The sequence below is a fragment of the Leiobunum rupestre genome, chromosome 10 (assembly GCF_980474605.1).
Source record: "Leiobunum rupestre chromosome 10, qqLeiRupe1.1.hap1, whole genome shotgun sequence".
NCBI classification, from domain to species: Eukaryota; Metazoa; Arthropoda; class Arachnida; order Opiliones; family Sclerosomatidae; genus Leiobunum; species Leiobunum rupestre.
The window spans coordinates 25746154-26279861 of record NC_143393.1 but is presented as its reverse complement, the minus strand read 5'-3'; the positions used below and the strand labels follow the sequence as shown (position 1 = coordinate 26279861).

Genomic DNA, 533708 nt, shown 5'->3' with positions numbered 1-533708 from the left:
ACTCTTTTAAAGTTCATTTTAATTTACTCATTTAAAGTTAATTTTATTTTACTCATTTAAAGCTCATTTTATTTTACTTATTACACCCTAATTTTATTTTTACTGATTTAAACTTCAAATAATTTTTACTGAAGTTTAAATCTGTAAAAATAATTTGAAGTTTAAATCAGTAAAAATAATTTGAAGCTTAAATCAGTAAAAATAATTTGAAGTTTAAATCAGTAAAAATAATTTGAAGCTTAAATCAGTAAAAATAATTTGAAGTTTAAATCAGTAAAAATAATTTGAAGTTTAAATCAGTAAAAATAATTTGAAGTTTAAATAATTTTTACTGATTTAAAATTCAATTTTTTTTACTGATTTAAACTTCAAATTAATTTTACTAATTTCAACTTAATTTTATTTTTATTGAATTTACCTACATTTTATTTTACTGATTTAAAGTTAATTTAATTTTTACTGATTGAAACTTAATTTGATTCTATGCAGAGTCGGCTGCTTAAAGCTACTACTATTTACAAAATAAATATTACAATATTAAAATATTTAGAAATAAACCACTTTTTTACTATTTCATAATATTTCCACAATATTTTTAGAAATGGATTATTTATTGGTAAGACAAGACCAACTTTAGGACGTAAGGGAAGAGAGTCTTCATAAGATAGGAGGAAAGCAATATCCCCCCAATGGCTTTCGGAAATTATTTTGGTAAAAATCCGAATTCCTGGATTTTTCCCTTCTTATAAATTTGATACGTAAAACCCTGGAAAGAAAAATTCAGGATTTAAGTATAAGAAACCTGATAAGTAAACCGGGTGGAAATTAGACCCATCGAAGCTTATATACGGGGACGAATTTTGGACAATGGTCCCATTCACGGTAGTAAGAATTAGTGAATTTCTGACTAGGCCTGTGGAATTCTATTCGGAGCTGGATGATGGATGGTGAATTATTCCTCCCTGACATAAACCCACCCCTTCCGTCCATTGAGGACCGGGGCCACTAAAACTACCCTCTCCCTAACTCTCAAATTAGTTACAGGGCTTATTCATTCTTGAAACTATTAAACGCGATATCTAATCTAATGCGAATTTGGACGCTAGCTAGATAACAGCATAAAGCCCTTCTGGAATCCACGCCCGTTAACACCATAAGTCTATAATATTGATCCATAAGTTTGCCACTTTTGGGAATATTTCACTGAGAGCTAGTACAAGAAGAAAATCTCCCCCTAGCGAGACGCTGTCAAAGGTTACGTGTGACACGTTAGCAAGCGGACGCAAAACGGCAGTCTGTCTTGTGAATAGCTCTCAGTAAAACTTTTGCACATGAAGAATAGGAAGTGTCACACTTATGTAGTAATATTATAAACTTATGGTAACACCATAAGCAAACAGCTACGTGCACAGTGACGTAAATTGACGACGTACACAAAGAAAGATAAGCGCCCCCATCGAGAAAAATACGCAACTTCAAAATTATTTTACCAGTTTCAATTTATCTCTTAATGTTTATAACTAAAACAGGAAGGGTTTGATTACTTTTGGATTCGTTTGTAAATTATATATTTTCATCAATTTGGTTTCACGATTACGGTTAACTCGACGGTTTTAAGCGAATTTGCCAGTTTCAATAGCATTACCGCCATCTATCGGTTTCAAAAAATTTGCTCTGAATAAGGCCTAGTTGTCATGTGCACCAAAATAAAGTTTATTAGTTTTGAAAAAAAAAGAATAAGGCCCGGCGTTCTTAAAATTAGTCTCGCGCAAAAGTACCATCCTGACCAATTGCGATAAAATCAAAGCGCGTGTCAAAACTATTGAAGTTGGTTCTACTTGTGGTATTTGAAAATACCTTTACATTATTGAAACTGATGAATTATCGCGCGGTGTTTTTCCGCCTCAACGCGTGGTTCCCGCACGCACTCACTATGACCATATGTAACATAATCACCTGTAAGTATGCCTCTGTATAACATTTCCATGGAAAAAATTTCAATGAGACCTTGTTTCACACGGAACCTACAATAAGCGGATCCGAAAATGATCAAATTCATATAATCGTTACGCTATTGAGTGGGTTACCATGGAAACGAAATCACGCGATCGCGAGGCACGAGCGAAACTATAGATTGTCAAAGTTAGAAAGGCGCGAGGAATTCTGCGCGTGCTTAGAATTCGCTTCACTAACTTCCGTTATTTAGCTGGCAGTGACCTAAGAGTAGGTCCGTGACCACCCTGATACCACTCTTGAAGAGTGAGAGCAACTCACAAGTCAATGGCTCTCTTCTTAGAAGTACCAGGGATAAACTCCATGACCTGTCTCAGCCATAGTGTCATACACACTCATGAGTGATAATGTGGCTACGACGAAGAGGCAAAGAGCACGCACTAGACCTAACGAACTTTTCCGAAATCCATCAAATCATAGCTTACCATGATAATTATAATAATAATAATCAGCTAAGCTAATACCCAAGGCACCACCTTAGGCCCAAATCATCGAGCGACTTTTAATGCATTAAACAGGTGGCCGGGTTACAACGCGTAGGAGGATGGTGGCAAACCCTGCATGCCATGCGAGCCAACACTTTCTATAACCTCTAGTCCTCTACAATTTTTTATGGAAGGGGAAACCGAAGAACTTGGGGAAAGATACCTATCAAACTCAACGTGGAAGGAGTTGTTCTGAGTTTTTACTCAGTGCCGCAAGCTGGGACCGAGCCCGGCTACTTTGGCTGCGAGGCTAGGCTGATACCCAAGTCACCACCTTAGGCTTAAGTCATCAAGCGACTTTTGAAGCCATTAATTCAGGTGGCCGATTTACATGGCGAAAGTGCTAACCACTCCGCCACCCCAACGATTATTTTCTCACAGTTAATATGGTCACGTGGTGTTTATTTCGTGATTTGTGACGTAGTGAAAGGTCATGGCGGCCGTTTTCAGGCGGAGCTTAGCTATGACGTAGGCCTATGACGCGACGAGCAAGAAGGGAATCGGTAAAAATTTAAACAGACACACTTATACAAAACGTATGTCAACACATTTAACGTCAAAATCAAAGAATTAACGTCTTGATTACAGGCTCGCGGTGCAATCGTTGCAATCCTCGATTCTACCCTTTTAACAAAATGAGAACGAAACTCAAGAAGTTTGAAACCGAATGAATAACATTATGGTAAAACTGTCCTTGGGACTAAATATTCGATTATTATCTTGGCAAAACCTATTTCCGTTATGATTTCCCGCGAAGGTTCCATCGTAAGAGGTTCCGAAGTTATTAAAACATCCTCGTAAAAACCAAGACACGGATGGCAGAGTCGTTGATGGCTCTAAACGACGTAAACGAGCTTATAAATAGTCGACAATTTCTACGCTTTTAATTACGTTCATCAATGTAGCTCCAGTCAAGCAAAACGAGATTCAAAATCGTTATAGTAACAAAAATAAGGACCGATTTCCCTTTTCGCGTCTTTTGGCATTTGGTTTGCGAGGCGCGTCGCGGCACTAATGTTCTTCGAGGGATAAATACCCAACGACATTCCAATTGTCAAGATCAAATAGAGAATATATACATTTTTAACATGATAAACTCTATTACGCAAATCGGGGCCCCGATTTGGTCTAATAAAATTCCTCGCTTTAAAGCAAAGCAATCTATATGGAAAACCCCTTCAATTTTCCAAATTACCCTGTACAGTGGCGCCAAACATTTTTAAAGCCAAAGGCAAGAGCGGCCAGAGCTGCAAACCTGAGGTTATATTCTAGAGATGTTAATTTTCCGGAAAAATAAAATGCAAAAAATTTTCTGGCAAATTTTTTGAATTACGGAAAATTTTCCGCAAATCGGAAAAAAATTAGACATAAATTACGTTTTAAGGGTTTTTAATGTTTTTAACTTTTTATCGATATAAAATGTCCAATAACAGTAAACATACTACAAAACAATAATAGTGTTACATTGTTAATTAGTTTAAACTAGTCTAGATGTTTAGTTTTACTTTTAAATTTAAAAAAATGAGGCGAAAATTCCGTTTTATTTAAATTTGCAAACAATATTAGTCTAATCATGGAATGAAAACTTTTTATATTTTTTCGGAAAAATACGGAAACTTTTCCGGAAAAAAGGCCTCGGTCATTTTCCGACTTACAACTCTATCAGACTTGTAAATAGTGTATATTTTTAAGAGAGTCCACTGGACCCGGACCCCTCCGCCAATCTATTTTTTCGACGAGTCCAGGACTCTTCCCCCTTTCTTCGTCCCCCCTCGTTTAAATTTATATGTTCTTTAATCTCTATTTATTCCTCCATATTATATTCGAAAATAAATGGCACCTAACCATGGAAATCCTATAAAATTTTTATTGTAATTATAAAAGAGACAGTCAAAGTTTAAATATTTTCATATATAATCGTGATCGGGTAAATTAAAATGCTCGTAAATATTATAACAATTAATTTAACCATTTAAGTCTTCATTCCAAACCCATAGAGCTTAAATTTTTGTTTTCTACCTTTATTCATTTTAATAAAGCAAAATTTTGATCTTCAATGGCACTGTTACAATTACTGTGCCTAATGGAATACAGAGCAAGACTATTAATTATGGACTAATAATTTCCATACTTCGTTAATCTTAGACTAACGAAGTGTGGAAATTATTCCCCACACCTCTTTAAGTTAAAAGAGGTTTTTCCCTGGTAGGCCCAAGTTTTCCAAATTTTTCATTGGTCATTGTAAATTTCTATAGGCCTCACAGATAAGTAGATAGTTAGTTCCATGGGGGAGCTCTAGCTCCGTTGGGAGTCCGACTAATATTCGGGGAGCTGAAATAGTGGCGGTCAGTATACACTATACAGAGGCCTCAAAGAGAAAAATAATTCAACTTTTTATTTAATTCTTGAAATTTTCCCTCTTTTTACACAGCTAACGATATAATTTGAGGGAGTCCCGTGGACTCTTTACCCCCTTCTAAAGACATTTTTTTAGGAGTCCCGTGATTTTTTTCATGGGTTTTTGACGCGTAGACTGCCGCTATTTACAAGTCTGAACTCTATTATATTTCCTTTAAACATTTGTTTCTTGATTCGGAAGGTTTCCCTCAACGGCCACCCTACCGCCATCTATCGGTGGGTCTCCAATTTAACGAGATAATCCAAACGCGCAAAATACAGAACGCACGAGAGTTAAAAAACAATAGGTTGTATTTCTATAAAATACGGGAGGTCACGTGTAAATGTTTGTTCTACTTCACAAGCTATAGTTATTGAAGATAGAGAGCGCGCGCTCGAGTCGATCAAGAATTTGAAATTTGAAGAACGTCATGTTTTTGCCAAGCCTTAATATGTCAAAAAAGCTACCTGGTTAAAAGGGAACGCTTTTTGCTTCCGTAAAGGTGAAAAATTTGCATTATTTTAACAAGCACTATATAAACAGTGAGTCAGTAACTTGCAGGTCCTGGCTCTCGGAAATATTACTTCTTGGCGATTTCCTTGGACGATGATTTATTGAAATTGAATTTTTTGAGTTATCTGGTTTTAGACATAAGGTAGCGAAACGCGAACACCGTAATATAAATTATTTTTTTTTCAAACCGAATTTTCTGAGTTACCTGGTTTTAAAATAAATTAGCGAAACGCGAACGAGTTAATTTAAATTAATGTTTAGACAAACTGAATATTTTATGGAAAATGAATTTTTCGAGTTACCTGGTTTTAGACATAAGGTAACGAAACGCGAACACCGTAATTTAAATTAATTTTTATACAAACTAAAATTTTCAGAGTTACCTAGTTTAGGAAATAAGGAACGCATTTTAATTTAAATTAATTGTTAGACGAAACGCGTTAGATGCCGCTTCTATCAATTGGCACGAAATTCAAATAATAGAATAGTGCGTACACGGGTTGTGGGTCCTTCGAATTGGCCAGAAATCTCAAGTTGCTCTTAATTTAAAAAATATATGTAGATTTTAAGGCGAAAAGCGCCAAAAACCACTAACATCTACGGCTAAGATTTAAAAAAATTATATTGGGATACCGAGACCGGTAAATGTAGCGTCGAACTAGATATCGTTGAAATTTATAACCTTAACTGTACGTGAAACCAATACACGCAAATCCCTTGGATGGTGTGTAAAAAGCTTTCTTTTTCTATAAGGGCTTTGTGTTTTTAAATATGAATAAATTAAAACTATGGTAATAGGACGGTTAGGATCGTTACTTTTAATAAGAAAAAACTCAGTACTTGGGCAGAATATGCATTGTCTTTAGTTATTAGTGGGGCTGATTATTATTATTATAAACTCTGAACATTTCTAACACCGAACACTTTTCGTTTTAAAACACATTTTATATTAGTTTCATCAAGTTCAAAACTTAAATTAAATTTTTTCATAAGGTTAAACCATTATTTTTTTTTACAATTATTTAAAATTGGTGGAAACTATAGGCTACACTAACGACGTAAGAGTACTCAGTGCATCGGAAGTGTAGTTAAAATTTTCTACTTTTTTTCTAGTGTAGTTCTCGACACTAAAGCGAATAATTCATTTCCCCCAAACCCAGAGTTGCTTTTGGTCTAATTTCTTTTAGCTTTACAGAAATTTACGAAAATTGGCCTGAAATGAAAGGTAACCACTTTTTTTTTACCTTTTTTGAATCTTTAGAGTATTAATACGTTAAAAATGTAAAAAATGAAATGCTTGTTTACAAAGTCGCCATGTTGCGTCATAGAAACGTGTAGATTTCCCGACTTTTTTCGAGTAGGGTGATACACGGCCCTTAAATTGTAGCACTTTTGTTACACCTCACAAAAAAACTGACCAATAGTTTCCGGTGTAATTATTTTTGCACTACACTTTGCTTCCAAACGTTGGATTTCGTGCAACACTAGTCGAAAGTGTAGTACTATTGGGGCCAATTAAGCGTTTCAAAGGGAGTGGATCAATTGATTTCACATTACTTCCACCTAGGAGCAACAAACACAGCACTCCCACAAGGAATAACCAACCCGTCAAAAATCGTGCCTTTTCTTGTGTACAGTTTTCATTGGTTAGAAGCCCGCTTGGCCGCCTGCTGCCGTCGGAAGGGGAAAATTCGGAAATTGTCTTCCCCCTTTCCGTAAAACGTTCAGCGTAAAGGCTCGTTAAATGAAATTTGTACACAACACTGTGTTAGCGTGTTTAAAGGCTAGCTGAGTTCTCCTTGTGTTTGGTGCTCCTAGCTTCTACTAGCTTTAACAAAAGCTAGGAGTGATTGGCGCAGATGATTTTTCGATTTATTTTATATTGCCTTTAAATCACACTTCAGCATAGTTATCGACACTTACAGCGCCTACTATATTTGAGACTAACTCTAGACAATACAGCTCGATATTAAGGAAGTACTTACCCCATCTCGTGGCAGAAAACGTTACTAAACATTCGACGAAATTCTCCTAAAACCAACCACACTTTAATTAAGTAAAACCATACAACATTAAAAAATATATTAAAGTAACAGGTTATGTGCCATTAACATATTTATTGGAAATGTGTTTCACTTAAATATACATGTAAAAAAACAAAATTCAGTTACAGTAAAAACTTACAACTATTTCAAAAAGCTAAAATTAAGGCATAAACAACAATAATTGAAAAAAATTCAGTAGATTTTAAATTGTACAATGAAAGCTTCCGATTAAAATAAAAATATAGATTTTAAATATATATGATGTAAAAACAGTTTTTGTTCCAGTTTAAACTTTACAAAACAAAGCGAAAAACTGCACAAAAGTGGAAACTCAACAAGATTGAGCTGCCTACGTAAGCTTTTAAAAAAAAACAAAGATCCTATAACAATACTTAAAATGTACCTTTTGGTTCGGCTCAAGGACACCTTAAGCCACCGTTATTGGCCCTGGTCTCAGACAGCTCCGAGTCGACCGAATCAGTGTCACCCATCCCACTTTCAACGCTGGAGTCTTCGTCGTTCTTGGTTTCGGGGATGACGGTCGTACCACCTACACTTTGAATGCTTGAGAATGGAGAATTGGATGAGTAATCACTGTCCGACAGGCTCCCTTGAGTGGATAATGGGGAGCGGGATGTTGACACGCCGCTTAGATTGACCATTCGACCAATGGCTCTGATGGCATTGCCAGTTTTCTGTATAATATAATAACAGGACAATTATTAAAACTCTATTAACCTTCCATAGCCTACAGAAGTACATTGAATTTTTTTTTAAAGATTTTCACCTATAAATTAGGCCTGTGCGGGTAGTAGGTGGTTTCTTTTCGCTTGTTCCGGGATTTTCGGAGTAGGGTAAGAAGAGTAAGGCTATGACGTCATTTTACTCAGATTCTGTGGTGGCGAATAGTTCGAGTCAGAGTAAAAACGTCTTTCCAAAACTGCTGCCTGTGGCCTTTTTAGCGGATAAATTCTGGCTAGCAGACGACAAAATCCGATTACAGGAGGAGTAAAAAGAGTAGCCCTAATACTCCGGAACAAGCGAATAGTTTATAAGCATGAGTAATTCTCATCCCCGGAACGGGTGAATAAAACGTTTTAGGGAACCGGCGAAAAGACACCACCTAGTGGGTACTCGGGTCCGAGTCCGAGTACTCGACTCAGTCTCGGACTCGCAACCCGTTTTTCTAAGGCTCGAATGGGTACCCGAGTCCTTTGCCAAGGCCTAAGAATTACTGGAAGTGGACTCGAGCCAGTCATGAGCCAGAAGAAAAAATCCCGAAGTGTCTGTTATTTTGCCGACGAGTCCATTTCTTATTGTCCCGACGGGTCCATTATTCCCCTCGTGTGACAATATTAAATTCCCGGAATGGCGCTACAGTAGCTATTTAATTGCACACAGTTTGTTTGATGGAGATCACGTGGCACACCTTTAGTTTTACTTTCTCAAGTTAAGGCGTGTTCGCGCTTTATTCCGGGTTTTTAGATTAATTTGAGTAACTTCAAGCTGAAAATGAGTAAACGAACAAAATATTTGAACTCGAATAACATTTAAGGACTTTCAAAGACTCAGACTCGTTCAAGTCCATATTTTCAAGACTTGGAATAAGACTATACCCAAAAAACAGGACTGGCACAGTACTACTATAAATAATTTCTGGGTATGACCAGAGATCCTGGTAGTCGCTACGTAACTCTCACGAAAACTAATCAAGAAAAATTCAAGCATCAGCGCCGCCTCTCGACCGGGAGAAAACCCATTTTCCGCTTATGGGATCGCCATAGCTTTCTCGTGGGACGCCACAATCGGCCAAAAAATAGAGGGTCGCTGGCAGTGTGAGAAATAAGGCACTATCACAGGCCAATCGCCAGTTTAAAAATTAGCTGAGCCAGTTTAAAAATTAGCTGATCCAGTTTAAAAATTAGCTGATCCAGTTTAAAAATTAGCTGATCCAGTTTAAAAATTAGCTGATCCAGTTTAAAAATTAAATGCTTGGGGTGACCACTTAATTAATTCAAAGTTTTTTCCCTTCAAGATTTTAGTTCATTAAAAAAATAATATTTTAATCCCTAAAATTGTTTGGTCTTTGCTTCTATGCTGTGTGCTTGGCCTTGGGTCAATTGTGTGTATGGGTGGGTGACTGGGTGTCATGAGTCTGTCTACTCGACAGTCGACACTCTACACACAGTATAGAAGAAGCGAATTTAGCAGTTAGCAAAAAGAAATATAGAGAAACGGCAGCTTGCTGCCTTTGACTGTATAAGCGTCTATGGGAAGATAACATGGAGTGCCAACTCCCTATGGTTCGTGCAGCCGGTCTCGGTCTCGGTTTCCGGAGCCGAGTCGCCGACTCAGTCAAGGATCGGGGCTTCGGGCGCCTGCTGCATTGTAATTTGCGACTTGTTAGTATTTGTTTTGAAGATAATAATTTACGGAAACTTACTAATGTGATATTTATTAACTAATAAATTATTAAGTAGATATTTGAAATCATGCCTGGTACTTATGCCATAGCCCATATTGTCAAGATAATTTGACCATAAATGATGAAAGCCTGATTTTGAAGGTTCAAATGGTAAGTGGCCAGTGGCCATTTTTTTAATTAAACTACCTATAGGCTCTACTGGCCACCGGTCCAGTTTAAAAGCCTTTGGATCGTATATCGAACCGCGGGTTCAATTATCGTACAAATACGATCTGGGTCGTACATCTGGCCACTCTGATCTCGGGTATGACGCTGTATGTGAAAAGTCATATTAATAATATCGCTAACCTGCCACTTTCTTCTTATGATAAACTTTTTCAGTTTATCAGTCGATAATTGAACGGAACTCATGCGGTTTTGTTCTTTGGCGAGCCATTTGTGTTTCAGAGCTTGAGCCGCTGTTAACCTTTTTCTATATGCATTAGAACAAATTATTGTAGTTTTTGATTACAATGAAAGGTCGCTTATCTTTCTTACTCTGGTCTTCTGACGAAAATTTGTGAAATGAATTCCTTGGCGTCTTCGGAAACAGCTTCGAAGGCATCATCATCGAAGTCAAAGTCAACTCTGGTGATATTGGCAAACGTTTCGGCGTCAGAGTCCCCCATGAATGGAGATAGCCCCGTCAGCCTTTGAAAATTATACAAATTTAATTACTAAAACTTGCATTTAACGCGTAATAAATATAAATAGAACTTACAAAACGTAGCAAATTACTCCAACACTCCACATGTCGCTGTAAGGACCAACTGGCTCGTAACTGATGACTTCCGGAGCTACAAATTCCGGCGTTCCGAATAAGACCCTAATAGCTTCGTCGGCTTTGGAGACTTTCGCCAATCCAAAATCGATGATTTTTATTTGATGGCTAGTTTTGGATTCGCACAGAATGTTTTCGGGTTTCAAGTCCAAGTGAATGATATTGCTGTCACCCATGTACTTGACAGCCTCGCAAATCTGTTGCATGAATAGGACACAGTCCCTCTCGAGTAGGACAAAATCATCAGCCACAATTCTTTCAAATAATTCTCCACCTGATACGCTAAAATACGCAAAAACTTATCTATGACACAAGCTGTTATTATTTTGGTTTAAGTTTGCTTACTATTCCATGACTAGCGAAACTTCTTTGGGTCCTTCGAAAGCGGAGTAAAGCTGCAGCAGCTTCGGGTGCTTCAAACGATTCATAACTTCAACTTCTTCTTTCACTTTCAATTTATCTTTAGATTTTACGCATCGAATTATTTTAGCAGCCCTTTTGAGACCCGTTCTTTTCTCGTGACAAAGGTACACGACACCGAACCTTCCTCTAAAATTTACATGATTACGTATCAAAAATTAATTCAGGTAACTAGAATATGGGATTCTAAAACACATCCTTTCATACTTTGTAACGAAAGTTTATCTGCTATCGATAATCTTGTAAAGACAATCGCCATCTATGTTTAAATTTTGTGATTAAATAACCGGAAGAACTTTCGCTATAATGTATGCGAGGGTGGTACCAGAGGCTAATGCTATTACCATAAGACTATCAAGCCCCCCCCCTCCCCCCTAAGTTTGAAACGAATGGGATTTTAACGTTAGGCTAACGACTGGCCAAACTGGATACATGAATCTACCTGGTGGCGAAAAACCGAAACTTATGCACAAATCCCCCAATTCATGCTACCGGAAACTGCTCCGTAGATGGCAAGAAGTAGTATAGGTTTTAGGGGTGAGTGACTTGGGGAGGATTTTCTCTTTTTCTCCGCCAGGTAGCGTAGATCCTAATTTTGATTTCTCCCGCGCGGTCTAGTGCTGAATACATGAGCTCTTATTCCCAATGCAAACTTATGGGGGCCTTGATAGTCTTATGGCATACCCGAATACATTCCGGTAAAAATCTTACAACAACGACCTTAACAAACTCACTTTCCAATAGTGTCGGCCAAAGTGTAACGGTCGCTAAAGGGGATATCTTTGTCAATCTCAACAAACGGGTTGTCCATAATGACAGAATCCGAGTCTTCATTGTCAACAGTGAAAACGGAATCCGACTCGGGACTAGGTTCACTTAAGCCGTGCACATTCTCGGCTTTGACCCGGAACACGTAACGTCTTTCCGAAAGCAAATCGCGGACGTGGTAGGACGTCGTATGACAAGCGCGGCTGACTTGAATCCATCTCATTTCCGGAAGGGAACATTTCTCCACAACGTAGCCAGTAATGACACTGCCACCGTCATAAGGCGAACCACTCCAACAAACGACGGCGGAGTGACTCGTTACGTCCGAGACGACGGGTTTTTCACTGGGAGGATCTGGTGGTCCTGAAATGAGAAAAAAAGGATTAGTATCGTGGTTGATTTAATGCTAACTGATTAATAGATTTTACCTTCAACGGAGACTGAGGCGAACAAACAATCGGAACCGGCACTGTTCTCAACAGTTACAACGTACTTTCCACTGTCATCTGAAGTGGCGTTTTTTATGATAAGAACGGTTAGTCCTTCGTGGATTTCTATAGTGACGCGGTCACTCTCCTTCAAAATCTTTCCCTATTTAAGAATGGCTTTTAATTCTTATTACATAAGGTACGCGGACAGTGTAACAATTACCCCTTTAATCCACGTAATAGTCGGAGGCGGGGAACCGATAAAATGAGTCCTTAAAGTAATATTTTCCCTTCTCAGGATTGAAATACTTTGAGGTCCTTTGAGAACTTGGGCAGGGGTTAGTCTGGGTGGTGCCAAGACGCGCGTCGTCATAGGAAAGGTCGTTGATACGTCCGTCACGAGGATTTCGGGTATGAGAGACGCCGTTCCGTTTATTACCGAGTTTCTTTGTCTTTAGACAACAAAACAGACCATTAATAACATTCGTGACCGTTTGCGAAACAGTTCAATGACATATCTCACCGTGACGCGTTATTTTCATTGCTAGGAACGTCCAAATTGTCAGTGGAATCGAAGTGCTTCGATCTCCTGAAGACCGGGGACCTCGGGACGGGAGATTCTCTTCTCTGCACCAAACTGTCCTTGGAAGGGCCGGTTTCGAGTTTGAGTGAGGATAATTTGTCGTCCTTAACGTTTAACTCTTCTTCGGGTCGCTCTAAGACGGTGAGGACGCAAGACGTCTCGTTCTCGCCGAATTTATTGTACACTTCGCACGAGTAGAGACCGGCGTCTTCGGGAAAGAGTTCTTCGATGACTAGAGAATGCGTCTCGCCATCCGGGGACGACACGTAACGGAACTCGGGACAGTTTTGAATCTCGCTTTCGTTATGTACCCAAACCACTTCCATAGGTTGGGAACCTGCGGAAAACAGCACTGTGCAATACGCCAAACACTAACATCCACCCTATTTGCTTACCTTTGGCATGAACCGAAAGCGTCACTGGATTACCATCCACTTCCTCCAAATCCTCAAGTTTGGCGGTAAACTGCGGCTTCTCCCCTGGTCTTTGTTTTTCTAAACGTCATATTGGAAATTAACGTTTACTTTTAATTGTTGACGAAGAAGACCAATGCTTACCATTTACTATAACCCGACACGCTGTCTCAACCTTTCCTAGTTCATTTTCGACGACACAAGAATAGAAACCTTCGTCTTCGGGGTACACTTCGCGAATATTCAAAGAGGCAGTTTGTCCATCGAAGTGAACAGCGGCGTCCTGATGCGGTTGGAATAGTTGGCCGTCTTTGTACCAAGCTATTGAGGGCAATGGGTTGCCGGACACTTCGCAGGACAACTGACACAATTGACCGTCATCGATGGCGAAGTCTTCCAAAGATCGAATTACGAGCGGTGGCGTCGCTTGGGGCTTTTTAGCTAAAAATCACCAGAAAATAGTTAATAACCAATTATAGACTAGAATAATAATGATGATCAACATGATCAGCTAGGCTAATACATAAGATAAAAATATAGGCCATTATTAGAGGCCGTGTTAAATTACGTAGGAGGGAGCCAACGGCTCCCTCACACGCCACGCGAGCCAACGGCTCCCTCACACGCCACGCGAGCCAACGGCTCCCTCACACGCCACGCGAGCCAACGGCTCCCTCACACGCCACGCGAGCCAACGGCTCCCTCACCCGCCACGCGAGCCAACGGCTCCCTCACCCGCCACGCGAGCCAACGGCTCCCTCACCCGCCACGCGAGCCAACGGCTCCCTCACCCGCCACGCGAGCCAACGGCTCCCTCACCCGCCACGCGAGCCAACGGCTCCCTCACCCGCCACGCGAGCCAACGGCTCCCTCACCCGCCACGCGAGCCAACGGCTCCCTCACCCGCCACGCGAGCCAACGGCTCCCTCACCCGCCACGCGAGCCAACGGCTCCCTCACCCGCCACGCGAGCCAACGGCTCCCTCACCCGCCACGCGAGCCAACGGCTCCCTCACCCGCCACGCGAGCCAACGGCTCCCTCACCCGCCACGCGAGCCAACGGCTCCCTCACCCGCCACGCGAGCCAACGGCTCCCTCACACGCCACGCGAGCCAACGGCTCCCTCACACTCATTATTACAGTTAACCTCAAGCTCTTATAGAAAGGAGAAACAGCATAATTCGGGGGGAAACGATGATTACCTCGAACCTCCAAGTCTAAAGATGTGGACGTCTTCCCGACCTTGTTGGTAACGACGGCGATGTAATGCCCGCTGTCGCCGACTTGAACGTTTTCAATGTCGAAGATGTGAAGACATTCCTTTTGGGAGAATTTGTAACGGGAACAGCGCTGCAAGGGCGCGTCGCCTCTCTCCCATTGGACGCTCGGTTCGGGTACGCCAGATACGGAACAAATGAATCGGACCGCGTCGCCCTCGTCCACTACTTTGCTGTGAGGAGGCATCAGGAAAGTGGGCGCTTTGTCGCGTCTTCGGAAGGAGACTTTCTCGACCGTGCATATTTGTTTCGCTATTCGAGTTCAGAGATCAATCATTAATCACGCTTGTCGTGACAAGAAGTTGGCGAAAAATTGCCCACCTTTTCTGTTGCACACGGCGCTTAAATTTCGAGTTGGCGTCGCGTCACCTGTTAAACGTCGAAATAATTATCGACCACAGATGCGGTCGCGAAATATTAAAGTATTTATTTACCGTTAGTTTGTTTAGGAGGAGATTTTCTGATGGAAAAATGCTTCTTTGAATCGGCTGAAATTGAAAAAGTACAATTTCAATTTCAAATATTTACGAAACATTCTTTCTACAATTTACCACTGTTCCAAAATACAGCGTAGCAATATAAACAAAGCAATTTTTTTTCATCAAGTTATAATTTAAATGAAGTCTAAAGAAAATAAAAATGGCAAACCTCTTTCGGTATTTGTAGTTTTAGCGACTGATCTTAGTTTAACTTGACTTATATCTAAAGAAAAAAGTCGTTATCAATACCCTAGGCGTTTATAAAAATTCACATCGTACTTGTGATTTTGTCGGGCACTGGAGAATTTGGTTTTCCGACGGGAGATTCCTTGTTTTTTGGTAGTTTGGTGTCTTCTAATTTTAAAGTACAAATCGTAAAGGCAGTTCCGAGTTTATTGGTGGCCATACATTTGAAAGTCCCCGTTTCGGCTTTACTAAAACTCTTAATCGACAATTTGCATCTAAAAGTAGAAGACAAACGATATCAAGTACACGACCGCCTTGTTTACGATATCTCTAAACAAGATCGTCTAGACAAGCACACTTACTTTTCACCTTGGCGTTCCGTCCGTAAGCAACGTGTGGTGCCAATAATTTGCCCGCCTTTTTCCCATATCACGTCCGGAGCGGGGTAACCTCGAACGCAGCATTCCAAGGTCACTGGTTGACCAACGATACAAACGCTATTCTTTAGTTTTAGCGTAAACTCGGGTGCACTAGCCGAAGTGCTACGACAACAAGAACAACAGTGAAAATTAGATATATGTACTAGTCTTTCGGAAACGAAAAAAAAAGTATTAAAATTTACTTTTTCCCAAGTAATTTTGAAGTTGACATGACCGGGTCTCATGGATAATTCACTCTGCAATAAATAAAGAGGCAGATTAGTTTTGCTAACACGGGAGATAACGTAACAGGACAGACAACCCAAATTAATTGAAATTTAATAGCCAGTGATTGACGTCCGACCGTGTTGTAAGCGGGAGGCTTTATACCTTATTAAAATCCCATTTCACGTAATTTGTAACCTGGACCGTAGGAAAAAAGTATAGCTTTAGGGATTTTGGTATTCAAGATCTCTCGAAGTGAAATTACGTATGCCAACATTTAGATTTTACAATACAATATATAGAGTACTTTGGTTCGGTCAAAATTTAATTTCTATCGAAGATAAGGTTCACGGTTTTTATTCAAAGGTAAATAGTAAAATAGTAGATTAGCTAATTAGAAAATACGAACAGTTGGTTAACCCTCTTGGGGCTATGAATATACGTTTGTTCTGATAAAATAAAACTCAATGAAAAAGACCAAAAAAAAAAATTGAGGTTACGTCGTTGAGGTTACGCAAAAAAAAGATGATGTATATTATTACGCGTTTGTATATCCCAATCCACTCTATAATAGTCTATAATAGATAATAAGAATACGATTTCTTTCATAAATTTAGGGTTGTTTTATTATTGCTAAAGGGGAATTTTATTGTCGATTCGATTATAGACAAAGTAAAAAGTACTCCAAACGATAGGACAGTTTTTACCCGTTGTCATCATTATTACACCTAGTAGCATCCCCCTTTTATCCATCACGACTAAACTTTGGAACGTTGAGCTATTTTGGACCAAATTCTCTTAAGTCAAGACTAACCTTGGCTACATAAGATAAATTTGTCCAAAATGTCCTCAAAGTCAACAATGGGTTGCCACTAACCTTCAACTGTAGAGATTATGACTTATATACTATAAGAAACCACGTTCCAGCTGTTACCCTTACTAATGAGTGGCCCACTGGTAAACTTCAGACACTCGAGTAATACTACTTAAACTTCTTAAAGGGACACAGAATAGTTTTAATTTAAGGGCGGGGCTACGGTAACACTTGGTTTAGCGATTCGGTAATGAAAAGTAATAACAATTTAAGGTTTACGAGACCACCCATAACAAAATCAAAATTATACAAATGACACAGCGTGGCGCTACGGTTTTTTGACGTCTATAAAAATCTCTTAGTTTCGTGACGTCTATACAAATAACACAGCGTGGCGCTACTGTTAGTGACGTCTATACAAATGCCACAGCGTGGCGCTACTGTTCGTGACGTCTATACAAATGCCACAGCGTGGCGCTACTGTTTCAATCTTACCGGTACACCGGGCTATAAATCTGACACATGTTCGTGACGTGTATACAAATGACACAGCGTGGCGTTACTGTTCGTGACGTCTATACAAATGACACAGCGTGGCGTTACTGTTCGTGACGTCTATACAAATGACACAGCGTGGCGCTACTGTTCGTGATGTCTACACCCCCTTTATGTATTTTACGGTACGGGGGTATATAAATCCATTAATCCATGTTCGTGACGTCTATACAAACAATAACGTATTTACTAAGTCTATACTCTTTGGATGATAGGTTTTTGTGAAGTTAGCTAAACCGCAATCCAAACTCGAAACGTTAAAATAATCACCTAGTGATAAATGACTCTTCTGACCCAGTTGGAACAGGGTCATTTTGGTAGAAAATTGACCACAAGCGTTAAGAACGTTAAGAATGCACGACCTACAGACTCGAGACAAGGTTCTCTTCTATCGGCCTTGTTTCGCGGGAAAGTTTGGGTCATTAAATTGTAAGACTATCCCGACTAAAATAAACAGCGGGGGGCAAAAGAAACCATCCCTAATGAATACGAAGGGAGGGGTGCGCCAACCCGAAATAATTAGCCAAAATATTCCCCGAGTAGAGATGATCGAGAAGATAGAGAGTAATCGAGTCCTCGGGCCAAACAGACTTCACCCACCTCTGTCCCTCATCAGAGCTGCCCGGTGAGGAAACAAGGTCAATTTTCAAAGGGCACACTGTTGTTGTTTTAATAGCCGCGACTGCTAATTATATTTTAAACGGACATCAACAATGCGATGGAAAAGGAACCGACTGATGTTTTCGCCGCCACTGTTCGGAATTCACGAAATCGTAGGTGGATCCCTACTTAACATTGCGTAAAAATAAACCTTCAAAAGCACGCGTGGTTGGCAAGAAATATTTCGACGATAAACCCTTCTGAAATTATCAAAAACAACACTATCGTTTAGGATTTGCTTTATTATTTATACAAATATACGCTACATTAGAAATCAGGGTTGAAAAAAAACGATTTTTTTTAAATAAAAACCCAAAAAACCGTTATTTTTGGTTTAAATCAGGTTTTTTTAAAAACTGCTTTATTTTACTCTAAATCTATTTTTCGCTTTTGTTTAACCGTGCATACATATTACCAATCAACTAAAATTAATGTGAGTATTATAACAAGTCTCACGTGACCAGAACAAAGTTTTAGTTTTGGTTTCGTTTTTTAAAAGTCTTACCAGAACCATGGAACTAACTAGCGTTAGTTAGTTCCATGCCAGAACGAAGTTTTAGTTTTAGTTTAATTTTTGATATTGTATAAATGACGGTCGACAATTTTATAGAAAAAAGAGAAAATTTTCAAGCGAATTAAAGGAAAATAAAGGAAAAACCATGAGAAAAAATTAGGATTCTTATTGAAAAACGGTAGATAAAATAAAGTTTAATATAGGATGAAGAAGGGTACACGACGACGGAATGTTTTCGGGTTATATACTACACGAGAAAAACCTCAGGAATGTATGAAAAATATAGGAAATGTTGTCACCTTGTAAATGTTAATGTAATCATTTTGGTTAGAAAATGTACAAACATTTTGGAATAATTTTTAGTTAATTAAAAAACCCATTGTTGTTTTAAACATCACTTGGTTTAAACCAGCTTACTCTGTTACATTTTACGTTCTTTATCTTAATAATTAAAACGTTAAAAACCCAGCTTAATGACGTCAAAGCATTTAGACTAGAATATATAGCAGTATAAACAAATATTCCTTTGAAATAATACCTGGTTAACTTTATTTACCCGTATTGAGATAAGGTCGAGTAGACTGATAAAGATAAACTTCAGTCAAATTTGAAGTTCCGCAAAACGCATTGATAATTCTACCCGAATCGCGTTAGAACATATTTCTTAATAAGGTTGCAACTGAGAATATTCAAACAAATAAAATATTGCCAATTTACTCTTTTAGAATAAATTTTTATTTATAAACAATGTTTTAAAAAAACATTTGTTTTAATAAAAATCAAATCAAACGTTTATTTTTTAATTAAATACAAATCGACCCTTTTCGTGTATAATTTACAGATATTTTACTTTGATAAGTTAGCTAATCTTGAAATAAATTAAATTTTAAATAATTTTAATATTTTAATTTTTTAAATAATTTTAATATTAATTTTTTAAATAATTTTAATATTAATTTTTTAAATAATTTTAATATTAATTTTTTAAAGAACTTATTTTTTGCCATTTTTTATTCCGCCATTGAAATACAAAAAATCAGTTGATTTAAATCTTGATTTTAATCGAATTGATTTAAATCAGCCAACTCTGCTTCTAACCCTATTGTAACTGATGTTCCAAATAAAACACCAATCAATTCTCAATTTGAGCGAAAATATCAGATTTTTAGTGTTTCACTTTAAATTTAAATTAATCTTATTTAAATTTAATTACTTGTAATTTAGTTTGCTCTGAATTGGCAAATTCCAAAATACATTGAAAATAACAGGCGATTTAAATCCATTTAAAAATAACTTTGATTTAAATTAGTGATTTAAACCTGGAATTAAATAAACAAGCCTCGACGCATCTCTACGCGTACACCCCTACGCGCTTAACCTCATTAATGACGGGTGAATCGAGAGTGAGAGCACCTAGACCTCAATAAATATAAGGTGCCCGCGACGCGAGTAAAAGGCAGCCAGTACACAATTATTTAGGTCCTATCTTTTTGAAGTTCCGCAAACCCCTGGAGGTAGACTGCGGTCACTATTGTAATCTCCAGCCTGTCCTTTTAAGGCGCGCTAACAACAATGCGAAAGCCAAATGCAAAAAAAAAGATAACGAATTCGAAAGATTTCACTTTTGAAGTCGCCAAAAGCAAAGTGACCTCTTTTTTAAGTTTAAAACGAAGGTGGCGCCACTGTAGTCGTTTTATATAGCCTCAATGGAAAGGCATATAATAGGGAACGGATAAAAATTATTTCGGATTTTCGGAATGCGGACATTTTTAATTAAATAAATTTCACTGTGTTGAAAGATGCTTTTCGTTGAAGAATCTTCATCTTGAAAGCTTTGCGTCACGACAACGGAGTCGGATCTTCGGGTAGTTTTCGTAGTATGACGCATCGCCTCTCGCAATCGTTAGAAATGTATTTATCTAAAGGACGTATATAGATTAAAACGTCATGACTTTCCGAATGGAAATAATGAGAATGTCACCGGTTGTAATGGCAAATATATCGAAACTCGTTACCGTAACCATGGAAACAATCGTGTAAATATTTCCAGTTGAAAGCTATTTATAAAGAAAGTTTCCGCGATAATTAAAAATGGGAAAATAGGTGTTTATATAAAATACGGGTGGTCATGTGACAATGTTTTGTCTACGTCACTTAGCTGTAACTCTTGAAGGTATATAGATAGCACGCGCTGCAGTCGCGAGACCCTGAGGAATCTGAAACCCGCGTCCAAGCCCTTAAATAACTTGCACTCGTGACACGGATAATAACATTTTATACTTCTAATTCTTATTGGTTTTATCATAAGTCTATAATATTGTTCCTTAAGTTGGTCACTTTTGGGGAATATTTTACGGAGAGCTAGTAACGGAGTGACGTCATCTCAAGAAGAAAATCTCCCCCTAGCGAGGCGCTGTCAAAGGCTACGTGTGACGCGTTAGCAAGCGGACGCAAAACAGCGACGAAGCCCGTAATGCAGTCGGTCTCGTGAATAGCTCTCACAAGGAGACTATCCGAGTTGGTTATCACTGATTTTGTTGAAACTCGGGAGTTAGGTAGACCTTATGGTAGTATGAAAATTGCCAAAGGGAAAAGTTGCAATGGGCTTTAGTTTTCCCATGGCAACCGAAAATGTTTTTGATCTCTCAAAATAAAAAATCTCCATTTAAAAAAGCATGGGATTTTCTCGGTTTCACAGGGTACTTACTTAAAAAATTTGAAAAAAAATAAATTTTCAAAACATACCCAAAAAGATGAATTTGACCCAGGGGCGGATTAACCCTTTCGGCGCCTTTAGGCACAGAAAAATTTGGCGCCCCTTGGCATTGGTCAGCTAAGAAGGGGCGTATCAGTTTATAAAAATTAAATAAATATATTTTAGTTTCCCGAAATCGTTTCGGCGTTATTTTGAGTAGGGGCAAGCCAAGTATATGGACCGTGGGGCTTAATCAGAGTTTTGGCGCCCCTAGAAAAATTGGCGCCCTAGGCTGCACGTGCCTACTTTGCCTAATGGTTAATACGCCCCTGATTTGACCTATTTTGGGTAAAATTGATCAATTTTGGTTAAATTTTTAACGACATTTGTGTAACCGAGAAAATCCCATGCTTTTTTAAATGGAGAGGTCAAAAACATTTTGGGTTGCCATAGGAAAACTAAATCCCATTGCCACTTTTCCCTTTGGCAATTTTCATACTACCATAAGGTCTACCGAACCCCCGAGTTTCAACAAAATCGGTGATAACCACCTCGAGTAGTCTCCTCGTCAGTAAAACTTTTGCATGTAAAGTGTCACACTTATGTAACAATATGATACACTTATGGTTTATTTTATAGAAACACCCATTTCTTCTAGATACGCTGGAAAAACATTCCCAAGATTCTACTTCAATAAAAGTAGAATATATTTTTATTTTCTTTAAATCTGACAATCTGTAGATAATTGAAATAACGAGGATGGCGTTTTTCACGTAGAGAACCGTGAAATGGGTCTATTATAAGGAGGACTGATAGACTGGAGAGTGACAGAGCGCGATAGCGAGTAGACTTGGGAAAATATTTTCTCGTTCTCTTTTGGAAAATCTTATCGGGATGTCGTTCGGGTCTTGACATTTTTCTTCCATCCCAGCGAGCAACCGTACACTCTCCCACTCAACCCAAGACGGGGCTATTAAACAGCCAGACCAAAAGGCGCCCCTGACACTCCGCTTATTATTATTGTCGCTGGCTCTCCCAGAATCTCTTTTTTCGTCTCTTTGGCGCAAAATATTCGACACCACTCGCGTTTGAAACGGATACAAGAACTGGCGGGGCGCGGGCCTATTTACGTACCGAACCCCACTCTCGGAATGGTGTACCAAGTATAAAGATAGCCCAGGGGTCGATGACCTATTGACAGTGAAATTGCACCCCCGACAATATACACAGTCTGTTGGTGCGGAATCACGTACTACGACTTACAGAAAACGCGATTTTCGCACTAGAAGATTCATTAATTTTAAATCATGGGAGTGTGAAGTAACGCTCAACCTATTAAATTTTAAGGGGGCCGATTCATGTCAGCTAGGCTAATAATAATCAGCTAGGCTAATACCCAAGGCCCCACCTTAGGCCCCAGTGAACAAGCGACTTTAACTAAACAACTTGTGTACCAACTGTTCACCGGGAAACACGAATACAGCAGCAAGCCTTTTAACGGCTTTAATTTGAAAAGTTTTGATGTTAAATTAATAAAATATTACTAATTTCTTAGAAAAAATCCTTCACAAATATTTTAAGCAAGGGTTTAAAAAATTTCCGCTCCTAAAAATCGACATTAAAAGCAGCCCGTTTTTTAAAAAAAATTCACTCTATTTAGATAATTTTTAAATTCTACCTTTCACAAAGGTGGCTCCATCTAGTAAAACTTCCCTTCATAAAAGTAAAACCTTCAATGGCGTTATCAAAGGATTGTTTCGCTATTTGTATTGTATTACATTCGGAAACTTAATTTTAATGATTAGCGCTTAAAAACCGTTTTCTGATAAACCTTAAAGGGACTATGAACTAAATCCTCTTACACTCGCTACGACATTATTTTTAACGTAACAAGCTTCAAACATCTCTGGCTTCTGTTAAACTTAGTAACAGAAATGTGAAAGGGAAAATTCGGAAAAACAGTATGAAATACTTAAACAATTAGAAATAATTTACGTCAACGGATACTTCACGCTTAAAGACGTGATCATTTTACAAAAACTAACGACCATTTTAAACTCGATTTATAACAATTAAGCTTACGACAAGCAGAACCTTTAATTTAACAACCAGGCCTTAAGACAAATAATCAGCCGCAACAACACCACCACATCAACTAGATACTCGACTCAACCCTTCCACGCCAATCGCGTTCAATTTCTCAGAAAAAAATCAAACCAACCTTCAACTTCAAACTCCTACCTTAGTCATCGAAACCAAGCATAGTTAGGCATCTAATTAAGAGCTTTAGACTAATTAAAAATAAACAAACGTTACTGTAATAAAAGATAAAATAAGCGTCTAAAATACGCAGCAGGCGGTTACTAAAATAGGCGTCTGGCTTTCGCCACAGATGCCATTTGACCCAAATGGAGCTAGGCTGCAAAAACAAACTCTCGAGCTTATATATTATTTAAAAAAAAAGCCATTCATTAGTGCGACGAGTGTACGCTAGAGGGCGGAACGCGACTTTGAAAAATTAACTTAAGCTTATAAATAGTGAGAGGAGCGTTACCACCCCTGCAGTCATATTCTTCCACTTCCACTTTGGGGGGGGGGGGGGGGGGTGAAATAGGACTCGCATAAATTAAGCTCTCGCTCGGTTTCACAGAGGACCTACTTTTCGTACGACCCTATAAATATGGTCTATTTAAGGGACGTTTATTTTTCTTTAAAAGAAATTGTTACTTTGTTAAGCGTGATTGCCCGTACAGGAAAAAATATTAATCTTAAATTGATATTCGAGATATAGAAGTGTCTACACAAAAGGAGACCTTGTCTGGCGCTATCAACATTAATCGCGCTTTAATTACAGCTTAGACACCGATACGACATCGCGGTTGCAATAACTACAGCTAGACACGACGCAGATTGTGATCAATTAATATTATAAATTAATTTAATAATTTAATTAAATATTCATTAATATAATATTCAACGTTAATATTAAAAGAGATACGAAGTCATTAGTTAACGATTGAAATAATAAGAAATATAATTTTTAACAATGTTTTAAAACACTTTAATATTAATTAAAAATATTAAAATATATTTTAAAATTAATTAACTAAAATTTTGGTAATTTGGCAAGATACGCTTTCATGGCGGTATAAGATTTAACTATATGCTTAGTAAAATATTACTATAGCTAGACACGACGCAGATTGTGGTCATTTAATATTACAAATTTAATAATTTAATTAAATATATATTATACAATATTCAACATTATTATTAAACGAGATACGAAGTCATTAGTTAACGATTGAAATAATAAGAAATATAATTTTTAACAATGTTTTAAAACACTTTAATATTAATTAATTAATTTTACAATATATTTTAATATTTTTAACTAAAATTTTGGTAAATTGGCAAGATACGCTTTCATGGCGGTATAAGATTTAGTAAAATATTACTAAAGCTAGACACGACGCAGATTGTGGTCAATTAATATTATAAATTAATTTAATAATTTAATTAAATATTCATTAATATAATATTCAACGTTAATATTAAAAGAGATACGAAGTCAGAAGTTAACGATTGAAATAATAAGAAATACACTTTTTAACAATATTTTAAAACACTTTAATATTAATAAATTAATACTTTGATAATTTTAACTCAAATTTTAGTACTTTGGCAAGATACGCCTTCGTAACGGTGCCAGATTTATCTAAATTCTTAGTAAAATTTAAGTTATATTAAAAACACGGCTTTCCCAAAAAACTCATATTCAATATTAATAATATTAAATATAAGACCAAAATTATTAGCAACCGGCAAGATAGCCTTCACGGAAGAACAAGATTTAAATAAAATCTTAGTTAAATAAATAATATTAATAACAGTTATTAATAATAGCAAGAATGTATTTATTTATACCTAGGGAGAATGTCTATGTCGAGACGGTTTTTAGCCTTTCTCTCAATCCACCCGTTGGTCCCCCCAGTACGCTCCTCCGCTTAAAATAAAACGAATAGTCCCGGTATTTCATTGGCTGCTTAAAATTTACGTCACCTAACGCGATGGAAATCAAACGCCGGTGACGTTTTGTCTTTCCCCCCGCGCGAGACGGGGGAAAGGCGTTCAACGTGCCCGGCGATTGTCGCAACATAATCATTCTTCCTAAATATAAATAAATACATTCTTGATAATAGTAATAAATAATATAAAAAAATATTATTATTATTAAAAATAAATATATTTATTAATTTAAAATGTAATAAGTGGTAACAGACGTGACTTACCACGCCACTTGCGGAGTCCTTCAGGGCTCCTCCCTCGGGCCACTCCTTTTTAACATCTATATTTATGATTTACAATTTCAATTAAAGCAGACCCAATATTACCAATTCGCCGACAACAATAAGTTATGTCGAGTGAATGAGGTTAGTGATTGCGACGCTCTTCAAAATGACTTAGTTAAAATTAACTCGTGATGTAATACTAATAAATTTACCTATAAATCCCGCAGTCAGTTGTTATTTCATTTACTAGAAAAACTAATTTCGTTCAATATAATTACAAAATTAAAAATGACGAAATCATTAGGAAAAATAGCACTAAAGACTTAGGACGAATTTTTGACAAAAAACTATACTTCAGAGAACATATCCCAAGCACCTATATTTTATGTAATAGTTATTAGGCGTAATTTTAAAAATCAGCAGAAATATTAATTCCAGCCGCCATTTTATTTTTATTTTTATTGCCTTAATTAGATCGAAATGTACGGTATATTAGCCTGGGGCGGCCGCGGAAATGATTTACGATCAAAAATAGAAACTATTCAACGAAAATTTTTAAATCACCTGTAACAATACTTTAAAAAAAATCATTGCAGGTATAACTATCTAACCATTCTAATAGACTTAAAATTAAACACCTTATCGAATTTTCGAAAACCAAACGAACTAATTTTCCTATATAAATTAGTAAACCATAATACCCAATTACCCAATATCACTATATGTGTGCAAGAAATTTTGATCTGTACAAAACCGAAAAGAACTGAATCTCTGCAAATACATATAGCGAAAAAATCGATCTTCACAATTGCTCAATTTCCATTTTAACACAAATACAATGTTAAAACTTTCATTTATATTTATATTTCCCTGGAATTGTTTTAATTGTATAAATAATAGTAATTAAATAATAAATAGCAATTAAATATTAAATAATAGCAATTAAATATTAAATAATAGCAATTAAATATTAAATAATAGCAATTAAATATTAAATAATAGCAATGAAATATTAAATAATAGCAATGAAATATTAAATAATAGCAATGAAATATTAAATAATAGCAATGAAATATTAAATAATAGCAATGAAATAATGTTAAATAGCAATGAAATAATGTTAAATAGCAATGAAATAATGTTAAATAGCAATGCAATAATGTTAAATAGCAATGAAATAATGTTAAATAGCAATGAAATAATGTTAAATAGCAATGAAATAATGTTAAATAGCAATTAAATAATGTTAAATAGCAATTAAATAATGTTAAATAGTAATTAAATAATGTTAAATAATGTTAAATAGTAATTAAATAATAAATAATGGAAATTAAACAATAAATAATGGAAATTAAACAATAAATAATGGAAATTAAACAATAAATAATGGAAATTAAACAATAAATAATGGAAATTAAACAATAAATAATGGAAATTAAATAATAAATAATGGAAATTAAATTATAAATAATGGAAATTAAACAATAAATAATAGCAATTAAATAACAAATAATAATTAAATAATAAATAGCAATTAAATAATAAATAGTAATTAAATAATAAATAATAGCAATTAAATAACAAATAATAGCAATTAAATAATAAATAATAGCAATTAAATAATAAATAATAGCAATTAAATAATAAATAATAGCAATTAAATAATAAATAATAGTAATTAAATAACAAATAGTAAATAAATAACAAATAATAGTAATTAAATAAAAAATAATAGTAATTAAATAATAAATAATAGTAATTAAATAATAATTCGGAAACGGAAAACGCAATGTTGCGTAATCGCGATAATTTAGTATAAAAATTTCATGACGTTTTTTTTGTGAGATGTAATTTCGGTGAGAGGGTGGTGTAGGCTGGAGGGGGTAATTCGCTTCGAGAAGAAAATGATAATAATGGCCAAGAAACTGGGCACTTACCGAAGTCCGCGAGAAGAAAGCGCCGGAATTTCTCCTTGAGTCGGATAAAGTGGCTGCGGGGCCGAGAGCAATTGAAACGAAATCGCGCGCAGCCCTGACTGGCTCGTAGCGCGGCCAAAACCACCTCAACCAAGAAAGCACCTTCCTTTGCTAATTTTCATCCAAAAAGATAAAACAAGATAGTCAACACCCAATTTAAAGTTACGCGTATACGTCGTAAGTGTTTCATTATTGTTTAACGATTTCAAATTTAATTTTAAGGATTTGATTTGAGAGATATAAGTCGCAAGATGAGTTGGCCGTCTACAGCCAAAACAAACTGATGGAATTACCCAATCCCTTCTATAAGAAAAATCTAATATAGAACTACCCAAAATGGCCGAGCGCCGAATGTCTTCTACGAGCCAAATAAAATTTAGAACTACCCAATATAGCCAAGTGCCGAATGCCTTCTACAGGCAAAAACCAATTTAGAAGTTGAATAGAACTAACCAAAATGACCGAGCGCCGAATGCCTTCTATAGGCAAAAACCAATTTAGAAGTTGAATAGAACTAACCAAAATGACCGAGCGCCGAATGCCTTCTATAGGCAAAAACCAATTTAGAAGTTGAATAGAACTAACCAAAATGACCGAGCGCCGAATGCCTTCTATAGGCAAAAACCAATTTAGAAGTTGAATAGAACTAACCAAAATGACCGAGCGCCGAATGCCTTCTACAGGCAAAAACCAATTTAGAAGTTGAATAGAACTACCCAAAATGTCAGAGCACCGAATGCCTTCTATAGGCAAAATCGAATTTAGAACTGCAAAAAAGGCAGAGCGTCGAATGCCTTGTACAGGCAAAAACCAATTTAGAACTACCCAAAATGGCCGAGCACCGAATGCCTTCTATAAGTAATAAATCAAGTTTAGAACTATCCAAAATAGCTGTGCTCTCATAAAATTTCTATATAAAAACCCAATCTAATTAGTTCTATCCTTTAGAACTATCCAATTACTAAGTTCCCCCTTGCTTTTACCCCCATCTTCAAAATCTTCCGAAGCAGGTAAGCCTCTGCAAGAAGCCATCGCGCAAGAATACAGTACGTAAAAATGCGTCTTCGTCCGCCACAGTTATATAGTTCCACGGTTTTCCTAGTCAAACTTCGAAGGTAACTTGATTTCATATCTTTTCTACAAAACGGCTATCTTACTCCCAAAAATATAAATTTAATAAATTCAAAAGTACGGGAGGATATTTTTATTAATAAATTATGAATCATATGTCGAATAATGACGCCAAAAATATGCCGAAGATTACGAATCGAATCCGGCACGGGTAATATTTCATAAAAAGAAATATCAAAAAAATACATACTCATAAATAACCTCTTATCAATATCCCAACATAAAATAGGATTAAATTATGCTAAAATATACTTATTAAAAACAGTACAAGATAAATAATACCTTTAAATTCGCAAAATGAAGAAGGTGGTCATTAAATCAAGTTGAAATTAGGAAACTGCTTTAAAATATAAAGTTCCGTAAGCAAAGAGTCCCAACCTACCTTCCGCGTAATGAAATATCACGAAACTAAATGAATTTAATCCGCCTTAGGGTCGACGTCACCCCCAAATTAAAAAAGACAATCTTGTTTCAACAGTAATTAAATGGAAATTAAGAACTTTAAGTATCAAATCTCGATACACTTATGCGGGACCCCAAAATTAATTCTATCGCATGGTGGGTTATTATTTTTGCATCTCCCGCGCTATCATTGGAAATCAAAAAAAACTTCATTCGGACCGTCGTCGTTGTAAAAGAAAGTCAGTCTTTTAGTTTCTTTTTGACATTAAAACCAATTCGGAGACCCAGCCTACGTGATTAGAAAACAACCTTGGGTTAAACATTACGACTATAGCCAGCGCGATAAAAGGAGGGGATAGGGTGAAGGCTGCTTCGTGTCTATAGATGCGTTTCAAATGGGACTGAGGATAAGAAAACTTATGGGAGAGGCCGTATCATTTTAAACGCCATTGAAATTAAACAATTTACATAGAAATTCGATTGAAAATAATGTTAAAGAAAAACTAGCTTTTAGATACGAGTCGCGATTGGATTGTTATTTAAAAATAATTTTCAAATTATATTGTACCGGTACACCGCGTGGGATTTTATAATTATTTGTGATTGTTGAACGACTAATTTTTATGTAAATTCGATCCGTTTTTTTCCCCATAAATGTTAAACTTAAAATATGCACGTTCCACCTAATTGTTTCGGCCGAAGAACGGCCTGTTGTATCCCCACAATAAAATGTTACAAGAAAAAAAACATAGAGAAGCCATCAGAGGTCGGATTTTAATGCTTTTATTAATACTAGATGGCACCAATTTGTACTTTTTTGGGGGTAATGGAACAAAAACTGATTTTTTACAAAAAATCTCAAACACTATTTTAAGCGATATTTTATGTTAAACCACGAAAAATGTATATTTTTAAGATAACTATTTTAGATGATTTAAAAACAGGATTGGAAAAAAGCCGGCTTTTTTTGAAAAAATCCAGACCAGTGGTTTTATGTGGAATAACCGTTTTTTTCGGTTATAACTGGCTAAAATATAAACAGTACCTTTTACTTATGTAAGTAGAAATTGTCGGCAGTTATTGTCGTAAATAAGAAACTCAACAAAGCGAAATAACTATATAAAATAAAATAATTTGAATTTGAATTTATTTACTTTTTAGAGTCTAATTAAGATATTTGAGGGCCAAGTCTTCTTGCGACGTATAGCCCTCAGTTACAACATATTTGTACAAGAGAGAAAACCCAGTTAAAGGGGAATAAAATTCAATTAAAAATTAATAAAATAAAAAAAATTATAAACAAGTGTAAAGATTATGAAATAGTTAAAATAACATTTTTTAAAAGAAAAAAATTGTAACAAAGAGTCGTAATTAAGTGTTATTACTAATATAAGAAAAGACAATTACAGTTAAGATCGAAAATCTGCAAACTTAGCCTATTTTGCTGAAATATTTTGGAATATTGCATTTTTTATATGTTTTTTAACTGAATTCTTTTGATTTCCTCTGGAAATTCCCCATAGTTTTTGTTTATGACGCGCCGACCGAAGCGAGGCAGCGAACTTTGGAACTTTAAACCTACCCACTGAATTAGAGAAGAATTTGAACTCTCCGACGGAACAGCCAATAGTGACTAAATATGAAACAAAAAATAAACTAAATTTCTAAAAACTATTATTTTAGTAAAATATTTATATTGTAATTTGTTGTTAAAAAAAAGCCAAAAAATCTGGATTTTTTCAAGTGGCTATAGCTGGTTTTTACCAGGTGGCTATAACCGGTTCTATGCCAACCCTGTTTAAAAAGTCTACGTATCATAAGGTACGAATTCTGGTATTAAAATGGCGTACACTTTGGCCAAATTTGTAACTTAATTACTTTTAGTTTCAAAAATATTAAATAAATACGCAATGATAAAATTCGCATTCAATAATAAAGTGGGTCTGATCACGACGTGAAATCTCAGCCCAATCCTATTACTCAAAACGACTTAACTCCGTTTTTAATTCGTTATTGTCCCAACAACAATAACCGTATAGAATTACCGTGAAATATGATTTCCCAAGGGCGTTCTTGAACCGTTCATGAAACCTCTACACGCCGCAACCATCGATTGAAAACCAAAAGAATAAAACTTCTTGAGCAAAAATTATGCGGGAATTTTAAATCGTTTTCCAGAAATTAAAAGTAACGGGGTTGAAAAAAAACCTGTATGTTTTGGTTTAAACTTGATTTAATTTCAATAACTGGTTTAATTTCATTATATAGCTTCTGTAAATGCGGTTTAACTGTTTATACGCACTCGTCATTAATTAAAAAATTAATTTGGGTAAAAAATATTAAAATTATGCACGTCGATTCAAATTAGCACAATTTTTACCTCTCCGAGGAGATTATGTCCCGTAGGAGGGGTTTTACAATCACCGTGTCTGTCTGTCTGTGGGTCTGTCTGGGCTGCGAAAGCGTACGCATTTTCGGGGCAAAGGGTAATCACTGCGTTCGCAGTTTCTTGGAATTAGGGAAAAGCTTTTTCCAAAAGAGCCCTCTTTTTGTCATTGGGTGTTCTACCACAGCACCACGGATACATGTTACCCATCACTGAAAATTAGAAACTCTTCCGAAGAGAGGTATATTTTGGCTTGCCATTGCCAACTGGTTTTATTTTAAAGACCATTTGGTTTAAACCAGCTGAAAAATAAAGAAATACTTGTTAAACAATTTTTATTTATCTTTTTATCTAATTAGTTTCGAAATTACTACAACTTAGCCGGTGTTTTGTTGTGCTGTATAGAATTTTCTTCGCCATGAACCCACCCCAAGAATGCATTCATTTATACTTAAGGAAGAATAACTCTGAGAACACCCTGATCTAGTGTTTCCCCGTGACGATAGAGGAACCAATTGGACACCGTACCTATTTGATTGACTCTTAAGGGGCGGAGCAATCTGACGGACTTCGAAGTGGACTGAAAGAAACTCTCATTGTCATTCTCTTTACAAAAATAAGACTAGCTTCGGAAATTATGATTAGTTTCCAAGCCTCTTCATAACGTATGAAGGGCGTGAAAAGTATTTACGTTAAAAGGTTCTGACGGTGGCGACTGACCTAAGGGAAGGGGTAAAGTAGGCGAAGAACGTAGCCCCAGCTGTAGGACTGCTGGCCTTGACTCGAACCCATCGCACAAAGAAGGGATTATACGATGGAATGATTTCTTTTTCGTTGAATGAAAACCAGTTTCATCTAAAGAGTTCAAATCAGAATCGGAAAAGGAATGGCTCAGGGGTCAAAGGTGGCAATCAACTCTTTCAATAAGAACGCTCTATGAACTACCCCAAGTTAGAGAAAATCCTTGAATAGGCGCCTCCCTTACTACAAAATACAAATCGACTGTTTCGCGCCAAAATATGGAAGCCGCCATTTTGAAGAAAAACACTGCATCATTTAATATGGGCCTAGTTACAAAAATACCACTACGAATTATATTTGTAATTTATAATTTTCTTTTTTTAAACAAATAAAAATATTCCACTTAAAATATCGATTACTTTTGAAATATAATTATCTAGGGTACATTAAAAAAATACTAGAAAATAACCTAATCGCTCAACAGGAAAGTAACACACGAATGTAGGATGGCGGTAGGATTTGGGGGGAAAAAGGACGCCAGGATTTGGGAGGAAAAAAGGGAACGCCAGGATTTGGGGGAAAAAAAAGGGACGCCAGGATTTGGGAGGAAAAAAAAGGGACGCCAGGATTTGGGAGGAAAAAAAGGACGCCAGGATTTGGGGGAAAAAAAAAGGGACGCCAGGATTTGGGAGGAAAAAAAAGGGACGCCAGGATTTGGGAGGAAAAAAAAGGGACGCCAGGATTTGGGAGGAAAAAAAAAGGGACGCCAGGATTTGGGAGGAAAAAAAAAGGGACGCCAAGATTTGGGAGAAAAAAAAAGGGACGCCAGGATTTGGGAGAAAAAAAAAGGGACGCCAGGATTTGGGAGGAAAAAAAAGGACGCCAGGATTTGGGAGGAAAAAAAGGGGACGCCAGGATTTGGGGGAGAAAAGGGGACGCCAGGATTTGGGGGAGAAAAGGGGACGCCAGGATTTGGGGGAGAAAAGGGGACGCCAGGATTTGGGGGAGAAAAGGGGACGCCAGGATTTGGGGGAGAAAAGGGGACGCCAGGATTTGGGGGAGAAAAGGGGACGCCAGGATTAGCGAGGAAAAAAAGGGACGCCAGGATTAGCGAGGAAAAAAAGGGACGCCAGGATTTGGGAGGAAAAAAAGGGACGCCAGGATTTGGGAGGAAAAAAAGGGACGCCAGGATTTGGGAGGAAAAAAAGGGACGCCAGGATTTGGGAGGAAAAAAAGGGACGCCAGGATTTGGGGGGAAAAAAAAGGGACGCCAGGATTTGGGGGAAAAAAAAGGGACGCCAGGATTTGGGGGAAAAAAAAAGGGACGCCAGGATTTGGGGGAAAAAAAAAGGGACGCCAGGATTTGGGAGGAAAAAAAGGGACGCCAGGATTTGGGAGGAAAAAAGGGACGCCAGGATTTGGGAGGAAAAAAAGGGACGCCAGGATTTGGGAGGAAAAAAAGGGACGCCGGGATTTGGGGGATAAACGGGGACGCCAGGATTTGGGGGATAAACGGGGACGCCAGGATTTGGGGGATAAACGGGGACGCCAGGATTTGGGAGGAAAAAAAGGGACGCCAGGATTTGGGAGGAAAAAAAGGGACGCCAGGATTTGGGAGGAAAAAAAAGGACGCCAGGATTTGGGAGGAAAAAAAAGGACGCCAGGATTTGGGTGGGAAAAAAGGGACGCCAGGATTTGGGAGGGAAAAAAGGGACGCCAGGATTTGGGAGGGAAAAAAGGGACGCCAGGATTTGGGAGGGAAAAAAGGGACGCCAGGATTTGGGAGGGAAAAAAGGGACGCCAGGATTTGGGAGGGAAAAAAGGGACGCCAGGATTTGGGAGGGAAAAAAGGGACGCCAGGATTTGGGAGGGAAAAAAGGGACGCCAGGATTTGGGAGGGAAAAAAGGGACGCCAGGATTTGGGAGGGAAAAAAGGGACGCCAGGATTTGGGAGGGAAAAAAGGGACGCCAGGATTTGGGGCGCCTATGATCTAGCGTCTGCTATTTTCAAATTGAAGAAAAATGCTTAAATCTATAGGTACTGTAATTGCTCTTTGTTAACATGTAGGAAATAGCAAAAAATTAACCCTCTAACAAAATAAAATGTTCTTACACTGTTGGCTACCAAACTAGTTTTCACTGGCTCCCGAAGGAGGGCGTAACGATAGCTTTGGGTGAGTAGTAATGGCAGCGATGTCGCTCACGTTTTGACGCGAAACAAAGTCTCTATTAAACAATAGTAAGATTAAAAGATATACACATTCGAAAAACGAACCAGAAAAATTAAAATTTATTAAATCTGCAGAAATAATAAATTGTTAGATATACGAAGGTCGTTTCAAATTATAAAAATTGTATAATTTTCAAATAAATTTGTATAAATGAGACCCTGTTAATTAGTTAAGTTTCAAATTAGAAAACGTTACGAGCCACGGAATAAATTAATAATATATCCAAGGTTGGCTATAATTAGTGTTTAATTTTTATGATAATTAGCAAACTAGATTAAATAAGAAAAAAAACAGTTCCGGGATTAAGTGTAACGGGTCGTGTATTCGCTAAAACAATTACAATTAGGCACGTTTTCAACGAAATAATAATATTATAAGCGAAACAAGACTTAAATATTAAAATTTAAATCGTGGCTGCGCTTGTAATCGCGTCTAAAGGATCAAAACCTCGGGAGGTTTGTTAAACGGTACCAATTCCCATGATCAGATTTAAACATTTGATATAACTCGTTTAATTCAGAGATATTTTCGAGAAATTGGGCTTAACCCAGTGACTAATGTATATACGTCAAACGTGTAGAAAATATAACTACAAACATAAATATTTAATTTTGTATAAAAAATTATGTTATATTTAAAATAATAAGATTTTTAATTCTTGCAAATAAAACTTGCAAAAACCTTAAAAACCAATTGCACGTTTTAGCATCGCTACACGTACCTAATGATAAAAAGTTCGCAATGATCTGATCGTGGTCATGCGGGAAATCATGAAATTTCGGCAAAAACGACTTGAAAGGGATCGGACTTTGGAACGAGGGAAGCTCAATTAGCCTAGTTCCATGTGGACAAATCGCAAAGATAACATCCAGGCACGTCTCATTTTAAACGCACGCGTTTTTGCTGCGGAGATCAAAACCGAACATATCAGAAATTACAACAAGATAAAGCCGAAAAAATAACCCCCCACTCGTTCCACAGCTAATTATTTCGATACCGACCTGATTAATTTACGTTGGTGCCCGTATTTGCGCATGAAAACCAAATAACGCAAATCAGTTTGATAGTGTTATCGAACTTCGAAGCGAGATGAGCCGGGTTCGATCCCTGCTTGTGGCACTGTGGGAAAACTCCGAACTACTCCTTCCGCGTTGGGTTTGCAAGCTCTCTTTGCCGATGGTTTAAAGGGTTTTCGTCGCCGAGTTATTCAGTTTAGGATCATAGTGCGTGTACGGAGCTGTTGGCTAGCGTGGCTTGCCACCGCCTTTCTACTCATTGTAACCCGGCCACCTGATTTAGAGGGATTTTAAGTCGCATAGATGACTTGGGCCTAAGGTGGTGCCTTGGGTATTAGCCTAGCTGATTATTAAGAAGCGAGCCGTTAAGTTTAGGCTGTCTGTCAACAAAGATTTGATCAAACGCAGATCATTTCTAAAGAAGTCGTTTAGCTCCAGGAGTGTTTATTTTTTCCAATTTGAGTTGTTGGGATAAAAATAATAATTTCTGTATGTTAATATAATACGTGAGTCACGTCTTCCTTTCAGAGAGTAGAAATATATCTTCCGGTTGTAAAAATGAAGAGACATTATCGTGTTTACGACTTTTGTCAACGCGTACAGCCAAAAATAATAAAACTCTGTGGGATGCTACTTACGCCATACCATTTGTTATATACTGAAAATTTTGTCACTTAAATTAACATGAGCTGCTACAGATATCGGAGCTTTTATTGTCAAAAGGAAAATCAACTTTTACACGAACCACTAGGGGAAGTAATAGAAAATTGACTAAGAATAAAATTATCTTGGCGAACATTTGTAGAAAATGTATTTAGGTTAAGATAGAAGCGTATATTTTTATTTAAGGTTTTGGTCTTTAAAAATGTCTTGTCTTCAACACATTTCGAATTGAAAACGAATGCTCCACTAACCCGACACAAAGACAGACAGAGGTGAAAATTAAATTTTGAAGTGCCCCCCTTAAACCCCTACATACTCTACATCAAAGGGTAGTCATTTATACACCGATTACAAGCAGACTTTACCTCGTACTTCTACTTTATACTTAGTGGCAGGTTTTAAGTTCCGCACCGAAATCGCTCAAAATTTCGGAACATTTTCGACTATTAATTTTTCTCGCAGATTTTTATCAAATTTAGTTTCTTTTTTGTTATATTTCCCACGAACAATGGCGGATTTCGCTGCAGGGGATGGACTAAATTAAAACAGGGGGGGCAGGAAATAGCCGTAACATTTCAATCAAAGGGACACTATCAGCTACCACAATCTGAGCTTCGTCTGCGGGCGGGTTTTCGGCGGAAAATCGCAATCAGCGGTTTTTTTGTCTCTCGCGCGGATATGCTAATTTCTTAAGTGATTAAAAGTATCACGATTAATTGAAAATTCTCGGAACCCTGCCTGTTTTCTGACCTAATGCCACTTGGAAGTTTATTTTTGTTACAGCTAATAAGACAAACCATAGTTCACTTTCAAATAACTTCATAATTCACGGACTCCTCTCTCAAGCTCGTGAAAGTAAAACCACAATGTGAATTTAAGTAATTTTTTAGTAGCCAGCTAAAGTTAAGTCCGTAAATTGCGAGGTAGTTTAAGCAGAAAAGAATACAGAATTTTTTAAGTAAAATAACATTACTGAAATGCCGTGTTGTTGTTGCTTTTTTGGTTTTTTTTTCAAGATCAATAAAATCCATGGTTTAAATCGAAATCTGAATGATCTTATTTGTTTAATTTACTTATTTTTAAATAATTGTAAACCTCTATTTAGGTAAAAGTTTAATGAAATTAAAAAAAAACTAAAATTTAAATTAATCCTAATTAAATTTAACTACAACTTGTAATTTAGTTTGCACCGCAATGACAATGCTTGAGAACCAAACTTTTGAACATTTTCATGAATACATTGAATCAATGGAGCTAATTTCAAACGTAACCCAAAAATTGTTTACAAAATTCCGAAATAATACATCGTGAAATGGACCTAGGAAGTTAACCACGAAATCGTTTCAGAGCCTCTAGGCTTTATTTTACGGCCACTTATACTTCCAACGACAGTCAGGATATACAAGTAGTCATTTCATAATTTTTCTCGCAACACTAACCACGTTGCCGCTGAAGTTTAACACAATAGAGAGGTTAAGCGGGTCAGAAGCTTGAACGAGTACGTCGGGTGTATCTAGACGTTCGTGAAATTAAATTATTTTAAATCAGTTAAGCGCGCTTTCACTGCTAAAGAAAAAATTTACAATAGAATTTTAACACATTTCAGAAAAATTTGCTAAGCCCGGGTACATGACGAAAATAAAAAGGTGTTTAGACAATACTAAAACGCGCCTTTTTGTGAGCAAACATTAAATGTGTCTCCGATTTAAGTTTAAACCAGAATTTACGATTGCTAAAACGCATGTTGCTAGAACAGGGTTGCCAGTTTTTCACAATCAAATTCCCTGACTTTTCCAGGTATTTCCTGACCATATCCCTAGATTTTTCTAACTTATTTTGTGCCAAGATTTTGTATTTTTTAACCTACATTTTAGTAAAAGTTTCCTATTTGCAACCGAAATTAAAATCCTTGATATTTCCCTAATTTTTAGACTAATTTTAAAAATTCCCCGACTTTTATACAAATATATAAATTCCCTGACTTTTCCAGAAATTCCAGGTTTTCCAGGTACCGTAGCAACCCTGTAGAAAAGGAACAACCTGCCATAATTATATTTAGATTTGTTGATCAGGAAAATGGCAATATTCAGTATTTTTATTTAAACGCTATAGATATTATACTACGCATCACATGAGCTCGACAGAAATTAGCGTCGTCTTCAAGTTATAACAAGTTCCGACTCCGAAGTATAAACGCGAAGAGAAAACCGTGGAGTATGATCACGTGACTCTCGACGTTGACGCTCAAACGTCTAGAGCGCTCTGCTTAACCTCTCTATAGCACCGGCACAAGCGAAGCCATTCTCTCCTTCTTCTGACCAACGACACCACCACCCCCGCAGAGGATTCTAGGTCAATGCCTAACTCTGGAAAACGCACTCAAGCGCTCCTAAACATGGGCGCAGCGCAACGACCAATTCTCCCCCGTTAAATTAACTATCAAAAAAGGCATTTCTAAGCTTCAAACCGTGGGACCAGGAAACTCACGGAATTTACTAAATGTATAAAAATTCGTCCATAATTTCTATGGGTTATAATGAATGCGTTTCCGGATTAAACAGCTATTGACCTTTTCAAAAAACGGTTCTTTAAACTATATATGTATTCTCAAATTTACCACAGATTTCTTTAAAATTAACCTTCCAGTTATTAATTTAGTAAATTAAAATTATAAATAAATAAATTGTGAATTTTAAAACCGTTTTGAGTCTTTTAATTTAGTTTTTTTCACATTGTGCTTCTCTTCACTTCTAATTAATTTAGTAAATCAAATCAAACTCAAACCCAAACATTTTGACAATTTATAAATCCATTTTTCGAAGAATTTATTGTTTTATTCCGTTAAATATATGAAATAACTTAATAGCTGACACTTTCTCGATACTAATAGATTATTATTTTATATTATTTATTATTTATTTACAGTTTTGACACAACACGTAATTTGCTTATTTCGTGAACCGATATCAGAATGAAATAAAATACGATGTTCTACGAGCGTCTCTCTGGTTAGAGACTATTTATTTGAAGCCAAGTCCAAACCCGATCTGGTGGCTGAAAACGTTGCTATACAAACAGTTATTGACCTTTTCAGCAAACACAATTCTTCAAACGTACCCTTGGGGGGAGGTTTCAAACTTAAATAAAATATCGTGTTAAAAACGTCAACCATAATTAAAAATGTCATTCAAATTTGAAAATATTGCCCGTCAGTTTTGAAAAGTTTAATTACTAAAATAAAATTAATTCTTAGAAATTTCAAACAGCCCTAAGCCGAACTACAAAAATGTATTCGTTAAAATTATAGAATTTACGGTGTATAATTTATAAGCGAAACGGTGTCTAGTCTATATAATTTTAAATTGTTTATATTTTGCAGTAAAGAATACACCGCCTTGAGATACGTAATTTTGAGTAACTAAATTTAAAATTTAAATTAACCCATTTTAAGCAAAGCGCGTTTTAACTCGGAAAATAATTCTCTATAGAGAAAAGGTCGTGTCATAACGGTTAAAACCGTATAATAAATCAAGTTAGGGTGGTTTCTTGAGCTCTTAAAACGGGGGTGGAGCCATCTTAACCCGTCAAAATTTCGTTTAAAAGAATTCCAAAAAAGTTCATAAATTAAAAAAACTTAGAGAAATATTTACGCAAGAACATCAAGTGCCCAAAAACCAAATTCCACTGTTCATTCTGGCATCATGTGACGATGGTAACGAAGGCTGAAAGGGGTAAAATCCACGCTTACTAAAACCCATACGGAGGTTCAACTAACCCTCAATATACAACTAACCGGAAAAGCTTAAGCGTCGTAAGCAAAATTAATTGTTACGAATTCGTTAAGCCAAGTTAAAGTTATTGGAAATTTTCCGATTAGAAAAATGATATGTATATATATATTATATTGATGACCTCACGACTACGTCACTTCGGATCAAGCTGGGGGGGGGGATGAGGCCCGGGAAATTTATGGGGTGAAAAATATCCAATTTCTACGTACTCGTAGTTCAAAGTTACGCAATGGTGAATTTTCAAAACATTTTAGCTTAAGCCTTTGCTGCGCTCGAATATCACGAAATTTAAAAAAAAATGTTTTTTTTTAAACACCATTTATTATTATTTATGGAAAAGGATGAAATGTGAAACCGAATGTGATTTCTGGCTTCATTAAATCGACTTTTTAGAGCGTTAGAGATAATTTTGGTTTCGGATGAGCTGATGTACAACATAAGTCAGTTGGCAGTAGGGCCGAAGTTCACTATAATTACGAGGTTGAAATATAATACCCCTTTTTTTGTGGTTTCATTTTAAATTTTGGAAACTTCAATTCTGTATTTCTATTTAATTTATAATTCATTTTGAGCTACTTCTCAAACTGATATCTAAAATTAACATGGTTTAATATATTAACTTGTACCGCGTAACTTACAAGGAGACATCCCGAAGTGTAACAAACCGATTTTGTTCAAACTCTGGGGATTGGTAGACCTTCATGTATAATGAAAAATCCTAAAGGGAATTTATTCAATGGGCAACCGTTTTGCCATGGCAACGAAAAATGTTTTTGACAACACAAAATATTAAATATTCCCATTGAAAATAACATGAGATTTTGACCTCAAATTGATCAAAAGTTGATCAATTTTGATGTTTTTTTGTCAATTTTTTTTCTATTTTTGGCATTTCGAAATTTTGAAATTTGTTAAAATTTTTCATAGGGGGGGGACCCTAGGAATTGGTCAGAATCCCGTGTTATTTTCAATGGGAAAATTTCCATTTGTTGTTGTCAAAAACATTTTTCGTTGCCATGGCAAAACGGTTTCCCATTGAATAAATTCCCTTTAGGATTTTTCATGATACATGACGGTCTACCAATCCCCCGAGTTTGAACAAAATCGGTGGGTTACACTTCGGGATGTCTCCTTGTTAGTAAACAAACCCTACAAATCTGTACCAATATTGACAGACAATTTTGGATTCATAATTCAGATAAAAGCTAACATTTTACACTTACATTGTAATTATTTAACAATTTACCGGCATAATGCCAATGTTAAAATGTTAAAATACAATATTCCATAAATATCTTCATCAGGGTTCGTACGAAAATTTCTGATCTAAAATCCCTGACTTTTCCAGGTTATCCCTGACCAATATTTGCCAATATTCTTGACATTTTGGTTATATTTAGGACATATGTTTTTATTATTTTAGGTCAAAAATTCTTGGTTAATGTGCGGTTTGTTTGACTAACTAAAATCCCTGTCTTTCTACGAAATTTTTTAAATCCCTGACTTATCCCTGACATTTTTCCTCCATTTTACAGATCCCTGACTTATCCAGGTTTTCCAGGATATCCAGGTTCTGTACGAACCCTGTTCATCAACGTTCGAAATTTACGCGTAAATAATTTTACACAAGTCAGTCGGTTAATATTACCAATATCAATTGTTTAAAATATTCAAATAACAACGGGTCAATAGACTTTACCTTTTCAGAGCTTATAAACGAGCTAATCAGTGAACCGAGACCGAACGGTACAATCAAAGTTAATCTATACTACGTAAAATCAAACAACTGTATCGGAATTTGGCAGGCTACGTATTCTAAAAGTACAATATTTAAATAAATAATAAATACCCTTATTTGGTGTTAAACATCCACTTTGCAGTTTGATAAGTTCACTTCCGAATGATTACTCAATTTAAAAGTTTCACAAAACGCGACAGATATTACAATCGGTATAGAAACCGCGAAATACGGTCGTCCAATAGGTTCGACTTCCCAAACACGTCTGTCAAAAGAACGGGCAAACTCAGGACGATAACGGCCATGCGGAGATAACAGCGTTCGCGCCTCTAGATACAAAAATAACGAAAAGCCGACATTCTGGTTTTTTACAACCACAAATAAAGATTCAAATAAGGCTTAGCACACTTTGACGTATTACCGTAGTTACTGGGATGAAGTCGATTTATTTTAAAAGTCAGAATAAACGAACTAGGAAAAAGGAAACGGTTAAACACAGGCGCGATGGAAACATTGACGCTTTTCGGTGGAGCGCCTGACATCTATTGGCTTTTACGGACATTACAAAAAGTTTTATTTCTCCCAGATAAAGAAATCTTATAATTGAAAAAGGCGGGCATTTTGTAAGCGCTTAAATTAAAGGGAATATAACGGTTATAACCTCAGATATTTTAGTGTGGAACACCAACGTTTGTGGATCTGGCCACTCTTGCCTTTGGCTTTAGAAATGTTTGGCGCCACAGTACAGGGTAATTTGAAAAATTGAAGGGGTCTTCCATAAAGATTGCTTTGCAGGTTATATTCCCTTTAAGGTAGAATAATTTTTTTTTTCACGAAAACTGCAATATGCACTCTAGCTATCAGTAGGAGCCGAATGTTGATTAAATATTTAATGCTTTGGTTTAAAGGGAGTATATTTATAGTGGATCAACGAATTTCACATTTCTGCCACCAGATTTAACGGAAGCTTGGCCTTGGGGTGATTGTCGCTAGGTGGGTAAAAATAACGACCCTCCCAGCAACATTTGAATTTATGTGAAAGACCAATAAGAAACTGCTATTTCGTTACACGACGTCTGAAACGCAGACGATTTTAAACCGAAAACACGAAACTACGCAAGACAGGAAATTCGATTTCATATAAATTCAAATATTGCTGCGAGGGTCGACATTTTTACCCACCTTTTAATAAAGGCCTATAGTAATTGTTTACAATATATTTTATATGGGATATATAATTTAGGTTAAAGTTCACTAAGTAGAGTAAAAGTGGTCTAAATATAATACTCTATAATGGCACTCTGACGACGTTATTGTTTCGCTATTTTGAATTTTAGCTTCCGTTCCCATTAATAGATGGCTCCACGCTCTCCACGAAAGTGATTTTGTTCGAAGAATCGGATCGATTCATGGCCATCTCTAATAACAGGGGCCTTTTCATAATACAGGTGGCCATGACAGAGCCGACAGTTGCTTTAAGCTACATTTTGACCCAAAAGTCGGTACTAATTAGTACCGCTCGCGTTGATTTGTAAATTGGTCAATAACATAAATTACAGTTATTTTAAACAATATTCTATACATGGGATAAATAATTAAGGTTAAAATCAAATAAATAGAGCATAAGTTGTCTAAATATAATACTCTAAAATGCCTCTATAACGTCGTTATCAGTCGGCTATTTTGAATTTTAACTCCATTTGCCATTAATAGATGGCACCACACTTTTAACAAAAATCGATCCGATAGATTCATGGTCTTCTCTAATAACAGGGCCTTTTCAAAATACAGGTGGCCATGATAGAGCCGACAGTTGCCTTAAATGAAATACACATTAGAAATCATATGTAACTCGCCAAGGTAATATCCATATAACGGTTTTCCCCCGCTATTTCGGTTCCTAAGATTGGTACAAAAATATTTAATCGATAACCAAATTATTTTTTATTTAATTTTTAGAAGTTTTTAAGTTTCATTTCCTATGATTTCTTTGTCGCGAGCCCGATTTTACCGAGAGGTATAAAACGTTTTGCGTTTACTACTACGAAGTTCTGCCCCCCTGTATACCTGGGTACCCGACGACCAAATGCTTGTGTTTCGGCAAATTTAGACACATCTGACTATATGAATCACTGGATACTTTGACGAAGAAATGTTTGTGCTTGGACAGTACTATTTTATTTAGTAGCACTTTGTTATTGGATAAAGTTTTCGCACCATTTGATTTCTCGCAACGTAAAGTTAAAAAAGTAAGAAAATTCTTGTTCCATGCATGAATCTATCCGATTTTTCGAAAAAAGCGACTTTAATGGAGAGTGTGGTGCCATCTATTTATGGCAAAGGAAGCTAAAGTTCAAAATAGTCAAATGAATAATTTATATTCTATTTAGTGGGCTTTCACATAAGTTATATATCCCATGCAGTGGCGTAGCTAGCATGGGTGACACCCGGGGCGGATATCATGGTGTGCTACTTACTAGTCTCTAGTTTGTGTAAGTTTGGATTTTTTTAACGTTCGGATGTCACCCCCAAATCACGCCCAAACGGGTGGCACCCGGGGAGGGCCGCCCCCACTGCACCCCCCTAGCTACGCCACTGATACCATGATAAAATTTTGTTTACAATTGCTGTAACTTATGTTATTGGCCAATATACATACGATCCAATCCACGCTAAGGGTACCTATAAGTACCCGCCCTTTGGTTCAAAATGTAGCTTAACTATCTTGTTTTGATTAGTGACATCTGTTGAAATAAGAGCTACTTCACGTCGAGCCGACACTTGCTTTAGCTTTAATCCCCCTCTGGCTAGTAAAATAGGATCCTTCCTCCCTAAAAATATCAAATAAACCAAGAATCCTATATGTTAGAAGGATGTGAGGCGAGGGACGAAAAATGGCAGCGCCGTCGGTGGGTCATGCGCGATAGAGAATCCGTTTTTAGATTCCGTCAAGGACAAAACATGGAGGAAGCACCACAAAATTTGTCCTTGAGGGAATAGAAACAAGACGTCCCACGTTTAGAGGCTCCCTTAATATCGACGGCGCTGCCGGCGTTTTGAAAACACGGGCTGGCCGGAGGGCTACCTATCCTTCTAACATATAGGATCCTTGAATAAACTCGGCCTCTCCATGGTTTTTCAAAACCAACGCTTCCGACGTGTTTAAAGTACACGCTGGTGACGATTTTATCTCCAGTGGCGGCGCCAGAAATACGCTGGTCTAAGCTGGTGCCATCTTGAGTTTCAGAAGGGGCCTACAAATTTAAAATTGGGTTTTCCCTACAGCTCCATGAAAAACCCAAACTTTGAAAATATTTAAGTTTGAACCACTTCTTTATGTTAAACGTTATTTGCGCCCGAAACGAGTCTAGATGGCGTAACGGCGCTAGCTTCTCCGAGGTAGCGCCTGTGATCTAGCGTCTGCTACAGACAAATTAAAAAGTCATAAGAATGTATTTTCTTAAATAAACTTATCAAAATATAAGCAAAAGATGGGAAAATAATATGAAGAACTACTGTACTATTGTCCACACAGTCAGTTCGTCGTCTATACTACCTGTTGAATCCGAGTGGACAGTCCGATTACTTCTGTCGGAAAGCATCGTGTAGATGATTTGGCGCCAAAAATTTATAAAATTTAGTAACGCAGATAGTAATGCTTTGTTTGCTGAATTTAATTTATTATACAAATGAGTGGTAGAAATTATAAGAAAGTGCAAAAACTTAAAGGAAGAAGCGAAATTTATAAGGGGAGCTATGGATAAGTTTTTAAAGTGCCTTTAGGATGTTCTTTACTTCATAGTACGCCTAGAAAAAGGTCTAAGACCCATCATGTCAGGACAAAGGTAAAAGATTTAGTCATAAAGTTCGAGAAAGACCCTTAGTTCCTTTCGAAACTGAGCACAATTAGGTAGGACCTCGGGTAGAAGCTCGGGTAGCAAGCTCCAGTCTCGAATCGACGATGGCTGTGAAAAACCGGCTCACAGTTCATCAATATATGAAGCTATTTACAGTTAAAAAACTTTTGGATGATTCTGTACCTGAAACTCGCGGATTTGAATACTAAGACCAGAACGAGTCAGACATTTTTAATAACCAAAGAGTCAGAGTTGAGAGGAAATCGCTATTCGGCTACTGATACATTAGTACCTAAAGAATTGATGTGAATTTAAAGCAACAAGAAAGTGAAAAGGATTCTATCCAAGCGCACCTTATACCACAAAACGAATTTACTTAAAATCCATCCACTTATAACTTCAAGTGACAATGCTTCAAAGTTACTTCTTCGACCACTAAAAATCACGTTTAATCCATTTTAGCAATTCATAAAAATGGTGTAAACGGGGAAGTCGTAGACGTTTGCGTTTAGCTAGGAATCCGAATTCGTCCATGAGGGATGCCAGTCAGGGTGACAATTAAGAAGAGCGGTTAAAATATACTTAGTTCGATCAAGGGGGGCGTTTTGGACCCGGTCCCACGGAATCCCTAGTCTACGCAACTGTCGCGTGTACGACAGTTTTATGAGTTGTCGAAACTTCCTAATAAGAAACAAGATGTCACGGACATTAAAGTACACGCAATTCCCCGATGTATTAAATATATTTTGAATATAAATTTCAACAAATTTTCAATCATCTTAATTAAGAGAAATTGCGTCGAACATGGGTGTTTTCTCAACAAATCTGTATATTAAAAATATATTATCTTAAACACCCTGTCGTTTAAAATAACTAACCCAGTAAGAATTAACAACTAAAGAGTAATTTTAACTCAAAAAAAGACCATGACCACGCTTCATTAATCACCCTGTCTTAGAATTAAGAACAATATTTTAATCATCCTGTACAACCGAAGAGTTACTTTACCACACAAAAAATCCATCACCGTGTTCAATAGGGAAAATATTTAAAATCACCCTGTACATAATAATAATATTAATGAGCTAGACTAATACCCTTGGCACCACCTTAGGCCCAAGTCAACGTGCGACTTTTAATGCCTATAAACAGGTGACCGGGTTACAATGCGTAGGAGGGTGGTGGCAAGCCCTTCATGCCACGCGAGCCCTACACTCACTATAGTTTGGTATTATCTTGAATTGGTACGAAATTCAAATTTCAAAATGAAAATATGCAAATGACCAACTTCTTGGGTTCTAATTTCATAAAATAATAATTGGGTTACCGAGAGTTTAATACTGGCAATCGATTGACGTATCATTTACCTTTTTCCTACAAACCTATCGAGAGTTATGGCCCGAACGGCGGCGGCGGTGGCGGCTACGTCCCAATTGAAAATAGTACGCACAAATCCCTTGGGGATTGTGTGTAAAAAAGCAAAACCTTCTTTATCTTTACGTTGCCAGAAATCTAATGGTGCGAAAACGTTATCCGATTACAAAATGCTACTAAATGAAATAGTACTGTCTAAGCATAAACATTTCTTCGTCGAGTATCCAGTGATACATAGAGGCAGATGTATTTAATTCGGAAATAGTATTGTCTAAATATGCCGAAACACAAGCATTTAGTCGTCCGGTAATCCAACCAACTTAAAGTAGTAAACGCAAAACGTTTTATACCTTTTGGTAAAATCGGACTCGCGACAAAGAAATCATAGAAAATAAAACTTAAAAACTTCTAAAAATTAAATTAGAAATAACTTGGTTTTCGATTAAATTTTTTTCCATCATTACAATCTTATTAACCGAAATAGCGGAACCAAAACGTTATGAGGACCCATTCTTGGATATCTATTAAAGGGACTTTCAAGGGTGAGCTGTGAGGGGGGGGGGGGATGAGTCCATTTAAAAATACGTCATTCGGTGGCCGTTCGTCGCATTTACAAAGTAACACTCTGATGACGCTTCAGTGACGTTCTTTAATCGACTTCCGACCCCTCATACCCTCCTTGAAAGTCCCTTTAATGTCAAAAGAAGCTAAAATTCAAAATAGCCAACTGATAACGTTGTCAGAGAGGCACTGCATAGTATTATATTTAGACAACTTTTACTCTATTTAGTGGGCTTTAACCTAAATTATATAGGGTGTCTCAATTTGCTCGATCAGGCCATTTTTCTCAAAATTTATTTATGCTAGGGTTCTGAAATTTGCAGGGTTTATTTGTTAGGTATGGAAGGCTTTGGTTACTAAATTTCAGAAAAATCGAATGATTTTGTGCCGTTTTGGAAAATTTATTTTTTCACCGGTAGGTGTCACGCAAAATGTTTCAATAGAAAAGTTGTAAGGCATAGTCGAAAGTGTAAAAATAATTTTGGTTCGGTTGAAAAAGACCTATTTTTCACTGAGTTTGGAGGTCGGGGGAAAAACAAGTTGTACTAGCAGGCAATAGCCTTTAACGTAAACAATCGTACATAATCACAACACACATATACATTTATTTTAGGGAACTTATGCTTTCAGCTATGTAGTTAATAATCAGATCTGCAAAAAGTTATTGTTAAAGAAAATTATTACGTTCAACACCTAAATTAATACAGATCGTCTCTAATTCTCTTATTATCAGAGGACGAAAGCTCTGAATTTGAAAAGATTTTAGCAGAGAACCCCTTTTAAAAACTGTTTTTAAACTCTAAATTAAAACTATTGAAATCCAAAAATGGCACCCTGCTATCGTACAGTGGTGTCTCTATGTCAGAGCCAAATCCCCGACAACATACGAAGCTTTTAAAAGAGCATTTACGCCCCATCTTAAGCGCACATTATTTAACTATTCCAGCGAGTTACCTACCAATTCAGGATTCAATGTAGAATCACTGCAGGAAATGAGGCATAAAATGAAACCAGAAGATATGGAAGAACACGAACATTATTTCTCATTAATAAAGGATGACCTGGTCTTTCACAGTGGAGCTGGCAAACTGGTTGGTTTCACAAATCTCAACGAGTTTGGAAATTGCATCAAGTCGACTGAGCTTGATTTTGATGATACTCCCCAGTAACATTGGGTTTCCATTTTAAGGGGGAAGACTCAGGGGCGTAGGAACCGGGAGGGGCAGGGGGGGCAATGCCCCTCCCTAGAATTTGGCTGGGAGGGGCAACTAATGTTATTGCCCCCTCCAGCTTTTTGGTCAGTTGAAATCTTCCAAAGGCTCAAATTATCATTTGGAAAGCATATACAGTTTATAGAATCTCAACTGTGCTTAAATTTCAGTCTTTTCCCACCAATTTACATAGTAGTAAAAAGTACCCATGCATTCGGAGAAGCTACACTCCATTAAAAATTAAAAACCATTCTCCAGACCCCTTTTCGTTTCTCTTTGCCCCCTCCAACTTCTAGAACGTTCCTACGCCCCTGGGAAGACTACAGTGGCCATTGTCTACTTTCGCGCTATTTCAAGCTGAACTCTTTTAATTTTGTATTTTAACTTATAAAATTAATATTTAGGTGTAGAACAGCCACTTATTTAGTGCTTAAAATAATTTTGACAATTTTAAATTTTAAAATAATTAAGTTATTACGTTTTAATTTGGACCCCCGGAGCTTAACAAGTTAGGCAAGCGCCCAAACTACCCTTTAGTTAGGACCTTATATCTCGTTAACTATTAATATTAGAATTATTAAAATTATTTTAAGCACTAGAGGAAGGTTCAGCCTAATAAGAAAAATATAATTCAATTATGTAATGGTTAAAACAGAAACGTTCAGCTTGAACGAAAAAGAGGCTTTTACTGTATTCTTCCCCCTTAAAGTCGGCTAGCAGTCGACTCACAAGGAGACATCCCCAAATTAGAGCTCGGCGTTTGGATAAGAATTAATCGCTTTATTTATTTTTATCCAAAACACACAATTATCCACAAATTATCCGAAAAAATCTATTATTTTTACATGTTAAATTGCTTTTTAGTCTGGATAATATCCACGAATAAACAGTTAATCGAAATTTTAGCGGTTAATTTATCCGTTTCGCCGAGCTCTACCCCAAATGTAACCCACCGATTTTGTTTAAACTCGGGGTATTGGTAGACCTTCATGTAACTTGAAAAACCCTAACGGGAATGTATAGAATGGGCAACCGTTTTGCCATGGCAAAGAAAATTTGAAATCAATAAATTATTAATTAACCAATAAAATGTTTTATTGCGTTACGAATGACAAAAAATGTTTTGGATTTGTGTAACTTCAAAAGCCAACAAGCACGCGGACACTTCGAATCGCAAATTTATATTTCTGGGGTCGAGGATAAACTGTTCCGGGAAATATGAGATATACTCAAGAACGGATCGAAGAAGCTGAAAACAAAAAATGCTACATTGGGATGTGGTGTTCTACAAATTATTTTAATTTCAATGTTTAAAAATATTTAGTACAAAATAAAATACTCATTAACAATTTATACGTGAAATATTGAAATTGAAACATTAATCATATTTATATATTTATTACTAAATAAATATTTAATATATATATAAATAATAGTACTATTAACATATTTAATTGTACATATAATATTATTAAACATCATTAAAAATTATAAAATCATTTATTTATAAAATAATTCATTGGTCAGTTAGTAAATATATTATTATTAATAGACGTCGATTGCTCAAGATGGTTCGGCCACAAAATTTAAAAAAGAGTGCATCTCTTGCGATTCACTTCGATCGGTTTTTGGTATAGTATATTGCCATAACCTTGAAAGTGCTTTGTCTGTCATACAGATAAGAGGATATGATTGCGGACCGCTCTATCAATTATAAATATATATTTCGAATAAGTACTTAAGTAGTCAAATAAGTTCTAATACTTATATTAAAGGGGAACGGTCAAGCTTTAAGAAGTTATATAGCCCTATAGTCCATTAAAAGCTAAAATGTATGGCGAAAACCACATAAAAAATATTAAGTGGTTAATTTTTAATAAAATAAAGAAATTTCGGGAAATTGAAAAGCGCGTTCCAGTTATACGAGACCTAAGCCTAAATTGCGCGATTTTAAAAGTAATGCTAGTTCGCAAATCGTTCACTAAGGTGCTGCTGGCGCTGGCGAGATACACCTTAAGATGGCGGCGAAAATTCAAACCCAAATACTTGGCGTTATTTTGCGTTTCAACTTTTTGGGCCAAAAACTATTTTTTCAAGACAAAATAAGGTACGTGTAAGTATATTGATCGTCTTGTTGGTCTTTTGATATGCAAATAGAGCAATATTTGGAAAAGCTTGGCCGTTCCCATTTAAGTATATATACTAAGTCTTATAGAGCTATTCCATTAAACACTAAATCTAGGTTAATCCCGGGCAGTCCTTTGATAGGTTATCATTGCGCAGAGGCAGTGTCTATAGGTCGGGGACGGGTACAGTGTTTTGTCTAGGATGTTACGGATAAGGCATAGTATTGAAACCATTGGAACGAGTGTGGTAATTACGCTACACTGTTGAAATGCTATCTTTTTTCTAATACTTACTTTCAATAGTTCTAAACTAGGGAAATATGTTGAATTGAGATGACAAAAGTATTAATTTAACTTGTAAATTGGAAAATGAGACGGTCGTGTAGAGCTTCTCAATTGGAAATAGAATGTATGTTAATCCAGTTTAGTGGTATGTAAGGTTATCATTGCGCAGTGGCAATGTCGTAACCAATGAGGTGTAACCGAGGTGCGACTATTGCTAGTTGAAAACTTAACCCAATACCCAGCCGAGACGACGCGAAATATCGTCGGCTCTGGCAATTTTTGACAGCCTCGCGGGGCTTCTTTAAATATACAAAAGCAAACATACCGATACAGTGTAACTTAATTGTATCAGTATAAATATTAACCTTACGAAAACATGTTAAACCGGAATACTGTTGTTGGCTCGCGTTGCTTGAAGGGCTTGCCACCACCCTCCTACGCATTGTAACCCGGCCCCCTGTTTAAAGGCATTATAAGTCGCTAGATGACTTGGGCCTAAAGTGGTGCCTTGGGTATTAGCTTAGCTGATTATTATAAAATCATATATACCGAAACCATCGCTGCACACCAAGACTTGGTCCGAGGGGCTAGCCACTCTTAGAAAATCTGTACACCGGATTACGCTTAGATTACCACTGCCAAAGGCAGGGACTTCAAAGATTACGCGTAATCCCATTAGTACAGTCAAAGGTACGGCTCTGTACACCGATTACGCGGAGTGATCCGCCCCTCGACTTGGTCTCGGTCTCATTTTAGTTTCCCCCAAAAACACAAGAGCTCGTTTCGTTCTTATAAGTTTCATTTCCTAAATACGAGAGCTCGTCTCGGGCTCATAGTTTTCTCTCATAAACACTAGAGCTCGTCTCGAACCCACAATTCCTCTCCCTAATCATTTGAGCTTGTCTCGGGCTCATACTTATTTCTGTTACTAACAAGGGCTCGTCACAGTTTCATACGAATTTGCATAACTCGAGGGGCTCATCCCAGTCTTTTAATATATTTTTGAGTCTTAATATTTTTTTCATGTTGATATATAAATCACAAGTCAAACGAAACAGCCGGGCGACCAGGCCTGGTACTCTCTGTCTCTCTTCACTAAAACAATCTTCGAAAATTCTAGAAGGTTGTTTACTTTGGACCAATCAGAAAACGAATGGGTTAAATCACGTTATCCGAAATAGCCAATTACGTAAATTCCGTAATAACCCAGTAGGCCAGAGCTCTCTTCAAGGGTGACACGGCCAACTGTGATCACGCTCTGTTCGCGAACTTCGCGCTTTAGCTATAGCGCAAACAGCACGTAATCAAAGTTGGTCGTGATGGTGAGAAAGAAAGCGTTACGGCCCGTGTTGCTCTGCGCCGCAGCGCCCCCAGTGGCCAAGGGAATCATAATCGTGCAAAAACGAACACAAAACGGTCTATTAAAAATTAAAACGTATCATATCGGGCTCGTTACAAAACTATGGTCTCAACTCGGACTCGTAGTAATACTCTATTATATTGGACTCAGCTCAGGCTCACAGCAACTTACTATATTTTAATGGTCTCATCTCGAGCTCACAAAAATACGCTTTATTAAAATTGTCTCATTTCGAGCTTAAATTAAATGACCATTACGTTTTGGTCTCTTCTCGGGCTCGTATCATTCTCATAATAAAGCCTGGGCTCAAGTCTCAAATCGAGCTCGGGCTCTTAGTGTGAGACGACCCGAGGTGATAATCACCGATTTTGTTCAAAGTCGGGTATAATGTACACCTCCATGTAACTTGAAAAACCTGCAAGGGAAAAGTTGCGATGGGCTTTCGTTTTGCCATGGCAACCGAAAACGTTTTTGACAACATGATTTGGGATTTTTCCATTGAAAATTACATGGGAATCTGAAGGATTTTAAGGGTCCCCCAATTGACCAAATTGCATTAAACTTGATTAAATTAAATTTTTAAAATCAATTAAATTTTTTTAACGTTTTTGAAATTTTCAATATTTTCATTTTTTAAAAGGTTTAAAGTACATGGAGGTGTACACTATACCCGAGTTTGAACAAAATCGGTGATTATCACCTCGGGTCGTCTCCTTGTTAGTGTGAGACGAGCCCGTTCAGCTATGACCGAAACAGCATAACTTGTTAAAACTCTAAATTTATAAATGCCTGATGTAAATCAGCATAAATATTTCCCTTACGAAAATATGTTAAACAAAAACAGTTTTCACTGAAAATATCAATTTTTAATGGTAAACCCGTGTTTTCCGCGGCTAGATGGAGTAAGGACTCTTAGAACATAAAGCTGTGTTGTTCGAGTTACTAGCTAAGATATGTTCAAACTGTAATAAATAATATAAAACAATCTATTAGGCGTTTAAGTGTAAAAAACGTTGGCTTAAGACTTAATTGTGACTTCAAATGCCAAAATCCCAATCGACAGGAAATCCTTCTATTCTATCTTTAATACTTTTTTCAATAAAATGTTTTCCCCACAATTTTCTTTTTCTTTTAATGGATGGCGAGAAATATTGAAATCCTCTTTCTGTGTAGCAATTATTTCATCAAGTTGAAGATAAATGGTTAATAACGAAATTTATCTGAAACTCTATAATAAATAATGGAATTTAATAAACGTAAATAACAATTGTAGCATTAGAACTTTGATGGATTTACACCAATTATCTTATGAAAGGTAATTGCGGTCGCAGAATTGTTCAGGATTATAGCGTCATTGAATTATGAGAGCACTATGGTTAAAATAAAACGACTTTATTTACATTTAAAAACTTAGTCAATAAATCAACATAATTCGAAAAGGTCAGACACACAACTGGTTGATTCTGGATTTTCATTAACAAGGAAAACTTCAGTCACAGCATGACAAAAGGCTAATCTCTTATCAAGGTTCATAAAAATTAATATTTACCAAAATATTAGACCTAAGTTTAACTAAATTTATATACATTTTTTATCCTTATTCATTTTTAAATCGATCAAACGAAAAGTTGCGACAATTGCGTTCTTAGGGTAACTATTTCGTAAATATTTGAGGGTCGAAGCGAAGCGTACCTTTTTCGGAATATTTGCGTAATACGGAAAGGTCACCAAAATTTCGATTTGACCCACTCCACTAAAATTTGCTTCCAATAGGTCACAATGGACTCAAAAGGTGAAGCTTTTGTCAGCCATTTATATTTGCACCTAACAGTAAATAACAATAACTAAAATTCGTATTTATTTAGGATTTAAAGGTTAACTTGAATTGAAACGTGCTTTTATTTTTGCGTAGATATTTCTCACTAATTAAGAACATCGAAAACATCAAGGAATTATTCACCATTTCACCAAAAGCGACCAAAGACCCAAAAGTGTGTCAGTACGTAATAATGTTTAATGAAAGCTAGCCGTGAAGTAAAACAAGTTCGCTGAGAAGGCGATAATATTATTTTGTGCCCGTATTTCATTTAAGCTTGTAGCATAAAATCATGAATTAGTAATAAACCTTAAATTTTAGTAAAATATTACTTGTGGCCATACACGGCTTCGATAAGTAAGTGTCAAACTTATTTATTACTTCTGGTCATAAACGAATCCATAAGTAAGTGCCACACTTATTTATTACTTTTGGCCATACACGGCTTCGCTAAGTAAATGGCACACATTAATTATTACTGGCCATCCTCGGCTTCCATAAGTACGTGTCCCATTTATTTATTACTACTGGTCATACAAGGCTTCGATAAGTAAGTGTCACACTTATTAATTACTTCTGGTCATACTTGGCTTCGATAAGTAAGTGTCACATATATTTATTACTTGTGGCCTTACACGTACGGAATTTAGCTGTCAAACACCTCAAACACACAACTGAACTTAGAGATTTAAGAGAAGTTGCCAAATAATTTTTAGGACATTGGGAAACTAGCCCAAAATTTTTCTCTATTCGATACAGTCCAATCCCAGCCCAAGGAAATTGCTGTTACCTGATGATTAATGCAATGAGCTACGAAGTCACTTTAGCCTTTGGTAGTGGTATCAGGGAAAAAAAATAAAGAAACTTATAGCTGTAAGAAATTATCGTGGTACATATATAATAGCGTATTATGAACCATTAAACGTTTTATATTGGTCGTCTCCGCAATAGCGTTCCCAAAGTAGTGCAATTTTGGGCGGGAAACCTCCCGCCTGGCAACATTTTCGGCGGCGTCCCAATACCTCTTTCAATATTTCTTGCCCCTCCAATTCGGGGTATGAAATAAAAAGGGAGTGGGAGAGGGGATTAAAATTACGTCATCAAAGTTTGAAACTTTCTCGACTCCAGCGCTGCCGAGTGAGGCGTTTCGGAACGTATGTTTACGGGCGAGTAAATCGGAGAAATCGCGCCACTCCACATATTAAATACAACTATTCCAACTAGTAGTCTATTGTGAGACTAGCTCTCAGTAAGGTAGAGTTGACACACTTTTGGGTCTTATGTCGCATTTGGTAATTTTCAATAAAAATTTAAATATTCTATTGAAATTTAATCAAGTAAAATATTTAAGATGTGAAATTTAAAGCTCAAAATTTATTGACATTAAATAATTTCTGTGGCGTACTGATGGAGGACATTAACTGTACCATTTCAGGATTCCAGGCCAGGCGAAATGAGTCACCCTTGTAACTGTCAAAATTTGTTAGAGAATTGACGTCTTCGTACACAGAATAATTTCCTAGAAAATTAAATGAAGCCGCATAATGAGGTCCGAATAGGGAATAATACTATAACAACAGGATGTCCACGCGATTGAAGGTTTTAGAATCAGCACCTGCAAATAGCTTTGGAAAGAGGCAGCGCAAACACTCGTGGCTCAACCACGCTGTTTTCCGCGGAATGATCGAGATAACAATTTCCAAAGGTTGTGGTGCAGGAACGGAAGGCAAGGATGGCCAAAGACGCCGTCGCTAGAAAGCGCGGTCCGGCAGCCTGAGTTGGCCATAAATGGGGTCCCATCTTTCCAAGGGGTGCCGTCTGGTTCATTATGTTACTTTTTATAATTTAATGGTAAAGTAATCTATGATGACCCGGCCATATGAAAAAGGACACCTGATATTACTAGCCCAGGGGCGCGTGGAAGGTAAAGGTCTATAAAACCCTAGTTAACTTGCAATAAGGGTATTATTTATGAACATCGACGACCTTTGTCGAACGCTTTTCGAAGCTTAGGATTTAACCTAAGTTTTAAATACAAATAATTTCCCAGAATGAAATTTAAGATCGTAGGGTCAATGGAGGTAAGTGTGATCAAAATATTTTTTTCTGGCGTTTACCTGAAATTACTCTTAAACTAAAAATAGCACCCTCTTAAGAATTGGTACAATTAATACGGCCACTTTATCCTACACAACCACGCAATCAAATATAATATCAATTAAATAGTGATATAAATATTTATTATTTAATTTAACTCTGGTACTGATCACACTTACAACCCCCCATGCGGGGAAGTGTGATAGGGGGGTGGGGTAATTGTTATCACTTGAAATCCTTGACCAATCGCTAATGAATTTGCATAAAGAGGTTAAAAATGGTGTCCCAATAAAGCTATATTTTTTTCGTAGATCTAAAATAATATCTTCGTGTGGTCACACTTACCCCCAAAATGAAGGGCAAGTGTGATAGGGGGGGGGGGGTAATTGTGATCACTTGAAATCCTTGACCAATCGCAATAAATTTGCATACAGAGGGTAAAAATGGTGTCGCAATAAAGCTATATTTTTTTCGTAGATCCAAAATAATATCTTCGTGTGGTCACACTTACCCCCAAAATGCGGGGCAAGTGTGATAGGAAGGTTAGTTAATTGTGATCTTGTGAAATCCTTGATCAATCGCAATGAAATTGAATACAGCGGATAAATATGGTGTCCCAAAAAAGCTCAATTTTTTTCATAGCCGTAAAATAATATCTTCGTGTGGTCACACTTACTCCGCACCGCAAATTTTGAAAGACTTTTTTCAGATAAAATTTTGAAAACCTCAAAATTTTAGCAAAAACACCAAATTTTCCTAGCAGGTAAAAGGTTAAGCAGACTACAAAATACCTAAATTTAAAATCGGTTTGTCAGTTAGAAAAAAAATTACAGAACTTTTCTTTTGGGCATAAAATCTCTAAACACGAGTAGAAGAGTATAACATTTTTTCAACTAAAATTTTTAAAAACGAAATTTAATTCAAATTAATATTGAAAATATACAAAATGTGTAGAATTAAGTATATTTCAATATCCATTCATCAAATATTATGTTATAATATTATTTGGGGAAATAATAAGGGGTGATCATACTTACCTCCATTGACCCTATATCTGTAAACAGTTTGAGAACTCGCTCGAGCTCAGAAAGCTTCCACCAGCACCTAACGCAAAGTTCATTTTCAACCCCAAAGAAACCAGCTGGCAGATCGAGAGCTATACAATCCTGATAAAACCACCCGGATTTAGCCGGATAAATTCACATTAAAAAAATCCACATTAAAACTAAGTTTATTTTAAATCTCAAAACTGAAGATTTCGAGTACGTATTATATGTTTTAAGAAAACTAGATTACACTATATTATAAATCCTTGCAAAGCCAGAAATCCGTCACAGGATTGATGAGCGACAAAAGGGTGAAGTTAGTCTAACTTTGGACAGGGCAGCCGAGAGTGGCTGCGGGCCCTAGTAAAATATAATTCCGGGCCCCAAGGCAACAGTTACTTACTGGAGATTGCTTTACTTTTTCGGAGGGAAACCCAGAAGAAGTATACCTCGTTGGTTCAAACACGGGGAACTAAATTTCAAACGTTTCCCTTAGTTGCAGCCCTCTTTCTGATTCAATCCTAATAGACAGATTAAGTCAAGAACTTGTAGAAGTGTAGACGTTCATCAGTGCAGCTTAGGACAAAAAAAAATATTCTAGATGATGCGGTCGCAAAATTAAAAAAAAGAGCGTATCTGTTGCGATTCACTTCAAACTGTTTTTGGTAGTGTAGTATTGAGATGATTGATAAATATTTAACGCATTATTAAAGTTATAAAATAATTTCTAATACGCGAAAAGGTAGAAACGTCCATAATAAAAGGGGGCAAAAAAGCTAAATCCTAACAAAATTAAAGAAATGAAATAAGTTCAAAAACGTATAGAGCTATTCAATTAAACACTAAATCTAGGTTAATCCCCGGCAGTCCTTTGATAAGTTATCATTACGCAGATACCGTGTCTTTAGGTCGGGGACGGGTACAGTGTCTGGTCTAACCGTCTAGGTTGTTTCGGATAAGGCGTAGTACTGAAACCATTGGAAGGAGTGAGGTAATTACGCTACACTGTTGAAATGATGTTTTTCTAATACTTACTTTAAATAGTTCTAAACTAGGGAAATATGTTGAATTGAGATTACAAAAGTATAAATATAGCTTGTAAGTTGGAAAATGAGACGGTCGTGTAGAGCTTCTCAATTGGAAATAGAATGTATGTTAATCCAGGTTAGAAGTATGTAAGGTTATCATTGCGCAGAGGCATTGTCGTAACCAATGAGGTGTAACCGAGGTGCGACTATTGCTAGTTGAAAACTTAACCCAATACCCGGCCGAGACGACGCGAAATATCGTCGGCTATGGCAATTTTTGACGGCCTTACGGGGCTTCATGAAATATACAAAAACAAACATACCGATACAGTATAGCTTAATTGTATCAGCAAAAGTATTTACTTTACGAAAACATGTTTAACCAGAATACTGCTGTTGGCTCGCGTTGCTTGAAGGGCATTAATTACAAACTAAATATTTTAAATAATATAAATAAGAGTACCATTAACATATTTAATCGTTAATATAAGAATTTTAAATATCATTAAAAATCATAAAATCATTAATTTATAAAATATATATATATTTTTTAATATTCTGAAGATTTATTCACTTTAAGCACCTAAACAAAGTTACATAGAATGTTATGGTGAACCAAAATAAAATAAATTAGCACAAGGTTGCCAGGTAATCGGCAAGCGAAGCACCCGGGGGGAACGAGTTAAGAACTGATGCTGCGTTCCCTCTTTGAACCGCAATAGCAATTCTTTGCGTGAGAAATTCCACCTATCGCGGCTCGCCGGTAACCTCACGAATTTGACGCCCGATGGCATGTATCAACGCCACACCGTCCCGACCGAAGGAGCCGAGGGTTTCGATGGCGACGGCCTTAACCATGTATTTGACTTTCTTTTTTTGTTCAGCCTGGGTAGCCGCCCAGAGGGGGGCTGAGGAAGAAGAGGACGCTAGAGGGTCGGTACAGGTGAAGTCCCAGACGAGGGATTTCCCGCCCGACCAAGGGACCAGGGTTAATCCATCTGGGCGTTTTCCGTCATCACGCGAAAGACCCGGCGGATCTAGGGTGCACGGAACTCCAGCGGAGACCGGGGTGCGTTTTAAAATGTCGTTCACAGCACCGTGACGGGAAAGCCGACCCGTGCTACGCTTACAGCTAAGACCATGGGTGCCGAAAGAGTCAACAGCACTTCCACAATTACACGAATGCGGCACACAGATGCGGGCACCCAGGCAAAGGCCGACGGCGATTCCAAATGAATCCTCGTTTAAGAGGGTGCCAAGAGACGGCGAGGGGAGCGCGTTCAACCAGCATCCCGACTCCTTAGATTTTACAGAGTGCAGTCTTGCCTTGTCCCTATCAGTGGCAGCGCAGTCCCACAGGAAAGCGGATGACCAATAATTAAGTGGAATAATAAAATGGAACATGAATTGTCCCGCAATGGATTGGGTGGGGGATTCTAGTGAAATGTTAAAAGGGTCATTATGCTAATCGTTGGTGGCGCTTTTTGAAAATTTCAGTTGGTGCTTCGCAAGGATTTTGGGCAGTGATATTTTTCCAGAAAAGAAAATATTCGAGTATATTTTACCATTGAGATCAAAAATCTTTAAACTTACAGAAAAATCGCAGCTTTTGAAGAAGTTAAATATACAGCTAGATGCATAAAAAGATTTCGTTTCAGAGAAGAAGTTAGCTGGTAAATACATCATTTTTGTATTTATTTTTGATTACCTCTACTTAGTTTAGAAAACCGGTACGTTGACTTAAGTGTAATTACTAATAAAAATGCCAATAAGCTTTATAAGTTATGCCGTATTTTAATTAAAAGGCATTAATATGTAAATCAATATGTAAATATTGTTTTTACTCAAAATGAATTTCTTTAAGTACTAGTATCTGACTTTGGAACTATGGTTGTGAACTGTTTTCCTAATAAAATCAAAGCAGTACTAGTCTGATTTCTATATGGTTTTACAGTTGGTAGAAAATAGGCCTGCCATATATTCTTTGCCGGAAATAACAGACTTGGAAAAGTGTTTAATATATAATTTTGAAATTCCTTTCAACCTCTTTTTGTGAATTATTATTTCCCATTTAATTAGGGATGTTTTGATATTTTATCGGTTTAAAAATGGACGTCAGTGCCTGCTTGCTTCTTCCACCATTCCTTTTCAAGGAAGATCCAACCTTTCTCTTTATTTTCAGCGTAAGCTGTTCAATTAATTTCATTTAACAGTTAGAAGTGAACAAACTTCTGATATAGGAACCAACTGAAGATCATGAGAATTCAGTTTTGCTTTTGCAAGGAGAAGAATATTTGGAAAAACCAACAAAAATGTTGTTGGAAACAGAGATTTTCAACGCCGGAAGTGTAGTTAAAGGCTTTGTTCTTATTTTCATTTCATATTATGTTTTCGGGATTGTGTATAGCCCCAAACTACGAAAAACATTCACATTTGTTCAAAAAGTGATTTTGAAAAATCAGCCTTCGCTTTATAAAATTACAGTACCTGTAAAAAATGTCGTAAGCAAGCTTTCTGTTTAGTTGTTTGGTATTTACCTGGAAATAAATTCAATTTATAAGCATTTGGTGTTTTTTGGATTTCGATATAGTTTTTAGGTCCTATCCTGGGTAAGAAAGGGAAAAACAAGGTTTATTTTACCCCAAAAATGGTTCTAATAAATACCTTATGGTATGAAAGTATATCATAATAAGTAAACTAAAATGCCTTGTGAGGAGGTTAATTTTAATCCCGAAAGAGTCCCAATAAATACCCAAAAGTAGTATGGGCAAGAACCATAAGTAGGAAATATAAAAACCTCTTGAGGCACTAAGAAGGTCTCAAGAAGGTTCTTTAATCCTCCAAAAAGGTTCTTATAAATACCTTATGGTATGGAAATATATCATAATAAGTAAACTAAAATGCCTTGCGTAGGATTACATAGTTCCTAAAAAGGTTTAATTTAACTCTGAAAAAGGAGCGATATAAAACCTTAAAATGGTATTTAAAGACCATAAATGGTTCGCCTGAAAACCGTTTTAGGAAATGAAATATTACCCAAAAGGTTAAATTTAATCCCGAAAATATACTAATAAATACCTACAAATAGTATGGACACGCACCATAAATAGGAAATATAAAAACCTCTTTATGTACTAAGAAGGTCCCAAGAAGGTTTTTTAACTCTCCAAATATGGGATTATTTAATACCACGAGGTATACCAAAATACCTTACCAATGAGGTATTTTCCAGTACCAATATAAAAAGGTTTATTTTCATACTCTAAAAGGTAGCTATGTGGATGCATTCGAATATACCTTTGTGGGTATGAAAAGCTACTTTTATTTTTAACAGTGTACAGTTTTATTTATTTTTCTGGGAAATTACTTTGGTGTACCATGACGTCGATTTATAATCTTAAATCTTGTTTAACAGTCACAAAGGTTACTCATATCGCCGTAGTGCGGAAATGGTACAGTTAATATAATAGAGAAAGAAGCCTTCTATGGCCCGATAAAAGTTTCTTTGCAAAGAGATATCGCATCGCTCTCTGTAGCCCCTTTTTGGCGAGGCGAAATTCCACTTTCGTTTAGCGTTGTTATTATTATCACACAGTTCGATAAACCTCTCGATTTTCTCCGAACTATGATTTTAATCGCGTACTATATAATACTCTTTTTGCGATAATTTAATTAATTTCCGATATTTGGGCGATAATTAAAGAAGTTTTGGAACGTACCTTTTTGTTCACTTTAGAATGTAATATTATGCCAATATATAAATTTAAAATTTGCGTGTCACGGCCAACTATGGCCAAATGCTACCACACTATAGCGAGTAATCAAAGTTGCCCGTACTCTAATAAAATTTCATTTTTGTGCATATATACCCCCTAAGCAAGGCCCTAAGGAGGATGCTGACCGCCACCTGATGACGTAACCTTCGTATTTTTAAACGCTCGTATCTCATTTACATGTTATCGACGTTAGTTTATCGTCTATCAATTTGAAGGAAATAATATACTCTACAACATCGGTATGCATATTTTCGATAGGACTAACGGTAATTGCTATATACAAACACAAAATTCTGATGACGTCATCAGGGGGTCAGCCACCACCGAGAGATTTTCTCCCGGCGGATTTTGGAACCTTAGGGAAACTGTGCAAAATTTGGTACTGGTAATCGGAAGTGAAATATTTTTTGACTAACGACACGGACTAAATTTAACTGTGTAATAACCGTTTGGTTACGGTAATTTCTTAGAGTGTGGGACACCAAAATAATTTCCCAGAAAAATAAATGAAACTGTATAATGAGGTTCGAGAAGGGGACAAACCTTTAACAATAGAATGTCCACGCGATTGAAGGTTTTAGAATCAGAACCTGCAAATAGCTTTGAAAAGAGGCAGCTCCGCTGATACCCATACGTTGGCGCGCAAACACTCGTGGCTCAACCACGCTTGCTTTCCGCGGAATGAACGAGATAACAATTTCCAAACCATGTGGTGCAATCGCCGAATTACGGTGTTTGCAACGTCACGATGGGGAACTTTCTTCGTCTCCGAGAACGAGCGTCACAATTCAAAGAGAGAGAGTCCGTGATAAGCCGCTCAAAGGGCGACTCGTCTCGGTATAAAATGTCAGCTCCCGAATACTTGGACCATCATTCGACCAGTCTCAGCCATCCAGTGATTTCAGTCCAGAAGGAGCAGACCAAACCAACTCTGATCGTAAGTACCATTTTGTCTACTATAAAGAAACTCTTATATTTGGAATTTAAAACTAACCACGAGTTTAATCTTCCATTAATTTTAATTTAAAAAACCTTTAAACTTAGAAAATTAGCTTTACAATATCTGATTTGAAAATAATAAATTTTTACTTTCTAAGTTTAGAAATCAAGGCCTTCGCGTAATTAACTTAATCTCAATCTAATCTTAAAATTAAGTTTATTGTTATTTTTTTTAAAGATGAAATCTATCTTCGTTTTCGCTATCGTGGCCGCCGTGATATCCTGCGCATTCTGCCGACCCCAGGATGGCCCCGGGGCCCCAGGAGCGGAAGGCAAGGAAGGACAGGACAGGTTCTTCTTCGGAGACCACGGACTTCATATTGGGAACAGCAACGGAGGACACAACAGTGGCGGATACCCCTACCCCGGACAGTACCACGCCCAGCCTTACCCCTTCCCCGGCGCATTCCCCTGGGGTTAAACGCCATCACTCTGCCATTACCATTCATCCATTGTCATTAAATCAGTTGTACATGAATTATTTATACGCAATCCTGCCTTTATTATTAGAAAATAAACATTGTGATGAAACTAATTTTGTTTTTTGCAATTCCTGAAATGATACATACAAATTTGCTTATTTGGAAGATTATTATTTTGGGGGGAAACTCTATTGCAAGTTTGCAACCAGGTGCGTAGCGCAAAGGGTTTTGTTGGGGCTCTCAGGTAGCGATAGCAATTCATCAGGATTTATTTAAATTCATTAGGTTTAATCGGCAAGATAGATTAGCGTGGTTCATTTTCCAGCACATTGTCGGGTGCCCTATCATAATAATTATCTAATCAATTTACTTGATATTCAGGAAACTTAGCAAAAGTAAACTTTATTAAAAATAAAAGTAATCAAACTTAATGAAGACTGATGAATGTTAACCAGAACGCCAAATATTGATATTACGAGCGCAATTATAAACCACTATTTGACAAAAACGATAGTATATAGAATAGGTTTAAAATAATAATAAAATAATTTGAATTTGAAATTCTTTTCGTTTTCATTTATAGTAATCGCTATAATAATCTTATAATGGAAATACAGAAAAAGCTAAAAATTAAGTCAGACTACCGTAAAAACAAGTGCGCTCTAAAAACTAAGGGTTTAAATTTAAACCATTAATGTGTATAAACCTTTTGTCCAAAATCCAATCCATCGAAGGATTTCATAAAAACCATTCTAAATTTAATTGGTTTAGGTCTAAACCATTTATATTTCCAGAGAATTAAATATTTATTTATTTGGTTTTATTTTAAACCATTACTGTAGCAATATAAAACGATTTATATGATATTAGAGTTTAATAATGGCTTGTATATAAACCATTTTAAATATATTTATATGCTACTGCAAATACCACAAATGTTTAAAGTTACACTCTTACTAATATGGCGAGATACCTTTACTGCGCTTCCAATAGCAGCTTAATGGTTTGAATTTGAACTCTGACTATACTGCCGGGAGACCTTTACTGCGCTTCCAATAGCAGCTTAATGGTTTGAATTTGAACTCTTACCATACTGCCGGGAGACCTTTACTGGGCTTCCAATAGCAGCTTAATGGTTTGAATTTGAACTCTGACTATACTGCCGGGAGACCTTTACTGCGCTTCCAATAGCAGCTTAATGGTTTGAATTTGAACTCTTACTATACTTCCGGGAAACCATTAATGCGCTTCCAATAGCAGCTTAATGGTTTGAAGTTAAACTCTTACTATACTGCCGGGAGACCTTTACTGCGCTGCTAGTGGCATCTTAATGGTTGGTGTTTAAACTCTTACTATACTGGCGGGAGACCTTTACTGCGCTTTTGAAAACACAGTAATGGTTGTTCTGTTAGCATTATTTACCAGAAAACATAAAGTAGATGGTACCCTAATTATTATTTAAATTTATATACCCAATTTAAAATACCGACCCAAATTGAGACAATTATCCAAAATTTGATATTTACCCAAATTTAACCACCTTTGTTTAAAAAAAATTGAATAATTGCATAAGGGGGGACCCTTAGAATCTTCGATTTTACCATGTTAATTTACTTAGAGAAATATAATATTGCAGTTGTCAAAAACGTTTTCAGTTGCCATGGTAAAACTAAATCCCATCGCATTTTTTTCCTTTTGGGGTTTTTTAAGTTACATGAAGGTCAACTTAATCCCTGAATTTAAACAAAATCGGTGAGTTACACCTCGGGTAGTCTCCTTGCTAGTGTAAGGTAGGTGATGCTAATATAAACAACTTTAATCTTTATTATAATTAAATTTAATCCATTTAAATACAGAAACCTAAATTTAATAATTAACAAAAGAGGTAGGCTTACGTTAACCTTACGCCACCACTAGAGGTGTCAACGAGCCGAGCAAACTCGCGAGGGCTCGCAACTCGACACGCTCGAAGTGTATCGAACCGAGTCGAGCTAAGAATAAATGAGTCGAGTGTCGAAGCGAGCAAAAACGTATCGAGCCGAGTTCTAGAGCTCGCTCGTTAATCAGCAGAAAACGAACCGTGTCAGGAACCGAGCCTATGTCATATCGAGCGACCAACGAGTCGAGCTAGTTTCTTGGCGAGCGAGCAACGAGTCGAGCTAGTTTCTTGGCGAGTGCGAGCACCGAGTCGAGCTAGTTTCGTGGCGAACGAGCAACGAGTCGAGCTAGTTTCTTGGCGAACGCATCGAACTACGAGCTAAAAAGTTGAGCCCTGAAACGAATCAAGTGCCCTCGCTTGAAAAAACCATTGACTCGGCTTAGGCTCAACTCAGTTTAGGCTCGACTCGGCTTAGGCTTGACTCGGTTTAGGCCCGACTCGGCTTAGGCTCGACTCGGCGTAGGCTTGACTCGGTTTAGGCTCGACTCGGCTTAGGCTCGACTTGTTATGTGCTCAGCTCGTTTATGGATCGGTTCAACAAAGGCTCGAAAAAAAGTGACTCGGCTCGAGTTCGACTCGGGTGGCCTTTTAGCTAGCCGAACCCTATTTTAGTCGCGCTCGATTCGTTTAAGACTCGCTCGATTCGTTTAAGACTCGCTCGCCGCATAACTCGCTCAAAATGTCTAAAAGTCAAAATTTCAGCCGGAGTATCTAACCGTTAACCGGTTTCGCCCTTTTGTGGCTCATCAGTACTGTGTAGGATTTCTGGTTTTTCTCGAAAAACTACCGATATCACTAAAACTAATAAAAAGCTTTGTATATAGGGCAACACAGTTGTATATTCGCTCAAAATGGTTTCCGATTTAAATTTCTCTGTTCGACTTGTGTAAAATACATAGTTGTACCGAGCGAGTTTATGAAAATAAATAACCACTTAAAATCCGTCAATTTATGTTTTAAAATTAATTACCCGAATGCGGCCATTTTAATTGAAACCTTGGTCACCACTCGAGAATGCTATTTACAATTTTTATTCTAGCACCAAAAAATAAAGTAAAACTTATCGTCGAACTAGACAGTTTAAAGGCCCATCCACACTATCCAACTTTAGTCAGCTGACAACTTGAAAGATTTTTGTCGGACGAACAAGGCGGGTAATGAGAACGTGTCAGTTGGTTAGTGTGAATGCAAAATAAGTCAGGCTGACTAGTCTGCCTAATTTGGTCAGCTGACTAAAGTTGGGTAGTTAGAATGAGCCTTAAGGGTGATTTCAAAGGGATCTGATGAATGACAACAAACATTTAGAACTTTAAATCAGTGCAAATGCAGACCGAGTAAAAGCACAGTTAACGCGTAACGTTCAAGTCAATGAAGCAATGTAGAAATCCACAAAAAAATGCATAGAAAATGTTTTCAATAAGTAAAATAAAAAGGAACTGTCCAAGCCTAAATATAATTTTCACAATCAACTATTACTGTGTAAATCGTGTTAGGATAGAAGACCGTTAAAGGTCTTTGTTATGTACAGAAACGTCAATTAAGGCCGCTAAATTCAAGACCACACTGACCTATAGGCCGAATTAGCCCTGGTCTCAAGAAGCAGTTTTGCCGCCCCAGTTTGAAACCCTACTGCTGACTACAGCAACTTTCACCTGAATCTTTACGTACCCAGTCCGACCCTAGCTTAGGCAAGCTACACTAATGAAATGAATACATTTAATTTAGTGCTCGAGGAAACCACACTTGTTTAAACGGTTTATTGTCTGGGTTTAAAATAAAGGCCAGCTATAATGTACAAAAAGTTTTATATATTCATCACCATCCATGATTATCGCTGAGCAACCACCTGGTTGCTCCCACCCCCAAAGAACGTCCTTGAATGCCTCAAATATAATACAGAATAATATGAACCTAATATCCATTTTTAGAAAGGTGTTACGATATGCGTTCCTTTAACCTTAGAAAGTAAGCTTTCGAGCTATTAAATAGCGAGCCAATGGTTTTTTCAAGCGAGGGCACTTGATTCGTTTCAGGGCTCAACTTTTTAGCTCGTAGTTCGATGCGTTCGCCAAGAAACTAGCTCGACTCGTTGCTCGTTCGCCACGAAACTAGCTCGACTCGGTGCTCGCACTCGCCAAGAAACTAGCTCGACTCGTTGCTCGCTCGCCAAGAAACTAGCTCGACTCGTTGGTCGCTCGATATGACATAGGCTCGGTTCCTGACACGGTTCGTTTTCTGCTGATTAACGAGCGAGCTCTAGAACTCGGCTCGATACGTTTTTGCTCGCTTCGACACTCGACTCATTTATTCTTAGCTCGACTCGGTTCGATACACTTCGAGCGTGTCGAGTTGCGAGCCCTCGCGAGTTTGCTCGGCTCGTTGACACCTCTAGTGGTGGCGTAAGGTTAACGTAAGCCTACCTCTTTTGTTAATTATTAAATTTAGGTTTCTGTATTTAAATGGATTAAATTTAATTATAATAAAGATTAAAGTTGTTTATATTAGCATCACCTACCTTACACTAGCAAGGAGACTACCCGAGGTGTAACTCACCGATTTTGTTTAAATTCAGGGATTAAGTTGACCTTCATGTAACTTAAAAAACCCCAAAAGGAAAAAAATGCGATGGGATTTAGTTTTACCATGGCAACTGAAAACGTTTTTGACAACTGCAATATTATATTTCTCTAAGTAAATTAACATGGTAAAATCGAAGATTCTAAGGGTCCCCCCTTATGCAATTATTCAATTTTTTTTAAACAAAGGTGGTTAAATTTGGGTAAATATCAAATTTTGGATAATTGTCTCAATTTGGGTCGGTATTTTAAATTGGGTATATAAATTTAAATAATAATTAGGGTACCATCTACTTTATGTTTTCTGGTAAATAATGCTAACAGAACAACCATTACTGTGTTTTCAAAAGCGCAGTAAAGGTCTCCCGCCAGTATAGTAAGAGTTTAAACACCAACCATTAAGATGCCACTAGCAGCGCAGTAAAGGTCTCCCGGCAGTATAGTAAGAGTTTAACTTCAAACCATTAAGCTGCTATTGGAAGCGCATTAATGGTTTCCCGGAAGTATAGTAAGAGTTCAAATTCAAACCATTAAGCTGCTATTGGAAGCGCAGTAAAGGTCTCCCGGCAGTATAGTCAGAGTTCAAATTCAAACCATTAAGCTGCTATTGGAAGCCCAGTAAAGGTCTCCCGGCAGTATGGTAAGAGTTCAAATTCAAACCATTAAGCTGCTATTGGAAGCGCAGTAAAGGTCTCCCGGCAGTATAGTCAGAGTTCAAATTCAAACCATTAAGCTGCTATTGGAAGCGCAGTAAAGGTATCTCGCCATATTAGTAAGAGTGTAACTTTAAACATTTGTGGTATTTGCAGTAGCATATAAATATATTTAAAATGGTTTATATACAAGCCATTATTAAACTCTAATATCATATAAATCGTTTTATATTGCTACAGTAATGGTTTAAAATAAAACCAAATAAATAAATATTTAATTCTCTGGAAATATAAATGGTTTAGACCTAAACCAATTAAATTTAGAATGGTTTTTATGAAATCCTTCGATGGATTGGATTTTGGACAAAAGGTTTATACACATTAATGGTTTAAATTTAAACCCTTAGTTTTTAGAGCGCACTTGTTTTTACGGTAGTCTGACTTAATTTTTAGCTTTTTCTGTATTTCCATTATAAGATTATTATAGCGATTACTATAAATGAAAACGAAAAGAATTTCAAATTCAAATTATTTTATTATTATTTTAAACCTATTCTATATACTATCGTTTTTGTCAAATAGTGGTTTATAATTGCGCTCGTAATATCAATATTTGGCGTTCTGGTTAACATTCATCAGTCTTCATTAAGTTTGATTACTTTTATTTTTAATAAAGTTTACTTTTGCTAAGTTTCCTGAATATCAAGTAAATTGATTAGATAATTATTATGATAGGGCACCCGACAATGTGCTGGAAAATGAACCACGCTAATCTATCTTGCCGATTAAACCTAATGAATTTAAATAAATCCTGATGAATTGCTATCGCTACCTGAGAGCCCCAACAAAACCCTTTGCGCTACGCACCTGGTTGCAAACTTGCAATAGAGTTTCCCCCCAAAATAATAATCTTCCAAATAAGCAAATTTGTATGTATCATTTCAGGAATTGCAAAAAACAAAATTAGTTTCATCACAATGTTTATTTTCTAATAATAAAGGCAGGATTGCGTATAAATAATTCATGTACAACTGATTTAATGACAATGGATGAATGGTAATGGCAGAGTGATGGCGTTTAACCCCAGGGGAATGCGCCGGGGAAGGGGTAAGGCTGGGCGTGGTACTGTCCGGGGTAGGGGTATCCGCCACTGTTGTGTCCTCCGTTGCTGTTCCCAATATGAAGTCCGTGGTCTCCGAAGAAGAACCTGTCCTGTCCTTCCTTGCCTTCCGCTCCTGGGGCCCCGGGGCCATCCTGGGGTCGGCAGAATGCGCAGGATATCACGGCGGCCACGATAGCGAAAACGAAGATAGATTTCATCTTTAAAAAAAATAACAATAAACTTAATTTTAAGATTAGATTGAGATTAAGTTAATTACGCGAAGGCCTTGATTTCTAAACTTAGAAAGTAAAAATTTATTATTTTCAAATCAGATATTGTAAAGCTAATTTTCTAAGTTTAAAGGTTTTTTAAATTAAAATTAATGGAAGATTAAACTCGTGGTTAGTTTTAAATTCCAAATATAAGAGTTTCTTTATAGTAGACAAAATGGTACTTACGATCAGAGTTGATTTGGTCTGCTCCTTCTGGACTGAAATCACTGGATGGCTGAGACTGGTCGAATGATGGTCCAAGTATTCGGGAGCTGACATTTTATACCGAGACGAGTCGCCCTTTGAGCGGCTTATCACGGACTCTCTCTCTTTGAATTGTGACGCTCGTTCTCGGAGACGAAGAAAGTTCCCCATCGTGACGTTGCAAACACCGTAATTCGGCGATTGCACCACATGGTTTGGAAATTGTTATCTCGTTCATTCCGCGGAAAGCAAGCGTGGTTGAGCCACGAGTGTTTGCGCGCCAACGTATGGGTATCAGCGGAGCTGCCTCTTTTCAAAGCTATTTGCAGGTTCTGATTCTAAAACCTTCAATCGCGTGGACATTCTATTGTTAAAGGTTTGTCCCCTTCTCGAACCTCATTATACAGTTTCATTTATTTTTCTGGGAAATTATTTTGGTGTCCCACACTCTAAGAAATTACCGTAACCAAACGGTTATTACACAGTTAAATTTAGTCCGTGTCGTTAGTCAAAAAATATTTCACTTCCGATTACCAGTACCAAATTTTGCACAGTTTCCCTAAGGTTCCAAAATCCGCCGGGAGAAAATGTCTCGGTGGTGGCTGACCCCCTGATGACGTCATCAGAATTTTGTGTTTGTATATAGCAATTACCGTTAGTCCTATCGAAAATATGCATACCGATGTTGTAGAGTATATTATTTCCTTCAAATTGATAGACGATAAACTAACGTCGATAACATGTAAATGAGATACGAGCGTTTAAAAATACGAAGGTTACGTCATCAGGTGGCGGTCAGCATCCTTTCATTCCTTAGGGCCTTGCTTAGGGGGTATATATGCACAAAAATGAAATTTTATTAGAGTACGGGCAACTTTGATTACTCGCTATAGTGTGGTAGCATTTGGCCATAGTTGGCCGTGACACGCAAATTTTAAATTTATATATTGGCATAATATTACATTCTAAAGTGAACAAAAAGGTACGTTCCAAAACTTCTTTAATTATCGCCCAAATATCGGAAATTAATTAAATTATCGCAAAAAGAGTATTATATAGTACGCGATTAAAATCATAGTTCGGAGAAAATCGAGAGGTTTATCGAACTGTGTGATAATAATAACAACGCTAAACGAAAGTGGAATTTCGCCTCGCCAAAAAGGGGCTACAGAGAGCGATGCGATATCTCTTTGCAAAGAAACTTTTATCGGGCCATAGAAGGCTTCTTTCTCTATTATATTAACTGTACCATTTCCGCACTACGGCGATATGAGTAACCTTTGTGACTGTTAAACAAGATTTAAGATTATAAATCGACGTCATGGTACACCAAAGTAATTTCCCAGAAAAATAAATAAAACTGTACACTGTTAAAAATAAAAGTAGCTTTTCATACCCACAAAGGTATATTCGAATGCATCCACATAGCTACCTTTTAGAGTATGAAAATAAACCTTTTTATATTGGTACTGGAAAATACCTCATTGGTAAGGTATTTTGGTATACCTCGTGGTATTAAATAATCCCATATTTGGAGAGTTAAAAAACCTTCTTGGGACCTTCTTAGTACATAAAGAGGTTTTTATATTTCCTATTTATGGTGCGTGTCCATACTATTTGTAGGTATTTATTAGTATATTTTCGGGATTAAATTTAACCTTTTGGGTAATATTTCATTTCCTAAAACGGTTTTAAGGCGAACCATTTATGGTCTTTAAATACCATTTTAAGGTTTTATATCGCTCCTTTTTCAGAGTTAAATTAAACCTTTTTAGGAACTATGTAATCCTACACAAGGCATTTTAGTTTACTTATTATGATATATTTCCATACCATAAGGTATTTATAAGAACCTTTTTGGAGGATTAAAGAACCTTCTTGAGACCTTCTTAGTGCCTCAAGAGGTTTTTATATTTCCTACTTATGGTTCTTGCCCATACTACTTTTGGGTATTTATTGGGACTCTTTCGGGATTAAAATTAACCTCCTCACAAGGCATTTTAGTTTACTTATTATGATATACTTTCATACCATAAGGTATTTATTAGAACCATTTTTGGGGTAAAATAAACCTTGTTTTTCCCTTTCTTACCCAGGATAGGACCTAAAAACTATATCGAAATCCAAAAAACACCAAATGCTTATAAATTGAATTTATTTCCAGGTAAATACCAAACAACTAAACAGAAAGCTTGCTTACGACATTTTTTACAGGTACTGTAATTTTATAAAGCGAAGGCTGATTTTTCAAAATCACTTTTTGAACAAATGTGAATGTTTTTCGTAGTTTGGGGCTATACACAATCCCGAAAACATAATATGAAATGAAAATAAGAACAAAGCCTTTAACTACACTTCCGGCGTTGAAAATCTCTGTTTCCAACAACATTTTTGTTGGTTTTTCCAAATATTCTTCTCCTTGCAAAAGCAAAACTGAATTATCATGATCTTCAGTTGGTTCCTATATCAGAAGTTTGTTCACTTCTAACTGTTAAATGCAATTAATTGAACAGCTTACGCTGAAAATAAAGAGAAAGGTTGGATCTTCCTTGAAAAGGAATGGTGGAAGAAGCAAGCAGGCACTGACGTCCATTTTTAAACCGATAAAATATCAAAACATCCCTAATTAAATGGGAAATAATAATTCACAAAAAGAGGTTGAAAGGAATTTCAAAATTATATATTAAACACTTTTCCAAGTCTGTTATTTCCGGCAAAGAATATATGGCAGGCCTATTTTCTACCAACTGTAAAACCATATAGAAATCAGACTAGTACTGCTTTGATTTTATTAGGAAAACAGTTCACAACCATAGTTCCAAAGTCAGATACTAGTACTTAAAGAAATTCATTTTGAGTAAAAACAATATTTACATATTGATTTACATATTAATGCCTTTTAATTAAAATACGGCATAACTTATAAAGCTTATTGGCATTTTTATTAGTAATTACACTTAAGTCAACGTACCGGTTTTCTAAACTAAGTAGAGGTAATCAAAAATAAATACAAAAATGATGTATTTACCAGCTAACTTCTTCTCTGAAACGAAATCTTTTTATGCATCTAGCTGTATATTTAACTTCTTCAAAAGCTGCGATTTTTCTGTAAGTTTAAAGATTTTTGATCTCAATGGTAAAATATACTCGAATATTTTCTTTTCTGGAAAAATATCACTGCCCAAAATCCTTGCGAAGCACCAACTGAAATTTTCAAAAAGCGCCACCAACGATTAGCATAATGACCCTTTTAACATTTCACTAGAATCCCCCACCCAATCCATTGCGGGACAATTCATGTTCCATTTTATTATTCCACTTAATTATTGTTTTCGCCTAACCATCGTATTCCAAACAAGTTGTTCGAAGCGTACCCCATAGACCAAATATACTTAGACTGGAAGGTTCTATGAAGCTCCATGTTTTACTTATTTTCGCTGGCCGCATTGTTTTTGAGGCGTTAATTTTGACAAACAAGACGTCGCGGGTACCAAGGGGCCTATCCAGGGTGTATATAAACGGTGTGTAGATTGTTGACATCAAATTCATTGATTTGTAGTACATAGGAAACAAATACTCAATAATGATTTAGTTTAATCGACTTTAAATGTTGAAAATAATTTTTGGTAGCTATATTTCGTCTACTAATCGGTAAAAAGTAAGTAATTGTTTGTTTTTCATTAATGTTTTCTGACAGACAATCATAGAAAACTCGTTCAATGTTAGCTCTAGCACATTTCTTGTTTCGAATTTGTAAAATGTATAGTACCACATGGTCAGCTTGTTTATTTCGCCCCTCGGAAACAATACATATTGTAGGAAAACATAAAAACAAATTCATTAATAGCCTTTCATTCCACTTAAATTTTATTTATTGCTACTCCCAGTCATTGTAAAAAAACGCGAATCTAAACAAAGTGCTTCAGTTATATCGGTCCTTTTTGCTCCGGTTTTTTAACGAGGGAAATGTAGTAAAAAGAGCTAGGGGGGATTAAGGGCAGATTAGAGCGGAGAGTGTTAATGATTCGGCCAAAAAAATTCGGATGTTTTCGAGTCGGTTGACAAAACCTTAGTATTTTTAAATTCGTGAATAAAACCATGACTAATGGGAGGTGACGCTCCCCTTCTTCCCACCTGCTTAAGCACCCCCCCCCCTGCTTAAGCACCCCCCTCCTCCCACCTGCTTAAGAATCCCCCCCACCTGCTTGAAAATCTGACCACTACACTGGTCGCCCTCTTCCCCAGCGGCTTAAGCGCCCCCCCCTCTAAATTGAAACTCTGGCAACGACACTGATCGCACCCCCCCCGACATTGATTTTAGTTTTAAATAGACCAGTAATAATACAAACTTACCATTAAATGTAAATTTGCCTTTGATGACGATAACATTCAATTTATCATAAACTGTAAGACACATTAAAAGTATAACAGAACGAATGTGGCAGATTTAATTTGAAAAAAATTACTTTAAGTTACGTTGAGTCTTAGTTTACCGATTTCAAACGAGCTCAAATGAAATGGGCGTTTGGCGAACAAAGTGCGAAAATAAACGACCTTCTTAGCGGTACATCTACAAGTAACGCGTGGACATTCACGTGACACACTAGTATATTCCCCGAAACAATAAGGCATCAGCAGAGTCCGATGTTCGTCCCCAGTGAAAATCTCGTTCCCCCTTGGTGTTTAACCCCTACATAACGTTGAAAGGTATTTTTTGGAACTATTTTGACCAGAAAACCAACAAAAAAGCTTCATTAAACACCTTTTCTAGCGAAAGCACCTTATTAGGAACTGTCGGAACCCCCCGATAAAACGGTAAGGGCCAAAATCCCAAAAAGGTACCCAAACACACCAAGTGGTTTTTTTCCGTACCTTCTAAAAACCTTTTTTTTTAACAGTGTATAATGAGGTCCGAGTAGGGGACAAACCTTTAACAATAGAATTGAAGGTTTTAGAATCAGCACCTACAAATAGCTTTGAAAAGAGGCAGCTCTGCTGATACCCATACGTTGGCGCGCAAACACTCGTGGCTCAACCACGCTTGCTTTCCGCGGAATGAACGAGATAACAATTTCCAAACCTTGTGGTGCAATCGCCGAATTACGGTGTATGCAACGTCACGATGGGGAACTTTCTTCGTCTCCGAGAACGAGCGTCACAATTCAAAGAGAGAGAGTCCGTGATAAGCCGCTCAAAGGGCGACTCGTCTCGGTATAAAATGTCAGCTCCCGAATACTTGGACCATCATTCGACCAGTCTCAGCCATCCAGTGATTTCAGTCCAGAAGGAGCAGACCAAACCAACTCTGATCGTAAGTACCATTTTGTCTACTATAAAGAAACTCTTATATTTGGAATTTAAAACTAACCACGAGTTTAATCTTCCATTAATTTTAATTTAAAAAACCTTTAAACTTAGAAAATTAGCTTTACAATATCTGATTTGAAAAGAGTAAATTTCTACTTTATAAATTTAGAAATCCAAGCCTTCTCCTATTTAACCTAATCTCAATCTTATTTTAAAATTAAGTTTATTGTTGTATTTTTAAAGATGAAATCCATCTTTGTATTCGCTATCGTGGCCGCCGTGATGTCCTGCGCATTTTGCCGACCCCAGGACGGCCCCGGGGCCCCAGGAGCGGAAGGCAAGGAAGGACAGGACAGGTTCTTCTTCGGAGACCACGGAATCCAAATTGGCAACAGCAACGGAGGACACCCCAGTGGCGGATACCCTTACCCGGGACAGTACCACGCCCAGCCTTACCCATTCCCCGGCACATTCCCCTGGGGTTAAACGCCATCACTCTTCCCTCAACATCACCATCACCTTTCGTCCATTTTAATTAAAACCGATGTAAATGAATTATTTATATGTAATCCTGATTTAATTATGTTAGTAAATAAACATGATTAAACTGACATTATTTTCAATTCCTGATCTAAAACATACATGCATATTTGTTTTTTTTTCCTAAGCTTTTCATTTTTATAAGAAAGAGTATTTCAATCACAAATACTCCCTATAAATATTTGGTTCACTACAACTGACAACTTCTAGCCATAGACGGGCAGTTGGCGAACTGGCGCGAGCCACCTCATTAGTTCACCAACTCAATTCCTGGTTTATGTAGTGCATCTCGATAACACCTATACCCCCCCCCCCCCTGGTTACGGCCCTGGCCCTATAAGACACGGTCGCCACGAATTGTGTCTTTGTAAGAGTGATCGTCCTACTTGGAAATTTTCACGGGAAGAGTCATTCTGTTGCGGACCTTTAAATAAAATCAGGGTTTCGTGTCTTAAAATTTTTCACTTCAAAACCGACATCTTTTCCAAAATCTTTCCGCAAAAGTTCGATTTTATAGCTTGAACGAACACCTTAAACTTAACTTTAATTTTCTTTCGTTTTGAGTTTTCAATACTAGAAATATTACATCGATATCAAGAACGCAGTTTGGAGACTGAGAACATAGGAGCCTACCTTCGTGGGGGAGGGTGCTATAGTTATCTGATACCAGGTTTATAAAACCCGGCTAATGCCAAAGATAATCTCTCAAACCAGTAGTGGATCCATGATTTTTTGGATGTAGGCTAAACGTTTTTCATGGCCCCTTTCGTTGCGAAAACCGACTAAAAATTTTAAGTTTTTATGGAATTATCTATTGGAATAATTCATTTTTCAAAACGGAACCCCAGCTCCGTCAGACCTCGTCTATTGCTGCCATCATTGAGAGGAATTTGTAACTAGCAATGTTATATTTATTTATCTTCTTCAACCTTAACCACTAAATGTCTTTAGAATCGTACGTCAGACTAAAATGACTACTCCTCCTAGAAACTTTGAACTCCGCCTGCGCTAGAGGTGTGGTACTTTCCCATCCAGAACGACCTCGTCTTCTTCAACACACTCAAAACTTACTGTTGAAAAAACAGCAAATACGGTTTATAATTTACAGCAAGGTGTAGTTGAAGTGGGTTAACTGCAGTTTGTCGTAAAATATACAGCTTTCTGCTGTATTTGGAAGAAAACAGTAGCGACTGTAAAAATTCATATTCGCACTGTTTTTAAAATGACAGTTATATTAAAATTAACAATATGAAACCGTGGTTGACGTTTTACTTCAAAAATGCGTAAAATTTACCACACGTTGCTGTTTTTTCTGTTATAAACGGCAAGCGCTAGTATATAAAACAACTAATTATTATTTAGTTGTGAAAACATTTTTTTAAATCACACAAGTTTCATTTTAGTTTTAAATATAATAATATCCGATAAAAATATTTTTATATATTCTTTTGTATAAGTAGCACCCCACGCAAAATGCTATATTAATTTCAACCCTTGTTCATCGTGTGCTTAATAATTTGAAACCAAGTTAATAGTTTACTTTCCTTTGGTTTTCCCTATAACTCTAAAGTACAAAGGCTCGAGCTAAACATGATCAACTTGAGTTGTAGTCAGTTTTGTTATTTTCGATTAATTTCTATTGGATATGAAAATATTTTGTCAAAGTTAATGTTATAATAATTTTAATAATTGACTATTTTTATTATTTATTTCTCTCATGAATTGATTTTTAAATTATTTGAAATCCTTAAAATTTTGGGTGAAGTTTAAAGGTTATGAGTAAGTTCTGTACTATATACGTTTGATAACTAAAACTACTGTAAAACACTGGAATTTTACAAACATTGGATTTTAAATATAACATTATCTTGCTGAATTTTTAAAAAGCAATACTCTGTAAATATAACATTATCTTGCTGTATTTTTAAACAGCAGAGTGTCCAGTAAATTTAACAAGAAGCATGACAATAAAAAAAACCAGTCAGAGTTGGTTTTGAAATTAACAGCATTCTGCTAGCATCTATGCTGACCGCAGCTTACTGTAAAATTTACAATAATATTTTTCTGTGTGAAGATACAATTCCCAATTCAGGAGAATGAAGTGAAAGAAAAACATGGTTTGAATGAAAGTATTCCTTTAAACTCAAATAATTTCCCAGGATCCTGATTTAAGATCCCCCAATATCAAAGACTATATAACGCTTCGCTTACTAGACAGGCGTGTTCTATGGCTCAACTTGCATACCGATTGTGGCTCCATCTCGACGCTGGCCCAAAATTTCCCCTACCTTGAGCTGTGTTACTAGTGGCGCCTCTAGCCGCGGGTCCAAATAATACCCCAGCTTTTACAGTGCTACAGAGGTGTTAACAGGTTTTTCACGCCTGTCTAGTAAGCGAAGCGTTATATAGTCTTTGCCCAATATAGAATCGATCGAAATGTTAAGGGGTATTCCCCGAGCTCGTCGGTTTCCCCTTCCATACGGTTAACGGTAATAGCATAAGTGGATCATTATCTCTAAGTAGACAAAACGCTATGCTACCTATGACTAGAATTTATACTGCCAAATGTAACGTTTCTTACATCTCTTATAGTACATTTCACGTCTGAAACGTGTCTCGAGGGCCCGAGAGAGATTTTGGGGGTTGGCTCATCGAATTTCTCCCCCAAAAAACCTGTACCATATTTGTTCAAGGTCAGTTTCAGATCCAAGGGTAGAGTTTTGTACAATAAACGCCCCTTTAGTTGCTGTCTTGACCACTCGGTGGCGCCTCCGCCGAAATATTTTGAAAATATTTATCTCTGGAGTTTGCTCTCTATACAAGCTCTGACGTCACGAAAACCAGACTAAGATACCCGACCGAGACCCGGAATTTGTATACGTAGAGAGAATGATCCACTTATGGTAATAGTAAGCGTAGGGAGCTGTTGGCTCCCGTGGCATGAATGAGCTTGCCACCACCCTCCTACGCATTGTAACCCGGCCACCTGAATTAATGGCTTTAAAATTCGCTGGATGACTTAGGCCTAAGGTGGTGGCTTGGGTATTAGCCTAGCTGATTATTATTATTATTATTATAGTTTTTCATTAAACTTGGAAACATTAACTGAACCAATATGTCTATGTTCGAGTACACACAGAAAAATATTATTGTAAATTTTACAGTAAGCTGCGGTCAGCATAGATGCCAGCAGAATGCTGTTAATTTCACAACCAACTCTGACTGTTTTTTTTTATTGTCATGCTTCCTGTTAAATTTACTGGACACTGCTGTTTAAAAATACAGCAAGATAAAGTTATATTTACAGAGTATTGCTGTTTATTTAACCTTCATTCCAGACGTATTTCATACATTAAATGCATGCAGTTTTTACAGTAAACTCCAATGTTTGTAAAATTGCAGTGTTTGCCGTAGTTTTAGTTATCAAACGTATTTAGTACAGAACCTATTCACAACCTTAAAATTTCATCAAAAATTTAACGGATCAAACCATTATCACATTGGTTTAATTTAATAAATTCAAATATTTTATTAATCAATTCATGATAGAGATACATAAAATATTTTATCAATTCTTAAAATTATTTTAACAAAAACTTTGACAAAATATTTTCATAATCCAATAGAAAACTTTTATAAAATATTTAAATGGCTTGAACTCTAGATTATCATAATTGTATTTCGAGCCTTTGCGATTTAGAGCTATAGGAAAAACCAAAGGAAAGTAAACTATTAACTTGGTTTCAAATTATTAAGCACACGATGAACAAGGGTTGTAATTAATATAGCATTTTGCGTGGGATGCTACTTATACAAAAGAGTATATAAAAATATTTTTATCATCAGATATTATTATATTTCAAACTCAAATGAAACTTGTGCGATTTAAAAAAATGTTTTGACAACTAAATAATAATTAGTTGTTTTATATACTTGCGCTTGCCGTTTATAATAGAAAAAACAGCAACGCGTGGTAAATTTTACGCATTTTTGAAGTAAAACGTCAACCACGGTTTCACATTGTTAATTTTAATATAACTGTCATTTTCAAAACAGTACGAATATGAATTTTTACAGTCGCTACTGTTTTCTTCAAAATACAGCAGAAATACGACAAACTGCTGTTAACCCACTTCAACTGCACCTTGCTGTAAATTATAAACCGTATTTGCTGTTTTTTCAACAGAAAGTTTTGAGTGTGTATGTACCGGTTCAGAAATTGAAAAATAATAATAGCAATCTGTTTATTTCTAACACAATAAAAGGAAGATTACATATAAATAACTAATTTAAATCTGTTTAAATGAGAATGGATGAAGTGTGATGGTGATGGCAGAATGATGGGGTTTAACCCCAGGGGAATGCGCCGGGGAAGGGGTAAGGCTGGGCGTGGTACTGTCCGGGGTAAGGGTATCCGCCACTGGGGCGTCCTCCGTTGCTGTTGCCAATTTGGATTCCGTGGTCTCCGAAGAAGAACCTGTCCTGTCCTTCCTTGCCTTCCGCTCCTGGGGCCCCGGGGCCGTCCTGGGGTCGGCAGAATGCGCAGGACATCACGGCGGCCACGATAGCGAAAACGAAGATGGATTTCATCTTTAAAAATACAACAATAAACTTAATTTTAAAATAAGATTGAGATTAGGTTAAATAGGAGAAGGCTTGGATTTCTAAATTTATAAAGTAGAAATTAACTATTTTCAAATCAAATATTGAAAAGCTAATTTTCTAAGATTAAAAGTTTTTTTACTTAAATTTAATGGTTACTTTTAAATTCCAAGTTTGTCTTTATGGCCAGGCAAAAACTGTCCCTTCAATGATAGGTGGTTTTTGGTCTGTTCCTTCTGAATTGGACGGCTGAGACTGGTTGAATGGTGGTCGAAGTATTCGGGTGCCCCGTTTTTATACCAAGACCAGTCGGCCTTTGCCCGATTACCACCGACTCTCATAGTACGGTGTCGATCGTTCTCGGAAATGAGGAAAGAACCCCTCATGACGTTGGTCACGCCGTACTAGCGCCATTGCACCACAAGCTTTGCCAAATTCCGTTCTTCTCCAAATTCGCGGTAAATCAGCGCGAATGAGCTACGAGTGTTTGCGTGCTGACAGTAGCCCCGCTAGGATTTTTTCGCGAGTAGGCACTGCGTGATTAAGAGGCCCCCATAAAAACCTCCTTTGTAATTTTTGATGTTCTTTAACTAGCCAAATTGTATATATTTATTTAAAAATTTTATTATTATTAAATCAATAAAATTTTTATTATTATTAAATTAATAAAAATGTTATTATTATTAAATTAATAAAAGTTTTATTATTATTAAATTAATAAAAGTTTTATTATTATTAAACTAATAAATTTTTTATTATTAAGTATATTATTTACAAATAAATATTACCAACTTTACTTTTAATCGAAGAATTCCACCCTACGATTACCTCTTTACCCAAATTCATCAACTATTTATTTAGGCTGGTCTCCCCCATTGTTAAGGGGGAAAACTACAGTGGCCATTGTCTAGTTTCGCGCTATTTCAAGCTGAACTGTTTTATTGTTGTGTTTTAACTTATTAAATTAATATTGATGTGTAAAACAGCCTCTTGTTTATTGCTTAAAATAATTTTGACAATTTTAAATTTCAAAGTAATCTAATTATTACGTTTTAATTCGGACCCCGGAGCTAAACACGTTGGGCAAGCGCCCAAACTACCCTATAGTAGTTGACCTCTTGAACAATAATTTTTCTCACTAAACTTTTAAATCATGACATTAAATATCTAATATTGCAATAAAGTTTCCCCTATTCCCAATATTGTCGGCGGATGTGTAAGTGTTCCCCTGAGGTGCTAAATCTTGTTGGGCATATAAAATAATCACTTCCACGTGTGTAGATAGGACCTATCTGTTTCTAATAACGTCTAGTCTATGGTGGTCGTTAACCTGGCAAACTATTGATCCACGGGATTTGGATTCCATGTAGTCTAAGTACATTTTGTAGGCTAGTTGGTGAGAAGATTTGTTGGAAGTGAAGTGTTCTTCGAATTGTGTCCCCATGTTTTTCCAATCCGAAAATCCATTTAGAAATGCAGTGTTTCTACTGCCTAAAAAATGACGGCAACAAAAACAATACACTGCATCCTTTGCAACTGAATATTCAATCATTTGATATTTGTCATACCAAGAAGAATTGAAACCTCGATTTTTACCGCCAATTAATCTTTTAGGAAAAGGATTTAGTTTAGGCTGAACTGGAAGACAATCTTTATCTAGACTAATATCCAAGTTATTCAACGCGTGTAAGCCCATTTATTTTGAATTGGACACGTTGTTTGATGTATTTTGTGCATGGTTAGAGTTGGGGTTTGCAATTACTTCTGCAATTTCTCCTTCGTGAGTCAGTTCCATTTCCATATCAGTACCGACGTTTGGAAGAACTTCAGCAGTATTACTAAAACAGTGACTGTTATCAGTCTCCAAGGATTCTAAACCCTTTCCCAATTCTTTGACTAGGTTTTGCTCAGAACTATAGTTATGGCTTTGCGCCGACGATTTCAAAAAACGTGCCATTTCACCTTTCTGATAACTAACGAAACTATCTTCCCTTTTCCATTTTTCTCATTTTTGGGACCCAGATAAAAATTTTCTGGTACTCATATTTGAAAATGCTACTATTATATACTAATAGCGAAATAACCTTAAAAAGGTTTAAGAAAATAAAGCTTAGTTAAAGCTATGTAGTCTTCAAACATACTTTTTAATAATACCAGCTATATCAAAGCCCTGAAAAAAGCGGTTTGAATATATTTTCTAGAATAGCTAATTAGCCTTGAAAAAGGCTTTTTGAATAATTTAGCTAGAATAGCTAATTAGCCTTGAAAAGAGCTTTTTGAATAATTTAGCTAGAATAGCTAATTAGCCTTGAAAAAGGCTGTTTAAAAATTAGCTTAAAACAGCTAAATAGCCTTTAAAAAGTTAGTCTCGGAAGAGACTTAGAAAAAATTTGACTGGGAGAGAATCGAAATTGAGAACTACCTGTTTGTTCAGGAGCAGAAAACGAAATGAAGAAACGCGCGTTATCTGGGACAAGTCCGACCACCGAAGGTCTAGGTCCTTTCTCTACGATCAGTGGTCACTGATATCACGTGATTTCGCAAAAGGGACAAGGAGTAAAAAAGAAAAAACCCTAATCCCCAGGAAAGATATTACATCGGTTGCTCTGTTAAAAAAGTTAGTAAAACAGCATATCTTGGATAGCTCTATTGCATAATTGTATTATGTATATTTTTTATTTTATTTCTTTAATTAACTTAGTAATTCTTAATTGATTTGCAAATTAACTTTCTAACACTTAATCTTTTTGTGTCCGTTAATTTTTCTTTTTTTCTCTTTTATACAAAAAAGGGAACTCTTTTTACAAGTCCCTTTTTATTTATTTTTTTGTTTTGTCGGTTTTTTACAATTTAAAGAAGGTTGTTACCTTAAATTAAAAGGGCTATAAGTCGCTCATTGACTTGGCCCTAGAATACCTTATGTATAAAAATATATCAGATTGTCAATAAAATTTGAACTTGAACTTGAACTTGACGCTCTCTATTCAAAGTAGTGACTGGTACGATGCTTTACGCTTCGACTTCAGCTCCGCTGGGATTTCCCTTCGTTTAAGCGTTGCAACGGTTTAAGTCGTATTAAAGAAATCCAGTTTCTCACTTTATGCCCCCTTTTGTAGAAATCCTAGAAAGTAAGCTTATGTTTATTGTGTTGGTTGGAGCTAAGTTATCACTGAGGCGAACAGGTGGTTTTTTTTGCTGCTTTCCTTGCACGACGGACTTCCCCGTCCCGGGCCAATCTTTTGTCATATACTCTATATCAATGTTAACAGAGTACACTACCAAAAGCAGAGACCACAGAGTTCGCTGACTTTGTTTGTGTACTCAAGTAATATTGATTTCGAGTATAGGTGGTTCAAAAGGGAACGTTTTGTTAGGGCCATTTAGGACTCTTGGAAATTGGAATTGAATGGGAGTTCTTTTTTTAGGGGGCTAGATGACCAATTTTTAAAAATAAATAAAATTTAAAAATCACATTTGGAAGCCCCAGAGGCAATTTTTTTAAACTTTTAGAGGCCCCTAAAATAGGCCTAAAATTTTTGAACATAGGCACGTGCCTACTTGTGCCTACTGCTGGCGGGGGCACTGCGTGCTGACGTCAGACTAAGTGTCAACAAAACTGTGTCACTTCAACGTTATCTGCCGGGCGGATGAGTCGGACCTAATCATACAACTTTATTTATAATTTTAGGTTCGGGAAATTATTTCAACAGTCATAAAGGTGACTGATTTCGCCGGAGTGCTGAAATGGTACAGTTAAAATGTCCTTCATCAGTACGCCACAGAAATTTATGAATGTCCTTCAATTTTGAGCGATTAAATTTTACATCATAAATATTCTACGCGAATAAACTTCAATAGGATATTTAAATATTTATTTAAAATTGTCAAGTTTAGAATAAACTAACTGCTGAGCAGCATTCGTGAAATGGTCAATGATTACTTGATATTCATCAATGTTTTTACTTAGTTTCGAGGTAATTTGTTAAATATGTCAACGCGCCATTAAAGCCCGTTTCAATTCGACTTAACCTTTAAATCGTAAACCAATCCGAATTAACTTGAATTTTAGATAAACCGGACGATTCACATATCGGTTATCATTGCGCAGAGGCAGTGTCGCAATCAATGAGGTATAGCCGAGGAACTATAATTGCCAGGTTATAATCACTTTTTCAAATTCTGTACACCGATTACACCGAGTAAAGCCTTTGGTAGTGTTAAATCTTTAATCGATGACGTAATAACTTTAGTAGAAGTCAAAGCTATGGTCTTGTACACCGATTACGGATAGTGATCAGCCGCTTTAAGGTAAAAGCATTTTTATTACGAAATATTTATCAAGATTTAGATTAGCATAGTTTTTGAATACGACCAAAGCGAAAAGGAGGAGAATATACTACTCAGTTTGGACGCGGGACCAATTAGAGCTCGGGGAAACGGATAAATTACCCTCCAAAATTTCAATTAATCATAAAAAATTCGATGAACTGTTTATTTATGGATATTATTCCCGACTATTATCGGATTTAGGCTAATAAGCAACAAATAGGATTATATTCGGATAATTTTCGGATGTGGATATAAGAGAAATGAACGGAAAATTTCCTATCCGAACGCCGAGCCCTAGGTCCAATTCGCAGCTCGCTAAAGTAATTATCGAAAAAATGTTCGGTATTATAATTTGTGTTAAACAATAGGAAATGTCGTCCTTATAATTTTTATGTTACTTATTGAAATAGTAATTAGGTATAAATAAAAATTTTAATAGTAAATTAAATGCCCTACGATATATGAAAAAACAAACTCTCAAGATGGCCGCCGTATCGTGAACTTCGCCCATAGGTGGCGCCGTGAACATGCGATGCAGCGTTACGATCCAAGAAATTAGGCGCTACTCTGGAACCAAAATGTATGCCACCAAATGAAGTTGTATAACGTACAATCATAAGTAACAATATCCTTCAGTATGACACAATGTGAGTGGTATGTTTAACGTATAATCAGAAGTGACATAATATAAATAAGTACGGTACTAATTGACACTGTAAGCGTTTGCACACGATACTTTGTTGCCCTTTGCGATATAAAATTTTGAATATAGTGTATTGGACATGCCAGGGGAATAAGCTTAACACATACGATATGGAACTTATATGAAGGCTGGGCCGTCTTGTTCTTTACTGATATTCCGCTATTTATATAGTAGGAATCTGAGTCTAAAAATATTTTTAATGGACATTTGATAAAATATATACCAGAACGAAAAAGTCACTAAAACTCAAATTAAAAAAGATTAAACATTTGATCAGAAATAGGCAGGGGTGGTTTCGTTTCAGCGTAACGCGAAATTCACCCATAGGTGGCGCCGTTTATACGCGACGTGGCATTACGTATTATATACCGATTTATAGACAATTAGGCCATTAATAGGGAAAACGATTAAAAATAAAAGTGCAAATTTGTAATGTTAGCTTTAGCTAAACATATCAAAAGCTTATTTTTTTAAATAAATTTAATTTTATTTAAATGTTAAATTCTATTCTAAAACAAAGGTATGAGCACAAAGAAAAATAGTTAATCATCATAAACAGTTTCATATTTTTTCAATGATTGTTATTTTTTCCAACATAAATACTTTTTTCAATTAATTTTTCCACTAATAAATATCATTTGAAATTGGACCTGGTTGACGTGCTAAGTTAAAGGTATCCCACTGCGGAACAACTTTGACTGTGGTCGTTCTTGATTCAAATTTACAGAGACTCATTTGAATCAAAATCAATAACATTTAAAGAAGTGGTACTTTATGTATTTCAAAACATTATTTTAGAGTAAAGCCTGGTTTTCACTTGGCGGTTTTTGGGCGAAAAAGCCCGGCGTCGACGGAAAATGGGCGAAAATTTCGGTCGACGCCGGGCGGAAATTCCGTCGGTTTTCGGTTTTGTGTGGCGATTTTCATTTCTATTTTTTTCGCTCAGTTGGGCGATTTCGCTCTTTTTCAACCAATCAAAAACCATTTTCGAAAGGTGACTGTGACGTCAGGGGGATGGTTAATTTCCCGCTTCTTGCATCCGGAACTCGGCCACGTGCTTTTCTGTGTTTTGGAACGTGTTTTTTGTTATACCCTTGTTGCCTTCTTTTCCAGTATGTTTCTTTCACACAAACCGATCTTTCATAACTCATATTTCCTTGAACACGATAGATCATGTAAAATAACATTAAATTTAAAATGCTTACATGAGCTTTAATCAATAGTTCACTATTATGATCAGATAAATCATCCATTTTTAGGCCTAGGCTTAAATCTCCATTATCAGACGAAAACCGACGAACTCGCTGCCAGAAAGAAATCGCTTTATTTCCGCCCTAAAAAAACGCCAAGTGAAAATGCTAAAACGCCGACAGTGAGCGAAACGTCGAAAACCATATCGCCGACGTCGAACTTTCAGTCGTTGATTTTCCGCCAAGTGAAAACCAGGCTTAAGTGGGTTAGTCATTTTTCGACACGAGATAGAAGTGGAAATATTTCAAGAACGTGTTCTATAATTACTCCAGTGCCGTGTCCGAGAAGGTTATTTTCCGTAATTGAATGGGTACCGATGTCCTCCGTAAAAAGGTCCAGGGAATATCCCTGGATTAAAATAAGGGCCACTGGGATACGGTGGGTATCCGTAGCCACCTGCACCGAAATCAGTTGAATTAATTTTCCACTCTACTAAAGAAATATTTCGGTGTTAAGAAAAAAGGAATCTCCGATACCGTGAGCGTTTCCGTAATGGTCGTTGTCGTTGCCAAAAAAGAATCTGCTTTCACTAACGTTCCCCGACTGTCCTGGATCCGGCCTGGCCAGCGTTTGTAGCTGCGGTCGGCAGAAAGCGCAGCGCAGAGAGACGCTGATGATGGCCACGTACAGGAACTTCATGCTTTAGCATAATCGAAGTCATAATCAATTAAATTTATTTTAAAATTGAAACCGACTATCTCGTACCTTAATAATTAAGAAACACCCGGATAAACACAACAGTATGTCATCAACGTTGCATATATTAGTTTGCCTAAAAATCTAAATGATATTTTGATAACCAAACAAATTGACGTATTTGGTTGACACAGTCCATCGATAAATTTCCCAAACGGCAGGAATCCATACCGCTACTTGGAATGCTTATCCTGCCGTATCGCGTTATGGTAAGATTACTCTGACGGCTTTGGTTCCGCCTACGAGATAAACAATCCCCTCTGTGCGCGCTCCCCTGTCACGTTGTTGTTTGTTAAGTTAACATAGTGACGTCAAATAAACCGTCAGCCACATCGAGACGAAAATCTGCCGCGATAAGCATTCCAAGTAGAGGTATGGATTCCTGCCAACGGCTATTGCAAACCATTTGAAAATGCAAATATTTTCTACGCCACTTTTCGCTAATATCTTCAGAGTTAATTCGATTGGATCTTTAATCGCATTATGCACACCCCTCCTTATAAATAAATATTTATGAAAGATAACATGATTTATTGACAAAAATATTTGTCTTGGAAAATGGTTAAATTTAATGGGAAAGGCATTTTTGGTTTAGAAAAAATATTTATCATTAGAAAAGATTTGATGCGGTCAAAAATATTTTACGCCGGATAAAATATTTTTTAGTGTTGTTAATATTCCGAGAAAATAAAATGCGGAAAAATTTCCTCAAATCGGAAAAATCAAAAATTGAAACATAAATTATTTTTTAAGGGTTTTTATATTTTTTATTTTTTATCGATATAAAATGTCTAATAACAGTAAACATACAAAACATTAATAGTGTTCCGCTTTATTTAATTTTTTAAACAATATTAGACTAATCATAGAATTTAAACTTTTAATTAGGGAAATTTTCCGGAGAAAAGACCTCAGTCATTTTCCGGAAAATTTTCTGACTAACAACACTAATATTTTTTATTGGAGGAACAATTTATTCCGAATAAAATATGTTGCATTGAAAGAGCTGTTTATTCCAATTAAAATATGTTGCATTGAAAGAGCTATTTATTCCGAATAAAATATGTTGCATTGAAAGAGCTATTTATTCCGAATAAAATATGTTGCATTGAAAGAGCTATTTATTCCGAATAAAATATGTTGCATTGAAAGAGCTATTTATTCCGAATAAAATATGTTGCATTGAAAGAGCTATTTATTCCGAATAAAATATGTTGCATTGAAAGAGCTATTTATTCCGAATAAAATATGTTGCATTGAAAGAGCTATTTATTCCGAATAAAATATGTTGCATTGAAAGAGCTATTTATTCCGAATAAAATATGTTGCATTGAAAGAGCTATTTATTCCGAATAAAATATGTTGCATTGAAAGAGCTATTTATTCCCAATAAAATATGTTGCATTGAAAGAGCTATTTATTCCGAATAAAATATGTTGCATTGAAAGAGCTATTTATTCCGAATAAAATATGTTGCATTGAAAGAGCTATTTATTCCGAATAAAATATGTTGCATTGAAAGAGCTATTTATTCCGAATAAAATATGTTGCATTTAATTAACTATTTATTCTGAATAAAACATTTTTCATTTAAGGAACTATTTATTCCGAATAAAATATGTTGCTTTGAAAGAGCTATTAATTCCGAATAAAATATGTTGCATTGAAAGAGCTATTAATTCCGAATAAAATATGTTGCATTGAAAGAGCTATTAATTCCGAATAAAATATGTTGCATTGAAAGAGCTATTAATTCCGAATAAAATATGTTGCATTGAAAGAGCTATTAATTCCGAATAAAATATGTTGCATTGAAAGCGCTTTTTATTCCGAATAAAATATGTTGCATTGAAAGAGCTATTTATTCCGAATAAAATATGTTGCATTGAAAGAGCTGTTTATTCCAAATAAAATATGTTGCATTGAAAGAGCTATTTATTCCGAATAAAATATGTTGCATTGAAAGAGCTATTTATTCCGAATAAAATTTGTTGCATTGAAAGAGCTATTTATTCCGAATAAAATATGTTGCATTGAAAGAGCTATTTATTCCCAATAAAATATGTTGCATTGAAAGAGCTATTTATTCCGAATAAAATATGTTGCATTGAAAGAGCTATTTATTCCGAATAAAATATGTTGCATTGAAAGAGCTATTTATTCCGAATAAAATATGTTGCATTGAAAGAGCTATTTATTCCGAATAAAATATGTTGCATTGAAAGAGCTATTTATTCCGAATAAAATAGGTTGCATTTAATTAACTATTTATTCTGAATAAAACATTTTTCATTTAAGGAACTATTTATTCCGAATAAAATATGTTGCTTTGAAAGAGCTATTAATTCCGAATAAAATATGTTGCATTGAAAGAGCTATTAATTCCGAATAAAATATGTTGCATTGAAAGAGCTATTAATTCCGAATAAAATATGTTGCATTGAAAGAGCTATTAATTCCGAATAAAATATGTTGCATTGAAAGCGCTTTTTATTCCGAATAAAATATGTTGCATTGAAAGAGCTATTTATTCCCAATAAAATATGTTGCATTGAGAGATCTATTTATTCCGAATAAAACATTTTTCATTTAAGGAACTATTTATTCCGAATAAAATATGTTGCATTGAAAGCGCTTTTTATTCCGAACAAAATATGTTGCATTGAAAGAGCTATTTATTCCCAATAAAATATGTTGCATTGAGAGATCTATTTATTCCGAATAAAACATTTTTCATTTAAGGAACTATTTATTCCGAATAAAACATTTTTTCATTTAAGGAACTATATATATTCCGAATAAAATATAATGCATGGGAAAAAAAACAATTTATGCTGAATAAAAATGTTTCATTAAAAAAAACTATTTATGCTGATTAAAAATGTTTCATTGAAAATAAATATATTTATGCTGAATAAAAATGCTTCATTGAAAATAAATATATTTATGCTGAATAAAAATGCTTCATTGAAAATAAATATATTTATGCTGAATAAAAATGCTTCATTAAAAAAAGAAATTCTGATGGAATAATATTTTTCATTGTAAAATATTGTTACTTAAAAATAAGTCTTCCAATTAATAGTATTTTTCCACTCCAAATACGTTTCCTGTAAAGTCGACACGTAAGGTTGGATTTTGTATTAGTTAAAAAGTTCCTCGAGGCTATCAAAAATGGCCGCACTTCACGTTCTCTCGGCGGAGTATTGGTTCAGTTTTCGATTCATAATTTGTCCGAGTCTTGAAATTGAGTCCCCAAAAAGTGAACGAAAATTATTTGAGAAGCCCCCTTATCCCAAACCGACTTTCTGCAGTTATTGTATTTATCTTTGTATTAATTTAACAATACCATTAGAGCTATTAAAATTGTCCATTGTATAGTCCCAATTTGGTATGGCGTACGTTCAAGTGCAATGTCGCACCGATAATCTAATTCGTACTACTTCGCCCTAACTCTTCACCCATTTCAGCACTCTGGCGAAATCAGTCACCTTTGTGACTGTCAAACCAGATTTAATCGACGTCACGAATGTTACGCAAAATAATATCCTTGATACCAGAAATATATATAAAGATGTTTGATGAGGTCCGAGTAGGGAAGAGAGATATAACAATAGGACGTCCACGCTTTTAAAGATTTTCGAACCAGCACGTGCGGATAACTTGATTCCTTGAAGAGATACAGCTTTGCTGATACCTAGTCTGACGTTGGCCTGCAAACACTCGAAGCTCATTCGGCGGATTTTCCGCGAGTTGACGAAGACAGAAATATTTCAAAGGAGGGGGTGCAATCGCCGAAAAACGGCGCGACCAACGTCATGATGGGGCTCTGTCTTCATTTCCAAGAACGAGCGAGACAGTGCGATGAGAATCGGCGATAAGCCGGTCAAAGGCCGACTGATCTTGGTATAAAAAGGGGACACCCGAATTGTTCGTGTACAAATGAGTAAAACAATCAAACGCAACGTAATAAACGAACTGTCTTTAATTCACGAAAATAATAACATTAAACTTTCAAAAACCGTTACATCGAACTACGGCGGCTTGCGCTATCATGTGTGTGTGTGTTTTTTTTTAGAAGCTCGTTATGAGCGATTGTAACGGGTGGGACAATTCAGTCCGCTCGTCCATTTGATTAATCAGGTGCGAGATATGTGTTACGGCCACGCCAACGGGGGGATACTTGGGGATAGGGTTGGGACACCCGTGGCGGAAGTATGACAACCACCCGTTGGGGGATTAGTGGTCGTCCTCACACGGCCATCCACAAACTCTGCCTCCCGGACGCCTGGGATTACAGGAGCGAGCCACTACTCCCGGCTCGCTATCATGGTTATATCTATCCTCGACCAAGTCTCTCCGAAAACTAAACTATTTTCGCCCTCTAGCGTCCAACTCACTAAAACACTGACCCGTGGGAAATTACAATTTTACAGTTTCTCGTGAAAAAGAATGAAGGTCGAAGGGCAATACCAATACGAGATTATCGAGGCGGCTTGTTTCTTCTTTGATGGCTCAATGGTTTTACATATCCAAACTTTATATTTATATTTTTAGGGGTATATGATTCGCATTTCGAATATTACTCGATACAGATATATTAGCCTAAACATTCCGGCCACCTTGAAATGAATATTTTAAAAAAGACAATTGTTATACACACAAAATTTAAACTACTTAATCCAATGCTTTGAACATTTTATTACCACGACCCTTGACAACCTTTAGTAACAATGGACCATCGTAGTCCACCCCACACTTGAGGAAGGCGCGAGAAGAGTTGACTCGCACTGAAGGTAAGTCGCCCATTATTTGTTGCACTGTGGTGGCTTGGTGACGTACACATCTAATACATCGCCGAATGTGATAGCGGATGGCGCTACGAGCGCCTATAATCCAGTATCGTTTTTGCAAATTAGCGAGGATTAGCTGCGGTCGACCATGAAAATATTTCAGGTGCTCATGGATGATAACAAGCTCGGTGAGCTTGCTTTGTCTTGGTATGATAGCTGGATGAATTTGATCTATTGGCATCTTGGCATGACGTAAGCGACCACCTACTCTTAGTACATCATCGTCGTCAAGGTAAGGTCGAAGACATAAGATTTTGCTCTTCGAAGAAAGTGGTTTATCTTGACGAAGATTTTGTATTTCGATGGGGAAATATTCATTTTGAATAGCCTTGATCCAATGACGTAAGGCAAGATAATTTTCTACTTTTGTTAACGGTCCCTTACGTTTAGAAGTTCCATTTCTTGTATTGTGAACGAAGCGAAGTATGTACGCTGTTACGTGAATCAGAGTAGTTAATGAAGAATAGTTCGAGAGTAGGGCTGTGTCGATTTGACCGACTGCTGCGATTATTTGTACCCGCTTTTCTTCAGAAAGACAGTCTTCGAAGTCATCAGTAAGGTCATCCTTAGTTAGACAATACTGATCCAGATTTTGTGGTCCATTCCACCATAATGAAAAATCCCGTAACTGGCTAACTTGAATACCTCTCGAGGCACAGTCAGCCGGGTTGTGGTTACCAGGTATATGATGCCAATACGCTGAAGGAAGAGTCTCCTGAATGATTGAAACTCTATTTGCGACGAATGTTTTCCACCGTGATGGAGATGATGCTATCCAAGCCAATACTATTGTTGAGTCTGACCAACAGTGGATTTCTGGTATATTCACCTTTAACGTCTCTAAGATTAACTGTATCAAATTAACAAGTAGGACAGCTGCACATAGTTCCAGTCTGGCAATTGTAACTGGTTTCAATGGAGCAACTCTAGTTTTGCTGGTGATTAGTTGAGTTTTATCTTGACCGTTGATACTGGTGGTCTTCAATTAAACAACGGGGGCGTATGCCTTTTCCGATGCATCGCAAAAACCTTGAATAGAAATAGCCTTTGGATCAGGTTGAGAGATATAGCGTTGAACGGAGAGAGATTCTATTTCCGGAAGTTCATCACGGAAGTCTTGCCATTTCCGCCGTAGAGAAAAAGGTAACTCTTCATCCCATTGCTGCTTTTGTCGCCACATTTCTTGCATAAGTAATTTTGCTCTAATGATTATTGGCGCTAGAATTCCGAGTGGGTCAAAGACTTTCGATATGTCTGACAGTATACTTCGTTTAGTAACCTTGAGTCTAGAACTTGGTGACGTCACAATGAATGTGAATTTATCGGATGCAGGATGCCAATACAGACCCAATGTCTTAATGAATTCGTCTTTGTCCATATTTAGTGACGCTTCGACCTCTCGATCTTCAGTGGGCACTGATTCCAATAGAACAGGCTCGTTTGAGGTCCATTTTCGTAATCGGAAACCTCCTTTACTAGTCGCTTGAATTAATTCTGATTGTAAAGCCAAGGCTTGACTGATTGAGTTCTCACCAGACATGAGATCATCCATGTAAAAATCTCGAGTGATTTCTTCATAAGCCAATGGGAATTCTTCCTTCTCATCTTGTGCTAGTTGTTGAAGAACCTTGACAGCCAAGTAAGGCGCTGAAGCAGTACCATATGTAACTGTCAACAACCTGTAATCTTGGATAGGTTCGTTGATGTTATTTCGCCAAATAATGCGTTGTAAGTCCGAGTCTTCACGATGTACTAAGACTTGCCGATACATTTTTTCCAAATCTGCTGTTATTGCAATAAGGTTGAAACGAAACCGAATTAACAACTTGATTAAGTCATCTTGTAATCTAGGGCCGACTATCATTATGTCGTTCAATGACAAGCCAGTAGACGTTTTGGCTGAGCCGTCGAAAACCACTCTCAACTTAGTAGTCGTGCTTGTTTCCTTGATCACGCCATGGTGACGCAAGTAGTAATTGGAAACCGTATGAGCATTGGTTAGTTCGCTTGGCTTGATCAACTCCATATGTCCCAAAGCCTCATAGTCCTTCATAAAGGTTCGATATTGGTCATATAGATCAGGATTAGATTGTTGACGTCGTTCATTTGCTAAGAAACGACGAACAGCTTGATCCCTTGAACTACCGAGTACCTGAGGTTCATGACTGAGTGGTAATCTAACTACGTATTTGCCAGAAGTATCGCGAGTATGAGTCTGGAAAAAGTGTTCTTCACATTGAGCTTCGGCAGACGTTAATTTCTTCTCAAAAGGTAGTTCTTCGATCTCCCAAAACTTTTGTAATTGGTTATCAAGGGTGCAGTGATGCACGTGTACATCCGATCTGCTGATAATCGAGTCTTGGGGTCCAGAAATAGCCCATCCAAAAACGGTATTAAATGCACCTGGGGTTCCTGTTGGTCCCTTGCATTGGCCATTACGAACGATGTCTATGTAAACATCTGCACCCAAGAGAATGTCCACTTCAGTTGGTGTGTGAAACTGTGGATCTGCTAGTTGTAATCCTAGAAGATGTGACCAGGTGGTAGGGTCGCACGCCATGCTTGGTAAATCTCCAGCAACACGTTTCAAGATCAATGCTTCGACCTTGAGTCTTACAGCCTTGTCGACGCTAGATCGAATCTCTAAAGCCACGCTTCCACGTGAAGTTCCCAATCCAGAAGCTCCGATTCCACCGATTGATACATTAAAGTGGTTGCGCTTTAATTGAAGCCTTTGAGCGTAACGCTCGGTGATGAAGCTTGCTTGTGAAGCACTAAAAAGTAGTGCTCGCGCCGGCTGAAGCTATCCGCTTGAATCGACAACCTGAATAAGAGCGGTTGCCAATAAAACTTGCGAGTGTTTGACTGATCTTCTTGACATATTTGAGACAACTTCAGAACCTTCTCCCATCATTGAATGGGCTTTGCTTTCCTGATTATCTTGATGAAGGAGAGTATTATGTTTAAACGTACATTTTTTGCAGTGGCCTGCTTTGCATTCTGTACCTAGATGACCACTTCGTAGGCAATTAAAACATAAAGAATTCTTCTTGATAAGCATCCAACGCTTGGAGCAAGGACTGTTTAGTAAGGTAGAACATCTATAGATCGAATGCCCTTCGTTGCATATAGCGCATTGTTCTCGTGTTGTTCCATGATGACTGGCTGTTGTCTGTTTGGGCTTAACAACGAACTTAGATCTAGTAGAGGTCATTGGCAGTTGAGCTGCAGCCAACGCTCTTGCACGTTGATCAAGGAATGTCGTCATATCGTCAAATGTGGGCTTAACGTTGCCTGGCAATGAGAGTTCCCATTCGCGACGAGATGCTTGATCCAATTTTTCTTTAATGATATGCAGTAATATTGAATCCCAATATTGAACTGGCTCCTTGAGAACCTTCAGGGCTCGGATAGACTCCGCTGTGGTATCCATAAGACGTCGTAATGCTATAGCTGACTCATGAGTAACGCTTGGTTGAGAAAAAAGTCGCTTGATGTGCGCGTCTATTATTTCATTAGGGTTGTTGTATCTTTTTGTCAGTAGGTCCCACGCTTCGGGATAATTACCATCGGAAACTGGAATAGCTTTGATCAGAATCGCTGCTTCGTTTTTAAAGGACGCCTTGAGATATTGGAATTTCTGAGCGCCGCTTAGTGAGTTATTGTTGTGAATCATGGCCGAAAAAAGATCATGAAAAGTAAACCAGTCTACATAATTTCCACCAAAAATGGGTAATTCTACCTTTGGCAATTTAATATCCGGACTAGGTGTTGAACTTAAGCCTTGAGAAGAGGATTGCTGAGCGGATATAACCGGAGGAACAGCAGCTGCTGTACTCTGTTGAATTTGGTAAACGATAGTAGCGTAATATAATTGTGAGTCTTCCAACCTATTAATTGCTAGATTGTGTTCCGTTTCATGATCATCATACTCATTAGGGTCACATGCTTGAGCTATATCTTCGAATAATTTAGTGTAACTAACAGTTAAATCTTCAATCTTACGTAAATACATATTTGCCGCTACAATGGATATGTTTTGATTGAGACTCGCTCTTTGTGATTCTAAACGTGTTATTTGACCCTTTAATGATGACCTCTTTGGTTTCAGAGAATCCATGTTGATTGATGAATCTTGTTAGTTGATGATCAAAACAGAAGTAATCCAAAAGGCACAATTAATCCGATTAGTCCGAATGATGCCGAAGTTGACGTTAATCCGACGCGTTGATGAAAGTCATTCACAGTGTTTCACGAAAATGCAAATAGCCAGTTCCTAGGTTTAGTTGTAAATTAAACCGTAGCGAATATACTATCTGGCTCGACGGACCAAAAATGTTCGTGTACAAATGAGTAAAACAATTAAACGCAACGTAATAAACGAACTGTCTTTAATTCACGAAAATAATAACATTAAACTTTCAAAAACCGTTACATCGAACTACGGCGGCTCGCGCTATCATGGTTATACTTATCCTCGACCAAGTATCTCCGAAAACTAAACTATTTTCGCCCTCTAACGTCCAACTCACTAAAACACTGACCCGCGGGACATTACAATTTTACAGTTTATCGTGAAAAAGAATGAAGGTCGAAGGGCAATACCAATACGAGATTATCGAGGCGGCTTGTTTCTTCTTTGATGGCTCAATTGTTTTACATATCCAAACTTTATATTTATATTTTTAGGGGTATATGATTCGCATTTCGAATATTACTCGATACAGATATATTAGCCTAAACACGAATATTCGACCACCATTCAGCCAGTCTCTGTCATCCAGTCCAGGAGTAACAGACCAAAAACCACCTCACATCGTAAATACTGTTTTGTCTGCTATAAGGGAACACTTAGATTTGAAATTTAAAACTAACCATGAGTTTATCCTCCCATTAAATTTAAATTAAAAGCCTTGGAAAATAGCTTTTCAATATCGGATTTGAAAATAATAAAGACTGCCTCTTAATTAACATGATCGTAGCCTATTTTTAAAATTACGTTTATTGTTGATTTTTGAAGATGAAATCCATCTTCGTTTTCGCTATCGTGGCCGCCGTGATGTCCTGCGCATTCTGCCGACCCCAGGACGGCCCCGGGGCCCCAGGAGCGGAAGGCAAAGAAGGACAGGACAGGTTCTTCTTCGGAGACCACGGAATCCAAATGGGGAACAGCAACGGAGGACGCCCCAGTGGCGGATACCCTTACCCGGGACAGTACCACGCCCAGCCTTACAACTTTCCCGGCGCATTCCCCTGGGGTTAAACGTCATCACTCTTCCATTCAAATTAAAACAGATGTAAATGAGTTATTTATATGTAATCTTGCTTTTATTATGTAATTAAATAAACATTGGAATAAGCTATAATTATTTTTTGAATTCTTGAACCTATGCGTACACTAATATAGATATATTTTTAGTTAATGTTTCCTAATTGCTCTGAATAATTCCATACTAAATATCATATTTTTATCTTGAAAAAAGAATTATTCCACCAAAACCCAAACGCCAGAGAAAATTATGCCTTGAAAAGTTTTAAACTATATCAGTCTTTTATCTTTTATTTTTTAATAATCACTTGAAATATTTTCGTGTTATCTATCTGAACTATTATTCCCTGATTTTAAACCAAATTATACGTAACAATTTAAAATTTACTTCTTCCCCTGGCGTTAAACATCAACACTAATCGAACACCGTCACCAATCATCCATTCTCAGATAAAATGAAATACTTATATGCAATCTTTCTTTTATTATGTTAGTAAATAAACATTATGATTAAACTAATTTTTATGACAATTCCCGATCACACGCATGCTTATTTGTTCAGGTGGAAGGAAAGAGTATTTCAATCGCAATTACTTCCGGTTGTAACACTGACAGATAAGATGCGAAACCTTTTTCTCGCGAATTGCCATGGCTCATCCGTCAAGGGTGTTGTCTTATTATTATTCACTTCAAAACAAAGACATCTTTCAAAATTTTTAAAAAACTTTTTTTTAATATAGCAAATGGCTCTCGGCGAAATAAACTGTCGTGCCAAAATAGGCAGAGGTCGCCGTGGGGCTGATCATTATCCGTAACCGGTGTACAAGCTGGTAGCATTGACTGTACTAAAGTGAATACGTAATCAATTACTGACCAAAGCGTTAATATTCAATAAAAAATTGTACGTTTCTTGACTTGGCTAGATTACCCCCCCCCTCCCCTTCATCTTGCGCTGCGATCTCATTTTTTTTCTAAAATATTTGCCGAGATAGGATCATAGGCAATTTCATTAAATATTTAATTTAGGCTCTCTTTACTGAAAACTGACCTCTAAATTTATGTTGTCCATAAAGTCGCTAATTTAGTTTATTACATTATTTTGTACACTATCAGTATGATAAAACAATCACTAATTTTAAGAATTCAGAGTACGCCAATTTCAATCGAGCAGGGTCCTCAAAACACAACTGCAGCAAGTCGGCAAACGTTCGAGGCTGTTTACAGACGCTTAAGAAAAGCAGGTGGACAAATTCAACAGGTAAAATCTCTTAACAGAGCGCAAGAGGTCACGGTAGACATTTTGGAACTAGTTTTTTTTAGGAGGGATAAAAACAGGGGCTTTGGGTGGGAACAAAAGCAGTCTATTTCCGGGAACCCCCTGTCACCTAAACTAACCTAACCTAACCAAACCTAACCTAACCTATCTTACACTACCTCCATGTGACAGCATGTAACCCGTGGCACGGTTCACGAAGTGCAATGGTCTTGTCCAATGCTTTCTAAAACATGAAACCAATGTCAATGCCGTGGTAAATATGTTTGTATTTTGTGTTTTTTATGGGCTATTTATTTTATTTCTTTGCTTTTATTATAAAAAAAATAAAAAATTAATTTAAAAATACAGTTTTCGTCTATTTACACATACATATTTATGTATATAAGAGTAAAATTCGTGATGCGCGCTTTCAGTTATGGAGCGTATAGCGAATAAAGGCGACTTCTTGTACATAGGTGAGGTGGCGGAGTGGTTAGCACTTTCGCCTCGCAGCAAGAGGAGCCGGGTTCGATCCCAGCTTGTGGCACTGGCTGAAAACTCGGAACAACTCCTTCTGCGTTGAGTTTGCAAGTTCTCTCCCCACTGGTTTAAGGGGGTTTCCCCTTCCATAAAAACTTGTCTAGGTTAACGGTAATAGTTAGTGTAGGGAGCTATTGGCTCGATCTCGTGGCATGCATAGCTTGCCACCACCCTCCTACGCATTGTAACCCGGCCACCTGAATTAAGGGCTTCAAAAGTCGCATGATGATTTAGGCCTAAGGTGGTGCCTTGGGTATTAGCCTAGCTGATTATTATTATTATTATTAAGAATGATTATTTATTTCATTTTAACAAAACCATTTTAGTAGTTATTACGCCAAAACATTCCCAATTAATAACTTTTAAAACGGTGCCGTGTGATGGATGACCTACAAGTTCCTATTTCCTAAAGTAAAGTGTAATATAGTCTGAACAAAAATTAAATTCGTCACGTACCCTGTTATATCTTTGAAACTTGATATTTCAGAAAAATCATACCATGACTATAAGTTGAAATTGTTGCTAGAAAAATTCTTTCAAATGGGATTCGGTTGAATAGGCATACTCCAAATTGATGGTGTAAATTTATTTCTCCAAAATTAATAAAATTAATTTTTTCACTTATTTTGATAAGTGTCGGTGTGTTTTAAGATCTTAGCACTTACTCTCGTTGAAGAGTTTCTTAATTTATTGATGGCGCCTACTTATTTACTTTTGGACATAAGGACTAGTTTGATATAAATTCGGCGTATTAATTTTGGTTGTAAAATGAGTCATTTTTCGACTCTGGAGTATAATCAACTAAACAAGTCATAAATGTTTAGTTTACACTAAAATTCTCGTTCCCAAGAATCTCGAATTAACCCAGATCAGAAATACATGCCCAGATTCAATTTGCAAAATTTTATATTAAGAGGTGCGGAATAAAAATACGCTTTTCATGAAATATAATTAGAATTTCTACGCCTCATAGTAGTTTACTAAGAAGCTATAAAACTTTAATTTTCGGATAGGTCCAGCTAGATGTCGCTGTTGCGAGTGGGGCAAATTTGGTGTATAGCGGATTTGGTATATCAATATGATTTAAGTAATCAGAAACTGATTTTGAGATCTAAAGGCACAATTTTCATGTTGATTCTTGGTTTTAAAGACTGATTTTCGCGTAGATTTCGGGATATTCAAGCTGGTTTCAAGATTTCTAAAATCATTTTTTCTCTACGTGATTTGTGTGAAAAAATAATTTTCTCTAGCATAAATATTTATTTGAAGGTGTAGTATAAAACTTATTTAACCAGTGAGGAGAGAACTTGCAAACTAAACGCGGAATGAGTGGTTCAGACTTCAGAGTTATCTTCAATGGCCACAAATGGCGAATGGGAGTGGCAGCGGAACAAAGTCTGTTAGATTCACAGTATAGAACTTTCAGTTTGTCAAAATTAATGACAGGATTTTCATTTTTTCGAGCGTTCCAACTTTGATTAGCCATGCCATTTTCAAGGTAACCTGTTTCCATATAATTTTTGCGTTTGTTTATTAATTTGCAAACGGGGCGCTGGGTTTCACTAATATCTATAACTGCTTTTTCCAACCGCAGTTTAACCTATAAATTAACTGTTCAACATTTACTTTGACGTCACATAGGACAGATGTTCAGGGTGAAAATATACAGAAAATATTTTAAAGTTTATGTAATATTTAAACTGATTTAATTGTAATTTTTGGCGAGGAATCCCAATTTTTTTTTTTCAACCCTCGCAATTGGCAAAACCCCTTCCATTTTGTTTTCAACGCGTTACGGCGGCCATCTTGAGAGTTTGTCTTTGTATTTCTGGATTAGTGACGTAACGAGACGAAAAGGCTAAAATTTAATATCGACCAAAATAGTGGGGAATTTAATTTACACGAAGGGATTATCACCTCCCTCCAACGCAATTTATCACGGCCACGTGGGATTAAGTTAATGAAAGTCGCTTGATTTGTTAGCTGATTGTCAATAATCGTATTTTTATTTGAAATCTAAGACATGTGTAACAAATTCCATCGAAAACTCAAAAATAAAATCGACGAATATCAAGGAATTAATGACCATTTCACGTATGATGCTCAGCATTTTAAACTTAAGTTTAATCACGAAAATATTTCTTATTTGAAATTTAATCGCTTAAAATTTATAGACATTATTTACGTACTGATGGAGAACTTTAACTGTACCATTTCAGAACTCCGGCGAAATCAGTCACCTTCGTGACTGTCAGACAATATTAGAGAACCGACGTCTCGGTACACAGAATAGTTTCCCCATCCCTGAAATGTAAACAAACTATAGAGTAATATCACTTCGTAGCTTTGGCCGTGGCTGCCATTTTAGGAGCGTTTTTTTCTCTATGGAAAAAAGCATGGGTGACGTTGCCTGACGTCACACTGATATTACTCTACACTCTAAAAAAAAAGCATTCAATTTCCTTTCAAAATGGAATAACACTATTCAATTTTGAATGCCGCTTCAAATAGGCATGCAAATTTAACCGCTACCATTCAATTTTAAAAAAGCTTTCAAATTGACGTTCTAATTTGACTAATTCCTTTCAATTTTGAATAAACATTCACCTTGGCGTTCAAATTTAATAAAAACCTTTCAAGTTCAATTCAACTGTCATCCTGGCGTTCAATTTTGACTACAAGTTCTACATCCATTCAATTTAACAGCAGCTTACACAAAAGCAGTGGCGTCGCTAGGGTATTTTAGGCGGCGCTTGAGCCACCTGTCAAATTTCTGAAGCGCCACCTAAAATTCCCAATTTTTCCAATTCACTTATTTCTGAAGCGCCACCTAAAATTTCCGAGAAGCGCCACCTAAAATTCTCAATTTTTCCAATTCACTTGTCGAAAAGTTTCTTCGAACTTAAAAATGGGCATCAAAAATTTAATTTTTCATAGTCGGCCTCAATATTTCAACTTTAAAAACCTTTTTGGGAGCTCCCCCCCCTCCCCCATATCACTCACTATAGGACGCCCCTGACCAGTGCTAATGGCTTAAGCGCCACCAGTTTTGAAATCCTGGTGACGCCACTGCGCAAAAGATCGTTGGTCGAGTGAGCTCTCGGCTGCTGTGTCGTCTGCTATAAAAAGTGACGAGGCTTACGCGAGCTAAATAGTGTATCCAAGCGACTTTGTGAGCAGCCGAAGTTTAGCAGACGACGGTTTGCTGAACCTTAACGAACACGCATAAGCCTCTGCGTTCAAAAATCTTTCACGATGCTTTTGACGTCTAAGCATCCAAATGGCAAGGTTTCCAACAAATGTTCACGGTATATGTCTTACTTGTGCTCGCATCGGGTGGGTTTAGAATCCGAGTCCTCCTGCATAACAGGCGGGCGTTCTACCAGTACCAAAGAACCTCCGATACTTAAAGGGGCTCCAAAGTTCGGTGGCAAAATGTGTGTAAAGTCAGTAAAGTGCGAAATATACGGTTGACTCTGCCCGCCTCTGTCAAGGCCGAGTGAGGGGTTGGGGGAATGAAAAGCATGCTCAATTTTATTTTTTTTTTGCCACCGAACTTTGGAGCCCCTTTAAATCACTTTGTTGAAAATTAGAAATTCAGTTTCATCAAAAGCGTATATCAATAGTGTTTTATTTTTCGCTTCTTATGTAAATACATGGAAGAAGAAAGCTTTATTCTTCCATGATAAATATAACGAAATTTTGGGTTCGATTTAAAATATTGCACAGAAGAAATTGAAATGTTGTGACTCGCGTATTAGTAATTATACAAATGAATTAACAAATCCGGCTACCGAGAATAGAACTCCCGGCGCTCTGCACTCCGAGCGAGTGCTTAACCGTTGAGCCACCGACACTTACTGCACCGGACACTTTTTTTAAACATAAAGCTTAACGTTTCTCTGCCATTCTTTAGGCTTTTTAATTTTGGAAGAGACAATTGTTTCTTTAATAGTTTTGTTATACATTATTTATATAATTAATAATAAAATTTGAGCTGAGCTTTTTTTAAAGACAATTCAGTGCAATTTTTTTATTTTAATTAGCAATATTTAAACGGTATGGAATCGAACCCGGATCACTAGATTTAGGCGGGTAATGCCTAAAGAATTAAAAAACTCGGACTCTTGGCTAAGATCATTGTGTATTATCTTGTATATAGCGGATACACCTTATTATTAAATTAATTGAATTAAACAAAGTTGTTTTGCCGACCGACCGTAACCATCGAAAACCACATTCAGGGTACCATAAATTTGTATACCAAACGTGATCGGGCTGAGCTATTTAAAATACGAACCAATTAATTAATCTAAAATGAATATTACTTTAACCCTCTAGTAGCACAAATTTACACGATTAAAATAATTTACAAAATTTTTAAATTCATTTTACAATAATTTTCGATGTTCAGCCCCGCTTTCTCGTAACGGCTGCGGAAGCGCTCCGGCCTGGAATCATTTGCGTTTTAAAACGTGGCAGCGATGCGTCGCTACCCACTCCAAAAAGACCCTGCTATTACTTAAGAGCATCGTGGGAACTAGGCCATTTTTTCCCGGTCGTGTTAAGCCTTAGCCTACTTTGTTGTTCAACTACCACGACTTCACGAGGGTACCTTTTAACAAGCAAGTAAATATCAATTTGTTTTGCTATTCTAATTTTATATTATTCTTGGCTTAGAATTAAGCAATGAAATTATTTGTTCTTAAAGAAAATATAGGGTTCCCCGCTTCCGGTAAACAATGGCTACGTTAAGCTTATGGAACGAGATTTTTTAAACACTAGTAAACGTTTAGTGTTGAAATGAAAACTATTGACTCTACAGATTTTAAACAGAAATATACTTGATATAAATTTAAATTGGGAATTTAGATTTCATTTTATTTCGCTACCTGATCTCCAAAACCTGGTAACTCGAAATTAATGGTTGGCGTTTTTAGAAAGAGCTTTTCAGTCTTCACTAAATAAAAATCAAGATAATTCACCACTTCAGTAACACGATCTGCGTAAACGCAGTGACTGACGCGCCATCTACTATTAAAGAAGAGAACTGCTTAGTATGCAATTTCCTTCTTCCGTTTCTACAAAATTTATATAGTATGTGCTCTCGGAAAACTTCCGTAAATGGCACAATAAATACTGAAGTGGTGAATTACCACATAGTTTCATAGTTCACGTTTAAAGTGAGAATAATTTTTTTAAAGCATGCGGTTTTATATTTTACAAAATTTATATTTTTATATTTCATACAGGATCCAATTGTGAATACACCGAAAATAGTATTCCAAAATGAAAACATTAGAGAAATATTCAATTCTCCCTTGGAGGTTAAAATTGACGGGGTGTCATTTGACGTCAACTCTATAAGAATGACAGTCGCATCCTTGTTTTCTGGATACCATACGTTTGAACTTGAGTATCCGACTTCCTTGAGAAAAACAATGGATGAAGAATTTCCAGAAAGTGTTTTTTAAAATTGTAACAACGGATGTTTCGTCACCGGTAGTAGGCATTGTTAATAGACTTACAGAATAACTATAAGTTTATGGATCATGCTTTAGAATACACTTTATTTTGTTTAAAGAATAAAGTTTAAATTTCAATAAAAACGTATTTTCTAAACTATGAACTTATTAATGCTGTAAGCTTACTTGTTCCCTTTCTAGCACATAAACAATTAAACATATTTGTCGCCTCAAATTCACCATATAATAAAAATGATTCACGCACGCCTGTACGCGTTAATGTGAAGCTCAATTATCGTTATATTGAACGACATATCGCTTAAATTTGAACAGCAATTCAGGTACATTTGATCGCCAAAAGACTTAAATTTGAATGCCGGAACGCTTAAATTTGAGCGCCAAAAGACTTATGCCTACATTTGAATGATAAATCGCGCACATTTGAAAGCCATTTCAGGAAAATATGATCGACCCAAGACTTAAATTTGAACGCCAAAAGACTTCAATTTGAACGCCAAAAGACTTCAATTTGAACGCTAAAAGACTTCAATTTGAACGCCAAAAGACTTCAATTTGAACGCCAAAAGACTTCAATTTGAACGCCAAAAGACTTCAATTTGAACGCCAAAAGACTTCAATTTGAACGCCAAAAGACTTCAATTTGAACGCCAAAAGACTTCAATTTGAACGCCAAAAGACTTCAATTTGAAAAAAAGACTTAAATTTGAACGCCGGAACGCTTAAATTTGAACGCCGGAACGCTTAAATTTGAACGCCTAAAGACTTACATTTGAGTGATAAATCACGCACATCTAAACGCCATTTCAGGTAAATATGATCGACCCAATACTTAAATATGAACTCTAAAACCTACATTTGAACGCCGGAACACTTAAATTTGAACGTCAAAAGACTTAAATTTGAATATTAAATCACGCACATTTGAAAGCCATTTCAGGTAAATATGATCGCCAAAAGAGTTAAATTTGAACGCCGGATCGCTTAAATTGGAACTTCAGCAATCAAAGATGAACTGGGCGACTATTGGCTTTGAATGCTTTACCCATTCAGGATTGAATCTTCGCTTTCAATATTGAATGTTAACCTAGCAGTCAAAGTTGAACGCCCCCGTGAGCACTTACATTTGAATGGTAAAGCATTCCACCACAGTGGCAAGGCATTGAATGCTGATGCATTCAATTTCTAGTGTTGTGTTTTTAGAGTGTATACAGTAACAAAGCACCATTACATTTGTTATAACCACTTTGTTGGCACTAGGAGCAACAAACACAAGGAGAACGCAGCTAGCCTTTAAACACGCTAACGCAGTGTTGTGTACGAATTTCATTGGACGAGCCTTTACGTTGAACGTTTTACGGAAAGGGGGAAGACGATATCCGTTTTGTCCCCTTCCGACGGCAGCAGGCGCTAAATCGTCTAACCAATGAAAACTGTGCACAAGAAACTCCACGACTTTGGACGGGTGGCGTTCTCCTTGTGTGGGGTGCTGTGTTTGTTGCTCCTAGGTTGGAGGTAATGGGCCAACTGATACATACCCTGTACCAGATAATGATCATGCCCCCCCCCCTTGCCCCACCCAAATAAGAATGAAACTTGATAAATTTAAAAGACAATTTTGTAAAACGCAGACTAAATTTTAGATATATGAACCAAGTGCAACTGCCAAAACGAATTATCACAATGAAAATAAGGCCTTGGGAAGAACATTTAAGGTTATGAAAGGAAAATGAGGAAAAAAATTAATACAGATCGTCTCTAATTCTCTTATTATCAGAGGACGAAAGCTCTGAATTTGAAAAGATTTTAGCAGAGAACCCCTATTAAAAACTGTTTTTAAACTCTAAATTAAAACTATTGAAATCCAAAAATGGCACCCTGCTATCGTACAGTGGTGTCTCTATGTCAGAGCCAAATCCCCGACAACATACGAAGCTTTTAAAAGAGCATTTACGCCCCATCTTAAGCGCACATTATTTAACTATTCCAGCGAGTTACCTACCAATTCAGGATTCAATGTAGAATCACTGCAGGAAATGAGGCATAAAATGAAACCAGAAGATATGGAAGAACACGAACATTATTTCTCATTAATAAAGGATGGCCTGGTCTTTCACAGTGGAGCTGGCAAACTGGTTGGTTTCACAAATCTCAACGAGTTTGGAAATTGCATCAAGTCGACTGAGCTTGATTTTGATGATACTCCCCAGTAACATTGGGTTTCCACTTTAAGGGGGAAGACAGGGAGGTAGGAACCGGGAGGGGCAGGGAGGGCAATGCCCCTCCCTAGAATTTGGCTGGGAGGGGCAACTAATGTTATTGCCCCCTCCAGCTTTTTGGTCAGTTGAAATCTTCCAAAGGCTCAAATTATCATTTGGAAAGCATATACAGTTTATAGAATCTCAACTGTGCTTAAATTTCAGTCTTTTCCCACCAATTTACATAGTAGTAAAAAGTACCCATGCATTCGGAGAAGCTACACTCCATTAAAAATTAAAAACCATTCTCCAGACCCCTTTTCGTTTCTCTTTGCCCCCTCCAACTTCTAGAACGTTCCTACGCCCCTGGGAAGACTACAGTGGCCATTGTCTACTTTCGCGCTATTTCAAGCTGAACTCTTTTAATTTTGTATTTTAACTTATAAAATTAATATTTAGGTGTAGAACAGCCACTTATTTAGTGCTTAAAATAATTTTGACAATTTTAAATTTTAAAATAATTAAGTTATTACGTTTTAATTCGGACCCCCGGAGCTTAACAAGTTGGGCAAGCGCCCAAACTACCCTTTAGTTAGGACCTTATATCTCGTTAACTATTAATATTAGAATTATTAAAATTATTTTAAGCACTAGAGGAAGGTTCAGCCTAATAAGAAAAATATAATTCAATTATGTAATGGTTAAAACAGAAACGTTCAGCTTGAACGAAAAAGAGGCTTTTACTGTATTCTTCCCCCTTAAAGTCGGCTAGCAGTCGACTCACAAGGAGACATCCCCAAATTAGAGCTCGGCGTTTGGATAAGAATTAATCGCTTTATTTATTTTTATCCAAAACACACAATTATCCACAAATTATCCGAAAAAATCTATTATTTTTACATGTTAAATTGCCTTTTAGTCTGGATAATATCCACGAATAAACAGTTAATCGACATTTTAGCGGTTAATTTATCCGTTTCGCCGAGCTCTACCCCAAATGTAACCCACCGATTTTGTTCAAACTCGGGGTATTGGTAGACCTCCATGTAACTTGAAAAACCCTAACGGGAATGTATAGAATGGGCAACCGTTTTGCCATGGCAAAGAAAATTTGAAATCAATAATTTATTAATTAACCAATAAAATGTGTTTTGGATTTGTGTAACTTCAAAAGCCAACAAGCACGCGGACACTTCGAATCGCAAATTTATATTTCTGGGGTCGAGGATAAACTGTTCCGGGAAATATGAGATATACTCAAGAACGGATCGAAGAAGCTGAAAACAAAAAATGCTACATTGGGATGTGGTGTTCTACAAATTATTTTAATTTCAATGTTTAAAAATATTTAGTACAAAATAAAATACTCATTAACAATTTATACGTGAAATATTGAAATTGAAACATTAATCATATTTATATATTTATTACTAAATAAATATTTAATATATATATAAATAATAGTACTATTAACATATTTAATTGTACATATAATATTATTAAACATCATTAAAAATTATAAAATCATTTATTTATAAAATAATTCATTGGTCAGTTAGTAAATATATTATTATTAATAGACGTCGATTGCTCAAGATGGTTCGGCCACAAAATTTAAAAAAGAGTGCATCTCTTGCGATTCACTTCGATCGGTTTTTGGTATAGTATATTGCCATAACCTTGAAAGTGCTTTGTCTGTCATACAGATAAGAGGATATGATTGCGGACCGCTCTATCAATTATAAATATATATTTCGAATAAGTACTTAAGTAGTCAAATAAGTTCTAATACTTATATTAAAGGGAAACGGTCAAGCTTTAAGAAGTTATATAGCCCTATAGTCCATTAAAAGCTAAAATGTATGGCGAAAACCACATAAAAAATATTAAGTGGTTAATTTTTAATAAAATAAAGAAATTTCGGGAAATTGAAAAGCGCGCGTCCGCTGCGACACCTGGTGAGAAATCGGTGAGATAAAAAAACAACATAAAAGCGCGTGCTGCTGAAGACGCGAAAGATTTTTTTTGCACGCGCGGCGCGTTCCAGTTATACGAGACCTAAGCCTAAATTGCGCGATTTTAAAAGTAATGCTAGTTCGCAAATCGTTCACTAAGGTGCTGCTGGCGCTGGCGAGATACACCTTAAGATGGCGGCGAAAATTCAAACCCAAATAGTTGGCGTTATTTTGCGTTTCAACTTTTTGGGCCAAAAACTATTTTTTCAAGACAAAATAAGGTACGTGTAAGTATATTGATCGTCTTGTTGGTCTTTTGATATGCAAATAGAGCAATATTTGGAAAAGCTTGGCCGTTCCCATTGAAGTATATATACTAAGTCTTATAGAGCTATTCCATTAAACACTAAATCTAGGTTAATCCCGGGCAGTCCTTTGATAGGTTATCATTGCGCAGAGGCAGTGTCTATAGGTCGGGGACGGGTACAGTGTTTTGTCTAGGATGTTACGGATAAGGCATAGTATTGAAACCATTGGAACGAGTGTGGTAATTACGCTACACTGTTGAAATGCTATCTTTTTTCTAATACTTACTTTCAATAGTTCTAAACTAAGGAAATATGTTGAATTGAGATGACAAAAGTATTAATTTAACTTGTAAATTGGAAAATGAGACGGTCGTGTAGAGCTTCTCAATTGGAAATAGAATGTATGTTAATCCAGTTTAGTGGTATGTAAGGTTATCATTGCGCAGAGGCAATGTCGTAACCAATGAGGTGTAACCGAGGTGCGACTATTGCTAGTTGAAAACTTAACCCAATACCCAGCCGAGACGACGCGAAATATCGTCGGCTCTGGCAATTTTTGACAGCCTCGCGGGGCTTCTTTAAATATACAAAAGCAAACATACCGATACAGTGTAACTTAATTGTATCAGCAAAAATATTTACCTTACGAAAACATGTTAAACCGGAATACTGTTGTTGGCTCGCGTTGCTTGAAGGGCTTGCCACCACCCTCCTACGTGCTGTTTGCGCTATAGCTAAAGCGCTAACAGCGCGTGATCACAGTTGGCCATGTCACCCTTGAAGAGAGTTCTGGCCTACTGGGTTAATACGGAATTTACGTAATTGGCTATTTCGGATAACGTGATTTAACCCATTCGTTTTCTGATTGGTCCAAAGTAAACAACCTTCTAGAATTTTCGAAGATTGTTTTAGTGAAGAGAGACAGAGAGTACCAGGCCTGGTCGCCGGCTATTTCGTTTGACTTGTGATTTATATATCAACATAAAAAAAATATTAAGACTCAAAAATATATTAAAAGACTGGGATGAGCCCCTCGAGTTATGCAAATTCGTATGAAACTGTGACGAGCCCTTGTTAGTAACAGAAATAAGTATGAGCCCGAGACAAGCTCAAATGATTAGGGAGAGGAATTGTGGGTTCGAGACGAGCTCTAGTGTTTATGAGAGAAAACTATGAGCCCGAGACGAGCTCTCGTATTTAGGAAATGAAACTTATAAGAACGAGACGAGCTCTTGTGTTTTTGGGGGAAACTAAAATGAGACCGAGACCAAGTCGAGGGGCTGATCATTCCGCGTAATCGGTGTACAGAGCCGTACCTTTGACTGTACTAATGGGATTACGCGTAATCTTTGAAGTCCCTGCCTTTGGCAGTGGTAATCTAAGCGTAATCCGGTGTACAGATTTTCTAAGAGTGGCTAGCCCCTCGGACCAAGTCTTGGTGTGCAGCGATGGTTTCGGTATGTATGATTTTATAATAATCAGCTAAGCTAATACCCAAGGCACCACTTTAGGCCCAAGTCATCTAGCGACTTATAATGCCTTTTAACAGGGGGCCGGGTTACAATGCGTAGGAGGGTGGTGGCAAGCCCTTCAAGCAACGCGAGCCAACAACAGTATTCCGGTTTAACATGTTTTCGTAAGGTAAATATTTTTGCTGATACAATTAAGTTACACTGTATCGGTATGTTTGCTTTTGTATATTTAAAGAAGCCCCGCGAGGCTGTCAAAAATTGCCAGAGCCGACGATATTTCGCGTCGTCTCGGCTGGGTATTGGGTTAAGTTTTCAACTAGCAATAGTCGCACCTCGGTTACTCCTCATTGGTTACGACATTGCCTCTGCGCAATGATAACCTTACATACCACTAAACTGGATTAACATACATTCTATTTCTAATTGAGAAGCTCTACACGACCGTCTCATTTTCCAATTTACAAGTTAAATTAATACTTTTGTCATCTCAATTCAACATATTTCCCTAGTTTAGAACTATTGAGAGTAAGTATTAGAAAAAAGATAGCATTTCAACAGTGTAGCGTAATTACCACACTCGTTCCAATGGTTTCAATACTATGCCTTATCCGTAACATCCTAGACAAAACACTGTACCCGTCCCCGACCTATAGACACTGCCTCTGCGCAATGATAACCTATCAAAGGACTGCCCGGGATTAACCTAGCTTTAGTGTTTAATGGAATAGCTCTATAAGACTTAGTATATATACTTCAATGGGAACGGCCAAGCTTTTCCAAATATTGCTCTATTTGCATATCAAAAGACCAACAAGACGATCAATATACTTACACGTACCTTATTTTGTCTTGAAAAATTAGTTTTTGGCCCAAAAAGTTGAAACGCAAAATAACGCCAAGTATTTGGGTTTGAATTTTCGCCGCCATCTTAAGGTGTATCTCGCCAGCGCCAGCAGCACCTTAGTGAACGATTTGCGAACTAGCATTACTTTTAAAATCGCGCAATTTAGGCTTAGGTCTCGTATAACTGGAACGCGCCGCGCGTGCAAAAAAAAATCTTTCGCGTCTTCAGCAGCACGCGCTTTTATGTTGTTTTTTTTTATCTCACCGATTTCTCACCAGGTGTCGCAGCGGACGCGCGCTTTTCAATTTCCCGAAATTTCTTTATTTTATTAAAAATTAACCACTTAATATTTTTTATGTGGTTTTCGCCATACATTTTAGCTTTTAATGGACTATAGGGCTATATAACTTCTTAAAGCTTGACCGTTCCCCTTTAATATAAGTATTAGAACTTATTTGACTACTTAAGTACTTATTCGAAATATATATTTATAATTGATAGAGCGGTCCGCAATCATATCCTCTTATCTGTATGACAGACAAAGCACTTTCAAGGTTATGGCAATATACTATACCAAAAACCGATCGAAGTGAATCGCAAGAGATGCACTCTTTTTTAAATTTTGTGGCCGAACCATCTTGAGCAATCGACGTCTATTAATAATAATATATTTACTAACTGACCAATGAATTATTTTATAAATAAATGATTTTATAATTTTTAATGATGTTTAATAATATTATATGTACAATTAAATATGTTAATAGTACTATTATTTATATATATATTAAATATTTATTTAGTAATAAATATATAAATATGATTAATGTTTCAATTTCAATATTTCACGTATAAATTGTTAATGAGTATTTTATTTTGTACTAAATATTTTTAAACATTGAAATTAAAATAATTTGTAGAACACCACATCCCAATGTAGCATTTTTTGTTTTCAGCTTCTTCGATCCGTTCTTGAGTATATCTCATATTTCCCGGAACAGTTTATCCTCGACCCCAGAAATATAAATTTGCTATTCGAAGTGTCCGCGTGCTTGTTGGCTTTTGAAGTTACACAAATCCAAAACACATTTTATTGGTTAATTAATAAATTATTGATTTCAAATTTTCTTTGCCATGGCAAAACGGTTGCCCATTCTATACATTCCCGTTAGGGTTTTTCAAGTTACATGAAGGTCTACCAATACCCCGAGTTTGAACAAAATCGGTGGGTTACATTTGGGGTAGAGCTCGGCGAAACGGATAAATTAACCGCTAAAATGTCGATTAACTGTTTATTCGTGGATATTATCCAGACTAAAAGGCAATTTAACATGTAAAAATAATAGATTTTTTCGGATAATTTGTGGATAATTGTGTGTTTTGGATAAAAATAAATAAAGCGATTAATTCTTATCCAAACGCCGAGCTCTAATTTGGGGATGTCTCCTTGTGAGTCGACTGCTAGCCGACTTTAAGGGGGAAGAATACAGTAAAAGCCTCTTTTTCGTTATCTGAAACTCTATAATAAATAATGGAATTTAATAAACGTAAATAACAATTGTAGCATTAGAAATTCGATGTATTTACACCATGAAAGATAATTGCGTTCTTATGGTAACTATTTCGTAAATATTTGAGGGTTGAAGCGAAGCGTACCTTTTTCGGAATATTTGCATACTACGGAAAGGTCACCAAAATTTCGATTTGACCAACTCGACTAAAATTTGCTTCCAATAGGTCACAATGGACTCAAAAGGTGAAGCTATTGTCAGTCATTTATATCTGCACCTAATAGTAAATAACAAAAAGTAAACAATGAAGGGAAAATCTTAATTTTTGGCAATTCTGCTGTAAAATCGTTTCTTAAAAAAGTTGTTCCCTAACTGACCCGGCTCCCCCTAAACTGAACCCAGAGGCAACCAGCCTAAGGGAGAATGCTAGGCAAATTCTGATTAAATCAAGCAATAATTAACGTTAACCGTAAGAGAATTAACAAGAAGGATCTCGAATGATAAGATAATTAATAAAGGTTTAATGAACTAATGTACAAATGATTAAACAGTATGCCTAACACAATGAACTAAGAGACGAGCAGGGTATGGCCTAAAACTATACAACGTTTAAGCCTACGGTTACCTAACCAATGATGACCCGGACATATGAAAAAAGAAGCAAGATATAACTGTCCCAGGGGCGCCTGACAGGTAAAGGATTTAAAGGCTCACTTGAATTGAAACGTGATTTTATTGCGCGTTGACATTTGTAACTAAATATTAACATCGACGAATATCAAGGAATTATTGACATAAGACACAAAAGGGTGTCAGTACGGTATAATGTTTAACAAGAGCTGGTCGCGAAGTAGAAAAAGGGAGAGGGGTTAAAAACATGTCATCAATATTTGAAACTTTCTCCACTCCAGCGCCGCCGAGTGAGGCATTTTGGAACGTACGTCTACGGGTGAGTAAATCGAAGAAATCATGCCAGACCACGTACATATAAACTACACTGTTAAAAATAAAGGTCTTATTTTAGACCTCTAAAGTGCTTAAAACATTTTCCAATATTTAAGACCATTCAGGGTTTTATCATAGAACATATTTAAACCTTCTCCCCTAATTCAGTCCTTTTGTGGAGTGTTATTCAATACGACTCAATAGATTAACCATTAACATGGCCAGATTAAGGTGGTTTTCGGTAGAGGGAAATAGTCGTTGAACGAAGGGAGTTGATCACGTAAAGTATCGTGTACTTTCAGTTTTTGATATACACGTAGCAAGAATTCTGTGGTGCCAATATTTGGGTTATAATAGTTTGACCCCATAATCAATATCCCCAATATTTAAATCAGTTATCAAATTTTTAAAGACTTAACCTTAGTTAAATATTCCTGGTGATTGGAATTTCTTCGCATTATGTTATTTTAAAGAAAATATTAAAAAAGAAATAACGTAGTATTCAAATACTAGTCTCGAAATTGGTCCATATCATTTTTTTCTTCGTTTAAGGGAATTAAATGGGTAGTCAAAAGGATTAAATGTTAGAACATAACATTTTTATACCTTTACCACCAGGACTGGAAAAGGTTTATTCTTAGGGTACGTTCCCTTTCAATACCCCAAAAGGTATTGTATTAAACATGAAAGAGTAAAATGGGTCTAAAATAATTGATTAGACCGTTTTCAGTAACCAAATGGTTTGAAATAAATTAAAAGTCCAATTTTGGACGTTTTATAAACCTTTATTTTTAACAGTGTATATACAACTATTCCAACTAGTAGCAGTCATGTCTCCGGCTAGTAGTCTATTTTGAGACTAGCTCTCAGTAAGGTAGAGTTGACACACTTTTGGGTCTTAAGTCGCTTTTGGTGTCACGAATATATCTCAGCAGCTAGTTTATTCTAAACTTGATAATTTTCAATAACAATTTAAATATTATATTGAAGTTTAATCAAGCAAAATATTTATGATGTGAAATTTCATAGACATTAATTAATTTATGTGGCGTACTGATGGAGGACAATAGGTGGTTTTTTTCGTCTGTCCTGGGTTTTTTGAGCAGGTTAAAAAGTGTAGCGATATGACGTCATATTACTTCAATTCGGTCTTGACGAAAGAAACGAGTTGGAGTAAGAAGGGAGTAGTTAAAGGTTAAAGGTTATTTATAAAAAGTTTCCCGTCATGTTTTCGTGAAACGAAATTTAGGCAGACGACAAAGCTAGATTACTCCCTCTACACCTCCTTTCGAGAAGGAGTAAAAAGTGTAACCTTCGAGCTCTGGAACAAGCGAACAAAATTCGGGACAGGGTAAATCTTACCCCGAGAACAGGCGAATAAAACGTCTTAGGGTAAAAAGTTTACACTTTTTGTCCCCGGACAAGCGAAAAAAAACCACCTATTAACTGTACCATTTCAGCACTCCGGCGAAATGAGTCACCTTTGTGACTGTCAAACAAGAATTAACATTTTAGAAATCGACGCCATGGTACACTGAAATAATTTATCAGAAATATAAATAAAGCTGCAAGATGAGGTCCAAAGAGGGGACAAAACTATAACAATAAGATGTCCAGGCGATTGATGGTATCCAAATCCGCACCTGCTGATAATCATAAAGAGAGGCAGCTTTGCTGATACCCTGACGTTGGCGCGCAAACACTCGAGGCTCAACCACGCTTGTTTTCCGCGGATTGAAAGAGATAACAATTTCCAAACCTTGTGGTGCAATCGCCGAGTTACGATCTTTGCAACGTCATGTTGGGGATTTTTATTCATCTCCGAGAACGAGCGACACAATGCAAAGAACGAGAGTCCATGATAAGCCGCTCAAAGGGCGACTCGTCTCAGTATAAAGAGGGAGCTCCCGAATACTTGGACCATCATTCGACCAGTCTCAGCCATCCACTCCAGAACGAACAGACCAAAACCAACTCTCATTGTAAGTACCATTTTGTCCGCTATAAAGAAACTCTTATATTTGGAATTTAAAACTAACCACGAATTTATTCTCCAATTAAATTTAAGTAAAGATAACCCTAACACTTGGCAAATTAGCTTTTCAATATCTGATTTTAAAATAATACATTTTTACTTTCTAAATTTAGAAATCCAAGACTTCGCCTAATTAACTTAATCTCAACGTAATTTTAAAATTAAGTTTAATATTGTTTTTTTTTAAAGATGAAATCCATCTTTGTTTTCGCTATCGTGGCCGCCGTGATGTCCTGCGCATTCTGCCGACCCCAGGACGGCCCCGGGGCCCCAGGAGCGGAAGGCAAGGAAGGACAGGACAGGTTCTTCTTCGGAGACCACGGAATCCAAATTGGGAACAGCAACGGAGGACGCCCCAGTGGCGGATACCCTTACCCCGGACAGTACCACGCCCAGCCTTACCCCTTCCCCGGCGCATTCCCCTGGGGTTAAACGTCATCACTCTGCCATCACCATCCATCCATTGTCATTAAATCAGTTGTACATGAGTTATTTATACGCAATCCTGCCTTTATTATAAAAGAAAATAAACATTGTGATGAAACTAAATCTTTTTCGCAATTTCTGAAATTATACATACAAAGTTGTTTATTTTGAAACCTTATATTTTGGAGGGAAACGCTATTGCAACCAGGTGCGTAGCCCAGAGGGTTTTGTTGGGGGCTCTCAGGCAGCGATAGCAATTTACTAGGATTTATTTACTTTCATTAGTTTTAATTGATTATAGAGTTTACCGTGGTGCATTTTCCAGCACATTGTCTTGTGCCTCATCATCATAATTATCTGCTCAATTTACTTGATATCCGGGAAACTTTGCAAAAGTAAACTTTATTAAAAATAAAAGTATAATCAAACTTAAGTAAGAGTGATGAATGGCAACCAGAACCCCAAATATTGATATTACGAGGGAAATTATAAAACACTATTTGACAACAACTATCGTATGTAGGATAAGAAAATAATTTGAATTTGAACGAGGTTTTTCCTTTCATTTATAATCGCTTTACTAATCTTATAATTAAGCCTTACAATCTAAAAACAAGTGAAAATTATCATTTCAAGTCTCGGCATTTTTAACTTTTGTGCCACCGAAACCAGTCGATTTAAATTTCAAGCAAAGCAATTTGTTCTGAAATGTAGTTTCACAAGCGTCGCCATAGTGATGACGACGATGGCCAAAGACGCCGTCGGTAGAAAGCGCGGGTCAGGCACCGTCTGGTTCATAATACTATTTTGGATAATGTAATCGTAAAGTATTCAATGACGACCCGGCCATATGAAAAAGGGCACCTGATATTACTAGCCCATGGGGCGCGAGGAAGGTAAAGTAAATGTGTATTAAACCCCTAATTAACTCGCAATAAGGGTATTATTTATGAACATCGACGACATTGTTCGGACGCTTTTCGAAGCTTAGGATTTAAGATAAGTTTTAAATACAAATAATTTCCCAAAATAAAATTTAAGATCGTATATCTGTAAACAGTTTTAGAATTCGCTGGAGTTCAGAAAGCTTCCACAAGCACCTCCCGCAAATTTCATTTTCACCCCCCCCCCCCATGAAACCAGCTGGCAGAGAACTATCCAATCCTGATAAAACCACCCGGATTTGGCCGGATAAATTCACATTAAAAAAATCCACCTAAAAACTAAGTTTATTTTAAATCTCAAAACAGAAGATTTCGAGTGTATTATATGTTTTAAGCAAACTAGATTATAAATCCTTGCAAAGCCAGAAATCCTTCACAGGACTGATGAGCAACAAAAGGGTGAAGTTAGTCTACCTTTGGACAGGGCAGCCGAGAGTGGCCCCAGGCCCTAGTAAAATATAATTCCGGGCCTCAAGACAACAGTTACTTACTGGAGATTGCTTTACTTTTTCGGAGGGAAACCCAGAAGAAGTATACCTCGTTTGTTCAAACACGGGGAACTAAATTCCTAAACGTTTCTCTTAGTTGTAGCCCTCTTTCGGATTCAATCCTAATAGACAGATTAAGTCAAGAACTTGTTAAAGTGTAGACGTTCATCAGCGCAGCTTAGGACAAAAACAATTTAAGATTGTTTCGCAACGATGGCATATTTAGGAATTTAAATACAAGTGATGTGATATACAGTACTGGATTACAAAAGTGAATAATTTACAGATGGTTCACCTCTCGATGGAAGATAGTTTATTTGTCCCATGGTAAACCAGAAAACGTCGTTTATTGATTTTCACCAGGGTACGGGTTTCCTCCACTAAAGAACCATTCGCTTGGGTACCGGTACCCTGCGTATAGAGAAAGTATAGTTTACTATCAACAACTTAAGCTCGGGTATCTCAATCAAGAGATTTTTGAAATGGTTAAATACATGTACGTCCTGCAGCCCCGTTGTCGTTGGCAATGCTTAGATTGTGGCTTCCAAAGAAAATCTACTTTGATCGCCCTCTTCGCCGGGTGTTCCGCGTATTGGTGCCGCTCCCTCTGGTTCAATTTGGGTTGGCCATAAAGGCAGCGGTGATAGCGACCGCAACGATGTAAGTCATCTTGGAGATGGAGCCAGCGCCGGATTTAAACAACTGGAGGCCCTGTGCTATGAGATCTTCGGAGGCCCAAATATAATGGGCAAGAGGCCCCGCTTTTAAACAACGAGGAGGTTGGGGGCCTGTACTTAAGTGATTTTCACTGATTTTGTTTAAATTCGGGGGATAAGTAGACCTTTATGTAACTTAAAATTTCTCATACGTAGAAGTTTCGACGGGTAAATGCGTGTAAATTTGGAAAAGAATGAGCAAATTGGATAAATACAAGTAAACTTGGGTTATATTATTTGAAATGATAAATAAACATTTAATATTGACTAATATTTCGGAACGATTTCCAAAATAATTTATGTTCTCCAAGTGAGATGTGTCTCGCCAAATTTCGGTTTTGGAGTTTATGGTAAGTATTGAATCGGCCTGGGGAAATTTACTTCTTTAAAATACATTCACCCGCTAAATCATCGTTTGTTTTAAAGCGTAATTACGAGAGCTTCTAAATTTGCATATATTTCTTTTTCAAAGAACAATTAGTTATAATCACAAAACTGATTTTCAAATCGAGCCGGGCCGCAACGTACCAAAGCTTTTGTTACAAAAACTATATGATCTTCAATTGTTCTGAAAATATTTTTATTAACCAATTATTTATTAATTAACCAATGTATATTTCAAATGTCGGGGATCAATTGTTCCGCGAAACATGAGGTATACTCAAGCACGGATCGAAGCAGTTGAAAACAAAAACACGCAACATTAGGATATGGTGTTCTACAAATTATTTTAATTACAATGTTAAGAAATATTCAGTATAAGTTATAATTCTCATTACCAATTTAAATGTGAAATATTTAAATTTTAATATTAATCATATTTATACATTAATTACAAACTAAATATTTTAAATAATATAAAAAAGAGTACCATTAACATATTTAATCGTTAATAAGAATTTTAAATATCATTAAAAATCATAAAATCATTAATTTATAAAATAATTCTAGATGATGCTGTCGCAAAATTCAATAAAGAGCGTATCTGTTGCGATTCACTTCGATCTGTTTTTGGTAGTGTAGTATTGAGATGATGGATAAATATTTAACGCATTATTAAAGTTTAAAATAATTTCTAATACGCGAAAAGGTAGAAACGTCCATAATAAAAGGGGGCAAAAAAGCTAAATCCTAACAAAATTAAAGAAATGAAATAAGTTCAAAGTCGTATAGAGCTATTCAATCATTGCGCAGAGGCAGTGTCTATAGGTCGGGGACTGGTACAGTGTTTTGTCTAGGATGTTACGGATAAGGCATAGTATTGAAACCATTGGAACGAGTGTGGTAATTACGCTACACTGTTGAAATGCTATCTTTTTTCTAATACTTACTTTAAATAGTTCTAAACTAAAGAAATATGTTGAATTGAGATGACCAAAGTATTAATATAGCTTGTAAGTTGGAAAATGAGACGGCCGTGTAGAGCTTCTCAATTTGACATAGAATGTACGTTAGTCCAGTTTAGTGGTATGTTAGGTTATCATTGCGCAGAGGCAATGTCGTAACCAATGAGGTGTAACTGAGGTGCGACTATTGCTAGTTGAAAACTTAACCCAATACCCAGCCGAGACGACGCGAAATATCGTCGGCTATGGCAATTTTTGACAGCCTTACGGGGCTTCTTAAAATATACAAAAGCAAACGTACGGATACAATATATGGGAAGGACCGGTTAATGACAGTACCGCGATGCTACTTTCCAATGGCGCAGTCAATGATCGCGATAAAGCCCGTCTTCTCTCGGTTAGATCAAAGGAATCCGGTTCTTGGCTGAACGCGCTTCCGCCGCCTTCTCTCGGAACCGACCTCGACGATGACTCCTTTCCGATTGCGGTCAGTCTGCGTTTGGGAGCCCGCATCTGCGTGCCTCACACGTGTAATTGTGGTGCCCAGGTCGACTCTTACGCGACACAAGCCTGAGCTGTAAGAAGAGTTCCGGACGGCTCTCCAGGCACGGCGCCGTTAATGATATTCTTAAACGTGCTCTGGTTTCCGCGGGTGTCCCATCCATTCTGGAGCCTCCGGGTCTCTCCGCGACGACGGGAAGCGGCCTGATGGAATGTCCCTTGTTCCATGGACCGGCGGAAAATCGTTGGTGTGGGACTTTAACTGCACTGACCCTTTGGCTCCGTCATATTTGGCGTCTTCGTCCGCAGCCCCTCTCTGGGCCGCCACCCAGGCTGAGTCGAAGAAAAAAGCGAAGTACTCCGGGCTTGAACACCGATATTTGTGACGGTTTGGCTTTGGTCCATTCTATTGGTCGTCGAATTCGGGAAGCTACCGGGGAGCCGCGTTCCACGTCGTTTTTGACTCAGCGGATAGCAATCGCGATACAACGGGGTAATGCCGCGTCGGTGTTGAACACTTTTCCGCCCGGCACCTCCCTCGCGGAATATCTTTATTGCCTGTAAAGACATTTTTTTTGTCCTTCTATGTATTTTTAAACACTTTTGAGTTATTTCTTCAGTATAAACGGCACTAGCAATTACTAATTGATGAGGAATTGTCATATCGAATGATATGATATTTCCTGTACATTTTAAAAAAATTATTAAGAAATAACTTAAAATCAAAACCTTTATCTGAAGCAACTCGCTTCAAAAGACAAAACGGCCGGAAATAATTCTATACCAATTAATGTTTTCCGCTAAAACAATTATATTTTTCCTTTAAACTGGGACGTGGACGGCGAGAAATGCAGTGTAGCAATAATACCAGGGGCACTGCGAAGCGTCTCTTCTTCGAAATATTTGCAAGGTTTCCGAAATTTCGATTTCTGCAAATCGATAAAAATCATATAGTTCACAACATTTGGTGACAATTGAGATGATATTGTCAGCCATTCGTATCTGCACCTATCAGTTTATAAAACAGAGTAAGCGATATATCGGTGCCGTGCTTACTTCGCCCGGGCAGTAAATGAAAGTGTCCCAATTGAAGGATTTATTTCGTAATGAGGACATATTTACAAAGGGCATGATATAATACAAATGAAGGATTAAAGGTTCAATTAATTGGAGAAGGTCTCGCTGTCGCTGGAAATTAATTTATTTAACCCAGGAGTTTTCCTGAAACGGTAGAGTACGGATATCCTCCACTGGGGGCGGGATATCCGCCTTGGTTTGGATAGCAAATTTAGTCGAGTGGGTCAAATCCAAATTTTGGTGACCTTTCCATAAATTGCAAATATTGCGAAGAAGGCACGCTTCGCTGTGACCCTCAAATATTTACGAAATAGTTGCCCTAAGAACGCATTTACCTTCCACCAAAGTACTAATGTAACAATTGTTATTTACATATTAAAATTACATTATTTATAAAGGAGTTTCAGATAAATTACTTAGTTAACCATTTATCTTCAACTTAATGACATAATTGCTACACAGAAAGAGGATTTCAATATTTATCGCCATCCAGGTCCAAATAAAAAGGAAATGAAAATTGTGGGAAAAAACATTTTGTTGAAAAAAGTATTTGTGATAGAAAAGAAGGATTTCCTGTGGATTTGGGTTTTGGAGATCGAGTTGGTTCAGATGAATGTCTTGATTTACCATTTAAATATTTTTAAAAAAAACTTCAACTTGACGAATTAACTTCCAACTGAAAAATATCTATTTTCACTGTTTTTAAATAATTTTTTTAGTAATGGGTAAAAATTTAAATTTGTTCAGAGCACATTTCCAATTTAAATCCTTTTCTATTTTTGGAAAATTACTTGAAATTGGAATTTTAAGTGAGGGGCAGCTCACTCCAATTATAATTAGGACAACTTCCTATGATTAAATCTTGATTTGATTAGATTATAATTAAATCTGTAGCTTTGGCTGAACAAAGTTTGAAAATAATTAAATCATTATTTACTTTTTAATCATGATTATTAGGACACCCTGTAACAAAGTGATCTGTCCCTCGATTTTAAGGCACACTTGAGCCATCGTTCTCGATACTTTAAGCGCCTAATAGAATGTTTTCTTTTATTTATGACACTTTCAGCACATCTAAGCCCACTCGAACAACGCCACGCAATGCTGGGAGAGTTATTACCCCATCTGTCGGCAGAAAATGTTCATAAACATTTCAATATACTGCAATTGTATTGAAGAAAATTTCTTAAATAGTAGATTTTAGTTAGAAACATTATTTTGCTAATTTGAGCAATTTTTAATGCAAAACTCGGTTTCCTATGAAGTAAATTTGATTTGAAACCTCTCTTTGCTGGGTATTGGGTTAAATTTTCAACTAGCATGACCTCATTGGTTACCAGAATGGTAACCTTTTAACTAATAAACGGGTTAACGTACAGTCTATGTCCAATTGAGAAGCATCTACACGACCGTCTCATTTTTCAATCTACAAGTTATATTAATATTTTTGTCATCTAAATTGAACATATTTCCTAATTTCAGTACTATTTAAAGAACGTATTAGAAACAAATATATCAATTCAACAGTGCAGCCTAATTATCCCAGTTGTTCACTCCTTCCAACCGTTCCAGTACTACGCCTTATCTGTATCCTATAATATATAAAGAGATCAATTCTTGGCCTTATCTGTAACCTCTTCAAGACCTTTAGACACGACTGTACAAAAGGACTCCCTATTTATTTGAAACTACACCTGCAATGTAACTTGAAATTTGGAAAAGAGAAAGCTTTGTTGTGACGGTGAAACACGCGTAGCTCAGAATATCATTTTCTCCATGAGTTGAAGAAGACAGAAAATTACCGGGGCTCGTGGTGCAATCGCCGAATTACGGTGTTTGCAAAGTCTTTCCTCATCTGCGAGAACGAGCCACGAGAGGCCCCGAGAAGCGGGGTCAAGACAGTCTGGTTTTCGTATAGTATTTAGTAACCCTAACAATACGACCAACATTCAACCAGTCTCAGCCATCCAGTTCAGAAGGAACAGATCCTAAACCATCTCGCATCGTAAGTAGTGTTTTGTCTTGCTATAAACTAAACTTTAAAATTAAAATTAACCGTGGATTAAGTCACTCGTTAAATCTGAAAGTCGCTTGATGACTTAAGCCTAAGGTGGTGCTGATTATTGAGCGAAACGAGCGAGTGAAGCTCTCATTGTCGTGATCTCGATGGAATTTTTTTTGTGTGTTCGTCCGTCGCCTTTGGGGGAGGGAAGAACGGGACCGGCGCAAGAGAGGAAAGATAAAATTTTGCTGCGTGTTCGTCCGACGCCTTTGGAGAAGAACGGGGACGACAACCAGTGCTTCTACTCTGGGAAATTTGAAACTCCTTTTTTCAATATTAGGTAACCAAAAAAATTCCCTTTTTTCCCTCTTTAGTGTTAGAAATTCCCTCAAAATTTCCCTATTGATTTCTAACATAATATGAATTAAATATAATATTTTCACCTAACATTTAAGTCAAGGAATATTTTCAAATAAATTTATTTTATTATTATAGACCACGTGGCTGGAAAAGGGGCTACATTTATTTTATTATAGGGACTTGGCAGTACTACGTCACAGTTTTTTTTCAATAGTTTTTATTGTGGGGAGAAAAATGTTACCACAATGGCGGCCATGGCCAAAGCTACGGACTGCCAAGTCTCTATTATAGACCACGTGGCTTGAAAAGGGGCTACGGCCCCGAAAGCTCGCCAAAATAATTATAAATTTCTTTTAATAAAAGGGAAAAAAATTTAGTCATGAAGTATCGTCATGAATAAATGTTTGGGCTATTTTTCATGTTATACAAAACCATGACTTTTAAAATATAAAAGTTAAAGATAACAATTTGTAACTTGTAAGTTTATATCCGAATTCCGAAAAACAGAATTACACTATTACAGACGAATATTTCAAAGCGTCTATTTTAGCAACAAGAGTACAAAAAGTATTCCTGAAATTTCTTTTATAGTCAATGTGACGGACATGATATTCAGGTGTAGGTTAATTAATCACAACGTGTTTAGTAACTATAGGAACTGTGCAGCTGATTCCCTTACTATTCAAAAAAGCATTCAAGATGGAGAAAAGACTAGGCTATATTTATTTTCAATGAAATATATTCTACTCATAATAGTGGTAACTTACATTGTTTTCCAGAAAAATGGGAAATTCCCTTTTTTCAAATAAATATCCCTTTTCTAATTTTTAAAGTTGAAAATTCCCTAGAAAGGGAGAGGAAAGAGAAAATTTGGCTGCGTGTTCGTCTGACGCCTTTGGAGAAGAACGGAGACGGCACAAGATAGGAGAAAACAATTTGGCCCGTTCTTCGTCTATGGAAATACTAATACGTGTAGAGGATTTTTTTAAAAAAAGGTTTTATTTTGTACATAATTACTAACATTATAAATAATAGCTTAATAACATTATAAATAATAGCTTACTCACATTATAAATAATAGCTTACTCACATTATAAATAATAGCTTACTCACATTATAAATAATATCTTACAAAACTTCTAATTAAGATCTTAGACATTCTTATTAACCTTATTAAATATGTGAAATATATTAAATGAATATGGTTGCGCGCGCGTTCCGCTCAAGTTTTTGTGGATAAAACCGGTTCCGGGTTTGAGACGTCCTAGTTATTATTATTATTATTATCTTCTTATACTATATTCCTAAGTGTCTTCTGTCTGCCATGGTCTGTCTGTCTTGCGTCTGTTTCTCTATAGACGTCCGAGCCGTTCAACCTAGGACCTCCAAATTTCTCACAGCTATTCTTCCCAGCTAGTGATAAACTTTACACTTAAAAAATTTTACTTTTAAATAATTTTACCATTTAAATTTATAATTTAAAGCTTTCTTTTAATAATTATTAGTGTACAAACTTGATCTTAGACTTAGCCTTATTTCTAATGTAGGATTATTGTTGTTTCCAAAAGATGAAATCCATCTTCGTCCTCGCCATCGTGACCGCCATGATGGCCTGCGCATTCTGCCGACCCCAGGTCGGACCAGGGGCCCCCGCCCCAGGAGCAGAAGGCAAGGAAGGACAGGACTGGTTCTTCTTCGGAGACCACGGACTTCAAATAGTTGATTTTTTAAAATGTCTTTACGCTTGTCCAACTTGTTGAAATGTTGCTCTTGAATAGTTCAGCCAATGCCTAAGAATGAGTTCATAAACTCTTTAGTGGGAGAGAAAACGCATCCACAGCTGAAGCGGGGAGGCAACATTTCAACAAGATGGCCAATGTTATTTTATAAAAAGAACTATTGGGAACGTAGGATACCTCAGTGGCGAGTACCCTTACCCAAGACAGTACCACGCCCAGCCTCCCCTCTTACCCCGCACATTGCCCAGGGGTTAAACAACACTCTTTTTAAGCCACCACGTTTTACCCAGTCTCGTAAAAACAGATGTAAATAATTTATTTTTGGACAATCTTTATTTCTATATTTTAGAAAATAAACATTTGGATAAATTTATCATAGCTTTTAATTCCCAAACCTACAACACAAAAATATATAAATATTGGTTTTTATGGAACAATATTTCGATCATAGTTTCTAAAATCTGTCAATAAGTCTTTTTCCTGATAAAATAATTGAATTTAAAAGTAATTTCTAAGCTTCGAAATAGATTTTCGCGTTTGTGCCGCATCTGGCTCCAGACTTGGAAATACGAAATAGTGATATATTTAAGTTTATTTTTTATTGAGGGCCAGTGGCCCAGGGGAGGTGAAATGGGGGAAAACATTTTAAAATAGGGAGAGAAAATACAATATTTTTGTTCTAGGTTAACATAGAAACTTCAACGAATGAGTTGGCCGCTATTGCGCGAGTGTCAAAGCTGGCCGTGCATTAAACTAGAAACTTATAAAAAAATTATAAAATAAATAACCTTCCCGGGGGGGGGGGATTCTTTAGTAACTGGTACAACGAAAAATGAAGTAACGAAAAACTGCTCATGGTGTTTTTTTTTACATTTTTTAACATTAAAAGCTAAATAAGGCTTAGCACTAAAAATGGGCATCCCAGCCCCATTATTATATTACAACCATGGGCCATCTGGGATCCTAACTAGGGACATAGTAACTAGTTAAATAGTACCTGTTGACCACGTGATCCTGCTTACATTTCTTAGCTATACTTCCGTCGGTAGCAGATATTCAACGCTACCCGTAAGCCTAACAATACTAAAATTTATTTTATTTTTAATAATATTATTTTTCATTTCCACCGTGTTATTCCACCACAAATGTTTTTTATATACAGGGTGGAAGCCTCAGCCGTGGTCCAGCCTCGGTACTTCTCCTAGTACACCGGAGTGCTGCGGGTCGAACACTCCTACAGGCGCTGGTATTCCAAAAATAGACCAACGGGATAACTAGAAGCGCATCTTTAGCCCATCGCCCGAAAAAGCATTCGGAAGATGCGCTTCTAATTCTCCCATTGGTGTATTTTTAAACTAAGAAAAGTACCGAGGCTGGACCAAAGCTGAGGCTTCCAATTCTCCCATTGGTCTATTTTTGGCCTACCAGCGCCTGTGGTAGTGTTCCACCCGCAGAATGAATGAATGAATGATTTATTAACGCCAAAAATAAAAAATACATTTGGTCCCTTTTAGAACAGGGAGGAGTCGAAACTCGCCGTTACATAAAAATAAAGATAAAAGTTATACGATACGATACGATGTTATAAGAACACCTAAAGCTGGATATTTACAATATTTACAAAGAAAAGGGAAAATTTCAAAATCGGAGACTGGCCCACTCCATTAAAACTTGTTTACAATTTGAAATTTTTGGCCAATCGTTTTCTCTAGAAGAATTTAAACCGAGCCGGGATAAAAAGTCATCCTCGCGTGAGCTATGAAAGTCCTCGGGGCACCGATAAGCGGATAGGTTCGGACAGTCCATGACCACGTGGAAGATATCTTCGACAGAATACCCGCATAAAGGACATTCCGGATCCGAACCGAAGACATCAGTCATTCGAGACGCGGTTTGGAGAGCTCCGGTTCTGGCTTGAAAAAAGAGATGGCTCGCCCTATCATTATTGTAGAAAGACTCGATGTTTGGCGCACCCATTTGTCTGTACCACAATAAGCTATAATGGGAAGCGACTTCCTTAGTCCAAAACTCAGTAGAGCGTTGCAGTACGGCACTGTCGACTACGTTATTCCATTCTCTATGGTTTGAGACCTCCGCTCGGGAGACCGCTGATCCATATTTCAGGTCCAGATTCGTCGTTCGAGTCGACCATTTAGATCTTAGGCTGGTTTTACGAATGTAGATATAAATTTTGTGAACCAGACGAGAATTATCCATAAACCTCAGTCTTCCCAAATAACGTAACTCGCTCTTCGCCTCTCTTTCTTGGATAGAGGACCACGCCATCTCCCCTTTTATCGCTGATTTCGATGTTATAAAATTTCCGCCGACCGCCATCTTCCCAGTCGCGAATTGAGCTTGGTCTAAAATCCTCAACGTTTCACTCGTTATGTTAGTGCTGGAACCGCCACCGACTTCCAAAGGGTACGGGTCACTTTGTACGTATCATACGAGTGAGCTCCTTTATGCTTCACTGCACCCATTAAAGTGGTGGCTTTGCGCCGGAGTTTCTGTTCGTGAATACCGAGATATTCCAAGGTCGAGAAGGTAATGCCTAGATATTCCACAATGTTAGAAACAGGCACAGAGTTTCCCTGGATGGTAAAATGTGGGATTATAAGGGTCTTTTCAAGCGTGTTCGCTGGGAAGACACTGCACTTATTCGCTCCAAATTCAAGACCAAACTCCGTCGCGTAAGTACCGCAAATCGTAAGGAGATCTTGGAGTTCGGTGGTACTTTCCGCAGCGTTGAAGATGTCGTCCGCGAAGAAGAGGCCGGGAATTTTAAAATCTATTTCTTCGTACGTTGGGTGTTTCAGGTGAAAACCTTTGTCGGATAAACGAAGGCGGTCTTCCAGTGGTTGTAGGTAAAGTGCGAAGAGTAGCGGGGACAGAGGGCAACCTTGCTTTAAACCAACCGAACTCGGGATGAAATCACTTTTGGAGGACCCAAACCAGTAACGGTAATGGACGTTATCGTAGAGCCGCTTGATATGATGAACGAAAACACGAGGGATCCCTTGGCGGATCATTGTCTCCCAGAGTTTTTCACGACAGACTGAGTCATAAGCCTTACGCAGATCGAGGAACGCCAAATACAGAGGTCTTTTCTCCAACCGAGCTATATCCATCATCTGAGTTAAGATGAAAATGTTGTCCGAGGCTCGCCGATCACGACGAAAGCCGTTCTGGAACTCTCCGAGAATGGAGTTATCGGACACAAATTTTTCAAGTCTGTTTTTTAGAATAGACACGTAAAGTTTACTGAGGCATTGGGAGAGTGCGATAGGGCGGTAGGATGAGAATTCCTCCGGGTCTTTATCACCCCCTTTAAACACCAACTTGATCTCCGTCAAAGTCCAAGAGTGAGGTATGTCGTTATTGGAGAAAGCTTGGTTGAAGAGTATACATAGAGCCTCTTGAGCGGTTTTCCCCAGGCTTTTTAAGATTTCATTGGTAATGTTATCCTCTCCAGCCGCTTTTCCTCGTGGAAGGGCTTTTATCGCTTGTTCTAACTCAACCAGTGAAATCTTGTCGGTGAGTTCGTTTAACGGGTTCTCGTACGGACCGTTGCAAGTAATATCCTCGATAGTTAGAAGTCGATGTCGATTCCGAAAGGTAAGCTCGTCTTTGGATACTAGTTCGGTGACCAATTGTTTGATTTCTACTGATGAGGAGACTGTGTTTCCATCTGGATCTCGAAGTTTTGTCGGTGGTTGCGAAAAGGATACATCTCGAAACATGGACCAGAAGAGTTTGCTGGAATTTCGTCCAGCGTTGTTAATTTTCTCCTCTGCACACTCAAAACCTACTGTTGAAAAAACAGCAAATACGGTTTATAAGTTACAGCAAGGTGCAGTTGAAGTGGGTTAACAGCAGTTTGTCGTAAAATTTACAGCTCTCTGCTGTATTTTGAAGAAAACAGTAGCGACTGTAAAAATTCATATTCGTACTGCTTTTAAAATGACAGTTATATTAAAATTAACAATATGAAACCGTGGTTGACGTTTTACTTCAAAAATGCGTAAAATTTACCACACATTGCTGTTTTTTCTGTTATAAACGGCAAGCGCTAGTATATAAAACAACTAATTATTATTAAGTTGTCAAAACATTTTTTAAAATCGCACAAGTTTCATTTTAGTTTTAAATATAATAATATCCGATAAAAATTTTTTATATACTCTTTTGTATAAGTAGCACCGCACCCAAAATACTTTATTAATTACAACCCTTGTTCATCGTGTGCTTAATAATTTACTTTCCTTTGGTTTTTCCTATAACTCTAAACTACAAAGGCTCGAGCTAAACACGATCAACTACAGTTGTAATCATATTTGATTATTTCAATTAAACATTATGAAAATATATTGTCAAAGTTTCTGTTGTAATGATTTTAATAATTGATAAAATTGTTTATATTTTTCTATCATAAATTGATGAATAAAATATTAGAGATTTTTTAATTGAACCAACGTGACAGTGGTTTGATCCGTGAGATTTTTGATGAAATTTTAAGGTTGTGAATGGGTTCTGTACTAAATACGTTTGATAACTTAAACTACGGCAAACACTGGAATTTTACTGTAAAAACTGCATGCATTTACCGTATTAAATCGTCGGGAATGAAGGTTAAATAAACAGCAATACTCTGTAAATATAATTTAATCTTGCTGTATTTTTAAACAGCAGAGTGTCAGTAAATTTAACAGGAAGCATGACAATAAAAGAAAACAGTCAGAGCTGGTTGTGAAATTAACAGCATTCTGCTGGCATCTGTGCTGACCGCAGCTTACTGTAAAAATTACAATAATATTTTTCTGTGTGTGTGGCCTTGTTAACTTCCTTAATTTTCTTAGCTACCAACTCCGAAACCACCCGTTTCTTCGTGAGGTAATCTTTCCAAAGTCGAAGAGTCTCATTTCGATCGAGGGAAGGATCTCTCGCGGCTTGTCTGTATCGTTTGTTCGCCTGTTTTCGTTGGCTCCTAGAGAAACTGACCACTTTATCAAAGTACCCCTTCAGCGTAACTCCTTTCTTTTTTGATATAGGGGGAATTAAGTGGGCATCAGCGGCCAAAACTATACTATTCTGGAAAACGTCATAAAAAGGTCGTTATAGGAGATAAGTTTGTTGTCAACATCTTTTGAGAAAACTTGTAATTTCTCAGGGTTGTTCGTTATCCACCGTGAAGTTCTTTCGTTTACGGGTGGGTTAATTCGGGGAACGTGGATCGCGAAAGTCAGGGTGATGCAGTTATGATCGCTACCTATGTTAAGTAGACCATCTTCATCGATTACCACGCTCGTTAAGTGCACTGCAAATAAATCGTTCACCTTAAGATCACTATTGTACACATTGGTAGCACATACATGTGATCTGTATATGTTCTACAAAGTGATCCCATGTGTGCTTTTACGATCTCTGAGTGTTCACTCTTTTGAAAATATCGCTTATAAGTGATCTCGTTTCACCTATCAGTGATCTTAAAGTGATCAGGGTGCCCTTAAAGAACGCATAACACATTTAGAACACTTGTATCAATGTTTGGTACACTAAATTATCACTTTGAGGACACCACGTTGTAAAATTTGGTACACCACATAATCTCTTTTCGAACACTTTAAATTTATAGTGCCAATTGGTACACTAAGCATAACATCTAATTGTTTATATATATCCTCTTAGCAGACGCTAAAGCTTGAGCGTCGCTGCGCCACCTAGTCTAATTTCGGTAGCGAATTGAAATTTCATACTTTTGTTTTATCCCCATTAGCTACTGAAAACTTTCGTTATACCCCCTTTCGGCGGCCATCCACGACATGTAGAGGATACAAATACGTAATGAAGTCAAAGCTACGAGAACAGGGGGCTTAACAGACGTTTGATACACGGTGATCCCACTTAGCAGAAGCTAAGCAAAAGCTTCTGCGTCGCTGGGGCCACCTAGATTCGTTTCAGTATGGCTAACACACTTGTTTTCAAACACGGACAGTAGGCGCCGTCTCTTATTCCTGTTTTTCTACGCACGGCGTCTATAGGCCCCGTGCATGAAAAGAGAATATACAAGTAAATTCAAAATCGTCTGCTTAACTTTTAATTTATCCAAGGACCATAGTGTAAACTTAATAAAGCAGACGAAAATGAGAGCCACATGTGGTATTTTTCCTCATTGCGGATAGCTTTAATGCTGCCAGATATCTAATCTACGCCAGGGGCCTATTGCCTTACATATTTATTTCCTACCCATATCGGTAAAACCAAGATTTTTAACGCACGGGGTCTAAACTATTTTTTTAGATATATCTGTAGTAGCAGAAAAAGATACTTATATCATTCACGTTAATAAATTGCAAACAAAAATAATGCCGTTCAATATTAGAGCACTAAATGATCACCTGCGCAACAAAATTGGCTCATCTGTTCACTTAAAGAAATAAGGGAACACTACTGTTTAAGTGTTCTACTGTGTTTCCGATGTGTTCTTTAATTGTACAAGTGAGCCAATTTTGTTGCGCAGGTGATCTTTTAGTGCTCTATTTTGAACTGTTGAAACACTTTCAGAATGCCAAAAAACACTACAAGATCACTCAGGAACACTAAAAACACACCAACAAACACTTAAACAGTAGTGTTCTCTTATGTGTTTCCTAAGTGTGCTTTAAGTGAGCAAGTGAGCCAATTTTGTTGCGCTGGTGATCTTTTAGTGATCCACCTGTACACACTTTTGAATTGCTTAAAGAACGTATTATTCACGCTTGTAGATCACTATAGTACACTAGTTACACACACACGAAGTACTATGTTCCAATTTGTGATCTCTTGGTGTATAGTGATCCGATTTTGTTGCGCACTTTTAGCGTGCTTTTAGTGATTTACTAGTGAACGTTTTTTTTTGAAGTGTGATTCTCAAAAGCTTGGTTAAATAGAACGTAATCGATGGTGGAAGATAGGCCCCTCGCCGACCAAGTCACCCGTCCCTCGCACTTTTCCGACAGATTTCCAATAGAGAGCTCATTCTCCAATGCAAATGTTCTCAATTTACGCCCAGTATAGTTTTCTCGGCCACTGAACTCTCTCAGATGCGCGTTGAAATCACCATAGATACAGGATGGGATCGAACCGGCGGGGTTAAGCGCGTGTAAGTCAGATTCAAGACATTTAAAGATAGCATCATTCCACGCTGGATTTTCATTTTCCGTGGCCATATATACTACCGCTACATTAAAAGATTTCTTTCCAAGAGTCACTTGAACCCAGAAGTGTTCGTGGCACTTTAGTAGGGGAGAACATTTAATTCCTGGGGCCGTTATAACACCAATACCACCGCCGACCTTTTCGCGCGATTGTCTGTTAACACCGTTCCAGAGAAAACCCATAGGTAAATCAGGGTAATCGAGGTTTCGTAAGTGGGTTTCAGTAACGCAAAAAAGGGCAAAGTTGTTTTGGAGCATGATCTCCGTAAGTTCGTCCCACGTTTCACGATATTTTCCAAGTCCATAAATATTTAAGCATGCCAATTTCAACATAGAAACTCCCCTTTTCTTTCTAGCCCCCCTATTTTTCTTCTTATAGGTGTTCTTATAGCTCTTAGGTCAGTCGGAGGATACATCCCAATTTGCCCCGGAAGACTTGTCAGAGGAATCCAAGGTATCTTGCGGATCTTTCGGAGATCGTTTCGCCGAAGACTTGGTTGGGGAATCAGAGGCTTTTTCCGATGATTTTGTAGCCCGTTTAGAGTGTCGCCATTTACGTTGGTTTCTACTGAGATCTGGGCGAATGAAAACGCCTTCGTAACCCGATATATTCTTCAAGTTGTGAGCCCTTGATAAAACTTCGTGTTTCATTTTCCATTACCCCCGGATTAAACGAATGGGACGTGGTTTATTGTTTTTACTCTCACCAAAAAATTGTTTTGTTTCCACGACTGAAATTTCCTCTTTGTTGAGATTGAGGTTTGAGGCCAGCCATTCTCGAGCCTTCTCTTTATCTTCTAAATCCTTATCTCCTATACCGAAAACAATCACATTCGCTGCCCGGTCTTCCATGTTGGTAGAAGACCTGATCACTTTTCTGACAGGCGTCTGGAGAGCTTTAGAGTTCAGCTTTAGCTCTCCATTCTCTAAAGGGTTCAGCCTAGTCTTCTCACGAATTTCTGTTTTGAGTTTATCTAGTTCTTCGTTAGTTTTCTTCAATGAATCTTCCATTTTTGCAGTATTCTCTATCGGATTCAGTATTAACTTCTCACGAATTTCAGATTTAAGTTTATCGACATCTTCATACGATTTCTCCCGGAGTTCGCTCTTGAGTGTCTCTAATTCTTCATTACTATTCTCGCGAATTTCGTTTTTGAGTTCCTCTAATTCGTCGTTACTTTTCTTCAAAGCCGCTTCCATCTCAACGAACCTAAGATTTATCTCCTTCAACTCTTCCTTCATTTGTAGCGAAACAATCTTTCTGCATGTGTCGTCGTGGGTATCCTTGAACGACTGAAATTGCCTTTCCATATTTTTTGTTACCGCGCTAATAGCGCTCAGAAGACGTTCCTCCATGCCAGTCGCTTTGGATTTCGAGTTGATACATTCACATTTGGTTTCCTTATGAGTAGCCTGTATATCTTCTTGTTTTCCGTTATCAGTAAGCTTTGTTGCTACAGGAGACAAGCAGAAGCTTACCCCCCTTTTTTATATACTTCATTTTGTACCACTAACTTATCATTCAACCGTGTACGTATGCGCTTGAAATCCTGTTGTGATGCTGTAACTGTCGAAGACATCTCTACACAGAAAAAACAATGTTTAAATTCTAGACGTTTTTCTAAACGGGAAAATGCAACGCTCTCACAGACATATACTATACCAACACGCGTTGAGTAGAAGAAACGTTAAGTCTTTTTGCGCGTCGAATTACAAAACGTTTTCGTTTAAAGCATGTTAAGTTCTAGAAATGATTGTTTAATGCGTGTTGAGGTCTTGAAGTGCTTAAAATGTAAACTCGTCTATTTGACGAAACGTTTAATTTTCAAACGCGTCGAGTTCTTGAAACGTGTAAGATTCAAACGCGTCGAGTTCTCCAATCGTTTAAGTTTCAAACGCGTCGAAATCTGGAAGCGTTTAAGTTTCAAACGCGTCGAGTAGTCGCAACGTTTAAGTTTCAAACGCGTCGAGTAGTCGCAACGTTTAAGTTTCAAACGCGTCGAGTTGTCGAATCGTTTAAGATTAAAACGCGTTGAGTTCTTGAAACGTGTAAGATTCAAACGCGTCGAGTTCTTGAAACGTTTAAGATTCAAACGCGTCGAGTTCTTGAAACGTTTAAGATTCAAACGCGTCGAGTTCTTGAAACGTTTAAGATTCAAACGCGTCGAGTTCTTGAAACGTTTAAGATTCAAACGCGTCGAGTTCTTGAAACGTTTAAGATTCAAACGCGTCGAGTTCTTGAAACGTTTAAGATTCAAACGCGGCAAGTTCCCGCAACATTAGAATTCCAAACGTATCGAGTTCTTGAGACGTTTCGGATTATTGAAAGAGAAAATTGATTCTAAAGAAAATTTTTATTTGCAAAAAATATTTTATTGATTATCAAACATTTTATATCAATATGATGTTCTTCCACAAATTTTAAATATTTGGTGGTTTTAACAAATGACGATTTTGGGACAGATTATTAAGTACGTACTCTCGCTCTGCTCCGCAGCGCTCCCCAGTGGCCAAGGGGAAATATAATCGTGCAAAAACGGACACAACCGTTTCTTAAAAATAAAAAGGTCTCATATCGGCCTCGTTACAAAAATATGGTCTTAGCTCGGACTCGTAGTAGTACATTATATTGGACTCCACTAAGGGTCACTGCAATTTACTATATTTTAATGGTCTCATCTCGAGCTCACAAATATACGCTTTATTAAAATAGTTTCAGTTCGAGCACACAAAAATACGCTACAATATAAAGGTCTCATCTCGGGCTCGTATCATTCTCATAAAAAGGCTGAGCTTAGCTTCAAATCGAGCTCGGGCTCTTGTTGTGAGACGAGCCCGTTCCGCTATGTTCTTTCCTAAAACTGAATTTTTTGTTTTTCTTTATTATTTGACCCAACCAAACTGAAGTGAAGTGAAGTAGAGCTCCTAAAGAAGATTTTGACCTGCGTGGACAATATTTAGTAAGTTGTGTGTCGACAACGAAAGATGCCCAAGAATCATTTATACGATAAATTTGCGTGTTTACATATAACACTATAGATTCGTAGCGCCAAGTATACGATTTAGTTCTGTGACGTAAATAGAGGTTTTGGCGCCCTGGGCTAACATTTAATTTGGCCGGCAGTTATAATACCAACATACAGGGCCGTTCTTAAGGGGGGGGGGGCGAGCAGGACGGTCGCCCAGGGCCTCGAAAATTTTACCATAGGGATGTATATACCGGAGGGCCTCTACACTCAGTTTCGCCCATGCATTTCGCCCGGGGCCACGAGCGCTCTAAGAACGGTCCTGTACCAACGCAAAATACGTTGAAAATGAAATTGCCTCACGTTAAAAATGCAGCCCAGATCGATCCGCCCCCTCCGCAATGGTACTGACTTTATTTATTACCACCATGTGTTTTTCGACAATAGGAGTCAGGGGGTCAAGTTAATAATAATTTTGTCTAAACCACATTGCATGGCATTCATGAGTTCTACTTCATTTCAATAATATCAATTTGCCAATAATTATATTCTAAGCTTAATTTCTAGTTTAACTTTACCTCCAGCATTTATAATTAATGTCTTCCCTAAATTGTAATAACATTGTTGAATTTTAAATTAATTTTTTGATCGAATTAATAGTTAGCTTAGAACTAAAATGTTTAAGTTTTTATTTAATAATCGTTTGGCTATAGATTTCATTAGGCAGACTAGCACTGGTATTCATGATAACAGTACAATACTACATCCAAGCTTAACTTAGGCCTAAATTTTCGTTACGCAGATATTTGAAATTACATTAATATACAAGAAGAAGCAACTCTTCTATTTTGCAAGTAATTGTTAATAAGAAATAAAATCATCTCTCACGTAGACTTACTTTCAAAGAAAAACGTGAGCAGCGCGGAATCGTCTTGAAATGGAAGTCAAGCACAAATAACGCGACTATGCGAATATTTCCAAGGAACAGCGTTGCCAGATGTTCAAAACATATTAAACGTAACTAAAGCCCAGTTCACACTATACAGTTAATTGGCCACTTAATTGTATCCAACTAATTGTAAGCAAGAAAATTGTATAGTGTGAACCGAATAATTGTAAGAATTGTTCCACTTTTTCTGTTTACACTATATGTCACCACTTTTTCTGTTCACACTGTACAATGTTCTTGCTTACAATTAGTTGGATACAATTAAGTGGCCCAATTAATTGTATAGTGTGAACTGGGCTTAAGTAGTAAAATTTGCAACACATCAGACAAGGAAGACAGCGTTTCAGAAACAGCTTAAAAACTATTTTTTAATTTAATATGAGGGCCCTGGTGGCCCGCTACCCCCGTTCAATTGATTTATTTTAAGGGGCCCCTGATTTATTTAAGGGCCCCCTGATTTATTTAAGGGCCATTGGCCCCAGGACTACCGCTGTTTCCAAGTCTGCTAGCAACTATAATAATCTGGAGCCATGCAGACATCAGAGCCGCACCCATTAATTCTATTTTGTAAATGTAGGGAATATTAAAAAAGAGCACCTTGTGATGATGAAGGAATTAGTTTTTCAGATAGGTTTATTTTTATTCCTTGGCCTAAGACCTTGGCCATTGGAATATTGAAGTTAATTAAACTATTTAAAATACATGACAGCGATGATAATCTAGTGATATTTACTAATTTAAGTCATTGGAATGGTATACAGGAAGGTAGTTTCCGAATTAAATCACCAAATTTCAAGCCGGGGGACGCGGTGGTGGCTTGTAAACGAAAGTTTTTCACGAGAGGTATAATAAAATATACGGCTGCAAACCGTCCCTGTAGCTCAACGGCTAAATTCGCCCCAACTTGCAATTTGGCCTACTTTAAGGATGATGAGTCCGCAGCGATGCGGGGTGGAGAACATAGTTTGGGGGGGGGGGGGGGCAAAGGAGGCAATAGGGGGCAGTTGGCCCCGAAATTTGCGTTCAACGAATTGGACCGCGTTTGGTTTTGTGCCCGATGATAATTTTAACGCTGAGTCGAATGAGACCAACCACAGGTCTGTACGATGAACTGTTTCCGAGTAATTTGTACTGAATTACGTGGTCGTTTTTCTCTGATATGAAAAAACCTTTTAAATTTAGAACTCTGGTCGAGATGGGTATCGTTCTGTAGTATGTGTTAACGCGGGTCGCTAGTACTAATAGTTTCCGAGTTATGACCAAAAGTACACTCAAAAACGTGATTTTCTCGAAATTTCACTAAATATTGGACAAGACCAACCATACTTTCGGAGGTTAGGTATTGTTTAGTGCCGCAAATCCGTAGGATAACTCGTTTACGAATTATAACTAAATCTGTGAGGAACATTAGAATTTGAAAGAAGCAAAATAAACGGTTACATCGGCGCAGTCGGATCTAACGCGTTATTAGCGGAAACTTTGGCTTTTATAACAGAAGCCGTTTCAAATCTATATCCCAGAGGAACCATTTTGAACACTTTAAAACACAGGTGTTTAGGTTTATGCTTATTTTGTTAATCGTCTAGGTTTCAAACGTGTTTATAGATTTTCGATTCCTTTTCGTGTTTAGTTGTTTAGCCATTTGGTCCGTTTACATCTATAACGCGTTACATTGCAATTCAAGTGTTCAAAAGCTAAACGTGGTTTTTTCTGAGTGGATCCGTTTTGAACACTTTAAAACACAGATGTTTAGGTTTATGTTGATTTTGTTAAACGCCTAGGTTTTTTACGCGTTTTTATAGATTTTCGCTTGCTCCTCGTGTTTAGTCGTTTAGCCATTTTTGATTTAAACATTTTGGTGTTTAGTGAATCAACGGCAAAAGTAGCCATTTACATTTATAACGCGTTAAATTGCAATTCAAATATTGAAAAGCTAAACGTTGTTTTTTCTGTGTACGGAGCGACGTGGGGGTGGGGGTCCCCCGTCGTCGAAAGGAGGGGGAAAGAACGCCGTTGTTGATGTTGCTGTTTGTCTCTAGACGAAAGGGTAATGGCGAGGAACCGGGGAGACGCTGTACACCTTGCCGGCCAAACGTAGAGACGATCGCTTACGTAAAACACCGTTATCGAGGCGTACCGGTGCTAAGCCTAACTTGGATCTAGTTTTTTTTTAAAAGGTCGAAGTCGCGTTGGACTGCGCGTTAGAACACCGAAACCGATAGCAACGGATACTTTATCACTTTAACCAATCGATACAGTAACTGAACAAATCGAGATAGGTTAGCATAATTAAAAAAATTATAATAATGTTACCCGACACTGCGCGATACATGCACCGTCATTGCAGCACTCTGGTGTACTAGGAGAAGTACTGAGGCTGGACCACGGCTGAGGCTTCCACCCTGTATATATATATTACCATAAGCCTATCAACCCTAAGTTTGAATCGAAACGCAGTGTTGGTTCAAGCTAACGACTGGCGAAAGTACAGCGCTAAATCCACTAGGTGGCGGAAAAGAGAAACGTAACGCGTCCCGCAATGCATGATGCCAGCTGCTCTGGTAAGAGAGAGGTGCGTAGAGAGATAAAGGGGGAAGGAAGACGCTTGAATTTATCTCTACCAGGTGCCGATACTATCGCCTGATTTCTTCTTTTTCGCCCGTCCAGTGGTGGTACAAAGGGCGCTATGCGCGTTTCAAATTTAGAGGTTATATTCTTATGATATTACAGTATTTAGGGTGTTAACTAAAGAACGATACAAGGACAATAACTCCAAATATATTTGAAACTCTCAGGACACATCTTATTAGGAAGCGAATTCCAGTCGTTAATGACACTGCTCGAAAAGAAATTAAAACGGACCGAAGTTTTAGATTTGGGCTTACGAAGTTTGAGCAAGTGTCCACGGGTCCTGAACATCTGAAAAATATTCAGAAAAATGTAGTTCTAAATTATTGTAAAAAAACTTGTGCAAATGACTTAAATGGTTAATTTTGTGACGAATATGAATTGAATCATAATTGAATATCAAGAGCTTTTAGTCGGGAGGGAGCAGCGGGCTTTTCCAATTTTGTAACCAATTTAGTAATATGATTCTGCACTTTTTGCAAATTCAAGAGATCAATGGATAAATGTGGAGTCCAAACGGGGGAACAATAATCGATGATGGGGAGAGCGAGATAATGGTAAAGCTGTTTAATAAGTAATATTGTATCACAATTAATTATTTAAAAAGATATGATAAATATAAAAAATTGTAACCGGCCAAAGATTCTGACTTCGGAAAATACTACACATTTCTAGATTTTTGAACGTTTTTGATAAGGTAGGACTGATGACGGTGCATTTTTATTCACGAAAAGAATATGCATTTTAATGAAAACACCTTTGCCTAACCTTATCCCAACACCCTACGTGAATGGACAAATAAAATTGATGGTCAACCTGGATTAACTGCGGAAAGTTTTGTATATATTTAAAATGAGGTTGACAAATCTGAACATAATCTTTTACTGGCATTGTCTTTGGACGAAATGTCAATAAAAAACATACCGAATGAACTGTAAAAGAATTGTCCGGATATGTAAACTTAGGGTTGGAACATGATACCCAAGACAGTGATGAAGTGGCAATATCAACACTTATGGCTGTAGCTTTCAATGGGCATTGGAAATTCCCCGTGGGATACTTTCTTGTTCATGGCACTTCTAGCTACTTATTGAAAAATCTTGTAACCGAGTGTCTGTTTAAAATATTTAAAACTGGGACTAAATGTTTGCTCTTGTGTGTGATGGACTATGCAATAACATTACTTTGGCCCACTCACTAGGTGTTGTTATAACAAAAGAATTGGTCCAATGCAGTTTTCCTAATCCAGGTACAGAAATAAACCTACCTAATTGTTCATTAATCACTATATATAAAAATTTATTTTTAGCGGATCCAGATGAAAGGGTTTATTTGGTCCAAGATGCTTGCCTTATGCTAAAGCTGCTGAGAAATTTATGGGAACACTATGGCGTTTTGATTGACCAAAGAACTGGAGAAGTAATAGCAAAACACTCCGAAATTGTTTAAGTTTTCCCCTGATAACCTTACATAATTTTAAGCGGATTGAATGGGTATATATCGCTATTCTCCAAAACTATCAAGAAATAACATTGGCCAACAAACTATCTAAGTTTTATATAAAATTTAAAACCCAAAAAATTAAAGTTAACTTGGCGACACAAACTGTTAGCAGTATGGTGGCCAAATGTATTGAGTTCTTGAAGGAGGCAGGAGATCCAGTGTTTCAGCGAAGCGGTCCAACATCAAAATTTATCTCATCAATTGATTGGTATCACAAGTATTAATTAATTGAGGGTCTTTTCTCTAGAATATTGACACTATCTTTCCTTACTTTCTTTGCGCAGATTGTTTGATGTTTTATATTCAAGAAATCCGTGGGCTAAAGGTTTCAAGGCACCAATTCGGCGGTCCAATATGGAATTAACCAAATGTGATTTGATGAAAATAAAGAACTTCTTTTCAATTTGACAGATGTCGAAGGCAAATTGATCCTTGAAAGTCAGAGGAAGACTGCAATTTTAGATGTTGTTGAAAAATATATTGCTCCCGCAGATGCACCTTTGAAGTATAATGTTTAATTGGCTAAAGTTATTTGGTCCCATACCAGATTTTGTAAACCATTTATTAATTTTAAAGGTACCTTTTAACCTACAAAGTATCTCAAGAGACGTGGGTGGAACAACAACCCTACCTAAAAACACTTTGAAACATCAAAAAGTGGTAATGTCATCGCTTTGGAAAAGACTCATGTCCCAAATTTATGCGAGGTTTCAGTTCAAAACAATGTCAGTCGTGTTATTTCTGAAAACTCTCAAGAGGAAGAAATAGAAGATTTTATTTTGTAAATTACTGATGGAACATCCTCATTTAACATCTTTAGAGAAAATATTATTCATTTTATAAGTGGTTTTGTCGTAATGAAACTAAGAAAAGAATGAAAATTCCAAAACTGTGTAACTGCTTTAGACGAGAGAAACTCTCCAATAACAGATCATTACTATGCAAAAGACCCTACTAAACTTCTACTCCTTTTAAAGGACAAGGGTGGACTTTGTCATCCATCGACTTGTTTTGTTAAGATTTGTAGCTTAGCTGAGAAAGCGGTGAGGTTCTTTGGACCAATAAAAACCGTCGCTAAAAACATCAATTTAAAAATACAGTGTTTGTTAATGCGGCAGTTATTCTCAGAAGACATTATTCCAACATTAAATGATCACATGTTTGATGACGAACTTGGCTCGCAACACCTATATTAGCGTATTTATAGTAATCTTGGGTGCCCCTCTCTACTCTGGCTTTCTTTGTGCTAAGATCCTAGATCCCCTTTTACGGCGTAACCACGTAGCTTGGCGTACAGGAAAATTGAAGAGATATAGACATTTATTTGGTTATTTATTTGGCTTTCCACTTATTGCGGGAAAAGAAGACTTTTTTAGCTGCTTACGGTAAAAACTTGAAGAGCGTCTTTGACAGGTAAGAAAATTAGCTGATGAATGCTGTGGTTTACACTAAACAGTGGTTTATGTTTTAATTAAAGGTTTAGAATTAGATAGCTCTTTAAGTAGAGATTTTAGAATTCGTAAAAATTTGCTAAGCGAGTGCAGTGGAGTACGCTAGGCAGAATTTATACGGTTTATAATAGGTTGTATTTTAAGAACCACTTTTTGTATAGAACACTAGACAAAACATCACGGAAGACGGATTTAGAGTTAGATCCTTACAAATTCAGAAGCTAAAAGCCTAAAAAGAAAACAAAAAATAAAATCATCAATTGAAACATTATGAAGAGATCTTTTGAAAGTGGATTTCAAAAGAGAAAATGAAAAAAACTCTCCTAGAGGAAACTAATACCTTGCCAAAAGTTGACACCTTTTTAAAAAAAGTTGATTTAATTTTAACTGACAACAGTGGTAAGCCAAATTGCCAAGATTATATAAATCATACAACTGAACTTACTGAAACTAGTGTAGAAAATACAGTTAATGATCATGATAAAGTTTTTGCCAATCAAATTATTACCTTCTTCATCCCTGATATCGCAGACGCGCACAAATGCTTTAGATACATATACTAGAGGAGCGATAGCTGGAATATACTCTAATCAATATAATGACCTTGGACTTCGGGGCCACAAAATAAATGAGTGATATTGAATTTTGGTTAGAAAAAGGTCCGTCAGAATGCCAAAATTGGGAAATCCCCTTTACTAATTCAAAACGAACATATAAAGACCAATCAACGTTAAGAGATTATATACAAAATTAAAGAGTGGAAAAATAATTATGATGTGCGATTCGAAAATCGCTCTTGTCTACGTCACTCCGTAGTCGAAGTCGACCAAAAAGAATGGTCTGAAACTAGAAAAGTTTTATTTTTCATAATTTTCGAAGAGTGTCCGTGAATTTTCATTGTGAGAAATTCAGAAAATTGTCACGGAGACATTCGAAAATTATGATAAATAAAACTTTTCTAGTTTCAGATCATTCTTTTTGGTCGACTTCGACTACGGAGTGACGTAGACCAGAGTGATTTTCGAATCGCACATCATAATTATTTTTCCACTCTTTAATTTTGTATATAATCTCTTAACGTTTATAGAGTTTATTCTGGATAAACTTTGCGTACATTTTTTGTTATGATGTATCGTAAAAACATGAATTCTAAATTTATTTTAATGTCTGTCCCTTCTCAGCCGTAACACTTACAAGAATAAACACTGTTTTTTCAGTTCGTAGAACTGGTTTTTGTATAATTGAATTTTGGTTAGAAAAAGGTCCGTCAGAATGCCAAAATTGGGAAATCCCCTTTACTAATTCAAAACGAACATATAAAGACCAATCAAGGTTCTGCACCAAAAGTCACTTTCAATCAATCAAAGTTAATGGAGAAAATGTGAAAGAGAATGGCTAGTTTATTCTCCCGCTACTGGGTGTGTGTGTAAAATGTTTTCATCTTCGAATACTTAATTCACAAATGGGTTTAGTGACTGGCGAAACCCAAAATTGATTCAAGGACATGAAAACTCAGAAGATCATAGAAAGACGTTACTAACTTATGTAACAAGAAAGCTTGGCTCTCTTATAAATCGTTCTTCGGTGGAAGAAACTAAAAAGGAGCAAAGATACTGGAGAAGCGTACTTGAAAGTTTTGTGGCCGTCATATACAAAATTATGTATAATTTGTTTTTGTATAAATAATGTCAATTAACAGTTTTCCTGTAGATCGTGGGGCCTCAAATAGCTCTCAAGCTTAGGACCTTAACGACGAAGCCTATAGTAAAGCCCAGTTTTAAGCATGGACACTGTATCTCTAACCGGACGGGAAAAGCAGCCTAAAAGAGGTACCCCCTCACTGTCCGTTTGCGTCCTACTTCGTATGAGCTGAAATAGTCGGCCGTACTCGATTCGGAGGGACGTCAAGGTCATTCGGAAGAATGTAAACCGCCATTTCAAACGGAACATTTTGTTGACCACGTGATGAATTATATGGCCTTAACTGCCCGAAACTTTCAAAATTCTTAACCCCCCCCCCCCCCTTTACAGAGAGACGGTGGCGGCGGCAGGTGATTTTGTATGCTGGAAGCTACAGCTTTTCCCGTCCGGTTAGAGATACAGTGTCCATGTTTTAAGTATGCTACAGAGCTACAAACTATAATGGTCAAGAGATTTGTTATTCAAATAGCGATAATTTGTAAAATATAAAAGATGGCAGCTATATCTGTAAAGTTAACTGAAAAACATAACTTTTGATTTAAGCGAAAAGAATCCGTCACCATTATAAACTTGGTCTATGGTCATAGATGCTCTGTGTCAGGATTGATTCTTGCAAGCAGTGGTGGATACAGAAAAAATTTAAGGGGGGGGGGGCGCTAAAAGACATCTTGACCTATGGGTGTAATAACAAATTAGCAAGTCACATGGCGGGGGCGCGCCCTACCCTTGCCGTGAACCACGCTTGGTTATTCATTTTTAAACGTTGATGATGAGGTCACAACTTACCTCCCTTTTTTGGATGGCGTCACCACGAGAGAGTGCACAAACCCGCGAATTTGAATTCAATTTAAAGGTTCGTTCTTAGAGCATTTTGTTTATATCAAAACATTTTAGATTTCTTTGGCACAAGCAAGCCAAATAATAGGTGTTTCTATAAAATACGGGAGGTCACTAACTATAGTTATTAAAGAAAGAGAGCGCGCGCTCGACTCGATAAAGGTTTTGATGTTTGAAGCTCACGTGCCAATTGACCGCTTTCTAAATAACGATCAAGCGCGTGCTTATTTACCTGCTTTAATACCCTAACATGGCGGCGTATTTTCACTCGCCAAATGAGCTTTAAGATCCACCAATAAAGTATTAAAAAGCTTAAGTCCTTGACGTAGTGAAAATTATTTTATTCTTTAATTTTGTTATGGTTTTATTTTACGGAAACACCTATTGAAACATAAACTTTTATTTCAATAGATATTTCTATAAAATAAAATGAATAAAAATAAAACATAATACGTTGCTCTTTCGTCACAAGACTCAGCGTTGTTTGTATATTCTTCGCACGTGCGATTTGCACGCGCGCTAGAAAAACCTTTATTTATCTGGCGACTGTAGCGCGCGCTCGCGGACTTGTCAAAGTAAGAGACTTGTGACGTAAGAGCCACATTTAAACAAGAAGGCCACGTTACTTTATAAAAAGAGCTATTTAAAATTATTTCGCACCAACTCTTAAGGTTATAATCTTATTTCGGTCATCACTTTTATTTAATGTTGTGTTATTGTAAAGTTTAAAAAATATATTATCACTGTTTATTAACCGGTCAAATATTTCCAGTTCCATTTCACCTAAATTTTAAATATCAAATTACCGCTAAGTAACATAAATTTTTATACGTTCATATGACAGTAAATTTTAGGGTTAACTGTGATTTATTAGGGTATTGGAGTATATATCATGTTGGCTCACGTGGCGATAAAATCAGGAATTAGTAATAAACCTTAAATTTGAGTGATATATAACTTCTGGCCATACACGGCTTCGATAAGTATAGTGCCACACTTATTTATTACTTCTGCCCAAACACGGCTTCGATAAGCAAGTGCCACACTTATTTATTACCTCTGGCCATACCCGGCACTGGAACCAGAATGTGTTTCAAATGCTACTGGCTTCGAAGTAGACTCTTCTGACTGAGGATTAAGGCCCTTAATGGGTCAGGGTGTGCAATAACTGGTAGCTTTACCGGGGAGTCGGGGTCCGGCTCTTGGAACCCATACGGGCGGAGACGCACTGGGAGATGTTAGCTCTGATCAAATGGTCCTATTTCCACCTCCAACTTTGGTCAGGTATGGGCAGGAAACTGAGCTTCGGCTCAGGCTAACGGAGAGGGTCCAGGCTTGTGAAGTCGACATATTATTACTTCGTCACACTTATTTAAGATAGTTTGGATTATATGTAATAACCCCCCCCCCATTTGTTTAAGCGGGAACGTATGTCTACACTCTACAGCGAGTAAAGCCGCATTCACACTATCCAACTTTAGTCACCTGACTATGTCTGTCTGACTAGTCAGCCCGACTAGTCAGGTCAGCTTTCGCGTTCATACTATCCAACTCGTCAGCTTGGTGTTGGATGCGTATTGTCGGGTAGTTTAGCTCGAACGTTAGACGCATGAGGTCGTTTATATATCATTAACCAATCAGAGAATGGAAATTTAGGTAGAACCTGTCAGATTGTTTTTCTGATTTGGGAATGTTGGCTTCGGCTCAATATTGTGGCTGGTGAAATTTATTGTTTTGAGTGAGAGTAAATATGGAGTCTGATGACAAAAAGAAAATTGCTTTATTAGGTATTGTTTTGATCGTAAAGAAACAAAGGGTGAAAAAAGAACGAACAATTAGATTATTTCTGTTATAATTTAAAAGGGAAAGAAATAGTTATACAACTTACGGTTTCTTTTACTATCAAACTTTCTCCACACAAGGATCAATACGTCGAAAAGTTTATAAACTAAAACCTAAATTTAACGTCGTCCGATTTCACACGTGATCGCATTGAAGTCACTTTTTCTCAGTTTCTATTGGCTGCTGCCACCTGACTCGCTAGTCTGCCTGATTTTAATCGCCTCTCTTCCCGATTCCAAGTCGGAAGCTTCCCAGACAAAAATCTTATCAGGTGAAGCATTCACATTACCGGACTTGTCGGTCAGACAAAAATCGGGCAGCTTGTCAGCTGACTAAAGTTGGATAGTGTGAATGAACCTTTAATCGAAGACATCGCGCCAGACCACATAGACTAAATATAAAGTTGCTATTATGAGACTAGCTCTCACACTGAGAGAAAAAACTGTAGAATTTACAGAAATATTTTACAGCACCCGTTCTGTATTTTTTAATACAGTACTGTACTGTTTAAATTACTATATTCAAGAAATATTTACAGTATAAATTACAGGATGTTTTTAGGTATTTAAAATGCAGGGTCTTTATGTAGTATTTATCGTTGAATAGTAATATATTTTCAGTATATATTACTATTTGTTTTACAGTATAAATTACAGGATGTTTTTAGGTATTTAAAAATTCAGGGCTTCATGTAGTATTTATCGTTGAATTGTAATATATACATAAATTTTCAGTATATATTACTATTTGTTTATAGTAAAAATTAGAGGTTTGTTTCCGATATTTGTAATAAAGGACAGCCATGTAGTTTCTATGGTAGAAATGTTATATATGTACATATTTGTTCAATACATATTACTATGTATTTACAGTAAAAAATGAAGACGTTTTAAGGTATTTAAAATACAGGTAGTTCCTGTAGTTATTTTGGTCGAAGTTGAATTGCTACCCAACAGTAATAATCCATAAAAATTCATTATTAGTTGTAAATCAACTATAATATGAAGAAAAGATTTTTAGTGACATTTTGTAAAAGCACCAATGGAGTCATATTTTTAATTACCCATCAAATGAAAACAAATTAATGTTTATACATTTAAATGGAAATTCATCGCGTTAGTGTTTGTGGTTTGAACTAAGTTTAATACGTGTCTGGATTCCGAGCCAATGAGTTGCAATACTATGTTGTGCACGTGTTTATGTCTCTTGCTTTGGACTCTAGTTCTGCTGGAGCATATTGGTATATATTTAGCAGATTTGTTGAATATTTTTTACAATTAAAGTACCTTATTGGTTAAAAATTAATTACGGAAATGTTTAGTGTACATAAACGTATTTTAAAAAAGGGTAGTATGAACAAATCAAATATATTATATTTCCTGGCTATATTCACGCAGTTTTTAAATGTAAATTCCGTAAAATTTACAGGCGTGTTAGAAAATTTAATTATTATTTCAGTGGTATACAATACAATGATTCTGGTTGAAAATTTTACTATGAGCTATTTGTATAAATTACAGGAATCTCAAGTAAAAGATATTTACGAAACTTTCTGTAAAAAATACAGAACATTCCTGGCTACTGTGCGTCCAGGAGTTCCATGTAATTTCTACGCAATATTTTTCTCTCAGTGCAGTAAAAATTTAAATAGCGCCAAGGAAGAGTTGACGCACTTTTGGGTCTTATGTCGCTTTTGGTGTCGCGTATATCTCTCAGCAGCTAGTTTATTCTAAACTTGATAATTTTCAATAACAATTTAAAATATATATTGTTTAATCAAGTAATATATTTATGATGTGAATTTTAATAGCTCAAAATTTATAGACATTAATTAATTACTGTGGCGTTCTGATGGAGGACATTTTAACTGTACCATTTCAGCACTACGGCGAAATGAGTTACCTTTGTGACCGTTAAACAAGAGTTAAGATTATAAATCATGTTACACCAAAATAATTTCCCAGGAAAATAAATGAAATTGTATAATGAGGTCCGAGTCGGGGACAAAACTTTAACAATAAGATGTCCACGCGATTGAAGGTTTTAGAATCAGCACCTGCAAACACTCGTGGCTCAACCACGCTTGTTTTCCGCGAAATGAACGAGATAACAAATCCCAAACCTTGCGGTGCAATCGCCGAATTACGGTGTTTGCAACGTCACGAAGGGGAACTGACTTCATCTCCGAGAACGAGTGGTCGAGCGTCACAATGCAAGTTTTGCAAGGAGAGAAAGTCCGTGATAAGCCGCTCAAAGGGCGACTCGTCTCACAAGGAGACTACCCGAGGTGGTTATCACCGAGTTTGTTGAAACTCGGGGGTTAGGTAGACCTTATGGTAGTATGAAAATCGCCAAAGGGAAAAGTTGCAATGGGCTTTAGTTTTCCCATGGCAACCGAAAATGTTTTTGATCTCTCAAAATAAAAAATCTCCATTTAAAAAAGCATGGGATTTTCTCAGTTTCACAGGGTACTTACTTACTTAAAAAATTTTAAAAATGTTTATTTTCAAAACATACTCAAAAAGATTAATTTGACCTATTTTGGGTAAAATTGATCAATGATTTTGGCTAAAATTGATAAATTTTGGTTAAATTTTTACAAAATTTGGGTAACCTAGAAAATCCCATGCTTTTTTAAAGGGAGAGGTCAAAAACATTTTCGGTTGCCATAGGAAAGCTAAAGCCCATTGCAACTTTTCCCTTTGCGAATTTTCATACTACCATAAGGTCTACCGAACCCCCGAGTTTCAACAAAATCGGTGATAACCACCTCGGGTAGTCTCCTTGTCAGTATAAAATAAATGAATACTTGGACCATCATTCGACCAGTCTCAGCCATCCAGTCCAGAAGGAGCAGACCAAACCAACTCTGATCGTAAGTACCATTTTGTCTACCATAAAGAAACTCTTATATTTGGAATTTAAAACTAACCACGAGTTTAATCTACCATTAATTTTAATTTAAAAACCTTTAAAATTAGCTTTACAATATCTGATTTGAAAATAATAAATTTTTACTTTCTAAATTTAGAAATCAATTCACTGTAAAAAAAAGCATTCAATTGCCTCTCAAATTTAACTAACAACATTTAGTTTTGAACAATCCTTCGTATTAGCTTTCAAAATTAACTACTACTATTCAAATTTGACCAACTCTTTATATTGCTGTTCAAATTTAACAACTATAACTCAACATTGATTGCTTCTTCATATTGGCGCTCAAAATTAAATATCACCATTCAATTTTGATAATTAATAATGTTAGCATTCAAAAATGCCAGTAACACTCAAATTTGAAATAGCCTTGTATGTTCGTTCTCATTTTAATTCCAAAATTTAATATTGATAATTAATAATGTTAGCATTGAAAAATACCACTAACACTCAAATTTGAAATAGTTCTATTTAGGTGTTCAAATTTAATTGCCAACACTCATTTTTGAAAAGGCATATATTTTGTTAAGATTAAAGTTACTTATCAATAGTTATTCGAATTTGCAGCTTTGTAGTATAGAAAAGAAGTTTATTTGCTAAAAACCATAGTTTTCCATTATAATTGCTTGTCAACCAATAGATTTAAATTATAATATTTTTGTTCCATGACAACTCAACCAGAGGTGTCCACCCTACCATCTTACATTTCGCTAAAACAATAAGCCATTTAGGCTACCATAGAGCTTTCTAGCGGCCAACACGAGAAGCTCGCTTAACTACTGGATTTCCGTTTGCTAATTAGCAGACACCACGTTCACATTTACCAGAAACCGCTTCAAAGCGATTCGAAGCGCTTTCGAGGTGAAAAGTGAGCTGATAGACAACATAGACAAAATATATATTGACTGGAAGGGTGTATGAGATGAATGTTTCTGTCAAGTTAACTGGTCAGCTTGTTTTCGAGGCGTTAAATCTTCGAAACAAGACGTCGCGGGTAACAATTGGCCTAGCCAGGGTATGTATAAACTGCCTGTAAGAAATTTCGGCTAAAGAAGGACCACGGTTCGAAAGCTCTGAATAAAATTAAAAAAAAAAACAGATAAATATAATGTAGATAGTGGTTTACTTACTGGTTTTTATGTTAATAGTACAATTTAAATTTAGAAACTATTTCTTAATTTGTTTTTGAAATTTTCGATCGAAGTCGCTTTTTTAAAAAGTTCAAAAAGATTCGTCAGGAATTGTTTTGCAAAAAATTAGTATTCAGTTTAAGGTAATTAGATTTTTATACGCTATTTGTTAGAGTATTACATTTCCGCTACGAATAAATGTTAAATCAACCATCTACGCGTAGTTTATATATACCCTGGTGAGGCAGGTCGGTACCCGCGACGTCTCGGAAACAAGGCGGCCAGGGCACATGTCAGAAATATTCAGCTACATAAAGACTGAAGTACCCATAGCTACATTGGTTCCAAAGCCAGGTTTCTCAATATAATGAAATTTGAATTAACAATATATTTTAAATTAATATACGCGATACTTTTTAACAATGGAAAAACGTAAGTTTAAAAACTGAAGGCAGTTTTTAAGTGTGATTTTTCTATAAATCCTCATTTGAAAAACAATAAATATATATATTCTAATATTTTAGATAGGGAACTTGAAACTGCCCTTTTACTTTTTCCAACCATTTTCAAAGAAAGTTTGAACTCTTGGTTTGCATTCAAAGTACGTTAATATTTTGTGATATTTATGTAACTTAAGAGATTTTTTATTTTTAAATATTTTCGTTATAGGATCCAAATGTCAACACTCTCACTGTGATTTTCCAAAATGAAAATATCAAGGAAATATTCATATTACCTTCGAAGTTAGTAGTATTAAAATGGCAATAACGTCACTCTTTGCCGGATATTACACTTTCCAACTACAGTATTCGAACTCTTTAAAAAACTATGGAGTATATTCAAAAAATTGTGTTTAATATTGTATCAACTGAAGTTTCTTCGGCAGTATCCAAAGTGTACAACCGACTTGAAACATAACAATTTGTTTTTGTTATGTATTGCATTTTTACATTTGTTTTCATGAGGGCCAACTTCATAATTTTTTTAGTTTCTTTAATTTAAACGTTATTTTGGTTTAAATTGGAATTTATTATCCGTAAATTCGAATGCAAATCTTCATAAATTTGAAGGTTATTCATAATAAATTTTAAATTTATTCTCCTACAATTTGAAATTTATTCTCCTACAATTTGAAATTTATTCTCCTACAATTTGAAATTTATTCTCCTACAATTTGAAATTTATTCTCCTACAATTTGAAACTTATTCTCCTACAATTTGAAATTTATTCTTCTACAATTTGAAATTTATTCTCCTACAATTTGAAATTTATTCTCCTACAATTTGAAATTTATTCTCCTACAATTTGAAATTTATTCTCCTACAATTGGAAATTTATTCTCCTACAATTTGAAATTTATTCTCCTACAATTTGAAATTTATTCTCCTACAATTTGAAATTTATTCTTCTATAATTTGAAATTTATTCTTCTACAATTTGAAATTTATTCTCCTACAATTTGAAATTTATTCTCCTATAATTTGAAATTTATTCTCCTACAATTTGAAATTTATTCTTCTATAATTTGAAATTTATTCTTCTACAATTTTAAATTTATTCTCCTACAATTTGAAATTTATTCTTCTACAATTTGAAATTTATTCTCCTACAATTTGAAATTTATTCTTCTACATTTTGAAATTTATTCTCCTACAATATGAAATTTATTCTTCTATAATTTGAAATTTATTCTCCTACAATTTGAAATTTATTCTCCTACAATTTGAAATTTATTCTTCTACAATTTGAAATTTATTCTCCTACAATTTGAAATTTATTCTCCTACAATTTGAAATTTATTCTCCTACAATTTGAAATTTATTCTTCTACATTTTGAAATTTATTCTCCTACAATATGAAATTTATTCTTCTATAATTTGAAATTTATTCTTCTACAATTTGAAATTTATTCTCCTACAATTTGAAATTTATTCTCCTACAATTTGAAATTTATTCTTCTACAATTTGAAATTTATTCTCCTACAATTTGAAATTTATTCAAATACAATTTGAAATTTATTCTTCTATAATTTGAAATTTATTCTTCTACAATTTGAAATTTATTCTCCTACAATTTGAAATTTATTCTTCTACAATTTGAAATTTATTCTCCTACAATTTGAAATTTATTCTCCTACAATTTGAAATTTATTCTTCTATAATTTGAAATTTATTCTCCTACAATTTGAAATTTATTCTCCTACAATTTGAAATTTATTCTTCTACAATTTGAAATTTATTCTCCTAAAATTTGAAATTTATTCTCCTACAATTTGAAATTTATTCTCCTACAATTTGAAATTTATTCTCCTACAATTTGAAATTTATTCTCCTACAATTTGAAATTTATTCTCCTACAATTTGAAATTTATTCTCCTACAATTTGAAATTTATTCTCCTACAATTTGAAATTTATTCTTCTATAATTTGAAATTTATTCTTCTACAATTTGAAACTTATTCTCCTACAATTTGAAATTTATTCTTCTACAATTTGAAATTTATTCTCCTACAATTTGAAATTTATTCTCCTACAATTTGAAATTTATTCTCCTACAATTTGAAATTTATTCTTCTACATTTTGAAATTTATTCTCCTACAATATGAAATTTATTCTTCTATAATTTGAAATTTATTCTTCTACAATTTGAAATTTATTCTCCTACAATTTGAAATTTATTCTCCTACAATTTGAAATTTATTCTTCTACAATTTGAAATTTATTCTCCTACAATTTGAAATTTATTCAAATACAATTTGAAATTTATTCTTCTATAATTTGAAATTTATTCTTCTACAATTTGAAATTTATTCTCCTACAATTTGAAATTTATTCTTCTACAATTTGAAATTTATTCTCCTACAATTTGAAATTTATTCTCCTACAATTTGAAATTTATTCTTCTATAATTTGAAATTTATTCTCCTACAATTTGAAATTTATTCTCCTACAATTTGAAATTTATTCTTCTACAATTTGAAATTTATTCTCCTAAAATTTGAAATTTATTCTCCTACAATTTGAAATTTATTCTCCTACAATTTGAAATTTATTCTCCTACAATTTGAAATTTATTCTCCTACAATTTGAAATTTATTCTCCTACAATTTGAAATTTATTCTCCTACAATTTGAAATTTATTCTCCTACAATTTGAAATTTATTCTTCTATAATTTGAAATTTATTCTTCTACAATTTGAAATTTATTCTCCTACAATTTGAAATTTATTCTCCTATAATTTGAAATTTATTCTCCTACAATTTGAAATTTATTCTTCTATAATTTGAAATTTATCCTTCTACAATTTTAAATTTATTCTTCTACAATTTTAAATTTATTCTCCTACAATTTTAAATTTATTCTCCTATAATTTGAAATTTATTCTTCTACAATTTGAAATTTATTCTCCTACAATTTGAAATTTATTCTCCTACAATTTGAAATTTATTCTCCTACAATTTGAAATTTATTCTTCTACAATTTTAAATTTATTCTCCTACAATTTGAAATTTATTCTTCTACAATTTGAAATTTATTCTCCTACAATTTGAAATTTATTCTCCTACAATTTTAAATTTATTCTCCTACAATTTTAAATTTATTCTCCTACAATTTGAAATTTATTCTCCTATAATTTGAAATTTATTATCCTATAATTTGAAATTTATTCTCCTACAATTTGGAATTTATTCTCCTACAATTTGAAATTTATTCTCCTACAATTTTAAATTTATTCTCCTACAATTTTAAATTTATTCTCCTACAATTTGAAATTTATTCTCCTACAATTTGAAATTTATTATCCTACAATTTGAACATCCAGTTGCTTAAATTTGAATGCTAATTTACTAAAATTTGAACGCCAGTGATGGATAATACACTTCAATATGAAAGCTGATGCGCCTAATTTTTAACGCAAATTCGCTATAATATGAACGCCAAATCGCTTTTTAAAGAATAAAAGATTCGGGTTAAAATGAATGCAAAATCGCTTTAATATGATAGCAATTTGAAAGTCAATGGACGCTTCAATAAAAGATACTCCGTTTTTACTCCCCTCTCCAAATTCATCTGGGAAGGAACTATTTCCGGTCGGTCGGTTAAACGGTTAGAATGGCTAGCCAAAAAGTCATATTTAAGCCAGTTGGAGACGCGTTTTTGCCCTCATGAGAATTTTGCGTCAGATAAGAAATGCGTCGGCTCACGTGTATAAGGAACATACTAATGTTAATTTTCGATAATATATTTTAAGGTAAAATATATAATGTTACTTAAACTAAGTATAAGAGGATAATATTATTATTATTATCTCTGTTATGGTATAAATAATTAAAATTATACGGAATATTTTTATATTAGCGGGCAATTTTAAGGCTTCTCATGGAGGCAGAGTTAATTAATTTCGTATAAAATTATCTTTCGGAAAAAGATGAAAACTAATTCCTTTAGAACTAAACTTATTACTTTTGCATTACGGTATGCAACAAGTGTTTCCTTTTAACCAGGTAACTTTTTGGCATGTTAAGGCTTAGCAAAAAACCGATGTTATGTTCGAGAAAAGTTTCCAGCTTTCTAATATTTCAACAAGCACTATATAAATAGTAACTTATGAGTCCTGGCTGTCGGAAATATTGCTTCTTGGCAATTTCTGGGAAGATGTTTTATTTAAGCGCCTATTGTCTCTAATTTGAACGCAAATTCGTTTTAGTAAGAAAGCAAAATCGCTTTTGTATGAACGCAAAATCGCTTTATTATGAATAAAAATTCGGGTTAAAAGGAACGCAAAATCGCTTTAAGGTGATTGCAAAGTCGCCTCAATTTGAAAGCCAATAGTTTCTAATTTGAACGCAAAAATCGGTTTAATTAAAATGCCAATTGGTTCTAATTTTAACGCAATCTCAACCTAATTTGATCGGCATTTCGCGTAATTTTAAACGGGAATTCGGCTATATTGGAACTACTGCGATCAATTCTACACCCTGATGTTATCAGATTTTAAATATACGTCTATTTGTTTTGCTTGTTTAAGAATACTGAAGCCTGAAGGGAATGGTTATCTTCAATTTTGATCGCTCGACAAGCATTCATTTTTGAACGAGCTTAAATGCGTTCAAATTTTATTGATAAAGCTAGCCCCCACAGTGGCAAGCCAATGAATACTCGAACATTCAAAGTAGACTGATGTGTTTTTAGAGTGAAGGCCTTCGCGTAATTAACTTAATCTCAACCTAATTTTAAAATAAAGTTTATTGTTATTTTTTTAAAGATGAAATCCATCTTCGTTTTCGCTGTCGTGGCCGCCGTGATGTCCTGCGCATTCTGCCGACCCCAGGACGGCCCCGGGGCTCCAGGAGCGGAAGGCAAGGAAGGACAGGACAGGTTCTTCTTCGGAGTCCACGGAATCCAAATTGGCAACAGCAACGGAGGACGCCCCATTGGCGGATACCCTTATCCCGGACAGTACCACGTCCAGCCTTACCCCTACCCCGGCGCATTCCCCTTAGGTTAAACGTCAACACTCTGCCATCACCATCCATCCATTGTCATTAAATCAGTTGTACATTAATTATTTATACGCAATCCTGCCTTTATTATATTGGAAAATAAACATTGTGATGAAACTATTTTTTTTTTCAATTCCGGAAATTATACATATACAAATTTGCTTATTTGGAAGATGAATATTATTGATAAACTCTATTGCAATCAGGTGCGTAGCGCAGAGGGTTTTGTTGGGGGCTCTCAGGTAGCCATAGCAATTTATCAGGATTTATTTAATTTCATTAGTTTTAATTTGCAATATAGATTACCGTGATGCATTACCGGGTGCCTCATCATAATAATTATCTAATCAATTTACGTGATATTCAGGAAACTTAGCAAAAGTAAACTTTATTAAAAATAAAAGTAATCAAACTAAATGAAGACTGATGAAGGGCAACCAGAACCCCAAATATTGATATCACGAGCGCAATTATAAACCATTATTTGACAACAACGATAGTATATAGAATAGGTTTAAAATAATAATAAAATAATTTGAATTTGAAAGGTTTTTCTTTTACATTTATAGTAATCGCTATAATAATCTTATAATGGAAATACCGAAAGTGCTAAAAATTAAGTCAGACTACCGTAGAAAGAAGTGACAATTCTCTTTTCAAATCTCTTTTAAGAATTACTTATCTCGGAATTTTTTATTTTTGTGCCACCGAAACCAGTTAATTTAAATTTCAATCAATGAACATGTTCTGAAATGTAGTTTCACTAGCGTCGCCATAAAGAGGACGCCGATGGCCAAAGACGCCGTCACTAGAAAGCGTGGGTCTGGCAGCCTGAGTTGGCCATAAATGGGGGCCACACACTCCGAGGGCCGCCATCTGGTTCATTATATTATTTTGGGTAATTTAATCGTAAAGTATTCCAAGAATGCATTTATTTATACTCAGGGAGAATGAATATGTCGAGATTATTTTTAGTGTTTCTCCAATTCCAGCCGTTGGGGCCCCCGGTATGCTCATCCGCTTTAATAAAATCAAATAATACTACAATCTCATTGGTTCTTAAAAATTACGTTTCCCGACGCGATTGACGTAAAAAGCTGGCGCGAGTTACGCAAAAAATAAGACCGCCTCCTTTTTACCCCCCCCCCTCCTCAGCGTGACGGCTTTAGGGCCTCAACGTGTCCGTGGATAGTCTCGACATATGCATTCTCCCTAAGTATAAATGAATACATTCTTGTAGGTGTGTGCAAAATATTTGATTAGAATATTCGATTCGTCAAATCGAATAGCACTTGGGAAAGTTCGCGAATATTCGTTTTTCTTGATCAAATAGTCGAATATTCGAAAAGATAGGAAAAAAGTATTTAATATTTTCAAATAGTTTGCAAACTGGTCGAATAACCGCGGGTCTTTTTCTAATTTGTTGAGTTTCAAGGCCATCAGAGGAGAACGCTGTGAAATTTCCGAACTAGTGCTTATTTCTGGCCTTTTTTCTCTCTTTAGGCCACAGCGGCAAGGACCATATAAAGAGTAACTTGCACGTCCATTATTCATACCGTGTGTATTAAAATTTCTTAGCGAAAGGCAGAAGCTGTTTATTCTAGCACGTATTGGCTAGATTATTCGCGTGTTCTTTGTTATGGAATTTTATAGAATAGCAAAGTAAAACTAAAACGTAAACCAAGTTCAAAACAAAACTAATAACTGGGAGAAAGGTTGAAGTAAGTACCTTTTTGGATTTTTCGGTTTCGAGTTCACTAAATTATTGGTTTAAAATTATTATAAATTAAATTAAATATTATTTTTTTATTTGTAACAAAAGATCTGCCGCTTCATGTTTTCCATATATTTAAAAACTCGAGACTTTAATGAAGTGTTTGCAAAGCATGAAAAATATAGCAGATCCTTTGATTTTAATTGTAGTTAGTAGTTACTGAAAAATAAAAGTCGCTAGCTGAATTGGTACTTTGGTAGTTAAACTTTAAAAATGTGTATTTTAAATTTTGTTTGTAAAAGTTTTCTCTGAAAAATTTAGTATTATAGTTTAAATTTATTAAATAAAATAAAATATAAATTATACATTTGGTTTAGTATTTTACTATTGCAAGTAAAATGAACAGTGATTTCAATTACTTTTTTATTTTTTTGACAAAATGTGAAAACTATTTGGTTATTTCATTGGTTATTTCAAAACAAAATACGTCGAAATATTTGGTATTCGAAATACTATTTGGTATTTGATCAGTTAACTGGCTTAAAATTTTGCTCTAAAAATATTCGACCAAATTATTTGACGTTATAAATATTCGATTTGGTATTTGACGTGCCTGGAAAAAAATATTTGATATTCGATTCGATCCCCAAAATATGGTATTTGCACACCTCTATATTTTTGATTTAACTGAAGTTTTAAATACAAATAATTTCTCAAAATAAAATTTCAGAACGAATATCTGTCAACAGTTTTAGAATTCGCTCGAGCTCAGAAAGCTAGCACCTCCCGCAAAGTTCATCTTTACCACCAATGAAACCAGGGCTGGCAGCAGGGGCGTACCGAAGAGTGTACGTTTGGGGGGGGAGGTAGGTGAAATTTGCCAAGTAAAAAACAAAGTTTGTCAAGTCGTCTAAGTTTGGATTGTTACGGTAGATTTCAATTTAAATGTTTCATTAAAATTATAATCGGTGGCGCCATCCGCTGTTAGCGGCGGGAACTATATACTATACAATTGAATTAATGGTACTAATGTACTTTGGAAGTTATAGATGGCGCCACCCGTATTATGATAGAGTTGACGGCTGAGTGCGCCGACTGGAAATTTCAGAATTTGTTTCGCGAAACCACGACTACCGAACGCGCCTATGTCATTCTAGCGGTACTATTCCCAATTCAATGGCGAAAACGGCTCGGCGTCTAGTTATATTGAGTGAAGCAATTGCGTACTCTCTTTATATATAAAGTGAGATACACGAAGAAGAAAACAGAGATTGAACGATGTTACAGCAATTTAAAAATCCCATCAAACCCGCTTACTATTTTCTCGTCGTGTATCCCGCTGTAGTAACATAAGCAATTCAAACACTTATTACTGAAATATTAACGTAAGAACAACCGACACGATATCACACCATATGATCACACGTTATCTTTACCCAACGCAACTTTAGGAATATTGGCTTGTGAAATTTTCACTTTCCTAAAGAATATCACTATAATATTCACGACTTACCTAATTTTCCCTAAGTAAAAAAACTGTAACATCTCCTATAGAAATTAAAACTATTTTTATAAATTTTATACAGATTGCCAAATTTAACGTAGAAAATGAACACTGAAATAATAACGAACAACCGATATTCCCTATCACGCGTCTATCTGCCTTTCAATTTTATAAGGTGCTGTAGGAAAAATGACTATTTAAAAAGCTTTTAGCACAAGGCTGAACTAAAGTTCGAACACACTAGCTGCCTAGCGTAGTAATCAGGTCTTGTAAGTTATACATAAGGAGAAGCAACTACATAGAAATCTCAAATATAGTTAATGACTTTAAGGAAGTAAATTGCTGGGAAATTCTAAATGATTTGTTTACTATCGATTTAGGAGTTTTTTAATTAACTAACATGTTTCATAATTTTCATTTTGCCAAGTCCACCTCGATTTGCCAACTTTACAAAACTTTGGGGGGGGGGGGAGCCTCCCCCCTGTCCCCCCCAAAGGTTCGTTCCTGGCTGGCAGAGAACTATCCAATCCTGATAAAAACATCCCCATTTAGCAGGATAAGTCCCCCTAAAACTTATTTAAAAAGGTCATCAGAGAGCCATTATAGAGTATTATAGTTAGACTACTTTTACTCTACTTAGTGAACTTTAACCTAAATTATATATCCCATATAAATATAATAAAATATATTGTAAACAATTACTATAATTGAAGTTATTGACAAATTTACAAACGATCCAATCAACGCGAAGCGTACTTTTATGTCCCGCCGTTTGGCAGTAGCGGCGCCAGGATTTTTGGGGAGGTAGACCAACCATTTGGAGGCCCCCCAAAATTATGGAGGCCCCCCCCACCACAATTTTTTTCAAATCCGTCCACGTGGATTATTTTTTTTTAAGCAAGTGGTGCAATTTTTGGGTAAAATGGGTACGCGACGAAAAAATTAGAAATAATGACACTTAACAAATGAGTGGTTATTTACTTATTTCTACGACTGAATTCCAGTCTATCAATTCACATTCATTCCTTCGGTACTTCGCATCAGAACTTACAACTTTACGAAAAGGAATGCACATAGGTACACTAACGACGTAAGTAAAGTAAGTTAAAGAACCATTTATTTGTAAATATAAAATTAAAGATACAATTTGTATATCGCTCGCCAAAAATTAAAACAAAAAAATAAACTATTGTCAAATAAAAGTTACTCGTACCTTTCAGTGGAATAAAAACAGCAGTGTCGTTTAGCGAATCACTCGCATTGAATATTGAAAAATTAATAAATAAATTATTTCGCAAACAAATTACAGAATTTTCTGATATTAAATAATTTGGAGGCCCATATTTTAAATTTTGGAGGCCATTTAAGACGACTTTTGTAGGCCCCTACCAAAATTTCAAGTAGGACTAGGCCTTTGCCGGGCGGCCTGTTGCTGGCGCCGCTACTGCTTTCTGTCTGCCTCAGGTGGGGCAGGCAAGGAAGGACAGGACAGATTCTTTTTCGGAGACCACGGAATTCAAATTGGGAACAGCAACGAATGACGCCCCAGTGGCGGATACCCTTACCCTGGACATTACCACGCCCAGCCTTACCCCTCCCCCGGCGCATTCCCCTGGGGTTAAACGTCATCACTCTTCCCTCAACATCACCATCACCTTTCATCCATTTTCATTAAAACCGATGTAAATGAATTATTTATGTGTAATCCTGATTTAATTATGTTAGTAAATAAACATGATTAAACTGAAATTATTTGGCAATTCCTGATCTAAAACATACATGCATATTTGTTTTTTTCCGAAGCTTTTCATTTTGGTAAGAAAGAGTATTTCAATCACAAATAATCCCTTTAAATATTTGGTTCACTACAACTGACAACTTCCAGCTATAGACGGGCAGTTGGCGAACTGGCGCGAGCCACCTAATTAGTTCACCAACTCAATTCATGGTTTATGTAGTGCATCTCGACAGCCCTATACAGCACCGTAACCAGGATTTGATTTCAGGGAGGGGTGGGGGCACGCAATGGAAACAAATAAAATAAAAAAATAAAAAATTGTACATACAACCATAAGTTTCAGTTGAGCACGGCCCGAGCGCCCCCGCAGTTTGGAGACTGAGAACGTAGGAGCGTACCTTCGTGGGTGGAGGGCGCTATAGTTATCTGATACCAGGGCTATAAAACCCGGCTAAATGTTTTTCATGGCCCCTTTCGTTGCGAAACCGACTAGAAATTTTAAGTTTTGATGGAATTATCTATTGGAATAATTCATTTTTCAAAACGGAACCCCAGCTCGGTCAGGCCTCGTCTATTGCTGCCATCATTGAGAGGAATTTGTAACTAGCAATGTTATTTTTATCTTATTCAACCTTAACCACTAAATGTCTTTAGAATCGTGCGTCAGACTAAAATGACTACTCCTCCTAGAAACTTTGAACTCCGCCTGCGCTATAGGTATGGTACTTTCCCATCCAGAACGACCTCGTCTTCTCCAAGATACAATTCCCAATAGTGGATTTTATAAAATGTCTTTACGCTTGCCCAACTTGTTGAAATGTTGTCCTGGAATAGTTCAGCCAATGCCTAAGAATGAGTTCATAAACTCTCTAGTGGGAGAGAAAACGAATCCACAACTGAAGTGACGGGGCAACATTTCAACAAGATGGCCAAGGTTATTTTATAAAAAGAACTATTCAGGAGAATGAAGTGAAAGAAAAACATGGTTTGAATGAAAGTATTCCTTTAAACTCAAATAATTTACCAGGATCCTGATTAAGATCCCCCAATATAGAATCGATCGAAATGTTAAGGGGTTTTCCCGCGCTCGTCGGTTTCCCCTTCCATACAAACTTGTCGAGGTTAACGGTAATAGGATAAGTGGATCATTCTCTCTAAGTAGACAAAACGCTATGCTACCTATGACTACACTAGAGTCTTTGTCCAAGTTTGTCTTTACGGCCAGGCAAAAACTGTACTTACAATGAGAGGTGGTTTTTGGTCTGTTCCTTCTCAACTGGACGGCTGAGACTGGTTGAGTGGTGGTCGAAGTATTTGGGTGCCCCCTTTTTATACCAAGACCAGTCGGCCTTTGCCCGATTACCACCAACTCTCATTGCACTGGGTCGCTCATTCTCGGAAATGAGGAAAGAACCCCTCATGACGTTGGTCACGCCGAACTAGCGCCATTGCACCACAAGCTTTGCCAAATTCCTGTCTTCTCCAAATTCGCGTCGACGTCAGACTAAGTGTCAACAAAACTGAGCCACTTCAAAGTTATCTGCAGGGGCGGATGAGTCGGACCTAATCATACAACTTTATTCATATTTTTAGGTTCGGGAAATTATTTCAACAGTCACAAAGGTGAAATGGTACAGTTAATGTCCTCCATCAGTACGCCACAGAAATTAATTAATGTACTTCAATTTTGAGCGATTAAATTTTAAATCATAAATATTCTACGCGATTAAACTTCAATAGAATATTTAAATATTTAATGAAAAAGTAAAGTTTAGAATAAACTAACTGCTGAGCAGCATTCGTGAAATGGTCAATTTAGTTTTCGAGTTAATTTGTGAAATAGGTCAACGCGCCATTAAAGCCCGTTTCAATTCGAGTTAACCATTAATGCGTAAACAAATCCGAATTAACTTAAATTTTAGATAAACCCGATGATTAACATTTCGGTTATCATTGCGCAGAGGCAGTGTCGTAATCAATGAGGAATAGCCGACGAACGATTATTTCCAGTTTACACTTGATTAAATTCGCAACATCATTCGAGGTAGAGGCCTGCGCCGATCTGATATGGGTCGGCGGCGGCGTTTGACCCAAAATATACCGGCGGCGGCGTCTTCGGCGTGGCCACAATGACCGGCGGCGGCGGCGTACGCCGGCGTTTGTATAAATTTTAGAGCTATTTTTTGTAGTGACAGTTTGAAAAACACGCGACCAGAAGGGCAAGGGCAAATACCAACTCGTACTAGTCCTTCCATGGACTAATTAATGTACTTCACACAGGGACGCCCCGTTTCCGAATATTTGCTTCGGGCGATTGTTAATTGTGCACTCTGGCGGTGGAGTTAGGAACTAACGCAAAACTAGGGTCAACCGGGGAAGAAGGAAAAGGGGGGAGGGAAACATATCGATAAACCAAGCAACATTTAAATTTAAAGGGAATTAAAATGTGGATAAGCCTTGGTTATAATAGTGACTCTCTCTATAGCCAAGATAGCAATGCTGGAATCTATTGGCGCTAAGTGAAAATGCTGTTACTCTGCGTCGACAGCAATCCGAAAACTAAAATTTGACATTCGACGTCGTGTTCAAATGTCGTTATTTTCGCGTAAATGAAAACCAAGCTTCATATACAAAAAAAAGCGTATAAAGAAAAAAAGAAACGGCGGCGCGCCGTTCTTTGTATCGGCAGCGTCGGCGGCGTTTAGCGGCGGCGGAATAGTCGCGAATAATATCCATAAATAAACAGTTCATCGAATATTTTATGATTAATTGAAATTTTGGAGGCTCTAATTGGTCCCGCATCCAAACTGAGTAGTATATTCTCCTCCTTATCGCTTTGGTCGTATTCAAAAACTATGCTAATCTAAATCTTGATAAATATTTCGAAAAAAAATGCTTTTACTTTCAAGGGGCTGATCACTATCCGTAATCGGTGTACAAGACCGTCGCTTTGACTTCTACTAAAGTGATTACGTAATCGATTAAAGATTTAACACTACCAAAGGCTTAACTCGCTGTAATCGCCACTATTATCGGATTTAATATGCAACAAATAGGATTATATTCGGATAATTTTCGAATATGGATATAAAAGAATAGAACGGAAAATTTACGATCCGAACGGCGAGCCCTAGGTCCAATTCGCAGCTCGCTAAAGTAATTGTCGAAAAATGTTCGGTGTTATAATTTATATTAAACAATAAGACGTGTCGTACTTCTAATTTTTGTGTTTCTTATTGAAATAGTAATTATAAATAAAAAATTAAATAGTAAATTCAATGCCCTACGGAAAAAAAACAAACTCTCAAGATGGCCGCCGTATCGTGAACTTCGCCCATAGGTGGCGCGGTGAACATGGGACGCAGCATTACGATCCAAGAAATTAGGCGCGCTATAACACTACTCTAGAACAATTATGTATGGCACCAAATGAAGTTGTGTAACGTACAATCATAAGTAACAATATCCTTCAGTATGACACTATATAAAGCTGTGAGTGGTGTGTTTAACGGGAAATCAGAAGTAAAAATATCCATAAGTATGACACAAAATAAAGCTGTGAGTGGTGTGTTTAACGTATAATCAGAAGTGACATAATATAAATAAGTACGGTACTAATTGACACTGTAAGCGTTTGCACACGATACTTTGTTCCCCTTTGCGGTTTAAAAATTTGAATATAGTGTATTGGACATGCCAGGGGAATAAGCTTAACACATACGATGTGGTACTTGTATGACGGCTGGGCCGTCTTGTTCTTACTGATATTCCACTATTTATATAGTAGGAATCTGAGTCTAAAAAATGTTTCATGGACATTTGATAAAATATATACCAGAACGAAAAAGTCACTAAATCTCAAATTAAAAAAAGATTAAACATTTGATCAGAAATAGGCAGGGGTGGTTTCTTTTCAGCGTAACGCGAAATTCGCCCATAGGCAATACGTTTTATATACCGATCTATAGAAAAATTAGGCTATTAATAGGGAAAAAGAAAAATTAAAATTGAAGTGAATTTTTTGTATTGTTATATGAAAAGTTTGTTCAACAAACTATATTTAATTATTTTTCGTTTAAATTTGTAATGTTAGCTTTAGCTCAAAATATCGAAAGCTTATTTTTTTAAATAAATTTAATTTTATTTAAATGTTAAATTCTATTCTAAAACAATTGTACGAGCGCAAAGAAAAATAGTTGATAATCATAAACAGTTTCAATAAAACGTAATTTTTTCAATGATTGTTATTTTTTCCAACATAAATACTTTTTTTCAATAAATTTTTAAACTAAAAAATTTCCTTTGAAATTGGACCTGGTTGACGTGCTAAGTTAACTGCGGAACAACTTTGACCGTGGTCGTTATTGATTCAAAATCAATAACATTTAAAGAAGTGGTACTTTATGTATTTCAAAACATTATTTTGTAAAACGTAGAATAAGTTTGGGAACCATTTTTCGTCAAGAGCGTATGATCGAGAAGGTTATTTTCCATAATTGAATGGGTACCGATGTCCTCCGTAAAAAGGTCCAGGGAATATCCCTGGATTAAAATAAGAGCCACTGGGATACGGCTGCTGGTTTCCGTAGCCACCTGCACCGAAATCAGTTGAATTAATTTTCCACTCTACTAAAGAAATATTTCGGTGTTAAGAAAAAAGGAATCTCCGATACCTTGAGCGTTTCCATAATGGTCGTTGTCGTTGCCAAAAAAGAATCTGCTTTCACTAATGTTCCCCGACTGTCCTGGATCCGGCTTGGCCAGCGTTTGTAGCTGCGGTCGGCAGAAAGCGCAGCGCAGAGAGACGCTGATGATGGTTACGTACACTAGGAACTTCATGCTTACGGGCTTTTGAGAAGCGAGAGTTAATTACAAACTGAGGTTTAATATCAATTTTGAAATGAGTAGGGGGGATCAAATGTAATGTAACGATCCGCGTTCGTTGCTCCTTTATATACAGTGTCCGTGCTTGGTTTGCCTTTTTTATCTTTTAATATTTATTTTGAGCAAATAGCTGTGGAATTTTTATGAGGGATTTTATCCGCCACGTGGGCCGTGGCTGCTCATTGCGCGCGCTTATGACGTTATAATATTCTTAAAAATATTATGACGTCATAAACCTAAAAACCACAATTACCATCGTTTGATTAAATTGCATACATATTTTCTTCAATGACGCCAAAATACGACTTTGTTAATTTATGAAAATTATAAGCCATTTCAAAATGAAATCTAACGCTTACTTTAACGAAAAATGATCAATTATTAAATCTGAACATAGAATTGACAATTACCAACCCTCGTTAATTTTCCTAAGCCTCATCTAAATCATGGAATATTCTGATTGAAAATGTGTACCAACAGAAGTTTGCGATACGGCGGCCATTTTGAGATAGTCGTCCCTATTTTTCTTGTCGTAACGAAACGAAACTATTGTAATCTATACAATGGTCGTAGAGTATTTTATTTCTTATTTAAAAATGTAAATTTATAATTAACACTGCTATTTTAATTTGACAATAAGGGCATTTTGTGATTTTAAATTAGGACATTATAAAGTAATTTTCTAAAAGGAAACGGTATTATCAATGTAATTGCAAGATTTTACAATTAATGGTCTTAATAGGAGCATTGGTTGCTGATGATTTAGCTCTGCTTAATAAGATTGACTATGTTGAAACGATCCGTGGACATCGTGGTCTAATTTTCCTCCGGCTCAAGTGTACGATGAGGTGCTAACTGTATTTTTCTCGACGGACCTTGAACTGGACCGTGCCATCTAGGAGCAATAAACCCAGCACCCCACACAAGGAGAACGCAACCCGTTAAAAATCGTGCATTTTCTTGTGTACAGTTTTCATTGGCTAGACGCTTTAGCGCCTGCTGCCGTCGGACGTACTTGGTTGACACAGTCCATCGATAAATTTCACAAACGGCAGGAATCCATACCTCTACTTAGAATGCTTATCCTGCCGTATCGCGTATGGTAAAATAACTCTGACGGCTTTGGCCCCGCCTACGAGATAAAAAAAATCCCCTCTGCGCGCGCTCCCCTCTCACGTTGTTGTTTGTTAAGTTAGTGACGTAAAAAACACCGTGAGCCACATCGATAAGAAAATCTGCCGCAATAAGCATTCCAAGTAGAGGTATGGATTCCTGCAAACCATTTGAAAATGCAAATATTTTCTACGCCACTTTTCGCTAATATCTTCAATTCGATTTGATCTTTAATCGCATTATGCACAACGCTCCTTATAAATAAATATATATGAAAGATAAAATGATTTATTGACAAAAATATTTGTCTTGGAAAAATGGTTGTATTTAATGGGAAAGGCATTTCTAATATAGAAAAAATATTTATCATTAGAAAAGATTTGATGCGGATAAAATATTTTTCATTGAAGAAACTATTTATGCTGGACAAAATATTTTTCATTGAAGGAACTATTTATTCCGAATAAAATATTTTTTAGTTTTGTTAATTTTCCGGAAAAATTTCCGCAAATCGGAAAAATCAAAAATTGGAACAAATTATTTTTTATAATATGTCGAATATTAATAGTGTTCACACTGTTAATCAGTTAAAATCTAGTCTAGAGGTTTCGTTTTACTTTAAGATGCGAAAAAATTAGGCGAACAATATTAGACTAATCATGGAATTAAAACCTTTTTTTATTTTTTTCGGAAAAAACGCCTCGGTCATTTTCCGGACGACTAACAATGTTCACCACTTTTTCCTCTATGATGTTCACTAATATTTTTCATTGAAGGAACCATTTGTTCCGAATAAAATATGTTTCATTGAAGGAACAATTTATTACGAATAAAATATGTTTCATAGAAAAAAACTATTTATTCCGAAAAAAATATTTTTCATTTAAGGAACTTGTTATTCCGAATAAAATATTTTTCATTTAGCTCATTCGGCTGATTTTCCGCGAGTTGGTGAAGACATAAATATTGTGGTGCAATCGCCGAAAAATGGTGCGACCAAAGTCATGATGAGGCTCTGTCAACATTTCCAAGAACGAGCGAGACAGTTCGAAGAGAATCGGCGATAAGCCGGTCAAAGGCCGACTGATCTTGCTATAAAAAGGGGACACCCGAATATTCGACCACCATTCAGCCAGTCTCAGTCTTCCAGTCCAGGAATAACAGACCAAAAACCACCTCACATCGTAAGTACTGTTTTGTCTGCTATAAAGGAACACTTAGATTTGAAATTTAAAACTAACCATGAGTTTATCCTTCCATTAAATTTAAATAAAAAGCCTTGGAAATTAGCTTTTCAATATCTTATTTGAAAATATTAAAGGCTACCTCTAAATTAACATGATCTTAGCCTATTTTTAAAATTACGTTTATTGTTGATTTTTGAAGATGAAATCCATCTTTGTATTCGCTATCGTGGCCGCCATGATGTCCTGCGCATTCTGCCGACCCCAGGACGGCCCCGGGGCCCCAGGAGCGGAAGGCAAGGAAGGACAGGACAGGTTCTTCTTCGGAGACCACGGAATCCAAATTGGGAACAGCAATGGAGGACGCCCCAGTGGCGGATACCCCTACCCCGGACAGTACCACGCCCAGCCTTACCCCTTCCCCGGCGCATTCCCCTGGGGTTAAACGCCATCACTCTGCCATCACCATCCATCCATTGTCATTAAATCAGTTGTACATGAATTATTTATACGCAATCCTGCCTTTATTATATTGGAAAATAAACATTGTGCAATTCCTGAAATTATACATACAAAGTTGTTTATTTTGAAATTTCATATTTTGATGGGAAACTCTATTGCAACCAGTTGCGTAGCGCAAAGGGGTTTGTTGGGGCTCTCAGGTAGCGATAGCAATTTATCAGGATTTATTTAATTTCATTAGTTTTAATTTGGAATAGAGATTACCGTGGTGCATTTTCCAGCACATTGTCGATTGCCTCATCATAATAATTATCTAATCAATTTACTTGATATTCAGGAAACTTAGCAAAAGTAAACTTTTTTTTAATAAAGTAATCAAACTTAATGAAGACTGATGAATGGCAACCAGAACGCCAAATATTGATATTACAAGCGCAATTATAAACCATTATTTGACAACAACGATAGTATATAGAATAGGTTTAAAATAATAATAAAATAATTTGAATTTGAAAGGCTTTTCGTTTTCATTGATAGTAATCGCCAGACTTGTAAATAGCGGCAGTCCACGCGTCAAAAACCCCTGAAAAAAATCACGGGACTCCTAAAAAAATTTCTTTAGAAGGGGGTAAAGAGTCCACGGGACTCCCTCAAATTATAAAAAAAAAGTTGAATTATTTTTCACTATTTCAGCTCTCCGAATATTAGTCGAACTCCCAACGGAGCTAGAGCTCCCCTTTCTACTTATCTGTGAGGCCTATAGAAATTGACAATGACCAAAAATTTGGCAAACTTGGCCCTACCAGGGAAAAACCTCTTTTCACTTAAACAGGTGTGTCCCGTGTGGGGAATAATTTTCATACTTCGTTAGTCTAAGACTAACGAAGTATGGAAATTATTAGTCCATAATTAATAGTCTTGCTCTTTATTCCATTAGACACAGTAATTGTGACATTGAAGACCAAATGGTTAAATTAATTGTGATAATATTTACGAGCATTTTAATTTACCCGATCACGATTATATATGACCATATAAAATTTTTTATAGGCTTTGCCTGGTTAGGTGCCATTTATTTTCAAATATAATAGTCCAGTGGACTCTCTTAAAAATATACACTATTTACAAACTAATCGCTATAATAATCTTATAATGGAAATACAGAAAAAGTTAAAAAATAAGTCAGACTACCGTAAAAACAAGTGACAATTATCATTTCAAATCTCTTTTAAGAATTACTTATCTCGGAATTTTTTACTTTTGTGCCACCGAAACCAGTTAATTTTAATTTCAATCAATGAACATGTTCTGAAATATAGTTTCACCAGCGTCGCCATAGTGAGGACGCCGATGGCCAAAAACGCAGTCCCTAGAAAGCGCGGGTCTGGCAGCCTGAGTTGGCCATAAATGGGGGCCCAACTCTCAGAGGGGCGCCATCTGGTTCATTATATTATTTTGGGTAATTTAATCGTAAAGTATTCAATGACGACCCGGCCATACGAAACAGTGCGCCAAGTATTTTTAGCCCAGGGGCGCGTGGAAAGTAAAGGTCTATAAAACCCTAGTTAACTTACAATAAGGGTATTATTTATGAACATCGATGACCTTGTTCGGATGCTTTTCGAAGCTTAGGATTTAACCTAAGTTTTAAATACGAATAATTTCATAAAATAAAGTTTCAGAACGAATATCTGTCAACAGTTTTCGAATTCGCTCGAGCTCAGAAAGCTTCCACCAGCACGGTAGCACCTCCCGCAAAGTTCATTTTTACCACCAATGACAAAACCATCCCGATTTAGCTGGATAAATCCCCCTAAAAACTGATTTCTTTTAAATCTCAAAATAGAACATTACGAGTGTATTTTACGTTTTAAGCAAACTGGATTATACTATATTATAAATCCATGCAAAGCTAGAAATCCTTCACAGGACTGATGAGCCACAAAAGGTGAAGTTAGTCTATCTTTGGACAGGGCCGCCGAGAGTGGCCCCGGGCCCCAAGACAACAGTTACTTACTGGAGATGAGTCATTTTTCGACCCAGGAATATATTGAACTAAACAAGTCTTAAATGTTTAGTTTACACTAAAATTATGTTCCGGCCCTAGAATCTCGAATTCACCCAGATGCAATTTGCAACACTTTATATTAAGAGATGCGCATAAAAATACGCTTTTCATGAAACCTATTTAGAATTTCTTTGTCTCATAGTAGTTTAATAAGAAGCTTTAAAACTTTAATTTTCGGATTAGTGTAGCGGGTGTCACTGGTGCCAATTCGGCGAATACGGGATTTTGAATCTCAAATGATTTCAGTAATCGGAAATTGATTTTGAGATTTAAGAGCACAATTTTCATGTTGATTTCTGTTTTTATAGACGGATTTCGAGATTTTGGGACTGATTTTCGCATAGATTTCAAGAGGGTTTTAAATTCATTTTTTCTCTACATCGAACGGGATTTGTGGGAATAATAATTTTCTCTAGCATGATTATTTATTTGAAGGTAAAGGGACCCCTGTAGCACATAAGAGTCGGGCCGACGCCTTCAATTGTAAAGGTCGACTCTCTGCCGACTAAAAAGGTACCTTTTTCCTACTCCAAAACGACGTCGGGCCACAGTGGGCTCAATTTCATACCGTGACTCTATACCGCCTATAAATTTGATGGTTACCGTACTTACCGACTACGAAACGTCGGCGGGCCGACTGTATAAATTACGTATTCCGACTGAAAACTACTACTTTAATAATGATTAAATATCATATAATTCATGAATTACAAATACATCATAACAGGGAATTTTAAACCGAGGGCCGTTTTTTCTAGTTCACGTCACATATACATACAAGAATATAAATACTACGTTTACATGAAAAAATAAATTGATAGAGACAATAACATCTAATTGACTTTTATTGGTAAATTAAAATTTAAAAATGTTCAAGATTATTTCCTATTAAAATAAAGTTTTAAACAACTTTAGGGTATTAAACTATTAAATATCACTTGTATCAGAAATACATGAACCGAAATTATCAACGACCTCCTTTCTATTGGGGGGCATCTTCCCATTGTACAAGGAGAGGGAGGAAATAAAAACCGAACGGATTTCAGCCCGCCCGCGGGAGAGGAAAAATTCTAGTTCATCACGGCTAGATTACTTATATTACTTCGATCTAAAAGCAATTATGGACAGATTCGCACAGTCATCTAGTGTATTCCAACGATTACAAAAAATATAGTGGAACATGAAACATGCTTTTAAACAACCGGTTAATAAATAAAATTTCGGCACCGTATACCTATTTAAAAAGCTAGCATTTGTCTAAAATATAAACTAATAATAACAATCTGTATAATTATGTTTACATTTAGTATCGACTGTATATTGCCTTTAATATGTTATCTGTAATTATTAAAAACATTATATCGCTATAAATGGCGACGAACCAGCGACCTATGAGTTGCCGTTTCAAAGAGTATTCCAATTGAAAGGAACTGTTACTACTAGGTGATTTATAAAATGATATGGCTTAATAAAAATTCGGGATATATTTTACGCGAAACAAGGGAACACCTTTATTGTGGGCTTAGGTAGTCCAAATGGAAGAAGCGTTGGGACCGCAACCCACAGGTCGCTGGTTTGATTCCAGCCTGAGGCATGCCCAGTGGTATTCCTTGATTTAATTAAAAATATTTCAGCATTTATCCTTCTGGTTTTCGGCAGTAGCGTAGTTCGCACACAATTGAGTAAAAATAATTAAAGCGAAAAAATATTTCAGGGGGGAAAGTTCCTTTTTCGGAGGGTGTCTCCCCCCTGTCTACGCCTCTGGTTTTGGGTGGCCCCCCTTTGACCCCTGGCAGTCCACATTTTTAGACCCAGTCCGCTACTGCCGCGTAGCCTCTATTTCGTTTTACGGTGATCTATAGAGGTAGAACCGTACCAAAACGACTACCTTGTAACCTTGCATAACCAATCTCTTGTCCACTCTGTGACTCCGTGTCAGGCCGCTCAGCAGAGAGGGGGTTGCCCCACCCCTGTTCATTTTGTTTGGCCCCAACATAGTCTTTCATATAAACATCGTTAGTATTTGAATTGACAACATTTTCCCAGCATTAAACAAATTTGAATAGTCGAACTATAATTTGGATAATCATGGTCCAGTTATTACTTCCTTTAAGTGGGTGATATGGCATTTTCATTTATTTTTTGGTTTAAGTTACGTTGTGAATTGTCACATATGGAATTCAGGAACGTATGTAATTAAGTGCTTGGTCTTAGAGTGGTAGGGCGAAAAGTTAGGTTTTTGCCTAGTCAAATAGAAAAAGGTTGGTTTTTGGGTTCAAACAGAGTTCAAATAGAGAGGAGCATGCAGTGGCATAGCCAGATGGGTGGACCAAGGGGCAAGTCCACCCCCTACGCTACTGAGAGCATGGACGCCGGCAGAAATAATTTCAAGTCATATAGCGAACTCGCCCGATGAAATATACAACATTTACACACACAACGATCCGATAAATGAACGAGCTATAGCTAAAGCTTAGTTGGAATAGGGATATAAGTTTCCCGAAATTGATGTAACACACATTTCAAGTAACTGGATCACTCTTCTTCGTCACTGCACTCCCCAAAAAGTTCAACAGCAAAAACAACAGGGCAAGGCCCAATTCGGGGGGAGGGGAGTAAAGAGGTATGGCTAAAGAAAGGGGGGTGGAGCAATTTCCCCGTTTGCACACCTCTGTGGGCGCCCATGGAAAAAATCCATTTTCCATTTTCAAAATGGTCATTGTGTCAACTCTAGAAAAAGTTGGTTTGCTTAGCTACCCTCTTACTCCATCCTTGAGTCCTAGAGGCCCCCAATGGTCTTAATCCGGCACTGACGAGGAGACGACCCGAGGTGGTTCTCACCGATTTGGTTCAAAGTTGGAGGATTGTTAGACCTAGATGTAACATGAAACCCGTTAAAGGGAAAAGTTACGCTGGGCTTCCGTTTTGCCATGGCAACCAAAAATGTTTTTGACAACATAAAATGAGAAAAAGTCTATGTAAAATAACATGCGAAAATTACAAATTCTAAGGGTCCCCCTTTGCAAAACTCCAATAATTAAAAAAAAAATATTTTTAAAAAAATTGTAAATTTTACATTTTGGGATTACTTTGAACAAATAGGGGGGAATAAAAACCATTTAGGGTGAACTAGAGCTAATTTGAATAAATAGGTCGAAATTTTAGATATAATACAAAATATTTGTAAAACTTATGCCGTGAAAACTGCCATATATTTTCGCCGATAAATCTTAAAATTTCTTAATTACATTATCTGAACGATGTAAACAGATTTTTAGATTTCGATAGAAAAACGACGCCATTTTATAAAATGGCGGATACAAATATAAATCATGGTGCAATAAGTTAGGTAATTTATATCCGATTAACTTAAGATTTTACGTTACACTATCTGCCCGAATGAATTTGTACTATAGATTTTTATAGTAATCCGACACCATTTTGGAAAATGGCGGATATCAATAAAACTCATCGTGCGATAAGTTCCGTAAATATTCGTCGATTAATCAGAAATTTTCTACGTTTCATTATCTGCCCGAGTTAATTAGACCTATGGGTTTTCCAATAATAATCCGACGCCATTTTGAAATATGGTGGATATAAATATACCTTATGATGCGATAACTGCCGAAATTATTTGTCGATTTACGTGAAATTTTCTTCATTACATTATCTGACCGAATAAATAAGCCCCTTACATTGTGATAGAAATCTGACGCCATTTTACAAAATGGCAGATATCAATATCTCATAATGCGATAACTGCCGAAATTATTTGTCCAATTACTTGAAATTTTTTACTTTACATTGCCTATTATAGATAATCCTATTAATTTTAATAAAATTCGAGGCCATTTTGGAAAATGGCGGATGTCATATAAGTTCCGTAATTATTCGACGATAAATCAGAATTTTTCTGTTTCATTAAATGATCGAATAAAAAAGTCCTTTCTATTTTGAAAGAATTCCGAAGCCATTTTGCAAAATGGCGCATGTCTGAGAAGTTCCGTAATTATTCGTCAACTATTCTGAAATTTTCTATTTCTGACCGAGTAAATTAGTCCTATTTCTTTTGAGAGAAATAGTCCTATTTTCAAAATAACGCACATCAATGTAACCCTTGGTGCGATAAATTCTGTATTGTTATTGTTAAAAAAATTTTAGGAAACTTCATATAAAATGGGTAAATTTTAATACATTTCGGCAAAATCCAATAATATTGGGTAAGTTCTTATATCATTGGATTAATAGAAAATAATAATGGTTAAATATATCATTTAGGCATAATTTGGGTAAATTGAAATATTATTAAATTAGTTCAATTGGCATTGTAGAATTATTGGTAATTCGGGAAATTATTGGTAAAGCAGAAAATGGTTGTAATTCCGGAAATTTTGGGTAATTTGGAAAATTATTAATAATTTAGGAAATAATTTGTAATTTGGAAAATTATTAGTTATTTGGGAAATAATAGGTAAATTGGGAAATATTTTGTTATTCTGGAAATTATTGGTAATTCTTGAAACTAATAGTAATTCTTGAAACTAATGGTAATTCTGGAAATTATTGGTAACTCGGGAAAATATTGGTAACTCGGGAAATTATTGATAACTCGGGAAATTATTATCGCATTATGAGATATTGATATCTGCCATTTTGTAAAATGGCGTCATATTTCTATCACAGTGTAAGGGGCTTATTTATTCGATCAGATAATGTAATGTAGAAAATTTCATTTAAATCGACAAATAATTTCGGCAGTTATCGCATCATAAGGTATATTTATATCCACCATATTTCAAAATGGCTTCGGATTATTATTGGAAAACCCATAGGTCTAATTAACTCGGGCAGATAATGAAACGTAGAAAATTTCTGATTAATCGACGAATATTTACGGAACTTATCGCACGATGAGTTTTATTGATATCCGCCATTTTCCAAAATGGTGTCGGATTTCTAAAAAAATCTATAGTACGAATTCATTCGGGCAGATAATGTAACGTAGAAAATCTTAGGTTAATTGAATACAAATTACCTAACTTATTGCACCATGATTTATATTTGTATCCGCCATTTTATAAAATGGCGTCGTTTTTCTATCGAAATCTAAAAATCTGTATACATCGTTCAGATAATGTAATGTAGCAATTTTAAGATTTATCGGCGAAAATATATGGCAGTTATCACGGCATAAGTTTTACAAATATTTTGTATTATACCTAAAATTTCGACCTATTTATTCAAATTAGCTCTAGTTCACCCTAAATGGTTTTTATTCCCCCCTATTTGTTCAAAGTAATCCCAAAATGTAAAATTTACAATTTTTTTAAAAATATTTTTTTTTTAATTATTGGAGTTTTGAGAATTTGTAATTTTCGCATGTTATTTTACATAGACTTTTTCTCATTTTATGTAGTCAAAAACATTTTTGGTTGCCATGGCAAAACGGAAGCCCAGCGTAACTTTTCCCTTTAACGGGTTTCATGTTACATCTAGGTCTAACAATCCTCCAACTTTGAACCAAATCGGTGAGAACCACCTCGGGTCGTCTCCTTGTGAGTGACTCAGAGTAGAGGTCCGACGCCGCCGCTGTTCACGCCGCTTTTCCCTTATTTTCGGCGAGCAACGCCGCCGCCGCCGACGTTTCTTCGGCGCGACGCCGTACTATTTGCCTATTTTCTAAAACATCCAAGGGCTTTTACTCTAGTCATTAACATTAATTATTGTTCAATGAATGATTTCTAGCAGAAATTCTTTGAAAGAGTATAAACCCGTTTGTTATTCCGATTTCTATGTATAAACCCCAGATCTGGGATTTCTAGTATTGTTTCGTTCTGAAGGCTCTAAAAATGACACACGCCGCCGTTGATCATTTTTGCATCGGCGTCGGACTCTAGAGTCTAGTTCAGTGTACTCACCAAGGGCCACAACTTGGCGAATGGGAGTGGCAGCGGAACCAAGTCTTGTAGATTCGCGGCATTTTTTACGAAACTTGGATTCACGGTATACAATTTTCAGTTTGCCAAATTAATGACAGGATTTTCATTTATTCGAGTGTTCCAACTTTGATTAGCCATGCCATTTTCAAGGTCACCGGTTTCCATATAATTTTGGCGATTGTTTATTATTTTTCTAACTGGGCGCTGGGTTTCACTAATATCAGGCTTAATTTTAATATTCACGGTACAATGTTTACTTTGACGTCACATAGGACAGATGTTCAAGGTGAAAATATACAGAAAATATTTTAAATTTTATGTATCATTTAAACTGATTTAATTGTAATTTTGGGCGAGGAATCCCAAAATTATTTTTTCAACCCTCGCAATTGGCAAAACCCCTTCCATTTTGTTTTTAACGCGTTACGGCGGCCATCTTGAGAGTTTGTCCTTGTTTTTCTGGATTAGTGACGTAACGAGACGAAATGGCTAAAATTTCATCTCGACCAAAATCGTAGGGATTATCACCACCCTCCATCACAATTTCACACGGCCACGTGGGATTCAGGTAATGAAAGTCGCTAGATTTCTTAGCTGATTGTCAATAATCGTATTTTTATCTGAAATCTAAGACATGTGTAACAAATTCCATCTAAAACCCAAAAATAACATCGTCGAATATCAAGGAATTAATGACTATTTCACGTATGCTGCTCAGCAGTTAGTTTATTTTAAACTTGAAAATTTTCAATAATAATTCAAGTTTAATCACGAAAATATTTCTTATTTGAAATTTAATCGCTCAAAATTTAAAGACATTATTAAATTTCTGTGCCGTACTGATGGAGAACATTAACTGTACCATTTCTGCACTCTGGCGAAATGAGTCACCTAAATTTGTGACTGTCAAACAATATTAGAGAAGCAACGTCTTGGTACACAAAATAATTTCCCGATCCCTGAATTATAAATAGAGCTGGATGATGAGGTCCGACTCAGATAACTTTGAAGAGACACAGCTTTATTGATTCCTAGTTTGACGTCGGCGCGCAAACACTCGAATTTGCAAAGCTTGTGGTGCAATGGCGCTAGTACGGCGTGACCAACGTCATGAGGGGTTCTTTCCTCATTTCCGAGAATGAGCGACTCAGTGCAATGAGAGCGATTGAGAGTCGGTGGTAATCGGTATAAAAAGGGGGCACCCGAATACTTCGACCATCATTCAACCAGTTTCAGCCGTTAAGCTCAGAAGGAACAGACCAAAAAGCACCTCTCGTTGTAAGTACAATTTTTGCCTGGCCATAAAGACAAACTTGTAATTTAAAAGTAACCATTAAGTTTAAGTAAAAAAACCTTTAAACTTAGAAAATTAGCTTTTCAATATTTGATTTCAAAATAGTAAATTTCTACTTTATAAATTTAGAAATACAAGCCTTCTCCTAATTAATTTAATCCAACCTAATTTTAAAATTAAGTTTATTGTTGTATTTTTAAAGATGAAATCCGTCTTTGTTTTCGCCATCGTGGCCGCCGTGATGTCCTGCGCATTCTGCCGACCCCAGGACGGCCCCGGGGCCCCAGGAGCGGAAGGCAAGGAAGGACAGGACAGGTTCTTCTTCGGAGACCACGGAATCCAAATGGGGAACAGCAACGGAGGACGCCCCAGTGGCGGATACCCTTACCCGGGACAGTACCACGCCCAGCCTTACCCCTTCCCCGGCGCATTCCCCTGGGGTTAAACGCCATTACTCTTCCATCACCATCACACTTCATCCATTCTCATTAAAACAGATGTAAATGAACTATTTATATGTAATCATTATTTTATTATTTTAGATAAATAAATAATTAAATAACTAAAAATATTTATAAATTCCTGAACTGGTACATACAACGTGATTTATTTGGAAGTTTATATTTAGGCCGAAAACATTATTGCGACGCAGGGGCGTAGCGAAGAGGGTTTTATTGGGGATAAAAATGAACTCTCCGGGAGGTGCTGGTGGAAGCTTTCTAAGTTCCAGTGATTAAGTTTTCACCATCTCCAGAAAAAGTGGTGGGTGCAACCGCAACTACCCTCTCTTCTAAAACTGTTGACAGATATTAGATCTGTAATTTTATGCTCTTAAATTATTTGTATTAAAATAGCGCTAGTTAATTCGCATATTATTAATAACATTTATACATTACATATAATTTAGGTGTATTAGGAGATATTACATATCTCCCTTTAACCAAGAAAATTTTATAAAGTTGGTAAGTCCATTGGGTAAACATTAGACATGTATATATATATACACGTCTATTGTTTACCCAATGGACTTACCAACTTTATAAAATTTTCCATTGGGTAAACATTAGACTGAACTTCTGGAATGTCTGTCAATTAATTGTGCTTATCATATAAATAGAATTCGGAAAGTATTTTATGGCCCATACCATCGAACGAATATAATGAACAGAATCATGCTAAATACAAACAAATTCGGGAATTTAAATGATATTTTTTATAAGATTATTCCATCAAAAATCATATCACTTAATGTGTAGTTCGTAACTTGTTTAACTATACAATTGTTACTGTTTTTAATTCAAGGTTTACATTTCTCCCGTTTTATTTACTTTTGTATATATTTCTTTTTTTTATATGTTACATTTTATATTCTTATTTCTAAAGAGTGTGTGAATGTTTTTGACAAATATTGTACGTGCGTAGACGACGATTTTTTTTCTTAGATAAAAGTAGCATAAGGTAATATAATTGTACAAAACAAAACAAGCAATCAGCCCTGGATTAACCATTAGGCAAAAAACGCAATTGCTTAGGGCATGAAGAAATATAGAAATTAGGGGCACCATCGAAATTTTATTCATTAGGAACAACTAAAAAATGTTATAATGATACAATGGAACTAAATCTAAATAAAAAATAACTATATCAGTATAATTATATAATATTTATAATAATATACTTCTTTGAAGCGTCTACTGACATCGGCAATTCGCCAAAACGATTACCTCCATAAATATATTGAATACCGCAGGCCTGGTGGCGGGAACAAAAAGGCTACATGAAATGTTTTGACTATACTAAATATACTAAAGTCACGTATTTTGGTAAAATTTTATTTATTAAAACTCACAGTTCAGAAAATACATTTAACTCGGAATTTTTTGAAATAATGGTAGTCTGGCATCATTTATTATACTTTAGTATAGTCAAAACATTTCGTGTTACCATTTTGTTATCGCCACCATTTTTGCGGTATCCAATATATTTATAGAGGTACTGAGGTAGGGTGGGGTGCATTTTGCCGACTCCTCATTTGACTGACTCCTCATTTAATCGACTTTTCATTTGGCCGACTGCTCATATGTCCGAACGACTGCTCATTTCACCGACTCTTATTGCATGTAATTCTCTATGTCTTTAGTGTTAGGTTGATTTATAGAACGGGCAATGTATTCTAAGTATTGGCGCCTGACGGCGCCGCGAACTCACTTCGCTCGAGCGCTGGGGGCCCGGCCCGGCGCCCCCTCAGCCCCGTTCTTTATAACAAAGCTGGGCCTTCTAAAACGCGACCTAGAGGACAGTACCTAGCCAAACGCACCTAGTATCGTCCAAATGCCAAATGAGCAGTCGGCCAAACGAGCAGTCGGCCAAATGAGCAGTCGGCCAAATGAGCAGTCGGCCAAAGGAGCAGTCGGCCAAATGAGCAGTCGGTCAAATTAGTAGTCGGAAAAATGAGCAGTCGGTCAAATGCACTGTCCATTTTTCCGATTTCTCAGTCGGACAAATGTGCAGTCGGCCAAATGGACATGTGCCAGATTTATAGCCCGGTGTACCGGTAAGATTTAAACCACACCACCGGAGGTCTATCATCAGAATGCCCTACGCCGGCGTCCACATAGCCCGGACAGGTGACAAAACCAGCATGGGTAGTAGAACCCTACTACTGATGGTCGCACCCTCGACGGCGGCCGCTCAACCCAGCAGAAGGTGCAGCAATGGTTCAACCAGCTCGCCACTTCGCACACTGTTGAGAGTTTTATAGGACTAAATTACCTAAAGCGATCTTTAACTGTATCTACTTGCGAGCCTACTTTCTTATTTTGTTTAAGATAATTTGAGACTTCTTTTTGGTTTTAAAAGGGTTAAGTTTTATTTTGAACTAAAAATTCCTCCTTTAGGAGGGTTGACTCTTTAGAGTCCGAGCGAGCTTTTTCTCTCACCTAGTTTTTACGACGTTTCTGGTCATTCTGTTTTTATAAAGGATGGGGTATTTCCCCTAAATACTAGGACGGTCCCATTGAGCCGCCCCCCGTTGCCTCCAATATCCGGTCTTCGTCTTTCGGGTTTGCAAGGCAGGGATGGCTCAACGTTTTCGCCACGGAAAAACCCAGATTGGCACTTTCGCGTTTATACATTTTACAAAAGAAAATTATTACAAAAGAAAATTCTCGAATTAATTTTCCATGGATATTGCCATTTTTAAAACAAATAATACACTAAAAAAAATACAACATTTTACAAATTAATAATAAACACATTTCAATTAAACAATAATACACAATTTTAAACTAATTACACAAATACAAAGATATTTAACACTCCCCCGGCAAATACGTTAGTATTTCCAAAAACAATTCAATTTAAACATTTTTTTCAAATTAAAGGGAGTAATTTTTAAGCAATTTTAAATTTCAATCACTAGTAATTTCTAGGGGGTACAGTAATTGTATGGGACGTCGTATGACGTTTCCATTTCCAGTACGAACTAAGCAGGAACGTATTTTTTGGTCACGGCCAATTTTTACTTTTGTAATTAAACCCAATTTCCAATTTTGACGGGGTCGGTTGTCCTCGTGAATGAGAACAACTTGGCCTTCTTTAAATATGGTTTCCCGCTTAATTACCTTACTGTGATGAGCCGACCTAAGATCTAACAGGTACTCTGATTGCCACCTTTTCCATAATCTTTCGAGTACCTTTTGTCTATGCTTTAATCTTAGTATCAAATCTTTTCGCGTGGCATTTACATTTAAATCTTTAAAGTTTTGATTTGGCAAGGTGGTGATTCTTTTACCGATAGAGAAATCAGCGGGAGTGAGTGGGCATGGTTCGTTAACGTCATTGTAGACAAACGTAATGGGTCTGGAATTTATCATTCCCTCGGTTTCCGCGATTAATGTTGACATTTCGGCAAAATTTAATTGAGCATTACCCAATACCTTTTTTAGGGTGCTTTTGATAGTGCGAACCATCCGCTCCCAGTGACCTCCCCACCAGGCCGCTCTTTCAGCGATAAAACGCCAAGATATTCCAATTTTACCGAAAAACGCAAAAATTTCGTCATTTTTGATATTTTTCCAAAGTTCTTTAAGGTCTGCATTCGCCTTTTTAAAAGTGGCTGCATTGTCGCTAAACACTATTTGAGGAATACCTCTTTTCGCGATCATTCTCCGCATAGCTAACAAAAAGTCTTCGGTAGACAGAGAATCGACTAATTCAAGATGTAACGCGCGCGTCACGCTACACGTAAACAAACAGACGTATGTTTTTACCATTGTTTTTGGTTTGTACTTGTCAATCACATACAGAGGGCCACAGAAATCTATTCCTATGGTACTAAATGGGGGTGTTTCGTCAATTCTAGCTTTCGGTAGCGGGGCTTCCGACATTTTGCCCGGTTTTGCACTAAATTTTTTACATTCGAAACACTTATTTATTACTTGTTTGGCTAACTGGCGACCCGAGATCACCCAGTATTTTTCGCGAATTTGCGTGATTGTGCCGTTTACACCAGAGTGTAGCACTTGGGCGTGGCTTCTTTCTACGAGCAGGGAGGCGAAACGGCTAGTTTTTCCCAAAATAATCGGATGTTTTTGTCTATACGTTAATTTCGCTTCTTCCAAGCGGCCCCCCACACAGAGCAAACCTTCGTTATCAATAAATGGTTTCAAAGATACAATTTTCGAATTTTTATTAACCTCTTGTTTGTTTTCTAAAGAAATTATTTCATCTTTAAATTCAATTTTCTGGATATGTTTCACCCATAGATTTTCCGCTTCGTTTAGCTCTTCAGCGGTTAAATTACCCTTAATTCTAGTTTTACATTTCAACATTTTAGCGAAGCGCTTAACCCAGGCTGTTACGCGGAATAATTTATCTATTTTACTATAGCGGTCTAAAGGGATTAGATTTTGGATTAAATTTTGATCATCGCGAGTGGTTACCATCGCTACCTTTCTCCTTTCAGCGTCTACCCCGTCGTTAGATAAATCTAAGGGGGTGGATGGAAAATTTGGCCAATGACTTTCGGGATCCCGCAACCATAACGGACCCTCAAACCAAAGTTTACTTTCGTTGAGCTTTTTCGCGCTTAAGCCCCTAGTTGGTAAATCGGCTGGGTTACTAGTTCCGGGACAATGACCCCAATTTTCGAGGTTAGTTAAATTTTGGATTTCGCGGACTCTATTGGAAACGAACGGTTTCCAATCCTCCGAGTTATTTTTTATCCAGTGAAGGGCTATCATTGAATCGGTCCAATAATACGTTTTTGAGATTTTGTTTTCAAATTGTTCGTTAGCGTATTTAGCTAAGCGGGCACCCAAAACGCACCCCATCAACTCTAAACGGGGAATCGTATTATCTTTCAGCGGGGCCACGCGGGTTTTTGACATTACCAGTACAGTTTTAACTTCCCCCCTTTTAGTGGTCAGTCTAAAATAAATCGCGGTTGCGTAACCTTTTGAGCTGGCGTCGCAGAAGCAGTGTTGCTCTCTCGACTCTATTTCGCCCTCCAACCCATTCAAATAATACCGGGGAAAAGCTGTTTTTCTTAATTCGGGTAGTTCTTCGCACCATTTTTCAAACTCCCTTCCTATATTTTCCGGAAGTTCGTCATCCCAGGTCAAATTTTTTATTTTCCATAACTCTTGGAACAGTAGTTTGGCCCTAATTGTGTAAGGCCCTAAAATCCCCATCGGATCAAATACTTGGGAAACGGAACTCAAAATGCACCGCTTCGTTTTCTTGAGGTTTATTAGGTAACTCATTAATTTTGACAAGTTAAATGAAAAGGTATCAGTTTCGGGGTCCCAATTTAAGCCTAGCACCTTTTGAGTTTCGGAACTATTTTCACTAGAGAAAATAGGAATGGGGCCTGCGTTTTTATCTTTCTCCCCCCACATTTGTCTGAGCTCGGGCGAATTTGAATTCCACTTTCTTAGTCGCATATTCGCGTCCCCCATAATTTCGTTCATCCTAACTGATATTTTGTAAGCCTTTTCGACATTTTCGGCTCCGCTTACAGCGTCGTCTACATAGAGATCCCTATCTAAAATTTCGGTTACTTCGGGGTCAGTTTCTTGGTAATTTTTAATATGGAACTTAATTGTTCCAGCGAGAAGGAACGGGGAGGGTGAAAACCCGAAAGGAACTCTATTGTATCTAAACACCCTAAATGAATTTTGATCTATTTTTCCCTCTTGGTCATATTTAAACCAAAGAAACCGAGTTACGTCCCTTTCTTCTTCCGCTAACCCCACCTGAAGAAAAGCCTTTTCTATATCGGCTAACAAAGCCACTTTGTGGTTTCTAAATCTCAAGAGTAAGCCTAACATATCAGGATTTAAATTAGGACCTGGCGACAAACAGTCGTTTAGAGAGGGTAAGTTCGCTTCATGGGCGGAGCCGTCGAAAACGACTCGGACCTTTGTTGTGGCGCTGCTATCTCGCACTACCGCCTGGTGGGGCACATAATGACAATTTTTCGAGTCAATCTTTTCGGGGGGTACCTCCTCGATAATCCCCGAATCTAACTGTTCTTGAAGAACTTTTCTGTACTCTTTGAAAAGAGCGGGATTTTTCCCAAGTTTTCTAGCTAAACTTTGCGCGCGTTTTTTCGCGATTTCAAAATTATTGGGCAGGTTTTCCCTATCAATTTTCCAGGGGAATCGAACGCTATAACGGCCGTTTTCGAATTCAATGCTATTTTCGAAATCTTCTACGATTTCTTCGTCATTGGGTGGGTCATTAGATTTTTCACGAATGCCTATAGCCTCAATCTCCCAAAACGATTTTAACGTTTCATTAACTTGATTTTCTTCCACACTAACGTGCAAGGTCGAGTACGTTTCTCGTCCTACACCTGTTATTTTTACGGGACCCGTTATGGCCCAACCAAATTTAGTTTCTAAAGCGACGGTGTTTTTTCCGAAACGCTCAATTTTACCGGAAACTAACTCCCAATAAATATCACCCCCAATTAAGGCGTTAATGTCTAGGGTTCCCTTTTCCGATTCATCGGCCATCTGTAGGCCTTTTTCCTCGAGATAATTTTCTATTTCGATACAAGGTGGTTTAGACAATGCCCGACAAATGAACGGGACTTCTACGGCCTGAATTTCTATAAATTCACGTGGGTAAATTTTGTTACGTAGAATTAGCCTAACAATACGCCGACTTACTTCCGCGGCTTTACTAGTCCCGAACCCATGAACCGCTATTTCAGTTTTACCAACTACGGGCAATTTTAATTTACGGGATAAGCTTTCCTGTACAAATGACAATTGGCTACCCCCATCTAATAAACAACGAATTGTTTCTCCTTTTGATTTCATTTCGGGGTTTTCCGCGAGGGCCTGAACTGTTTGTAACAAAACTGTATTTGAAGTAGCTACTTGAGAGCTGTTTACCGACACCTGCATTGTAGTAAAATCCTCCCTTCCCCTTTCTTTATCCTTTTCGCCCTCTTTAGGGGGGTTTCGATTTTTCTTGGAATTTGACTCATTTTTCTCGCACACTACGATATTATGGGCCCTCCCACATTTTCTACACCCTTTAAATTTTGACGGGCAATTTTTGGTTTGGTGGGCTTTTCTAATACAATTAAAACATCTATCCTCATCTTTTAATAGGCGTTTTTTATCCTCGATCGAGTGATAGGTGCAATTCGTGGACGAGTGTTGGGTGCTTTTACAAAAAATGCAATACACATTTTCGTTGGGGACTACAGCCGATAGCGCGGTTGCCGATGGCTGTCTTTTAAACTTTTCCGGGTAGGATTTTTCCCTACTTTGTTCTTTTTGAACTTTCGCGTAACTATCTATAATTTGGGGCCCCTGTCCTAACATTTCAGAGACCTCCCGATTTTCTACCTCTTTTTTAAGGAACGTTATCAAGTTATCGACATCCCAATTGTCACCGGCGGGTTTCGTTCTACTATAATCTAGCCTAATATCGCTAGGAAGACAACGTAGTAGGGCTGGGCAGAGAAAAGTACCATTTACTTTTGGGTCTACGCCTAGATTTCTTAAGCTTCTTATTGTTCCCTCACACGTATCAACCAGGGTGCGCAACGCTTTTACATCATTTGATTTTTTAACCGATTGTATATCTAATAACTTATTCATTAATCTATGTATTACGAGATCTTTTCTACCATATCGGTCTTCTAACATTTTTATTACGTCGTCGTAGTTTTGCTCTGACGCGTCTAAGAAATCTAATACACTAGCCGCCTCCCCCTCTAAATACGAAGCCAAATACGTAAACTTTTCTACCTTTGGTAAGTTCGTTCGGTGGATCGCCGCTTGAAATTGGCTCCAGAAACTGGACCACTTTGAAATGTCTCCGTTGAATTTGGGCATCGTGATGGTGGGAAGCTTCGTGGCCGAGATGATCTGCGGTGGTGGGATCAGCGTTGGCGTCGTCAGCTGCAGGTTTCCTCCGTGGTTCGAAGGGATGGACGTTGTCGTTCCGTAGCCTCGGAGCTCGTTGATTTTCCGGTTGGCTTTGGATTTGGCGACGGTGATTTTGTCCCTGTAAGTTATTGTCGAGCTCGCCTCCTTTTCGAGATCCGCTGGTGAATCGAGGTGCGATTCGGCCTTTTGGTCGAGAAGAATGATTTCCTCCTCTTTTTGAAGAACGATGGCCAGTAAGTCCTCCAGTTGCTCGATCGTACATTTTTTGTCTTTGATGAGCGTTTCTACTTTCGAAGTCTCCACGGTGATGGCTCTCCGGATGGGAGTCCGGCTGGCTTTTACCCTCTGGTACGCGGCGTTGGCGGCCGCAATCACTTCTTCTGCCGGCTCCGTCATCTTTGGCGTGGTCGTTGCTCGCGTTGGAAAAACAGTTCTTTTTTCCAAGTTTTGATTCGCTTACGTTGGCTTTTAGATCCCGGGTTTCGGCACCATTATGTTGAGAGTTTTATAGGACTAAATTACCTAAAGCGATCTTTAACTGTATCTACTTGCGAGCCTACTTTCTTATTTTGTTTAAGATAATTTGAGACTTCTTTTTGGTTTTAAAAGGGTTAAGTTTTATTTTGAACTAAAAATTCCTCCTTTAGGAGGGTTGACTCTTTAGAGTCCGAGCGAGCTTTTTCTCTCACCTAGTTTTTACGACGTTTCTGGTCATTCTGTTTTTATAAAGGATGGGGTATTTCCCCTAAATACTAGGACGGTCCCATTGAGCCGCCCCCCGTTGCCTCCAATATCCGGTCTTCGTCTTTCGGGTTTGCAAGGCAGGGATGGCTCAACGTTTTCGCCACGGAAAAACCCAGATTGGCACTTTCGCGTTTATACATTTTACAAAAGAAAATTATTACAAAAGAAAATTCTCGAATTAATTTTCCATGGATATTGCCATTTTTAAAACAAATAATACACTAAAAAAAATACAACATTTTACAAATTAATAATAAACACATTTCAATTAAACAATAATACACAATTTTAAACTAATTACACAAATACAAAGATATTTAACACACACAGCAGTGGGAATGAAAGCGGATGCTCTGGCAACTTCGGCTGACACCCTACCTATAAGAAGGTAGAGAGCCAAACCCTTTGGAAAGAGCTCCTAAAGGGGAATGACGAGCACACAGCAGCCCAAGTAACCCAGCACAGCTGGCACCGGAGATCCCGGTGGACTCCAAAAGGCCGGGAAACAGGGCCGCCGTGCCCGCATATGGAGGCCCGCCACCCCACAGCAAACTACCCAATCCGCCGAGGCGGCCAGTTTGCCTGGACCCTCTCCGTTAGCCTGGGCCGAAGCACAGTATCCAGCCCACACCTGACCGAAGTCGGAGGTGGAGATAGGACCATTTGGACGGAGCTAAGATCTCCCAGTGCACCAACGCCCTTATGGGTTCCAAGAGCCGGACCCCGATTCCCTGGTAAAGCCACAAGTAATTGCACACTCCGACCCCTTGAGGGCCGGCCAAATGGACAGTCGGCGTAACGTGTATTTTGTGGTCGGCCAAATGAGAAGTCGGCCAAACGAAACTCTCCCCCGAGGTAGTCGTTTTGGCGAATTTAATTTAAAAAATATAAAAATTTATCCTACAAAATGTATCTCATACACGTTAAAAAAATTAAGTTACGGAGTTACGCAATGTAAAGCCATCTGACAATGGAAAGCCACCAACAAAATATTTCACGTAAATGGAAAAGGGTTAGGTTAGACCGTTTTAATTCGTAAAAATGCGGCGAAGAAGAAAGAGTATCTTCAGCCTTGTCCATTTCCACTTGTCTGGCCCACTCTTTACTGCACAACGTTCATTTTGGCGCCACCTAGGACAGATAGGCAGAGCAAAAATATATATGTCGATGTAATTTTTAAACTGATTTAAGAGTAATTTCTTTCTTTCAATTCTCGCCAAAACACCATCATTGTTTTAAGCTGTTTTTCCCTATTAATGGTATAATTACCTATAGATAGATGTATAATACGTTACGCTGCGTAGCATATTCGCGGCGCCACCTATGGGCGAAGTTACGGCGGCCATCTTGAGAGGTTGTTTTTTATGTCCATGTTTCTTGCCAAAACGATACGAGAAGGCTAATTTCATTCGGACCACAGTCGTTGGGCATTTAATTTGCTATTTAAAATTTCATTAATAACTTCATAAGGAACATAAAAACCATGAGGATTACACCAAAACTAAATAATATTTAATACGAAAAGTGTCGTTCTAATTAAAGAGTTTTCTATAAAGGAATTAGTTCGTAATGTTTGAAAATTATAATGAAGATTTAGATCTTATGTATTTACATTATGGTTGCCAATTTCAACAGAAGAGATATTGGGTTAAATGAAATGTCAGTCATTATACGATGATGGAAGATTAGAAATCGTCATTAAAGACATGCATGATTAAAACAGGAGATTATTGGAAAAGTTCAAAAATGTTCGTGGAGGATACTCTGCCTTTCAAAATGAATATAGCCATTTTTGCACGAATACACGTCCGATTAAAAATTGCAGGTGAATCAGTTTGCATGTGATGAGAATGAATTATTTTTATTAATATATCACACTGCGTTGATTCTTCTTTCATACATATTTCACTGGCATCCTCATTTCTTTCAGATTGTATTGAAATAGTGCAGTGGCGGATACAGAAAAAAACTTGAGGGGAGGGGGGGCTAAAAGACATCGTGAGCTTGGGTGTAATAACAAATCATCGAGTCACACGCCAAGCTTATGTATCCGCCACTGAAACTGTGTAAATCTCATGGTTAGTTCGATTAATGGCACTTACAATTGTTAGTGTATGCAAAGCACTTAAAGTTTGTATTGATTTTGTGGAACTTTTTTTCAAGTCTAAATTACATTGAGAAGATTTGGATTTTGTCAAATGTAATAGGCGCTTAAATAAAACATCTTCCCAGAAATTGCCAAGAAGTAATATTTCCGACAGCCAGGACTCATAAGTTATTATTTATATAGTGCTTGTTGAAATATTAGAAAGCTGGAAACTTTATCGAACGTAACATCGGTTTTTTGCTAAGCCTTAACATGCCAAAAAAGGTTACCTGGTTTAAAGGAAACACTTGTTGCATACCGTACTGAAAAAGTAATATGTTTAGTTCTAAAGGAATGAGTTTTCATCTTTTTCCAAAAGATAATTTTATACGAAATGAATTAACTCTGCCTCCATGAGAAGCTTTAAAATTGCCCGGTATTATAAAAATATTACATATAATTTTAATTATTTATCCCATAAGAGGATGATAATAATATTATTATTATCTTCTTATACTTAATTTTAGTAACATTATATATTTTACCTTAAAATATATTATCGAAAATTAACATTAATATGTTCTTTATACACGTGAGCCGACGCGTTTCTTATCTGACGCAAAATTCTCATGAGGGCAAAAACGCGTCTCCAATTGGCTTAAATATGACTTTTTGGCTAGCCATTCTAACCGTTTAACCGACCGACCGGAAATAGCTCCTTCCCAGATGAATTTGGAGAGGGGAGTAGAAATCGAGTATCTTTTATTGAAGCGTCCATTGAGCATTGGTTTTTTTTTCTTGGGAGGCATTCTGACTTTCCCACACTCGATAACCGAGGCTTAACTGAAGATTCCTCTCAATAATAATAATTCCGTGTGTATTTACATATTATAACTAATATTTAGAAGTAGTTAATGTCATGAACATTACTAATAAATTGGAGATTATAGGTGTAACTAATTTATAATTATTGCAATAATTCATTCTCGTCACATGCAAACTGATTCACCTGAAATCTTTAATTGGACGTGTGTTCGTGCAAAAATGGCTATTTGCATTTTGAAAGCCAGAGTATCCTCCACGAACAGTTTTGAACTTTTCAAACAATCGCCAGGTTCAATCATGCATGTCTTTAATGACAATTTCTAATCTTCCATCATCGTATAATGACTGACATTTCATTTAACCCAATATATCTTCTGTTGAAATTGGCAAGCATAATGTAAATTAATAAGATCTAAATCTTCATCATCATCTTAAATTCCTGTATAGAAAACTCACTAATTAGATAAAAACTATTTACAGACAATCGCGTTCGCGTGTTTGTTTGCATTTTTGAATCCACATGTTAAACTACGAAATTCCCAAATCACATGAAGAACCAATCAGAAATCACCTTCAAAAGCATTTTAAAATTATTTTCAAATAAACAATAATAATTATGAAATAATAAATGAATACAGATCCTACCTGTATAGCGTCGCCGTTAAAACAAAACCACGTAACTTGAGATACCTGGTTTTGTCAAAATTTACATATTTAGATTCTACACCCCAATTTACGTATATAACATTAAAAACATTAATAGGTTGCAATTGGATTTATTTTTTTAAATCGAGAAAAAATTTAAACGTATCTTTGATATTCGCAACTTATTTCGCGCAAAAGCACGTACCTTGCTTATTTTCAGCTCTATCTCACTTCATGACGCAAAACCACGTATCTCTAAAACTTCCCCTTTAGCAAAATATTTTTAAATTAAAATCCTCATAAAGAGTCAATATTGAAACGAAATTATTTAACTATAAAATTAACTCACATGTAAAAACCTAACACGTGATTTCACAAGTCCCTGCAAAATTAAAAAATCCATTTTTCTCACAAAGGCCACCGAAAAGATACGTGGTTTTGTTTTAACGGCGACGATATTGGCATTTTGCTATTATAATTCTGGTGATGTCATCTTAGTCGATTTAATATTATATTTATTATTCTGCGGGACATTTTTCGACGCGTAAAGACACTATTTCGTATAAGCTTCGGAAATTCGGCAGTACATTTTTCTCGCCCCAATCTAGCTTCGAAAATTTCGCTTCGAAGCTCCCGCGCCCAGAGCGACACTTTTTGCATTAAATATTATTTAGTTTTGGTGTCATCCTCATGGTTTTAGGTAACTTATGAAGTTATTTATAAAATTTTAAATAGCAAATGAAATTAAATGAAATTAGCCTTCTCGTATCGTTATGTCAAGAAACACGGACATAAAAACAACCTCTCAAGATGGCCGCCGTAACTTCGCCCATAGGTGGCGCCGCGAATATGCGACGCAGCGTAACGTATTATACATCTATCTATAGGTAATTATGCCATTAATAGGGAAAAACAGCTTAAAACAATGATGGTGTTTTGGCGAGAATTGAAAGAAAGAAATTTGGATTCATCTCCAAAAATTACTCTTAAATCAGTTTAAAAATTACATCGACATATCTATTTTCGCTCTGACTATCTGTCCTAGGTGGCGCCAAAATTAACGTTGTGCAGTAAAGAGTGGGCCAGACAAGTGGAAATGGACAAGGGTGAAGGTACTCTTTCTTCTTCGCCGCATTTTTACGAATTGAAACGGTCTAACTTAACCCTTTTCCATTTACTTGTAATATTTGGAAAGTTGGTGGCTTTCCATTGCCAGACAAATGGTGTTGGCTTTACATGCGGGCCCATCTCAACCCTTGGGCTGGGTAGGGCAAAGCAAATAACAGCCACATCCCGCAACAGCGAGACATTTATGAGAACGTATATGACGATATTAAACCCTCACGAGGGAGAAACCCACTAGCACCTCGACCAATGATTAAAGTCAGACCCTCAACGAATCAACCATCAAATATTCAAAATCGAGCAAACCAAAGAAATATCACTGGCTCAAACACGCCCATACAATCTCAGCTTTGCAACATCATGCGTTTAGAAATTAAACGTGTTATCTGCTTCTAATATTTATCGTTAAAACGTGTTTAGATAGAATACGTTTAGAGATTAAACATATCAAATGCTTTTGGCGCTTACAATGAAAACACGTCTAAAGATTTTTAAGATTAGTTTCTAAACATGTTCAAAGGTTCGGGTGTTGTGGTTTAAAACATGTGTGAATTTGTCGTATACGCCACTCTTTGAGTAACCGTATATTTGAGTTGTTTAATTACGATCTAAAATAACATTAATATTAATTGACTACGAATTAATGAAACCTACTGCCTATACTGTCGATTTCATTTCTTTAACTGCCTGATTATATTTTAGCGATATTTTTTAAATTATATTTGTGTTAATACGGCCTTAAATCACATCAAAAGTAATGTTATTTTATTAATTTTTAGTAGTTCGTGTTCAATTATTGATTTATTTGCATTAGTGTTATTTAATTAGTCTTAATTACCAATAACTTAAAATTATGAGATGATATAAGAACCCGGTCCATATTGTAGTTAACACTTAATATAACGGTGGTTAACGAAATTTTTTTTAGAAAAATAGAAAACGAAATTAAACGAAATATATAGACAACGCGAAATATATATTAAACTTGTAACGCAATATACACTTTTAAACATCAGTGTTTAGCATTATGTTTAAAAACCACGAAGTTTAATTTCTAAACATGACCTCTTACCAGCTGTTCCGGTTTGGAACACTACCGGAAAGATCTTGGAAGATCGTTTGATCAACTCGTTTTATTTAAACAGATGGGTTTAAGGAAACAAGTTCAAACAACACCAACTCTTACCCATGTTTAGCTTTCAAACATGTTTAGATGTTAAAAACCTAAACACTTTTTTGTGTAGTGTAGGGAGCTGTTGGTTCCCGTGGCATGAAGGGCTTTCCACCACCCTCCTATGCATTGTAACCCGGCCACCTGTTTAAGGCATTAAAAGTCGCTTGATGACTTGGGCCTAAGGTGGTGCCTTGGGTATTTGCCTAGCTGTTTATTATTATTATTATTAACTGAATCGTAACTATATATATATATATATATATATATATATATAAACATGTCTAATGTTTACCCAATGGACTTACCACTTTATCAAAATAAGTGAAAAAATTAATTTTATTAATTTTGGAGAAATAAATTTACATCATCAATTTGGAGTATAATTAATAAATTAAATAAATAATCATTCTTAATGTACAAGAAGCCGCCTTTATTCGCTATACGCTCCATAACTGAAAGCGTGCATCATGAATTTTACTCTTATATACATAAATATGTAGGTGTAAATAGACGAAAACTGTATTTATAAATTACTTTTTAGTTTTTTATAATAAAAGCAAAGAAATAAAATAAATAGCCCATAAAAAAACAAAAAACACAGAATACAAACATATTTACCACGGCATTGACCCATTGACATAGGTTTCATGTTTTAGCAAGCATTGGACAAGACCATTGCACTTAGTGCCACGGGTTACATGCTGCCACATGGAGGTAGTATAAGATAGGTTAGGTTAGGTTAGGTTAGGTTAGATTAGGTTTGGTTAGGTTAGGTTAGTCTAGGTGACAGGGGGTTCCCGGAAATAGACTGCTTTTGTTCCCCACCCAAAGCCCCTGTTTTTATCCCTCCTACAAAAAATTTTGATATTAGTACATACTGAACTAATAAAACAGCTCTTCGTCGGTTTTACTTCACTCAATTTTATTGTTTTGGTAACACATCAAGTATAAATTGAAATCCGGCCAATTTGGCGAATTTTTCGATCTAACGGGAATCGATTGAATGGGATTCGGTTGAACGAGATTCGGTCGAATGGGCCAGGAGCATAAATTTAAGTTATTCATAATCATTGGAAGTGTTCCAAATAGCTACCCTGGGGTCGAATACAGAAACGGGCACGTCTTAAGAACACGTTCAAAAATTCCTGCTGTGTTTCGTATAGTGTAACAAGTCATTACGAGCCTCTCTGGTGTAAACTGCGTCCTTGAGATAGCCCCGAAGAAACAATCGTGGAAGTTTAAATCGAGAGATCGGGCTGGCTCTGAATTCTTAAAATTAGTGATTGTTTTTTCAAACGGATAGTGTAGAAAATAATGTAATAAACTAAATTAGTTACTTTATGGACAACATAAATTTAGAGGTCACAAGTTTTCATTCAAGAGAGCCTAAATTAGATATTTAATGAAATTGCCTATCTCGGCAAATATTTTAGAAAAAAAATGGGATCGCAGCGCAAGATGAGGGGGAGGGGTGGGGGTAATCTAGCCAAGTCAAGAAACGTACAATTTTTGTTTGAATATTAACGCTTTTGTCTGTAATTGATTACGTGTTCACTTTAGTACAGTCAATGCTACCAGCTTGTACACCGGTTACGGATAATGATCAGCGCCACGGCGCCCTCTGCCTATTTTGGCACGACAGTTTATTTCGTCGAGATCCATTTGCTATATTAAAAAAATGTTTTTTTAGAAATTCTGAAACTTGTCTATGTTTTGAAGTGAATAATAAGACACAACACCCTTGACGGATGAGCCATGGCAATTCGCCATTCCTAGTAGCAAAGGCGATGAAAAACATTTGGTTGAACCCTTTTCAAAACAAAGCCTTTAAATTCAAAAAAGGTTACACAACTTATCTGTCAACAGTGTAATGCTTGTTTTCCACTGGCGCGCGCAACGACGCGTTTCTCAGCTTTGAAACGTTCAAACGTTTTTACGCGCGTAAAGAAAATAACATTATGACGCGCGCTAGTGGAAAACAAGCTTTACAACCGGAAAAAATTGCGATCGAAATACTCTTTCCTACCAAAATGAAACGCTTCCACCTAAACAAATAAGCATGCGTGTGATCGGGAATTGTCATAAAAATTAGTTTAATCATAATGTTTATTTACTAACATAATAAAAGCAAGATTACATATAAGTATTTCATTTTATCTGAGAATGGATGATTGGTGACGGTGTTCGATTAGTGTTCATGTTTAACGCCAGGGGAATGCGCCGAAGAACAAATAATTAAATTGATACGTTTAATTTGGTTTAAAATCAGGGACTAATAGTTCAGATAGATAACACGCAAATATTTTAAGTGATTATTAAAAGATAAAAGACTGATATAGTTTAAAACTTTTAAAGGCAACATTTTCTCTGGCGTTTGGCTTTTGATGGAATAATTCTTTTTTCAATATAAAAATATGATATTTATTATGGAATTATTCAGAGCAATATTTGTATTTTAATAGGAAACATTAACTAAACAAATATGTCTGTATTAGTGTACGCATAGGTTCAGGAATTCAAAACATAATTATAGCTTATTCCAATGTTTATTTACTTACATAATAAAAGCAAGATTACATATAAATAACTCATTTACATCTGTTTTAATGAGAATGGATGAAGTGTGATGGTGATGTTGAGGGAAGAGTGATGGCGTTTAACCCCAAGGGAATGCGCCGGGGAAGGGGTAAGGCTGGGCGTGGTACTGTCCGGGGTAGGGGTATCCGCCACTGGGGCGTCCTCCGTTGCTGTTCCCAATTTGGATTCCATGGTCTCCGAAGAAGAACCTGTCCTGTCCTTCCTTGCCTTCCGCTCCTGGGGCCCCGGGGCCGTCCTGGGGTCGGCAAAATGCGCAGGACATCACGGCGGCCACGATAGCGAATACAAAGATGGATTTCATCTTCAAAAATGAACAATAAACGTAATTTTAAAAATAGGCTAAGATCATGTTAATTTAGAGGCAGCCTGTATTATTTTCAAATAAGATATTGAAAAGCTAACTTTCCAAGTGTAAAGGCTTTTAATTTAAATTTAATGAGAGGATAAACTCATGGTTGGTTTTAAATCTCAAATCTAAGTGTTCCTTTATAGCAGACAAAACAGTACTTACGATGTGAGGGGGTTTCGGGTCGGTTCCTTCTGGACTGGGTCTGGATGGCTGAGACTGGCTGAATGGTGGTCGAATATTCGGGTGTCCCCTTTTTATAGCAAGATCAGTCGGCCTTTGACCGGTTTATCGCCGATTCTCTTCGAACTGTCTCGCTCGTTCTTGGAAATGATGACAGAGCCCCATCATGACGTTGGCCGCGCCGTTATTCGGCGATTGCACCCCCTCCTTTGAAATATTTCCGTCTTCGTCAACTCGCGGAAAATCAGCCGAATGAGCTTCGAGTGTTTGCAGGCCAACGTCAGACTAGGTAGCTGTATCTCTTCAAGGAATCAAGTTATCCGCACGTGCTGGTTCGAAAATCTTTAAAAGCGTGGACGTCCTATTGTTATATCTCTCTTCCCTACTCGGACCTCATCAAACATCTTTATATATATTTCTGGTATCAAGGATATTATTTTGCGTAACATTCGTGACGTCGATTAAATCTGGTTTGACAGTCACAAAGGTGACTGATTTCGCCAGAGTGCTGAAATGGGTGAAGAGTTAGGGCGAAGTAGTACGAATTAGATTATCGGTGCGACATTGCAATTGAACGTACGCCATACCAAATTGGGACTATACAATAGACAATTTTAATAGCTCTAATGGTATTTCTAATTTAATACAAAAATAAATACATTAACTGCAGAAAGTCGGTTTGGGATAAGGAGGCTTCTCAAATAATTTTCGTTCACTTTTTGGGGACACAATTTCAAGACTCGGACAAATTATGAATCGAAAACTGAACCAATACTCCGCCGAGAGAACGTGAAGTGCGGCCATTTTTGATAGCCTCGAGGAACTTTTTAACTAATACAAAATCCAACCTTACGTGTCGACTTTACAGAAAACGTAGTGGAAAAATACTATTCATTGAAAGACTTATTTTTAAGTTACAATATTTTACAATGAAAAATATTATTCCATCAGAATTTCTTTTATTTCAATGAAACATATTTTATTCGGAATAAATAGTTCCTTAAATTATTTTTTTTATTCGGAATAAATAGTTCCTTAAATTATTTTTTTTATTCGTAATAAATAGTTCCTTAAATGAAAAATATTTTATTCAGAATAAATAGTTCCTTAAATGAAAAATATTTTATTCGGAATAAATAGTTCCTTAAATGAAAAATATTTTATTCGGAATAAATAGTTCCTTAAATGAAAAATATTTTATTCAGAATAAATAGTTCCTTAAATGAAAAATATTTTATTCGGAATAAATAGTTCCTTAAATGAAAAATATTTTAATCGGAATAAATAGTTCCTTAAATGAAAAATATTTTATTCAGAATAAATAGTTCCTTAAATGAAAAATATTTTATTCGGAATAAATAGTTCCTTAAATGAAAAATATTTTATTCGGAATAAATAGTTCCTTAAATGAAAAATATTTTATTCGGAATAAATAGCTCTTCCAATGCAACATATTTTATTCGGAATAAATAGCTCTTCCAATGCAACATATTTTATTCGGAATAAATACATAGCTCTTTCAATGCCACATATTTTATTCGGAATAAATAGCTTTTTCAATGCAACATATTTTATTCGGAATAAATAGCTTTTTCAATGCAACATATTTTATTCGGAATAAATAGCTCTTTCAATGTAACATATTTTATTCGGAATAAATAGCTCTTCCAATGCAACATATTTTATTCGGAATAAATAGCTTTTTCAATGCAACATATTTTATTCGGAATACATAGCTTTTTCAATGCAACATATTTTATTCGGAATAAATAGCTCTTTCAATGTAACATATTTTATTCGGAATAAATAGCTCTTCCAATGCAACATATTTTATTCGGAATAAATAGCTCTTCCAATGCAACATATTTTATTCGGAATAAATACATAGCTCTTTCAATGCCACATATTTTATTCGGAATAAATAGCTTTTTCAATGCAACATATTTTATTCGGAATAAATAGCTTTTTCAATGCAACATATTTTATTCGGAATAAATAGCTCTTTCAATGCCACATATTTTATTCGGAATAAATAGCTCTTCCAATGCAACATATTTTATTCGGAATAAATAGCTTTTTCAATGCAACATATTTTATTCGGAATAAATAGCTCTTTCAATGCAACATATTTTATTCGGAATAAATAGCTCTTCCAATGCAACATATTTTATTCGGAATAAATAGCTCTTCCAATGCAACATATTTTATTCGGAATAAATACATAGCTCTTTCAATGCCACATATTTTATTCGGAATAAATAGCTTTTTCAATGCAACATATTTTATTCGGAATAAATAGCTTTTTCAATGCAACATATTTTATTCGGAATAAATAGCTCTTTCAATGCCACATATTTTATTCGGAATAAATAGCTCTTCCAATGCAACATATTTTATTCGGAATAAATAGCTTTTTCAATGCAACATATTTTATTCGGAATAAATAGCTCTTCCAATGCAACATATTTTATTCGGAATAAATAGCTCTTCCAATGCAACATATTTTATTCGGAATAAATACATAGCTCTTTCAATGCCACATATTTTATTCGGAATAAATAGCTTTTTCAATGCAACATATTTTATTCGGAATAAATTGTTCCTCCAATAAAAAATATTAGTGTTGTTAGTCAGAAAATTTTCCGAAAAATGACCGAGGTCTTTTCTCCGGAAAATTTCCTTTTTTTTCCGAAAAAAATTAAAAAAGTTTAAATTCTATGATTAGTCTAATATTGTTTGCAAATTTAAATAAAGCGGCATTTTCGCATCTTAAAGTAAAACTAAACCTCTAGACTAGCTTTAAACTGATTAATAGTGTAACACTATGGACACTGTACAGTGTCCATGTACAGTGTCCATGGTAACACTATTAATGTTTTGTGGTATGTTTACTGTTATTAGACATTTTATATCGATAAAAAGTAAAAAATATAAAAACCCTTAAAAAATAATTTATGTTTCAATTTTTAATTTTTCCGATTTGAGGAAATATTTCCGCATTTTATTTTGCCGGCAGATTAACAACACTAAAAAATATTTTATCCAGCCTTAATTGTTTCTTCAATGGAAAATGTTTTGTCCGCATCAAATCTTTTCTAATGATAAATATTTTTTATATACCAAAAATGCCTTTCCCATTAAATACAACCATTTTTCCAATAAATCATTTTATCTTTCATAAATATTCTTATTAAGCAGAGCTAAATCATCAGCAACCAATGCTCCTATTAAGACCATTAATTGTAAAATCTTGCAATTACATTGATAATACCGTTTCCTTTTAGAAAATTGCTTTATAATGTCCTAATTTAAAATCACAAAATTCCCTTATTTTCCATTAAAATAGCCAAGCTAGGAGGATGTTATCCGCAGAATTAATTATAAATTCCCTTTTTTAAATATGAAATAAAATACTCTACGACCATTGTATAGATTACAATAGCCCGTTTCGACAAGAAAAATAAGGACGACTATCTCAAAATGGCCGCCGTATCGCTAACTTCTGTTGGTAGACATTTTCAATCAGAATATTCCATGATTTAGATGAGGCTTAGGAAAATTAACTGGGTTTGTAATTGTCAATTCTATGTTCTGATTTAATAATTGATCATTTTTCGTTAAAGTAAACGTTAAATTTCATTTTTAAATGGCTTATAATTTTCATAAGCTTTGGCTTTAAATTAACAAAGTCGTATTTTGGCGTCATTGAACAAAATATGTATTGCAATTTAATCAAACGATGCAGTGGTACTTGTGGTTTTTAAATTTATGACGTCATAATATTTTAAAGAATATTATGACGTCATAAGCCTCATTTGTAATTAACTCTCGCTTCTCAAAAGCCCGTAAGCATGAAGTTCCTAATGTACGTGACCATCAGCAGCGTCTCTCTGCGCCGCGCTTTCTGCCGACCGCAGCTACAAACGCTGGCCAGGCCGGATCCAGGACAGTCGGGGAACATAAATAATCAGCTAGGCTAATACCCAAGGCACCACCTTACGTCTAAGTCATCAAGCGACTTTTGAAGCCATTAATTCAGGTGGCCGGGTTACAATGCGTAGGAGTGTGGTGGCAAGCCCTGCATGCCACGGGATCGAGCCAACAGCTCCCTACACTAACTATTACCGTTAACCTCAACAAGTTTTTAAGGAAGGGGAAACCGAAGAACTCGGGGGAAAACCCCTTAAACCAGTGGGGAGAGAACTTGCAAACTCAACGCAGAAGGAGTTGTTCCGAGTTTTCACCCAGTGCCACAAGCTGGGATCGAACCCGGCTCCTCTTGCTGCGAGGCGAAAGTGCTAACCACTCCGCCACCCCACCCATTGAAAGCAGATTCTTTTTTGGCAACGACAACGACCATTACGGAAACGCTCATGGTATCGGATATTCCTTTTTTCTTAACACCAAAATATTTCTTTAGTAGAGTGGAAAATTAATTCAACTTATTTCGGTGCAGGTGGCTACGGAAACCAGCAGCCGTATCCCAGTGGCCCTTATTTTAATCCAGGGATATTCCCTGGACCTTTTTACGGAGGACATCGGTACCCATTCAATTACGGAAAATAACCTTCACGGACACGGCACTGGAGTAATTATAGAACATGCTCTTGACTTATTCAACGTTTTAAAAAATTACGTTTTGAAATACATAAAGTAGCACTTCTTTAAATGTTATTGATTTTGATTCAAATGAGTCTCTGTAAATTTGAATCAATGACGACCACGGTCAAAGTTGTTCCGGAGTGGGATAGCTTTAACTTAGCACGTCAACCAGGTCCAATTTCAAACGATATTTATTAGTGGAAAAATTAATTGAAAAAAAGTTTTTATGTTGGAAAAAATAACAATCATTGAAAAAATTTCGTTTTATTGAAACTGTTTATGATGATTAACTATTTTTCTTTGTGCTCATACCTTTGTTTTAGAATAGAATTTAACATTTAAATAAAATTAAATTTATTTAAAAAAAAGAGCTTTCGATATGTTTAGCTAAAGCTAACATTGCAAATTGGCGCGATAAATAATTAAATATAGTTTTTTGATCAAACTTTTCATTTTGCAATACAAAAAATGCACTTTAATTTTATTTTTAATCGTTTTCCCTATTAATGGCCTAATTTGTTTATAAATCGGTATATAATACGTAATGCTGCATCGCGTAATAATAGCGCCATCTATGGGCGAAATTCGCGTTACGCTGAAAAGAAACCACCCCTGCCTATTTCTTATCAAATGTTTAATCTTTTTTTAATTTGAGTTTTAGTTACTTTTTTCGTTCTAGTATATTTTTTATCAAATGTCCATGAAAATATTTTTTAACTCTTATTCCTGCTATATAAATAGCGGAATATCAGTAAAGAACAAGATGGCCCAGCCGTCACATAGTTCCACATGTGTTAAGTTTATTCCCCTGGCATGGCCAAAACACTTTATTCAAAATTTTATAACGCAAAGGGGAACAAAGTATCGTGTGCCTGTAATCCCAGGCGTCCGGGAGGCAAAGTTTGTGGATGGCCGTGTGAGGACGACCACTAATCCCCCAATGGGTGATTGTCATACTTCCGCCACGGGTGTCCCAACCCTATCCCCAAGTATCCCCCCGTTGGCGTGGCCGTAACACATATCTCGCACCTGATTAATCAAATGGACGAGCGGACTGTATTGTCCCACCCGTCACAATGGCTCATAACGAGCTTCTAAAAAAAAAAAAAAGTATCGTGTGCAAACGCTTACAGTGTCAATTAGTACCGTACGTATTTAAATTATGTCACTTCTGATTATACGTTAAACACACCACTCACAGCTTTATATAGTGTCATATTTATGGATATTTTTACTTCTGATATCCCGTTGAACACACCACTCACAGCTTTATATAGTGTCATATTTATGGATATTTTTACTTCTGATATTCCGTTAAACACACCACTCACAGCTTTATATAGCGTCATATTTATGGATATTTTTACTTCTGATATCCCGTTAAACATACCACTCACAGCTTTATATAGTGTCATATTTATGGATATTTTTACTTCTGATATCCCGTTAAACACACCACTCACAGCTTTATATAGTGTCATATTAATGGATATATTTACTTATGATTGTACGCTAAACACACCATTCACAGCTTTATTGAGTGTAATACTGAAGGATATTGTTACTTATGATTGTACGTTACACAACTTCATTTGGTGCCATACATTATTGTTCTAGAGTAGTGTTATAGCGCGCCTAATTTCTTGGGTCGTAACGCTGCGTCGTATGTACACCGCGCCACCTATGGGCGAAGTTCTCGATACGGCGGCCATCTTGAGAGTTTGTTTTTTTATCGTAGGGCATTTAATTTACTATTTAAATTTTTATTTATAATTACTATTTCAATAGGAAACATAAAAATTATAAGGACGACACATCCTATTGTTTAAAATAAATTATGTTAGAAGAAACCGCCTATGGACTGTGAGAAGGTCTATTTGATCCGAGTTTCGCGTTGCTCGAAGACCTATCGGTACGAGTTATTAGTAAGTTTTTAAATTTCTTCAAATTTGTTTAGGATTTAGCTATATTATCCCTTTTAATTATGGACTTATCTACTTTTTCGCGTATTTTTTCATCCTTCTCACAGTCCATAGGTGGTTTCTTCTAACTTAACTTATCGTATATACTATTCTCCACCACACTCCCCCATTTTCGGCTTTCCGTTGCTATATGCAACGCGTTTTGAAATTTTTAATGTTTAGGCTTAGTTTCTCTTTTCGATTTGATAGTCGCCAGCCAGATTTCCCGCACGGTACTGATGAGTTCCAAATAGAACGAAACCGGTCTACCGTTGGAATTTCTGGCTATTTTATTTATTTTTAATTTAGGTTTTTACTCGAAGATCTATTTGATCCGAGTTTCGCGTTGCTCGAAGACCTATCGGTACGAGTTATTAGTAAGTTTTTAAATTTCTTCAAATTTGTTTAGGATTTAGCTATATTATCCCTTTTAATTATGGACTCATAATATAAATTATAACACCGAACATTTCTTCGACAATTACTTTAGCGAGCTGCGAATTGGACCTAGGGCTCGGCGTTCGTATCGGAAATTTTCCGTTCCTATCTTTTATATCCATATCCGAAAATTATCCGAATATAATCCTATTTGTTGCATATTAAATCTGATAATAGTCGCGAATAATATCCATAAATAAACAGTTCATCGAATCTTTTATGATTAATTGAAATTTTGGAGGGTAATTTATCCGTTTCCGCGAGCTCTAATTGGTCCCGCACCCAAACTGAGTAGTATATTCTCCTCCTTATCGATTTGGTCGTATTCAAAAACTATGCTAATCTAAATCTTGATAAATATTTCGAAAAAAAAATGCTTTTACTTTCAAGGGGCTGATCACTATCCGAAATCGGTGTACAAGACCGTAGCTTTGACTTCTACTAAAGTGATTACGTAATTGATTAAAGATTTAACACTACCAAAGGCCTAACTCGCTGTAATCGGTATACAGAATTTGAGGAAGTGGTTAGTCCCTCGAATTAGAGGCTTGCGCCGCCGACGCCGCCGCCGATACAAAGAACGGCGCACCGCCGTTTCTTTTTTTTTCTTTATACGCTTTTTTATTGGTATATTAAGTTTGGTTTTCAATTACGCGAAAATAACGACATTTGAACACGACGTCGACCGTTAAATTTTGGTTTTCGGATTGCGGTCGACGCAGAGTAACAGCATTTTCACTTATCCACATTTTAATTCCCTTTAAATTTAAATGTTGCTTGGTTTATCGATATGATTCCTCCCCCCCCCCCTTTTCCTTCTTACCCGGTTGACCCTAGTTTTCCGTTAGTTCCTAACTCCGCCACCAGAGCGCACATTTAACAATCGCCCGAAGCAAATATTCGGAAACGGGGCGTCCCTGTGTGAAGTACATTAATTAGTCCATGGAAGGACTAGTACGAGTTGGTATTTGCCCTTGCCCTTCTGGTCGCGTGTTTTTCAAACTGTCACTACAAAAAATAGCTCTAAAATTTATACAAACGCCGGCGTAGGCCACCGCCGCCACCGGTCATTGTGGCCACGCCGAAGACGCCGCCGCCGCCGGTCATTGTAGCCACGCCGAAGACGCCGCCGCCGCCGGTCATTGTGGCCACGCCGAAGACGCCGCCGCCGCCGGTCATTGTGGCCACGCCGAAGACGCCGCCGCCGCCGGTCATTGTGGCCACGCCGAAGACGCTGCCGCCGCCGGTCATTGTGGCCACGCCGAAGACGCCGCCGCCACCGGTCATTGTGGCCACGCCGAAGACGCCGCCGCTGCCGGTCATTGTGGCCACGCCGAAGACGCCGCCGCTGCCGGTCATTGTGGCCACGCCGAAGACGCCGCCGCCACCGGTCATTGTGGCCACGCCGAAGACGCCGCCGCCACCGGTCATTGTGGCCACGCCGAAGACGCCGCCGCCACCGGTCATTGTGGCCACGCCGAAGACGCCGCCGCCACCGGTCATTGTGGCCACGCCGAAGACGCCGCCGTCACCGGTCATTGTGGCCACGCCGAAGACGCCGCCGCCACCGGTCATTGTGGCCACGCCGAAGTCGCCGCCGCCGTAGGCCTAAAAGCCGGCGTAAGCTGCCGCCGCCGGTATATTTTGGGTCAAACGCCGCCGTAAGCCGCCGCCGCCGCCGGTATATTTTGGGTCAAACGCCGCCGCCGACCCATATCAGATCGGCGCAGGCCTCTACCTCGAATGATGTTGCGAATTTAATCAAGTGTAAGCTGGAAATAATCGTTCGTCGGCTATACCTCATTGATTGCGACACTGCCTCTGCGCAATGATAACCGAAATGTTAATCATCGGGTTTATCTAAAATTTAAGTTAATTCGGATTTGTTTACGCATTAATGGTTAACTCGAATTGAAACGGGCTTTAATGGCGCGTTGACATATTTCACAAATTAACTCGAAAACTAAATTGACCATTTCACGAATGCTGCTCAGCAGTTAGTTTATTCTAAACTTTACTTTTTCATTAAATATTTAAATATTCTATTGAAGTTTAATCGCGTAGAATATTTATGATTTAAAATTTAATCGCTCAAAATTGAAGTACATTAATTAATTTCTGTGGCGTACTGATGGAGGACATTAACTCCGGCGAAATCAGTCACCTTTGTGACTGTTGAAATAATTTCCCGAACCTAAAAATATAAATAAAGTTTTCCGCCCATTCTGAGAACTTTGAAGTGACACAGTTTTGTTGACACTTAGTCCGACGTCAGCGCGCAAACACTCGTAGCTCATTCGCGCCGATTTCCGGCGAATTTGGAGAAGACCGAAATTTGGCAAAGCTTGTGGTGCAATGGCGCTAGAACGGCGTGACCAACGTCATGAGGGGTTCTTTCCTCATTTCCGAGAACGATCGACCTAGTGCAATGAGAGTCGGTGGTAATCGGGCAAAGGCCGACTGGTCTTGGTATATAAAGAGGGCACCCGAATACTTTGACCACCATTCAACCAGTCTCAGCCGTCCAATTCAGAAGGAAGAGACCAAAAACCACCTCTCGTTGTAAGTACAATTTTGGCCAGTGGCCATAAAGACAAACTTGGAATTTAAAAGTAACCATTAAATTTAAGTAAAAAAACCTTTAATCTTAGAAAATTAGCTTTTCAATATTTGATTTGAAAAGAGTAAATTTCTACTTTCTAAATTTAGAAATTCAAGCCTTCTCCTAATTAACTTAATCTCAACCTAATTTTAAAATTAAGTTTATTGTGGGTTTTGTTAAGATGAAATCCGTCTTTGTTTTCGCTATTGTGGCCGCCGTGATGTCCTGTGCATTCTGCCGACCCCAGGACGGCCCCGGGCCCTCTGCCCCAGGAGAACCAGGCGAGGAAGGACAGGACAGGTTCTTCTTCGGAGACCACGGAATCCAAATTGGGAACAGCAACGGAGGACGCCCCAGTGGCGGATACCCTTACCCGGGACAGTACCACGCCCAGCCTTACCCCTTCCCCCGGGGTTAAACGCCATTACTCTTCCATCACCATCACACTTCATCCATTCTCATTAAAACAGATGTAAATGAGTTATTGATATGTAATCTTGCTTTTATTGTGTTAGAAATAAACAGATTGCTATTATTATTTTTCCATTTCTGAACCGGTACATACTCGAACATAGACATATTGGTTCAGTTAATGTTTCCAAGTTTAATGAAAAACTATAATAATTATAATAATAATCAGCCAGGCTAATACCCAAGGCACCACCTTAGGCCTAAGTCATCCAGCGATCTTTAAAGCCATTAATTCAGGTGGCCGGGTTACAATGCGTAGGAGGGTGGTGGCAAGCTCATTCATGCCACGCGAGCCAACAGCTCCCTACACTTACGATTACAGTTAGCCTCGACAATTTTGTATGGAAGGGGAAACCGACGAGCGCGGGGAAAACCCCTTAACATTTCGATCGATTCTATATTGGGGGATCTTAAATCAGGATCCTGGGAAATTATTTGAGTTTAAAGGAATACTTTCATTCAAACCCTGTTTTTCTTTCACTTCATTCTCCTGAATAGTTTTTTTTAATAAAATTACCTTGGCCATATGTTGAAATGTTGCCTTCCCTCTTCAGCTGTGGATCCGTTAACTCTCCCACTAGAGAGTTTATGAACTCATTCTTAGGCATTGGCTGAACTATTCCAGGGCAACATTTCAACAAGTTGGACAAGCGTAAAGACATTTTATAAAATCCACTATTGGGAATTGTATCTTGGAGAAGATGAGGTGGTTCTGGATGGGAAAGTACCATACCTGTAGCGCAGGTAGAATTCAAAGTTTCTAGGAGGAGTAGTCTTTTTAGTCTGACGTACGATTCTAAAGACATTTAGTGGTTAGGGTTGAATAAGATAAAAATAACATTGCTAGTTACAAATTCCTCTCAATGATGGCAGCAATAGACGAGGCCTGACCGAGCTGGGGTTCCGTTTTGAAAAATGAATTATTCCAATAGATAATTCCATCAAAACTTAAAATTTCTAGTCGGTTTTCGCAACGAAAGGGGCCATGAAAAACATTTAGCCTACATCCAAAAAATCATGGATCCACCACTGGTTTGAGATAATATCTTTGGCATTAGCCGGGTTTTATTATTTATAACCCTGGTATCAGATAACTATAGCGCCCTCCCCCCACGAAGGTAGGCTCCTATGTTCTCAGTCTCCAAACTGCGTTCTTGATATCGATGTAATATTTCTAGTATTGAAAACTCAAAACGAAAGAAAATTAAAGTTAAGTTTAAGGTGTTCGTTCAAGCTATAAAATCGAACTTTTGCGGAAAGATTTTGGAAAAGATGTCGGTTTTGAAGTGAAAAATTATAAGACACGACACCCTGATTTTATTTAAAGGTCTGCAACAGAATGACTCTTCCCGTGAAAATTTCCAAGTAGAACGATCACTCTTACAAAGACACAATTCGTGGCGACCGTGTGTTATAGGGCCAGGGCCGTAACCAGGGGGGGGGGGGGGGTATAGGTGTTATCGAGATGCACTACATAAACCACGAATTGAGTTGGTGAACTAATTAGGTGGCTAGCGCCAGTTCGCCAACTGCCCGTCTATGGCTGGAAGTTGTCAGTTGTAGTGAACCAAATATTTAAAGGGATTATTTGTGATTGAAATACTTTCTTACCAAAATGAAAAGCTTCGAAAAAAAAAAACAAATATGCATGTACGTTTTAGATCAGGAATTGCCCAATAATTTCAGTTTAATCAGGTTTATTTACTAACATAATTAAATCAGGATTACATATAAATAATTCATTTACATCGGTTTACTGTCCGGGGTAAGGGTATCCGCCACTGGGGTGTCCTCCGTTGCTGTTCCCAATTTGAGTTCCGTGGTCTCCGAAAAATAATCTGTCCTGTCCCTCCTTGCCTGCCGCACCTGGGCCAGACAGAAAGCGCCGGACATCAAGGCAGCCACGAAAATACCTAGGGACGAAGAATTTATTGAAAAAACAATTCCCAAACTACATTATGATTTTCATCTTAGAGAATTGGTTAAAAGATAGAAACAAAAGTAAATAGACATAAACAGAAAGTCTTGGTTTCTCACCAAGGCCAGCGCCATCAAAACTGAGTAACTACTTTATCCCTTCTTGGCGGTGCCGACCCCCCTCGCGTATCGCTACAAATTTGGGCATTGCGCGAGGTACATGCGAAATCCAGTTTCAGAAACGTCGTTTTCCGCGATCGAAAGAAAGTTTGCGCCAACATGGAAATTTCAACTTCAGCTAAACTTTTAGACTTAATGAAAAATTACGCTACAGACGATTTTTTGGAAAAAGAGAAGAGGCCATGTAATACATGATAGACAATGGAAGTATGGAGGAAATTATTCAAGATATACTATCACAATTGGCCTTTCTATATAAATTCATCTACGCTTGCCGAACTTGTTTTTATGTTGCTCCTACGTCACGATGTCCTGGCTTTATTAGAAAAGTTTTGACACGCGCGGTTTGCACGCGCACGTGAGAATCCGAGCTTTCTCGCGCCTTAAGCGCGCGCTCTTAATATTACCGAAGTTAAAGCAGTGACGTAGTAGCTAAGTTAAAACAAGAAGGCCACGTTAATTTATAGAAACATCTATTTGATTTATTAAAAGAAAAATATTGATACCGTCTCTAAGCCAAGGCCTAAATCTAACGGTTCACTTTGTTTTATAATATCATTATGTTTTTCATTACTTTTAACAAACTCGGTTTGTACTCCGACGGTAAACAATTCCTTAATGAAAAAATTACACTAATTTGCTTGGTTTTTAGGCATTAATAGCGGATGAGCTGCAGTTTTATTACGCGGCATGGCGAATCCTCTTACGTAGAATCAAAATAGTATAAAAAAAAGCAGACAACCTGAAGAGGTTACACTTTGTCCCGCCAGGAGCGCTAGTATCGGAGGGGCTAATTTCACAAATTCCCGCTTAAAATTTCGAAATTTTTTAACCGTTTTGATTGGATGGCTCTTTTGGGTTGGCGGAAACTAGGGGTGTGCATCTCAGATTAGATGGAATCCATTGGGGAAGGTACGAAACGGCTCGAATCTAAGACTCTGTTTATGTCTATTTACTTTTGATAAAAGTAGCGACGGTCGCGCTGTGTTTTACGAGGGGGGGGGGGAGGGAATCATTCGCCCTATCCCTGGGTACGAATAGGCGGAGGGAGGGGGAAACAGAAAGTGATTTCAAAACTAAAACCAAAACTCCGAAAAAGTTATTTTTTCCACTCACTCACGCAGTTAGAGTGTCACGTGTGTTGTATAGTGGCAATGTGGGCTGTGGCGAAACGCTGTGAGTTGATTCCTGTGATCGGTTTGAATCAAGTTTAAATTGAATTCGAAATTTAGTATCGGGAACCCGGGATTCAAAATACATGGCAAGATAAACATGTAACTACTAAACTACGGCCATACGTTCCTAAAATAAAAGTGATATTTTCTCAATAATGGCTTTATTTATGGTCCATAATTTATTTTTTGAAAATACGAAAATTAAAATCGATTCTAATCCATAAAATAAAAAAATAATGAAGGATTTACTACTGAATCAATAATCAAAAGATAAAATTGAAATATTCATTTTAATACTTCGAACTTTTGAATGAAACAAATTAGATTCTACTTTATCGTGAAACGTAGTTGAATTATTTCAAAATATACTTTACATAATAATGAAAACTAAAGAAGTATTTTAAATGATACTTATCCCAATATTTATAGATTTCTATTTATATTTCTCAGGCTAGGGCAAAGAGTAATTGAAATGAATTGAAACTCATATCTTAGAGAAATTTGAAAGATCGTGAAAAAATCAAAGGTCCAAAACCAAGGATAAAAATAAATGAAAGATTGCGAATGATTTTGTCGCCATCTATGTTCAAAAATAGAATGATATTTTATAGAAATTTCAGAGGGAAAAAAATGAAAATATAGTATAGCTGCTGCCATCTACGAAGGATACGTAAAAGATAGAATTTGTTTTGTGCATCTTTGCAGGGCGTCTACTATTTTGATGATTTGATTTGAATGGTATGTCAGTTTACTAGTTAGTACAAAGACTTATTGTATTATTATTATATTGGAATAAGTTTTACTACATCAAAATGAAGTTTAAAGTAACGTAGTTGGTAGTATAGGAAAATGCATTTCCTATTAGAGTTTGCCAAATGACTTTAATAAAACAAGAGTTAACCAATTTTACTATTATATTGCTTATTTTAATAATGGGTTTTTACTTTTAAAAAATTTGCAAACTATTTCGTTTTTAACCAATATTTGAAAAGCAAATACGTCAAATTATTTGGTGTTGGAAATTCTATTTGGTATAATGGTATTTGATTGGTTAACTGACCCTATTTATTTCATCTGAATTATTAGCTCAATTTATTCAACGTTTTTAAGTGTTCGATTTGATATGGCAAAAAAATATTTGATATTTCATTAGATCAACAAAACATGGTATTTGAACACCTCTATAATTTATAGTAAATAAATTACCCTAAAATAAAATTACTACAAAATAATTATTTTATAATAATTAAAATAAACATACTATAAAATAATAAAAATAAATATTATGGATTTTTCTAGGCATACCTTTTCGTGTGTTTTAGCAGCTTCTGCATTAAAGGGAATATAACCTGCAAAGCAATCTTTATGGAAGACCCCTTCAATTTTTCAAATTTCCCTGTACAGTGGCGCCAAACATTTTTAAAGCCAAAGGCAAGAGCGGCCATAGATGCAAACGTTGGTGTTCCACACCAAATACCTGAGGTTATATTCCCTTTAACAGTTCGTACCGCCGTCAATTCGCCGAAATAATTTTCAACGAAAAATATTTTTGGGGTAACGTAGGACTCAATAAGACGAAAAACCGGTTAGACTACACTAAACTACTTAAAATGCAAACAGATGGCGCGAGAATACAATAGAATTTCTTTGCTTTGGGACGCACGCATTTTTAAAAACAACAAAATATTTAGCCAGTTCTCGAAATAGAAGGTCTTATAAAATAGGGGTCAATTGTTTTTCCCGATATAATTATATTCTCGCAAGGTAGAACTGATTGGTTTTTAACTATGTTAATCTACATTACTAGGCCTATTGAAAGAACCCATAATTGGCCGGTGAGCTCCGACACGAGCCGAACGAAATTGATTTTAATTACGGAAAGAATTATCGAAATAGAAGGGCTTATAAAACCTTCTATTTCGATATCTTTTTCCGTAATTAAAATCAATTTCGCTCGGCTCGTATCGGAGCTCACCGGTCAATTTTTGGTTCTTTCAGTAAGCCTAGTAATGTAGATTAAAATAGTTAAAAACCAATCAGTTCTACCTTGCGAGAATATAATTATATCGGGAAAACCAATTGACCCCTATTTTATAAGACCTAGTTCGAGAACTGGTGATATATTTGGTTTTTTTTTTTTAAATGCGCGCGTCCCAAAGCAGAGAAATTCTATTGTATTCTCACGCCATCTGTTTTTATTTTAAGTATTTTAGTATAGTCTAACCGTTATTTCGTCTTATTGAGTCCTACGTTACCCGAAAAATATTTTTCGTTGAAAATGATTTCGGCGAATTGACGGCGGTGTATTGTCTGTCTCGGGGGCCAGATTAAAGGGCAACGCAAGTGAGCTGGCAAAATGTGTGTAAAGTCAGTAAAGTACGAAATTTACGGCTGACTCTGCCCGCCTCTGCCAAGGCCGAGTGAGGGGTTGGGGGGGATGAAAAGCATGGTGCTTTTTCTTTTTTTGCCAGCTCACTTGCGTTGCCCTTTAAACAAAAAGGACCGGATATTAGGTACACTGGTAAATAAATAATACAACACTCTAAAAAATAATGAACACTTGAATCGATAAGAGAAAAAAAGTACTTAAGTTCTTGTAGATGGGGTTTCTTTCTTCCTGACTACTCTTGCCACACACGAAGAACTACGATAGTTCTTTATAACACACAAAAAGACCTTCTATACCGCACTTATAACTGACGGCGCGCTCGAACATACCGCACCAAATACTTCAAAAACAATTCTTCGGACACGAGGGGCAATTACTTTAGCCGACTCAAAAATACTTCGATATTAACTTTAAACTTTATAACTCTATTCATAACTATTTACACACTTTTCACCACTAAAACAATTACTACTATAAAGACAATTACTAACTTCCATTTAACTCTTCATTTCTACCCTTCACTAGGAGTCTCCTGCTCCTCTCTGAGTGATCGATTGATCCCCAATCCTGGATTACCGAGGATTATATATGATATCAAAAAAACTAAATAAACGTAAGCCAACGTTTTTTATCTAGTGCAAAAAAGCTATAGAGAAAAATAGCGAGAAAAAAAAACAATAATCCGAAAATTATACCAAAAAAAGTCACCAGAGGGCGACCTTGTCTCTAAAAAATATTAATTTTTGATTTCCATCGTATTGATGGTTTTCTCCCAGAGAATCACGCCCCGAAAAGTGAACGGGTCGTGATAATGTAATATTTTTGGTAACCTGAAGCCCACCTTTGAGGCTTATTGAGCAGTTTTATTTCAATAAATAAATAAATGTGTAGTGCATACATGACTGGGTCCCCACTACATAAACCGAGGCAGTATCAGGGGCGTAGGAACCGGGAGGGGCAGGGGGGGCAATGCCCCTCCCTAGAATTTTGCTGGGAGGGGCAACTAATGTTATTGCCCCCTCCAACCTTTGGTCAGTTGAGATCTTCAAAAGACTCAAATTATCATTTTAAAAGCATATACAGTTTAAAGAACCTCAACTGTTTTTAAATTTCAGTCTTTTCCCGCCAATTTACATAGTAGTAACAAGTACACATGCATTCGGAGAAGCTACACTCCATTAAAAATTAAAAACCATTCTCCGACCCCTTTTTGTTTATCTTTGCCCCCTCCAACTCCTAGAACGTTCCTACGACCCTGGGCAGTATGACAATATTTTTGTTCGGGAGTATTTATCTCATATCAAGAAAAATTTAAATAGTCATAAGAAAATATGATATTTATTTTTCAATATATTTAAAGGAACACGCCGGTGTTTGAATTTATCCAGTTTCACGCGCTTGTTTCCAAAATATGATAAACCACTTGGTTAATCCGGGCCGAATTTTTTCAAATGCGGGTGTGGCAGTTTAATAAATTTTTAAATATATTTCGTTAATGCTAATTCCACCACATTGGCCTCTATCGTAGGAATGATCCCAGTTTTGTTTGGGATATATTTAGTTAAAATTCCAAAACGTTAACATTAATAATTAAGGAAATTATTACGCAAATTTAAAGATTATTGAAAAAATTAATTTTTTTTGTTATTTTTTTTCCAAATTAAAGAGGCATCCATATTCAATAATGATCTATATAGCCAAAATAATATAGTGTAAATAAATTATTTTTAAACTCCATGAACCATGAAGTGTGCGGTTCTTCACTTAGGTCCCAAGAACCCTATTTTTATCTACTCCATCACTGGCAACCCCCTTAAGACCACCCTTTCGGAGCGTGACCTCGGTATTATTGTGGACCCCGCCCTGAAATTCTCCAGCCACTCCAATAAAGTCACTAAGCGTGTCCGTTCAATAGTTGATTTTATAAAATGTCTTTACGCTTGCCCAACTTGTTGAAATGTTGCCCTGGAATAGTTCAGCCAATGCCTAAAAATGAGTTCATAGACTCTTTAGAGGGAGAGAAAACGGATCCACAGCTGAAGCGGGGAGGCAACATTTCAACAAGATGGCCAAGGTTATTTTATAAAAAGAACTATTGCGGGATGTGTCCGCCGTAATCTAAACTTCCGTTCCCCAAAATTAATTAAAACTTTGTATAATGCCCTAGTTCTCCCGATTTTCGATTTTTGTTCCCCAATTTGGACCCCTCATTTGGACGCTTCAATAAAAGATACTCGGTTTCTACTCCCCTCTCCAAATTCATCTGGGAAGGAACTATTTCCGGTCGGTTGGTTAAACGGTTAGAATGGCTAGCCAAAATGTCATATTTAAGCCAATTGGAGACGGGTTTTTGCCCTCATGAGAATTTTGCGTCAGATAAGAAACGCGTCGGCTCACGTGTTTAAGGAACATACTAATGTTAATTTTCGATAATATATTTTAAGGTAAAATATAAAATGTTACTAAAATTAAGTATAAGAAGATAATATTATTATTTTTATCATCCTCTTATGGTATAAATAATTAAAATTATACGGAATATTTTTATATTACCGGGCAATTTTAAGGCTTCTCATGGAGGCAGAGTTAATTCATTTCGTATAAAATTATCTTTCGGAAAAAGATGAAAACTAATTCCTTAGAACTAAACGTATTAGTTTTGCAGTACGGTATGAAACAAGTGTTTCCTTTTAACCAGGTAACTTTTTTGGCATGTTAAGGCTTAGCAAAAAACCGATGTTATGTTCGAGAAAAGTCTCCAGCTTCTAATATTTCAACAAGCACTATATAAATAGTAACTTATTAGTCCTGGCTGTCGGAAATATTACTTCTTGGCAATTTCTGGGAAGATGTTTTATTTAAGCGGCTCAAAAGGCTCAAAACCGTTTTACCAAATTAGCTACTAAAATTGATAAGCTACCAGCCCCGTCGCGCTTAAAATCCCTGTCCATTCTTCCAGTCATTATTCGCCACAAAATAACTAACTTATGCCTTTACACAATTTGTTCCATAAAAGTCTCGTGCACAACTTTTCTGATTTTTTTGTTTTAAATGAGGGTTCTCGTACTAGAGGAAACTCTTATAAATTATCAAAACCCAGGGCAAGCACAACTGTTCGTTTAAACTCATTCTCTAATTCTGTAATCAATGACTGGAATGCCCTTCCCCAATCTATTGTATCCGAACCCTCCCTCCCTAAATTCCGTGCACTTTTAAATGAGCATTTTAACCGCGCGTTATGATCTCACCTTCTGTATAGTTCAACAAGGCGGATTTCGCTGCCATGGCTAACTCGCTCTCAAAACTAACCCTTCCGGCCACCACCTCTGTTGAGGAGATGTGGAGCGCATTTACTGCCGCCGTTGGGTCAGCGGTTGTAGCCCATGTACCAATCAAGCATCTCTCCACTCGACACAATCTCCCATGGGTTGGCTCATCCCTTCGCCGTCTGATGCGCATCACAAAACGGCGGTATAACAGATCCCAAAAGTATCCATCTGCTGCCAATATTCAGGCTTTTAATAAGCATCGAGCTATTGTCAAATATGCTCTTTGTGCCGCACGCACCCACCATGTTGACATGGTAGCCTCGGACCTTACAACGAACAGAAAAAAATTTTACCAGCTTGTCTCCACCAAGGCAAAGTCTGTTGGAATCCCTGATCTTTCCTGCAACGGCACGAAGTACACTATGGCAGTTGATAAAGCCAATCTCTTGGCTTCTACCTTCCGTAGTACTTTCCCGGTGTACGATCTGGGTGAAGTTCCTCTTCTGGAACCCCGAGCACCGATAATGCCTGACATATTATATTCTACCAAGGGAATATACCAATTACTTGCTAAAGCCAAACCACACAAAGCACCTGGTCCGGATGGTATCCAATCTGTTGTCCTCCGCAAATGTGCTAATGCATTAGCAGCTCCACTCACAGCCATCTTCCAGTCGTCTTATGACGAGGGTGCTATCCCGCGTGACTGGAGCCGAGCAAACATCACACCAATACCTAAAGGCGGAGACCGATCTGACCCTGCCGAGCACCGCCCTATCGCCCTCCTGTCGCAAGTTCTTAAGACTACTGAGCACGTAAGTGCGTCGGCCATCTCGTCACACTTCACCTTGCACAACTTGATAAGCCCCTATCAGCACGGTTTCCGGAGTGGTTTCAGCACCGAAACTCAGCTTCTCTGCTGCATCGAGGATTGGACCTCTGGACTAGAGCAGACCGGACGAGTGGACATTATTTTTCTAGACTTTCGCAAAGCTTTTGACTCGGTTTCACATGAACTTCTCAAAGCGAAACTCCACGCTTACGGAGTAAGAGGCCGCACTCTCAACTGGCTGTCGGCATACCTTGAAAATCGAGAATTCAGGGTTGTCCTTCCAGGAGTCACGTCAGACTGGCTTCCAGCTTCTTCTGGGGTGCCGCAGGGTTCTGTCCTGGGGCCGCTACTTTTCATCATATACATCAATGACGTTGGGGAAAACGTTGTCTCCACTTTGTATATTTTTGCGGATGACGTGGCGCTCTCCCGGATTATCTTCTCGCAGCAGGACTGCGCCATCCTACAATCTGACCTCGACTCTATCGGCAAGTGGAGCGAGCGTTGGCTTCTACCGCTAAATTCAGACAAATGCTCTGTCCTTTCCCTTCGCAGGGTGGGCCAGCCAGAGCAAGTCGCTAAATATATCCTCCATGGAGTTGATCTCCGACAGGTCCCCTCCCTAAAGTATCTGGGAGTGACGCTCACAGATACATTAGAGTGGACCACACACATCACCCGGGTTACTGCGCAGGCTGCGAGAGCGCTGGGTTTCATTCGCCGCCACCTCTCTCACTGTTCCTTCACCACGAAGTCTCTTGGAGTTAAAACATATGTTTTTCCGATCCTAGAGTACTGTTCTGCCGTCTGGGCTCCCTCGACTGTTGCGGGTGTCCATGCGGTTGACCGCATTCAGCGGCGTGCCCTCCGCTTCGCTGCCAGTGTTGGCTTTTCGTGGAGTACCTCTATGACCAGAGTTCTCAAAAACTTCAAATGGGATAACATGGCTTCGCGTCGTCGCCTTAAGAGATTGGTTATCGTAAATAGTGTTGTACATCGCACTTGTGGTGCCCTCGCTCCGCTTTCGAAGGCCATCTCTGGCTGGCATCGCCCCCCTAGAGGAAATCGTGCGGCCTCTATGGTTCTCCCCGGTTTTCGCCTCGCCGTTCGAAAACATTCTTTCCTCCCCTCCTCCATCCGCGAGTGGAATTCTCTTCCGGATCATCTGAAAGACATTTCGAGCCGTGTTCCTTTCCGGAAGGCACTCTCTTCGTACCTGGACATGTACGAGTAACATTTTTTTGCATTTTTATTGTCTTGACGTGATGGGTTTCGACCCTATTACTGAACTTAAGAACTTATCCTACTGTATCTGTTTCACGAATCACGCATATGTATTTGTAATCTACACAAAAGCCTTGCTGGCTTGGTAGATATTTTTCTGTTAATAAATAAATAAATAAAATAAAGTATCAGTCTTTTATAAAACTTTTAATAATATCAATATAACCATGCAACAGAATTTTGAAATTTATAATAACCACGAGTTGGTAAAATTTATATTTTGTAAAGTATTACTTAATTACTATATGACAATTGAGAAATATTGTTTAAAAATAATAGAAAATTATAATTTGATTGGATTGTTCTCAAAACAACTTGGATCTCTCATTTTGGTTATGATAGTAAATTATTTTTATAAAAACTTAAAAACAATAACAAAACAATACTGTTTCTTTAGAAAGATAAGTTCTCAAACGGCAATTTGTATTAATTAGGACATAAATTCTGAGCTACAATTTACATATAAAATTAAAAACATGAATTCCTATCTAGAGTATTTGAACTTTATAAAAGCATATTAAATGAAATGAGTATGAGATTCTTTGTGTGGATTTACATATAGCCTTGAAATTAAGTGCCAATGTTGTGTCATGGCTAGCGTTGACAGTTTTGTAACATTGAGACCTTTATGGTTCATGAGGTTTGATAATATTTACATTTAATTAATTTAAAAAACATGAATTGTGTTGTAGGCTAATGTATTTATTATTATTTGTGTAAAAAGCTATTGCATTCTATAATATGAATAATGTAGTTCAGTTTGGCTGGAGCATGATGGATGGCATAAAGTTAATAAAATTTATCATACAATGGTAGTTAAATACTCTCTTTAAAGGGAGCTTCTAATTAAGAGGTGGGTAAAAACCTACAGAATTTGTGTGAAGATCAGTTTACAGATATTAAAAATGAATTTGGGATTAAATATGCTGTTACGTGTTATAGGCCAAAAAGTGAACAAGCAATTTGTTATGTGTAAACGTGTGTAGGGTAACCAGTTTAAAACCTAAAGAGAAATTATTGTATAAAATTTTATAGTCATAGAATATGTTAGTTTTTTTTATTTGTACTGATTTTTCCTAGAAAAGCTACATTCATGCACCCTCTACTTGAATCTTGCATCAAAGTTTATTTTATCTAAGATCTCGTCCCTGGGTCCAAAGAATTCCTAATCCTCGTTAATCTCCTTTGTGAAACAGTTGTTAATTTTAACTTAAATTTTGTAGGCGGGTTTCCGGTTATGTGCTAACTTTTTAAAACAGTACCAAAAAGAATTAGACTTTTTGATCAATACGTGTATGTGAAGTGATTGTGTCTATAAATGAACTTAAAATAAGCCAATTCTTCTTGGTTGGTTCCTTGCTTTAGGTTTAAAATCATGCGTTTTTAGACTTGGGCGAAACTGATTGTAGCGGCCCTCCGGTATATACATCCCTATGGTAAAATTTTAGAGGCCCTGGGCGACCGCCCGGCTCGCCACCCCATAAGCACAGCCCTGAAACTATCTCTATTTAGCGATTTGTTTGCTTGTTCGATGTTCCAAGAATGGCTCGTTTGCTGGCAAAGCCCAGAAAACAGGAGGTAAAATATCCTTCTCAACAGCTGCTGATAAATTAGTTTATGAAATTGAGAATCCTCGTTGTTACATATATGTTGCCTGATGTAACGAGCGACTTCTCTACAGTTAAAATTCAAGAAATTAATAACTTTTTAAAATAACTTTGGAGATTGGTATTTCCTGGTTTCCACTTTCTCTGTAGAAAATGTTGTCATGATTGATGGAGCGAAGGGTAGACCTCCATCTCGGAGTTACAAAGTAGCTTTATTGTGCATCTTAGCGAATTTAAATTTAATGGAGAAAATTTCACATAAATCTCCAGGTCAGTGCTACACTTACGCTAAGGGTTACTGTATCACTTATGTTTCTCATGCTACATAACAATTAAGCTCAAAAATCATCAGAGGCTGTTCTTAAAAGATTAGTTTACATGCACATGCTATGAAAGAAGAGAAAGGTAGTTTAAATTTGCCATGTAACTCTTTTTTTGAGTTAATAAAGGTTTTTATTATATTAGTTGTATAGTCTAGTTGGCAAGTTGGTGGTCGAGTAAAAATTTATGATAAAACCTTTATGGTACTAATTAATATTAAGAAACAGTAAACATGGAAAAATTGTTCAGTTCCCCAGTAATTTTTAAAATTTTCTATTTTGATCCTAAAATAAAAGAATTAAATACTTTGCTAAAGCACTCTTTATAAAAAGTAAAATAGGACTTGCATTATTTTTTAAATTCATGTTGATGACCACAATGTCAGAACAATTATTCAATCTTTCATTTACTGACATTTTGGCTACAGAGAGTAGCAATACTTCTGACACTAGAAGACCTGTTGCCCTGTGATACAGGCACACATACTTATCGGCTGTTTGACTTAGCAGACACCACCGTGTCGACAAGGGAAAGAATTCTAATACTACAAATTTTTAAAATTCAACAAGTAGATATTTTTTGTGAGCACATTATAGGTATTGTTCTACGAGATCCCAAATATTACCCATATCTGAAGTGACATTTGACATCTAAGGTTGTGGCTGATTACTTTAGTTACCTTTTTGAAAATACTCAACTTGCTCATGAAAGTGATCGTGAGAGGTATAGAAATCTTAAATATAGAAGCAGCTACGGGTCAAAAAAAATACCTTGGAATATCACATTTCTGTACACAAGCGTAACGCTTTGCAAAAAGTTATAATAGGCGCTTAGAAACAATTTGACCTACAGTACATGAATTTTCAACCGTGTGGAAGTTGATAATTTTTGTAAATAACCACCATACTGAAGAAATGTGTGTTTTTTTTTGGTGTACTGCTGCCACTATCATGGAATGTTTTAAGGAAGTTAAGTTTAACCAATTAAGATTTGGTCAGATATACTCTTCCTGGTATAAGCGGGTTAAATTTTGTCTTGAAGAAGCTCTAGGTGGCGGCAGTGTTCCATCTCTATGCGGTGATCTCCAAATATACCTTAATGTAAAACAAGTTAAAGGGGTTTATTTCCCCTTTCTATAAAGTCTTGTAGAGGTTAACGGTAATAGTAAGTGTAGGGAGCTGTTGGCTCGCGTGGCATGTAGAGCTTGCCACCGCCCTCCTATGAATTGTAGCCCAGCCCCCTGAATTAAAGACAATAAAAGTCGCTAGATGACTTGGGCCTTGGGTGGTGCCTTGGTTATATTATTATTAGCTTTACTTTTTATTTTTCATAACTTGACTTTATTTTAGGGAAAAGCTTCGGGACAAATGTTATATTTAAAATTGCACAATCTTCTCAATTCCAATTGATATTAAATAAAACTGGTACAAATAAGAAGTACAAAAATATGAAATATATTTTTATATTGTTAAAGTAATTTATTTTAAATACAACTTTTATTAAAACTGGGTACGAGAGCACAATATTTTACATCAGTGTTTTAGTATTTAAAATATAACTGAAAAAACCATCAAACCAAAACCATATTTATTTCAACTTTGTATATATTTAAGTGGATAATGTACGTTAATAATATTTATGTCACTCTCTTGACCCTTCATGTTCGACATCAATTTTAGTTTTGTAAAAATTGGTTCGCATGGGGTATCCATACCCTAATAGAAACTTAATGTTATCTAGTTCTTCAGTATTTTGTTGGGTTAAATCCATAATCTCTGATGCTGGAACCGTAGGAAATAATGATGCTAGTCTATAACTTTGGTTCTAAAAAATATTGTTCAACAATGATTTATTACACACATCTTCCATATCAAGACTTTGAAACTCAGTTCTAAAAATTACCATAATGCTACTGGGAATTTGAGCGGGTTCCGTTAATTTGTTAATTCTTTCTTCCCCTTTCAAAATGGCATTCTTATAAACAGTTGCAATTGAATCTTTTTGACTTAATTTGGTCGAACCAAATATAACAAGTGAGAGTAAAAGCAGGAGAATGACCAGCAAAAAAAAATAGTACCAGTAATTGACAATTACATGTTTAGCTTTATTTCTATGCAATTTATCTTCTCCTTGAAGAATGTCCTTCGGGTAGTTATTATCTGCCAGAGATTTACAATAGCCATCACTGCCAGTGGGTAGAAAAATTAAGAAATCCATATTACCAAGATGCCACAAAGTTATTGAAAATTGACATACACATTGCAATAGCCACGTCCATTATTACACGACGCTCCAGGTAACAGCTTGTATCTCCGTCCTTCTGTGAAAAATCCTTTAACGGAAGCAGTCAGGCAAAAGCCATCTTTGGGATCCTTACAACAGACATCACAAAGAGATTCATCAGGAACTTCACATTCACAATCCTACAACAGATAATTTCTTATTTAACATATTACATTAATTTTATTTTACAAATATATGATTACAACTTTAACCTCCATTTTATTGAGAGTACATATGGTTCCATTACATTGCCCATTAATGCAAACTTTTGATGTTCCAGCGCATGGTATTCCATTCAATTTAATTTTAGCTACAGGACATTTGGCATTCCTCCCATCACATGTTGTATAGAAAACACACTTGTCATTTAGGCCAGAGCATGGAATATTCTTTCTTTTCTCAATTTTGCAGGTTTCATCACAGCACGGTGAAGAAAGAGGACTACACTGAAAACCTAAAGAACGATTTATAGTACACCCTGTTGTGTTCCTTCTCGTTCCAGTAGGCTGGGTTGGTGGCACACAACATGGGTCCAAAAACAAGCAGTCTTCTGAACTTCCACAGTCACATTCTTCATTGACATCAATAATTCCATCCCCACAAACAGGGCTGTGTTCTTGCTCTGTCCAGTACGACTATGTTTAAAATGCATCAATATTTTACCCACTGTTTAGATAAATATATTATTTTTTTTTAACAAACTTGTTTCGGAACTAAAGCTTCCCTTTTCTTTACTAAGCAGCCACCCTTTAAATAAATTTAAAGACCAATTTTTTACCAGCCATTATGTTTCTATGTTTATTTTACAACTAACCTTGTTTCTAATCACTGGTAACATATTAACTACACTCCAAATGGAAAATACACGATGTCTTTCTAATGAAGTATCCTGAAGTGAATTAAAAGTAAAATGGCCGGACTCGGTTTTAGTTGAGGTGCAGTTATTTATTTCATGTTCACTGCCAAAAGAATGTCCCAAAGCATGTGCAACAGTTATAGGCATAATTGACCGTGGAAGAACCCAGTTACTATTTATATTGGTTACGAAAAGGGTGTTGGTTTTTGCTCTTCCAAATTTGTTATGCATTATATTGTTTTCGCATATTCCTCCAGTGGGTTCCAATGGATTTGGTTGCGCATCATATGAAAGACTTAAAGTGTGATTGGGTTTAAAATCGCGACTCGTAAATAGAACAGTCAAACAGAATCTCTTTTCAATAGTAGCTGCATAGACACTGAGTTGTTCCAAAACCTTAAATAATTAGCTAAGAATTTAATAAGTAGCAATTGTTAAAGTGCCAGTATAATCTTTATTACCTGGCTTGAAGGGATGTTAGTCTTGGGCATAAGATACTCATCATGGAAAACTGATACTTTCGAAACTTTAAAACCTATGTTATCAGCTTTGCTATCACCATTAAAATCAGTATTACGAAATATCTTGTCCACCTCGTGTATAATTGAAGTCATTTCATAAATTGTAACCCCTTTATTTTGAAGGTGGAATTTGTAAAATGTTTCATCTGCTATCAAATGTAGGGAACAATGTAGGTTTTTGGGATTTGTTGGCATTTTTGTCTCATTAAACACTTGTGACATTGACCTAATTAGTTTAGGACCTTTAATTCCTTCAGTAGCCACCTTCAAACACCATGAAGGATTTCGATCTGAAAGTTTAAAATTTTAAAATTTTAAAATTAAACTTGGTGGTTGATTATGTGTTTGCTATTCATTAGTAACATCAAATATCTTCAACCGGCAAAGAGATAGTACCTCTTTATTACAAGATAATGCTAATTTAAGCTATCAAAGATAACATTATTACCATTTGGTAATAATGTTATCTTTGATAGCTTAAATTAGCATTAGGAAATCCTAATCTGTATCAGTGCCAGTAATAGAAATTTAAAAAAAAAATGGATATAGAATAACATCATGTACTTGAATCATTTGTGCAGATTTGTTCTACATCGCTTTGCTTGGAAATTCGGGTCTGAATGAAAGTGGCATTTTCGATTTGTTTATTTGTAATATTATTGAAGATTGGTTCTATGTAGAACACTTGATCTTCATTGTGGCATGCTACAATACTCTTGATTATGGGTTTTCTTAGGAAACCTGTTACTTTGCAACCAAAGTGGTTTATAACATAACCAGTAAAGTAGTTTTGTTCCAAAATGTCCAACGCTGTATTAGTGGTAAAATTTTTGGAAAGATATGTAATGGAAGCCTTCCTTTTTAGGATTTTTGGGGTGTTTCCTCCAACAATAATTTTTATGTGGAAGGATTTATTGAATGCTGTGAAATATATTAGTTTTTTCGAAGAGATATTATTTCTGGTTTTGCCAAGATCTCTAATCCAACCATTGCCTATTGTTTCATTTTCATGTCCTTTTACAAAACTCTGGTTATTAGGTTCATACCATTCAAAATTAATTATCTCAGATTTAGGGTTATTTTTAGTTTTAAATTCACTTTGACATTCTATAAATGTTAGAAGTAGCGAAGCTATCAAAATTACAGCCATGTTAATGGTTGAGCTTTTTCCGAATTAGGCTTAAGAGTGCACCAAATAATACAAATCGCGCGCCAGCTCCAAAACACCACGGCCAACTTCGATCACGCGTACCGTACGCGCGATCGAAGTTGGTGTATAGCCTCACGCGCAGTCGCATTAATTTTTCTCGCGCTCTTTTTCAAATTCGTTCATATTTATCAATTTATAAAAGTTAGGCTTAGCAAAAAATAAATATTATATATTATCTTATGAGCCTGCGTTACGTTCAAGGAGCTTGATTTCCAATCTAGGGTACGTAGTTATATTATCTTTGGTCTACTCATAAGTCGGCCTATGCGGTTTTGTAGATAACCTCTCTTAATAAATAAATAAATAAACCAACAAACAAAAGCAAAATTATCTGTTCCTCAGAAACCTCGCAAATTTGGCAACTGAACTGCTAAGAAAAACAGATGAAGGCTTGTAAATATAAGTTCCGATCTTTTAGATTTTTTTAAACATTTAATATCAATTTCCTATAAGCATTATAATCCCAAAAAGAGGAGTTTTCCAAATAAGAAGGTAGTGGTCGCTGAAATTTATGAGAACTCTTTAACTGAAATTAAATGGGTAGAGATTTGCCTAGATTTAGGTTTGAATGTTAAAGTTACATATATTTTTAAATATTCAATTTAATGGATCACAAACACATCTAATGCAAAAGCATCAAATTGCCTTAAAAAAGAAGTCAAAAGAAACGTTTAAGAATGTATTTAGCTGAGTTACAAAATAAATGAGTAAATTTAAATTTGAAAATTTCAATGGCAATTTTAGTGACACTCAGGATTTACATATGAAAGTGCAAATATTTTTCTTGAGGTTAAATGTGACTAATGTAGTACAAATGTAAAAATTTTGATAAAAAATGCAATATTTTCATTAAAAAGTATAAAATCTAATTCGATTTGGTGACAAATTTAGATAATGGCCTAGTGAAGGATAAAATTTTCTTTTCAAAGGAGATTTGGAATTTAACGAAGTTTTTGGTGACAGACTAATGGTTCCACTAATGCCCGCAGTTGATGCCCTGACCCACTGCCTTAAAAATTGTGTTTTTCCCTCTTCATAAGTTTTCACAGTTGTATTGTCATTAGTTCCATTAATATTTCTAATTTTGCTAAAATGTTGCTCCACGTAATCTTGGTTTAGATGAGTGGTTAGTACGTAATTGGCACCTTTTTTGAGCATAAACCGTAGAATACCCAAAATTGATTTAGCTAGAATAAGTAAATAAATTTCATATGAATTAAGAAAATAGGTTCATAAATTTTCTTTACTTACTTGAAGCTCTCAATCCTTCCAAAGATTCATTACTCAACATCGTACTTTTTATCTCTGCTTTAGAAAATTGACCTTTACGTTGCATGACGTCACTCTCTCACTCATCTAAATATTCAAGAAAGTCATGCTCAAGCCACTAAAACAAACAAATTATGGTTAGTTATGGCAAAAGTAGGCTGTCAAATTTTAAGTATAAGTTATACCTTAAATCTGATGTCATTAATGTTAGTATATGGCAATAAATTTATATTATTTTTGCGCTTTCCTTCAGTGAGACTACTGATGTTCATTAGATAAAAAGTTTTTATCATGTTACGTATAAATCTAACAGTTTCACTGGCACGATCTTGAATAATTTCTTCCATTGCTACACTTTCGCTTAAGACTTGAGTTGCAAGTTTCACTCGCATACTAGAGAATGAATCAAGGAAAACGTGTTGATATTGAGTTTTACCATATTTGAAAATCTTTCTTGGTGGTAATGTGTCAGTTTGTTTTTTAGAATCCTTGTTAGATATTTTTTTCCTTATAAATTTTGGTAGTCCACTCTTTGCAAAGCAGTTTCTCGTCGTTTTTATAACATGCGGTACATCAAAAATAAAATATAATGGATGCTTTTTGTCTCTAGCATATTTATTGTTGACAAAATAATCCGATCCACCATTATTTAAAAAAAAATTCTATTTGTCGACGTACCATCTGCAACAACAGCTAAAACCCTACAACCAATACCCTCTAAACGCTCGACTGCTTAAAATATTATTGAATTTAGCGATTCTGCAGTGAGGGACTCAGGGGAGTGAGTTGGGAAAAAGCTAAGGGAAACTTTAAATTGGATGTAATTCCCCGTACCATAATTTGTAGCACGTAAGAAGCAAGGTCTAATATATCTTTATATGCATTAACCTTTTCCTCAATTTGCCTTATTTTGTCCAAAGAATATTCAAGGTTTACAAAACCCAACATTTCACCTGTACTTTTTTGAACACGAGATCTTGTTTTATTTTCATCTCATCAATACCTAGGCACACGTATCGATTATGATCTTCTTTCACAATTAAATCAAATTGTTTTTTAAAACCCGCAATAGCTTCATCCGAGAATCCTGGTAACTAAACAAGAGTTTTTTCAGACGGCAGAATTAAAGCCCCAAAATCTCTCATTGCCCTATAAGCAGCTGGAGATTTGGTTTTCATATAAATGCACCATTTTATTATGTTTGGGTCCCACTTACGAGCTTTATTTAGGTTTAGCATGGAGTAATTCAATTTGTTGAAGTAAAAACTGTGCAGTGAAAGAATTGGTTTCCTCGCTTAATTTACTCCTTAGAATTTCTTGAAAAACATTGCCCGTAGTTTTATCCAACTTGAGCGCTTCTTTTTCCATATATTGGTCGAGTTTTTTCTCAATGGATACTAGTTTCCTTTTCAGCTTTACTTCAATTTTTTTGGATTCCTTCATTTTGTTAATCAAATCTTTTCTAGGCAATGATTTATATTTTAATCTTGACGTTGTGGATGAACTTTTCTTTTTATCTCTAGAAACAGCCTTCTGTAGAGTAGAGCGAAGGGCTTGACAGTGTTGACATCTTACACTCTTTATATTTTTTGTGTAAAATATTTGGGGGCACTTGTTAGATTTCACGCCATGAGTTAAGGCACAAATATAACCTGTATTTCGAATTTTCGAGAGGTACTCATTCTTTAATTGATTATCTTTATTTCCAATGCAAATTGTCCATTTATCAATATTGGTTATGATTTTGTTTAATTCTTGGTAACATGTTATAATTTTTGGTATAAGCTGATTAAGTTCATGGTTTTCATCAAGGTCAGAGTTTAAAACTTTAATGGATACGCCAAATGTATTATCAAGTGTGAGTTTTACGATAACGAAAATCTCATCTAAGCCCAATTTCATTAGTTCCAACTTTGATGATGAAAAACGTTTAACCCAAGATTTTGGACAAACCACATTCTGATCAAAATCTATTAAAGTTGCTGGTTTTTCAAAATGAGCTTGTTTTATAAGTTGATTCGTAGCTGACATAGTCGTTGATACTTGGAATTTTAGTTCAGCGCTACCCTCATTTAATTCATTTTCAGCGACTCTGGTTGTTTCATGATCCGTTGTTGGTTCTGGGACATTTGGAATAAATAACAAATTCTGAAGTGTATCTGTTGTTTCAGAATTTTCATACTGAATTTCTGGTTTGGAGATATTGTGAATTGTTAACAAATTCTGAAGTGTATCTGTTGTTTCAGAATTTTCATACTGAATTTCTGGTTTGGAGATATTGTGAATTGTTATCAAATTCTGAAGTGTATCTGTTGTTTCAGAATTTTCATACTGAATTTCTGGTTTGGAGATATTGTGAATTGTTATCAAATTCTGAACTGCCTCTGTTGTTTCGGCAACTTCATACTTTTTAATTGAAATTTCTTCCACCACATTATTTCTCCTTCCATTAGTTTTAGTCACCTTAAAAGTGAAGACTCTTAATAAAAATGAATTATTAATAGTCATAGATTTGAACTTACAAGTTTGAAATTAAGAATTGGGTCTGGATGGAATTTCGTTGGGCCATTAGCACCAACGAAATGCGACGAGCACACGTAAAATCGTTTAGGCTGGTTGTTCGAGTATCGACTCTCCAAATCTTTCATTGTAAGGTCTAACCTACCACAAGCCTTAACCCACTTATAACATTTTGCACGTTCCAGTTTTACACTAGGAAACTTAATGAACTTAATATTGTCTTGAATATACCGCTTATCGTTTTTGCATGCACCATAAGAGCACCGAATAGCCGGCATTATTGTTGCCTAGGCTTAACCACTTAACGGCTGAGAAGTTGCAGACCACCGAAAATTTATTTAAACACCCGCTAGAAATGAAGAGGAGCCCCGTCGTGCCCCGAGTCCGAGAAAAACAGCGGAAGAGAGCGCGAATCGTTCGCCAATTTCACCTTGGAGGAATAAAACCTATACTTGTTTTATTCCTCCAAGATTTCACCTCCTAAAAAGGGGGGAGATGCTCAGTTTTTTTTTTTTTTTTTTTTATTCGTTTGTAACGTGTGGGACAATTCAGTCCTCTCGTCCATCTGATTAATCAGGGCGAGATATGTGTAACGGCCACGCCAACGGGGGGATACGTGGGGACAGGGGTGGGGACACCCGTGGCGGAAGTATTCCGACCACCCGTTGGGGGATTGGTGGTCGTCCTCACACGGCCATCCACAAACTCTGCCTCCCGGACGCCTGGGATTACAGGAGTGAGCCACTACTCCCGGCGAGATGCTCAGTTCAAAGAATATTCTTTGCTCAGTTGCTGCATGTTTGTGGATTACTATCGCGGATTTTCTCCACATGGTGGTGTTTTGTAGCGGACACTCTGAAATCGGACATTATATTAATATAAGTTATTTAAACAGCTTTAGGAAAATCATAAAAATTTCAAGAATCTACTATATCTACCGTGTCACCCTTAAAGTCGCACGTTAACTTTGCGCAATCATTGTAAGTCTGAAATACAGAAATCATCACAGTTTAACTAAATTTTAATTATTTCAGTGTGGTTTAAAATATGCCTACATGAGATTCCAAAATCTTGATTTCAGTGTCTTTTAAACTATCATCAGTATTAGTCAAGTCAAATTGAGTGGTTTCCGGTAGTTCATTTTTTCCGTAAGTTTTTTGAAATAACCTCTGATAAATAGGGAAACTAAATAACAATTACTAAAATCAATAAATTGGCATACTCTAGAAGATGTAAATATGCTTTGTTCTGGAATAGATATTTTTGGGAGCTCTTTCAAATTCTTGTTTTAATAAAGAAATTATTCATAATTCCAGGGGCGGATTAACCCTTTCGGCGCCTTTAGGCACAGAATAATTTTCTGCCCCTGGGTATTGTCTAACGGGTTGGTCAGATAAGTAGGGGCAGCCCACGTACTTCGACCGTGGGGCTTTATCACAGTTTTGGCGCCCCTAGAAAAATGGCGCCCTAGGCACGTGCCTACTCGGCCTAATGGTTAATATGGACCTGCATATTCCAGTTAGTTGTTTATTTCAGAATGTATAGGGTAATTTTTACTTGTGTAGGTACAGCATTTGCTTTCAAATGGTGCCTTCCATTTTGAAAGTAAATTTCATCCGGCAGAAAATGTTTACTACACACAAAGTCAGATGAAGTAATTGAAGATGGAGTCCAATTTTCGCGATTTACCGCTAAAACCCATTTTCCTAGTAATTCAGAATTTCTCAGAGGAAATCTTAGTGTAAAAAAAATCTCTTATTCCGAGATTATTATAAAATATTTACTTTAATATTACATATTTAAGAAATGATAACTTTATTTCTTTCCCAGATCTCTTGTCTCTTTACAATGTGAAAAAGCGCAGTTTTTAACCATTTTTGCGGATATGCTTTTAGACGCAAAAATTTAAACACGAAAAGACCGCCGCTGTGCACGACGTGATGCGCAGTGGATCGCCTTTTTTTCCCCTCTTCGAAATTCGCGTCGTAGCCATGGCGACAATGTTTAATGCGTTTGTCAGATGGCGCGTACAATGCGATTCCACCCTAATGTCAGCCTTCTAGCTCGCCTGTTTCCCTTGGGATTGGCGGAAAGGGCAGTGCTTCTAGTCTAATTTCTATTTCTATGGTTATAACCTTGTTGGAGGATATTTTTTTTTCTATTGTGCGATGGCTTTAAATCCTACATTTCAGAAAAATCGGAAATAATTTCGGGTTTTTGTAAAAAAATATTTTTCACCGGTAGGTGCTAGGAAAAACGTTCCGATGAGAAAGTTGTAGAGTGCTGTCGAAAATGTTCAAAGAAATTGGTTTCATTGGAAAATAACACTGATGAAAAAAAAGCTGTCCATAGGGACCAATAGCCTTCGCATTTTTGTACGTAAATGAAATAAATGTCTGAAAGATTTAATTGAACATTTTATTCGAATAATCATAAGAATTTTACAAATGTTTGCCGCGATACATGTTTGGGCACGATGAAGCATGTTTTGAAACGAGCGTCTGATAATATCAGGAGTGACAAGTTCGAAGGCTGCAATGATTCGGTGATGCAAATCTTCGATGTTCTCAACGGGCGTCACGTAAACTTGTGCCAAATAAAAAGTATTCGAAATAGTTAATTTACCTCCCACAGGAACGGGGTATCCACCGGGCGCTGGGTATACAACCTGTTTAGGATATCCTGATAAGAAAATAAGGGCGATTCCCTATTAATATCTCGAGATCTGATGGCAAAATTAGAATTATGCGAAATGGTTAATTACGTCCGCCAGGAACGGGGTATCCACCGGGAGCTGGGTATCCTCCTTGGTTTGTGTAACCTAATGAGTAAACAGTGTGATTTATTATCAATAATTTTAATTCTGGTGGTTAAATAATAGTTAGTATTGGGAGCTGTTGGTTCGCTTGGCATGAAGGGCTTGCCACCACCATCCTAAGCATTGTAGCCCAGCCACCTGATAAGTCGCTTGGTGACTTGGGCTTAAGGTGGTGCCTCCGGTATTAGTCTAGCTGCTAAATTAAAAGTACTCGAAAGGGTCAATTACCTCCTGAACCTCCGTTGCTGTTTCCAATATGTAGGTTGAGGCTCCCAAAGAAGAATCTGCTTTCTTCACCTTCTTCACCGGGGTTTCCCGGAGCACCCGGAACTGGTGCTGCGTCTTCTAGTACTTGTCCATCTGGTACTGGTTCATTTTGAGGTTTGGAGATGACAAAAGCACTCAAGGCCACAATGATCGTGACAGCAACGTCAAAATTCATCTTCAATGTGGAGTAGCTGTTTAGTTGGAAGAACTGGGACGCTGTTCTGGAAACTGAGTTGAAGTATTCCGTTTATATACCATTTTAACCGCTAGTCTATTATTCTAACGGTACTTTGTAACTAGAGATTATTTATGCAAATATTGAGGGTAATCTCCGGATTGACACATAAATCCCTTTTAATTATTTTCAATTGAATTATAGCGTTGACTGAAAAATATTTTTAAACACTATAGGATATTGAAGACCTTTAAAGATTTCCAAAAATAATATTCTGTTTGATAAAAAGGTGCACCAGCGCTACGGCGGCCATTTTTTAGATTTCCGACCTTGTTTTTCTTGATTACTGACGTCACGAAACGAGATGAGCTATTGTTGTCTAAACAAAGGTCGTAGGACATTTAATATTTAAAGAAGTAATTTTTTATTTGTATACTGTGCTAATAGGGACAATACGTCCCAATAGGCTGTTGACGTAATGCGACATGTGATTTCGCGCCCAATGAAATCTCAAGAAGAAAGTTGAAAGGAAGAAGGCATGTCACAACTTTCCTAGGAAAGTCTGCAGAATACCCCCGATTAGATTAGTACATATTTTAACCTAGGCTGATCTAAACAGATCCTATGTTTAGAAGTTGGCAGTGCTTTGACGAATTTCCGGGAACTTTTTAAAAAATTAGCTAAGACCAACACAATTTATGCTATCACCTATTCTCCCCAAGTATAAAATGACCCGTTTTACTCTCACAAAAAGGATTAAAAATATCATACACGGGTGAAACACTCAAAACGCGTTATTTGTTAATTTTACGGACAACTATGCGAGACAATGATGGAACTACTTAAGTAAGTCGAAATCTTATTTAATATCGGAATCTTCATTAGCTAGGAGCACCACTGTCGCCCTTATAAAAATCCCTTCTTCTGATCCAGTATCAAGAATTTGGTGTTGGCGGAGAATAGCGTGGTTGAGTTTTCTACAATCCAGGCAGAGGCGCAGGGTGCCATCGTGCTTGCATTCAACAACTAGAGGATGGTTGTAAGACATGCGGGAGCTTATGTGCAACCGATATAGAGAGAATAGCATCCGGTTTTATTCTGATGCGGTACCATATGGGCAACTTTCCAATCGGATCGAAATATCAGGAAACTGGTTGATGATGTGTTGAGGGTCAAATGCTAGACGAACTGCAATCAGGGCAGCCGTTTATACGGTTGGTGATTGAGGCCGGTGTACTCTGATTATCAAACCCAAAGCCACCCACGCGTCAGCACCAAGAATCGTTGTTGTGCAGGCGGGCGTGATGAAGAAAGGCAATTGACAAGTATTGGTGAAAGAAACACAGCTGAACGTCACCATGCCCATAGCCGGGACAGTATGCCCGGTGTAAGCGACGATTCAGCACAGCGGCGGCACGATGTGAGGTTATACTGGTAACTGGTAACTGATCGAAGATGTGCTGGGATAGAATGTTCAGTAGCGGCGCTAAGGGTGGGCTGAAGTGGGCTTTAGCCCCCCTGCATTCCTGAGAGGGGCCACATATTTATATTAAAAGGGCCACATATTTATATTTAAGAGGCCACATATTTGAAATTTCTTTATGTTTTTATTGCCAAGTAAAGTTTTTCGGGGGGAAAAATCTTTAAAAATCAATTCGTTTACTCAAAAAGATAGTAGACCATAAACAGATAGATTCGGGAGGCGAAGGGAGCGGAAATGGAGAGAAAGTTTAATGAACAATTGAAAGAAAAGAAAGGGGCTTGAGGGAATTTCGGGAAATACCCCAGCGGGCATGCACGTCAATGCTCGGAATCCGACGCTCGGATACAAGCTCAGAAGGGGGTCCAGTAAACGCGACAATAGCCACAACAATAAAACGACCTTGCTCTTCTCGCTTCCTGGAAATTTCTGCGGTTTTTCGATTTCACCACTTTTGCGAAATATGGTCAATGCCAGGCTCGACCGCTAAGCTGCTTTTTTTTTTAAACATTTCTTTCCATTTCGTCTTGAGCTCCAGAACGAGTCAGGTCTATTTTGAAAGTCTTCCTCGAATTTTAAGTCTTTAGTCTTTCAGTTCTATTATTTTGGCAAGAGCGGACTTCTACCTCCTCGAGGTTTAAAGAAGCCCTAATGCGCTTGTTTAAAATATAAACACTTAGCTAAATGACTAGTTGATAGTTTGATTTTATTTCAAATTATTTCAACAGCCTTTTAAAGGCTAATTAACTATTAATAATTAATTTTTCCAAACAGCCTTTTTCAAGGCTAGCTAACTATTAGTAGATATATATTTTGAAAGTCTTTCTCGAATTATAAGTAGTTTAGTCTTTTCTGTTCTAATATTTTAGCAAGAGCGGACTTCTACCTCCTCGAGGTTTAAAGAAGCCCTAATGCGCTTGTTTAAAATATAAACACTTAGCTAAATGACTAGTTGATAGTTTGATTTTATTTCAAATTATTTCAACAGCCTTTTAAAGGCTAATTAACTATTAATAATAAATTTTTCCAAACAGCCTTTTTCAAGGCTAGCTAACTATTAGTAGATATATATTTTCCAAACCGCCTTTGTCAAGGCAAATTACTATTATTAGTTATTTTTCTAATATCTTAGAAACTTAGTCTTATTATTTACTAAGATAAATATTCCTCGAGAATTAGAAGGATTTTAGAGATACAATTTAGATAATTATATCCGGTAAATTTAACTATTTAAGTATTGACAAATTAAAAAAAATTGTAGAAATGAGTGGGAGAAAATTTCCGTCCGGAAGCCAAAGTCGCAAAAAGCGAAAAGCCAGTCAAGAATTTTTAAATTCTCAAAAGGGGCTCTAAATAAGTACTTCAAAACATCAATTCCAGTCTTAGAACAAACTCAATTAAATGCAATTGCGAACAAACTTGACTTACCAACCACTACTGAATCTTTAAAAAATCAACTTTCCCACAACGAAAACAAATCGCTAGAATCCGAACCAAAACAAAATAGTACTGACAATAAAATAAGCTTATTGAAGGACGCTATAGGGGTTCATGTTGAAAGTAATCTTTCAACTAATAAATCGAACGATGTTATAAATAAACATTCTATGTTGGAAACTAGTCAAAATGTTTTCGATAAAGTTGTAGAAGGCATTGAAGAATCAGTTATTAGGCCTAAGGTGGTGCCTTGGGTATTAGCCTAGCTGATTATTATTATTATCTTAATAGGAGCTCCTAGTGAAAGTGAATCAAACAATTCAAATGAAATTGCACTTTCATTTGTCGCTTCCAGGAATTCCCGAGAACTCCATGAGAATAGCAGTATCGTGCACCATTTAACTCCTGCTCTATCTGATTTAAATGCAACTCAAATTATTCCTGACATTAGTATCGACATTGATTCTCCACTCGCTCAACCAAGGCTCTTATCATTTCCCCAAACGATTATTAGGGGTCAAAAACGAAGTTTCAATAGTATTTATTATGTAAAATATCCCTTTTTGGAATATTCTGTAGAAAATGACATGGTATACTGTTTTTGCTGCCGTCATTTTCCAAGCAGTGGTAAAAAAACATATTTCACAACTGGTTTTAAAAATTGGAAAAATATGAATGAGAAATTTCACGAACATTTTACTTCCGAGAAATCGACCCACCAATTAGCGGAAACGAAGTACATACATTTTTTACAGTCTAAGAAACGAGGAGCTATAACTTCACAGATAAATAAGCAACACCGTTTAGATACTATTCGAAACAGAGAAGTTTTATCCGCCCATGTGCAAATTGTTTTAACATGCGCTCAACAGGATATCGCGTTAAGAGGGCATCGAGAGAACGACGATCAGCAAAATCGCGGAAATTTCATTGAAATCCTAGAATTGTTAAAGCGCATTTCACCTGACTTAAAGAAAAAAGTAGATAGCATGCCCAATGTAGCAAAATATACCCACGGATCAATACAAAACGAGCTTATTAACACTAGTGGTGCACTTGTTCAAAGAATGATTATTTAGGATATTAATGATTCGGGTGGTTTTTACGCAATAATTGCTGACGAAACTAGGGACAAAGGCGGTGTAGAACAACTAAGTGTTTGTGTTCGATTTACCACCACTAAGGGAGAGGTTCTTGAAAGGTTTTTGTATTTTGTTGATTTACATAAATTTGACGCTGAATCTTTATCTTCCGCGATTATTAATATTCTTTTATCAAATGGGTTAAAAATATCAAACTGTGTAGCGCAAACATATGACGGAGCGAGTGTAATTAGTGGAAGTAAGTCGGGAGTGAACATTAGGATTAAGGATGCTGTGGGTGGGATGTGTCCATATGTGCACTGTTACGCCCATCGCCTAAATTTAGTTTTGGTGGATACCTGTAAGAATGTACCAATAATTCGTGAAACACTTGATTTGTTACAGGCAATTTATACATTTCAAAGTAATTCGTCACTTCGAAGTGAGTATTTTCAAGAGGCCCAAAAAGAGCTTGAATACGATGTAATATTAAAATTACCCCAGAGTTGTGACACTAGATGGTCCAGTAAAAAAAAAATGTATACATTTTTTAGAACTAGATATAATGCTGTAGTTTTAGCTTTAGAAAACTTAATTAAAAGGTACCATAATAACGGGTACTATAGGAAGTCGGGAAACGGAGTTCAAAACTACTGGCGACCAACTTAAAGCAACTTATTTTGAAATTTTAGATAGATTCGTATTAGAAATGAAAAAAATATTGTTAGAAAATTGTTCTATTTATGAAGAACTTTGCGCATCAGACCCAAATTCGAGCGAGTTTTTGAACGTTGAAAAAATTACTGCGTTTTGTCAAAACTACAAAAGATTTAATTTTGAAATGGAGTCTCTGAAAAATCAGGTCAACGTTGCTAAAATGTTATTTAGTACCAAAAGCGGTGAAAACATAAACACAGAAAGTTTGCAAACGCAGCTTGAAACCAATGAATATCTTAAACCTCAAAATTTGCAAAATGTTTCCGATTGCTATAAATATTTATTGACATACGAGCAGGCATTCTCAGATCTCGTAAAATATTTCCAAATTGTATTATGCATACCTGTTGCTAATACTATTTCAGAGCGTAGTTTTAGTACACTTAATAGACTCGAATCATTTTTAAGAACAATGTCTGAAAATCGATTAACAAATTTAGCCTTGCTCTCTATAAATAGAGATTTATCTAATAGGTTAAGAGACAATCCTTTGTTGGTTGTTGACGAGTTTAGTAAAAAAAAGAGAAGAGTGCAATTTATACTTTGAGTTAAATTTTAAAATTTTTAAATATGTAGAAGCTATAAGAGACATATTGGAGGGCAAGCCACAGCTGCCACCAAATTATAAGGGGTAACTAAAATGGTAAGGGCCACAAAATTCTTAGGGGCCACGTAGACATGAAGAATTTTATAAGGAGATATTGTACGTATACAAGTCCCACTAGGGTAGGGTGGCTGGTTGCGTTAATAATCCTATTTTATCCATAAAATAATGAGATAGCGGTAGTTCTTTTTCGTTTATTTTTACAATCTAGTTTCTACAACATAAATATGACGGCAGTGACCAATGTGCTACCGCAAAAATGTAAGAAGGACAATTTCCTTCCAATGCATCTCTTAAATTATATAATTAGCGAATAAGTAGATAAGTCCATTATGAAAAGGGATAATAAAGCTAAACCCTACAAATTTGAAGAAATTTAAAAACTTACTAATAGCTCGTAAATCTCTTAAATTAGTTAGTCCTACTAAACTCTTCTTAGTCCACACACTGGCCATTCAAAGGTTCAAAGGTTTTTATTCGCTTGTACCGTACAAAGTACACCCTTTTGTAACAGGGCGGCTCCAATGGGATCTCAGCATTAATTATACAATAATACAGTAGTAATCAAAATAAAAGGTAATGGTAATGGAAAAAATAACCAGGAAAAAGTAATATACAACGTTATTTAATAAATTTTAGGGGGAAGTACTATGTAGACCGGGAAACAGAGAAGTTAGGGGAGTCAAATAAGTTAATTTTTCTTCTTCTGCCAAGTCTCTAACACCTTTTGGATCACCTCAAAGTCCCAAACATCCCCTGCAAGACCAAGAATATTTTCCAAGGGGCACCCAAAATGCTCTTGATATTTTCCACCGATGAGCTTTTTCGTCATAATGACGTCGTAAGTTGCTGAACGCTTTTATTCAGTCATCGGTGTTTTTTAAAATGGCGCAGCATTTATAGTAGTTTTACGTCAGTAATGACGTCAGTCATCGGAAAAACCGACTCTTCCAGCCGATGACTTCGGTGAGTAACCGATGAGCATCGTGACGTCAAAACCGGAAACGAGAAAAAGCGTACAGTAGGAAACCGAGGTCACCGATTACTAATCGGTGAGTCCGATGAGCTCTGCTGAACGTACCCCAGGTATACTGTGAACAGGGTGGGAGATAACGGGCAGCCTTGGCGTAAACCAACCCTACTCGATAATTCAGTCGTCGCAATCCCTTCCAGATAGTATGTGTAGTTACATTCCTTGTACAGACTCTCAATTTCTGATCTCAGGGTAATAGGAATAGCCTTGGAGGAAATACATTCCCACAGTTTAGACCTATCCACGCTGTCATAAGCTTTCCTCAGATCCAGGAAAGCAATTTCCAGGCGTAGAGCTATTTTCATGGTCAATTCAATTAATTGCATGATGACAAACAAATGATCGCCTATTCGTCGGTCCTTTCGAAAACCTCCTTGGGGCTCACATATTATATTATTTTCTTCCAGAAAGTTAGTAAGGCGATTCTTCAGTAACATTGCATACACCTTATACATTACTGAGGTGACAGCAATGGGGCGGTAGGAGTCGAGCTCCAGAGCATTTTTGCCTTTCCCTTTATAGATTAGAGTCACTCGTGCACAAAGCCAGGATAGTGGTGCCACTTTACTTCTCTTAATAGAATTCAATATACTACACAGAGACCGGCGAGCGTTAGGACCCAGAGCTTTCAGACTTTCAGAGTAGACTCCGTCCGAGCCTGCTGCCTTCCCCGTTTTTAAAGTACCAAGCACCTTATTTAATTCCATAACTGAGAATTCATCGTCAAAAAGGGGATCTTTCGCTTCAGTGCCTGAGCAGCTAGTTGAGAGGGCCGGAGTGGTGGGACCGACTGTGGGGCTGAGTAGTTCATTCTCTAGATCTTTGATATACTCTGTGATTCTCAGAGCCACCGCCTTCTTTTCCCACAAGAGGGACCCATTCTTCGCTCTAACTCCTTTAAAAGCCTTTTCTACCACCATCCCCTGCTCCCTCAATTTTTTCACGTAACGCCAGAACTTCTTTCCTTTGTCTTTGGCCGCCTTTTCGATATCCCGTTCCTTTTTTAAGTTCACCAGTCTAATTTCACGTGATACTACGTATTTCGCGTTGGCTTTTGCGGCTTTATAGGCAAACCAGAGGTCTCGTACAGAGTTAGTATCTGCTCCTCTAGCAACAGCTAGTCTGTGGGTCTCTGCTGCCCTTTTTCTAAGTTTGATTGCTTCCCCAACTGACTTGTTCCACCACTTCTTTGGCAGTATCTTATTCTTAATGAGCGGGGCTGGCTGTCTCTTTTTTAACGTGCCTTCCATTGACTTTAGCAGTAATTGAACGAACTTCTCATACGACTGATCACTCGTCCCCATAGCCTCTTCCATGGCCAACTGGAATAGTTTCATATTTTCTTCATTATCCAATTCCCAAAAAGTCCTTGGGTTGGGTTCCAGGGCGAGGCAATTGGGTTTTGTAACTTCAACTTGTGGTGACTCACAAATTGCCTCCAAAAATAGACTGTTATGGTCGCTACCAACACTCTTTACACCAAGCTCATCGATTTCCATTTTCGTAAAGAAATTTACTAATTCTTCGCTGTAGAGAATGTAGTCTACTGTTGTACGATATGCCTCATTGTGCCATGTATACATTCCACCACAAATTGGAGCCAATTAAAGTTACCCATTATTAGGCCGAAACTTTCAGCAAACAGCTTCACCTGCCGGCCCTTTGGATCTTCCTTCCCACACTCCGCAATATGGGCATTGAAATCGCCCATTATACAGACTTTGTAACCGTTCATGACTGCTTCTGTGACGTCCCTACTGAGGAATTCATAGATGAGACTGTTCAACGTTTTGGCTGCTGTAGAAATTCCCACAGCAAAATACACTAGAGCAAAAAGAATATTTGGCAAATTTTCAAAGTAGAACCACATGTGGTCTGTGCAAGTTTTGTGTAGCGTAAGGGGCACAGAAACAGGGGCCATAACGCCAATCCCTCCACCTTTCTTCTCACGGCCCTGGCGATTATTTCCTAGCCATTACACACCTTTGGGTAAGTTAGGATTGGCTCCGTCCCGTAGATGTGTTTCTGCTAGCGCAAAGAAAGTCAGCTTATCTCCTGAGATAATAGATGATAGTTCCTGCATCTTTTGTTCCGATGCCCCACCCTGTATATTCAGGTAGCCAAAACGGAAAAAAGGGATGTTTTTGTTTTCTGGCTGCGCCTTTTCCCTCTCTTCCTAATTTTTCTCTGAACCATTTTTTTTTGCTACAGGAACTTCAGCACTATATATGATCTCGGGCCACAGGGTCATTCACAGACAAATTAACATTTCCGAAAGAGCTATTTACATATTTACACATTGTTTCCCTTGCCCTAAAGTTCAAAACTTGTGCGCGACTTATCTTCGTGTTGAAAGATATATCATCTAGGGCGTCCTCCTGCACTCTCATTGGTTGCTGGGAAGAGTCTTTTCCGTGTCCGTGGGTGACATTACCGGAAGGGCCTGATTCCCAGAATTCAGGCCCACCTTCAAGTTTTTTTTAGCATTGGAACCCTTAGCAGTAGATTTTGGTAAAGCCCTCCGCTTTTTCCATATAAGCATTCGATAAAACATCCTCTGCTTCAAGGATCGGTCGGGGGCCAGCTGAACTTTACTGAATTCTAAGACTTGATTAGTCTTCAACTTAGGAGCTGCTTGTAGTATGACCTGTCGAGATTCGTGGCTATCCAAACAAATAAGTACCGGTTTCTCCTTTCTTTCTGTGCCTCTGCCAAGGCGCGTGCTGGTTTTGACGGAAAAAGAGAAAGCCTCCTCTAGTTCCAGATTCTTTCTTAGCCTGTTTTCTGCCCCTTCTGGCATGTCCATGTCGTCAAAATCCACTCCGAAGGCCACTAAGTTTTCTACTGGGGCCTAATTCAGTTTTGGGCAAGCAATCTCCAGACTTGACTTGTGTTGCAGAGTAGCAATCAATTTATTTTGTTCTTCAACCTTAAGCTGAAGGGAATCCAGCTTACTAGCCAGAAGTGCAGCGTTCTGTTTCTGGCCTACGGCCTCTACTTTACATAGATTATGGGTCTCTCTACGCAAACGTTGCTATGGTTTGAATCCTATCTAACCGGGCGAAAACAATTTGTAACCGTCGACGATCATTCATCCGATCAAGCGGACTCGTCGCTCGGAGTTCCACAGGGAGGTGTCCTGGCTCCCTTACTATTCTCGCTCTATATTAATACCATCTCGTGCGAGCTGGAGCATAGTGTGGCCCACCTCTTTGCCATTCGAAAGATGGACGAGGACGTCTTAAATATGGATCGCGCCTATGGAGAGTTACATTTATCTCTTCAAAAAAGCAAATCAGTGTTCGTGTTGTTCGGCTCTTCGTTCCGACTTTCACACTTTCAAAACATCAAAGAGCTACCCGAAAGTGGCGTTTATCGCGTTGCTTCCGTCAAGTATTTGGGAATGCACCTTGACGAAGGACTCAGCTTTATCGCCCATACTGACTATTTCTTGAAGAAGGTGAACCAGCGCCTATGGTGCATTCGCTCGTTGAAACCCGCCTTGGATGTCAAACTATTAAATACTTTATACAAGTCTTTGGTACAAACACTGTTTGATTATGGGGACATTTTCTACCACGCCACGTCGGAACGCCATCTCAAGTCTCTACAAGTTCTCCAAAATAGGGCAGCCAAAACTATACTTGGTGCTAATCGTCGTTCCTCCGCTACATTAGCCCGGGATACTGTGAAGTGGCTGGCCTTAAAGCAACGCTATGTTTTCCATCTTTTAATCTTCATGTTTAAGGTTCACGCTCATCTAGTGCCGCCGTATGTCACTAATCAATTTCATCATGTCTCTACCGTACATGATTATTCGACTCGCGCGAGTGCTATTTCGTTTTACCTTGAAAATATTTCGGCTACGATCAGGGCCGTCTTTAGCTTTCAGGCGCCCCTGGGCTAATTATATTAGGCGCTCTTTTATATATTATTGAATACTTTAGAATTAAAGTATAAAAAAATTAAGGGCCAGACGGCGCCCCTCCGGGGAGACGCCCTAGGGCTTAGCCCTACCTAGCCCAATGGTACAGAGGGGCCTGGCTACGATCCGCAAACAAAGCCCGCGATTCAGGGGTACTAGTCTATGGAATTCTCTTCAGTCACCCTTGTTACATAAAAAATTAACTCTATCACAGTTCAGTCGTGAACTCCTAGGATTTGTATCAACCTTAAAAATTTAATTGTCATAATCTGTCATTAACTGTCACGCTCTTCTGCGTCATGTATTATTTAATTCTTTATTTTATCTTGTACCTTAAACTTGTACTGTCATGTTTCAAATTGTACATTTTATCTATAAACCATATTTAAGATATTTCAGGACCCAGTTGGAAATAAGTCTTTGACTGAACTGGTTATCCCAATAAAGCCTTCATAATATTATTATTATTAGTAGTAGTAGTACCTAAACAAATGATTATTTCATCTTGTGTGGCCGTGCACCCTACTACATCATTTAAAATATGTCCCGTTTAAGGGAAATGATAAAGTTAGTTTCACTTTCGAAAATGTAACATCCACGGTCCACCCGGGTTGGTTCTTACGATTTTAAACGGTTAATTCAGGATTATTAAACTTTGTTAAACAATTACTATATGTATTATCAATAATGAAGTAATTAAAAATAGCGAATAGAAAAGGAACTTACAAATTTAAATGTCAGTGTCAACTGTTAAATGAGTGATGTAAATTATACAGAGGCAACTACAGTGTATCCAATTGTCAGACGAACTTCTAGCTCACGGTTATTATTAAGTTAGTAGCCGCCGGACTCAGGAAAGCAAAATGAGTATTTGGATAATACTAATATTTGTTTTATTATTTTCGAGTTTTAGTGAAATATTTTCACTGCCCGAACCTTTTTGACCGTAGGGCGATCCGCGATCGCGGGAACTATGTTTTTGCACTTTAGGATCGCCTTTATGGCCAGTCCATAAGAAAATGGGTGTAGCATCGCAAAACCGACGCTCTCGTGTACTGAGTTACCGCAGCAGTGGAATCGTCCGAGAGGAAAGATCGTAAAACCACTCAAATTACACGATATCAACTGGGGAGCTCCTTGGCTCTTAGGTGCTCCTTTATGGGCAAACAGTGAAAAGTAACCTCAACAAAACCAAGGCTTACGATAAACATATCGTTTTCACACAAAAAATTCACATATTTCAATAACAAACAATTACTTTTGCCGTTTTTATCAAAGCTAGACCTTTCTTGCCATCAAGCAACAAAACATACTCTCGACATCTTTTTCTTTGTAAAAATTCATATAAATATGAAATACACGTTAAGGGCGGCTGGAACTCTACTCCGACCTCGACTAAATATTCCAATGACTAACGAATACACTCCGGGAAAAAAAAAATTAAAATAGCTGTTCATTTCATGCCCCCCCCCCCCATATTTCTCATTCTTGTTTAACACTTTGTAGGGACATTTACTTGTTTATAAACAACAATTTCCATAAAATAGTTTTAGAAAATCAATCTTTAACGAATTTTCTAAAAATGGTTTTAATCTTTGCAAAAGTATTTCGAAAATCAGCAGGAGGTGCAAAGATAGAATGCTCTTCTTTGGTTGCGGGACAGGGTGGTTGAAATAATGTTTCTAATGCACATAGTGATTGAGATAGCATTGTAAGGATTTATTGCTTATAAAGCGACTGTTAGGTTAAAATACCTGCTGCACTAATTCTGTGAAAGAACTCGCGGACCGCTAATCGCTTCTTTTGCATCCAGAAATGGTATTTTTGCCGTTTTTTATCGCCATGATCTCATTGGTACAGAGTGTCCTAATAAAAATGTTAAGAAATTTAAACATGATTTAATCTTTTTTAATCTATAAACAGCCAAAGCTACAGATTTTACAAAAATCTAATCTAATCATGATTCAATTATAAGAGGGTGAGCTTCCCCTCGGTTTTCGTAGAACTAATAGCGCAACTACTTGTTGCTTCAGAAGTTTCCGGCCCAGCCAGCTATCGCCGCTATGGTATTATATAAACTATACTTTTCAAGGCTGCTTGCCAACTCCATTGGAATTGGTCAGTTAGGCATTCTAGTTTTCCTCCCAGAACAAATTAGAACGGTTACTAAAATTTCTATACTAATAGAATAAAATGCGCTCTTTAACAAGGTGTGATCTCCCTTCCCGTTCCCGTGGGGGAAATCCGCCATCTAGGAAAATGGCGGCCAAAATTAATAAAACTTTTTTAATTTTGGTAATTGAAAAATTAACCCTGTTTCAATGCATGTTTGCCAGCTACACTAAAAATTAATAAAACACAAATCGTGCTGAGTGCCCTAAGCTATAAACTACCCACGAGCCAATCAAATCATTACATTTAAAGGAATGTAGAGGTTTATCAATTTTGACTACCATATTAAAAGATGACGGATTTTCCCCTGGGGGCGAGAAGGAGAGACTACACCACGTTCAAGAGCGCATTTTGTTATATAAGTTTAGAAATTTTTGTAACAGTTCTAATTAGAATAATTTTTTTAGTGTTATTCTGATGTTTGCTAAACTTAAACGAGGAAATCTACAAAGTACAATAATTATAATTTTTGTATTTATTTCAGCGTTAAATATACAAATTTAATTTTGTGAACATTATAATTTAAATTAATGCGCTTAACAATTCACGGATGATTGGAAATATTACATTTGTTTGACACGAATATAAAACGAATTATGAAGGAATGTGGACAATTTGAAGAGCTCATTTTCCCCAAGGGAACCCGCCGAATTGAGGAAATGGGTAACCGCCGCCATTGTAACCTGCGGAATTATCACGAGAAACAAATTAATATACATAACGAAATAATTAAGTGGTGCACATTTTAATTAAGAGATTATCTGACCTCCTCCTCCGTTGCTGTTTCCGAGGTGAAGTCCGTGATTTCCGAAGAAGAATCTGTCCTGTCCTTCCTTGCCTGGTTCTCCCGGGGCGGGGGCTCCAGGGCCGTCCTGGGGTCGGCAGATTGCGCAGGACATCAGGGCGACGACAATATCGAAAACAAAGATGGATTTCATCTTCGGGAAAAAATTTGAAAAAAATTAATAACCTGGGATTTAATGTAAAATCAGTGTTGTACACTAATCTCATTTAAAGATAGGGCAGGGTATAAATGTGTAGCCTATGCTACTGTGGAAAAAACTATTTTTTCTCAATTTAGAAGTTGAAAAGCTTCGAAATATTTAACACTTACGATGGAAGTTGGATTCGGGATTACTACGAGGTTCTTTTACGGTCGTCGTGAGAGTTGCAAGTGATTTTGTACATGGACAGCCACCAATATTTATAGGAAACATACTTGTTCGCTTAATACTTAACCGGTTATCTTCGTACCGCGTCTGGGAAATATCGTCTGTGTGGAAAAAACCCTCCAGTAATATGTTGATATTCATCCGCTGTGCTCATGTCGTCACACCGGTATCGATATGACGCGCGTTATTGATCTCGGCTATATGACGGCTTATCGGGATGGGATATCATTTCATTGTCTTGGTTTCTTCTTTTTGCCTTCCGAATTGCAATGCCCAAACAGAAAAATCACCCTTTCACATATCTTATGAAAACGTTCTAAGAAAAATCTTTCTTAAGTAGGGGATTTTTGTTGACCCTCACGAAAATAGTATTATTATTATCAGGGCTATTGTACAGCTTGTCACGTAGAGATGTACCATGTACAAGGTGTTTCCGAAAGTTAGGTCGTAAACTAGAGGACGTGATCAAAAAAATAATAATCAGCTAGGCTAATACCCAAGGCACCACCTTAGGCAAAGTCGTCTAGATTAGTCTGACAATGATTACAAACTTTTATCAAGTATTGATTACCTTTCAAATGAAATTAAAATTAGATTTATGTAAGTTATGCAGTTTTTAACAATAAAGGCACTTATTTAACACTTTTACAATAATTGGGGCTATCTGAGGGATTTATAGTAATTGAAGGTTGTGAGCAGTAGCGTTGCATGGGGGAATCAGAGGGCACGCCCCTCCCCTGAAACGTATTACGTACAAATAATTTTTTTTTAACTTTTTTGACTGGTGTGCCCCCCGCGAACCAAAATCCTGGCTTCGTTATTGTTTGTAAGACTATCCGTAACACGCCTGTAATTGTAGAAATAGAACGTCGATCTCACTCTTGTATTAGAGCCAGAGGTGATCAATTTGGAACAATAGAGCTTACGACTTACTAATCGAAACCCCCTGTATTAAAAAACAAGAATTGTTTTAGCAACTTCTCCGTATCCCATCAAAAGTAAGAGTCAAAATTGTTTAGGATTTAAGAAGACTTTCCTTTTACATAATTTATGTTATGAGGGAAAAGTACATATTTTTAATTCTTGATATTAGTTGTTGTAGTTTTTTTTAATTATTTAACACCAGCGTTTGGCTTTAAAAGTGAATCAGATTAAGCAAAGATTTTATTTGTAATACCATGCTATTTGTATAATACCATTGATTGGAAATGTTATTTTATTATTCCAATTGCAAATAATTTAATTTACATAGTAAGGCAAAATTATTGTAACGCGTTGGAATTTCTGGCTATTTTATTTAATTTAATTTAGTTTTTCACTCGAAGACCTATTTGGTCCAAGTTTCGCGTCTTTTTGTTCGCTCGAAGACCTATCGGTACGAGCTTATTAGTAATTTTTTAAATTTCTTCGAATTTGTTTAGGGTTTAGCTTTATTATACCTTTTCATAATGGACTAATCTACTTATTCGCTAATTTACGTAAGTAACGTAGAGCGATTGCGAAATCGGCAATTGCGAAACCATAAACTGGTCATTGCCTACTCTCTTCGTTAACCAAATTACTACGAAGTAATATTGATGGCTATAAATATGAACAAAAATATAATTATGTCTCAAATTTAAAAAATATTTACTTTTAGAAACGGAGCTAACATTTATAATGGCGAATTGTCTGTTACGATTGAATAAGGGTTTATAATTTGGCCGATGTCCGCGTTAGTTTCAATTTTTAAAAGCGTTTCAATTCTTAATTAGCCTCGGCTGATTCGACAAAAAGGTTAGCGGCGACTAGCGGATATTTTTCAGTCCTACGCGCCTAACGATTTGTATGGTCATTGGCAAAAAAAGAAAAGGATTCTAGGTAAAAATCAGCTGTCAAAATGGCGTCAATTGCTTTGATTTACAGATAGTACACTTTGATCTTTGCTCAAAGATATTTATCAGTTTTTTGAAGATAATCAATTAGTCAGATCAGGCACGGACCGTTTATAAGGGGACGTAAATCGGCCCAGCTTTCCCAGCATTAAACCGGCTGAGATACCCAAAGCGGTGGTGAGGGGGGAGTAGGGGGTGGAAAAACTATATAGACTGGAACCTCCAAGGCCATTTCATTATTTCAAAATGGTCGTTTGTCATTTTCGGCTTTCGACTAAGAAATAGATATATTTTGTTTTAAAATAACAATTTATCAGTTTAATTTGCCGCAAAAGTAATTTTATTAAGTTGTTTTAAATCTTTATAAAATGGTACGGAAACATTGTATGTATTCCCTTTGTTGGAATAAGGAGAACGCTGTTAAGCCTAGTTCGAATATGGAACCTGTATGATATTTTCGGTTTCCAAATCCTAAGCAAGAATTAAGTAAATGTCAACGGACAACGGTGGATTGCAGCTTGTGCAAGATATGATGATCTATTATCACTTGAAAAAATTATAAAATATCCTCATTTTATCTGCTCAAAACATTTCATGGGTAGTCAGGGCCCTACAATCGAAAATCCAGACCCAATACCTTTTACAGAAACTGAAGATACTCTTCGATTAAATGTAAGTAACATCAGTGTTTCAATTTAAAATTTAATGTTTAAACTAAATACACTTTTTTTTAAGCATGGAATAACGAAAGAATTATGCGAAAATTTATCTACTACTTTTGCAAGTGAAACTTTAGACAGTGCTTCGGCCAAGCTGATAATCACTAGTGATGTAACATCACTTCAGAGCGAGTCACAAAGCAAAGTTTCATCGAGTATTAATGACCTGTTAAAAGTGCCTGAAGTTTTGCCAAAACAAGAACCTTTTAGTGAAGAGCTTCGGTTATTTTCGCAGGATATTACTCGAGAACATGAGCCGGTTCATGAAGAATTAGAGCAAAATTTAACAGCAGAGGGAACCATGGGATTGGAAGTTTTAAACAAGACAGCGTATAGTCAACATTTAATTCAATTGATGGTGGGAAAGAATTTACCTAAGGGTTGGTTGGTTATGCCCAAAGAGAATGGATTGCTATTTTGTCAAATCAATATTGAATCTGGATTTGTAAAAATATCTTTTGAAATCAAAAACCATAGTTCCCAAGGAATTCTACAAATTAATGGATATCATGTTGATGAATGTAGTACTTTGTGGCAGCGACTCCCTCTCATTAATAATACCGAAACTTTGCTAATAGCATTGGAAGTGCTAGACTGTTTTATATTGTGCACTGGCATTTATGGACAAAAATTAGTACAAAACTTCGAGACCAAAAGAAAATTAAATGGAAAGAAAAATATTTTTACTAACGCAGTACATGCCTCAAACTGTGAAGTAGTACTTGAATAACCTAGGCATTCTAATGGAAAAAATGGCGACGTGTTAAGTTTGTGTAATGCTTGCTTTAAATTTAGGAAGTCATTAACAGTATCGCTAATTCAAAGTAAAAATCCCAGTCGGGAAAACCGAAACCGTTTTATGTCTAGAGGACAACTTCAAAATAAACTAAAATCACAGAAGAAAGAAAATAAGGGCCTAAAACAAAAAGTAAAAAACATGAAAAGAAGAATGAAAGTAATTCTGAAGAAACAGGGACAGAAATTAGCCTCCGAAGATAATGAAGTTTTATGTAATGTTCTGGAAAAACAAAAAGAATTATTGCAAAAAAATTATTTTAAACGAATGTTCGTCGATCAGCAATTAGCAGCTTTGAAGGCCAAGACTAAAAGACTTAGAAGGTGGCACCCAAAGATATTGCAGTGGTGTATATATTTATATCGAAAATCACCAGCAGCTTACAAGTCTTTGACAACTAGTGGATTTTTGGAACTACCTTCTAAAAGGACTCTCTATAATCATTCTACCCATATTGGCCTGAATTCTGGTTTTACTTAAGCTAAGGAGAAACTTTATATTTCTTGCATTGAAGATCACCAAAAATATGTTTGCCTTATTCTTGATGAAATGAAAATTAAAGAGGACATAATCTACAAATCAAATACTGGTGAATTAATTGGATTTAGTAACCTCAATGATGTTGGAAATGAAATTTTAAAAATAAAATTCCAATCTAGTGATACAGAAATTCCAGAAGTAGCCACCCATATGTTACAATTATTTATTAGGAGCATAACTGGTCATTTTAAATTCCCTATTGCTCATTTTCCGTGTAACAACATTGATAGTGACAACCTCCATAGTATAATATCAGAGGCTATAAGCAAATTAGAATACAATAATATAAATGTGTTAGCTGTTATTGCTGACGGTGCCAGTACAAATCGCAAAGTCTTCAGAAATTTTGTTAAAGACGGTTTTAAGTGGGAAAACATTTACGCTCGAGATGAGAAGCGATCAGTATTTTTTGTGTGTGACCCTCCACACTTACTGAAAACTGCCAGGAATGGGTTTTCAAATAGCAACTTTCATTCCAAAACAAAGCATCTATACAAAAATTCTAAAGAAATATTATGGACACATGTTTTGAAACTCTTTGAAACCGATTCGCAAAGAACCCTAAAACTCCTACCGAAGCTGACAAGAGATCACCTTTTTCTGGATTTTCATTCCAGAATGAGGGTCAGGCTAGCGGCCCAAGTTTTGAGCTCTACCGTGGCCAATGGAATTCGAATACAAGGATCAGTATTCAGAGACTGTTCTATTTATAAGAATGTTTGATAAATTTTTTGACATAATGAACACAAGAAACTTAAAAGAAGGCCTATTGAAAAGGAAGCCAAATTTAGATCCTTTCAAGGACCCAGATGATATGCTATTACAAGTAAGATATGATATAAAACCAATATTTAGAAAGAAAAATGATAACTTAAATTTTATAGTGGCTGGAGACTTCATGTATTCAATATTTCAAGGATTGGGAAAGTGAAATCCAAAATAGACCTGGAAATTTCAAAGCGAATCAACGAAAAATGATGATTCTAAGTAGAGAGACCATTGAAGGATTAATCATGACAGGTATTTTGTTTTTACCCTTTATTAGGAACCAAAATAATTTTGGGATTTGTTATCTTAAATATTCATTTTCAATAGCTCAATCTGTGCCTGGAATAATACGTTTTCTGTTATCCAAAAATGCCAAATTTGTTTTAACTTCCCATATTAATCAAGACTGCTTAGAACAGGAGTTTGGTAAACAGCGTGGTTCTCTAGGGGGTAATACTAATCCAGATGTGGTATTATATGGACAAAACCTTGATCATTTCATCAACTTAGACTTACAAATAAAAGCTCCTGTAACAGGCAACACAATGTAAATGACCAAATAAGTTTTTGTGTCTATTATAGTTTATCATTAAAGTAAAGTTTGAGCACAACTACTACTTTTATAATTTAAACCAACTTTTATTTAAATAAATTAAACCAACGTTCGAGAAAAATAGGAACTAAGTTTAATTAAATGAAAAACTTGTACAAAACTCTTATCACAATATGAACCGTTTAAAAACAGACCGTTATCACAGAAAATATTACTTTTGATTCTTTAAATCTTTTAGACCTTTAGCCGTTCATGTATCGGCGGCGGCGTGCACCGATTTTCAAACAGTCGGCGGCGGCGCGATCGGCGCCTTCAAAATTTGAGGCAGCGCGAGCCTCTATTTAGGAGTATCAGACCAAGGTTCGTAAACGAAAGGCACCAGACTCTGTTTTTATACCTTTAAGAATGTCTCTCACAAGTCTGCCAGGTATTTTCCCTCAACGAATAGCCTTAGGTCTAATAATTGCCACTACATAAAGGAAAAATCAAGAGGATGGTGTATAAAGTGCAGGCTCCTTAAACGGAAGAAAAAAGGCACACTTTTTCCCAACAAACTACTTTGCACCACTTAGATTTACAACAAATAAGAATGCGAATGACAGCTATGAAACTAAACAAGATGTCACGGACATTTGAGAACACGTTAATTTAAATTAATTTTTATAAAAACCAAGTTTTCCGAGTTACCTGGTTTTGGAAATAAGGTGGCGAAACGCGAACACGTTCATTTAAATTAATTTGTATAAAACCAAGCGTTTCGAGTTAACTGGTTTTGGAAATAAGGTGGCGAAACGCGAACACGTTCATTTAAATTAATTTTTATAAAAACCAAGTTTTTCGAGTTACCTGGTTTTGGAAATAAGGTGGCGAAACGCGAACACGTTCATTTAAATTAATTTTTATAAAAACCAACTTTTGGAGTTACCTGGTTTTGGAAATAAGGTCCAAGTTTTTCGAGTTACCTGGTTTTGGAAATAAGGTGGCGAAACGCGAACACGTTCATTTAAATTAATTTTTATAAAAACCAAGTTTTTCGAGTTACCTGGTTTTGGAAATAAGGTAGCGAAACGCGAACGAGTTAGATGGCACCTGTATCAATTGGCACGAAATTCAAATATTACAATCGACCAAAAACACTAAAGGGGGCAAATGCCCCACTTCTCGGGTTCCGACCCCAAAAATTACGAAAATCCCGTCGAGGCTATAATAGTGCCTACCGATTGAGATATCAATCGCCTTTGTACCACTAACGTACCGCGAGCAATCGTGTGTACGGCAGCTGGTCAAAAAAAATATTTAGTGGCACACTTATGCTTAACTTCTGGGCATAACAAATATTTAGGGTCACACTTATTTTTTACGCGCCTGTTCATACGTTATTGTTATTGCAGGCAGGCTTTCAATGGAATGCGAATATAGCTTCAGCGCGTAAAGAATTCAGGTATGACGGGAAATGGCTAATTAACTCACTTAAAATTAACTTTTTCCAACGCGGCTGCAACCTAAGCTGGAATAGGCCTAGAAGTAACAAAACTGGTGATTTTTGATCAAATCTTACTTACCTACTTCCTGTCGTACGACGTGCGTAAAAAGGGCGTTAAACGTGCGTAAAACGTTGGGGGTCACACTTATTGTTACTTCTGGGAACACGTTGAAAGCTCGGCGCGAACGGCCTTGAAAAATGCGAGAGGGAAACTGGCGTTTAGAACTCTATAGACACGCGGATTTACCATGTCGGAAGTTGCGGGGGTCCGCATACGCTGTCCAAAAACCTCACTTAGAATTAAAATTAAGCAACGTAATTGCAAATCTAGGTTTAAGGGAAACCACAGCTATTCAAAAATATAACTCTCATGAAAATCGGACTTAAATTAAAGAACGTTATGTAGACTTTTAGGCGAAAATATAAAACCGCGAAAATTGGGGTCCCGTAAATTAACCAGGAAACTATACTTAAATTTAATATTTACTGATATAACTGAAGTTGTATATCCGCTGAATCCTAACCTTACCAAAAATATTTTTTTTAACGTTATCGGACTTAATTTTAAATAAAATATCAACCACACAAAGCGAAACCAAAAAAAATAGTAAATTGGGCATTTGCCCAACTTCTCGGGCTCCGATCCCAAAATTACGAAAATCCCGTCGAGGCTATAATAGTGCCTATCGATTGATATATCAATCGCCTTTGTACCACTAACGTACCGCGAGCAATCGTGTGTACGGCAGCGGCGGCGGCGGCGGCGGCGGCTACACAGTAGGTGATCGTAATACACACAAATCCCTAAGGATTGTGTGTAAAAACCGTGCTTTAACCAGAAAAAATAAAGCTCTGAGGAAACGGGCTGACAATCTAATCACCACCAATGGTGTGGAACTTAGTAATGAAGAAAACACTGAAGCGTCGAAAATATTGCAGGAAAATCCATTCGAAACACCATCAAAATTTCAACGGTTCCCCTTACATCAGCAGCTTCAAATTGCTATTTCCAATAGCTCACGACCAAAGAAAGACACTGGTGTTTTCACATTAAGAGCAAATCATCCTCTGTCTACGAAGCGTTACGGCAAGCTATGCCTCTTCCAACAGCCAGAACTCTCTACAATTATTCAAAGGATATTAGAACCGAAAGTGGTCTTAAACCAGAGATTATTGAAGAGATGAAAAACACTGTGAACTATGACACCTTGGAAGAACATCAGAAATATATATCAATAATGATAGATGAGATGAGCATCCAACAAAATCTGATTTATTGACACAGCACTGGAGAAATTATTGGCGTCACTAATTTAAATGATTGTCAAAATAATAAAAAGTTCTAAGTTAATTGAAGATACCGAAGGAAAACAAGATGTTCCCCAGCTATAATGCAATTAATGCTCCGTAGCTTGACAGGTAATTTTAAATTCCCGTATGCATATTTTCCCTGCGATAATATGAAATCTGAAGAATTGTATAATATATTGTGGGAGGCTATTGAAAATCTCCAGTTGAGTGGATTCAAAGTTCTCACGGTAATCTGTGACAAAGCCGGAATCAATCAGAAGCTCATAAAAATATGTTGTCAAGATGAAGCCAATCCTTCAGGTGTCAATTATAAAACAAAGAACTTGTTTTCAAAGGGAGATTATATTTACTTCGTATCAGATGCACCACATTTGGCTAAAACAATACGTAACGGACTAGAAGCCAGCGCTAGTGACAAAAATACTATGCTTCTAAAAAAAATGGAAAACACTTACTATGGAGTCACATCACACGTACTTATGAAATGGACAATGAAAATGAGTATCCATTAAAAATAGCGCCAAAAATAACCTGGGATCACGTTAATTTACAGCCATTTTCGCGAATGAAAGTCAAGTATGCCGTTCAAATTTTAAGTAATACAATGGCAAATGCTGTGGATCATCTTGTTGGTGCTGAAGCATCAGAAACTGTTACGTTCCTAAAAATGATGAACAATTTCTTTGACGCATTTCTGGACCCATACAGAAGTGTTAATGACTGGCGCTTTAGGGTAACTTTAATAATATTCTTAATTTAAATTAAAAACAAAATAAAATAGATGTAGTTCACCACCGGCACCACCCTGCCTTTGTACGTTCACCACCCTGCCTTTGTACGTTCACCACCCGGGTGGCGGATTTCCACTATGTTTTGGGATCGGCCTGAAGACCCTACTAATAAGTTTAAAGTACCGTAAAGGAACACGGACTTTCTCCAAGGTTTGTTTTTAAAACATGTGACATAAGGGTCAGTGAATTTTATCCGCCTGCTAAACATAAGACCTGGGTTCGATTCCTGGCCGCAAACCCAGTTTAAATTAACTCAATTAATTTTAATCAAATCTTTGAAAAATTAAAAACAAATTGCCTTTTATAAACTTATTAACGTAAATTGATTATAGAATAAATTAAAGTTAATAATTCAATAAGTTCTTAAAAACAAAAAACAAATACGGACTTTCCCCATAGTTGTTTCTCTCAATATCGATAATTGTTGGAGATAATGCGATGAAGACTCTCGACCCGCAATGCATTTACCCTGTAAATAAACCAGTTATCGTAATTTTATCCTCGTCGTCATCCTTTCGGGAGCTTTGCTGTTTGCCGTTGAGCAATTACTTCAACAATAATGCAAACTATATGTGCCGTGGTTCAGTGGTAGAGCACTCGCTTTCCAAGCAGAGAGGTCCGAGTTCAAATTTCGCCATATTTGTTTTTGTTCAATAGACAAGTGGCAACATTTGGAATAAGAACCAAAATGTAAAACTATTAATATACGCGTCCGCTTAATGTGTCGGTGGTTCTGTGATCGAACACTTTCCTGCCAAGCAGGAGGGACCGTTGAAAAATTGGTGGAAACCCTGTCATTTGGTAACCCTCAGCGCTCGGTCCGTCCCAAAAGTCAATAAATAGAAGAAGGAGAGTAGAAAGCGCGCACACACGTCGCAACACTATTTTAAAAGCGGGTGTTTTGAAAACATGAAACGCTTTTCCAAAATTCGAGAAACTGCGCAGGCGGTTCTTAGACACTTTGTCCTGGTACTGCCAAAGCGTTTCCGCAGCGAACAACAGACAGACACGGTGATTGTAAAACCCCTGCTAGGGAATATATCCTTCGTAGAGTTAAAACATTGAAGGGGATTTATGCGTTGATCATTGTCGAATATCTATTGAATAATATAAACCAAATGCCAAATTTCTATCTGAGACCAGTGTCTCAAAACGTTGTCCGTAAATTAATGTAATTTCGCGTTTTGAGTATTTTACTCGCTATTGGGAGTTGTAAACGACACAATGAAATAGCTATTTGAAATCTGGCACCCTCTGAAACATAAAGTGCATAATGTAGTTCACATTAAAAACAAGCAAATTTATTTTATTTTGAGTGCCTATAAAATGGATTACTATTGCTAGTTGAAAACTTAACCCAATACCCAGCCGAAACGACGCGAAATATCGTCGGCTCTGGCAATTTTTGACAGCCTTCCGGGGCTACCTAAACCATATAAAATTAAACATCCGATGGAATGGCAGGTGTATGGATTCGGAATTAAGTTAACTTACGAGTCGATTAGCGTGCGTTACAGAAGTAAGTAGCGTAGTTCATAAATTTACCATTTCAAGCATAAACACGGTCGTGTTTACCGGCGTCAAATTAACATCTTTCCAATTGTATTATCACAAGAACGACAAACCGCCTAGATTATCACCGAAGTTGAATATTGGCTCTATTAACCCATTCCTGCCATTTTGCATATAATCTTATTTCCAACCGAGCATAAAGTTAGGGGGTCAATTAAATTATCCTCCCAGAAAATTGTTTGGGTGGGGCATTGCCCCCGCCCGGTTTCGGCGCCGCTGTTAAAGAGCAGCCAAGGTATATTGAAAATTAAGACGTTTTCAAAGTCAAAATCTCAAATCCTTTAGAAAGACGCCCGCAAAGATCCACGTCACCCAACATTTTAATCACGTTCACAACATCAATGACGTTTCCATCCGCGTCATGAAATCTACTAATCTTCCCACGAAAGGCTGCCGCACTGAAGAAAATCACCTCATTTTTAATTTAGCCACAGAGTTTCCGTCGGGGTTAAACATAAAATTAGTTTTAGGTAGGTTGCTTCGTTTTTTTAGGGGGTGTTGTTGTGTTTTTTTGCGGTCATCCCGACTTCGTGTTTTTCCCGCCCGCGTTCGACATTCCTCGATTGTCGTCTTTTTCGAACGAGGACGGTTTTTCGGTTGTCGGGTAGGGGTTTGTTCGCAAGCATTTGATGTTTGGTTTCCTCGCTCTCGTTTTTCTTTCGTCGTTTTTCCCCCCTTTAATTGTTCATCAAACTTATTGCGACTTTTATGACAGTCCTTTTTAGCTTTTTTAGTTTTTCTAGTCCCCCCCCTTTTTGTCGCGTGTTTGTATTCTCCTTTTGTTGTCGCGTGTTATCGTCTCGCGCCTCGCGTCTTTAATATTTTTAAACATTTTCAAATTGTCGGTTAGTCGTATTAAAGTTTTTCGCCTTGAAGGCCTATCGGCCGAAGTACCGCATATTTTCCCCCATTAAAGCTTAGTTTTCTCCCCTACTTATTGGTCTCTTTACTTGTTCGCGTTTTTACTCCTCACTCTCTAGACCATTGGTGGTTCTCGTGTTTTTGCTCTCAAATCCTTTGGCAAAGCACTTTTAAATTATTTGAGAAACAATTAAAAGCATCGTTTTGGTTTTAACGGTATCAGAAGTATATATCTCGTACGAGATAAGTGTCTCCGCCATTATTAAAAACGTGTTATCTCACAGGTTCGATTAGCTTTCCCACCAAACCGAGGAAGCAGACGCCGCATCACGAATCAAAATAGAGCGTGACTGCATTATTCTCCCGAATTATTCAAAATGGAAGAATACACCAATGAGAAAATGGGGCGGGAAATTTTATCCCGCCATCTTGAAGTTTTGAACGACATCCGTTTTTAAAATTTTTTCCTGGTAACCTTCACATCCGGCCTTTCAAAGATGGCGGCGAACGAAAGCGCGAGCTCAGCGTCGAGGGCTACCCAAGGCTTAACTAGTATTTGAAACGAACAAGTTCCTGGCTCTATAGACAACTGAAAATTTTTCCCTACTTTGGGGTACCCAAGCCTTAAATAGTATTTTAAAGACCGAGAGGAGAGTGGATTTCCACCCCTCTTAAGATGTTCTAATGACAACTGATTAACATTTCTGACAACTTGCGTAACAGGTCTGACAACTTACTTGACAGGTCTGACAACTTGCTTGACAGGTCTGACAACTTGCTTGACAGGTCTGACAACTTACTTGACAGGTCTGACGACTTACTTGACAGGTCTGACGACTTGCTTGACAGGTCTGACAACTTACTTGACAGGTCTGACAACTTGCTCGACAGGTCTGACAACTTGCTCGACAGGTCTGACAACTTGCTCGACAGGTCTGACAACTTGCTCGACAGGTCTGACAACTTGCTCGACAGGTCTGGTAACTTGCTCGACAGGTCTGGCAACTTGCTTGACAGGTCTGGCAACTTGCTTGACAGGTCTGGCAACTTGCTTGACAGGTCTGACAACTTGCTTGACAGGTCTGGCAACTTGCTTGACAGGTCTGACAACTTGCTTGACAGGTCTGACAATTTGCTTGACAGGTCTGACAACTTGCTTGACAGGTCTGACAACTTTCTTGACAGCTCTGACAGATTGAATGATGCTCAGTATCGATATTCTATTCAAAAACAGTCTGAGCCGTCGGTCAAGCTGTCCACGCTGTCACTCCTCAAGAAATTGACAAGTTCAGTTTTGCGGGGGTCAAAATTCGCGCAAGAGAAATAGAATTTCTCCTTTCGGCTTTTAATATAGTTTCTGAACTTTAATTAAATATCTTTAATTTTAGTGTGACATAGGTAGTCTACGTAAAAGCGTAGTGCTTCCGTAGCCAAGGAAAAAGACTCGAGCCCTGTGACGGCGATCCTGTGGGGGCTCTGGGGCTCGAGGCACCACGGGGAAAAACAAAGAGGGCAGAGCCCCCACAGAAAAAAATTGAGGGGAAATAGCAATCAGGGAAAAATTTATAATCTCACTGCCTTTATTGGGTCCGAATTCAGTCTTTTACCGAAGTTATTTTGAGATTGCAGATGCGAGTAGCTTTAAGATGATATAAAATTGATTTCGATAGATTCGTCCAAACAGAAAATCGCCGCGTCGTGTACCCTATTTTAGCTAAAATACGTTCGTAAAGTATGTGGCTAAGAAAGGCTTAATTATCTAGCCATGTACACCGGTATTTTTCTAAATATATTGATTTAACTTTTGTTATCAATGTATTCATTGACGGATGAGATATAAGAAAGAACGCTTTTAAAAAATTTTATATAATAATAAAAATTTAGAGCTGTAAATTTTCTTGCTTAAGTTTTAAGTATAGGAATTTTTGGATAAAAAAATAATGGCCCCCAGAGAAATGTTTTCCGATCGCCGCCGCTGCGAGTCGAGCCATGCACTACAATGATTAATAGAAACTCAGCTTTTTAAAGGGGCTCCAAAGTTCGGTGACAAATAAAAAGAAAATTGAGCATGCTTTTCATTCCTCCCAACCCCTCACTGAGTCTTGGCAGAGGTAAATTTCGCACTTTACTGACTTTACACACATTTTGCTACCGAACTTTGGAGCCCCTTTAACATAACTGATAGAGGTTGTGAGTGTAAAACTGGAAGGCGGGTTAATCATGCTAAGGGTGTTGTTTCATTAATACTAATATTTGTTTTATTATTTTCGAGTTTTAGTGAAATATTTTCACTGCCCGAACCTTTTTGACCGTAGGGCGATCCGTGATCGCGGGAACTATGTTTTTGCACTTTAGGATCGCCCTTATGGCCAGTCCATAAGAAAATGGGTGTAGCATCGCAAAACCGACGCTCTCGTGTACTGAGTTACCGCAGCAGTGGAATCGTCCGAGAGGAAAGAACGTAAAACCACTCAAATCCCACGATATCAACCGGGGAGCTCCTTGGCTCATAGGTGCTTCTTTTTTGGCAAACAGTGAAATGTAACCTCAACAAAACCAAGGCTTACGATAAACATATCGTTTTCACTCCAAAAATTCACATATTTCAATAACAAACACTTACTTTTTTTGCCGTTTTAATCAAAGCTAGACCTTTCTTGACATCAAGCAACAAAACATACTCTCGACATCTTTTTCTTTTTCAAAATTTATATAAATATGAAATACGCGTTTAGGGCGGATGGAACTCTACTCCGACCTCGACTATATATCCCAAAAACTAACGAATACACTCCGGAATGGACAGTTTTTTCTACCGGAAATACATGCCGGAAACGGCCCAAAATTTTAAAATGGCTGTTCATTTCATGCCCGCTGTAATATCCTCTATTAACTCCCTATGTTAAATATTCAAATTTTAAAATGGAGCGTCTCGGACGTGGATAGAAAAAGAAACACGGTCTTGTAAGAACACGCGATTTCAAAAAATTAAACGATAAGGCAGTTGGGAATAAAATATTAAACCAAAAGGATTATTCAAATTTAGCTCTTAAAAATAATATTAAGCCTAATATACAAAATACGAACCCCCCCCCCCCTCCTATTTATCATTCGTTTAATTCACTTTGTAGGGAAATTTACTTATTTAAAAATGACAATTTTCACGAAATAGTTTAGTGTTATTCTGATGTTTGCTAAACTTAAACGAGCTTAAGTAGGAAATCCACAAAGTACAATAACAATTTAAAGTAGTTTATAAAAGAAAGATGATTTCGTAATCATTCTTAGAGGGTGTAAAATCCTAAAACCTACCACATAGAGACGAAAACTGTAGTTTAAAGGTTAGGTCTTTGCCCCAATTGGGGGTTAAAGGGTCAAGACTAAGTATGGACACTATAAAATAGTTTGGAAAAAAAGCATCACTATTTTATTATTCTTGAATTTATTTCAGCGTTAAATATACCAATTTAATTTTGTCAACATTATAATTTAAATAAATGCGTTTAAAAATTCACGGATGATTGGAAATATTACATATGTTTGACACGAATATAAAACGAATTATGAAGGAATGTTTTCTATTTGAAGAGCTCATTTTCCCCAAGGGAACCCGCCGAATTGGGGAAATGGGTAACCGCCGCCATTGTAACCTGCGGGATTATCACGAGAAACAAATTAATATATAAAACGAAATAATTAAATGTTGAATATATTAATTAAGAGATTAGCTGACCGCCTCCTCCGTTGCTGTTTCCGAGGTGAAGTCCGTGATTTCCGAAGAAGAATCTGTCCTGTCCTTCCTTGCCTGGTTCTCCCGGGGCGGGGGCTCCAGGGCCGTCCTGGGGTCGGCAGAATGCGCAGGACATCAGGGCGACGACAATAGCGAAAACAAAGATGGATTTCATCTTCGGGAAAAAATTTTAAAAAAATTAATAACCTGGGATTTAATGTAAAATCAGTGTTGTACACTAATCTCATTTAAAGATAGGGCAGGGTATAAATGTGTAGCCTATGCTACTGTAGAAAAAACTATTTTTTCTCAATTTAGAAGTTGAAAAGTTTCTAAATATTTAACACTTACGATGGAAGTTGGTTTCTGGACTACTACGAGGTTCTTTTACGGTCGTCGCGAGAGTTGCAAGTGATTTTGTACATGGACAGCCACCACTATTTATAGGACAGATACTTGTTCGCTTAATACTTAACCGGTTATCTTCGTACCGCGTCTGGGAAATATCATCTGTGTGGAAAAAACCCTCCAGTAATATGTTGATATTCATCCGCTGTGCTCATATCGTCACACCGGTATCGATATGACGCGCGTTATTGATTTCGGCGATACGACGGCTTATCGGGATGGAATATCACCAGTTCATGTATTTCTGATATCACTTCATTTTCTTATGTTCTGTTTTTTGCCGTACGAATTGCAATGCCCAAACAGAAACGTCACTCTTTCTCATAACTTATCAAAATGATTTAAGAAAGATCTATATTAAGTAGGGGCTTTTTGTTGACCCTCATGCAAATAGTATTATTGTTATGATGTGTGTTGTACCGGGTGTTTCAGATAATTACGTCGTAAACTCGAGGACGTGTTTAAGATATGGCTCCCAAAAAAACTACACCAAGCCGAAAATCTTACCAACGATATTCTGCCGTGAACCAAATTTTTTATATAAAATTCATCAGATTTAATCGGTGAAGCGAGAAAATAAAAACCAGTTACAAAAGTTCAATAATGAATATTTTGAAGTGAGATTAGTCTGACAATGACTACAAACTATTGTCAAGTATTGATAATCTTACAAATGAAATTAATATTAGATTTTTGTAAGATATTCATCAGAAATGTTTTAAATAATTAAATTAATCTCGGCTATATGACGGCTTATCGGGATGGGATATCATTTCATTTTCTTGGTTTCTTCTTTTTGCCTTCCGAATTGCAATGCCCAAACAGAAAAATCACCCTTTCTCATATCTTATGAAAACGTTCTAAGAAAAATCTTTCTTAAGTAGGGGATTTTTGTTGACCCTCACGAAAATAGTATTATTATTATCATGGCTATTGTTCAGCTTGTCACGTAGAGATGTACCATGTACAGGGTGTTTCCGAAAGTTAGGACGTAAACTCGAGGACGTGTTCAAAAAAATAATAATCAGCTAGGCTAATACCGAGGGGCTAACCACTCTTAGAAAGTCTGTACACCGGATTACGCTTAGATTAGCACTGCCAAAGGCAGGGACTTCAAAGATTACGCGTAATCCCATTAGTACAGTCAAAGGTACGGCTCTGTACACCGATTACATGGGGTCATCTAGATTAGTCTGACAATGAATACAAACCTTTTCAAGTATTGTTTACCTTTCAAATGAAATTAAAATTAGATTTATGTAAGATATTCAGTTTTTAATAATAAAGGCACTTTTTGTTTCACACTTTTAAAGTAATTGGGGCTATCTGAGGGATTTAGTATACAAGACAAAAGTACGGTACGTACAAATATTTGTATTTTTTTACTTTTTTTGAATGGTGTGCCCCCGCGAACCAAAATCCTGGCTACGTTACTGTTTGTAAGACTATCCGTAACACGCCTGTAATTGTAGAAATAGAACGTCGATCTCACTCATGTATTAGAGCCGGAGATGGTCAATTTGATACAATAGAGCTTACGAATTACTAATCGAAACACCCCAGTGTATTAAACAACAAGAATTGTTTGAGCAACTTCTCCGTATCCCATCAAAAGTAAAAGTCAAAATTGTTTAGAATTTAAGAAGACATTAAATAATTAATGTTATGAGGAAAAAGTACCTATTTTTAATTCCTGTAGTTTTTTTAATTATTTAACTCCAGCGTTTGGCTTTAAAAGTTAATCAGATTAAGCAAAATATTTTATGTGTAATACCCTGCTTATGGTGCAATACCATTGATTGGAAATGTTATTTAATCATTCCAATTGCAAATAATTAAATTTACATAGTAATACAAAATTATTGCAACGCGTGTGTAGAACCGTAAGTAACGAAGTAATATTGATGGCTATAAATATGAACCAAAATATAATTATGTCTCAAATTTAAAAAATATTTACTTTTAGAAACGGAGCTAACATTTATAATGACGAATTTTCTGTTTCGATTCAATAAGGGTTTATGATTTGGCCGATGTCCGCGTTAGTTTCAATTTTTAAAAGCGTTTCAATTCTTAATTAGTCTCGGCTGATTCGACAAAAAGGTTAGTGGCGACTAGTGGAGTAATGATTACTAGCTATATAAGCCTAAAAAATTTATTACGGAAAAAGGCCACGTTTAATTTAAATTGCGTTTGTCATCTGAAGATATTTGTCCCCTGTTTATTTTATTGTTTATTTTATTTATGCTTTCTTTTGCTCCCTCTGCTTTTCTGTAATTCGCCGCATATATAATATGTTTTAAATTTATATTTTTTTAAAAATATCTCATAGTCGAATGTTAAACTCTTTTATAGATTTTGTTTTTCTTTTGTGTTTTGTTATTTACTTCTTTGTTCTATTTGAGATTTAATATCGATTTTTTAAGATAGTTAATAAAAAAATAATAATACAAAAAAGGGCTATAAGTTGCTGTTGACTTGGCCCCTCACAACATTGTATCATAAAAAAATCATGATAATAAACTGATTTGATTTGATTTTTCAGTCCTACGCGCCTAACATTTTGAAAAGGGTTCTAGGTAAAGATCCACTGCGAAAATGGCTTCAGCGGCTTTGTTTTACAGATACTACACTTAGATCTTTGCTCAAAGATATTTCTCAGATTTTTGAAGATAATCCATAAATCAGATCAGGTTTATCTTTCCCCTCACAAAGTTACGTGACCTGAAACTGTACTTGATTCATTACCGATCTGAACTGATCTACTGTAATTAATGTCACCAGGTTCGGTTACCTGACATTTAGTTTTCTGAAAACCAATGAAAATAAATAGTAATAAAAATTTCGAAAGGAATTGAATCCGGGGTTATTTAATTTTTCAAGTCGAGTTTTTTAATGAAATAGAGGTCTTTTTCCATCGAACGAAAGGTATTCGTAGGTTCAGATGATACAAACTTTCAATTGAAAAAATTGATCTTGCAGAGCTCTAGTAGTTAAAAATAATTTTTCTGACAGTGTGAAAGTATTTTCAGAAAACGACGAAATTTCACCAATCAATGTCTCCCGGTGTATATACTTAAACTTTAGATAACACCACGGCTAACTTTGAAGTTGGCAGTGATAGGAAAATATAGTGACCGATGGAGGCCGATATATCGGAGGTCAAAATTGATGCCCCACCACAATTAGGGTGCGAGCAAATGGTCGCAGGGCAAAAAATTTCAATGCATATTATTTTCGTGGCGGTTTTCTTTCATAGAAGCCCTCATTCGGCTCACTACCTAAAATAGAAACAAAATGGCTGACAAGAGAAAACGGCCAGAATGTTTTGATCGGGACTGTACATAAATAATTAATTTTACATTTGGTTTTTTTATGAGAATGTGTTTTAATGATGTTTAAGGAAGTGTGATTATTTATTATTAAAATGCCAGCAAATACCTTCATTCGATGTCGACCGTGAAATTGCACCCACAGTCGCTATAAATGTCGGAGCTCTATCCTCTTCGACCTGCTAATCGTCTCAAGGCAGCTATTAAGGCATCTGCAGTCATGTCGCTGACAGTTTCAAAGTTAATCGCTCGGGTTACAAAACAAACGAAGAGAGTTACGTACGCCTTGAAATGGCCGGCGTAGTCCACACCGCATCGTAAGAACGCTCTAGCTGGGTTGACGCGTGCTGCTGGTAAATCTGCCATTTTTTGCTGGAGGATGGTCACTTTCTGTCGGACTCATGGCACGCAACGTCGATTATGAAATCTGACCGCATCTCGAATGCCGAATACCCAGAAGCGTCGCTGAATGACTGATATAAGCAGCTGCGACCGGCATGTAAATGCCTTAAATGTTCATGGACAAGTATCAGAAATGTTAATTTGTTTCTTCGTGGTAAAATCATCGGATGAAATCGATCGGTATTCATTTTTGCTCTTCGAATCCGATCTCCAACTTGAAGTAATTCATCTGGATCAATGACTGTAATTTACTTTTTGACAGAATTGGTGAAGATGTCTTTAACATCTTATTTCTTCACTGAAATTTTGTTGTTGAACAGTCTTTACTCAATATTTGAGTGCGGAGTCGATTTCGGTTGCAGATAACGGAACAGTTGTCCTGTTAGGTTTGGACGTTCGAGTGTTTTTCAGGAATCGATGGATGTACGCCGTAACTCGAAGTAACACGGACAATGATGAGTAATTATCAAGTAAGGACGCATCTACATTACCCAGCGTAGAAAATGCAGGAATAGGTCGAGCATCGAGTAGGCACTCTTCAGTTCCGTCTGGAATGACTTGATGGTGGGATTCCGTAGCTTGATTGAGCCAAGACGGCCCATTCCACCATAATGAATAATTGTGGAATTCAACGGCGGACATACCCCTAGAGGCGCTATCAGCTGGGTTGTGTTCACCTTTGACATGATGCCATTGTACTCCTGTGACCGAACCTTGGATCTCTGATACTCGGTTAGCGATGAACGTGTTCCAACGTTGTGGTGGTGAAGCAAGCCATCCAAAGACCGTCATCGAGTCTGTCCAACAGTAAGTTTCTAAGGTGGTTTTCTTAAGTGCGTCATGGATTGTCTTGACTAGACGAATGAGAAGCACGGCGCCACAAAGTTTGAGCTTCGGTAATGACACTTGTTTCAGGGGTGCTACCTTGGTTTTTCCTGCGATCAAATGCGTTTGTACTTAACCATCCTGATTTCTGATCCGTAAGTATACTGACGCTGCGTTAGCCTTCTCGGACTCATCGCTGAAACCTTGGAGGCTGAATTCTTGAGCTCACTGTTGCGAGATGTGACGCTGAATGTTTAATCGTTTGATTTCCTTCAGGTCTATCTGAAACGCCTTCCAATTCTGGTTAACACTTTCATGGAGATGATCGTCCCAATCCAACTTGAGTTTCCATAAACCTTGAAGTAAGAGTTTCGTTTTGATGATTATCGGGTCTAAGAGTCCCATCGGATCCAAGATCTTAGCTACTTCAGAAAGAATGACTCGTTTAGTTATGGGCTCTGGTCATCAAATCATGACATAGAAGTCTTCAGTTAGAGCCAGTGCTGCTTTAGGATATTGTTGTTGAACGTCTATCGCTAGTTGCTTGAGCGTTCGTGTCGCAAGGAACGGAGCAGACGCAGTACTATAGTAACTTGTAGTAATTGCTCTGATGGACTTGTGCGCCAGACAATTCGTTGTAGATTCTTGTCCAACGAATGGACTAAGATTTATGTGATCATTTTCTCAATGTCTGCCATCATTACGACAGCGTGTAGCCTGAAACGAATCAATAACAATATTTCGATCGCTTAGATTTTTCTTTAATAAATTCCTTTTTAAATTTTTCCATTTATTTCTAATTTGTTGCCAATCCTTATTTTGAAACCCTAATTTTTTCAACTCTTTTTCGATATTTTTTAAAATGTCTGCATTATTCTGCCCTATCCCTTCTAAAATACTTAGCAGCTTTTTTTCATGAATAACATTAATCAAAGCTTTAATTTCCGAATCGGTAAGTCTTTTGCGGAGGATGTTTTAGGAAAAAACCTCTACGAAAGGGTTCGACAGTGTCTTTTTGGCGATTTCGAGTCGCTCCAATTTGAAAAATTTACCTCATGCTGTCGCACCTTTCTACCAAAAATGGAGCGATACGTTCTGTCGAATTTTTGCGTTTACATGACGAACCAAAAAAGAACGCTCTGTTCGTCGCGTAAAGTGCGACCATGTAAACGCGGTCAAAGTATAGGACCGGGTCTGAATAAATATAATTATAAATACCTTGAACGTTGCACTATCAGATTTAAAAACTAAATAATCACTTATGGCAACTCTGCGACTGGCGTGCTAAAAGCGAAAGGGCCAATCACGGCCCTTTTTCCCTCTTAGACAAGTATTCCACCCCCGCGTCTTCCCCTTTCTCCCGTCCCGAAAAGCTCCCTCTATCTCTAGCCGGTTGTTTTTAGAGCTGATAAATTATTAACTGAATTTGTATTCGATGATTTACTAACTAAAATTAACTGGAAATATAGCAAAGTCTGAGGATTGAAATGTCAGAAATTGAATGGTGTTTTCCGATTTCACCTACGATAAGTAGTTTGTTCTCTAGACCGTACTGTATACAAAAGTGTCGAAATGCGATGTTTTTGCAAATTTGAAGTGTAAAATCGGGTCTTAGCGATCGAATATAGCGCAATGCTACACGATAGGGTACGGGATAAACAGCTAAACGGGGATGGAGTGGAAAGCAGGAGTCGATGGTAAGAATAAACAGTAAACCTATCGGTTTACTTTAATCTCCAGCTCTGGTTAAAAGGTTTTGCCATGGGGCAGCCGAGATGCCGTCGGCAACTAAGATATGAGCTTGAAGTAACATCTGAAACTGTCTTTAGGATTTAAAACTCTTCGAGAGTTGCTACTAGTTTTTAAAACTGTCAGTTTGCGATGTCTTGAGCGCCACCCACCTTTTTATGGGAAAGGCTATGGAGGGGGGCCGAGGGGGTAGTTTTCAAAAACAAATACCATTTCCGAGCACTACTTTGTCCAAGTATTTATATTATTCCTCATCAATATATCAGATTTGTTTGAAGAGCCGAGCCAACTATTTGGGCAAGTAAGTTTTTACGTTTTAAGAGTACAGAGTTTACAAAGAAACGTTATAGGAACCAACGCTAGACTCGCCACCGCAACATATAAATATATATATTTTTTTTCGGGCTTGCGTCTTCACCTTACAATAATGATAAACCATGACGAACTAATTCTAACTAGAAAACATAATTACATTTTTATACAAAACCAATATTTCTTAAGAAAATTAAGGGCGCGAAACGCAAGTTTGAAAGAAGCTACAAGTTCGCCACCGAAAGCATAAGCAGTGGATCAGTTGAAACCTCATTCAACAGTTATGTATGTGTTTTTAAAATTTAATATGGTTTCTGTACTTTAATTAAATTTTTTTAATTTTAGTATGACAACGGTAGTTTAAGCTAAAGTGTAGGGCTTCCGTAGCCAGTGGCGTAAATAGAGCCCCCGCAGACCCCGCGGCGCGGGGGGGGGGCCCGAGAACTAGGGGCCCCCAAATGTTTATGATTAAAATCGGTGCTTTTTAAAAGGGCCCCCGAGTTATTTTTCGCGGGAGGGGGGGCGGAGTTCCTAGTTACGCCACTGTCCGTAGCCAAAGGAAAAGACTCGAGCTTTACACTCCAATGGTTGCAATAAAATCTCAGCCTGATAACATAACTGATGGAGGTTGTGGGTGTAAAGCTGGAAGGCTGGGCACGTGTAATCATGCTAAGTATGTTGTCTCATTTGAAAGAAATGGGTATAGCATCGCACCAGCGGCGCTCTCGTGTACTGAGTTACCGCAGCAGGGGAATCGTCCGAGGGGAAGAACGTAAAACCAATCAAATCACACGATATCAATTGGGGATCTCCGAAAGAATGGTTCGGCACCCAACGTAACTAGCAGACTGTACGAAGCTAGCAGGTATGGGGAGAGATCTGAATCTGAATTAAAGGATACTGCGAAAAAATTCCAAGCTGATTTGTGCGCTAGTGGAAATAGTTCTTTTGCTAGCAGTTAAGAGCAAAATAATAGTACGATAAAATGAAAAAAACACAGTTTGGTAGGGCTCCAAGCTCGTCGAGGTTAAGATAACAAGTGCCATTGTTTGAATAAGACTAATAAGACTAATAAGTGGAAATTTACCTAAATAGCTTTCACAAGGCAAATATCCATTCTCTATATTTAGTCAGAACAACAACTCGGATTGGGATTTGACACTCAGTACAAAGTAATTATTGTAAATTGAAATCCTTTTTTAATTTGGGCACGTTCACATTACTTGGAAACAGAGCCAGTTGTTCGACCTGGCCGCAGGTCTCCCATGGCGTGTCTTGCAGAGAGGAAAGAGCGATCACCTACCTATTCTCATAGGGGAAGCGTCTCACGATGCCCACAAGGAAGAGAGTACCCCTCACTTTCGTTACGCGGAAGCGGACTGGAAGCATTTTCGCATTGTCCTTGATTATGCTCTAGGCGAAGAACACCTTACAGTCTCCTCCGCGGAATCCCTTCTCTTCAACTCGGCGAAGGCGTCGATTCCTCTCACCAGCGGCCACAGGAGGTATACGCCTCGCCAGCCGCCTTGGTGGGATACCCACTGCTCGGCGAAGGCTACTGTCGTCACTGCGGCGCGGCGCAGAGCCCAACGCTCGGGCCTCTCTGCGGACATGGTTCTTTAAAAGCGGGAAAGGGCGATCTTCAAGGAACTGGTCAGGGAGAAGACCAGCTGGCGGGCCTTCTGCGATCGGCTCCATGCTCATACGCCACTGCCGCAAATCTGGTCCCAGTTCAGATGGTTCAAGACTGGCGTACTCGCACCGAAGCTTCTCACGCTGCAGAAGGGGGTGGTTCTTTTCACAGACCAAAGGGAAGTTGCAGAGTGCCTAGCGTCCAAAGTTGCGGAGAATATTCATACTCCCCCAGAACTCTCGCCGGCTCAAGCGTACGTCCCAGAGACTTCTCTTGCACGTCCACCGGCCAGGTACAACGCGCTCTTCTCGGCGCCGGAACTCAACGGCGTCATATCCGGCCTTCACAACACGGCCCCTGGCGCCGATAACATCTCGAACCTAATCATTAAAAACACCACCCCAGCGTTTCGCGCAGCCCTTCTCAGGCTCTACAACCGTCTCTGGGCCGATGGCATCATGCCCTCGCGGTGGAAGCATGCGATTCTTCATCCCATACTCAAGCCGGGCAAACCATGCAGAGACCCCACTTCCTACAGGGACATCTCCCTCCTTCCGAACCTTGGCAAAATTTACGAGCGGCTTGTTCTTGGCCGTCTTACTTGGTTTCTGCAGGTGAATCGCGTGCTTCCGCCGGAGCAATCCGGCTTCCGCAAAGGGCGCCGGGCAACCGATAACGCCCTCCGGCTTGTTACCGCTGCTCAAGGGGCCCTGCCGACTAATCACCACTGTTTGGCAGTTTTCCTCGACTTAAAAGACGCCTTTGGAAGTGTCCACCATCAGGCGCTACTCTATAAGCTACAACGCCGGGGCCTTGAGGGAAACCTCCTCCGCTGGGTGGAGAGCTTTTTGGATGGCCGTACCTTCCGAGTCCGAGTTAATGGCAAACTCTCAAAGCCGTACTCAGTTACCCGCGGCGTGCCGCAGGGCAGTGCAATCAGCCCAATCTTATTCTGCGTCATGCTCGACGACATTCCCGAGCTGTGTCCGAGGCCGGTTGACCAAGGGGTACATGCGGATGACATCAGCACGTGGATTTGCGGTCCAAACCTCAGCTGCCTCTTCCCTGCGATGCAGCTTGCTCTCGATTATATCTCGAGCTATGGAATCACCTGGGGTCTAAATTTCCAACCACTGAAATGCCAATTCATGATCATCACCAAATCAAAGCAGATCCAGGCCGGCCTTCACCCCACGGTCGGGCGCACTGCCCTCTCTCGGGTATCGTCCTATCGGTATCTCGGAGCACTGATTGACGACAAGCTGTCCTGGTCCCCACACATCGAGGTCCTCGTTGCTTCTTCGCTGAAGCGGCTTAACCTTCTGAGAGCCGTCTCCGCGACTCGTTGGGGGCGGGAAGGAAGGTCCTTCGCCTTCTCTACACGCATTTCCTTCGTTCTCGGCTGGACTACACTAGTTCTCTCTACGCCTCGGCCACAGCTACCACGCCCGGCAAGCCCGACAAGGTTCAAAATGCCGCTCTCAGAGTCATCCTAGGAGTTCCACAGTCCACTCCCATCCGGCTCATGGAATCCGAAGCAGCCATTCCTCCTTTGCGTTTTCAGAGAGACCTCCTGGATCTCTTTAACATCGCTCCATGCGGAGCATCTGACACACCCGATTTCTATCCTTCCCTATTGCGATCTACCCTACCTTCTCTGGAACTCATCGAGGACCGTTTCCCACCGGGCCGACTTCCTTTCCCTCTTCGAGCGTGGCGCCTTGCACAGGAGTACAATCTCACTTGGCTTTTCAACTACTCCCTCGTCTGCGAACACCGGAGTAGGAACCACCAGCGGCCACGATCATTCCTCGCTGGCTCTCTTCTACCAAGGGAGACCTGCCATCTGACGCGCTTCGGCAGCTCTTTTTCGCGACCCTCGAACCTTACGCCAGAGATGCTACGGTCATCTATACGGACGGCTCGCTCTCCTCGGACTCGGGTGTTGCTGGTGCGGCTTTCGCGATTCCAGCCCTCGGCGTCGGCGTGAGGTCCTCCGTGGACTCCGGGCATCCTATCAACCGGATTGAGCTCCTCGCTATCCAGATGGCTCTTTCATACGCGGTGACAAATGTGCCTGCTGAGCTGGTTATTTGCTCCGACTCTCAGAGTGCCCTCACCCAACTGCTGACGCGCTCTTCTGATCCGGTTGTTTCAATAATCCATGATCTATGTGACAATTATCCCCGCTCCGTCACTTACCTTTGGTGCCCAGCTCACGTGGGAGTGCCAGGCAACGAAACGGCGGACAAACTGGCCGGGGTCACCCAGCTTCAACGTCCTCAGGGGGTGCACTTCTTCCTTCCCTCGACACTCTCGGAGCTAAAGAGTGTCTGTGGGAAAGCGATCACCTCTTCGTGGACTCGCACCTGGCGGTCTCTCGCAGCCCAGTGGCCTCTCCTGGCTGCGAAGCCTAACCCTGACTCTCGAGCCGTTCTGGCCCTTCAACTTCCTAGACTGGAGGACACTCTTCTCGCGCGGCTTGGTTGGGGCAGACTTCCCACAAAGGCGGTTCTTCATCGTTTCGGGCTTCGGAACTCGGACTCCTGCCCTCGGTGTGCGGTACGAGAGGACGCCGAACACGTCCTGTTCGCGTGTGCCTCCTTCGCGACCCCTCGGCGGAATCTCTACCTTTCGCTCCAGGTGCGGGGTCTCCCGGACTCCGTGGTGGGTGTTCTCACCGCCGTTCACGCGGGTTGGCAAGATGTGATTTTGGACACTTGTAAACTTCTTCGTAAAGCTTTTCCGCGAAGATTGTGATTATTGTTCTTTTGGTATTTATTTTTCTGATGTGTATCCCTTTCAGCGCGTTTGTTCTTTCTCAATAACGTTTGTTCGCGGACTTTTCTCCCTGTGCGCCTGGTGTGAAGGCCTCGTTGCTATATACACCAATCCCCGCTACTATTGTTATTCTGCCCCCCCCCCCCCCCGCGTCTTATTTGAACGAACCATTGGGAGATAGACGGCGCCACGGGTAGAATGATAAAGTATTCTCGTCATTTGGGAGCAGACGGCAGTATTCTTATTTTTTAAAAACTTGTTTCGCGAAATACCGAAATCCGACGTTTTGATTGGACCTCTAGATTAATATTCCCAACTCAATGTATGCATCCGGTATATTGTGCGGATACAAAAGTTACCAAACCATCGGGACTGATTCCGGTTAACCCTTTGAAACTAGTCGTTGACTTTTAATTTGATTAGGGCCCTGATTGTAGATACAAAGATTTTGATGTTTCACAGTTGATTTCAGATGCGTCTAGAATGACCTTTGTATTTGGATAATGGTCTTTGAAATCATTGGGCATATTACGTTGAATAACTTCTCTAGGAGTTCAAATAGATAACTGGACCAACTGTAGGTACATGTAACTAACCACCTAATAGTTACTCTGGACACAGTGTTGGAAGAAACGCAGAAGCGATGAGCAAGATCAAGCCTTAAGCACTAAAAATAATTGATTTTTATAAAGAAGTTACATTTATAACTTTACTGTTTAACTCTACGGAGAGATGAAGATTTTTGGCTTTTTCACTTTCAATTGTTTTAATAATAGCGTTGATCTCCTCTTGTTTTAAATTAACTTCTTTTTTAAGTAGACTGTTTTCAAGAGAATTGACCTCTACTTTCTCTTCGAGTGATTGGCATTTACCACATTTTACAGTATCTGGGTTGGCTTTTTCAGTCGTAGAGATACCAACGGATGGATAACTTTCACGGGAAATAGCAACGGAGGGATAAACCTCACGGGAATTTAACTTAATTATTTCCGATTAGTTTAGATTTGCACTTTAAAGACGTTATAGGTGTTGAGGTTAATTTGATGCTAGTATCACTAGTTACATTTAAACTTGCATTAATTTTATATTCATCAAAAATTATATCATTTTTCAATAACAAACACACACTTTTTGCCGTTTTCATCAAAGCTAGACCTTTTTGACATTATTATTATTATTATTATTAATTTATTGATGCTATTATATTTTTTACATTTGTGTACAACATATATTGCATCGTCCCTTTGCCACATAAGTATAACACTCGTGCGTGGCTGGGACTATCTTAAAATTATACAGAAACATTGATAGTATACTTTTTAACTTAATTAACAAGACCAATTAGTAAAACCGAACTTCGCGTTACATAGAAATTAGTTTTAACTTCACAAAGTATATAACATATTATTTAATTTTAAAAGATCAGTTTTCTTTAGCCATGTAAGAATTTGTTCTTTAAAAATATGGAAATTGGTACATTTTTTTATATCTTGATCTAATAAGTTATATATTTTAGGACCTAGATAGCGAGCATGTTTAGGACCTAGATAGCGAGCATGTTTAGGACCTAGATAGCGAGCATGTTTAGGACCTAGATAGCGAGCATGTTTTAGGCCGATCGTTTTATAGGATCTCGGCGTAAATAAATTTCCTACTTCACCATATCTGGTGTCGTAAGTTTTAGTCAAGTCGATAAGTTGTCTGTGTTTGAAAGTGTATAATAAAATTTCTTTAACATATAAATGTTTAACAGAAAAAACTTTAAATTCATCATATAGTAATTGATTTGGGTAATAATAATTTCGTTTCAGACATATGCGTAGAATTTTTCTTTGTAATATTTCTAATGGTACGATTGCAGTTTCATAAGTACCACCCCAGCCGATTATTCCGTATGATATAATTGATTGAATTAGGGCGTAATATACTGTTTTTAACCACGGTATTTCTAGAAAGTTTTTAATTTCACGGAATTTATACATACATAGTCGAATTTTATTAGTGATATAGGTCACATGTTCATTCCATTTTAGATTACTGTCTATTATTACCCCCAGATATTTTAGTTTATTTACTCTTTCTAACTTTAAACATTTTACAGTGCAGTTTCTACAATTATTATTTTCGTGAATTTTTAATTCATGTAACAAGTCTATAGTCGTTCTCGAAGAGAAACAAATATAATTAGTTTTATTTATGTTGAGTGTTAATAAATTTTCCTTAAGTTTCATATAAACTCTATTTAAAGCCCTTTGTGTCTTGGAAAAAACTTCTGCCCAACTGCTTCCTTCAAATAGCAATGCAGTATCATCCGCAAACGATACGAGTTTCCCATCAATTTCGATGTTACATAGATTATTTATGTATATTAAAAACAATATCGGGCCAATAATTGTACCTTGAGGTATAAAAAATTTCATTACTAATGAGTTACTTATGGTATTATTTATTTTAACTATTGTATATCTCTCGAGTAAATAGCTTTTAAACCAATCTAATACAACTCCACGTATACCAGCTTTTTCTAATTTCTGTATTAATATAGGGTGGGAGACAGTATCGAATGCCTTTTTTAAGTCCAAAAACACGCCAATAGATTTTACATTTTGATCAATGGTTTTATATAACATTTCTGTTAGCTCAAAAATAGCGTCGCTAGTACTAAGACCTTTTCTAAAACCGTATTGATTTTTCGATAAATATTTTGAGCTCTCTAGGAAGTTAATTAACTGATTTTTTATAACTTTTTCAAATATTTTAGAAATGTTACTAAGAAGGGCAATAGGGCGGTAGTTTCCCACTTCCGTTTTGTCTCCTGATTTGAATATTGGTATAATTATTGCTTTTTTAAATATATCTGGGAAAATTCCCGAGGTTAATGATAAATTTATAATATGAGATAAGGGAGTTGCTATGTACGGGTTTAGTTTTTTTAAGGTTTTAATATCTATGCCGTCGTGGCCATTAGAATTAGAATTTTTTAAAGATGTAATTATTATTTTTATATCATTCGGAATAACCGGCGAGAAAAAAAGAGACCTGGTATTAATTTCAGTTGGGTCTGTGTTAGAGGATGCATTTACATTAGTCGTGAGGATATCATTAGCTAATTTTTCACCAATAGAAGAGAAATATTCATTAAAAGAATTCGCTATTTCTTTCGGTTGTTTATCGCTTATATAAATATTATTTTTATATTTTATTTTGTCTATTTGGTTGAATTTTTTAGAGTTATTTGTTGATTCATTTATAGCTTTCCATATTAATTTGGAGTTACGGTTACAATTTTCTATTTTAATTTTAAAGTGGTCGTTTTTTATGGATCTGATTAACTGGGTTAATTTATTTCGATATTTTATATAATAATTTTTTAATGCAACGTTAAATGGTTCTTTTTTAATACGCTTAGCTAATGCATCTCTTTTCCTTATCGATACAATTATTGAATTTGTTATCCAAGGTTTTATTTTTTATTTTTATGAGAAAAAGAAATATGTAGTTTTTTTGACGTTAGATCAATATGTTTTTTTAATACATCAACAAATAGTTTCGAGGCTTCATTAGGGTCCCTTTCTTCAAAAACTGAGTTCCACGTTTCTTTTTCGATATTTTTGGTTAAAATTTCATAATCAATTTCGATAACTTCTTTTGAATTATTCAGTTTATTTGTTTCGCGTATGTTAGGGATACTAATATAAATTGGATAGTGGTCTGTAATATTAACTATATGAGTAGTAGATAACACTTCATTTTTTTACGTTTTGCTTAATGAAAAAGTGGTCAATACACGTTTTAGTAGTGGAAGTTACTCGAGTAGGGTTATTTATACATGGAAAAAAGCCGTTTTCGTGTAGTACGTTTAGGTACTCAATAACTATTTTCTCGCGTGGCGATAGAAGATCTATGTTTATATCTCCAGCCCAAATTACATTTTCAACATTCGTATAATAAGACAATTTGGAATTCATATCACTAATAAATTCTAGAGCACTGTTACTAGGGGATCGGTAACATCCTATAATCCTGAAAATTTTATTATTAGGTAATTTGACGTCGATACTTTTGATAGTTGCTTTGGCTATCGCAAATACATTCTCAACAAAACTTAAATCATTTTTTACGTAAATAACTATGCCATCGTTTCGGTTTTGACACATTTTTGTAAAACAGTAATTATAACCATTTATGTAGAACTCATTATTTTCCATAATTTGAAAAGTTTCAGTTAGTATAATTACATCTAATGATATGTTAATAAACACAAAATTGGTCAAAGTTTTTTCTCAAAATTCGTATATTTAAGTGGAGAACATTCAAACCATTTTTATCTAAATTATTTTGGGTTAAAAAACTCTCGTGTAGAGGTTTTAGGTTAGGTTTTAAGAATTCTTTTGTATGGTCTATCATAGTAAACATTAAAAAATATTACACAACGTGTTTAATTATTATAATAGGTTAATTTAGAGAGTTTTTAAATCGTCTAGCGTTTTAATTCTTATGGAAGGCATGTTATCGGTTTTTCTGAGAAATACCTTTCCATTATTTACCCAGACATACTTATAATTTTTATTTTTGGCTACCATTTTGGTTTCATAAAGGATTTTTTTAATAACAATAGTTAATTGTTCATTAACATATATTCTATTATTTTTTAAATTTGGGTTAATATCGGTACCCTTTAAGTCTTTTTTTAATTTTGTTTGCTTTATCCAAGTATCTCTAACTTTCTTATTACTAACATTTACACGAATGACAGGGATTTGGTTATTTGTTCTAGGTAATCGGTAAATATTAAGAATGGCCTACCGGCCATTCTTATTTAAGGGGTCAGCGCGATTTCCTATGGCTAAAATTAATACAGCCAAGCGCAGGAGAATCAATAGTCTGGTCGCTAAAAATTTTAAGACTTTATTTTAAGCGATTTTCATGACCAAGATACAGTATTGTGGATCCCTAGCGGGATTATACTTACTGTCAACAATTATTGTCTGGCAGTACTACAATTAATTTTAATGTATCAGCGAGAAACGTAGAATCCCGTCATTTAACGAAAGTTAGTCGACTGTAGATAAGAACCTTCGTACTGTAATGAGTTAGTGTATCATTTTTGACATGGAAGGCCAACTGATCAGCTCGTATCCAGTTTCCCGGAAAAATGCAAAAATCAAATTTTGGCCGTCTTCGAGCTAACGTTGTTTTTCGCAATTTACTCAAGAAATAATAAACCATTTCTTATGGGAACTTTATTTAAATCTCATTATTTATACGTAATTAAGTATTTTTTAACTAAAAATTATCATTATCGTAATTAATTTAATTGCAGTGCAATAGTAATTAACATTTAACCGTTAAGCCTTTGCTTCGTAGGGAAAATTAGCCCGTAGAACCCGAATTACACGATCATATATTCTAGGTAAAAAATAACGTGTTTAGATAATTGGTAGTACCAGAAATAATTTTGTGGAAAGTGAAATTTAGTTTAAAGTTAATTTTGTTTTATCTCTTCCATAAGTTTTTTTAACAAGCTGATTTAATTACAGTAACGAAGTATGGTAAATATTTGAATAATTTTTCATAACAATGAGCATTCTGGGCATTCAAACTTAATCCTCTATGTAAAGGCTTCTTAATTATTCAGAAGCTTAACAAGTGAGTAGACGGAAATTATTGTTATTTGAGGATCAGTTATCATCAGTAGTGTACGAGCCATACCATTGTAAGGTAGTACAACCAGAACAGGGCTGGAGACTCACCATTCAAGTACTGTTGATAAATTTTTGGCTTTGTGAATATAAATTACACTTTGCCTCGGTGAATATAATATAAATTACACATGGTTGGTTTTTAATTTGAAAGCTCGGCAGAGTTCGAAACTCTTGATACATGATTGAGATAAAAGTAAACGATTAAAAGCTCTTCACAAATCATGCTATGCTACCCATAAACACTATCTCATCAAAGGTCTGTTTTTTATTGAAAGTTTTACCAAAATTAGCATATTGCACTTGCTTACTAGAACCAGTTATACACCTATTATCTTGTTGTCTAAGTCTTAATGGGAAATTAAAACTCAATTTAACATAACCAATTATCATCATTATTTCCCAATGTTAAGTAAAATATTTAAAATAATATTCAATATATTAAATTACATTCAATAATATTAAAATTTCTGTTCAAAATATATTTAAAATTAAACCTATTTATTTTCGAACTTATGGCTTTTATTTTAAATTATTAATTTTAGGAAAAATATGCCCTGAGGCATAGCAAAGAGACAGATATTAAATAAAAAATGCTTTAATCAAAGCAGTTGGAAGGTTGATTTAAGGGGTAGTTGGGATCTATGAAGGCACAGATATTGGAAATGTTTTAGAATTAAAGAGTTATTTTTTGGAATTATTTTAAAAAGCAAAATATATTTCTAAAATAATTTCCATCGATTTTCCTCACCTTTTATAGATTTTAAAACCCTTTCCTTAAATTTGAGCCTTGAAACTGTAACAGTAAACTGAGAAAATTTTAAATTCTAAAGGATTACGTGTAAAATTACAGCATTTAAATTGCTGAAACTCATTATAGAAACTTAACTGGTAAACAAGTCATCAATAAAAGGGAATTGCAATAAATTTAATCAAGACTGTTCAAGTTAACAGAGGAAATTTGGATGTAATTATAGCTTCTATTTTCACGACAACAGATGATAGTCTCTTCCTATAGAGAGAGCATGCAAGTGAAAGGAGAGCCATGTGTCTTGTCCTTTAGCTTAGAAAAGATAAGTCATGAATTTTCTTTTATTAAAAAGACTTCCAAGAGACCCTCTAGTCAATTTAAAATTCATAATTCAGTTTCCGTACATTGTAAACCCAAAGTTACGACTGAATGACTTATTTCAATTCGACTTGGTCTTTCTTGAAAGTCCCTTTAACATTTCAAACAGGCTACTGCAGTATAACTGCACACATATTATCAGTCCTTTCTAGAAATAAATGTGGTCATTTTAATGTAACTCTAAATGTTACTCTTTTTTACTACCAGCGGGTACTTGACTTCTGAGGATCTTCAGATTTTCATGATGCATGCCAAATTTAAATACTGATGTATAATTCTACTTTAAACCAGAAGTTTAAAATAATAAGTGCAGACTTGGATAGATATAATTTAGTACACGTCTGTTTTATAAATTCATTAAGAGAATTAGCTTACATAGAAAGTTGCAAACTCCTTTAACCGTTTAATTTCTTATGTATTTGTACAAAATTTTAATTTAACATATAAAACAGCATGTTAATTAAGGTTATAATATTTTCCGAGTAGTAGCATGGTAGTAGCTAGGAATATGAAAACTCGGTACCCTGGAATAGAAAAGTGTATTCCCCCACTACGAGCTCCACTCTCTCTCTACGGCAACGCAGCGCGAGCCAGAATCGCGGACATACGAGTTTAGCGCCACCTGTTTTTAAAAAATCCGTCTGCTAGTTTTCGAATATTAAAATTCATTGTCTATTCCTACTAAAAACACGGGACTAGAAATACGCGAATAGAAAAACTAGCAGACGAAAAGTCGATTAAAAGTGTAAAGATTCTACGATAGATGGCGATACTTCTTATGTCCGTTAATTTTTTACTGCCCCGCCTAAAACGGAAGACGACCACTCCAGGTTTACTTGAATCCTCCTAGGTAGTAGTTTGAAACCCAAAACTGCAGAATCCAGTTACGACAGCATAGCAGACAGCGTTGCCAGGTCAAAAACTGAAAATTATTGCACCCCTGATCAGCCTTGGAAATAAGGTTTTACTTTAAACTGGTCCTTATGACCAGTGACCCCCTAGCATATGAGTTATTAAACTGGTCCTTATGACCAGTGACCCCCTAGCATATGAGTTATTAAACTGGTCCTTATGACCAGTGACCCCCTAGCTTATGAATTATTAAACTGGTCTTATATAAAATGTTCTAATGTCATTTATAATCCTAAAAAACCTAAACTACATGTTTAGAAGTTAGATTATGTTGGTAACATTAACTTTACACGTATTCAAAATAGTTAACTTTATTTTATGAGTACCACAAGAATAGTACAATATAGTACTATCTCTCTTTCTCTAGGCCTCGTAACTCCCGAGTCCCCGGTCCATTACCGCGTAGCCAGGTAGCCTACCGTACTCCAGGGAAAGCGAGACTAGAGGATTGAGGGTTTGAGGCCAGAGGGGGGTTAGACCAAGGATTCTTTATTAACAGGATGAGTCGCCTACGGTATAACCTGTATTAGGAAAGCTGGGGCAGCTGCCTGGGGATTTAGGTAGACTATGAGGTCGTGAGCATCTTGTTTCGACAATCTCAAGGACAAATTCTAGTCTCTTCAAAATGGCGCTTTACGCTTACGAGAATAGGTAGTCGCTTAGTATTTTTTAGATGAGATTTAGTTTTAATTATCATATGTTTTATTATATTTGATTTTTTATTAATAAAGAATCCTTGGTTAGACAGTTCGACTCGTTCGAGAGATGCGAGCGAAGGGACTCTACATAAAAGCTCGACGTGCGGCCGTGGCGGTAGTAAGCAAAGTCGCTGTACATATAAATCCAGTTAATACGGAAATCAAAATTGATATAAATCTTAAATCATATGTAACATAATTACTCATAAGTATGCCACTGTACCTTTATTCCATTCAAAAATCTTCACTAACGGTTTGTTTCACCACGAACCAGTAAAAAAGTGGACTACGTTAGATTTTAACCTTTTTATTCATCCTAGTAATTTTGGGAGTCACACTATTGGCTACTAACATATTTATTTAAGCCAATGGAAAACCTCTAAATTGAGAAGGAATTTTTTGCGTCGGAATTTTAGTCAGCCCTATGTAGCTTTATTGAAATTTATAAACTCGCTCGGTTTGTGCAGATGAAGTTAAATTATGAGTAATTTAGAAAAATAAAAGGTTGGGGAAAATGACCAATAAGTGATCGCTTTCCGAAAATGGAACAAGACGTCGAAGTGGGATATTCCACCAGCGTTATTAAAACCCATATCAAGCCTAGAAGTATTAGGCCTAGGCTCTAAATAATCTTCAAAGACTCCAACCTTGTAGATGCGCCAGAAAAGCTCAACGAGAATTTCAACTATTTTTCCAATAAACCTGCATCTTCATTAATTTGCAAATTAATTACAATAACAGAACTTGACACTATATTGTAGTACATTTTTGCTCAAATCGGTTTGTTTACTAAAATAATGGCCGTCGATTTATCAGACGTAGAGCTAATTATACGACGGCATAATCGGCATTTGAGATTCGATGACGTCAAATATGACATCAAATATGACGTCAAATATTACGTAGGGTACGGATGACGCAATATCTGTGAAACAAACCGTTAGTAAAGAAATAGAGCTAGTGCCATACTTATGAGTAATTATGTTACATATGCTTAAATTAATATGTAATCTCCTATTATTTGGAATTATTAAACTGGTCACCTTCTGTTTTTTGTTATTATTTCGAATTAATAAACTGGACACGGTGACCAGTGACCCCCCAAATTTTGAATAAATTAACTGGTCTGAGCAATTAATTAACTGGTCTTTGACCACCTGACCACCGTTATTTCCAAGGCTGCCCCTGATCGAGAATTATTGAATTCTAGGAAAAATTATTGCATTTCCTCTTATTCAGAGAACTTGTAGTTTTTTAAAAATTTAATATTATTTTCTTTATGAAACATGAGTCAAAACCACCCAATTTAGAGATATTAAGGCGGAAGTCGGTGGTTTTGTGTTTTGGGGAAAAATAAGAGATGGCGCTATCGTGCTGGAGCTGAGTAAAACAGAACTGTCAAACTGCCGCAAACTGTAACTTTAGTAATTATGAGTTACAGCATAGACGGTATATTATACTGTCTATGGTTACAGCTCCAGACAATTTTGTTTTTATGGGGCTGAACATGAATAAAAATCATAATATTCGATTTATGTAAAAATTATTGAAAATATGGTACATCTTAAGGAAATTATTGCAAAAAAGCGTACCATATGGTACACGGCTAAAATTATGGTACGACCAAGATTTTGAAGTAAAATTATTGAAGTGTACCATAATTATGGTACGCCTGGCAACGCTGATAGCAGACGTCTATACAGGGCTTTTTGTTATTTTTTTGTTTGAGACTCACACACATTGGTGTCGACCCTAGGCCTTAGACACCAGCACACACACAATAACTGATTAATCAGGGTGAGATATGTGTAACGGCCACGCCACGGCGGGATACGTGGCGATAGGGGTGGGGACACGCGTTGCGGAAGTATCCCGACCACTTATACTTAATTCTGAACTAAACACGCGTACTCCTTTACAATTTAAAATTTTCTCAGTTTACTGTTACAGTTTCAAGGCTCAAATTTAAGGAAAGGGTTTTAAAATCTATAAAATGTGAGGAAAATCAATGGAAATTATTTTAGAAATATATTTTGCTTTTTAAAATAATACCAAAAAATAACTCTTTAATTCTAAAACATTTCCAATATCTGTACCTTCATAGATCCCAACTACCCCTTAAATCAACCTTCCAACTGCTTTGATTAAAGCATTTTTTATTTATCTATTATGCCATCATCATCATAATTAGTACCAATTGCATAAGACAGTGTTTTCAAAATGTCAATAAGTTGTTCAATCTTGGTTGCTTCAATACCGGTGTTTTCTAAATTTTGGCCTAAATTCTCTTGCCTAACTTCGTTTAACAAAATTTCTTGGTTTTGTACTTTTACTTTAAGTTCCAAATTTTTTACTTTGAGATTATTATTAACATTTTTGATAAGGTTAATTTCATTAGATAAGTTTCCTAGGGTTACATGGAAGTCATCTATTTTATTTGAACAAAATTGAAGAGATTTTTCGATATCGTCTATTTTGTTGACCTTGAGTTCAATATCTGGTATTTTGTTTACTTTAGTTTCGATGTCTACGATTTTATTCACTTTGACTTCAATGTCGGCAATTTTGCACACTTTAGCCTCTATTTCGTCAATTTTCTTCATTTTTGAGTGAATGTCACTTACTTGTTGTATAAGTAGTTTTAGATCACTGTTGGTTTGATTTTCTTCTGGGTCTTCCATACTAGTGCTGCTTAAGCTGGATAGCTTGCAGGTTTCGCATTTCCACGATATTTTTCGAAAACCCATTTTTCGAAAGGTTTCTTCATTTTTTATACTCGTACAGGCAACGTGTAGGAATTCTTTACAGGAGGAACACTGTATAATATCCTTCGTATTTTCCACAAACTTTATCAAACACTTTTTACACGACATTTTCCGCGTCTGTTATCTCTGATGTCAATTTCAAAAAATGAAGTTTATCGGAGCCGTTCTGGAGCGTGGCCGCTCAGGACGAAGTTCGGAATAATATCACTAGTTACATTTAAACTTGCAGTAATTTTATATTCATCAAAAATTATATCATTTTTCAATAACAAACACACACTTTTTGCCGTTATCATCAAAGCTAGACCTTTTTGACATCAAGCAACAAAACCTACTCTCGGCAACTTTTTCTTTTTGAAAATTTATAGAAATATGAAATACGCGTTTAGAGCGGCTGGAACTATACTCCGACCTCCACAAAATATTCCAAAGACTAACGAATACACTCATGAAATGCGTGCCGGAAACGAATTTTCTAAAAATGGTTTTAATCTTTGCAAAAATATTTCGAAAATCAGCAGGAGGTGCAAAGATAGAATGCTCTTCTTTGGTTGTGGGACAGGGTGGTTGAAATAATGTTTCTAACGCACATAGTGATTGAGATAGCATTGTAAGGATTTATTGCTTATAAAGCGACTGTTAGGTTAAAATACCTGCTGCACTAATTCTGTGAAAGAACTCGCGGACCGCTAATCGCTTCATTTGCATCCAAAAATGGTATTTTTGCCGTTTTTTATCGCCATGATCTCATTGGTACAGAGTGTCCTAATAAAAATGTTTAGAAATTTAAACATGATTTAATCTTTTTTAATCTTTAAACATCGAAAGCTACAGATTTAATTTTAATCTAATTTAATAATGATTCAATTTTACGAGGGTGTCCTAATAACATTGGAGTGAGCTGCCCCTCGGTCTTCGTAGAACTAATAGCGCAACTACTTGTTGCTTCAAAAGTATCCGGACGAGCCAGCTATCGCCCCTATGGTATTGTATCAACTTTACTTTTCAAGGCTGCTTAGCACGTCGAGAGCGAATATCTCCGCTGTAAACCACGCCCGTTTCTATGAGGTTGCCCGATTGGAAAATGGCAGCCAAAAAATTAATAAAACTCTACATATCTTTAGTTATTTGATTGGCATCTTTTTAAATTTTCGTAATATATCAATTAACCCTGTTTCAATGCATGTTTGCCAGCTACCGGTTTCACGTACACCAAAATTCATAAAACACAAATCGTGCTGAGTGCCCTAAGCTACATTTTAAGCTATAATTTTAGACTATATGGTGTATTTAAAAAAATAATATTTTACATAACTATACTTCATTTTAAAGTATTACTCGTTTAGTTAATATGTAGCCTCTTACAATTTTAGATGTCATTTTAGAAATTTTTATGTTTAAGTATATACACCGGGAGACATTGATAGGTGAATTTGTTGTAATGATTTATAATAAAAAGTACTGCTACTTCATGGAATTTGAAAAATTATTTTATTAAAATAAAATGATATAATCAGAATATTGTAGCGGCTGACGAAGGACTACGGTCCGAAAGCTCCCGATCATTTTATTTTAATAAAATCATTTTTTAAATTCCATGAAGTAGCAGTACTTTTTATTATAAATAATTACAACAAATTGAAATAGAACCATGGAACAAAATTTTAAAATTCAAGATTGATAGGTGAAATTTCGTCATTTTCTGAAAATACTTTCACACTGTCTGAAAAATTATTTTTAACCACTAGCTGCCAGATCAATTTTTTCAATTGAAAGTTTGTATCATCTGAGCCTACGAATACCTTTCGTTCGTTGGAAAAAGACCTATATTTCATTGAAAAACATGTCTTGAAAAATTAAATAACCCCGGATTCAATTCCTTTCGAAATTTGTTTCCTATTTATTTTCATTGGTTTTCAGAAAACTAAATGTCAGGTAACTGTCCAGCAGCTAACTGAATCTGGCGAGATTAATTAAAGTAGATCGGTTCAGGTCGGCTATGAATCAGATACAATTTCAGATGGCATTACTTTGTGCGGGGAAAGATAAATCTGATCTGACTTATTGATTATCTTCAAAAATCTGAGAAATATGTTTACGCAAAGATCAAAGCGTAGTATCTGTAAATCAAAGCCGCTGACGCCATTTTCGCAGCGGATTTTTACCTAGAACCCTCTTCATATTTCGCCAATGACCATACAAATCGTTAGGCGCGTAGGACCAGTGGCGGTTTTCCCCACAGGCGCACGAGGCGCGCGCCCTAGGGCCCCCGATTTTTAGGGGCCCCATTTTAGCCGAAAAACCAAAATCCGGAGAAGCCCCAAATCCAAAGCTGATGCTTAAAATAAATTAGTTCCATATATTCGAAAATTTCGAAAGTTCTCCTAGTCGTTTGCCCTACCACATTAATAATATTAAAAGGTTTTCCATTTACCAGTGAATCTCAACAAAAAAATCCTGCTATACGTTTTCATCTAAGCCACGCTTTACAACCAACTTCCTTATATTTTATTAATTAATATTAAAATAAAATTAAGCACAACTCTTGGAAAATAGGTTGCGGATCCGGGATCTTTTTAAAAAGATAAAGAACTTATTACTTAAGGTAAGTGTAACTGAGTCAGGTACGCTGGGGTGGCTAAAAACCTTATTGGGTAATTTTGGTACCGTTATTGTAGTGTTACGTTAAGTTAAATTACCACTGGTAAATTGAATTAAATGTAACTTAAAAACATGTTTATTTGATTTTAAAACAAAATTCTAATCGGTTAATGCTACATTAAAAACGTTTAATATGTATCGCTTTATTAGTCTATTTTTTTATTCTTCGCGTATCGCACTATATCCAAAATGTTTACGTAACTAACAGTAACTTACGTAAACATTTTGGATATAGTGCGATACGCGAAGAATAAAAAAATAGACTAATAAAGCGATACATTTTAAACGTTTATAAGTTACATTTAATTCAAATAACCGTAATTTAAATAGGAACTCCGAACTTGACATGAGGGAATACACCATGATGAAACGTCATTATGAATCTGGTGCAAAAAAGCGGCAAAAACGTCAAGAAAGATAAAATGAAACCAATCACCAGAATAAATCTTTAATGTCGTTTTTAGTTCGTAAAGAGGCGACAAGAGATATATTAAATCCCGCCACAGAAGAAGCTGAAGAACAACCAGATGGAATACTAGAAATTTAACAACATACAGCAGAAACGTGTTCGGTTGTCAAAGAAAATGTCACAAATACTGAGAATGTAGATAAGGAAACTGAAACACAAAAAGAAGAATATCACCTTGTACAACATAATTTGTTGGATATAGCTCTATGGCCAGATATATTGACTGAAGGAATGCTAGAACAAATTTTAAATGATAAACCGAAGAATATTGGTAATCCAGTAAAAGCAGGAATACTTGTTAAAGATCGGGACCGAACCTATTTTCGTCATTTTTCTGAAAAAAACTTTTTTAGATTGAAATCTAATGGAACCCAAGAAAAACGCGAAAGGCCAAAGTGTGTATTGCTATATTTGCAAAATGTTTTCCAAAAAAAAAAACACAATTTTTTACTAAAGGTTGTACAGATTGGAAAAACATATCACTAAGAATTTCTGAACACGAAAATTCAGTCGACCATAGAAGTGCTATGTGCGTGTTTTGCAAACGTTCTGAAATTGAAGGTAGAATTGATACCGAAATAAGGAAACAAGTTGAATCTGAAAAACAATATCGGAGAAATGTTCTAGAACGGGTAGTTAAAACAATAAAATTCCCTGCGTCCCAAGGTCTAGCATTTCGAGGGCCCCAGAATAATAAAGGAAATTATTTTCGATGTTTAGAGTACCTCGCGGAGTTTGACCCATTTATTAATAACCATTTGAAGAAATACAGTAAACACGGGAAAGGATCTGTTAGTTACTTATCAAACACTATTTGCGATGAATTCATAAATATAATGGGAGATAAATTACGAAATCAATTTATCGAAGAATTGAAAACGGCCACATATTTCTCTTTAATAATTGACTCTACACCCGATATTAGTCACGTGGATCAGCTTTGTTTTGTCGTTAGATATGTATTACCCGATGGTCAAATTAAGGATAGATTTCTTTCCTTCATTGATATTCATTCACATCATGCTGTTAATTTGGAACAAGTTATAATAGAAACCCTAAATAAATGGGGTATAGATATTACAAAATGTAGAGGACAGAGCTACGACAATGCGTCCAACATGTCCGGAAACTACACTGGATTACAATCTCGGATTAAACAACACAGTCCTGCTGCTGAGTATATTCCCTGTTCTAGTCACAGTTTAAAATTTTACAATGTCGCTTCAATCGCTTCTTATGATCATCTGACAGTTTCACATTGCCACGCAGACCATTTATACAACATTCCACAATAGCTTTAATCGCGTCGTTATTAGCATATTTGATGGCGGCATTTCTTTGGCACGAATTACACTTAGACAGATATTCTAAAAACTCCTTACGACTATGAATTCTCTTAATTTTGGAATGAAAACGGCAGCTTCTTCTCTTGGTAGTCCGGTTCGTAGTCTGTGATCATCTGACGTAGTTGGTTTCAAATCCACCCATAAATACCCAAAGTCTCTAGCAATTGCTTGATGAAAGGCGTCGATGACGTATTTACTGTTAGTGGGAGAAATCTGTGGTGTCTTGAAAATTATCAGATAGTGCGCGTTTAAAATTAACGTTCTAATTTCCTTCCCAGGATAATACAAATTTTGCATAAGTTCAAAAACCGACGTGTTTTTATGATGAGAACCTCTTATAAACAAATTCGTGGCATCCTTGTTTTTTGACATTTCACAAAGTAAATCATCAAGAATAACAAAATTCTTGACATTTGGGTAACTCAGTACACGAGACCGTCGGTGGTGCGATGCTATACCCATTTCTTTCAAATGAGACAACACCCTTAGCATGATTAACCCGCCTTCCAGCTTTACACCCACAACCTCCATCAGTTATGTTAACAGTTTTTATTGCAACGATTGGAGTGTATGGCTTTTACGTAGACTACCTTTGTCACACTAAAATTAAAGAAATTTAATTAAAGTTCAGAATCTGTATTAAATTTTAGGAAATAATATACAAACCTGTTGAATGACGTTTCAACTGATCCACTTCTTATATAGCTAACGGTGGCGAACTTGTAGCTTCTTTCAAACTAGCGTTTGGTAAAAAGCTAAAATGTTATCTAAGCTATGTTTTTGTACATTTCTACAGATTTGGTGTAGCCCAAAGTAGGGAAACATTTTCAGTTGTCTTCAAATACTAGTTAAGCCTTGGGTAGCCCTCGACGCTGAGCTCACGCTTTCGTTTGCCGCCATCTTTGAAAGGCCGGGTGTGAAGGTTGCCAGGCAAATTATCTAAAACGGAAGTCGTTCAAAACTTTAAGATGGCGGGATAAAATAGCGCGCCCAATTTTTTCATTCGTGTGTTCTTCCATTTTGAATAATTCGGGTGAGAAATGAGTCGGGATGCGGCGTCTGCTTCCTCGGTTTGGCGGGAAAGCTCATCGAACCTGTGAGATAACATGTTTTTAATGATGGCGTAGATACTTATCTCGTACGGGATATATACTTCTGATACCGTTAAAACCAAAACGACTGCTTTTAAATGTTTCTTAAATAGGTCCTAATTAAGTGCCAGGTTAATTTGACGTAGGTAAACATGATTCTGTTGGCGCTTTGATTTGTATTTTTGAAATTACGTCATATACTTCTGTATCGTGTGCTGATTGATTCATGAGGTATTCAGTTCGGAATCCATATTCCTGCCATTCCATCGGATGTTTAATTTTCTATTGTTGAAGAAGCCCCGCGAGGCTGTCAAAAATTGCCAGAGCCGACGATATTCCGCGTCGTCTCGGCTGGGTATTGGGTTAAGTTTTCAACTAGCAATAGTCGCACCTCAGTTACACCTCATTGGTTACGACAATGCCTCTGCGCAATGATAACGTACCAAGAAATTGTATTAGATTTTCGTAAATGTAGTATTAAATTGAAAAGCACAATACGACCGTCTCATTTTAGAATTTATAAGCTAGATAAACATTTTATTCATGTATAATAAACATTATTTAATACCTTACTAGTATTTTAAGTAAGTACTAAAAATATATGTCAATTTATCGGCGAAATGTAATAATATCTGAGAAGTGAAAGGAGCTCACTCTTTTCTCTTTAAAATTGCGTTTTAAGATATTTTGTAATCCATTTCATAGGCACTCAAATTGTTGTTTTTAACGTGAACTACATTATGCACTTACTGTTTCAGAGGGTGCCAGATTTCGAATACCTATTTCATTGTGTCGTTTAAAACTCCCAAAAGCAAGAAAAATACCCAAAAATACGAAATTACACTAATTTACGGACAACGTTTTGAGAGACTGATCTAAGAAAGAAAGTTGGCATTTGGTTCAATAGATATTCGAATATGATCAACGCATAAATCCCCTTCAATGTTTTTAACTCTCTGAATGATCTATTCCATGTAAGATAGCGAAACTAGTCGTTTCAACCTTTTAATATTATTAAAATTAAAGTTTTACTCTGTAATTTAAAGTTGTCTTTTATTGTCTTCTATTACAGGTGTTTTTACCTCTCCGAGGGGTTATACAACGACCGTGTCTGTGGGTGGGTCTGTGGGTGGGTCCGTGGGTGGGTCTGTGGGTGGGTCTGTCTGTCTATCAGGACTGCGAACGCGTTCGCATGTTCGGTGCAAAGTGTAATCACTGCGTACGCAGTTTCTCAAAGGGTTGGCAAAACCACCGTGTGACGGTGAGCGTTAACGGATGCATTTGCGGTTTGGTTTGGATGGTGTTGTTTGTAATGTTTATGCGTAGGTTGTGAGTGTTGAATTTGCTGTGTTTGTGTTCTGATGGTTGTGCATGTTGAGTCTGTTGTGTTTATATGGGCGTTTTCTCTCCAACTTCTTCTTAATGACTTTGGGACGGACCGAGTGCTGAGTGTAATGCTACCTCTCAACGTCCAATGGCAGGGTTTCCACCAGTTGTACACGGTATTCGTCTTAGTATCAATTTGCGATCGCATCGGGCGGGATTTGAACCCGAGACCTCCTGATTGACAGGCGGACGTTCTACCACAGAACCACCGACACTTGTTACGCCTTATTGAAAATTAGACCTTCAGCTTTATCGGAAGCGTATTTAATAGAGTAGGAAATTTTGGTTTAATTGAAATAGAATTGAAATTGAAATTATTGCATCGAAGAAATTCTAATTTAGCGTTTCTCTATTGATTAAAAACAAATGCGCCACCCAGGTTTCGAACCCAGACCATTCGGCTTGGCAGTCGAGCGCTCTACCACAGAACCACCGATAGCTGCTTAGATTCACTGAAATTAAGACAGGCATTGTAAGCATAATAGGTAATAAAGTGTTTTTTTATTAATGAATTTATGAAGGCCTAATCTGGTATTTTTTAAAGGTTAAATCTTGTTTTAGCGCAGTCAGCCGAGATTAGAGGGTTAAAGGGTAGACCCTGTGGGTGGTCCACTTTCTTAACGACCTATATATAGTTCTGTTAATTCAAAGGAGATAATTTAACGTTAATTGCTTTAAGAGCTGGCGGTTAGTCAAGTGGCTCTCTGTGCTTTGTTGATGGTAAGGTTTTTGCTTCTTGTAAATACATTTGGTGTGGATATTTGGATATCTACGATTTCTAACGCAGTCAATGATTTCTTGGGTGTGCGAGTCATTATATGATATTGGAAATTGGACGGCATTGGTCTTTTTCATGTGGTATGCGTCACAACGTCAACAGGAAGTGAACGAGTCGTCCACTACCAGATATCTACGGTATCTTCATCAAGGGCGAGTGTTGAAATAAAATGAGCGTTAAAGATGCGGCAAGTATTTCGTAAGCGAGTAATTCCAAAAAGCCTCTGTAGATATTTCTTTCATTAAAATTTGCTTCGTATTATATTTAACTGATAAACTTTTTCTGTAAAAGGGTTTAATTCAATTGTGCATTGTTATAGTACGTCTAACTTACTGTTGTAACTACTTAACTTATGATATTCTGAATAAATTAAAATTGGTCGTTTCGTCTCAATTATTTTAATTATAATTAAAATTTTATACCGGGCGGGATAGAAATGGGTTAATATTTTTAACAAATAACTCTAAATTGCGGAGATATATCTTTAAGGGTTATCTCGAGAAATTAATACCACTAGGGACAATTCTTCCGAGGAGAGGTATATTTTGGCTTGCCAACTTGTTCTATTTTAATTAGAATGTGTACAAGATTGATTTTCAACTTAAATTTTTAACATGCGTTTTTAGAAAGACGAAATCCATCTTCGTCCTCGCTATCGTGAACCCCTTAATGTCCCGCGCCTTCTCCCGGCGCCAGGACGGAAGGACATGTGTCAGAATTTATAGCCCGGTGTACCGGTAAGATTTAAACCACACCACCGGAGGTCTATCATCAGAATGCCCTACGCCAGCGTCCACAAGCCCGGACAGGTGACAAAACCAGCATGGGTAGTAGAACCCTACTACTCATGGTCGCACCCTCGACGCAAGCCGCTCAACCCAGCAGAAGGTGCAGCAATGGTTCGATCAGCTCGCCACTTCGCACAAAGCAGTGGGATTGAGAGCGGATGCTCTAGCAACTGCGGCCGACACCCTTCGGAAGGACAGTCGTTAGTGTTTTTGTATACCCCTGCATCGTATTCTAGTACATAACAGGGGTTAAAGATAAGTATAAAATGTAGAGTATGTAAAATGAAAAAAGATAGAATAAGTCTAGCAAAACCACAGTCAAGGGAAAGCACCAGAGCAAAACCAGCGAAGAGAGAGGACCCCGAGAAGTCAGACTCTGCAAGGAGACACGAGAGGCGAAGCACAGGCAGAAAGCCGCCCACGACCGCCGGAAAATTTATTATGAACAAATATATATATAAACTTTTTACAAATGTTGAAAGAGGCCTCAATTAAAATTAAACGCATACAATGAGTAAAGGTTTTTTTTTTAACAGATTATGAAAGAGGCCTTATTTAAAAGTAAACGCATACAATGAGTAAATGTTTTTTTTTGTAACAGATTGTGAAAGAGGTCGTACTTAAAACGAGACGCGTACAAAGAGTAACTGCTTTTAACACGCGTACATGTAAGTAAAACACGTACAACTGAGTAAGATTAATTTTTTTTTCAGGTGAGGAGAGAGGCCGTATTTGTGGAAGTTCACGCGTCCGAAGAGTGAAATGTGGTAGGTATGGTTTTTTTTTAATTTTTTTTTTTGAAAGTTAGAGAAGCCGAAATTGTGGGAGTTCACGCGTCCGAAGAAGAAATGTGGTGAGTAGATATATATATTTTCCCTTTCCAGGTGAGGAGAGAAGCCGTATTTGTGGTAGTTCACGCGTCCGAAGAGTGAAATGTGGTAAGTTATTTTTTTTTTTTTCAGATGGTGAGAAAAGCCGTAATTGTGGGAGTTCACGCGTCCGATGAAGATATGTGGTAAGTATGGGTTTTTTTTTTCAGGTGAGGAGAGAGGCCGTATTTGTGGAAGTTCACGCGTCCGAAGAGTGAAATGTGGTGAGTAGATATATATAATTTTTTTTTTCCTTTCCAGGTGAGGAGAGAAGCCGTATTTGTGGTAGTTCACGCGTCCGAAGAGTGAAATGTGGTAAGTTTTTTTTTTTTTCAGATGGTGAGAAAAGCCGTAATTGTGGGAGTTCACGCGTCAGATGACGATATGTGGTAAGTATGGTTTTTTTTTGTTTCTTTGAACAACAAATTAATTAAATAAAAATTTAAAAAGAAAAACAAGAAATAAGTTGAAGACGAAAAGTTTCGAAGTGTTCCAGTATGAGTCGCATGAGGGCCGAAATTTGTTTATAAGAGTCATTGTCATTCCAAAGTTCGTTAGCTTGGTCTAGGTATTTTGCACGATCCACGAAACCCTCCGTGAAAGGGCAGGCCCATATATAGTGTTTCGCATCAGCTATATCAGCACCGCAACCACAACCGCCGTTATCAAGATGGCCAAGTTTGAACAAATAATGTGGAAATTTTCCGTGACCAATTAAAATTTGTGCGGTGTAATAATCAACACCTTTGGTTTCCAAAGAAACCTTTGGCACGAATGTGTGAGTGTGACGGCCTTTTTCAGAGAATGTCCATGACGTTTGCCATGCCATCATCGATATTTGCCGCAGGTCCGATTTGATAGCCTGACGAGTTCGGCCAATGTCTAACGATATTGAAGTTGAAGATGAGCCAGCTCCTTTTGCCAAGATGTCCGCCCTCTCGTTGCCCGTAGTGCCACAGTGATCCTTTGTCCAGAAGATTTCAATGTTAGGTTGCTCGAACAGTGTTCGTTGTAAGTTAGATACGATCGGATCGGTGTTGGTATGGTTTTTTAAAGCCATAATCGATGATAAACTGTCAGTGAATATTGTAATTTTATCGTCGATGTTTTCGTCATATGTCCATTGTACCGCCTTCTGGATAGCGGACAGTTCGGCTTGGAATATTGTAGCGTACGTCGGTAAAACAAATTGTTTGAATAAAAGTTCCGTGCCATCATGAAAAAGTACAAATGCAAAGCCCACTGCGTCTGGGGTCTTGGAGCCGTCAGTAAATATTTCTAGACCCTCTCCGGAAGGACAGGACAGATTCTTCTTCGGAGACCACGGACTTCAACATTGGGAGCAACAACGAAGGAGATCCCGGTGGTGGACATACTTGCCCAGGCCAACACTATGCCGCGCCTTACCCCTTCCCCGGCGCATTACAATGGGCTTAAACACCACACTTCCTTAAGCATCATTAAAACACATTCTCATAAAAAAACCAAATGTAAAATTAATTAATTATGTACAGTCCCGATCAAAGGTTTCTGGCCGTTTTCTCTTGGCAGCCATTTTGTTTCTATTTTAGGTAGAGAGCCGATTGAGGTCTTCTATGAAAGAATACCCCCCACGAAAATTATTTCAAGTGAAAATTAATGCTTTGCCATCATTAGGGCGCGAGCAAAGCCATAAAAGCCAAACCCTTTCAAAATGACCCCATGAAAAATAAATTAAATTTTTCGTGTATACTTTTAAGCGACATAAAGCGAGATAAAAAGGTTTTGCCCACTCTCCTAGTTATGGGACTATTACACTCACAGTACGTTCGTTCGGTTTTTACTAAACCAATGCATTCCTAATTGGGGGTTTTAATTTTTATCGAGTCAAGTCCTACGTATTTAGTCGTTTTGGTAAATTGGTATCATTTATCATTCTAACCTTGACGGTTGAAGAGTTATGCCACTAACGGCGGTGGCAGCTACGTACCAGGTAAACGTTGTACACATGTCAACAAATGCATTGGGGATTGTTTGTCCAAAACCGTTTAAATCACAAAGCGTCTACCGACCGAATAGTTGGAGTGTAGCGTTAGCTATAGACCTGCAATAGATAAGATAAAACAAGACGTACGACGGTCAGAATACACACAATCCTTCTAATGTGTTAAGTTTGTTTGAGCTATACATACATTACCATTGATAGCCTTTCATAAAGTTTTCAAATCGGAGCCCAAGAAGTTGGGCATTTTCCTAATTTACTTACGGTGATTTTGCTTTGTGTGGTAGATATTTTCATTAAAATTAAGTCCGATAACGTTAAAAAAAATTTATTGGATAGGTTAGGATTCAGTGGACCTACAACTTCGGTTTTATCAGTAAATATTAAATTTAAGTATAGTTTTCAGGGTAATTTACGGGACCCCAATTTTAGGTTTTTATATTTTCGCCTAAAAATCTACATACAGTTCCTTAATTTAAGTCCGATTTTCATGAAAGTTATATTTTTGAATAGCTGTGGTTTACATATAACCTAGAATTGCAAAAACGTTCCTTAAATTTAATTCTAAGTAAGGTTTTTTCGGCAGCGTATACGGACCCACGCAATTTCCAACATTGTAAATCCGCGTGTTAGGTTTACGCGCCCGTTTCCCTTTGGCGTTTTTCAAGGCCGTTCAGAGTGGGCCGCGCTTTCAACGTATGGACAGAAGTAACAATTAAGTATGACACTGATCTACCTAGTCTTCGGCGTATGACCAGAAGTAATAAGTGTGACACTCAACGGCTGACTAGTAGTAACAAAATCAGACCGGCGTTGCAGGTTGCTGTAAATACATTCGAACGAGATATCATTGAAGAGGTATGCGCGACACGGCACAATCAGCGGCAACGGCTACACTGTACGTGAGACTAATATACACAAATCCTTAGGATTGTGTGTAAAAATGACGCTGAATGTAAACATACCAAGGTTACTTCCTTTCTTAATATTGTAATATTGACCAGAGTGTTCTGTGCAGTCGATTAATAAACATTATCTAGCTCTCAGTGCCATTATGTCGAACTATTCTCAGTTAACTGGTTAAGCTAAATACAATACAGGGAGGGGAAAAGAGTCGACCACATGTTGCGCCCAATAATAAAAACCCGTCACCTGCTCCGAGAGAATTTGGTAATTTATCAATTAAGCCAGCTACCGGTTTGACGTTTGCCAAAATCACAATCGTGCGGAGTGCCCTAAGCTACACCACGAGCCAATCTAGGGCTTTTCTGATCATTTCGATCGAAAAATTCAGTGACCTATAAATAATCGGACAATTTACAGATAATTTTCCGAATAAATCTCTCGCACGTTTCCCCGATGACATTTTAGTTCAAATAAATTTCATATTGTTTAGCTGATTAAGTTTTTATGTATATAAACCTAACTGGTTTTTAAACATAATAAGTTTATCATTGCCTGTTTTCGAAAATATATTTTACCCGAAAAACCACGAAGAGCTTTAGCTATTTAATTTTGTAACTGTTAATTTATGTTTTAGAAATAACCAAATAGATTATAGAGTAATGGCAGTGCTACGTCACGCAACGTCACCCTTGCTTTTTCCTATTCATAAAAAATTAGCGCCCACAATGGCGGCCATGGCCAAAGCTACGGAGTGCAACTACTCTATAGGTTCGTAATAGAAAGATATTGAACATATTTCCGAGAAAAGAAAACATCGTATTTTTGAACAAATTTTACCGTCATTAATTAATCAAAAATATTTTTCAAATCAAATAGAAAGAATGCTAATTTAAACGAACAACAAAACATATGTAATTATCCAAATTCTGTATTACTCGACTAAATTTATTTCAAATATATCGTATAAGTCGGGTAATAATGCTAGATCTAAATTCAATATTCTTCGGCTGCAAGCAAATACCATAGACTTAAATACGTCATAACTTAGATTTTGAATTCCCATTAGAAAGGCTAGAAATAAATAAGATTTATGTACTTTGACACATTCCCCTTAAATATTGGGTTACGAAAACGAAGTCTTTGGAGACATAAGAACTTTCTAAAGTTTTAAATACTGAACACCCACCAAATTAATAACGCAGGTGTCGCGCTAAAGTGGCTGAACTGGTCTTGAAGATCTGCAGACCAGAAAATTAAAGACCCTATCATAGCCTATGGCCTGGAGTCAAAGATAAATGTCTCGAGAGGGTGGGCATCCGTACTTGTACTGTTGAAGAAACCAGGTGGTACTTGTACTGTTGAAGAAACCAAGAGGTACTTGTACTGTTGAAGAAACCAGGTGGTACTTGTACTGTTGAAGAAACCAGGTGGTACTTGTACTGTTGAAGAAACCAGGTGGTACTTGTACTGTTGAAGAAACCAGGTGGTACTTGTACTGTTGAAGAAACCAGGTGGTACTTGTACTGTTGAAGAAACCAGGTGGTACTTGTACTGTTGAAGAAACCAGGTGGTACTTGTACTGTTGAAGAAACCAGGTGGTACTTGTACTGTTGAAGAAACCAGGTGGTACTTGTACTGTTGAAGAAACCAGGTGGTACTTGTACTGTTGAAGAAACCAGGAGGTACTTGTACTGTTGAAGAAATCAGGTGGTACTTGTACTGTTGAAGAAACCAGGTGGTACTTGTACTGTTGAAGAAACCAGGTGGTACTTGTACTGTTGAAGAAACCAGGTGGTACTTGTACTGTTGAAGAAACCAGGAGGTACTTGTACTGTTGAAGAAATCAGGTGGTACTTGTACTGTTGAAGAAACCAGGTGGTACTTGTACTGTTGAAGAAACCAGGTGGTACTTGTACTGTTGAAGAAACCAGGTGGTACTTGTACTGTTGAAGAAACCAGGTTGTACTTGTACTGTTGAAGAAACCAGGTGGTACTTGTACTGTTGAAGAAACCAGGTGGTACTTGTACTGTTGAAGAAACCAGGTGGTACTTGTACTGTTGAAGAAACCAGGAGGTACTTGTACTGTTGAAGAAACCAGGTGGTACTTGTACTGTTGAAGAAACCAGGTGGTACTTGTACTGTTGAAGAAACCAGGTGGTACTTGTACTGTTGAAGAAACCAGGTGGTACTTGTACTGTTGAAGAAACCAGGAGGTACTTGTACTGTTGAAGAAACCAGGTGGTACTTGTACTGTTGAAGAAACCAGGTGGTACTTGTACTGTTGAAGAAACCAGGTGGTACTTGTACTGTTGAAGAAACCAGGTGGTACTTGTACTGTTGAAGAAACCAGGTGGTACTTGTACTGTTGAAGAAACCAGGTGGTACTTGTACTGTTGAAGAAACCAGGTGGTACTTGTACTGTTGAAGAAACCAGGTGGTACTTGTACTGTTGAAGAAACCAGGTGGTACTTGTACTGTTGAAGAAACCAGGAGGTACTTGTACTGTTGAAGAAACCAGGAGGTACTTGTACTGTTGAAGAAACCAGGTGGTACTTGTACTGTTGAAGAAACCAGGTGGTACTTGTACTGTTGAAGAAACCAGGTGGTACTTGTACTGTTGAAGAAACCAGGTGGTACTTGTACTGTTGAAGAAACCAGGTGGTACTTGTACTGTTGAAGAAACCAGGTGGTACTTGTACTGTTGAAGAAACCAGGTGGTACTTGTACTGTTGAAGAAACCAGGTGGTACTTGTACTGTTGAAGAAACCAGGAGGTACTTGTACTGTTGAAGAAATCAGGTGGTACTTGTACTGTTGAAGAAACCAGGTGGTACTTGTACTGTTGAAGAAACCAGGTGGTACTTGTACTGTTGAAGAAACCAGGTGGTACTTATACTGTTGAAGAAACCAGGTGGTACTTGCACTGTTGAAGAAACCAGGTGGTACTTGCACTGTTGAAGAAACCAGGTGGTACTTGTACTGTTGAAGAAACCAGGTGGTACTTGTACTGTTGAAGAAACCAGGAGGTACTTGTACTGTTGAAGAAACCAGGTGGTACTTGTACTGTTGAAGAAACCAGGTGGTACTTGTACTGTTGAAGAAACCAGGTGGTACTTGTACTGTTGAAGAAACCAGGTGGTACTTGTACTGTTGAAGAAACCAGGTGGTACTTGTACTGTTGAAGAAACCAGGTGGTACTTGTACTGTTGAAGAAACCAGGTGGTACTTGTACTGTTGAAGAAACCAGGTGGTACTTGTACCGTTTGAAGAAACCAGGTGGTACTTGTACCGTTTGAAGAAACCAGGTGGTACTTGTACCGTTTGAAGAAACCAGGTGGTACTTGTACCGTTTGAAGAAACCAGGTGGTACTTGTACCGTTTGAAGAAACCAGGTGGTACTTGTACCGTTTGAAGAAACCAGGTGGTACTTGTACCGTTTGAAGAAACCAGGTGGTACTTGTACCGTTTGAAGAAACCAGGTGGTACTTGTACCGTTTGAAGAAACCAGGTTGCGGCCCATTTCCTCGGTAGCTTCATCTCTATCTTGTACCGAAGCTTCCGCCATCGTAACGCGCAGTTAACTGCCGAAAACTAAATAATTCTAGCGTTTGACAAATGTAGTTAAATTGTTCGAATTTCGGATTTTCGAAAGGTTATAAGAAACAAAAGTTATAAGTCCTTTTTTCGGACAATTGCTAATTTATATAATTTGTGTACGATTGCCGTTTCCCTTCATAGAAAAATAGCTATATTATCTAAATAAAGAACTTGACCGAAAATCATAAAACAGTTAATTTAATTTACGAAATAAAATAAGTTTACACATTAGTTTTCATTTGGTTGAAAAATTAACTGTAAAAAAAGAGTGACATAAATAACTTTTAATTACGAGTATAGAATTCCTTAGATAAACAAAAGTATTAAACGATAAATAAACGGTGATAAAATTAATCAAAATATGAAGTGGTTAATTTATTCGCATAAAATTATTCGAATAATACGAAGAACAGCTCTATTCAAATAATAATTTATCGGATAAACGGGAAAATTTTATTTATGGATAAAGGTTTACCAATCCCCGAGCCCTAAGCCAATCAAATAAATACATCTAAAGGAATGTAGAGGTTTATGAATTTAAACGGCCATATTAAAAGATGGCGGATTTTCCCCACGGGAGTGAGAAGGAGAGACCACACCACGTTCAAGAGCGCAATGTTTCTATAAATTGTAAATTTTCTAATAAGTTTAATTAGTTTAGGGTTATTCTGATGTTTGCTAAACTTAAACGCGCTTAAGTAGGAAATCATCAAAGTACACTCTGTTAAATAAGTCTTCGGCCGTTGGGATTTTGGCACTTATTTGCGATTATCTCAAAAACTATGAATGATAGCAAGTTGAAACCAATTTTATTTTTAATATTTTACTAATATCTTTCCTACCTATATCTTGATTCACGCGTAGCATTTCCATATCCGCCGGAAACGCCAAATATCGTTTTTGACAACTTTTTTAATAATGATGTTACGCCCCTGAAACCTGCATTTTTGGTTTCACAAGGGTCGATTCATATTTAGAAAATGCCATTGTTATCCGGCTACGTTGAACGGCTGCTAAGATATGGCCTATCGAAAATTCGATTCTCATTCGGAAAATACAACCACAGCGTTCCAACAACTCGTTAAATCAATATATATATGCGTATTGTGTTACCCGCAATGAAACGACGAAAGTTGTTTTTTTCCTCAAAAATAAGATATTATTTCTCGGTCGCCTCGAGCATTTTAGAATTTTCCGAGATAATCGCAAATAAGTGCCAAAATCCCAACGGCCGAAGACTTATTTAACAGAGTGTACAATAACAATTTTAAGTAGTTTATAAAACAAAGCTAAATCTGTTACTTAGAGGGTGTTTCATTTTAAAACCTACCACATAGAGACGAAAGTTTAGACCTTTGCCCCTTCCAGACCGCCTAGAAAATTGGGGGTTAAAGGGTCAAAACTAAATATGGACACTCCAGAAATATTTCGCGTAAAAAAAGCACCACTATTTTATAATTTTTGAATTTATTTCAGCGTTAAATATACAAATTTAATTTTGAGAACATTATAATTTAAATTAATGCGTTTAAAAATTCATGAGTGATTGGAAATATTACATTTGTTTGACACGAATATGAAACCAATAATGAAGAAATGTGGACTGTTTGAAGAGCTCCTTTTCCCCAAGGGAACCCGCCGAATTGGGGAAATGGGTAACCGCCGCCATTGTAACCTGCGGAATTATCACGAGAAACAAATTAATATATAAAACGCGATAATTAAGTGGTGAACATTTTAATTAAGAGCCATGATCTGACCGCCTCCTCCTCCGTTGCTGTTTCCGAGTTGAAGTCCGTGGTTTCCGAAGAAGAATCTGTCCTGCCCTTCCTTGCTTTTCATCCGCTGTGCTCATATCGTCACACCGGTATCGATATGACGCGCATTATTGATCTTGGCTATATGACGACTTATCGGGAGTGGCTATCATTTCATTTTCTTGGTTTCTGCTTTTTCCTTCCGAATTGCAATGCCCAAACAGAAAAGTCACTCTTTCTCATAACTTATCAAAACAATTTAAGAAAGATTTTCTTAAGTAGGGGCTTTTTGTTGACGCTCACGGAAATAGTATTATTTTCATGGCTATTTTTCGGCTTGTCAAATAGAGATGTTCCATGTACAGGGTGTTTCCGATAGTTAGGTCGTAAACTCGAGGACGTGTTCAACTTGTTGAGGTTAACGGTAATAGTTAGTGTAGGGAGCTGTTGGCTCAATCGCGTGGCATTATAACCCGGCCACCTTAATTAATGGCTTCCAAAGTCGCTTGATGACTTAGGCCTAAAGGTGGTGCCTTGGGTATTAGCATAGCTGAGAATTATTATTATTATTATTATTATTAAATGACTAACGAACCTTAGTCCTTAAGCGCTTCGTTTCAAAGATGGGTATCCCAAAAAATATACCCCAAAACCCGGTACAACAGCCTTAAATTTTTAATTTTTATTTATAAGTGAAGTGAGAAATTAAATATAGGTCTTTTCCCATCGAACGAAAGGTATTCGTAGGTTCAGATAATACTAATTCTTAATAGAAAAATTGATCTTGCACCTAGTGGTGAAAAAATTACTTTCTGAAAGGGTGAAATTATTTTCAGAAAACGACGAAATTTCACCACTCGATATTAAATTTCTACCTTAAGTAGCTTCCGAAAAAATCACTTGTTTCAACTAAAAATGCACCCTGTTTAGTACAGTGCATAGGTCAACGGGTGAGCCGGAGCTCACTTTGAGACTGAGCTCAGGTATTTTAAATAAATATTGTGAGCCTGAGATGAGACTGATAAGTTTTCACGTTAAAACCGAGCCCGAGCTGAGGTATTGTGGAACGCATGTTGTAACTAGTGAGCCCGACTTTGAGCCCCTGTTAAAATAGAAATTACTTCGAGCTCAATCTTGAACCCATTTCATGATTTTCATTACTTAGAGCTCGAGCCCAAGCCCGTATTAATATTTAACATACTAAGAGCTCACCTTGAGCTCGACATAATACTTGAGCCAGAGCTCGAGATTGATTTAGGTAGTTTTAATATCTGCAGGACCGTAGCTAGGGCTGGGCAGCCGGGGCGGCCGCCCCGGGCGCCGTGCGCGCGATAGGGTATAGGGGCGCCAAATTTTGTCCATATTATTATATTAGGGGGCGCCAAAATTGCAGCTCGCCCCTGGCGCCATTTTCTCTAGCTACGGCCCTGAATATCTGAGGTGAGCCAGTGCTCAACACTCGATTACGATTGAGCCGAGCCCGAGACCGATTTGAATACTTTTTTGGTATCTGAGGATGAGCTCGATCTCCTTCCAATTTGCGATATTGTTTAGCCCACGTTCGAAATTTATTTTGGCCAAAAAAAGGGTTAGAAGCTAGCGTGGCCTAGGGCCATCTAGACTCCCAGGCTCAGGGCTGCCTAACCGACTCCAACTGTGAAAATCTCCCCCTAGTGAGGCGCTGTCTAAGGCTATCTGTGACGCGTTAGCAAGCGGACGTAAAACTGCGACGAAGCCACCAATGCAGTCTGTCTTGTGAAAAGCTCTTAGTAAAACCTTTGTATGGGAAGAACAGGAAGTTGACAGAAGTATTTTACGCGTAAAAATGAACAATAGCAAGGTGTTTCATAGGGACCACGTCAATTGAGAGAAAGTTACTTATTGAATTTTTTTTTTCTTCTTCAAATGCCATAACTGAATTACAAAGAATGTACGAAATGATCATGGGGCACACGCAAATCCTTCTTGAGCCCATTCGAAGATTCGAGTCATGTTACGAATTTGCGACCGAAAAGTGTGGTTGCGCTCCCTAACTGCATCGGGCAGAGTTATTCGTCGGAGGTCTTGCTCACCAATTGTTCAAGATGTGCTCAGAACTAAAAGTTAGGTTTGGGTAGAAATTCGTATTTTTTGAGTAACAAGGAGTAAAAAGTTCTATGAGAAAAGTTAATAAAAATTTATTTTAGCAAAAGCTTATTAAGCGTTCGCATCTAGGAATATTATATCGGTACGATTTAAAATAATGCCCAAGTGATTTAAATTACCAAGAGAAAAAGTAAAAAAATCATTTCTAACAACATTACATTGATCATTGTATTTATAAAAGTTGTTTGACACGGCCCCCATTGGCGTGTAGGCAAGCTTGGACGCGTGTTTCGGATTGGGTTGCAGGCGTCAATTACGCGTTGACGTAGGTCTTCCACGTCTCGAACTTCAGTCTTGTATACCAAGTCCTTGATATGGCCCCAAAGATTTTAAATCAAAAGACCCGGCTGACCAGGCAACAGTTTCGCCTTTTATCTTTACGGAAGACCCTTCAATTTTTCAAATGCCCCTGTACAGTGGGACCACAACTTTTAGCGATCAAATATTTTACTTATGCAACAAAAACTTATAAAGTTTAATCATTGAATCATCATCTAATATTACAAAAACGGGCGTTACGCAACATTTATAAAGTCGGTTGGCTACACCCCACAAAAGAACTGTTTGATAAAAGTAAATTGCTAAACATAATCCAAAGTTATCATAGTGCTTGTTTAATTTTTATATTTAAAAACCTCAAGGACAGTACTGTTAATCTATTTAAGTTAAATAATGGTAATACCATCACAAGAGCTTTATACTATTTAGAACTTCCCCGCTGTTATACAGAAAAAAAAATCTTGTCGGTATTTTATTCTGGTGTAAAACTTTTTAATAAGCTGTATACAAAGTTAAAAGATATTACATCGGTTGCTCTGTTAAAAAAGTTAGTAAAACAGCATATCTTGGATAGCTCTATTGCATAAATGTTTTATGTATATTTTTTTATTTCTTTAATTAACTTAGTAATTCTTAATTGATTTGCAAATTAACTTTCTAACACTTAATCTTTTTGTGTCAGAGTTCGTTAATTTTTCTTTTTTTCTCTTTTATACAAAAAAGGGAACTCTTTTTACAAGTCCCTTTTTATTTTTGGTTTTGTCTGTTTTTTACAATTTAAAGAAGGTTGTTATCTTAAATTAAAAGGGCTATAAGTCGCTCATTGACTTGGCCCTAGAATACCTTATGTATAAAAATATATCAGATTATCAATAAACAAGTTGGCAAGCCAAAATATACCTCTCCTCGGAAGCATTGTCCCTAGTGGTATTAATTTCTCGAGATGACCCTCTAAGTTATATCTCCCCAATTCAGAGTTATTTACTAATAACGTAATCCCGGTTCAATCCCGCCCGGTATAAAATTTTAATTTGAATTAAAATAATTGAAACGAAACAACCGAGATTAATTTGTTCAGAATATTATAAATTAAGTAGTTACAACAGTGAGTTAGACGAACTAGAACAACGCACAATTGAATTTAACCCTATTTACAGAATAATTTATCAGTTAAATGTAATACGAAGCAAACTTTAATAAAAGAAATATCTACAGAGGGTATTTGTATTTTTATCGCTTACGATATAACAACACAGAAAACCTTCTTTAAACCACTTCACACGAAAAAATGATAATTAAAGCCAACAATACCGCCCAAAAGCTCAACACAATCAAAATTAAAATACAACTAGCGGTATTAATTTCTCGAGATGACCCTCAAAGTTATATCTCCCCAATTCAGAGTTATTTACTAATAACGTAATCCCGGTTCAATCCCGCCCGGTATAAAATTTTAATTTGAATTAAAATAATTGAGACGAAACAACCGAGATTAATTTATTCAGAATATTATAAATTAAGTAGTTACAACAGTGAGTTAGACGTACTAAAACAATGCACAATTGACTTTAACCCTATTTACGGTACAAGTTTAGCAGTTAAATATAATACGAAGCCAATTTTAATGAAAGAAATATCTACAGAGGGTATTTGTATTTTTGTCGCTTACGAAATACTTGCCGCATAGTTAACGCTCATTTTATTTCAACGTTCGCCCGATCAAGATACCGTAGATATCTGTGGTGGACGACTCGTAGACTGTCGGAACCATCCTGTGGACGTTGTGACACATACCGCATGAAAAAGACCAAAACCGTCCAATTTCCAATATCATATAATGACTCGCACACCCAGGATTTCAATGACGGCATTAGGAATCGTAGATATCCAAATATCCACACCACCAAAAAACTTATTAACAAGAAGCGAAAAACTTACCATTCACAAAGCACAGAAAGCCACTTGACTAAACGTATATCAATAAATGACCGTAGAGGGAATAGTTAGGGTTCTTTATAAATAAACACAAACGAACCCAATTGATGAACTGCATTAAACATCTTAATCAGCCGAGAAAACGTTTAAAATAAATTACGACCGAGTTGAAAACCAGACCAACTCGATATGTTGTTAATAAATGAATTATTAAGCTTGAAAACCAATACGCTAAACCTAATAGATAAGAATATACGACTGAAAAAACTAAATAAATTACAAAAAACTAACGGGTTCTACCCTTTATCTTATCTGCTGACTGCGCTAAAACAAGATTTGACCATTAAATTTTTTGAAAATGCGACGTATACACTTTGAAGGTTCCGTCAAAAATTATCCTTTCCCAAACGTAAAGGTTCTCAAAACATTAATACACAAAAAATAAGTAAAAAGGTTCCTCCAAAAAATGAACCATTTTGCGGAAGAAGTAAATAATTTTAAAAGAATAAAAGATAAAACAAATATACAACCGCAAAAATAAAACGTCAAATAATAGAAGAAAAAAATCTTTAACTCCATTCATTAAAAAAACCCTAAACAAAAGTACCAAATTGAAATAAAGCAACTTATTATATTAAACAAGATTAAGTCTTTATAATTTTTTCGTAAAAAAACCACATTAGGCCTTCACAATTTCATTCTTCATTCTTAAAAAAATTCAAGACTTTGTTAACTATTATGCTTACAATGAGTGTCTTATTTGCAGTATAGCTTGAAGTTATCGTTGGTTCTATGGTAGAGCGCTTGACTGCCTAACTGAACGGCCCGGGTTCGAAACCTGGGTGACGCAGTTGTTTTTAATCAAATGAGAAATCGCTAAATTAGAATTTCTTCGATGCAATAATTTAAATCTTCCACGAAATCTTGCTCTATTTCAATTAAACCAAAATTTCATACTCTATTAAATACGCTTTCGATAAAGCTGAAGGTCTAATTTTCAATGAAACGTAATAAGTGTCGGTGGTTCTGTGGTAGAACGTCCGCCTGTCAAACAGGCGGTCTCGGGTTCGAAACCCGCCCGATGCGATCGCAAATTGATACTAAGATGAATACCGTGAACAGTTGGTGGAAACCCTGCCATTGGATGTTGAGAGGTAGCATTACACTCAGCACTCGGTCCGTCCCAAAAGTTTGTACTCGGTTCTGTTATACGAAACGATACTGTACAGTTTGTATAAAAATTACATCATTGCTGGCATTATCAATGTCCGACTTCTGTTGCACTAGGTAATTATTTACTTCAACTGAAGTTATTTTTGGAATCACTGAAAGATGTGGATTTATGGTCCCATTGCCGATGATTTCTGGTTCAGGGACATCTTTACCACATCAATCTGAAATGCAATGATTAGAGCCGTTTGTAATGTTTTAAGAAATTTACAGAAAAATTCACTAACTTCTCAAATTATTTTGACAGCTACTATTCATTATCAGATTGGACCCTTCTCTTCCTATTAATGGTGCGAGTTTTTGGACATTTTAAGCTTCAAATTTCTCGTGAGGAAATGTCTTATTCTCGTTAAGAAATATTTAAATGTCTCGTGGGGAAATATTTAAATGTCTCGTGGGGAAATATTTAAATGTCTCGTGGGGAAATATTTAAATGTCTCGTGGGGAAATATTTAAATGTCTCGTGGGGAAATATTTAAATGTCTCGTTGAGAAATATTTAAATGTCTCGTTGAGAAATATTTTAATGTCTCGTGGGGAAATATTTAAATGTCTCGTTGATAAATATTTTAATGTCTTGTGGGGTTATATTTTAAAGTCTCGTGGGGTAATATTGTATTGTCTCGTGGATAAATATATTAATGTCTCGTGGAGAAATATTTTAAAGTCTCGTGGGGAAATATTTTATGGTCTCGTGGAGAAATATATTAATGTCTCGTGGGGAAATATTTAAATGTCTCGTGGAGAAATATTTTAAAGTCTCGTGGGGTAATATTTTATTGTCTCGTGGATAAATATTTTTAGAAAATGCGTTAAAGATTGATTTTCTAAAACTATTTTATGGAAATTTTTGTTTATAAATAAGTAAATGTCCCTACAAAGTGTAAAACAAGAATGAATTAAAGGGGGGGGCATGAAATTAACAGCTTTTTAGAAAAATTGGGCCGTTTCAGGCGTATTTCATATTTCTATGAATTTTGAAAAAGAAAAAGCAAGTTGTCAGACCTGTCAAGCAAGTTGTCAGACCTGTCAAGGAAGTTGTCAGATATGTTAATCAGTTGTCATTAGAACATCATAAGAGGGGTGGAAATCCACTCTCCTCTCGGTCTTTAAAATACTAGTTAAGCCTTGGGTAGCCCTCGACGTTGAGCTCGCACTTTCGTTCGCCGCCATCTTTGAAAGGCCGGATGTGAAGGTTGCCAGGCAAATGATCTCAAACGGAAGTCGTTCAAAACTTTAAGATGGCGGTATAAAATAGCGTGCCCAATTTTTTCCTTCGTGTATTCTTACATTTTGAATAAATCGGGTGAGAAATGAGTCGGGATGCGGCGTATGCTTCCTCGGGCCCTCAAGGGGTTGGAGTGTGCAATAACTGGTGGCTTTACCGGGGAGTCGGGGTCCGGCTCTTGTAACCCGTAAGGGCGGTGGCGCACTGGGAGATGTTAGCTCCGTCCAAAGGGTCCTATCTCCAACCTCCGACTTCGGTCAGGTGTGGGCTGGATACTGGGCTTCGGCCCAGGCTAATGGAGAGGGGCCGGGCAACCTGGCCGCCTCGGCGGATTGAGTAGCCTGCTGTGGGGCTGCGGGCCTCCGTATGAGGGTACGGCGGACCCATCTCCCGGCCTTTGGGCTCCCACCGGGATCTCCGGTGCCAGCAGTGCCGGGTCATGCGGGCTGCTGTGTGCCCGCCGTTCCCCTTTAGGAGCTCTCTCCAAAGGGCTTGGCTCCATGCCTTTGTAGGTGGGGTGTCGGCCGGGGTTGCTAGAGCATCCGTTCTCTATCCCACTGCTGTGTGCGAAGTGGCGGGCTGGTCGTCCCATTGTTGCACCTTCTGCTGGGTTGAGCGGCTTGCGTCGAAGGTGCGGCCATCAGTAGTGGGGTTCTGCTACCCATGCTGGTTTTGTCACCTGTCCGGGCTTGTGGACGCTGGCGTAGGGCATTCTGATGATAGGCCTCCGGTGGTGTGGTTCTTTTCTTACCGGTACACCGGGCTATAAATTCTGACAACATGTATGCTTCCTCGGTTTAGCGGGAAAGCTCATCGAACCTGTGAGATAACATGTTTTTAATGATGGCGTAGATACTTATCTCGTACGAGATATATTCTTCTGATTCCTTTAAAACCAAAACGATGCTCTTAATTGTTTCTCAGATAATTTAAAAGTGCTTTGCCAAAGGATTTGAGATTTTGACTTTGAAAACGTCTTAATTTTCAATATACCTTGGCTGCTCTTTAACAGCGGCGCCGAAACCGGGCGGGGGCAATGGCCCACCCAAACAATTTGCTGGGAGGATAATTTAATTGACCCCCTAACTTGATGCTCGGTTGGAAATTAAAATCGATGCAAAATGGCAGGAATGGGTTAATAGAGCCAATATTCAACTTCGGTGATAATCTAGGCGGTTTGTCGTACTTGTGGTAATACAATTTGAAAGAGGCTAATTTGACGCCAGTAAATACGACCGTGTTTATGCTTGAAATGGTAACTTTATGAACTCCGCCACTTATTTCTGTAACGCACGCTAATCGACTCATAAGTTACTTAGTTCCGAATCCATACACCCGCCATTCCAACGGATGTTTAATTTTATATTGTTTAAGTAGCCCCGTAAGGCTGTCAAAAATTGCCAGAGCCGACGATATTTCGCGTCGTCTCGGCTGGGTATTGGGTTAAGTTTTCAACTAGCAATAGTCGCACCTCAGTTACACCTCATTGGTTACGACATTGCCTCTGCGCAATGATAACGTACCAAGAAATTGAATTAGATTTTCGTAAATGTAGTATTAAATTGAAATGCACAATACGACCGTCTCATTTTCCAATTTATAAGCTAGATAAACATTATATTCAAATATAATAACCATTATTCAATACCTTAGTAGTATTTAAAGTACGTATTAAGAACATATGTCAATTTAACCGCGAAATGTAATAATGTCTGAGAAGTGAAAGGAGTTCACTCTTTTCTCTTTAAAATTGCGTTTTAAGATATTTTGTAATCCATTTTATAGGCACTCAAATTAAACTAAATTTGCTTGGTTTTAACGTGAACTACATTATGTCCTTAATGTTTCAGAGGGTGCCAGATTTCAAATAGCTATTTCATTGTGTCGTTTAAAACTCCCAATAGCAAATAAAATACTTAAAAACGCGAAATTACATTAATTTACGGACAACGTTTTGAGACACTGGTCTCAGATAGAAATTTGGCATTTGGTTTATATTATTCAATAGATATTCGACAATCATCAACGCATAAATCCCCTTCAATGTTGTTAACTCTACGAGGGATATATTCCCTAGCAGGAGTTTTACAATCACCGTGTCTGTCTCTTTTCTAATTAAGATAAATTTGCTTTGTTTTTGAAACGTGAACTACAATAAAAAAACAAGCTCTAAAAGAACTCAAATATAACCCCAATCTAATAATCACTCGGGCCGATAAGGGAGGCTGCATAGTACTATTAGATAAAGATGATTATGTTGAGGGGTTAAATAATATCCTAAGCAACACTAGTACCTATACAGTGCTGAAGAAAGACCCTACAAGAAAAATCAACGAAAAAGTTAAATCTACTATAAAAAGGTGTCTAACTTTAGAAGATAACCAGAAAAAACGACTTATCCCTCGCAACTTTATTACCCCAAGAATGTACGCGTTATGTAAAATTCATAAACAACCCATGAAATTCAGACCGATAGTCGATAGCATTGGCTCTTCTACCCATAAAATTGCAAGGTTTACATCTAACGAACTTTCGTTCCTTACTTCTGAATACGCCCATACTTTGAAGAATTCAGATTAGTATCGTTCGATGGCGTGAGCACGTTTACAAACGTTCCTGTAGATTTCTTAAGTTCGTTTAGTTGCCCGACAAAGGGTTCGACCGCCTAATTGATATTGACATGAACCGTATGGAACTTGAAGACACTATTAACCTATAGTTGAAATCTGCTTTGTAAATCCGTTTTAAAGCTAATGGAGAAATGTATATGCAACGCTCCGGCCTGGCGATGGGTAGCCCTCTTTCTCCGTTGCTTAGAATAAATTAGAATATCATGTCCTACTTAACTCCCCTTTTAATATTGACTTCTGGAAGCGATATGTGGATGACATTCTCTCCAAATGGATTCATGGCGGGGAGGCGCTTATGTTTTTATGATATTTTTAAATAGTATTGACCATAATATTCAATTTACAGTAGAAACTGAAATTGATTGACGTACTTATCTCCAGAAATTCTAATATAATCTCTACCAGTGTATATAGTAAACCCTTTTCCGTCTCCCTGCCACCCTATTGGATGTCGTGGCCTCCCGTGAACCAGAAGCTAACTGCCTTTTACACTCTCATGACGACAGCTGTGAATATCTGTTCGATTTAACTGGATATGGAAATTAATATGATCCAAGCAATAGCGGAGAATAGGGGAGTTCCAGTCGCTCTTCTGAATAGAGGGTTCAATACAATTATTAATCGTTATACAATTTCTCGCAATACTAAACTCATAACAGACAACACCAAATCCGGTTACGTAGTCTTACCCTTCGTTAACGAAGTTAGTCATTTAATAGGCAACGTTTTTAGTAACAATAACATTAAACCAGTATTTAAACCCATTAATAAAATTCAAAATTGCATAAATTCTCTTAATCACAAAATCCCACTATCCGACAAATTTGGTGTAAATGAAATTGACGGTTCCTGTGGTCAAAGTTATACCGGTCAATGTAAACGTAATCTATATAACAGACTTAAAACATAAAAAATATCTCTCTTCAGCCCTAGCGGCACACTCAAAAGAATCCCATAAACATAATTTGTCGTTCGACAGAGCGAAACTTATCAACCTAGAAAACAATGCGTTTAAACTCAATTTATTAGAATCACTCCAAATCGTGAAAAAAACAAACAAAAAAATGCAGCCTCAATAGAGATAACGGCCCGAGTGCTGTTTTAGCTGAGCTTTGGTATCGCGAATATTTTGGCGCACTTGTATGACACGTGACTTGGGTGTAATTTGCGCTTTGTTGAACGTCGCTTAATCAGACCTCATGATGCCTCTGTAAGAGAGCGAAATTAGTCGTTTCAACCTTTTAATATTATTAAAATTAAAGTTTTACTGTGTAATTTTAAAGTTGTCTTTTATTGTCTTCTATTACAGGTGTTTTTCTATTAAATTAGAATGTGTACAAGATTTATTTTCAACTTAAATTTTAGCAAGCGTTTCTAGAAAGATGAAATCCATCTTCGACCTCGCTATCATGGGCGCCTTCTCGGGCCCCAGGACGGAAGGACAGGACAGATTCTTCTTCGGAGACCACGGACTCCAACATTGGTGGTGGACATCCTTGCCCAGGACAACACTATGCCGCGCCTTACCCGTATGCATTCCAATGGGCTTAAACACCACACTTGCTTAAGCATCATTAAAACACATTCTCATAAAATTAATTATTTATGTACAGTCCTGCCGTTTTCTCTTGGCAGCCATTTTGTTTCTATTTTAGGTAGAGAGCCGAATGAGGGCTTCTATGAAAGAATACCCCCACGAAAATTGTTTGCAGTGAAAATTAATGCTTTGTCACCATTAGGGCGCGAGCAAAGCCATAATAGCCAGAACCCTCCAAAATGACGTCATGAAAATATAAATAAAATTTGTCGTGTATACTTTTAAGCGACATAAAGCGTGAAAAAAAAGGTTTTGCCCACTCTCCTTGCTGTGGGAATATTACACGCACAGTACGTTTCGTTAGGTTTTTACTATACCAATACATTCCTAAAAGGGGGTTGTAATTTTTATCGAGTCAGGTCCTACGTTTTTAGCCGTTTTGAAACAAGCATAAGAAGCTCGCTCAGCTCGGCTCGTGAACTATTCTTATGGCGTGGTCTCCTCCTCTCACTCCCGTAGGGAAAATGCCCGCCAATGTGAATAAAACTCCACATAACTTTATTCGCTAGCGAAACGGGTATATTTGGCGCTGCAGTCGTAACCCTAGTTAGTGAGCTTTCCCGCTCACTTCGGTGATCAAAAACAAACGATCGCCATGGCGAACGTTAAGCCCAGGGGTGGCAGAAATTGTGCTGTACCGTTTTGTTATAATACCGCGCTTAAAAAGATTAAAATTAAGGATAATGATGAAGAGAAAACGTCGGTTTTATCATTTCACAATTTTCCGAGTGAGAAGAAACTTTTAAACCTTTGGTTGAATAAGATAAAGTCGGGGAAGAGGCCTAGTAAATGGGCACAGATTTGCAGTGCACACTTCAAAGATGAAGACTTTTTAGAAAGAAAAGGTGAGAGACAAATTTTACATATTAACATCTTTAATCCAATGATAATTAAAATATCTTATCTAGATGGGAAAACTGTGAAAAGACGTCTAAAATGCAGTGCCATACCAAGTACAAATTTGCCATGTAGGTCAATTTCTGAAGCCACAGTCATTAAAAGAAAAGTAGTTAGAGCTAAACGTTGTGCAAATCGCTCCAATGGTATTTGTATTTAATAATATCATTTGTGAAACAAATAGATTTTTATTATCTGACTTATTTTTAGGTGAAGCTGTTGCGTCATCATCATTTGGTGATATAAATTCTCAGATAATTTCTAATAATTTGAATAGTGAAGTTCTTCATAAAAGTCCTGATGTTTCAACATTTTCCAACTTGGATATACTTGCTCAAGTAGCATCGGAAGAACTTGGAAAAGCTAATGTTCATGAGGTTTCTCCAGAAGTTACGAAAGCTTCAATTGGAATTCAAGTTTATTTGGATAAAAGCAAGAAAGAAGCTGTAACATCAAGAACTGGACTTTCTAGTAATGGACTGACTAATGGCGATTTTGTTTCTCTTACCGGCATTGGAAAAGAACTATTTGATAGTCTTTCAACTGAGGTTTTAAGACTAGAAAACCATAGTGACCTAGCTGATTTTGTTATGCCTGTGAGAGACCGTGTGTTATTAACGCTAATGAAGCTCAAGTCTAATCTGTCATTTGACGCTTTAGCTTCCTTATTTGTAGTTTCCAATCGTTCAATATCAACATACTTTAAAAGGACACTTTGCGCTCTTTCTGAAATTTTTAAAAAAAATTTATATTTTGGCCAAGTTTAGAAAATATCAGGGCTAATTTTCCCAAATGTTTTAAAGACTTCACAAATACTCGCGTTGTGTTAGATTGTTCAGAGGTACCGATGATGAAACCTAACACATTTCATGACAGAGTGGCTACCTACAGTCACTATAAAGGGACAAACACGATAAAGATTTTGATTGGAGTTTCGCCTTCTGGTATGATAACGCTCGTTAGCGATCCCTGGGGAGGTAAAGTCAGTGACAAGCAAGTCACCATTGAAAGCAATGTCATAAACCAATGTGAACAATTTATAGATGCGATTATAGTCGACAAAGGATTTCTTATCGAAGAAGAATGTTCTGCTAATGGTATTGTTTTGCATATTCCTCCATTTTTGAGGAAAAAATCTCAATTCACTAAAGAAGAAAGCGTTAAGAATCAAAAAATAGCATCTACTCGTGTACATGTAGAAAGAGCCATACAAAGAATTAAATTATTTAAAATTTTAAATGATAAATTTGACCTGGATTTAGTTCCTTACTGTGATGAAATTGTTACTGTCATACGTGGGTTAGTTAATTTACTTAAACCAATTCTGGCAGATGACAAATTTCTAGACTAAAAATTAAAATACCAATTGTTTTTTTATGAATCCATTTTAATTATTAGTTCTCAGTTCATCTTTAATATCAAATGAATTTAATTTTACATTTTGTAAATTTCCAATGAATTTAATTGTAGAAGTTGTAAATTGGTTTTTCACCTTTCATAAAAACATTTTAAAATATTAACTATAGGAATTATTTTAATTTTATCACTTTCTAATAGTTAAAAATCTTATCACTTTCTAATAGTTAAAAATAGTTCCTATTTTAATTTTATCACTTTCTAATAGTTAAAAATCTTATCACTTGCTGAATAGTTAAAAATAGGAACTACTTTAATTAATCCTATCACTTTCTAATAGTTAAAAATAGTTCCTATTTTAATTTTATCACTTTCTAATAGTTAAAAATCTTATCACTTGCTGAATAGTTAAAAATAGGAACTACTTTAATTAATCCTATCACTTTCTAATAGTTAAAAATAGTTCCTATTTTAATTTTATCACTTTCTAATAGTTAAAAATCTTATCACTTGCTGAATAGTTAAAAATAGGAACTACTTTAATAGTATCACATTTTTCTTGACTAGAAGAGGCAGGTAAAATTTAAAATAGAAATCACTTAATATCACTATGTTTTTCTTCAAAAACTCTTCATCTCTCTCAATGTCAATTAACAAATAGCCCTTTGGAGAATATACAAAAAATGAGCATGTTTTGATGTTTAGTATATAAAGGCCAAGCTGAACTTGGGCATAATAGCCCCTGCAGTCATTAGTTGGCAGGTAAATCCCACTCTTTCCAAGTTTCAAAAAATTAAGTGTGTTTTGAGAAAATGCCTCTTCAATTGGTATTTTTTGGCAACAAATGGACTCTTGATCTCAAGTAATTTGGTCTCTCCATTTTCTACAAACAAACCATCTGGACTAAAAGCTAGAAATGGATTCTTAAGACTAGCTATGAGACCAAATTCAAATTCTTCAACCTTTTTAAGCCAAGAGAATTTGGCTCGGGCAACTTTCTCCATTTTGTTACCGTACAAAACTGAAGGAACAGTTAGTTCCTTACCGGATAAATTTTTCTCTAAAAGTTTGGAAGCAGTATTCCCCTTATTTTTAGATGAAATATTTTTTTTTTAAAGTAGTACCAGTTAACCTAACTTTTCTCCCTTCTTTCCATTGATCTGATTTTTGATCTAATTGAGCTATGATTTTTGCTCTTTGCAAATCTACTTCAACAAATTCTTTGAAGAATTTAGCTTCTTCTGGAGATATTTTAGTAAACTGGTTTTCATACTCATTTAATGCATTAAGTGTGTCTCTCAAAAGCTTATCAATTAAAATTAGAGAGTCGATTGTAGAGGAATCAGTTTGGCGGCGTTTACTTGGATTTTCAATAATTTCATCAACAGCTTCTACACTTGCAATGGTACTAGTAGAAACATTACTTCTAGATTTGGAGTTTGCTTGATTCCAATTTACAAATTGTCTCAGATTTTCAGGGAGGTGTTTAGCACACATTGGCTCATATGGGAGACTAGCAAGCACTCTTCCTTCACACTTCTCTAAACTAGTAAGACAGAATGTTGGTTTATTAAATTTTCTAACGCAGTCCAGATCTTTAATTTTCTTGGGTTGATAGTGAGCTTGTACAGTTGCCTTCATTTTCCCCCACTTTTGCGGCTTTGAAGTGCAAGAGACTGTATCAGGAAGTTGGCATAATTCTCCATATCTATTTACATAGAATAGGCCCGCAACTCCATGTTTGCAAAAACCTGAGTTCCTACAAAAATAGTACATGTTACACTTATGTACTGAGTCTGAGTACTAAAAATAAAAATACTTACCCGCTTTTGCACGAGCAGTAAACATTGTTAATGCTATGTTTTCCATCATCACGATTAAATTTCAACTTTAATGAATGTGGCTCTCCATTTGGTTGCCTTGTTTGAATGACATAGCCTTTAATTACAACGAGACCACCTTCCTCTTTTGAAAAAATTTCAAAGACCCTTTTGGGCTTTCTTTAAACATTCGCTCTCCCTCTTCTAAGGCTCTTGGTTTTTCTCCAACATACTTGAAAATTTCAAGCATTGAGAGATTCACTAATAAAAAAAAATTGAATAAAATACAGCTACATACACCTCACTCTGAATATATTCTAAAGCTATGAAATGAATGGTTTATCTTTATAATAATAATAGAAATGAAAATCTAGACTTGTTCTAATTAAAATAGGATAATTAATAGTTTACATACCCTTTAGAGAAGTCATAATTATTCGATGAAAGTTGCCGAAAGTGTAACTTCAAACATTTGAAGGATAAATTAAATATCACGTAATGGTGTAGTAAATATTCACCAAGGCCTACTCAAAGTCTTCAACAAAGTTTCATATCTCTCTAACACGACTAAAACTTCTACTGACATTTTAAAAATAAAAGTCTAATATACTTTTGTTAGACATGACATTCTATCAAACTTTCCGAAATACTTTAAACTAATGTTTAATCGATGTTATAAAATCAATACTTCTCTATAGAACACCGTAACTCCCGGTACCCTGATCACCGAAGTGAAATTACGCTCAGTGCCGATAGGTGGCAATACTGTAGTTTTCGGTGGCGAATAGTTATTTGATTGGCTATCGAGGGTTTGTAATTGCCGTTAATTTGACGTATCATTTATCATACTTACCCACTAACGGCGGCTACGTACCAGGTAAGCGTTGTAGACACAAATCCATTAATGATTATTTGTCTAAAACCGTTTTAGTGACAAAGCTTCTTAAACAAACCGGATAGTGGGAGTGTAAAAGAGTCGACCACATGTTGCGCCCAATATTAAAAAGCCGTTCACCTGCTCCGAGAAATTGTTCTAAATTTTTACTAACAAATGTGCATCTTTTAAAATTTTGGTAATTTACAGTTAACCCTGTTTCTTTCAATGCATGTTTCCCAGTTACGGGTTTCTTGTACAGCTGTAAAATATTTGGCCGTTTTCTCTTGGCAGCCATTTTGTTTCTATTTTAGGTAGTGAGCCGAATGAGGGCTTCTATGAAAGAAAACCGCCACGAAAATAATATGCATTGAAATTTTTTGCCCTACCACCATTTCCTCGCACCCTAATTGTGGTAGGGCATTAATTTTGACTTCCGAAATATCGGCCTCCACCGGTCACTATTTGTTCCTATCACCGCCAACTTCAAAGTTAGCCGTGGTCTTATCTAAAGTTTAAGTATATACACCGGGAGACATTGATTGGTGAAATTTCGTCGTTTTCTGAAAATACGTTCACACTGTCAGAAAAATTATTTTTAACAACTAGAGCTCTGCAAGATCGATTTTTTCAATTGAAAGTTTGTATCATCTGAACCTACGAATACCTTTCGTTCGTTGGAAAAAGACCTATATTTCATTGAAAAACATGACTTGAAAAATTAAATATCCCCGGATTCAATTCCTTTCGAAATTTTTATTACTATTTATTTTCATTGGTTTTCAGAAAACTATGTCAGGTAACCGAACCTGGTGACATTAATTAAAGTAGATCAGTTCAGATCGGTAATGAATCAAGTACAGTTTCAGGTCACGTAACTTTGTGAGGGGAAAGATAAACCTGATCTGATTTATGGATTATCTTCAAAAATCTGAGAAATATCTTTGAGCAAAGATCTAAGTGTAGTATCTGTAAATCAAAGCCGCTGAAGCCATTTTCGCAGTGGATCTTTACCTAGAACCCTTTTCATATTTCGCTAATGACCATACAAATTGTTAGGCGCGTAGGACTGAAAACTCTCCGCTAGTCGTCACTAACCTTTTTGTCGAATCAGCCGAGGCTTATTAAGAATTGAAACGCTTTTTAAAATGAAATTAACGCGGACATCGGCCAAATTATAAACCCTTATTGAATCGAAACAGAAAATTCGCCATTATAAATGTTAGCTCCGTTTCTAAAAGGAAATATTTTTTAAATTTGAGACATAATTATATTTTGGTTCATATTTATACGGCTCTACACACGCTTTACAATAATTTTGTCTTACTGTGTAAATTACATTATTTGCAATTGGAATGATTAAATAACATTTCCCATCAATGGTATTGCACCATAAGCAGGGTATTACAAATAAAATAGTTTGCTTAATCTGATTCACCTTTAAAGCCAAAAGCCGGAGTTAAATATTTAAGAAAAACTACAACAATTAATATAAAGAATTAAAAATAGGTACGACTGCGAGTTATTTTTGCGGGGAAAAGGGTACCACGGTAATTATCACATGGGAAAAGCGGAGAGGGGGTACCACGGTAATTATCACATGGGAAAAAGGGGGAGGAAGGGCCTTACTGGGGTGGTTCTACTACGGGGAAAAGGGTACCACGGTAATTATCACATGGGAAAAAGGGGGAGGTGGGTACCACGGTAATTATAACATGAGAAAAAAGGGGAGGAACGGTAATTATCAAATGGGGAAAATGGGGAGTACCCCTGTAATTATCACATGGGGAAAAGGGGGAGGAAGGGCCTTACTGGGGGTACCCCGGTAATTATCACATTGGGAAAAGGGGGAGGAAACCCTTACTGGGGGTACCCCGGTAATTATCACATGGGGGAAAAGGGGAGGAAGGGCGTTACTGGGGTGGTTCTACTTTGGGGAAAAGGGTACCATGGAAATTATCGCATGGGAAAAGGGGGAGGGGGCCTTACGGGGGGAGGTCGACTATGGGGTTAAAGGTACCATGGCAATTATCGCATGGGAAAAAAGAGAGGGGGCGTTACTGCGGTGGTTTGACTATTTGGAAAAGAGTGCATGGGTAAGAGGGGTTGGGGGTTGCGTACTGGGGTGGAGTGCCTCGAAACACACAACTAGCTGAGGGACCGCCTGTAAGGCGGGCTTCTCGGCTAGTCTATATTATAAGGAGCGCTTGGTACATCGGTCGTCTTCGTCGTCGTACGTCCGAGCTTTCTGGAATGTTTGCTTAGTCCACGGACTGTAAATTTTATAGGACGAGTAAAGTGTTGCCTTCCCCTGTAGAATTTTGGTTTCCCCGTGCATCAATCACTTCGAAATAGAGAGAGAGAGTCCGTCAAGGTCATTTGTACCAGGCATAGAGCTAGCCCCCCCCCCCTCACGCATGTTATCTGGAAATCTGGCCGACCGAAATACAAGCGCTTTAGTTTATGACCTTGAGCGACTTCCGTCAGCCTGATCGGTGAACGGGGCGTAAAATAACTCGGGAATACCGGTCCTCTAAAATTTACAGTCCGTGCTTAGTCTGTCATGATGCCAAAGGCGGAGCGGCGAAGAGAAAGACAGCGCGGGGCGGCGAGAGAAGCTGCAGCCTTTCACTTCGTTAGTGGCTCAACTGTAGCCTTTTTTGGGTTTTAGCTTAGTCAGTAAGGGCATAGAGGAATTATCCCAGGAGAGACTGCCGAGATACGCGCTGTGCACTAACTCAGCGGCCGGGGTTTCGAAGTGCTTTTCCCCTTTTTTAAGCCCCTCTAAGAGTGGGGAGAGCATTTCAAGGTCTTTCCTTCTCGCACTGCGCATGCTCATTGACCACAGTGGAATTTTCCCAGCGCCTTCTTTAAATTTACTGTTCCTCATGCTGTAGATAATTCATTCATTGGCTAGCTTTATTTGAAAAATGGTTCTCGTAAAAACAATTTGTTATAGTACTTGTACTAGTACTTTAAAAATTAATGTTAGATCCAATTTAAAATTCTGCCCATTTCCAAAGTCAAAAACACGTATATCTTTCAAATAAACACGTTGCGCTAATCTTGAATCATTTCGGCAGTCTTTAAAGCAGCAATTCTTATTTTTCGGCATTATTTTATTGTTAAAAACACGAATAAACTTTCATAAGCTACGAAATACTTCGGTTTTTAAGGTTTATTATTTTGAATCAGACGATACAAAATTTGCTCCGGCGAGAGCAGTCGTTGACGTCAAAAAAGGGGGGAGGGGGTTGGAAGACGCCTGCCTATAGCGTTAACTCGTTTCTATTCGCTAGCGAAACGGGTATAGGCGGCGCCACAGTCGCTACCCCTGCAGCTTGGTTTGTCTGCGTACTTTGTTGATCAAAACAAACGATTAATATGGCGGATTGTAGGCGCAGAGGTGGCATAAATTGCCTTTTTGTAGTAATACTGCCTTTAAAAATATTACAATTCGAGTAAATGGTGAGAAAAGAACGTTGGAGTTATCGTTTCACAATTTTCCGAAATGCAAAAATCTTTTTAATGTGTGGTTAACTAATATAAAATCAGGGAAGATGCCTAGTTAGTGGGCACAGATTTGCAGCGCCCATTTTAAAGATAGACTTTTTAGAAAGAAATGGTGAGACACAAATTTTACTTGTTATTACTGATTTTAAAGTTAATATTATTAAATATATATCATAATAACTGTCATTTAGATGAAGAGAATTTAAGAGACGCATGAAATGCAGTGCCATTCCAAGCAATAATTTACCATGTAGACTTATTACAAATCCAATGTAACTAAATAAAAAGAGAGGACCCTACGTTTTGTGAATCGTTTTAAAGGTGATCTGTTTTATTATATACTGCAAAATAAGGAAATGCTAATGAATTAAATTAATTTTAGGTCAAGCCGTTCGATTGTCATTATCGCTGGAAAATGTTACATTTGAGGCCCACAAAATTATGCGTTAAAATATTTTTCTATTTTGTATTGGACCCCAATTTTCCTATCTTTGCCACCCTGATGGTTCGGTATGAGTTTTCGAGTTGATTAATAACATTTCGAGCTATTGCCGCAGATCCCAATATGGTTAAAAATAATACTGTAAATTCAAATGGTTTTTATTTTTAATACTTATTTGCATATCTTAACATTTTATTCACTTAATAGCCCTTGAGATAATAGACAAAATGAAAAGGCCTAGCTGAATTTTTCCATAGTAGCCTCTACAGGCGTTAACCAGTAGATTCCTTCCTTTCCAACTTAGTTATTTTTTGTCACTGCCTCTTCAATTGATATTATCTTCGCTACAAATGGACTCTCCACAAATATTTCATCCCGACTAAAAGCTAGAAATAAATTTTTGAGACTAACTAAGTGACCAATTAAGAGTACATAAACCTTTTTGAGCCAGCCAAATTTAACCCTCGCAACTCTAACCATTTTATTACCGTACAATACTGAAGGCACAGTTAGTTCTTTTCCTTCATTTTACCCCACTTCTAAAGTCGGAAAGTTGGGATAGCTCTCAGTATCTTTATATAGAAAATAGACCAGCAATTTACTGCATGTTTGCAAAAGCCTGAATTTCTAGAATAATAAGTAAAACAGGTTACATTAAAGAATTGGGTTTTAATAAAAAATATATTTACCCACTATTGCATGAACAATGGACACTTTCAATGCTGTGTTTTCCATCACCAACTTCAAATTTTAACTTTTGTTTTAAGCATCCGCACACCTTATTCTATGGATCAAGAGTAGATTACTCTCCAATATACTTAAAAATTTCAAGCATGGAGCGATTCACAAATATACCAAATAAAATTATTTAAAATACATTATACAAAATGCTGAAGCTAGTTCAAGCTACTAGTCTATGAAATTATAACAATCTGGGCTTGTTTTAATGTGAAGATAATAATAAATTTCCTACATACCTTTAAAACTTTCAAACTGATCCCGTGTATGAATTCTCCAAGGCCTACTCATAGTGTTATTAAACTCGAATATTTATACTTATATTTACGAATTCAATACCTATTGACAGTTCAAAATTAATAAATAAATGTCGTATATACACCTTTGTTAATACAAAACATTCGAACACGCTTTAAAAAATATGCTAAAATCGTTAGTAAAATTTTTTAATTGATGTTATAAAACGCGCATTTTCGCATAACGCCATTACCCGTATCACCCAAATATAGTTCTAGGCAGTGTGACTAGGTGGCGCAGCTGTAGTTTTCGGTGGCGAATAACATTCTCTCTCCTGGGGATAGTTATGTTCCTCTATGTTAAGGGTACCAAAGGCGGGGCGGCGAACCGGGCGAAGACACAGGCGGCACCGGAGAGAGAGAAACCGGGACTGCCTTTCGCTTTGTTACTGGTGGTGGTTCGACTATTAGGCAGATATTGCAATCGTGACGCCACGTCTGTTGAACGCTTTTTTACGATTGTTGTAAATTTTATCAAATATCGTCTGTCATGTCGTCTGCAACTAGCCTTCCCGCGTGCTGTGACGTCACGATTGCGTTTATCAACAAAATAACAGGCTCTTCCAGCCGCTTATTTCGTCGACTCTCCATTTCCCGGAAGTGAAAAAAGTCGTACAGTAGCGAATGCCCATTCAACGGTCCAACCGTTTACGGTTACTGAACGCGGCCCCGGACTGCCTTTCGCTTCGTTACTGAGGTGGTTCGACTATAAACAGCGTCAACGTCCCGTACTTTTGTCTTGTATACTAAATCCCTCAGATAGCCCCAATTATTTTAAATAAAAAGTGCCTTTATTATTAAAAACTGAATATCTTACATAAATCTAATTTTAATTTCATTTGAAAGGTAATCAATACTTGATAAAAGTTTGTATTCATTGTCAGACTAATCTAGACGACTTGTGCCTAAGGTGGTGCTTTGGGTATTAGCCTAGCTTATTATTATTTTTTTGATCACGTCCTCGAGTTTACGACCTAACCTTCGAAAACACCTTGTACATGGTACATCTCTACGTGACATGATAATAATAATACTATTTCCATGAGGGTCAACAAAAAAAGATTTTTCTTAAAACGTTTACATAAGATATGATAAAGAGTAGAGGTCAGCGTTTGGATAACAATTAACCGTTTGTTTGGATAATATCCATTAACAAAAATTATCCAAAAAATAATCACTTTAATCAGTTATTTTTGGCTTTTTCCCATATTAAATCGTTTTTGTCCATGGATAATATCCATGGATAAACGGTTAACTGCAATTTTTATGATTAATTGAAATTTTGTCAGTTAATTTATCTGCTCCGCCGATCTCTAAGAAAGAGTGACGTTTCTGTTTTGGGCATTGCAATTCGTTCGGCAAAAAACAGAAACCATGAAAATGAAATGATATCCAATCCCGATAAGCCGTCATATAGCCGAAATCAATAACGCGCGTCATATCGATACCGGTGTGACGATATGAGCACAGCGGATGAATATCAACATATTACTGGAGGGTTTTTTCCACACAGACGATATTTCCCAGACGCGGTACGAAGATAACCGGTTAAGTATTAAGCGAACAAGTATCTGTCCTATAAATAGTGGTGGCTGTCAATGTACAAAATCACTTGCAACTCTCACGACGACCGTAAAAGAACCTCGTAGTAGTCCAGAAACCAACTTCCATCGTAAGTGTTAAATTTTTTAATTTTTTCAACTACTTAATTGAGAAAAATTAATTTTTTTCCACCGTAGCATAGGCTATACATTTATACCCTGCCCTATCTTTAAATGAGATTAGTGTAAAAGTTAATAATTTTTTTTAAATTTTTTTCCGGAAGATGAAATCCATCTTTGTTTTCTCTATTGTCGTCGCCCTGATGTCCTGCGCATTCTGCCGACCCCAGGACGGCCCTGGAGCCCCCGCTCCGGGAGAACCAGGCAAGGAAGGACAGGACAGATTCTTCTTCGGAAACCACGGACTTCAACTCGGAAACAGCAACGGAGGAGGAGGTCAGATAATTTCTTAATTAAAATGTTCACCACTTCATTATTTCGTTATGTATATTAATTTGTTTCTCGTAATAATCCCGCAGGTTACAATGGCGGCGGTTACCCATTTCCTCAATTCGGCGGGTTCCCTTGGGGAAAATGAGCTCTTCAAATAGAAAACATTCCTTCATAATTCGTTTTATATTCGTGTCAAACAAATGTAATATTTCCAATCATCCGTGAATTGTTAAGCGCATTAATTTAAATTATAATGTTCACAAAATTAAATTTGTATATTTAACGCTGAAATAAATTAAAAAATTATAAAATAGTGATGCTTTTTTTCCAAACTTTTTATAGTGTCCATATTTTGTTTGGAGCCTTTAACCACCAATTTTCTACAGTTTTCGTCTCTATGTGGTAGGTTTTAGGATTTTACACCCTCTAAGAATGATTACAAAATCATCTTTCTTTTATAAACTACTTTAAATTCTTATTGTACTTTGTGGATTTTTCCTTTAAGTTTAGCAAACATCAGAATAACACTAAAAAAATTATTCTAATTAGAACGGTTACAGAAATTTCTAAACTTATATAACAAAATGCGCTCTTGGACGTGGTGTAGTCTCTCCTTCTCGCCCCCGAGGTGAAATCCGTCATCTTTTAATATGGTAATCAAAATTGATAAACCTCTACATTCCTTTAAATGTAATGATTTGATTGGCTCGTGGGTAGTTTATAGCTTAGGGCACTCAGCACGATTTGTGTTTTATTAATTTTGGCCGCCATTTTCCTAGATGGCGGATTTTCCCCACGGGAGCGAGAAGGGAGATCACACCATGTCAAAGAGCGCATTTTATTCTATTAGTATAGAAATTTTAGTAACCGTTCTAATTTGTTCTGGGACTTAACCTAGAATACCTGTACTACAAGCCATTTTCCCCGACAAGCGTTTTATAAATTAGCCCAATCGGGCGATAAAACCATTGGTGGCCCTGAAGATTCTCATAGAAATGGGCGTGGCTTACAGCGGAGATATTCGCTCACGACGTGCTAATCGAGAAATTCCCTAACGGACCGATTCCAATGGAGTTGGCAAGCAACATTGAAAAGTATAGTTTATACAATACCATAGGGGCGATAGCTGGCAGGACCGGATAGGCAAAGTGATTAATTCTGGACCACCTTTTTTGTTGCGCTTGAAAAGTTAAATTTTAAAAGGTAATATTCGTAAAAATAAAAACTGTTTTTTTTAAACTATTAATTTAACAGTTGCGTTTTAGAAATTCTAATTTAAAATAGGACGTCCTTGAAAATATTTTTAATTTTTCTCAATATATGCAATTTGACCATTTGTGGGCCACATGCCCTAAAGTGAACCGGGGGCTACCTAATGTGGACCACGGGGTGACCTAAAGTGGACCGGTAGATTTCTAATAATTAACCACAATTTTAAACCATAGGCCTACTTCTAGACATAGGTCTATTTAAAAACAGTTAAAATTAGGTTAAATATTCTAAATAGGCATAGGCCTACGTATTAAAAATAAAACTGCACGTAAACATTTTTGTAAAACAAATGCAACATTCATTTGAAAGATTAATACAAATTTAATCGTACTGGACCTAAACGTTTCTACTACAAATATAATTCAGGAATAACCTCTGTTTTGACTAGTTTCATTTAAATATATTTAATTATCCCGCATTTTTCAAATATAAACCATTTCTGAACCGGTCCAGAAATGGTTTATACAGTGGTTCAGATATGGTCAATTGCTAGGTCCGAAATAGAACTACATTGGTTCACAATAGGTCGAGGGTAGGTTCAGAATAGGGCAAATCAAATAGTTTCTTAAAAACAATTTTTTTAAACTATTTTTAATAATAAACAAAATTACTTACGTAAACGTTAAATGCGATGTTACATCAAATTACTATCAGGAAATGCATTAAAATTCAAGGTTTTCTGGAGCTCGAAGTGAAAGTTCTGTCTAAAAATTTGGCGGGAACTCATCACTGGTTTTTAATTACCAAGGTGCGCTATCTATTTGGAAACATTATTTATTATAAGAACGAAGAGGTTTGGCGGATTATTTAAACCTCAAAATAAATGTTCGAGTTATAACCTATGATTTTTTATAAGAGTTTTAAAAAGGTGGTTCAGAATTGGTCGTGGTCCAAATTAGATCACTTTGCCCTACTTTTGAAGCAACCAAATAGTTGCGCTCACCCTCTTATAATTGAATCATGATTAGATTAGATTTTTGTAAAATCTGTAGCTTTGGCTTTTTATAGATTAATAAAGATTAAATAATGATTAAATTGTTAAACATTATTATTAGGACACTCTGTACCAATGAGATCATGGCGATAAAAAATGGCAAAAATACCATTTCTGGATGCAAAAGAAGCGATTAGCGGTCCGCGAGTTCTTTCACGGAATTAGTGCAGCAGGTATTTTAACCTAACAGTCGTTTTATAAGCAATAAATCCTTACAATGCTATCTCAATCACTATGTGCATTAGAAACATTATTTCAACCACCCTGTCCCGCAACCAAAGAAGAGCATTCTATCTTTGCACCTCCTGCTGATTTTCGAAATATTTTTGCAAAGATTAAAACCATTTTTAGATCGATTTTCTAAATCTATTTTATGGAAATTGTTGTTTACAATTAAGTAAATGTCCCTACAAAGTGTAAAACACGAATGAATAAAAAAGGGGAGGGGGGGGGGGGCTTGAAATGAACAGCCATTTTAATGTTTTGGGCTGTTTCCGGCACGCATTTCATGAGTGTATTCGTTAGTCTTTGGAATATTTAATTGCTAATCAAGGTCGGAGTAGAGTCATGGAAGAAGGATGGCATGAGTACAGGAAGGGAAACTTAATAGAAAAAGCGGAAGACTAGGCCACCTGTTATTCAGATTTGGTACTACAAAATCATATACAATAATTGTTGAAAAATTATATAATATTTGATGAATATAAAATTAATGCAAGTTTAAATTTAACTAGTGATACTAGCATCAAATTAACCTCAACACCTATAACGTCTTTAAAGTGCAAATCTAAACTAATCGGAAATAATTAAAGGGGCTCCAAATTTCGCTGGCAAAAAAAAAGAAAATTGAGCATGCTTTTCCTTCCCCCAACCCCTCACTCGGCCTTGGCAGAGGCGGGCAGAGTCAACCGTAGATTTCGCACTTTACTGACTTTACACACATTTTGCCACCGAACTTTGGAGCCCCTTTAAGTTAAATTCCAGTGACCTTTATCCCTCCGTTGATATTTCCCGTTAAAGTTATCCCTCCGTCACGTTGGTATCTGTACGACTTAAAAAGCCAACCCAGCTACTGTAAAATGTGGTAAATGCAAAACACTCGAAGAGAAAGTAAAGGCTCATTCGCTTGAAAATACTCTACTTAAAAAAGAAGTTAATTTTAAACAAGAGGAGATCAACGCTATTATTAAAACAATTGAAAGTGAAAAGTCAAAAATCTTTATCTCTCCGTAGAGTAAAATAGTAAAGTTATAAATGTAACTTCTATATAAAAATCAATTATTTTTAGTCCTTAAGGCTTGAAATATTCACAAGATATCTTGCTCATCGCTTCTGAGTTTCTTCCAACACTGTGTCCAGAGTAACTATTACGTGGGTTAGTTACATGTACCTACAGTTGGGCCAGTTATCTATTTGAACTCCTAGAGTTCCATCCGCTCTTAACGCGGATTTCATATTTCTATAAATAATCAAAAAGAAAAAGATGTTTTGTTGCTTGATGTCAAAAGTTGATATCATGTAATTTGAGTGGTTTTACGTTCTTTCCTCTCGGACGATTCCACTGCTGCGGTAACTCAGTACACGAGAGCGTAGGTGGTGCGATGCTACACCCATTTTCTTTCAAATGAGACAACACCCTTAGCATGATTACCGTGCCCCGCCTTCCAGCTTTACACTCACAACCTCCATCAGTTATGTTAAAGGGGCTCCAAAGTTTGGTAGCAAAATGTGTGTAAAGTCAGTAAAGTGCGAAATTTACGGTTGACTCTGCCCGCCTCTGCCAAGACTCAGTGAGGGGTTGGGAGGAATGAAAAGCATGCTCAATTTTCTTTTTATTTGTCACCGAACTTTGGAGCCCCTTTAAAAGGCTGAGTTTCTATTAATCATTGTAGTGCATGGCTCGACTCGCAGCGGCGGCGATCGGAAAACATTTCTCTGGGCGCCATTATTTTTTATCCAAAAATTCCTATACTTAAAACTTAAGCAAGAAAATTTACAGCTCTAAATTTTTATTAATATATAAATTTTTTTTTAAAGCGTTCTTTCTTATATATCATCCGTCAATGAATACTTTGATAACAAATGTTAAGTCGATATCTTTAGAAAAATACCGGTGTACATGGCTAGATAATTAAGCCTTTCTTGGCCACATACTTTACGAACGTATTTTAGCTAAAATAGGGTACACGACGACGCGATTTTCTGTTTGGACGAATATATTTAAATCAATTTTATATCATCTTAAAGCTACTCGCATCTGCAATCTCAAAATAACTTCGGTAAAAAGACTGAATTCGGACCCAAATAAAGGCAGTGAGATAATAATTGTTTCCCCGATTGATATTTTTCCTCAATTTTATTTCTGTGCGGGCTCTGCCCTCTTTCTTTTTCCCCGTGGGGGCTCGAGCACCAGATCCCCCACGGAATCAGTGTCACTGGGCTCGAGTCTTTTCCTTTGGCTACGGAAACACTACGCTTTCACGTAGACTACCTATGTCACACTAAAATTAAAGATATTTAATTAAAGTTCAGAAACTATATTAAAAGCCGAAAGGATAAATTCTATTTCTCGTGCGCGAATTTTGAGCCCCGCAACACTGAACTTGTCAATTTCTTGAGGAGTGACAGCGTGGACAGCGTGACCGACGGCTCAGACTTTTTTGAATAGAATATCGATACTGAGCATCATTCAATCTGTCAGAGCTGTCAAGCAAGTTGTCAGACCTGTCACGCAAGTTGTCAGACCTGTCAAGCAAGTTGTCAGACCTGTCACGCACGTTGTCAGACCTGTCAAGCAAGTTGTCAGAAATGTTAATCAGTTGTCATTAGAACATCTTAAGAGGGGTGGAAATCCACTCTCCTCTCGGTCTTTAAAATACTATTTAAGGCTTGGGTACCCCAAAGTAGGGAAAAATTTTCAGTTGTCTATAGAGCCAGGAACTTGTTCGTTTCAAATACTAGTTAAGCCTTGGGTAGCCCTCGACGCTGAGCTCGCGCTTTCGTTCGCCGCCATCTTTGAAAGGCCGGATGTGAAGGTTGCCAGGCAAATGATCTCAAACGGAAGTCGTTCAAAACTTTAAGATGGCGGGATAAAATAGCGTGCCCAATTTTTTCCTTCGTGTATTCTTACATTTTGAATAAATCGGGTGAGAAATGAGTCGGGATGCGGCGTCTGCTTCCTCGGTTTGGCGGGAAAGCTCATCGAACCTGTGAGATAACATGTTTTTAATAATGGCGTAGATACTTATCTCGTACGAGATATATACTTCTGATTCCTTTAAAACCAAAACGAATGCTCTTAATTGTTTCTCAAATAATTTAAAAGTGCTTTGCCAAAGGATTTGAGATTTTGACTTTGAAAACGTCTTAATTTTCAATATACCTTGGCTGCTCTTTAACAGAGGCGCCGAAACCGGGCGGGGGCAATGGCCCACCCAAACAATTTGCTGGGAGGATAATTTAATTGACCCCCTAACTTGATGCTCGGTTGGAAATTAAAATCGATGCAAAAAATTTGAAATTTATTCTCCTACAATTTGAAATTTATTCTCCTACAATTTGAAATTTATTCTCCTACAATTTGAAATTTATTCTCCTACAATTTGAAATTTATTCTCCTACAATTTGAAATTTATTCTCCTACAATTTGAAATTTATTCTCCTACAATTTGAAATTTATTCTCCTACAATTTGAAATTTATTCTCCTACAATTTGAAATTTATTCTCCTACAATTTGAAATTTATTCTCCTACAATTTGAAATTTATTCTCCTACAATTTGAAATTTATTCTCCTACAATTTGAAATTTATTCTCCTACAATTTGAAATTTATTCTCCTACAATTTGAAATTTATTCTCCTACAATTTGAAATTTATTCTCCTACAATTTGAAATTTATTCTCCTACAATTTGAAATTTATTCTCCTACAATTTGAAATTTATTCTCCTACAATTTGAAATTTATTCTCCTACAATTTGAAATTTATTCTCCTACAATTTGAAATTTATTCTCCTACAATTTGAAATTTATTCTCCTACAATTTGAAATTTATTCTCCTACAATTTGAAATTTATTCTCCTACAATTTGAAATTTATTCTCCTACAATTTGAAATTTATTCTCCTACAATTTGAAATTTATTCTCCTACAATTTGAAATTTATTCTCCTACAATTTGAAATTTATTCTCCTACAATTTGAAATTTATTCTCCTACAATTTGAAATTTATTCTCCTACAATTTGAAATTTATTCTCCTACAATTTGAAATTTATTCTCCTACAATTTGAAATTTATTCTCCTACAATTTGAAATTTATTCTCCTACAATTTGAAATTTATTCTCCTACAATTTGAAATTTATTCTCCTACAATTTGAAATTTATTCTCCTACAATTTGAACGTCCAGTTGCTTAAATTTGAATGCTAATTTACTAAAATTTGAACGCCAGTGATGGATAATACACTTCAATATGAAAGCTGATGCGCCTAATTTTTAACGCAAATTCGCTATAATATGAACGCGAAATCGCTTTAATATGATAGCAATTTGAAAGTCAATTGTCTCTAATTTGAACGCAAATGCGTTTTAATAAGAACGCAAAATCGTTTTAGTCGGAAAGCAAAATCGCTTTATTATGAATAAAAATTCGGGTTTAAAGGAACGCCAAATCGCTTTAACGTGATTGCAAAGTCTCCTCAATTTAAAAGCCAATTGTTTCTAATTTGAATGCAAATTCGCTTTAATATAAAGGCATAATCGCTTTAATATGAATAACAATTCGGGTTAAAAGGAACGCAAAATCGGTTTAATTAAAATGCCAATTGGCTCTAGTTTAAACGCAATCTCAACCTAAATTGAACGGAAATTCGAGAAATTTTAAACGGGAATTTGGCTATTTTTCAACTACAGCGATCAATTCTACACCCTGATGTTATCAGATTTTAAATATACGTCTATTTGTTTTGCTTGTTTAAGAATACTGAAGGGAATGGTTATCTTCAATTTTGATCGCTCTACAAGCATTCATTTTTGAACGCGTTTAAATGCTTTCAAATTTTATTGATAAAGCTAGCCCCCACAGTGGCAAGCCAATGAATGCTCGAACTTTCAAAGTCGACTGATGTGTTTTTAGAGTGTACGTAAATATATTTTCATTTAGAGATGATATTTTCCGATAACGTACTTGAATGAATGTTATAAAATCTATTTTTATAGGATTAAAAAATCTATTGTTATTGACTTCGAATTTATGAATGGATGTAACGGGGAGATATTGATAAAAGAGTTAGCGGCCACGTCGGTCGAGACGGCACCACGCGTGGCTTCCTGGTATTTCCTACCCCCATACTCCCGAGATGAACTTGTCCGGCAGAACACCAGTCCTGGCTTGAAAATTTTCACCATGGATTAAGTTGTGAGTTTGGATACGTCTCATACGACAGACTGAAAGACTGCATTACAATGGCTGTGAAAGATTACCAGCGTGTATTTTGTAAGGGAGACGAAAAATGTTTATTTTTATTGAACATAATAAACCGTGAAGTTATTTATCTAAATGGAGACGGGTGTCCAAAAGCATCCGATATGAAAGACGATCCTATGTTTGAATGTTTAATTGAACATAAATCTATTTGTAAGAAAAGAACCTGCGCTTTAGAGAAAAGCACTTTATATGCCGAGTGGTTACATAAAAATATCAGCCTTGTAACTGTTCAATGAAATGTTTAGAATACGCTTTGTCGGTTTCAAACGAAAATGACACGCAGCGCCTCTCGTGGTGAGATCACGCGTAACTTGGTTAAAAGTTTTTACCCGCCCCCATTGAAATTAATGTAAAGTTGGTGATAATTAAAACGTTAATTAACCTACCAAATGGTATATGAAATATTCCACTGACAATTTTTTTGTTTATATGAACTTAAATGTAATATAAAATCGTCTTGAAAAATCGTTTATCTCTTTATAACGTTCAAAAATAATATTTTTAACGCGTCATGTAGATAATCGAACATCTGCTCGTTTAGGTAAAGTTTGCGTTGTCAACGCGCGTAATAGAAAGCAAAATGAGATTTTAGAAAGTACGTTGTAATTCGGAACGATATTAATACTTTTCGCGAATTTTGTCATCAGTGAATTATAAATATGACTTGAAATAAGTTTCAAGGTTTATTTAAAAGCTAGTTTCATAACTTTTCATCCATTGGTTCGTTCACAATGTATCTTTAAAGTAAACGAAAATTTGAAGGCGGTGACTCTTGCCCAGACTTAAGCCTCGGTTTAATCTACCGCGTATTTTGATTTCAAAAACCCGAGTACTATCTTTAAATGATGGCGAACGCTAATTGTAATACGAAACAAATAACGAAATACGTGGGATTTTTGACGTTAAATGGACTTAGAACGTATTTCGTTATTTGTTTCTTATTACAAGGAGCGTTCGGATTTTTCCGTTTGAAAATACGCGGCAGATTAAACCGAGGCTTAGTACTGGGCAAGATTCACCGCCTTTCATTTGCTTTCTAATACGCGGGTTGACAACGCAAACTTTACCTAGACGAGCAGATGTTCGATTATCTACGTGGCGCGGGAATTAGCAAGTTTCACTATTTTAGTAAATTCATGACCAGCTAACAATATTCCACTGGCAACTTTAATATTCCCCGCGAAGATGCCATGAAAACACTTTTGGCTGTACCACAAACCCTTTTAAAATTTTGTTGTATTGTTTTATTTGAAATGAACGCAAAAAGCAATATGTCTAAACGTGTAAAGTTACTTTTTTGTGTTGCTTGCCTCCCCCTGCTGAGCATTTCCAAGAAAATATTAGAGCTGTTCCACGGAAGGTAGATTTGTATTCCACTGCAGCACCACAAAAGCAATTCAGTCCAAAAGCTTGTTTTACTAAATTTTCGAGGTTGGAGAAAAATACCAATACTATTTCTTCTTGGACTGCGTCTTTTGGAGTTGGGTCAGAAATAATTAGGTCCTGAAACTATAATAAGACAACGGTGCATTAACTTAAATATCCTTTTCATAGTAGAATGCAATATAGTACCTGATTTGCAAGATGTTGACAGTTGTCAACCAGAAGGGGAGACGTAAATGTTGAGCTCACACCGCCTGCGGGACTTATGAACATTTGAGGGGGTTCTATTGTTGACTGTCTGAGTGTAACAATTAAATTTATTACATATTTCATTAAAATAATTTCAAGTAAGCCAGGCCTACTCCAGCCTTTCCAGGTGCTATTACTGTGTAGCGTAATGGCGACCAGTAGGCAGACTGGTCGACATTACGCTACCGGAAATGATGTTTAAACGTGTTTTAACTACCTCGTGCAACTTACCGATTGTTTACGTACAAAGGAGACTGTGCATAGGTAGATAATGGACTTGTTACATGAACAGTTACGGTCTGTAATTTCTCATTGAAAGATGACCTAAATTTAAAATTTTAATCAGCCAAAACATCGTTAATGCAATCACTTTACAACTATCTTACAACATTGGGGTAGAAATCAGTCTATTTTGCCTAAACCCAATTCTAGTACTCCTAGGAGTTAGGTCGTTAGTACGACAGAACATTTCAGTTTGAGTAGATACCTCAGAGGCTGAAAATACCACAATTTGTGAAAAAAAATACTATATAGAATAACGTATAATTATATTTAGTAAGTATTATCTTATTTACATTTTTTCTTTGAATAACTAAAGTGATTTTCTTGACATTTATCAAAGTATTGTTTTTTTCCACATTCCAATTCATCCCTAAAATTCATTTACCATTAGTTCTATCTATAATCTAAACTAATTAAAGAATAAAAACAATATAATATAATATAAAGAATTAATCTTACAGTCTTTTGAAAAGATGTGCAGCAAATTGTTCATTAGTAAGATACAATCGTTTACGTTCGCGGGACCATCTTTCAAACATCTCCAAACCCAAGTTCACTTTGTAAGTTTTATTTACTTTATTATCTTGCGGTGGATCCATCGTTGATTAAAAATTGATTACGACGAAAACCGATTTACCGAACTCGCGATATTTTTCAAGAATTTGGCCTATTAAAAAGATATAAAACCGTTACAGCCGGAGCTCATAAATAACGCACGGGCTCTATAACAAGAGAAAAGAATTTCAGTCTTAGAATATAAAGCGGCAAAACCCTTTCTTTAGGCAGAGTTGGTTAGGCGAGAAAGCAGAAGGGCCCATTTACTAACGGATCTCCCTAAAAACTGTACATGGACTCGACCGTCTTCGCCAGCTAGCCAAGTTTTTAGCCGTTATCCGAACAAAACCCTCAAAAGGGCCAGTCGAACGGTGGCGCCATCTAAATCGAAAACCCAAACTACAATTCGATTTTTTTTATAAATAGAGTGCGATCTTGTTCCTTTAAAGATACATTGTGAACGAACCAATGGATGAAAAGTTATGAAACTAGCTTTTAAATAAACCTGGAAACTTATTTCAAGTCATACTTATAATTCACTGATGACAAAATTCGCGGAAAGTATTAATATCGTTCCGAATTACAACCTACTTTCTAAATTTTCATTTTACTTTCTAATACGCGCGTTGACAACGCAAACTTTACCTAAACGAGCAGATGTTCGATTATCTACATGACGCGTTAAAAATATTATTTTTGAACGTTATAAAGAGATAAACGATTTTTCAAGACGATTTTATATTACATTTAAGTTCATATAAACAGAAAAAAATTGTCAGTGGAATATTTCATATACCATTTGGTAGGTTAATTAACGTTTTAATTATCAGCAACTTTACATTAATTTCAATGGGGGTGGGTAAAAACTTTTAACCAAGTTACGCGTGATCTCACCACGAGAGGCGCTGCGTGTCATTTTCGTTTGAAACCGACAAAGCGTATAAAGCGATAAGACGATTTTATATTACATTTAAGTTCATATAAACGGGAAAAATTGTCAGTGGAATATTTCTTATATCATTTGGTAGGTTAATTAACGTTTAATTATCGCCAACTTTACATTAATTTCAATGGGGGCGGGTAAAAACGTTTAACCAAGTTACGCGTGTGTTCGCCCCTAGAGGCGCTGCGCGTCAATCGCTCGTACTCTATATTCCAATTTGTTTTTATTCAAAGGCATGAGCAGCGTTGCCAGGCGTACCATAATTATGGTACACTTCAATAATTTTACTTCAAAATCTTGGTCGTACCATAATTTTAGCCGTGTACATATGGTACGCTTTTTTGCAATAATTTCCTTAAGATGTACCATATTTTCAATAATTTTTACATAAATCGAATATTATGATTTTTATTCATGTTCAGCCCCATAAAAACAAAATTGTCTGGAGCTGTAACCATAGACAGTATAATATACCGTCTATGCTGTAACTCATAATTACTAAAGTTACAGTTTGCGGCAGTTTGACAGTTCTGTTCTACTCAGCTCCAGCACGATAGCGCCATCTCTTATTTTTCCCCAAAACACAAAACCACCGACTTCCGCCTTAATATCTCTAAATTGGGTGGTTTTGACTCATGTTTCAAAAATAAAAATAATATTAAATTTTTAAATAACTACAAGTTTTCTGAATAAGAGGAAATGCAATAATTTTTCCTAGAATTCAATAATTCTCGATCAGGGGTGCAATAATTTTCAGTTTTTGACCTGGCAACGCTGGGCATGAGAAAGTCGTGCAAGCGCGTGGTGCGGAAGCGGGTCTCTAGTAAACTGTCGCGGACATGAAAAGGATCGTCAGTAATAAACATTGTGAAAACTGATTAGAAGACTCGGAAATGCGTGTGGTTATTATAAAAAATATCGATTACATTGAGATTTATAAATAAAATTACTTTAAAAACATTTTTAAATGAGGAATTTTGTAAATGCATGGTAGCTCGAATAGTCTGTAACGCTAACCAACTTTTGAAAATAAAAACTAGTGGTTTTAGGAAAAATGTGTCATTATTTAAAATGGATTTCAGGTTGCAGCATCCTTTTAACGGTCTGATCGCAGGTGCGATTCAATCTGGGAAATATTTTTTCGTGGCTAGTCTTATCAAATATAAAGATACGTGTATTTCGCCCCCACCAGAGAGAATTATATGGTGCTATATACGGAATATCAACCCAAACTGTTTAATTCGGTATTAGATGATACACCCACAGTTGAATTTCACGAAGGATTATAGAGTAGTGTCAGTCGTCTGCTTATGAAAAATGCAAAGACACTACAAGTATACTTGAGGACCGACAAGTATTAACGTATATAGTCTTTGCAATTTTTTCTTTAAAGACTGGCGAGTGTCGGCCATTTTGAGCGCAGTTTCCATAATGCAATGGTTTGTTTTAATCTTATAATTTTATTTTAACTAAGAAATGGAAAAGTCGGAATATTTTAACGGATTGGATTTTCACGTTAAAAGTAGATATTTAGAGAAAATCGCGTTCATTAATGACACCGACCCATATTATATTAAAAATAAAGACTATAAAATTGTTAAGCCTGATCAGCATGAGACATTAAAGTTTTTACCTGCTGTTACTTATGCTGATATTTATTGTTATCTGGTGGATGGAATATCACCATACACTCAAGAGCAATTAAAAAACTACAAAAGTTTAACTGGCTACAATCAGTTTGTTAGTGGCTTTGTAAGAGAGGTGTTGGTTAAATCGTTTAATAACTACGTTTTAGTGAAAGCAACTGTAAGTATTTTTAATTGGTAGTTCATTTCCAAAAGAATTCCTTATTTAATGAAGTTTTTTATTAGGTTATGCACTCACAGAGGTTGAATGAACCTCCACTGAAACCGTGGATCATTGTACTAAAGGATATATCATCCGTTACATGTGCTCATTGCAATTGCATGGCTGGTTTGGATGAGTCATGTTCCCATATTGCGGCGCTCCTATTTTACATTGATTATTCAGTAAGGTTTAGCGAGAAAACAACTGTTACTGGAGAGAAAGCTTACTGGGTTGTCCCTGTTATGCGAGATATTTGCTATGTTCCAATTGCCGAAATGAATCTAAATTCTGCTGCAGCGAGGAAAAAAAACCTTGAAAAAATATTAATTCTTGAAGAGCATGAAATTGTGTTGAGTTCATCCAAAAAAAAATCCTGTATTTTGGTTCAAAAACCAGTTCCTCTGATAACTGAAATTGAACATAAAAGGCTTGCAGAAAAATTATTTAGGCACTGTGGAAAAGGATCCTATTTCAGTATTGATAGGAACTATCAAGCTAATTTCATACCAAAATGTATTAACCCAGCATATCCTATATTATTAACGGAGTTGTTTGATGAAAAAACCAAGGGATTAACCTTAGATGAGCTCTTAAAAGAGTGCGAAACTATCAAAATTGACTTTACTGTAGAGCAAGCCCGGAGTGTTGAATTAGGAAGTAAATTACAAAACAAATGTAAAATGTGGAACCATTTTCGAGCTGGTAGAATTACTGCCTCCAATTTTCACAGAGCCTGTCACAGCAATCCAGAGAAACCGTCGGCATCTCTAATTTCAGTAATTTGCTACCCTAACTCTCACAAGTTTGAAAGTGTTGCTACCAATTGGGGTATCTCAAATGAGGAAACAATGCGGAAGGAATACATCAAACAGATGGAAGAAAAACATGTTAACTTTAAATGTGAAGTATCAGGACTCTGTCTAAATCCACGATTTCCTCATCTAGGAGCGTCACCCGATGGTTTGATTAGCTGCGATTGCTGCGGCAATGGTATTTTGGAAGGAAAATGCCCTTATACTTTAAAGGACCAATCGTACAAAAAAGGATTGATGAACCCAAATTTCTGTTTAACTGAGAACTTGGAACTGAAAAAAAAACACCCGTATTATTCCCAAGTACAAGCTCAATTGTTTATAAAAGAGAGCCTCTATTCAGATTTTTGCGTATGGACTAACGTAGATTTCTATGTCATTAGAGTGTACCCTGATAGGATTTTTTGGGAAACAGAATGCCCAAAGGCAGAAAGATTTTTCAAAAGAGCCATTTTTCCTCAGTTAGTTGGAAAATTTTTCACCAATGATCCGTCTCTTAAAGAAAACCAGCCAAAAAGAAAAAGAGGAAAAAAACAAGTGGTACCACAAGAAATTCACAAGCTTGATAAGGCCAAAATATCCTTGCCTTCAACGACTAAAGAGCTCGGAAATTTATCTCCTGTTATAGCTCTCCGCCCTGTACCTGAAGATATTTTATCACCAAGCAAAAGATTTAATAATAAAAAAAAGGAAAAAAAGCAAATAGTGAAATCTACACCTACAAATTACCAAGAGAAGGTTAATATAACCCAAGATGAGAAAGTTAAAAAACAAGCTGAGGAGGAAAATGGTCAGAAGACAGATGTTGAAAACGAGGAGGCGTGGTGTTATTGCAAAAAAAGAGAATCAGGAGAAATGATTTATTGTGAATCCGGAAGCTGTTTAATTAAATGGTTTCATGTTCAGTGCCTAAAGTTGAAAAAAATTCCGAAAGGAAAATGGGTTTGTCCAGATTGCATCAACAAGATTAAAACTAAAAAAAGACTTAAACTAGATTAATTTTAAATAGTAATTCGTTAAAATGAATTCAAATTTTTCCTTTTAAAATAAGTTTTAACTTAGTGATAAAATAGTTAACATTGTGATAAACTAGTCAAGCTATAAACGTTAAAGACTAGTCAAGTTAAATTAGAGAAGCTAATAAAAATACAACGATATTTTATACTAATTCCAGTTAGAGTTACATGGTTTTGGCTTTCAGGCAACTTAGTGATGTGGTACAGTTACTATATGCTTGTTAGTCGTTACATTTGCATATATATATTTAAAACTTGTTAACAATATTTACATGATAGTCTGACCGGTTTCGTTGGTTAGCCCTTCATCGTCTCCAATGTAAATATTGTAAACAAGTTTTAAATATATATGCAAATGTAAATAAATATGAACAAAAAGTTATTCTGAATAAATTTTAATTACACTTCAATTATGCTATTATATTATTCAATAGAAACTACTGATGGTGTCAAATTAGTTAGTGCACAACAAACTCTTGCAATTTTATCGATTGTGGCTACTGTTTCATCTGGGGCTTTCTTTAAAAGTTCAACTGGAATTTTAGTATGTAGTATTCTATACTTTTGTCGAAGCTGACCTATGACTCGCTCAACGTGTATTCTCACGTTAGCTAATTTGCGGGTTGCTTCTACATCATAAGGGTCTAACTGCTTTTTCCCATTCACAAAAGCAGGATACTTAATACTCGCACAATAAAACCCAACAGAATCATCAATGTCAAATCCTCTATCAGCAAGGACCAGGTCACCAGGTAGAAGCTTTTCTAATAGTCCCGAATGTTCAGTTAGATATTTGTCACTGACTCTACCTCCCCAGCCCTGAGAGATAAAACTGATTGAGCCTTGAGGAGTAATTCCAATAAGAAATTTCACAGTGTTTTGATGTTTATAATTTGACCAAGTTTCGGCCCGACTTTTAACACTGGATGGCTTATCAGAAAAAACTTCAAAGCAATCAATAATCACCGAGCACTTCTTTCCAAATTTCTCTCGAAAGCACATCGGCATTGTTGCATGCAATTCGTCTCTCTCTGGCCACTTAACAAATTTAAAGAGACGGTTATATAAAGCATTGAGGCAATTATAGAAAATTCTTCCCACTGAATTTTCTGAGATCCAAAATTTAAATGCCAGTTCTTTATTAGTTGAGGCTAAGCGAAGTTTCATTAGCGTTAAAATTAGTTGCTGAAATGCGCTTAGTTTGGAATTTTGAAATAAATAAGGTTGTATTTCCTCTAAAATGTCTTTCAGTAGTTCCAAACCTTCCAGACCAGTGAAAAACCGCACTTTTTCTTTGTCACAACCAAAGTAAGAGGGATGGAAATGTAATTTTTCTATTTCCTCATTTTTCTGAGTTATTTCAGAATGTAATTTGCATATTTCTTCCTCTCCATGGCTAATAACAATATTAAGGTCATTAATTTGAGAGCTCAAAGTTTGAATCATATCAGCACATTCTTTTAATTTAATTTCTAAATCTTCAGCTTCAAATTTGGGGCAAACTCGCAATATAGTTTGTGAATGTACATTACATACTTGTGGTTCAGTTTGTACGCAAAAATCTATCCCAGTAGTTTCAGTTTGTCCAGAAAAATCAGTTACACTATGATCAGTTTGCCCACCAAAATCTACACTACTAAAATCAGTTTGTCCCGAGAAATCGATACCAATTATTTTGGTTGTGACAGAACATCGAACCACATCTCCAGCTTCAACGTTATCAGCAGTTTTTGTGGTAGGATTAGATTCATTTGGCATACTAATTTCTGACCTCGAGACATTATCTTCAAGCAATGAGTTGGCTTCAGAAATGATAGACAGATTACCAATAACATCACTACTGTTACTTTTACCAATAGACGATACATCTTGAAAAGTACCATGATATTGTAAATGATTTTCAGATGGCGTTGATGTCATTATATTATCTGAAGAGTAATTAAGTTTTCGCCTTTTCATTCTCCTATTGTATCTTCCCACATTACCCGGAGTATGTGAAGTAGATACATCAGACGAACTACTAGTATCGTTGAATGAGGGCAACCAATCTGGATTTGTTTTGTCATAAAGCTTGGAAGGTACACCTACGAAAGCATCTTTAATTTAATATGATGAAATATTATAAAACAAAATAAAACAAAAATTATTACCTGAGTAAAAGTGCCTAGAGCAAACTCTTAACTTGCCTTCTGACTCCTCTACATCTCTAAGCCTTAGCTTAATGATCCATTGGTTGCGCCTATAAGCAGATAGCTCTTCGGTTTGAGGCCCTTGGTTATGTATTATGGCAGGAATACAAAAAAATCTAATATCGCGCGAGTCATTGAGCGAATTATTTTTAGTTTTTTCGCCTAAACAGTTTTTTACGCAACAACGTCTATGTTTTCGAACCATTTTTACGAAAATCTGCGCCTAATATGGCGGACTGCCTCTTGAAAAATAGAGAGTCATAGATGGCGATACTATCGCTTCCTACCCCCTCCCCTATTACGTCAGATGATGACGTTTCAATCAAGACATGTTATATTACTCTATTAGACGTTAAAATTTTAGACCCAAATGTCAGAATTTTGTTATTCTTGATGATTTACTTTGTGAAATGTCAAAAAACAAGGATGCCACGAATTTGTTTATATGAGGTTCTCATCATAAAAACACGTCGGATTTTGTACTTATGCAAAATTTGTATTATCCTGTGAAGGAAATTAGAACGTTAAATTTAAACGCGCACTATCTGATAATTTTCAAGACACCACGTGACAAATCGGCGATATTTCATTTGGCTAGACAGATTTCTCCCACTAACAGTAAATACGTCATCGACGCCTTTCATCAAGCAATTGCTAGAGACTTTGGTCAAATTTTGCGGAAGATTTCAAAACCGAATACAATCGCAAAACGGAAAAAGATTCTTATACAGAAGGGCGGGTTTTTACCGTTACTCTTAGCACCTCTTATTTCAATTGTGAGCAGTGCAGCCGGCGCGGCTATAAGTAGAGCTATTAAAAATGGCTAGAAAGATGATCTTAGGCAAAGGTCTAGGCCAAATTTTGGACGATCACATACCCGTCTCAAATTACACGATATCAACTGGGGAGCTCCTTGGCTCTTAGGTGCTCCTTTTTGGGTAAATAGTGAAATGTAACCTCAACAAAACCAAGGCTTAAGATAAACATATCGTTTTCACACCAAATATTTCAATAACAAACACTCACTTTTTGCCGTTTTCATCAAAGCTAGACCTTTTTAATCGCTTCGTTTCAGAGATATGGCTCCCAGAAAATATACCCCCAAAACCGGGTAATTCTTAATAAGCCTCGGCTGATTCGACAAAAAGATTAGTGGAGACTAGTGGAGATTTTTCAGTCCTACGCAGCGGCGCGTTTAGGTCACAACCCCGTTACTAAGAGGTAGGTTTTCAAAATCTGCACCTCCAAGTGGCTACGTCCTCAACTAGGCCACGGCCCACTGCGCATGCGCTCGCGTTCTCTCGAGAACGCGAGCGCATGCGCAGTGGGCCGTGACTAGGCATTTCCACAAATTAATTTCGCGCGTTGCATGATGAATGTGCAGAAGGTGTGCGCGAACGTTTTTAAACATAGAACCACGCGGCCTCGGGAGAAATCTCCGCCGCGAGCCCTTAGCACCGTAGCCAAGGCTTATTCACAATTTTATCACTTTCAAACTTAAAATTTCATCGAACCTAAAACTGGCTAAATTAGAAATTTGAGATTTAGACGCGTTTTGTGTGGTATTTATCAACCCGAGCGTGGCTGCTCTACCAAGTTATACGTAAGATAATATTTTATGTTTGCCAGCTACACGTTAAGCTACACCATGAGCCAATTAAATAATTACATCTAAAGGAATGTAGAGGTTTGTCAATTTTAACGGCCATATTAAAAGATGGCGGATTTTCCCCACGGGGGCGAGAAGGAGAGACTACACAACGTTCAAGAGCGCATTTTTTTCTATAAATTGCAAATTTTCTAATAAGTTTAATTAGTTTAATGTTATTCTGATGTTTGCTAAACTTAAACGCGCATAAGTAGGAAATCAGCAAATTGCAATAACAATTTTAAGTAGTTTATAAAACAAAGATAAATTGGTTATCATTCTTAGAGGGTGTTTAATTTTAATTCCTACCACATAGAGACGAAAGTTTAGGCTTTTGCCCCTTCCAGCCCGCCTAGAAAATTGGGGGTTAAAGGGTCAAAACTAAATATGGACACTCCAGAAAAATTTCACGTAAAAAAGCACCACTATTTTATAATTTTTGAATTTATTTCAGCGTTAAATATACAAATTTAATTTGATAAACATTATTATTTAAATTAATGCGTTTAAAAATTCACGGATGATTGGAAATATTACATTTGTTTGACACGAATATAAAACGAATTATGAAGGAATGTGGACAATTTGAAGAGCTCATTTTCCCCAAGGGAACCCGCCGAATTGGGGAAAGGGAAATCCACCGCCATTGTAACCTGCGGAATTATCGCGAGAAACAAATTAATATACATAACGAAATAATTAAGTGGTGCACATTTTAATTAAGAGATTATCTGACCTCCTCCTCCGTTGCTGTTTCCGAGGTGAAGTCCGTGATTTCCGAAGAAGAATCTGTCCTGTCCTTCCTTGCCTGGTTCTCCCGGGGCGGGGGCTCCAGGGCCGTCCTGGGGTCGGCAGATTGCGCAGGACATCAGGGCGACGACAATAGCGAAAACAAAGATGGATTTCATCTTCGGGAAAAAATTTGAAAAAAATTAATAACCTGGGATTTAATGTAAAATCAGTGTTGTACACTAATCTCATTTAAAGATAGGGCAGGGTATAAATGTATAGCCTATGCTACGGTGGAAAAAATTAATTTTTCTCAATTAAAAAGTTGAAAAAATTCAAAACATTTATACTTACGATGGAAGTTGGTTTTTGGACTACTACGAGGTTCTTTTACGGTCGCAAGTGATTTTGTACATGGACAGCCACCACTATTTATAGGACATATACTTGTTAGCTTAATACTTAACCGGTTATCTTCGCACTGTGTCTGGGAAATATCGTCTTTGTGGAAAAAAACCGTCCAGTAATATGTTGATATTCATCCGCTGTGCTCATATCGTCACACCGGTATCGATATGACGCGCGTTATTGATCTCGGCTATATGACGGCTTATCGGGATGGGATATCATTTCATTGTCTTGGTTTCTTCTTTTTTCCTTCCGAATTGCAATGCCCAAACAGAAAAGTCACTCTTTCTCATATCTTATCAAAACGTTCTAAGAAAAATCTTTCTTAAGTAGGACCTTTTTGTTGACCCACATGGAAATAGTTTTATTATTATCATGGCTATTGTACAGCTTGTCACGTAGAGATGTACCATGTACATGGTGTTTCCGAATGTTAGGTCGTAAACTCGAGGACGTGTTTAAAAAAATAATAATCAGCTAGGCTAATATCCAAGGCACCACCAAGTCATCTAGATTAGTCTGACAATGAATACAAACTTTTATCAAGTATTAATTACCTTTCAAATGAAATTAAAATTAGATTTATGTAAGATATTCAGTTTTTAGTAATAAAGGCCCTTTCTCCTTTGGCTTCCGACGGACAGCAATCTTTTCTCTAGAGTCGCTTTTCGAAGCTCCCCTTTTCCTTTCCCACAATGCGCGACGGACAGCCAACTTTCCACAGTGAGAGCTACGCTCTAAAACAGGCCCGTAGCCAGCGAGGGGACCTGAGGGGGCCTGGACCCCTCAAAAATAATTTGTGCCACCTCAAAAAAATCTGAGAGTGCCCCGTGGTGCCCCCTTAAAAATATTATTGTGCCCCTAGAAAAATTTCAAAGTAAACAAAATCAATAATATATGTCCTATTAACATATTTTATTTAGTTCAGTCCAACTCTACAAAATATATTATTACCTTTCGTGTACCTCGCTTTAGTATATTAGTTCCCTTCCACGTGCGCCAAGTTGAAAGTTTAAATTGTAGCAGAAACAATAATATGGGACGTAATCTGGTCCAAATATTGATTTGACTATACTAACTAAGGTTAATTTCCCGTAGCACTGTAGTCTAACTGCTAATGGTCGTCGTCGTCGTGTATTCAGATGTATCCAAGTTATCCAACTAGTAATGGCGGCGTATTTCACTTTATTCCCTCCGCGTAGTTCTCAGTTTACAACGGCTTTAAAAAAAACACCCAATTGTCGAAGAACGGACTTAACTTTATTCGATCTCGTTGGCAATATATTAAACAGAACCAACGACGTAAAAAGTAAGGAAGAAAAGCCAATTGTTTGTTGTGAAATTAGTCCAAATCGTCTAATTTAGAATGTAGTATATATCGAAAGCGAGCGATCGAAAGGCCATTATGGAGATTTCTAGTTGTTTAACAGACTTTAACAGAAGGAGTCTCTTACTTTTACAAAGAATTTTATCAAGAGTTCAGCAGATAATTATAGGTACTAATCTACTATGTGTCAGTTTCTGTTACTAAATATTTTTAAAGTTCGTAACAAACAATCAAAACAAAACCCAAATTGGGGCAATCGATTGAAAAGTAACTTTATATTTGTGCTATTGTTACATGATTATCATTTATTATTAAAGTTATGATAGCAGAACTATTCTATATGCCTAACATATTAGTAATTAAAAAAAACTAAGCCTTTCACGTTAGTTTTGGTAAAATACAACAAACGGTAAAAGTTAGGAACGGTGTCAGTAATAGTCCTAAATCCAGTAAATTCTTTAAATCATTTATACTTCAATATAATTAAAGTAGTGTGTAAAGAATACTTGTTCCTAATATACTTTAATTGGGGGTGCCATATACACATTTTGAACCGGGCGCCACAAACCCTCGGTACGCCACTGAGCGTGCCCCATTAGGATTTTTTCAGGCCCCCTCAACTGAAATTGTATTTTTATTTAAATGTTAGATTTAGCAATAAATGTTCTTAATAAGAGCATTGGTTAATTTTGATCCTATGACATTTCGTGATTAAACGCAAGATATCAATAATTTATTTAGTTATGATTAATAATGACTTTGTTGAGACAATTCGCACAGTTTAACCCGGCCAACTTATTTAAAGGCTTAAGAAGTCGCTAGATGCCTTGGTAAGTTGGTATTAGCCTAGCAAATTTTATTTTTGACATCATGGTCTATTTTTCCTCCGGCGCGAGTAAACGATGGGCTGTTAACTGAACCGTGCCATTGTGAATGTGCGCCTTTATTCAATAGAAGCGGGAAATCCCCCAGTGTTGTGTGGCGCCATCTTCAGCATACTCGGAGTAATTATGTTTTCTCATTGTCGCAAATTTTTATAGTAATTGAACAATCAAGGTTTAGATCAGCACAGAGCCCTCTAGTGTCAAAAAATGACCAAGTCAAATTATAATTCTACCAATTAGGACGAAAATAAATTATAACATCCTGCTATCGTAGTCATTTTAATTGAAAATCTAGGCTTTTCGCCGAGAGGTAAACAGAACTGCAATTTCTTTTTACCGCGGCGGCGAAAGCCCAACCAATAGTCTTAGTCGATAATTCAAAATAACGATAAAAAACGCCGTCGATCAGTTTAGTAAAATATTTTCGGCGGCGTAATCGTCGGCCATTTTCGGTATGGAGATACAGGCCGGAAGGCAGGCAAGGCTGCCAGATTTCGATAGACCGAAAACGGCCAACTCTCTCAAATGTTTTCGTTTTCAAAACGAAAATTTTGCGGCGTAGCTATCGACTAAGACTATAGGTATGAGTAAAAGTCTAGAATATTGTTGAACACGATTATACACTTATTGTATGAGGCATTCAAGTGAAAAAAAGATTTTCTCCTTAAATAACAAAATCAAAGACACCCCCCTGAATTTTGAAAGTTCCTATTGCAAAAATAATAAACCCCGAAATTGAAATGGGATCTGCCATCCCGATAATATGACGTACATGCACACGCATCTTTTGGAAACCGGTTTGATTACAGGAAAAGCCGAGAAATGTCAACATATTACTGCAGGGTTATTTTCCGATACTTCTCAGAAGATAACTGGATAAGCTGACAAGTGGAAATGGTATAAATAGTGGTAGCTTTCCAAATCTATCATCACTCACGACTCTGACGAAGATCCTAGTACCTCGTCGCACTCCCGAAACCAACTTTCATAGTAAGTGTTCAATTTTACAATATTTTCGACTTCGAAATTAACCTTAAACCATAGATTAAATCGCGTTTGGCAAATAATTAATATAAATAACGTGCAATTAATAGCTACTGCTTTATTCTAAATTATATTTTCCACCGTAGCACCGGCTTCACAATTACACTATGCGCCCTATCTTGATAACTGTTTTTTATTCTATTTTCACTTTCATTGTCGTTTTATCCTTCTTATTATTGTATCTTGTCATCTGGGAACAATAAGTGAAATAAGATTACGAAACATTATTACTTAAGATAAGTGAACACCCGTTTAATCATTTATTTTCCTAAAGATGAAATCCGTCTTCGTTTTCGCTATTGTCCTCGCCCTGATGTCCTGCGCATTTTGCCGACCCCAGGACAGCCCAGGAGCCCCCGCCCCGGGAGAACCAGGCAAGGAAGGACAGGACAGATTCTTCTTCGGAAATCACGGACTTCACGTCGGAAACAGCAACGGAGGAGGAGGTCAGATAGTTTCTTAATTAAAATGTTTACCACTAAATTATTTCGTTATGCATATTAATTTGTTTTTCTTGATTATTCCGCAGGTTACAATGGCGGTGGATTTCCCTTTCCCCAATTCGGTGGGTTCCCTTGGGGAAAATGAGCTCTTCAAACAAGTCACCTTCCTTCGTGATTTTATTTAAATTCATGGCAATCAAAGTTGTCATCATAATCATCCGCACATTTTAAAAAGTTGAAATAAAAATTATAAAACGATAAATATTTTTTGTTATTATTCACTTACAATCAGTCAATTACAATCGAGCCTTTTAAAACCTTGTTATAAAATAAGGTTCAAAACAATCTTTTATCTTTGTATCTTTTTCATGCACAAATTTTAAAATACTACAATAAAAGATACATTTCCAAACCGTGACATTATTAATATTAAATACAATATGAGAACCACCTGAAATATATTATATATTCAAATTACAAAATAGAAAACGATTTTACATAAGTAATGTAGCATTCATAATTATAACATCTAACGAAATGGATTAATGATTCCCTGTCCCAGATAACATTTGCGTTATCTGATAAAAGGATAACTGTCTAACTAACAAATTCTGTCGACATATATTAAAGTAGATCAGTACTGGTCGGCAATGTATCAGAAACAATAATAGATCACAATGCTTTGTGAGGAGAAAGATAAACCTGCTCTGGCCAATTGATTATCTTCAGAAATCTGAGAAATATCTTTGTGCAAAGATTAGAGTGTAGTATTTGTAAATCAAAGCTGCTGACGCCATTTTCACAGAATCCTTTTCATGTTTCGCCTATGACCTTGCAAATCGTTACGAGCTGAAAAATCTCCGCTAGTCGCCACTGTAAAATATTTCCGCTAAATGAAAATTTGATTAGGGTCTTGGACCAACTGGTTTAGTTTTATACATTGAATAGGGTCTTGAACCAAATTGTTTCAATAGTAATCTTGAAGTGTATGATTTTGTTAAGTGTATCATAATTTGTTAAGGGTATTAGTATTGGTTCAGTGTATTAATTTGTATTTAATGTGTTTTGATTTATTATAAAACCAAATGTAAAATGACTGAAAAACAAATTCAATTGTAAAAGGAAATAACCCAAAATGCAGGTGGTCAGTTGTAAAATAGAGAGGCACGGTGGAAAATTTCCAACCTATGTACGTCACAAGAAAAACCCACGAAGCATAGTGTGCCCGGCTAATTCTTCAGTTTTTTGTTAGAAAAAAAAAGGGAAACGGTAGCCTGTAGGTGTATTGTGAGGTAATAAGAGAAAAGTTGGGTCGGGTGGTTCGTTGTCTCCAAAATGAGGCAAGGTTTTAAAGGCACACTGTCAAGGGCATTTATTTTAAATCGATGTTGAGCTTCCTTCAGCGTTGCCAGACGTACGATAATTATCGCACAGCGCGATAATTTCATCGAAATTTTTAGGGTGTACTATAATTTTCATGGCGTACGATATCGTACCATTATTTCGATAATTCGGCCTCAACGTACGAGAATGTACAATAATTTTTCGATTTTTTTGAAAAACCTACGAACGATTTAAATTTTATTATTAATTTATATAACTTCTACTTAAAGATATAAATTTTCTGCCGAACGTGCTGCGTAGTCCGAGTGCGAGTTTATTACTCCTAGTTGTTACCGCATTTTTTAATACATTTTTAAAACAATGAAGTTTAGTTAATAATGATAATAGGCATTTTGTTTAATTCCCTGAAATAAAACTCCTATAGTGTTTTGAAAAAATCATCTAAATTCAACGCATTTATGTATGAATTCAAATATAGCGCCAAAAAGAAATGTGCGATAATTTTTCAGGGAAATCGATAATTTTTTGGCCTAGATACGATAATTTCAGATTTTATATCTGGCAACGCTGGCTTCCTTTTTTTTAATCCAGTCGGCGCCACCGTCGCGATGTGACGCACTAGAACTAAGTTCCACTTTCACCTAAGAAGGATCGATCACAAGCAGCTTTAGCCAGTGCAAGTTTTTATCATATAACTATTCTTGTTTTTTCTTTGACTAAGTAAATCTTTACGCTCAGGAACTAGCATTTTATAAAAATATTTTCGTTTAAAGAAAGCTAGTTCCGGGGTCATGTACCTTGACAGTGTGCCTTTAAAAGTAAATTAAAATTCGTTGACGTTCTTAGTCAGTCGTAGATTTTGAGAAATGAGTTTAATTATATAGACGAGAGAGGTTTTTCTGTCGGCCACTCCAGATTTAGTCTCGGATTTAGTCAATAGCTCTCCCAGAAGCAAAGACTATATATAAATAGACTGGCGTGTTAAATAGCTCAACTAAACTTGCATACCATAGCAGGCGCTGGTTAAAAATTTCCCCCGCCCTTTATAGTGCTACTAGTGGTGCCTCTAGCGGCTGGTCAAAGGCTTCGAACGTGTTTGACGGCTGTCTAGTAAGCGAAGCGTATCTATAGTCTATATAAGCGATAGCTTATATAGTCTTTGCCCAGAACCTAAAGTAGGAGGGGAAGTTGGGCATCATATAGATCGATTTACAATTTTTAAATAGCAAAGACGACTTTAAAGGGGTAATATTCATCCGAGCGTTGCCTCCGTTATATCAAGGCCTGGGTTCCCTCTTTCCTGAGCATTGTACTACGAGTTATTCCCCCCCTGTTTGAAGTTTCCTATTTTTCCCAATAGATGGCGTTCGTTTCCATTGCGTTTAAATTTTAAGTTTCGTTCACATTGGTCCTGAAAATGTATTAGTTCATCTACACGGCCAATATTAGCCAACTTCAGTTTATGAATTTTAACAATTTGTGAATTAATAAATGTATTACTCTTATTAAGGCTTATGTTAAATAGAATATAGTTTATGTGTAGTTGATAGTTTCATGATGGTCAAATAATTGATTCAATTGGTTTATTAAAATTTTAAAATCAACATTTTTAATACAGGAACATGAAATCAGATACTTGTTTTCCAAAATATCACTAATGGGAGTAGAAAGATATATTCCATACCTACCACCCACATACATATCAGTTTTTTCCTAGTATTTCAAACTTTGAGAACTTTTCTAGATAAGGGCTTGGTGTTTAATTTTTTTTTCTTTTCTTTTCGATCTGAGGCATCTTTCGCGTGATTATCTAAAAGAGCTCTCAAGAACTTCTCTAGAAGGATTTTCCGTAAATCTTGACTTTCCCGTGATGAGAAATTCTTGCATTCGTTGCACATTAGGGGTTTTTCGAAGTAAGGTAGAATTTCTCTTACATATGATTGAAGCACTTGTACCCGAGGAAACAAATGGAGTGAGGATTGCACAAATTCCGTTACAAGGGCCAATAATTTAATTATCATTCGTGAGGGATATTTCAAGCCTCCTCTATCTTGAGCATTAATTAAAGCAAATAACGGAGATTTACTTTGCGGCTGCATCATTTTGTCCAGACAAAACTCACAGTCAGTCCTTTCTTCGGCACATTTTATTATGTACCCACCAACCATAGCAATGGAGCAATTTCTTATTGAGACAACAGGGCTTTCTGAAATTTAAAATGAAGTCATTTGCTTTTGAACTTATGGAGTTTTAAAATCATAATATTACCATTTGGACTTGTTTTCTCCATTTCATGTAATATGGTTGTTAGGTGAGGAGGCAATTTGATTAACACTATTGATGTGGCAGTTGGATGACTATCTCCAAGACTTATTTCGTGATCAGACGCAACTAGAAACAAATTTTGAAATTTGAGGACGCTCAATCACATTATCATATTAAATTGAATAAAAACTAATATACCATTAGCAATTGATTTAGAACCATTTCCACAATTTGATGAACTGGATGCCTTCAAGATTCCAATTTTCAAATGGTGTTCTATGCTGAGGGTGCAGGCACGGGCATCCATTTGATCGTTGAATCCTCCACTACTCCTTATATGACTAAACGTCTCTTCAATGGTATCACTTGAAAATTTTCTAGTGAAAATGTAATGAAAACCATTTTCCAATAAATATTTTACAAGTGAAATAGTGGATTTGGTGGTAACGACTAGAGCTTCATACGTCTCATCTGTGAAACAGTCTGATTTGTCATACGCTTGTGCATTAGTTTGAATAGCTTCGATAAAAGGTAGAAATTCTTCAGCGAGCCAAACAAGCCTTTCATCATCAATAGATTCGAAGGGGAGTTTATTCTCATTTCTCATATGTATGGCATAAGTCTTGTTGTGAATGTCATGTACTTCAAACCATTTGCGGACCATCTCCATAAAGTAGATTGTACATTCCAAATCAGCTCGTTCTTCAGGTTTGCACGTATTGAGCCTTAGAGTTGTTTTTAAAGCTGCTGTCATCGGATGAGAGAATAATAGTACTGCTCTTCTTACATTCATTTTTTCAAAGCTCGTTGGGAAAACCATTTTCCTAGTTAGAAATCTTACTGGTTTCATTAACGCATTGCTTTGAGCGAGATATAAGTCCGTGACAAATTTGGGGTTAATTAGAAGGGCAATAAACACCATAATACGGTCGAGGAATTGATTTCTTATATTTTTTATTATATGACTTTGATCAAAGGCGATGAACATTTTCCTAGCTGGATCTAAGGGATGTACTATTTCGTGATGTAATTGTCTGTCACTAGAAAATTTCTTAAACGCTGCGGTATTAATCTTTGCGTTGTCTGAAACAAGCCGGACAACAACGAATCCACAGTCTTCCACCGCTTTAATCACCTCCAATGTAATTTTGTGAAGCTCTTCCGCTGTCAATTTGGCGGTAAAAAAATAGGCCACGGGAAGTTTAAAATTGGTTGAGAGACCCTGGAACACAAAACACAACAAATGTGTAGCTAGCTGGTCACCTATTCCGTCTTCATCTGTTGTGCTTGTTTCACCAAAATATCGATCCATTTTTCTGTCATATAATAACTTTGGTTTAATGGCCATTTCATCGTGCATTAAAGATCCTAATATTTCATTTGGATGCTTTAATTTGGAAACCTCGGCAATGAGACGGTCTTTGGCAATCTGTGTAATACCGTCAGCTCCACTTGAATTGCCCAGAAATTTTCTTAACGTTGTACGTTCCGGTAAATGTAAAATATCCAAATCTCGGATAAAGTTATACGTAGCTGTAGATTTCTTATAAATTAAACAACAAATCTTCAAGGTTGAATGTTTATACGGTAAAGACTTTTTACCGTAGGCGAGTACTTGTTCAATTAAAAAATTGGCTCTTACATCTCCACTCATACTCTCGCCCATAATCTTTCGCAGTTGGGTATATTCCTTTCTTTGGTTCTCTTCTTTTTGTTCCTTGATTGTTTCTTTTAAGCTTGCAATTATTTTCCTTTGAGCTACAACTTGCTTTCTCAATTTATAATTGTCTCTTACATATTTACGTTTAGAAGTTACGTATGGTGTCTTTCGTACAACAGGAGACGCTTGAGTAGTGGCATCTCTACATGAAATTAAAGGGACAACTTCAGCTAGAGTAGATTTTTCTGGAATCACAGATTTAGCTTGGACTAGGGATGTAGTTTTGACTAGAGACGTTGTTTCTATTTGAAGAACGACTTTGTTGTGAGGAACTATAATGTCTCGAGGAACAACTACGTCTTGAGGAACTATTACGTCTTGAGGAACAATTACGTCTTGAGGAACAATTACGTCTTGAGGAACAATTACGTCTTGAGGAACTATTACGTCTTGAGGAACTATTATGTCTTGATGAACTATTATGTCTTGAGGAACTATTATGTCTTGAGGAACTATTATGTCTTGAGGAACTATTATGTCTTGAGGAACTATTATGTCTCGAGGAACTATTATGTCTCGAGGAACTATTATGTCTCGAGGAAAAACTACGACTTGAGGAACTATTATGTCTCGAGGAACAACTACGTCTTGAGGAACTATTATTTCTCGACGACTAGCTTTCTCTTGACAAATGACTTGAGGGCTGGAAGTGTATTCGTAAGTTTTATTCATCACAGGTTGCATATCCATGGTTCGAATATGTGATGTGTTGTCATTGCACTGTTTTTTTTCAACTTTGGAATGAATAATATCTGATACTCTGAACAAAGCCTTTTTTAGCTTTTCTCGAGCTGAAATAACAGGTGTGGTTTGTACATCAGTCCTTGGAATATTTCCCACTGGAGAAAGAGGGATTCTTCTTTCGCAAGAGTTCTTAAACATCTTTTGGGGATGAGAATCAGAAATTTCAAATTCATTTAGCGAAATATGGGGCACAACGTAGTTTAAAAGACGTTTTCGACTAGTTGATATACTAAAATCAGACTTGTTAAAATGTTTGCTACAGATTTTAGCATCTCCTTTATTTGATATAAGTTCCTCATGAAATGAAAGATCGTCATCCTGTTGGACGTTAAAAATTGCACAAATCCATTTTTTTCTCATTGACATTTCCTTAGGAAATGAATGGAAACTTATATTTTCCTCTTGACCAATTTGGCGTTTCTTTACTCTCTTCCAATCACTTTGTTTGCAATTAGGAACTGAGCAGACAACCATTTTATATTACTACAAATGTAATTAAACGTTTGTTAATATGTGGAATAATATACAATTAGTTAAATACTTACTTATTAATGACCACCACGGCGAATCATTGGAAGAAAGATCCAAAGTACAACTTTGCAAAAAACGAAATGCGCACGCTCTAAATTTCAAATTTCACAATGGTTCAGAGTGCCTCTAGCGAGAAATTGCGGCGTATTAGAAATCCACGGTGGGGGGGGGGGGGGGGGCGAAAATCTAAGCGTACCCAGGCCTTGATATAACGGAGGCAACGATCCGTGGTAACGTGGTGATGGCGTTATTTGTTAGTAGATGGCGCTCTGATAGCAGCATGACGTCATAATTTGGATTTTCAACGATTGTTTGAAAGTTTTTAGTTTTTAGTGGAGAACGGTTTTGTCGAGATTTAAATTACCAAATTCTCTTCCCTGATTGGATAGTTTAAAATCGTATTATAGTGCCATCTATGGCGGAGAGTGTTAACTTCTGTTAAAATTAATTGTTAATTTAAATTACAAAAATTATATTTTTAATAAGAATTTAAAGTACTATAATTTAGTAATTAATTAATAACTTTTTAAAAAAGTTTATTTTTCATAAACTTTATAGTGTCGCCATCTATCTCAAACATTATTAAATAGGAAGGTACCTCGGCTGGATTTCGCCCCTTTTTGCATATTTCCCTGTAGGCAATATGGGAATGCGTCTATATTGGCGTCCCTACAGACACTTACCCTTTTGTCGAATCAGCCGCCAGTGTGGCCAATGTTCGAAAGTCGAAATTCCCATTGTTGGCTAGTAAATTTCCCATGAATTCCCACACCCCTAATTAGCCCCGCCCCCAATGAAAACTCAACGTAAAACATACCATAATTTTCAAAAATTGGAAAATAAACTTTTAAATATTAAATTTTATTGAAATTACAATTCTTAAACATTTTCGTTATTAGGCTTAATGTTATTACTAAAATCCCAAGATTCACGAATATACACAAGTTCACAACTATAGGTTATTTTGAACTTTCTATTGATAGTCAAATTTAAAAAAACTAGGATAATTACCGGTAGACATGAAAATTCCCACAAAATCAACGTTTTTGAAAACAAATTACCGAGGTGCTGATCACTCCGCGTAATCGGTGTACAGAGCCGTACCTTTGACTGTACTAATGGGATTACGCGTAATCTTTGAAGTCCCTGCCTTTGGCAGTGCTAATCTAAGCGTAATCCGGTGTACAGACTTTCTAAGAGTGGTTAGCCCCTCGCAAATTACCTTTTCCCCACAGAGCCATAATGGACCCCAAAAATTCAAAAAATAAGGGAAATTTCCCACAATCTGGCAACACTGTCAGCCGCGGCTTATTAAGAATTGAAACGCATTTAAAAGTGAAAATAACGCTGACATCGGCAATGTTATAAATGCATTATTGAATCGTAACAGGAAATTGACCTTTATAAATGTTAGCTTATACGACCGTGTCCAGTCTCGTTTTTCTGTTATTTTATTCGACTGAGCCAAATTCCCTTTCTCTTGCACCGGCCAATTTATTGCTACGTTTTTTTGGAATCGCCTATGTTCTATTGTTTTAAAATTTTTATTTACTTTTCCTTTGCTCATTATTAAAATATTTAAAACTTAAGCTTTTCTAACTATCTAAATACCATGTCACCGCTTCTTCCACATATTTAATTTCATTTCTACCGTTTTAAACCAAAATTAAGATACCTAGCTGAAAGCCCGGCCTGGGGTTAAATAATTATAACTATAATGATCATAGCTATTTACTTCAACAAGCAAGTTTTAACTCCATAAGATAAATTACAATATTTAAATTTATTTAACCTATAGGCTATTACCGATTCTTCCATATATTTCCTTTTATTTGTCCCGTTCTAAGCCGAAAATGAAACACCTAGTGGAAAGCCCGCCCGTAAGCTCGGCTTATCTGCTAGTCATAATATATACAAATTTTAGGTTTGTATCATTTTAATGTGATGTTTGTTATTTTTCTTTGTATAATATTTCCAATATTCTTATTTTAATTGACGTAATTTCCAAAAAAAATCAGCTTGTAAACCATATGTGGAATTTTGAATTATTAGCCATCATAATGGTACATTAAAGAAATAATATATAATATCTTATTATTTACTTGAGATTGTTGCTTTGTAAAGTAAGTCTCGGATAATCCCTTTAAAACAGTACTATTTAAAAGGAATAAACGCTCGATTTAGCAAACTTTGTAGACACGTTAGTTTTTGAAAATTTAGTCGCAGGCTTGTAACTTTTGTTTTATTTTCCGTTTTCCGAAAATCGCAACTATCTTCCCCCCCGGTGTCTTTCCCCTTCTTGAAGATGCGCCGAGCGGCCGAACCGTCGATTTTTACGGGAACCGTTTGTATTTTCGAATTATTTTAAATCAATGATTATGCACTTAACATAAAACCTTATTAAATTGAAACGTCTAAAAGGCACATGTCTGCGACGTCAGGAATATAGTGGTCCTGTCAGATTTTGTCTTCGATGAGTAGTTTTTTCTCTAGATCCGCGGGATTAAATGAGTGTAAACATCTTCGAAATCCAACTATTCATCGAAAATTTGGGCTTACGGATCCAGTATAGGTCAAAGCCATGCGATCCGTAACAGTTTGCGTTCTCTAACGCATAGGCTTACAGAAGGCAGGGTTTAAGTCTAGGGATAAACAGTAAACTTATAGGTTTACTTGAATTTCGTTGACCCCCTATTAATGAATAATTCAACAATCTGAAAACGGCTTACAATCTATATGTGGAATTAATTTCGGGTATCAACAGTCTGTGTTGTATTTTGAACCATATCATTTAATCGGATAGAAACGTAAGTGCAGATAATCTGATATCTGATTGAGCGGAGCGAACGAGCGAAGCGAGTGAGTGGAGCTCTCACTGTAGTGACTTCAATGGGAAAGTTGGCTGTGTGTGTGGGAAAGTGTGTGTGTCGCACTTGGGGGAGAAGAGAAAGGGACTCTGAACGGGACCGAGAAGATAGAGGGAAATTCGCGGTAATGTCGGGAAGAGAGGGAGACCTTCGCCGCGAGAGGGGGGGGGGGGACAAGAAAAGAGATAGGGGGACAAGGCACTGCCGTTCAGGATATAATTTAAGCGAAAAATAAAGAGTGGACTTATTATAAATTATAAAAAACATTGGACTAATAAACTGCTTGTTGTTAAGTTGGTTCAAAAAAATACACTTCTTATTGCTTTTATGCTAATTACGTTTTATTATCAAACATAATTACAAACATAGAAAGACTTAAATTACTAATGTTGTAATTGTACTATTTGTACTAATAAACTGTTTGTAGCTTAATAAAATTCGTTTAGTTTTCTTTTGGTATTAATGTTCAATTAACATAAATACGACTTTACTAAAGTTATACAACTTTTCAGCAACTCCGTAATTCACGATTATCGTAGCGCCCACGCTCCGCTCAAGTCTTTGTCGAGAAGGCCGGCTCCGGGTTTTGAGACGTCCTAGTTATAATTTACTCTCAAGGGGGGGCTCACGCTCTGTATCGCGTCGGTCGCCCGTTTTATTTCAACTGAAAGAGGAAACGCAAGATGTCAAGATGCCGGTAGACCTATTATTTTTAGCAGGCATATATAACGGCTCTTTCTGTCTGTCTTTCTTGATTGAACTCTCTCTATCTCTCGGAGTCTCGGTATATTATTTTTTCAACGTTTTATCCCGCATTTTTAAGAACCTTTGTTTTAGCAAGGTTGTTAAAAATGCTTCAAGGCCCATTTTCATGCTCGCTGGTAGCGGATAAAAATCGTCAAAATTCGCATCCGCCACTCGCAAGCGTGAAAATTAATCTAAAATATCTGTTTGAAACAGATCGACGCGGAAAGTGGAAAAGTGTGTAGCGGAAGCGGATTTTGTCGATTTTTACCCGCTACCAGCGATCATGAAAATTTGGCTTAAGAGTTTCTTCATAAATATTATATCTATAGTTTCATCCGAAAATACTAAATAGTTATATTGGACACAATTTAATTTAAATTCAATATAGTCAGGCCCCTCTTTCCCACTGGGCACTCTGTGCACGTTCCCAGGGCCCCGCGATCGATAGGGGCCCCCTTGTTCCTGCCAGATCATCAAACGATAACCGATATTTACGCTCAGATATCTATTACCGAAAAACACATTTATTTCGAAAAAATCAAACGCTAATGACTGACTACAATACAGACTTGCTTATTAGCTATTGCATGCGCGAAGCAGCTCTACTCTCGCCCGAAAATCCGGCTTTCCGATTTAAGTTTAAGTTGATTAAACTAAGTTTTGAGAGTAAAAGTATTCTGAAAAATTAATCATTTCTTAACATAATTCCAAATGGAACTAGTAGTTTCGTCTAATATAAAATATAGCGATATAGTTCCGTCCTCGGTTCCGTGACATTCTAAATTACACAAGTTCTGACTTTTCGTCTTTAAGGAGCTTTGTCAAAACCATTTCTTAAGATTGTTTCCTCAATTACAGGTTGAATTTTCTCATGGGGTGAAACAGTATCAGAATGTGTCTGTGCAGGAAAATGTAAATTAGATTGAAATAATTCATTAAAATTAGGGTTATAATATGATTTTACCTCATAGTTTTGGTCTGAAACAGGATCTGGATATTCTGATGTGGGTGGGGCCCAAGCCACCAACAAAATGTTGAGAGCAGGCATAATGATGGGATTTCACATTGATGGTATTTTAAGGTCATCACGATTAATAGCTTTTAGCCAATGGACGCAACGTTCAATATTTGTAGTTGGTTTTGGTAATGGGTAAAAACTTATACCTAATGCTATTGAATTTTTCGAGCGTTCAGCATTTTTGCACGAACGAAATACACAGTATTTCTTCCCCATTTCTTTAAATTACCATAAAACTGACATAAATTACTTTAATAAAGCAACCATGGTTGAAGCGGCGGAATTTAAAAAAAAAAAACTAAGAAAACTACAAGAATAGCGAAATTGCGCAATAATTTGAAACATGTGACTATCGAGGTTGAGAGATGGCGCTAGCTAGCGAACGCGGATCCCTGACGTCATTTCCACTGTGTAACGGAGAGAGACGCGACCGGTGCGGTTCCCCTATTTTGTCTTCCCCCCAATCTCCTATCCTGTGGGAGTTGGCATCACGGCCCTACGGCAGAAAGCTCTTTCATAAAACCTCCTGTCTCTTTCTCCATGTCAAAACAATTGTATCTAAAATAACTAATCCTAACACGGTTTATAATTGTTTAATGAGTTTTAAGTTTGTTTCGTATTATACGAATCGTATAAAGCTTCTGAGATTTTCGCTTGGAATTAGGGCCTTGGCAGAGTAACTTTTGTGAATTATATTATATTATCTATTTAATGTGACTGTAAAGAAATAAAAATAAATCTAGAACTTTGCTTATCAACTTTCTTTGTCTATTCTAACAAAAAAATGCTCTGTCAAGGTCACAGGGGCCCCATTATCCTAATGTGCCCAGGTCTCCAATAGGTTAAAGACGGCCCTGTATATAGAAAGTGACACTAGACATTTTAGTTCAAACAAATTCACTGGCTATGGATACCAGATTATCAACTGAAAAGCGAGGGGCTAACCACTCTTAGAAAGTCTGTACACCGGATTACGCTTAGATTAGCATTGCCAACGGCAGGGACTTCAAAGATTACGCGTAATCCCATTAGTACAGTCAAAGGTACGGCTAAAATAATCCAAAATAAAGCCAAAAATTTACCGAGAAAATTTTAAAATTAAAAGAAATTAATTTTAAGTAATGGGTTTTTGGCGCATGGCGGTATTCTCAGTATAAAAAAAAACTAAAAAGCCTAATTTCCCGCCAACAGCCAACCAAAGGTTCTTAAACACGCTTATTTATTTATTTACAGATAATATTTTCGAAAAGAAGCCCAATTGGCTGTTTTCCAGCCCAATATGGCATCCCAGTCACGGGCTTGCGTGGGTCGCAGCTTCTCTCACTCTCGAGTCGTGAAGGCGGCGAGGCATCTTGTTCGTTTTTACCGACAACTTGTGAGGTCACACCTCGGGTCACACGGGCGCTTTCCCCCATCCAAAACGTCTTCCCCCAAATTTCAGAGAGAGAGAGCAGCCCGCGTAAGCCAGCCAACCTTAATTAATGTGCGCTTAAGCATTTTTAAGAACCTTGATTTACTCTTATCGGGCAAGGCAACTGTTCTGAGAATCGGTTCCCCAAATATTAAAATTATTTATTTCTTCGTTTCGAAATGAATTTAGATAATGATATAAATAACGTAACTTAACCACAACGTGACAATTAACATTTGCTTCATTTCTGAAGTAAATTATTCGCGAATTTTTGACCTATAGCTTCGAGTTTGTCTCGTATTTATTTCCATCAAATTAACCGGGCAGTGATTTTGACCACAATAAAGAGAGAAGTCAATCACTTTGAAACTGACTTTCATTAACCCATTTCGTTAGATGTTACATTTACAAATGGTTCGTTACTTATGTTGCTATATGTAATACAAAAATAGTTTTGATTTATAATTTGTATTAAAATATATTTCAGGCGGTTTTCATATTGTATTTTATCTTAATAATTTCACGATTTCAAAATGACTCTTTAATCTAAGACCATTTACACCTGGACTACAATGCCAACGTTATAACTCCGATTTCAGAGTGTCCGCTACAAAACACCACCAAGTGGAAAAAATTTTCGATAGTAATCTACAAACATGCAGCAGCTGCAACCCCCCCTTTTTTATCCTCCTGCCTCTAAACAACGATGGTGGCGTTGGGGTAGCGGCGACACTAGCCTAACAACAACGGCTACCTTCATTGCAGTCCAGGTGTAAATGGTCTTAGCTTTAATTGAGTATATTAATATTTGCATGAAAAAATAAACAAAGAAACTGTATAAAACGGTAAATAAAAAATATTTTTTTGAACCTTATTTTATATCAAGGTTGTCAAGTGATCAATTGTGTTTGTAAGTAAACAATAACAAATAAAATATTTATCGTTTTATCTTCTTTATTTCAACTTTTAATAATGTGCGGATGATTATGAATACAACATTTGATTGCCATGAATTTAAATAAAATCACGAAGGAAAGGTGACTTCTTTGAAGAGCTCATTTTCCCCAAGGGAACCCACCGAATTGGGGAAAGGGAAATCCACCGCCATTGTTACCTGTAGAATAAACAAGAAAAACCAATTAATTTATATAAAGCAATAATTAAGTGGTTAAAATATTAATTAAGAAACTATCTGACCTCCTCCGTTGCTGTTTCCGAGGTGAAAACCATGATTTCCGAAGAAGAATCTGTCCTGTCCTTCCTTGCCTGGTTCTCCAGGGGCGGGGGCTCCTGGGCCGTCTTGGGGTCGGCACAAAGCGCAGGACATCAAAGCGACCACAATAGCGAAAACAAAGACGGATTTCATCTTCGGAAGACAATTGGGGAAAAAATGATTAACCTGGTGACTTATTTCATTTGTGCTACGGTGGAAAATAGAGTTTCTAATAAACTAGTAGCTATTAATTGGGCATTATTTATATTAACAATCTGCCATTGCTATTAAATCAATGTTTTAACTATTTAGGTTATTTTAAAAGTCGAAAATATTGTAAAATATAACACTTACTATGCAAGTTGGTACTTGGTTTCGGGAGTGCGACGAGGTTCTAGGGTCGTCCTGAGAGTCGTGAGTGAATGTTGAATGATGATGGGTTTGGAAAGCTCCCACTATTTATACCATTTCCCCTTGTCAGCTTATCCAGTTATCTTCTGAGAAGTATCGGATAAAGATGAGCGGAAAATAACCCTGCAGTAATATGTTGACATTTCTCGGCTTTTCCAGTAGTCAAACCGGTTTCCAAATGACGCGTGTGATTGATTTTGCGTGTACTAGTGAGGGTAGGGCTGTGCCGCGCGAAGTGTTTATTTTTTGGTATTTGGCGAATGACCAAATAATTTGACCAAATAGCGCGTGGTTTAAAAATTTGGACCTAATTAATTTTTTTATCAAATTATTCTATCAAATACCAAATTTTAGTTTGAAGAAAGTTTTTAGTGTATTAATGGATTTAAAGGGAGTAGTATTACGCAAACGGACAGTGAGGGGGTACCTCTTTTAAGCCGCTTTTCCCGTTAGGTTAGAGATACAGTGTCCATGGTTTCGTTGCTCAGAAAAGAACGCTAGGTTTTTTTTGTTTACTAACTTAGTGGCTTCTAGCGGTAGAAATTTGATGAAAATACCAAATAATTTGATAAATTTGGATTAAAATCGACAAAATATTTTTTTGTTTTAAATATAATAGAGGGTTTTTCAAAGTTCACTATTTGATATTCTAGAATTTTAAAAATTAAAATTCGATTTGTCGGTGCGAATAGTTTAGCCTAAAATTGACCAAATAAATTGGTAAAATCGAATAATGACGAATACTTTGCGAAGCCCTAAGTGAGGGAGCAAATGTTTAAATGTAGGGATTACATTAGAAAATGTGCCAAGTTGGATTTTTCGATTTTAATAGCTCAATTACAAAAAAATAATAATTTTAAGACTGAATGTTAAGCTTGTAGTTTAATTTAATTAGTAAATTAAAGATCAGGGTTGGCACGATTTTGCCAAGGCTAAAGACTCTACCATTCTCTGATTTTAACCTTTTTAAAATTGTTTCAATTATCTTATAATGAAAGAAGTCTTTAATTAATATGTGATACGTTGAACTGAAGAACTTTTTATTTTTTATTTTTTTAAATGTTTTTTATTTAACTTAGAGGACCAGAGTGTAAACTAGCTTCGGCTAATATTGATTTTCTCAATAAAGACACTTTTATTATTCGTGTGATCGTAGGTGACACGCGGCCGAGGGGTAAGACACTCTGCGAACTCGGTGTACACTGCCGTACCTTTGACAGTGCTAAATGGAACTCGCGAACTCTTGAAAATATGTACCTTTAACAGTGCTAAATGCACGAACTCGGTGTACAGATTATCTGAGACTGTCTTACCCCTCGCACGCGGCTAACCAGTTCTTAATTTACCCTGTAAAAATATGGTGTGGTGCAAATAAAATAATCTTCTTTGCAAAGACCTATGTGCCTGTGGAGAGATATGCTGCAATAGAAACGATATGGTCGTGGAAACCAATGAACCTTTCATTAAAGTCATTGAATTGTAATATGAATGTATTGTGATAAAGAAATTGGGTATTGTTCTTCGGCTTCCCCTTTCCACAAAAACTTGTTGAGGTTAACGGTAATAGTTAGTGTACGGAGCTGTTAGCTCGCGTGGAATGAAGGGATTAACACCACCCTCCTTTTAATTAGTTTGGACCTTTTAAATTAAAAATAAAAACATTTTATGTTGGCAACACCATGTGTACGATAGATACATAGCATTTCAAATGCTACGATAGTAAAGTAAAATATGCACATCTAATCAGCACCATGTTTTAGCAACGCTTTGCAATAGTTATATTATTAGATTCAAAATAACTTGACTTCTTAAGCAATATTGACTTGATATACATAATTAATTGTAATTATTATTAAAACAATATTAATTATTAAATATAAAAATAAAACACTATTAAGAATTAAATATATAAATAAAATACTATTAATTATGAAATATATAAATAAAATACTATTAATTATTAAATATATAATAAAAACACTAATAATTATTAAATATAAAAATAAAACCCTATTAATAATTAAATATATAAATAGAACACCAATAATTATGATTATTATAAATAAAACACTTAATTATTAAATATACGAAGGAAGAAGAAACGAAGACTGAAACTGTTCCTTTTTCGAAAAACGTTCTTGGGGCTAACAATAGAGGCAGATGTATATCTATTGAAATCAGTGACAAAGAACTTTTACATTTCTGAAATTCCGCTGTCAAGTGACCAGTGCTAGAAGTATCAAGAGCACCATTGTAAAGGAATCCCACCTGCCAACAGGTTTTATCCTCAGTGTGGCTGACTCGCACGTGCGCAGTCAAAGATTCAAATTCTTGTAAAAGAGGAACAGGGACGACTTGTTGTCTGACATCCAGTGACGTTTCTTTCGGGGAATAAGTCGATGTTTTTCCCTTTTTCTCTCCTTCGCGAGTTTTTATATTTTCTCGTTTGAAAAGGGGCTTTATGCGCCAACCTAATTGTAAGCGTAGCTTTTTTCTAGGAACCTTGCCTCCAACCAAAGTGAAAGTGGGAAGGGGAGAGATGGTGAAGGCGAATTTCAATGTATTTCCCCTTTTCACGAAGCGGCTCTTCGCGTCATATGACTACCATGGTTACCGACGGAATCTTGTACAATAACGCGCATCGTTGTGCGCAAATACGTCACACTCAAGAGAGACCTTTCTCTGTTCGTTTGCGTTTTGGGCAAAGTTCGGTAGAATCGGCAATAAATTTAATATAGAACTAAAAATAAGTTATAATTTTATATGGTATAAATTGTAATTTCTTTACTAGTATATCTAGTGTTGCTATTGCAATTTTTATAGCAGCACTTTTGGTGGGAAACCATTTTAATTAAAAACTCACTACCTATAAACTCTTTTTTGCGCCTTTATTTTACCCCTCTTAAAGGCACACTGTCAAGGGCATTTTTTTTAAATCGATTTTGAGCTTTCTTTTTTTGAATCCAGTCGGCGCCCGAGGGGCTAACCACTCTTAGAAAGTCTGTACACCGGATTACGCTTAGATTAGCACTGCCAAAGGCAGAGACTTCAAAGATTACGCGTAATCCCATTAGTACAGTCAGAGGTACGGCTCTGTACACCGATTACGCGGAGTGATCAGCCCCTCGTCGGCGCCACCGTCGCGATGCGACGCGCTAGAACTAAGTTCCACTTTCACCTAAGAAGGATCTATCACTAGCAGCTTTAGCCAGTGCAAGTTTTTATCATATAACTATTCTTGTTTTTTCTTTAACTAAGTAAATCTTTACGCCCAGGAACTAGCATTTTATAAAAATATTTTCGTTTAAAGAAAGCTAGTTCCGGGGCCATGTACCTTGACAGTGTGCCTTTAATGCCTCCGGCTCGTCGACCATTGCCTGTGCCCTCAGCGGAGAGTCTAGCATCCACTCTTTGGGTATTAATACTTCCTAAATAGCCTTATAGAGTAGCTTCGAAGTGCTGCTAAATTTCGGAGAAAGACTATAAATCTTAAAAGACAACGTAAGTGAGCTGCCATATTTGTGCGCACTTCAACGTAATCAATTCAAATATAATATTTTTGCCGCTCTATTTCGGTTCGAAATAAAAAAGAATAGGGCCCGGTGCAGAGACGTTTTTAAAGGCCAAGGTTTTTTTTCTGCCTGTCCAACTTTAAATTAAATTAGTGGATCACAAATAGCCTGGTGGTAGGCCAACCGCTGAACATGTTGGCCTAATTTAAAGGGGGACAGGCAGAAGAAAACCTAGGCCTTTAAGAATCGCAAAATAGCGATTCCTCGCTAAATTACAGAAAGGGAGCGTGGTTTCGGAAAATAGCAAACTTCGCGCCAAATCGGTGTGCAGAGACATCTCGATCGCCAAAAAAAAAACAGGAATAGCGTGAAATCAAAGTTGGCCGTTATTTTGCGAGAGGTCTACGGCCGAGTCTACGGCAGTCGCTAGCTACCGAAAAGCACGCCAAAACAATGGCGGATTGTGGTACGCAAAGAGCTCGGGAAATAAATTGAGAAGTAAACGCTTTTTACCTTCTTTAATAAGATAAATAATACAACACGATAGGTCAGAATCTTTTAATTTCCTCTTATCAGGCAAGGCAATTGTTATCTGAGAATCGGTTCGCCAAATTCTAAAATTATTTATTAATTTTTTCGTTTCGAAATGAATTAAGATAATGATAAAAATAATGTAACATAAGAAACACGTGACAATTAACAATTACTTTATTTCTGAAGTGAATTATTCTCGAATTTTTGACCTATAGCTTAGAGTTTGTCTCGTATTTATTTCCATAAAATTAACAAGGCAGTGATTTTGACCACAATGAAGAGAGAAGTCAATAACTTTGATACTGACTTTCATTAACCCATTTCTTTAGATGTTATATTCACAAATGCTACGTTACTTATGTTGTTATATGTAATAAAATATCGTTTTGTTTTGTAATTTGTATGGAAATATATTTCAGGCGGTTTTCATATTTTATTTTATCTTAATAATGTCACGATTTCGAAATGACTCTTTAATTGAGTATATTAATATTTGCATGAAAAATAAACAAAAGAAAAACTGTATAAAAGGGTAAATATAAAAGATTGTTTTGACTTTATTTTAAATCAAGGATTTCAAGTGATCGATTGTGTTTGTAAGTAAACAATAACAAATAAAATATTTATCGTTTTTATTTCAACTTTTAAAAATGTGCGGATGGTTATAAATATAACATTTGAATGCCATAAATTTAAATAAAATCACGAAGAAAAGGTGACTTCTTTGAAGAGCTCATTTTCCCCAAGGGAACCCACCGAATTGGGGAAAGGGAAATCCACCGCCATTGTTACCTGCGGAATAAACAAGAAAAACCAATTAATTTATATAAAGCAATAATTAAGTGGTTAAAATATTAATTAAGAAACTATCTGACCTCCTCCGTTGCTGTTTCCGAGGTGAAAACCATGATTTCCGAAGAAGAATCTGTCCTGTCCTTCCTTGCCTTCTTCTCCCGGGGCGGGGGCTCCTGGGCCATCCTGGGGTCGGCACAAAGCGCAGGACATCAAAGCGACCACAATAGCGAAAACGAAGACTGATTTCATCTTCGGAACAAAATTGGGAAAAACATTATTAACCTGTTGTAGTAAATAAGTGACTAATTTCATTTTAAGCTAGGGCAGGGTGTAATTGTGTAGCCGATGCTACGGCGGAAAATAGTTTTTAATAACGTAGTGGCTTTTAATTGGGCGTTATTTTTATTAACTCTCTGCCATTGAGATTAAATCGATGTTTTTATTTTAATTTAGAAGTTGAAAATATTGTAAAATTGAACACTTACGATGCAAGTTGGTTTCGGGAGTGCGACGAGGTACTAAAGGATCTTCGTCAGAGTCGTGAGTGATGATGGTTTTGGAAAGCTCCCACTATTTATACCATTTCCCCTTGTCAGCTTATCCAGTTTTCTTCTGAGAAGTATCGGATAAAGATGAACGGAAAATAACCCAACAGAAAATGCGTTATTGCAAAACTAAGCCAAAGACGCAAATTAAACAATTCAGTGTAATTTAATTGTATTTAATTAATTTAGTATTATCTATATTCGTAGCCTGCTTGAAGGCGTGGCCTGCGACCGTTGCTATGGTAACGGGTTGAAATCGGCCATGACGTTAAATCGCCCATAGTGGCCACTTGATTTTTTCGAAGGATCGTGTGGCATTTTGCCTCGTGATCTGTCACGTAAAGCAATGTCATGGCGGCCGTTTCAAGGCGGGTCTTATCTAGGACGCTACCAGCTAGAGGTCGGCGTTCGACTAACTTTTATCCATGGATAAAAAAAGTTCGGCGATATTTAAATAATATTTATTTAAATAACCAATATTTGAATAATAATTGTAAAATGTTTAAATAATCGAAAGTGGATAAGCCTATTATTTAAACAAAACAAACAAGTATTTAAATAAATACCATTTGAAATCAAATAAATGCTTGGTTGCGTAAAAAAACATAATTAAATAAGTTAAAATTATATTATTTTTACTTTTTTGTTAAATAAATCGGAAATTTTGTGGATAATGAATAAACAATTCCGAACACTACTACCAGCAAGCACCCAATAATTAAAAGAAGGTTTGTGTGTAAGTGTTACACCGTGTGTGTTTGTTTGTGTGGATACTCATTACACGTTCTTACAGTTTCTGTCCGAGCTCTGCGAAATTTAGTTTGTCATTCCGTGGTGACCTACGCCAGGTTATTATGAGCTATTGAGGTTCTACCTGTCAGAGTTTTTGCCCACGCGCCTAAAAATAGCGTCCGCTATAATTCTCCCACTGCCCAGAGACCCGTGTCGCAATCGCATTCTTGTGGCGCGACCTTCGGCACTTTACGTTTTTTATTTCGTGCCCCTCGTGCAAGAAATATTGAAAGAGGATTGGGGCGTTGCCAGATGAGTGGTTTTCCGTCAAAATTGGGCTACTTTGGGAACGCTATTGCTGGAAAAAAAAGATTTGGGCAATGTATGACGACAAATAAAAAATGTTTACTTCTATCATAATTATTAAAATTATGTAAAATTTATGGTTGATAATACGCTATTATGTATGACGATAAATATTCTTACAGCTTTAAGTTTTTTTTATTTTTTCGAATTATCCTCCAAAAGGCTATATACCGTCCCTGATACCACTACCAAAGGCTAAAGTGCCTTCGTTGCTTTAATCATCAGGTAACAGCGATTTCCTTGGACTAGAATTGGGCTGTATTGAAGAGAGAACAATTTTTGTTTGGGAGAGATTTTGGGCTAGTTTCTTATTTGTTTTGTGTTTTGGGGTGTGTGGGATCATTAAAATTTATGTGGCAACTCCGATCAAGGACAGTAGATACAGGGACGAGAAAGTGTATTGGTGGCCTTTATTGGAATATATCACCTAAAACGACCTAAACGCAACAAAAAAAAATGGCGGTCACCTAATTTTAGCGGTTCTTGACGAGGCTTAAGTGTTCAAAACAAATGGGCATTTTTTATTTACCCTCGTAGTTTTATTTTTAATTTAACATAAAAATGGTAAAAACTAACTACAATAATACTGTCCATGGTGAACCACGTCTTAACAATGGCCGTGGTTTGTTTACATCTAACTCCCCGTGAATATGAAGACGTTTAAAATCAAATTCCCCCCCCCCCTGCTTTCTCGTCCCTGTATCTACTGCCTCTGCTCCGATCCGGACGCCGCCGCTCTCGTAGGAATCCGCGCGCCGTTCGCGGGTTTGAAAACTTGAACCACGTAATATAACTCATGGAATAAGTCAGATATGCTTGCTCAACTTGTTAAAATGGGATAACAAAATAGTACAGTTAAAGCCTACGGATGAATTCATAGGCTCTTTGGTGGGAAAGCTAATGGAAGCATAGTGGAAGGTGGCCTTTCCCATCAAAACAAGAAGGCTACGTTACTCTATTATATCGCTGTATCGAAGAGAGAACAATTTACTGAAGTTACGAAACGAGATGCTGGGCTATTTTAATACTAAGAAGTCTAAGGGCATTAAATTAAATATTTAAATTAAATGTATTTGTTATTAGTACTGTGGTTATTTTATATGAAAATCCGAAAATTTTGTGATTTTAAATTAATACATTGGAAAGTTATTTGATATAAGTAAAATGGTACTTTTAATTTAAATGTAAGATTTCGCAATAAATGTTCTTAATAAGATCCTATGGCATTTCGTACGATTTGCTGTTTTACTTTTGGTGAGTTCCTTTTCTGAAATGTGAAGATAATGCGTGATTAAACGCAAGAGTTGGATTCCATCTATCGTGATATCAATAATTTATTTATTTAAACCAATAATTTATTTAGTTATGCCTAATTAAAATGACTATTTTGAGACGATTCGCGCAATTTAACCCGGCCAACGTATTTCAAGGCTTAATAGGTCGCTAGATGAGCCCAAGGTGGTGCCTTGGTATTAGCCTCGCAAATTTTATTTTTGACATCATGGTCTATTTTTCAGGACCGTGCCAATGTTCTATAAAAGTGGGAAATCCCCCAGTGTTGTGTGGCGCCATCTTCAGCATAAACGGCGTAATTATGTTTATCCATATCGCAAATTTTTGAAATAATTGAACAATCAAGGTTAAGATCGGCACAGAGCCACCTCGTGTTAATTCAAAATATTCACAAGGCAAAATATAATACTGCCAAGGACGAAAATAAAGTATAACATCCGCTATCGTAGTCATTTTAATTGAAAATCTAGGATTTTCGCCAAAGGGTAAACAGAACTTTCAAAATTTAATTAGTGATGCAATTACTTTTTAGCGTGGCTGTGAAAGCTCGACCAAATTTATGAGCAAAAGTCTAAAATATTGGTGAGCAATATTATGCACTTATTGTATGAGGCATTCAAGCGAAAAAAAATTTGCTCCTTAAATAGCTCATCGCATTAGCCACTCCAAATCAAAGAACTTTGACAGTTCCCATCCTGATAATATGTCGTCAGGAATTCATACCTCGAACTAGGAATGGTTATCTCGGCCGATTTCCCTTTCTATCTAGGGGACCGGATTTTTTCATCATTTTGACGTCAGAGCATACGTGTATTTTCTAACGATTTTCATTGGCTTAAAAATATCCTACCAAACATATCCTGAACCCCCCAGTTACCTAGTATAATCGTCTGCTAGATAATCTGGACAAACTTGACCCTAAATTTCGTAATGGCCGGGGAGTCGAAAGTAGCACTAAACCTATTGAAACAAAAATTAAAATCAGTTAAATTAGATGAAGTTTTTAAAGAACAAAAACGTTGGATAGAGAATTGTCAATGTTTTAGTTTCACGTAGAGCCACAAAAAGATACTGGAATTCAATGAGAATAAGGCAAACACGTTCGAATCTTTATACAAAGATTTGTGGAGAAAATGCATTAATGATTTTTAGTAAATAATAAAAAAGCAAAATGTTTACGGGTATGGTACTCTACCAATTCGAAAATTGTAGTAATTAGCGTAACTTTGGCTGAACGGATTATTTAGAATTGTAAGTACATAATCTTATAATGTACTTTGAAATAAATTGAAATAAAATAAACTTTATTTAATCAACTTCTAGGTATTTTTTGGGTTTATGAACCTGAATAGCAGACGACAACAAATCGACAGTTGTAAAAACGGGAGGTAGCACGGGGTAAAAACTCCTATAGAGGGGAGACGCGTGCGAGGGGGCGATTTTTTTCTCAAACACATCACCGGCCGGATAACATAGGCCTTGGAAACCAGTTTGACTACTGGAAATTGGAAAAGCCGAGAAATGTCAACATATTACTGCAGGGTTATTTTCCGATACTTCTCAGAAGATAACTGGATAAGCTGATAAGTGGAAATGGTATAAATAGTGGTAGCTTTCCAAATCTATCATCACTCACGACTCTGACGAAGATCCTAGTACCTCGTCGCACTCCCGAAACCAACTTGCATCGTAAGTGTTCAATTTTACAATATTTTCGATTTCTAAATTAACCTAAAACCATAGTTCAAATCGCATTTGGCAAATAATTAATATAAAAAACGTGAAATTATATTTTCCACCGTAGCACCGGCTTCACAATTACACTATGCGCCCTATCTTGATAACTGTTTTTTATTCTATTTTCACTTTCATTGTCGTTTTATCCTTCTTATTATTGTATCTTGTCATCTGGGAACAATAAGTGAAATAAGATTACGAAACATTATTACTTTAGATAAGTGAACACCCGTTTAATCATTTTTTTTCCTAAAGATGAAATCCGTCTTCGTTTTCGCTATTGTCCTCGCCTTGATGTCCTGCGCATTTTGCCGACCCCAGGACAGCCCAGGAGCCCCCGCCCCGGGAGAACCAGGCAAGGAAGGACAGGACAGATTCTTCTTCGGAAATCACGGACTTCACGTCGGAAACAGCAACGGAGGAGGAGGTCAGATAGTTTCTTAATTAAAATGTTTACCACTAAATTATTTCGTTATGCATATTAATTTGTTTTTCTTGATTATTCCGCAGGTTACAATGGCGGTGGATTTCCCTTTCCCCAATTCGGCGGATTCCCTTGGGGAAAATGAGTTCTTCAAACAAGTCACCTTTCCTGCGTGATTTTATTTAAATTCATGGCAATCAAACGTTATATTTATAATCATCCGCACATTATTAAAAGTTGAAATAAAGAAGATAAAATGATAAATATTTTATTTGTTATTGTTCACTTACAATCAGTCAATCACAATGTAGCCCCTGAAAACCTTGGTATAAAATAAGGTTCAAAACAATCTTTCATACTTAACCTTTTATTGGTTCCTTTTTTAATGCAAAAATATTAATATAGTCCAATTAAAGAGTCATTTCGAACCGTTACATTATTAAGATAAAATACAATATGAGAACATGATGAGAACCACGTGAAATATATTTTTTATACAAATAACAAAATAGAAAACTATTTTAGTTACACATATAGCAACATATGTAATGTAGCATTCATCTTACGAAATGGGTTAATGATTCTCAGATAAGATTTGAGAAATATCTTTGAGCAAAAATCGAAGTGTAGTGTCTGTAAATCAAAGCTGCTGACGCCATTTTCACAGGGGGTCTTTACCTAGAATCCTTTTTAAGTTTCTCCAATGACCATACAAATCGCCACTAAAATATTTCCATTAAATGAAAATTTTATAAGGGTGTTGCACCAACTGGTTTTGTTTTGTATATTAATCAGGGTCTTGAACTAAATTGTTTCTATAATAATTTTGAAGTGTATGATTTAGTTAAGTGTTATATAATTTGTTAAAGGTATTGTTATTGGTTCATTGTATTAATTTGTATTTAATGTGTATTGATTTATTATAAAACAAAATGTAAAATTACTGAACTTCAAATTCTATTGTAAAAGGAAATAGTCCAAAATGCAGGTGGTCAAATGTAAAATAGAGAGGCACGGTGGAAAATTTCCAACCTATGTACCTCACAAGAAAAACCCACGAAACGTAGTATGCCCGGCTAATATCCGCAGTTTTTTGGTTAGTTGTGAGATATGCAAGAGAGAAGTTGGTGGGTTCAGGGAGTAGTAGGGGAGTAGAAATGTGGGGGAACTCGACGTTCTGGCCCATGGTCAGAGCAAGGCGCGCTCCAGGCTTGGAAAAATACGGGCCAGTATCACTATTTTATCGCCATCTATTGGGCAAAAAAAGATTTTGAAACAGAGCGGTTCTATACAACGCTCACTATACCACGTGGTCTGAAGGAATTATTATTATTTAGCACTATTTGCTTCTAACTACAACGCTTGAATATTATTTACAATTTTTATAATGAAAAAATATAATTTTGGCTGGAGGACTTTGTTATTTCAACGCGCACTTGAGTTGACCCGGGGTCAATTTAACAAAATACTCCTGATTTGCGATAGATGGCGCTGAAAACGGTATTCTGTCCCATATTATTCCAAGAGGGGGTAGAAATTCCCCCCTACTTTCGGGGTCTCTCTGCTCACGCTGGGGAACAAAAAAATTCGTTCTAAACAACTCCCCTACTACTCCCTGGTGGGTTCGTTGTCTTCAAAATGAGGCAAGGTTTAGAAATAAATATTGAGATTTAAATTAAATTTCGTTGACGTTCTTTGCGTTGTTAGTTAGATAATCAGTCGTAGATTTGAGAAATGAGTTTAATTATCTGGAGGGGTTTTCAGTCGGCCACTCCAGATTGAGTCAATTGAACCCCTATAGAGTAATATCAGCGTGACGTACGTCGACGTCACCCATGCTTTTTCCTATAGATAAAAAACTGTCCTCAAAATGGCGGCCATAATAATTACGTTTGGAATCTATCCGTTTAATTGATATGGTTCAAAATACAATATAATCCGACAAATTATAGATTGCAAGCCATTTTCAGATTGTTGAATAATTCAATAATTTAATGTATACATTTTCTACTATAACTTTATTATCTTTTAACCAACGGCTATAAAGAAAACAATTATTTGTTAACTGAAGGGATATTAAAATGATTATGCGAGACTGACTTTACAAAACAACAATATCAATTAAATAATATGATTTTTTTATTATTTCTGTGATGGCTAATAAATCAAAATTCCACATAAATACTAAAAGCAATAATCAATAATACTATTATCTCTGCTTTTAGTTTTTACTAATCAGAGAGCTCGGGAAACAGAAAGGGGCGCATACGAAAAAAAAGTGAAAACTCTCGTTCTTTCCTTCCTTCTCTTGCGCAGACGCGAGTGATGACACTGGCTGTCACTTTCTATTTAGGGGGACCTTTTCGTTTACCGGTATTTGTCTGTCACCTCCGTAGTCACGTAGCAGTCGTAAATATTAGACCATTATTTGGGCAAATTTTCAAAGTTTAATTTTTTAATTAGAATAGATTAAACATAGCATACATAAAATATTTAGCTTTGTCTTAAAAATTCTGAGACCTACTCTAATTAGTTTGGACCATTTAAATTAAAAATAAAAACATTTTATGTTGCCAACACCATGTTTACGTTAGATACCGAGCATTACAAATGCTACGATAGTAAAGTATGATGAATAAATCTAATCAGCACCAGCTTTTAGCAACGCTTTGCAATAGTTATATTATTAGTTTCAAAATAACTTGACTTCTTAAGCAATATTGACTTGATATACATAATTAATTGTAATTATTTTTAAAACAATATTAATTATTAAATATAAAAATAAAACACTATTAAGAATTAAATATATAAATAAAATACTATTAATTATTAAATACAAAAATAAAACACTATTAAGAATTAAATATATAAATAAAATACTATTCATTATTAAATATATAATTAAAACACTAATAATTATTAAATATAAAAATAAAACACTATTAATAATTAAATATATAAATAAAACACTAATAATTATGAAAGTTATAAATAAAACACTATTAATTATTAAATATACGAAGGAAGAAGAAACGAAGGCTGAAACTGTGTTTGGGGCTAACAATAGTCAGTGACAAAGAACTTTTACATTTCTGAAATTCCGCTGTCAAGTGACCAGTGCTAGAAGTATCAAGAGCACCATTGTAAAGGAATCCCCCCTGCCAACAGGTTTTAGCCTCAGTGTGGCTGACTCGCACGTGCGCAGTCAAAGATTCAAATTCTTTTAAAAAAGGAACAGGGACGACTTGTTGTCTGACATCCAGTGATTTATTATCTCTGGTTTTTATATTTTCTCGGGGCTTTATGCGCCAACCTAATACACCTTTTTGCTTTTTATTTCGGGCATGCGCTTACGGCCCAATGTTTCTTAGAAGCAGACGACGCCATCTCTCTCCGTATGTTAACTATGGGTAACGAATGTTTAGTGAAACTTATAATAAGACCTGGAAAGTGTTATACACAAGTTTAGGAATTAAATTTATTTGGATAAAAAGTGATTATATTGCTGAATAAAGAAAAAAAAAAGAGCGAAAACGAGACAATATTACATATAAGTGGTAACACGTACGGTTTGCCGGACTTATATCTAGAGTGCAATTGTTTTTATGCACTCTTGATTTAAAAGGATGCCGATTGCTAGATAACATTTTATTTATTTTGATTAAAATTCGAAATTTTGGTGAAATTTGCTTAAAACGCAATATTTGATAATTTTTGCGCAATTTTCATTCTATTGCCAAAAAGTATCAGAATTTATTTCAAACTAATCAAAATAAAATTAATTTATATATTGGAAGGTTAAGCAGGCACGTGAAAACGTGTAGGGGAACTTGTGGTAGTCTAAACGTACCTTAATGTGTACAGTCTGCACCTTATTCCCCTACACGTTTTCTACTACTAGCCTAACCTGTCTAATGTCACATCTAGAAGTTCTGTTTGCCCATACAACATTTCCTCAAACGTTAATTTAAGTAAAAAGTACGAAAATTTGGCGAGTAGATTAAACCTTTGAAAAAAGAAATTCACAAGCGTTCTTAAATGAAGCACTTGGTTTGATTTAGTGTGGTTCAAACCAGCCAATCCTGTTTGTAACGTAATCTCTCAAACATTGAATAGAACTAACTTAGCCGACATTTTCAATTTCGCTTGGCTAAGATCAAAGTGTAGTATAGGCCACTACTTCCCCCTCCCCCTCTCCAGCAGTGGAAGAATATCACGTGCTCTCTTTGGAAAATAAACTTGTTTGGCAATAACGAGCCTAATTGCATATTTGAGAATAACATAATATTTTTTTTCTCCGCGAGTTTACGCAGATAGTGATTTTTCCAAAGCTTGTAGTGCAATCTGCGTATAGAGTAATGGCAGAGCTACGTCACACGACGTCACCCATACTTTTTCCTATTCATAAAAAATTCGCGTCCACAATGGCGGCCATGGCCAAAGCCTCAGAGTGCTACTACTCTATTATAGTCGGACCAACGTCATATCATTTTCGAGAACGAGCGAGAGTTTACGATGATAAGCATCGATAAGACGGACAAAGGCTGCAGGGGCGGGTGTTAGTATAAAAGGGGCACCCCAATTCCTTTACCATCATTCATCCAGACTCCGACATCCTGTTCAAGAGCAACAGACCAAACCACCTCACATCGTAAGTATAGTTTTTTCATACTATAGAGTAATGGCAGTGCTAGACACATGACGTCACCCATGCTTTTTCCTATTCATAAAAAATTCGCTCCCACAATGGCAGCCATGGCCAAAGCTACGGAGTGCTACTACTCAAAATTAATTTGAAATTAACCATGGGTTTATCCAATCATTAAATCTAATTATAATAAACTACACGCTTGTAAAATAAAAGTAAGCGTAATAATTTTTGCCTAATTTTAAATGTACGTTTATGGTTTCTTTAAGGTGAAATCCATCTTAGTTTTCGCTATCGTGGCCTCCGTGATGTCCCGCGCATTCTGCCGACCTCAGGACGGCCCCGGGGCCCCAGGAGAGGAAGGCAAGGAAGGACAGGACAGGTTCTTCTTCGGAGACCACGGACGTCATATTGGGAACAGCAACGGAGCACACCCCAGTGGCAGATACCCTTACCCGGGACAGTATCACTATCACTATAATAATCTATGAGTATTTTCCCAAATCAACCTATCTTACAGCATCGAACGCTATCCCTGATTACCTTTGGTGCATAAAGTGATTTCTTAAAACTATTTTATCCCGAAAATGTGGATTATAAAGAAATTTAAGTAAATATTCCAGGTTCGAAGGGAATGCAATTTTTTCCGTTTATCATGATGCCGTGTGTACATGGAGACTGACTACGCAGGTTTTATTTTCATGCCTGGGTTATCGATTATTCCAAAAGTAACGTAATTGATAAGTATAACACTTCCTATTCTCCCGACACAAATTATTTTAACGATAGTCTGGTTCGGCAATGATCATATAAATAATATCACGGCTCAGTACTGATAACTCGTTTCTATAGTCAATGGATGTAGCTGCTAAAGATTCCCAAGAAATCGCCTGTTTGAAGGATCAGCCAAGGCTTCGAAAATTAATTAATTAATTTTGATTTTAAATATTCTTTTGTTTCTGAAGGGCTTTTATTTATCACCATCACGCTAGTCTTGTCAGTAATTTTGCCAACGAAGTAAGAAGTGAAGAATTCCATCTTCCGAAACCTCCCATTACGAAATAGTTCTAAAGTGTTACACTGATGTTTGCTAAAATTAAAAGCGCTTAAATGGGAAGTTATCACAGTATACGACAATTATTTAAAGTAGTTTATTTATAAAATTGCTTTAAGAATTTGATTAGGTCTGGAAGTGTAAGAAAACCTCGAAGAAAACTGTAGTTTCTAAACGGGAATTTGCCAAAAAGAAGAGAATTTTCAATGATACTAAATACTTCACAGAAATTCTAACGAACGTTTGGTGCTTTGCCAAAAACTTGAAAAACTTGAACTTTTGTGAATGCAACTAGGGGCTGATCTACAAGCCTGTAACGGCGCTGTACTAAAGTGGTCAAGTTACTGAAACAAATTAAGATTTTCTAAATTCATTACTTATAGTTTCAATCGGTGTACAAAAATTAAGGAAGAGGTTATTCAATAGGCCGATAAAAATATTTCGCCTAAGTTGTTCTATTTCCCTCACTACTAGAGGATTTCGGAAAGGGGGTAGGAAGGGGAAGTAAGTCTGTGACGTTTGTTCAACAGTAGTGCCATCTATGTACAGATATCAAAACTATAAAAAACGTTGAAAACAAATTTCGTCTGATGCAGTATTTTTGTGGGAAACATAAGCCTTAGCAAGAATCGTGGCCTTACGCGAACGTTTCTTATGATTCACACGTCAATTATAAGTTAAAAATATCAAATGAATCGTCTAATTGGAATTGGAGGATCTGATTTCTGTTTTATTTAAATGCTATTTAATTTACATTTATCAAAAACATTAACAAACTTTTTCTTTGGAGAATCCATCGCTTCAAACTTGCCGATTCGCGAATTGCGAATTCGTTAGACTACAAAAAAAATCGTCGAAGTTGGCCGTAAATTCCGACCAATTAGAGAAATCCACTTTTTCGCAGGTTTACGCGGGGGAAGTACTGATGGGAAGTCTCCTCGTAGGATAATATTTTTATCGGCCTATTGCATTGTAAGCGAAGTAATAATAAACAAACTATATTTATCTTTCTATCACAGATTTTATTACGAGCATTTAAAAAAGCACTGATGCTTATAAATAATCCAGTTGTTCGCTCGAATGTGAATTTTATTTATTAATGGCAGTAGTGAGTCATTTTCTCCACGGGAATCCGCTGAATGGGGGGAATGCAAAGCCACCGTCGTTGTAGCCTACCAAATCAAACCAATAAAGACGTCACTTTAAGCTGTATTAAATAAGTTAAATTTAACCTAATTAATTAAGAGACTATCTGACCTCTTCCTCCGTTGCTGTTTCCGAGGTGAAGGTTGTGGTTTCCGAAGAAGAATCTGTCCTGTCCTTCCTTGCCTGGTTCTCCCGGGGCGGGGGCTCCAGAACCGTCCTGGAGTCGGCACAAAGCCAGGGCCAACAGGGCGACGACGAAAGCGAAAAAGAAGATGGATTTCATCTGCCTGGAAAAGAAATAGAACTTGCAAGTTCGAAAAGTAGTTTTCCTTTGTCATCGAGAGTTTTATATTTAAAATCAACGGAACGCTATATATAGTGAGCTCTAACTTGATTTGCGTAGAAAGTTAGTACTATTAACGTTATTGGGAATTATTATTGAAATACCATTAATACATTTTTCACATTTTAGTAATATTACTAGAAATATAAATAATTTTTATCCGAACAAATGCGGATCACTATCGAATTCTTAAATATAATAAGTCTCCGGCTAAAAGGATGATCAAATACGCGAAAAAGTAGATTAGTCCATAATTAAAAGGGATAATATAGCTAAATCCTAAACAAATTTGAAGAAATTAAAAAACTTACTACTAACTCGTACCCAATAGGTCTTCGAGCAAAAAACGCGAAACTCGGATCAAATAGATCTTCGAGTAATAAACTAAATTAAAATTAAATAAAATAGCCAGAAATTCCAACGGTAGACCGGTTTCGTTCTATTTGGAACTCATCAGTACCGTGCGGGAAATCTGGCTGGCGACTGTCAAATCTAAAGGAGAAACTAAGCCTAAACATTTAAAATTTCAAAACGCGTTGCATATAGCAACGGAAAGCCAAAAGGGGGGAGAGTGGTGGAGGCCTTCCTCAATTACAACTAGTTTTTGGTAAATACTTACGATTGAGATTAGATTCTTGGTGATCTTAGACCAGGAGTGCTTGATGAGATACTGCGACCGTCGTCGGAACTGAGAATGAAGCTCTGAATCAAATGCCGCCTTCTTTTATAACAAATGTTTTTTCGGCTCAACCCTTATCGAGAACTATCGTCATAGAACGTCAACGCATGGTCACATATCAGTGGTAAAACCTGACAAACTAGTTGCCTAGGCTGCTATTTCAAAAAGCCATTGCGGTATCGAATAAACCAATTTTTGCTCATTTTGATAATAAGGGAGATATATTATACAGGGTGTTTTGAATTGCTCTGACTGGGCATTTTTTACAGAAACTGCAAGATATAGAGTTGCAAAATTTTCAGAGTATTGTTTCTAGTGTGGGATCGCTTTAAATCCAAAATTTCAGAAAAATCAGAATTAATTTCGTGTTTTTGTAAAAACTATTTCACCGGTAGATGCTAGAAAAAACGTTTCAATGAGAAATTTGTAGAGTGTTGTCGAAAATGTTCAAAGAAATTGGTTTCATTGGAAAAGAACACTTTATCACGAAGATACGAGATGATGAAAAAAAACAAGCTGTCCTAAGGGGCCAATAGCCGTCGCGTACGTAAATGAAAGAAATCACGTTAAAAGATTAAATTCCTTAAAAAAAGTACATTTATTTTACCAAAACGCCAATTTAGGCTTACCGTAGCCCTAAGGTGGGGTGTCGGAGTGGTTAGCACTTTCGCCTCGCAGCAAGAGGAGCCGTGTTCGATCCCAACTAGTGGAACTGGGTGAAAATCCGGAACCACTCCTTTTGCGTAGAGTTTGTAAGTTCTCTCCATACTGGTTAAAGGGGTTTTACCTCGAGATCTTCGGTTTCCCCTTCCCATAAAAACTTGCTGAGGTTAACGGTAATAGTAAGAGTAGGGAGTTGACGGTTGGCTCGCGTGGCATGAAGGGCTTGCCACCACCCTCCTACGCATTGTAACCCGGCAACATTGCTTATGTGGTCGCAGGTGGTGCCTTTGGTATTAGCTCTATTTTAAAAAAAAACGTATCAGTAGGCCAACTACGCGCAGAGGTCAAGTTTTCAATTACTATTTTATGTGAAATCGTTTTGTTTTCAACCATTCTCTAACGTTTATTGAGTCTAATCAACATGCCACTAAATTATTCTCGTGATCAGCGTGCTTTTATGGTGAAGCCAAGGTACCCTCCATTTGGATAACCGCCAGGAACGGGGTATCCACCGGGAGCTGGGTACCCGCCCTGGTTAGGGTATCGTGATAAGAAAAAAAGGTTGATTCACTTTTAAAATCTCTAGATCTGATGGCAAATTTTGAAATATTCGAAACAGTTAATTACCTCCGCCAGGAACGGGGTTTCCCCCAATTGTTTTTGGTGACCTTTGAGTAAACAGTGTGATTTAACATCAATAATTGTCATTCTGATGGTAAAATAATAGTTAGTGTAGGGCAGCGGTTCCCAAAAGGTGTTCCGCGGAACCCTGGGGTTCCGTAAAAGGGTCACAGGGGTTCCGAGAATTCGCAGCGTGGCCATCTTTGTTTGTGTCAAGAGTTTAAGATGAGTAAAAAAAATGAGTTGGGGTTCCGCCAGAATTAGGTGGATAATTTAGGGTTCCATAGCAAAATAAAATTGGGAACCACTGGTGTAGGGAGCTGATGCTTGGCATGAAGGGCTTTCCACCACCATCCTATGTGATATAGCCCCACCACCTGGTTTAAAGGCATTAAAAGTCCCTTGGTCAATTCTCGAAAGGGTCAATTACCTGCTGAAACTCGGTTGCTATTTAGTTGGATGAACTGGGTCACTGTGCTAGAAATCAAGTATTCCGTTTATATAACATTTTAACCGCTAGTCTATTATTCCAACGGTACTTTGTAATCAAAGATTATTTATGTAAATATTGAAGGTAGTCTCCGGATTGCGTCAAATCAAATTGTTTTTGCCACTCATTTCAATTTTAGAAGTGGATTAAGTTTCATTTATATTTGGGAGTTTTCGTAGGGTACGATCAACGTTTGATGTCTTATTGACACAGAAATCCCTATTAATTATTTTTAATTGAATTATAGCGCTGTGAGAAAAAAGCAAGTAAATTTGAGTGAAATACCACTTCTGGCCATACACGACTTCGATAAGTAAGTGCCACACTTATTTATTACTTCTGGCCATACACGGCTTCAATAATCTCCATGACCCAGCAGGCTCACACTTATTTATTACTTCTGGCCATACACGGCTTCGATAATCTCCATGACCCAGCAGGCTCACACTTATTTATTACTTCTGGCCATACACGGCTTCAATAATCTCCATGACCCAACAGGCTCACACTTATTAATTTCTTCTGACAGTAGACATATTATTCAAATTCAAATTGAAATTTTTATTAGTATTACCATATGTGACATAATTACTCATAAGTATGCCTCTGTATAACATTTCCATTGAAAAAAATTCAACGAGACCTTGTTTTACGCGGAACATACATTGAGCGGACCCTAAAATGGAAAAATGCTTATAATCCTTGCGCTATTGAAAAGGTTACCATGGAAATGAAATCATGTGATCGCGAGGCACGAGCTAAACTTGACATGGGCAAAGCCAGAAACTCGTGAGGAATTCTCACTAACTTCCGTTTCGGATCAGTAAAGTTGATGACGCGTATTTCGTCACGGAGTTGTAAGTGACGTAATTTACGTCATATCCCGTGAACAAGGTTTCATTAACGAAAATGCTTTTATGGCATACTTATAAGTGATTATGTTACATATGGTATTACAAATAGAGAATTGTACATCGGGGTTAGAGAGCCAAGTCATCGAGCGACTTATGGCCCTCATTGTAAAAGGTTTTAACAATTAATTTAAAAAATATTTAAATTTTTTTAATAGTAAATAATATAATAACAGGTTAAGTTCTAAGCATTTTATAGCACCAACTTTTTAGAAATTTTTTATTGACCGATAGGTTTTGTCTTTTATTGGATGATAGATTTCGTTCTAAAGTTTAACGCCAAAATAAATTAATGAGTTAATCTTTTTTGCCTCTTTATATTGAGGCGTTTTTAGTAGGATGTTTGATCTTGTCCTGATATTCGTTTCAGCGAAGTTAAGTAGGTTATTGGAATGACGTTTTATGTTTTTATGTATAAAATTGAGGCAGGAGAACCTATAAATCTGATCTCTGGTCAACAGTTTGCTTTTGTTATGAAGTGTTTTATTTGAAGCTGACCACTCGACATTATATATACTTCTTAGTGTACGTTTTTGGATCATATATTTTTTTAGATTATTACTAGACATGTTACCCCAGGCAACTACTGCATACTTAATACAGGGTGTTTCAGAAGTTGTGCACAAATTTGAAGGAGTTGTAGGGGGTGAGTTGAGAAGTATGCCTGTTTTTGTCCATTTTCATACGATGAGTTAAAAGAGCACCAGAGACAGTAGCGGCGCCAGCAATAGGCCGGGGTAGGCCTGGGCCTGCTTGGAATTTTGGTAGGGCCTCCAAAAGTCGTCTTAAGGGGCCTCCAAATTTTTAAGTAAAAAAATTCTGTAATTTGTTTGCGAAATAATTTATTTATTTATTAATTTTCCAATATTCAATGCGAGTGATTGGCTTTACGACACTGCTGTTTTTATTCCTTTCAAAGGTACGAGTAACTATAGCGCTACTATAAAGAAATTGTATCTTTAATTTTATCTTTACAAATTAATGGTTCTTAAACTTACTTAACTTAGTGTATCTACGTACATTCATTTTCGTAAATTTTTAAGTTCTGATGTAAGGGATGTACATGCGAAGTACTGAAGGAATGAATGTAAATTGATAGACTGGAATTCAGTGGTAGAAATAAGTAAATAACCACTCATTTGTTAAGTGCAGTGGTGCCGATCACTTTTTTTCCTAATGGGAGCCGAAGCTCACTAATAAACTTGGAATGAGGCTGCTGGTAACACTTTCTTGCTACGGATGCTTAAAAGTAAATGACCTTTAACATTGGCGGTTTCCCAATGGGGGCTTCGGCCCCGTCGCCCCCATGGGATCGGCGCCACTGACAAGGAGACGACCCGAGGTGGTTCTCACAGATTTTGTTCAAAGTTGGGGGATTATTAGACCTAGATGTAACATGAAACCCGGTAAAGGGAAAAGTTACGCTGGGCTTCCGTTTTGCCATGGCAACCAAAAATGTTTTTGACAACATAAAATGAGAAAAAGTCTATGTAAAATAACATGCGAAAATTACAAATTCTGAGGGTCCCCCCTGTGCAAAACTCCAAGAATTAAAAAAAAAAAAATTTTAAAATTGTAAATTTTACATTTTTGGATTACTTTGGACAAATAGGGGGGAATAAAAACCATTTTGGGTGAACTCGAGCTAATTTGAATAAAAAGGTCGAAATTTTAGGTATAATACAAAAAATTTGTAAAACTTATGCCGTGATAACTGCCATATATTTTCACCGATAAATCTTAAAATTTCTACATTACATTATCTGAACGATGTTAACAGACTTTTAGATTTCGATAGAAAAACGACGCCATTTTATAAAATGGCGGATACAAATATAAATCATGGTGCAATAAGTTAGGTAATTTGTATCCGATTAACCTGAGATTTTCTACGTTACATTATCTGCCCGAATGAATTCGTACTATAGATTTTTAAAGAAATCCGACACCATTTTGGAAAATGGCGGATATCAATAATTATCATCGTGCGATAAGTTCCGTAAATATTCGTCGATTAATCAGAAATTTTCTACGTTTCATTATCTGCCCGAGTTAATTAGACCTATGGGTTTTCTAATAATAATCCGACGCCATTTTGAAAAATGGTGGATATTAATGTAACTTATGATGCGATAACTGCCGAAATTATTTGCCAATTTACGTGACATTTTCTACATTACATTGTCTGATCGAATAAATAAGCCCCTTACACTGTGATAGAAATATGACGCCATTTTAGAAAATGGCAGACATCATAATGCGATAACTGCCGAAATTATTTGTCCAATTACTTGAAATTTTCTACTTTACATGACCTATTAAAGATAATTAATCCTATTAATTTTAATAAAATTCGAGGCCATTTTGGAAAATGGTGGATGTCATATAAGTTCCGTAATTATTCGACGATAAATCTGAATTTTTCTGTTTCATTAAATGATCGAATAAATAAGTCCTTTCTATTTTGAAAGAATTCCGGAGCCATTTTGCAAAATGGCGCATGTCTGAGAAGTTTCGTAATTATTCGCCAACTATTCTGAAATTTTCTCTTTCTGAGCGAGTAAATTAGTCCTATTTCTTTAGAGAGAAATACGCCATTTTTTCAAAAGTAGAAAATTTCAAGTAATTGGACAAATAATTTCGGCAGTTATCGCATTATGATATCTGCCATTTTCTAAAATGGCGTCATATTTCTATCACAGTGTAAGGGGCTTATTTATTCGATCAGACAATGTAATGTAGAAAATTTCACGTAAATTGGCAAATAATTTCGGCAGTTATCGCATCATAAGTTACATTTATATCCACCATTTTTCAAAATGGCGTCGGATTATTATTGGAAAACCCATAGGTCTAATTAACTCGGGCAGATAATGAAACGTAGAAAATTTCTGATTAATCGACGAATATTTACGGAACTTATCGCACGATGATTATTATTGATATCCGCCATTTTCCAAAATGGTGTCGGATTTCTTTAAAAATCTATAGTACGAATTCATTCGGGCAGATAATGTAACGTAGAAAATCTCAGGTTAATCGGATACAAATTACCTAACTTATTGCACCATGATTTATATTTGTATCCGCCATTTTATAAAATGGCGTCGTTTTTCTATCGAAATCTAAAAATCTGTTAACATCGTTCAGATAATGTAATGTAGAAATTTTAAGATTTATCGGTGAAAATATATGGCAGTTATCACGGCATAAGTTTTACAAATTTTTTGTATTATACCTAAAATTTAGACCTTTTTATTCAAATTAGCTCGAGTTCACCCAAAATGGTTTTTATTCCCCCCTATTTGTCCAAAGTAATCCAAAAATGTAAAATTTACAATTTTAAATTTTTTTTTTTTGAATTATTGGAGTTTTGCACAGGGGGGACCCTCAGAATTTGTAATTTTCGCATGTTATTTTACATAGACGTTATAAAGAAATTTATAGCAGTAAAAATATTTATCGACGAACATAACAGCGTATTATGAACCATATATTTAACATAATTTAAAATTAGAAAATTACGATAGAAAACATTTTTGAATTGCCGCCGTACATCGGTCAATGCTTTCTTTTTCGCAAAAGCGTTCGCAAAGTAGCCCAACTTTGGCGGGAAAACGCCCATTTGGCAGTGTTCCGATCCATCTTACATTATTTCTTGCCGGGGGGGGGGGGGGCACGAAATAAAAAAGAAGTACCAAGCAGGCGAGGTTCGCCCTAGGGCAACCATTTTTAGATTTTCAACCTGTTTTTTCTCGATTACTGACGTTTCGAACGGGATGAGCTATTTTAGTCCTAAAAAGTCTATGGGTATTAAATAAAATATTAAAAATGTATTTGTTATTAGTACTGTGGTTCTTTTATATGAAAATCCGTAAATTTTGTGGTTTATAAATTAGAACATAAGAAAGTTATTTGTTATAAGGAAAAGGGCACTTCTAATTTAAATATAAGATTTCGCATCAATTGTTCTTAATAAGAGCATTGGTTAATGTTGATCCTATGACATTTCGTACGATTTGCTGTTTTACTTTTGGTGAGTTCCTTTTTCTGAAATGTGAAGATAATGCGTGATTAAACGCAAGATTTGAAACATACAACCTAACTACACGAGTTACGTTACGTGGTTTTATATCTCAAACATACAACCTAACTACACGAGTTACGTTACGTGGTTTTAGCTCTCAAACATACAACCAAACTACACGAGTTACGTTACATGGTTTTATATCTCAAACATACAACCTACCTACACGAGTTACGTTACGTGGTTTAGATCAGTACAGAGCCCTCTAGTGTCAAAAAATGACCAACTCAAATTATAATTCTACCAATTAGGACGAAAATAAATTATAATATCCTGCTATCGTAGTCATTTAATTGAAAATCTTGGATTTTCGCCTACGGGTAAACAGAACTTTCAAAAATTAATTTGTGATGAAATTACTTTATACCGAGGTGGCGAAAGCCCGACCAATAGGCCTAGGTATGAGCAAAAGTTTAAAATATTGTTGAACAATATTATACACTTATTGTATTATCATAAGTGCTCATTCAAGGGAAAAAAGATTTGCTCCTATTGCAAAAATCAAAAACCCCGAATTTTAAATAGGATCTCGCATCCCGATAATATTTCGTACATGCGAAATCAATCACACGCGTCATTTGGAAACCGATTTGATTACAGGAAAAGCCAAGAAATGTCAACATATTACTGCAGGGTTATTTTCCGATACTTCTCAGAAGATAACTGGATAAGCTGACAAGTGGAAATGGTATAAATAGTGGTAGCTTTCCAAAACCATCATCACTCACGACTCTGACGACGACCACAGAACCTCGTCTCCCTCCCGAAACCAACTTTCATAGTAAGTGTTCAATTTTACAATATCTTCGACTTCTAAATTAACCTAAAACCATAGATTAAGTCGCATTTGGCAAATAATTAATATAAATAACGTGCAATTAACTAATTTTTTTTAATTTCACTTTTCTTTATGGCTATTATTCATTGTTGTTTATCCTTTTTATTATTGTATCCTGTCATCTGGGCACAAAAAGTGTTATAATATAATGAAACATTATTACTATAGATAAGTGAACACCCGTTTAATCATTTTTTCTTAAGATGAAATCCATCTTTGTTTTCGCTATTGTCGTCGCCCTGATGTCCTGCGCATTTTGCCGACCCCAGGACGGCCCAGGAGCCCCCGCCCCTGGAGAACCAGGCAAGGAAGGACAGGACAGATTCTTCTTCGGAAACCACAATCTTCACCTCGGAAACAGCAACGGAGGAGGCGGTCAGATAAATTCTTAATTAATATGTTTACCACTAAATTATTTCGTTATGCATATTAATTTGTTTTTCTTGATAATTCCGCAGGTTACAATGGCGGTGGATTTCCCTTTCCCCAATTCGGTGGGTTCCCTTGGGGAAAATGAGCTCTCGAAAAAAGTCACCTTCCTTCGTGATTTTATTTAAATTCATGGCAATCAAACGTTATATTTATAATCATCCGAACATTTTCAAAAGTTGAAATAAAAAAGATAAAACGATAAATATTTTATTTGTTATTGTTCACATACAATCAGTCAATCACAATCGAGTCCTTGAAACCCTTGATATAAAATAAGGTTCAAAACAATATTTCATATTTACCATTTTATACAGTTTCTTTTTTCATGAACAAATTTTAAAATACTCCAATTAAAGATACATTTCGAAACCGTGACATTATTAAGATTAAGTACAATATGAGAAGCACCTGAAATATATTTTTTATTGAAATCACAAAAAAAACGATTTTAGTAACACGTAGTAAGTAAGTATTGTAAGTATAACATCTAACGAAATGGGTTAATGATTCTTAGATAACATTTGCGTTACCTGATAAAAGGAAATTATTATCAAATATCAATCATAATCAGCTAGGCTAATACCCAAGGCACCACCTTAGGCCCAAGTCATCTAGCGACTTATAATGTCTTTAAACAGGTGGCCGGGTTACAATGTCACGCGAGCCAACAGCTCCCTACACTAACTATTACCGTTAACCTCTACAAGTTTTTATGGAAGGGGAAACCGAAGAACTCGAGGGAAAACCCCTTTAACCAGTGGGGAGAGAACTTGCAAACTCAACCCAGAAGGAGTAGTTCCGAGTTTTCACCCAGTGCCACAAGCTTGGATCGAACCCGGCTCCTCTTGCTGCGAGGCGAAATCGCTAACCACTCCGCCACCCCACCCTAATAAACTATCTGCACTAACGTTTGGATATTATCCGATCAGTTGATATGGTTCAAATTTGAAATATTTTGTTGACACCAGAAATTAATCCGACAAGCAGACTAATCAGGTTTCAGATGTCTCGTAGCTTTCGATTTTAAATATTACTGTTTATTTTCATTTGCTTTTCGGAAACTAAATGTCAGATAACGGTCCAGCTAACTAAATCTGGCGACAATTATTAAAGCAGATCAGTACTGGTCGGCAATGAATCAGATACAATAATAGATCACAATGCTTTGTGAGGGGAAAGATAAACCTGCTCTGACTAATTGATTATCTTCAGATATCTGAGAAATATCTTTTCGCAAAGATCAAAGTGTAGTATCTGTAACTCAAAGCCGCTGACGCTATTTTCACAACGGATCTTTACCTATAATCCAGTGGCGTATATAGGGCCCCCGCAACCCCGCGGTGCGGGGGGGCCCCGGAGTTCCAGGGGGCCCCTTTTTAGTTCGTTTTATAACCTTGCTTTTGTTCTATTCTATCACGGCACGAGCTTTTCAGTCTGTAGGAAAAGATTTTCGGTCATCATTTAAGATAAATCGAGGATAATTATTAATGAAGAAAGTCAAGAAACTTCATTAGCAGAGTTTCTTAAAAACTTGGGCAGGGGTGGCGAAATGGGGTACGCAACTGCGTACGGGTGCAAAGATTTTTGTAGGAGCAAATTTTCTAGTTCTATTAGGTAAGCATTTTTTTTATTTGTTGCAGTGGCGGTGTTAGGAAGTAGTCTTATTTTTAATAAAATAAAAATTTAACCTTCAAAATGCATCTGACACAGTTAAAAAATGTTGCAGAGTAAATTAAAGTAGAACATTCAAATATTAAATCATAAATATAAATGCATCTGTATTAGTATTATTATGCTTCCCTGAGTCCAGCGGCTACTAACGTAGTAATAACCGTCGATAGAAGTTGGACCGATTCCGTCGAAGTTTTAGCTTATCGTGTTCAGTTTTTAGATTAACTGAAACGGATTATAAGGATAGTTATTCTCTTTACTGTGTTCACTCATTTTACACTGATTTTTAAGTTCGCAAGTTCTTTTTCTTTTCTATATTTTATATTACTTCATTATTTTACATGACATTGATAATACATATTGTAAATTGTTAACCAAGTTTATTAATCTTGAATTAACCCTTTAAAATAAAAAATCTTACATAAGCTAAAGTGAAACTAAAACTATCGTTTCCCTCAAACGTTCCGTATTTTTTATGATGTAGTAGTGTGCACGACCACACAAGACGACATAATATTTGTTTAGGTAATACCATAAGTCTATATTATTGTTTCATAAGTTTGTCACTTTGGGGAATATTTTACTGAGAGCTAGTAACGGAGTGACGTCATCACAAGAAGAAAATCTCCCCCTAGCGAGGCGCTGTGAAAGACTACGTGTGACGCATTAGCAAGTGGACGCAAAACGGTGACGAACCCGTAATGCAGGCTGTCTTGTGAATAGCTCTCAGTAAACTTTAGCATGTGAAGAATAGTAAGTGTCACACTTATGTAAGAATATTATACACTTATGGTAATACTAATATACCGTTATACAGGGTGTTATGAATTGCTCTGACTGGGCATTTTTTTTCAGAAACTGCAAGAGATAGAGTTTTCGAAATTTTCCGGGTATTATTTCTAGTGTGGGATCGCTTTTAATTCTAAATTTCAGAAAAATCGGAAATAATTTCGGGTTTTCGAAAAAATATTTTTTCACCGGTAGGTGCTAGAAAAAACTTTCGATGAGAAAGTTGTAGATTGCTGTCGAAAATGTTCAAAGAAATTGGTTTCATTGGAAAAGAATACTGTTTCACGAAGATATGAGCTGATGAAAAAAACAAGCTGTCCATAGGGGCCAAAAGCCTTCGCATTTTTGTACGTAAATGAAAGAAATCACGTTAAAAGATTAAATTCCTTAAAAAAAGGACATGTAATTTTCCAAAACGCCAATTTAGACCTACAGTAGACCTAAAAACGTATCAGTAGGCCAACTACGCTCAACGGATTATCGACAAACTACGTGTGGACCACTCTCCACCAAGCTCTGCACGAATGAGACATGGAACGTAGATTTGATTTCTGCAACTGGCTAATGACCATGTCTGATGAGAACCCAAATGCTGGTGAGCGACGAGTGTTCCTTTGGGAGAGATGGGTCTTTCACCCATCATAACGCCCACATGTGGTGTGACGAAAATCCTCACTGGGGTTTTCCTCACCATCATTGACGACTCCAACTGAATGTTTGGGCTCGTTTGCTCGGGGATCGAGTTATTGGCCCATTTTTCCTCCCAGCTCGTCTTAATGGACAACGCTACTTGGCGCTTTTGCAGAACTAAATAGGCTAATAGCAGACGCTTTAGAAGATATTCCGCTGGAAGCTTACAGACAGATGTGATACCAACATGACGGCGCACCACCCTACGTACCTAGATGTGTAGTGGAGCATCTTAACAACGAGTTTCCTCTGTGTTGGGTTGGCAGGAATGGTCCCGTTCAATGTCCTGCGAGGTCTCCGGACCAAACTCCGGTGGAATTTTCTTGTGGGGGTTCATCAAAGCACAAGTTTACGGGACGCCCGTTGAGAATATCGAAGATTTGCGTCACCGAATCATTGCAGCCTTCGAACTTGTCACTCCTGATATGATTAAACGCTCGTTTCAAACCATGCTTCATCGTGTCCAAACATGTATCGTGGCAAACGGAGGTATCATAGAACCTCACTATGAATAGCTCTTTTTTTTTCGTGAAAAAGTGTTCTTTTCCAATGAAACCAAGTTCTTTGAACATTTTCGACCGCACTCTACAACTTTCTCATTGAAAGGTTTTTTCTAGCACCTACCGGTGAAAAACTATTTTTTCAAAAACCCGAAATTATTTCCGATTTTTCTGAAATTTAGGTATTAAAGCTATCCCACACTAGAAATAATACCCTGAAAATTTCGCAACTCTATCTCATGCAGTTTCTGAGAAAAAAAATGCCCAATCAGAGCAATTCAAAACACCCTGTATATAAGCCATTTTAATTCTTACTTATTCTAAGTTTCTACGTAAAATATGTTGGAAGAATATAATTTGAAACTCTTTATAGTTATTCTCTATACCGAAAGTTGAAACACGTGCAAACAATTTTATTCTGTTTAAATACATAGCCAGTGAGTCCTGCCCTGAGCTACATTTTCATAGCTAGGGGGCATCTACGAATCAAATTTTGGGACGGTTTTCGCTTTTCGGGAAGGTTGGGAGAAAAGGAAAGGTGGTGGAAGCAAAGCTTTGAAAGTGCTAAATCCCCAAAACCGTCCTTAAATACGCCATTGTTTATTAGTAGTGAACAAAAGTATCGCAAAAAGAGTCACATAAGGGGGCCCCAAAAAGAGTTGCGCGGGGGGGCCCCGAGGACCTTAGTTACGCCACTGCTAGAATCCTTTTCCTTTTTCGCCAATGACCATACAAATCGTTACGCGCATAGGACTCAAAAATCTCCGCTAGTCGCCGCTGTAAAATAATCTTGAAACGTATGATTTAGTTTAGTGTAATATAATTTGTTAAGGGCATTATTATTGGTTCAATGTATTAATTTTTATTTTATGTGTATGGATTTATCAAGAATGTATTTATTTATATTTAGGAAGAATGATTATGTTGCGACAATCGCCGGGCACGTTGAACGCCTTTCCCCCGTCTCGCGCGGGGGGAAAGACAAAACGTCACCGGCGTTCGATTTCCATCGCGTTAGGTGACGTAAATTTTAAGCACCCAATGAAATACCGGGACTATTCGTTTTATTTTAAGCGGAGGAGCGTACTGGGGGGACCAACGGGTGGATTGAGAGAAAGGCTAAAAACCGTCTCGACATAGACATTATCCCTAGGTATAAATAAATACATTCTTGGATTTATTATATAAAAAAATGTAAAATTACTAAAAAAACAAATTCTATTGTAAAAGGAACTAGCTCAAAATGCAGGTGGTCAGTTGTAAAATAGAGAGGCAAGGTGGAAAATGTCCCAGCTATCTACGTCACAAGAAGAGAGAGGGGGGAAAAGGGGAAATACGATGCAATGGCGAAATTCTAAAATATGTAATGTAGTAAAATTTCGCTTATCGGCACCTTAATTTGTGCCCGGAAAAACTGTAAACTTTCTTCTATCCCTTTTCAGTGACTTTTTCGTCTGCTACTAATTCCATTCTATCGTACACATTTTAACACCGCCAACTTTGAACTCGCGCCAGTATTGCGCGAGTGTAGTTGGCCGTGATTTTAGAAAGCAAAGTTCGACTGGGCTAGGACGTGAGGTAACTTGAATTTTGTTGTGGCAGTTTTTCGTTTTAACAAATTAGTTGTTGTAGTAAGTAATATCAAAAATTGTTTGGTTTTACCATATTCAAATGCAGTCACCGAACGACATTTTAGCAATCTCAAAAACATAAAAACTGAGAAACGCAAAAGACTTGGTTCAGAAACTAATTCTGGCCTTTTCCAACTTTAGTTACTTAATAAAGAGATGCAACGTAAAAGCTTACACAGTTGAAATTAGTTCAAGTGACCTCCACTGCTTCAGCTTTGGTTAATTTAAGTACTTAACACATTTTATTAATTAAAGTGCTATTATAACTTTTTAAGTAATGTGATATTAAACACAAGTTAAAAGTTTTAACTCTGTAATGGTTAAAAAAGTAAGTCGTCTAAAATAAATTTTACTGTTTTAGAAAAATTATATTATTTGTTAATTAATTAAAGGAGTAATTAATGCGTTTAAATTTTGTTTCCCGCGTGACTCGTGAGTGAAATTGCAGAGAAAAAAGGCTTTGAAAAGGGGAAAATTTAGCGAGGAAAATGGCTTTTAAAACCTGGAATATAGCGGAGAAAACGGCATTTAAAAATAGGGAAAATCATTTTTTTAGTTGCCAAAACACGAGCGGCTAATTCTCCGACCGGTTCGAAGAGTTTATTGGTTGCAGAGGCGAGCATGCTGCATGCGCGGCATTTATTTACGATTTTTACTTGCGCCTAGCACCTTTTTTTACGAACATACTATTAACCCAACGTGTGTGTTTGTGTGATTTGAGATGTTTCTCTATTTCTCATGCCTAATTATGCTTTCGAGCGTCCCTTTGATAACATGACCGTCAGTAAGCGATTCCCAGTGGTGTACCGGGGGGGGGGGGTATGGAATTTTACCATTTTTAGCTACCCCTTTCAAGTTTGAACTCCCAAGTTTTCTACGTTTGTTCTCATACCCGTAAGTAGGCGATTCGTGCTATTTCATCAGGGGCGCACCCGAAGAGGGAGGGTAATAGCTAACGTGTTCGGACAAAAATTTTCAAGGTCGAAATTTGGGAGTCTTTGCGACCCCGAAATAGTTCATTGTTTCATTTTTATTTTTGCTAGCACAAATTGTATACATGAAATGTAAATTTATTAGACACCTTAATAATCGACAGAAACGAATTTTAAAAGTTAAAAATCGAAAATAACCTAAAATTTAAAAAGTATATAAATATTAAACTAATATAATTACAGTACTAAAACTTTGGTAAACTTATTTGCTTAAGCAAATAAATCCATAGAAAATATAATTAAAATGAAAAATTAGCCAAATTTTCCACTAAACAAACAAAAGGTAAACAGGCCTGACAAGAGAGGGGCAAAGCCGGTACAAATTCCCGGGGTTGGGGGCCCACGTTTGGGCGCTTCTATTATACTTCTCCCGCGAACTATTGTTATTTAAAAAATAATGTAGCTCTTGGGGCCCCGAAATTATTGATTAACCTGGAACCGAGCCCACTCTCGGCGGCCCTGAAGGTAAAGGAAGACCGTTTTTTTATCAGAAATAGTGCAGCACTTCGGCACATATGCCTTCTAGGCGAAGAAAAATCGAATAATAAAATAAAAATTTTCCACCATTTAGTCAAGTTGACATGGAATAACCTCATTAGGCATTTTCTATTCATTAGGACCCATAGGATACGCCCTTAATTTTTGACGCTCTATCCAGAACACCCTGTTTGAAAATCTGACATTGCTAGCTAGGTGGCGAAATTAATTTTATGATTGTGGTCCTTTAAGCCAATAGTCTGGCCGGGTTTTTCTCTTAATCAGAATCAGCTCCGAAAACGGTTTATTTTGTCAATTTATAAAACATTTTGTAGGCGTTTGAATTAGGGTTGAGTAGTTTTGTTTTCTGAAACGCGAACTAAAATATGCGCCTTAGGTTTCAGATAAACCGATTTTTGATTAACCCTATAGTAATTATAAAAAAAACTCAAACATTGGCGCAGCGTTCAAAAACGATATTTTTGCCAATTTTACGCTCAACTTTTTGAAAAAACTGCGGTGTGTGCTATATTGATAAATAGGTATGAGACCAAGTTTCAAAGAAATTAATTTTTAATTTATTCCTTTAATATTTTGAAGTTAATGAGAATCATAATTGGGGAATTTGGTTACCGTTTCGCATACTAGAATCGCTTTAAAATTCCCTTTCGTATTGCGTGTTAGGCTTTCAGCTCTTATAAGGCAAACATTTACTTAATTTATGTTTGAAAGAAAATTTCACTTAAGCTTACAAAACATTTCGTCAGTGCAGTATCAGTGAAGCTAAGGGAATTAATTTCAAAATTGAACCGCTGTTGCCATCTAGTGCTTTTATTCGGTACTAAACATTCATAGGGTTCCCCCTTAAAGGGAGTATAACCTTTTTTGGAATTTATGAGAGAGAGTCTTTCATTACCCCAGGCGCGAAAAAGAAAAATATAATTAAAAGGATTTTTCTACAGAGCATATTCTCACCATATTTGGTTAAAAACGATTTTTAATATAAAGCTAAGGTAGCCTCTACGTGAAGAAGCAATATTTCAAAATATAGCACGTTTATAAAATAAATATATTCATAAACACTGATATATAGTTATTTCACTAGTTAGAATGGTTTTGTTTAAAAATTTATCAGTTGAATCAGTATATTTTTGAAATAAAACCTCTATATTAGCCTGATAGTAGAGGTTTAATGGGGAATTTATTGTACTATTTGTTCGTAGTAACCCGTGTGGATTTTACAAGTGTTAGGTTCAACATCCTTTTTATAAAGTTACGTTTAGTAAGTTAAACGAAATTAGCTGAATATTTCTTGAAAGTTTTGATTTCGTTAGTAAACTTAATTTTGTGGGATTTTTACAAATGCTTAACGCAGTCAGCACTATACTTACTATAGACGAAAACGTACAACCCGATTCTTTACATACATAATTTCCCGCTTCCACTACATTATTATTTTCTGCTGAATCACATTTATTTCTATAATAATGATATCCAGATTTCGACTTAAATGCTCTATTACACTTGCAAATTTTGTAAAACATATCTTTCTTGTGATACTCTAGCGTTCTCAATACATAACGCCTTTGTAATGTGACTATCGTGCAATTACAGATGTGTGTTTTTCGCGCCTTTTTGAGTATAAGACGCGAAAAACGCAACTGTGCAAGGGAGACTCTTTGAAAATTTCAGCTTCTTAGGATTATTCAAAATCAGAAATTTTTCAATTTGATTAATCTGATGGTGTACTATCCATTTCCGTCGGTTATTTTTCGGTATTCCTTCACCGAAGCTACTTCCGCCACCAGGGGTCGCAGCGCTTCCGTTCTTACATTTTAATAATTCGTGTAGTGTACTGAAGCATAATATATAAAAATATTTTCATATTATCTTAAGAGGAATTTATTTAAAAATTTGGGGTCTCTAGAATACTCTGCACCCCCTTCCCAGGTGCGCCATTGATGAAATAACGTGAGTCGCTTTCTTACGGACATGAGAACGAATGTGGAAAATTTGGGCGTTCAAACTTGAAAGTTACGTGCTAACACAATATATATCCTCTCCCCCCTCCCGGGTACGCCACTGATAGATGGTGAGTTGGCGCTCGAAATAATAATTACGACGAGATAAAAAGAAACACTTCTACACATATGTTGGGTTAATAGTATGTTCGTAAAAAAGGTACTAGGCGCCAGTAAAAATCGAAAATAAACGCTGCGCATGCTCGTCTCTGCAACCAATAAACTCTTCGAACCGGTCGGAGAATTAGCCGCTCGTGCCAAAACAGGGGAAAATCCTTTTTAAAGTTGCCAATCAGAGGGAAAATTAAGTCGGGCGAGTGGAAACACTGCAGCCAATATCCTCAGATTTTTGTTATAAAGACCCAAGAAGGGAAACTGTAGGTGTGTTGCAGTTTTGCCAATGTGTGGGATAAATCCTACATTGTGGGAATTTTCGCAATTTTTTAGACTGTGTGGGCCTTGGTGTGGGATAAAGGGATTTTTAAGCGAAAATGATTGATATTGTGGGATATTTTTACTTTAAATTTTTTTTAATTTCTTTTTGAAAAAGCACTTTTTCCGAAAACATTATCTAGATTATCTTTTGTCAGATATCTTTTTGTAATTCAAATTGAATTAAAAAGTTTGTATTTTCTAAGTGTTTTTTAATTAATTTTTTTTCCCGCGCTAGTCTACGAAACTCGAAAATGTTGGCATGTTTTCCGCTGAGATTTGGGAGGGGGCGTGGCTAAAAACGTTTTGGGGGTTTGGCTGAAAATGTTGTAAGTGCGCTGTGGGATTTGTAAGAGAGAAGTTGGGTGGTTCGCTGTCGCCAAATGAGATAGAGTTTGTGGTAGGCCTCCAAATGAGGCAAGGTTTAAAAATAAATATTAAGATTTAAATTGAAATTCGTTGACTTTCTTTGCGTTGTTAGTTAGCGAGGGGTAAGACAATCTGCGAACTCGGTGTACACTGCCGTACCTTTGACAGTGCTAAATGGAACTCGCGAACTCTTGAAAATATGTACCTTTAACAGTGCTAAATGCACGAACTCGGTGTACAGATTATCTGAGACTGTCTTACCCCTCGTTAGTTAGTTAGTCAGTCGTAGATTTTGAGAAATTAGTTTAATTATCCGGAGGGGTTTTTCAGTCGGCCACTCCAGATTGAGTCAAAGTAGGAGGGGAAGTTGGGCATCGGCCGCATCGTAGATTGGCATCCCCACAGACACCAACCCTTTTGTCGAATCAGTCGATGCTTATTAAGAACTGAAACGCTTTTAAAAATGAAACACGGACATCAGCCAAGTTATAATTGAATCGTAAAAGGAAATTGGTCTTTGAAGTTATTTTTAAATTTGAGACATAATTATGTTTTTGTTCATGTTTATAGCCATCAATATTACCTCGTAGTAATTTGATTAACGAAGAAATTAGGCAACGACCAGTTTATTGTTTCGAAATTGCCGATTTCGTAATCGCTCTACGTTACTTACGGTATTACAATAATTATGTCCTACTCTGTGAATTACATTATTTGCAATTGGAATAATTAAATGACATTTCCAATCAATGGCATTGTACAATAAGCCGGGTATTACCAATTTATTATTTTGGATAATCCGAATCACTGATTAAGTCAAACGCTGGAGTTGAAGATACCAAAACACGATTTCATGTCCTAATCACGCGAAGGCCCCTTGCTTCTTATTTAAAAAATTAAATAAAGCTACGACAATTAATATCACGAATTAAAAATAGATACTTTTTAATTATTACATTAATTATTTAAGCGGAAAGTCTTCCTAGTTTCTTTTTATGGGATACGGAGAAGTTGCTAAAACAATTCTTCTAGTTTTAATACAGGGTGTTTCCCGTGAGTAAGTCGCAAGCTCTTTTGTTTCAAATTGACCACCTCTGCGCAGTGTTCCAAAGAACCCAAATTTACATATTATGGCTCAGTACATCATACGGTCTATTATCATATAAGAACGGAATAACAGCAGCCCCTGGTGGCAGAATTCGCTGCCGTGAAGGAATATTGAAATGGATAATACACCATCAGATTAGTCAATTTAAAAATTTCAGCTTCTTCGGTATATTCACTCTCTGCGCAGACGCAATAAGAGTGAAAAATCTCGTTTAAGGCCGCAATCAGGGTATTTCTCAAAAACACGCAAGTTTCATCTAGAACTTTTATCAACAATTTTAAGAAGGCTGCCCTAATTTTAATTCCATTTAATAATTTTTGTTGATCTACGCGCAAATTTCCCAAAGGGTCATTTTCAAATTCTAAAAGAATTAGCAAAAGATAGCCCAAAGCTATTTTGGATAGAAAAGTATAACACAACTAAAACAAAAGCCAAGTTAATTTGAGTTATACTAAAATGGCAGAACTTTATTATTTTAATAGATTAGCAGTGTTCTTGGCATGGTTGATAAAAGTCCCAATTATTGTAAAAGTTTGAACTAAAATGTGCCTTTATATCTTTTAATTATTTAAAACATTTCTGATGAATATCTTACAAAAATCTAATATTAATTTCATTTGTAAGATTATCAATACTTGACAATAGTTTGTAGTAATTGTCAGACTAATATTACTTCAAAATATTAATTATTGAACTTTTGTTTTTAATTTTCTCGCTACACCGATTAAATCTGATGAATTTTATATAAAAAATTTGGTTCACGGCAGAATATCGTTGGTAAGATTTTCGGCTTGGCGTAGTTTTTTGGGAGCGATATCTTAAGGACCCAGGTTCATTAGACATTTTTGAACACGTCCTCGAGTTTACGACCTTATTATCTGAAACACCCGGTACAACACACATCATAACAATAATACTATTTTCATGAGGGTCAACAAAAAACCCCTACTTAAGAAAATCTTTCTTAAAACGTTTTGATAAGTTATGAGAAAAGTGACGTTTCTGTTTGGGCATTGCAATTCGTACGGCAAAAAACAGAAACCAAGACAATGAAATGATATCCCATCCCGATAAGCCGTCGAATCGCTGAGATCAATAACGCGCGTCGATACCGGTGTGACGATATGAGCACAGCGGATGAATATCAACATATTACTGGACGGTTTTTTTCCACACAGACGATATTTCCAAGACGCGGTACGAAGATAACCGGTTAAGTATTAAGCTAACAAGTAACTTGCCTATAAATAGTGGTGGCTTTCAATATCCAAAATCACTTCCAACTCTCTCAAAGGAACCTCGAAGTAGTCTCGAATCCAACTTCCATCGTAAGTGTTCAATTTTCAGAATATTTTCAACTTCTAAATTGAGAAAAACCATAGTTTTAATCTCATCGAAAGTTAGTTAATTTGTTTAATTGAAAGTTACACTTTTTAAAGAAATAATATTTTTCACCGTAGAATAGGCTACATATTTATACCCTGCCCTATCTTTAAATGAGATTAGTGTACACCACTGAATTTACATTTAACCTCAGGTTAATAATTTTCCCCCAATTTTTTCGGAAGATGAAATCCATCTTCGTTTTCGTTATTGTCGTCGCCCTGATGTCCTGCGCATTTTGCCGACCCCAGGACAGCCCAGGAGCCCCCGCCCCTGGAGAACCAGGCAAGGAAGGACAGGACAGATTCTTCTTCGGAAATCACGGACTTCAACTCGGAAACAGCAACGGAGGAGGAGGTCAGATAGTCTCTTATTTAAAATGTTCACCACTTCATTATTTCGTTATGTATATTAATTGTTTTCTCGTAATAATTCCGCAGGTTACAATGGCGGTGGATTTCCCTTTCCCCAATTCGGTGGGTTCCCTTGGGGAAAATGATCTCTTCAAATAGTCCACATTTCTTCATTATTGGTTTTATATTCGTGTCAAACAAATGTAATATTTACAATCAATTAAATTTGTATATTTTGCTTTAAAATAAATTGAATAAATTATAAACTGGTTTGAAACATTATTTAAGCGAAATTATGCTTAGCCCTCCGTGTTTAATTTTGAGCCTTTAACCCCCATTCTTCGTGGGGCAGAGGTGACGGGGGCGGCAAGAGTGTGGGAGAAAAAAGAAAGCGTGTTTACAACTGGCGCAATGATGAGAGCTGGAAGAGGCAAAGGCTTTAATTGTCAATCTTTCTATTCCTACTTAAGTTTAAAAATTAAACCGTGAAATATTTATTATTTGAAATTTAACCAATCAATATTAACAATAATTTATTTAAATAAACTAAAGGAGAATGTGTAGTCGATCCGCGGATATCATGGCCTAGTTTACGTCCAAAAAGAATATGGGGAAAGATCCGAGCACGAATTTCCGCTAAATCGTCGGCGGGAATTTCGAATTTCGGTCTGAGGCTGTTTACGATTGAATTTCTAATATACCGGCGCGCGTTATATAATTTTGGGAAATACCGACAATTGCGTTTTATTTCAAAGTGATAATTAATTAACCCAGATTAGATTTAAAAACAGTTCTTATTAATTTATTTTTAGTATTACAACGAGGCATACCTAAAGTCTAGAACGGTTATGGCCGAGATTACCACGTTGAGGTATATAAACGTGCAATTTGATGATTGTTTAGGAGCATAGTACTAAAAGTACGCTATAATGAAGCTTAAAAATATTAATCTACATTCAATATTTATTGATCACTTTGAAATTTACGCAATAGACATTTCTAAAATGGATTAATATAACTCGCGCACGTACCGTTAGAAATTCAACTGGAAATAGGCGTAATTTGAAATTCTCGCCGATGATTTACCGGAAAGTTGAGCTTGTATCTTTCCGCCAAATGTACTACATGTAGATATTTTTCCTTTCTTAACCTCAACTGAGTACAGTCAATCTTTCTAAGTAGAAATAAGTACCTTCTTGATATAAACGTCTATCAACTCAACCATCTATTCTAAGTTAGCAATTTTTTATTCTACGGTACAATCGTATGGTAAATAATATAAGATATGGCAAAATTTTACCCCAAATCACGAACAAAATATTTGCTTTTGACTGTAACGCCAATATTCAAATTTGTCAAAAAGACTAAAAAGCGAATTAATATTTCCATTCCGAAAAGTAAACAAAAGTTAATTTAATATTATTCATCGCTCGCTGTTTTCTATACAAACGAAGCGAAAGTCCGGTTTGGCAGAACGCTTATCAATTACTGATAACGAGTGTTGAAATTTTAGTTTTGGAAAACCCTGGCTAATTTCGGCGTATAAATAAACACGCGCAGTGCTCAACTAGTAAAGGATCTTCTCCAGCGAATGAAACGTCCTCACTTTTGTCGCCCACTCGTCCGCAGCGAACGCTAAGAGACTCGGATACGTTTTAGAAATTAATAGTCATCTTAATACGTAAGTAAACCCTAATTTTTAGCTTAACGCGTTAATGCTGGAGTACCTAAGACCCAGTATTTTAAATCTTTTTCGTAATTCTAACGTTGATTTTTCTCCAAAGGGAAATATGGGAGCATGCGGAACGATTCTAATCTTCGTGTTGTTCGTGGCTTTTCTGAAGTGGCTTACACCGATCAGAAGATTTTAATATGGACTGATGCCCCAAAGAAATGAGAAGAACAAATGGTTAGCATTTTAACTTGGCGCTTATTTTAGTAATAATTCTTTATTTAATTATACGAGTGTTTACTTTTTAGGATCACCTTTTGCCGCAAAACGTGAGCGGGTATTTAATTATCTCACCATGACAATCTGTTTTAACAATTTATGTCTATTTATTAAATATAATACTTGTATGTTTTAACTCAATAGTCTACGGCATTAAAACTCATTTTATAAATTAAATTTCCTTGTTTTACATAAAATAAGCCTATTTCAAGTTCTACATACCCACAAAACCTATATTTAGCTAAATTTAGAATTCAGATTAACAGAGTCTGTTTGCCTCTCGATTTCCGCGAGTAAAACCACACCCTTAAGGTTTCCTCTTTTCGGCCACCGGTGGGGAGACGGGGAATCTCGAAAACCCTCGCTATAGTTTAGAATTCCCATTATCTGCTAACACGAATGCTTTCTTTGCCAGACCCATTGCAACATATTTGACGAAATGGTATTTACAGATTTCAGTTTCTCAATAAACAAACGGCTCTTTAATCTCGGAAATTGAAAATTCTGTTCAATATCGAGATGCGTCGTGTTTTTCCACTAAGGTCGAGGGTCGACCTCCAGTTATCTTAATTAAATAAAGATACGTTTCCCAAGAGGACAGGCTTTTAATTCCAAATCGAAGTATTAATAAGACGGTCGCTTTTTGTAAGGCTGTAGCTCAAACCACGGCGAAATATTGTGAAAATGTTCGGGACTCTGAAGATTTATTTTATTTTACTGGTTTTGATAAAATGCGCAGTTTCATTGCTACCAGAAGAAGGCGTCATTGAAGGCATGGGAAAATTCCTATCGAAGAACCGCAATATTCACATTGGAAATGTCAATGTCCCTAATGGTAAGCAGGCTGAGTCTGGATTTGTCTATATATTATGATATATTATTTATTCTGATCTGTAATTCGAAGGTTATCCACGTTTTCCTGGAAATCACCCTATGCCATATCCTGTACCACCTTATCCATTACCATCCATGCCTTACCCCATGCCACCCCGGTCTTACCCCATGCCATCCGGGCCTTACCCCATGCCATCCGGGCCTTACCCCATGCCATCCGGGCCTTACCCCATGCCATCTGGGCCTTACCCCATGTCATTCGGGTCTTACCCTATGCCATCTGGGCCTTACCCAGCATCCGCTCCTTACCCGCAACAGCAACAACCTAATTCGGGTCAGCCAGTTTTGGAGCAATGGCCTCAATCAGAAGTATTACCAGTTCCGGTAACCGGAATTCAACCCATTTTCGGCAAAGAAGCGCAACCCAGCTTCGAAACCCAAGGATTAAATCTCGTTAACGGAAGCCAGCCCAATAGCCAACAACATCCCGTCATCACGACCGGAACTGACTCGTCGGAAATCAACTCGGAAGGGATGCCGGTGGTGAACATCGAGAGTCCGAAAGTGATCAATTACATGGGACTCCCGATGGTCATCCAGGATGAACACCATACAGCTAGCGACGAAATGATCTTGCCTGAGAACGCGCACCTTGAAAACAACTTCGGCAAAGGCCCCTTGTCCGATTTGATGGAAATGGGCAAATTGTTACTTGGATATTAAATATTACCAGAGGTTTAAAATAAATCTCTAGGGAATATTCAAATATAGATACTTCTCTCGGGGGTGAAATTATATATATATACTTCTGATATTAAGCGATAATGTATACGAAAGAAATATAGAATGCCATTGTGATATTGTGAATTAGAACTGTTAATAATTGATTGTGTTATTTTGAATTTGAAAATTTTCCAAAATAAATGACCAGAAGAAAAAAGCCTAACTTCCAAAACATCTTTTTCATTTTTAGAACAATTGCTTACAGGAAATATCTATTTACCGCTAGATAGCAAATCTCCTAACCGCTAACCTAACCCCGATTTTCAGTGGTAAATAAGCTACGTTCACACTTACCCCTAAATTCGCTTCCTTAAGATAACTGGTTTTTAAAACCAAAGTGAGAAATAGCTTCTTGTTGGTTCGGGAAGCAACTCGTCCAAGTCGGTTCGCTTAGAATCGCTTTCAAAACGACAAGGCGGGGAAGTAAAATTGCTCGTATTTTCAAAAATGATGGGGATAAAATTCTAAATAATGTCAAATAATATTACTATATGTATAGTAAACATGATTAACCTTTGGGATACATTTTAGTATTTTCAAAATTCTAGTCGTAATTTGAAATGGCGTTAAGCCTTGGCTATAAGCGAACCGGGGTGAAGCGATTTCGCACGTGTTAACCAAGAATTATCGTAGGCGGTCAAAACTGGCATTCAAACCGACCTAAACTGGGTTTTAGGCTCTAGTGTGAACGTGGCTATAGTCAAGGGGGGCTCACGCTCTGTATCGCGTCGGTCGCCCGTATTATTTCAACTGAAAGAGGAAACGCTGTTTAGTTTTACGTCACAAGATGTGGAGATGCCGGTAGAGCTATTATTTTTAGCAGGCATATATAACGGCTCTTTCTGTCTGTCTTTCTTCATTCAACTCCCTCTAGCTCTCGGAGTCTCGGTATATTATTTTCTCTACGTTTTATCCCGCATTTTTAAGAACCTTTGTTTTAGCAAGGGTGTTAAAAGTGCTTAAGAGTTTCTTCATAAATATTATATCTATAGTTTCATCCGAAAATACTAAATAGTTATATTGGACACAATTTAATTTAAATTCAATATAGTCAGGTCCCTCTTTCGCACTGGGCACTCTGGGCACGTTCCCAGGGCCCCGCGATCGATAGGGGCCCCCTGGTTCCTGCCAGATCATCAAACGATAATGACTGACTACAATACAGACTTGCTTATTAGCTATTGCATGCGCGAAGCTGCTCTACTCTCGCCCGAAAATCAGGCTTTCCGATTTAAGTTTAAGTTGATTAAACTAACAAGGAGACTACCCGAGGTGGTTATCTCCGATTTTGTTCAAACTCGGGTGGTAAGTATACCTTCATGTAACTTGAAAATCCCTAAAAGGGTGGACAAGAATGGGCTTTCGTTTTTCCATGGCAACCAAAAATGTTTTTCACAACTTAAAAACAGTTTTTCTCTATGAAAATTAACATGGGAAAATCGAAGATTTTAAGGGTCCCCCCTAACAATTTTTTTCAAAAATTTAAAAAAGGTTCATCAATTAGATACATAATTCAGATCATGGCTAAATCTCGTACATTTGGACCAATATATGTCAATTTTGGTAAATATGAGAAAATATACATATATTGGGTAAATAAGAGGAATCAGTTTTTAAGTTGTGAAAAACATTTTTGGTTGCCATTTCAAAACGAAAGCCCATTCTTGTCCACCCTTTTAGGGATTTTCAAGTTACATGAAGGTCTACTTACCACCCGAGTTTGAACCAAATAGGAGATAAACACCTCGGGTAGTCTCCTTGTAAGTTTTGAGAGTAAAAGTATTCTGAAAAATTAATCATTTCTTAACATAATTCCAAATGGAACTAGTAGTTTCGTCTATTATAAAATATAGCGATATAGTTCCGTCCTCGGTTCCGTGACATTCTAAATTACACAAGTTCTGACTTTTCGTCTTTAAGGAGCTTTGTCAAAACTTTCATTCGAAACATTAATATATTGTTTGGGTAAGTTTTTTATTGTATCTAAAATAACTAAGCCTAACACGGTTTGTAATTGTTTAATGAGTTTTAAGTTTGTTTCGTATTATACGAATCGTATAAAGCTTCTGAGATTTTCGCTTGGAATTAGGGCCTTGGCAGAGTAACTTTTGTGAATTATATTATATTATCTATTTAATGTGACTGTAAAGAAATAAAAATAAATCTAGAACTTTGCTTATCGACTTACTTTGTCTATTCTAACAAAATAGTGCTCTGTCAAGGTCATAGGGGCCCCATTATCCTAATGTGCCCAGGCCTCCAATAGGTTAAATCACGGCCAACTTTGATCACGCGCTTTTCGCGCTACTACGGCCAACACATTCGTCGAAATTCCGCTAGCAAGGATTTTCCCCTTATAAACTGTACTATAATGTGTAGGAGTTCAGCGCCACGCTCGGTGGTTATATTGTCCCCAATGTAAAAACTATACTAAAAATAATAATCCGCTAGGGGCGCTGACGTCATACACATCTTTTGCTCATAGGTTAACACAGGAACGTCAACGAATGAGATGGCCGCTGTAGCGCGAGAGATGCGCGATAAATCAAAGTTGGCCGTGGTTAAATACGGCCCTGTATTATACTGGGCCGTCTTTAAATGACACTAGACATTTCAGCTCAAACAAATTCACTGGCTAGGGATACCAGATTATCAACCGAAAAGCCGCCAATTTTTATTTTTTGAAGCCCAAAAACTGTCGATTTTCCTAAAATCAAGCCAAAAATTTACCGCGAAAATTTTAAAATTAAATGAAATTAATTTTAAGTAATGGGTTTTTGGCGCATGGCGGTATTCTCAGTATAAAAAAAACTAAAAAACCTAATTTCCCGCCAACAGCCAACCAAAGGTTCTTAAACATGCTTATTTATTTATTTATTTATTTACAGATAATATTTTCGAAAAGAAGCCCAATTGGCTGTTTTCCAGCCCAATATGGCATCCCAGTCACGGGCTTGCTTGGATCGCTTCTCTCACTCGAGTCGTGAAGGCGGCGAGCAGATTTGCCAGAATAATATTTTAGATCTCGCCCAAACCAACTTTAAAACCAGCCCAAATTCCTGCACAAGCCAAAATCGGATTAACCCCAAAAGAGCCCAAATTCCCGCCCAAGAAAAATTGCCGATTTCTGCTATAGAACGGGAATTGGCGCGTTATTTGAAAATAATTTTGGACGCGTTATTCAGTAAAGATACTAATTTATTGAAAACATCACAGTTTGCAATGCTAGTTACAGCTTATATTTTCTAGGAACGTTGATTCCCGTTATGAAGGATGGGGTTGAAAGGGGGAAAACCGGTACCCCGTTACTTCGCCTCGATTTTTTGGCACCAGCCCGAAAAACCACCTCCCGCCCAGAGGTTTTTTCCCCGCAACAGCCTCCGCAAAGCCGCCCAATTTGGGCGCAAAACCGCCCATCTGGCAACTCTGGCCGAGGCATCTTGTTCGTTTTTCCCGACAACTTGTGAGGTCACACGGGCGCTTTCCTCTATCCAAAACAAAGCTTTATATTCTTTGTCCAAAACGTCTTCCCCCAAATTTCAGAGAGAGAGAACCCCGCGTAAGCCAACTTTATTGTGCGCTTAAAGGCACACTGTCAAGGTACATGTACATGGCCCCGGAACTAGCTTTCTTTAAACGAAAATATTTTTATAAAATGCTAGTTCCTGGGCGTAAAGATTTACTTACTCAAAGAAAAAACAAGAATAGTTATATGATAAAAACTTGCACTGGCTAAAGCTGCTAGTGATAGATCCTTCTTAGGTGAAAGTGGAACTTAGTTCTAGCGCGTCGCATCGCGACGGTGGCGCCGACTGGATTCAAAAAAAGGAAGCTCAACATCGATTTAAAAAAAATGCCCTTGACAGTGTGCCTTTAAGCATTTTTAAGAACCTTGGTAAATAGTGATCCCTTAAAGCCCGCCTATTTACAACCGAGGGCGGGGTAAATAGCATAGGCCTGCTCATTTTTTGCTTTTAGTATAAGTTTGGGAATTTCTAAAAAATCCTAATTTTAGCCCCTGGTTTCATATCCCCCTGTGTGTTTGTGGGGTTTCGATTCCGAATTTTATTGTCGGATCGGGTTCTGTTACTTCAAAAGTTCAAACTCGAGCAAAACCGATGGGAAGTCTATCATTTGGTTTCCGTAACACGCTGTGTGTGTTAATAGACCATTCAATAAAATACTACATACGTGGTTATTTTCTTTTGTGTATAGAGAAGCAGAAGCTTTGGCCCGATTTTTCATGAACTAGGGAGGCTCAAAAAAAGATTCCTTGGCAAACCTGCCAACCTAGTTGTCTAGATAAATACTGGATTTTTTATTAATTAATTAATTTTAATAATATTATAAAAACCATAAGAAATAGTTATTAACTATGTCACATTGATTTTAAAAATAGTTCAGTTATGGACTTACTATGTTTTTAAATATACTATCTTCACATAGGCTACCTTAGCTATACTTTGGAAATCGACTTTATGGGTGACGTTTGAGGAAATACTAATCAAATAAAAATTAGCGTAAGCAAAATTTTTAAATCCAAAGAATTAAAAAGTTAGCTAGTCCTACTGAAGTAGCGCTATGTTGTCTTTGTGAAAGTGTTTGATCTGTTTAGCTAGGAATTTATAGAAAGGTCTATTAGCCCAAAAGTAAAAAATGCGAGTAAGAAGTACACCGGACATATGACCAGCCTTGGAAATAACGGTGGTCAGGTGGTCAAAGACCAGTAAATTAATTGATCAGACCAGTTTATTCATTCAAAATTTGGGGGGTCACTGGTCACCGTGTCCAGTTTATTAATTCGAAATAATAACAAAAAAAACAGAAGGTGACCAGTTTAATAATTCCAAATAATAGGATATGACCTATAAATTCAAGGTTTATATCAATTTGGATTTCCCTATTCACTGGATTTCTATGTACAGCGACTCCTCTTACTACCGCCGGGGCCGCCCGTCGAGGTTTTATGTAGAGTCCCTTCGCTCGCATCCCTCGAACGAGTCGAACTATCTAACACCCCTCTGGCCTCAAACCCTCAATCCCCTAAGTCTCGCTTTCCCCCGAGTTCGGTAGGTTACCTGGCTACGCGGTAACGGACCGGGGACGCTGGAGTTACGGGGCCTAGAGAAAGAGAGGTAATACAGTAAATTACGAGGGTCTTCTAGGCTCTGGTAGTAGTCTTAGGTGAGATATTGTACTATTCTGGTCGTACTCGTAAAATAAAGTTAACTATTTTAAATACGTGTAAAGTTAATGTTACCAACATAATCTAACTTCTAAACATGTAGTATATGTTTTTTTAGGCATATAAATGACATCAGAACATTTTATATAAGACCAGTTTAATAATTCATAAGCAAGGGGGTCACTGGTCATAAGGACCAGTTTAATAATTCATATGCTAGGGGGTCAGTGGTCATAAGGACCAGTTTAAAAAAAAACCTTATTTCCAAGGCTGCATATGACCAAGAGAAACAAGTTCGCCAAGAAGGCGATAATATTATTTCGGTGCCCGTGTTATATTGAAACAGGGAACATCAAACGATCAATCAATAATAATAATCGTCGTCGCCTTTCGAGCTGGCCGCGTTTCTGATAGAGAAACGAATCGGTAATTGGCCCTAGTAATTTACGCGGAAAATTACCCTGGTAACAGTATTTTATAATTTTTCCAGGTAAATTACGAAAATAGTAATTACCTTCATATTCGTGTATCACTGTTTCTTAAACCGTAACCGACGCGATATTTAATAACACCAAACTGATTCTTTCTAAATTACCTTCAGGTTTTAAAATATTAAAAAACAAACACCTTTTGATAAATAAAATTCTAAATAATTTGTGAAATAAAAAATATATTGACCAGTTGAAAAGGTACTTTAGGTTTCCACTAGCGTTGGTCTCAAGGTATTTTATTTTACGGCCGAAAAAAATGCACTTGTCAAAGTTAGTGTAAACCTAGCTTAACCGTAAATTACGTTTAAAATTACCGCGTAATTGACTGGTTTCCAAAATTACGGTAATTTAAGAAAGTTCTCTTAAGTTTCTGAGCTATTAATAGGCTGTAGGTGCCACTCGTATCCCTCTCTATCTCTTATAAAAACTTTTTGTAGACCCGGAGAACATTTTGGCGTGTTTCTTTCTTCAGCATATATGGAGATGGAAAGGTTTTTGATTGGGTATAGACCTCTTTCAAAATAGAAACTTCCCAAGTATCGATAGATTCTCGCGCTAGAATAGAATTCCGGGGAGATAAATGTGTTTTTAAATATTAATTAGGCTTCGTTCAACTTTTACAACGCAATTAAGCCGATATTTGGACAAGCTTGGCGCTTCCCCTTTAATATCGAAGCAGTACGCGTCACATTTAACTTGTGACCAGAAGTAACAAATAAGTGTGACGCTGATCGAAGCAGTACGCACCGCTTTCCGCGTATGCCTAGAATTAATAAATAAGTGTGAGATTAATCAAAACTGTATCACGTATCCCGGTGAACTTGGTATAGGGATAGAAACAAAAAATAAACCTTCAATCCCAAATTTTTATGTGCCACACTTAATTACTTCTTACTTTTGGCCTCACGAAAGAAAGAAAATTCTATGTGTAAAATTTGTTTCCTACTTTTGATCCTACTACGGCGGCGACGGTTCCCAACCCCCGTCTAATATTTCGCCCCCCCCCCCCACACTTTTCTAAAAAGCCTAAAGAAAATTATTTAAAATTTTATGTAAGGAGGAAGTGAAATGTTAATATCTTATTCCCCTTTTATACAAAATGCACCAATCATATATTTTCGTAATCAGAATGCGATCTCCGTGTACACTATAGGTCCAAATGTATAAAAGGAAAAAAATATTTCAAACCCTAAAGAAAATTATTTAAATTTTTATGTAAAGAAGACGTGAAATGTTTTAGCCTTACACAACCGTTATCCCCCCGTTTTATACAAAAACATCCCAACTTTTAATAAATTTTTACTATTATACGTAAATATACTCGTAAATATATTTCAGGACTCACGGTTCGTGGTTTAAATCCAGCATACGATGTTCGTGTACACTATAGGACCAAATGTTTTTCCTTAGGTTATTATTTGTCCGCCATGTTTCATACAACGCAAAAACAGCTGTTTGACAATTTCCAAATTGCAAATGGAATAAGCCTTTCTATAAAGTCATTATGCTTGCCGAACTTGTTTTAAAGGCACACTGTCAGGGGCATTTTTTTTACATCGATGTTGAGCTTCCTTTTTTTTTTAATCCAGTCGGCGCCACCGTCGCGATGCGACGCGCTAGAATTAAGTTCCATTTTCACCTAAGAAGGATCTATCACTAGCAGCTTTAGCCAGTGCAAGTTATTATCATATAACTATTATTTTTATTTATTTGAGTAAGTAAATCTTTACGCCCAGGAACTAGCATTTTATAAAAATATTTTCGTTTAAAGAAAGCTAGTTCCGGGGCCATGTACCTTGACAGTGTGCCTTTAATGTATCGCTTTCTTCACGAGATACGTAGGAGTTCAGTTCAGTTTTGAAGGTAAGATCTTTATCGCGATCTTTATAAAAATAGTCAATAGGCCTTTCTATAAAGTAACATTGACCTTCTTGTTTAGATGTATCGGGCGCGTCACTCGTGACGTAGAAGTGACGTTTCACTATGATAGCCAAATAAAATTCGACGAGTCGCCCTTTTTATAATAAAAAGGGCGACTCGTCGAATTTTATTTGGCTATCATAGTGAAACGTCACTTCTACGTCACGAGTGACGCGCCCGATACATCTAAACAAGAAGGTCAATGTTACTTTATAGAAAGGCCGATTGAGTACGGCGTAACACACGGGGAAACAGCTCTTTAGGTACACCATTTACAAAGCCGAAATGTCTTCAAAACTTAACGTCCTCGGCCTTCCCCAAAACAAAGCTATAATTTGTTCTGGCCATTCATCAAGCGGCCCTACCAAGTCAACGATTTCAAGCCACAAATGATCCATTCTAAATATGGTTATACCCAGGTGCAGAAATTGAACGAATCAAGTAGATTAGCGAGTGACTTGTAATGGCCAAAAAAAGCGACAAAAATCCCCAAAATGTACCAGAACAGATAAAATTTAACTACGCGCGTGCACCGCTGGTCAAGAAGGAGCTGCAAAAAGGGGGAGTAATGAAAAATGAAAACGGGAGTGGGGAGAGGGGTTTTATTCTAAAAACCAAATTGAATTCGCCCAGTTAAAAGAGTTCAGTTACCACGCGACCTGACCCCCTCCGAATATATTGGCCCCACTACAAACAACAGAACGAAAAGAAGTAGAGAGACGGCGAAAGGGAATCGGAGGTTTGTGTCGAAAACTCGAAACTAATTGTTCGGCTTCAACAAAGCTTTCTAAGCGAGCCATTTAGACATTTAGACCCAAGTTTAGACTCTATCGAAAGCAGGATTTGAACTCGGGGCCATCTGATTTCGAAGAGGGTACGCACTGCCACCTCAGTAACGAAGCGAAAGGCAGTCTCGGTTTCCCTCTGCCAAAGGGGCAAATATTTGTTCGGATTATTTTTAATGATAGAAGGTGTCAAGAGGTGGCGTTAGTAGTTGTAGGAAGCTATGTCGTCTGCTTATAAACTCCGTCTGTTATATATTTTAGGGATTCTGTCGTGTGCATCGACGCCTCGTGTGATAGTCGCTTGTTTTTACTAATTACAATGAATGAAAATAATAGTGTAATTATTTTTCCCATAACCGTCTACAAACGTTCAAAGAGTATATTTTCACGCAATCGAGTGGAGGGTAATGGAAGAAAAATTAGATCGATTTTTTTTTAATAACATGTTGTGTAAACTAGTCGAAAACCGAAACTCTGCTTAAGTCAATCTCATAAGTATCATCTGTGATATATGATAATAAAGTTCCTATTTTTATTTTACTTAAGTAGAATTATTTACTAAATGAAGTTTCATATAATGAAGAGCACGCTGCCACAAAAGCTGCTATGAGAAAAAATGACCGCAAGTCTGACAGTAACGAGAGAAGGAATAGAAAACTGGCTAAAGTTTTACATTTGTAAGCAGTGGTATTAGTTTCTATTTAAAAACCACACAGTATTTTGTATTTTCAAATGTTTAAATTTATCATTCTTGTATTACATATTTTTAAGAATATAAATATTTCTATTAATTAAATTTTGCTTTCTAACATATAATTTAATAATAATCAGCTAGGCTAATACCCAAGGCACCACCTTAGGCCTAAGTCACCATGCGACTTTTAAAGCCATTAATTCAGGTACTAATTAAAGTTTACAGTAATTATAATCCTATAACAAAGCATTTCTTAATCTATGTTATAATGCAGCTCTAGGTAAATTTAAGGATATTTGGTTTCTGAAATTAGAACACCAAGGCTTAGTTGTATTAGTTGAATAAAACTAGATAAAAACCATTTAACAACGAAATTAGTAATAATTACATTAAAAGATGTTTAGGGAAACTATGAAATGCAATTCTAAGTAATTATTAATCGAATTTTTACGATTCCGAAGGAATTATTTCTTTTGAGCGATTCGTAAATCCCTCCATTTTAAAAACTCCGTCAGACGGCAGAACCGCCAAGAAAAAAAAATATTCGTATTTATTTTTGTAGTACGGTGCGCTGGCGGGTATTTAACGCTAGTGTAACCAGTCTTCCAAATTTCCTATTAAGATGCCAATCCTTATGGCTGTATGTATTACAGGCCATGTTCCTTCATCCATGGTTAAATTATGAGTAATTTAGAAAAATAAAAGGTTGGGGAAAATGACCAATAAGTGATCGCTTTCCGAAAATGGAACAAGTCGTCGAAGTGGGATATTCCAACAGCGTAATAAAACCCATATCAAGCCTAGAAGAGTTAGGCCTAGGCTCAAAAGAATCTGCAAAAGACTCCAACCTTGAAGATGCGAAAGAATAAACCTGCTTCTTTTATTTGACAATGCAAATTTATTTTAGAACGTGAGTCTCCGAGAACTTCATTAATTTGCAAATTTATTATATTAACAGAACTTGACACTATATTGTTTACTAAAATAATGGCCGTCGGTTTATCAGACGTAGAGCTAATTGGGCGACGGCATTATCGGCATTTGAGATTCGATGACGTCGAATATGACATCAAATATGACGTCAAATATTACGTAGGGTACGGATGACGCAATATCTGTGAAACAAACCGTTAGTGAAGAAATAGAGCTAGTGGCATGTTACATATGCTTCAATTTTAGACCTTAATATCCGTAGCGTATTTAGGGCCCCATACAAAAAATTGGAGCAGTGTTGGCAGCCGTACGATAATTATCGTACATGTCGATAATTTATAACCAGTTTTTGGGTGGTCCGATGATTTCGACCGCGTATTTTTCAATAATTCAGCCAAGACGTACGATAATGTAGGATATTTTTCGACTTTAAAGGGAATTGTTAAAAACGTTGTTTTTTGTTAAATTTTATTTCTGTTTTAAAACCGACAAGATTTTAAATTAGGCCTAACTCGATGTCTTTTGAAAATTCGACTACATAGTTTTTCAGTTTACCACGCAGGCTGCAAACTTACGATCTTCCAACAAGCTTAAGTTATATAGTGTTTCTATCATCTCGTAAAATAACAAAGAAATGCTGTATTTACCTTTCGAAAAATATGAATCCGAAAACCAGATTCTGTATAGTTGGAGCCTTCTCTCGCTTTGTACTTACACCTAAAACCGTTAAAGAAAGTGGAAAAGGCCACTAATGAATCAACAACACATGTAAATGGTTATTTGCATCAGTGCCTACGTTATTCACAAAGTAGACCTGATCACTAGATAAAATAAGCTTCGTGCGCGGCATAGATGGTGCTACTGTCGTTTTAGCCAAAAATCTAATCGGTGGGCTGCCAGCCATTCGATTAAGCGTTCTTGTTTGTTATCCGATTTCTATGGTGGTAAATAGCCAATTTAAAGGCAGGTGAATATGGATATGCTGCATTTATGCAGTAACGTAAAAATTTTAAATATAACTTTTTTCAAATCTTATATTTAACCAAAAATTGCTAGAATGTAGTCCATAATAAATACGATATTTAATAATCAAAGATTTGCATAATTTGCTTTATTATTTCTTTTACATAACATTTGTGTCTGAAAACTATGATATAGATGACTATTTTCCAGATAAAATTATTATGACAGCCTGAGAAGGTTTTTAAAAATTTTAGTTATTGGGGGGCAATATACATATAGTATACAAAGTGGCATCTGCACTTTCACAGGTTCTTCCTACTTTTATAATAGAGCAAGTCTAATTTCGCTGTTAAACCTAATTCTTTATTTAGGAACCCCTTTGATGCTATCAAATAACAATTTTTGTCAATTTTCTTTGTTTAAAAATATTTTGAGGAACATTCTTATTATTTCAATCCTTTTTTTAAGAACCAAATAGGGAACATACGAAAACAAAAAATGATATATATATTTTACCTAAATCTCTAAATTGTCTTAGTTTATTACCTCAGAAACTAAGAAAAATTAGTTTTATTCTATGACAGTTTCTCAAAATTGACTTAATTAGACCATTTTGTGAACTGCCCTTGATAAAAGCTCAGGCTTTTTCTATTTTTATGCTTTTGATATTGGAGTCGCAGCTTTTCTTTTACCCATTGAACTTATCACATGCTTTACAAATTTGTAGAGCTTCCTCATGTTTAAAAAAAAATCGTTTACTGTGCTCTCCAGCTTCTGTAGAAATAGAAGACCGAACAACATCCATGTTTTCGCAGAGGCCTAGATTTTCATCAAGATCTAAGTCCGGAAAACCGTACCTGTTACCATTTAGTATTGTCTCGTTTTCGCTGGGTTTTTTTTCTTTATTTCGACAATATAATCACTCTTTTTCCATTTACATTTAATTCCTAAACTTGTGCGTCGTCTGTTTCTAAGAAACATTTTGCCGTAAGCGCATGCGCGAAATAAAAAGCTAAAAGGTGCATTTAGGAATGTGAAGTGATAGAAAAACATGGTCGAATGAAACTATTCCTTTGAACTCGAATAATTTTCCACGATAAAGATTTACAGCATAGATTGAAATAGTTTTTAATTTTACTCGAAAAAATTAACTGAACAAATATGTCTATGTTCGTGTATGTATCGCTTCAGAAATTGCAACATAATTATAGGTTTTTCCAATGTTTATTTCTAAAACAATAAAAGCAAGATTACATATAAATAACTAATTTACATCTGTTTTAATGAGAATGGATGAAGTGTGATGGTGATGGAAGAGTAATGGCGTTTAACCCCAGGGGAAGGCGCCGGGGAAGGGGTAAGGCTGGGCGTGGTACTGTCCGGGGTAGGGGTATCCGCCACTGGGGCGTCCTCCGTTGCTGTTCCCAATTTGTATTCCGTGGTCTCCGAAGAAGAACCTGTCCTGTCCTTCCTTGCCTTCCGCTCCTGGGGCCCCGGGGCCGTCCTGGGGTCGGCAGAATGCGCAGGACATCACGGCGGCCACGATAGCAAATACGAAGATGGATTTCATCTTTAAAAAAATTACAATAAACGTAATTTTAAAATTAGGTTGATATTAAGTTAACTAATGATTAATTAGGCTTTAATTTCTAAATTAAGAAAGTAAGAATTTTTTATTTTCAAATCGGATATTGAAAAGCTAACTTTCTAAATGAAAAGGTTTTTTAATTAAATTTAATGGGATAATAATGCCATGATTAGTTTTATCATAAGTCTATAATATTGTTCCAATATTTTAACAATATAATACACTTATGGTTATATATATTCCACATCTTAAGAGTTTCTTCGTAGCAGACAAATTAGTACTTACGATCAGAGTCTGTTTCTCCTGAACTGGATGGCTGAGACTGGTTGAATGATGGTCGAAGCATTCAGGAGCTCACATTTTATACCAAGACCAGTCAGCCTATAGGCGGCTTAACGCGGATTATCATTGCCAACTCTGGGTGGTTCTCGGAAATGAAGACAGATCCCCATCGTGACGTTGCAAACACCGTAATTTGGCCATTGCACCACAACCTTTGGAAAAGTTTTATCATTCCCAAGAAAGTCAGCGCGTTTGAGCAACGAGTGTTTGAATGTCTGAGTATCAGCAAAGCTGCCTCTCTTCAAAATTATTAGCAGGTGCGGATTCGAAAACTTTCAATCGCGTGGACATCCTTTTGTTACAGCTCTCTTCCGTTCTCGGACCTCAATATACAGTTGCATTTATTTTTCTGGAAAATTATTCTCTAATATTGTTTGACAGTCACAAATGTGACTGATTTCGCCGTAGTGCTGAAATGGTACAGTTAAAGAGAATATAACCTCTGGTATTTCTGTCGCCCTCCGAGGGTTCCAATATTTTCCGCTGCCTCCCATGGCTTTTCACACTTGCGGCGCTGATAATCGTTGATTGTGAAGGGAATAAAGGAAATTGATGGGGTCTTCCATAAAGAACGCGTTGGAGGTTCTATTCCCTTTAAAATGTCCTCCATCAGTACGCCACAGAAATTAATAAATGTCCTTCAATTTTGAGCGATTAAATTTTACATCATAAATATTCTACGCGCATAAACTTCAATGGGATATTCAAATATTTATTTAAAATTGTCAAGTTTGGAATAAACTAACTGCTGAGCAGCATTCGTGAAATGGTCAATAATTACTTAATATTCTTCCATGTTTTTATTAAGTTTTCGAGGTAATTGGTTAAATATGTCCACGCGCCATTAAAGCCCGTTTCAATTCGAGCTAACCATTAATGCGTAAACAAATCCGAATTAACTTAAATTTTAGATAAACCCGACGATTCACATTGAAGTATTGCCAAGGAACTATTTTTGCCGGGTTATACATTATTAAATACGCAACATCATTCGAGGGGCTAACCACTTCCTCAAATTCTGATTACAGCGAGTAAAGCCTTTGGTAGTGTTAAATCTTTAATCGATTACGTAATCACTTTTATACGGTTTTTTACACCGATTACGGATACTGATCAGCCCCTCGACATCATTGACGCATGACGCTTCACTTCAGCGGGCAAAATGCTCTCCGCCAAGCCACCCTCGTGGTCTTCCGAATAGGTTTGAGCGAGGGTTTGAGTCTTAAGCTTCGCTTAGTATGTGAGCGACAGACGTTCAACCATCTTTGAGGGGGACTCAAAATTAATACGCTGTTTTGCAGCTGCGGCGTTATTTCAGTTACTATAAATGTATAAATTATTATCGGTTTCTTTATATTCACTCTTTAATACGTTTCAAATAGTTGGCCCTAAAATAAACAAGTTCGTATATCATCTAACTTTTTTTTAATTAGATAATGTAATACTTCAAACGTATGGCTACCATTATTGTTTTATGTGTCTAAAAATAGTTACAGCCACTTGGAAACTAGCCGCGATGCTCCGCTGAGATGACGTCATGGCACAGGGCTGCTTGATTCGTATAGTCCAAGAGCCCATGACAAAATAAGCATGTGATAAGCTACACGATGGCTCAAGGTATTTTTTAATTAGGTTAGTGATTTGTAACAAAGAACTGTTTGTCTTACTGGTCGAAGTGGAAGTAATTTCGCGCCCCTCCCAAATTTACATGTATAAGACAAAATTACTTTTTTAGTCTTATACGCCGTTTGGTTCAGATTTGAAGGTTAATTCAGCGATATTTGGTAAATGCACGTTGAGACCAATCGAATGATACCAATATCAGGTCATATCAATTTTCAAGGTCACGTCACGTGGCTCGTATTTCCGGAAAGCCCCTACTTTTACCCGTAAGACAAACAGTTCTTTGTTACAAATCACGAACCTAATTAAAAAATACCTTGACCCATCGTGTAGCTTATCACACGCTTATTTTGTCATGGGCTCTTGGACTATACGGGATCAAACGTAACATATCTGCTTTACAGTAAAATAATTTTTGGTGGATGAAAGATTTAGATTTAGCTTAGCATAGTGTTTGAATACGGGTCTAGGATGTTTCGGTGGTGGCGCTTTCGGTAGGGACGTTTCAGAGCTTAAGGCGATTTGGTGGCGTAAGTTTCGGTTCCGGCGCTTTCGGTGTTAAGGTCGTTTCGGTAGCGGACGTTTCGGTGCTACATTTTTAACTAAAATAAATATAATATGATAATAAATACCTAATAAAAATGAAGCTCATGAAGCTAGTCTAAAATAAAGATAATGTAATCGAAAATAGAGTGGTTAAATTCAGCGATTTGTCTCCTGACGTATATCTTTCAAATAAACACCTTGCGCTAATCTTGAATCATTTAGGCAGTCTTTAAAGCAGCAATTCTTTTTTTCGGCATTATTTTATTGTTAAAAACACGAATAAACTTTCATAAGCTACGAAATACTTCGGTTTTTAAGGCTTATTATTTTGAATCAGTCGATAGTTCCTCTACGAAAACGAGACAAAATTTGCTTCTGCGCAGTAAAAAGTTTTGCCCCGTCTCTCACTCCAACGAGAGCAGTCGATGACGTCAAAAAAAGGAGGAGGGGGCTGGAAGACGCCTGCCTCAAGCGTTAACTCGTTTCTATAACATTCTCTCTCCTTCGTATATCCCCTTAAAAATCCTTATTATAAACTTCCCCCCTCGCTTTATGCGTATATATTGTACTAGCTGAGAAGCCCTCAGCTAGTGGTGTGTTTCGAGGCACCCTTTCCCGCATATTCGAACCACCGCAGTAAGGCCACTTCCCCCTGTTTCCCATGCGAAAATTACCGTGGCACCCTTTACCCCATAGTCGAACCACCGCAGTAAGGCCCCCGACTTTTTTTTCCACGCTATAATTGCCGTGGTATCCTTTACCCCATAGTCGAACTCCCCCCCCAATAAGGCCTCCTCCCCCTTTTCCCTAGGGGATAATTTCCATGGTACTCTTTTCCCCATAGTAGAACCACCCCAGTAACTCTTTTCCCCATAGTAGAACCACCCCAATAAGGCCCTTCCTCTCCTTTTCCCCATGTGATAATTACCGTGGTACCACTCCCCCTTTTTCGCATGCGATAATTACCTTAGTACTCCCTCCCCCTTTTCCCGTGTGATAACTAGCGTGGTGTCCCCTCCCCCCCTTTCCCATGTGATAGTTACCGTGGTACTCCCCTCCCCTTTTCCCATGCGAGAGTTTCCGTGGTACTCTTTCCCCAACCCATCTGTACTCCTTGAAACCCCCTGTATCCAATGGCTGATTTACTCTCATGACGAACAAATTAAAATACGCTCGTCCTTGAGTCAAGATTGACAGTGCGAAATTCGAGCCAGTGCGAAATCCGATCCGAAATTCCAAAAACAAACTTAATGACCAAACGTATACTTGACTGAGTATTAAGGCGAAGCGCAACGACCGCGGGTATACCTTCGGTGTGTACCTCCGTGTAAATGCGGCGATGCCACGTTAGAGTCGCGAATGAGAGTCAGAAAAAAATGCGACGAAAGGGGCTTAGAGTTGTATAATGTAGAATAATGTAGATTGCTTTCTTTATAATTGTCATTGGTTTTTTGTCGTTCCGTTGTCGCGAGAAAACATCTATATCGTTTGTTGCTAAGAAATAAATATTATTATTTTTAGTGCCTGACGAAGACTCGTGCGGTCGAGTCGAAACGTGCGTAGCGCGCAAATTAAATATTTCAAACTGTGCAATAGTGGATTTTATTTTAAAACATAAGTACGGTACTAATTGTCGCTGTAAGCCTTTTCACACGATACTTGGTTTCTCTCTGCGATATAAAATTTTGAATATAGTGTATTGGACATGCCAGGGGAATAAGCTTAACACATACGATGTGGAACTTATAAGACGGCTGGGCCGTCTTGTTCTTACTGATATTCCGCTATTTATATAGTAGGAATCTGAGTCTAAAAAATATTTTTAATGGATATTTGATAAAATATATACCAGAACGAAAAAGTCACTAAATCTCAAATTAAAAAAAGATTAAACATTTGATCAGAAATAGGCAGGGGTGGTTTCGTTTCAGCGTAACGCGAAATTCGCCCATAGGCAATACGTATTATATACCGATCTATAGACAAATAAGGCTATTAATAGGGAAAAAGAAAAATTAAAATTGAAGTGAATTTTTTGTATTGTTATATGAAAAGTTTGTTCAACAAACTATATTTAATTATTTGTCGTTTACATTTGTAATGTTAGCTTTAGCTCAAAATATCGAAAGCTTATTTTTTCAAATAAATTTAATTTTATTTAAATGTTAAATTTAATTTTAAAACAATGGTACGAGCACTAAGAAAAATAGTTAATCCTCATAAAAAGTATAAAAAAATGATTGTTATTTTTTTCAGCATAAATATTTTTTTCAATTAATTTTCCCACTAATAAATATCGTTTGAAATTGGACCTGGTTGACGTGCTAAATTAAAGCTATCCCACTGCGGAACAACTTTGACTGTATTCGTTCTTGATTCAAATTTACAGAGACTCATTTGAATCAAAATCAATAACATTTAAAGAAGTGCTACTTTATGTATTTCAAAACATTATATTAGAGTAAGTGGGTTAGTCATTTTTCGACACGAGATAGAAGTGGAAATATTTCAGGAACGTGTTCTATAATTACTCCAGGGCCGTGGTCGAGAAGGTTATTTTCCGTAATTGAATGGGTACCGATGTCCTCCGTAAAAAGGTCCAGGGAATATCCCTGGATTAAAATAAGGGCCACTGGGATACGGCTGCTGGTTTCCGTAGCCACCTGCACCGAAATCAGTTGAATTAATTTTCCACTCTACTAAAGAAATATTTTGGTGTTAAGAAAAAAGGAATCTCCGATACCGTGAGCGTTTCCGTAATGGTCGTTGTCGTTGCCAAAAAAGAATCTGCTTTCACTAACGTTCCCCGACTGTCCTGGATCCGGCCTGGCCAGCGTTTGTAGCTGCGGTCGGCAGAAAGCGCAGCGCAGAGAGACGCTGATGATGGTCACGTACACTAGGAACTTCATGCTTACGGGCTTTTGAGAAGCGAGAGTTAATTACAAAACGAGGTTTAATATCAATTTTGAAATGAGTAGGGGTTGATCAAATGTAATGTAACGATCCGCGTTCGTTGCTCCTTTATATAGTGTCCGTGCTTGGTTTGCCTTTTTTATCTTTTATGATTTATTTTGAGCAAATAGCTGTGGAATTTTTATAAGGGATTTTATCCGCCACGTGGGCCGTAGCTGCTCATTGCGCGCGCTTATGACGTCATAATATTCTGAAAAATATTATGACGTCATAATTTAAAAACCACGAGTACCATCGTTTGATTAAATTGCAATACATATTTTGTTCAATGACGCCAAAATACGACTTTGTTAATTTAAAGCCAAGGCTTATGAAAACTAAGCCATTTCAAATGAAAACTAACGCTTACTTTAACGAAAAATAATCAATTATTAAATCTGAACATAGAATTGACAATTACAAACCCTCGTTAATTTTCCTAAGCCTCATCTAAATCATGGAATATTCTGATTGAAAATGTCTACCAACAGAAGTTAGCGATACGGCGGCCATTTTGAGATAGTCGTCCTTATTTTTCTTGTCGAAACGGGCTATTGTAATCTATACAATGGTCGTAGAGTATTTTATTTCATATTTAAAAATTAAAATTTATAATTAATACTGCGGATAACATGATTTAACTATGCTTAATAAGATTGACTATGTTGAAACGATCCGTGGACATCATGGTCTATTTTTCCTCCGGCTCAAATGGACGATGAGGTGTTAACTGGACCGTGCCATTGAGAATACGTCGCGTGCCGTTAACTATTATATTCAAGCGGGGAAAGCCCCCTAGTGTTGTGTGGCGCCATCTTTAGCATAATCGAAGTCATAATTAATTAAATTTATTTTAAAATTGAAACCGACTATCTCGTACCTTAATAAGTTCTCTCCTCACTGGCTTAAAGGGTTTTCCCCCGAGTTCTTCGGTTTCCCCTTCCATAAAAACTTGTTGAGGTTAACGGTAATAGTTAGTGTAGGGAGCTGTTGGCTCGATCGCGTGGCATGCAGGGCTTGCCACCACCCTCCTACGCATTGTAACCCGGCCACCTGAATTAAAGGCTTCAAAAGTCGCTTGACGACTTAGGCCTAAGGTGGTGCCTTGGGTATTAGCCTGGCTGATTAATTAAGAAAAACCCGGACAAACACAACAAGTATGTCGTAAACGTTTCATATATTAGTTTGCATAAAAATCTAAATAAAATATTGATTACCAAACAAATTGACAAATCACTCACACGGCTTTGGCCCCGCCTACGAGGGGAAAATTCCCTTTGCGCGCTCCCCTCTCACGTTGTTGTTTGTTAAGTTAACATAGTGACGTCAAAAAAAAAACGGTCAGCCACATCGAGACGAAAATTTGCCACGATCAGCATTCCAAGTAGAGGTACGGATTCCTGCAAACGGCTATTGCAAACAATTTGAAAATGCAAATATTTTCTACACCCCTTTTCAAATCGATTTGACCTTCAATCGCATTATGCACAACCCTTCTTATAAATAAATATTTATGAAAGATAAAATTATTTATTGATCAAAATATTTGTCTTTGAAAAAATGTTTGTATTTAATGGGAATGGCATTTTTAATATAGAAAAAATATTTATCATTTAAGGAACTATTTATTCCAAATAAAATATTTTTCATTTAAGGAACTATTTATTCCGAATAAAATATTTTTCATTTAAGGAACTATTTATTCCGAATAAAATATTTTTCATTTAAGGAACTATTTATTCCGAATAAAATATTTTTCATTTAAGGAACTATTTATTCCGAATAAAATATTTTTCATTTAAGGAACTATTTATTCCGAATAAAATATTTTTCATTTAAAGAACTATTTATTCCGAATAAAATATTTTTCATTTAAGGAACTATTTATTCCGAATAAAATATTTTTCATTTAAGGAACTATTTATTACGAATAAAAAAAATAATTTAAGGAACTATTTATTCCGAATAAAATATGTTTCATTGAAAAAAACTATTTATTCCGAATAAAATATGTTTCATTGAAAAAAACTATTTATTCCGAATAACATATTTATTATTTAAGGAACTATTTATTCTGAATAAAACATTTTTCATTTAAGGAACTATTTATTCCGAATAAAACATTTTTCATTTGAGGAACTATATATATTCCGAATAAAATATAATGTATGGGGAAAAAAACAATTTATAATAATAATAATAATAATAATATAATATTTTTCATTATAAAATATTGTAACTTAAAAATAAGTCTTCCAATTAATAGTATTTTTCCACTACGTTTTCTGTAAAGTCGACACGTAATGTTGGATTTTGTATTAATTAAAAAGTTCCTCGAGGCATCAAAAATTGCCGCACTTCACGTCCTCGCGGCGGAGTATTGGTTCAGTTTTCAATTCATAATTTGTCCGAGTCTTGGTGACTGTCAAACCAGATTTAATCCACGTCACGCATGGTTTGAGTAGGGAAAGAGTTATAACAATAGGACGTGATTTTCGAACCAGCACGTGCGGATAACTTGATTCTTTGACGTTGGTCTGCAAACACTCGAAGCTCATTCGGCTGATTTTCCGAGAGTTGACGAAGACAGAAATATTTCAAAGGAGGTGGTGCAATCGCCGAATAACGGCGCGGCCAACGTCATGATGGGGCTCTGTCTTCATTTCCAAGAACGAGCGAGACAGTGCGATGAGAATCGGCGATAAACCGGTCAAAGGCCGACTGATCTTGCTATAAAAAGGGGGCACCCGAATATTCGACCACCATTCAGCCAGTCTCAGTCTTCCAGTCCAGGAGTAACAGACCAAAAACCACCTCACATCGTAAGTACTGTTTTGTCTGCTATAAAGAAACGCTTAGATTTGAAATTTAAAACCAATCTTGAGTTTATCCTCTCATTAAATTTAAATTAAACTTGGAAAGTTAGCTTTTCAATATCGGATTTGAAAATAATAAAGACTGCCTCTTAATTAACATGATCTTCGCCTAATTTTAAAATTATTTTTTTGTTGATTTTTAAAGATGAAATCCATCTTTGTTTTCGCTATCGTGGCCGCCGTGATGTCCTGCGCATTCTGCCGACCTCAAGACGGCCCCGGGGCCCCAGGAGCGGAAGGCAAGGAAGGACAGGACAGGTTCTTCTTCGGAGACCACGGAATCCAAATTGGCAACAGCAACGGAGGACGCCCCAGTGGCGGATACCCTTACCCCGGACAGTACCACGCCCAGCCTTACCCCTTCCCCGGCGCATTCCCCTGGGGTTAAACGTCATCACTCTGCCATCACCATCCATCCATTGTCATTAAATCAGTTGTACATGAATTATTTATACGCAATCCTGCCTTTATTATATTGGAAAATAAACATAATGATGAAACTAATTTTTTTGTGATTCCTGAAATTATACATACAAATTTGTTAATTTGGAAGCTTAATATTTTGTCGGGAAACTCTATTGCCAGCAGGTGCGTAGCGGATAGGGTTGTTTTGGGTTGCTCTCAGGTAGCGGTAGCGATAGCAATTTATCAGGATTAATTTAATTTAATTAGTTTTAATTTGCAACATAGTTTACCGTGGTGCATTTTCCAGCACATTATCTGGTGCCTACCGTGCCTTATCATAATAATAATATCTAATCAATTTACATCGGTCGGAAAATTCGGGAGGTAACCGGCGAGTCGCGTTCCGTCGAGTACAAAGTGGCAACGCGGCCTTGGTATTGAACACATTTCCTCCGGGGGGGCTTCGCTAGTGAATTGTCTACTCACTATTCATTAACGAAACTTTTAATAAAAACAACAATTGGGCTAAATTATGTTAAAACTCCTCCTCGAAGACCTATCGGTCCGCGTTCTTTAAATTTGAATTTCAGGTACGAAAATGTATTTATGTATATTTCTTTTGTACACATTATACATTTACATGATATCCAGGAAATTAAGCAAAAATAACTCTATTAAAAATAAATGTAATCAAACTAAATGAAGACTGATGAATTGCAACCAGAACCCCAAGTATTGTTTTTACGAGCGCAATTATAAATCACTATTTAACAACAGCGATAGTAGCATGTAGAATAAGATAAAATAACAATTTTTTATTTCAGAGACTGCGTGCCAAATTGCGCGGGTGAATTTATTTAAGAATTAAACAGCGCGTGCGAACCAAAATACCACTTTGATCCTATATTATAGAAATATATATTTGAACGAGGTTTCACTTTTACATTTATAGTAATCGCTATATTAATCTTGTAATGGAAATAGAGAAAAGTGCTAAAAATTAAGTCAGACCATCATAAAAACAAGTGAGAATTCAATTCACATTTCAAATCTCTTTTAAAAATCACTTATCTCGGCATTTTTTACTTACTTCTGTACCACCGAAACCAGTTAATTTTAATTTCAATCACAGAAAATGTTCTGAAATGTACTTTCACCAATGAAACCACCCGGAACCAGCCGGAGAAATTCACATTAAAAGAATTAACTTAAAAAACAATTAGATTGCCGTATATTATAAATCCTTGCAAAGCCAGGAATCCTTCACGCAAACCCAACCCGGAGGTTAATAGCAAGGCTGTATTAAATGGCGTTGTGGGAATCCAAACCCAACCCGGAAGTTAAAAGCAAGGGCTCCTTTAAGGGGGGGGGGCTGTTTGGGTTAAAAGCCACCCTCTGAAATAGACGGTAAAATAAATGGGGGTGGAATTTTAAACCGTCATTGCCACTTAAAAACTGGAAACTAGCCAATTGGTTGGTATTGGAGCATGCGCAGAGACCAATTTTTAACTGTCGCCGAGTAACAAATATCTAAATCGTGATTCTTCGTAGAGCACGTGGCGCCATCTAAATAAACTGACGGTTATGTTTCGGGAATAAAAGCTAGACAAAATGGTTGTTTAACTGTAAATTTACCTATAACTTGAATTCTTTAAATTAAAATACAAATTATTAACTGAGATCAATCGTAATAGACGTGAAAAACGGTTGAAATTATTTCAGTGACAATTAAAGTCGCGAAGCGGGGAAGCTGGCAGCCATGCTGTCACGAAACGTTTCCCCTTTTTTCGTACCCCCAAATTCAAAAACCCTTCAGAGGCTGGGAAGCCGTTGGAATTTATTTTACCGTCTATTGAATTAAAGTGATGCAAAAAAGTGGTTTAAAAACGGTACACAGTTCAAACCCGGATACGCCCTAAAGCGAACTGTGAAGGAAAATGAGGCAAGTTGCTATAACTCTTTTATATGTTCTACGGTTTCTTGTTGATGAATATTTCGCAAATTACATTTACCAAACTAGACGTTCGCGTGGGGTCCTTCCACATAATATATATATTTCATTAGACGGGGTAAAAAAATGTCCGATTTCAAACATTACCAGAAATCAGGGGCAGGGTCGTTCTATCCAATGGACACAATGGGCACTGTGCTCAGTTTGAAGGGGCCTACGAAGGTTCGAATGGGCCTACAAAAGTCTATGAGTATGAAAATATTACATTTAATAAATTTCTTCTAAGAAATAGGGCCTACAAAGGTCTTAGTGCCCAAGGCCTCGAAGATCTTAGTGCCAATGACACTCTTATTTATTACTTCTGGCCATACATGGCTGCGATAAGTAAGTGCATGGTAAGTGCAACACTTAAGAATAACTTCTGGCCATACGCGGCTGTGCAGTCAACATATTATTACTTCGTCACACTTATTTAGCATAGTTTGGTTTATATGTTTCCCCCCCCCCCATTAATTTAGCTCTCAAACACCTCATAACTACACGAGTTACGTTACATGGTTTTAGCTCGCAAAGACCTCATAACTACACGAGTTACGTTACACGGTTTTAGCTCGCAAACACCTCATAACTACACGAGTTACGTTACATGGTTTTAGCTCGCAAACACCTCATAACTACACGAGTTACGTGACATGGTTTTAGCTCTCAAACACCTCATAACTACACGAGTTACGTGACATGGTTTTAGCTCTCAAACACCTCATAACTACACGAGTTACGTTACATGGTTTTAGCTCGCAAACACCTCATAACTACACGAGTTACGTTACACGGTTTTAGCTCGCAAACACCTCATAACTACACGAGTTACGTGACATGATTTTAGCTCGCAAACACCTCATAAATACTCGAATTACGTTACACGGTTTTAGCTCGCAAACACCTCATAACTACACGAGTTACGTGACATGGTTTTAGCTCGCAAACACCTCATAACTACGCGAATTACGTTACACGGTTTTAGCTCGAAAACACCTCATAACTACACGAGTTACGTTACATGGTTTTAGTCCTCAAACACGCGAACGGCGCTCGGATTCCAAACGCATTCCTGTGGGAGCGGCGGCGGCGTCGGTGGCGGAGTTGCCAGATTAATTTTGAAGATCCCGTACACTCAAAAACACCTAAATTGGGAAACTCGGTCGAACTAAAATTGTTCTCTCTACGATACAGCCCAATTCCAATCCAAGGAAATCCCTGTTATCTGATGATTAAAGCAATGAAGGCACTTTAGCCTTTGTTGGTGGTATCAGGGAAGGTATCCATTTGAACAATAATTTAAAAAAAATAAAGAATATGATAGCAGTATAAGTAAGAATATTTATCGACGTACATAATAGCGTATTATGAACCATAAATTTTACATAATTTTGAAAAATATTAAATTATGATAGAAGAATACATTTTATTATTCCCGTCGTACATAACTCAACGTTTTTTCCCGCAATAGCGTTCCCAAAAGTAGCCCAAAATTATGAGATTCTGATAGAAGTAAACATTATTTAATCGTCGTTGTACAGTGCTCAACGATGCTGTCAGCGTTCCAACCCCACTTCCAATATTTCTTGCTTTGGGGGCATGAAATAACAAGTCGGCCCAGGCCGTAATATTAGTTCCACATCAGTGTATTCGAATGGGCAAAGCCATACACCCTTAGTAGACACAGGTAGGCAAACTAATACAAAGCTTTTGAGGCTTTGTGATTTCTTATCGTTGGATATATAAATTGCCACCCTAAGTGAAAGGCTGGATGCCGCCCACCATCAGGAGACCCGGGTGGGCAAACTAATATAAAAACTGTTGAGCCCATGTGATTTCCTATAGTTAGATATACTATTTACCATCCTATGTTAAAGAGAGGCCACCGCCCACCATCAGGATACACGGGTGGGCAAACCAATTCATAAGCTGTTGAGGTCATTTATTGACTTAACTTGAAAGGTAATTTGACAAAAAGCTATATTTTAAATTTCGATCTATTTGTGGTAGAGCTATAAACGGGTAGTCTTTACGTGAACTTGTGAGTTAATATACCTAAGTTTTGCGAATGGTATACGGCAAAGATTATAGAAATAAAAATTTACCTTCATAGATATAAAACTACATATGCCCGAATGCCCCTAGTTTTTGGATGAGTATGGGAGTCCAATAATTAATAATGGCGGTACGTAAGTGTGTGAAGGGAAATAGAGTCTTCAATGCTTTAACTTTTTAAGCGTACGCGTGTTCTTAATAATATAATACCTTCTCCCGATAGTGACTTCAATTTATAATTGTTTCTCTATGGTTCTATTGCTTTTATTACCCAAAAGGAAGTTCGTCAGTGTGGATTGAACTCGTAGTTTGTCTTGAACCTTTTGTTTGGTGTAACGAGTGATGAAGTTTTTTAATGTCTCTTGTTGATTTATTTAAATAAGAAAATAAGTATCTCATTGTGGGGCTTTTAGAGCATTTAAAAGTAGATATGGGGAAGAGGGCATTTAAAATTTTCGAGCTCGTTTATTCGAGTACTCACTTTCGAGTGAGGCATCTTAAGCGAGTATGCCCACCTACCACTGCTCTCCACCCGAACATTTAAAATTTCCAAGCTCGTTTATTCGAGTACTCACTTTCGAGCGAGGCATCTTAAGCGAGTGTGCCCACCTACCACTGCTCACCACCCGAACATTTAAAATTTTCGAGCTCGTTTATTCGAGTACTCACTTTCGAGCGAGGCATCTTAAGCGAGTGTGCCCACCACCCACCACCCACCACCCGACGCGAAGTTTGAGGTTCACTTGACCTTAAACTCCGAAAATATACGAAAAATAAGGCGTAAAAACGGACTAGAATTTCGACAACTTAACTAGCCAACTCCCCCCGCGTCGCTAAAACTGACGAGAATACAGTAGAAGTTCCGAACAAATTTTGGTAAGCTTCCAGTGGCCGAGAGCGTAAAGGCGTCAATAATCGGAGTTTTTGCCTAAACTGCAAATTATTTTCGCAGCGCCATCTGCCGTGTCGTTGCTTTCCACACAAACAAACAAACAAACAAACACACACAAAACACTTAACGACAATCCGTCCATAGCAATAGTCCCACTTCGATATATATATATATCGATGTGGAACTAAAAAGGTGTACCAGCAGGCGAAATTCGCGCTACGGCGGCCATTTTAGATTTTAAAACTGATTTTTCTCGATTATTTACTGTACGAAACGAGATGGGCTATTTTAGTCCTAAAAAAGTCAAAGGGCATTAAATTAAATATTTAAAAATGTATATGCTATCAGTACCGTCTGGTACCGTGGTTATTTTATATGAAAATCCGGAAATTTTTTAATTTTAAATTAGGAAAATGGTACTTTTAATTTAAATGTTAGATTTTGCAATACATTTCTTAATAAGAGCATTGCTTAATGTTGATCATATGACATTTCGTGATTAAACGCAAGATTTGGATGCCATCTATCGTAGTGCCTTGGGTATTAGCCTAGCTGATTATTATTATATCAATAATATATTTAGTTAGGCTTAATAGGAATGACTAGGTTGGGACGATTCGCGCCATTTAACCTGGTCACCTCATTTAAAGTCTTAAGAAATCGCTAGATGACTTGAGCCTAAGGTGGTGCCTTGGTATTAGCCAAGTAATGATATTTAGCTAATATAACCAGTCCACCTATTGTTTGCATTGTATAGGTTTTTGTTTTGGCTTTGGAAATGCCACAAAATCTACATGTAAATAACGAGAATCGCTATTAAATTTAGGAAATACGCAATGTTTTACTTTACCCATCTTACTCAAGTTAAAATGATAAATAACCGCTACGTATATTTTGAAATTTCAACCGTTACTATAATTCCAAATTTATTTAGACACCAATAGATGGCGCCCAAGAAACCGGAAATACTGCTGGAGGTTGCCCCCAATTGTTTTCATCCGCTTTTACTCCCCCCTCTAAATTGGCCGCTTGTTATTTCTAGTAGATGTTGGATTTAGTACGCGCGAAGGTACGGCAGTCATGTCCTGGATTTATCATTACTTGGCCCATGGTATTAGCCTCGCAAATTTTATTTTTGACAACATGGTCTATTTTTCTTCCGACGCGAGTAAACGATGGGGTGTTAACTGGACCGTGCCATCTAGGAGCAACAAACACAAGGAGAACGCAGCTAGCCTTTAAACACGCTAACGAAGCGTTGTGTACGAATTTCATTGGACGAGCGTCACGAGCCTTTACGCTGAACGTTTTACGGCCGGGGGGAAGACAGTTTCCGAATTTTCCCCTTCCGACGGCAGCAGGCGTTAAAGCGTCTAGCCAATAAAAAACGTACACAAGAAAATCCACGACTTTTGACGGGTTGCGTTCTCCTTGTGTGGGGTCATGGAAGACTTATTCTTCCATGGTGGGGTGTTGTGTTTGTTGCTCCTAGGTGCCATTGTGAATGCGTGCCGTTGTCAGACCTTGGAGGAGAGAAGTATTCTGGAGTTAAAAAGTCGGGCGCCACCTGCGGCTTTGCAAAATTCCCATCATGCACTTTTTGGTCGGACGTCATCAAGCCAGAATGATGGCAGATAAAGCTGACGTCCGACCAAAAACCAGGGTAGTCTGGGTAATTCTAACAGCCATAGGCGGGAAAGGACGTTCTTATTACCGCTATGGGATTTTCCACTCCAGAATACTTCCCTCCTCCAAGATCAGACTTGTAAATAGCGGCAGTCCACGCGTCAAAAACCCCCGAAAAAATGACGGGACTCCCTCAAATTATATCGTTAGCTGTGTAAAAAGAGGGAAAATTTCGAGAGTTAAATAAAAAGTTCCATTATTTTTCTCTTTGAGGAATCTGTATAGTGTACTATTTCAGCTCTCCGAATATTAGTCGGAGTCCCCACGGAGCTAGAGCTCCCCTATTTACTTATCAGTGAGGCCATAAGTTAATAAGTTAAAGGTATCATTAACTTATGGTGAGGCCTATAGAAATTGACAATGACCAAAAATTTGGAAAACTTGGGCCTACCAGAGAAAAACCTCTTAAACAGGTGTGGCCCGTGTGAGGAATAATTTCCATACTTCGTTAGTCTTAGACTAATGAAGTATGGAAATTATTAGTCCATAATTAATAGTCTATCTCTGTATTCCATTAGGCACAGTAATTGTAACAGTGCCATTGAAGACCAAAATTTTGCTTTATTAAAATGAATAAAGGTAGAAAAAAAATTAAGCTCTATGGGTTTGGAATGAAGACTTTCATGGGTAAATTAATTGTGATAATATTTACGAGCATTTTAATTTACCCGATCACGGTCATATATGAAAATAAGTAAACTTTGATGCTGTTGTTCGATTACTGACTGTCTCTTTTATAATTACAATAAAAAATTTATATGCTTTGCCTGGTTATTTGCCATTTATTTTTGAATATAATATGGAGGAATAAAGATAGATTAAAGAACATATAAATTTAAACGAGGGGGGGAGAAAGAGGGAAGAGTCCTGGATTCGTCGAAAAAAAATCGGTGGAGGGGTCCGGGTCCCGTGGACTCTCTTAAAAATATGCACTATTTAACTCTGGCCGTTATTCGTTAGAAGCAGGACAGCCCCAGTGTTGTGTGGCGCCATCTTCAGCATAGTCGGAGTAATTATGTTTCTCATTATCGCAAATTTTTATAAAAATTGATCAATCAAGGTTAAGATCAGCACAGAGCTTCCTAGTATCAAAATATTCCCAAGGACGAAAATAAATTATAATATCCTGCTATCGTAGTCATTTTAGTTGAAAATCTAGGAAATTCGCCGAAAGATAAAAAAAACTTTCAAAAATTAATTTGTGATGTAATTACTTTTTACCAAGTGGGCGAAAGCCCGACCAATATGTAAGAGCAAAAGTCTAAAACATTGTTCAACAATATTATATACACATATTGTATGAGGCATTCAAGCGGAAAAAAAATTTGCTACTAAAGCTCATCGCACTAGCCGCTCCAAATCAAAGACACCCCTCCTGAACTTTGACCGTTCCCATCCCGATAATATGACGTGCACACGAAATAAATCACGCGCATCGTTTGGAAACCGGTTTGACTACGGGAAAAGCCGAGAAACGGCAACATATTACTGCAGGGTTATTTTCCAATACTTCTCAGAAGATAACTGGATAAGCTGACAAGTGGAAATGGTATAAATAGTGGGAGCTTTCCAAATCTATCATCACTCACGACTCTGACGAAGATCCTTTAGTACCTCGTCGCACTCCCGAAACCAACTTGCATCGTAAGTGTTCAATTTTACAATATTTTCGACTTCTAAATTAACCCAAAACCATAGATTAAATCGCATTTGGTAAATAATTAATATAAATAACGTGAAAATTAATAGCTACTACTTTATTAGAAATAATATTTTCCACCGTAGCACCGGCTTCACAATTACATCCTGCCCTATCTTTATAATTGTTTATTTACTATTTTCAATTTTATTTATTGCTATTATGCATTGTTGTTTATCCTTCTTATTATTGTATCTTGTCATCTGGGCGCAATAAGTGGTATTTACTTTCTTTCCAGATATTGAAACATTATTATTATTATTTTTTCCTAAAGATGAAATCAGTCTTCGTTTTCGCTATTGTCGTCGCTTTGATGTCCTGCGCTTTGTGCCGACCCCAGGACGGCCCTGGAGCCCCCGCCCCGGGAGAACCAGGCAAGGAAGGACAGGACAGATTCTTCTTCGGAAATCACGGACTTCACCTCGGAAACAGCAACGGAGGAGGAGGAGGTCAGATAAATTCTTAATTAATATATTCACCACAAAATTATTTAGTGAAGCATATTAATTTGTTTTTCTTGATTATTCCGCAGGTTACAATGGCGGTGGATTTCCCTTTCCCCAATTCGGCGGGTTCCCTTGGGGAAAATGAGCTCTTCAAAGAAGTCACCTTTCCTTCGTGATTTTATTTAAATTCATGGCAATCAAATGTTATATTTATAATCATCGGCACATTTTTAAAAGTTGAAATAAAAAAGATAAAACGATGAATATTTTTTGTTATTCTTCACTTACAATCAGTCAATCACAATCGCGGCCTTTAAAACCTTGATATAAACAATCTTTTATATTTACCCATTTATAAATTTTCTTTGTATCTTTTTTCATGCACAAATTTTAAAATACTCCAATTAAAGATACATTTCAAAACCGTGACATTATTAAGATTAAATACAATATGAGAACCACCTGAAATATATTTTTTATTGAAATTACAAAAAAAAAGATTATAGTAACACTTATAACAACGTAAGTATTGGAGCATTCATAAGTGAAACATGATTATCAGATAACATTTGTGTTACCTGATAAAAGGAAATTAATATCACATATCAAACTATCTGCACTTACGTTTGGATATTATCCGATCAGTTGATACGGTTTAAAATATAAATATTTTGTTGACACCCGATATAAATCCGACAAGCAGTCTAAGCAGGTTTCAGATGTCTCAAAACTTTCGATTATAAATATTACTGTTTATTAGTGTCTTGGACCAACTGTTTTTTTTATATTGATAAGGGTCTTGAACCAAATTGTTCTGTAAATATATTGTGGATTTATTCAATAATAATCTAGTCGTGTATGATTTAGTTAAGTGTGTTATAATTATTTAAAGGTATTATTATTGGTTCAGTGCATTAATTATTTATTATAAAACGAAAAAGGAACTAGCCCAAAATGCAGGTGGTCAGTTGTAAAATAGAGAGGCACGGTGGAAAATTTCCAACCCATCTACGTCACAAGAAAACGCCAGGAAGCGTAGTGTGCCCCGCTAATTTCTGCAGTTTTTAGTCTTGCTTGACTCCTGTGACCGACACAGTTGCCGCCGCTTTAACCAAGGCCTATTATCAATTGAATATAAAATGAATCAATATCTTTAAAAAAAATGCTTATTTAAAACCGAGGGGCTAACCACTCTTAGAAAGTCTGTACACCGGATTACGCTTAGATTAGCACTGCCAAAGGCAGGGACTTCAAAGGTTACGCGTAATCCCATTAGTACAGTCAAAGGTACGGCTCTGTACACCGATTACGCGGAGTGATCAGCCCCTCGTTTAAAACTTTCAATTTTTAGATACCTGTTGAATAAGTAAGAGGGTCTTACTTATTCAACGGGTATTCAATCATCATAGGTTCGTCTCTTAATATGTTAAAGCGCCTATAGATGGCACTTGCATGGAAGTGGTTGATTGTATTTCTGTGGAATGCATCTCAGATTCTCAGTGTTTATTCCAAGTTAAATATTTTATATTTTATTGATTTAAGCAAAAAATAGTATCAATACGATAAGTCAGACTTTTATTATTGTTTCAGTATTACTTTCTATAAATTGAAAGTTTTAAATAAGTATTTTTTAAGATATTGATTATTTATATTCAAGTGATAATAAGCCTTAGTTAAAGTCATTATGGGAAACGTTTGTTGTGTGCTGGGTTGCAAGCAGCGGATGCCATCAAAAATTGTAAGACTATTACAACTTCAATTTAATAATTAAAATTGCTAAGTCATGAATTTTAATAAAGGTGTCATATCTTAAAGTACCCAAAGACCAGGTAACAAGACAATTTTGGCTCAAGCGAATAAGGCGTCGCGATTATATTTACTCTCCAAACGTGACAAACATTTTTGTTTGTTCTCACCATTTTAAAACCTCTGATTATGTCATGTCGAGTTAATGAAAAAAAGCTGTTAAAAGATGGTGATGTACCTAGCGTATTTGACTGGGATTTTATCCATGGAAATGCTGTAGCAGTAAACTCGGAAGAGGGAAATACTGTTTCACCTAGGGTTGTTAATTTTCCGGAAAAATAAAAAATTTAAACATAAATTACTTTTCAAGGGTTTTTAATGTTTTAAACTTTTTATCGATTTAAAATGACTAATATCAGTAAACATACTACAAAACATTAATAGTGTTACATTTCAACCAGTTTAAACTAGTCTATAGGTTTAGTTTTACTTTTAGATTAGAAAAAATGAGGTGAAAAGGCCGCTTTATTTAAATTTGGCTTACATTTAATTTACCCAAAAAAGAAATTAATTTGCCCAAAAAATATGGTTGAATTTAAAAAAGTATAAAGTAGCCCAAACTTTGTACAAGGTAGACCAAATATAAAAATTGAATTATACCAAATAAAAAATGAGACGTACCAAATGAATGAAAGCGCTCATTATAGAAACCATTGCGAACGAGTAATGATGTTACAAAACCTATGTTATATTTCCGATCTAAAGCTTTTGACTGAAGCTTATATGTATGTGAAATCCAGCCCACAAATTAAATACAAAACTTTGGGAACTAATTTTATTAATTCTTGTGGAAGTTCAGCTCTAAAAGAAACTGACATAAACAGGTACTTACATCAACGGGAAAACTTGAACTGGAGGACCTTTGGGTCGTTTGTTAACTATCTAAAGCGTTTGTGGTTAGTAACATTTCAAGATAACGACTGGGAACACGCAACTTGCACCTGTCCTTTGTATCTAAAACAATATATATGTAAGCATATTCTGGGGGTAGCGATTATTAACAAAATGTTGATCATACCAAATGAGGCGAAAGCCATTTTAATTGGTCACAAGCGGAAAAGAGGTAGGCCAGCTAATGCCACACGAGCACTTTTAAGACAATGACCAAAAATGTAATTTTTACAATGCCAATAAATACGACTTTATTATTTTAGGTACTTTTCATTTATTTTCTTTGGGCTACCTTGTACAAGTTTGGGCTATTTCATACTTTTTTAAATTCAACCATATTTTTTGGGCAAATTAATTTCTTTTTGGGTAGATTAATATTAAGTGTTTAAATTTGCAAACAATATATTAGACAAATCATGGAATGAAAACGTTTTTAATATTTTTCGGAAAAATACGGAAATTTTCCGGAAAAAAGGCCTTGGTAATTTTCCGACTTACAACACTAGACTTTCACCAAAACAACCAAGTGTATCTCTAGAGAAGCCGAAAACTTTTCCAAACTTTACCACAGATGAAAACATCATTGTATAAGACATTTTAAATGAAATGATTAGAAAGTTAAACATAAACGACCATCAGCAGAAAGAACTTGTAATTGAAGAGGCAGTTATAGAAATACCATCCGAGTCGTGTTGCACTTGTTTGGAAAACATTGAAGATCTAAAATCTTAAATTGAGATACTAAAACATAAACTGGATGTTGCGAATCAAAAACTTAGGCAAGCTGAAATTACGCTTAAAGATGAAACCAGGAAACGAGAGCTCGATGAAAAACAATTAAAGTTTCAAAGCTTAGTATTGACAATATTAAAGATAGCGATGATGATATATTATTCTACACGGGCTTGCACTATTAGAATTTCTTAATCCGGGGGAAAATGGTGAAAATGTTATTTTTTGGAGGAGTGGAAAAGACAACCAAGGCGTTCCCACTAAAGTATCTCCGGCTGGGCATCCTAGAAAGTTGGATGTATAAGAGATGGTTGTGTAATTTTTTTAAAATTAGTTTGCGTATGAGTGCTCCACATGTTTGAACACACATTTGGTTCCTGTCCTTGAAAATTATTTTTGACCATTATTTTGAATTATCGACTAAGGCTATTAATATATTATTAGGGGAATTTATTTTAAATTCTAAAATTAATAAATCTTCATTTGTTTGCTTCCAAATAGATAAGGCAAAGCGAGCAAAGCAGACGACTTTTACACATGCTTTAAAAATCGAGACGTCACGGTTTGTTTACATCGACTCTCTTTGCGTGAAACGTATCCGCTGAGACGTGGGACGTTTCGCGGCGAAGTTTTCAATTCAGTGACTCGTCCTGTATATTGAATGTCCGTGGGCTAACTAACTACAGGCCCGGACTGGCCCGGGCGGCTAACCGGCGATCGCCGGTCAGATCGGGGCCAACTCTAATTGGGGGCCAAAGAGGAAAAATTTAGTATTAATGGGAAATGGGGCCCACACGATTACATAGCCGGTGGGGCCAACTACTAGCCAGTCCGGCCCTGACTAACTAACAACGCAAAAAACGCCAACGAATTTTAATTTAAATCTAAATATTTATTTTCAAACCAACCAACTTCCCTCTTACAAATTCAATTTGATTCACAAAATGATATCTGACAAAAGATAAGCTAGAAAATGTTTTCGGAAAAAGCGGTTCTTAAAAACCAATTTAAAAAAAGTTTAGGGACAAAAAAAAACCACAAAAATCAATGATTTTCTCGTTCCTAAAGTAACCCAGTTTGGGCGGGAAACCGGCCATCAGGCAGCTCTGCCCGCACCTGTCCTCTCCTATTCTCGTAATGTACTCCCCACTCCCCCCTCGCTGCCTATATATCTCTCTCTCTGAACGGCTAATGAAATATGCCGCTCCCTCGCTCTATGCCGTTACAAGTCAACGGCGGTGGCGACGGCGGCGGCAACTGTGTCGGTCACAGGAGTCAAGACTAAAAACTGCAGAAATTAGCCGGGCACACTACACTTCCTGGGTTTTTCTTGTGACGTAGATGGGTTGGAAATTTTCCACCGTGCCTCTCTATTTTACAACTGACCAGTGACCACCTGCATTTTGGGCTAGTTCCTTTTTCGTTATATCACCAATCAATACACATTAAATACAAATTAATGCACTGAACCTATAAATAATTATAACACACTTAACTAAATCATACACGACTAGATTATTATTGAATAAATCCACAATATATTTACAGAACAATTTGGTTCAATCAATATAAAAAAAACCGTTGGTCCAAGACACTAATAAAATTTTCATTTGGCGGAAATATTTTACAGCGGTGAATAACGGAGATTTTTCATTGGCGAAAAAAGAAAAGGATTCTTGGTAAAGATCCGCTGCGAAAATGGCGTCAGTGGCTTTGATTTACAGATACTACACTTTGATCTTTGCGAAAAGATATTTCTTAGATTTCTGAAGATAATCAATTAATCCGAGCAGGTTTATCTTTCTCCTCGCAAAGTAATGCGATCTATTATTGTATCTGATTCACTGCCGACCAGTACTGATCTGCTTTAATAATTGACGCCAGATTTAGTTAGCTGGACAGTTATCTGACATTAGGTTTCCTAAAAAGAAAGGAAAATAAACAGTAATATTTAAAATCGAAAGTTTTGAGACATCTGAAACCTGCTTAGACTGCTTGTCGGATTTATTTCGTGTGTCAACAAAATATTTATATTTTTATTTCGTTATGTTTCACTTATGAATGCTCCAATACTTACGTTACTGTAATCGTTTTTTTGTAATTTCAATAAAAAATATATTTCAGGTGGTTCTCATATTGTATTTAATCTTAATAATGTCATGGTTTTTAAATGTATCTTTAATTGGAGTATTTTAAAATTTGTGCATGAAAAAAGATACAGAGAAACTGTATAAATGGGTAAATATAAAAGCTTGTTTATATCAAGGTTTTAAAGGCCGCGATTGTGATTGACTGATTGTAAGTGAAGAATAACAAAAAATATTCATCGTTTTATATTTTTTATTTCAACTTTTAAAAATGTGCCGATGATTATAAATATAACATTTGATTGCCATTAATTTAAATAAAATCACGAAGGAAGGTGACTTTTTGAAGAGCTCATTTTCCCCAAGGGAATCCGCCGAATTGGGGAAAGGGAAATCCACCGCCATTGTAACCTAGGTTAATTTAGAAGTCGGAAATATTTAGCCTTTGTTGGTGGTATCAGGGAAGGTATCCTTTTGAACAATAATTTAAAAAAAATAAAGAATATGATAGCAGTATAAGTAAGAATATTTATCGACGTACATAATAGCGTATTATGAACCATAAATTTTACATAATTTAAAAAAATATTAAATTATGATAGAAGAATACATTTTATTATTCCCGTCGTACATAACTCAACGTTTTTTTCCCGCAACATACACTCACGACTCTCACGACGACCCTAGAACATCGTCGCACTCCCGAAACCAACTTGCATCGTAAGTGACAAGTGTTATATTTTACAATATTTCCGACTTCTAAATTAACCTAAAACCAGAGTTTAAATCGCATTTGGCAAATATTTAATATAAATGGCATTCAAATAATAGCTACTACTTTATTATAAATAATATTTTCCACCGTAATTCGCCCATAGGCAATACGTATTATATACCGATCTATAGACAAATAAGGCTATTAATAGGGAAAAAGAAAAATTAAAATTGAAGTGAATTTTTTGTATTGTTATATGAAAAGTTTGTTCAACAAACTATATTTAATTATTTGTCGTTTACATTTGTAATGTTAGCTTTAGCTCAAAATATCGAAAGCTTATTTTTTCAAATAAATTTAATTTTATTTAAATGTTAAATTTAATTTTAAAACAATGGTACGAGCACTAAGAAAAATAGTTAATCCTCATAAAAAGTATAAAAAAATGATTGTTATTTTTTTCAGCATAAATATTTTTTTCAATTAATTTTCCCACTAATAAATATCGTTTGAAATTGGACCTGGTTGACGTGCTAAATTAAAGCTATCCCACTGCGGAACAACTTTGACTGTATTCGTTCTTGATTCAAATTTACAGAGACTCATTTGAATCAAAATCAATAACATTTAAAGAAGTGCTACTTTATGTATTTCAAAACATTATTTTAGAGTAAGTGGGTTAGTCATTTTTCGACACGAGATAGAAGTGGAAATATTTCAGGAACGTGTTCTATAATTACTCCAGGGCCGTGGTCGAGAAGGTTATTTTCCGTAATTGAATGGGTACCGATGTCCTCCGTAAAAAGGTCCAGGGAATATCCCTGGATTAAAATAAGGGCCACTGGGATACGGCTGCTGGTTTCCGTAGCCACCTGCACCGAAATCAGTTGAATTAATTTTCCACTCTACTAAAGAAATATTTTGGTGTTAAGAAAAAAGGAATCTCCGATACCGTGAGCGTTTCCGTAATGGTCGTTGTCGTTGCCAAAAAAGAATCTGCTTTCACTAACGTTCCCCGACTGTCCTGGATCCGGCCTGGCCAGCGTTTGTAGCTGCGGTCGGCAGAAAGCGCAGCGCAGAGAGACGCTGATGATGGTCACGTACACTAGGAACTTCATGCTTACGGGCTTTTGAGAAGCGAGAGTTAATTACAAAACGAGGTTTAATATCAATTTTGAAATGAGTAGGGGTTGATCAAATGTAATGTAACGATCCGCGTTCGTTGCTCCTTTATATAGTGTCCGTGCTTGGTTTGCCTTTTTTATCTTTTATGATTTATTTTGAGCAAATAGCTGTGGAATTTTTATAAGGGATTTTATCCGCCACGTGGGCCGTAGCTGCTCATTGCGCGCGCTTATGACGTCATAATATTCTGAAAAATATTATGACGTCATAATTTAAAAACCACGAGTACCATCGTTTGATTAAATTGCAATACATATTTTGTTCAATGACGCCAAAATACGACTTTGTTAATTTAAAGCCAAGGCTTATGAAAACTAAGCCATTTCAAATGAAAACTAACGCTTACTTTAACGAAAAATAATCAATTATTAAATCTGAACATAGAATTGACAATTACAAACCCTCGTTAATTTTCCTAAGCCTCATCTAAATCATGGAATATTCTGATTGAAAATGTCTACCAACAGAAGTTAGCGATACGGCGGCCATTTTGAGATAGTCGTCCTTATTTTTCTTGTCGAAACGGGCTATTGTAATCTATACAATGGTCGTAGAGTATTTTATTTCATATTTAAAAATTAAAATTTATAATTAATACTGCGGATAACATGATTTAACTATGCTTAATAAGATTGACTATGTTGAAACGATCCGTGGACATCATGGTCTATTTTTCCTCCGGCTCAAATGGACGATGAGGTGTTAACTGGACCGTGCCATTGAGAATACGTCGCGTGCCGTTAACTATTATATTCAAGCGGGAAAGCCCCCTAGTGTTGTGTGGCGCCTTCTTTAGCATAATCGAAGTCATAATTAATTAAATTTATTTTAAAATTGAAACCGACTATCTCGTACCTTAATAAGTTCTCTCCTCACTGGCTTAAAGGGTTTTCCCCCGAGTTCTTCGGTTTCCCCTTCCATAAAAACTTGTTGAGGTTAACGGTAATAGTTAGTGTAGGGAGCTGTTGGCTCGATCGCGTGGCATGCAGGGCTTGCCACCACCCTCCTACGCATTGTAACCCGGCCACCTGAATTAAAGGCTTCAAAAGTCGCTTGACGACTTAGGCCTAAGGTGGTGCCTTGGGTATTAGCCTGGCAGGTTAATTAAGAAACACCCGGACAAACACAACAAGTATGTCGTAAACGTTTCATATATTAGTTTGCATAAAAATCTAAATAAAATATTGATTACCAAACAAATTGACAAATCACTCACACGGCTTTGGCCCCGCCTACGAGGGGAAAATTCCCTTTGCGCGCTCCCCTGTCACGTTGTTGTTTGTTAAGTTAACATAGTGACGTCAAAAAAAAAACGGTCAGCCACATCGAGACGAAAATTTGCCACGATCAGCATTCCAAGTAGAGGTACGGATTCCTGCAAACGGCTATTGCAAACAATTTGAAAATGCAAATATTTTCTACACCCCTTTTCAAATCGATTTGTCCTTCAATCGCATTATGCACAACCCTTCTTATAAATAAATATTTATGAAAGATAAAATTATTTATTGATCAAAATATTTGTCTTTGAAAAAATGTTTGTATTTAATGGGAATGGCATTTTTAATATAGAAAAAATATTTATCATTTAAGGAACTATTTATTCCAAATAAAATATTTTTCATTTAAGGAACTATTTATTCCGAATAAAATATTTTTCATTTAAGGAACTATTTATTCCGAATAAAATATTTTTCATTTAAGGAACTATTTATTCCGAATAAAATATTTTTCATTTAAGGAACTATTTATTCCGAATAAAATATTTTTCATTTAAGGAACTATTTATTCCGAATAAAATATTTTTCATTTAAGGAACTATTTATTCCGAATAAAATATTTTTCATTTAAAGAACTATTTATTCCGAATAAAATTTTTTCATTTAAGGAACTATTTATTCCGAATAAAATATTTTTCATTTAAGGAACTATTTATTACGAATAAAAAAAATAATTTAAGGAACTATTTATTCCGAATAAAATATGTTTCATTGAAAAAAACTATTTATTCCGAATAACATATTTATTATTTAAGGAACTATTTATTCTGAATAAAACATTTTTCATTTAAGGAACTATTTATTCCGAATAAAACATTTTTCATTTGAGGAACTATATATATTCCGAATAAAATATAATGTATGGGGAAAAAAACAATTTATGCTGAATAAAAATGTTTCATTGAAAAAAACTATTTATGCTGATAAAAAAATTTTCATTAAAAATAAATATATTTACGGTGAATAAAAATGTTTCATTAAAAAAAAGAAATTCTGATGGAATAATATTTTTCATTATAAAATATTGTAACTTAAAATAAGTATTTTTCCACTACGTTTTCTGTAAAGTCGACACGTAATGTTGGATTTTGTATTAATTAAAAAGTTCCTCGAGGCATCAAAAATTGCCGCACTTCACGTCCTCGCGGCGGAGTATTGGTTCAGTTTTCAATTCATAATTTGTCCGAGTCTTGGTGACTGTCAAACCAGATTTAATCCACGTCACGCATGGTTTGAGTAGGGAAAGAGTTATAACAATAGGACGTGATTTTCGAACCAGCACGTGCGGATAACTTGATTCTTTGACGTTGGTCTGCAAACACTCGAAGCTCATTCGGCTGATTTTCCGCGAGTTGACGAAGACAGAAATATTTCAAAGGAGGTGGTGCAATCGCCGAAAAACGGCGTGGCCAACGTCATGATGGGGCTCTGTCTTCATTTCCAAGAACGAGCGAGACAGTGCGATGAGAATCGGCGATAAACCGGTCAAAGGCCGACTGATGTTGCTATAAAAAGGGGGCACCCGAATATTCGACCACCATTCAGCCAGTCTCAGTCTTCCAGTCCAGGAGTAACAGACCAAAAACCACCTCACATCGTAAGTACTGTTTTGTCTGCTATAAAGAAACGCTTAGATTTGAAATTTAAAACCAATCTTGAGTTTATCCTCTCATTAAATTTAAATTAAACTTGGAAAGTTAGCTTTTCAATATCGGATTTGAAAATAATAAAGACTGCCTCTTAATTAACATGATCTTCGCCTAATTTTAAAATTATTTTTTTTGTTGATTTTTAAAGATGAAATCCATCTTTGTTTTCGCTATCGTGGCCGCCGTGATGTCCTGCGCATTCTGCCGACCTCAAGACGGCCCCGGGGCCCCAGGAGCGGAAGGCAAGGAAGGACAGGACAGGTTCTTCTTCGGAGACCACGGAATCCAAATTGGCAACAGCAACGGAGGACGCCCCAGTGGCGGATACCCTTACCCCGGACAGTACCACGCCCAGCCTTACCCCTTCCCCGGCGCATTCCCCTGGGGTTAAACGTCATCACTCTGCCATCACCATCCATCCATTGTCATTAAATCAGTTGTACATGAATTATTTATACGCAATCCTGCCTTTATTATATTGGAAAATAAACATAATGATGAAACTAATTTTTTTGTGATTCCTGAAATTATACATACAAATTTGTTAATTTGGAAGCTTAATATTTTGTCGGGAAACTCTATTGCCAGCAGGTGCGTAGCGGATAGGGTTGTTTTGGGTTGCTCTCAGGTAGCGGTAGCGATAGCAATTTATCAGGATTAATTTAATTTAATTAGTTTTAATTTGCAACATAGTTTACCGTGGTGCATTTTCCAGCACATTATCTGGTGCCTACCGTGCCTTATCATAATAATAATATCTAATCAATTTACATCGGTCGGAAAATTCGGGAGGTAACCGGCGAGTCGCGTTCCGTCGAGTACAAAGTGGCAACGCGGCCTTGGTATTGAACACATTTCCTCCGGGGGGCTTCGCTAGTGAATTGTCTACTCACTATTCATTAACGAAACTTTTAATAAAAACAACAATTGGGCTAAATTATGTTAAAACTCCTCCTCGAAGACCTATCGGTCCGCGTTCTTTAAATTTGAATTTCAGGTACGAAAATGTATTTATGTATATTTCTTTTGTACACATTATACATTTACATGATATCCAGGAAATTAAGCAAAAATAACTCTATTAAAAATAAATGTAATCAAACTAAATGAAGACTGATGAATTGCAACCAGAACCCCAAGTATTGTTTTTACGAGCGCAATTATAAATCACTATTTAACAACAGCGATAGTAGCATGTAGAATAAGATAAAATAACAATTTTTTATTTCAGAGACTGCGTGCCAAATTGCGCGGGTGAATTTATTTAAGAATTAAACAGCGCGTGCGAACCAAAATACCACTTTGATCCTATATTATAGAAATATATATTTGAACGAGGTTTCACTTTTACATTTATAGTAATCGCTATATTAATCTTGTAATGGAAATAGAGAAAAGTGCTAAAAATTAAGTCAGACCATCATAAAAACAAGTGAGAATTCAATTCACATTTCAAATCTCTTTTAAAAATCACTTATCTCGGCATTTTTTACTTACTTCTGTACCACCGAAACCAGTTAATTTTAATTTCAATCACAGAAAATGTTCTGAAATGTACTTTCACCAATGAAACCACCCGGAACCAGCCGGAGAAATTCACATTAAAAGAATTAACTTAAAAAACAATTAGATTGCCGTATATTATAAATCCTTGCAAAGCCAGGAATCCTTCACGCAAACCCAACCCGGAGGTTAATAGCAAGGCTGTATTAAATGGCGTTGTGGGAATCCAAACCCAACCCGGAAGTTAAAAGCAAGGGCTCCTTTAAGGGGGGGGGGGGGCTGTTTGGGTTAAAAGCCACCCTCTGAAATAGACGGTAAAATAAATGTCGGTGGAATTTTAAACCGTCATTGCCACTTAAAAACTGGAAACTAGCCAATTGGTTGGTATTGGAGCATGCGCAGAGACCAATTTTTAACTGTCGCCGAGTAACAAATATCTAAATCGTGATTCTTCGTAGAGCACGTGGCGCCATCTAAATAAACTGACGGTTATGTTTCGGGAATAAAAGCTAGACAAAATGGTTGTTTAACTGTAAATTTACCTATAACTTGAATTCTTTAAATTAAAATACAAATTATTAACTGAGATCAATCGTAATAGACGTGAAAAACGGTTGAAATTATTTCAGTGACAATTAAAGTCGCGAAGCGGGGAAGCTGGCAGCCATGCTGTCACGAAACGTTTCCCCTTTTTTCGTACCCCCAAATTCAAAAACCCTTCAGAGGCTGGGAAGCCGTTGGAATTTATTTTACCGTCTATTGAATTAAAGTGATGCAAAAAAGTGGTTTAAAAACGGTACACAGTTCAAACCCGGATACGCCCTAAAGCGAACTGTGAAGGAAAATGAGGCAAGTTGCTATAACTCTTTTATATGTTCTACGGTTTCTTGTTGATGAATATTTCGCAAATTACATTTACCAAACTAGACGTTCGCGTGGGGTCCTTCCACATAATATATATATTTCATTAGACGGGGTAAAAAAATGTCCGATTTCAAACATTACCAGAAATCAGGGGCAGGGTCGTTCTATCCAATGGACACAATGGGCACTGTGCTCAGTTTGAAGGGGCCTACGAAGGTTCGAATGGGCCTACAAAAGTCTATGAGTATGAAAATATTACATTTAATAAATTTCTTCTAAGAAATAGGGCCTACAAAGGTCTTAGTGCCCAAGGCCTCGAAGATCTTAGTGCCAATGACACTCTACACCTATCCTCATATACCATACAGAATAGATGAACCGAAGGGGCGCACGCCATCAACTATAAATTTTAATTTTTATATTTGTCGAAAGATGGCGTTCACATCGTGGTCTGTGGTGATTGGTTAAAAATGCGTAACTTACGTCTCGATGTAAAAAAATATCTTCCCCAACCTTTTTCATGTTTTTAATTGTACAAACGTTTAATTGTCTATTTAGTGATGTTTCTACGTAAATACCACTAAATATATTCATGTATTTATTTATTTTAATCTTCAGTTATACTTAAATTGAACTTCTCTGTACTGTTAAAATAGACAAAACAAGAATCATTTTTTTCTCTTAAGCCTTAGTCATGAGATACTGTAGTGTTTTTATGTGTAAACAAAAAGGAAACATAGATAAAGTTGGAAAAAATGTAAGTAACTTTGGATTAAAATATATGATATGTCTCCTAAAAATGGATATTTGCTTTAGGTGTCTTATCATAAAGTACCATCAACTCAGACTCAAAGGAAAAAATGGTTGCAACTTATTCGGAGAAGAGACTATCTGTACAATTCTGTAGCAGGCATTCACGTTTGCTCGTTACATTTCAAAGATGATGATTTTGTAAAAAATGTAGCCAATAAAAAAGGGATACTAATGGATGGAGCTTTACCATCTTTATTTCCTTGGAAAGCTTTTGAAGAACAAGCACCTGCAATTGAGGACACAGAAGCTACAGCAATGGTAGTGGAAGAAGGTCAAATGGAGAACGAAGAAATAAACAACGTCGAAGAATCCTTGAAACCCACGATAGAAACCCTTCAAGCTGAAAAAATTGATCTTCAAAAGCAAGTAGAAGTCCTAAAGAAGCAAGTAGATGATTTAGTAGTTAAGAACAATCATTTTAAGCACAATTTAGAGAAGACCCAAAAAGAACTTAAAGAAGAAAAAGAAAAGAATTTATTTCTAGGAGATAAATTGAACAAAATGGCTTTTAGCATCGAATCAATTAAAGACAACGACGACAATATAAGTTTCTATACAGGGTTACCATCGTACAAGAAACTCATGGATTTATTTGACTATTTAAACCCAGGCCCAAACGGAGAAAATGTGATTATATGGAGGGGCAGGAATACCAAAGAAGATGGCACCTCTCCAGCTGGACGCCCTAGGAAATTATCAGTTATGGACCAATTTTTGATAGTTATGATGAGGTTAAGATTGGGTCTTATGGTTAAAGATTTGGCACATCGGTTTGGTGTTTCCGAAAGTGTGATAAGTTCTACGTGCATATCGTGGATTAACTTCATGTATTTACAACTGGGCCAAATGAATATTTGGTCAGATCGAAAAGACATTGATAAACACATGCCGGAAGTGTTTAAAGTTAAATACCCTTCTACACGGTGCGTAATTGACGCAACGGAAATAAAATGCGAAGTTTCAAAATCTATGGTTTTGCAAACGGCTACTTATTCCAACTATAAATCGACGAACACGTACAAAGGTTTAATTGGAATAAATCCAAATGGCTACGTCACTTTTGTGTCTGCGCTACACACTGGTAACATTTCTGACAAAGAACTGACTAGGAAAAGTGGTTTTTTAGGATTAGAATTTAACGAAAATGATTCAATTATGGCAGATAAAGGGTTTCTCATCGAGGATTTGCTAAAAGAACTACCTGTGAAGGTTTTTTTAAACATACCCGCCTTTTTAAAGGAGAAAAGTCAATTTTCAAAAGAAGAAATAATTGAATGTCAAAATATTGCAAAAGTTAGGATTCATGTGGAACGTCGTATAAATAAAATTAAGCGATTTCATATTTTTGACAGGCCAATTCCTATAACATTAGCTCCTATGATCAATCAAATTTGGACTGTGGTAGTACTTTTAACCAATTTCCAAAATCCGATATTGAAGTGCGAAGAAGACGAAGCTACTGACTCGTTAATTGACTTGGATGAATTTAACAAGTTATTGGCAATTAGCGAAGATGGCGATGAAGAGAATTGGATGTAATTTAAAAACATGACAACCTAATGTAAATTTTAATTTTAATTTTTTCATTAGAATGTAAACCAGATCAAAATACATTGTGTTTAATAGGTTTTAAATTAAATTTCTTAAGAGGCAAAAATACATTTGCACTGATTTCACTCATTTTCATTAGTTTTAAACTGTAAATAAGTCAATTATCTATTTTTACTATGAGATCTTTTAAGGAAAGTTGTACTTTTACATACTTACTCATATTTGAAATATATCTAATATATTCTAAAACCATAATTAAAATTCATTCTTATAAACAAATTTGGGGAAATTAAATTTTTACAGAAATAAAATATCTCACTAAATTGACTTAAATATGAAAGGAACTAATTTTTAATACCCTGTTTAAGGCAAGTTGTACTTTTACCTACTCATAAAATCTCACTAAATTGACTTGAGTATGAAAGGAACTAATTTTTAATACCCTGTTTAAGGCAAGTTGTACTTTTACCTACTCATAAAATCTCACTAAATCGACTTAAATATGAAAGGAACTAATTTTTAATACCCTGTTTAAGGCAAGTTGTACTTTTACCTACTCATAAAATCTCACTAAATTGACTTGAGTATGAAAGGAACTAATTTTTAATACCCTGTTTAAGGCAAGTTGTACTTTTACCTACTCATAAAATCTCACTAAATTGACTTGAGTATGAAAGGAACTAATTTTTAATACCCTGTTTAAGAAATGTTGTACTTTTACGTACTAATATTTAAAATATATAATTATATTCTAAAACCCTAAAATTAAAATTCATTCTAATAAACAAATTTGGGGAAATTAAATTATAAAGAATAAAATATCACTTATTTTCTTTGAGATTCAGCAAGAGCTGGGAGCATAAAGTTGAAGTAAAATTCCTCAAGCTTAATGATCATATCATTCCACTTGTTTTCATTTAATCTAATTCTCTCTATTATTAAACCCTTTTCAAAGTAGACCACGAAGTCACACCAACTAAAGCCTGTCAATCCCATTTGTGCTGTAACTTGATAATGATATGGGTGAGATGTTTTGAGCTGTGGCGAACCATCAACTAATTTCATATATGACTTTGGGTCATTTATTGCCTCCGACGGTTTCATGTCTTTCATGGTATAGGCCGACTTAATTTCTAAAAGACCAAAAGACTGAACTTCTTTTGGGTCGAACACTATGCCATCTGGCGTAGTCCCTAACCAAAACATTTCTGGAGAGATAATTAATCCATTCAACTTCACTTCAACTTTATGTCCAAGCTCATGCATATGTTTTATGTACTCTAGCCTTGCCACAGATTCCATTTTTTTACCATAGTTCACAGCTCTTATGTGGCCAATGTCCGAAGGAAAAATAACATTTTCTATACCTAGCTTTGACCACTCCTTCCGCTTAGGCCGACAGACAGAGGCGAATGAAGACGAGCAAAGACGGTTCTTTCTCATATTCTTCCATTCATCGGATTGATCTACAGTTTTTCTCTCCACTTCTGCACATTCCTTCTGGGTTAGCGTGATATTCTGTAATTTGATGATAGTCAGTATTTTTATATTATACTAGATATTAGCAGAAGTAAATGAACCAAAGTTATCAAACCGAGCATGAAAATGGGAGGCATTTTCCTTATGGATTTATCTTAATCACTTAGCTTATGTCTAGTGCTATCTAGCGCGTACGTATTTTCAAAAAATCATTTTATTCCGTAGTAAAATCACTTGTTTGTCATAAATAATAATACATTACCTGACTCAGCTAGTTTAAATAATAGAATACATAAGAAATTGTAGATGGCCTCACCAAATAAAATTTACTATATTGTGGTAATTTTAGGGTAAATTGGGATACGCGAAACACAATATTGAAATTTTAGATTGAGCGCATAAGGAAAATGCATCCAGTATGGGAAATATAGGAGACTGATAACTTCGGTTCATTTACTTCTGATATTAGAGTTTAAGCTTCACCTACTTTAAATAATTCCGATTGAACTTCATTCAAAGGGAACACACAACTCATTGATTTGTAATGATCAATATGATTGACAAATGTTGGAATCTGAACTGATGAGATATATTTATTCCGCGAATCCCGAAATTGTGGTGCATACTTGGTTAGATTGTGGATAAGATCTGCTGAACTATCTACGTTTGTCAGTTGATAGGTTAGAGGTGAACCATTTGATGCACAGCCAAGCTTTGTTTCTTTCCACCCTTTCGTATTTGGCTGTGGAATCAATTTCATGAAGTCAAACTTCATTGCCATCTTGGAGACTTCTTCCTCCATTTCTATCTTAGTTCTTACATTTCGGCGAGCTTCGTACGTCTTTGAACACATTTCTTTAGCGGAGCCATTCTCCTTTGGTGACTGGAAATTTACATCTAAAAGACACAACGGTCTTATCTTATCCCCTCTTTTCCTATTCCAGCGTTGCGGCATTTCCGTACAAGAAACTGGGGTATTTTCAACATCATCTCGTGACCTTGCAGATGTTTGAAGATGTAGCAATAGTCTTAACATAGCTATTAAATGGTTACATGTTCCCGTAGTTCCATACGGGCATTCACAATAACCATCCAGTATAATTCCTTCTACATGCAATGCAGTTACTACCGTATAAGGATCTAGCCTTGATTTTTGGCTTCGGAAGCATTTTCCTTTTACGTAGATAATGCATTTGTCTCTGTTAAAAGAAGAAAATAATAAAATGTTTGAACCTAAAATTATTAAGGTAAACCTAAATATGAAGTCCGAGGCTTACCTATCGGTGAACGTCATTATGGTTTTCCTTTCTACGTATTCTTCAATAAAGAAGTTATAACTTCTTTTCAAATGATCTTGCGTATTGTTCCGGGATTTATAATACTCTTGAATATCATTTTCACTAAATTTTGGTATGTTCGATAACGAATGTACATAACCTACGATCGGAAAAATTAAACCATCCGGAACTCCAGCCGCCATAGTTTTCTGTGAAAACTTAAAGGACTCGCGATTGGTTTAAACGAAAATTGATATGAACGCCATCTGTTACCCATCTCTTGCTAAAAGTTTTTATAGTTAATGAAATTTCGCCCCTGTGAAAGGTTCTTTGCCTCTGGCAAATGAAGATAGGTGTCTTATTTATTACTTCTGGCCATACATGGCTGCGATAAGTAAGTGCATGGTAAGTGCAACACTTAAGAATAACTTCTGGCCATACGCGGCTGTGCAGTCAACATATTATTACTTCGTCACACTTATTTAGCATAGTTTGGTTTATATGTTTCCCCCCCCATTAATTTAGCTCTCAAACACCTCATAACTACACGAGTTACGTTACACGGTTTTAGCTCGCAAACACCTCATAACTACACGAGTTACGTTACATGGTTTTAGCTCGCAAACACCTCATAACTACACGAGTTACGTGACATGGTTTTAGCTCTCAAACACCTCATAACTACACGAGTTACGTGACATGGTTTTAGCTCTCAAACACCTCATAACTACACGAGTTACGTTACATGGTTTTAGCTCGCAAACACCTCATAACTACACGAGTTACGTTACACGGTTTTAGCTCGCAAACACCTCATAACTACACGAGTTACGTGACATGATTTTAGCTCGCAAACACCTCATAAATACTCGAATTACGTTACACGGTTTTAGCTCGCAAACACCTCATAACTACACGAGTTACGTGACATGGTTTTAGCTCGCAAACACCTCATAACTACGCGAATTACGTTACACGGTTTTAGCTCGAAAACACCTCATAACTACACGAGTTACGTTACATGGTTTTAGTCCTCAAACACGCGAACGGCGCTCGGATTCCAAACGCATTCCTGTGGGAGCGGCGGCGGCGTCGGTGGCGGAGTTGCCAGATTAATTTTGAAGATCCCGTACACTCAAAAACACCTAAATTGGGAAACTCGGTCGAACTAAAATTGTTCTCTCTACGATACAGCCCAATTCCAATCCAAGGAAATCCCTGTTATCTGATGATTAAAGCAATGAAGGCACTTTAGCCTTTGTTGGTGGTATCAGGGAAGGTATCCATTTGAACAATAATTTTAAAAAAATAAAGAATATGATAGCAGTATAAGTAAGAATATTTATCGACGTACATAATAGCGTATTATGAACCATAAATTTTACATAATTTTGAAAAATATTAAATTATGATAGAAGAATACATTTTATTATTCCCGTCGTACATAACTCAACGTTTTTTCCCGCAATAGCGTTCCCAAAAGTAGCCCAAAATTATGAGATTCTGATAGAAGTAAACATTATTTAATCGTCGTTGTACAGTGCTCAACGATGCTGTCAGCGTTCCAACCCCACTTCCAATATTTCTTGCTTTGGGGGCATGAAATAACAAGTCGGCCCAGGCCGTAATATTAGTTCCACATCAGTGTATTCGAATGGGCAAAGCCATACACCCTTAGTAGACACAGGTAGGCAAACTAATACAAAGCTTTTGAGGCTTTGTGATTTCTTATCGTTGGATATATAAATTGCCACCCTAAGTGAAAGGGTGGATGCCGCCCACCATCAGGAGACCCGGGTGGGCAAACTAATATAAAAACTGTTGAGCCCATGTGATTTCCTATAGTTAGATATACTATTTACCATCCTATGTTAAAGAGAGGCCACCGCCCACCATCAGGATACACGGGTGGGCAAACCAATTCATAAGCTGTTGAGGTCATTTATTGACTTAACTTGAAAGGTAATTTGACAAAAAGCTATATTTTAAATTTCGATCTATTTGTGGTAGAGCTATAAACGGGTAGTCTTTACGTGAACTTGTGAGTTAATATACCTAAGTTTTGCGAATGGTATACGGCAAAGATTATAGAAATAAAAATTTACCTTCATAGATATAAAACTACATATGCCCGAATGCCCCTAGTTTTTGGATGAGTATGGGAGTCCAATAATTAATAATGGCGGTACGTAAGTGTGTGAAGGGAAATAGAGTCTTCAATGCTTTAACTTTTTAAGCGTACGCGTGTTCTTAATAATATAATACCTTCTCCCGATAGTGACTTCAATTTATAATTGTTTCTCTATGGTTCTATTGCTTTTATTACCCAAAAGGAAGTTCGTCAGTGTGGATTGAACTCGTAGTTTGTCTTGAACCTTTTGTTTGGTGTAACGAGTGATGAAGTTTTTTAATGTCTCTTGTTGATTTATTTAAATAAGAAAATAAGTATCTCATTGTGGGGCTTTTAGAGCATTTAAAAGTACATATGGGGAAGAGGGCATTTAAAATTTTCGAGCTCGTTTATTCGAGTACTCACTTTCGAGCGAGGCATCTTAAGCGAGTATGCCCACCTACCACTGCTCTCCACCCGAACATTTAAAATTTCCAAGCTCGTTTATTCGAGTACTCACTTTCGAGCGAGGCATCTTAAGCGAGTGTGCCCACCTACCACTGCTCACCACCCGAACATTTAAAATTTTCGAGCTCGTTTATTCGAGTACTCACTTTCGAGCGAGGCATCTTAAGCGAGTGTGCCCACCACCCACCACCCACCACCCGACGCGAAGTTTGAGGTTCACTTGACCTTAAACTCCGAAAATATACGAAAAATAAGGCGTAAAAACGGACTAGAATTTCGACAACTTAACTAGCCAACTCCCCCCGCGTCGCTAAAACTGACGAGAATACAGTAGAAGTTCCGAACAAATTTTGGTAAGCTTCCAGTGGCCGAGAGCGTAAAGGCGTCAATAATCGGAGTTTTTGCCTAAACTGCAAATTATTTTCGCAGCGCCATCTGCCGTGTCGTTGCTTTCCACACAAACAAACAAACAAACAAACAAACAAACACACAACACTTAACGACAATCCGTCCATAGCAATAGTCCCACTTCGATATATATATATATATATCGATGTGGAACTAAAAAGGTGTACCAGCAGGCGAAATTCGCGCTACGGCGGCCATTTTAGATTTTAAAACTGATTTTTCTCGATTATTTACTGTACGAAACGAGATGGGCTATTTTAGTCCTAAAAAAGTCAAAGGGCATTAAATTAAATATTTAAAAATGTATATGCTATCAGTACCGTCTGGTACCGTGGTTATTTTATATGAAAATCCGGAAATTTTTTAATTTTAAATTAGGAAAATGGTACTTTTAATTTAAATGTTAGATTTTGCAATACATTTCTTAATAAGAGCATTGCTTAATGTTGATCATATGACATTTCGTGATTAAACGCAAGATTTGGATGCCATCTATCGTAGTGCCTTGGGTATTAGCCTAGCTGATTATTATTATATCAATAATATATTTAGTTAGGCTTAATAGGAATGACTAGGTTGGGACGATTCGCGCCATTTAACCTGGTCACCTCATTTAAAGTCTTAAGAAATCGCTAGATGACTTGAGCCTAGGGTGGTGCCTTGGTATTAGCCAAGTAATGATATTTAGCTAATATAACCAGTCCACCTATTGTTTGCATTGTATAGGTTTTTGTTTTGGCTTTGGAAATGCCACAAAATCTACATGTAAATAACGAGAATCGCTATTAAATTTAGGAAAAACGCAATGTTTTACTTTACCCATCTTACTCAAGTTAAAATGATAAATAACCGCTACGTATATTTTGAAATTTCAACCGTTACTATAATTCCAAATTTATTTAGACACCAATAGATGGCGCCCAAGAAACCGGAAATACTGCTGGAGGTTGCCCCCAATTGTTTTCATCCGCTTTTACTCCCCCCTCTAAATTGGCCGCTTGTTATTTCTAGTAGATGTTGGATTTAGTACGCGCGAAGGTACGGCAGTCATGTCCTGGATTTATCATTACTTGGCCCATGGTATTAGCCTCGCAAATTTTATTTTTGACAACATGGTCTATTTTTCTTCCGACGCGAGTAAACGATGGGGTGTTAACTGGACCGTGCCATCTAGGAGCAACAAACACAAGGAGAACGCAGCTAGCCTTTAAACACGCTAACGAAGCGTTGTGTACGAATTTCATTGGACGAGCGTCACGAGCCTTTACGCTGAACGTTTTACGGCCGGGGGGAAGACAGTTTCCGAATTTTCCCCTTCCGACGGCAGCAGGCGTTAAAGCGTCTAGCCAATAAAAAACGTACACAAGAAAATCCACGACTTTTGACGGGTTGCGTTCTCCTTGTGTGGGGTCATGGAAGACTTATTCTTCCATGGTGGGGTGTTGTGTTTGTTGCTCCTAGGTGCCATTGTGAATGCGTGCCGTTGTCAGACCTTGGAGGAGAGAAGTATTCTGGAGTTAAAAAGTCGGGCGCCACCTGCGGCTTTGCAAAATTCCCATCATGCACTTTTTGGTCGGACGTCATCAAGCCAGAATGATGGCAGATAAAGCTGACGTCCGACCAAAAACCAGGGTAGTCTGGGTAATTCTAACAGCCATAGGCGGGAAAGGACGTTCTTATTACCGCTATGGGATTTTCCACTCCAGAATACTTCCCTCCTCCAAGATCAGACTTGTAAAAAGCGGCAGTCCACGCGTCAAAAACCCCCGAAAAAATGACGGGACTCCCTCAAATTATATCGTTAGCTGTGTAAAAAGAGGGAAAATTTCGAGAGTTAAATAAAAAGTTCCATTATTTTTCTCTTTGAGGAATCTGTATAGTGTACTATTTCAGCTCTCCGAATATTAGTCGGAGTCCCCACGGAGCTAGAGCTCCCCTATTTACTTATCAGTGAGGCCATAAGTTAATAAGTTAAAGGTATCATTAACTTATGGTGAGGCCTATAGAAATTGACAATGACCAAAAATTTGGAAAACTTGGGCCTACCAGAGAAAAACCTCTTAAACAGGTGTGGCCCGTGTGAGGAATAATTTCCATACTTCGTTAGTCTTAGACTAATGAAGTATGGAAATTATTAGTCCATAATTAATAGTCTATCTCTGTATTCCATTAGGCACAGTAATTGTAACAGTGCCATTGAAGACCAAAATTTTGCTTTATTAAAATGAATAAAGGTAGAAAAAAAATTAAGCTCTATGGGTTTGGAATGAAGACTTTCATGGGTAAATTAATTGTGATAATATTTACGAGCATTTTAATTTACCCGATCACGGTCATATATGAAAATAAGTAAACTTTGATGCTGTTGTTCGATTACTGACTGTCTCTTTTATAATTACAATAAAAAATTTATATGCTTTGCCTGGTTATTTGCCATTTATTTTTGAATATAATATGGAGGAATAAAGATAGATTAAAGAACATATAAATTTAAACGAGGGGGGGAGAAAGAGGGAAGAGTCCTGGATTCGTCGAAAAAAAATCGGTGGAGGGGTCCGGGTCCCGTGGACTCTCTTAAAAATATGCACTATTTAACTCTGGCCGTTATTCGTTAGAAGCAGGACAGCCCCAGTGTTGTGTGGCGCCATCTTCAGCATAGTCGGAGTAATTATGTTTCTCATTATCGCAAATTTTTATAAAAATTGATCAATCAAGGTTAAGATCAGCACAGAGCTTCCTAGTATCAAAATATTCCCAAGGACGAAAATAAATTATAATATCCTGCTATCGTAGTCATTTTAGTTGAAAATCTAGGAAATTCGCCGAAAGATAAAAAAAACTTTCAAAAATTAATTTGTGATGTAATTACTTTTTACCAAGTGGGCGAAAGCCCGACCAATATGTAAGAGCAAAAGTCTAAAACATTGTTCAACAATATTATATACACATATTGTATGAGGCATTCAAGCGGAAAAAAAATTTGCTACTAAAGCTCATCGCACTAGCCGCTCCAAATCAAAGACACCCCTCCTGAACTTTGACCGTTCCCATCCCGATAATATGACGTGCACACGAAATAAATCACGCGCATCGTTTGGAAACCGGTTTGACTACGGGAAAAGCCGAGAAACGGCAACATATTACTGCAGGGTTATTTTCCAATACTTCTCAGAAGATAACTGGATAAGCTGACAAGTGGAAATGGTATAAATAGTGGGAGCTTTCCAAATCTATCATCACTCACGACTCTGACGAAGATCCTTTAGTACCTCGTCGCACTCCCGAAACCAACTTGCATCGTAAGTGTTCAATTTTACAATATTTTCGACTTCTAAATTAACCCAAAACCATAGATTAAATCGCATTTGGTAAATAATTAATATAAATAACGTGAAAATTAATAGCTACTACTTTATTAGAAATAATATTTTCCACCGTAGCACCGGCTTCACAATTACATCCTGCCCTATCTTTATAATTGTTTATTTACTATTTTCAATTTTATTTATTGCTATTATGCATTGTTGTTTATCCTTCTTATTATTGTATCTTGTCATCTGGGCGCAATAAGTGGTATTTACTTTCTTTCCAGATATTGAAACATTATTATTATTATTTTTTCCTAAAGATGAAATCAGTCTTCGTTTTCGCTATTGTCGTCGCTTTGATGTCCTGCGCTTTGTGCCGACCCCAGGACGGCCCTGGAGCCCCCGCCCCGGGAGAACCAGGCAAGGAAGGACAGGACAGATTCTTCTTCGGAAATCACGGACTTCACCTCGGAAACAGCAACGGAGGAGGAGGAGGTCAGATAAATTCTTAATTAATATATTCACCACAAAATTATTTAGTGAAGCATATTAATTTGTTTTTCTTGATTATTCCGCAGGTTACAATGGCGGTGGATTTCCCTTTCCCCAATTCGGCGGGTTCCCTTGGGGAAAATGAGCTCTTCAAAGAAGTCACCTTTCCTTCGTGATTTTATTTAAATTCATGGCAATCAAATGTTATATTTATAATCATCGGCACATTTTTAAAAGTTGAAATAAAAAAGATAAAACGATGAATATTTTTTGTTATTCTTCACTTACAATCAGTCAATCACAATCGCGGCCTTTAAAACCTTGATATAAACAATCTTTTATATTTACCCATTTATAAATTTTCTTTGTATCTTTTTTCATGCACAAATTTTAAAATACTCCAATTAAAGATACATTTCAAAACCGTGACATTATTAAGATTAAATACAATATGAGAACCACCTGAAATATATTTTTTATTGAAATTACAAAAAAAAAGATTATAGTAACACTTATAGCAACGTAAGTATTGGAGCATTCATAAGTGAAACATGATTATCAGATAACATTTGTGTTACCTGATAAAAGGAAATTAATATCACATATCAAACTATCTGCACTTACGTTTGGATATTATCCGATCAGTTGATACGGTTTAAAATATAAATATTTTGTTGACACCCGATATAAATCCGACAAGCAGTCTAAGCAGGTTTCAGATGTCTCAAAACTTTCGATTATAAATATTACTGTTTATTAGTGTCTTGGACCAACTGTTTTTTTTATATTGATAAGGGTCTTGAACCAAATTGTTCTGTAAATATATTGTGGATTTATTCAATAATAATCTAGTCGTGTATGATTTAGTTAAGTGTGTTATAATTATTTAAAGGTATTATTATTGGTTCAGTGCATTAATTATTTATTATAAAACGAAAAAGGAACTAGCCCAAAATGCAGGTGGTCAGTTGTAAAATAGAGAGGCACGGTGGAAAATTTCCAACCCATCTACGTCACAAGAAAACGCCAGGAAGCGTAGTGTGCCCCGCTAATTTCTGCAGTTTTTAGTCTTGCTTGACTCCTGTGACCGACACAGTTGCCGCCGCTTTAACCAAGGCCTATTATCAATTGAATATAAAATGAATCAATATCTTTAAAAAAAATGCTTATTTAAAACCGAGGGGCTAACCACTCTTAGAAAGTCTGTACACCGGATTACGCTTAGATTAGCACTGCCAAAGGCAGGGACTTCAAAGGTTACGCGTAATCCCATTAGTACAGTCAAAGGTACGGCTCTGTACACCGATTACGCGGAGTGATCAGCCCCTCGTTTAAAACTTTCAATTTTTAGATACCTGTTGAATAAGTAAGAGGGTCTTACTTATTCAACGGGTATTCAATCATCATAGGTTCGTCTCTTAATATGTTAAAGCGCCTATAGATGGCACTTGCATGGAAGTGGTTGATTGTATTTCTGTGGAATGCATCTCAGATTCTCAGTGTTTATTCCAAGTTAAATATTTTATATTTTATTGATTTAAGCAAAAAATAGTATCAATACGATAAGTCAGACTTTTATTATTGTTTCAGTATTACTTTCTATAAATTGAAAGTTTTAAATAAGTATTTTTTAAGATATTGATTATTTATATTCAAGTGATAATAAGCCTTAGTTAAAGTCATTATGGGAAACGTTTGTTGTGTGCTGGGTTGCAAGCAGCGGATGCCATCAAAAATTGTAAGACTATTACAACTTCAATTTAATAATTAAAATTGCTAAGTCATGAATTTTAATAAAGGTGTCATATCTTAAAGTACCCAAAGACCAGGTAACAAGACAATTTTGGCTCAAGCGAATAAGGCGTCGCGATTATATTTACTCTCCAAACGTGACAAACATTTTTGTTTGTTCTCACCATTTTAAAACCTCTGATTATGTCATGTCGAGTTAATGAAAAAAAGCTGTTAAAAGATGGTGATGTACCTAGCGTATTTGACTGGGATTTTATCCATGGAAATGCTGTAGCAGTAAACTCGGAAGAGGGAAATACTGTTTCACCTAGGGTTGTTAATTTTCCGGAAAAATAAAAAATTTAAACATAAATTACTTTTCAAGGGTTTTTAATGTTTTAAACTTTTTATCGATTTAAAATGACTAATATCAGTAAACATACTACAAAACATTAATAGTGTTACATTTCAACCAGTTTAAACTAGTCTATAGGTTTAGTTTTACTTTTAGATTAGAAAAAATGAGGTGAAAAGGCCGCTTTATTTAAATTTGGCTTACATTTAATTTACCCAAAAAAGAAATTAATTTGCCCAAAAAATATGGTTGAATTTAAAAAAGTATAAAGTAGCCCAAACTTTGTACAAGGTAGACCAAATATAAAAATTGAATTATACCAAATAAAAAATGAGACGTACCAAATGAATGAAAGCGCTCATTATAGAAACCATTGCGAACGAGTAATGATGTTACAAAACCTATGTTATATTTCCGATCTAAAGCTTTTGACTGAAGCTTATATGTATGTGAAATCCAGCCCACAAATTAAATACAAAACTTTGGGAACTAATTTTATTAATTCTTGTGGAAGTTCAGCTCTAAAAGAAACTGACATAAACAGGTACTTACATCAACGGGAAAACTTGAACTGGAGGACCTTTGGGTCGTTTGTTAACTATCTAAAGCGTTTGTGGTTAGTAACATTTCAAGATAACGACTGGGAACACGCAACTTGCACCTGTCCTTTGTATCTAAAACAATATATATGTAAGCATATTCTGGGGGTAGCGATTATTAACAAAATGTTGATCATACCAAATGAGGCGAAAGCCATTTTAATTGGTCACAAGCGGAAAAGAGGTAGGCCAGCTAATGCCACACGAGCACTTTTAAGACAATGACCAAAAATGTAATTTTTACAATGCCAATAAATACGACTTTATTATTTTAGGTACTTTTCATTTATTTTCTTTGGGCTACCTTGTACAAGTTTGGGCTATTTCATACTTTTTTAAATTCAACCATATTTTTTGGGCAAATTAATTTCTTTTTGGGTAGATTAATATTAAGTGTTTAAATTTGCAAACAATATATTAGACAAATCATGGAATGAAAACGTTTTTAATATTTTTCGGAAAAATACGGAAAATTTTCCGGAAAAAAGGCCTTGGTAATTTTCCGACTTACAACACTAGACTTTCACCAAAACAACCAAGTGTATCTCTAGAGAAGCCGAAAACTTTTCCAAACTTTACCACAGATGAAAACATCATTGTATAAGACATTTTAAATGAAATGATTAGAAAGTTAAACATAAACGACCATCAGCAGAAAGAACTTGTAATTGAAGAGGCAGTTATAGAAATACCATCCGAGTCGTGTTGCACTTGTTTGGAAAACATTGAAGATCTAAAATCTTAAATTGAGATACTAAAACATAAACTGGATGTTGCGAATCAAAAACTTAGGCAAGCTGAAATTACGCTTAAAGATGAAACCAGGAAACGAGAGCTCGATGAAAAACAATTAAAGTTTCAAAGCTTAGTATTGACAATATTAAAGATAGCGATGATGATATATTATTCTACACGGGCTTGCACTATTAGAATTTCTTAATCCGGGGGAAAATGGTGAAAATGTTATTTTTTGGAGGAGTGGAAAAGACAACCAAGGCGTTCCCACTAAAGTATCTCCGGCTGGGCATCCTAGAAAGTTGGATGTATAAGAGATGGTTGTGTAATTTTTTTAAAATTAGTTTGCGTATGAGTGCTCCACATGTTTGAACACACATTTGGTTCCTGTCCTTTAAAATTATTTTTGACCATTATTTTGAATTATCGACTAAGGCTATTAATATATTATTAGGGGAATTTATTTTAAATTCTAAAATTAATAAATCTTCATTTGTTTGCTTCCAAATAGATAAGGCAAAGCGAGCAAAGCAGACGACTTTTACACATGCTTTAAAAATCGTGACGTCACGGTTTGTTTACATCGACTCTCTTTGCGTGAAACGTATCCGCTGAGACGTGGGACGTTTCGCGGCGAAGTTTTCAATTCAGTGACTCGTCCTGTATATTGAATGTCCGTGGGCTAACTAACTACAGGCCCGGACTGGCCCGGGCGGCTAACCGGCGATCGCCGGTCAGATCGGGGCCAACTCTAATTGGGGGCCAAAGAGGAAAAATTTAGTATTAATGGGAAATGGGGCCCACACGATTACATAGCCGGTGGGGCCAACTACTAGCCAGTCCGGCCCTGACTAACTAACAACGCAAAAAACGCCAACGAATTTTAATTTAAATCTAAATATTTATTTTCAAACCAACCAACTTCCCTCTTACAAATTCAATTTGATTCACAAAATGATATCTGACAAAAGATAAGCTAGAAAATGTTTTCGGAAAAAGCGGTTCTTAAAAACCAATTTAAAAAAAGTTTAGGGACAAAAAAAAACCACAAAAATCAATGATTTTCTCGTTCCTAAAGTAACCCAGTTTGGGCGGGAAACCGGCCATCAGGCAGCTCTGCCCGCACCTGTCCTCTCCTATTCTCGTAATGTACTCCCCACTCCCCCCTCGCTGCCTATATATCTCTCTCTCTGAACGGCTAATGAAATATGCCGCTCCCTCGCTCTATGCCGTTACAAGTCAACGGCGGTGGCGACGGCGGCGGCAACTGTGTCGGTCACAGGAGTCAAGACTAAAAACTGCAGAAATTAGCCGGGCACACTACACTTCCTGGGTTTTTCTTGTGACGTAGATGGGTTGGAAATTTTCCACCGTGCCTCTCTATTTTACAACTGACCAGTGACCACCTGCATTTTGGGCTAGTTCCTTTTTCGTTATATCACCAATCAATACACATTAAATACAAATTAATGCACTGAACCTATAAATAATTATAACACACTTAACTAAATCATACACGACTAGATTATTATTGAATAAATCCACAATATATTTACAGAACAATTTGGTTCAATCAATATAAAAAAAACCGTTGGTCCAAGACACTAATAAAATTTTCATTTGGCGGAAATATTTTACAGCGGTGAATAACGGAGATTTTTCATTGGCGAAAAAAGAAAAGGATTCTTGGTAAAGATCCGCTGCGAAAATGGCGTCAGTGGCTTTGATTTACAGATACTACACTTTGATCTTTGCGAAAAGATATTTCTTAGATTTCTGAAGATAATCAATTAATCCGAGCAGGTTTATCTTTCTCCTCGCAAAGTAATGCGATCTATTATTGTATCTGATTCACTGCCGACCAGTACTGATCTGCTTTAATAATTGACGCCAGATTTAGTTAGCTGGACAGTTATCTGACATTAGGTTTCCTAAAAAGAAAGGAAAATAAACAGTAATATTTAAAATCGAAAGTTTTGAGACATCTGAAACCTGCTTAGACTGCTTGTCGGATTTATTTCGTGTGTCAACAAAATATTTATATTTTTATTTCGTTATGTTTCACTTATGAATGCTCCAATACTTACGTTACTGTAATCGTTTTTTTGTAATTTCAATAAAAAATATATTTCAGGTGGTTCTCATATTGTATTTAATCTTAATAATGTCATGGTTTTTAAATGTATCTTTAATTGGAGTATTTTAAAATTTGTGCATGAAAAAAGATACAGAGAAACTGTATAAATGGGTAAATATAAAAGCTTGTTTATATCAAGGTTTTAAAGGCCGCGATTGTGATTGACTGATTGTAAGTGAAGAATAACAAAAAATATTCATCGTTTTATATTTTTTATTTCAACTTTTAAAAATGTGCCGATGATTATAAATATAACATTTGATTGCCATTAATTTAAATAAAATCACGAAGGAAGGTGACTTTTTGAAGAGCTCATTTTCCCCAAGGGAATCCGCCGAATTGGGGAAAGGGAAATCCACCGCCATTGTAACCTAGGTTAATTTAGAAGTCGGAAATATTTAGCCTTTGTTGGTGGTATCAGGGAAGGTATCCTTTTGAACAATAATTTAAAAAAAATAAAGAATATGATAGCAGTATAAGTAAGAATATTTATCGACGTACATAATAGCGTATTATGAACCATAAATTTTACATAATTTAAAAAATATTAAATTATGATAGAAGAATACATTTTATTATTCCCGTCGTACATAACTCAACGTTTTTTTCCCGCAACATACACTCACGACTCTCACGACGACCCTAGAACATAGTCGCACTCCCGAAACCAACTTGCATCGTAAGTGACAAGTGTTATATTTTACAATATTTCCGACTTCTAAATTAACCTAAAACCAGAGTTTAAATCGCATTTGGCAAATATTTAATATAAATGGCATTCAAATAATAGCTACTACTTTATTATAAATAATATTTTCCACCGTAGCACCGGCTTCACAATTACATCCTGCCCTATCTTTATAATTGTTTATTTACTATTTTCAATTTTATTTATTGCTATTATGCATTGCTGTTTATCCTTCTTATTATTGTATCTTGTCATCTGGGCACAATAAGTGTTATTCACTTTCTTTTCCAGATATTGAAACATTATTATTATAGCTAAGTGTACGCCAGTTTAAAAAAAAAAATTCCTAAAGATGAAATCAGTCTTCGTTTTCGCTATTGTCGTCGCTTTGATGTCCTGCGCTTTGTGCCGACCCCAGGACGGCCCTGGAGCCCCCACCCCGGGAGAACCAGGCAAGGAAGGACAGGACAGATTCTTCTTCGGAAATCACGGACTTCACGTCGGAAACAGCAACGGAGGAGGAGGTCAGATAGTTTCATAATTAATATATTCACCACAAAATTATTTAATTAAGCATATTAATTTGTTTTTCTTGATTATTCCGCAGGTTACAATGGCGGTGGATTTCCCTTTCCCCAATTCGGCGGATTCCCTTGGGGAAAATGAGCTCTTCAAAAAGTCACCTTCCTTCGTGATTTTATTTAAATTAATGGCAATCAAATGTTATATTTATAATCATCGGCACATTTTTAAAAGTTGAAATAAAAAATATAAAACGATGAATATTTTTTGTTATTCTTCACTTACAATCAGTCAATCACAATCGCGGCCTTTAAAACCTTGATATAAACAAGCTTTTATATTTACCCATTTATACAGTTTCTCTGTATCTTTTTTCATGCACAAATTTTAAAATACTCCAATTAAAGATACATTTAAAAACCATGACATTATTAAGATTAAATACAATATGAGAACCACCTGAAATATATTTTTTAGTGAAATTACAAAAAAACGATTACAGTAACGTAAGTATTGGAGCATTCATAAGTGAAACATAACGAAATAAAAATATAAATATTTTGTTGACACACGAAATAAATCCGACAAGCAGTCTAAGCAGGTTTCAGATGTCTCAAAACTTTCGATTTTAAATATTACTGTTTATTTTCCTTTCTTTTTAGGAAACCTAATGTCAGATAACTGTCCAGCTAACTAAATCTGGCGTCAATTATTAAAGCAGATCAGTACTGGTCGGCAGTGAATCAGATACAATAATAGATCGCATTACTTTGCGAGGAGAAAGATAAACCTGCTCGGATTAATTGATTATCTTCAGAAATCTAAGAAATATCTTTTCGCAAAGATCAAAGTGTAGTATCTGTAAATCAAAGCCACTGACGCCATTTTCGCAGCGGATCTTTACCAAGAATCCTTTTCTTTTTTCGCCAATGAAAAATCTCCGTTATTCACCGCTGTAAAATATTTCCGCCAAATGAAAATTTTATTAGTGTCTTGGACCAACGGTTTTTTTTATATTGATTGAACCAAATTGTTCTGTAAATATATTGTGGATTTATTCAATAATAATCTAGTCGTGTATGATTTAGTTAAGTGTGTTATAATTATTTATAGGTTCAGTGCATTAATTTGTATTTAATGTGTATTGATTGGTGATATAACGAAAAAGGAACTAGCCCAAAATGCAGGTGGTCACTGGTCAGTTGTAAAATAGAGAGGCACGGTGGAAAATTTCCAACCCATCTACGTCACAAGAAAAACCCAGGAAGTGTAGTGTGCCCGGCTAATTTCTGCAGTTTTTAGTCTTGACTCCTGTGACCGACACAGTTGCCGCCGCCGTCGCCACCGCCGTTGACTTGTAACGGCATAGAGCGAGGGAGCGGCATATTTCATTAGCCGTTCAGAGAGAGAGATATATAGGCAGCGAGGGGGGAGTGGGGAGTACATTACGAGAATAGGAGAGGACAGGTGCGGGCAGAGCTGCCTGATGGCCGGTTTCCCGCCCAAACTGGGTTACTTTAGGAACGAGAAAATCATTGATTTTTGTGGTTTTTTTTTGTCCCTAAACTTTTTTTAAATTGGTTTTTAAGAACCGCTTTTTCCGAAAACATTTTCTAGCTTATCTTTTGTCAGATATCATTTTGTGAATCAAATTGAATTTGTAAGAGGGAAGTTGGTTGGTTTGAAAATAAATATTTAGATTTAAATTAAAATTCGTTGGCGTTTTTTGCGTTGTTAGTTAGTCAGGGCCGGACTGGCTAGTAGTTGGCCCCACCGGCTATGTAATCGTGTGGGCCCCATTTCCCATTAATACTAAATTTTTCCTCTTTGGCCCCCAATTAGAGTTGGCCCCGATCTGACCGGCGATCGCCGGTTAGCCGCCCGGGCCAGTCCGGGCCTGTAGTTAGTTAGCCCACGGACATTCAATATACAGGACGAGTCACTGAATTGAAAACTTCGCCGCGAAACGTCCCACGTCTCAGCGGATACGTTTCACGCAAAGAGAGTCGATGTAAACAAACCGTGACGTCTCGATTTTTAAAGCATGTGTAAAAGTCGTCTGCTTTGCTCGCTTTGCCTTATCTATTTGGAAGCAAACAAATGAAGATTTATTAATTTTAGAATTTAAAATAAATTCCCCTAATAATATATTAATAGCCTTAGTCGATAATTCAAAATAATGGTCAAAAATAATTTTAAAGGACAGGAACCAAATGTGTGTTCAAACATGTGGAGCACTCATACGCAAACTAATTTTAAAAAAATTACACAACCATCTCTTATACATCCAACTTTCTAGGATGCCCAGCCGGAGATACTTTAGTGGGAACGCCTTGGTTGTCTTTTCCACTCCTCCAAAAAATAACATTTTCACCATTTTCCCCCGGATTAAGAAATTCTAATAGTGCAAGCCCGTGTAGAATAATATATCATCATCGCTATCTTTAATATTGTCAATACTAAGCTTTGAAACTTTAATTGTTTTTCATCGAGCTCTCGTTTCCTGGTTTCATCTTTAAGCGTAATTTCAGCTTGCCTAAGTTTTTGATTCGCAACATCCAGTTTATGTTTTAGTATCTCAATTTAAGATTTTAGATCTTCAATGTTTTCCAAACAAGTGCAACACGACTCGGATGGTATTTCTATAACTGCCTCTTCAATTACAAGTTCTTTCTGCTGATGGTCGTTTATGTTTAACTTTCTAATCATTTCATTTAAAATGTCTTATACAATGATGTTTTCATCTGTGGTAAAGTTTGGAAAAGTTTTCGGCTTCTCTAGAGATACACTTGGTTGTTTTGGTGAAAGTCTAGTGTTGTAAGTCGGAAAATTACCAAGGCCTTTTTTCCGGAAAATTTTCCGTATTTTTCCGAAAAATATTAAAAACGTTTTCATTCCATGATTTGTCTAATATATTGTTTGCAAATTTAAACACTTAATATTAATCTACCCAAAAAGAAATTAATTTGCCCAAAAAATATGGTTGAATTTAAAAAAGTATGAAATAGCCCAAACTTGTACAAGGTAGCCCAAAGAAAATAAATGAAAAGTACCTAAAATAATAAAGTCGTATTTATTGGCATTGTAAAAATTACATTTTTTGTCATTGTCTTAAAAGTGCTCGTGTGGCATTAGCTGGCCTACCTCTTTTCCGCTTGTGACCAATTAAAATGGCTTTCGCCTCATTTGGTATGATCAACATTTTGTTAATAATCGCTACCCCCAGAATATGCTTACATATATATTGTTTTAGATACAAAGGACAGGTGCAAGTTGCGTGTTCCCAGTCGTTATCTTGAAATGTTACTAACCACAAACGCTTTAGATAGTTAACAAACGACCCAAAGGTCCTCCAGTTCAAGTTTTCCCGTTGATGTAAGTACCTGTTTATGTCAGTTTCTTTTAGAGCTGAACTTCCACAAGAATTAATAAAATTAGTTCCCAAAGTTTTGTATTTAATTTGTGGGCTGGATTTCACATACATATAAGCTTCAGTCAAAAGCTTTAGATCGGAAATATAACATAGGTTTTGTAACATCATTACTCGTTCGCAATGGTTTCTATAATGAGCGCTTTCATTCATTTGGTACGTCTCATTTTTTATTTGGTATAATTCAATTTTTATATTTGGTCTACCTTGTACAAAGTTTGGGCTACTTTATACTTTTTTAAATTCAACCATATTTTTTGGGCAAATTAATTTCTTTTTTGGGTAAATTAAATGTAAGCCAAATTTAAATAAAGCGGCCTTTTCACCTCATTTTTTCTAATCTAAAAGTAAAACTAAACCTATAGACTAGTTTAAACTGGTTGAAATGTAACACTATTAATGTTTTGTAGTATGTTTACTGATATTAGTCATTTTAAATCGATAAAAAGTTTAAAACATTAAAAACCCTTGAAAAGTAATTTATGTTTAAATTTTTTATTTTTCCGGAAAATTAACAACCCTAGGTGAAACAGTATTTCCCTCTTCCGAGTTTACTGCTACAGCATTTCCATGGATAAAATCCCAGTCAAATACGCTAGGTACATCACCATCTTTTAACAGCTTTTTTTCATTAACTCGACATGACATAATCAGAGGTTTTAAAATGGTGAGAACAAACAAAAATGTTTGTCACGTTTGGAGAGTAAATATAATCGCGACGCCTTATTCGCTTGAGCCAAAATTGTCTTGTTACCTGGTCTTTGGGTACTTTAAGATATGACACCTTTATTAAAATTCATGACTTAGCAATTTTAATTATTAAATTGAAGTTGTAATAGTCTTACAATTTTTGATGGCATCCGCTGCTTGCAACCCAGCACACAACAAACGTTTCCCATAATGACTTTAACTAAGGCTTATTATCACTTGAATATAAATAATCAATATCTTAAAAAATACTTATTTAAAACTTTCAATTTATAGAAAGTAATACTGAAACAATAATAAAAGTCTGACTTATCGTATTGATACTATTTTTTGCTTAAATCAATAAAATATAAAATATTTAACTTGGAATAAACACTGAGAATCTGAGATGCATTCCACAGAAATACAATCAACCACTTCCATGCAAGTGCCATCTATAGGCGCTTTAACATATTAAGAGACGAACCTATGATGATTGAATACCCGTTGAATAAGTAAGACCCTCTTACTTATTCAACAGGTATCTAAAAATTGAAAGTTTTAAACGAGGGGCTGATCACTCCGCGTAATCGGTGTACAGAGCCGTACCTTTGACTGTACTAATGGGATTACGCGTAACCTTTGAAGTCCCTGCCTTTGGCAGTGCTAATCTAAGCGTAATCCGGTGTACAGACTTTCTAAGAGTGGTTAGCCCCTCGGTTTTAAATAAGCATTTTTTTTAAAGATATTGATTCATTTTATATTCAATTGATAATAGGCCTTGGTTAAAGCGGCGGCAACTGTGTCGGTCACAGGAGTCAAGCAAGACTAAAAACTGCAGAAATTAGCGGGGCACACTACGCTTCCTGGCGTTTTCTTGTGACGTAGATGGGTTGGAAATTTTCCACCGTGCCTCTCTATTTTACAACTGACCACCTGCATTTTGGGCTAGTTCCTTTTTCGTTTTATAATAAATAATTAATGCACTGAACCAATAATAATACCTTTAAATAATTATAACACACTTAACTAAATCATACACGACTAGATTATTATTGAATAAATCCACAATATATTTACAGAACAATTTGGTTCAAGACCCTTATCAATATAAAAAAAAAACAGTTGGTCCAAGACACTAATAAACAGTAATATTTATAATCGAAAGTTTTGAGACATCTGAAACCTGCTTAGACTGCTTGTCGGATTTATATCGGGTGTCAACAAAATATTTATATTTTAAACCGTATCAACTGATCGGATAATATCCAAACGTAAGTGCAGATAGTTTGATATGTGATATTAATTTCCTTTTATCAGGTAACACAAATGTTATCTGATAATCATGTTTCACTTATGAATGCTCCAATACTTACGTTGTTATAAGTGTTACTATAATCTTTTTTTTTGTAATTTCAATAAAAAATATATTTCAGGTGGTTCTCATATTGTATTTAATCTTAATAATGTCACGGTTTTGAAATGTATCTTTAATTGGAGTATTTTAAAATTTGTGCATGAAAAAAGATACAAAGAAAATTTATAAATGGGTAAATATAAAAGATTGTTTATATCAAGGTTTTAAAGGCCGCGATTGTGATTGACTGATTGTAAGTGAAGAATAACAAAAAATATTCATCGTTTTATCTTTTTTATTTCAACTTTTAAAAATGTGCCGATGATTATAAATATAACATTTGATTGCCATGAATTTAAATAAAATCACGAAGGAAAGGTGACTTCTTTGAAGAGCTCATTTTCCCCAAGGGAACCCGCCGAATTGGGGAAAGGGAAATCCACCGCCATTGTAACCTGCGGAATAATCAAGAAAAACAAATTAATATGCTTCACTAAATAATTTTGTGGTGAATATATTAATTAAGAATTTATCTGACCTCCTCCTCCTCCGTTGCTGTTTCCGAGGTGAAGTCCGTGATTTCCGAAGAAGAATCTGTCCTGTCCTTCCTTGCCTGGTTCTCCCGGGGCGGGGGCTCCAGGGCCGTCCTGGGGTCGGCACAAAGCGCAGGACATCAAAGCGACGACAATAGCGAAAACGAAGACTGATTTCATCTTTAGGAAAAAATAATAATAATAATGTTTCAATATCTGGAAAGAAAGTAAATACCACTTATTGTGCCCAGATGACAAGATACAATAATAAGAAGGATAAACAACAATGCATAATAGCAATAAATAAAATTGAAAATAGTAAATAAACAATTATAAAGATAGGGCAGGATGTAATTGTGAAGCCGGTGCTACGGTGGAAAATATTATTTCTAATAAAGTAGTAGCTATTAATTTTCACGTCATTTATATTAATTATTTACCAAATGCGATTTAATCTATGGTTTTGGGTTAATTTAGAAGTCGAAAATATTGTAAAATTGAACACTTACGATGCAAGTTGGTTTCGGGAGTGCGACGAGGTACTAAAGGATCTTCGTCAGAGTCGTGAGTGATGATAGATTTGGAAAGCTACCACTATTTATACCATTTCCACTTGTCAGCTTATCCAGTTATCTTCTGAGAAGTATTGGAAAATAACCCTGCAGTAATATGTTGACGTTTCTCGGCTTTTCCCGTAGTCAAACCGGTTTCCAAACGATGCGCGTGATTTATTTCGTGTACACGTCATATTATCGGGATGGGAACGGTCAAAGTTCAGGAGGGATGTCTTTGATTTGGAGCGGCTAGTGCGATGAGCTTTAGTAGCAAATTTTTTTTCCGCTTGAATGCCTCATACAATATGTGTATATAATATTGTTGAACAATGTTTTAGACTTTTGCTCTTACATATTGGTCGGGCTTTCGCCCACTTGGTAAAAAGTAATTACATCACAAATTAATTTTTGAAAGTTTTTTTTATCTTTCGGCGAATTTCCTAGATTTTCAACTAAAATGACTACGATAGCAGGATATTATAATTTATTTTCGTCCTTGGGAATATTTTGATACTAGGAAGCTCTGTGCTGATCTTAACCTTGATTGATCAATTTTTATAAAAATTTGCGATAATGAGAAACATAATTACTCCGACTATGCTGAAGATGGCGCCACACAACACTGGGGCTGTCCTGCTTCTAACGAATAACGGCCAGAGTTAAATAGTGCATATTTTTAAGAGAGTCCACGGGACCCGGACCCCTCCACCGATTTTTTTTCGACGAATCCAGGACTCTTCCCTCTTTCTCCCCCCCTCGTTTAAATTTATATGTTCTTTAATCTATCTTTATTCCTCCATATTATATTAAAAAATAAATGGCAAATAACCAGGCAAAGCATATAAATTTTTTATTGTAATTATAAAAGAGACAGTCAGTAATCGAACAACAGCATCAAAGTTTACTTATTTTCATATATGACCGTGATCGGGTAAATTAAAATGCTCGTAAATATTATCACAATTAATTTACCCATGAAAGTCTTCATTCCAAACCCATAGAGCTTAATTTTTTTTCTACCTTTATTCATTTTAATAAAGCAAAATTTTGGTCTTCAATGGCACTGTTACAATTACTGTGCCTAATGGAATACAGAGATAGACTATTAATTATGGACTAATAATTTCCATACTTCATTAGTCTAAGACTAACGAAGTATGGAAATTATTCCTCACACGGGCCACACCTGTTTAAGAGGTTTTTCTCTGGTAGGCCCAAGTTTTCCAAATTTTTGGTCATTGTCAATTTCTATAGGCCTCACCATAAGTTAATGATACCTTTAACTTATTAACTTATGGCCTCACTGATAAGTAAATAGGGGAGCTCTAGCTCCGTGGGGACTCCGACTAATATTCGGAGAGCTGAAATAGTACACTATACAGATTCCTCAAAGAGAAAAATAATGGAACTTTTTATTTAACTCTCGAAATTTTCCCTCTTTTTACACAGCTAACGATATAATTTGAGGGAGTCCCGTCATTTTTTCGGGGGTTTTTGACGCGTGGACTGCCGCTATTTACAAGTCTGATCTTGGAGGAGGGAAGTATTCTGGAGTGGAAAATCCCATAGCGGTAATAAGAACGTCCTTTCCCGCCTATGGCTGTTAGAATTACCCAGACTACCCCGGTTTTTGGTCGGACGTCAGCTTTATCTGCCATCATTCTGGCTTGATGACGTCCGACCAAAAAGTGCATGATGGGAATTTTGCAAAGCCGCAGGTGGCGCCCGACTTTTTAACTCCAGAATACTTCTCTCCTCCAAGGTCTGACAACGGCACGCATTCACAATGGCACCTAGGAGCAACAAACACAACACCCCACCATGGAAGAATAAGTCTTCCATGACCCCACACAAGGAGAACGCAACCCGTCAAAAGTCGTGGATTTTCTTGTGTACGTTTTTTATTGGCTAGACGCTTTAGCGCCTGCTGCCGTCGGAAGGGGAAAATTCGGAAACTGTCTTCCCCCCGGCCGTAAAACGTTCAGCGTAAAGGCTCGTGACGCTCGTCCAATGAAATTCGTACACAACGCTTCGTTAGCGTGTTTAAAGGCTAGCTGCGTTCTCCTTGTGTTTGTTGCTCCTAGATGGCACGGTCCAGTTAACACCCCATCGTTTACTCGCGTCGGAGGAAAAATAGACCATGTTGTCAAAAATAAAATTTGCGAGGCTAATACCATGGGCCAAGTAATGATAAATCCAGGACATGACTGCCGTACCTTCGCGCGTACTAAATCCAACATCTACTAGAAATAACAAGCGGCCAATTTAGAGGGGGGAGTAAAAGTGGATGAAAACAATTGGGGGCAAACTCCAGCAGTATTTCCGGTTTCTTGGGCGCCATCTATTGGTGTCTAAATAAATTTGGAATTATAGTAACGGTTGAAATTTCAAAATATACGTAGCGGTTATTTATCATTTTAACTTGAGTAAGATGGGTAAAGTAAAACATTGCGTATTTCCTAAATTTAATAGCGATTCTCGTTATTTACATGTAGATTTTGTGGCATTTCCAAAGCCAAAACAAAAACCTATACAATGCAAACAATAGGTGGACTGGTTATATTAGCTAAATATCATTACTTGGCTAATACCAAGGCACCACCTTAGGCTCAAGTCATCTAGCGATTTCTTAAGACTTTAAATGAGGTGACCAGGTTAAATGGCGCGAATCGTCCCAACCTAGTCATTCCTATTAAGCCTAACTAAATATATTATTGATATAATAATAATCAGCTAGGCTAATACCCAAGGCACTACGATAGATGGCATCCAAATATTGCGTTTAATCACGAAATGTCATATGATCAACATTAAGCAATGCTCTTATTAAGAAATGTATTGCAAAATCTAACATTTAAATTAAAAGTACCATTTTCCTAATTTAAAATTAAAAAATTTCCGGATTTTCATATAAAATAACCACGGTACCAGACGGTACTGATAGCATATACATTTTTAAATATTTAATTTAATGCCCTTTGACTTTTTTAGGACTAAAACAGCCCATCTCGTTTCGTACAGTAAATAATCGAGAAAAATCAGTTTTAAAATCTAAAATGGCCGCCGTAGCGCGAATTTCGCCCGCTGGTACACCTTTTTAGTTCCACATCGATATATATATATATATATCGAAGTGGGACTATTGCTATGGACGGATTGTCGTTAAGTGTTGTGTGTGTGTTTGTTTGTTTGTTTGTTTGGTGTGGAAAGCAACGACACGGCAGATGGCGCTGCGAAAATAATTTGCAGTTTTGGCGAAACCGGGATTCGAACTCACAGTCAACAAGACGGCCCAGGCCGTAATATTAGTTCCACATCAGTGTATTCGAATGGGCAAAGCCATACACCCTTAGTAGACACAGGTAGGCAAACTAATACAAAGCTTTTGAGGCTTTGTGATTTCTTATCGTTGGATATATAAATTGCCACCCTAAGTGAAAGGGTGGATGCCGCCCACCATCAGGAGACCCGGGTGGGCAAACTGATATAAAAACTGTTGAGCCCATGTGATTTCGTATAGTTAGATATACTATTTACCATCCTATGTTAAAGAGAGGCCACCGCCCACCCTCAGGATACACGGGTGGGCAAACCAATTCATAAGCTGTTGAGGTCATTTATTGACTTAACTTGCAAGGTAATTTGACAAAAAGCTATATTTTAAATTTCGATCTATTTGTGGTAGAGCTATAAACGGGGAGTCTTTATGTGAACTTGTAAGTTAATATACCTAAGTTTTGCGAATGGTATACGGCAAAGATTATCGTAATAAAAATTTACCTTCATAGATATAAAACTACATATGCCCGAATGCCCATAGACATAATAAAGAAATAGACACCTTACGCGGAGTTTGATTTGCCAAAAATATACGGGAGCGATAGCTAGCAGACAACCGGTATTTGTTCCGTATTCCTGTGGTACCACGTTTAAGCGACGCCTGTCGATTAGGCAAGAAAATAAAAAATCATCACGTGACACGTCACACATGTTCGTGTTTGTAATCTTTTAGGTACTCTGACGTGATTCGCGAATATTTTGGCTGTGAGAATTTAAAATAAGGTAAATGTTTATTATAATTTTTAAATAAGTCAATTAATTCTTTCAAAACCCAAAAAAAAAGAAGCAGATGATCTTAAAATTAAAAACAAAAAATTCTAATTGCGAAATGATATTTTGTCAAAGGCTTAAGTAACTCATCATTAAGAAAGTTATTAATTTATATTGCAAGCTCAGACTCCACAAATTAGCGAAGGACAAAAATCTAGAAATGAAGGGTCAAGCCATCAGACTTAAATTGTAAAAGGTAATTTTATTTCAAGGACAATAGCTACATACCTTTAGTAGAATCTTGGAGTCATTATTAATCCAAGGTAGAACCTTCCATTTCATCAAAATTCCATTTACTTTTGTTTACAATTTACTATTTAGAATCTCAGAATGTTCCCATAACAAGCCATAACCACAACAAGCTGGAGAGTAGTACAGGAGTTACTTAAGCCTTTGACAAAATATCATTTCGCAATTAGAATTTTTTGTTTTTAATTATAAGGTCATATTCTGCTTTTTTTGGGTTTTGAAAGAATTAATTGACTTATTTAAAAATTATAATAAAAATTTACCTTATTTTAAATTATCACAGCCAAAATATTCGCGAATCACGTCAGAGTACCTAAAAGATTACAAACACGAACATGTGTGACGTGTCACGTGATGATTTTTTATTTTCTCGCCTAATCGACAGGTGTCGCTTAAACGTGGTACCACAGGAATACGGAACAAATACCGGTTGTCTGCTAGCTATCGCTCCCGTATTAACCCTCCGTAGAATCTTGGGTCTATTTCTTTATTATGTCTATGCGAATGCCCCTAGTTTTTGGATGAGTATGGGAGTCCAATAATTAATAATGGCGGTACGTAAGTGTGTGAAGGGAAATAGAGTCTTCAATGCTTTAACTTTTTAAGCGTACGCGTGTTCTTAATAATATAATACCTTCTCCCGATAGTGACTTCAATTTATAATTGTTTCTCTATGGTTCTATTGCTTTTATTACCCAAAAGGAAGTTCGTCAGTGTGGATTGAACTCGTAGTTTGTCTTGAACCTTTTGTTTGGTGTAACGAGTGATGAAGTTTTTTAATGTCTCTTGTTGATTTATTTAAATAAGAAAATAAGTATCTCATTGTGGGGCTTTTAGAGCATTTAAAAGTACATATGGGGAAGAGGGCATTTAAAAATTTCGAGCTCGTTTATTCGAGTACTCACTTTTGAGCGAGGCATCTTAAGCGAGTGTGCCCACCTACCACTGCTCACCACCCGAACATTTAAAATTTTCGAGCTCGTTTATTCGAGTACTTACTTTCGAGCGAGGCATCTTAAGCGAGTGTGCCCACCACCCACCACCCACCACCCGACGCGAAGTTTGAGGTTCACTTGACCTTAAATTCCGAAAATATACGTAAAATAAGGCGTAAAAACGGACAAGAATTTCGACAACTTAACTAGCCAACTCTCCACGCTCCGCTAAAACTGAGGAGAATACAGTAGAAGTTCCGAACAAATTTCGGTTAGCTTCCAGTGGCCGAGAGCGTAAAGGCGTCATTATTCGGAGTTTTTAGTTCCACATCGAGATATATATATATCGAAGTGGGACTATTGCTATGGACGGATTGTCGTTAAGTGTTGTGTGTTTGTTTGTTTGTTTGGTGTGGAAAGCAACGACACGGCAGATGGCGCTGCGAAAATAATTTGAAGTTTTGGCGAATCCGGGATTCGAACTCACACGGAAATTCTTGTCCGTTTTTACGCCTTATTTTACGTATATTTTCGAAATTTAAGGTCAAGTGAACCTCAAACTTCGCGTCGGGTGGTGGGTGGTGGGCACACTAGCTTAAGATGCCTCGCTCGAAAGTGAGTACTCGAATAAACGAGCTCGAAAACTTTAAATGTTCGGGTGGTGAGCAGTGGTAGGTGGGCACACTCGCTTAAGATGCCTCGCTCGAAAGTGAGTACTCGAATAAACGAGCTCGAAAATTTTAAATGTTCGGGTGGTGAGCAGTGGTAGGTGGGCACACTCGCTTAAGATGCCTCGCTCAAAAGTGAGTACTCGAATAAACGAGCTCGAAAATTTTAAATGCCCTCTTCCCCATATGTACTTTTAAATGCTCTAAAAGCCCCACAATGAGATACTTATTTTCTTATTTAAATAAATCAACAAGAGACATTAAAAAACTTCATCACTCGTTACACCAAACAAAAGGTTCAAGACAAACTACGAGTTCAATCCACACTGACGAACTTCCTTTTGGGTAATAAAAGCAATAGAACCATAGAGAAACAATTATAAATTGAAGTCACTATCGGGAGAAGGTATTATATTATTAAGAACACGCGTACGCTTAAAAAGTTAAAGCATTGAAGACTCTATTTCCCTTCACACACTTACGTACCGCCATTATTAATTATTGGACTCCCATACTCATCCAAAAACTAGGGGCATTCGGGCATATGTAGTTTTATATCTATGAAGGTAAATTTTTATTACGATAATCTTTGCCGTATACCATTCGCAAAACTTAGGTATATTAACTTACAAGTTCACGTAAAGACTCCCCGTTTATAGCTCTACCACAAATAGATCGAAATTTAAAATATAGCTTTTTGTCAAATTACCTTGCAAGTTAAGTCAATAAATGACCTCAACAGCTTATGAATTGGTTTGCCCACCCATGTATCCTGAGGGTGGGCGGTGGCCTCTCTTTAACATAGGATGGTAAATAGTATATCTAACTATACGAAATCACATGGGCTCAACAGTTTTTATATCAGTTTGCCCACCCGGGTCTCCTGATGGTGGGCGGCATCCACCCTTTCACTTAGGGTGGCAATTTATATATCCAACGATAATAAATCACAAAGCCTCAAAAGCTTTGTATTAGTTTGCCTACCTGTGTCTACTAAGGTTGTATGGCTTTGCCCATTCGAATACACTGATGTGGAACTAATATTACGGCCTGGGCCGACTTGTTATTTCATGCCCCCAAAGCAAGAAATATTGGAAGTGGGTTTGGAACGCTGACAGCATCGTTGAGCACTGTACAACGACGATTAAATAATGTTTACTTCTATCAGAAACTCATAATTTTGGGCTACTTTTGGGAACGCTATTGCGGGAAAAAACGTTGAGTTATGTACGACGGGAATAATAAAATGTATTCTTCTATCATAATTTAATATTTTTCAAAATTATGTAAAATTTATGGTTCATAATACGCTATTATGTACGTCGATAAATATTCTTACTTATACTGCTATCATATTCTTTATTTCTTTTAAATTATTGTTCAAATGGATACCTTCCCTGATACCACCAACAAAGGCTAAAGTGCCTTCATTGCTTTAATCATCAGATAACAGGGATTTCCTTGGATTGGAATTGGGCTGTATCGTAGAGAGAACAATTTTAGTTTGACCGAGTTTCCCAATTTAGGTGTTTTTGAGTGTACGGGATCTTCAAAATTAATCTGGCAACTCCGCCACCGACGCCGCCGCCGCCGCCGCTCCCACAGGAATGCGTTTGGAATCCGAGCGCCGTTCACGTGTTTGAGGACTAAAACCATGTAACGTAACTCGTGTAATTATGAGGTGTTTTCGAGCTAAAACCGTGTAACGTAATTCACGTAGTTATGAGGTGTTTGCGAGCTAAAACCATGTTACGTAACTCGTGTAGTTATGAGGTGTTTGCGAGCTAAAACCGTGTAACGTAATTCGAGTAGTTATGAGGTGTTTGCGAGCTAAAACCATGTCACGTAACTCGTGTAGTTATGAGGTGTTTGCGAGCTAAAACCGTGTAACGTAACTCGTGTAGTTATGAGGTGTTTGCGAGCTAAAACCATGTAACGTAACTCGTGTAGTTATGAGGTGTTTGCGAGCTAAAACCGTGTAACGTAACTCGTGTAGTTATGAGGTGTTTGCGAGCTAAAACCATGTAACGTAACTCGTGTAGTTATGAGGTGTTTGAGAGCTAAATTAATGGGGGGGGGAAACATATAAACCAAACTATGCTAAATAAGTGTGACGAAGTAATAATATGTTGACTGCACAGCCGCGTATGGCCAGAAGTTATTCTTAAGTGTTGCACTTACCATGCACTTACTTATCGCAGCCATGTATGGCCAGAAGTAATAAATAAGAGTGTCATTGGCACTAAGATCTTCGAGACCTTGGGCACTAAGACCTTTGTAGGCCCTATTTCTTAGAAGAAATTTATTAAATGTAATATTTTCATACTCATAGACTTTTGTAGACCCATTCGAACCTTCGTAGGCCCCTTCAAACTGAGCACAGTGCCCATTGTGTCCATTGGATAGAACGACCCTGCCCCTGATTTCTGGTAATGTTTGAAATCGGACATTTTTTACCCCGTCTAATGAAATATATATATTATGTGGAAGGACCCCACGCGAACGTCTAGTTTGGTAAATGTAATTTGCGAAATATTCATCAACAAGAAACCGTAGAACATATAAAAGAGTTATAGCAACTTGCCTCATTTTCCTTCACAGTTCGCTTTAGGGCGTATCCGGGTTTGAACTGTGTACCGTTTTTAAACCACTTTTTTGCATCACTTTAAAGGGGCTGGAAAGTGGGGTTTTGAAATCGTCCAGTGACGTAGTATCTCCAAAAAAATCCGGACCCTGCTTTATTTTCTTTATTCCCCGCTTGAGGAATTTGGCTCTGACGGAGATGTTTTGAAAATAGTGAGGAGCGACCCGCGAGAGACTAGTGAGAGGTATTGATACGCGAACTAAGATAATCGGGCCTTCGTGGACGTGGTTTTGGTTCTAGTATTTTCATATTTATTTAATTACAAAGAAAGAGTTTAATTCAAATAAAAAACGGAAACGTGATGATACGAAAATATCTCTTGTTGGTGAATTAGATAAGTGGGAAAAGGCAAAAGAACTGTGGTTGAGTTCTAAGGTTTGTCAAAATGCTCCAGTGAAACCAAGGCCCATAGAAATTGGCTTCTATTCATCTAGCGTTTTTTTTACAAAATTCGATGAAACTCGAAAATAATAATTAAAAAAATTACGAACATATTACTACCAAAAGACCTTATCGCTCAAATGAATTTTTCGTTAAACATTTGTTGTTCACTAAACTAAATCTCATTGAAGATTAACGAATAATTAAAACTTCCTACGAGCTCAGCTAACCCTAACCAAGACCACGCTGGATTGCGTCATACAAAAATCCCAACACAGCGGTGCCTGTTTACGTCTTCGCGACTTGAGTAAAAGTAGTTCTACGCGCCAAATTTCGTTAATGACGTCACGGATGACGTTTTTCAAAACCTCACTTTCCAGCCCCTTTAATTCAATAGACGGTAAAATAAATTCCAACGGCTTCCCAGCCTCTGAAGGGTTTTTGAATTTGGGGGTACGAAAAAAGGGGAAACGTTTCGTGACAGCATGGCTGCCAGCTTCCCCGCTTCGCGACTTTAATTGTCACTGAAATAATTTCAACCGTTTTTCACGTCTATTACGATTGATCTCAGTTAATAATTTGTATTTTAATTTAAAGAATTCAAGTTATAGGTAAATTTACAGTTAAACAACCATTTTGTCTAGCTTTTATTCCCGAAACATAACCGTTAGTTTACTTAGATGGCGCCACGTGCTCTACGAAGAATCACGATTTAGATATTTGTTACTCGGCGACAGTTAAAAATTGGTCTCTGCGCATGCTCCAATACCAACCAATCCGGTGTTCCCTCCCTGGCTAGTTTCCAGTTTTTAAGTGGCAATGACGGTTTAAAATTCCACCCCCATTTATTTTACCGTCTATTTCAGAGGGTGGCTTTTAACCCAAACAGCCCCCCCGCCCTTAAAGGAGCCCTTGCTTTTAACTTCCGGGTTGGGTTTGGATTCCCACAACGCCATTTAATACAGCCTTGCTATTAACCTCCGGGTTGGGTTTGTGTGAAGGATTCCTGGCTTTGCAAGGATTTATAATATACGGCAATCTAATTGTTTTTTAAGTTAATTCTTTTAATGTGAATTTCTCGGGCTGGTTCCGGGTGGTTTCATTGGTGAAAGTACATTTCAGAACATTTTCTGTGATTGAAATTAAAATTAACTGGTTTCGGTGGCACAGAAGTAAGTAAAAAATGCCGAGATAAGTGATTTTTAAAAGAGATTTGAAATGTGAATTGAATTCTCACTTGTTTTTATGATGGTCTGACTTAATTTTTAGCACTTTTCTCTATTTCCATTACAAGATTAATATAGCGATTACTATAAATGTAAAAGTGAAACCTCGTTCAAATATATATTTCTATAATATAGGATCAAAGTGGTATTTTGGTTCGCACGCGCTGTTTAATTCTTAAATAAATTCACCCGCGCAATTTGGCACGCAGTCTCTGAAATAAAAAATAGTTATTTTATCTTATTCTACATGCTACTATCGCTGTTGTTAAATAGTGATTTATAATTGCGCTCGTAAAAACAATACTTGGGGTTCTGGTTGCAATTCATCAGTCTTCATTTAGTTTGATTACATTTATTTTTAATAGAGTTATTTTTGCTTAATTTCCTGGATATCATGTAAATGTATAATGTGTACAAAGAAATATACATAAATACATTTTCGTACCTGAAATTCAAATTTAAAGAACGCGGACCGATAGGTCTTCGAGGAGGAGTTTTAACATAATTTAGCCCAATTGTTGTTTTTATTAAAAGTTTCGTTTAATGAATAGTGAGTAGACAATTCACTAGCGAGGCCCCCCGGAGGAAATGTGTTCAATACCGAGGCCGCGTTGCCACTTTGTACTCGACGGAACGCGACTCGCCGGTTACCTCCCGAATTTTCCGACCGATGTAAATTGATTAGATATTATTATTATGATGAGGCACCAGATAATGTGCTGGAAAATGCACCACGGTAAACTATGTTGCAAATTAAAACTAATTAAATTAAATAAATCCTGATAAATTGCTATCGCTACCGCTACCTGAGAGCAACCCAAAACAACCCTATCCGCTACGCACCTGCTGGCAATAGAGTTTCCCGACAAAATATTAAGCTTCCAAATTAACAAATTTGTATGTATAATTTCAGGAATCACAAAAAAATTAGTTTCATCATAATGTTTATTTTCCAATATAATAAAGGCAGGATTGCGTATAAATAATTCATGTACAACTGATTTAATGACAATGGATGGATGGTGATGGCAGAGTGATGACGTTTAACCCCAGGGGAATGCGCCGGGGAAGGGGTAAGGCTGGGCGTGGTACTGTCCGGGGTAGGGGTATCCGCCACTGGGGCGTCCTCCGTTGCTGTTGCCAATTTGGATTCCGTGGTCTCCGAAGAAGAACCTGTCCTGTCCTTCCTTGCCTTCCGCTCCTGGGGCCCCGGGGCCGTCTTGAGGTCGGCAGAATGCGCAGGACATCACGGCGGCCACGATAGCGAAAACAAAGATGGATTTCATCTTTAAAAATCAACAAAAAACATAATTTTAAAATTAGGCGAAGATCATGTTAATTAAGAGGCAGTCTTTATTATTTTCAAATCCGATATTGAAAAGCTAACTTTCCAAGTGTAATTTAAATTTAATGAGAGGATAAACTCAAGATTGGTTTTAAATTTCAAATCTAAGCGTTTCTTTATAGCAGACAAAACAGTACTTACGATGTGAGGTGGTTTTTGGTCTGTTACTCCTGGACTGGAAGACTGAGACTGGCTGAATGGTGGTCGAATATTCGGGTGCCCCCTTTTTATAGCAAGATCAGTCGGCCTTTGACCGGTTTATCGCCGATTCTCATCGCACTGTCTCGCTCGTTCTTGGAAATGATGACAGAGCCTCATCATGACTTTGGTCGCGCCGTTTTTCGGCGATTGCACCACCTCCTTTGAAATATTTCTGTCTTCGTCAACTCGCGGAAAATCAGCCGAATGAGCTTCGAGTGTTTGCAGGCCAACGTCAAAGAATCAAGTTATCCGCACGTGCTGGTTCGAAAATCACGTCCTATTGTTATAGCTCTTTCCCTACACAAACCATGCGTGACGTGGAGTAAATCTGGTTTGACAGTCACCAAGACTCGGACAAATTATGAATTGAAAACTGAACCAATACTCCGCCGCGAGGACGTGAAGTGCGGCAATTTTTGATGCCTCGAGGAACTTTTTAATTAATACAAAATCCAACATTACATGTCGACTTTACAGAAAACTTAGTGGAAAAATACTATTAATTTGAAGACTTATTTTTAAGTTACAATATTTTACAATGAAAAATATTATTCCATCAGAATTTCAATTTTTTTAATGAAACATTTTTATTCAGCGTAAATATATTTATTTTTAATGAAAAATTTTTTATCAGCATAAATAATTTTTTTTTTCAATGAAACATTTTTATTCAGCATAAATTGTTTTTTTCCCCATACATTATATTTTATTCGGAATATATATAGTTCCTCAAATGAAAAATGTTTTATTCGGAATAAATAGTTCCTTAAATGAAAAATGTTTTATTCAGAATAAATAGTTCCTTAAATAATAAATATGTTATTCGGAATAAATAGTTTTTTTCAATGAAACATATTTTATTCGGAATAAATAGTTCCTTAAATTATTTTTTTTTAATCGTAATAAATAGTTCCTTAAATGAAAAATATTTTATTCGGAATAAATAGTTCTTTAAATGAGAAATATTTTATTCGGAATAAATAGTTCCTTAAATGAAAAATATTTTATTCGGAATAAATAGTTCCTTAAATGATAAATATTTTTTCTATATTAAAAATGCCATTCCCATTAAATACAAACATTTTTTCAAAGACAAATATTTTGATCAATAAATAATTTTATCTTTCATAAATATTTATTTATAAGAAGGGTTGTGCATAATGCGATTGAAGGACAAATCGATTTGAAAAGGGGTGTAGAAAATATTTGCATTTTCAAATGGTTTGCAATAGCCGTTTGCAGGAATCCGTACCTCTACTTGGAATGCTGATCGTGGCAAATTTTCGTCTCGATGTGGCTGACCGTTTTTTTTGACGTCACTATGTTAACTTAACAAATAACAACGTGAGAGGGGAGCGCGCAAAGGAGATTTTCCCCTCGTAGGCGGGGCCAAAGCCGTGTGAGTGATCTTACCATACGCGATACGCCCGGTAAGCATTCCAAGTAGAGGTATGGATTCCTGCCGTTTGGACGTCAATTTGTTTGGTAATCAATATTTTATTTAGATTTTTATGCAAACTAATATATGCAACGTTTACGACATACTTGTTGTGTTTGTCCGGGTGTTTCTTAATTAATCAGCCAGGCTAATACCCAAGGCACCACCTTAGGCCTAAGTCGTCAAGCGACTTTTGAAACCTTTAATTCAGGTGGCCGGGTTACAATGCGTAGGAGGGTGGTGGCAAGCCCTGCATGCCACGCGATCGAGCCAACAGCTCCCTACACTAACTATTACCGTTAACCTCAACAAGTTTTTATGGAAGGGGAAACCGAAGAACTCGGGGGAAAACCCTTTAAGCCAGTGAGGAGAGAACTTATTAAGGTACGAGATAGTCGGTTTAAAATAAATTTAATTAATTATGACTTCGATTATGCTAAAGATGGCGCCACACAACACTAGGGGGCTTTCCCGCTTGAATATAATAGTTAACGGCACTCGACGTATTCTCAATGGCACGGTCCAGTTAACACCTCATCGTCCACTTGAGCCGGAGGAAAAAAAGACCATGATGTCCACGGATCGTTTCAACATAGTCAATCTTATCACGGACTGTAAAATTTACAGTCCATGATCTTATTAAGCATAGCTAAATCATGTTATCCGCAGTATTAATTATAAATTTTAATTTTTAAATATGAAATAAAATACTCTATGACCATTGTATAGATTACAATAGCCCGTTTCGACAAGAAAAATAAGGACGACTATCTCAAAATGGCCGCCGTATCGCTAACTTCTGTTGGTAGACATTTTCAATCAGAATATTCCATGATTTAGATGAGGCTTAGGAAAATTAACGAGGGTTTGTAATTGTCAATTCTATGTTCAGATTTAATAATTGATTATTTTTCGTTAAAGTAAGCGTTAGTTTTCATTTGAAATGGCTTAGTTTTCATAAGCCTTGGCTTTAAATTAACAAAGTCGTATTTTGGCGTCATTGAACAAAATATGTATTGCAATTTAATCAAACGATGGTACTCGTGGTTTTTAAATTATGACGTCATAATATTTTTAAGAATATTATGACGTCATAAAAATTCCACAGCTATTTGCTCAAAATAAATATTAAAAGATAAAAAAGGCAAACCAAGCACGGACACTATATAAAGGAGCAACGAACGCGGATCGTTACATTACATTTGATCACCCAAACTCATTTCAAAATTGATATTAAAATTAACTCTCGCTTCTCAAAAGTCCGTAAGCATGAAGTTCCTAGTGTACGTAACCATCATCAGCGTCTCTCTGCGCTGCTCATTCTGCCGACCGCAGCTACAAACGCTGGCCAGGCCGGATCCAGGACAGTCGGGAACATTAGTGAAAGCAGATTCTTTTTTGGCAACGACAACGACCATTACGGAAACGTTCATGGAGATTCCTTTTTTCTTAACACCGAAATATTTCTTTAGTAGAGTGGAAAATTAATTCAACTGATTTCGGTGCAGGTGGCTACGGAAACCAGCAGCCGTATCCCAGTGGCCCTTATTTTAATCCAGGGATATTCCCTGGACCTTTTTACGGAGGACATCGGTACCCATTCAATTACGGAAAATAACCTTCTCGATCACGGCACTGGAGTAATTATAGAACACGTTCTTGAAATATTTCCACTTCTATCTCGTGTCGAAAAATGACTAACCCACTTACTCTAAAATAATGTTTTGAAATACATAAAGTAGCACTTCTTTAAATGTTATTGATTTTGATTCAAATGAGTCTCTGTAAATTTGAATCAAGAACGAATACAGTCAAAGTTGTTCCGCAGTGGGATAGCTTTAATTTAGCACGTCAACCAGGTCCAATTTCAAACGATATTTATTAGTGGGAAAATTAATTGAAAAAAATATTTATGCTGAAAAAAATAACAATCATTTTTTTATACTTTTTATGAGGATTAACTATTTTTCTTAGTGCTCGAACCATTGTTTTAAAATTAAATTTAACATTTAAATAAAATTAAATTTATTTAAAAAATAAGCTTTCGATATTTTGAGCTAAAGCTAACATTCCAAATTTAAACGACAAATAATTAAATATAGTTTGTTGAACAAACTTTTCATATAACAATACAAAAAATTCACTTCAATTTTAATTTTTCTTTTTCCCTATTAATAGCCTTATTTGTCTATAGATCGGTATATAATACGTATTGCCTATGGGCGAATTTCGCGTTACGCTGAAACGAAACCACCCCTGCCTATTTCTGATCAAATGTTTAATCTTTTTTTAATTTGAGATTTAGTGATTTTTTCGTTCTGGTATATATTTTATCAAATGTCCATTAAAAATATTTTTTAGACTCAGATTCCTACTATATAAATAGCGGAATATCAGTAAGAACAAGACGGCCCAGCCGTCATATAAGTTCCACATCGTATGTGTTAAGCTTATTCCCCTGGCATGTCCAATACACTATATTCAAAATTTTATATCGCAAAGGGGAACAAAGTATTGTGTGAAAAGGCTTACAGAGACAATTAGTACCGTACTTATGTTTTAAAATAAAATCCACTATTGCACAGTTTGAAATATTTAATTTGCGCACTACGCACATTTCGACTCGACCGCACGAGTCTTCGTCAGGCACTAAAAATAATAATATTTATTTCTTAGCAACAAACGATATAGATGTTTTCTCGCGACAACACTTATTTATTTATTTATTTATTTATTATTAAGAAAAATACAAGTGACGAAGCTAGAATAGCTTGTATATAACCCACAAGTGGAAAAGCAAGAAAAAAAAATTAAACGGTAGAATGGAGAAACTCCCGAGTGCGGCTGCGGAAAGTCCAACGAGATTGAGCAGAAAGTACATCTGCGGGGAGGGAGTTCCAAGTTTGGATAGCACGGAAAGCAAGGTGCCATTGACGTTGTTTGGTCCGGGCCCGTGGTTTGAATATTTTGGTGCATGACGACAAAAATCCAATGACAATGATAAAGAAAGCAATCTACATTATTCTACATTATGAAACTCTAAGCCCCTTTCGTCGCATTTTTTTCTGACTCTCATTCGCGACTCTAACATGGCATCGCCGCATGTACACGGAGGTACACACCGAAGGTATACCTAGCGCTTCGCCTTAATACTAGGTCGTGGAGCATATTTCAGAAATCGGGTCTAACGTGACATCGCCGAAGGTAATTTCTCTGTGTAAAACCCGCGGTCGTTGCGCTTCGCCTTAATACTCAGTCAAGTATACGTTTGGTCATTAAGTTTGTTTTTGGAATTTCGGATCGGATTTCGCACTGGCTCGAATTTCGCACTGTCAATCGGGACTCAAGGACGAGCGTATTTTAATTTGTTCGTCATGAGAGTAAATCAGCCATTGGATACAGGGGGTTTCAAGGAGAACAGATGGGTTGGGGAAAAGAGTACCACGGAAACTCTCGCATGGGAAAAGGGGAGGGGAGTACCACGGTAACTATCACATGGGAAAGGGGGGAGGGGGTACCACGGTAATTATTGCATGGCACGTAGGTGGAGGGGGTCCCGCGGTTATTTTCACATGGGAAAAGGGTGGAGGGGACACCACGGTAGTTATCACACGGGAAAAGGGGGAGTGGTACCACGGTAATTATCACATGGGGAAAAAGGAGAGGAAGGGCCTTACTGGGGTGGTTCTACTATGGGGAAAAGAGTTACTGGGGTGGTTCTACTATGGGGAAAAGAGTACCATGGAAATTATCCCCTAGGGAAAAGGGGGAGGAGCCCTTATTGGGGGGGGGGAGTTTGACTATGGGGTAAAGGATACCACGGCAATTATCGCGTGGAAAAAAAAGTCGGGGGCCTTACTACGGTGGTTCGACTATGGGGTAAAGGGTGCCACGGTAATTTTCGCATGGGAAACAGGGGGAAGTGGCCTTACTGCGGTGGTTCGAATATGCGGAAAATGGTGCCTCGAAACACACCACTAGCTGAGGGCTTCTCAGCTAGTACAATATATACGCATAAAGCGAGGGGGGAAGTTTATAATAAGGATTTTTAAGGGGATATACGAAGGAGAGAGAATGTTATAGAAACGAGTTAACGCTTGAGGCAGGCGTCTTCCAGCCCCCTCCTCCTTTTTTTGACGTCATCGACTGCTCTCGTTGGAGTGAGAGACGGGGCAAAACTTTTTACTGCGCAGAAGCAAATTTTGTCTCGTTTTCGTAGAGGAACTATCGTCTGATTCAAAATAATAAGCCTTAAAAACCTAAGTGTTTTTAACAATAAAATAATGCCGAAAAAAAAAGAATTGCTGCTTTAAAGACTGCCTAAATGATTCAAGATTAGCGCAAGGTGTTTATTTGAAAGATATACGTCAGGAGACAAATCGCTGAATTTAACCACTCTATTTTCGATTACATTATCTTTATTTTAGACTAGCTTCATGAGCTTCATTTTTATTAGGTATTTATTATCATATTATATTTATTTTAGTTAAAAATGTAGCACCGAAACGTACGCTACCGAAAGCGCCACCACCGAAACATCCTAGACCCGTATTCAAACACTATGCTAAGCTAAATCTAAATCTTTCATCCACCAAAAATTATTTTACTGTAAAGCCGATATGTTACGTTTGATCCCGTATAGTCCAAGAGCCCATGACAAAATAAGCGTGTGATAAGCTACACGATGGGTCAAGGTATTTTTTAATTAGGTTCGTGATTTGTAACAAAGAACTGTTTGTCTTACGGGTAAAAGTGGGGGCTTTCCGGAAATACGAACCACGTGACGTCGCTTCCGATGACCTTGAAAATTGATATGACCTGATATTGGTATCATTCGATTGGTCTCAACGTTCTCTTACCAAATATCGCTGAATTAACCTTCAAATCTGAACCAAACGGCGTATAAGACTAAAAAAGTTATTTTGTCTTATACATGTAAATTTGGGAGGGGCGCGAAATTACTTCCACTTCGACCAGTAAGACAAACAGTTCTTTGTTACAAATCACTAACCTAATTATAAAATACCTTGAGCCATCGCGTAGCTTATCACATGCTTATTTTGTCATGGGCTCTTGGACTATACGAATCAAGCAGCCCTGTGCCATGACGTCATCTCAGCGGAGCATCGCGGCTAATTTCCAACTGGCTGTAACTATTTTTAGACACATAAAACAATAATGGTAGCCATACGTTTGAAGTATTACATTATCTAATTAAAAAAAAGTTATATGATATACGAACTTGTTTATTTTAGGGCCAACTATTTGAAACGTATTAAAGAGTGAATATAAAGAAACCGATAATAATTTATACATTTATAGTAACTGAAATGCAGGTAATGTCTTTTACGATTATAACTGCGATACACCTAGGACTTGCATACTAGTAAGAAAGGGAATTCATTCTCTTTCGCTATCTATGTACTTCTCTAGGGATACGACTGTAGTTAGACTGACGGGAGACGAAGAGCTAACTATAGCATCGGTATACTTCCCATATGATGAAGCCATTTCCCCTCCATCACAGGAGGTGACCAACCTGGTCGACCACTGTGAGAGAGAGGGAAAGAGGCTGATCATCGGATGCGATGCAAATGCACACCACGTAGTATGGGGCAGCAGCAACTGCAACAGACGTGGCGAGGACCTACTGGAATATTTGGTTAGTACAAAACTTCATATTCTCAATAAACACAATGTACCAACTTTTGTTACTTGTAACAGAAGTGAGGTCATTGATCTTACACTGTGTACAGAGAATGTCGCAGATGTAATTCATAAATGGCATGTGTCTAGTGAACCATGATTGTCGGATCACAGACACATTTGCTTTAGTATCCTGGTCAAACCTACCCGAGTTGACATAGGGATTCGTAATCCCAGACGTACGAATTGGTCTGGCTATAGGTAAGACCTAGGTCTTTATCTTAAAGATGAGAAGCCAAGGCTCTCATCGGTGCTGGACTTCGATTTGGCTGTTGATCATGTGCAACATGCCATAATCGATTCCTACCACCGAAACTGTCCGGTGAAGTCTACCAACCAGCCAAGGCTAGTTCCTTGGTGGACAGCTGAGATTGGTGGACTTCGCAATAAAACAAGGAAGCTCTTTAATAGGGCAAAAAAGACGGGCGACTGGGTTTCTTACAAGAGTACCCTAACCGCCTATCACAAAGCTATTCGCGATGCCAAGAGGGCATCATGGAGAAGTTTTTGCGAGAATATATCTGATATTCCCAGCACTGCCAAACTAATGAAAATTATGGCACATGATAATACTAAACATCTCGACACCATTAGGTTGAAGGATGGTAGTTTTTCGACCTCTGGAAAGGAAACTCTAACACATATGTTGGAGACGCACTTTCCAGACTCTAGGGTCACAGACAGCTGTGGCACTGATAGTCTCCCTTTTAGGATACAACGTACCAAAAGGGAAGACTGGGCTGTGGCAAAACAGGTTGTCACACACTCCAGACTTATGTGGGCGATAAATTCGTTTAAGCCTTATAAGTCCCCAGGTCCGGATGGGATCCTTCCCATTTTGCTGCAGGAGGGCCGCGATATTCTCTGCCCGCTGCTCTGCAGAATCTACAGGGCTTGTATTGCCTTAGGGCATATTCCAAGCTCCTGGAAGCTGTCTAGGGCCATTTTTATCCCTAAGCCCGGTAAGTCAAACTACCTGGAGGCTAAGGCATTTAGGCCAATTAGTCTTACCTCTTTTCTGTTATATCAGGGAAGAGGTTATTTCCCAAACGCCTCTCTCTACTGCTCAGTATGCCTATCAAAAGGGCAAATCTACTGAGACCGCCTTACAGGGCATTAGCAATTGCCTTGAGAGAGCAATTGAGTTTAAAGAAATCGCTCTTGCGGTTTTTCTCGACATTGAAGGGGCCTTTGACAAGGTCTCAAGTGCAGTCTTGATGAAGGCTGCCAAGAGGTATCAATGACACAATTTGTCTCTGGATCAAATCTATGCTGACGAACCGAAGGGTGACATCCCTCCTGCTTGGCGATTCCCTGACGGTCTCCACTAGCCGTGGGTGCCCACAGGGGGGGGGGGGGTTCTCTCTCCCCTGTTGTGGTGCCTCGTGGTGGATGAACTGTTGAGGAGGCTGAACAGAGGGGGGTGCCGCTGTTTTGGTTACGCCGACGATATTGCTATCATTGTCACAGGGAAATTCCCAACGACAGTTAAGGATGTTATGAGGAGAGCTCTTGCATCGGTAGAAAACTGGTGCAATGAAGTAAACCTCACGGTCAATCCCAGTAAGACGGTTCTGGTTCCCTTTACCCGTAAAAGGACAAAGGGAGCGTTTAATGGTATTTCCTTGTTCGGTACCAACCTGGAGGAAAGCACTGAGGTGAAGTACTTAGGTGTTATCCTTGACAACAAAGTAACATGGAAACCACATCTTGACTATATTATCAAGAAGGGAAAAATGTTATTTTGGAGAATTAGAAGTACGGTCAGCAAGTCCTGGGGCTTGAGTCCTAGAGTTGTTTACTGGCTGTACACAATGATCATCAGACCCATACTGTCCTATGCAGCTGTGGTCTGGTGGCCAAGGGTTACTCTCAAAACGGTGCAGTCAGAACTGCGCACTCTTCAAAGGCTAGCTTGCGTTGGCATAACAGGAGCTATGAGAACAGCCCCAACTGCTTCTCTAGAAATTCTACTGAATATTCTTCCTCTTCATTTGTTTATAGAAGAAGCTGCTACTTTTGGTGCCTATAGGCTAAACCAAAATGGGTGGTGGATGGCCAATAGTTGGGAAAAGAGCCACACTACGCTTATTAGGGATATTTCCAGTCGGTTACCTGTTCTCTCAATGGGTTCTGACAACATGGCTGCTGAACTTCGTTTTAATAAGCCTTTCGGCGTGTACTTCCCTAGCCGCACGGAATGCACACTCATCCCTTACTGTCAAAACAATAGTAAATACTACGGTTTAATTAAAAGCATGCTGCTGTTTTGGAAAATATACAACATTAACAGTATTTTATACAACATTATGCTGTTTTATGCAATCACAGTATGTAGCACTCAAAAGTACTTCTACATACTGTTATTTTAAAAGTTATGGGTTCTCAAAACACAATAGTTTGTGGTTTGCGATACTTTATTGCAACTTGCAGTTAAATTCACAATGCGTTAGTGTTTTTTGAGAGAAAAAATAGTTGCTGTAATAATAACAGTAACCTTTTAGGAAAATAACAATATAATGGTATAAAAATAAACATTACACTACTCCCTTTGGAACAGTAAATTGCTACAAGATACACCAAACGTTGCCTTAAACGAAACAGTATGTTGCTAGAACAAAACAGTATGTTGCCTTAAACAAAACAGTACGTTGCCTCAAATTGAGCCTCAAACGAAACAGTACGTTGCCTCAAATTGAACTTCAAGCGAAAGAGTACCTCGCAGCCAAAGCAACAGCACGTTACTTCAAACTAAATATAACGTTGCCTCAATAAAATAGCCATACGATAAAATAAAAGAGCGCGATTTAAAAACTATTTCAAATAAGTCACGAGCTTTATTGGTTAGTAAAAAATTACTGTAACTATAACATTTCTCAAAAAAACACCTAGCATTTAAAATGTCAGCGCGATATTTATTAAATCTTGGCGCGATATTTCAATATTCGGCACAAGATTTATTAAATAACCGCACGATATTTATGTATTTAAATTTTTAGGTGCCCCTATAGATTTCCGCAGGTTCCAAAAATCACTACTAGGTGGCGCGAAACGTTAATAGGAATAAATAGCGATGCAGATTTACCTAACAGCGAACCTTACTTCGCGGAATGATAGAAAAATCAGCACTAATTAAACAGATAGCTTAGACTAGGCTTCAAGAGACCGACGAGTTCATGCTTTATAACCAAGTATTACAGTGTTGGTGTGGTTTGAATGAAAAAACTTTATTTAGTTTACACGATCCTTGTTTTTGATAATTGCAACTGTACAAAGTTTCCTAAAAATGTACTTAATACGTGTCAAAAATTTTACTTTTCTATCATAAATTTACAAAATGTACTAAATACGTATTCAAAATCTAAAAATGTTTTAAAAAAGTACAAATGTACCACCCGGAACATCAGTGATGCAGTGACAACTTAATTTAATTCTTTTACTTTTGCCGTTGAATAGCTATCTTTTAAACCTTGGAAATATTTTATAAGGTGCGTCATAGGCCTACGGCGTTATTTGTTGTTTCATTTTTGAGATAAATCTTTCGGGAAGTTGACATTGAGTGCAAGCATTGAACTTTGTTCACGGGACACTGTCAGACTGCCGTGTCGGGCTCTCGGCTTAGGTCGGAGAGATGATAAATTCTATTTTGGAAACTGGAAGAGACGTTTAAAACCGATCGCCGTGGTTCATAGTCGCTCTCGTTACCTACTTTCGGACGTAAATAAAGTTTTGCTTCGATAGACTTGGTATTACACGATGAACATAGAGTACCCGGAAGAGTGCAAATGCACATTGGAATTCCTTCAGAGGTAAAGTTATGCTTTAATTGTAAACAGTATTTTTGGGAAGTGTTATAAACTTCTCACAATTGCATGTTGTTAATATATTTAAACTATGATTTTAAAATATGCGGTAGTGACTGATTTGGAAGGAGCCCAGCTAAAGAAAGACCTGGCCAGTGTTTCAACATGGGCGGATAATCACGGAATGTCATTTAACGTCCAGAAAAGTGGTGTCAACCATCTGGGCACCAACAACCCCCGCGAGCGTTATCGCGTAGATGGCTCCCCCCTTCTTAAGCCTGACGCTCCCATTCGCGATTAAGGACTATGGATAGATCCCTCCTTAACCACACAACACGTGTTGTCAAAAAACTTAATCACCGGCCTGACACGTAGAACGTTTTTCTTTCGCTCCCTGAAACTTATCCGCACGCTATACAACTCCTTGGTGCTTGAGCAAATTAACTATGCCTCCCGCCGCTGCTAGGCGACCAAACTCGACTAACGAAGGCACATAATCGCTTCACCAAATTAACTAAAGGTCTTGCCACTCTACCACCAGACGAACGGGATACGTGCCTTGGCCTTGATGCCCAGCTACTTCGCCACGCAATTAACGACGTTGTGCAAATCTGGAGCATGTGGTCTGGTGAATCTGCGCTAGCCGCCTCAACTCTCTTCCAGTTCTCTACTCTCCACAAGACACTGGGCCATCGCGCTAAGATTTTTAAGCCACGTGTCAAGACTAATGTCCGCCGTTGGCACCTTGCGTTTCGTGCTGTCGAAAAGTGGAACTCACTGCCCCCAAGTGCCCTTGACTGTGTCACGCGCTCATTGTTATCTCCGTCTTAGTGTCGCAACTTTTGGGTTCACTATTTGTATGTAAATATCCTTTTGTATATATCTTTCTGGTACCCTATGGTCACAGAATGTTTCCAGTAAGGCTACACACAAGCTATAACTAGCTTCGTAACCATATTCTTTTATTTCAAATAAATAAATAAAAACCGAATGAATAATGCAAGGGATTTAAAAAGCCACCTCCAACAAACCCATAGGTCTGTCTCTAATAACAATAATAGGGAACTACGACTCAACCAATGAAAAGTGTGTTAATCATAAACATGTCATAATTATCTGATAAAATCACTAATATACTTTATTCTAATTTCCAGAAATTTAGAAGATGACTAAAGTTTTGTAAGAAAATCTAATAAAATTTCAAAACGACTGTTCTGTTTTTATTCTTGAATTTTTAAAAACGCTAGATTTTTTCTTATTTATAATATAACTATTTAAAAGCAGCCCCTCTAAAACAGTCTGCAGACTGTTTTAGAGGGGCTGCTTACTGTAATGGTCAGTAGTAACAAATTTGCATTCAACAGTTTTAAGAACGGTAGTAGAGATAAGTGGGTCTATCTACCGATAAGGGGGCACCTGCGGGCGGGGGAAACGGGGGTGAAACGGGCCCCTATAGGGGCCCCCTTTTGCGGCAATATTCGGCGGGGTCAAAAGGTTAGCTGAGTTACGATGTTAGGTCAATAGGTTATCTGCCCCTATGGACACGATGCAAACAGCCGTTAAATAAGGGTGAAACGGCCCCCTATAGGGCCCCCATTTTGCGTACATTTTCGGCGGGGTCAAAAGGTTAGCTGATTTACGATGTTAGGTCAATAGGTTATCTGCCCCTATGGACACGATGCAAACAGCCGTTAAATAAGGGTGAAACGGGCCCCTATAGGGCCCCCATTTTGCGTACATTTTCGGCAGGTCAATAGGGCAATAGCTGGAGGCACCCCATTTTAGGGTCAATAGATGATTTACGGGGTTGATTTACGATGTTAGGTCAATAGGTTATCTGCCCCTATGGTGGTGACACGATGTTATGCAAACAGCCGGCCCGTCATAGTTAATAGCTGGAGGCACCCCCATTTTAGGTCAAAAGGTTAGATGATTTACGATGTTATAACCCATAAAACCCAGGTGCTAACCCATTATAGGTCAATAGGTTATCTGCCCCTATGGCGGTGACACGATGTTATGCAAACAGCCTACCCGTCATAGTTAATGTCGGCGTAAAATAGCGGGCGGTCATCGGTAAAAGTGTTTTGGAAAAAAAGAGCAGAATGTATACAAATTATAAGGTTTTATTTAGATATTCAAAGTTACAGTACATTAAGCGGATGAAAACGCTTAAAGATAAAACAATTTAGTTTTAATATATTTATGGTGTGTAGATACCATAGTAAACAAATTGTAAAAGTTAAATACACAAAACATATTTTGGTTGGCCACTGTTTCTTTAAAATCGTCAATAATTTTAAATGCTGTTACGTAATTGGACGCATAGCGGACAACGGTATCATACCTTTCATGTTCATCCGATAGAAATAAATTGTTGGGTGCACATGGTTCTTTATACAATATTTCGTAAATTTTACGATAATTATCGGTTATAACGTAACCCATTAATTCAAAGAGTTTTTGGTTCACTTTAAGGAGTTGAATGTGCGAATTAATGAAATATTTGAGTCGGTCCAATTCTCGAGTTTCCGGCGCTTTGATTACGACCGACGCTTCGGATATCGTGCTTTGCAAGGTTAATTCTTTTTGGTCAGACATGGCGGCGGTCACTAGCGCGTCTGATAACGGGAACGGTGATCGAAAGGGCAGCCTTTGTGGATCATTTATTTGTTCCCAGTGGCCGTATAAATCATCCCAGGCGCGCGAAGACATTTCAAAGACCTGGTGTGTGATTTTATTGCATAGAGCTACAGATATATCGAGCTCAGACGTAAAACCCGTAGTAACGAAAAGCTCGGATGAAAGTGAATACCGAGGGTTAACTTTCCGCTGAGTCGGATCAAATTTAGACATTTTAGTGGGCCCAGGAACGTTATCTACACAGCTTCGTTTAGACATGATGCTCGAGAAACGGTTTGTAGTGTACTGCCGATGGATGACGGGGGTGAATGTCTTATATATAGCGATAATAATTTGATGACGTAATCAGGATGACGTAATGGGTTGACTCAATGACTCACGCGATTAGTCAAATTTTGCGGTGTTATGTGTATAGCGACGGCCATATTGGTAAACCAAAGAGATAGAAATTCTACAAGTCCCATTAAAAGTAAAATCAACGCGATTAGTAATGCGTTTTTAGGATTGTTCGCGATAAGCCGACTAACGGGAGAGGCGGGGATAGAACCTTCCATACCGGAAGTTATCGTTAAACTAAATTTATCAATAAACCAAAAAAGGGATTTAAACTTTATATATTTTATAAAAAACCAAATGACATACAAAGTATTAAAATAAACAAATAACTAAAATAAACAAATGACTAAAATATACAAAAAGAAATATTGACAAATAACTAATATATAGAAAGGAATTATTTACAAATGAAAAATACAAACGAGAAATGAAAAAAATATATACAATAATTAAGAGGATCTATTCCACATAGTTTATGGGGCTCCATAAAATTCTACGCGCAACAACATTCATTTATAACCATTTTTCGACAAAACGTTTGTCCCCAAAAAATATCTAACAGTTTGAAACGTCTTTTTTTAAAAAGTTTTTGAGTATATAACTCTTTCACCATGACCATCCTTCGACGCTTAAAAACAGCTGTGAAAACAATAGCTTTTTATAAACATTTCGGTGCACACTATTTTAACAATACCCGATTTGACGCGTCATGTTAAATTCAGGAGTCGTGGGTCAAACTTAATTTGCATCGTAAAAAAGGTTAGGGTTGACACAAAAAAAGAGCCCCTAAACAATTTTCCCTTCAAAGAAAAAGACCGTAGGGGCCTACATTGTTCAATTAAGACTCGAGCGGCGTGGCCCCCAAAGGATTCCACCCTAAGGGTTTGGTGTCTAATAAAATAGCGGCTCGTAAAAAAAATTGGGGCCGCTCGGAGAACAAGAAGGGCACAGGCAAAAAGTTTTTTTTCGTATATTCACCCCGCTTTGTCAAAATAGTCAAAAGAGTTTTCTGCGTTTCTTTTGAAAAACAACATGTGTCAGCGATAAAAGGATGAACAGCCACCATATTTATGGGGCTATCATTAAAGTAGCCATTGATCCATCCTTAAATTTAATAGGCTTAAAAAACATTGGGGCCCATCTTTTAGAAAACAATCGAGTTTTATATAATAGAGTTTCGACTTAACGACGTGATATTATTTTTATACAGCCTCAAAAGATACGTATAAATAGAGCCCTATCGGCCAAAGAAACTTCACTAATCAGCGGAATTCTCAAGTTGGAAGTCGTTTTCTTATCGCCTAGAAAAAATGGATAGCGAAAGCTTATGTTGGTTTCTAGACGATTTGACGGTAAATAGACCCTGGTCCGTACCGCAACTACTGCAATTTTATTACGGAATATGTTTATTTTTAAATTTAGAGCCGGGGTTTGCACCAAATAAGTTACCCGCAATCTTTAGCCGTCTGAGTTTTAAATTAATTTTGACGGTTATTGAAATTTTTGAAACTGTTCAAGCTATCCCCCACGTTCCAGAAGCGTGCCAAACGGTAGCCGAACTCCGATTATTTAATCAAGCATTACCGCCTCGGTTAGGCGAAATTATTGAAGCGAGATATAATAAGCGGGAAAAAGAATTACTCGAACTCGAGTGGGATGCTATGTTGGGTGCCGAATATGACGAACCTGTGTTGGACTACCTGAAGAGTAAGTTTTTTTTCTCGTACCGAAAAATATCTAAGAAATTAAAATATATATTTATTTTTTATAGACGCCCCTGAAATTGTCACGGTCGATGATGCTGAACCGCGTGAATCCGCCGAAATGGTGGACGACTATTTCAACGACCTACTTAACCAAAGCGGTTACGGGGAGGCGGAGGGAGATTTCCCAATTGTGGGGTATATTGAATTTGAGGACCCGAATTGCGTAATTTTGGGTCAGAATGAAAAACAGTTCCCGAACTTCAATATGACGGGAATTGAATTGGAAGCTGAAATATCGGGTAATATAGCGGAAGGGCTTGCCAGGGTCACTGAACGGGTATTACGCGATGTAAACCCCGCTGACATGGTACAACTAGTAATCCGTAGTTCGGCGCTGGGTGCGGCGCATCCCGATATAACCATTTCATTTAGGAGACGTGACCAAATTGATATCGAGGCCCTTCTCGACGAGGTATCCGAATCTATATATTCAGATGAGGAAGAAGCGTTTTTCCTGGCACCCGTTAATTTAACTTTTTCCATTGTCCGTCTCCCCCAAGGCGGTGGCTGTACGAAACGGAAACGACTAGAGACCTTTGCCATGTTTTCTAGGAATAGACAATCAATTGTCCGTATTGCGAACAGCGACTCAATCTGTCTCGCTAGAGCTCTTTGCGTCGGTGTGGCACTGTGTAAATATCAGAATGAACCCGAAAACAAAAGACTAAAAACGGTCTATGAAACTTTGTCGCATACCAAAGAAAACAATGTGGCCCAGCGAGCCGAGGCGCTCCTCCTATGCTCCAAATCGGGTGTCCGACCTAATAAAGAATGCGCGTCGCCCGAATCGATTAGAAAATTTAGAACGTATCTCAAAGAATACGATATTTTAATCTATCAAATTAAAAACAGCTGGCCGACCTTGGTGTACGATTCTAGAGTACGGGGAGGTATGGACAGAAAACGTATTGTACTTTTAAACGAGGGGGCGCATTTCAATCTAGTTAAAAATCTGGCACCCTTATTCGGGAAAGCAAAATTTTGTTCAAAGTGTCTCGAGGGGTACAGACAAGATAGCACCCACGCGTGTTCAGACTATTGTTTCGCGTGTTGCAGGGCCATAAAATGTACCGGAGATATAATAAAATGTCCCGACTGTTTACGTAAGTTTACGGGTGTCGATTGCTACGCTCATCATAAAATAAAATTAACCGGCGATAAATTATCATTATGTCAAAATTTATTTCATTGCACGGAATGTTCGATTCTAATCGATTTGACTAAACGCGACGGCCAGCTGCATTCTTGTACCGAACAGTATTGTACCGTTTGTCGTAAGTTTTCCCCCTCGGGACATCAATGTTACATCCAAGTAATAAAAGAACCGCGACGCCCGTTACCCCGTTTCGATTCCAACGGTCAGCCCACTCAAATGTGGATATTTTACGATTTTGAAACGGTCCAAACCAAACGGCACCCCGATAAGAAAAACTGTTATATTCATCAACCCATTTTATGCGTGTCGGAAACTTATTGTGTCGCGTGTGTTGATACCCCCGACGTAGCATGCAGATTTTGCGGCGTTCGCCAAAGACAATTTCTGGGTTCAGATTCCGCGCGAAACTTTTTCGAATATTTAAGAACACTGGCTCGGATAAGAAGAGTGACCGCGCTGGGACATAATGCGAGTAATTATGATACGCAACTCCTATTACAAGTTATAATGGAGAGTGCCGACTCGTTTGAGCCCGATCCGATAATAAATGGAACTCGCATCTTGCAACTGAAACTACACAATTTAACTCTATCGGATTCGTATAATTATATACCCATTCCTCTGTCGAAATTCGCGGATACGTTCGAGCTGGGTCGCGAATATACGAAAGATTTTTTCCCTCATTTTCTATTCAACGTAGTTGATAATAATTTTGACATTTACAAACCCGAACAAACAAACTACGTCTCGGAGAACTCGCTGCCCCCCTTGGAAGCTTACGGGGCCCAATATTTCACGGCGAAAGACCGCGAAAGTTTTAACAAATGGTACGCTCTCGAATCCGAAAAGAGTTCGGGATTTAATTACCTCGAAACGTTAAAACTCTATTGTTCTAGAGATACCCACATATTAGCTAAGGGTTGTTTAAAGTTTATGAAACTATTTCAAGACTTGTGCGAAGTTAATCCGTTTAGCGTGGGCGTGACTATCGCGTCAGTGTGTAGTTACGTGCTAAGGAAAAACTTTTTGGAGCCAGAAACGATTGGCATAATACCGGCTAATTTGTATCGGTTATCCGAGCCTCAATCCACCGAGGCTTTAGAATGGCTGGCTTGGGAAGCGCATGTCCGGAATGTTACCATCGTGTCAACGCTGAATGGTCGAGAACCGCGTGCTGGAAAAATTAAAATTGATGGTCTAATCGGTGAGAAAAACGCTCTACAATATCAGGGCTGTTGGTAAGTATTATTTTAAAAAGTTCGAAGAGACAAAATATAAACAGGTTTTTTTTCATTAAAGGTATCACGGTTGTAGGACTTGCTTCGGGGACTCTGTAAATAGGAACCAGCCATTATACGCTAACGCGAGCGATACCCTTAATACACGATTTTCCAACACGATGCGGACAACCAATAAACTTAAAGAAATGGGTTATACCGTCATTCAACAATGGGGGTGCGATTGGATTTTGGAAAAACAACAAAATCCAGCCATAAATGAATTTTTAAAAAATTCTAATTTTTCGGAAACTTTAACTGAACGTTTAGACCCGCGAGCCGCTTTTTTCGGGGGCAGAGTATCAGCCCTACGAACGTACTGTAACGTTGAAGGGACCGACGATAAAATATTCTACGTGGACATTTGCAGCCTGTACCCTTTTATAAACAAACGGTATTATATCGAAAAATATATATATAACGAAAACAAATATTTAAGTGTGTTTTCCTTTTTATAGTGGCAAAGTCCCCGTTGGTCATCCGACAATTCTGCTCGGTAGCGATATTCCAGCCATTGACGATTTTGAGGGATTATTGTTATGTAACGTGCTCCCGCCAACCAATTTATTCCATCCTATTCTTCCGTATCGGACCGTTAACAAAAAGTTAACGTTTACCCTATGCCGGACGTGTGCCGATTTACGGTATCAGGGTGACTGCGAGCATTCTGACGACGAAAGAATGCTTAAAGGCGTTTGGGTAATCGACGAATTAAGATGGGCGGTAAATCGCGGATACAAAATTACAAAAAAAATTGAGGCGTGGTCATACACGGTGACGCAATACGATCCTGCAACGGACAGTGGAGGGATTTTTCGAGATTACGTTGACTGTTTCCTAAAAACCAAGGTGGAGGCGAGCGGCTGGCCGTCAGATTGTCAGACCCCCGAAGCCCAGGCTGAATACATTGCGGCTTTCGAACGTCATGAAGGGGTCAAATTGGACCCTACCAAAGTCTCCAAAAACGAAGGACTTCGTGCCATCTCGAAATTAATGCTGAATTCCATGTGGGGGTCTGTATGGATTTTATTACCCCCCCCCCCCCCCCATTGGGGTTATAAATCATATTGGGTAGCGTGATAGATATTAAAACTTTTTTTTTCCAGAAAACTCGGTCAGCGATCCATTGTGACCAAAACTGAAATCGTTCGCGAACCCAAAGTGTTCTTTGAACTGCTATCAAATCCTGAAATCAACGTAAAATCGGTTTTGACAGTCAACGATACGACTCTTCTAGTGAAATCAGCCCCCATCAAGGAAGCGGAAATCCCTCTAAAACATACAAATTGCGTAATTGCCGCTTATACAACCTGTCAAGCGAGATTAGTTTTATTAAAATATCTTGAAATAGTCGGAGAGAACGCGTTATATTTGGACACTGACGCCCTCCAGTACGTCTCGAAACAACCCCTTATAACTACGGGCCATTATTTGGGCGATATGGTCAGCGAGTTATCCGGTTATGGAAAGAATTCGTTTATTTACGAAGCCGCGTATGGCGGGCCAAAAAATTACTCGTTTTGGGTGAAAAATCCGGATACGGGCGAAAAATTTAACGTTACGAAAGTGAAAGGATTTCGAATTAATGTCGGTAATCAGCATATCATTAACGGCGAAAATTTAAAAACTATGCTAGGAGTGACTGACGAAGAAACTGAAATACCGGCGGCGTTTGCCGTGCCTCTGCCCAAACAAATCCGTCGACTTCCGGATCATACGCTCGTTAGCGTCGACTTGGAAAAAGCGTATCGGCCCGTAATGGATAAAGTTCGGGTTTTATCGAATTACCGAACAGTTCCATTCGGATATAAAATACGCGCTTAAAAAAAAACCTTCGCTCTTATGCGGGCGAACCGCGGGTCGAGAGGCGCCGGTCTCCGCGGGTCGCCGTCTCGGCGTTCGAGAGAGAGAGAGAGGCGCGCGCGCGTTCTCTCTCTCGATCCGCTATCCGCGCGCGTCGGGGTCACGAGGGGGGTGTGTCTCTAGCGCGCCGGCCGCTTTCCACGTGGCAAGGGGGTGTGTCACGGGAAAACGTGTTTTGTTATTGTCAAAAATAAAAAATATTATATATAAAAACAAAATGTCCATTTTATTTCATTCTGGTTTCAGCTACGCGGTGATAATGTACCCTTTTTATCACAGTTGTAACATCATACTTTGCGGCCCTAGCCAAAGTGGTAAGACATATTTCGTAGAAAAACTGATTAAACATTTAAAACAAATGTTTGAACCTCAAATTGAAGAAATCCACTGGTTTTACGGCGAGGATCAGCCAGGATACGATAAACTTAAAAAATATAACGTTATATTTCATAAGGGTTTACCCGATCCTGACTTATTTGACGGCTCGAAACGGATACTGGCCGTTTTAGACGATTTAATGGGGGCGGGTCAAAAAGGAGAAGTTGCCCAATTGTTCACCAAAGTCTCGCATCATCGTAATGTTAGCTTTATCTACATAAGTCAAAATTTATTTCATCAGGGTCGCGGGTGTCGCGAAATTTCCCTCAATGCGCACTACATACTTTTAACGAAAAATGTACGGGACAAAACACAGATTAATTGTTTGGCGCGCCAAATGGCCCCCGATAATTCCAACTTTGTTATCGAAGCGATTTCTGACGCGACTAGAGACCCAAACTCTTACGTATTGATCGACCTTCAGAAAGATTGCCCCGATTCACATCGGATCAGAACTAATATTTTCCCCGGCGAGCAAGTCTCGGTATACATTCCGAAATAATACTTTTCCGAGGGTGGTTAGTTACCACACACCCCCCCAGCGAGTCGAATTCATTCGATGTACAATGTCTCGACGAGTCAGGTCGCAAAAACATCTGCTCGAATCGATCGGCAAATTAAAGGGCGTTAAGAGACGTAATATTTTAATTAACGCCAATAAAGAGTTGATCGAAGCAATATCTGATTGCGTGTATAATACTCTTATCGGGAATATACGTCTAACCACGCGGCAAAAACTACGATTAAAAATACACCGTAAAACGTTACGCAAAATTGCCCAGAAAAAATTGGGCTGGCAAACTAAAAAACGAATATTATTAAATCAAAAAGGTGCCGGATTTTTCTCGTTTCTTCTGCCTATTGTGTCGTCGCTCGTGGGAGCCCTAACAGGTTGAACATAAAAAATGTTAAGGTACTCGAAAAAGATGACTTTAGCGCCGATTACGCCACCCCATCAACAACTCAAACCGGATATTGACACGGAAATGGCTGATATTTTAAAAAGCGAAGCGCTCGATGACAGGACCAAGTGGAAGATATACGAAGAGATGCTATTAAAAAAGCACGCTCGAAATAAACCGATTGAAAATAACGATACGCCCAGTTTCGATACATTAGTCAATCTGTTCCCGCTAGGATACAGAGCGAGCGCCCGAGCTATATTTAATCATTTGATTTCGGACAGCGGTCGACTGCGGTGGGACAGCCAGGGGCAGATTTTATTAGACGGTGAAATACAAACGGATTCTGATATTGTTGATTTAGTATATTATCTAATAAGTCCCCACGCGCCGAGACCCCAGAGTTGGTCAAAATTTAATAACCTGGTGGGTAAACTACGGAAAATCACCCCTCAAGCCTTCCCCACCACCACCCCATTACCGTCTACTTCGTTCGTAACAGCTTCCGCCCCCCCGGGCCCCCATCTTTCGCTCGCCTCCTCCAAACGAAAGAAAACTTTGCCGTCAGCGGTCGGGCCTAATTCTTTCGCGACACCTCGACAGTCACCGAAACTTTGGTCGCCTACTATTAAGAACCGTTTACGTAAAAAAAAAACGCCGAGTGCCAAAATTTTGAAATGGGAGAGTTACCGATAAACGTAACGACTAGACTCGAAAAAATATATTTCGATTCTCGTAATCCAGCTAGCTACGGGGGTGTTGAAAAATTATACGATTCTGTCAAAGAGCTCGGAATATCTCGGGAGAATGTTGAAACGTTTTTGCAAACTCACGACGCCTATACGTTACATAGACCAGTTATTCGAAAATTCCAACGACGAAAGATTCGTGTGGGAAACAGACTAGACCTCTATCAGACTGATTTGGCAGATATGCGGTCTTTAGCGAGCGACAATTCCGGATACACATTTATTCTTACTTGTATAGATTGCTTTTCGAGAGTGGCATTTGCCGTCCCCCTAAAACGTAAGACCGGCGCGGAGGTTGCCCGCGCCCTGAAAATAATTTTTAAAGAGCGGGGCAAGCCCCGCGCTATACAGTTCGACCGTGGGTTGGAGTACGTTAATTCGACTGTTTTAAAACTCCTAAAAGAGGAGGGCATTAGACATTACCATTCCGAAAATAGCGATGTTAAAGCCGCGATGGTAGAGCGTTTTAATAGGACCCTGAAACAGCGCATGTATCGTTTTTTTACTCATAAAAACACGCGACGCTATCTCGACGAGCTGCCCAATTTAATTCATTCGTATAACGCCAGTTATCATACTGCAATTAAAATGGCTCCCTTCGATGTAAACGACAAAAATATTCTTCAAGTTTATAGAAATATTTACAAACCAGGGCAGTCTCAGCCAGCCGCCCTCAAGCCCCGAAAATGCCGTATCAAAGTCGGCGATTACGTAAGGATTACCCGAACTGCCAGACCGTTTTTAAAAGGGTACAGCGATCAAAATTGGAGCGCCGAAATATTTAAAGTTATTTTCAAGAATACTAAAAGACCTCTTCAATTTAAGCTCGTTGATTTGGCTGACGAACCCATCACGGGATATTTTTATTTCAAAGAAATTCAACGAGTTATAAAACCGGAAGAATATACAATTGACAAAGTATTAAAGAAGCGACGCTCAAAGGGTAAAGTCGAATATTTCGTTTCTTGGTTAGGGTATCCGGCTACATTCAATTCTTGGGTTTCTGCTAAAGATGTCCGAAGCCTTTTACCTAACGATACCCAGTAATTCAAATCTCGAGATATTTCCGAATAATACGGTAGCCTGTTTCACGATAAAATTACCCGAACCTATCGAATTAAAGGGGGGGTGGGAAGTTGCGTTGGTGGAAATATTGTATCCCTTTTCGTTTTACAACGTGTTGCCCTATGACAATTACGTCTATTTCCGCGTTAATCCCGCCCAACATGGGGGACAGTCTGACCCTAAAATGGTCGGGACGATGCGAGAAATCCCTCCGGGGCATTACTTGAGTATAGACCATTTACTTAAAGTAGTAAACGACACCGCGCTATGCACCGCCGCTAATGTGTGTCTTACCCACGATCCGCTGAACGGACACGTGGCGCTGGTTGGAAAAAATATTACCCCCTATGGCGTATTTATGAGTGACGGACTGAGCAACACGCTAGGATTTGAAAGAACTAAAACTATCGCGGGCAGAAGCGAGAACCCGGCTCGCTTAAATTTCCACATTCCGCCCCAAATCTTCGTTTATTCCGATATCGTCGCTGATCAAGTGGTGGGCTCGTCGCTCGTCAAATTGTTAAGAATAATAGCGGTTGACGAATCAGCCCGATTTGGTACTCATATCGAGAAAACATACATTTCACCGCATTACGTGCCCATTGAGAAGAAATACTTTGATACTATCCAAATAGATCTACGCGATGTTTATGGGAAACCAGCTCCTTTTGAGTTTGGCAATCTAACAGTAAAACTTCATTTGCGTCCAAGATGCCCTTAAGACACGTTCTTGAAAAAAGACGCTGCGTAGCGTGCCCGTACGCTCAATATTATGCCACTCAGGCGGGTGGCGCTATTCCCGACGTATACGTGGGATCGCCGTATCAGCGGGGGCACGGGCAATTCGGAAGCGGGTTTGGGAGTTTCTTCTCCGGCTTGTACAAGCTAGCGAAACCGTTTCTTTTACGGGGGGCGAAATTTTTGGGGGGCCAAGCCCTCTCCACGGGAAAACAAGTTTTGGCTGATGTCTCGACGGGGTCATCCATACGTGAAGCTACCAAACGGCGCCTCACAGAAAAGTACGATGATCTCAAACAACAATACGGGACTGGGAAACGTAAACGCAAAACTAAAACAATTAAGAAAAGACCAAAACGCGGTGGAAAAAAATCATTAGTAGGCAGGAAACGAGCTAGAAAGGTCGTTGATATTTTCTCCTAAAATTATGGGTCATTGCGAAGCGTTAAAAAGTGAACTTGATATTTTTCAATCCGCGCCTATCCAAACGTCAATTGAGGGAGGAAAATGGACAACCTTCAAACCCATCTCGTCGCTGCGAGGCGATACCATCGAGTTTAATATTCCTGGAAGCGGGCACGAGTATATTGATTTACCGCTTACGTACCTACTTGTTAAAGCTAAAATCGTCGCCGATGACGCGGGCAAAAGTTTATTACCGTCGGATGTTGTAGGGGGGTGTAACAATTTTTTGCACACGCTATTTAATCACGCGGAAGTTTACCTTAACGGAACCTTACTGTCTCCGTCAGCTTGTTCGTACGCTTATCGGGCGTACATTGAAACTTTGTTAAATTTTGACAAGGGTGCCAAAGCGTCCCATTTAACAGGCGCGCTGTGGTACAAGGATACCCCCGGCGAAATGAATTCGGTCACTGCCAACGAGGGTTTTAAACAGCGGAAAGGATTCACGGATCAGTCGAAAGAAATAGATTTAATTGGTCCGCTGTTTCTTGACGCGCTCAATGTCGAAAAATATTTAATTAATGGCGTAGATTTACGTATTAAACTATCGCGAAGTAAAGCGAGTTTTGCGTTAATGGGTACGCCGAAGCCCGGGGTTGACTATAAAATTATAATTACGGACGCGAGCTTGTTGGTACGTCGAATACAAATTGCACCCAAAATACTTATCGCTCACGAAAACGCCTTGTCACGAGCAGCAGCAAAGTACGCTTTTACACGCACCGAAACAAAAATATTCACCATCAACTCGAATATCCGAAACACAGTTATTCCCAACGTATATTTGGGTACCCTCCCGGTTCGCTTGATTGTCGCGCTGGTGGATCACGAAGCCTACAATGGAACCCTGGCAAAAAACCCGTACGCTTTCGAACATCAAGATTTATCGAGTTTAGCTCTTTACGTGGATTCTGACGGTGTGGATTCGAAACCTATTACGCCAAACTACGACGCGGGACAATATATTCAAGCCTATCATACTTTATTCACGGGTAGCGGAATTCATTATAGAAACACCGGGATCGATATTTCCCGGGGAGATTATGCCGGGGGCTACGCTTTTTACGTCTTCGACATTTCAAACGACCATAGCGCGGGTGAGAGTCATTATTGGAACCCCTCCAGACAGGGACAGATGCGTTTGGAGCTTTCGTTCGCTAAACCAGTCCCGCAAACGTTAAGCTGCGTAGTTTTCGCCGAATTTCAAGCCAGCTTTAGCGTAGACAAAGATCGTAACGTTTCTATTGAAAACGTGTAATTATGCGCGGATCCGAGATTTTAAACATTTTGAGACGTACGCGCAATTTTATGGGCGTATTCGCTTCGGATTGTCTACCCGATAAGATTAATAGTTTTCCAGCGTCACTGGTTGTAAATCTGGACCCCCACGATGAACCCGGCAGCCATTGGGTCGCGATTTACCTTGATAAATTAAAACGGGCTTGGTATTTTGACTCTTTGGCGCTACGGCCCATTTTGCCAGCCATTAAACTTTTTTTAAAACAAAATTCGAGAAAAATCACGCCCACCAAGCGGCGACTTCAATCGACAACGAGCGTCATTTGCGGACATTATTGCGTGATTTATATACGTCACCGATCAACACGTAGAAGTCACCAAAGCTTCTTTAAGGGTTTTTCACGAAGAGACGTCAACAATGATATAATGGCCACTAGAAAATTTAACAACCTGTTACGTCATCATAAACGGAGTATAAATTCCCGTCGCGCGACTATACCCCGTTTTTATTCCTAACTAAACCCTCAGTATCGTGTCGGTGGCATGGCGAGAATGGCCGTTGTCGAATTTGACTTTCTACTAGGAAAATCCGCCTCGCGCTCCGGCGGAGAGCCCCCCGACATTGTCGTGAAGGAACTAGCTCTATCAACAGTATCGACCCCTCCCGCCGTTCAAGCTTGGACTTTCGAACAACCCTATCCAGTACAACAACTTCCGAACGCCATTAAAAGACAAAACGGCTGGGTGTCTAGGAACCTTCACGGTATTTGCTGGACCGCGGGGTATCTCCCCTATTATAAACTACCCGCCTGCCTTATATCAGCGGTATCGAGTGCGGATATGATTTTTACAAAAGGAGACGTAAAGTGTAAATTTTTAGCCGATTATACTGAGACCGCCATATACGATTTGGAAACTTTTGACTGTCCCCGAGCGGCGACTTTTGATACGCCCCCGCCAGTAAAATGTCTATTCCGACATCAAACTCTAAACACCCGACAACCGTGTTCTTTGGAACGAAGTCTACTTTTCGCCGAATGGATTACCCAGAACCGCGCTGAAATAGACAGTCAATTACGATGTCCATTTTAATTTTTTTTTGTATCACACTATAATATTTTTTTGACTCGTAAAAGAAAAATAATTTTTGTAATATATCATCTTATAAAATAAATATTTTTTATTATCTTATAAATCCGACTCGTTATTTCTCATTGCTCGCGTCATTTTTTTTAGATTACGTAATTAATAGTTCATTGTGTCCATTCATTCGCCCACGGTAGAAAAATATTATAAACGTATTTTAAAAATATTAAGTGTCAATTTATCAATGTAAAAATTATTTTATACGGTCACCTTTAAAAATAACAATGTATTCAATATAAAAACGTTTATTCACATTTTCTTTACAGCGGTTTTAATATTATGAATTTGATTAGTTTTACAATATTCTTGAAAATAAATCAGAGCAGCCATTTCCTTTTCAGTCGGCATTTTTAATTCGGCTGGCAGGTTAGATGTAGTTGGTTCGGTTGATTCCATTGTGGCACCGCGCTTTTTACATGTCCCAATAAGTTCGTTAAGATAATCGATAATTTTATCATCTGACATTTCCTCGGCCTCCGTGTAATGGAGCGATTCACTCTCATCACAATCACACGCCAGATCCGAATCTTCTTTCATTGTATTACACGATAAATGTGTCATTAAATGTTGTTTGAAACCTCTCACGGACCGGTATATTTCCGAGCATATCCCGCATTTCTTTGGTAGCCTAAGCGGAGACATCTTCCTCTTTCCCATAGCGGCTGGCTTATGAAAACCACAACGCATCTACGTAATCTTTACGTTTCATGGTGTAGATTACGTCATCTTTAGTGAGTCATTTTTATAGATTACGTCATTTTTATAGATTACGTCATTTTGGGGTTTAGACCCAGAAATATTATTCCGTAGCTCAAAGAGAATCGGGATGGCTAGTCACGAGGATCTCACCACCGTAACCGGTCGGCTAGAAACGTTCAAGCAATGGGACAACGTACACGTGAACAAGGAAGACTTGGCCCACGCCGGACTTTTCGCCGTAGACTCGGACGGCATAGTCGAATGCTACCTCTGCCACGGACAGTTAGGCAGTTGGGAAACCGGCGACGTACCCCAAACGGAACACGACAAATTTTATCCCAACTGTCCGTCACCCGCCGCTTTGGAGGGCCAAGATATCCCGCCATCCGAAAAATACATCTCCGGCGGACCTACAACCACCCCCGAGGGACCCGGCGACAACGTAACTCTTACCATCAAACGCCTCGAGGTAGAACATTTAATGAAAATGCTCGTAAAAACGCTAATTTCAGATGGTTCGTTTCAACCCTTTGAGTGAACTTTGGTATATACCCTACGAAGATCGACGTAATTACCATGATATAAATAAAATACATTTCCAAAGACGTATTTTCAATGTAAATCGTATTATACAGCCTGTACTCGAAAAATATCTTAATAAAACCTTATAATTTGTATACACTCTTCTCTTTTTTTCCAAAACACTTTTACCGATGACCGCCCGCTATTTTACGGTACGCTTAGGGGGCCGAAAGTGTTTGTCGGCGAAAACCAACCAACTCGACATTCACTATGACGGGTAGGCTGTTTGCATAACATCGTGTCACCGCCATAGGGGCAGATAACCTATTGACCTAAAATGGGTTAACACCTTGGGTTTTATGGGTTATAACATCGTAAATCAGCTAACCTTTTGACCTAAAATGGGGTGCCTCCAGCTATTAACTATGACTGGCCGGCTGTTTGCATAACATCGTGTCAGTCCACACCACCTGCGGAATAGGGGCAGATAACCTATCGTAAATCATCTAACCTATTGACCTAACCTATTGACCTGCCGAAAATGTACGCAAAATGGGGCCCCTATAGGGGGTCCGTTTCACACCTATTTAACGGCTGTTTGCATCGTGTCCATAGGGGCAGATAACCTATTGACCTAACATCGTAAATCAGCTAACCTTTTGACCTAAAATGGGGTGCCTCCAGCTATTAACTATGACTGGCCGGCTGTTTGCATAACATCGTGTCAGTCCACACCACCTGCGGAATAGGGGCAGATAACCTATCGTAAATCATCTAACCTATTGACCTAACCTTTTGACCCCACCGAAAATGTACGCAAAATGGGGCCCCTATAGGGGGTCCGTTTCACACCTATTTAACGGCTGTTTGCATCGTGTCCATAGGGGCAGATAACCTATTGACCTAACATCGTAACTCAGCTAACCTTTTGACCCCGCCGAATATTGCCGCAAAAGGGGGCCCCTATAGGGGGTCCGTTTCACACCTATTTAACGGCTGTTTGCATCGTGTCCATAGGGGCAGATAACCTATTGACCTAACATCGTAACTCAGCTAACCTTTTGACCCCGCCGAATATTGCCGCAAAAGGGGGCCCCTATAGGGGCCCGTTTCACCCCCGTTTCCCCCGCCCGCAGGTGCCCCCTTATCGGTAGATAGACCCACTTATCTCTGGTAGTTATCGTTAATTGGGCAATAAACTGTTTTGAAAACAGCAGACAACGTGCAATAAACATTGCCTAATTAGTTACAATAGTAACAATCTACTGTTCTTAAAACAGCAAACAGCTCCAAGAATAGAGGTCGGGGATGGTTAACTTTTATTCAATAGATAAAGCTCTCAAAATTATTCGTAAAACGTTTTGATCAAGTAATTTATATTTCTGAATTATTCGATTATTTTTTTGATAAATTTGTAAAATTAAACGGAAAAATGATGTTTTTTTCGATAAAAAGCTCAAATTTTCCGAATAAGACATGATTTTTAATTATTTTCCGAAATATTAACCGGAAAATTTCTTTGTTTACATCTTTTTCCCGAAAAAAATCAATTTAATCATGGATAATGATTAACCTTCCCCGACCTCTATCCAAGAAAAAGTTAGCATTGTAAATAATGAAGCTATCGGTAGAGGTCGAGGATGGTTAACTTTTATTCAATAGATAAAGATCTCAAAACTAATCGTAAAACGTTTTGATCAAGTAATTTATATTTCTGTATTATCCGAAATATTAACCGGTAAATTTCTTTGTTTACATTTTTTTCCCGAAAAAAATCAATTTAAACATGGATAATGATTAACCGTCCCCGACCTCTAGCTATCGGTATTTATAAAAACAGTAATTGACAGTTAACTAAACACCAGTTAACACCATTAGAATAGTATACACCATTGAAACAGTATATGCAACGGTTTATTGAACTGCAGGTGATGTTAAAATCCAGCATAAAGCTGTTATAAAAACAGCAAGGTATTTAGAAAACAAAACAGTAACCGACAGTTAACCATACAGCAGCAAACACCATAGGAACAGTATATTCAACCGTTTATTATACGGCATTTGATGTTACAAATGTACCAAAAAACAATTGTAACAACAGCGATGTATTTAAAAAAAACAGTAATCGACAGTTAACCAAACAGCAGCAAACATCATTGGAACCATATATGCAACCGTTTATTATTCTGAATTTGATGTTAAAAATGTACCAAAAAGCTGTAATAACAACAGCGAGTTATTTTTAAAAAAAACCAGTAATCTACAGTTAAGAAAACCGCAGCAAACACCATTGGAACAGTATATGTAACCGTTTATTATACTGTTGTTGATGTTAAAAATCTACCCAAATGTTGTTGCAAAAACAGCGTGGTGTTTACAAAAAAAAACAGTAATCGACAGTTAACCAAACAGTAGCAAACACCATTCAAACAATATATGCAACCGTTTATTATTCTGAATTTGATGTTAAAAATGTACCAAAAAGCTGTTGTAACAACAGCGAGTTATTTTAAAAAAAAACAGTAATCGACAGTTAAGCAAACCGCAGCAAACACCATTGGAACAGTATATGTAACCGTTTATTATACTGCATTTGATGTTAAAAATCTACCAAAATGCTGTTGCAAAAACAGCGAGGTTCTTTAAAAATAAACTGTCATTTTCTCTGTAATTTTAACAATGTCGATTCACTGTTATAAAAACAGCACATTACTGGCATCTACGGACGCCACTACCTTGCTGTTAAAAAAACAGTGTTTTTCCTCTGTGTGTGGTCAAATGTTACCCTCGGTACCAGAGGGGAAGTTGTCTGGTTCACCGATGGGTCTAAAACCCATCTAGGTGCGGGCGCAGGGATGTACTGCCTAACGACCAATTACGGCTTCTATGAAAGCCTTGGAATTTACGCAAGTGTCTTTCAGGCAGAGATTTCTGCTATCTGCTTCTGTGTTGACTTCTGTCTGAAGAAGAACTATCGCGGGAAAGTTATCCAAATTTGTTCGGATAGCCAGGCTGCTTTAAAAGCTCTAAACCAGTCTAGTGTTTCTTCTAGACTGGTTCTTAGCTGCTTGGATCTCCTTTTTAATCTCGGGACGCTTAATAAGGTTCAACTTTATTGGGTCCCTGGACATGAGGGGTATCATGGGAATGAAAAGGCTGACGTCTTGGCCAGGGAGGGTGCGACGGCTGGGTTCTGTGGACCAGAACCCGCTGTCCCTATCCCCCGTGGCTTGATACGCAGCCTGGTCTCCAATTACATGACTAACCGTCAACTCGAGCTTTGGCTCGAGATGCATGGCCAAAGACAGGCTAAGGAGTTTATCCCTGGCCCCTCTAGGCAAAGGGCGAAAGAACTGCTTTCGCTCTCGAAATCTAGTATAAGGTTGGTTACTGGTCTGCTTACAGGTCACTGCCAGCTTAATAGACATTTAAATCTTATTGGTATCAGTGATGACCCACTATGTAGGGCCTGCAAGGCCGAGGAGGAGACTGCCTCTCACGTTCTTTGTAGCTGCGACTTTTATGCGGCTCAAAGACTAGAGCATCTTGGGATGCATCAATTAGAAACTAACGACTTCTTTAATATGCCGGCCAAAAATATTTTAAGGTTTGTGTCGGAGATAGGACTTTTCTAAGTCATGGGTCAGGGGTGCACAATGGACCTAGGGTCGAAGTGCATGGGTGGGCATTTATGCCTCCCCGCCCCCTCTCAATAATAATAATAATAATAGTAACTGAAATAACGCCGCAGCTGCAAAACAGCGTATTAATTTTGAGTCCCCCTCAAAGATGGTTGAACGTCTGTCGCGCACATACTAAGCGAAGCTTAAGACTCAAACCCTCGCTCAAACCTATTCGGAAGACCACGAGGGTGGCTTGGCGGAGAGCATTTTGCCCGCTGAAGTGAAGCGTCATGCGTCAATGATGTCGAGGGGCTGATCAGTATCCGTAATCGGTGTAAAAAACCGTATAAAAGTGATTACGTAATCGATTAAAGATTTAACACTACCAAAGGCTTTACTCGCTGTAATCAGAATTTGAGGAAGTGGTTAGCCCCTCGAATGATGTTGCGTATTTAATAATGTATAACCTGGCAAAAATAGTTCCTTGGAAATACTTCAATGTGAATCGTCGGGTTTATCTAAAATTTAAGTTAATTCGGATTTGTTTACGCATTAATGGTTAAGTCGAATTGAAACGGGCTTTAATGGCGCGTGGACATATTTAACCAATTACCTCGAAAACTTAATAGAAACATTGAAGAATATTAAGTAATTATTGACCATTTCACGAATGCTGCTTAGCAGTTAGTTTATTCCAAACTTGACAATTTTAAATAAATATTTAAATATCCTATTGAAGTTTATGCGCGTAGAATATTTATAATGTAAAATTTAATCGCTCAAAATTGAAGGACATTCATAAATTTCTGTGGCGTACTGATGGAGGACATTTTAAAGGGAATAGAACCTCCAACGCGTTCATTATGAAAGACCCCATCAATTTCCTTTATTCCCTTCACAATCAGCGATTATCAGCGCCGCAAGTGTGAAAAGCCATGGGAGGCAGCGGAAAATATTATTTTGTTTCCGAAGGTTATACGTAATGTTGCTTTTTTTCTTCAACTGCGCCACTAGCTCTTCTTTGGTCAATTTAACTTTGTGGCAATATTTCACCGATTTCAATTTTTGTTTTCTGTGCTGCAGCATCCTCAAACTGGACCTTAATTTCTGGTACATTATACAGCGTCCACTTTTGTTTTTGGTCAATAGTTGGCAATTTTCATGGTGAGACTACATTTAATACGCCATTTCGCTCGAATCCCCAGTCCATACCTTCTTTTGGTAGCTTACGTCAAGGTTTCAGTTCTTTAATTAACTTTCACCCAAATGCCTTAATCGGCGGGTCACATCATCAACTGAACCTGATTGTTCCCCCTTTGTCCCCTACAACACCCTCTGGTATTTCACATACCACTACCACCCTTACTCCGTCAAGTACAACGGGAATGTTTCAACTAACTCCAGTCCCTACGGTGGCATGGCTTTCGATTCGATCGTCTTCAATTCCCAGTACAACTTCAAACCCAACGGCTACACATACTACCCAAGTATGGTCTTCCGGTATATCATCTGTTGGTAGAATGCCGGTAACAACGAGTGGCCCACCGTTGGTATCAGTAGGTCAACCAGTATGTCCTCCTGTCTCTTTTACGCCGTACGCAGTTCCTACGTTTATTGGACTGAATTATACAATGGGAGCCGGGGTTACACCACAAGTCCAGCCTGCCTGGACATATCCTCAAGGACTTCAGTATATACCCACACTAGTACAACCTGGGTCACCTGTTGTACCCCGTGTAGGGGCGGGTACCTCTCCTTCCTTGGGGCCACCTTCAATCCCTTCACACCCAAGAACCCCTCAGGGTCCATCACAAGTACCACCGTTCCTTTCATCAGGTGGAGTGGGTGCTCCAAATCTAGGAACAGCCGGAACACAGCAAAGTTATCCACCCCCTGGTGATCCCACTCTTATGGCGTTACTTGCACAGTTATTACTTACAAATTCTGGTGGTCTTAGAGGCCAAGATCCACCCGAAAGATTGGCGTTCCATGGAAGATCTGGAGATAGCGTATCGGAGTTCTTCAGAGAATTCGAAGAATTTGCAGCTTTTCATAAGATGCATTATATTGGTTTCGATCACTCCCAGTTGGTTTATCTTGGATGGATTTTAAATTTAGGATGAAACTTCATTATCGGGTTGATGACGCTGAAGCTAGAGCCCGAGCAGATCTTAATACTCGTCTACAAAAATCTTGCGAATCAGTCGATGAATTTTTCGGTCATTATATCAGAGTAAATCAAGGTTTACATCCACCCATTCCTGACAACGAACTCGTACTGATGATTAAGAGAAATCTTAGGAAGGAAATAAAAGGCCTTCTTGTTTTTAAAGACCCAAGATTGACCTCAGAATTGCATGACTATTGTCTGAAAATAGAACAGACGTTGGATCTAGCTAGATTTCCAGAAGCTTCCACGACTCCTACTTCAACCGTCACGATGTCAGTAGCGACTGTTCCTACTTTTTCACCAGATATCAAACAAACTCTTGACTCTTCGGGTGTGGCTGCTAAGCTGACAGTTACACCGACAGTCAATCCTCACCAACAGACTTATCAACAAATATATCCCTGGCCTTATGGAATAACCTGGCCTCACCTCTATCAACCTGTGATATCTAGTGTTGAAACAGACAGACAAGGGTTCTCTCAACCAACAGCTCCTTTTTTGTATCCTCCAATCACGCCACCCTATACCGCTATACCAGCTAACGCTATAACAACTAACCAGTGGACAAGTGTTCCACCCCGAGGACTGACTGGATTTCCAAGAGATAACTCAAATCGGCGACGTGCTGGGAACCGAAGAACTTTCGACAATAGGCAAAGGGATCTTCGAGATATGCCAACCGGTCAGGGAGAACTGATACCATCTCCACCGCAAATCCAATTGACCCAAAATGTGAGAGATAATACACCTCAATTCCAGCCTCAAGCCCTACGATCGGAAATTACCTGCTATAACTGTAATGGAAGAGGGCATATATCTCGAGATTGTCCAACACAGAGAACCCAAAGAATTCGTGACACGGGAAACGCCCGAGCGGGAGGTCGTGGACGGGGAACCCAACCTCCCGCCAATACACAATAACCCAAGATAAGGATATATCCGATCGAGAGGACAATTCTCTTCGATTGGCTATGTTACGACGAAGACGAGGATTAAAAAGCAACCCACATATGATAATCACGGAATTTGAACTTTACAAACCAGAATAGACAACGGTGTGGAGGTTTCAATGATCAGTGTAGACCAATGGCGTAACATCAAGAAAAATCGAGGAGAAGAAGCTTTTGCTCCAAATGAAAAGGTGTCCGAATGTATCGTCATGGGAGACGGAAGATAAACCTTCACCAAGGGTTCTACGATTCTGGATTTTAATGCGACTTTTGCGAATAACGAAACTCGTACTTTTACCCAGGAGTTCCACATCGTTCCCGCACTCCTTTGTGACGCCATTCTAGGTCAAGACTTTCTGGAAGATTGGAAAGTAATTATGGATTTTGGAGAAAAGACCTGCAATATCGATGGGTCAACATTGCAACTTGTACATCTTCAAGAAGACAAGAGACCTCCATCTCCTATAATGGTAAAGAACGTGCACGACGCAGTGGAAGCTACTAAACTTTCACCTACACAGAAACAAGAACTGCAGGAATTAGTTCTTCGTTTTCCTGATTTGTTCAGCGATGAACTAGGAAGAACCAGTCTTGTTGTGCATGAGATATATACCGGAAATGCTAAACCCATACATCAACGCCCGTATCGAGTCAGTGATAAGAGGAAAAGTATCATTGAACAAAGTATTTTTGATATGCTCAGAGACGGAATCATCCAACCCTCTACGTCTCCTTGGGCTTCACCAGTAGTTGTTATCGATCAAGACGATGGATTAGGAACTGGACAGACTAAGACCAGATTCTGCGTCGATCTAAGGGAAGTTAACAAAATAACAGAAAAGGATCCCTACCCAATTCCCAGGATAGAGGAAACGTTAAATAAATTAGGTCGACCCAAGTACATAACGGCCCTTGATTTAAAAAGTGGCTATTGGCAAGTTGAAATGTGTCCTCATAGTGCGCCAAAGACCGCTTTCATCACACATGCTGGAAAATATCAATTTAAAGTACTCCCGTTTGGAACTACAAATGCCCCCTCAACGTTCCAGCGTCTAATGGATGAAGTTTTTAGGGATGGTGAACCTTTTTCAGTTGTCGTATATTTAGATGACATATTAATGGCTTCAGAGACGTGGAAGGAGCACAAAAACGCCCTGGAATATGCCATGAATCGTTTAACGAATGCTGGACTAACCCTACAATTAAAGAAATGTCGTTTTGCCCAGGACGAAGCTGTAATCTTGGGACACGTGATTAACGAACAAGGAATCCACATAGATCCATCGAAGGTAGACGCCATTAAAAACTACCCGAAACCAAAGACTCTAAAACAACTTCAGAGGTTCTTAGGAATGGCTGGATGGCACCATCGTTTTATCGAGAATTTTTCTACAATTGTCTCTCCGTTAAACCGTCTGAAGAAAAAAGGAGTACCTTTTAACTGGGGAGAAGAACAAGACGAAGCATTCGAAAAAATTAAAGACGCCATATGTTCAGCACCACGGTTGGCTACCTATAAATCAGAATTACGATGTATCCTCACGAACGATGCTTCTGATAAGGGTTTAGGCGCCTTACTGTCACAAGTCCAACAAGGCGTAGAAGTCCCAATCGCCTATGCGAGTAGAAGCTTACGAAACGCTGAGCCACAGTATAATACATCAGAGAAAGAGTGTCTAGCCATATACTGGGCCATTGGCCATTTTCGTCCTTATTTGGAGAACAGACCTTTTACCGTCGTAACGGACCATAAGGCCCTTCAATGGCTTTTTGGACTAAAGGAACCCACGTCCTGACTAGTAAAATGGGCGATATATTTACAAACCTTTTATTTTAAAATAATACACAAGAAAGGAGTAGAAAATGTCGTGGCCGACTCCTTGTCGAGGGCGCCTCTCGGCTTATTAGCTATGTCGTTATCGCCTTCCACGACTCCTACGTCATCAGAAATAGAACGTCCCTCGGATCTTGACCCGGAAAATTCATCAAATCACGAGTCGGATGAATCTTACCTAGCCCACATTATACCACCATATCCGCATGCAAATTTCCACATCTTTGACCGAGATGAGATAATCACCGCTCAAAGGGAAGATCTCGACATGACCGATATAGTCGAACAACTTAATCAAGACAATCCACAGGAACACCCACTTTATGAAATACATAACAACCTGATATACAGAAAAGCATCAGGGGTGCGTCCTCCAAGAATATATCTTCCAAAACCTCTTCGTAGAGAAGTCCTAAGACTACTTCACGACCATCCACTATCTGCTCACCGTGGACGAGACAAAACTCTCACCGATTTTGGTGCCTACTATGTCAACAGTACAAAATACGAAATAGACGAACCCCAGGATTAATGCAATCCACTGAACCAACGTCGCCTTTGGATAAAATTGGGACAGACATTATGGGTCCGTTCCCCACAAGCCGTAGAGGGTACAAGTATTTGATCGTATTTACAGACTACATGACTAAATATGTGGAGTTGATCCCCTTGAAAAACATCACCGCTGAATCGTGTGCTAAAGCACTGAAAAACATTGTATGTAGGTGGGGATCACCGAAACAAATACTAAGTGATCGAGGAACGAAGTTTGTGTCCTCCCTTTGGAAGGACACTTGCAAGCTATTTCAAATAAGTCCTATTCATACGACCCCCTACCATCCCCAGTCGGATTTAACAGAACGTGTCAACAGAGTTTTAGGAGAAACCATTTCCATATATGTGGGCAATAATCACAGGATCTGGGACGAAACGTTAAACTCCATAGCCTTTGCAATTAACTCTGCTCCACATGACACCACCAAAAGATCGCCATTCTATCTTAATATGTGTGGACCTCGGAATGCCAGTGGAAGAATTCGAGGATAGAACTGCCACAATCTTGGAACTGCAACATCAGTGGAAATTAGCGAAGGACTTCACGAAACTGGCGCAATCGAAGCAAAAGAAATATTACGACCAAAGACGAGAAGCACTTGAATTTAACGTTGGAATGTTCGTCTGGAGGTTAACACATCCTCTCTCCAGGGCGGACATAGGCCAGATGGCTAAATTAAGTCCAAAATGGTCAGGACCCTACCGTATTATTGAGAAGCGAAGTCCATTAATATATGTTCTCCAAGATATTGTGTCAGGTTCCAACGTTGGAGCGATTGACATTGATCAACTTAAATTATACCAATGGAAGACAACAGCCACCCCGAAACGGAAAGTTCCCAAAGTGGAAGAGAAGAAGAGGAAACCCAAAACCCTGAAGCCCTGGAGGGAACTCGAGAAAACCGAATAGGCGAAGACCAAGGTCCACCACCTCCCTCAATAATGACTTCAAACTCGGAACAAACCCCAACTAATATGATGTCTCAACCTACTTCTCCCTCCAAGAATTCTTCACAAACAAGCTCCTCGAAAGACGAGATACACATGCCGATATCCCGTCATGACAAGCGATTAGTACATTCGCTTAGTACTTCATCAGAGAATCCACAAGTACGAAAACGAGTAAAGGCTGACGTTATTGATGACAATAAAGAGTCAGGAATACAGACAATACCTAAAAAAGTAGTTGTCTCAAGCTTGGAAGATATAGTAAAACCCCTGTCATCAAGGTCAAGTTCTGAGAGCGAAGAAATACAAAAAAATAACGCGGAGAACGAGGACCATCTAGCCGCCATAAATAGAGGACGTGAGTTATTAAAACGTCACCGGCAAACCTCATCGGGTAGCAGTCATCCCTCAGAAGTACGACCTCGCCTAGGATCTCCTAGGAAAGAAATAACCGTAGCACAATCCGCCAGTGTGTACGATGTCGATAGCGATTCCTCCACGACCAGTGCTGAACAACCGTCTGTTCGAGAAGATGCCCCTACAAATTTGGAAAAACCATTTAAAAACGGATGGGTCAGAGAACTATGTTATCGCCACACACGACAGCCTGGAAAGGTCGCATTTGACATTTATTACTACCCTCCGGGAGTAAAACCAAAACGCCTCCGATCCCCACGAGAAATTGAGCGCTATCTAAATGTAAATAAAATAACTACTTTAGAAGTGGACGATTTTGATTTTCGACGACACCCCATATCGAAGCCACCTTGGGAACGGATAAAACTAGCCCGACCTGGTCACTCGACCAAGGCTAGTCAGTAAAATAAATTAATACTTTTGAATTTCACAGGAAGAACAAGCGACGCGAAGGTCCACAGATTTACAGACATCCCTCGTTTCCTTCCTAACTGAAAGACCCGATAAAAGAGATTCCGGACATTCCGAAGTTCATCTAATTGAAGCCGAATATTTTCACCCGGACTCTGACACTCTCATTCTATATCCAAGTTCAGATGAACAACTCTTTTTATCCGAAGATGAAAAAAGCTTTCAACATGCCTATCCTTCCAGTACCAAGGAAGGAGTTATAAAGGATCCCACGCTAGCCAATGACGAAGTTTCAGCAGATTACGGTTATATAAAACCACAGCTCTCTTTTCATGAGTTACACCCAGTTCAAGAATGGCCTCTCACTGCGTATGGAAGTCTGCCGATATCTCCTAACCGCCGAAGAGAATTAAACCAAGTTGAGAAACAACAAGCTAGACAGGCTCTTGAAGAACCACCTCTGAACCGACAATCGATCCCTGTTGGATGGCCTGGAATGTCGAAGCAACAAATTGCTTCCCTATATCCTGTTGACGAAACCGGCTGGCCCATGGTGAAACCCCCTCCGCCTGGCTATAGGTGCATAGTATGTAAAAAGACCAATCTTCATGTAACTACGTTGTGCCCTCAACGATTCGACAACCGCCGAAGAAAGCGCAAACAAAAAAAATATATACTAAACACGAAGACTCTTATTTGCCATAAACATTAAAACTTTATTTTGTGGGAGGATGCAACGGGAGGTTGCAGCTCCTTATGTTGTCACATATATTTGTAAGATTTAGAATTTGTGCGTTCGCGCCGAAATTTCACCTTCCGCCAGATGGCGAAAATTTTTCTTTTTTAGCGCGAACTGAGTGGAGTTGCATCAGCGTTGCCAACCTGTACGATAATTATCGTTTTGTACGATAATTTCACCTTCCGTACGATGTACGATATCACAACGTACGATATCGGCAATTGTACGATAATTCAGTAGGATGTACGATATTACAACGTACGATATCGGCAGTGGTACGATAATTCAGTAGGATGTACTATATTACAACGTACGATATTGACAATTGTACGATAATTCAGTAGGAATGAGTTTTTGTTATGTACGTTGTTGAAAAATACCAGTTTTGACGCTAAATTACAGTACGCTCTAAAAAAAATAGTACCATTTATAATAAATGCAAAATGGTATTTGAACCATAATTATAGTACGTATGGCAACGCTGCCGGTGATTCTCTATTCATCTATGTCTAAAGAGAGAGAAGAACCGTTCCCTCTTTTAATTTCGCCCCCCTTTTCTACTCGCTAGTCAGACCTCTAGATTTTTTTGAAGCGTACGATAAATAGAACTGAAATACGATAATTTTCGGGTGTTGGTACGATAATTCTATTCGATCAGGTTGGCAACGCTGAGTTGCATTTTGTTTTAAAAATTTTTTTCAGTGTGAAGGTTGAAACGTGGCGAGGAGTGTAAAGATTTCTGGATAGTTTCAGCTGAATATATTTGCACCAATTATTAAAACTAGTAATGGATATTTATTGTCTCAATCATTAAAACTCTATATCGTCATGGAAAGGTGTTGGGAAAAGGTATGAGTTTAATAATTATGATTAAAAATACAGAGGGGCGATAGGCCTATGTGAGTGGGAAATTTGTAATCGGATAGAACAAGACAAGGGTTAGTCGAGGTACTGTTCGGTTACACTTGTAAATCCAATAATATCTCCTGTCGACTTCTTATAGACAAGATCCTCATTGATTTTAGCTTCGTCCATTAATATTGCAAAATATTGTTTTCAACATAGAGAGTTGCACACGTAAAAACACATTTCGAAAGGAATTGTCATCTGATTTATCTTTTAGATCTGTTTCTAGTATATTAAGTAAAGCATCGTGATCCAATTCAGAAACGGTAGTTCCCTTTTTCTTTATTTGCAATGCACATTTCTGTTTCAGCCTTTTATTTTGTTTCCGAAGGTTATACGTAATGTTGCTTTTTTTCTTCAACTGCGCCACTAGCTCTTCTTTGGTCAATTTAACTTTGTGGCAATATTTCACCGATTTCAATTTTTGTTTTCTGTGCTGCAGCATCCTCAAACTGGACCTTAATTTCTGGTACATTATACAGCGTCCACTTTTGTTTTTGGTCAATAGTTGGCAATTTTCATAGTGATAAGCGTTTGATGGCCAACAGAAATTAGAAGTTTTCAGATTCCGCTCTTTTGCTATTTCTATTAATTTAGTATCCATATTTCCAGAGCACACATGTAATTTTTCTAGACAATCCAAAAAAGAACATAAATCTGTAGTATTTAAAACCTTGACAGGAAACTGAGGAATAGCTTTATGCGATACTACTATACTCTATTGAGTACCATAAGTTGAAGGTCGTGATTCTGATTTAATGTAATAGTTAAAATTATACCATTGGTTAATCGGTTTTTCTTCAAGATTTCGAGACTGTCACTGGTAAATGTAAATTCCCAGTTTCTAGGTAGTGGTTGACTATTAAAGAAATCACCTATCTTTTCAACATCAAGCTAAGGTTTCTTACAATAGCTATGATCATTGGTATCGAAAACGTCATATTCCGGGCAAGCTTCAAAAGCTAAAGGTGGCGTTAAATCAGTCTCTTCATTATTGCCCATTTCCTCTAAATTCAGTTCTTGATTTTGATTTTCATATTGATATTCTGCACTAGTGTCAGGTGGGTTATTTATTCGACTGTATGTCTTTATGGTTTGCGAATTAACATTTCTAGACTATAACAAAAAGTATTACTACAAAATTAAACTAAATAGTGGTATAGCTTGCTTACCATAGTACTTGTTTGGTGTGTGGAAACATCTCGAGTGTGAAAGATAGGGTTCAGATATTCCACAATTGGTCCCTTACATCCCATAAAATGATTTGAACAAATATAAGTGTTTTTGGATACCCGATCAGCATGAAAATCTTCTCGGTCTAGCCACTTAATCCAATTTTCACATTTCTCTGAAGATCTCTTGGGCTTAGGCCAAGGGGTAAATTCAACTCCAGTCATGTAGCTCTTGTAATAATACCGGGAATCACTTTTACATTGCTTAACAATGCACGTTTTCGTTCTCATTGTGAACTGAATTAAGAATTATCAATTTAAGTTAATTACTAAAACGTTAGTTACACACTGAAATCCATTCAAAGACGAGACTAGCAATGTTTTAAAACATTCTCTATAAGCAGACGCCACTACTATCACGTGGTCGAAAAACCATCGTTTTTACTCCCACAGATGGCGCACGTTTCTTATCTGTATCACCGTTTATTCCCCCCTTTTAAAGGCAGCCGCAACGAAGCACCGCCGCGGCTAAAAGCACTGTGGAAGCTACTACTGCTCCGTCCCTGTCTTTCATCGTCCTTGGTGAAATATTGGGAAACCACTGAAAAAGAGAAAGGATAATTTGTTTTTGAAAATTTTAACGCAGTTACAGTTCACACTGAACTCTGAACTCAGGGGGGTGAGATTACTCCCCGAGGGGAGTTCGGTGACCTTTTCTCCGAATTGTTAAAAGCCGAAAGCCGCTCGCACGTTTCGTTTTCGCAAAATACGGATGTTTCGATCGGTTTCGATTTTAATGGGGCATTCTTCCAACATGGCTAATGAAGTAAAAACTATTACGAGCTTATTTATTGCAATTCGGGCCATTTCACATTTCCTACTAATTAATCAACGATTGATAACTCAACTGATGAATGTGAAGAAATCATTAAGAGAAAAAGGTACTTTCTAATGAGTCAACGAAGACAACTATGCCAAACGGAAAAGGTAAAACTTAAATTAATTTTACCTGATTTTTTAATTTTTAACTTCGGTAATACGTTTATACAGAGAAGCTGATCTAGAAGGAACCATTGTTGTACCTGATGTTACTGAAAAAGATTTCATAGCTCATTTTCGCTTTACAAGAGGCATTTTCGGACATTGTGGATAAAGTTTACGCCATATGCGATCACGAAAAAAACATTACCAGTGAAGAATAAAGAAGCGATAGAGCTTAAAGTATTCGCATCTTGCGCGGAATATAATGTCATCGCATCGTTATTTAGAGTCGGAAATCCACGGTGCACGATTGCTTCAAAGCATTTTATTTCTTTAGCATCTAAATGCTTAATCCCGATGGCTAACTTATGAAAAAAGCGGAAGAATTTGAATCCCTTTGGAACTTCCCAATGACGGTAGATGTCACTTCCATATTTGTTCACCGAAAGAATACTATAGTTTTTGAAGGAGCACTCTTTTTTTAAATAGAGCTAATACCCAAGGCACCACCTTCGACCACATAAGCAATGTTGCTTGTGCGTGATCAAGTAACAGGTGGCCGGGTTACAATGCGTAGGAGGGTGGTGGCAAGCCCTTCGTGCCCCGCGAGCCAACCGTCAGCTCCCTACACTTACTATTACCGTTAACCTCAGCAAGTTTTTATGGGAAGGGGAAACCAAAGATCTCAGGGGAAAACCCCTTTAACGAGTGTGGGGAGAACTTATAAACTCTAAGCAGAAGGAGTGGTTTCGGATTTTCACCCAGTGCCACTAGCTCGAATCGAACCAGGCTCCTCTCGCTGCGAGGCGAAAGCGCTAACCACTCCGCCTTTTTCCGCCTCAGATGAAGGAAGCGATGAAAGTATATTTCACCGAAGATTACGTTTAGCCCGTAGAGTGATTGAAAATGTATTAGGGCGACTAAAATGTCGATTTAGACGACTCAGAAAACAACTGGAACTAAAACTTCCGACGTAGCGCCTATGATTAACGTTGCTTTGGCTCTTAACAGCATCGCCGAAGACTGTTAAATTACTGTTGAAAAAAGAAAGGTTGTGAAAATTATCGCCAGCATGAAAGCTAGGCGACCTGCTCAAGTAAATGGACAAAAACGAAGACGACGACGGCAAAAAAAATTAGGTACTTTTTATACCAAAAAAAGTAGTAGTGAAGACGATGACGCGAGGGTCGGACATTCGGATTTTGTGGATTTGTTGATTTTTCTCTTGGATTTTGTGGATTTGCGAATTTAGCTCTTGGATTTTGTGGATTTGTGGATTTAGCTCTTGGATTTGTGGATTTTGGAAAATACACCTAATTTTTAAAAAATCCTCGAATTGGTATTTTTTGCTGGATTTGTGGATTTTTCTATTGGATTTTGTGGATTTTTTCTTGGATTTTGTGGATTTGTGAAAAATCCAAGATTTTTAAAAAATCCAAAATTATTTGAGGAAATTTTCGTGGATTTTCGATTTTTCTGTGGATTTGTGGATTTTGCTCTTGGATTTTGTGGATTTTTTGGATTTGTGCCGGGTTACAATGCGTAGGAGGGTGGTGGCAAGCCCTTCGTGCCACGCAAGCCAACCGTCAGCTCCTTACACTATTACCATTAACCTCACCTCAGCAAGTTTTTATAGGAAGGTGAAACTGAAGATCTCGGGGGAAAACCCCTTTAACGAGTTTTTTAAAAATCCTCGAATTGGTATTTTTTGCTGGATTTGTGGATTTTTCTATTGGATTTTGTGGATTTTTTCTTGGATTTTGTGGATTTGTGAAAAATCCAAGATTTTTAAAAAATCCAAAATTATTTGAGGAAATTTTCGTGGATTTTCGATTTTTCTGTGGATTTGTGGATTTTGCTCTTGGATTTTGTGGATTTTTTGGATTTGTGCCGGGTTACAATGCGTAGGAGGGTGGTGGCAAGCCCTTCGTGCCACGCAAGCCAACCGTCAGCTCCCTACACTATTACCATTAACCTCACCTCAGCAAGTTTTTATAGGAAGGTGAAACTGAAGATCTCGGGGGAAAACCCCTTTAACGAGTTTTTTAAAAATCCTCGAATTGGTATTTTTTGCTGGATTTGTGGATTTTTCTATTGGATTTTGTGGATTTTTTCTTGGATTTTGTGGATTTGTGAAAAATCCAAGATTTTTAAAAAATCCAAAATTATTTGAGGAAATTTTCGTGGATTTTCGATTTTTCTGTGGATTTGTGGATTTTGCTCTTGGATTTTGTGGATTTTTTGGATTTGTGCCGGGTTACAATGCGTAGGAGGGTGGTGGCAAGCCCTTCGTGCCACGCAAGCCAACCGTCAGCTCCCTACACTATTACCATTAACCTCACCTCAGCAAGTTTTTATAGGAAGGTGAAACTGAAGATCTCGGGGGAAAACCCCTTTAACGAGTTTTTTAAAAATCCTCGAATTGGTATTTTTTGCTGGATTTGTGGATTTTTCTATTGGATTTTGTGGATTTTTTCTTGGATTTTGTGGATTTGTGAAAAATCCAAGATTTTTAAAAAATCCAAAATTATTTGAGGAAATTTTCGTGGATTTTCGATTTTTCTGTGGATTTGTGGATTTTGCTCTTGGATTTTGTGGATTTTTTGGATTTGTGCCGGGTTACAATGCGTAGGAGGGTGGTGGCAAGCCCTTCGTGCCACGCAAGCCAACCGTCAGCTCCCTACACTATTACCATTAACCTCACCTCAGCAAGTTTTTATAGGAAGGTGAAACTGAAGATCTCGGGGGAAAACCCCTTTAACGAGTTTTTTAAAAATCCTCGAATTGGTATTTTTTGCTGGATTTGTGGATTTTTCTATTGGATTTTGTGGATTTTTTCTTGGATTTTGTGGATTTGTGAAAAATCCAAGATTTTTAAAAAATCCAAAATTATTTGAGGAAATTTTCGTGGATTTTCGATTTTTCTGTGGATTTGTGGATTTTGCTCTTGGATTTTGTGGATTTTTTGGATTTGTGCCGGGTTACAATGCGTAGGAGGGTGGTGGCAAGCCCTTCGTGCCACGCAAGCCAACCGTCAGCTCCCTACACTATTACCATTAACCTCACCTCAGCAAGTTTTTATAGGAAGGTGAAACTGAAGATCTCGGGGGAAAACCCCTTTAACGAGTTTTTTAAAAATCCTCGAATTGGTATTTTTTGCTGGATTTGTGGATTTTTCTATTGGATTTTGTGGATTTTTTCTTGGATTTTGTGGATTTGTGAAAAATCCAAGATTTTTAAAAAATCCAAAATTATTTGAGGAAATTTTCGTGGATTTTCGATTTTTCTGTGGATTTGTGGATTTTGCTCTTGGATTTTGTGGATTTTTTGGATTTGTGCCGGGTTACAATGCGTAGGAGGGTGGTGGCAAGCCCTTCGTGCCACGCAAGCCAACCGTCAGCTCCCTACACTATTACCATTAACCTCACCTCAGCAAGTTTTTATAGGAAGGTGAAACTGAAGATCTCGGGGGAAAACCCCTTTAACGAGTTTTTTAAAAATCCTCGAATTGGTATTTTTTGCTGGATTTGTGGATTTTTCTATTGGATTTTGTGGATTTTTTCTTGGATTTTGTGGATTTGTGAAAAATCCAAGATTTTTAAAAAATCCAAAATTATTTGAGGAAATTTTCGTGGATTTTCGATTTTTCTGTGGATTTGTGGATTTTGCTCTTGGATTTTGTGGATTTTTTGGATTTGTGCCGGGTTACAATGCGTAGGAGGGTGGTGGCAAGCCCTTCGTGCCACGCAAGCCAACCGTCAGCTCCCTACACTATTACCATTAACCTCACCTCAGCAAGTTTTTATAGGAAGGTGAAACTGAAGATCTCGGGGGAAAACCCCTTTAACGAGTTTTTTAAAAATCCTCGAATTGGTATTTTTTGCTGGATTTGTGGATTTTTCTATTGGATTTTGTGGATTTTTTCTTGGATTTTGTGGATTTGTGAAAAATCCAAGATTTTTAAAAAATCCAAAATTATTTGAGGAAATTTTCGTGGATTTTCGATTTTTCTGTGGATTTGTGGATTTTGCTCTTGGATTTTGTGGATTTTTTGGATTTGTGCCGGGTTACAATGCGTAGGAGGGTGGTGGCAAGCCCTTCGTGCCACGCAAGCCAACCGTCAGCTCCCTACACTATTACCATTAACCTCACCTCAGCAAGTTTTTATAGGAAGGTGAAACTGAAGATCTCGGGGGAAAACCCCTTTAACGAGTTTTTTAAAAATCCTCGAATTGGTATTTTTTGCTGGATTTGTGGATTTTTCTATTGGATTTTGTGGATTTTTTCTTGGATTTTGTGGATTTGTGAAAAATCCAAGATTTTTAAAAAATCCAAAATTATTTGAGGAAATTTTCGTGGATTTTCGATTTTTCTGTGGATTTGTGGATTTTGCTCTTGGATTTTGTGGATTTTTTGGATTTGTGCCGGGTTACAATGCGTAGGAGGGTGGTGGCAAGCCCTTCGTGCCACGCAAGCCAACCGTCAGCTCCCTACACTATTACCATTAACCTCACCTCAGCAAGTTTTTATAGGAAGGTGAAACTGAAGATCTCGGGGGAAAACCCCTTTAACGAGTTTTTTTAAAATCCTCGAATTGGTATTTTTTGCTGGATTTGTGGATTTTTCTATTGGATTTTGTGGATTTTTTCTTGGATTTTGTGGATTTGTGAAAAATCCAAGATTTTTAAAAAATCCAAAATTATTTGAGGAAATTTTCGTGGATTTTCGATTTTTCTGTGGATTTGTGGATTTTGCTCTTGGATTTTGTGGATTTTTTGGATTTGTGCCGGGTTACAATGCGTAGGAGGGTGGTGGCAAGCCCTTCGTGCCACGCAAGCCAACCGTCAGCTCCCTACACTATTACCATTAACCTCACCTCAGCAAGTTTTTATAGGAAGGTGAAACTGAAGATCTCGGGGGAAAACCCCTTTAACGAGTTTTTTAAAAATCCTCGAATTGGTATTTTTTGCTGGATTTGTGGATTTTTCTATTGGATTTTGTGGATTTTTTCTTGGATTTTGTGGATTTGTGAAAAATCCAAGATTTTTAAAAAATCCAAAATTATTTGAGGAAATTTTCGTGGATTTTCGATTTTTCTGTGGATTTGTGGATTTTGCTCTTGGATTTTGTGGATTTTTTGGATTTGTGCCGGGTTACAATGCGTAGGAGGGTGGTGGCAAGCCCTTCGTGCCACGCAAGCCAACCGTCAGCTCCCTACACTATTACCATTAACCTCACCTCAGCAAGTTTTTATAGGAAGGTGAAACTGAAGATCTCGGGGGAAAACCCCTTTAACGAGTTTTTTAAAAATCCTCGAATTGGTATTTTTTGCTGGATTTGTGGATTTTTCTATTGGATTTTGTGGATTTTTTCTTGGATTTTGTGGATTTGTGAAAAATCCAAGATTTTTAAAAAATCCAAAATTATTTGAGGAAATTTTCGTGGATTTTCGATTTTTCTGTGGATTTGTGGATTTTGCTCTTGGATTTTGTGGATTTTTTGGATTTGTGCCGGGTTACAATGCGTAGGAGGGTGGTGGCAAGCCCTTCGTGCCACGCAAGCCAACCGTCAGCTCCCTACACTATTACCATTAACCTCACCTCAGCAAGTTTTTATAGGAAGGTGAAACTGAAGATCTCGGGGGAAAACCCCTTTAACGAGTTTTTTAAAAATCCTCGAATTGGTATTTTTTGCTGGATTTGTGGATTTTTCTATTGGATTTTGTGGATTTTTTCTTGGATTTTGTGGATTTGTGAAAAATCCAAGATTTTTAAAAAATCCAAAATTATTTGAGGAAATTTTCGTGGATTTTCGATTTTTCTGTGGATTTGTGGATTTTGCTCTTGGATTTTGTGGATTTTTTGGATTTGTGCCGGGTTACAATGCGTAGGAGGGTGGTGGCAAGCCCTTCGTGCCACGCAAGCCAACCGTCAGCTCCTTACACTATTACCATTAACCTCACCTCAGCAAGTTTTTATAGGAAGGTGAAACTGAAGATCTCGGGGGAAAACCCCTTCAACGAGTTTTTTAAAAATCCTCGAATTGGTATTTTTTGCTGGATTTGTGGATTTTTCTATTGGATTTTGTGGATTTTTTCTTGGATTTTGTGGATTTGTGAAAAATCCAAGATTTTTAAAAAATCCAAAATTATTTGAGGAAATTTTCGTGGATTTTCGATTTTTCTGTGGATTTGTGGATTTTGCTCTTGGATTTTGTGGATTTTTTGGATTTGTGCCGGGTTACAATGCGTAGGAGGGTGGTGGCAAGCCCTTCGTGCCACGCAAGCCAACCGTCAGCTCCCTACACTATTACCATTAACCTCACCTCAGCAAGTTTTTATAGGAAGGTGAAACTGAAGATCTCGGGGGAAAACCCCTTTAACGAGTTTTTAAAAAATCCTCGAATTGGTATTTTTTGCTGGATTTGTGGATTTTTCTATTGGATTTTGTGGATTTTTTCTTGGATTTTGTGGATTTGTGAAAAATCCAAGATTTTTAAAAAATCCAAAATTATTTGAGGAAATTTTCGTGGATTTTCGATTTTTCTGTGGATTTGTGGATTTTGCTCTTGGATTTTGTGGATTTTTTGGATTTGTGCCGGGTTACAATGCGTAGGAGGGTGGTGGCAAGCCCTTCGTGCCACGCAAGCCAACCGTCAGCTCCCTACACTATTACCATTAACCTCACCTCAGCAAGTTTTTATAGGAAGGTGAAACTGAAGATCTCGGGGGAAAACCCCTTTAACGAGTTTTTTAAAAATCCTCGAATTGGTATTTTTTGCTGGATTTGTGGATTTTTCTATTGGATTTTGTGGATTTTTTCTTGGATTTTGTGGATTTGTGAAAAATCCAAGATTTTTAAAAAATCCAAAATTATTTGAGGAAATTTTCGTGGATTTTCGATTTTTCTGTGGATTTGTGGATTTTGCTCTTGGATTTTGTGGATTTTTTGGATTTGTGCCGGGTTACAATGCGTAGGAGGGTGGTGGCAAGCCCTTCGTGCCACGCAAGCCAACCGTCAGCTCCTTACACTATTACCATTAACCTCACCTCAGCAAGTTTTTATAGGAAGGTGAAACTGAAGATCTCGGGGGAAAACCCCTTTAACGAGTTTTTTAAAAATCCTCGAATTGGTATTTTTTGCTGGATTTGTGGATTTTTCTATTGGATTTTGTGGATTTTTTCTTGGATTTTGTGGATTTGTGAAAAATCCAAGATTTTTAAAAAATCCAAAATTATTTGAGGAAATTTTCGTGGATTTTCGATTTTTCTGTGGATTTGTGGATTTTGCTCTTGGATTTTGTGGATTTTTTGGATTTGTGCCGGGTTACAATGCGTAGGAGGGTGGTGGCAAGCCCTTCGTGCCACGCAAGCCAACCGTCAGCTCCCTACACTATTACCATTAACCTCACCTCAGCAAGTTTTTATAGGAAGGTGAAACTGAAGATCTCGGGGGAAAACCCCTTTAACGAGTTTTTTAAAAATCCTCGAATTGGTATTTTTTGCTGGATTTGTGGATTTTTCTATTGGATTTTGTGGATTTTTTCTTGGATTTTGTGGATTTGTGAAAAATCCAAGATTTTTAAAAAATCCAAAATTATTTGAGGAAATTTTCGTGGATTTTCGATTTTTCTGTGGATTTGTGGATTTTGCTCTTGGATTTTGTGGATTTTTTGGATTTGTGCCGGGTTACAATGCGTAGGAGGGTGGTGGCAAGCCCTTCGTGCCACGCAAGCCAACCGTCAGCTCCTTACACTATTACCATTAACCTCACCTCAGCAAGTTTTTATAGGAAGGTGAAACTGAAGATCTCGGGGGAAAACCCCTTTAACGAGTTTTTTAAAAATCCTCGAATTGGTATTTTTTGCTGGATTTGTGGATTTTTCTATTGGATTTTGTGGATTTTTTCTTGGATTTTGTGGATTTGTGAAAAATCCAAGATTTTTAAAAAATCCAAAATTATTTGAGGAAATTTTCGTGGATTTTCGATTTTTCTGTGGATTTGTGGATTTTGCTCTTGGATTTTGTGGATTTTTTGGATTTGTGCCGGGTTACAATGCGTAGGAGGGTGGTGGCAAGCCCTTCGTGCCACGCAAGCCAACCGTCAGCTCCCTACACTATTACCATTAACCTCACCTCAGCAAGTTTTTATAGGAAGGTGAAACTGAAGATCTCGGGGGAAAACCCCTTTAACGAGTTTTTTAAAAATCCTCGAATTGGTATTTTTTGCTGGATTTGTGGATTTTTCTATTGGATTTTGTGGATTTTTTCTTGGATTTTGTGGATTTGTGAAAA

The 533708-nt window shown here is 37.0% G+C and overlaps 19 protein-coding genes, 18 long non-coding RNA genes, 7 other non-coding genes and 1 pseudogene across 53 annotated transcripts; 28 read left to right on the top strand and 17 right to left on the bottom strand.

The window, feature by feature from the left end:
- Positions 1-7523: 7523 nt before the first annotated feature.
- On the bottom strand, positions 7524-41830 carry LOC149925249 (myosin light chain kinase, smooth muscle-like). 3 transcript variants are annotated; one of them, XM_090159784.1, is made up of 20 exons: positions 41613-41830; positions 27364-27513; positions 15875-15928; positions 15615-15794; positions 15346-15527; positions 15236-15289; positions 15022-15075; positions 14909-14956; positions 14513-14839; positions 13456-13752; positions 13294-13392; positions 12839-13235; positions 12539-12767; positions 12316-12478; positions 11854-12250; positions 11045-11248; positions 10640-10981; positions 10417-10569; positions 10228-10351; positions 7524-8149 (listed from the first exon to the last, which is right to left on the bottom strand). In XM_090159784.1, the coding sequence occupies exons 3-20, from the start codon at positions 15901-15903 to the stop codon at positions 7871-7873; spliced, it is 3558 nt and encodes a 1185-aa protein (XP_090015910.1). In that variant the 5' UTR covers positions 15904-15928; positions 27364-27513; positions 41613-41830; the 3' UTR covers positions 7524-7870. The 3 variants fall into 3 exon arrangements, with proteins under 3 accessions (XP_090015910.1, XP_090015909.1, XP_090015911.1); XM_090159783.1 differs by lacking the exon at positions 27364-27513; XM_090159785.1 differs by lacking the exons at positions 27364-27513; positions 41613-41830 and adding an exon at positions 39623-39697.
- Positions 41831-51072: 9242 nt separating this feature from the next.
- Positions 51073-51211, top strand: LOC149925248 (U4 spliceosomal RNA). The gene has a single exon (XR_016477135.1). It is a non-coding gene; the product is annotated as a U4 spliceosomal RNA (small nuclear RNA).
- Positions 51212-58417: 7206 nt separating this feature from the next.
- On the top strand, positions 58418-58557 carry LOC149925247 (U4 spliceosomal RNA). The gene has a single exon (XR_016477132.1). It is a non-coding gene; the product is annotated as a U4 spliceosomal RNA (small nuclear RNA).
- Positions 58558-62832: 4275 nt separating this feature from the next.
- LOC149925246 (uncharacterized) lies at positions 62833-63572 on the top strand. The gene is made up of 2 exons (XM_090161437.1): positions 62833-62975; positions 63216-63572. The coding sequence occupies exons 1-2, from the start codon at positions 62883-62885 to the stop codon at positions 63456-63458; spliced, it is 336 nt and encodes a 111-aa protein (XP_090017563.1). The 5' UTR covers positions 62833-62882; the 3' UTR covers positions 63459-63572.
- Positions 63573-75350: 11778 nt separating this feature from the next.
- Positions 75351-76125, top strand: LOC149925245 (uncharacterized). The gene is made up of 2 exons (XM_090161215.1): positions 75351-75516; positions 75756-76125. The coding sequence occupies exons 1-2, from the start codon at positions 75424-75426 to the stop codon at positions 75996-75998; spliced, it is 336 nt and encodes a 111-aa protein (XP_090017341.1). The 5' UTR covers positions 75351-75423; the 3' UTR covers positions 75999-76125.
- Positions 76126-86217: 10092 nt separating this feature from the next.
- LOC149925240 (uncharacterized) lies at positions 86218-166424 on the bottom strand. 2 transcript variants are annotated; one of them, XR_016476889.1, is made up of 3 exons: positions 166174-166424; positions 87140-87333; positions 86218-86450 (listed from the first exon to the last, which is right to left on the bottom strand). It is a non-coding gene; the product is annotated as an uncharacterized LOC149925240 (long non-coding RNA). The 2 variants fall into 2 exon arrangements; XR_016476890.1 differs by lacking the exons at positions 86218-86450; positions 166174-166424 and adding an exon at positions 87414-87560 and having other exon boundaries at positions 87142-87333.
- On the top strand, positions 109929-110067 carry LOC149925244 (U4 spliceosomal RNA). Its single transcript, XR_016477126.1, has one exon. It is a non-coding gene; the product is annotated as a U4 spliceosomal RNA (small nuclear RNA).
- On the bottom strand, positions 111205-111343 carry LOC149925243 (U4 spliceosomal RNA). Its single transcript, XR_016477128.1, has one exon. It is a non-coding gene; the product is annotated as a U4 spliceosomal RNA (small nuclear RNA).
- On the top strand, positions 116197-116797 carry LOC149925242 (uncharacterized). The gene is made up of 2 exons (XR_016477077.1): positions 116197-116248; positions 116491-116797. It is a non-coding gene; the product is annotated as an uncharacterized LOC149925242 (long non-coding RNA).
- LOC149925241 (U4 spliceosomal RNA) lies at positions 120355-120494 on the top strand. Its single transcript, XR_016477133.1, has one exon. It is a non-coding gene; the product is annotated as a U4 spliceosomal RNA (small nuclear RNA).
- On the top strand, positions 123766-424392 carry LOC149925216 (uncharacterized). The gene is made up of 2 exons (XR_016476891.1): positions 123766-123804; positions 424086-424392. It is a non-coding gene; the product is annotated as an uncharacterized LOC149925216 (long non-coding RNA).
- On the top strand, positions 149810-169435 carry LOC149925239 (uncharacterized). Its single transcript, XR_016476892.1, has 2 exons — positions 149810-149848; positions 168884-169435. It is a non-coding gene; the product is annotated as an uncharacterized LOC149925239 (long non-coding RNA).
- LOC149925238 (uncharacterized) lies at positions 181858-187257 on the bottom strand. The gene has a single exon (XM_090161717.1). The coding sequence runs from the start codon at positions 187255-187257 to the stop codon at positions 181858-181860; it is 5400 nt and encodes a 1799-aa protein (XP_090017843.1).
- Positions 196093-196621, bottom strand: LOC149925237 (uncharacterized). Its single transcript, XR_016476831.1, has 2 exons — positions 196570-196621; positions 196093-196359 (listed from the first exon to the last, which is right to left on the bottom strand). It is a non-coding gene; the product is annotated as an uncharacterized LOC149925237 (long non-coding RNA).
- LOC149925236 (disintegrin and metalloproteinase domain-containing protein 10-like) lies at positions 221128-224580 on the bottom strand. 3 transcript variants are annotated; one of them, XM_090161171.1, is made up of 8 exons: positions 223860-224577; positions 223236-223585; positions 222733-223170; positions 222621-222665; positions 222122-222553; positions 221892-222058; positions 221538-221820; positions 221128-221459 (listed from the first exon to the last, which is right to left on the bottom strand). In XM_090161171.1, the coding sequence occupies exons 1-8, from the start codon at positions 224443-224445 to the stop codon at positions 221277-221279; spliced, it is 2484 nt and encodes an 827-aa protein (XP_090017297.1). In that variant the 5' UTR covers positions 224446-224577; the 3' UTR covers positions 221128-221276. The 3 variants fall into 3 exon arrangements, with proteins under 3 accessions (XP_090017297.1, XP_090017298.1, XP_090017299.1); XM_090161172.1 differs by having other exon boundaries at positions 222131-222553; positions 223860-224575; XM_090161173.1 differs by lacking the exon at positions 221128-221459 and having other exon boundaries at positions 221675-221794; positions 221858-222058; positions 223860-224580.
- On the bottom strand, positions 225612-226368 carry LOC149925235 (uncharacterized). Its single transcript, XR_016477066.1, has 4 exons — positions 226211-226368; positions 225960-226167; positions 225757-225892; positions 225612-225692 (listed from the first exon to the last, which is right to left on the bottom strand). It is a non-coding gene; the product is annotated as an uncharacterized LOC149925235 (long non-coding RNA).
- LOC149925234 (uncharacterized) lies at positions 226878-228660 on the bottom strand. Its single transcript, XM_090160816.1, has 3 exons — positions 228297-228660; positions 226991-228237; positions 226878-226933 (listed from the first exon to the last, which is right to left on the bottom strand). The coding sequence occupies exons 1-2, from the start codon at positions 228570-228572 to the stop codon at positions 226996-226998; spliced, it is 1518 nt and encodes a 505-aa protein (XP_090016942.1). The 5' UTR covers positions 228573-228660; the 3' UTR covers positions 226878-226933; positions 226991-226995.
- On the top strand, positions 255270-255434 carry LOC149925233 (U4 spliceosomal RNA; annotated as a pseudogene).
- Positions 267787-271595, top strand: LOC149925232 (uncharacterized). The gene is made up of 5 exons (XM_090161716.1): positions 267787-267875; positions 268620-269127; positions 269450-270198; positions 270252-270558; positions 270621-271595. The coding sequence occupies exons 1-5, from the start codon at positions 267787-267789 to the stop codon at positions 271593-271595; spliced, it is 2628 nt and encodes an 875-aa protein (XP_090017842.1).
- LOC149925231 (zinc finger MYM-type protein 1-like) lies at positions 286480-287247 on the top strand. The gene has a single exon (XM_090161715.1). The coding sequence runs from the start codon at positions 286480-286482 to the stop codon at positions 287245-287247; it is 768 nt and encodes a 255-aa protein (XP_090017841.1).
- On the bottom strand, positions 288687-288825 carry LOC149925230 (U4 spliceosomal RNA). Its single transcript, XR_016477130.1, has one exon. It is a non-coding gene; the product is annotated as a U4 spliceosomal RNA (small nuclear RNA).
- LOC149925229 (U4 spliceosomal RNA) lies at positions 308644-308783 on the bottom strand. Its single transcript, XR_016477127.1, has one exon. It is a non-coding gene; the product is annotated as a U4 spliceosomal RNA (small nuclear RNA).
- Positions 311280-313742, top strand: LOC149925228 (uncharacterized). Its single transcript, XM_090160811.1, has 5 exons — positions 311280-311426; positions 312162-312339; positions 312403-312537; positions 312602-312997; positions 313195-313742. Exons 1-5 carry the CDS (start codon positions 311280-311282, stop codon positions 313740-313742), a joined length of 1404 nt encoding a protein of 467 aa, XP_090016937.1.
- On the top strand, positions 323004-433361 carry LOC149925215 (uncharacterized). Of its 2 annotated transcripts, none has more exons than XR_016476894.1 (3): positions 323004-323102; positions 432942-433116; positions 433200-433361. It is a non-coding gene; the product is annotated as an uncharacterized LOC149925215 (long non-coding RNA). The 2 variants fall into 2 exon arrangements; XR_016476893.1 differs by lacking the exon at positions 323004-323102 and adding an exon at positions 432565-432612.
- LOC149925227 (uncharacterized) lies at positions 323293-323638 on the top strand. The gene is made up of 2 exons (XR_016476871.1): positions 323293-323427; positions 323511-323638. It is a non-coding gene; the product is annotated as an uncharacterized LOC149925227 (long non-coding RNA).
- LOC149925226 (uncharacterized) lies at positions 332266-333836 on the bottom strand. Its single transcript, XM_090160810.1, has 7 exons — positions 333548-333836; positions 333382-333458; positions 333193-333301; positions 333038-333130; positions 332747-332855; positions 332468-332683; positions 332266-332394 (listed from the first exon to the last, which is right to left on the bottom strand). The coding sequence occupies exons 1-7, from the start codon at positions 333685-333687 to the stop codon at positions 332266-332268; spliced, it is 873 nt and encodes a 290-aa protein (XP_090016936.1). The 5' UTR covers positions 333688-333836.
- LOC149925225 (uncharacterized) lies at positions 336456-338273 on the top strand. The gene has a single exon (XM_090160291.1). It carries the CDS (start codon positions 336461-336463, stop codon positions 338243-338245), a length of 1785 nt encoding a protein of 594 aa, XP_090016417.1. The 5' UTR covers positions 336456-336460; the 3' UTR covers positions 338246-338273.
- LOC149925224 (uncharacterized) lies at positions 338686-340766 on the bottom strand. The gene is made up of 2 exons (XM_090160808.1): positions 340413-340766; positions 338686-340346 (listed from the first exon to the last, which is right to left on the bottom strand). Exons 1-2 carry the CDS (start codon positions 340654-340656, stop codon positions 338686-338688), a joined length of 1905 nt encoding a protein of 634 aa, XP_090016934.1. The 5' UTR covers positions 340657-340766.
- LOC149925223 (uncharacterized) lies at positions 346305-347110 on the top strand. Its single transcript, XR_016476897.1, has 3 exons — positions 346305-346437; positions 346766-346937; positions 347021-347110. It is a non-coding gene; the product is annotated as an uncharacterized LOC149925223 (long non-coding RNA).
- LOC149925222 (uncharacterized) lies at positions 349977-353145 on the bottom strand. The gene is made up of 3 exons (XM_090160807.1): positions 350742-353145; positions 350547-350669; positions 349977-350484 (listed from the first exon to the last, which is right to left on the bottom strand). Exons 1-3 carry the CDS (start codon positions 353143-353145, stop codon positions 350000-350002), a joined length of 3012 nt encoding a protein of 1003 aa, XP_090016933.1. The 3' UTR covers positions 349977-349999.
- LOC149925221 (uncharacterized) lies at positions 360546-361206 on the bottom strand. Its single transcript, XR_016476845.1, has 3 exons — positions 361149-361206; positions 360779-360947; positions 360546-360695 (listed from the first exon to the last, which is right to left on the bottom strand). It is a non-coding gene; the product is annotated as an uncharacterized LOC149925221 (long non-coding RNA).
- On the top strand, positions 370620-371367 carry LOC149925220 (uncharacterized). The gene is made up of 3 exons (XR_016476898.1): positions 370620-370671; positions 370975-371146; positions 371230-371367. It is a non-coding gene; the product is annotated as an uncharacterized LOC149925220 (long non-coding RNA).
- On the bottom strand, positions 377882-471043 carry LOC149925208 (uncharacterized). The gene is made up of 3 exons (XR_016476895.1): positions 471015-471043; positions 378106-378277; positions 377882-378020 (listed from the first exon to the last, which is right to left on the bottom strand). It is a non-coding gene; the product is annotated as an uncharacterized LOC149925208 (long non-coding RNA).
- LOC149925219 (uncharacterized) lies at positions 399039-399667 on the top strand. Its single transcript, XR_016476896.1, has 3 exons — positions 399039-399066; positions 399307-399478; positions 399562-399667. It is a non-coding gene; the product is annotated as an uncharacterized LOC149925219 (long non-coding RNA).
- Positions 400932-401584, top strand: LOC149925218 (uncharacterized). Its single transcript, XR_016477099.1, has 3 exons — positions 400932-401155; positions 401259-401383; positions 401455-401584. It is a non-coding gene; the product is annotated as an uncharacterized LOC149925218 (long non-coding RNA).
- On the top strand, positions 402060-403110 carry LOC149925217 (uncharacterized). Its single transcript, XM_090161174.1, has 2 exons — positions 402060-402260; positions 402330-403110. Exons 1-2 carry the CDS (start codon positions 402110-402112, stop codon positions 402980-402982), a joined length of 804 nt encoding a protein of 267 aa, XP_090017300.1. The 5' UTR covers positions 402060-402109; the 3' UTR covers positions 402983-403110.
- On the top strand, positions 439293-457979 carry LOC149925210 (uncharacterized). Of its 2 annotated transcripts, none has more exons than XR_016477065.1 (3): positions 439293-439349; positions 457560-457734; positions 457818-457979. It is a non-coding gene; the product is annotated as an uncharacterized LOC149925210 (long non-coding RNA). The 2 variants fall into 2 exon arrangements; XR_016477064.1 differs by lacking the exon at positions 439293-439349 and adding an exon at positions 457183-457230.
- On the bottom strand, positions 440017-440518 carry LOC149925214 (uncharacterized). Its single transcript, XR_016477080.1, has 2 exons — positions 440297-440518; positions 440017-440216 (listed from the first exon to the last, which is right to left on the bottom strand). It is a non-coding gene; the product is annotated as an uncharacterized LOC149925214 (long non-coding RNA).
- On the top strand, positions 443323-443913 carry LOC149925213 (uncharacterized). Its single transcript, XR_016477063.1, has 2 exons — positions 443323-443406; positions 443607-443913. It is a non-coding gene; the product is annotated as an uncharacterized LOC149925213 (long non-coding RNA).
- Positions 446464-448282, top strand: LOC149925212 (uncharacterized). Of its 2 annotated transcripts, XM_090160774.1 has the most exons (3): positions 446464-446582; positions 446642-447719; positions 447801-448282. In XM_090160774.1, exons 1-3 carry the CDS (start codon positions 446520-446522, stop codon positions 448175-448177), a joined length of 1518 nt encoding a protein of 505 aa, XP_090016900.1. In that variant the 5' UTR covers positions 446464-446519; the 3' UTR covers positions 448178-448282. The 2 variants fall into 2 exon arrangements, with proteins under 2 accessions (XP_090016900.1, XP_090016899.1); XM_090160773.1 differs by having other exon boundaries at positions 446642-448282.
- Positions 448805-451251, bottom strand: LOC149925211 (uncharacterized). 2 transcript variants are annotated; one of them, XM_090160712.1, is made up of 4 exons: positions 450946-451251; positions 450489-450867; positions 450156-450410; positions 448805-449707 (listed from the first exon to the last, which is right to left on the bottom strand). In XM_090160712.1, exons 1-4 carry the CDS (start codon positions 451146-451148, stop codon positions 449015-449017), a joined length of 1530 nt encoding a protein of 509 aa, XP_090016838.1. In that variant the 5' UTR covers positions 451149-451251; the 3' UTR covers positions 448805-449014. The 2 variants fall into 2 exon arrangements, with proteins under 2 accessions (XP_090016838.1, XP_090016837.1); XM_090160711.1 differs by having other exon boundaries at positions 450156-450867; positions 450946-451249.
- LOC149925209 (uncharacterized) lies at positions 464335-464658 on the top strand. Its single transcript, XR_016477010.1, has 2 exons — positions 464335-464500; positions 464584-464658. It is a non-coding gene; the product is annotated as an uncharacterized LOC149925209 (long non-coding RNA).
- Positions 471044-498030: 26987 nt separating the features above from the next.
- On the top strand, positions 498031-502957 carry LOC149925207 (uncharacterized). Its single transcript, XM_090161714.1, has 7 exons — positions 498031-498096; positions 498167-498451; positions 498516-499019; positions 500616-500904; positions 500966-501337; positions 501402-501956; positions 502050-502957. Exons 1-7 carry the CDS (start codon positions 498072-498074, stop codon positions 502765-502767), a joined length of 2748 nt encoding a protein of 915 aa, XP_090017840.1. The 5' UTR covers positions 498031-498071; the 3' UTR covers positions 502768-502957.
- Positions 502958-510015: 7058 nt separating this feature from the next.
- On the top strand, positions 510016-510858 carry LOC149925206 (baculoviral IAP repeat-containing protein 3-like). Its single transcript, XM_090161713.1, has 2 exons — positions 510016-510629; positions 510700-510858. The coding sequence occupies exons 1-2, from the start codon at positions 510315-510317 to the stop codon at positions 510856-510858; spliced, it is 474 nt and encodes a 157-aa protein (XP_090017839.1). The 5' UTR covers positions 510016-510314.
- A 2706-nt stretch (positions 510859-513564) lies between these two features.
- LOC149925205 (uncharacterized) lies at positions 513565-514344 on the top strand. The gene has a single exon (XM_090161712.1). It carries the CDS (start codon positions 513565-513567, stop codon positions 514342-514344), a length of 780 nt encoding a protein of 259 aa, XP_090017838.1.
- The last annotated feature ends 19364 nt before the right edge of the window (positions 514345-533708 follow it).

What these genes read in the sequence shown, in the direction of transcription:
- LOC149925217 (XM_090161174.1), top strand. Translation starts at nt 402,110, where the DNA reads ATGTTCGGGACTCTGAAGATTTATTTTATTTTACTGGTTTTGATAAAA. An exon ending in AAATGTCAATGTCCCTAATG is followed by an intron (nt 402,261 to 402,329) that starts GTAAGCAGGCTG and finishes TGTAATTCGAAG; the next exon opens with GTTATCCACGTTTTCCTGGA.
- LOC149925238 (XM_090161717.1), bottom strand. Translation starts at nt 187,257, where the DNA reads ATGACGGAGCCGGCAGAAGAAGTGATTGCGGCCGCCAACGCCGCGTAC.
- LOC149925222 (XM_090160807.1), bottom strand. Translation starts at nt 353,145, where the DNA reads ATGTTTAAGAACTCTTGCGAAAGAAGAATCCCTCTTTCTCCAGTGGGA. An exon ending in TTCTAAATCAATTGCTAATG is followed by an intron (nt 350,670 to 350,741) that starts GTATATTAGTTT and finishes ATTTGTTTCTAG; the next exon opens with TTGCGTCTGATCACGAAATA. An exon ending in GGAGAAAACAAGTCCAAATG is followed by an intron (nt 350,485 to 350,546) that starts GTAATATTATGA and finishes TTTAAATTTCAG; the next exon opens with AAAGCCCTGTTGTCTCAATA.
- LOC149925228 (XM_090160811.1), top strand. Translation starts at nt 311,280, where the DNA reads ATGAAATCCATCTTCGACCTCGCTATCATGGGCGCCTTCTCGGGCCCC. An exon ending in TTGTGCAAATCGCTCCAATG is followed by an intron (nt 312,538 to 312,601) that starts GTATTTGTATTT and finishes ACTTATTTTTAG; the next exon opens with GTGAAGCTGTTGCGTCATCA. An exon ending in TGTTATGCCTGTGAGAGACC is followed by an intron (nt 312,998 to 313,194) that starts GTGTGTTATTAA and finishes AATGTTTTAAAG; the next exon opens with ACTTCACAAATACTCGCGTT.
- LOC149925224 (XM_090160808.1), bottom strand. Translation starts at nt 340,656, where the DNA reads ATGGTTCGAAAACATAGACGTTGTTGCGTAAAAAACTGTTTAGGCGAA. An exon ending in CTCTAGGCACTTTTACTCAG is followed by an intron (nt 340,347 to 340,412) that starts GTAATAATTTTT and finishes ATGCTTTCGTAG; the next exon opens with GTGTACCTTCCAAGCTTTAT.
- LOC149925246 (XM_090161437.1), top strand. Translation starts at nt 62,883, where the DNA reads ATGTCAGCTCCCGAATACTTGGACCATCATTCGACCAGTCTCAGCCAT. An exon ending in AGACCAAACCAACTCTGATC is followed by an intron (nt 62,976 to 63,215) that starts GTAAGTACCATT and finishes TTTTTTTTAAAG; the next exon opens with ATGAAATCTATCTTCGTTTT.
- LOC149925212 (XM_090160773.1), top strand. Translation starts at nt 446,520, where the DNA reads ATGAGATACTGTAGTGTTTTTATGTGTAAACAAAAAGGAAACATAGAT. An exon ending in TAGATAAAGTTGGAAAAAAT is followed by an intron (nt 446,583 to 446,641) that starts GTAAGTAACTTT and finishes TATTTGCTTTAG; the next exon opens with GTGTCTTATCATAAAGTACC.
- LOC149925245 (XM_090161215.1), top strand. Translation starts at nt 75,424, where the DNA reads ATGTCAGCTCCCGAATACTTGGACCATCATTCGACCAGTCTCAGCCAT. An exon ending in AGACCAAACCAACTCTGATC is followed by an intron (nt 75,517 to 75,755) that starts GTAAGTACCATT and finishes GTATTTTTAAAG; the next exon opens with ATGAAATCCATCTTTGTATT.
- LOC149925211 (XM_090160711.1), bottom strand. Translation starts at nt 451,148, where the DNA reads ATGGCGGCTGGAGTTCCGGATGGTTTAATTTTTCCGATCGTAGGTTAT. An exon ending in ATAATGACGTTCACCGATAG is followed by an intron (nt 450,868 to 450,945) that starts GTAAGCCTCGGA and finishes TTCTTTTAACAG; the next exon opens with AGACAAATGCATTATCTACG. An exon ending in TTCAATCGGAATTATTTAAA is followed by an intron (nt 449,708 to 450,155) that starts GTAGGTGAAGCT and finishes ATCAAATTACAG; the next exon opens with AATATCACGCTAACCCAGAA.
- LOC149925236 (XM_090161171.1), bottom strand. Translation starts at nt 224,445, where the DNA reads ATGGCTGTAATTTTGATAGCTTCGCTACTTCTAACATTTATAGAATGT. An exon ending in TACCAGTGATTAGAAACAAG is followed by an intron (nt 222,666 to 222,732) that starts GTTAGTTGTAAA and finishes ATTTATTTAAAG; the next exon opens with GGTGGCTGCTTAGTAAAGAA. An exon ending in AAGCTTTAGTTCCGAAACAA is followed by an intron (nt 222,554 to 222,620) that starts GTTTGTTAAAAA and finishes TTTTAAACATAG; the next exon opens with TCGTACTGGACAGAGCAAGA.
- LOC149925207 (XM_090161714.1), top strand. Translation starts at nt 498,072, where the DNA reads ATGTTGGTTTCTAGACGATTTGACG. An exon ending in CTACAATATCAGGGCTGTTG is followed by an intron (nt 500,905 to 500,965) that starts GTAAGTATTATT and finishes TTTTCATTAAAG; the next exon opens with GTATCACGGTTGTAGGACTT. An exon ending in TACCCTTTTATAAACAAACG is followed by an intron (nt 501,338 to 501,401) that starts GTATTATATCGA and finishes TCCTTTTTATAG; the next exon opens with TGGCAAAGTCCCCGTTGGTC.
- LOC149925205 (XM_090161712.1), top strand. Translation starts at nt 513,565, where the DNA reads ATGTACTGCCTAACGACCAATTACGGCTTCTATGAAAGCCTTGGAATT.
- LOC149925234 (XM_090160816.1), bottom strand. Translation starts at nt 228,572, where the DNA reads ATGCCGGCTATTCGGTGCTCTTATGGTGCATGCAAAAACGATAAGCGG. An exon ending in CAATTCTTAATTTCAAACTT is followed by an intron (nt 228,238 to 228,296) that starts GTAAGTTCAAAT and finishes TTCACTTTTAAG; the next exon opens with GTGACTAAAACTAATGGAAG.
- LOC149925232 (XM_090161716.1), top strand. Translation starts at nt 267,787, where the DNA reads ATGGTTGCAATAAAATCTCAGCCTGATAACATAACTGATGGAGGTTGT. An exon ending in GGCACGTGTAATCATGCTAA is followed by an intron (nt 267,876 to 268,619) that starts GTATGTTGTCTC and finishes ATTATGCTCTAG; the next exon opens with GCGAAGAACACCTTACAGTC. An exon ending in CTCTTCGAGCGTGGCGCCTT is followed by an intron (nt 270,559 to 270,620) that starts GCACAGGAGTAC and finishes ACACCGGAGTAG; the next exon opens with GAACCACCAGCGGCCACGAT.
- LOC149925206 (XM_090161713.1), top strand. Translation starts at nt 510,315, where the DNA reads ATGGCTAGTCACGAGGATCTCACCACCGTAACCGGTCGGCTAGAAACG. An exon ending in CCGAGGGACCCGGCGACAAC is followed by an intron (nt 510,630 to 510,699) that starts GTAACTCTTACC and finishes CGCTAATTTCAG; the next exon opens with ATGGTTCGTTTCAACCCTTT.
- LOC149925231 (XM_090161715.1), top strand. Translation starts at nt 286,480, where the DNA reads ATGTGCGTGTTTTGCAAACGTTCTGAAATTGAAGGTAGAATTGATACC.
- LOC149925225 (XM_090160291.1), top strand. Translation starts at nt 336,461, where the DNA reads ATGCACTCACAGAGGTTGAATGAACCTCCACTGAAACCGTGGATCATT.
- LOC149925226 (XM_090160810.1), bottom strand. Translation starts at nt 333,687, where the DNA reads ATGGATCCACCGCAAGATAATAAAGTAAATAAAACTTACAAAGTGAAC. An exon ending in GTCAACATCTTGCAAATCAG is followed by an intron (nt 332,684 to 332,746) that starts GTACTATATTGC and finishes GTCTTATTATAG; the next exon opens with TTTCAGGACCTAATTATTTC. An exon ending in GAGGCAAGCAACACAAAAAA is followed by an intron (nt 332,395 to 332,467) that starts GTAACTTTACAC and finishes AAATTTTAAAAG; the next exon opens with GGTTTGTGGTACAGCCAAAA.
- LOC149925249 (XM_090159784.1), bottom strand. Translation starts at nt 15,903, where the DNA reads ATGTCAACTTCAAAATTACTTGGGAAAAA. An exon ending in TTTAGACTTGGAGGTTCGAG is followed by an intron (nt 13,753 to 14,512) that starts GTAATCATCGTT and finishes GGTGATTTTTAG; the next exon opens with CTAAAAAGCCCCAAGCGACG. An exon ending in GTTTCGCTAGTCATGGAATA is followed by an intron (nt 10,982 to 11,044) that starts GTAAGCAAACTT and finishes TGCGTATTTTAG; the next exon opens with CGTATCAGGTGGAGAATTAT.